This window comes from Ovis canadensis, chromosome 23 (genome assembly GCF_042477335.2).
Source record: "Ovis canadensis isolate MfBH-ARS-UI-01 breed Bighorn chromosome 23, ARS-UI_OviCan_v2, whole genome shotgun sequence".
NCBI lineage: Eukaryota > Metazoa > Chordata > Mammalia > Artiodactyla > Bovidae > Ovis > Ovis canadensis.
In genome coordinates, this window is record NC_091267.1 from 36,451,865 (window position 1) to 37,015,328 (window position 563,464).

Below are 563,464 nucleotides of genomic sequence, written 5' to 3' on the forward strand. Positions count from 1 at the left end.
GACTCAATCTTTTCCCTCACTTGCCACATGCAATCCATCAGCAAGCCTTCTGCTATCTTTAAAACATACCTTCAGTCATCACTTCTGTCTACTGTGACCATTACCTTTCTAATCCATCCCCTGAATACTTCACCTAAACTACTACAACTACTGTAAGCTTCTTAACTAGTCTTGCTTCCATGCATGCCTCCTCCTAATCCTTTCAAAGTGGCTAGTGGAACTTCTAAAAGTGCATCTTATGACATTTAATTCTGCTTTAAATGTACTTGATTGATTTCCCACCGGGCCAATAATGAATCACAAACTCTCTATCATGGTGAACAGTGCCCTACAGGATATGGCAGCAGAAGACAATGAGATGTCATAGCCTATTTCTCTACTTCAAGCTCAACAAGTTTCTGTTACGCTGGTCTTTTTCTTTTTCTTTTTTTTTTTTTTTGGCTGCACTAAGTCTTGTGGCATGCCAGCATGGACTTCTCTAGTTGTGGTGCACCAGTTTAGTTGCCCTACGGCATGTGGGATCTTAGTCCCTTGACCAGGGACTGAACTCTTGTCCCCTGTATTAGCAGTCAGATTCTTATCCACTGGACTACCAGGAAAGTCTCACATTGATCTTCTTTCTAATCCTTAAACATGCCAAGAACTCTTGCCTTTGTGCTGTCTATTGTTCCCCTTCTTAGCTGTTGATGTGATTGACTTCTTTGCATCCTTCAGGTGTCATGATAAATGTTACCTACTCAGAGAGATCTTCCCCGAGTCTCCAATTCCCACCACTATTCCATTGTTTTCTATCATGGTACCATCCCCCACCCTCCACCTCTTCTAGCACTCACTTATTAGCACTCAAGTGCTAATTATTTATTTATTTGCTCATTATCTGTTTTCCTTAGACAATTTTAAGTTCCATTTGATGAGGGCCATACATATACATCAGTTTTGTGGACTACCTTAACCTTAGAGCCTACCAGAGAGATTGTGAAAGTCATTCAGTCTTGTCCAACTCTTTGCAAGCCCATGGACTATAGCTTGCCAGGCTCCTCTGTCAATGGAACTCTCCAGGCCAGAATACTGGAGTGGGTAGCCATTCCCTTCTCCAGGGGATCTTCCCAACTCAGGGATCACACCAGGTCTCCCACTTTATTGAATGAAAGTATAATTATATAGATGGATGAAGGAAGGATTGTTTAGTCTTTGAATCCTTATTTTATGATTATAGATTACCTGTTTGCACTATAACATTTTGCTGATGAATAGGTAGTCCTGCATGACTATTTGTGATGGATAATAAAATGCAAGATTTTCCAGAATTTTTTTAAACATACACAAACTGACCCTGATGTTGAAAGAAATTTTACTTTCATAATGTTGATTTGTTTCAAAATTTGCATTATCCTTCATTACAATATAATTTTCTGATATAACACTTTCTGACTTCCTCTCCCTATAAATAGCATGGATAACCCTAGGTCACGGGCTGAGGAATTGGTGTTCAGATATGGGGGTGAAGAGTCACTTTTTGGAGAGAGATGTTCTGCACAGAAGCAATTCTGAAGAAAGTGTCTTGGGGGGAATGCCAATTAAACTCCAAGCAGCCTGTTCAATGAATAATTTAGCTGAAGGAACTGGAAAGAACTTCTGGAGATGTTAAAAGTAGAGGAGAGAAATGTATCCAGAGTGAGTTACTGAAGCAGATTTTAGATTTTTCAAGTGTTTATGCTCTTGGGTAGAAAAGATATGGTAAAAGATGTTGACTGAGCCTGCTAGTTAATAATGAGTACAGATACAGAACAAAGCACATTGGAGACCAGAGAATCCACAGAGCTTGGAGAAATGTGGCCCTCAAAGTCCAAGGACTTTCAATTCCTTTAGTCTAATGTGAATACTCTCTTCTTTACCTCTTCCTTCTAAAAAGAATGTCTTATATGATATCTTTCAATTGTGTAAGTTTTTTTCTTTTTGCTTATATACCAAATCTAGTTAATGTAACTAGGGGTTAGACATATTTGTTTATATTCTAAGCCTCAAATTTGTAATTTCCATACATTGGAGTGTCAAGTATAATGATAAATAGAATGAACATGTGTATGTGGTCAGGCCCTGTGATTTCCTTAACTGGGGCCCAACTTAATCCAAACAACCTCCAGCAAAAGGTAACGCGAATGGCCGAGAATTATGCCTGCCAACTTCTTCCCTCCTTCTCTTCCTCTCATTTTCCTTACTTTATTAACTATCTCAGCATATATTTATTAAGCACTTACTGTGTGCACTGGGGCTTCTCAGGTGACTGCATGTGAGGTTTCTCAGGTCACTGAAGCTAAGTCACTTCAGTTGTATTTTACCCTTTGCAACTGTATGGACTGTTACCCTCCAGGCTCCTCTGTCCATAATATTCTCCAGGCAAGAATACTGGAGTGGGTTGCTATGCCCTCCTGCAGGGGATCATCCCAACCCAGGGATCTAACTCCTGTCTCTTATGTCTTCTGCTTTGGTGGGTGGGTTTTTACCAGTAGTGCCCCCAATTCAGTAGTAAAGAATCTGCCTACCAATGCAGGAGACGCAGGAGACACAGATTCGATCCCTGGATTAGGAAAATCTCCCGGAGGAGGAAATGGCAACCCGCTCCAACATTCTTGCCTGGGATATCCCATGGACAGAGGAGCCTGGACAGCTACAGTCCATGGGGTCACAAAGAGTCAGACACAACTGAGCAACTGAACACACACACATATTCATTGTTCTGGAGTTACTTGGAAAACAAGAACATTTGAACTCTCTAGAGTCTTCAATCAAGACTGTTACTTGCTAAGCTGCATCCCACTCTTCTGCAACCCCAGGGACTGTAGCCCACCAGGCTCCTCTATTCATATAGTACAAGAGCAGTGCAAGTTCTTATGATCTAAAACACTTCCAAACTATCGGTGCCAGTCATCCTTTGCTGGATCATAAAATAAATTTATTGAGTTAGGAAAATTTTTTTACCAAATTTAAAAAATAGAAAACTGGCAAATAGTGTATCTTACATGTAATAAAAAATACTTCATAAAATTTTTGGAGGAGAGATGTATACATGCATTCTATTCTAAATTAAAGTGCATGTTTTACTATGAGACAAGGTTAAAAAAAAGTTTGAAAGACACTACCCAGAGTTTAGAGGCAGATGACTTGAGTAAGTCAAAGAAGGAAGTCTTTCTGGTTTTGAAAGTATTTGAATGAGGCTTAGAGGAGTTGGGATATCTTTTCAAATAAAAGAGCTACCAAAAAGAATTATAAAATTGTGAAATTAAGCTATATCCATAAGTGAAAGTAAACTCTATAGAACCAGCTTAATCTTGAATGAATGACCACTCTATGACCAACTATACTTCCAGAATCTCCTAGGAAACCTATGACCAATATACCAGAAAACCTACATCTCTCCGCTTAGAATCAATCTCTTGTCTCTGATCTCACCAGGGAAATTTTGAATTGTTTTTGTAAGTTATACTCCATTTAGAAGAGTGACTGGAAATATTCTCTGTTCAATTGTTCATCCCAAATATTATGTACTTCAGACATTGTAAATATTTTTTAAAATGTGAAAAGCCTAAAGATAAGTTCCCAATTCAGTAAACTGAAAGTGATCCTCTCCTGATATTAAATCCACGTGTGAGTTCTACTGGCCTGTGGCTCCTCTGAGCTCTACGGGACTAATATTTATTGGGCAAACAAATCCAAAGACTCAGGACTACTGATATAAGTTAGCATTATTTTTCGATTCAAAAGAAGGGAATAAAAAGAATAAAAGCAGTCAAGGTAGCCTCTAGAGAAGGGGAGCTGTTGTTGCAGGCATCTTGCAAGTTAATGTGAATTCACCCGGGACTCTAGAGCCACCCAGAGAGGGGAGAGAGGAGGAGACAGGGAGGGGGGGTGGTGGATGAAAACTCTTCCTTTGCAGCTGGCCCTCTCCCTCATTTGTTGCTCCAATAAGCAGTAATTAGGTCCTGAGCTAATGGTGTCAGCTGATTTGCTGTTTTTAGGCTAGACCCAGAGGAATCTCCATGGAAACCCTGCTGGAGTCGTCCCCCCACCTGGATGCTGAGTGCTCCTTTCCGCCACCTGGCTGCCGCCGGGCCCGCTGCTACCTCCTCCCGCCTCTAACCTGCAGCCTGCAACATGCGCACTGCCCCCGGGATCCCTAAATGGGACAATTCTGCCCGTGACGTCAGCGCCCAGCCGTCTCCACAGAAACTTTTGTCCCACTGGCCAATCAGAGAGCTTGGAAGGGGCCGGGGAAGGGGGGGGCGGGAGGAGAGGGGAGTGGGAGGGGTGGGGGGTGAGGGGAGAGGCGAGAGGTTTAGTGTGTGGAGCTGCTCGCGCTCCGCCCGGGCTGTCAGTCCCGGTTCCAGCCACCGCCGCGAGACCTTCCCGGAGACGCGCGCACACACAGCGCACCCCCTGCACACCCTCGCTCCCCGGCTCACACACACGCGCACACTCAGCCTGGTGGAGCAGGAGCCACTGACCGTTCTGCAAGTGCCGGGACCAGCCGCGGCGCAGTGGGGACAAACATCCCGCGTTCCTCCCAGTCGGGGCTTTCGTCTTGGAGACGGCGACGAGGGGGCGAAGGTGGGCTAGGACACGGACCCGGCGCCGGGCACTGGTCGGGCCGCCTTGCCTGGCAGAGCCGCCTCCCGGGACGGGCGCGGGCCTCCGCAGAGAGTAGAATAAAGAGGAGCGGCCGCGATCGCAGCGCGAGGAGGATGGGAACTCCCCTATTTCCAGCTCTGTAACAAACGGATGGAAATCCTGAATGGAGGAACCGCTGATCTCATTTGCTTGAGAAATCGTCCGGAGGAACTCATATTTGGCTACTCTGAGCAGAGGAGGGGGTGTCCATGACGTGGCAGGGGGAAAATAGACATCCGAAACCTCCCGTGTGAACTGCAAACTGTAACCAAGCAAGGGGAAAATGACAGCTCGCTATATTCTAATTTCATGCAGAGGGTTTGAAGCATCTGTATCATAAACTTACTTCTATGCCTTGTACCCAGTTCATTAGAGACCAGAGGAGTCCTGTCTGGGGGCCCCAACGTTATCTGGGAGAGCCGCCGCCAGCGGCCTGCCTTCGTTTACCCGCTTCCCCCTGGAGCGGATATCTGTTCAGGGTACCACGGGCTATCCTAGAGAACTCCGGCCAAATCTCCGTGGATGCTTTGCTAATTCTGGGACTTAACTCCCGGAACCTACCTACGGGACTGGAATTTAGTCTAAATGCATCTGAAGAAATGACATTTTAAGCCGCTTTAAAAATACCTTAAGAAATTTCCTGTGTAGCAGGATTTGATGGGCTTAACAACATGACAGGTAAGAACTTTCTCTCTTTCTAGTCCCTGAACGCCCCACACAGAGAAGGCAGAAGCGGAACGGGACCCTGGAGGAAGGAGAGCCCGGGAACCCGGGTGCCCTTCGGGCTCTCAGGCGCCCGGCCGGGCAGCTGCTTTCGAGAGAGGCGCAGCCCTCTCTCCTGGACGGCGGTGGGGCCGGAGGCCGGGAAGCTTCGGGGGCGCGCGCGCGCGGGGAGGCGGCGCTGCGCTCCACCTGCCTGCTCCGGACGCAGCCCTGGGCGAGGCGTCGAGGGACCACCCCAAGTCAATATTGGGATTTTTAATAAGCCAAGGAATGGGATTTTAATTATTCAAAACCCAGCTCCTCCGGGCCAGAGGATGGTCCTACTCCCACAATATTAGAGACCCATCACTAAGGAAGAGAACAGCGTCCGGAGACATCCGTCGCCAATTGCGAATGAAACCAGAGAGTTGGTAGCACGGGGCATTGATCGCTGGTGCCCAGCCGGACCCTCCTCCCAGTCGCCCCATCCCTCCCCCCTTCCCCCCGACCCGAGGCAGGCTCTGGCGGCGCCCGGGACCTCGCGTCCCCTACATCGTGGCGGGGGTCTGCATTTTTCATGAGCCCGGGGTGAACAGGTGCGAAGTGCGCTGGGAGCCTCCGGCCGGCTGCCGGGCGCGCGGAACATGGAGAGCGAGCGCGATGTGTACCGCCAGTTCCAGGACTGGTGCCTCCGGACTTACGGGGACTCAGGCAAGACCAAGACGGTGACCCGTAAAAAATACGAGCGGATCGTCCAGCTCCTCAACGGCTGCGAGTCGAGCTCCACGGACAACGCCAAATTTAAATTCTGGGTCAAATCGAAGGGTTTCCAGCTGGGCCAGCCGGACGAGGTCCGCGGGGGCGGCGGCGGCGGCGCCAAGCAAGTGCTCTACGTGCCGGTCAAGACCACGGTGAGTGACTCGCCTTCTTCTGTTATTTGTCTGCCGGAGCAGCCCGGCGGGGAGGTGGGGGTGGGGGGAGAAAGGGGGGAGCCGAGAGCCACCGTTGGCTCGTTTGCCCCCACCCTTCTCAACCCCCCTCCCCAAGTCGTCCCCACTCGCCTGAGCCAGGCGCGTTTCCCCAACGTGGAGTCTTTGTGGTCCTGTATTTTAAAGCAGCAGCGCATCTCTCGAGCGCGCAGCCCTCCTCGTCTCCGGAGCTTCCATCCCCGGGTCGGGCGGCATCTCGCGTCCTCGGACTGGGCCATTGTCCCACGGCCTTCGCTGTGCGCCCGGCGCGTGTCCCGCCTTCGCCACCGCGCATAAAGGCCACGCTGAAACCCCAGCCGCACGTTCTGATAATAGATGATTCTGATCGATAGTCTGCGGAGTCTTTTTATTGGCACAAAGCCCGAACGTGGCGCTGGTCGTGGATGTGTGGGGTTCCCCCGAGCCCCCCCCCCCACCCCACAACGGACACTATCAGGTTTTATTGTTAGTTAGACCGCCGCCTGGGAGACACCTGGCTGTCCGATCGCCTTAATCTCTCCTTGAGATCTTGCCCTGAAGATTTAGATGGTAGATAGGGTCCTGGAGATGCCTCCTCCTGCCCACCGCCCCCCACCGCTTCCTTCCTCACTTGCAGCTTTCACAAATAAAGCTGCAGCTACATGAAGAACAACAAAGAGTGATGGGTTTGGGCGCAATCAAGTGGTGTACGTTATTTGTTCCTTATTCTGGGATGGCTCTAGTCTCACGGCCGCAAAGCTGCAAGCCCAGGCGCTGGCGCTGAGAGCTCAGTGTATCTCAGCGTCCCCAGGCAGAAGCCTGTGAGGTCGGGGAGCGGCGGCAGCGTCAATTTCCGTTTTCAGGAGATGGGAACTGTGGGCTACAAGTAGGATTGCAGATCAGATCCATAAGACCTTTCTTCATCATGCTAGGTGGGTAGTCGTCCGGAGTAGGGGTGGGGGAGGGTTATCTGGCATTCCGTACATTTTTGCCTCGCTTTGGGGTTTCTTGAGCATTTGCTCCTTTTCCTCCATCTCTCACTGGCAACTGTTTCCCGTGCAGTATTCCTGGAGGATGCTAGAAAGGAGATGCCTTGAAAGCTATTCATCTATCTCAAACGGAGGTATATTAAATTGGAAATACATGCATGAAAGGTTTTTCAAAGGATTATATGGAAGACTTTCTGGAAAGCAGTTTATGGTTTCTTGAGATTAATTAGGGGTAGTTGTTTGAAGGAACTATATTTCTTTTGAAATTTATATGGAAAAATGGACATGGGAATAAAGGTGAAACGGAAACACACATAAAAGTTCTGCTTTTTTTTTTTTTTAATATGTATCATTGTTGAAAGGTTTCTAGGAGGGCTAACTATAAACGCAGCCTTCCTTCGCCTTTCACATGTGGCATTGCTAAAGACAATGGTGAGATTGCTTTATTAATAATGAGCATTAGATGGGCATGGATGAACTTAGGTTTATCTACATCTGGGTGAGCCAGAAGTCTGTCATAGAGAATGAGGGACTTTGATTCATTTATATCGGGAGTAACATGAAGAACCTGGTTTTTAAAAATAACTTAGTTAGACAAAGTAAATTAGAATTCAGAACATATGAATGTATTTTTCTTTGGGTGGTACTGAACTAATTGATGAATAAAATAATGATTTAAGATATTTATCTGAATATTACTTAATAAGATTGTGTGTGTTTTATTTTGCAAATTGCTAGCTGGGAGTTTGTTTTTCATTTCTTAAAATATTTTACTTAGGCACCTCTGTTTATGTGTCAGATTGCTTCACTTGTGTATTTCTCCAATGAGTTTATACCTGCATGGATTTGGTTACATCTACTGTATGTATATACAGGTGTTCTTTTTTAAAACGTTAAATAAAAATTCTAACATAAATTGTATAGTGGTCATAGAGGCACTAAGATAAACATGGATGCCAGTAATTCAAATCAGCATTCACATTCTTGGGGACCACATTTTCACTGAAAAATTAATGCAGAGTTGTTAAGAAATTGCTGCTAAGAAATCTAATGTAGATTAACAACTCCAGGATTAATAATAAAATAACATGTGTTTCTCTTTTCAGTAAAGATTCTATATAGTTAAGGGAGAAAATGTAATCCTTGAGGTGATGTTCTTGCATAATGGTTTCCTGTGTAGTATTTAAGAGCGCTGATTTTCATTCACATTTGTTTTGAAATTTTGAAGAGGCTTTTAATTCATGAACTTTCCTATTGCTCTTTATGAAATTTTTATGCTGCTCCTGACATAGAATTATAGGCTCCTCCTTCTCTGAGAGACAGCCAATCATCATTTCATTGACTTAAAAAATAAATAAAAGATCCCTTTTATCATGTGTTTCCCCACATATCAGAGTATTTCTTCCTTAAACCTGTGATGGTTTTTCTTTATGATAGCAGGGGTGCAGTCATCAGAAAGAAAAGTTGTTTTTTTTTTTTTTTTTTGTCTTGCATCCAAAAGCATTTAGAGGTTGAAAGAGTGTACTGTATTTGAATGGTATTTTCAAGTAGACTGAGAAGCATTCCAGGATTCTGAGGTTTGAAGGTTCATGGCTGGCTTTGCTTCACCGAGAGCAATTCATTCCTGGTGTTGCAGTTACCCATTGCTGCTGGTAATTAGGCATCATTACTACTGCGAAAAGGGAAAGAGAGAAGGGGAGAGGACAGGCTGGGGCTAATTAACTCCCTGTGTTTAATGAGAGAAAGGGAGACTGATAGCAACTGGGAGGTCGGACTAGAACAGAGCAGACACACCATGCAGGCTTAATTGAAACAGGACTATCTTTCATTCTAAAAGAAGCTTGGTCCTACCTCTTGTTTTTCCAAAGGAGCAGATTTATTTATAGCTTCGCAAATACTTTCCCCCTGAAGCCTCAAGGTAACTGATGATAAAATCAAGCAAGTGACAACTGACTTAAAAATGTAGAATATTGGAGAAGATAAACATGCCCTTTACTGTTTGTACTGGCCATGCCTAAAACTGAGGGGACATATCTGTCACTGTTTAGATTACTGTGTGGCTGAGCAGATACTGTTTGGTCACCAAGCAACAACATCCTGCGACTCAGCCATTTTAGGTCTGGAGTGAGCCTGTGTGCGCACGTGTGTGCGTATACACACATACATGTGCTTTGCTGAGCACGGAATCTCAGTTCTTTTCCATACGACCACTGTTACTTTTCTATGTTCTTTCCTTAAAGGTGTCAGAAATTTAGAAGTATGAAATTATGGTAACTTCAAACAGTTCTAAAAAGATGCAGGAAATGCTTGACATTGATTCAGAAGCAATGTTTAATCTGTGACCGTTTAAAATTAGCCTCACTCTGATTACTGTTTTACATCTTTGATAGTTCTAGCTTAGTTTGTTTTCAGAAGCTTTATATCCTGATTGACACTTTGTTTTCTGGCAAAAATTAGTTAAAACATCACACTTTAAAATGTAGCCACATTTTACTGCTTCATATTAGGAAAGGTAAACTTAGAAAAGAATCAGAAATTTCATTACATTTCATTAGTAATATTATTCACACATTATTGTTTATTTTATAAAAATCCATTGCATTCTGTAAGTCATTAGGAAATACCGTAAACTCACATTTCTATTTGTCTTTCAGTCTTAACCAAACAAGGTAATGAATATCCAAAGTATAAAATCAAATAATATGAACAATGGTTTTCTTTCCTTGTATTTGTAGGAACAGACATTTCAGCCTTTTTTTTTAAAGCATTTACGTGTACTTTTTCCCTTTATTTAGTATTTTTTCCCGTTATTTATTCCACAAGGAAACATAAAATGAATTTTTTATCCAGAAAAGAAAATATATTATCTCTAGTTATGTCATTTAAAAATGATAATTTATTCAGTTCTCAATCGGTAGCCTCAGATTTCATATTTTCTCACTGTGTATACTACTAATTGATTATTGTACAGTGATTAGACTGGTTCATAAGCAGTTACTGTTTTTTAGTTCTCTGATTGTAGTTTTGGTTATTTTTTTTTAATACCACATCAGAGTGAATAAAATAATACATAAGGAGTCCGTGTACATTTCCACTTGGCCTAAGTCTGTGACTAAGGCTCACATCATATATGCTCTTGCCTTGATCTGTAATTTGCTGTAGAATTTCTAGAAAACAAAGCTGAGGGATATGCCAGCTATGCATAATGATACTTTGTATCTCTGACAGAGACAAGTCAAAACAGTAGTCACTGAGACAACCACATTTTGCTTATGTCTTAATACTTCCACAGTGGGAATTGTTATTGATGACTGATGCATTTTCCCCCTTCATTTAAATATTTTGGGACACACTATACCATACATCTTTGTGGGGGTTAAAGAGATCCCAAATATGTGTCTCAGCATTGTGGTTTATAAGCTGACTTCAGTGGCATTTAGAGTTGTTGGGAGGAATCAGTCATCCATGGCAAGTCCAAGTCCCTAGCACAGCACCTCCTTTGGGTTCTCAGGGAATAGTGGGTGCCTTTACTAGAGGCCAGGCTTCCCTGGTGCCTGCAATGCGGGAGACCTGGGTTCAATCCCGGGGTTGGGAAGATCCTCTGGAGAAGGAAATGGCAACCTACTCCAGTACTCTTGCTTGGAAAATTCTTTGGATGGAGGAGCCTAGTAGGCATAGTCCAGGGGTCGCAAAGAGTCAGACACAACTGAGCGACTTCACTTTTTTTCCTTTCCTTTTACTAGAGGCCAGTTGGCCATGAGGATTAAGAGACAAAGGGTTTGTCGAGTTAACACCCCTGAATGTTAGAAGGAAATCAGACCCTCTTAGTACAAGAGGACTAGTTGTTCAGTCATGAATTTGTGTCTGACTCTGTGACCCCACGGACTGTAGCCTGCCAGGCTCCTCTGTCCATGGGATTTTCCAGGCAAGAGTACTGGAGTGGGTTGTCATTTCCTTTTCCAGGGAATCTTCCTGACCCAGGAATCAAATCCACATCCCCTGTATTACAGGCAGATTCTTTACCACTGAGTAACCTGGGGAGCCCATATGAGGACTATCCCACATTTATTTCTGAAGATACCAGTCCTTAACTTTTCTGTTAGTTCTTCTTAGTTGGGTTACTAGTGACTGTGGTGAAGGTGAGGGGGTAAGACCCAACACATATGTATTCCCTCTAGAAACCTTCTGAATGATTCTGAGATTCTACTTGTCAAGATTTTAACTCTGGACTTTCTGTATAGGATAGAGGAAAGATGAGGAAGGAAATACAGGGATGTGGCAGCAGAATTTCCAAAAGTTTCGATCTCCACGTCAAGATCATAAAGACCTCTCACTAATAGCTGCTGTATTTGCCAAGATATTTTATCTCACTAGGAAAGATTAAAGTGAATCCAGTGTGCTTTACCTTATGCTCCTTTTCATAGTCCCAGGATGGCAATGTAAACTTCATGGACAGCATGGATGGCAGGAAACATGGTATAGTGGGCAGGGTAAGGATTTTAAAGCAAGATTTAAATCCTGGATTTGACATTTACTGGAGTTGCGAGTTCAGTTCAGTTCAGTCGCTCAGTCGTGCCCAGCTCTTTGAGACCCCATGAACCACAGCAGGCCAGGCCTCCCTGTCCATCACCAACTCCCAGAGTCCACCCAAACCTATGTCCATTGAGTTGGTGATGCCATCCAGCCATCTCATCCTCTGTCGTCCCCTTCTCCTCCTGCCCCCAATCCCTCCCAGCATCAGGGTCTTTTCAATGAGTCAGTTCTTCGCATGAGATGGCCAAAATATTGTAGTTCCAGCTTCAACATCAGTCCTTCCAATGAACACCCAGGACTGATCTCCTTTAGGATGGACTGGTTGGATCTCCTTGCAGTCCAAGGGACTCTCAAGAGTCTTCTCCAACACCACAGTTCAAAAGCATCAATTCTTTGATGTTCAGCTTTCTTTATAGTCCAACTCTCACATGCATACATGACCACTGGAAAAACCATAGCCTTGACTAGATGGACCTTTGTTGACAAAATAATGTCTCTGCTTTTTAATAGGAAGTTTCTTATTTAAAGACACAGTTTTCTCTTTGCTTCTCTTTGAGAATTTCTCTTTGAGGATTTCCTAATTTGCATCCAAAACTTTGCCTAGTTTTAGTTTTGGATGAGAATTAATAATCATACTTCATAAGCATATAGTATTATAGCATACACTTGACACATAATAGATGCTGCAAAAATAGAAGCTAATCTAAGTATTAACAAATCAAGAATACCATGATATAATTTTAATTATGTGTTATAAACTCAAAATCACAGTGTAATGAGTTAAAATACAAGATACATATATACATTAATGATTATATATTATAATGTAATATAACATATTTATAATGTTAACATTATAACATAATATAGTATAATATAACGTTAATGTATTATATTGCATCTTTTTTTCTTACTCCACTTTTAGAAAATAAAAATGACTTTGTTTTCTTAAAAGTGATACTTCCTCATTACTCAAAAGTCTAAGTGAAAAGGAAAAAATTGCCAAAAATTCATTCTAAGTCTCTTGCCTAGATATAACCATTAACTAATTATGAGTATCATTATAGACATCCATCTAAACAAGTATCCCAAAAGAAGATTAGAGATAATGGTTGATAGCTATACTGTATATGGAAAAGCAGAAGTGATTTTCTAAAACTGGGATGACAACTATATGCTAATTTAAGAAGAATAAAATATATTACCAAAATGTCACAAAAATACATGAAATTCAAAAATTTTCTAATAGATTAAGGCTTATTCATAGAAGTGTTTATTCCTAAAATTGACAGAAAAGATCAAGAAAAATATCAATGTTGAATTATATTTATTTTTTCAACTACAATTTCAGTTTTATACCATATTATTGACTTTCTCTAGTGGTAGATAAGGAACAAATCTTTTTTCATTTCTCTCCTTCTTGTTACTGATATCCCTGTTTAGAATGCATTACATTTATTCTAATTGTTATATATTTTGTTGTATTATCTAAATTATATCATTGCTTTTATTGTCAAGGTTCTTTATGTTATAGTATGTAATTTGCTTCTTACAGTTATTGTCCCTTTATTATGGTTAGATGCATATCACCCATTCTTTTACCTGGTTTTCTTTACCTCTAAATTATCTGACTTGATCCGTCTGTTGATTAGTGGTAATTCCTGATCATCATTTTTTCCCCTAAAGAAGGGCTCCTATTTTCTGTTCTTTGGGGTTTATATACAACTGAAAAATATTTTTCCCTTTCCTTTGTACCTAAAGGGCAACTTAGTTAGGTATAATTTCTTTGTTTTCACTCTTTCCACTGCAACATCGCAGATAATTGTATTAGCGCTATTAAAATTCGACGGCAAACTTTCCCAAATTTCATGGATTTATTTACTTAGGGATCCTTAAAATTAAATAATTTGACTAAGATACACTTTGAATTCCTTTTATTACTCTCTCTTTCTCATGAGTAGTGGTACCCCCGTCCATAGCTTCAGTTGTGTGTCTGTTTTGAGGACTTAATATGCTTCTGCTGGAGTTCAGATCTTTGCTTTGGGTTTTCCACTCGATGTTTTCCATCAAGATATTCCAAAGCACTTAAAATTAAACAAATTCGAAAATTTTTGTTTTCTCCATTCCCCATACTAGGTCCTCCAAGCTAACCTCTTCAAAAAAAAAAAAAAGAAATTTTTTTTCTTTAAAAATTTTCTTTCTTCATGGGTGGCAATACAATTTCCTCACCTTTCCAAGCCAAAAGTCTGTGTGATCTGATTATTTTTTTGTCCCTTTCTTCTCTCCTTATGGTCAGTGCTTGATAGAATACTGTTGATTTTATCAACTTAATATCAGTTGAACCGACTGACCATAATATTACATCATACCATGAGGTATGTCTATTGCTTGATAATTTGTTGTTTGTTTGTTTTTGCAAAATTTGTTTTGATGGAAAGGAGGGCATCATGTGTAATACATCTTTGGCAGTAATTAATGGGATAAATGAAAATCACTTCCCAACCCCATAACACAATGGAATCTTCTTATTTAAATACCACACACCAACTAGTTATAACCAGATTTGGGGGCTGTTTTTTAAATTTTATTTATTTAGGTTAAAAAAACATCACATATACTTTTCCATCTTAAATGTATGTAAGTGTGTGATACAATAGTATTAAGCATATGTACTTTGTTGTACAAAAGATCTCTAGAATGTTTTCATCTTGTGAAACTGAAACTCTGTAACTAATAAAGAACTCCCTCTTTCCCCTTCCCTCCAGCCCCTGGAAACCACTATTCTGCTTTCTGATTCTGTGAATCTGACTACATTTGATACCTTATATAATTGCATGCATGCTTACCCTGCCATGTCTGACTCTTTGCTACCCCATGGACTGTAGCCTGCCAGACTCCTGTCCATGGGTTCTCCCAGGAGTGAGTTGCCACTTCCTTCTCCAGGGGATCTTCCCAACCTAGGGATTGAACTGGAACCTTCTGCATTGCCGACTCAATGGGCATGAGTTTGAGTAAACTCCAGGAGTTGGTGATGGATAGGGAGGCCTGGGGGCTGCAGTCCATGGGGTCACAAAGAGTCGGACACGACTGAGCAACTGAACTGAACTTCTGCATTGCAGGCAGATTCTTCACCTTTCGAGCCATTAGGGAAGTCTCCCTCCCCCCACAGTATAAGTGGAATTGCACAGTGTTTGTCTTTTGTGATTGATTATCTCACTTAGCATAATACCCTCAAAATTCATCCATGTTAAATTGCGTCACAGAATTTCCTTACTTCTAATGGCTGAATAATATGCTATTTTATGTATTTTCCATATTTTTAAAATTCATTTGTCGATGAGCATTTGAATTGCTTCCATCTTTGGGCTTCCCTGATATCTCAGTTGGTAAAGAATCCATCTGCAATGCAGGAGATTACAGTTCAATTCCTGGGTCGGGAAGATTCCCTGGAGAAGGGATAATCTGCCCACTCCAGTATTCTTGAGCTTCCCTTGTGGCTCAGCTGGAGAAGAATCTGCCTGCAATGCGAGAGACCTGGGTTCAATCGCTGGGTTGGGCAGATCCCCTGGAAAAGGGAAAGGCTACCCACTCTATTATTTTGGCTTGGATAATTTCATGACCTGTATAGTCCATGGGGTGGCAAAGAGTCAACATGACTGAGCGACTTTCACTTTCACTTTTGGCTGTTAGAAATAATGCTGCTGTGAAGGGTATCCCTTCAAAACTCTGCTTTCAATTCTTTTGGATGTATACCCACAAGTGGGATTGCTGGATCACATGGTAGTTCTATTTTTAATTTTTGAGGAACTTCCATACTGTTTTCCTTAGCAGTTATACCATTTGTAGTCCCATCAGAAGCAGGAAAAGATGGACTTTTTTTTTAAAGCTGTGAAACTGGTGACTTTGCTTGTCATTTAGAGTTCTTTAATGAGTACATTGCTTCTTTAGGCAATAGAAAGTTTTGAATGTAACACAATTAATAAAAATGCCTTGCATTTATCAACTTATTAATATATATTGGTTAAGGATTGAGATAATAACTTTAAACAAAATGTCCCCTTTAACATTCACAATAATCCTATCAGATGAACATTTTTCATTACATACTTGATAAAATTGTGGTTTAAATTAAGATAACTTTCTAAAGTCACACAGCTTCTAAGTGTTAGTGTTTTAGTGTTGGGACAAGAAACTATTTCAGTTGGATTCCAAAGTCCTTGCTTTGGTTTCCAAACTTAATGCACTCTAGTGATTAAAACAAATTGAATATTCCCCCAACATGTGTATTTTTATAAATTACATATAGTTCTGTATTAATACTTAACACATAGCACATATTCAAAAATGAAAATCTATAGGACTGTTACTCAGTTCAGTTCAGTCGCTCACTTGTGTCTGACTCTTTGCGACCCCTTGGACTGCAGCATGTCAGGCTTCCCTGTCCATGACCAACTATTACTAAATGTATACAAACATAAATTTTAATGTTTTTATTCATCTCAGTAGGTCATCTCATGCATTTCCTGGGGTGTGCACATACCAGTTTGGAGACAGTTACTTTAATCCATAGGATAATATTGTGAGTGTGTGTTTGGTCGCTTAGTTGTGTCTGACTCTTTGTGACCCCCTGGACCATAGCCTGCCAGGCCTCTTTGTCCATGGGATTCTCCAGGCAACAATACTGGAATGGGTTGCCATTTCCTTCTCCAGGGGATCTTCCCGACCCAGGAATCGAACCCGGGTCTCCTGCATTGCAGGCAGATGATATACTGACTGAGCTATTGTTGAAGGCAGAAACTATTGTTGAAGCCTAATATTACCTCACAGTAAGTCGTTTTAGTTAAGACCTTACACTTCAGCTAAAATATCACCTTCTCTCTTACAGGGGAGTGCCTCTGTACTTAACACAATATTAAAAATAATTTCTTAGCTTTAAAAATCCATGACATCCATAAAACCATTGTATTCTTTTGGTATTGTTTTGGTGGAGGTGAGATTTTATTTCATCAAAGGCAAGTTGAGATGGTGCACAGTCAAGAATAGCTGAAGTGCAGGGTACAGTGGAAGATGAAGTTGGAAAAATAGGTGGGGGCAAAATTATGGGAAGCCTCTACCGCCATGTTGCAAAGTTTGACCTTCCTTCTATAGGGAATGCCAGCTACCAGAAGTGTTTGAGCAAAGACATTATGATTTAGGTCTTACGGGTAGGGACTTGAGATCTCTCCTTGGTTTATGCTGATTATAAATCAAATGAATAAAGAATAAAAGTTGAATAGTTCCTTTTGCCTCAATATTTGTTTGAAGTATTATAGCTATAAATATTACACAGATACTGAAATCAAATTGTTAAGCAGTAAATCAATATAATTCAATAGCTTGAGATTGTGTAATTGAATCATGCTGTACAAACATCAGACTTTATTAATTCCAATAGTGTTAAAAATAGGATTGTTTGAAATGTAAGAAAATAAATTTAAAGACACTTAAAAGGACACAACTTGATGACCCAACAACAAGGCATCCCTAAACAATGAAGTTTAGTTGTTCCTGGTTTTAAAATTTCTACAAAAGAATGATACTCTAAATACTCTTTTGTGTCTTGTACTTTTATTGGATATTGTTGTGAGATTCACCTATGTTGTTGTATGTAGCTGTAGTTAGTGTTCTTTAGAATGAATGTATCAAAATTTCATTCATCCTGCTGATGATACATTTGACTATTTGACTTCTAACTTGTTTAATGTATTACGAACATTTGACAAAATGTGCCAAGAATTTAAATCTATAAAAATTAAAACAAAAACTTTGGAAAGAAAAAGGAATATGGATGAAATCATCTTGTAATAAAATGTTTTTTCTTTCCTTCTGTTTTTAGAGTTGAGAAATAATTTTTGACCTCTTATTACTACATCCACAGCTACAAAGATTTACCAGAGAAATTGTTCTAAAACCCACAGGAGATTTCTCTATATTAATAGAATACTTATTCAAGCACAGACCTTTTCAAAGTAATGTTTCAAATACTGCTTAGAACATGGAGTTTATACTTTAAGGCAGTATTCTAAATCTTATTCCAAGTTGTTTATACCTCAGACTTGTTTGATTTTAAATCCACGTGTCTGTCTCTGTCACTGTGATTCTTCAGTCTTTGTGTTCTGTGATAGGCAGGATTCTAAGGTGACTCTGAAATGACTCTCACATGTGTTTAATTCCCTTACCCTTGAGTGTGAGTGGAAAGTGTGCCTATGATCTCTGATTCCTATGGTTATGTTATACAGAACAGTTAACTTGAAGAAAGAGGGCTCTTTTAGGTGGGTCTGACTTAATCACATTAACCTTTCAAAAGCAGAGAGTTTTTATAGCAGAAATAGCAGGCAGAGAATTTCAAAACCTGAGTTGGATTCATTGTAAGGGAGATTCTCTGCTGCTGAAATGGAGGGGGCCATGTGGTTAGGAGCTGAGAGCATGCTTTGCCAACAGCTAGCAAAACAATGGGGACCTAAGTCCTACAACCACAAGGAATACATTCTGACCAAAGGAAGCTTTTCCCAGCTGGGCTTCCAAGAAAGAATGTAGCTGTCTTCCACCTTGATTTCAGCTTTATAAGAACCTGAGCACAAGACCCATTAAAATATGCTGGACTTTTGAACCATAGAAACTGTGAGATAATATAACTTTGTGAAGCTTTAAGCCACCCAATTTGTAATTATACAGTGAGAGAAAATAATACGTAGTTTTTTGGTCTAAATTTTTCAAAAAGCATTTGCTCAGTTAAAACAACTTTCTAAAAAGCACGTTTGACTAATTGTGGTTTAAGATGCAGCTGGGAATAATTTAAATGGCATTCTGCTAATGCCTAATGTGTTGCCATTTTAATCATTTTTGATGAGATGGTCCATAATTTAGTAAAATATATAATTTCTAACAGCTCATTTGAGACAGTTATTGACCACATTAGATATATTTGTGTATATATGTACATATTGACTTATTACTGTGCACTATTTTGATTTTTTGTTTTTAATTAAAATATTTTATTTCATTATATTCCATCTATCTTTTTTATAGAATATGAAGTGGTTTACTGTTTTATGGTTTTCAGGGAGGATGGAGATTGAGGAGTGCATGTATTAAAAGAGAGCATTATATACATCATTATATTAATGTATGTTTAAGTATTTTTTGACTGCATAGTGACAAATAACAATATGTAGCAATATCATTTATTAGCACTAACCATACTATAATTTTATTTTTAAATAATTATTTTATTATAATATTATACATTTTAAATGAGACTTTAATATTTGTGGAATTAGCATATAGAAAATAACAATAATAGGTACATCTTCTTCTGTTAAGATATTAACAGGAATTGGAATCATTTTCCTCTCTCTGTTGAGAAGAGAAAATCTTTATCTTGATTATTTTCTCTTTCTATCTGAGTTTTTTTTCGAGAGACTCTTATGTCCCACTCGTCCTAATTTTAATCAAGTGTTCATTTGTGCTAGTTATTCTCAGGGTTACAGATTTTCCAAGTGTTTGGCAGTGTTAGAAAACTGGAAGGCTGCGAAGGAGACTCAGAATATAAGTTCAGGAAGTTGGAAGCTTCATTTTGGTGACACAAAGGAGTAGCTTGTCTGACAGAGAAAGGGTGGTTTTGTCGCTAGTTCTTCCTTTTTTAAAGTTATATGTTTTCAGAAAATATTATTTGAATATTTGGGTCTCATCATTATGTATAAAGATAGTAGTCATTGAGATAAGGTTGGCCAATATTTTTTAAGTTATCTTTTTTTTTTTATTTTGGTGGGGTGCCAGGGTGAGGGGATGCAGAGACAACACTTATAGGTGGGCCCGGCTGCAGTTGCCAGATGGCTAGAGGGCTTTAGGGGTTTAATCTAGGAACAAGGGGCAAAGATAAGTGGCACATATGAGGATCTAATGTCTAGTCGGGTCATAATAACACTATGCTCTAACCAATTGACCTAATTAGATGGGATTTTCAAGACTAGATGGTATGTTGATTGAAAGTATAATAAAAAATCTCTTAATAGAGCTTCACTAACCAGTGAATTAATCAAAACTCTCTTCCCAGAGTGTGGATTGTTCATTCAAAATAGTCTATGCTGTAGTAACCTGTATCTCGTACACATAAAATTGAGTTGTGTATATATTACTGGTTGCATTTTCCCACATCTTTTATGTGAGTTTCAATTATTATCATAATTATGACAGTTAAATATTTCATAACTGATGAATGCATGAATGTAAATTCAATGCTTTAGAAAGGCTCAAAATACATGTGAATTGCTTAAAAGTACAAATAGAAAAAAACAGGGAAAAAAGAAGAAAACAGGTTTCTAGACAGCCTATATTACAAGTAATAACTTACTTTAAAGTAATTGAAACTAGACGTCACAGACAATGCATTGTCCAGGGCATTATTCATGCTTGGAATGTCAGTCGGTAGACCCACACTTAAAGAAGACATCTTTGTCTTATCACAAGTTTACAAATAATTATATGCTAGCATATATTAAATAAATGAAAATTTGATATTGACATTTATATGTAATGTATTCACTGTCTTCCAACTTTAAATTTTTTAATTGTTAACTGAATAGTTTTAAGGATAACAAGAGCTTTATGCACTAATATAGATAGTAAGTGGTGTTTGGCCAGCCATGGAAAAAATGAGTTAAAGATACACATACTGGCAGTGCTGATAAAACAATATGCTGTTATGATGATGAAGAACTTAGTGTTTCCTGATGGTTGTTTCCATTCAGGTGAGCCAGATGTCATAACTTGATCACGTGGGTTTATCAGGCCCTCTTTAAACCCACATTTAACAAGCCACCTTTTGATTATTTGGGTTCTTACATAAATTGACCAAAGAGAATGCACTGGTCAAACTGTTGCCAATATTGGGAATATTTGAGTTATATTTTTCAGTATAAGTTAAGTGATTTTAGGTTTTATACTATAATGTCTCCTGAGTGTTTGGTGTAGTTCAGAAAGTCTACCTGTAACCAGTTATGTTTGTGTATACAGTGGTGAGATCTCCAAAAGAATACTAGCAAGCTGATGAGATGGGAAGGGGAACATGGCTATCAGGGAGGCAAAGGTGGGGTCCATCAGCTGACTCATTTAGAGTTCCCCCTTCTAGGCAGTCATTCTTAGTTTCCAGTTCCCGTGACATATTTGTTATTCTCTTCTAATTAAGTTATTTTCTAAAATATGGTACCTGGCATACTTTATATATAAGGTTATAATCATAGTTTGCCTATAACTTTGAATTATGCTTTTCTCATTTAAAATCATTATTAAGATTTCCTCAATAGTCTTCATAATTATCTTATGGCTTTGTAAATACCTAATTAAGTGTTCAGAGAAGGCAATGGCACCCCACTCCAGTACTCTTGCCTGGAAAGTCCCATGGACGGAGGACCCTGGTGGGCGGTCACGAAGAGTCAGACATGACTGGGCAACTTCACTTTCACTTTTCACTTTCATGCATTGGAGAAGGCAATGGCACCCCACTCAAGTGTTCTTGCCTGGAAAGTCCCATGGACAGAGGAGCCTGGTGGGCAGCAGTCCATGGGGTCACGAAGAGTCAGACATGACTGAGCGACTTCACTTTCACGCATTGGAGAAGGAAATGGCAACCCACTCAAGTGTTCTTGCCTGGAGAATCCCAGGGACGGGGAAGCCTGGTGGGCTGCTGTCCATGGGGTCGCACAGAGTCGGACATGACTGAAACGACTTAGCAGTAGCAGCAATCAAGTGTTTCTACCATAACTCTCTTCTTTTTAAAATTTTTATTTGATTTTATTCTTTTGCCCATTTTGTTTGATTTCTTATTGAAGTACGGTTGATTTACAATGCTGCATTTCTAGTGTAGAGCAAAGCAGGAAAGTGATTCAATGTTATCTGTATCTATATATATACATATATAACTACATACATGTTTTCCTTTTCAGAGTCTTTTCCATTATATTTTATTACAAGATATTAAATGTAGTTCCCATCCTTGTTGTTACCATAACTGTCATCCATAATTTTCTTTAATATTTCCATATGATTTATCATTTAATTGTGTTTCTTTTTTTGCTTTAAGTTTATTTTCCCACTTAATTATGATACTTATCTATCCTTTTCAAAAATATGTGTGTGTGTGTGTTTGTATCTTGGAATGGATTTTTTTGGCTCTCAATGAGGAACTTTACTTGAATCTTCTTAGGATCCAAGAACTTCGTAAATCTTATTCCTGTCTTCTAGCTCAGGATATGTCCCATTTTAGTGAGTTTACCCATTACCGGAGTATCTTGTTAGAATGGAGGTTCTGGGTCAGGCCAGGGCTCATGATTCTTTGTATCTAAAAAAAAAGCTACATGTGAGTTGCCAGTGCTGGTCAAAAACACGAATCTCTTTCATTATGGATGATCTCTTTCATGAAAAACTCTAGTGAGAGTATAAAACACAACCACCTGAGCACTCTGAAAAACAATAAAAGGCAGAATGCAGATGGAAATGGACTGGACACAAAACAATACGAGGGGTGAGTTTCTCTGTTTTTTCCCATTCTTTTATCTCCTAGATTTAACTGAAGGCTAGTCTCAGTCATGGAGCTGCACTGCTGCTATATGGTGGCCGTGCTGGCAGAGAGGAGCCTAAAACGCTTAGTGGATAACCTTTCTTGTGGGCCAGAGGAACAGTGTGGAAAGGGCCCCAGTGGTCCGAATGTGTGTGAAATTCCACTACTACTTTCTCTCCCTCACTTTCCTGATACATGTGTCCTGAAGATGGGTCCAGTCTCATGTATTTATGCAGACTGCAGAAGGATGAAATGTTGAGAGGCACTGATATTTTCAGGCTAGAGGAATCAGAAATAAAGGGATGTTGGAAATAAGAGTGAGGGAAATACCAGAGAGGACATCTGGTGTGATGTCCTAAATTTTCGTGTGAACTTAATTCTTTGTCAAGCTGTGAATGTGAAGCACATATGCAAAGTGCCATGACCAAGTATTTGAGAAGTAAAGTGTGATATAAGCTACAGTACAAGTTCCAGGGTAATCCCTATGCTACCCGCTACCCGTATGCAGATTAGACCCAAAGGAATAGAACAATTTGAAAACTTACCTGATAATGGAATCACTGGTGAGAAGGCAAGCAAAGCTCATGGTCTGAGTCTAATAGGGTTTAGTGCATGATATAAGTATACAACACTTTCCAGAAGATTTTAGTAGGATCTAGAACCTCACAACATAATCAAAAATTTCAGGATACAGCCTGAAATAAGATAATCTTATATGCAAAATTGCATATAAAAGTGATGAAAATTGGACATGTTTTAAGAGGAAAAAAATCAACATGCCAATTCAGTTGAGTCAGATGCTAAAGTTAAGAGCTTTCAGCTATTATAACCAATGCTCTATGCAGAAAATACAAATACTTTTGATGGAAAAATAGATTAATGGAAAATAGATTAATGGATTAATGGAAAAATAGATATTCCAAGCAGAGAAAGAGTAACTTTAGTTCTTTTAAAAAGAAAAAAAATACAAAGATTTGAACTAAAAAATTTAATAAGTGATAAAAATTTACTGGGTGGGCTCAAGAATAGAATGCAGATAGCAGATGAAGGAGTCAATGAGTTTAAAGATTAATAGAAATTATCATATCTGTAAAACAGGGTAGAAGATTACAATATAAAAAAAACTAAATTTTTCTTTTTGTCACTGAAATCATAGAAGCAGAAAAGAAATTGTTATAGAAGAAAAATATTTGGAAAAATAATGACTAAAAGTTTCCCAGATTTGGTGACAAACCAAGAAGCATGGTAAAACCCAAACAAGCTAAAATTTAAAAATGTTATGAAACACATAATGAACCTTCTGGAACAAAACAATCTTGAAAGCAGCCAGAGGTAAACAACACAGGATAATCCAGATGGCCACGGAGTTCTCCTCAGAAACAAAAGAGGTCCCTAAAAATAGTACTTTTTTCTTCTTTTTTTTAAATGTTGAAAGAATTATATATTCATTGAAAAATACCCTTTCAAGAAAGAAGATGATATAAAGACATTATCTGATGAAGAAAAACTATGAATTATTTTCCACTGGACCTGCTCTAAAATTAATGCCAAAGGAAGTTCTTCAGGAATGTTCTTCAGAGGAATGGTGTGTGTGTGTATGTGTGTGTGTGTGTGAGTCATTCAGCTGTGTTCAACTCTTTGTGACCCCATGGACTGTAGCCCACCAGCCCCCGCTGTTGGTAGAATTCTCCAGGCAAGAATACTGGAGTGGGTTGCCATTCTCTTCTCCAGGGGATCTTCCCAACCCTGGGATTGAACCCTGGTCTCTTGCATTGCAGGCGGATTCTTTACTGCCTGAGCCACCAGGAAAGCTCAAAGAGGAATGGTAGTAGGAGAAAATTTGGACCTTTACTAAAGGAAAAGAAATAGAAACTATAAATAAACTACTTTTCATCTTCTATATTCTTTAAAATATATATGACTCTTGAAAGGAAAAATTATGGCACTGTCTGGTGGGGTTTTAAAGTTTATGTAGCTGTGATAAGAATATATAGTTTACAAAGGATATTTTCTAACTGAAACGATTATGATATCAAATAAGAGAAAGTTATCTGGTGATTCCCCTAGTATTCAAAGATTCAACAACATACTTTTAAGTAACCTATAGGTGAAGGAAGAAATCCCAAAGAAAATTAGACAATATTTCAAACAGAAGAATGAAAATGATAGTGTAGCATATCAGAATTTTCAGGATGCACCTAAAGGAAGATTTTGAGGAAAATTTATGATGGTGACTGTTTATGTTGCAAAAGATGAAGTGTCACAAATCAGTAATCTCAGCTTCCACCTAAGGAACTAGATAAATAAAAGCAAATGAAACCTGGTGAAAGCAGAATCTAAATATTAGTTAATTCCTGGTGAACTCAGTAAGTCAAAAGTATCCCTTTGCCTGGGATTCTAAGGACTAAGGGTGGTTCACATAGTGTCCCAGACAGAGTGGAGGGTACTGGGCTTTGGTTACTGCTGATGGTACTGGTATCTGCTCAGATGTATTGGGTTGGCCATAATCTCTTACAGGAAAACCTGAATGAACTTTCTGGCCAATCCATTTCCCCATTCAGTTCGCTTGTATCATGTAGATTGCTAATGTGGTACACCTTGTTTGTGAATACAAGGCTTATACAAATACAGGACTCTCTCAGGTATCTTGTTGTCTTTCTTGATATCATGGGTTGAGTTCACTTACTTTCCTGTGGGTGCTTGTGAAACTGTCTCACACTGACATTGCCATTCAGCTGTCTCCATTTTCTTGCTCACAAAATATGTCAGATGCAGAAAAAAAAATAATGTCACCCACCTATTATATTTGTTGTTATTTTTCAGCTGCTAAGTTGTGTCCATCTTTGCAACCCTGTGGAATGCAGCATGCCAGGTTCCTGTGGCCTTCACTGTCTCCCAGAGTTTGCTCAAATTCACGTCCATTCAGTCACTGATACAATCTAACCATCTCGTCCTCTGCCACCATTTTCTCCTTTTACCATCAATCTTTTTCAGCATCAGGGTCTTTTCCAATGAGTTGACTCTTTGCATCAGGTAGCCAAAATATTAGAGCTTCAGCCTCAATTCTTTCAATGAATATTCAGGGTTAGGTTTGACTGGTTTTATCTCCTTCTGTCCAAGGGACTCTCATGATTCTTTTCCAGCATCAGTTTGAAAGCATCAGTTCTTCACCAATCAGCCTTCTTTATGGTTCAGCTCTCACATCCATTCATGACTGCTGGAAAAACCATAACTTTGACTGTATGGATCTTTGCTGGCAAAGCAATGTCTTTGCTTTTTGGTATTCTGTCTAAGTTTGTCATAGCTTTCCTTCCAAGGAGAAAGCAACGTTTAATTTCACAGCTGCAGTCACCTTCCACAGTGATTTTAGAGCCCAAGAAAAGAAAATCTGCCACTGTTTCCATTTTTTTCCCCTGGATGCTGTGATCTTGGTTTTTTGAATGTTAAGTTTCAAGCCAGCTTTTTCACTCTCTTCTTTCACCTTCAAGAGGCTCTTTTAGTTCCTCTTCACTTTCTGTCATTAGAGTTGTATCGTCTGCATATCTGAGGTTGTTGATATTTCTCCAGTTTGGGATTGTTGATTCCAGTTTGGGATTCATCCAGCCTGGCATTTCTCATGATATATTCTGCATATTTGGGGTTGCAGGAATTCCCAAAGCTATCTGGGTTTAGCTTCTCAGAACTTTTTTAAATTAAAACTTTAGGGAGGCATAGACTGCAGGACTTCTCAGGAACTCATGGATATGCAGGTACATTTTCTTCTGTTTGTCTTCACCCACTGAGAATTGCTATCTCACAAGAAGTGTGAAAACTGTTTATTACTTCCTCAACATTTTATTCAGGTCTGTTTCTTATGGCATAATCATTCTGTGATGGGTCCTCAGGCTTTAGGTTTCTGAAGATCCAAAGCTCAGAATCTTGCAACTCCAAGTAAACTTTGAAACTTAAAATCCAAGACTTGAACATTTGAACATTTTTAAACAATGTGTGTTCATCACAACTTTCCCTAGGGCAGTGTATGTATACAAGCCTCACAACTTAGTTTGGGGAAAGGACCTGGATACACATAGAAAGACAAATGAAAGAAATCAGTTCATACTGCAAAAGTTCTCCTGACATCTATGAGGTAAGGAGAGGAAATGACAGTTACTTCACATGGTTATTGTGATGATTCAATGAGGCAATACATATGATTCATGTGGCAGTTTCTGACAACAAAGAATTTAAGTATTAATTCCTCGCCTTTTTGTCATTGTCATCTCCTCCTTTTCCCAACAATTGCAGAAGTATCATCTATGTTGAGGGAGCATGTAAAGACATCTTAAGGGTTTATTAATTATGTGGAACAATTCAGGATACGCTTGAAGAGAAACTGATGGCTCCAGAATAGAATACAAATGGCCAAGGGAAGGATAGTGACTCAGCTTTTCCTTAATCCATTATTTGTCTTACCTATTATCCAGGACATTTACAAAGTCTCCTAATGTTAACCATGGCTTCCTTGGTGGTTCAGTGGCAAATAATCCACCTGCCAATGTGGGAAACAAGGATTCAGTTCTGGGGTCAGGAAGATCCCTTGGAGAAGGAAATGGATACCTACTCTGGTATTCTTGCCCAGGAAATCTCGCTGATAGAGGAGCCTGGTGGGCTACAGTCCACAGAGTTGCAAAGAGTCAGACACACAATTTAATGACTAAGTATGAGTGTGAGCTTGTTAACAAAATGATTACTTTGCAATATAGTACATATATTTAAAATTATAAACATCACAACACAGGGGAAGGAGAGTGTGGGACGAACTGACAGAGTGACATTGAAAGATATGCATTACTGTATGTAAAATAGATAACCAGCAGCAATTTGCTGTATGACACGGAGCTCAGCCTGGTGCTCTGTGACAGCCTAGAGGGGTAGGATGGGGTGGAGTGGTGGGAAGGAGGTTCGAGAGGTATACATATGTATACCTATGGCTGATTCATGTTGTATGGCAGAAACCAAACATTGTAAAGCAATTATCCTCCAATTAAAAATAAAAATTAGAAGAGGTCCAAGTATCAGGGAACCAGAGAATACTGAAATGAAAAGGAATGATGCAACAAATATTATAAAGAATTTTATTATAAAGATTGCTGCAGGGACCATTGGATTAAAAATGCTTAGTACAAACTATAAGAACTAATCATTGGCTGAGATTGTTTGTGATAAAGGGTACAGATTCTCCTCTTGTTACAGAGATCCTGGGAGAAAGATCATGTATCCTACTGTGGAGTAATAGGGTGTTAGGTATGTGTATATAGAGTAATCGAGTGTTCAGTTCAGTTTAGTTGCTCAGTCGTGTTCGACTCTTTGGATCCCATGGAATGCAGCATGCCAGGCTTCCCTGTCCATCACCAAGTGCTGGGGCTTGCTCAAAGTCATGTCTATTGAGTCAGTGTTAGATATGTGTGTATGGAGTAACAGGGTGTTACTATATTATATATTGTGTGCACAGATTTAGGTTTTGTTGAAAGTTATTTTACTTCTCAAACAAATAGGCTTTTCATGAGTCAGAACCGTATAGCAAGGCAGAAGGTAACCAGGGGAGGTATATCCTGTCTATGCTGCCTTATTAGTGCTTGTCACATTGTGGTGTTGTTTTTTTTTTCAAATAAGCAGAAATTTAATTTTTATCTCATTCAAAAAAAAAGGGGGGGGCTAAATGTAGATAGTCAAAGGATGATATGGTGAAGTCCTGATGTCATAAGGTATCAAGGCTCCTAATTTCCTATTTGCCATTTTTAATATTGTTTTCATCTCACTTACTGAAGCAGTTCTAGTTCTGGTAGACATAATGCTTTCCAGGCAGAAAATTGTGTGTAAGAGAGAGAAAGAAACAGAGAAAGCAAAGGATACAGACTCTTCAGCTCCCTAATCTCTGTTTTTTTGAAATGAAATTTTTATTGAGATAATGGTAGATTCACTGGACTCATTCCTTACTAATGAGAACACTTTTATCACAACCAGAATTCTACTGATACACTCCACTAATATTATTTCAATTTCCCCAGTTTTATTTGCTGTGCATGAGTGTCTGTGTGTGTCAAATTCCACACAGGTTCATTGTGTCTGGGTTTGTGTATCCACTACACAAACATATTGAACAGTTCCAACAACATAAGGATCCCTCAATCTACCCTTTTATAACCATATTCATCTCTCCGCTGACCCATTCACTCCTCCATGACCTCCTAAGCCTAACCTTTGTCAATCACTGACTTATACTAAATTTCTAAAAACTTGCAATTTCAAAATGAAACCATACGTACAACATACTTTTGAAGATAGCCTTTTTTTTTTTTTAATTCAGTATCGCTCCCCGGAGAGACATCCAAATTCTTGTATCAATAATTTGTTTTTTTGTTTTTGAGTAGTACTCTCGGATATGGATGTACCATTATTTGTTTAATCTTTAATCTGTAGAAGGATATCTGATGTAATTTCAGTTTGAAGCTGTTACACAGAAAGCCGCTATAAATATTCGGGTATAGGTTTCGTGTGAACATAAGCTTCCATTTGCCTGGGATAAATGCCCGAGTGCAGTTGATGTGCTGCAGAAGTGCATGTTGGTTTCCTGAACTGAAACTGTTTCCCAGAATGTCTGTACCATTTCACTTTCCTACCAGATATGTATGCGTGATACTTTCCCATCCTATCCATTTTTTCATGTAATAGCAAAAATAACTTATACTCAGTAACAACATAAAGTCATACTTCCTCTTTGAGCAGTTATCCAGCTCATAGTTTATGTTTGAAGGTAACAAATGCAAATAAGACCATAGGTATCATTGTAATATTTTCTCAGCTTTTGTTTCTTGAAAATCATGGATAATTAGTGGGTTTATTCATCTCCAGCATAATATGTCTATGGTCTGTAAGATAAGAGGCTTCACTTCCTTTGAAAAGTTTGCTAGTAGTGCTTGCCTACATGGTCAAGATTAGAAAAATTGACATGTGTAATCAGCCATCCAACGACTGTCTTCATGAACTGGAAGCAATAGAAACAAATATGTTGATGTTTTTAGGCAATGGAAGGATTAGATTTTAACTATAGGACAAAGATACTGAAGTGAATAATCTAGAATACAGTAAATTTTGTAGACCTGTGGGTTAACTAATGATTTCAACCTGTTGAACTAAATGAACACACCAGAGTTTCTCTCTGAGCAGCAGTAATACTTAAATTAATCTCAGTATTCCCAGGATTCTTTGTGGTATCTAACTCATAGCAAGTACCTGATAAATATTTAATTAAAGAATGCAATTTTAAAAAGAGAATGTAATTATAGCAAAAGTGGGATTTTGATCTTTCATTTTTTGGTCAAAGCAAGTTGAAATCAACTTTGTCAGTCCTAAATCTGATTGGTTCCTGGACTCAGGACAAATAATAACAATGTTTTCTTTAACTTTTTAAATGCTCTAAAAAAGCAAAATAAGCAAATGCATATGTTAATAAGAAAAATATGCTTACACAAATGTAGGTAATGAGCAAACTTGTATGGATTAAACATGGATCTAGATAAGAGAGAAGCTTGTTTCTTGATTAGAACATCAGTGTGTGCTGTGCTTGATCACTCAGTTCTGTCCTACTCTTTGAGACCCCTTGGACTGTAGCCTGCCAGGAACATCTGTCCATTGGGATTCTCGAGGCAAGAATACTGGAGTGGGTAGCCTATCCCTTCTCCAGGGGGTCTTCACGAACCCGGAGTTGAACCAAGGTCTCTTGCATTGCGGGTAGATTCTTTACAGCTGTGCTACCAGAGAAGCTCTACATCAATGTCGAATGTTGGTGTTTTCATGGCACTGAATTTAAAATTTGCATTTATGATAGATATATATAAATTATATATTTAAACAGAAAAATTGCAAGCATTTTTTAAAATATAATTTAGGCCTTGAAAGAATTTTGAAAATTTCCAAGACACAGTAACTAAACCAAGAACTCCAGACGAAAGGTTTTGAACTCAGAAATTTACTGGGCCATGTTCACTTGTTTTCCTAGTAGCTCAGCTGGTAAACAATCTGCTGCAATGCAGGAGACCCTGGTTCAACTCCTGGGTCAGGAAGATCCCCTAGAGGAGGGCATGGCAACCCACTCCAGTGTTCTTGCCTGGAGAAGCTCCATGGACAGAGGTACTTGGGGAGCTACAGTCCATGGAGTCGCAAAGAGTTGGACATGACTGAGCGACTACGCACACACAACGTTCACTTGGGTAGGCTAGCATGTGAAGCCATGAAAGAAACTATGGGAGACACAATATTTTATGTGTGATGGAGAAAGGATGCTGAGGAAAAAGTATCAAATAATTAGGACTTACTTGTTATACTTTTTATTACTACTTCTGTACAGTCCTTACATGTAATTGTTTTGGTTTTCTGATTCTTGGGATATAGAGTGTCTACTATTAATTCTTGGTGGCAGCAGCGGTAGAGGTTAAGAACATGAACTCTAAAAGCAGATAACTGCCTGGGTTTGATTTTCACCTCTGTCACATATTGGCTGTGTGACTTTTGGCAAATTGCTTAATATCTCTGCTTCACTGTTTATCTATAAAGTGAAAAAAAAAAACTCATGACTTTTTAATGAATATTAAATGTGTTAATATTTATAAAACAGAGAAATGCTTGTGCACAGTACATGTCATAGAAGTAAAATTGCCAAGTAAAAATTGTGTGTTTGGAGGTGATAATGCAAAAGAAAGCCAATAAAGTATCATTTTCTTCTCTCTCTCTCTCTCTGTGTATGTATGTGTCTGTGTGTCTGTCTATATTTTTCTTCTGTGCCTCTATTTCTCTTAATTTTTCTCTGCATTATAATACAAAGAAGCAACCCTATAAATAGGTTGAAATTTAAAAATGCCTTATGAAATTATTTTTTTTCAAGACAAGAATGAGCCTCTGATTTTGATCAGAAGCTGATCTTCAGTTTTGAAATGTTCTGTATTCATAAGGAACTGTTCTGTTGGTTAGGACCATACAGGGAAAAACAAACAAAAAAACAAATCCTTTCCTTAAGGGATTCTTCTTGTCAGACAGAACTTTTACATTGGATATTTTCACTAAATCAGTCAACTTACTTATTCCATCAATATTTTTTATTCCTTTCAACTGGTCATCTCTCTCTTATTAGCAGCTGACTTTTGATACCACCATGGATGGCTTCCATGTCTGACCTGTGTACAGTACATCAATGTATTGCTTATGTAGAGAGGTTCTTGGTGGCTTTTTCATTTTGTGGATCAGTAAATTAAGAAAAACTTTAAACATGATTCAAAAACAAATTTGCAGTTTTTTTGTTTTGATGTATGAATATATTTTCATGGGGTCGCAAAGAGTCAGACACGACTGAGCAACTGAACTGAACTGAAGACAAAAACCATCACCTATATATACAACTTTTTGTGAAATAACATTTTAACATATGAGCAACAAACAACAATAAAAACTAGAAAGGACAACTTGAGAATGAACTGCTCTGTAAATGGAATAAGTTTAAGTTAAGGGAAAACTCACTTTATGTTATTATTTCTCCTCAAAAAGTAAGAACCGCATCATGGGCTGGCATGAGAATTGGGACAACCACATCTCTTTATGGACACATATTTTTTTTTAAGTTTTTCTCTAAAGATCTATTGGTGATAAAAGGAAAGCCATTGACATACTGTCAAATCAACGTGACTGGTGGTCCAGTTTATAAAATGGTGAAAGTCATGACTCAAAACGAAATTTCTGAAGAGCTCTTCCTCACAGTAGTAGTTTTTCCTCTAATGAAAAGTAACACATTAATTTCCCTGTCAACTCTTATTTAGTTACTGCTGTGATGATACTCAGTAAATGCTGCCAAGGACTGAAGGACACCTTAACAGTTACTGGAATGAAAGTGGAGAAAAAAGTAGAAATTATAAAAGGAATGGTAAATATAAACCTTTTTTTCTTTCAGTTTAAAAGGCTGCTGATGTTATTGTTGGTATCCAGTTATGTGAATAGACTGGAAAGGATTAGTGACACTGGGCACCATTTTTACTGTGTATTTTTACAGGAATCTTCTCTCCCATCTCCAAATTGTACCAGCTTGATGTGAAATGCAATATTTTAAAATGCACAGTTACATAAATTTTGGTGCTTTGTAGGAAAACGTCTCACCTCCAAGAATTAACTGATATTAATGATTTTTTTTTTACCATACACTATAATAAAGAGGGCTTCCCTGGTATTCAACTGGTAATGCAGGAGACCATGGTTTGACTTCTGGGCCATGAAGTTCCCCTGGAGAAAGGATAGGCCACCCACTCCAATATTCTTGGGTTTCCCTAGTGGCTTAGATGGTAAAAAATCTACCTGCAATGCAGGAGACCTGGGTTTGATACCTGGATTGGGAAGATCCACTGGAAGAGGGCATGGCATCCCACTCCAGTATTCTTGCTTGGAGAATCCCTGTTGTCAGAGGAGCCTGGCAGGCACAATCCATGGGAATGCAAAGAGTCGGACACAACTGAGTGACTAAACACATCGTATAACAAAGAAGCTTCCAGAATATTCAAACCTGTAATCAACTTATGCCATTTTCAACACTTGCATAATGATATAACTAGAACTATAAATTTATAGAATTTTTATTCAACTTCTAGTGTTTTATAAATGTAAAAGTTTTATAATGGCATTTATGGTTTGGTCTAATTGACAAAGGAGTAAAATTTACAATTAATGATATGGATACAAAGATAAGTGAGGAAGGCATGGCAACCCACTCCAGTATTATAGTCTGGAGAATCCCTATGGAGAATCCCAGAGGAGACTGATGGGCTACAGTCCATGGGATCACATAGAGTCGGACATGACTGAGCGACTGAGCACAGAGATAAATAAGTCTAGAATTTTTCTCCTTCAAGGAGCTCATTTTTGTGTGTGTGCATGCATAGTGAAACCTGAATAGGTTTCAAATCCCTTTTTAGGTCACTCTTGATATTTTAACCAGATATGCTAGAATTTGGCACTTTTAAAAACATTTTTTAATTGGAGCATAATTTACCATGCTGTGATGCAGTGAAAGTGCTACACGCAATATGCCAGCAAATTTGGAAAACTCAGCAGTGGACACAGGACTGGAAAAGGGCAGTTTTCATTCCAGTCTGAAAGAAGGCAATGCCAAAGAATGCTCAAACTATCACACAATTGCACTCATCTCACAGGCTAGTAAAGTAATGCTCAATATTCTCCAAGCCAGGCTTCAGCAATACGTGAACCGTGAACTTCCTGATGTTCAAGCTGGTTTTAGAAAAGGCACAGGAACCAGAGATCAAATTGCCAACATCTGCTGGATCATCGAAAAAGCGAGAGAGTTCCAGAAAAACATCTATTTCTGCTTTATTGACTATGCCAAAGCCTTTGACTGTGTGGATCACAATAAACTGTGGAAAATTCTGAAAGAGATGGGAATACCAGACCACTTGACCTGCCTCTTGAGAAATCTGTATGCAGGTCAGGAAGCAACAGTTAGAACTGGACATGGCACAACAGACTGGTTCCAAATAGGAAAAGGAGAACGTCAAGTCTGTATATTGTCACCCTGCTTATTTAACTTCTATGCAGAGTACATCATGAGAAACGCCGGACTGGAAGAAACACAAGCTGGAATCAAGATTGCTGGGAGAAATATCAATAACCTCAGATATGCAGATGATACCACCCTTATGGCAGAAATTCAAGAGGAAATAAAAAGCCTCTTGATCAAAGTGAAAGAGGAGAGTGAAAAAGTTGTCTTAAAGATCAACATTCAGAAAACAAAGATCATGGCATCCGGTCCCATCACTTCAGGGGAAATAGATGGGGAAACAGTGTCAGACTTTATACTTTGTGGCTCCAAAATCACTGCAGATGGTGATTGCAGCCATGAAATTAAAAGATGCTTACTCCTTTGAAGAAAAGTTATGACCAACCTAGATAGCATATTCAAAAGCAGAGACATTCCTTTGCCGACTAAGGTCCGTCTAGTCAAGGCTATGGTTTTTCCTGTGGTCATTTATGGATGTGAGAGTTGGACTGTGAAGAAGGCTGAGCACCGAAGAATTGATGCTTTTGAACTGTGGTGTTGGAGAAGACTCTTGTGAGCCCCTTGGACTGCAAGGAGATCCAACTAGTCCATTCTAAAGGAGATCAGTCCTGGGATTTCTTTGGAAGTAATGATGCTAAAGCTGAAACTCCAGTACTCTGGCCACCTCATGCGAAGAGTTAACTCATTGGAAAAGATCCTGATGCTGGGAGGGATTGGGGGCAGGAGGAGAAGGGGACAACCAAGGATGAGATGGCTGGATGGCATCACTGACTCGATGGATGTGAGTCTGAGTGAACTCTGGGAGTTGGTGATGAACAGGGAGGCCTGGTGTGCTGCGATTCATGCGGTCGCAAAGAGTCAGACATGACTGAGTGACTGAACTGAACTGTTGGTTTCTGCCTTAGAGCAATGTGAATGAGTCACAACTACATATGTGTGTGTGTGTGTGTATCTCCCCTTCCTCGTAAGCCACCCTTCCAGCCCCTCATTCCAGCCATCTAGGTTGTCACAGAGCACCAGGCTGGGCACCCTGTGTAGTTTTCCACTAGTTAGCTATTTTACACATGATAGTGTATATATGTCAAATATATATACTGGTCAAATATATACTCCTGGTACTATCTCAGTTCATCCCACCCTCTCCTTCCCCTGCTAATCCACAAGTCCATCCCCTACTTCTGGTTCTCCATTCCTTCCCTGCTAACAGGTTCATCAGTATCATTTTTCTAGATTCTATATATATGCATTAGTATATGATATTTATTTTTCTTGTTCTGATGTACTTTACTCTGTATAACAGACTCTAGATTCATCCACCTCACTATAACTGACTCCAGTTCATTTCTTTTTTATGGATGAATAATATTCCATTGTATCTGTGTACCACAGCTTCTTTGTCCATTCATCTGTTGATGGACATCTAGATTGCTTCTGTGTCCTAGCTATTGTAAATAGTACTGCAGTGAACATTGGGGTACATGTGTCTTTTTCAGTTATGATTTTCTCAGGGTATATGCCCAGTAGTGGAGAAGGAAATGGCAACCCACTCCAGTATTCTTGCCTGGAGAACCCCATGGACAGAGGAGCCTGGTGGTTTGTGGTCCATAGGGTCGCAAAGAGTCGGACACAACTGAGTGGCTGACACAACAACAACAATGCCCAGTAGTGGGATTGCTGGGTCATATGGTAGTTTTATTCCTACTTTTTTAAGAAATCTCCATACTGTTCTCCCCAGTGTCTGTATTGTTTACATCCCCACCAAAAGTGCAAGAGGATTCCGTTTGCTCTGCATCCTCTCCAGCATTTATTGTTTGTATACTTTTTGATGAGGGTCGTTCTGATTGGTGTGAGTTGATAGCTCATTGTAGTTTTGACTTGCATTTCTCTGGTAAGTAGTGATGTTGAGCATTTTTTCATGTGTGTTTTCCCTTTGTATGCCTTCTTTGGAGAAATGTCGGTTTTAAATCTTCTGCCCATTTGTTGATGGGTTGTTTGCTTTTCTGATATTGGGCTTATGAGCTGCTCATATATTTTGGAGATTAATCTTTTGTTAGTTGCTTCAGTTGTAGTTGTTTTCTGTCATTTTCGTTTTTCATCTTGTTTATAGTTTCCTTTGTTATGCAAAAGCTTCTAAGTTTAATTAGGTCCTGTTTATTTTTGTTTTTATTTTCCTTACTTTAGAAGGTGGGTCAAAGAGAATTTTGCTGTGATTTATGTCAGTGTTCTGCCTATGTTTTTCTCTAAGAAGTTTGTAGTTTCTGGCCTTACATTTAGGTCTTTATGCATTTTTGAATTTACTTCTGTGTATGGTGGTAGAAAGTGTTCTAATTTCATTCTTTTACATGTCACTGTCCAGTTTTTCTAGCACCATTTATTAAAGAGGCTCCCTTTTCTCCATTGTATATTCTTGCCTCTTTTGTCAAAGATAAGGTGCCTGCAAGTGCATGGGTTTATCTCTGGGATTTCAGTCTTGTTCCATTGATGTATATTTTTCTTTTTGTGCCGGTACAATACTGTCTTGATAACTGTAGCTTTGCAATAGAGTCTGAAGTCAAGAAGGTTGATTACTCCAGCCCTGTTTTTCTTCCTCAAGATTGCTTTGGCTATTCAGGGTCTTTTGTGTTTCCATACAGATTGTGAAATTTTTTGTTCTGATTCTGTGAAAAATGCCATCAGGAATTTGATAGGGAGTGCATTGAGTCTGTAGGTTGCTTTGAATAGTATATTTATTTTGGATAGTATATTTATTGTGATAAGAATCACAATATTGATTCTTCCAATCCGAGAACATGGTATATCTCCATATATTTGTGTGTTCCTGATTTCTTTTATCAATGTCTAATAATTTTCTGTATATGTATCTTTTTCCTCTTTAGGTAGATTTATTCCTATGTACTCTTATTGTTGCAAGAGTTTGCACTTTCACATCTGCCTCTGGGCCAGGAGATATGGCCCTGGGACCACCTATGGGTAGAAAATTGAAATTAAGACTCCTCATAAAGCTGAAACCATCAAAGAATTTCATTCTCAGTGAATGGTGGACTAGGATATAACAAGAAAACATCTCTACTTAGACTTGGCTCTGGAAGGAAAGAAAGCTTCTTAGAGGAATTTATAGATCTGTGCATATATGTTGATCTAGGGTTCAAATATACAACAGTAATGTGGTCTTAGAGATCCTAAGCTAATAAATTAGCAACAGTGAGTCAGGGTTGGCAACACCTGAGGGTCACTGACTGACAGAAGCTGATGTGCAGCTTTAGTAGAGTGTAGATTAGAGTGATCTACTTTAATCATATGCTTCCCAGCATGCCAATAGGTAAAACTCAACTGTACTTGAATTTGCCAAAATTACAAATTATAAAACAAACACCCATAGCTAAGAGTCAGCAGAAATTGCAAGAGCAGAATCAGACCTCCAAGCATTTATGATATTAGAGTTATTATGTACAGCATATAAGGTGAATATGTTTTATATGCCTTTAAAAATATAGGCTCAAAATATAAGAAAGAAATGAGATATTCATCCAGAAAAAGGAAGATTTTCAAAAGAACCAGATACTTCTAAAAATGAAAAAAATATTGTCAAAATCTGTACTAGTTTTTTAAGGCTACCATAAAAAAGTAGCAAAAACTGTGTAGCTTAAAACAACAGAAATGTATTGTCTCACAGCTCTAGAGGCTAGAAGTCCAAAATAAAGGTGTTAGGAGGGTGGATTCCTTTTGCGGGCTGGTAGCGAGAATCTCTCTCCTAGCTTCTTGCTGGTTCACTGACAGTCTGGAGTGTGTTGGCTATGACAGTCCTTACATGGCATTCTCTCAGTGTCAGGAAGGAAGTTAAACAGCAAATCAGACACAGTTTAATACTGGATTTATGAACTGAAAGATAAACTTGGGTAATTTCTTTTGATGTAATAGACAGACGTAGTGATAGCAAATGAGGGATTAGGACACGTGGAGAATAAAAGAGAAGGTTAAAAATTGTATAGAGTTCCATAGGTAGAAGATAGAAAATAAAAAAGATGAGATTTTTGAATGTATGTTTTCTTAAAATTAAGATCTTTAAAAATATGAATCCACAACTTCAGGGAATGTTGCAAATGTCAAACAAGACAAATAAAAAGTCATAACTAGACACATAGTAGGGAAATATTAGAAAAACATAAAGAGAAAAACTTTAGAAGCAGAAAGAAGGAACAAATGCTCTTTAAAAACAAGTAAACTGACAGCTTACCTCTGAAAAGCAGTAATGGAAAGCAAATGACTTCAAAATGCTGAGAAGAAATAAGAAGATATAATGAGACATTTTCCTATGAGAGACTTTACCATGAACAGACCTTCACAAAAGAAATTTTAGAAGGTATTGTAAGAGTATAGTGATCTCAGAAGAAATAATCAGGGTGTCAGAAGAAATAGTGGACATAAAAGTTAGAACGTATGACTGTGTACTAAATATTATTGTAAAATAATTATGTTGATATGCAATACTGGGAAATAAAAAATGGTAGCAAAGTTCTGGACAAAAAAAAATTTAATGGCAGATGACCTCTGGAATTTAAAGCAGTTTAAGCATGTATTGAATAAAAGGAGGACTGAAATATTGTTTCGATTTGGGCTTTATTAACATTATAAATGCAAATCATTCAAGAATAAAAATAATGTTCAGTTTGCATGAGGACAAAAGTAGAATATGAAAAATAATTTCGGTATATTCCAAAAGTAGCATAAATGGAGGAAAGAAAGGTATGTAAAGGAGAAAGGAGAGCACTAAATTAACTCAGAATTCAATCTAATCATATAAACTTTTACATAAAACAGGAAAAATTATATTAAAGATGGACATCTAATCTACTCATTACAATGATATATCAAATTAACTGAGTTAAAGGTTAAAATTATAAGATATCATTGAATATTGGATGATCATAGAATAGCAGATGAATGTGTATATTTATGGAAGACTAGAATTTCATTATTAGTAACAGTATTATTATGGATAAGAAGAGTTGCTATATGAACATAATGCTTAATGTGTATGCTACTAACAGTGTAATCTTTATTATATATAAAGAAAATTTGTGAGAATTACATAGAACAGTAGACAAAGACACTATTATAATTGGTAATATATCACATATCTCCCTTTTAATTTTTCTCTTATTTGACTACCCTTTACTAAGGAAATACCAGATTTATTCCAACAATAAATAACCTTGGTCTAGTGTGACCACGGGGTCACAAAGAATTGGACACAACTTAGTGACTGAACAACAGCAACAAAATGAATGTACATGTATAGCTTGTACCTAGCACTTACAGCATGCACATTGTTATCAAGAATGTACAAATCATTTGTGAAAATTGGATATGCATTATCCTGTAAGAACAGGCATTGATGAATTTCTAAGCCTCCAGTTCATACATTCTACTTTGACTCTAAGAATTAAAAGTGAATTATTAAAAAAAAATAGAATTGGCAATTTTATTTATTTTTTAAAAATTTTTTATGTTTACTTTATTTTACTTTACAATACTGTATTGGTTTTGCCATACATTGACATGAATCCACCATGGGTGTACATGCATTCCGAAACATGAACCCCCCTCCCACCTCCCTCCCCATAACATCTCTCCGGGTCATCCCCGTGCACCAGCCCCAAGCATGCTGTAACCTGCATCGGACATAGACTGGCGATTCGATTCTTACATGATAGTTTACATGTTTCAATGCCATTCTCCCAAATCATCCCACCCTCTCCCTCTAATTGGCAATTTTAAAAGTACACTTTTAAATAACTCATGCATTGCAGCAAAAATAAAAATGGAAATTAGAAAATATTTTAAACTGGATGATAAAAATTGTATCAGAAATTTGGTGATGCAGTCACATTGGTGTTTGTTACTTTTAGTGCTTCTTATAGAGGAGGACTGAAATTCAGTGTGATATCCTGTTAAATTTAAGAAGTTAAATAAGTAATTCAAAGAAAGTAAATAATTCAAGAGCAGAGACTATAATAATACATTTTTTTCAGAACTTTGAGATATTTTTCTACCAACTTCTGACTTACAGGCTTTCTGATGAGAAGTCCACAGTTATGTAAGTAGTTATTCTGTATGGAGTAATATTTCTTATGTGTTTATTTTGAAGATGATCTTTTTATCTTTGGTTTATGGCAATTTGACTATGATACGGTTACCCATGGATGGAGGAGCCTGGTAGGCTGAAGTCCATGGGGTCACTAAGAGTTGGGCACGACTTCACTTTCACTTTCATGCATTGAGAGAAGGAAATGGCAACCCACTCCAGTATTCTTGCCTGGAGAATCCCAGGGATGGAGGAGCCTGGTGGGCTGCTGTCTATAGGGTTGCACAGAGTCGGACATGACTGAAGCGACTTAGCAGTAGCAGCAGCAGCATGGTTACCTGAGGTTTTCTTTGCATTCTCTTTGAAGTCTAATGAGCGTACTGAGTATCATAAAATTTTGTATAAGTGTATGTCTTCACCAAATTTGAGAAAGTTTAGCCCACTATTTCTTCATATTTTCTTTGCCCCATTCTCTCTCCCCCTGTCTTTTGGGACTGCAATTATTCATAGGATAGAACGTTTGATATTTTCCCATAAAGTTTTGAAGCTGTGATCATTTTCTCATATCCATTTCCCCTCTCTCTTAAGATTAGGTGATTTCTATAGATCTGTATTCACGTCCTTAAATTGATGATGCTCTCATCCCCATAGAGGCCTTTCATACCTCCTTCCTGCGCTAGGTTATCAAAACACCCTCTCATAACCTCTTTCTGTTAGTTAACTCCTATACATACTTCAGATCTCATGCCTTTGTCAAACCTGATAGGTTTCTGTTTCATTAACATGCCTTCCTAGCAATTATCTCACTTTATGATAATACATGTGCTAGTATGATTAATTAATTAGTTCAGTTCCGTTCAGTCACTCAGTCGTGTCCGACTCTTTGTGACCCCATGAATCGCAGCACGCCAGGCCTCCCTGTCCATCGCCAACTCCTGGAGTTCACTCAGACTCACGTCCATTGAGTCAGTGATGCCATCCAGCCATCTCAACCTCTGTTGTCCCCTTTTCCTCCTGTCCCCAATCCCTCCCAGCATCAGGATCTTTTGCAATGAGTCAGCTCTTCACATAAGGTGGCCAGAGTACTGGAGTTTCAGCTTTAGCATCATTCCTTCCAAAGAACACCCAGGGCTGATCTGCTTCAGAATGGACTGGGTGGATCTCCTTGCAGTCCGAGGGACTCTCAAGAGTCTTCACCAACACCACAGTTCAAAAGCATCAATTCTTCGGCACTCAGCTTTCTTCACAGTCCAACTCTCACATCCATACATGACCACAAGAAAAACCATAGCCTTGACTAGACGGACCTTAGTCGGCAAAGTAATGTCTCTGCTTTTGAATATGCTATCTAGGTTGGTCATAACTTTTCTTCCAAGGAGTAAGTGTCTTTTACTTTCATGGCTGCAGTCACCATCTGCAGTGATTTTGGAGTCCAGAAAAAATAAAGTCTGACACTGTTTCCACTGTTTCCCCATCTATTTCCCATGAAGTGATGGGACCGGATGCCATGATCTTTGCTTTCTGAATGTTGAACTTTAAGCCAACTTTTTCACTCTCCTCTTTCACTTTCATCAAGAGAATTTTTAGTCCCTCTTCACTTTCTGCCATAAGGGTGGTATCATCTGCATATCTGAGGTTATTGATATTTCTCCCAGCAATCTTGATTCTAGCTTGTGTTTCTTCCAGTCCGGCGTTTCTCATGATGTACTCTGCATAGAAGTTAAATAAGCAGGGTGACAATATACAGCCTTGACGTACTCCTTTTCCTATTTGGAACCAGTCTGTTGTTCCATGTCCAGTTCTAACTGTTGCTTCCTGACCTGCATACAGATTTCTCAAGAGGCAGGTCAGGTGATCTGGTATTCCCATTTCTTTCAGCTTTTTTGATGATCCGGCAGATGTTGGCAGTTTGATCTCTGGTTCCTCTGCCTTTTCTAAAACCAGCTTGAACATCAGGAATTTCACGGTTCACGTATTGCTGAAGCCTGGCTTGGAGAATTTTGAGCATTACTTTACTAGCCTGTGAGATGAGTGCAATTGTGCGGTAGTTTGAGCCTTCTTTGGCATTGCCTTCTTTGGGATTGGAATGAAAACTGAAAACCTTTTCCAGTCCTGTGGCCACTGCTGAGTTTTCCAAATTTGCTGGCATATTGAGTGCAGCACTTTCACAGCATCATCTTTCAGGATTTGAAATAGCTCCAGTGGAATTCAATCACCTCCACTAGCTTTGTTCATAGTGATGCTTTCTAAGGTCCACTTGACTTCGCATTCCAGGATGTCTGGCTCTAGATGAGTGATCACACCATCGTGATTATCTGGGTCATGAAGATCCTTTTTGTATAGTTCTTCCATGTATTCTTGCCACCTCTTCTTAATATCTTCTGCTTCTGTTAGGTTCATACCATTTCTGTCCTTTATCAAGCCCATCTTTGCATGAAATGTTCCCTTGGTGTCTCTAATTTTCTTGAAGAGATCTCTAGTCTTTCCCATTCTGTTCTCTTCCTCTGTTTCTTTGCATTGATTGCTGAAGAAGGCTTTCTTATCTCTTCTTGCTATTCTTTGGAACTCTGCAGTCAGATGCTTATATCTTTCCTTTTCTCCTTTGCTTTTCCCTGCTCTTATTTTCACAGCTATTTGTAAGGCCTCCCCAGACAGCCATTTTGCTTTTTTGCATTTCTTTTCCATGGGGATGGTCCTGATCCCTGTCTTCTGTACAATGTCACAAACCTCATTCCACAGTTCATCAGGCACTCTATCTATCAGATCTAGTCCCTTAAATCTCCTTCTTACTTCCACTGTATAATCATAAGGGATTTGATTAAGGTCATACCTGAATGGTCAAGCGGTTTTCCCTACTTTCTTCAATTTGAGTCTGAATTTGGTAATAAGGAGTTCATGATCTGAGCCACAGTCAGCTCCTGGTCTTGTTTTTGTTGACTGTATAGAGCTTCTCCATCTTTGGCTGCAAAGAATATAACCAATCTGATTTCAGCGTTGACCATCTGGTGATGTCCGTGTGTAGAGTCTTCTCTTGTGTTGTTGGAAGAGGGTGTTTGCTATGACCAGTGCATTTTCTTGGCAAAACTCTATTAGCCTTTGCCCTGCTTCATTCCACATTCAGGGCCAAATTTGCCTGTTACTCCAGGTGTTTCTTGACTTCCTACTTTTACATTCCAGTCCCCTATAATGAAAAGAACATCTTTTTTGGGTGTTAGTTCTAAAAGGTCTTGTAGGTCTTCATAGAACCGTTCAACTTCAGCTTCTTCAGCATTACTGGTTGGGGCATAGACTTGGATTACTGTGATATTGAATGGTTTGCCTTGGAAACGAACAGAACTAATTAATTAGAGCTTGTCATTTCCATGAGATAAATTTCATAGAACAGGCAGATTCTAACTTTCTCCCCACTATTGTGTAGCCCCTGGTACAAAGGAAGCGTATAGTAATTGCTTAATAAAAACATATGGCTTCGTTCTTTTAGAGAATTATCAGCCCTCACATGTGTTTAATGTAGACAAGTCAAATATTAATTTGTCTTCTTTTTAACCTTACCTTGCTGAACTATGAAGTGAAGGGATGGGATTAGAATTTACCTGTGGATCTGTTTGAAATGCCATTTGTTATCTACTCTTGGTTTAAAAGGATGAACTTAATGAGAAAAAGGGTAAAGATTAGTTTTCAGGTTTCTTTTCATTTTCTTAATTGCAGAGGCATAATTAAGTGAAATAATACATTGACTATCATTGAAACTTGCTTAATTCTTGTATATGAGTTAGTGCTGTTTTGTATTGTTTTCTTTTCATGTAAGTAGTGGATCCATTCAAATTCATCATTATATCCTCCTCCTCCCACCCCCTCCCCAGCCAAACTGCTCCCCTCCCCAGAACTTATATGCTTACTTAGCTCTATCTAGCTATGGGCTTTGGAGAAGGCAATGGCAACCCATTCCAGTACTCTTCCCTGGCAAATCCCATGGATGGAGGAGCCTGGTAGGCTGCAGTCCTTGGGGTTGCTAGGAGTTGGACACGACTGAACGACTTCACTTTCACTTTTCACTTTCATGCATTGGGGAAGGAAATGGCAACACACTCCAGTGTTCTTGCCTGGAGAATCCCAGGGATGGGGGAGCCTGGTGGGCTGCTGTCTCTGGGGTTGCACAGAGTCAGACATGGCTGAAGCGACTTAGCAGCAGCAGCAGCAGTGGCAGCAGCTATGGGCTTACTAGGTGGCTCAATGATCAACAATCCATTTGTCAATGCAGGATACCTGGGTTTGATCCCTAGATCAGGAAGATTCCATGGCATAGGAAATAGCAACCCACTCTAGTATTCTTGCCATGGGAAATCCCATGGACAGAAGATCCTGGTGGGTTACAGTCCACAGGGTTATGAAGAGTTGACTTCATAAAGCAGACACACATGCATATATAGCTTTATTCACTCTTTAAGTACATTTGAGAGATTATGAGGGTAGTAGAAATCCATCTCCAAATGCTTAAAAATATCCATCAATTTAACAAAATCTTCCCCAAAATGTTATCAGAAATATCTAAAAGGTTATAAAATTGTGATTTTTTTACTACATATAATTAAATGACAGTTATTCAATTTAGAGGAAATACTCTTTTGTTGAATATTACTTTCTTGAACTTTTATTTGTGGCTTCCCAATATGGAGAAAGGCAGATGTTCCTGGAAAATAAGTTAAACTATTATAAAGTATTAAGTCTCTTCCTTCTAGATTCCTTAAATGCCAATAATCTTTCCAGTGTATGGAAATTCGCTGCAGATTTGTCTGTTTTGCAGTTAACAGAGTGGGAATAAATCTCCTCAAAAGGTTTCCTTGAGGGCTTTCAAATCCCTTTTGTCAACAGCTAATCAAAATTTTTGTTCTATCAACAACAGTTCAGTAATGTCAAGTTCACTTCTGGAACAGACCATTTACTTTGTTATTTACTCAATTATAGTGTCAGCTGCAATCACTTTGTGATCCTAATTCTATACAATTTAAAATGCTGTGAGTGTGTGAGGTTTCCAGACTCAGATGGCTCTGATCAGCAATTTCCATAAGATGTGAGACTTGGCGTTCTTTGATTAAAGCAAGATGATAGTCTTGGTAATCTAGTTGACTAATGATTCCTGTGAGGGAAGGTACGTGTGCAGCCACCTCCGTGTAGCTTTATGATTTCATGAACAGGATACAGTAAGACAAATAAGTTGCTCTATGTCCTCGAGGAATATTAAGGGAAACAATGTCTTCAGCATAGACATTTCAGAAGGGAATCTCTTATTCAAAACTTAATGCATTTTTTGAACTTATGAAAAAAGAGAAGGTACAGTCACATAATGATCCTTTTAATTTTGTCAGAAAATGAGATTTTATTACCTTTTTAGCATCTGTATGAATATATCTCTTTCCTGTAGTTATCTAACTTTTCAAAGTGAGATAGTTGGGTGGAGATTAGCTTGGGGAGTAGAAAAAATAAATTATTTCTATACTGGAAGGGATTTTTTTTTTAAAGAGGTGATGGATCCACTCTTGTACCTTATTCTGATATTATGCTACTTCACTTTACTGAAGCAATGCTGGTAAAGAATTCCAGACAAGGTGATTCTTCTTAAGGTCTCAGATATCTTGACCATTGCTAATGGAAAATAAAATGCATACAGCCACTTGTAACAGGCATAATTGACCTCAATACAATGGCAGCATAAAAGCTTATTTCAGCACACACAGGTACAAAGATTTTTTTAAGGTTAAGTAGCATTATTTTTTGGGGAAAACCCCTAACATTTCTTTTACTAACACTGAGACTGCAAAGGAAAACATGGTGGTATGATTTTAAAGGATTTCATGTGTCAGTGTGTGTGTTTGTCACTCTGACATGTCCAGCTCTGTGACTCCATGTACTGTCGTCCACCAGGCTCCTCTGTCTGTGGGATTTCCCAGGCAAGAATAGTGGAGTGGGTTGCCGTTCCCTTCTCCAAGGGATCTTCCCATCCCAAGGTCAAACCCAGGTCTGCTACATTGCAGGTGGATTCTTTACCATCTGAGCCACCAGGGAAGCTGGAGAGGTTGCCATGCCCTCCTCCAGATCTTCCCGACCCAGGGATTGAACCTGTGTCTCTTATGTCTCCTACGTTGGCAGGCAGGTTCTTTACCACTAGCGCCACTTCAATATACCCATAAAATTTATATAAATTGTTTAGCCTTTTCATTATTTTGCACTAATAAATCATCAAGATTTGCAACTTATGATTTTACTTAGCTGCTTGGGTGTGTAAGTTGAGGGATAATAATTTTTCTATTTATTTCCTATCTTTGAGTTTTTCTTTATATTAATTTCAACTTAGAGTGTAATTACTCTATACAGGTGATACCAGTTGTTAGTAATAAAATCCATAAAATGTAGACTCGAGAAAAATGATACAGTCATGCTTTAGTGTTTCATGAAAACTATCAATAATTTCTGAGGGTCGTTTCAATTTTATTTGAAAATGATTTAACCAAGGTTACGGTTCTTACAAGTTCTTGGTAAGTCATTTCAAAATCCCTTTTTACTGTACACTTTTCATTAATTTGAGTCAATTGCATTGGAGTCAGTTAAATATCTGTATGTTAAAAATTAGCTCTTTAAAAGGTGTTTTTGTTTAGTGAGTAGTTTCTATATTAATTATATGCAAAAATGTTCTATAACCCTATCATCCAAAAACTGCTAAAGATGAGAGAGTTGACATAGTAGTTCTTGGAAAATAAATATGGTGAAGCAAAATATGTAACATATTTTAATATTTGAGTTTTGAACAAAGTCACTTAACAATACTGGGAATAGGTTAATTTTTTTCCCACCCAACTTAGAGATAGATGAATCCCATGTACATTTGTACTGCTTCTGTTTGCTTTCTTTCCGTTTGTTTTTTTTTTTTTAAGAGCTACAACCTGTGATAGCTCTTTGTTTGTATTGATGCCACGAAAGGCTTCTGAATCCTTGTAGGTAAGAATACAGCCAAGATGTAAGAATTTTAATTACAATCTGGATACAGTAGAGAAATGTCTTAGAACATCATAATAAACAGCATCTCCCCTACACAGCTGGTCGTTGCAGGAGAGAAGTGCAGGTGTGGGTGCATGTATGTGTGTGTATGTCTGAGAGAGAAAGAGAAAGGTGCAGATAGGTAGACAAATTTTGAACAATGTTGGGTAAATCAGACGAATCTAGAGATGTGGTAGACTTATGACTCTCCCAACCCTATCCCTCTCCTGGTCCTTCACTGGCAGAGCCTGTTTCCCCTTGGAAAGGTGATATATGCCTAAGTACTTGCTTTCTGGCTTCCCCTGCAGCTAGGGCATTGAAATAGAAACTTAACTTAGCCAATGGAAATGGAAAGTCTTTTTAAGGTTGCAGGAAATTTAATTGCCCATGAATAAAAAGAGATGAAAAGCATAAAACACTCTTCTTCGCTGGATGTGACAGTGAGTACATATGAAGCCTGGGGTTTCTGAAGTCTTCTTGCAAACTGCAGGGGGATAGAGCAGATGTGGGGAGGATAACAGAGGAAACCAAGGGAAAGAATTTAGGTCATGGTAATAACTTCTTGACTTAGAAATCTGAAACAACCCTGCCTCTGGAAATTTTTGTCTAAAAAATATGAGATGTATAAGTAATTTTAAGGTAGCTACAGAAGTAATCAATTATCATGCTGTTGTTTTGTTCACTCAGTCATGTCCAACTCTTTTGGGACCCCATGGACTATAGCCTGCAAGGCTCCTCTGGCCATGGGATTTCCAGACAAGAATACTGGAGTGGGTTGCCATTTCCTACTCCACAGAATCTTCCTGACCCTGTGTGTGTATATATATATATACACACACATATACATATATATTTGCATAGGTATAAAATATATATATATATATCTGCAGACATTTATGTAGGTATATATGTGTATATATGCATAGGTATCTATATATAGATGTGTGTATGTGTGTGCACTTTTTCCTTTAGTATTATATAACTCATTTACCAAAACATGTAGACAAATCAGAATGAAGAGAGTGCAACTTGACTATTATTTTCCATTTGACAGTAAATTCTAAAATGATAAGGTTATTAGAATTGAGTGGAGATACACTCAAGTATTTATGGAATTTTTCTACTTTATCACATATGTTCAGGACCTTTTGCAGCTGTATGCTATAGTTACAGAGCCATTTCTTTAGCAAAGCACAGCTAAAGTTGGCTTCTTATTTCTGTACTATGTTTCTGTGCTATGATTTCAAGCTAAAGTATGTTAGCTTATTCAAAGATTCTTAACAACATGGGATGTTTATGACTCATGGGACCCAGTGGAATCCTTTGGCTCTGTTAGCTTATTTATATGAGGGTGTGAAACAGTTTCATGTACACCAGACCTATGTATAAAATACCATTTATAATTGTTTTAAAATACAAAGAAATTCCTATAATATGCTGATCTGAGTGACAGCATAGTGTTGGGGTGGCCAAAAAGTTCTTTTGGATTTCCCCATAAGCTGTTATAGAAAAACCCAAACCAATTTTTTGGCCACCTAATAATTCTTTAGAGTTGAAAATAAACAGAGAGCTCTAACAAAATGTAAAGTGACTTGAAAATCATTGTGCCAACATAGTTATAAGTGTTATTTAAATTTTAAACTATCAAGACCTAAAATTCCATTCACTATTTTTGTATATTAACACTGTCTGTGAACACTTTCCTTGAAACGTTTTACCCAGTTTAGGAGTATGGACTTCCCTGGTGGCTCAGACGGTAAAGCGTCTGTCTACAATGCGGGAGACCTGGGTTCCATCCCTGGGTCGGGAAGATCAGTTGGAGAAGGAAATGGCAATCCACTCCAGTACTATTGCCTGGAAAATCCCATGGACAGAGGAGCCTTGTAGGCTACAGTTTATGGGGTCGCAAAGAGTCGGACACGACTGAGCGGCTTCACTTTCACTTCACTTTAGGAGTAAACATCACAAAGAGGATTAAATGTGTGTGACTTGCTGTAAACTGATAAATACAACCAACAATTCAAAGCACACATTTTACTCATAATGACTGGATAATTTTACCTTCATATATAAAGGACAGCACATTCATTCACACAAATATTAAATATCTATACATAATAGAACTTAACTGAATTTATAATTTTTGACAATTTTTTTAACAGAAGAGCACTGGATGTGTGTCATATATGGCATCTTTTGTTGCATTGTATTTTAAGAGATTATTTTAATTGACATTCCAAGCTTTTTTTTTTCATGTGATCTGCTATAGATGGTCTCCAGCCATCCTTATCAAGATATAAGCATTCTCAGCTCTTACAAATTATGGTGAAGGAATATTAATCAGTTTTGCCTCTTTATAGAGACTGTAATTCCAGATGAAAGCCTGCTGTTTATAACTCTGAATTTCTGCCAAAACAGAGATGTTGAAATGCATTTGGATACTATCTATATGCAGTGGATTAAAAAAAATATATATGTGTACACATATGTAACATATATATTTTATAAAATATTACATAGATTATGCATTATATATTTATACATCATATTATATATTTATTTAAATTAAAGGAAATACATATTATATATTATAAAATATGCATTATCAAATACTATATACATTATATGTTCTTAAATATCATACATATTATTCAGATATTATATATAATTTATTTTAACTTAAATCATCTAGTGTATAGTTTGGATGGGAAACTTGCTGAAGTCATAGGAAAAAGCAAAAATTTGGTTAAAAGTGCATCTTCAAGTTTAAATGTCAAAGTGAATCTTTTGCATTCAAATATTTCACAATCACGTGGAATTTAAAAACATATTTATTTTGTAAATAAAAAATGAAAATAAAGTAAATATTTTGGACTTGATTTAAAGGGTTTTAGCCTTATTCTTTTCAGATTGATTTATTTCTAACCTATAATATTAATAGTTTAAAATACACTAAATGACATGTGATCTTGAAATATTTTATTTGTGTTAGGCACTCGTCATGACTGCCTGCGACCTCATGGACTGTAGCCAGCCATGCTCCTCTGTCCATGGGATTTTCCAGGCAAGAATACTGGAGTGGATTGCCATTCCCTTCTCTGGGAATCTTCCCAGTCCAGGGATTGAACTTGAGTCTCCTGCAAGATATAGGGGAAAAAAACAGAAATGTATTTCTTGGTAATCATTGACCTTATCATTGAATAGAAACTGTTCGGTTTTGCTCACAATATATTACATGTTCTAGAATAGTGTTCAGTATATAGTAAGATAATAGATCTTTGTTCTATGAATTAACTTTGAGAGTCAGATTACCATTACTCAAGGTTCTGGGAGGTCCTGGATAGGAGTTCACATATTGGGAAGTATAGCTCATTCTCCCTTTAATCTCTTTCAGTCTGTACAAACAAACAAAACACCAAGAGTGATACATTAAGGCCATGTACCTTGGACCTACAAGTCTATTTCATCATGAGAAAGAATATCATCTTCGAACAAATAGGATACAAATAAATACTTGCAGACATAGAAAATTACTACAGTTGCAGGAATAACTAACTCTGGCCTTAATATCAAGAGATAGCTGGGCAACTGAATTCACCCTTCTTGTCAACTGAGACAATCCTTTTCATATAGATTTTTTTTTTCACTACAATTCTAGCTTTTAGTCATTATTTCAAGGCATTATGTTACATTCAGTGGATAACAAAAAGAAAACTTTGGCTACTCTTAAGAAGTCGATATTAAAACAGTTGTAATGTGTACAGAAGTAGTTACAATACTCTGTATCATCTATTATTAAGGTATTGCAAATGATAACGATGAAATTCTAGCACATACTCCTAGAATGGAATAAATACAATACACTAACAGAAGCAAATACCAAAAAGCATTGTATACAGAGCCACAGAACTCTTATTCATTGTGGTGGGAATTCAAATGGAACAGTCACTTGGAAGACTGTCTGGCAGTTTCTTACAGAATTAAACATTCTGTAACCCTAAGATTCAGCGATTGTAAACTTGAATATTTACTGTAATTAGTTGAAAATTTATGTCCACAAAGTAACCTGCACATGGATGTTTATAGCAGTTTATACTTAATTCCCAACTTGGAACCAAATTATACTTCAGTAGGTGAATGGTAAACAAATTGTTGTATGCGCTGACAATGAGGTATTACTCATCACTGTGAAAAAATGAGCTGTCAAGCTATGAAATGACTTGAGGGGCCTTAAATGCACAATCCTAAGTAAAAGAAGCCAACTGAAAAAGCTACATAATGTATGATTCCAACAATATAACTTTCCAGAAAATGCAAAACTATGGAAACAGTAAATGTGATGACTGCTTTCTAGGGTTTATAGAGGAGGGAGGGATGAATAGATGGAGCACAGAAGATTTTTGTTGCTATTGTTCAGTGGCTAAGTTGTGTCAGTCTCTTTGTGACCCCATGGACAGCAGAGCTCGAGGCTACCCTATTCTACACTATCTCACGGAGTCTGACTAACGTCATGTCCATTGAGTCAGTGATGCCACCCAACCAGCTCATCCTCTGTTGCCCCCTTCTCCTCCTGACCTCAGTCTTTCCCAGCATCAGGGTTGATTCCAATGAGTGAGTTCTTTGCATCAGGTAGCCAAAGTATTAGAGCTTCAGCTTCAACATCAGTCCTTCCAATGAAAATTCAGGACTGATTTCCTTTAGGATTGACTGGTTTGATCTTGCAGTCCAAGGGACTCTCAAGGGCCTTATCCAGCACCACAATTCAAAAGCATCAATTTTTTGGTGCTCAGCCTTCTTTTGGTCTAACCTTCACATCTGTACATGACTACTGGAAAGACCATAGCTTGGACTATATGGACCATTGTTAGCAAAGCGATGTCTCTACTTTTGAACACACTATCTGGATTTGTCATAGCTTTCCTTCCAAGGAGCAAGCATCTTTTAATTTTGTGGCTGTAGGCACTATCCACAGTGATTTTTGAGCCCAAGGAAGAAAAGCTCTGTCACTGTTAACATTTTTTCCCCATCTATTTGCCATGAAGTTGATAGGTCTAGATGCCATGATCTTCGTTTTCTGAATGTTGAGTTTTAAGCCAACTTTTCCACTCTTCTCTTTCACTTCCATCAAGAGGCTCTTTAGTTCCTCTTTCAGTTCAGATCAGTTCAGTCGCTTAGTCATGTCCAACTCTTTGTGACCCCATGAATTGCAGCACGCCAGGCTTCCCTGTCCATCACCAAATCCCAGAGTTCACTCAGACTCATGTCTATCGAGTCAGTGATGCCATCCAGCCATCTCATCCTCTGTCGTCCCTTCTCCTGCCCCCAATCCCTCCCAGCATCAGAGCCTTTTCCAATGAGTCAACTCTTCGCATGAGGTGGCCAAAGTACTGGAGTTTCAGCTTTAGCATCATGCCTTCCAAAGAAATCCCAGGGCTGATCTCCTTCAGAATGGACTGGTTGGATCTCCTTTGCAGTCCAAGGGACTCTCAAGACTCTTCTCCCATACCACAGTTCAAAAGCATCAATTCTTTGGCGCTCAGCTTTCTTCACAGTCCAACTCTCATATCCATACATGACTACTGGAAAGCTTTCTGCCATTAGAGTGGTATCATCTGCATATCTGAGGTTGATTGATATTTCTGCCAGCTATCTTGATTCCAGCTTGTGATTCATCTCAGCCTAGCATTTCCCATGATGTACCCTGCATAGAAGTTTAAACAGAAGAGTGACAATAAACAGCCTTGTTGTACTCCTTTCCCAATTTTGAACCAGTCCATTTTTCCATGTCTAGTTCTAACTGTTGTTTCTTAGCCTGCATATAGGTTTCTCTGGAGGCAGGTAAGGTGGTCTGATATTCCCATATCTAAGAACTTTACACAGTTTGTTCTGATATACACAGTCAAAGACTTTGATGTAGTCAGTAAAGCAGAGGTAGGTATTTTCTGGAATTCCCTTGCTTTTTCTATGATCCAACAAATGGTGGCAATTTGATCTGTGGTTCCACTGTCTTTTGTAAACTCAGCTTCTACATCTGGAAGTTCTTGGTTCACATACTGTTGAAACCTAGCTTGAACGATTTTGAGCATTACCTTGTTAGCATATGAAGTGAGTCAACTGTATGGTAATTTTAACATTCTTTGGCACTGCCCTTCTTGAGGATTGGAATGAAAACTGACCTTTTCCAGTCCAGTGGCCACTGTGGAGTTTTCCAGATTTGCTGGCATATTGAGTGCCGCACTTAAACAGCATCATTTTTAAGGATTTGAAAAAGCTCAACTGGAATTCCTTCACCTCCACCAGCTTTGTTTGTAGTAATGCTTCCTAAGGCCCACTTGACTTCACACTCCAGGATATATGGCTCCAGGTGAGTGACCACTTCATTGTGTTTATCTGACTTTTTTGGTATAGTTCTTCTGTGTATTCGTGCCTCTTCTTCTTAATCTCTTCTACTTCTTTTAAGTCCTTATCATTTCTATCATTTATCATGCCTATCCTTGCATTAAATGTTCCTTTGAAATCTCCAGTTTTTAAATAAATCTCTAGTTTTTCCCATTCTATTGTTTTCCTCTATTTCTTTGCATTGTTCACTTAAGAAAGCTTTCATATCTCTCCTTGCTATTCTCTGAAACTCTATATTCAGTCTGATATATCTTTCTCCTTCGCCCTTCCTATTTGCTTCTCTACCTTGCTCCACTATTTGTGAAGACTCCTCAGATAACTACTTTACCTTCTTGCATTTCTTTTTTGAGGGGGATGCTTTTAATCATTGCTTCCTGTACAGTGTTATGAACTTTGGTCCATAGTTCTGCAGGCACTCTGTCTATCAGATCTAATCCCTTATTTATTCATCAGCTCCACTGTATAATCATAAGGGATTTGGTTTAGGTCATGCCTGAATGGTCACACTCATCTCACATGCTAGTAAAAAAGTAATGCTCAAAATTCTCCAAGCCAGGCTTCAGCAATACGTGAACCATGAACTTCCAGATGTTCAAGCTGGTTTTAGAAAAGGCAGAGGAACCAGAGATCAAATTGCCAACATCTGCTGGGTCATGGAAAAAGCAAGAGAGTTCCAGAAAAAACATCTATTTCTGCTTTATTGACTATGCCAAAGCCTTTGACTGTGTGGATCACAATCAACTGTGGAAAATTCATGGGAATACCAGACCACCTGACCTGCCTCTTGAGAAATCTGTATGCAGGTCAGGAAGCAACAGTTAGAACTGGACATGGAATAACAGACTGGTTCCAAATAGGAAAAGGAGTCTGTCAAGGCTGTATATTATCACCCTGCTTATTTAACTTCTATGCAGAGTACATCATGAGAAACACTGCGCTGGAAGAAGCACAAGCTGGAAGCAATATTGCCAGGAGAAATATCAATAACCTCAGATATGCAGATGACACCACCTTTATGGCAGAAAGTGAAGAGGAACTAAAAAGCCTCTTGATGAAAGTGAAAGAGGAGAGTGAAAAAGTTGGCTTAAAGCTCAACATTTAGAAAACGAAGATCATGGCATGTGGTCCCATCACTTCATGGGAAATAGATGGGGAAACAGTGGAAACAGTGTCAGACTTTATTTTTCTGGGCTCCACAATTGCTGCAGATGGTGACTGCAGCCATGAAATTAAAAGACGTTTACCTCTTGGAAGGAAAGTTATAACCTACCTAGATAGCATATTGAAAAGCAGAGACTTTACCAACAAAGGTCCGTCTGGTCAAGGCTATGGTTTTTCCAGTGGTCATGTATGGATGTGAGAGTTGGACTGTGAAGAAGGCTGAGTGCCGAAGAATTGATGCTTTTGAAGTGTGGTGTTGGAGAAGACACTTGAGAGTCCCTTGGACTGCAAGAGATCCACCCAGTCCATTCTAAAGGAGATCAGCCCTGAGTGTTCTTTGGAAGGAATGATGCTGAAGGTGAAACTCCAATTCTTTGGCCACCTCGTGTGAAGTGTTGACTCATTGGAAAAGACTCTGATGCTGGGAGGGATTGGGGGCAGGAGGAGAAGGGGACGACAGAAGATGAGATGGCTGGATGGCATCACTGACTTGATGGACATGAGTCTGAGTGAACACCGGGAGTTGGTGATGGACAGGGAGGCCTGGCGTGCTGCGATTCATGGGGTTGCAAAGAGTCGGACACGACTGAGCAACTGAACTGAACTGAACATTAAGTTCACAGGGAAGGAGGTCAAGTGCTTTCATGTTATTGTTTGTATTTGTGAAATGTGCATATTATTTATTTGAATTATATTTGTATTTTATAAAAGTGAACCAGGGAAATAAAATGATTTGTCAAAGTATGAGGCTAATGTAGTTCACAATAAAGTAAACAGAATAGGGAGTATAGTTGTGTATCTGTCAGGATAAATGGATTTGCAAGTGTGTTATTTCCATCTTGCACGCCCGAAGAGGAGTTGACACAGAATATATGATGATGAACATCTGAAAATTGGATCTTGACTGAGTATCTAGCTACCTGCCCTGACACACTGGCAGTAGTTAAACTATCAAACATTGCTTGACATCATGAAAGTTTTCACTTAAGGTTTCAAAAAAGGAAGCATAGTGTTCTCTTTGTAAAGCAATCAGAACTGTCTTTCAGGGAATGGGTAAAATAACATCTTTCATAATAAAATCGATCATTTTTTGTCATGAAAGGCCAAAAAGATTCTAAAAGTAAAGTGGCATTTTTCAGAGCTGAGGATATCTTTGCCAAAACAAGCATCTTTATTTCTGCTAAGGTTGTAAAGCTAGTTGTAAGCCTAATAACTGACACAAAGTGAAGGAAAAGTATTTTCCCTGATCAAAGGACTGCTGGTTGTCCTGTCATATTAGCATACAGTGTAAAGATTGTAATCATGTATATGTCTAGTTAAACAGATGATGTTATGGGTCTTTTGAAGTAGAGTAAGAGGTGTGTGCTCTCTATGTGCATGCTAAGTCACTTCAGTCCTGTCCAACTCTTTGCAGCTCTGTGGACTGTAGCCCAACAAACTCCTCTGTCTATAGGAGCGCATGACAATTGACTATCTCCTTAGCGAAGGAGAAGATTGGGCTGTGATTTGAAGTGGCTTGATGCTGTTCTTAGGAAGGTCAATTGTATTTAAGGGTTATTTAAGAACTGATAGGTGCAGACTATAAACTTACACTGAAAAGTTTAAAAAAATGTAAAACTACTTGAGGATATGATGGGGAGCTTCATGGGAAACAAGAAATTTTCATGGAGTGCAACTGAAGAGAAGAAAGTTGGGCCTCATTGGAGTGCAAACGCTCCAAGAAGTGCTTTTCTCCCCCTTTGTGGGATTGCATGGTGGCTTGGAAATTCATCCCTCTGCATGGCAGTTCCATTCTGCTCTCTAAAGATTATTTAAAAGAAAAAAAAGAAAACTTTCATAGTTATCTCCTGTGTCTTCACTTTGAGCATGGCACTGTCTTGCCAAGACACGAATTCTTGGCTGCCTCAGTCCTTTGTCTCAAGTTGAAATTCTTGGGAGGGGGGACCTTTGGTCATTTAGGGGAAATTAATGCCAAGTGTTTAGACGACATTGGAGGTGAGCAACCAGGTATCTCTGATATAGAGAGAAGATGAAAATAATAAAAGATGAGTGTCTGTGAGGACCACTTGAAATTCATTTTCATTAAGGATGCTATAAGATGTGATTTAATAACCTTCTAGAGTAAATGTGTGCCCTTAGAAGCAAGAAAGAAGGTTTGGGAGTGTTGGAAGGTTACTAGCATTTCTTCGTGTCTTGTACGCAGAGACACTGACTGCTTTTGTTGGGGACTGTCTCCAAAGGATATTTGTAGAGTGAACAGGGTTGGACAATAGAGATAATGTCTCCCTTTGGGGGAAAAGGTAGGTTTTCTCACTGTTCAGTATTATAAAGATGCTATTTTCCTCCATGGCAAGACAGCCAGACTTATTACCCGTTATTAAACAAAACAAAACAAAAACCCAGGTTCCCTGAGCTTGGGTTTTCTTTCCTGTAATATGTCCCACTACACGTACAGGGAACAACTGACCTCCTCCTTGTGGCTCTGTGAATATGATAGCTTGGGGAGGTGATGCAAATGCTGATACTCTGTCTACGACTATTCCTATAAGGGCTAGTGGCCCTTTGTTACTAATGCAGGTGTCTGTGTCTTCTGCCACCATCCATGAAAACTGTGGCAGGATGAATTAGCTTGCAAGCAAGGGGAAATCTCAGATCCTTCACAGTTCTTAACAGAATGATCGAGTTTCTAAGATAGACGTTATGTTTTAATGGTAGCTTTTGGGAGCCTAGGGTAAAGAGGCAAGTGAAACTGCAAAGTAGATGGTAATTGGAAAGATAGGAGTGTGTGTGTCTAGGGACAAAATAGAGTGTGAATGTTGTAAAAGTATTGGAGCTTCAGTTTTAGCATCAGTACTTCCAATAAATATTGAGAGTTGATTTCCTTTAGTATATATATACTTAGTGCATAAGTATATTGATATGCTTAATATATAATTTGTTATAACATTGTTATTATAGCAATAATAGTAATGATATAGATAATTTTCTTTTTTTGCATTAAGCATATTGATATGCTTAATATATAATTTGTATATTATAACATTGTTATAGCAATAATAGTAATGATATAGATCTTTTTTTTTTAGATTATTTTCTTATTCATAGCAATTTAGAACTTACTCAAAATTAGTTCTGAATTTCTCTTTGCAGTTACAAGAACTCAGTTGAAGCTTTAAAATTACATGGAACAGCCAATGTTTGGACAAAAACCACTCTTCTCTGCAGGCCTAGTACATTTGAATTGGAATAGAGTTCCTTTCAGTGATTATAATTATTTAATACATTTTATCCCTTATTGATTCTTTTTTGTTTTTTTTCAAGATATTATTTATTCATTTTTATTTGTATGTTTTAGTATCTCATTGTAGTTGTGCTTTACTTTTTCCTAACGAGTAGTGATTTTGAGCATCTTTTCCTGTTTCTTTGTATCCACATGTATTCTTTGAACAATTTAGATTATTCCTTGGTTATTAATTTGGGATATTTGTTTGGCTATTATTGAGTTTTGAGAGTTGGTTATATATCCAAGATACATATCTTTTGTCAAAAATGTGATTTGAAGGTATTTCTCCCAGTCTGTGTCTTGTCTTTACACCTTTTAAAACAATATCTTTCACAGATCAGGTGTTTTCTATTTTGTTATCTCTGTCAGTTTTCCTTCCATGGATCGTATTTTGATGTCATACTAAGGGACTCTTTGCTTAAACCAAGGTTGAACAGATATACTTTTTCTTTAAGACTTACTGTCCAACTCCGTACTTGCATGACCTCCCGTATTGTCAATATCACTCACCAGAATGGTACCTAAAAAATATTTACCAAGAATGAACCTACTTTGACATCTCATAATCACCCAAGGTCCTTTGTTGTTGTTCGGTCGCTGAGTAATGTTGGACTCTTAGTGACACCATGGACGGCAGCCTGTCCTTCATTATCTCCCGTAGTTTGCTCAAACCCATGTTCATTGAGTCAGTGATGCCATCCAACTGTCTCATCCTCTGTTGTCTCTTTCTCCTCCTGCCCTCAATCTTTCCCAGCATCAGGGTCTTTTCCAATGAGTAAGCTCTTCACAATAGGTGACCAAAATATTGGACTTTCAGCATCAGTCCTTCCAATGAATACTCAGGTCCATAATGCAACTTAGGTGTTGTACATTCTATGGATTTGGACAAAAGTGTGACTTAGCATCCATGCATGCATGCATTGGAGAAGGAAATGGCAGCCCACTACAGTATTTTCACCTGGAGTATCCCAGGGACAGAGGAGCCTCATGGGCTTCCGTCTATAGGATTGCACAGAGTCAGACACGACTGATGCAACTTCGCAGCAGCAGCATGATGAAAAATATCCAGCATTATAATATTGTGTAGAATATTTCTTCTTCCCTAAAAGTCCTCTGTGCTCTGTTGATCTCTGTCCTCCAACCCCTGACATCCACTGATCTTTTTATTGTCTACATAGTTTTCCCTTTTTCAGAAAGTCATATAGTTGGAATCATACAGTGTGTAGCCTTTTTAGGTTGGCTGCTTCATTTAGTCATATGCATTTAAACTCCCTAACCCCTGCTGATATATTTTCATGGCTTGAAAGCTCATTTCTTTTTAGTGCTGAATATATTCCACTGTTTGGGTATACCACAGCTCATTTATTCATTCACCTATGGAAGGACAGCTTGCTTGTTGCCAGGTTTTGGCAGTTATGAACACAGCTACTGTCAACATCCATGTACGATGTTACCCTATGGGCACAAGTTTTCACTCCATTGGTAAACATCAAGGAGTGCTATTGCTTGATTGTGTGATAAGAGTATGTTTAATTCTGTAAGAAGAATCCAAATTGTCTTCCAAGATGGCTGTACCATTTTGCTTTCTTATATGTTGTTCCATATCCTTACCAGCATTTGACGTTGTCAGTGTTCTAGATCTTGGCCATTCTAATAGGTGTATAGTTGTATCTCATTGTTTTAGTTTTCATTTCCCTGAAAATGTATAATGCAGAGGATCTATTCATATTCTTATTTTGCAATCAGTGTATCTCCTTAGGTGAGGTGTCTGTTAAAATACTGGCTCATGAGTAAGTCATTGATTTTAAGAGTTCTTTGTATATTTTGGTCAGTAGTCTTGTATCAGATGTTTCTTGTGCAAATATTTTCTCTCAGTCTATGAATTGTCTTATAATTCTCATGATATTTTCTTTTGCAGAGCCAAAGTTTAAAATTTTAATCTAGCTCAGTTTTTTTAAAAATATAAATTTATTTTTTTTAATTGGAGGTTAATTGCTTTACAATATTGTATTGGTTTTGCCATACATCAACATGAATCCACCACAGGTATACACGTGTTCCCCATCCTGAACCCCCCTCCCTCCCCCCTCCCCATACCATCCCTCTGGGTGGTCCCAGTGCACCAGCCCCAAGCATCCAGTATCATGCATCGAACCTGGACTGGCGATTCGTTTCATATATGATATTATACATGTTTCAGTGCCATTCTCCCAAATCATCCCACCCTTTCCCTCTCCCACAGAGTCCAAAAGACTGTTCTATACATCTGTGTCTCTTTTGCTGTCTCGCATACAGGGTTATCGTTGCCATCTTTCTAAATTCCATATATGCGTTAGTATACTGTACTGGTGTTTTTCTTGTACTGGTGTTTTTCTTTCTGGCTTACCTCACTCTGTATAATAGGCTCCAGTTTCATCCACCTCATTAGAACTGATTCAAATGTATTCTTTTTAATGGCTGAGTAATACTCCATTGTGTATATGTACCACAGCTTTCTTATCCATTCATCTGCTGATGGGCATCAAGCCCAGTTTTACAAGTTATTTCCTTCATGGATTGTGCCAGTCAGTGTTATATCTAAAAAGGCATCATCATGCCAAAGGCCTTCCAGGTTTTCTCCTGTGTTTTTCTTCTAGGAGTTTGATAGTTTTGTATTTTACATTTAGGTCTGCGATTCATTTTGAGTTCATTTTTGTGAAGAGTGTGTAATCTGTGTCTAGATTCATTATGAGTGTCCTATTGTTCCAGCACTATTTGTTAAAAATCTGTCTGTTCTCCATTGTAGTGCGTTTGCCCTTTTCCAAAGATCAGTCGGGTATATTTATGGGGATGGATTTCTGGGCTCTATATCATATTCCTTTGTTCTGTTTGTCTATTCTTTTTCCGATAGTACAATGTTTTGATAACTTCAGCTTTACAGTAAGCTTTGAAGTCAAGTAGTGTCATTCCTCCAACTTTGTTTTTCTTCTTCAATATTGTGTTGGCTAATCTTGGTCATTTGCCTCTTCCCACAAACTTTAAAACAGTTTGCCATTATCCATAAAAATATTTGCTAGGATTTTGACTGGATGTACCTTGAATCTATAGATCAAGTTAGGAGGAACTGACATCTTGACAATATTGAGTCTTTGTCTCCAGGAGCAGACTATCTCTCCATTTTTATAGTTCTTTTTTGATTTTATTCACCAGAGTTTTGTAGTTTCCCTCAGATAGGTATTGTACATATTTTATTATTTTATATCTAAGTATTTTATTTTTGGTGCTAAGGTAAATTATATTATTTTTATTTCAAATCAACTTGTGCATTACTAGTCTATGGAAAATCAGTTGACTTTTGCATATTTAGCCTTTATCCTGCACCATTGTTACAATTGCTTATAAGTCCCAGGAAGTTTTTTTCTGCTGATTCTTTTAGATTTTCTACACAGATGATCATGTCATATGTGAACAAAGACAGTTTTATATCTTGCTTCCCAATCTATATATCTTTCATTTGCCTTATCTATAGCGTTAGCAAAGACTTCCAGTGCATTATTGTAAGGAGTGGTGAGGTACAAATCTTTTCCTTGTACTTCTTAGTGGGAAAGCTTTGAGGTTCTCACCATTAAATATGACATTAGCTGTAGCTTTTTTTGTACATGGTCTATGTCAGGTTGAGAAAGTTCCTCTCTATTCCTAGTTTACTAAGAGGTTTTACCATTAATGTGTACTGGTTTTCATCAAAAGATTTTTCCACTTCTATTGATGTAATCATGATGATGATATTTATTTTTTTAGTTTGTTGACATGATGGATTACCTTAGTTGATTGACCAACCTTGCATGCCTGGATCAAATCCTACTTAGTCATGGTGGAATGTCCCTAAATTTTCTAATAAATATTTTAGAGTTTACATTTTACATTTATTATATGATTCATTTTGAGTTAATAACGTATAAGGGGTAGGTCAAATTTTATGTGCTTTTTGGCAAATGGATGTCTATTCTTTTGTATCACATTCAGTTTACTAGGATTATGATGTTATAGTTAACTTCAATTATTTAAAAAATTGAAAAAGTTAATATTAAAAAATAGCCCCCTTAATCCCACTACCTCAAAATTGTCACTGTTAGACATTTTTGTGTGTTTCTTCACACATTTTTTTCTTTCTGCACTCAGTTTACCATAAATTGGTGAAGTATGAAACCATTCACAAATGTATTTTTGTATTCCTGTTTTACTGATATCATTTGTGTACCCCAAAGTCACCCTTTTTAACATGAATAATTGAGTGGTTTTAAGTGTGTTCACCAGGCTGGGCAGCTGTCGCCACTATATAATTTCAGAATATATCCATCATCCTGAAAATAATTACTCACATCCATTAACACTCACTCTTCATTTCTCCATCCCCCTAGTCCCTAAAACTAATCAACTTTATTATTTCAATGGATTTGCCTATACTGGATATTTGATATAAATGGAATAATACAATATATGGACTTTATGTCAGTCTTCCTTCACTTAGCATAATGTTGTCAAAGTTTAGCCATGCTACAGCATGTATTAGTACCTCATTTCTTTTTATGTATAAATAATGTTCCATTGTATGGATATGCCAGATTTTGTTTCTACATTTTTTAGTTTATCAACTCTTTGTGTACTTTTTACCTTTGGCATCATGAATAATGCTGCTGTGAACATTTGCATACAAAGTCTTCTGTGGACATTGCTTAATCTCTTGGTTTTATACCCAGAAGGGGAAATGCCGGGTCATTTGGTAATTCTGTTTTAGGAACTGCCAAGCTGTTTTCAACTGCCATTTAAATTCACACAACAATGTATGAAGTTTCCAAATTCTCCACATGTTTACCAACACTTGCTCTTTTCCATTTTTTAAAATCATAGTCATCCTTGTGATTATGAAGTGGTATCACCTTGTGGTTTGCATTTCCCTAACTGACTAATCATGGTGAGCATCATTTCATGTGCTTATAGACCATCTGTTTGTTTCTTTGGGGTAAATGACTATTCAAGTTCTTTGCTCATTTTAAAAATTGTCTTGCTTGTTTATTGTAGAGCTATCAGACTCCTTTTTATATTCTGGAACTATATCCTTATCTAATTTATTATAAGCAAATATTTTCTTCAATTCTGTGGTTTGGATTTTCAGTTCTTTGATAGTATCTTTTGACATGTAAAAGATGATGCTGTCAAAGTGTTCCACTCAGTATATCAGCAAATTGGGACAGGAAAAGGTCAATCCTCATCTCAGTTCCCTGTAGTGTGGGAATCTTCCTGCAATGCGGGAGACCTGGGTTCAATCCCTGGGTTAGGAAGATCCCCTGGAGAAGGGAAGGGTTGCCCACTCCAGTATTCTGGCCTGGAGAATTCCACGGTCTATATAGTCCATGGGGTTGCCAAGAGTCGGACACGACTGAGTGACTTTCACTTTCACTTTCATCCAAGTTCCCAAGAAGGGTAGTAGTAAAGAATGTTCAAATCATGGGACGGTTGTGCTTGTCTCACATGATAGTAAAGTCATGCTTAAAATTTTGCACACTAGACTTCAGCATTATGCCACCCAAGAACTTCCAGACATCCAGGTTGGGTTTAGAAAAGACAGAGGAACCAGAGATCAAATTGCCAACATTCGCTGGATAATAGAGAAAGCAAGGAATTCCAGGAAAACATCTGCCTCTCTTTCATCGATTATGCTAAAGCCTTTACTGTGTGGATCATAAACTGTGGAAAGTTCTTAAAGAGATGGGTAAGCGCATCTTACCTGTTTCTTGAGAAACCTCTATGTGGGTCTGGAAGCAACAGTTGTCCCCTGTATGGAACAACTGATTGGTTCAGGATTGAGAAAGAGTATGACAGGGCTGTCTACTGTCACCCTGTTTACTTACAGCACATTATGGGAAGTGCTGGGCTGGATGAGTTGCAAGCTGGAATCAAGATATGCAGGAGAAACAACCTCAGGTATGCAGATGATGCCACTCTAATGGCAGAAAGCAAAGAGGAAATAAAGAACCTCTTCATGAGGGTGAAGGAGGAAAATTAAAAATCCACCTTAAAACTAAATATTTAAAAAACTAAGATCATGGTATCCAACCCCATTGGAAAGTGAAGTGAAGTCACTCAGTTGTGTCGGACTCTTTGTGACCCCATGGACTGTAGCCTACCAGGCTCCTCTGTCCATGGGATTTTCCAGGCAAGGATACTGGAGTGGGTTGCCATTTCCTTCTCCAGGAGATCTCCCCAACCCAGGGATTGAACCCAGGTCTCCTGCATTGTAGGCAGATGCTTTACTGTATGAGCCACCAGGGAAGCATCATCCAACCCCATTACTTCTTGCCAATTAGAAGGGGAAAAGGTAGAGGTAGTGACAGATTTTCTCTTTTGGGCTCTAAAATCACTGTGGATATCAACTGCAGCCATGAAATCAGAAGATTGCTTCTTGGCAGGAAAGCTATGACAAACCTAGACAGTGTGTTGAAAAGCAGAAACATTACTCTGCTGACAGAGGTCCGTATAGTCAAGGCTATTACTTTGCCAACAAAGGTCCATCTAGTCAAGGCTATGGTTTTTCCAGTGATCATGTATGGATGTGAGAGTTGGACTGTAAAGAAAGCTGAGCACCGAAGAATTGATGCTTTTAAACTGTGGTGTTGGAGAAGACTCTTGAGAGTCCCTTGGACTGCAGGAAGATCCAGCCAGTCCATCCTAAAGGAGATCAGTCCTGGGTGTTCATTGGAAGGACTGATGTTGAAGCTGAAACTCCAATACTCTGGCCACCTGATGCAAAGAGTTGACTCATTGGAAAATACCCTAATGCTGGGAAGGATTGGGGGCAGGAGGAGAAGGGGATGACAGAGGATGAGATGGCTGAATGGCATCACCTACTCAATGGACATGGGTTTGGGTAGACTCCGGGAGTTGGTGATGGACAGGGAGGCCTGGTGTGCTCCAATTCATGGGGTCAGAAAGAGTCAGACACAAGTGAGTGAATGAAATGAACTGAATGAGCGAATGAACTAATGGTCTTCCCAGTGGCCATGTACAGTTGTGAGATCTGTACCGTAATGAAGGAAGAGGGCCTAATAATTGATGCCTTCGAACTGTGGTGCTGGAGAACTCTCTTGAGAGTCTTGGACAGCAAGGAGATCAAACCAGTCAACCCTAAAGGCAATCAACCCTGAATACTCGTTGGAAGGACTGATGCTGAAGCTGAAGCTCCAGTTATTTTGCTCATCTGATGTGAACAGCCGACTCGTTGGAAAAGTCCCTGATGCTGAGAAAGATTGAGGGCAGGAGAAGAGGGCATCAGAGGATGAGATGACTGGATGACATCACTGATGCAATGGACATGAACTTGGGAAAACTTCAGGAGATGGTGAGGGACAGGGAGGCCTGGCGTGCTGCAGTCCATGGGGTCAGAAAGAGTCAGACATGGATTACTGAACAACAATGGCATGCAAAAATTTTTTAGTTTTGATACCATTCAAATGACCTTTTTCCTTTGTTTGATTGTGTTATACGTGTCAAAATTATAAACTGTTACCTAAGTAGGGTCATAAAATTTTACACCTCTGTTTTCTTCTAAGAATATTATTATAACATTAGCTCTAATATTTAGGTAATTGATCCATTTTGAGTTACTTTTTGGATATGGTATGACAGAAGCATCTAATTCATTCTTTTGTATATGATATCTAATTGTCCATGGACCACTCGTCACAGACTCTTCTTGTCTTTATTAAACTACCTTGGTGCCCTTGTCAGAAATCATGTGACTGTGCATGTATGATTTACTGATATGTGTGGCTTCCAGGTGGTTCAGTGAGTAAAGAAGCTGCCTATAGTGCAGGAGACATGGGTTCATTCCCTGGGTTGGGAAGAAAATGTAACCCACTCCAGTATTCTTGCCTGGAGAATCCCATGGACAGAGAAGCCTGGCAGGCTGCAGTCCATGGGGTCACAAAGAGTCAGACACAACTGAAGTGACTTAGCACACACACACACACATGCCAATTTTATTCCATTGGTCTATATGTTTGTCTTTATGCTAGAACCATGCTTCCTTGATTATTGCACTTTTGTAGTATGTTTTAACATCAAGAAGAATGACTTCTCTAGCTTTTTTTTAGATTGGTTTACTTTTTCTGAGTCTTGTATTTCCAATGAATTTTAGGATTAACTTGCTAACTTTTTTTTCCAACTTAGTTGAAGTATAGTTGTTCCACAATATTATTGAATATATAAGTTACAGGTATACGATATATTGTTTCACAATTTTGAAGATTATAATCCATATATAGTTGTTATAAAACATTAGCTATAATTTTCCATGTTGTACAATATATCCTTGTAACTGCTTTTACACATAATAGTTTGTACCTCTTAAAAAAGCAGATGGAATTTTGATTTAGATTGTTTTGAATGTGTAGCTTAATTTGAGGAGTATTGAACCCACTCCAGTGTTGTTGTCTGGAGATTCCCAGGGATGGCGGAGCCTGGTGGGCTGCCGTCTATGGGGTCACACAGAGTCAGACACTACTGAAGCAACTTAGCACCAGCCTCAGCAGCAGCAATCATAATAATAGTCTTCTAATCTAGGAACTTGGGATATATTTGTGTATTTTTAAAAAAATCAACTTTATGAGGTGAATTTGACATATAAAATTGTAAGCTATTTAGAATGTACATTGTGGTGGTTTGAAACATGGTGAGAGGGGATTCTTCCCATCTAGATAATTAGCACATACATCGTCTTTTGTTGTTCTGGAAAAATTTAAATTCCGTTCTCTTAGCAAATTTTGATTATATCAGTGTTATCAACTGGAGTCACATGTTTTGCATTAGATCTTTGGATCTAGTCACATTATAGCTGAAAGTTTGTACCCTTCAAGCAACCTCACTGGCAATGACTTTCTACTCTCTGTTTCTATGATTTTTGAATTTTGAAAAATAGATCCCATGTATAAAGGATAACATGCAGTTTTTCTCTTTTTCTATATTTTTTTTTAACTTAGCATAATGCCCTCAAGTTTGTTGTGTTGCGAATTTGTGTTGTTGCAAATTGTAGTATTTCCCCCTTTGTCATGTCTGAATAGTATTCCATTGTTTATATACCACATCTTCTTTATTTGTTCATCCAGTGATGGGCATAGGTTGTTTGTATGTATTATCTTGGCTATTGTGAATTATACTGTTAACAAAAGAGTATAGATATCACCTCAATATTGAGTTTTCATTTCCTTTGGATATATAGGTAGGAAAAGTACTACTGGATTGCATGGTAGCTCTGTTTTTACTTTTTTGAATACTATATTGTTTTTAAGAGTGGCTGCACCCATTTATGTTTTCTTTTGTTCAAGTCCTTGTCAGCACTTGTTCTCTCCTGTATTTTTGATGATAGCCATTCTAACAGATGTAAGGTGATATCTCATTGCCATTTCAACTTGCATTTTCCTGATGACTAGTAATGTTGAGCACATTTACAAGTAATTGTTGGCCATTTGAATGTTTTCTTTGAAATGATATTTATTCTGATCTTCTGTTCATTTTTAATTGAATTTTCCTATTAGTTTATGAGTTTTCAGTCTGTTTTGGATATTCACTTATCAGATATATGGTTTGCAAATATTTACTGCTGTTTTAGTATGTTACCCTTTCATTTTGTTGATGGTTTTCTTTGCCATGCAGAAAGTTTTTAATTTGATGTGGTTCTACTTGTTTACTTTTGCTTTTGTTGCCAAATCCAAAAAATCATTACTAAGACCATTGTCAAGGAGCTTACCTCCTGGGTTTTCTTTTAGGAGATTTATGGTTTCAGGTCTTACATTCAAGTCTTTCATCCATTTAGAATTGATTTTGACATATTGTTTAAGATGGAGGTGTAAGTCTTCTTTACTTCAACCATATTTTGAAGTTTACAGTGTATAAGTCATTTCTTTTGATAAATTTATTTCTAAATATTTTTATGGTATTGTAAAGGGGATTGTTTTATTAATTTCATTTTCATGTTTTTCATTGATAAGTGAAAACACAACTTTTATATATTGATCATGTATCTTGCAACTTTTCCAAACTCATTTCCTTAGTCAACCAGTTTTTCAGTGAATTTGTTAGGATATTCTCTATGCATTAACTTTTGTAGTTTGAATCAGCTTTATATTTCTGTGATTAACCCACATGGTTATTGTGTATAAATTTCTTGTAGGCTGCTGAAATTAGCTTATGGTTATTTTGTTGTAGATTTTTGTATCTACTCATAACAGATTGTTACTGTGGTTCAGTCACTAAGTTGTGTCCAATCTCTGTGTCTTCATGAACTGCAGCATGCTGGGCTCCTCTGTCTTCCACTCTCTCCTGGAGTTTGCTCAAATTCATGCCCATTGAGTCAGTGATGCAATCTAACCATCTCTTCCTCTGCTGTCCCCTTCTTTTGTCTTCAGTCTTTCCCAGTATTAGAGTCTTTTCCCATGAGTCGGCTCTTTGCATCTGTTGGCCAAAGTATTGGAACCTCAGCATTAGTCCTTCCAATGAATATTCAGGGTTGATTTCCTTTAGAACTAACTGATTTGATCTCCTTGCAGTCCAAGGGACTCTCAAGAGTCCTCTCCAGCATGAAAAGGGATGCTCAGTTGTTTCAGTCATGTCCCATTCTTTGCAACTCTATGGACTGTAGCCCTCCAGGCTCTACTGTCCATGGGATTCTCCAGGCAAGAATCCTGGATTGGGTTGCCATGTCCTTCTCCAGGGGATCATCCTGACCTGGGGATTGAACCTGTGTCTCCTGCATTGCAGGAGGATTCTTTACCCACTGCACCACCTGGGAAGCCCATTGAAAGGGATATTGATCTGTAATTTTGTTTTCTTGTGATTGCACTGCATGATTTTGTTATCAGGGTTATACTGATCTTAGAAAATCAGTTGAGAAGTCTTTTTTTCTTTTTTTTTTTGGAGGAGTATATGTGAAATGAATTCTTCTTTAAAACTTTGGTCAAATTCACCAGTGAGTCCATATATTCCTGAGCTCATACTTGTAATTTTTAAGAGTAAATATTCAATCTCTTATTTATTTGTTTATTCAGATTTTCTACTTCTTGTAGTTTGTGCTTTCTAGTAATTTGTCCACTAAAATCTATATTATACCTTTTTTGTGAGCAGTTGTTCAGTATCTTCTTAGAATTCTTTTTATGTAGGTTGGTAGTAATGGTCCCCTTTTAATTTCTTATTTTAGTAATTTCAATCTTCTTTTTCTAATTGATTAGCTAAAGATTTATCAGTATTTTTGGTATTTTCCATGAATCAATTTTTGGTTTCATTGATTTTCTCTTGTTTTTCTATATCCGTTTTATTTATTTCTACTTTTCTTGCATTTAGCTTGCTTTTGTTTTTCTAATATGATAGAAGATATGATAGAAGATTAGATTATTTGAGATCTTTCTTTCTTAAAATCTAGGCATTTACCACTATGAATTTCCCTGATAGCACTTTTTTGTTTTTTATCTATGTCCCATAAATTTTGATATGGTTTTATTTTCCTTCTTCTCAAATTATTCCTCACTGAACAGTGTTTTGTTCTATTTTTGACAGATTTGTCAGTTTTCCAAGTTTCTTATTGATTTCTAAATTTTTTATATTGTGGTTGTAGACAAATATCTTATATGATTTCAACCCTTTAAACTTATTGAGACTTGTTTTTTGGCCTAGTATATGGCCTATAATGAAGAACATTGTATGTGTACTTGAGAAAAATACATATTTCTGCTGCTGTTGTAGAGTGCTCTTAAAGATGTCTATTAGGTTTAGTTGATTCATAATGTTGCTCAAGTTGTTGGTTTCTTTGGTGATTTTCTGTCATGTCTGGTTGTTCGAGTCATTATTGAAAGTTGATTATTGAAGTCTCCAACTATTATTTTGTAATTATTACACCCTTTAATTCTATCAGTTTTTTTCTTTTTGTGTTTTGTGGCTCTGTTGTTCAGTAAGTGTATGTCAATGATTGCTATGTATTCTTGAACGACTATGAATTTTATCATTACGAAGTGTCATAATTTGCCTCCAGTAATAATTTTTATCTTAATGTCTACTTGGTCTAACTTTGGTATAGCCTCTTTTCCTCTCTTGGTTTCTGTTTGCATGGTTTATCTTTTTCCATCCTTTCACCTTCAACATGTTTGTGTCTGAATATAAAATAAGTGTATTGTATATTATTTTTGAATGATTGTTTTTATCCATTCTGCCTATTTCTGTCTTTTAATTGTTGTAATCCATTTACATTTAATGTAATTATTGCTAAGGAAGGAGTTATTTCTTCTGTTATTTGTTTTCCATGTCATGTCTTTTTTGTTCTTAATTCCTTATCTTCATCTGCATTAAATACTTATTTTCTTGTGTACCACTTTATTATATATTTTGAGTTATTTTCTTAGCGATTGCTGTGAGGATTACCATCAATTTCTTTCTTTTAAAAAATTTATTAATATATAGCAGTCTAGTTAGGATTTTTATCAACATAATGTCAGTAACATATAAAGCTTTGCTCCTAAATTCCTGGAACCTATAAATCTCCCAGTATTTGCTAAGGGGCTCTCTGTGTACGTTGGGACAAACCTTTGACACTCAGTTGGATAGCTGACAACTCTTTTCTAACCTTTACTTCCTGTGTGTGCAGTGCCTCAAGGTCAGCTGGAGGTAAGACCCTAAGTCCTTCTGAGACCTTCTCTGAGCATGCAAACATCTCTTTACATGTGTGTGTCCTGGATTCTTAGGGATATGTTGGAGCTTTTGAAAACCTTATGGACATCTCATTCCATAGTATTTAATTGTAAATTTTTGTTTATTCTGTTGTTTGACTCAAATGTGCAATTCACTGTCTTGGGGGCTATTAAAATAAAACATTTTCCTGTAATTATTTTCCACAAATGCTCCTAAGTGGAGGGCTATTCATATTAGGTGAGTTCTGAGTCATTCAGTTTTAGACACCCTGATATATGGGGTCTCCCAGAGAACTACTTGACAGATAAAATAATGTGAATGCTCTTTGGGACTTAGGCTTCAAAAAAGTTCCAGTTCCACTCTCTTTCCTCTGGTGGCTACAAAGTGCAGTAATAATGTGGGCTGTGACTTATTAAAGCTACTGTAGAACAACATGTTAGGAGACGGAACTGTTAGGAGACGGAACTGCTGCTGCTGCTAAGTCGCTTCAGTCCTGTTCGACTCTGTGTGACCCTATAGATGGTAGCCCACCAGGCTCCCCCATCCCTGGGATTTTCCAGGCAAGAACACTGGAGTGGGTTGCCATTTCCTCCTCCAATGCATGAAAGTGAAAAGTGAAACTGAAGTCGCTCAGTCGTGTCCAACTCTTAGCGACCCCATGGACTGCAGCCCACCAGGCTCCTCAGTCCATGGGATTTTCTAGGCAAGAGTACTGGAGTGGGGTGCCAGGAGACGGAACTAGAGATAGTTAAAACACTGTAAATTTCCATGTTCTTTCCAAGGCTCAGCTTTTTCTTTAACCACGCTTGCTGGGTTCTTGTAAGACTTTTATGAGTTTCTAGTGTTTTAGGAAAGTTGAATCTGACAATTAATGGAAGATCTTTCATTGCTTTTAGGAACAGCAGATTTTTGGAGGTACTTACTCTGCCATTTTTGCTGTCATCACTTCCACTGAATTGGAGTAGTATGGTTTAAGCTTTGTGCCAAAATTTTTGGGTGTTAGGCTGGAAATTTCATCCCCTGTGAAGGGGAAAGCAAACTGGTAGGACACTCACAGAATAATGCAAGACAGTTTGCTGACCATCATGCACTTTCCTTGTTGTTCTGTGGTGGTCTACTATTTGGCAGCTCTGATTTAACTCAATGAGATCATGAGTTTCCGAAGGGTTTTTTTAAAACTTTAATTGAAATAAGTAATAAAAAGAGTAAATTGACATTAAAGGGATGTTCCCAAATGAGGAAAATTTGTGCACTTTTTATGATTGAGGTTAAATGAACATTAATCTTCATGTTGAAAGAGATGAACTTATCACCAATATTGAGAGGATGCTTTTCCTCAGCAAAAGCACATTCAGACAATACATGGTAGTGACAAGATCTGATTTTGATACATCTGTAACATCTATGAGTGTAGCAAAGATTTACCATTGAAGAAATCTTATAATATTTTGAAGACAGATCAAGATTTATGAAGTTGCAGAGCAAATTAGTAATTTGGTGTCCCTTAAGAAGATATTCTTTCAATGTTTCATCACCATTTATTTGGTGGATATAGGGAGAAGCTTTTTTTTTTTTAATTTACAAACATTTATCTTTTTACTTTTATAAAAATATTTAACATGCATCTAAGTATTAATATTTATTTTAACCAGCACATAAAACTGATTCAAAATTATATTAGTCCATAGATTAATATTAACAATTGATATATTAATATTGATTTGCTTATCCAAAAATATTTAGTCACTTTGTTGTTATAGTGCTGGGTGGTGACATACAAGTGATGTGGTTTGATAATTTCAAATTTGTAACAGAACTTCACTTAGGTTTTCAAAATTACATTTTGTAATAATTTACAATTATCTATGGATATATATGGGTAAATTTACACACATATATGTAAAATTTTAGGTTTAAAATTATTGAGGCTTTAAATATTTGTTTTCTCTCTCAAAGAGTATGGTATCCAGATTGAAAGAGAAAATATGTGTATTTGAAGTGACATGGGAACAATAATAAAGTAATATACTAATCAAACAAATGATAGATGATATTAAGATTTTATATTTTTACTCTCATTAGTAGACTGAGGCCTTTGATTTTGGAAGAAGCTTTGAAGGATAGCATGATAAAGTGCAATTTGGATGACTGATAACTCAAGTATTTTCTATATTGTAAAATACTATAAAGCTCCATTCTTTTAATAAATCCTGTCATATTGACTGCACAGTGCTTGACAGAGAAGACATATATGGTTTTTATATATGATACGTTTATGATATTTAACTTTCTGTCTGACTTTGATATTTCCCCTAATGGCTTGCTCAGTGCCTCAATTAGTAACTTGTTTAGAGGTTTCAAACTAGATAAATAGGATAAGACACTAGCTGGAAATGTAGCTAGAATAATATCCATTTTAGTTGCCATAGAGATGGCAGGCTTTATCATCAGTGCTATTGATGGGGGACTGCTGTATTAGGCTATACATCAACAATCTTGGAAATTTTCTTTCAATTATTTTTAGCATGTATACTACACATTACCAACACATTTGTATTGAATGAACAAAAGTTCATTTTAGTTTGATATTTTTCTGTATACTTCTGAATAGCTTGATATGTTAGAAAATATAAAAACTTAACTTCCTATATTTAAAAAAACACTTTGAGTACAGTAAAAGACAGAATAAAGGCCTGCACAAGTTGTTTTTAGCCTAATTTCTAGAACCTGTGAATATGTTGCCTGACCTGGCAAAATAGACTTTGAAGATGTGATTAAGTTTAGAATCTTGAGGTAGGAAGGTTATCCTAGAATTTCCAGGTGGGCCCAATATAATCCAAGAATCCTTATAAGAGGAAAGCAGGAGGGTTAGATTAAAAGGAGATATGTAGATAGAAGCAAAGGTTGGAACGATGCACTTTGAAGATGCAAGAAGAGGCCATGTGCCAAGGAATGTGAGTGTCTCTAAAAAAGTGGAAAAGGCAAGGAAAAGATTCTCCCTTAGAATCTTCAGAATCTCCAGGATCTTTAGGAATTTGGGGGTTGCAAGAGGTAAAGTGGAAGACAAAACATGTGCAAAGCCTAAGAAGCAAAAAGGAAAATAGATTAAGAATTGAAAAAAAGAATTACATGGCTGGAGAGTAGAATAAGACAGGGAGACTTGTGAGAGACAAGTTTAAAGAATTTTCAGGGCCAAGCAGTGAATAGTTTGGCAGTTCATACTGAGAAGTCTGTATTTCACTTGGGTGCATTTTTAAACATAATGTAGTAAAATGTCTTTCCTATTGAGTAAGTTCCCTTCAATTCCAACATTCCTAAGAGATTTTATGAGGGATAGATATTGGTTTTTGTTGTATTATTGACCTTTTCTGTGTTATTGAACTGAGCAGTTTTTTTATTTTGTTAATATGGTGGATGACATTGATTTTCAAATGTTAAAGCAACTTTCCATTCCAGTAATAATCCCACTTCTACAGTATGAGGATGGTGTATCTTTTCCATCCTTCTGTTTGTAAACTATTTGCGACTTGAAATATACAGTTGACTCTTGAATAACACAGATTTGAACTGTGCAGCTGCACTTGTATTCAGATTTTTTTTCCATAAATACGTGCAATGGTATGTTAGTTGAATCTGCAGTTGCAGTCATGGATGCAGAGGGCTGACTATTAAATTACATGCAGATTTTCTACTGTGTGTGGGTTTGGGCCCTTAACCCCTGCATGGTTCACAGGTAAACTATAAAGTGCATTTCTTGTAAGCAACTTATAGCTGGATCTTGCTTTTTGAATATAATGTCTGCCTTTTAATTGAATCTTTATTAGAACATGTAGAAAAATTTTATTGAGGTGTAGTTGATTCACAATGCCGTTAGTTTCTGCTGTACAGCAGAGTGAATCACTTATGCATATATACATATTCAATTTTTTAGATTCTTTTCTGATATTGGTCATCACAGAGAACTGAGTAGAGTTCCCTGTGGTATACAGTAGGTCCTTATTAGTTATCTATCCCAATCTTCCCACTTATCCCCCTACTTTTTCCCCTTGGTAGCCATATGTTTGCTTTCTTCTGTGAATAAGTTCATTTGTACCATTTATATTTAATGTAGTTAGTGTTAAGTCTGTCATCTTGCTGGTTTTTTTTTTTCTGTTTAATCTGTTCTTTGTTCTTGTCCCCTTCTTTCCTGTGTTATTGAAATTAATTAAATATTACCAGATGCCGTAGAGTTCATAGAATACACATTTAACTTATGAAAGTCTACCTTTAAGAATTATGCGTCTTGTGTAGTTGAGGAAGCTTAGCATGGTACACTTTCATTTCCCCCTTGTGACGTTTATGCTGTTGTTTATATATATATTTTCAAACAGGTGTGTGATAAACCTCATAATACATTATTATATTCAGATTTCAATGATCTTCAAAGATACTTACATAATAAGGATGATACAGTAATATATTTACCCATGTGGTTACCATCTGGTACCTTTCTTCCCCATTTATACAGCCATTTCCATCTGGTATCATCTCCTTCTGCCTGAAGGATATTAACGTTTATAATATAGGTCTGCTAGTAATAATGAATTCTTTTGGCTTTGTATGTCTGACAATATATCTTTTCATTGTTTTTAAAACATTCTGTGGTTATTTGTACATGTCTATATATTTTACCATCTCATTCTTTGTTTTCTGTTTACCTTGTTTTTTAATGTTCCTTTTTCCATTACCTTGACATTTTAACTTATTTTTAATTCACATTTCCCCCTTTACTAATTTGGATTTTATACACTAGATTGGCCCTAGTGATTGCCATTTACACCTGACCATGCATGATTATTACAATCTACGCCTTGACCTTCCTGCTAAATAGTGACTCCTACCATATTTCCAGGGCTTCCCTTGTGGCTCAGTGGGTAAAGTGTCTGCCTACAATGCGGGACCTGGGTCGGGAAGATCCCCTGGAGAAGGAAATGGCAACCCATTCCAGTACTCTTGCCTGGAAAATCCCATGGACTGAGAAGCCTGGTAGGCTACAGTCCATGGGGTCGCAAAGAGTTGGACACGACTGAGCGACTTTCCCCTTTCCCTTTCCCTACCATATTTCCATGGGGCTCCCCAATGGCTCAGACTGTAAAGAATCAGCCTGCAATGCAGAAGACCTGGGTTTGATCCTTGGGTCAGGAAGATCCCCTGGAGAAAAGAATGACTTCCCACTCTGGTATTCTTGCTTGGAAAATCCCACAGACAGAGGAACCTGACAGGCTACAGTCCAAGGGGTCCCAAAGAGTCAGACACGTCTATACTATACTATATATATTTTCAGGAATTACCTTTGTTTTACTTTAGTCTCTTTTTTTCTTCTAAACTCCAGAATGTAGATACTATTACTGTTGTTCTTTTAACTCTAAATACATATATAGTAGTTGTTCAGTCACTCAGTTGTGTTGGACTCTTTGTGACTTCATGGGCTGCAGCACACCAGACCTCTCTGTCCCTCACCATCTGAAATTTGCCCAAGTTCACGTCCATTGCATCGGTGATACCATCCAGGCATCACATCCTCTGATGCCCTCTTCTCCTTATGCCCTCATTATTTCGCAGCATTGGGGATGTTTCCAGTAAGTTGGCTGTTCACATCAGGTGACCAAAATATTGGAACTTCAGCTTCAGCATCAATCCTTCCAATGGGTATTTAGGGTTGATTTCTCTTAAGATTGACCAGTTTGATCTCCTTGCTGCCCAAGGGATTTCTTCAGTACCATGGTTTGAAGGCATCAATTATAAGTATATAAATATCATATATTAAATATAATTTATCTTTATTTCATAAAGATAGTTGTTTTTAATGCTCATGTCCACATTAACTAGTTACTTTTCATATTTCTTTTTCTCATCTGTTGAGTTTTTCCTCTGAAGTTATTTTTCCCACCTAAAATTACTGCTTTAGAAGTTCCTTTAGTTAAAGTTACTGGGCAGTTGTTTCTTAATTTTCTAGCTGAAAATATTTTTATTTAGACCTGTTATTTTAACTTTTAAACCTTTCTTAAAAAGGTCATTTTATTTTCTATATTCCATCATACCTCCAGCTGAGAAATGTGTTGCTAATTCTATTGTCCTCTCTCTGTACATGATCTATCTCTCTTTCTTGAAGGTGTTCACATTTCTTTTTATCATTCTGTTGTATTCAACAAATTCACTATAATCTGTCAAGGTGGGGATTTCAAAACAGTTATGCTTTTGAATATATATGTCTTAAAATTCTGAATTCATGACTCTTTTCAGTTGTGGAGAATTAATATCATTTTAGAGGGAAAGAGATGATATATATGTGAGTAGGAAATTTTAGAAAATAATAAAAGAGGAAAAAACAAAGCTAGAAAGTAGAAACTCAAAGGTTTCAATAGAAATTTAGATAACATTGAAAAGACAATTGGCTATGTGAAATCTGGATGTGTATGCCTCAAATGAGAACTTCACTGGTGGTCTCAGATGGTAAAGCATTTGCCTACAATGCAGGAAACCTGGGTTCAATCCCTGGGTTGGGAAGATCCCTTGGAGAAGGAAATGGCACCCCACTCCAGTACTCTTGCCTGGAGAATCCCATGGATGGTGGAGCCTGGTAGGCTACAGTCCATGGGGTTGCAAAGAGTAGGACACGACTGAGTGACTTCACATCACATCATCATGCCCCAAATGAAGTCAGTTTTCATTCATTCCTTTCCCTCTAATTCCTTGCTCTTAAAAACTGCTTCATTGTCCGTAACTTGCCAGAATCTCAGGTTTAGTCTTTTCTTCTGCCCATTCCCTCCAGTCCTCAGAAGCTGTAGGTTCCTGGTGTAGGCAGTTGCTCCCAGAGAAACCCAAGCTTTAGCTTGCTGTCATTGCTTTCTCCTTTGGTTTCTTGTTGACATTTGTTTTAAATTTTAGTTTTTGTGTCCCTGATCATTTCCTGTCCTTAAAAGTGAGCTAAGTAGTACATCTAAAATGCTTGTGTTCTCCCTCCATCTCCCCATCTATTCATATACAGTACTTAAATAAGTGGCCTCAGATCTTCATTTTAGAAAGATATTTTTGGTTGCTCTGAAAAGACTGAATTGTAAGAGTCAAAAAAAAAAAAAGAGAACATTTACTCAAGGAATAAATTAAGTATTACAAGTAAGAGATACAGGTAAGTATAAGAAGACTTGAGAACAGTTTAATATGGATATGTGGGAGGCATAAAAAGTCAAAGATTACTATTTTAAAAGCTTAACAGAACTTTGTATATCAATTATTACATATCTGTTGGAGTAACAGCTTGATTGTTAAAGACATAAACTTCAGTCAATATTGTTCAGTTTCTGTGTGTGTGTGTGTGTGTGTGTGTGTGTGTGTGTGTTAGTTGCTCAGTTGCGTCTGACTCTGTGCACCCATGAACTATAGCCTGCCAGGCTCCTCTCTATCCATGGAATTCCCCAGGCAAGAATACTGGAATGGGTTGCCATTCCCTTCTCCAGGGGATCTTACGACCCAGGGATCGAACCTGGGTCTCCTGCATTGCAGGCCAATTTTTTACTGTCTGAGCCACCAGAGAAACCCTGTTTCTTTAGTGGACATTTTTTCATTGATAGATATTTATTATCAGCTCAAATTCAAAGGATAGATTTTTGATAATGGACTTTGGGGAAATGGATATACACAAATCTTTGTGTAATCTGTGTTCTGTAAAAGACAAACATCTTTCTGTTCTTCCCTGCTCACTATGACAGAATCTGTTTATTTACTTCAAATTCAAGTGGCGTATCCTGTTGAAGTGGGAATTACACGGTAGCTATTTTTAAGTTGTGTCCTTTTATTGTTTTATTAATGCCTTTCAGTAAAACATTTTAATTCCAACTTATAAATTAGTTGGTATCTACTTACTCAGATAAGCTATAATGTGATTATATTCTGATAGAGCTGTGGATAAAAATGATCAGCTTTCCATGATATGATCCTTTGAGGGTTTGATAGTCTTGTATAAGGTTAATGAACATTTTAAATGTAACACTTTCCTGTAACATAATGTTATTTAGTGAGAAAACTGGACACTTAGATACAAGTTTTTCTGGTCCTGTAGTTGATTTTACAAGCCTGTCAAATTTCCCTAACTCTTGGAAAGATATATTTTATCAATTTTCATTCATTTGGCTTTTTTTCTAGTATATAGTACAACCTGAAGATTTTAAACATTGGAAAAATTAACAGTCACAACGAATAAATTGAACATATATGCTTTCAAAGTGTAGGCATTTATCAATGTTAAATATATATTATGTTCATTATTATTAAATTGCCATCTGCTTAGATTTCTTGAAAAGGAAAGAAACAGAAAAGAAAGAAAGAAAAATAACCTTTGGTTCTACTATCTGGAGACATACATCTATTAGTTAAAATTACATATTGAGTATATGATACATGTTCTTTCAAATCATTTCTTAATATACTTTGCTTTTCCCAGCTTCCTCAGTTCTAGTACACACTAAGATTAAATGATCAGATATTCATTCATTTTGAAAGCTTCAGTTAGCAGTTCAGTGTCAAGTTTCATATTTTAATGTCTCAGTATATATAGTACCTTGAGGAAATGGAGCAGTACTTTAATATGCAAACATTGACACCTAACTGAAGGTGTGCCAGACATGCTGAGTGCTTCTAATACCATGGGAAATAATAAGGGTGAGAAGCTAAGCTAACCTTTTCAAATGGCAGAAGAAGCTGTCCAGAAAGCTAAAAGTTTTTCTTCTCATTTCCCAGTCACTTAAACTTCACATTGTAATGTGAGGTGCTTCGATTATCAACCCTTTTGGATCCTGATAGCATAAACTGAGGTATTAAACATAAATCAGTATACATTCTATGACTTATAGACAGATCTGTCTCCCAATTGAAATATACACTTGCTTTTAATCAATGGAGGCCAAAGTTATTTTTTTAAAAAGAAATTTGGCATTAAGAGCACATTAGGGGGATGATAGAAACATTTCTGCCTATAATATTTGAAATAGTTTGGCAGTTTGGAAGGTGATTACAGGAATATTGTCTTTACTAAATATTCAATTATTGATGATTAAATCATCTTTCAAACTACTGCCTAGTAAAGTTGAATATTTCAATGCAAAGGCAACAGGACATATCTGGGTTAACAATAAGATAACACTTAAGTTTGAATTTTAAGGTTTATATCTGATCTCAAGATTTTCATTCAAAGATCCTTTATGTTTTGGTAGCCAAATTTATTTAGTGTCCAAATATATATATTTATAATAAATTACACACACACATATATGCATAATTTATGTATATCCCAGGTGGCACTAACGGTAAAGAACCCACTTGTCAATGCAGGAGACATGAGAGACTTGAGTTTGATCCCTAGGTTGGGAAGATCCCCTGGAGGAGAACATGGCAACCCACTCCAGTATTCTTGGCTGGAAAATCCCATGGACAGAGGAGCCTAGGGGGCTATAGTCCATAGGGAGTTGGACATGCAAAGAGTTGGACATGACTGAAGCAACTTAGCATGTATATATATAAATATATTTAATTTATAAATTTATATATAAATATATATTTATATTTAATTTATATAATATATATAACAAATCACTTTCAAATTTCTTAAGCAGACTATTAAAACTTAATTCTGTTTAATAAATGCTGTTCATTTTCCTACATATTTTCTCCAGTTAAAGATATAACCTTTGCTGTAAGTGCTAGGTAACAGTTAACAATAAGCTGATTCATCAAGTATTTCCATAAATATTTAAAAAATCAATGATACAGCATATATTCAGCAACACAGTATTGCTTAGAATTTTCAAATGTTGTGCATCTTATTAAAAAGATAATAACAGCTTTATGAACACTCCTGGCTACAGCAATAAAATATTAATTGCTGCTCAAGAAAAGGACAGATGTAGATTGTAAACTATAGAAAAGCTGTCCTCAGAATTTCAAATGGAAAATGAAACATAGTTGTTTTTTTTGTTTGTTTTGCATTTTCTTTGTCGGTACGTAAACAATGTTTATTTCTTTCAAAATCATGGTGCTTTCTGATGCATTCGAATGCAAGGGAACAGAGTCCATTGACTAGCCACCAAAAGAGAATCCCTTCTCTGTCTGTGCTTGTTTTGCTCCAGTAAATAAACACCTGATTCAGTTTTTTTAGGCTCTGGGCAAAATTAGTTTCTGTATGCAATCCTGAGTCATCTGTCGAGGGTGCCTTACCTGGCCACAGTTTACCTGACTGGGGGTTGTAGGACACTGCTGGTGCCAGACCCCCTGCCACATCCCTCTCCCATGGGATGTCTGGGCAGAGGGAGGAGACCCTGACCCTGCAGGAAGTTTGGGGTCCTGCAGCCTTCTCCTAGGCTCCAAGGACCTCTACCCTTTGCTCCCAAATGCCAGGGAAAAGCAGAGAAAAGAGAGAGGACTTGGTGTCCTTGTTCTGGAGATAACCCAAATTGGATGGACGGGGCTGGCAGAGAGTATCACTAAGCTGGCTGGGACTGGAGGGGATCTTGCTGGAAGTTAGCCTCCACCGTTTTTCCATGCCATGCCGGCGTTGGTATGGGCTCGGATGGGGCAAGCTTTTTTCAGACCCTTGGACCTATGGAAGGTCCAACCTCAGGCACAACCCCAGCAGGACTGCACCTCCTTCCTGGAGGACAGAGGAGAGAGATGCCTTCCTAGGGCCAGGCTGTTGAGCCTCTACCCTGGCGGCTGCTGGGTGGTGGCTGGAGTCTCCAGCCTGCTTTGCCTTGTGCTTTAGTGCTGAGTGCCCCGCGCGGCCCAGCCGCGCTGGGGGAGGACTCAGACCTCCCCTGAGCCCTCACACTCTGGGCACACGGGCTGCGAACGCCAGAGGGAAAAGGGCCTTGGCCTTCCTCCCTCCCCACCCGTTGCCAAGGCAACCGTGCTGTTGGAGATGGACGCAGGAGAGGGGAGAGCTGACTGTGCTTGTGGTTGGAGCACCAGTCGAGAGCCTGGGCGAGGTCTGCAGAGAGGTGGCGGAGGTTTGCTGGATGGAGAGAGCCTTTCTCACCTCCACCCTTCTAGTGTTGCCATGGAGACCGTCAGGGCGCCCTCACCTGTACCAGCTGCTGCAGCCGCTGCTGCCTAAATAAAAGAAACAGAAACCAGAGCCCTCCTTTGCCCTAGCGTCTCTATCAGGACTCTAATCCAGTAGCTGCCACTGCTCGCCTCCCACAAACAGGGCAGACGTCTGAAATTCGTCCCTGGTTCCTCACTATATCTTTCTTTATTCAGCTTTCCGCCCAGAATTTTTTTTTTTTAATAATCTCAATACCTTCCACAATAACTAGTTTGGGGGAAGAAAAAACGACTCCCTGATACTTCCTGTGTCTGCCCCACACCTCTACTTAACAGCTTATTCAGTTGTGCAGAACACTGCCCTAGGCCAAATCTAATTATCACGGAAAAGAGACTTCAAGTTGTTTTTATTTTAAATTACAGTAGATGTGTGAAATTTCCAGTTTTCACTTATAGGCTATGGATAGATAATATTTACAGGAATGTGCTTTTACTGAAATTAACTACTTTTGGACAAATGAGTGGAGTAATTATGTGTCAGAATAGCTGGGGAGAGAAAGAGAGAACCATTCAGTAGACCCTCCTTGTTTTTTGCCAGTTCTTCATGCCAATCCAGTGCTCACATCTCTCTTTTCTGGGCTTTATTCCATCCACATTTGAGATCACTTTTTGGCTTTGCAAGGGGGGTTATTTTAGCATGGGTCTGCCTTTGAACTAGAGGGAGGAGGTACATTACATATCCTAGAATACTTATCCTCTGCTCAGGTTCAAAATTTAGTGCATGGTTGCATCTCTACTGACTACCAGCATGAATGCTCTTAGCAAGAAGGACTCAGATTAGAGCAAGTTGAGGCATCTGTGATCTTGAATTGCCAACCATACCCTGGCAGCCTCTGTGAACTGCTGTTGGTCACAACCTCTTGCCTCTCAAATTTCTTTCCTGTTTAATGTGTATATCATGCAGCTTTCATTCTCTGAAAGCACCCTGGTAGCTTTTGCCACTGATAATCATGAGTTTCCTTACATAGTCCTATAGTTTTGAATGGACCAGGCTTTTCAGCTGACTCTAATAGTACCTCTTTAGAAAATCCCAACAATGAAGGGTAACTATTTCTTTCCTAAAGCTGATAGATAAGATACTTAATAATTGCATTTTGTCACACTTCCTGTGTCACAGAGCTTTCAAAATCACTGGGCAAGATTTTTATATAGTCCAAGCCCTAGCTAAAGCTATGAATTGAAAAAACACCAAACTTGTGTCTTTAGTGTACAAATCTGCTTGGTTGCAGCCTCTCTCAAAGGTCACCAGGGTTTCCTCAACAATAGATCTCATTCCCTCTTTCATCTTCCTACTTACTGTCTCCTAAGTATTTGACCTTTCTGATAGACCCTATCATCTTCCTTGAAAATCTCTCCCCATTTTCTCCTGGGGCTTCTCTGACCACTTTGAAGGCTCTTTCTCATTTTTTTCCTTTTCTAATATTCCTTCCTTTATGCTACTTGTTGGTCTTTTACTTTCTCCCTCAGACATATTTTCCTGAGTCTTCCTATTCACTTCCATAGCTTCATCTGTCCTGTTACTCTCTTGTCTTCCAAGTCTGTGTTACCTTGTGAGGTGTTTCCCTGAACCCCAGACACCCATTTCTAGCTACTTCATGGGCATTTCTACTTGTCTTACCTGTAGGCATCTCAAATCAACTTATCTCTCACTGAACTATATTCTTCTCCAAATCTCACTTTTCCTACTGTATTTCATGTCTCAGTGAGTGACCCTACTATCGACCAAGTTACCGGAGATGAGGATCAGTAAATGGGTCTCACGGTTCTTACATTCATCTAATCAGATTTCTTATTGGTGTTTAGCATGTGCCAGGCTGACACTATCATGAAGCTTAATTCAGGTGGGAAAGGCATACAGCTACACTTCTACTGAGTAATCAAATGACAGTTTTTGAGAAAGTCCGCTACAAAAGTAAGTGAGGGCGCTGTTATGACAAAGAATAAGGTGGGGAGAGCACTTTAGATGGGATGATCAAAGCAAAGCTTCTGTGTGTTAAAAGGCTAAGAGGGATGAGAAAAAGCTGAACATTTAGGTTGCTGGAGAAAGAACAGGCCAGAGAGCAGAGTCTCACACTGATCCAGAGGTGGAGAAGTGCTTGTTGTGTCCAAGAACTTGCATAAAATCCAATGTGCATGGTAGAAGGTGGGGTGCAATGAGAGTGGAAAGGGAGGCAGGGCACAGATTTTGCAGGGCTTTGTAGGTCCTGATGAAGACTTTGAATTTTATCTTAAGTGCAGTGGGAAGCTGCTGAATGGTTTTGAGAAGAGTGGCATGAACTGTTTCATAATTTGAAAAGACCATTCTGGCTGTGGGGTGGGGAATGAATTGCAGGGGGTGACAGTTTGGAGGTGGAGAGGAAACGAAAGTCGATGGAAATGGAAATGATCCACATTAGTGATAGTGGGGGTGTGGATATTGAGGGGGAGGTAAGCAAACAAATATGAGATATTTTCAGTGGTCTTTTTCATCATTCAGATTAGGTCTCAATCCCATTTCTGCCCTTAGAGTGTGCTGTGCCATAAGGGGCTTCCCATACGCAGGTCCTGACTCCTACAACCTAAAAGAATAAGGTCTTCTTCTAAGGCTGAAACTGTCAATGATTCTGACATGATAGCTGACAGGAAGTATTTAGATAAGAGGGAAAGATAATAGGTAAGAAAGCAGGTTCTAGAGTTAAACTGCCTAGGCTCATATCCAAGCTCCATGACTTACCAGCTAAGTCACTTTGGACAAATTGCTTAACCTGTTTTATCTTTTCCAGCTATATGATGGGAATCATAGTAATAAGACTTATTTGCATGGGTTTAAAGGGCTTAACTAAAACATATATGTAATACCCAGTAAATGATAAGTGGTCAGTGTGCTTAGATGATGATATTGATGCTGCTGATGATAGAAGACTTGAGATCTCACTCTGATGAGCATTTGAATGTAACCATTGAGGGAAGTTCTGCAGCCTTCAATTTCCCTGTGGCTCAGACAGTAAAGAATCTGCCTGCAATGCAGGAGACTGAGGTTTTATCCCTGGGTTGGGAAGATCCCCTGGAGGAGGCATGGCAACCTACTCAGTATTTTTGGCTGGAGAACCCCATGGATAGAGGAGCCTGGCAGGTTATGGTCCTTGGGGTCACAAAGCCTCGTAAAGGACTAAGCAACTTTCACTTTACATTGAGGGAAGTTCTGAAGCCTTTGCTTTTAACTTTTGCTAATAAGTCTAAGAATCAGAAGAGGAAGGGCATTGTGGCTGAGCTTTATGGTGGGAAGAAATGGGAAATGTTTTAATAGACAGGCATCTTCAGATTGCTGCCCCTCAAATATTGTTTCTGGGAAAAACTGACCTGGAGAAAAGAGTTTTCTCTTCCATTATGATTTTTTAAGGCTGTGTTTTGCTATTTATTTTTTTATTTTTTGAGTGACCTTCGAAACAAGGACCATGGAGTTTAAATGGTGGCAAAGATGATAGAATGTCGTTAAGTTTGTCTTGTGATACCTCATGACTTTTTCTTTTTGTCTTGCTGATTCCATATTAAAGATGCCTCAGTAATTATAAGCTTTCATTTTCCTAAGTTCTCATCTGCCAATATTGGTTGCCTTGTTTTATGAAGTAATCCCTATCCTTCATGGATGGCCTATATTCTGTAATTTTCCAAATCAGTTATCAAGGTTTCTCAGTATTGAATAAATAAATGGATGAATTAATCCTTTATGCAGTATTTTTTTCACCATTTTCCTTTCTTTTCTATTATTATTGCTTTCTGTCTAAATTAAGCCCTCATTCCATTTCTCCAGAAATTTATACAATGTCTTTCAAAATCTCTCTGCTTGACTTTTTCATTTTCATGGTGTATTAATTTTCTCAGCTATTCATGTCACTCTTTCATTCAAAAAATTTAAAAGCTGTTCTCTGAGAAGTCAGTTACAAACTGGCAATTGATTCATATTTAGATTATATAGAGAACTATAAAAAGACCACCCAGTAAAAAAATTGAACAAGAGACTGGAAAAGATACGCAACAAAAATGGCTCTCCAGGTAGCCAATAAATGAAAGCAAGGATGTTTAGTCTCATTAGTCCTGACAGAATGAAAAAACCACTAGAGAGTCATTAGAGAAATGAAAGTTATACCCACCAGAGTGGCTACAATGAAAAAGGATGACATTCCCAAGTGTTGGTGAGATTACAGAACAAGAATAATGCTCAGATACTCGAGAGAGATAACAAATTACTATAGTTGCTTGATATGATCTGCAGAAGTTGAACATATGAACATATCCATGAAAACACTATTCCTTAGGTATATATCAAAAAGGAATGAATGGTGGGTGAACCAAAACAAAAACATGAAGGAAAGTTATGGCAGTATAATTTTTAACAGCTAAACACTGGAAACAACACATATGTTTATCTTCAGGACAATGATTAAGTAGATACTGGCATGTTCTGTAATGAAATGGTGTGTAGCAATAGTAGATAAAGATACTGCCACACACTGAAACATGTATGAAGCCCACAAGCATCATGGGACAAGAAGACAGGCAGCCTTAATCTGTGTTGACAAGTTAGTGGTTATCTTTGGGGAGGAGAGCAAAGCTAATGATTGGGAAGAGGCATGCAGAAACTTGTGCTTATGTTGCCCCTCTTATATTAATCTGAATGATCCTTACATGGGTCTGTTTAATTTGTATAAATTCATCAGGGTGTACATTTATGTTTTGTGCATTTTTTTATTGTTATAGTTCAATAAAATTATTTACTAAAAAAAAAAAAAAAAGCTTCTCTAATAGGTTACTCTAGATTGGCATTCAAGCCTCTCCCAGTTGGATTGTGACTTCCTTTTCCAGGCCATCCCTCTTACATCCCACAAGCATAATGGAATGGGATTTTGCACAGGTCTCCTGTTTCCATTAAAATAAATTAGTAAATCAGGCAGAAACTTCCACTTGTCCTTCGTATTTATAATTTTGTTCCTTTTAGAAAGAGAACCTTCTGAAATTTCACCTGGACACCGGAGTGCTTTTAACCAATCTGTTGACTACATTTTATTGCTTTCTTTTACTCTAAATGTGGTCCTCTGATTGATTTTAGACTGATGAGACATAAGCAGTTGTGCTGAATGTGACTTATTTACCATACTTTCTCCTTTTCATGTTTATTTCTGGGTGGGAAATAGAGATGTCTGGAGACTCCTCAGAAGTCACATGCTTCTGATGGCAAAGCTACCAGGCTGGTTCTGACCCACTAGACTTTAGAGGAGAGAGGAATATACTAGACTTCAGAGGAGAGACAAATATGTTTCTGTCTCACTTAAGCTACAACAATTTGAGGTCTCTTTATTACAATATAGGGTCTATATTTAGCACAGTTAATATTTCATAAACATTGTGATTCATTATGTGCTATTAAACGAGGCTAATTATTCTTTCCAGAGGCTACCTTGGTTCCTACTGATATAACCTTCAGGTTGTGCCATATTCATTATTTTATCTCGTGCAGTGCTTTCCATTTCCTATATATGTGATCATGAGCCTCAGCTTCCTTATCTGTGAAATGGGAATGACATGATTAAGAGCAAGATTAAAAGAAATAATACATGTAAAGTGTTAAGCACAGCCTGGGGTACATATTAAGCTATCGACAGATATAAGCTTATTTTCACATAATAGTTTGAATTTGCATTCATGACGATATAGAATTAAGCAAAGGCACAGCACAGAATATCAGTGTATGCGGAGGGTGATATCCAAGATAAAGGAATTGTAAAGACTAGCTCATCTTATTTTATGACCTTAGGGTTTTAGAAATTTGTGATTATTTCATAAATATTAAAAATAGTGAAATGTCTATGTAAATATACTCATTAATAAGCAACTCTGCCCTTGGTTATATATATATCCCAAAGAAGTTAAGTGCATATGCATTCTAAAACTATAGACTAAATATCATGGTAGCAAAACAGTTCAGTTGTTTCCTAGCCATAGGAGCGAAACTAGCTCTTAATGTGGGCATATTTCTTTTAACTGTTCTATGCTTCTCTTTCCCTTTAAAAATAGGGAGTAATTATTATTGACTGTTGACTCCTTAAGAATGTGACTTATTTATTAAAAAGTGCTTTGGGAAAAATGGCTGAAAGCACGTTATATATAATTATACTTCTAATTTGAATATTTCTTTTCCAGCATCATCTAGCAATTTTCTTGCATTTAAAGTAAGTTAAATTCTCTGAATAAAGAGTAGTAAATGCTTTTGGTTTTTGTCTAAAAATTCTCATTCTTCAATGATGATTTAGTTGATTATACAATTCTGAATTAGTATGTATTTGCCCATAGAATCATGAAGCTGTTACTCTACTGTCTTCTGACTTTGTGACTGTTGAGAAGTTTGTGGTCAGATACAGAGTTGGTCCTTAAGAATGACCTGTCCTCTCTTTCTGGCTGCGTGTTGATATATCAGTCTGTGGTTATTTGCAGTTTTACTACAACATACTCAAGACTGGCTTTTTGGGGATTCCTTGTATTTCTTAAATCTGAGGACTAATAGCTCTAGTTAGTCAATTATTAGTTAGGACTAATAGCTCTAACTAAGTTTCCCTCAATGTTTTCCCCAGATTCCCTAAACAAGGACAAATGAAAATAAACCAAGTTACCTTGTCACCCTCTTTACAGCTGGGCAGGTTTTTTTTTTTTTTTTCTTTCCTACACCATCCTTTCTTTGTATGTGTTAACCTTGTTTTGAGAGCCCTGTTTTTAGGTGTTCATTTCTGTTTTAAGTTGTTCACATGACCCTGGAAATTTACCTTGGTGGAAAGTTTCTTTTCATGAAAGAATAATAGAAGTGAATGTTTTGTATCCTTGGAAAGTTTTATCGTTCAATATGAATTGTTCTAAAAATATGAAGAAATATTTTTAGAAATACGTATAGTTAAAATGGCACTCCTGTTTGACCATTTCCAATTTGCCTTCATTCATGGGCCTAACGTTCCAGGTTGCTATGCAATATTGCTTTTCATAGCATCAGACCTTGCTTCTATCACCAGTCACATCAACAACTGGGTTTGTTTTTGCTTTGGCTCCATCTCTTCATTCTTCCTGGAGTTACTTCTCAGCTGATCTCCAGTGGCATATTCGGCACCTGCAGACCTGAGAAGTTCATCTTTCAGTGCCCTATCTTTTTGCCTTTTTATACTGTTCATGGGGTTAGGCAAGAATACTGAAGTGGTTTGCCATTCCCTTCTCCAGTGGACCACGTTTTGTCAGAACTCTCCACCATGACTCGTCCTTCTTGGGCAGCCCTGCATGGCATGGCTCATAGTTTCATTGAGTTAGACAAGGCTGTGGTCTCCAAAATCACCACAAATGGTGACTGCAGCCATGAAATCAAAAGACACTTGCTCGTTGGAAGAAAAGTTATGACCAACCTAGACAGCATATTAAAAAACAGAGACATTACTTTGCCAGAATGGTCCATCTAGTCAAAGCTATGGTTTTTCCAGTAGTCATGTATGGATGTGAGAGTTGGACTATAAAGAAAGCTGAGTGCTGAAGAACTGATGCTTTTGAACTGTGGGGTTGGAGAAGACTCTTGAGAGTTCCAAGGACAGCACAGAGATCCAACCAATTCATCCTAAAGGAAGTTAGTTCTGAATATTCATTGGAAGGACTGATGCTGAAGCTGAAACTTCAATACTTCGGCCATCAATTCTTTTGCAAAGAACTGACTCATTTGAAAAGACCCTGATGCTGGGAAGGATTGAAGACAGGAGGAGAAGGGGATGACAGAGGATGAGATGGTTGGATGGTTTCACCAACTCAATGGACATGAGTTTGAGTAAGCTTTGGGAGCTGGTGATGGACAGGGAAGTCTGGCGTGCTGCAGTCCATGAGGTCATAAAGAGTCAGACATGACTGAGCAACTGAAATGAACAGAACTGAAAATGGCACTAGTGGTTAAGAACCCACCTGTCAATTCAGGAGATAGAAGAGACAGGTTTGATCCCTGGGTTGGGAAAGTCCCCTGGAGGAGGGAATGGCAACTCACTCCAGTATCTTGCCTGGAGAATCCCATGAATGGAAGAGCCTGGCAGGCTACTGTCTATAGAGTTGTTAAGAGTTGGGCATGACTGAAGTGACTTAGCATGCATGTGGTTAAAATAAATACAATAGATTTTCTGTGAATTTTCAATTGATTTTTAATTGGCCAAAGTTACTTTGCAAAAAATGTCTTGAACTGGCTTTGGTCTCCTTGAATAACTTCCCACTCTTTCACACTCTTTCACTCTCAAAGGATTTAAATTTTATATGTTTAATAAAATTAAAAAGTATTTTAAATATATTTTAAATTATTTAGATAAGTTTTAAGTTCATGGCAATATTGAGCAAAATATACAGCAATTTCCCATATGCCCCTTGTCCTCACACATGTCCAGCCTCTGATAGTATCACCATTCCACAACAAAGTAGTGCATATGTTACAATTGTGGAACCTGCATTAACACATCAGTATTATTCAGTATTCATAGTTTACATTAGGATTCACTCTTGGTATACATATTATGGGTTTTGACAAACATATCCATCATGTGTGTGCTAAGTTGCTTTAGTTGTGTCTGACTCTGAACGCTTTGGGCTGTTGTCTGCCAGGTTCCTCTGTCCATGGGATTCTCCAGGCAAGAATACTGAAGTGAGTTGCCATGCGCTCCTCCATGGGATCTTCCCAACCCAGGGGTCAACTTGCATCTTTTACATCTCCTTCATTGGCAGGCAGATTCTTTACTACTAGCACCACCTGAAAAGCCCATATCCATCATTACGATACTCTAAAGAATAGCTTCTCCACCCTAAAAATTCTCTTTGCTTTGCCTATTTGTCCCTTTATCCCTTCGAAACCATGGCAACCACTGGTCCTTTTACTGTCTCCATAGTTTTGCCTTTTCCAGAATGTCATATAGTTTATGTAGTAAAGTGCATGGCCTTTTTAGATTGGCTTATTTCATTAGTAGTATGCATTTTAAGATTCCTTTTTGTCTTTTCATGGTTTGACAGCCCATTCATTTTAGTGCTGGATATACCACAACTTATTGTCCATTCACCTGCTAAAGGGTATCTTGGTTGTTTCCAAGTTTTGGCAATTATGAATAAAATTGTTGTAAACATGTACAGGTTTTTATATGGACATTAGTATTCAACTCCTTTGAATAAATAACAAGGAGCATAATTACTGAATCATATGGTAAGAATATGTTTAGTTTTGTAAGAAATGACCAAAAGGTTTTCCAAAGTGTACCATTTTGCATCCCTATCTGCATTAAATGAGAGCTCCTGTTGCTCCACAACCTGACCAGCACTTGGCATTGCCATTGTTCTGGATTTTGCCATTCCGATAAGTATCTAGGGATATCTTATCATTTTAGTTTGTATTTTCCTAATGGCATATACTTGCTTTCCATCTATACATCTTATTCAATGAACTATCTATTCAGGTCTTTTGCCCATTTCAGGTTGTTGGTTTTCTCATTGTTGGATTTTAAGAGTTCTTTGAATATTTGGATCTTTTATTAGATATGTTTTGCAAATATTTTCTTCCCATCTATGACTTGTCTTTTCAATCTCTTGATAGTGTCTTTCACAAAGCAGCATTTTTTAATTTAGTGAAGCCCACCTTATCAATTATTTGTTACCCTTAGCGTAGTCATTGTCATGCCTAGGGTCATCTAATTTTTTTCCCCTTTATTATCTTCCAAGAATATAGAATATGGTTCATTTTGAGTTAATTTTTGTAAAGAATAAAAGTTCTGTGTCTAGATTCTTTTTTTAAATCATATAAATGTCCAGTTATTCCAAAACCATTAGTTGAAAGGACTTTTTTTTTCTCCATAGTATTACTTTTGGCACTTTGTCAAAGACCAGTCGACTATATTTATGTGGGTTTATTTCTACACTTTATATTCTGTTCCTTTGTACTGTTTGTCTACTTTGATCACTATTGCTTTATAATAATCCTTAAGTCAGGTAGTGTCAGTTCTCTGATTTTGCTCTCCTTTAATATTGTGTTGGCATTTCTGGATACCTTTTACTTTTTCCTGTGTATTTTATTGAACTATCCCCCAAACTATTTTTGTGAAAGCCTAGTCAGATATGTGTAGCACATATATTATCTACAGTGAAGTAACAACTAACGTTGGTGGAATGCTTTTTAAATTTCATGTGAAGTTCAAATAATTCTAAAGTTAAGCTAAACAGGTGCGTGCTATAATTACCTTCATGTTTCAGATAAGGAAGCCAAAGCTTAGGGAAATGTAAAGGAATTCTGCAAGGAAACTTAGGAAGTATATGGTGGAATATGGTAGCTTGCCTTAAAGAGGCAAATGTGGTATTACTTCCCAATACCTATAGCATGAGCCAGTTGTTTAACAAAGAGATTCTACAAATTTGTCCAGGTTACAGAAATACAATTTATACTCTAATTGCAACTTGACTGATCAAGTACTAGATGCCATGGGCTATAATAATTTGAGAAGTATTAAAATTTCAAAATAATTGTCACCAAGCCTCTTCTCTGGATGTAGTGTGCAGATTGAAGTCTTTCTAGTGCTGGAGAGGTTGTGGAGAAAAGGGAACCCTCTTACACTGTTGGTAGAAATGCAAACTAGTACAGCCACTATGGAGAACAGTGTGGAGATTCCTCAAAAAACTGGAAATAGAACTGCCATATGACCCAGCAATCCCATTTCTGGGCATACACACTGAGGAAACCAGAATCAAAAGAGACACATGTACCCCAATGTTCATCACAGCACTGTTTATAATAGCCAGCAACCTAGATGTCCATCAGCAGATGAACGGATAAGAAAGCTATGGTACATATACACAATGGAATATTACTTAGCCATTAAAAAAAATACATTTGAATCAGTTCTGATGAGATGGATGAAACTGGAGCCTATTATACAGAGTGAAGTAAGCCAGAAAGAAAAACACCAATACAGTATACTAACACATATATATGGAATTTAGAAGACAATGATAATCCTGTATGTGAGACAGCAAAAGAGACACAGATGTATAGAACAGTCTTTTGGACTCTGTGGGAAAGGGGCGAGGATGGGATGATATGGGAGAATGGCATTGAAATGTGTAACATATATGTGAAACGAATCGCCAGTCCACGTTTGACACATGATACAGGGTGCTCGGGGGTGGTGCACTGGGATGACCCAGAGGGATGGGATGGGGAGGGAGGTGGGAGGGGGGTTTAGGATGGTGAACACATGTATACTCATGGCAGATTCAAGTCAATGTATGGCAAAACCAATACAATATTGTAAAGTAAAATAAATTAATTAATTTAAAAAAATCATTCAAAATACAACATAGCATCTTTTCTCAAAACAGTGCCAAGCTGTAATCAATCTGGATGCCCATCAATTGGAAAATGGACAAAATGTAAGTTAGCCATGCAGTGGGATATGATTCACAAATAAAAAGAAGTAACTACTCATGCATATAGCGCCATGAACGGATCCCTAAATTATTATTCTAATGAAAGAAATGAGACACAATCAAATACAGAAGAACATAGTGTATGATCCCACTTATATAAACATTTGGAATGGGCAAAATATTAGCATCTAATGATTGAAATCATCAGTCATTGCTTTCAAAGGATTGACTAAGAAGGATTATGAGAAAATTCTCTAGGCTGATTAAAATGTTTATTGTTTGATACCTTTTTCTTAACTAACTGAATGTCATACTTAAGATCTGAACATCTTAACTATATATATAAATTATTAATAAAATTAAGAAGCCCGAATAGTGTATTAAATGCTAAAAGGAAGAATGAGCAAAGGGAGGTAGGGGCACAGGGAAATCGGTGAGTACCATAGCAGTAAGGAGTTAGGGAAAGCTTCATGGGCACTGGACATTTGAGACAGACTTTAAAGGGTAAACAGGAGTTTGCCAGTTGAAGAAATTCATTCTAGGGAGAAAACAGGTAATATTCATTTATTAAGTCCTGAATTTATTAATTAATCTACTCAAATTATAGTCCATTTATTCTCTACTTGGAAATTATAGTCCATTTATTCTCTACTTGGAACAATTCTAGGTCCTTGCGATATAGCAGTAAAAAGACAAGCTCAGTCTTTGCCTGAGGAAAGCTTAGGTTCTCATGGGGAATTAATGAGTCATGAGTTTTGCAGAATTTTCAGGGAAAGCTGAAAAGCTCTTTGTGATCAGCCTGTGTTGGATGGTGAGAGACAAAGTGGGTTGTGGTTAGTAAATTGGAATTAGATTAAGAAAATTTATGTATAATAAATTAAGGAGTTTAAAATTTTATCATATGGGCTTGAGAATCTGGTAGACATTTATAAATCATAAGTTCATATGGTGATCACTTTTAAGGAAGGTTATTTTAGTAATTTCAGGGCGGGCTGGAACAGAGAGAAATTAATGATAAAATGATAAATAAAATGCTATTTCTATAGTCTAAGCCAGAGTGTAAGTCAGTACACGTGTTACCTCATATATTTTTGAGTTCAGAGGAGACAGTGCCAACTTAGAAAAGTACTCTTCCTTATCAACCCAAATAAAGGCTTTACATTCTAGATTAGCCATCATCAAAAATAAATTTGGCAATGTAATTTTAAAGTGTTAGTAGCTCAGTCATGTCCAACTGTTTGCGACCCCATGGACTGTAGCCCAGCAGGCCCCTCTGTTCGTGGAATTCTCCAGGCAAGAATAGTGGAGTGGGTTGTCATTCTCTATCTGCAATTCCTGGTCTAGACACCAAAAGTCATTTCCTGAGCTAGTAAATCAGGAGCCCAGTAGGAAAGAGGGCAGAAGTGGATTGGAAAACCAGTCTAATTTGATTACTGGATAAGAGAATGATTTGGGATTTTAGATTGCTGATCTAGGTGTCCACGCTGCTGCTGCTGCTAAGTCGCTTCAGTTGTGTCCAACCCTGTGCGACCCCATAGACGGCAGCCCACCAGGCTCCACCGTCCCTGGGATGTCCATACCGTTAATCAAAATATGATAATGATAGTAATAATCATAGCACAGCATATAGAAAGTTTTGAGTAAGTGTAATAGAAAAGTTTTGACAGTGATCATTTTTACACACCTCGCTAGCTAAATCATCATGTTTACTTTTTAATGAAACCATGTTGCAGCTCTTCTGATTAATTTAGAAGAGAAGAAATTTTCTTTCTAGGTTTTAATTCCTTGGATTGTAATAAGGACAAAAATCCTTGCTTTGTGGCCATATGTACCTAACTCACTACTCTCAGTTTTCCTAAACTGGAGTCATGGAATTTTCAGGGAAAGCTGAGAAGTTTGGATGATACCCCCACCCCTGGGGAATTATGACTCAAAAGATAGCTTTCCTTTTTTTTTTTTTAAATTTATTATTAATTTGGCTGCGCTGAGTCTTTGTTGCAGCACATGGGCTTAGCTGTATGGGCTTAGCTGTGGTATGTGGGATCTTAGTTCTCTGACCAGGGATTGAATCCCAAACCCCTTGCATTGGGAGCACAGAGTCTTAACTGCTGGACCAACAGGGAAGTCCCCAAAATAGCCTTCTTATCTCCAAAGGCTTTAAGTGATTTGTTTCTTGTTACCACTTTCTTCCAAACATACTCATACATCATACGTTATTGGTCATGGACACTATATATCTTTTGGTGTATTAAAATTTTTATCATTAAGTTTGCTGTGAGTATCAGTGTCTCTAAAAGTTAATTTTTATTTGCATTGCTCTAATTCTTAGCTCCAAAGTATAGAAGGGATTTTACCACTTTTTAGGTAATGATTGTTACTGTTTGTTAGTCAAGGGAAAGTGCAAGAAGATGCATTTGAACTTCTCACATCAGAGCCAAATACTGAATGGTCCACAGTGATGACTAAAAGAGACAGCTCAAGTGATCAGATATCTCCAGATGAATGCTTAATTTATGTTAAATCAGTTAAGAAGGGAATTTTAGTTTTTACCTTTTTGTTTGTTGCTGCATAGACTATTTAATAAATAGAAATGCAATGGAATAATGAAAAAAAAAACAATAAGGTGCATGCAGTCTAAATGATAATTGGTTAACTAAAACCTCAAAATTGGAAATTAATTATTTGTGCTTCAAGGGCAGCAACAACGTCTGTCAAGGAAGTGGTGAAAAGTCCTTCCTATTAGACAGTACCGACAAGGAAAGCTCCTTTTGCCAGTATCCGAACATATGGCAAAGCAATGTTTTTCCTGACTTCTTTGTGCTGGCAGGGACTGGCCTCCTAGTCACTTGGACTTTTGTTTGTGTAGCCGAGATAATGAATATTCCACATAAATAATTATAATTATCTTCTCATTGAAGAAACATAACCTTGGAATTCAAAGCTGTGTTCTTGGGTAAATCATCAATTTTGGAAAAAAGTAGAATTAAATTTTGTCTATTTTTTGAAAATAAATGGCTGGTACAAAATTACTAAATTTTGTAGAGGTTTGCCTTTCACAAAAATGTATTTGTTTAGGTTGAAGTATTTTATGTTGAAATACTGTATTTTTCCTTTTAAAATACATTTCCTTTGTACTGTTTTTTTTCTCTGAAATATTGTTTGCTTAAAATTCTGCATGTAGTTATTTTCCTTTTTAAAACACAGTAACTCAAACTTTTCAGAAGATATTAGCTAAAAATGCCACCAATTCAGTTTTTTAATTTCATTTGTAAACTCACTATATTTCACATGTAACTAGGGTGAATTTCTTCAATAATTTCTTCAATAATCAGTACATAAAAATCAGTTATTTTTTAATTGAAGGCCTCTTGTAAATCATTTTATCAGATTCTTTGTTGTTTTTTGTTTTTAAATATAGTGAACCAAAGCCCTGAGAGCCACATGGCAGGATCTTCCCCTAGGTTAAAAAAAGAGAGAGAGAGAGAGAGAGAGTTTAGGACTGCAGATGGCCTCTTTGATAATTAGCACATTCTGCTTGAATAAGAGTGGAGACGGGTGATCTTATAATAATTATGCAGTTTTGAATGATTAGTCAGGCATTACTAGCTATGACATCAAATGTTTCTTTGCTTTATTTGTTTGTAATTGCTGTCAGGTTCAGATATAATTGAAATAAGGGTGGAAACAAAAAGAGTGGGAATGGGTATTTTCATGTCACTTTTCCTCTTCATAGGGATAACTGCTTGCTCCCTGGAGCTGTGGCTTTGTATCCTAGCACAATCCAGTGATCTGAGAAAGTTCCTTGTAGTCCCAGAGCCTCGTGTCCTGTATGTAAACTGGGAATAGCAGCCTTGTCAGACCCAGGAGTAACTATAAGGTAAAGGACCACATGGGTACCACCCTAGCGGGATCCACTTGAGCAGGGCAGGCTTAGGACACAGCGGCTCTTGTGCAGATCATTTCCTCCATCCTCAGCCCTGTGGCTTCTGCTTCATCTACCAGCTTCTCCCTTTCATTCTATTCTATACCCAACCCCACTTTTTTTTTTTTTTTTTGGTCTCATTCACTTCTCTGCTCTTCTTTTAAAACCATTCATTCATTTCTTCGACTCACCCTTTTTTTTAAGCAGTCACCAACAATGGCTGAACTTTACTTTCTGGAATCTTCTCTCAACTTTGCTTTCCTTTCTCCTCTTGCTACTGCCTTCTTTGTTTACTGGGATTTTAGTACTTTACATTTTACTATTACAGAAGTTGTTTCAAGGCACTAATCTGTTTTGGAATTCTCGTGTTAAAAAATCCTTGAATGGTTTCCCACTGCATGTACAGTAATAAATGACTATGGAGTCTGCTGTTCATGAGCTCAACATTCTCTTCACATTCTCACCTATAATTCACCCCTCTCCTGATTCCTCAACCATGGCTGTACATCACAATTACAGAGGGAGATATTTTAAAAGCCCATGCCTATCTAGTTACATTCCCTGTGGCAGGAACCTAGGTATCAGGCTATTTCTTAAAGTTCACTAGGAGATCCCAATGTGTAGCCAAGGTTGGGAGCCAGCCTTGGGAGCATATTGGCTTTATTGTACTTTACTAATTATAGTCTCTTTCGGCATACTTCCTAAAAACTTTCAGTTATAGATCACACACTCTTTCAGGAAGGGAAATACATCTTATAAGTTGTTAAAAGAAATTAGCTAAAGATCTCTTGTAGTATCTTGCATATAGTAGAGGTGAATTCCTAAGACCTGTATCTCTTTGTACTGCCCCACACCTCGGCTTTCCGATTGCATCTCTTCTGCAGAGTTATATTCCACCTTCCCTATGTAGTTGCAGTAAGCCATGTTTGGGATACCTTTCAGCCTTTACAGGACTTCCCTTGTGGTCCAGTGGTTAAGACTCTGTGCTCCCAATGCAGAGGGCCAGGGTTTGATTCCTGGTCAGGGAACTAGATCCCGCATGACAACCAAGGCCCAGCACAGGCAAACAAATAAAACTTCAGGCTTTCCTAATAGCTCAGTTGATAAAGAATCTGCCTGCAGCTATATGTCTTAGGAAACTCAAACAGGGGCTCTGTATCAACCTAGAGGTGTGGGATGGGGAGGGAGATAGGAGAGAGGTTCAAGAGGGAGGGATTATATGCATAGCTATGGCTGATTCATGTTGAGGTTTGACAGAAAACAACACAATTTTGTAAAGCAATTGTCCTTCAATTAAAAAATAAATTAATTAGAAAAAAGAATCTACCTGCCATGCAGGAGACCCTGGTTCGATTCCTGGGTTGGTAAGATCCACTGGAGAAGGAATAGGCTATCCACTCCAGGATACTGCTCTGGAGAATTCCATGGACTGTACAGTCTATGGGATCGCAAAGAGTCAGGCATGACTGAGTGACTGTCACTCAGTCTTTACATACCAAACATTCCTCTTATTTCATCCCTCATCACTCTTTAAAGCCTGGGACCAGTAACCTGCCAGTAGGAAGTGAGCTTATGGAGTCAACAAAACAAGATAGGAATGAGGGTAACTCATTAGATGATTAGATTAGATGATTTATAGATGTTCTCGGTGAATTCTTGAGTTTAAAGTGAAGTTTCTCAGTCATGTCTGACTCTTTGCGACCCCATGGACTGTAGCCTGCCAGGCTCCTCTGTCTATGGGATTTTCCAGGCAAGAGCACTGGAGTGGGTTGCCATTTCCTTCTCCTCATAAAAATTGAGAGTTGCAGATTTTGTATTTATTTCACTGTCTTTATTATGTTTTATTTGTTGTTTATGGATTGGCAGCCCTTTATACTGCTTTTATTTATAAATATTTCACTAAAGTTGCTACCTATCACATTAATTAGTTTATAAAAATGATTTACCAGTTAGAATACCTGTTTTATAACTGTTGAACTGAAGGATGCTGCTGCTGCTGAGTCGCTTCAGTCGTGTCCGACTCTGTGCGACCCCACAAATGGCAGCCCACTAGGCTCCCTCGCCCCTGGGATTCTCCAGGCAAGAACACTGGAGTGGGTTGCCATTGCCTTCTCCAATGCATGAAAGTGAAAAGTGAAAGTGAAGTCGCTCAATCGTGTCCGACTTTTAGCGACCCCATGGACTGCAGCCTACCAGGCTCCTCCGTCCATGGGATTTTCCAGGCAAGAGTACTGGAGTGGGGTGCCATTGCCTTCTCCGAACTGAAGGATGGAAGGTGATTATTTTAAATCATTGATTCCTGGACAGTAAATGTACTTTATTGATCTTAGTTTGAATTCTCAGTTATAATTTAAAAGAAAACTATTTCAGTAGATGTTATATTTGTATCAAAAATTGGACTTTAAATTATTTTTAATTGAGTGGGAAACTCTGATAAATGCTCCTGTTTTTATCTGAATAGTATGTTTCAGTGATATCCTAGTATCAGTTGTATCTATTTCTTGCCATATTACCTCCCAAGCTGATACAGTCTCCTGTGGAGAATGGAAGTCAGGAAGGATTGAAGGAGAGAAATATAGCCCACAGTGGTTCTTTTTTTTTTAATCAGTTTTTCTTCTCTGGCCCTGTAATGTAGTTGGAAATGAGGAATTTCAGTAGTTGAATTTGTCATCCAGGAATAGTATCTTTACAATAGATCCTGTAATGCCAAGAGGAGATATGTAGAACTGTGTGATAGTCTTTTAATAGGAATGACATTTTTATTTCATCATAATAATGTTGGCGTCTCTAAGCTTCATGCCTCTCATTTATTAATTTCATGTGATTGCTTTAAATTTTTATGTATATGTGTATCATCTCACCATTTGGCAATCAGTAAGCTAGCAGAAAGTTAAGTGAGGATGGCTCATTTTTGAGCTTAACCATTGTTTTCCCTAAATATAGTTTTAATATTAATATAATATAATAAGGACATTAAAAACTAATCTTTTTAAAAAACACATATTTGCCATCACAGACTCAGTTTCGAAAACTGGTTAGTTTTGCTATTATATTAACATAAAGGTTTTTCAAAACTAGTATATTTTTATAGCACCCTCAAGTGACATGGTAGGTCAGCTAATTTTTTAAGGTTATGTTTGCACAAGCTTTTTGGTCAGTGGTTGACCATAGGAACAATACTATAAAATACTCACTTAAATCATTAAATATGTCATTCACTTATCCTGAATAAAATAAAATAATGAAATCCTGGAGCTAGGTTGTATTAGCTCATGAAACTTATTGTCTCATGGAATTTACAGTAGAAAATATTGTTTATTTTATTACTGTTTATAAATTACATGCTATACATCTTTTATATCATTAAAACTTAAAATAACCATATGTATTATATATTTTTATGAGACAGCTGTTAAACACTTAGCAATACACTGTTATAAGCCTTGGTGACTGAGCTGTTTGCATTGGACATTCAGACATTTGCAGACTGTTTCAATTTGTATTATATAAGATTCTCTTCCTATATTTTTTTACATCTTTAAACTCAGAATCCAAAACTGTTGGAGACCACATCTTTTAACAGCTTTATTGAGATATAATTCACATACTGTACAATCCATTCATTTAAAGTGTACAATTCAATTTTTTAGCCTTTTCATAGGGTTATAAATGATTCATAGGTACCTTACCTGCCTCCTGTGAAACCTGTATGCTGGTCAAGAAGCAACAGTTAGAACTGACTTGGAACAATGGACTGGTTCAAAATTGGGAAAGGAGCACGTCAAGGCTGTATACTGTCATCCTGTTGATTTAACTTACATGCAGAGTTCACCATGGGAAATGCCCCGGGCTGGATGAATCACAAGCTGGAATCAAGATTGCCGGGAGAAATACCAATAACTTCAGATATGCAGATGACACCACCATTATAGCAGAAAATGAAGAGGAACTAAAGAGCCTTTTGAAGGTGAAAAAGGAGAGTGAAAAACCTGGCTCAAAACTCAGCATTCAGAAAACTAAGATCATGGCATCTAGTCCCACCACTTCATGGCAAATAGATGGGGAAACAATGGAAGCAGTGACAGATTTTATTTTCTTGGGCTTAAAAATCATTGTGGATGGTAACTGCAGCCATGAAATTAAAAGATGCTTGCTCCTTGGAAGAAAAGCTATGAAAAACCTAGACATTATATTCAAAAAACAGAGATATCACTTTGCCTACAAAGGTCTGTATAATCAAACTATAGTTTTTCCAGTAGTCATGTATGAATGTGAGAGCTGGACAATCAAAAAGGCTGAGTGTCAAATAATTGATGCCTTCAACTATGATGCTGGAGAAGACTCTTGAGAGTCCCTTGGACAGCAAGGAGATCAAACCAGTCAATCCTAAAGGAAATCAACTCTGAATATTCATTGGAAGGACAGATGCTGAAGCTGAAACTCAAATACTTTGATCACCTGATGCAAAGAGCTGACTGACTGGAAAAGACCCTGATGCTGGTAAATACAGGGTAAGAGAAGGGGACAACAGAAGATGAAATCATTGGATGGCATCACTGACTCAATGGACATGAGTTTGAGCAAACTCTGGGAGATGGTGAAGGACAGGGAAGTCTGGCGTGCTGCAGTCCTTGATGGTGTTGCAAAAAGTCAGACACAACTGTGCAACTGAACAATAATAACAAGGGCATAAAAATATTACTGTCAACTATTTTTAGAACATTTTTGTCTTCTAAAAGATACTTGGACTGATGGGCAGTCAATCTTCATTCTCTTCTCCCAAGTCCTAAGCCAATCAAGAATTTATTCTGTATCTATGCAAATTTGCCCTTTTGGGAGCCATTCCTTTCTCCAAGAGATTCTCCTGATTCAGGGATCAAACCTAGGTCTCCTGCATTACAGGCAGGTTCTTTATCATCTGAGCCACCCAGGAAAGCCCATTTGTATGGAAGAAATCATGTAGTGTGTGATTTTTTGGTGACTGGCTTCTCTTACTTATCTCTGTATCTTCTGGGTTCATCCATGTCATACCATGATTCAACATTTCATCTCTTCCTATTTCTCTGTATGCCTTTCTTGTATAAATGCACTTTATTTCTATTTATCAGTTCAGAGACATTTGAATTGTTTCATATTTTTTGGCTATTATAAATATGTTTCTATACTATGTACAATGTATTTTATGTGAATGTATGGTTTCATTTGTCTTGAATTTATACAAGGATGTAAACTTGCTGAGTCATCTGATAAGTCTATGTTTAATTTTCCAAGTTGCTTCCAATTTTTCTAAAGCAGTGGCATCATTTCGCAATCCTATCAGCAATGCAAGGGGGTTCTAATTTCTCTTTATTCTCACCAATGCTTATTATTATTGATTATAACAGCCCTAGTGAATGTGAGGTAATATCCTATTGAGGTTTTGATTTAAATTTCCCTAATTACTAATGATGTTGAGCATATTTTCTTGTGCCTTGAAGCTATTTGAACATCTCTAGAGAATTGTTCAGTTTTTAAACCAAGCTTTTAATTGGATTATTTGTCTATTATTGAGTTGTGTTTTCATGTATTTCACATGACAGTCCCTTATTAGATATAAGATTTTCAAATGTTTTCTCCCATTTTTGTTGGTTGTCGTTTCACTTTTTTGATTGTACTATTTGTGGATGACTTAAAAAATTTTTTTTGGTGGAGTTCTTTTTAATCAGTGTTCTCTTGTTGCTTTTGCAATAAGATTCATAACTAAGAAAATTTGCCTTACCAAAGGTTAAAAATACTCCTGTTTTCTTGTAAGCATTTAAAGTTTTAGCTCTTATGTTTAGATCTATGATCTATTGTGATTTAATTTTGATTGTGTGACACAGAGATGCTGCTTCAGTCTTTTGCATTGGGTACCCAGTTGTCTCATTCCCCGGTGGCTCAATTGTGAAGAATCTACCTGCAGTGCTGGAGATTTGCGTTCAACCCCTGGTTTCAGAAGATCCTTGGGAGAAGGAAATGGCAACCCACTCCAGTATTCTTACCTGTAAAGTCCCATGGACAGGAGCCTTGCAGGCTACAGTTCATGGGTTACAAGAGTTGGACACGACTTAGTGACTAGATCACCACCACCATCTAGTTGTCTCAGCACAAGACTATTCTTTCTCCATTGCAGTATCTTGTCACTCCTGTTGGACACTTAGTTGAAAATAAGTGTAAAGTTTTATCTTTGAAATCTCAATTCTATCCCATTGATCTATATAGCTGTTCCCATGCTGGTACAATGCTATGTTTATCACTTTAGATTTATAGTAAGTTTTGAAATCAAGATGTGTGAGATCTCCAAATTTCTTCTTTTAAAATATTATTTCAATTTTTCTTAGTACTTTGGAGTACATATACATTTTAATGTCAATTTCTATAAAAAAACTAGGTAGCTTTTAAAGCAATTACATTTATTCTGTAAATCATTTTTGGAGTATTGCCATCTTAACAATATTAAGCCTTCTGATCCATGAACATGGGATACATATATTTCAGTCAGTTCCATTCAGTTCAGTCACTCAGTCATGTTCAACTCTTTGTGACCCCATGAATCACAGCAAGCCAGACCTCTCTGTCCATTGCCAACTCCCGGAGTTCACCAAAACTCATGTGCATCGAGTCGGTGATGCCATCCAGCCATCTCATCCTCTGTCATCCCCTTCTCCTCTTGCCCCCAATTTAGATACTTTAAAATTTCTTATAAATACTGTTTTGTACCTGTCAGTATACAAGTTTTTCACTTCTTTTGTTAACTATAACATTATTAAATCTAAACTTATACCTGGCATTCTATTTTTTAGGTGCCATCATAAACAAAATTATATTTCCTAGTTTGTTTTTGGGTTGTTCATTGCTAATGAACAGAAATGCATTTGATATTTATGTACTGATTTTGAATCTTACCTTTGAAAAATTGATTTATTAATTCCAACAGTTATTTAGTGAATTTCTTAGGATTTTTTATATACAAGAGTATGTCATCTGCAAATCGAGATATTTTTATTTCCTCTTTTCCAGTCTATAGGTGTCTTTTCTTTCTTTTACTTGTCTAATTGACCTGACTAGAAGCTTCAATACAATGTTAAATAGAAGTGGCTTGAGCAGACATTCTTGTCTTGCCCTGTTCTTAGAGGGAAAAGCATTCAGTCTTTCACCATTAAATAAGACGTTAGTGTGAGGTTTTTAAAGATACCCTTAATCACATTGAGGATTCCTTTCTTTTCCTAGTTTACTGAGTTTTTGTCAAAAAGGGTGTTGCTTTTGTCAAATATTTTTCTTCATCTGTTGAGATGATCATATGCTTTTGTCCTTTATTCTATTAATATGGTATAATCACATTAATTCATTTTCTTGTGTTAAACTATCTGGTATTATCCTACTTGATTATGGTACATAATTATTTATATATATGTTTGAATTTTATTAATTAGTATTTTGTTGAAGTGTTTTTCTTTGTGATATATTAAGTGCATTGGCCAAAACTTTCCTTCAGTTGATTTAATTGCTGTCAACTTAAACTAGTCTACTTGACTGTGGATAAACATCCAGTGAGAAATCTCCAGCATGAAACTTTGCAAACCATTTTTGACATGCATTCCAGGTGCATTTTTACATTTTTTGAAATAATTAAGCATAATTTGCCAAAAAAATTTTTTTATGTTTTCAATATTAAAATGCCCACACAAGAATTCACTAAAAATGAACACTTTGGCTAACCCAATATTTTTGATATAAAGGTAATTCTGACCTCATAAAGTGATATCAGAAGTATTTTCTTATAGATTTTTCTAGGAGAATTTGTGATGAATCAGCTTAATTTTTTGATTATTTGGTCTAGCAAAACCCTCTGAACTTGTACTTTCCTTGTGAAAAGATTTTTTATTACTAATTTTATCTGTTTACTTGTGACAGACCTATTTAAATTTTCTATTTTTAATGTTAGTTTTAATGATTTGTATCTTTGTAGGAGTTTGTTCATCTTTTGTGTTTATTTGTTAGCATACAGTTATTTTTGTGATGTCAGTAGGAGTATTCCTCTTAATATCCCGAGTTAGTAATTTGTGTCTTCTCCCTTTTTATCTTGGTCAGTAAAGCTAAATTTTTGTCAATTAGGAAACTTTTTCTAAGGCTAATCTTTGATTTTGCTGATCTTGTCTATTTTTTTCTATTCTCTTTAATTTGTCTCTTTTAAAAAATATTTTCCCCTTCTGCTTGGTTTTACTTTACTCATTTTCTAGTTACTTAGTGTGGAAAGACAGGTCTCTGATTTGTAATATTTGGGGGGGGGCTCATCCAGTTTTACTGAGATGTGATTGATAAATAGCACTGTAAGTTTAAGGTGCAAGGCAAAATAATTTGACTTATATACATTGTGAAATGACTGCAATTAGTGAACATCCATTATCTCATATGTAAAGTAAAAGAAAGAGAAAAATAGTTTTCCTTGTGATCAAAGCTCTTTTATAACATTCTCAGTGTTAATTATATTAATCATATTGTATATTATATCCCTAGGGCTTATAACTGGGAGTTTGTACCTTTTAACCACCAATCAGTTCCCCTTATCCCACCCTTTTCAAGTAACCACAAATCTAATTTATTTTTCTGTGACTTTGCTTATTTGCTTTTTGAGGTATAAATGACCTATAACATTATGTTAGCTCCTGGTGCGTATCTCATGATTCAGTATTTCTATACATTACAAAATGATCACCACAATAAGACTAGTTCATATACAAAGATATTACATTGTTATGTCTGTATTTCCCATGCTGTAACTCATTTATTTTGTAACTGGAAGTTTATACCTCTTAATTTATCTCACCTGTTTCACTCATCCCTTACCCCATGTCCCTCTGGCAATCACCTCCTTGTTCTATGTGTCTGTGACTCTGTTTCTATTTTGTTATGTTTGTTCACTTATTTTTTAGATTCTGCATATAAGTGAAATCGGGGTATTTGTCATTCTCTGAATTATTTCAGTTAATATAATACTGTCTAGGTCCATCCATGTTTTTGCAAACAGCAACATCTCATTCATCTTTATGGCTGAGTAGCACACTATTATGTGTATGTATATCATATATATATCTTGCTTCCCTGGTGATTGTAATATTGTTTTTCTACCAGTTTCATGCTGTTTTGACCATTGTAGCTTTGTAGTATGGTGTGAAGTCACGGAGCCTGATAGCTTTAGCTCTGTTATGCTTTCTCAAGATCAGTGCAGTCAGTTCAGTTGCTCAGTCATGTCCACCTCTTTGCGACCCCGTGGACTGCAGCGTGCCAGGCTTCCCTGTCTATCTCCTAGAGCTTGCTCAAAATCATGTCTACCGAGTTGGTGATGCTATCCAACTCTCTCATCCACTGTTGTCCCCTCCTCCTCCTGCCTTCAATCTTTCCCAGCATCAGGGGCTTTTCAAGTGAGTCAGTTCTTTGCATCAGGTGGCCAAATTATTGGAGCTTCAGCTTCAAAATGAGTCTTTCCAATGAATATTCAGAACTGATTTCCTTTAGGATGGACTGGTTGGATCTCCTTGCAGTGCAAGCGACTCTCAAGAGTCTTCTCCAACACCACAGTTCAAAAGCATCAATTCTTTGGCACTCAGCTTTCTTTATGGTCCAAATCTCACATCCATACATGACCACTGGAAAAACCGTAGCCTTGACTAAACGGATCTTTGTTTACAAAGTAATGTCTCTGCTTTTTAACATGCTGTCTATGTTGGTCATAACTTTCCTTCCAAGGAGTAAGCATCTTTTAATTTCATTGCTGCAATCACCATCTGCAGTAATTCTGGAGCCCCCAAAAATAAAGTCAGCCACTATTTCTACCGTTTCCCCATCTATCTACTGTGAAGTGATGGGATCGGATGCCATGATCTTAGGTTTCTGAATGTTGAATTTTAAGCCAACTTTTTCACTCTCCTCTTTCACTTTCTTCAAGAGGCTCTTTAGTTCCTCTTCACTTTCTGCCATAAGGGTGGTGTCATCTGCATATCTGAGGTTATTGATATTTCTCCCAGCAATCTTGATTCAAGCCAGTGTTTCCTCCAGCCCAGTGTTTCTCATGATGTACTCTGCATAGAAGTTAAATAAGCAGGGTGACAATGTACAGCCTTGACATACTCCTTTTCCTATTTGGATCCAGTCTGTTGTTCCATGTCCAGTTCTAACTGTTGCTTCCTGACCTGCACATAGGTTTCTCAAGAGACAGATCAGGTGGTCTGGTATTCCCATCTCTTTCAGAATTTTCCACAGTTTATTGTGATCCACACAGTCAAAGGCTTTGGCATAGTCAATAAAGCAGAAATAGAGGTTTTTTTTTCTGGAACTCTCTTGCTTTTTCAATGATCCAGCAGATGTTGGTAATTTGATCTCTGGTTCCTCTGCCTTTTCTAAAACCAGCTTGAACATCTGGAAGTTTATTGTTCATGTATTGCTGAAGCCTGGTTTGGAGAATTTTAAGCATTACTTTACTAGCATGTGAGATGAGTGCAATTGTGCGGTAGTTTGAGCATTCTTTGGCATTGCCTTTCTTTGCCATCATAGTCAACAAAAGAGTCTGAAATGCAGTAATTGGATGCAATCTCAAAAACGACAGAATGATCTCCGTTCGTTTCCAAGGCAAACCATTCAATATCCCAGTAATCCAAGTCTATGCCCCAACCAGTAACGCTGAAGAAGCTGAAGTTGAACAGTTCTATGAAGACCTACAGACCTTTTAGAACTAACACCCCAAAAAGATGTCCTTTTCATTATAGGGGACTGGAATGCAAAAGTAGGAAGCCATGAAACACCTGGAGTAACAGGCAAGTTGGCCTTGGAGTACAGAATGAAGCAGGGCAAAGGCTAATAGAGTTCTGCCAAGAGAACGCACTGGTCATAGCAAACACCCTTTTCCAGCAATACAAGAGAAGACTCTACACATGGACATCACCAGATGGTTGACACTGAAATCAGATTGATTATATTCTTTGCAGCCAAAGATGGAGAAGTTCTATACAGTCAGCAAAAACAAGACCGGGAAGTGACTGTGGCTCAGGTCATGAATTCCTATTGCCAAATTCAGACTGAAATTGAAGAAAACCACCAGACCATTCAGGTATGAACTAAATCAAATCCCTTATGACTATACAGTGGATGTGAAGAATAGATTTAAGGGACTAGATCTGATAGATAGAATGCCTGATGAACTATGGGTGGAGGTTCATGACACTGTATAGGAGACAGGAATCAAGACCATCCCCAAGAAAAAGAAATGCATAAAAGCAAAATGGCTGTTTGAGGAGGCCTTACAAATAGCTGTAAAAAGATGGGAAGTGAAAAGCAAAGGAGAAAAGGAAAGAAATACCCATTTGAGTGCAGAGTTCCAAAGAATAGCAAGGAGACATAAGAAAGCCTTCCTCAGTGATCAATGCAAAAAAATAGAAGAAAACAATAGAATGGAAAAGACTAGAGATCTCTTCAAGAAAATTTGAGATACCAAGGGAATATTTCATGCAAAGATGGGCTCGATAAAGGACGGAAATGGTAGGGACCTAACAGAGGCAGAAGATGTTAAGAAGAGGTGACAAGAATACACAGAACTGTATGAAAAAGATTCTTCACGACCCAGATAATCATGATGGTGTGATCACTCACCTAGAGCCAGACATCCTGGAATGTGAAGTCAAGTGGGCCTTAGAAAGCATCACTACAAACAAAGCTAGTGGAGGTGATGGAATTCCAGTGAAGCTATTTCAGATCCTGAAAGATGATGCTGTGAAAGTGCTGCAGTCAGTATGCCAGGAAATACGGAAAACTCAGCAGTTGGCCATATAGAAAACTTTATATATATAGTTATTTAATATCCTAGTTTAGGCACTGCTGCTTCTGAGATCTATTATAAACCAGAAACAAATCAATAAAAGAAAACCAAACTAACAGAAAACATCTTGCAATTTGCTTTCAGTTTTGCAGTGAGCTTAGTCTGCCAGCGCTATTGTTCAAAGAGGCTTTGCCATTTGACTCATTGACTACGTAATGATTTTGCTTGGGTTAATCACCTTCTTCTGTCGTGTTCCAGCACTGATGGAAATGCAGTGTTACTTCAGGTTGAATAAGGTTTGAATAAGAACACTGTCTGAATGTGTGTGTGTGTATATTTTTAAGTAGGAAAACCTTTCACTTCAGAAATAAAAATGTGTATGGTGTCATCAATATTAGGACAAGGGTTAAAGGTTAAAAATGGGCGCTCTAGAAATCAGTGGTACTTGAGATTCTCCACTCAGAAGTAGTGAATTCTTTCAGGTGGAGCCATAAGATTAAATTTATTTCTTATCTCATTCAAAGCTTACTGTTTACTCTTCTCAATCATGTATGGGAACTTTTGGCTCCTTGTGGCCTTTGTCTCTGCCATGATGCATCCCCTGCTTCAGCAAACTGTCAAATTCTGTTTCTCCTATGAAGGTGCTTTAGTCAGAGATGACATCTTTATTCTCTGAATTGCCCTAGTACTTATATTTTTATCATGATCATGAGAATGGCAAAAGCCACAAATTACTGACTGTTCACTAAATGGCAAACACTGGGTTTTATCCTGTACATACATTGTTTCATTTAATGATTACAGTTCTGTTAAGTAAGCTCTAATATCCCTATTTTATGGGTAAGAAAACAAATTCAGAGAGGTTTAGGTGATATGCACAAAATACACAACTTCTGAGAGGATGATCCAAAGTTTACACCTAGATAATCTCTGGAGCTCACAGTTTTAACCTTTAACACATACTGTCCCTTAGTCTAATGTGGATAGAAGAATAGATGAATTTTCTTTCCTAGACTCTATGATATTATGGGTAGAGGTTTCATATTATTTCTTTCATTTCTCTAATAACAATGTCCAGTACCCAGGGACACAATAGATATTGATTAGATAAATGAATCAATATCTGAAAGAAATTATTGCAATAAAATACTAGGCCTTAATAATATATTTTAGAATAATTTAAGAAAGTTATACTGTTTAAGCAAGTTACAATTAAGTCATTACAAAATTTAAAAGATTGCGTTAATGGGTAAGTATTATATAGTTCAGTTCAGTTGCTCACTTGTGTCCGACTCTTTGCAACCCCGTGGATTGCAGCACACCACGCCTCCCTGTCCATCACCAACTCCTAAAGTTTACTCAAACTCATATCCATTGAGTCAGTGATGCCATCCAACCATCTCATCCTCTGTCATCCCCATCTCTTCCCGCCTTCAATCTTTCCCAGCATCAGAGTCCTTTCAAATGAGTCAGCTCTTCGCATCAGGAAGCCAAAGTATTGGAGTTTCAGCTTCAGCATCAGTCCTTCCAATGAATATTTAGGACTGATTTCCTTTAGGGTGGACTGGTTTGATCTCCTTGCAGTCCAAGGGACTTTCAAGAGTCTCCTCCAACACCACAGTTCAAAAGCATCAATTCTTTGATGCTCAGCTTTCTTTATAGTCCAAATCTCACTTCCATACATGACTACTGGACAAACCATAGCCTTAACTAGACGGACCTTTGTTGGCATGATTAAATCTGCCAAATATCTTTTTCGTGTTTCTTAAAGTTTTATATGTAAATAAAGTATAAAATGAGATATTCAATCACGTTTTCAATTTTCCTATCTAGATTATCTGGTTTGGTTTATCAAAATGCTTTTGTATAATCAAATTTATGTGTTAATCTTATGTATTTAATACATCTTTATTAATCTTATGCCTTTTTTTCTGGTTTTGTTTACAGGATGGCGTAGGGGTAGATGAGAAGCTATCTTTGCGGCGGGTGGCTGTGGTTGAAGATTTCTTTGACATTATCTATTCAATGCATGTGGAAACAGGGCCAAATGGAGAACAAATTCGGAAACATGCTGGACAAAAGAGAACTTACAAAGCAGTAAGTTAAGAAATGAAAATAAAAGAGAAAAAAAAGGCATGCATTTTGAAATTTGATATTGTATGCTTGTGAAAGTTGGGTTAAATAATTATGAATATTTTATTTTCAACATAAATTTTACTGTATCATGGTCATACCCAGCATTTAAACTATTATTATTACTGATTTTATTTTTGTTGTATGTTCACTAAGTTTGTTTCATATAGTTCAAATGTGTTTTTAGCGTTATCATTTTTTTTAAGATAAGCATACAATGTGGTTAGTCCCAGTTAAATGCCCACATGGGAAGATTATTTGTGTTCAATACATAATATATTTTCAAATCATACAATATGAATTATGTACTGGAACAGATGAACTTTTTACTACCACTATTGTCTTAACTGTCCTTCCCCTTCAAATCATATTAATATGTTCGGGTATTTCTTATTTAATACTTATAATCACATGAATAAGAAAATTTTATGTCCTTTTCTTATATTACCTAGATTAAATACATTTACCCTGAAGGGTATGCATTTCTTAATTTTCCAGTATAGATTATTTTTAAAATATGTGTTATTTTTATAGTCTAATGCCCTTGATCAATTAAAAATGAAAATATATAATGTTTTTGTTGTAAATTATCTAGAAACAGATTTAATTAACTGTTAGACTTTGAAATATTTACTGTCAAAATGAAGTTATATATTATTTCTAAAGTTTCTAATTATACTTACTGTTCGATCTAAACATTTTATTCTAGTTTTTAATTAAACATTTTATGAAATCATCTTACTATAGATAATTCATCCTTTCTAGGAAAATTGAACAGTAAATCATTCTTTTCCAATATGAGCAAGTGTACATCAGAAATACTTTATCAGCAATCAGAACAATATCCTTTTTTTATGATTCTTATTGAACTTTGCTTTTGGCTACCTTTATATTAACTGTTTTCAGCTATATTTATACACAATATCAGTCTGGATCCATTTTTTTTTCAGATACAGAAAAATGTGTGAAATGCTCAAAGTTTCAAATACAGGTACATATGTTTGAAAATTAGCTACTGAGCATAAGAAATAGCTTCTTTTCCATAACTATTTTTTGCTATATTTCCAGGATCATATTGAATCTTAGTTGCATAATAACCCCTAATACATGTTGTATTTATCTCTCCTTCTCTATGGTTTTGTTTCTTGGCTGTTTCCAGATTGCATGGTTTGTGGGCAGGCACTTTTGTAAGTTTCCTTACATAATTCTGCCACATAAACTTTCTTTTGACTCACATATCCTAGGAGACATTTTTATCATGACTAATGACAATGATCTAGCTTCTTAAATTTTTTTTGTGCAAACTAATATTACTGAACATACTCATTTTGCCTGTCTCCTAAGCCAGGGCTGTATCTCTAGATACTAATAGGAGAAAAAAATTATATATTGATCTACTAATATCACTAACTGTATTCTTATGGTAATGATAATTCATTTTTACAAAATAGCTACCTGAACTTGATAGGACTTTGTAAGGTAGGAATACATAAGTTCAATTGTATTAAATGAAAGCAAACCAACAAAAAGCCCAAGTAGCTTCATTGTCAGTAATCATATGACAGCCAAATCTGTGTAGGTGCCAAAAGCAATTGAAAGTGATTTAATCTTCGAAGTGCGTTTACTAGAGACTTTCAATTAAAATAAAAATAGATCATAGACCCAAATCTCTCATCCTATGTTTTACTAAATGTAGAGAATCTGATCTACTGCCATAAAGCATGCTAAAACCTTCCAATAAATTGGTAAATACATTTCCTATATATATCATTTTGCATTAACATTTTGGAGACATTTTCTGCATTTTGGAGTAGAGATAGATACCAACTTTGAACATACTAATAATGTCTAAAGCATCATCCATTCCCTCTTGAGAATGTCCTTTTTGAAGATCCTTCTCTTTGGCAAATTTAATTTTTGTTTTTGCAATTAAAGTATTCTCACCTTTTCCTAATATCACAAAAATTTCTTCTGGCCTAATCTTTTGCCTTCTGGTATCTCTCTATTGAATCCTAATTAGAAAATATTTCCATTTTATGGAGTAATCATACATCATAGGGGAAGAAAAAACACAAACACTGCTGCATTGCCAGCAAAACTGTACACATGACTCTATAATGAATTTAAGTCTAATGTTAAAAGTTAATATAAGTGTTCGGCTAATGGGACATCACACTAAATGTAATTTGAAATGAAATGGTTTAGGGCTGTTAGGGCCCTAGACTGTTGGGTCAGAATTTAGTTCTCAGTGCTAATACTGGAATTGGCTGGTCACTGGTTAAATTAGCTAGATACCTACTGCAATTATAATGGTTCCCATTAAGCTTATTTTCTATTTCTAACACATTGGCTCATAGAGCATGCATGATTATGTTTATTGACTTTCCTTTTCTCCCTTATGCTACATGGCCAAGAAACTATACTTATACAACTAATCATTAAAACGTGTCATATTGTCTTAATAATATTACCAATAGATTTAGTGGTCATTTTATTTACTTTGCCTTTTTTGCAAATCTTTTCTGTGTTTTCACTCTGCAGGAAATGGTGGTCCTTTAATATTGGATTAACTTCTGAATGCCATTTGTTTTTACCTATCTGCAGTATATCATTCCTTGAAATATCTAGTCATTATACAACTTAAATTTTATTGCAGTCTGATCTGACTAGAGATAAAATTGGAGGGTGTTCTATTACTTATGAGCTCTTTTAAAAAATCCACATAAAATGACACATTTTAGGAATATGTAAAGGCTATCAAAAATAATTTTTTCAGTCATTGTTGAATTCTACTGTCTTTTAGGTATTTTTCCCTTTCATTTGTCTCTCTGTATAAACCTTCATTGGTGCATTGAATGTGTTTCCTTCAGTATTTTTGAGTTGATGATATATATTAACAGAGTAGAGAAGAAGTGTGAATCATTCAGATATTACTTACATTTGAACTTAAATATATCTTTCTACTGAAGATTGAATGCAAGTGTACTTAGCAGTTTGTAAAGTGGCTTCAAAATTAATTGTGTAACGTTGTTTAAAAAAAATCATGAATGCAGGAAGCTATCTTCCAGTCCTTAACTTTTCTGAAGTCTTTAACTATTGTCTGAATTCCACCTTCAGGAAACACAGCTCTTCTCCAGTTGTCTTTTATCTCTTGCATTTTGTCACAGGCTAAAGCACAGTTGGTTTCCCAGAAAGGTGTCTTTAGTTAGGGTCCAATTAAAGGATAAAGTTTCAAAGCTCTTTCTTGCTAAAATAGAAGCAAGTGGTGGAAATACAGGAACTAGTGAGAAAAGTCAGTGTTTTCAGTAGACAGAACAGTCTGCATATATACGTGTAAATGTACCCATACACATGTAACTTGTGGTGTGAAACAGTAAGTTTACACGTATTACTCACATATATAGCTGCCAATAATTGCATTCATTTAATTCCGAATGGAAAGCATATGCTACAGCTACAAAAAAGTAGACCAGAAGCCAGGCAGACTTAGTTTTAAATTTCAGAGTTAGAACTTCCTCTCTGTGCCTCTTTGGGCTACTTATTTGCTTTTTATTTCCCCTCCTGTTTAGATAATGATCTACATGGCATGGTAAAATAAGTCAGTTAATATTCATGAAGTGCTTGCCTTGTGGTCAACTTTTGAATAATGCTATTTCTCCTTTATCCAATCACTAATCTTGTACCAGGTAGAAGGGCAAGCAGGGCAATCAACATAGCACCATCATTGTCCTAATTATAATTATGGATGTAATTTCTTCTGCTTGCCCCAATGCCTCCATGTTGGGAAAGAGAGGAAAAGTCATGACTGAGGCATTATTTTGTGTACATCTTATAAATGTCACAGTCTCTGACAGTCCACAGCATAACTGTTATCCAGGGTTTGACCAGGCTGAAGGGAAGAATGGAAGTAAGCCAGGATCCCTTTGTTTAGGACTTTTCCTGCTAGATGATGTTTATGAGAATTTCAGGGATTTCTTTGCTTCTTCCCAAGCTCCAGTCTTATGTTAATTTTCAATTACTTTTCTGAAAAATTTTAAAACTGGCTCTCTTTAAAGAATTTACTTTCAATATGAATAGAATATTCCTATTCAGGGATGTTCATGGGCAGAGAAGTCTGGTGGGCTGCAGTTCATGGGGTTGCAAAGAGTTGGACATGATTGAGTGACTGAACAACAGCAAAATTCAGGGACATACTATAGAAAAATAATATATGAGCCAGAAGGTCTGTATCCCTATTCTGACTTTAGAAAGGAAAAGTATTTATTTTTTCAGGTCCTGTAACACTTAACCTTAAAACCTAGTCAGCATCATTTTTATCCTGTTTTTTTTTTTTTTTTAATTAATATCTATAGGTTTGGTGCCTTTACTGTTAAGTGGGATATTTTAACTTGCACTGTTTGGGCTAGTTTGTTATGTTAAAATTCTCAGAATTCTTGTCAATTGAGAATAAGAGGAATGACCAAAAGTTGCCACCATTTTACTGTCCAAAAAAAATAAAAAATAAAAAATAAAGTTCTGAGAGTTCCTAGCAATTCATCTACCCTCTATTTGGCTTAGGCCACAGTTTTTGCACATGTGAAATGAGGGGGCTATATTTCTATTTTCTTCCAACTCTGAAGGAATTACAGCAATTTTCACAGCACGTGTGGAGCCATTACTGTACCAGGAGACACAAGGAAAATAGTACCAAAGTGAACAAGTTGGCTGGCACAAGAAGTGTTCAAACAGGGAAATGCCTCCTGCTCTTGATAAAGCAGATGGGCTGATGAGCATAGCAGAGAGATAGATGATTTTGGCTTTATTATTATCTAGAGAGCTCTCTTATAAATAATAATGATAATAATAATCATGAAAAGTATCTGTAGTCATTAGACTTCTTTTTTCCAAGTTTTTAAAATAGCGATCAAATAAGAAAGGGGATAAAAAATGACTCTCAAGTGTCAGCAGATTTTCACTGCTCTTCGTTTTGTTAAAATTTTTGCAGTAGTCTGAATCGTGGTGAGCAGGCCGTTACTAAATTTATAATGTGATTTTAAGCTGTAATGCAACAGATGTGATCATGCCTCAAATTTCATTGTAAACATAAATGATCCTGTAACCATCAGTCTTACTTATAGTCCTATAGTCTGAGACACTACTGAAATAGGGGGTTATAGCTATTTCTGTGCTTAGTGTCAGGAAGGCCTTGATCTCTGAATATCACTTCCCTTCCCTATCACAATGCCTTAAGTTTATAATTAGAATTTAATTTCTTTGGATTAAACCATTGACCTCTATATCTTGATATGGACTTCACATATCCTTGGGCAAGAGAAGCTAGAGAATAAATTAGGCTGCTAGCAGTCATTGACATTTTAGGTAATCATTTTGTAAATATGTTTGTCTCTCATATGTAGCTGGGTTTAGCTGAAGAACAGGTAGGCAAGAAAGGTGTGACATGCCATAGATAAACTTACTAATGTCCCAAGTAGGACAATCAGCCTGGTTTTTGTATGAGTCCTAGTGTGGCATCATGGGTAGCAGCCTTTGGCATGTGTGGTATAGAAGCTGAGAACTCGTGTTAACAAGTGTGTGCGTGCTTAGTCACTTCAGTCATGTACGACTTCATGTGACCCCCATGGACTGTAGCCTGCCAGGCCCCTCCGTCCATGGGACTGTCCATGCAAGAATACTGGAGTGGGTTGCCATGCCTTCCTCTAGGGATCGAACCTGTGTCTCTTGCGTCTCCTGCCTTGGCTGGTGGGTTCTTGACTATTAGCGCCACCTGGGAAGCCCATGGTATCAAGATGAGGATGAAAAGCCTCTGCAAACCCCACCTATTTCTTTTTATGAAATATTTGTAAAAAATGAGAGTATTGTTTCTAAATAGAAAGTGTTAGATTAAAAACTATGAACATTAAGGAGATTTCTCAGTGGAGGAACTGCCTCGTCATGATTTGCGGAGAGAATATCAACATGCTGTGTTCCTGTGTCCTCCTCAGACTCCCTTTTACTATTGTGATTCTTCCTTTTGCTGACACAGATACAAGGGCATATATAGGGTGTTTCTGAAGCCAAGGATCAAAGAAAATATTCTCTGGGGCTTGGAATTAATTTTATGTCTGTAAACAATCTTCATGGACCTAATGTTAAAAAAAAAACAAAACAGCAAAATAATACAGCAGTTAAACAGATATAAATCCCTGTCTTTTTTATGCAGATGACATTGTTTATTTCTCTGTTATTACACCCCGAAATGGCTTAAATAAGCAACTGTTTGGGGTATCAGATAGAAGTAGGAAAAAATTTAAAATTATCCCAAACTCAAATATATTTTATAGACATTTGTTAATATAGAACTCAGTGATTCTGTTATATATTAAGTCAGTGATCTAAAAATATATTTTATTATTTTGAAACTTAACTCAGTTATAACTATTTTATGGTACTTTTGTGTGATTCCTCTTGTTTATTTTATCCGATTTATATAATGCAATTCTTAAAGGTTACTTTCCATTTACAGTTACTACAAAATATTGCTTATATTTTCCATATTGTACAGTGTATCCTTGAGTCCATCTTATACCCTGTAGTTTGTGCCTCCCTTGCCCCTCATCCTCCCTTCTAGTAACCACTAGTTTTTTTCTCTATATCTATCAGTCTGCTTCTGTTTTGTTATATACAATAGTTTGTTGTATATTTTTGATTCCACACGTAAGTGATATCACAGAGTATTTGTCTTTCTCTGTCTGACTTTTTTCACTTAACATAATGCCTTCCAAGTCCATCCATGTTGCTGAAAACAGCAAAATTTTCCTTCCTTTTTTCCCCTTTATTTATTGCTAGTGTCAAAGTTAAAAAAAAAAAAATGGTGAGGTCCCTAATGGTGGGGCGCCATATCCAACTCTGATATTACTGTATAGTCTCAGCTTAGTAAAAGGACCATCTAGTGGTTTTCCATAAATGCTTGTTGAAGGAAAAATTTCACCTTGTCTCTGTGAAGTCCTTGAATTTTTGATACCAACTAAGTAGTATAAAGATGTTACTATAAATGGAGATAATGAAATAAGATCAGAACTGTGGCCCGTGGCTCTAAAGACCCTGTACTACACAGTTCATGTTGACTTGAACAGCACCCAGGATTTCTGCAGTTTTGCAGGCTCTGAATAAGGTAGCAAAGTTATTTAACCCATGTGCCCCCCCTTTGTTTTTCAGGGAAAGCTTTGATGCTCCATTGAATTATGCTATCATCTTTGAGGCAAGGTATAAACACATCACTTACATTTTCACACATTGGTTTATTTCTAATCAGATACACAACCATATCCACATATCCCCTCCCCAAGTATAGAGGTTTTATGAAGGTGATTGCTGAGTATTGAAAACAGCTATCAAACTTAAACATGGTACACATAGTATTGGGCTTCCCTGGTGGCTCAGACAGAAAAGAATCCACCTGCGATGTGGGAGACCTGGGTTTGATCCCTGGGTTGGGAAGATCCCCTGGAGGAGGGCATGTCAACCCACTCCAGTATTCTTGCCTGGAGAATCCCCATGGACAGAGGAGCTTGGCAGGCTACAGTCCATGGGGTCACAAAGAGTCAGATACAAAGAGTGACTAAGCACAGAAGCACAGACACATAACTTTAGAGCTTCCTTGGCAGCTTAGACAGTAAAGAATCTGTCTGCAATGCAGGAGACCTGGGTTCCATCTCTGGGTTGAGAAGATTCTCCTGGAGAAGGGAATGGCAACCCACTCCAGTATTCTTGCCTGGAGAATTCCATGGAAGAGGAGCCTGGTGGGCTACAGTCCATGGGGTCACAAAGAGTCAGACACAACTGAGTGACTAAACACACACACACACAACGTTAAACCTAACTTTCATGTAGGAACACTCGTTATTTTTGATAACTCAAAATTACTCAGACTAAGCATAAGCAGTCAGATGCATAAAACCAACTCAGAAGGAAAAAGTAAATCCGTGGCCTGCCAATTAGAGTTATTAAATAGCAATCCTAAAACAGAATAATAATGTTCATTCATTTGTCAGAATTGATTTATTTCTTATACAGCTCTAGTGAGAATTAGCCCAGGTGGGCAGAGTAAGAGTGCAAATCCTTTATACTCAGAAACTTTCTTTTATGTAGTTGAGACCATCAAAATATTTAAGAACTCATCCAAACCAGTTTATTGTCAACTAATGCCACAAATTCTGTCATTGATACTTTTTGTGTTATTGTGAATAGATATATTCCTTGAAAAGGAATTAACCCTTTGGGAAAACATCATTAATTCTTGATGTCCAGCTTGATAAATTGCTACTTCAGTGCACCCTTGTGGTGAAAATGTGCCAATGCAGCTTTTCAAACTGCACAGGACAAGTAATACTTCTAGCGGATACTTCTAGCACAGAGTCAGACCCGACTGAAGCGACTTAGCAGTAGCAGCAGCAGTGGATGATTCTTCTTCGGATCCAGAGGTTTAGATTTTCCTGGACACTGTGATGATGTCAGAAATCAAAGCTCCTGAATCTCTTACAGTATATGCACATGGATATGTATTTAAATACCTATTTAATTGGGATAAAATATAACAGGAAAGAAGAATAGGACATGGGCTATTGGTATGAGGTAATAGAAAGAACATGGTACCACCTTTGATGTCAGCTAGACTTGAGTTTCAATCCTGATTAGTTAAGTTTTATGCATGCAGTTCTTGCATGTGTTAATTGTAGGGTTGTTTTGAGGCTCATAAGTATTTAATGTATGTAAAGGTGTAAATGTAATCATTGGCCCCAACATGATATTTTATGTACACATTTTTCTATTTAGAAACATGATATTCTCTAAAAACTCGGAATTGTTTGTGAGCTGACAGATGCCGTAAACGCCTTTTTGTCTCCTAACTAGATGTTGAGCAGCTTCTTTCTTGTGTCATCTATGCCCTCAGTGGCCCATGGAAAACATCCACCCATGTTTTCATTCATGACTTTTCCAGAATTGAAAGTACTATTCACTAACTTCATCTGGAGCAGTTTTAGTCATTTGATAAGTAACAAGTGTCATTTTATAAGTAACAAGTGTCATCCTTTCCTGTTGTTGTTGTTGTTTTTTCCTTCTATTCATCTGCTCTCCTCCTCACCCTCTCCTCCCCCTTCATTTTTCTGGGAATGTCCTCTGCCATAACACAGCCATGGTTGAGCATGGCTCTGCTCCTTGGCCTTAGCAATCTGAAAGGAGGTGAATAGTGAAAAAATGGATTCTAAGAATTGGAATTTGGACCAAATATTTTTTTGTATTTGGTGTTCAAATATTTTTAGGCATTCCTGGGCACTGTGATTTGGTATATGAAATGTATCCATTGATTTTCATAGTTATTTGTACAGCCTAAACCAGTATTTCTCAGTAGGGCACTACAGACTTTGGGGCCAGATATGGCATTGCCCCAAGTACTCCAAGATTTATCCTTAACCCCTGAGTGCTAAGTTCTAGCAACACAGTTCTAGTTATTCCTTGTTTTCAAAAGTCACCTTGGTGTGCCTGACACACAGTGAGGCCAAAGAAACCAAAATGCTGGAGCAGAGAAAGTTTTGTTGCAGGACCACGCAAGGAGGTGAATGACTGGTGCCCTAAATTCTCTGAACTCCTCAAAGACTCTGCACATTGCATAGACATATGAAATGGAGACAGCACTTTGTTGACAAAGGTCCCTATAGTCAAAGCTATGGTTTTTCCATTTGTTATGTGTGGATGTGAAAATTGGACCATCAAGAAGGCTGAGCGCCGAAGAATGATGCTTTCAAAGTGTGGTGTTGGAGAAGACTCTTGACAGTGCATTGGACTGCAAGGAAATCAAACCAGTCAGTCCTAAAGGAAATCAGTCCTGAATATTCATTGGAAGGAATGATGCTGAAGCTGAAGCTCCAATCCTTTGGCCACCTGATGTGAAGAACTGACTGATTGGAAAAGACCCTGATGCTGGGAAAGACAGGGTGGGAGGAGAAGGGGGTGACAGAGGATGAAATGGAGGGTTGGCATCACTGACTCAATGGACTTGAGTCTGAGCAAACTCAGGGAGATGGTGAAGGACAGGGAGGCCTGGCCTGCTGCAGTCCATGGGGTCTCAAAGAGTCGGACACGGCTGAGCGACTGAACAACGTGAAGGTTGTGTGACTCATGGCTGTCCTTAGTAAAGTGAAGCCTAAGTGTCTCCATTTTTCTTCTGTTTCTCCTAAGATGGCTAAATCTTGACTGTTTTGGGTGACTGTGGCAGCAGTTTTCTTGACTATATGTTTTAAAAGAAGTACTACTGTCCCTCTCCTTTGTGGGGCTTAGTAAGGGTAAACTTTAACCAAGGAAGCTGAAACAGGAACCCATGAGAGCTTGACCATGCCATTGAATTCTGGACCAAAAAAAAAAAGCTGAATTCAGCTTGTTCTTCCCTGCTGCTGCTACTGCTGCTAAGTCGCTTCAATCGTATCCGACTCTGTGTGACCCCATAGACGGAAGCCTACCAGGCTCCCCCGTCCCCGGGAGTCTCCAGGCAAGAACACTGGAGTGGGTTGCCATTTCCTTCTCCAATGCATGAAAGTGAAAAGTGAAAGGGAAGTTGCTCAGTTGTGTCCGACTCTTAGCAACCCCATGGACTGCAGCCTACCAGGCTCCTCCGTCCATGGGATTTTCCAGGCAAGAGTACTGGAGTGGGATGCCATTGCCTTCTCCATGTTCTTCCCTAAGCCCCAGGAAAAACACTAATATATCACAGAAGATAGAGGAAGTCAATTTCCCCACACTTCCATGTGTGTAATTCTATATTTAAGAAGCTATTCATGCTGCAAGTCACTGAATAAACATTTGCTGTGCGGAGTCATTTTATTTACATGCAACAGTTAAGGATTCTCTTTATTTTACTTTTAGGAGCCATGTATGGAGAAAAACTTTTTTAGTGTCCATCTGCTCATTTTCTTTTCATCTAATATGAAGATTCTCTGTTATGACAATCTGTTCCTTAATAGCCAGATATTCTAACATAAGAAACACAGAAACATTGCCCACAACTTTGGAAATAATTCCAGTTTATTGGACTCTTCTTTTTGCTGTAATCACATTTGCGCAGTTCGTGGCTATTTTAATTATTGCAAAATACAACTCCAAGTTAAAGATGTTCATCATTATAATAAAGATAAAAAATAGAAAATAAAGTTCTTTTCTGCAAAGCAGGATAGCTAAATTTTAAGTGTCATCAGTGGAGCAAAAACTATTTCTTATAAAAATGAATTAGCTATAATTAACTTAGATCATTTCTATTTCTTGTTTGCCTTCATCTTAATTTGCTAATACACAGTGATGTCATGCTCAGTTCATCTGATGTTACCCTAGAAGGGTGTTATCTCTCTATTTTTCCTCCTCTTGTTTGTTTTCATCATATAGCATATTTCTGTGCCTCTGCCCAAGTTCACTGCCTTTGCCTCTTACCTTGCACTTGTACCATTTCCCTAGCCCTGGAGGATAGACTGCACTTGATTCAATTTTTATTCCCCTCGCCCTTCATCTGAAACATTTGCCTCAGATTTCCAACTTGCTTATAGCTGTCTAAAGTTTGACCTGAACTGTCTAAGAATAGTCTTGCCCACTTTAGATCTCCTTTGAATTTGCAGCCTTCCTTTTAAACTTGACCACATCACCACCATCTTCTCTCAACACTGCAGCAAATGTCCTTGGACTGACAGACTGTATTCCTGTGCTTTGGACCAGTATTTTTCACATTCTGTATCATGGCCCATTCGTGGATTTTCAAGTGAATGTAGTGAGTTTTGATAACTTTAAAAAAATGAAATAGAGAATATAAATGATCTGTTTTACTGTAGAAATGCATATATATGCTAGCTTATGATGTAAAATACATTTCTGCCTGTGCTATTGGTCTAAAAAGTTGGAAAACATTGCTTTCAGAGAGCACTGTGATTTCAGATTGCCTGCAGATGCCCAGTAATCACTTCCACCTACCCTGCTTCTCACTTCTGCTCTTGATATATTCTTAGATCTTTCTGGCACAACAATTTGTTCCACATTTAAAATTATCTTCGGGCTCTAACCCATATTTTCATTCATCTCAGTTAAATGTACCCTACAAGGTTGCCAGATTTAACAAATAAAGATACAGAATGCCCAGTTGTATTTGAATTTCAGATTAGCAATAATTTTAATATGTTATTCCCAATATCACATGTTTATCTGGAATTCACATTTAATTGTGAGTGTTGTATTTTATCTAGGAACCTTTGTGTGCTAAGTCACTTCAGTCATGTCTGACTTTGTGCAACCCTATGGACTGTAGCCCACCACCCCACCCCCCCCTGCCCCCAGGCTCCTCTGTCCATGGGATTCTCCAGGAAAAGATATTGGAGTGGGTTGCTGTGTCCTCCTCCAGGGTCTCTTCCCAACCCAGGGATTGAACCTGCATCTCTTATGTCTCCCGTTTTGGCAGGAAGGTTCTTTACCGATAGCGCCACATGGAAAGCCCCTTGGAATCTTAATCATATTCAAAAATCAACTCAAGATATTCCTGACTGGGCCACCCCTTAACTAAATGAAAAAGACAAGAGGATCTGATAAATGAGTGTGATGACTGAATATAGAAAATGATCAGAGAAGAACAAAGGGGATAGTAGACAGTAATATAAACTGAAAAAGGCATATGGGAATAATTGATGAACACTGGAATGGGTAGCCTATCCCTTCTCCAGCAGCTCTTCCCAGTCCAGGGATTGAAGCAGGGTCTCCTGCATTGCAGGCAGATTCTTTACCAACTGAGCTGTCAGGGAAGCCCCAGTAACAGGACCAGAGTGTAGCAAAATCAGTACTATGGGATTGATAAGAATCCAACCAAAAAGTTGAGCACCCACCACCAGGGGGCAGTAGACAGTCCGAGGGGGCTAAAGTGCAAACCTGGCAGCATCCTAGTTTTGATAGTGAAGATGTTAAGGCCCAGGCGTTCAGTTGGTTAACAGATGTATAGAGGTCAAATTGATACAGTGTAACGGGAAGTCTTGCTGAAATGGCATTTAGGGTTTGGAAGCAAAAATTGCTGAGGGCCAGAGTAAATGCAAATTTGATCAGACAACCTAAATGTTTGCCTTTTTGTTTAACTGATTATGTTGCTATGAATACACTTTTTACCTAAGAGCATTTATGATGAGTCCTGATCAAAGCATTTTTTGGAATCACATTAAAATTAGCCAAAAAATTAACAAGTGATTACAGTGATTTCCTATTTGTTGTTCAGTAGCTCAGTCCTTTCTGACTCTTTGAGACCTCATGGACTGCAGTAAGCCAGGCTTCCCTTTTCTTCACTATCTCTGGAGTTTGCTCAAACTCATGTCCACTGAGTCAATGATGTCATCAACCATCTCATCCTTTGTCACCCCTTTCTCCTCCTGCCCTCAATCTTCCCAACATCAGGGTCTTTTCCAATGAGTTGACTCTTCATATCAAGTGGCCAAAGTATTGGAGCTTCAGCTTCAGCATCAGTCCTTCCAATGAATATTCAGGACTGATTTCCTTTAGGATTGACTGGTTTGATATCCTTGCTGTCCAAGGGACTCTCAAGAGTCTTCTCCAACACTGCAGTTCGAAAGCATCAATTCTTTGATGCTCACCCTTCTTGATAGTCAAAGTCTCACATCCATAGATGACTACTGGAAAAACCATAGCTTTAACTATAGGGACCTCTGTCAACAATGTAATGTCTCTGCCTTTTGCTGCACTATCTAGGTTTGCCATAGCTTTTCTCAAAGGACCAAACATTGTTTGATTTCATGGAGGCACTCACTGTCCACGGCAGTTTTGGAGCCCAGGAAAATAAAGTCTGCTATTCTTTCCATGTTTCTCCATCTATTTGCCGTGAAGTGTTGGGATCAGATGCCATGATCTTTAGTTTTTGAATGTTAAGTTTAAAGCCAACTTTTTCATTCTCTTCTTTCACCTTCATCAAGAGGCTCTTTACTTCCTCTTCTCTTTCTGCCATAAGGGTGGTGTCATCTGCATATCTGAGGTGATTGATATTTCTCCCAGCAATCTTGATTCCACCTTGAACTTCATCCAGTCTGGCATTTCACATGTTGCACTCTGCATATAAGTTAAATAAGCAGAGTGACAATATACAGCCTTGATGTACGCCTTTCCCAACTTTGAGGCAATCCAGTGTTCCATGTCCAGTTCTTGACCTGCATACAGGTTTCTCAGGAGACAGATGAGGTGGTCTGATATTCCCAAAGCTTGAAGAATTTTCCAGTTTGTTGTGGTCCATAGAGTCAAAGGTTTTAGCATAGTCAATGAAGCAGAAGTCAATGTTTTTCTGGAATTCCCTTGCTTTTTCTATGATCCAAGGGATGTTGGCAATTTAATCTCTGGTTCCTCTGCCTTTTATAAATCTAGGTTGTATATCTGGAAGTTCCATCATGTCTGGATTGTGAAACAATTACCAACAGGTGATTTCAATTATCTAATATGGCCCAGCCTATTAGTGGTATAGAACCATACCTAGCAGTATTCAGGGATAATTTTAGTGCCTATGCCTTCAATAGATATTTGTTCAGTGTTTAGGTGAAAAATGTCTTCACCTTTGTAAGACTGCTTCCATGTGCCACTCCCCTGATCCAGAAGTTCCTCTGTAGAAGTATAATGATGTTCACTGCTTATCTTTTCTCATGCATGAACTGAGTAAAAGAAAACTCAAATAAATGTAAGAAAACCATTGGTTAGACTTTATAGTTTCATAACACATCTGTAAAAGTATCTGGGCCAAAGGCTATAGTGTTGGTAAGCTTTATATGTATATAGCATATGTGTGTATATATACATATATATTTTTTCCTAATTCCATCTCTTTAGATGTATTCAAAAATATACAGTGTGTAAACCAGATAAAGATAGAGTGGCCCTTGTTGAACTGGAGATAATGCCCATAAACAAGATTTTCCTTCCTCAGATAGGGATCTCTCTGGACTGTGGTGTCTTTTTGAATCAGGACATATGAGGTCCTGATCCACATAACTATTTGAATGTATAGATTCTATTCAATTACATTTTAATTTTATTAGTTTAAAAAATAAATTTCTGCATCTTCATTATGTGGTTATGTACATTGCAAGTGGTATGTGATAACATATCATGATGAGTGAAGTGAATGAAAGTCACTCAGTCATGTCCGACTTTTTGTCTCTTTACAACCCCATGGACTATACAGTCCATGGAATATTTCAGGCCAGAATACTGGAGTGGGTAGCCTTTCCCTTCTCCGGGGGATCTTCCCAACCCAGGGATCGAACCCAGGTCTCCTGCATTTCAGGAGGATTCTTTACCAGCTGAGCCACAAGGGAAGCCCAATAACACTGGAGTGGGTAGCCTATCCCTTCTTCAGGAGATCTTCCCGACATTGCAGGTGGATTCTTTACAAACTGAGCTATCAGGGAAGCCCAAAATATCACAATATTAAACATTAAATATCACAATAGGGTTATTATAAATGTCGTTAGGAGACTGTTTCTTTATACATGATTTCAAGAGTTTCACAGAAGAGAATGTTAAATATTGGGCCCCAAAGGCGAGTTCTTCCATGGGTTTACTGTATGATACTTTGCAAAAAAAAAAAAAAATGTAGTGTTACTATTCCAGTGAAATAAAGGTGTTATTTCTCTTTTTAAAATACACTTATAAAGCTAATGTGGAGAAGGTAATTTCAAAAGTAGTACGATTAAAGCAACTTTATCTTGCTCTAAAATTCAGTGTCTGAAATGGAGCACACTGTTTACAAAGGCATCAAGCTGTGGAGTAATGTTACTTAACAATGAAATTCAGCACTTACCTACTATTTTTCCAAATTACTAACATTTAGTAGCACTAATTCTGATTATTTTTGCTAAGACTTTAGTGAACTTAGGACAAAATGGTGTGATTCTGGTTGATAAATCTTTTGATTTTAGCATTTTTTGTTTGCTAATGCTCATGATTTACCCACGTCAAGCAACATCTCTGTTTTAGTTCATGCGTTAGGTTCAAATCTTAAACCAACAATAGCTTCTCTACTGGTGAATGTCTTTGAACAATTATAGTCTTAGTCCTTTAGAAATAGGTTACTTACATTCTTCCTTGTGTGTGTTAGTTGCTCAGTCATGTCAGACTGTTTGCGACCCCATGAGCTGTAGCCTGCCAGGCTTCTCTGTCCATGGAATTCTCCAGGAAAGAATACTGGAGTGGATTGCCATTCCCTTCTCAAGAGGATCTTCCCGACCCAGGGATCAAACCCTGTTTCTTGCATCACAGGCAGATTCTTTACCATTTGAGCCACAGGGAAGAAGGAACTCCTCCTTGGGCATTCTGTTAAAAAAGGACCTCCTCTGCATTTAGTTGCTGTCTGTTACAATATTACAGCATTATGACAAAGCCATTACTTTAGCCTCAGTTCTGTTGGAACAGAACAGATGGCCAGTTAATTTCCTCCAGGTGGAGCTCTGCATTGTTACTGCGGTCTGATGTGTTTCTCCTGGAACTCTGTAACCTGAGACAAGGTACAGAGCCCTTGACTGGCCCTTATATTCAAAAGGGTCACCGCAAACCAGTCGGAGCATTTTATACTTTAAAGAACCTCACTCCAGGGAACATTATAAACATTTTAGTATAATTAACCTATGCTGTGAGGTTAATATTCAAACTCTTACGGATGAGACAGTCTCTCTCTTTCATTTTTAATACTGATGACCAGGAGAGGCTATAAAATGTGGTGATCAAAACTGAATAAAATGTAGGCTCTGAAACCAGAGCTTGTCTCTTCTTGTTTGATAAATTATACAACCTCTCTGAAGCTTAGTTTCCTCATCTGTTAAACAGAGATGATAATGGTGGTGATAGTCATCTATTCCTGGGGCTGTTGTGAGCATTAAATGATAAAATCCATATAAGATTCTTGCTTAGTATAATTATTAAGTACCCAATTAATGGGAAACACACATATAATAGAATTTTAGGAAAGCATTTCCTTTTGTGTAAAATAGCCAAAGAAAAATAAAAGTTGTCATGGAGTTAACAAGAACGCTAATTTAGAGAACTGTCAATTCTCTACCATTTTAGGAGCCAAAGAATTGCATGTTTAGAGACAAGCCGAGTCAGTTTTGAGGACCTTTCTATTGAAAATGCTTGGAAATTCAACACAGTTAAAATTAGAATTCTTAGGACTGGGCAAGAAGGACAGGACAAACAGTCCTGTTAAAATAATTTTTGTCTGTTATCACTTTTGCTGTTAATTTGCAAAACCTATGGCTCAAGTTAATGAGATAACCTTGGATCGTGTAATTGTGACTCACACAATCTGAAAAAGTATAGCAAAACAACAGTTTTTATTCAGTTTTTGATTTTCTTTTAAAAATTTTTGACTTGTACTAAGCTCTTGTTTTTTTTTAAACTTTTTATTTTTTTAACTTTTTATTTCATATTGAAGTATAGCAATGCTGTGACAGTTTCAGGTGCACAGCAGAGTGACTCAGCCATGCAAATACAAGTATCCGTTCTCCCACAAACTCACCCTCCCATCCAGGCTGCCACATAACATTGAGCAAAGTTCCCTGCACTGTACAGTAGATCCTTATTGATTACCATTTTAAATATAACAGTTTATTATTAAATTATTTGAGTAATTAATTTCAAAATTTTTCTAATTTCATATTACCCAAATAGATCGCAGAAAGAAAGGAGACTTATTTCTGAATATAAAACTGTGCTATTCCAAAGTAAATGTAAGAAGACTTTAGGAATTACGTATATTATCAAATTTATGAGATTTGGACACTCGTTTAACTGTGATTGACTTTTAAAGTTTCAGTTCTTTTGGATAAGTTACAGTTTTACCTTAAGAAGCTTTTGAGGGGAAGGTGAGTGGCACTTGGGAACTGCCATTGGTTTTATTTTATTTTATTTTATGTGCCAAAGAGCTCTTTATTTTTTTTTAATTTTTATTTTTACTTTATTTTACTTTACAATACTGTGTTGGTTTTGCCATACATTGACATGAATCTGCCACGGGTGTACATGAGTTCCCAATCATGAACCCCTTCCCACCTCCCACCCCATATCATCTCTCTGGATCATCCCCGTGCACCAGCCCCAAGCATCCTGTATCCTGTATCGAACATAGGCTGGCGATTCATTTCTTGCATGATAGTATACATGTTTCAATGCTATTCTCCCAAATCATTCCACCCTCTCCCTCTCTCTCAGAGTCCAAAAGTCCATTCTATACATCTGTGTCTCTTTTGCTGTCTCACATACAGGGTTATCATTACCATCTTTCTAAATTCCATATATATGTGTTAGTATACTGTATTGGTGTTTTTCTTTCTGGCTTACTTCACTCTGTATAATCGGCTCCAGTTTCATCCATCTCATTAGAACTGATTCAAATGTATTCTTTTTAATGGCTGAGTACTCCATTGTGTATATGTACCACGGCTTTCTTATCCATTCGTCTGCTGATGGACATCTAGGTTGTTTCCATGTCCTGGCTATTATAAACAGTGCTGTGATGAACATTGGGGTACATGTGTCTCTTTCAATTCTGGTTTCCTCAGTGTGTATGCCCAGCAGTGGGATTGCTGGGTCATATGGCAGTTCTATTTGCAATTTTTTAAGGAATCTTCACACTGTTCTCCATAGTGGCTGTACTAGTTTGCATTCCCACCAACAGTGTAGGAGGGTTCCCTTTTCTCCACACCCTTTCCAGCATTTATTGCTTGTAGACTTTTGGATCGTAGCCATTCTGACTGGTGTGAAATGGTACCTCATTGTGGTCTTGATTTGCATTTCTCTGATAATGAGTGATGTTGAGCATCTTTTCATGTGTTTGTTAGCCATCCGAATGACTGCTTTGGAGAAATGCCTATTTAGTTCTTTGGCCCATTTTTTGATTGGGTCGTTTATTTTTCTGGAGTTGAGCTGCATGAGTTACTTGTATATTTTTGAGATTAGTTGTTTGTCAGTTGCTTCATTTGCTATTATTTTCTCCCATTCAGAAGGCTGTCTTTTCACCTTGCTTATAGTTTCCTTTGTTGTGCAGAAGCTTTTAATTTTAATTAGATCCCATTTGTTTATTTTTTGCTTTTATTTCCAGGATTCTGGGAGGTGGATCATAGAGGATCCTGCTGTGATTTATGTCGGAGAGTGTTTTGCCTATGTTCTCCTCTAGGAGTTTTATAGAAGAAGTAAAACTCTCACTGTTTGCAGATGACATGATCCTCTACATAGAAAACCCTAAAGACTCCACCAGAAAATTACTAGAGCTAATCAATGAATATAGTAAAGTTGCAGAATATAAAATCAACACACAGAAATCCCTTGCATTCCTATACACTAATAGTGAGAAAGTAGAAAAAGAAATTAAGGAAACAATTCCATTCACCATTGCAATGAAAAGAATAAAATACTTAGGAATACATCTACCTAAAGAAACTAAAGACCTATATATAGAAAACTATAAAACACTGATGAAAGAAATCAAAGAGGACACTAATAGATGGAGAAATATACTATGTTCATGGATTGGAAGAATCAATATAGTGAAAATGAATATACTACCCAAAGCAATCTAGAGATTCAATGCAATCCCTATCAAGCTACCAACAGTATTTTTCACAGAACTAGAACAAATAATTTCAAGATTTGTATGGAAATACAAAAAACCTCAAACACCCGAAGCAATCTTGAGAAAGAAGAATGGAACTGGAGAAATCAACTTGCCTGACTTCAGGCTCTACTACAAAGCCACAGTCATCAAGACAGTATGGTACTGGCACAAAGACAGACATATAGATCAATGGAACACAATAGAAAGCCCAGAGATAAATCCACACACCTATGGACACCTTATCTTTGACAAAGGAGGCAAGAATATACAATGGAGTAAAGACAATCTCTTTAACAAGTGGTGCTGGGAAAACTTGTCAACCACTTGTAAAAGAATGAAATTAGATCACTTTCTAACACCACACACAAAAATAAACTCAAAATGGATTAAAGATCTAAATGTAAGACCAGAAACTGTAAAACTCCTAGAGGAGAATATATGCCATTGGTTTTATACTTGTTGGATTTTAAAAACTACTGTTTCTTCTTCCTTCACAAAGGCAGGGACATTGGCAAGATAAAAATGCTCATCCTCCTTTCAACTATAGTATTTGTCTGTAAACATTTCAGAAATAAGTTCCTGATAGTTTTTTTATGTTTCATATTTTAACACACAAGTGTGTAAGATCAGTAGCAGTGCCCCTTATGAGACTTAATAATTAGATCTTCTTCAGGTGGATAGGTTTATCATTAGATTACTAATATCATACTATCTTGGTTCTAAATGCTGTCCATCCATAGATGCTACAGATCAGTTATATTTATGTAGAAATCCTGAAAGATGATGCTGTGAAAGTGCTGTACTCAATATGCCAGCACATTTGGAAAACTCAGCAGTGGCCACAGGACTGGAAAAGGTCAGTTTTCATTCCAATACCAAAGAAAGGCAATGCCAAAGAATGCTCAAACTACCACGCAATTGCACTCATCTCACATGCTAGTAAACTAATGCTCAAAATTCTCCAGCCAGGCTTCAGCAATACATGAACCGTGAACTCCCTAATGTTCAAGCTGGTTTTAGAAAAGGCAGAGGAACCAGAGATCAAATTGCCAACATCCACTGGATCATGGAAAAAGCAAGAGAGTTCCAGAAAAACCTCTATTTCTGCTTTATTGACTATGCCAAAGCCTTTGACTGTGTGGATCACAATAAACTGTGGAAAATTCTGAAAGAGATGGGAATACCAGACCACCTAACCTGCCTCTTGAGAAATCTGTATGCAGGTCAGGAAGCAACAATTAGAACTGGACATGGCACAAAAGACTGGTTCCAATAGGAAAAGGAATACGTCAAGGCTGTATATTGTCACCCTGCTTATTTAACTTCTATACAGAGTCCATCATGAGAAACGCCGGGCTGGAAGAAACACAAGCTGGAATCAAGATTGCCGGGAGAAATATCAATCACCTCAGATATGCAGATGACACCACCCTTATGGCAGAAAGTGAAGAGGAGTTAAAAAGCCTCTTGATGAAAGTGAAAGAGGAGAGTGAAAAAGTTGGCTTAAAGCTCATCATTCAGAAAACGAAGATAATGGCATCCAGTCCCATCACTTCATGGGAAATAGATTGGGAAACAGTAGAAACAGTGTCAGACTTTATTTTTTTGGGCTCCAAAATCACTGCAGATGGTGACTACAGCCATGAAATTGAAAGACACTTACTCCTTGGAAGAAAAGTTATGACCAACCTAGATAGCATATTCAAAAGCAGAGACATTACTTTGCCAACTAAGGTCCGTCTAGACAAGGCTATGGTTTTTCCTGTGGTCATGTATGGATGTGAGAGTTGGACTGTGAAGAAGGCTGAGCACCGAAGAATTGATGCGTTTGAACTGTGGTGTTGGAGAAGACTCTTGAGAGTCCCTTGGACTGCAAGGAGATCCAACCAGTCCATTCTGAAGGAGATCAACCCTGGGATTTCTTTGGAAGGAATGATGCTAAAGCTGAAACTCCAGTATTTTGGCCACCTCATGCGAAGAGTTGACTCATTGGAAAAGACTCTGATGCTGGGAGGGATTGGGGGCAGGAGAAGAAGGGGACAACAGAGGATGAGATGGCTAGATGGCATCACGGACTCGATGGACGTGAGTCTGATTGAACTCCGGGAGATGGTGATGGACAGGGAGGCCTGGCATGCGGTGATTCATGGGGTCACAAAGAGTCGGACACGACTGAGTGACTGAACTGAACTGAACTGATCACCATGTTTTTAAATTGGAGAAGTTATTTATACTTCTTAGAATGCTAATACAATTTATTATTTTCTGCATTCCTGATGAATTCTGGTCCTAACGGACTTAGAATATAATGTTTTCATTGAAGACACTATCAATGTTGTCTAATACACAGATGAATTAAAGTCTTTAGAAGTGATAAGCAATGAAAAAAGGGGCCACAACATTCCCACTGCTCAACCATAGCTAATTTGAAGTTAAAAAATAGGAAAAACAGGATGTGAGGGCTCTCTGTCTGTGACACTGGTCACCCCATTGATCGCTAGGGATGATTCGACTGACCTGGCTGATGAGGCGGGTGCACCTGTCCTTTCTCACCACTCCAAGTGCCTCCTCCCAAAACTGCACACTCAGCTGACGAGCGTGACCTGCCCTGATAAAGAATGATCATTCCTGGGCCAAGGGTATATGAGTAGCTGTGCTCCCCTGCCAGAACCTCCCCACATGCTCCCAAGGTCCATATGTAGGAGAATGTAGGATAGTCAAGCTTCTAAGACTCCAGACACACCAAATGAGGCGCTGCATGTGGCAGCCTGCCTTTCTTAATAAATAGAAAGCATCAATGAGTCTTATAAATCTTTAGCCACATCTCAAATTGAAGGAATATTTAAAACAGATATATTTTAAATATATTTAAAATAGATAACTGACAAGGACTTACTGTATACACAGGGAGTTCTCGATATTCTGTAATGACCTAAATGGGAAAATAATTTGAAAAAATAATAGAAAGAATTAATTTTAAAAACTTAGTATGTATATCTATAGAGCTTTGTAGCTCTTGTAATAAAAAATATATCAGTGATAGCAGGAAGGAAACAAAAGTTCCCAAGTCCCAACTCTGCTAACACTTTGGGGTTTGGGGTAGGTTGGGCTTTTTCTGTTTTTACAGTATCCAATTTTTGAAAATCTGTTTTGAGGTTCCTGCTTTCCTTGGACCCCATGCATTTGTCTAACCTGTCTGTTGGATGAACCCACCATGGTCCCTTGAGTGTATGGAAATAGACCAGGACCGAGAGATCCAGTTTCAAGTTCCAGCTCTTTGCTTTGTCCTCTCTTGTGTAACAGTGGCAGTTTATTTAACCTCTTGTACCAATGGATCCTCTTATCAAGAAATTACTATAAAACCTTGTTTTAGCCACTACCTAAAATGATGGATTCAAAACTCAATGAAAAGCAATATATGAATCTAAGAAAACAAGTCTGGATTTGTAGAAAATAACATTTCTAAGAAAAAGATGCCTCCTAATTATTTACATGATGGAGAGTGTGAGGTCATTAGTTTGTAAGATTCAATATGACTATGTTCTAGTCCTTCCTTTGGATGTTTATTTTTGTTAATGGCAATATATATGACTTGTCACATGGCAGTTGTTTTGTGGTTGCTGTTTTTATTGTTTCAATGTTTCATTCAGAAGGAACAAGACTAATATCCATTCAAGTGATTTTTTGCATCTTATTACTAACAAGATGCAGCATTTCTGTGTTGATAAACCAATTCTAAGGAAATATACTCTGTCTTTCCCAGTTATAAAGATATTTCTAAGAATGGATTTTCAAATTAATATAATCCTCACTAGTGTTCTAGAAATGCTCTGTACCGTATATTCAAAGTCTGATTTCTGTCCTAGAAAAAGAGAAGTGATTAGATTTGGAAAATGGGTCAAGGAAATAGACATTTATGAATGACATAGTGTTTTATAGCATTAATTATAGTTAGTAGAATGGTATTTCAAGTATATGAATCAAAGTATTTTTCAATTTCTGTCCATTCTGATTTGATTTGCACCTGTTTTTACATATTTAGGACTTTGATGAATAGACAGCCTAGAAGAACACATCCCTGAGTTTTATCTCTGTTTATGAACATCTGTTTAAAGTTGATTTAACATTCAAACATTCACAGAAGCAGATCCTTTCGTCAGGGCAAGGGCCATAGGAGCATTTAGCTCAGGCCTCAAGTTCAAGAGTCTTCATGTAGACTGTCTGTGTAATCTCTGAACAGGGTTATGAAAGGCTATTGACAGGACCAAGTGCAGTATTTCATTATGGGCTTTATTTGTAATTATTAAAATGAAAATGTAATTATTCAAATGTACCATAATTTTAGAATTTTAAAGGACATCTCCTCACTGTTTAAAAATGTTCTGAGAACTGTGGCAATGGAGACTGCCTAGGACCCTTAATTTCAAAGAGACTGGGAGAAGAAAGATTCTAGAAAAAGGAAAAGGACGAATTTTCCTTCTTCACCATCATGGCAGGAGAAATATCCCTTCAGAAATGAGTATGAGACTTGAAGAGCCTATTCTGAGAGTCTCTTCTCCTCCCTGTGCCTCAGAAGACTCCATGGTCCTTGGGCTCTGATGAGCATGAGGTAGGGTAGAAAAGGTCTGAGGAGAGTAGGATGTCTCAGCAGGTCCCTCTATAAAATGGGTTCTGAACATGAAAAAAAGCACCTACAAAGAGGTGATTTTATCCACTTACATAACATAACAGTGAGATGCCCAGAATACCACCACAGAGATTAAGGTGATACAATACTTACTAAAATATCTTTTCTAAGATACCAGAAGGAATTTTTATTATTTCATTCACAAATGTACAGACATTTATCCACTTACATAACTTATTTGTGGTCATTACAGATACTTGTTTTTAAGAGTAAGAGTACAAAATAAATATTAAATATGATTAATGATTAAAACAATTGGAACTAGATAGTGCTAGGACAAATAATACAATTGAATCAGGTCAATGATAAAGCTCTCTAGGTGGGATTTCTACACAAGTACTTTATCAACACTGAGAAAGGGGAAAATTGCAGAGCATCAGGACCATGGAAGCAAACACAGCATCTCTTTTACTCCACCAGTTGGCTATTTTTTTTTCAATTGAAGATTTCTCTTTTATGTAAGATGATAAAAGCATTAATGGAAATCCTCTTTGAAAATAACGGAGCATTCTTCTCAAATCCTGCTTGTTAATGAATTTACTGGTTAGATGTATTAGTTCCAGTGGATTATAACTTCATATGTGTTAAAATATGAAGTGTCTGGACAGAGCATGCAGCAGAGATTTAACTTCTAAATTATTATAAAATATTTTTAGAGTCAGAAAAATATTATCTCTAATTAGATAACTAAATCAGGCTAAAATGTTAGCTCCCTTTGTAAAAATAGATGAATAAAAGTCAAATTTGTGTGTGTGTGTGGAGAAGAGAATGTGTGAAAATGATTGAACATTTAAATTGTATATTTGTATTTCTTTACTTTTAAACTAACAATATATTTTGATGAAATACTTTGAAATTTCTCTAATTATTTTTCCTCACAATTCCTATATTACAAGGAAGTTTTTTGTTAATCTGAACATCTTAATTTACAAATGATAGTTATATTAAAAATCAGAGTTTCATTGTGTAATCCTAGTAGAGTTGAATGTGAATTACCTGTGTGAGGATCATCCATGACTTATTTTCAGTTGTAGACTGATTTCTTCTCTTTGATATTCTTATGGCTTCTTTTCCCTGAGCGTCAAAGTGATAGGCTAAGTGATGCAAACTGACTTTCATGTGAAATCCAGGATAAAATACACTTTATAATTTTGGATTTTAGTATGTGAGGTTTCCTTGAGGCTGTGCTCCTTCTGCAGCCTGGATAAGGAAAAGTTTCCCCCATGAACATGGAAGGACCTGTGCAGATTTGTACTCAGTTGAACACAAGGTGCATATTTTCCTTCCATTCCACAAACTTAAAATACATCAGTGTTCATAACAGCTCTACATGCACCTGAGATACTGTTACGGCACTTATATCTAATTTACAACTCATTTATTCTTCCTGCTTATCTCCTATTTCATGGACCAGTGTCAGTGTTAGTATGGTGGAAAACTAATGCCCTAATCAGACTCCCTAGCAGCCCTGTCAGTTAGTGTCAGGTTTTATTTAGTGATGTTTAGCAATCTATCAGTTTCACTTCCAGAATCTTTGCTTTGATGAGAGAAATACCTTGGTTTTTGAAAAGTCAGTGTTTAAAGAATCACTGATAAGAATATTGATTTTTAATTTGATTCTAGATCACGGTTCTGAAAAGAGAAGCTCTGGATAGGGTGCTGGAAAAGTGGCTGTGACTCTCAGTGTGACATAGATTATGAAACACTGATGTAAAATAACAAATAAAAAATTGGTGGCCAGAATGCATTCCAGGTGTGTCATTTTCTGTGGAAAGGATGATTCACTGCAGTAAATAGATAACATGAGTTCTGTTCAGATTATTTTTTTTTTATTTTTACTGAAAATACTTTGAAAAGCAATTATGAAGACCTGCTTTTTACTGCAAAATCTAAAGTTTTTTGTTTCTCCTTGGGGCTAAATTTTTAAAAGCATATGTAAAATTGGATACCATGTTAATGGTGCTAGCAATGAGTTTAATTGCCAAAAACCATGGGGGCCAATTTTAATAAGGAAAATTCACCTGAGTATCTGTACCCTGTAATTATTTTTCCTAAAAAAAAAAAATGCAGAAATAGAAACAGATCTCCATCCAGATGTGGCTCCTTTCCTCCACATCGCGTTCTTAGTGATTATTAAGAGACACGCAATCAAGTTGGATAGATATTTCTTGAAATGATGCATGGTATGCAATGCATGCTTTCATTGTGCTTCCTGCCATTATGGAATAATGCGTCTTATTTGGAAATACAGTGATCACTTCTGTTGAATCATGCCCAGTCCGTTTGTATAATAACACCCCTGTTTTGTGAATCATTTCAGATTTCAGAGAGCTATGCCTTCCTACCAAGAGAAGCGGTGACACGATTTCTAATGAGCTGCTCAGAGTGCCAGAAAAGAATGCATTTAAACCCAGATGGAACAGATCATAAAGGTAGCCGCAGTGTCAAATAGTGAGATTTCAAGTAATTTTATTCATAATGGCAATTTATAGCCCACATTTTTCGAAGAATGTGGTAGAATGAAACAGTTCAACAAGTCAAATCATCTCATTTATTCAAATAGGAGCCAGTAAATCCACTTACAGAGCAATGCAATGCCCTTCTTCAAGTGAAAGACAGTCTTGGCTGTGGCAAATACTTTTTGTCCTATAATAATGTTTTAATTCTCATTCATTGTGTGTATTTCATGGTGTTTTAACTATCTTCAGCAAGGAAATTGATGTTCCATCTGTGTTCTTTTAAATTTATCATCTTCTTATTTCTAAAAGTAATGAATACTAATTTTCTTTCACTGAAATTTTTTATAGAGAAGTTACTGTTTGGCTTTGGCTTTCATTAAAAATTATTTGGATTATTTTCCTAATATATGAGTTTCTCACAGAGGTTAATCTCAAAGCTATATTGAAGCTAGTCAATTCTCATGTGTTGGAGGATGAGTAGAATGGCAAAATATAAAAATAAAAAGCTTGCTTTTTGCCGTCATGTGGTCCACTTAGAAAGTAAGTGTGGGGACCTCCCTGATGGTCCAGTGGTTAAGACTTTGAACTCCCACTGCAGGTGTGAGAAGTGAAAGTGTTAGTATAGCCCACCAGGCTCCTCTGTCCATGGAATTCTCTAGGCAAGAATACTGAAATGGGTAGCCATTCCCTTCTCCAGGAGATCTGCTTGACCCAGGGATCAAACCTGAGTCTCCTGCATTGCAGGCAGATTCTTTACTGTCTGAGCCACCAGGGAAGCCCAGCCTTGGGTTCCGTCCCTGGTTAGAGCATTAAGATCCCACATGCTGTGTGGCACGGCCAAAAAAAATTGTGTACAGCAAAGGAGAAAAATAAAAAAATACGATGATTTTGTTTAAGCACTGTATTAGCTTCACTCATTGTTATCCAAGATACCGAAACACTCACTTTGTAGTTAGAAATAACCAGTTTATCCATAGTGCTATTTTGTCCCCAAACACTGTTATTGAACCTTTCCAATCATATATATATATATTTATGCTCCATCTCTAATGCTACCAATCTCCTAAAAACTTGGTATCTTGCATCTTATTTCAATTTGAACAAACTAGATCATTCTGAAATTACAGGTAGAGTACTGTATCACTTTCATTACCCATTAAAAATGTTTTATTACAGATAATGGAAAACCTCCCACTTTGGTGACCAGCATGATTGACTACAACATGCCAATTACCATGGCCTATATGAAGCACATGAAACTGCAGCTGCTAAACTCACAGCAAGATGAGGTAAAATGAAAATATCTACCCTTATATCACAAGTCAGAATGCAGCTTGATAACCATGACTCTCATATTAAGCATGATGCCATTTTGAAGACAGTAATTTATTTTTTTAATAAAAGGAGTGCCAGTAGAAATGCACAGATGGAGAAATAGGCAGAGATCTTTAGTCGTCAACAGATTCCCTATCTGAACACGTCCACCTTAGTGTTATGTGAAAATTTGTTCATTCTCCCCAAAGATTCATTTTCCTTCATAGCCTACCATTGAACTAACCTTGATAAAGTGCTAGGAAGTTCAGGGGAAAGTATTCCAAATAAGTGTGTTTCCAGGGAAATTATAGTATTAAGGCTATTTTACGTGGAAATCAGAAGTTCAATTTCATAGGTATTTCAAGTATGACCATTTCAAATCATCCAAATCTTTTGTATATTTTAAAGTTGTTTTTCAGTTAACCATTATTCTATGTATTTGTCTACTTCTCTGAATCGTCTTAACTAGAAATGTTTTGATGTTTCAGATTATTGTATTTAATTTGTATACTAAGATTCTAGCAATGAGCTTGTTGGCATATATTAGACACAGAATGAATATTTGTTAAATATTCTTCTCCAAGATACTGATTCACTTACCAGTTTGGTTGAAGTATCTCAAAAGCAGGGGCTAAGTCATATACAAACCCTGTGTATATTCCCCAAATACTTCTAACAGTGTGGCTTAGTAAATCCTTCTTAATTAGTTAGTAGCCATTAGTTAATATACACACTCAAAGTATCTATATTAGAAATAGTTTCTCAGGCTAATATAGTCTCTCCTTTATGAAATTTCTCTGGAAGAGGAAATGTGGTTAAATACTTATTTTTAAGTATAACATTACTTGGTGAAGTATTAAATTCTTTTACATTTAGTTAACTTTGTTCATAAAGCTCAAATCAAATTTTTTATTTTCCTCTTTTTTTTTTGGTTTTAAATCATTTTATTTTATTTTGCTTTTTTTTTTAATTAAAAAAATTTTTTTTACTTTTTTTACTTTACAATACTGTATTGGTTTTGCCATACATTGACATGAATCCAGCATGGGTGTATATGTGTTCCCAAACATGAACCCCCTCCCACCTCCCTCCCCATAACATCTCTCTGGGTTATCCCCGTGCACCAGCCCCAAGCATGCTGTATCCTGCATCGGACATAGACTGGTGATTCTACACACTGAGGAAACCAGAATTGAAAGAGACACATGTACCCCAATGTTCATCGCAGCACTGTTTATAATAGCCAGGACATGGAAACAACCTAGATGTCCATCAGCAGATGAATGGATAAGAAAGCTGTGGTACTTATTTTTCTCTTTATGTCAGCAGGTTTAATCTCAAAACTGTATTTATAAAATTATTTTGTCTCAAAAGACTTTATGAAAAGTATATTCTATAAGAAAACCTGTATTAGTGCCATGGCAACATCAGATTCCATATTATCAGATGGATATATGTAAGTGATTAACTCATAATAAAGCCATTCAAAAACAGGAAAAGCAGTTAAGAAAATATTACTATTTATCCATCCCCAAGAATGAAAATATTATTCCCATGATTCAACACACAATTGAAAATCATTTTTTAAAAACCCATAAATTAGTTAGAGCTGTCAAATTATTAGTAGGAAACTCATTTAGATATTGATATGTTTATTAATAGGACAAAAAATAAGATCAACTTTGAGCCAGCAGAGCCTGCATATGCTAAGTCCTTCTGGCTTCTAAAAAATCCTGAGTATTTCACATTTAAAAAAATGGATTCTTTTAAATGATAATTGGACTAGGAAAATAACTCTTATCCTTACATTTTAAAAATTCTACCTTGGGTGTACATTGTCTTAAAACTATTTAGATAAATGATGAATTATATTACTTAAAACATTTTGGAAATTGTGATCATTGAAAGATAGAAAAGTGGTTAAATAAGTCATGGTAAAAATGGAAATCAAGTGAGATATCCCTTTTGTAGTGTTATATTTAAATTTAATAAATGTTTAACCAGTTATCTTAACCAATATTTATTGAGTACCTTCTTATGTAATCGTCAGTCTTATAGGTAGTGGAAATAAACAGTGAATAAATTGACAAAATCCTTGCCTTTATTAAGCTTATCTTCTAGTGATGGTGGGGACCATAATGGAAATCAATGATGAAATTATGTGAGATGATACTAAATGCTAGTAAGAAAAATAAAGACAGCCAAGAATGGGAGTTCCTTTAAAATTACAAAATACTGTATCCAAAGTAAGATCAGCCTTCTTATAAACTATTGATGAGAATTTAAACCACAACAGACTTTTTGGGAGAGAGTTTGGCAATAATTAACAAAAAACTTTAAAAAGTTATTTATATGCTTTGACTAGAAATTTATACTAAGGAATTTAATGTATAAAACAATTTACATATTAGGATGTTTATTGCATTGCTAATGGTAATGATTGGAAATATCTAACAATGAGAAATAGTTGAATCTACAACATGGTAGCCTCTACCCATACAGGGATATTGAAATTTAAACAAAATTAAATTAGCTAAAATTAAATGTTCAGTTCTTTAGTCACACTAGCTACATTGATCAGCCATAATGTGCATTTCATATAAACCATTCTATAGAACAGACAGACACTGCAGCATCGCTCTTTGTATCGAATTTCTCTTTAAACATACACATAACCTCACACACATACTTTTTACATGTAGATACATTTATATATCTTTCCTAATACATTTATATAGCTTCCCTGAGAGCTCAGTTGGTAAAGAGTCCACCTGCAATGCAGGAGACCCCAGTTCCATTCATGGGTGGGGAAGATCCCCTGGAGAAGGAATAGGCTACCCACTCCAGTATTCTTGGGCTTCCCTTGTGGCTTAGCTGGTAAAGAATCCGCCTGCAATGTGGAAAACCTGGGTTCCATCCCTGGATTGGGAAGATCCCCTGGAGAAGGGAAAGGCTACCCACTCCAGTATTCTGGCCTGGAGAATTCCATGGACTATATGGTCCGTGGGGTCGCAGAAAGTCAGACACGACTGAGCACTTTTACTTTCACATTTATATAGGGGCTTCCCAAGTGTCGCTAGTGGTAAAGAATCCTCCTGCCAATGCAGGAGACACAAGAGACATGGTTTTCACCCCTGGGTCAGGAAGATGCCCTGGAGGAAGAAGTGGAAACCCACTCCAGTATTCTTGCCTTGATAATCCCATGGGCAGAAGAGCCTGGCAGCCTATAGCCCAGGGTTTCAAAGAATCAGACATGCCTGAGCGATTGAGCACGTGCGCGCACACACATACATAGGAAAGACAAATTTCTCTCTCACACACATATACATTATCATGCAAATAATATATTACTAGACTACATCTAGCTTGCTCTTTGTAGTGTGTATAATAAACGCTTTTATAAAGACTCTTTATAAAGTATCCACAGCTACTTTATAAACACAGATTGATCATCTTTACCATTATATTTAAATTCATTTTTGTGTGTGTTCATGTATAATAAATATAAATCTTATATACTGTAGAATTTCTTACATATTCTATATAATAGTATCAAACAGCTTTGTGCTTATTATGTACTTCATGTTGTTTTAACTACTTTAAATATAATATAGTCTCTCAGTCATTACACAGCCCTATGAGGTTGATGCTATTTTTATTATTCTCATTTTACAGGTGAGGAAACTGAGGCACAGAAATGTTAGGTAACTTGCTTAAGGTAACACATCTAATAGGTGGCAGAGTATAAACCTGAATCCAGGCAGTGTGGCTCCAGAAAATGTGCTCTAAAATAATATATTACAGACAATATATATATAGTATATATAATGGATATGCATATTATCAAGCTATGTGTGTGTACTGTGTACATATGTGCATATATGGTACACATTGATAATGTGAATGTGTGCAGTGAATTCTGTTATTTTTTCCTCTTTGAACATAAATATTTATTTCAGATGCTTTGTATTTTTCATAGAATTTAGAATTGGAGAAAATGTCCCAAGAGAGGGCATGTGTCTAGGAGAAGTCTATGTGGCTGATGGCCCAGAGGCCTGCCAGTGTGAAATTTCCTTGCTGAATTAATGGCTCAGATGATAAAGCGTCTGCCTACGATACAGGAGACCCGGGTTCGATCCCTGGGTCGGGAAGATCCTCTGGAGATGGAAATGAAAACCCACTCCAGTATTCTTGCCTAGAAAATCCCATGGAAGGAGGAGCGTGGTAGGCTACAGGCCATGGGGTCCAGAGAGTCAGACCCAACTGAGCGACTTCACTTTCAGTGCTCCATGGTAGACCCAGACACTAGCAGAACCTTTGATAGAGGAAGAACACCCAGATACCTGGGTCTGACCTAAGGATCAGAATGCCCGTTGTTAGTGTGCTTGAATGTTCCTGTTTCCTGACCATAGCAATTTCTTCACTGATGCCAAGATGCCATTTATGAAGCCAAGGGAATGCTTTCTATTCCAAGAAGCTCTTTTCTCAAGCCTGGGTCACATCATAATGAATCCCAGTTCTGGTATGTAATAGTGTAATCAGTTATCTAACTGCTCTGTGCCTCAGTTTCACAATGTGTTAACTGGGTAAATTTCACAACGCACTAACTGGGTAAATGCTAACTCACAGGTTGGATGAAGCTGACATAAGTGAACAACTAAATAACAGAGTCTGTGATATAATTATCAGTAATTATATCAGTAATTATCAGTAATTATCAGTAATTATCTGATAATCATTGCATCAATGTTAAACTTTGAGATCAAGTATTTATGAGTTGAAGTTAAACCTGGTGGTTTCAGTGAAACATTTTTGGTATTTTACATGAGTTTCTTGGGTCTTCCTGCCTACATAAGCACACAGCATTTGTCCGAAAGTCAGTTCTCCCAAAGGAATTTGCTTCAAGAAAAATGATTATAGCAACATAGCATATATTTGTTTTAACTTAATATTTGATAGATTTTTTGATGAATTGACAATTCGGCAGCTTTGCCTTTTGGGAATTTAGCCATTTGCTGATTTGGCTTTCTGTTGCTGTTTGGCTTCTGAATCTTTTGTACTTTTACTTAGAATTTTTTGTTGTAATGCCATTTTTATTCCCTTGCAAGGAAGAAAGGCTGTTCTAAGATTAACTTGTTTTCTGACTAATAAGGACTTTGAATCTAAACATGTAAATTTTTCTTTAAGTAGATTCTATTCTGTGTACCAATAAAAATTTTTCAGTTCAGATATTTTATTACAGTGTCAGAGTTTTGCTTAAAATATTTTATTGTCATTAAAAATAAAAATGTGTTTCTTTTTATGCTATATTTTGTGATTGACTCTTAGAAAGTTTTTTAATAATTAAAAAATATATTCCTTCATTATTCAGATAATTCCTCAACTACATCCTTCTAAATACATTACTTTAAACCTTTTACATCTTCCTGTATACAAAGACACATTGAATCTTCACAAGTCTTCATGTCTTATTTGTTATTTCAAGCATCTATTCATGTTATCATTTAACTGAGCCCTATGAAAGCTTACTTACTGGCTAAACTTTAATTGATCCTATAGATCAAATAGTCATTATCTGAGTATATTATGTTTTATGATGCTTGATGATATGTTAAAACCATTTTCAGGATGAAAGTTCAATAGAAAGTGATGAATTTGATATGAGTGATTCAACACGGATGTCGGCTGTGAACTCTGACCTCAGCTCCAATCTTGAGGAAAGGATGCAAAGTCCCCAGGCTCTTCATGGCCAACAAGATGGTAAGCCTTTTAAACTGAGCAAACAAAACAATAACATAATCCTGGATCAGAATTGATTAAAACAACCGCTTCTTATTCTGGTGGTAATTTTTTATCTGTTTCTATGGAGACTTTTTTCTGTACACTAAGGTTATGTTATCCACTTCATTATTCTTAGATGCAACTACTTGGATTAAAACTGTAAATGCTAGTTATAAAATTCAAGCTTGCCCATGTTTCGCATTCTGAGCTTAAAATGAGTTACATTAGTGGACTTTGGGTTTCTGTAATGTTTTCTAGCTTTGGTTTCTTGGACCATTATTCTCCTGAGTGAATAAAGGGTTTAATAATGGTCAGAGATTAATGAGGATGTTTTGATTTTACTGAAAGACAAAGGAATAGCCAAAAAATAATTGCTATAAAAGAACAATTTTACCATAGTGATTTTGCTGGGTAAGAAGATTTTTGCTGTGATTTTGAGCTGTTTTATTCAGCTCTAAAGAAAAGAATGATCATGATCTTTCATTCCTGGGTCTGTTGATGATTCCTGAGTCATTGCACTGTCCTTGATAGAGGAGTTAAGGTCGAGAAAACTGGACGTGTAGAGAAGGCTTAGCAATTAACACTTTAGGTCTAGTATATTCAGAGATTTTTTGAAACTATCTTTGTAGATTTTTGTCTTTGTAAATATAATATCCTGCATGCAAGGAAATGTTCCTTACTTGGTAATTGCAGATAAAAATTCAGGCTTACAAATAGAAGGAAATTGTCCAATTTTATTCAAAAATAGTTTATTATTCCGGTAATTAACAAATTTACATGAGCTTTTTGACTGTGTATTTTTGTGCCTGCATCTGTTGATAGCAAAGCTCTTTACTTGTTTTCTCTGGTACTTGATTTAAAAACTGGTTGCCCAAGATTGCTGCATTTCTAGCTTCTGTTAGTGTTCTTATGTTGTCAAACGAGAAATCCCTAGTTTTAATCAGAAAGTCTTTATAAATGTGAGGGAGGACTTGTGTTCTCACTTCAGATGAATCTAAAAGATGCTTGTGTCCTTGATGGTGTGAGTTACAAAGAAGGAGCAGGACACTGGTCATCAGTGGCTTTAAAATCACATTTTACTTGTTAAATAGTATAACAGCTCTTACAACAGAAATGATGCTTATTTGGGAAATTTCTAAGAATGTAGTTCTTCTGGTGTGGCTATAAATTGCTTTTTTTCTTCTAAAATATTAGTAGATTTTCAGATTTTGTTTTTTAATGAAAAACGTATAGCACCAGGATAACGGAATAACCATATATATATGTGTGTAGTTGGATGGGTGTGCCTGACCATCATCTTTATTACTCCTTAATTTTGGGGATCATAAATAATAAGAGGATGTCTCTCATGATGCAGATCCTTTATTTTCTTGGTTGAAGTCTATTGTGGATCTTTGGCTAGGAGACAGTTGATGTGACATAAATATATGTTGATTTTAATAAAATATGGAGGAATAATGTCAAATATTACTTCATCTTAGGAGAAGGCATTGATACCTTTCTCATTGTATGTTGATGTGTGCATCAAGGATAAGGACATACCTAGTAGTTTCTTCTCCAGCCTAAGCCTAAGCCTTCCCTGACATGTTCAACGCCTTCTCCTCACACTTCTCTTGTAGTTTCCTCTGCTTGCAATTACCTCTTCTTTCTCCTGCATCACAGGTTTTCCCCAGAATCCACATACACGCATGATGTAATAAAGGCCCTCCTTAGGAGACCGCCATTAATCTCACGGTGTCCCTGTATTCATTGCCCTTTCCTCTGCCCCACCCCCACGATACTCTTTACTGCAAAACTGAGAATCTGTCTCATCTCCACTTCCTCACTCTACTCTTCCCGGCTCATCTCAGGTAGGGTTTCATCCTCACCATCCAATTCTACTACCAGCAGTCTTCATGTGGCCTGATTCTTTGATCCAAACTTAGTCCTCATCTTTCTAATTACTAATACAAAAGGATCACACACCATTTGCTTCCTGGTGGGCCTGTCTCTGGGTTCCTTTCTCATTGTCTAGTCAATAGATGGTGGAGTATGCTGGGGTGCAGCCCTTCTCCGTCTCCTCTTCTGTGCTCACTGCCTGGATGATCCCATCAAATCACTTGGCTTTCAATATGATCTGTACCCTGATGAGTCTCACGTTTGCCTCTCCAAGCCCTAATATCTTTCTTGAGCTCAGGACTCTCTCCTCCTCTCTATTACCTAAATTTTAACGTTCTTCAGAGGATTTATCAGGGTATGAAATGATATTATTTTTCTTATCAGCTGTTTTTCTTCTATACTATAAATATCATATTAATTAGGGAATCTTTTGTGTTTCTGATTTCCTTTCAGTTTCTCCATTCGAGATACTTCTTAAATAGTCTATTATGTAAATAATTATGCCCCATTATGTAAATCTAACTTTTCACCATAATCATGATTTGTTACATACATTTTGCATATTTTTTATGATTTTCTTTTCTCTTTCTCCCTGACAATGGCACTCTCATAGGTAACCCATACTGACAAACTAACATTCCTGAATTTCTCTGTATACACACACACACACACACACACACAGACACACACACTCACACACTTACACACAGATGTACATACTCGGAAGATTTTGTCATCATTTTATAAAAATAGGTTATATCTTTTACAGTAGTCTGTTTCTTGCTTTTTTCATCCATATTACCTTTTTTAAGAGCTTCTTGAATACTAAGATGTATATATAGTATGTGTGAGTGCATGCTCAGTCATGTCAGATCTGTGACCCCCATGGACTGTAGCCCACCAGGCTCTTCTCTCCATGAGATTTCTCCAGCAAGAATACAGGAATGGGTTGCCATTTCCTTCTCCAGGGCATCTTCCCAACCCAGGGATCAAACCCACATCTCCTGTGTCCCCTGCATTGGCAGGTGGATTCTTTACCACTGTGCTATCTGGGAAGCCTGTATATACAGTCTGCTGCTGCTGCTGCTGCTGTTAAGTTGCATCAGTCGTGTCCACCTCTGTGTGACCCCATAGACAGCAGCCCACCAGGCTCCCCTGTCCCTGGAATTCTCCAGGCAAGAACACTGGAGTGGGTTGCCATTTCCTTCTCCAGTGCATGAAAGTGAAAAGTGAATGTGAAGTCGCTCAGTTATATCCAACTCTTAGTGACCCCATGGACTGCAGCCTACCAGGCAGGCTCCTTCGCCTATGGAATTTTCAGGCAAGAGTACTGGAGTGGGTTGCCATTGCCTTCTCTGGTATATACAGTCTAAGGTTCAGTAAAAACAGAGATATGGTCCCTATGCCTTTAATTGACACACAATCTAAAGGAATAAAAGTATACATATACCATTTGCTTTTGGTTACAGTTCATTGAACCAATGTGGGAAAAGTCCTAGCTCTGTAAAAATAAGAATTCGTGCTACTAAAACTTTAAATTTGTGTCTCCTTGAAATCAGTGGGGATGTAGAATACTAGGACTACCTTGGGTCTGGGGGTATATTGCTTTCTGTGGATAATATGCTTTGATCTTTAGTAATCAGTGGGTAAGGACTTATGATGTAACATATCCAGTTATGGTAGCAACCTGAACACAGCTTCCATCTAGAGTAGTCTAGTCCAGGGATTTCGAAGCATCACTGGCCTCCACCCACTCTGTGCCAGTGTTGCCTACCGCCAACCATTATGGCCAAAAATGTTTATAGACACTGAAAATGTCCTGTGCATACCAAAGTTAAGGACACTGCATCTCTGGTATAGGCAGAGAAGGACCATCTCAGTAATAATCCAATAAGATGAATATTAAGAAGGCAATGGAGAGAAGTTTAGAAGTGGAAATTGGAGTGAAGGCTAGGAAATATGAGTGTATGAAACTCCAGTTTAATATTCATAAAATATGGACAAGATAAACATTTTAAAGCTAAAGCTTTCTATTTTCTTTAGTACTAAGCAGTTACTTTAAGGTATTATTGGAAAGAAATTGAAATAGCATATTGTCAGTTTTCAGGACTCTTTCCCATACTTATAACACAGGAAAGTGTAACAGAGTGTTATTGGACATAGTGAGTATAAACTTCTTCGGTTCTCATCTCACATGGTAATGGATGATTTTTAAATATCTTCAATATCAAGGGAAAGAAAGAATATGAAATATAAATCAGCTTTTAGATGTAACTATATAATGCACATAGGAAAAAGAGAGGAAAAGAGGGAAAATGTCTTGCCATCAGACTAGATAATTAGGTAAAGGTAAAGAAAATACAAACCAGAATGATGAATTTGATAAGAAAAAAGTGTGTCAAAACTGATGTGTAATATTCAATTTATTTTACTTATTTTAAGTTTATAATGCCCCAACTCAATTAAAATGTAGAAATGCACAGAAACTTTGAATCTTTGTTTAGGAAATATTTTACCCTCATTTAAAAAATTGAGGTATAATTTACATAACACATCATTATTAGTTTTGATGTACAATGTAACAATTTTGTATGTGTAATACATTACAAAATTATCTCCACAATAAGTCTAGTTAACATCCATCATCTCATATAGTTACAATTTTTCTTTCTTGTGACAAGAACTTTTAAGATCTACTCTTTAAACAACTTCCAAATTACAGTGCAGTATTATTAACTATAGGCCCTATGCTGTACATTAAGTCCCTAGAATTTACATAAATTGGAAGTTTGTTCCTTTTGACCACCTTCACCCATTTTTTCATTAAAATATATTAAACTATGTAAAAATTTTTTGCTATCTCCAGTAATGCCTTTAGGATAAAGTTGTTTAGCATATTACATAATCATTTGACTTACTCAGGACACTATGAGGTCCTTTAAGCTCTGGTGAAGTATAAGGAGCTTACTGGGCAACAGGTTCTTCACTGTAGTGGTTGTGGCCCATGGAATTCCAAAATGCTTTCCTGGATCAAAAAGCTTAGAGGTGCTCTGTACTTGAATGTTCATCAGTTTGTAAGTATTCTTGCTTTTCCATCTATTTCAATGGATTATAAATAGAAATGTTGCTTAAGGCTTATGTTGTCCAATCCAAGATGCTAGAAATTTGTGGGAATGCGGACTAGCTCATAATAGTATTTTTTAAAATTATTGATTTGGAATTGGTACCTAAAAATAGCTGATTTATCTTTTGTTCTTGTCTTAGGTAATTTATTATTAATAAAGGATATCTGGCAAAAGTGTTGGATTTAGAAACAGACAAAGATTCAGTTCACAATATTCAACTTCTGATAGAGAAATACTTTTCTAAGAGATATCTGAATTACTTTTCTGAGTTAATAACATATTATATACTGTTGATAGTTTTATAAGGAAAAATGTGTGCTTTATGAAACTCAAAAATATTGTTAGATTATCACTAGCAAAGGATTTCTGTATTTTTAAGTCACAAGAAATTGTATTTTCCCTTTTGCCATTTTTAAAAGACTATAGGAATATAGAACTATAAAGAGAAGTTGAGGCACACCTTTCAAATCTTTGCACATTAGCTTATTTGCCTTTAAAAGTAAGGGATTACAATAGGAAAATTGTATACATTTCTCTTTGGCCCTCATTCTGTTTTATTTTGGTTGTGACATCACAGAATATATTGCTCTAAAAGGTATTGAATGTGCCTTATCTCTCAATGGAATTATGTAGAGATATTTTTAACATAATTTTTGCAATATTTTGGTACTTCACTAACGTATGAATGACTTGTTTATTCATACATCATATTCAAACAGTAACTTGTTTATTCATTAAAAATTAACAATGGCATGTGCCAAGCAAAGTAGTGTAATGTCTAGAAACAATGAAAGAGGGAGAGAGACTTGTGAGGGAAGAATTCCCCTTAAAGTGCACTGACGTTTATTTCAGCTTTTACCTATGATTCCTGGAGAGGCAAATGGCTCCCCACTCCAGCATCCTTGCCTGGAGAATTGCATGGACAGAGCAGCCGGGCGGGCTACAGTCCATGGAATCACAGAGTCGGACACGAGTCTGCAACTTTCACATCACTTACCTATGATAGACTTCTAAAGAATATATTCAAGGCGACTTTTTCTTTCTAGTATATGTTTTCTAATTCTAATAGCATTTAGAAATGCATCATTCATTTACCAGAAGTTGAAAACATTTCACTTTCCACATATTTGTTTTCTAAAAAGGTTTTAATATGCTTTGATTGGTCAGGCCATTTTTGATACACAGAAAATAATTAATTGGAATTCAGTGGCTAATATGCATATAATTATTAGAATATGGTGTATATGTATACAAACATAGTGTGCATATATATATCTTATGCATGTATGCTCAGTTATGTCTGACTCTTTGAGACCCCATGGCCCACCAGGCTCCTCTGTCCATGGGATTCTCCAGGCAAGAATACTGGAGTGGGTTGTTGTTTCCTCCTCCAGGGGAATCTTCCCCACCCAGGGATTGAAACAGCATTGCCTGCATCTCTGAATTGGCAGGAGGATTCTTTACCACTGAGTGACCTGGGAAGCCCATAAACATCTCATAATAATGATTAATTACAATAAACTTTAAAGAACTTTAGGTCTTACTGCTGAGAGCAGGTAATTTTTTTTTTGCATAAATATCAGTTTAATGAAAGTTAAGTAATAATTTACATAGGCTGTTACTATATTATAGGTAATTCAGTACATTTTATTAATATTGCTCTTCAGTTTATTGCACTTAGCAGATACTGTGTTTTTTACAACTTGCAGGTTTATGGCAGCCCTATGTCGAGCAAATATATCAGTGCCAATTTTCCAGCAGCATTTGGTCACTTTTTGTCTGTCATATTTTTGTGATTCTTATAATACTGATATTTCTAACCTTTTTATTATTATTATTATATTATGGTGATCTGAAATCAGTGATTTCTGATGCAAAAGCTTAGTGATCAGTGTTACTATTGCAAAAAGATTGACTCGTGAAAGGTTCAGATGATGACATTTTTAGTATAAAGTATTTTTAAGTTATATACATTATTTCTTGAGACATAATGCTATTGTACACTTAACTGACTGCCATATTGTATTAAGATAACTTTAATGTGCACTGGGAAACCAAAAATTTCAGATGACTTGTTTTATTACAATACTCATTTTAAATATGTTCATCCTGAACTGAACCCATGTTATCTGCAAATAATAGGTAAACATTTTGTATTCTAATATCTGAACATGAACATGAATATTACATTGAACCATATGAACTTGCCATATTGACTCAACCTAATAGTTCAAACTCTCAAAGAACTTAAAATATTGATAGGACATGAAAATGATTAAAGCAAAAAGGTTTTGAAGTTGGGATATATTTCTGTTTCAGAACAATAATGCATACACATGTACAGCAAGCATGTGTCTTGGCTAGTAAATGTATAAGATGACCATAATCTTGTTTTAAGTGTAAACATGGAAGGGAGTAAATGTAAAAATAGCAATTTAGTTGTGAGGTAAATAACTGTGTAAAGCAATATTGCAATGGCAGTCACATTTTTTTCTTCTGTCCTTGTTTAGATTATATGCTGGACTGACAGCATAGACTCCTACCTGGGGAACTTATTTTAAATATACAGATTTAGGGGGACCCATCTCAGATGGGATGCCTGAGGAAAAAGGACGGTGCCACTACTACAGATTATAATTTTGAAGATACCACACACATTTCTATCTGACAGTTTTGGAGTCTGAAGTTGGCAGCAGAATTGGGTCATGCAGGTATAGTTCATACTCAGATGCTGCTTTTGGTCAGTGGTACCTTCTGTGTCAGGCCCTCTCCAGTGACTCAGCTAGTTAAGAGTCTGCCTGCAATTTGGAGACCACTTCTAATGCAGGAGACCCGAGTTTGATCCCTGGGTCAGAAGATCCCCTGGAGAAGGGAATGGCTACCCACTCCAGTATTCTTGCCTGGAGAATCCCATGGACAGAGGGGCCTGGCAGGCCATAGTCTACGGGGTCACAAGAGTCAGACCTGACTAAGTGACTAAACCAACCACCACCACTTTCTGAGTCACTTTTCTGGTGAGGATCGTGTGAGTTTCTATGGGTTTCTTTTCTTCTTCTTTTTTTTTTTTTTTCTTTTTAACCTACAATTTTTTTTAACTTTATTTTGCTTTGCAATACTGTATTGGTTTTGCCGTACGTTGACATGAATCTGCCACAGGTGTACGTGAGTTCCCAATCCTGAACCCCCTCCCACCTCCCACCCCATATCATCTCTCTGGATCATCCCCATGCACCAGCCCCAAGCATCCTGTATCCTGTATTGAATATAGACTGGTGATTCATTTCTAACATGTTTCAATGCCATTCTCCCAAATCATCCCACCATCTCCCTCTCCCACAGAGCCAATGGAATATTACTCAGCCATTAAAAAGAATACATTTGAATCAGTTCTAATGAGGTGGATGAAACTGGAGCCTATTAAACAGAGTGAAATAAGCCAGAAAGAAAAAACACCAATACAGTATACTAACACATATATATAGAATTTAGAAAGATGGTAATGATAACCCTGCGTGTGAGACAGCAAAAGAGACACAGATGTATAGAACAGACTTTTGGACTTTATGGGTTTCTTTTAAAATTGTGTTCTTCGTTATGGAATTTGTTGCACATTGCATTCTTTCAGTTCAGTTGCTCAGTCGTGTCTGACTCTTTGCGACCCCATGAATCGCAGCACGCCAGGCCTCCCTGTCCATCACCATCTCCTGGAATTCACTCAAACTCACGTCCATCGAGTCCGTGATGCCATCCAGCCATCTCATCCTGGGTCGTCTCCTTCTCCTCCTGCCCCCAATCCCTCCCAACATCAGAGTCTTTTCCAATGAGTCAACTCTTCGCATGAGGTGGCCAAAGTACTGGAGTTTCAGCTTTAGCATCATTCCTTCCAAAGAAATCCCAGGGCTGATCTCCATCAGAACAGACTGGTTGGATCTCCTTGCAGTCCAAGGGACTCTCAAGTGTCTTCTCCAACACCACAGTTCAAAAGCATCAATTCTTCGGCGCTCAGCCTTCTTCACAGTCCTACTCTCACATCCATACATGACCACAGGAAAAACCATAGCCTTGTCTAGACGGACCTTAGTGGGCAAAGTAATGTCTCTGCTTTTGAATATACTATCTAGGTTGGTCATAACTTTTCTTCCAAGGAGTAAGCGTCTTTAAATTTCATGGCTGCAGTCACCATCTGCAGTGATTTTGGAGCCCAAAAAAATAAAGTCTGACACTGTTTCCACTGTTTCCCCGTCTATTTCCCATGAAGTGATGGGACTGGATGCCATTATCTTTGTTTTCTGAATGTTGAGCTTTAAGCCAACTTTTTCACTCTCTCCTTTCACTTTCATCAAAAGGCTTTTTAGTTCCTCTTCACTTTCTGCCATAAGGGTGGTGTCATCTGCATATCTGAGGTTATTGATATTTCTCCCGGCAGTCTTGATTCCAGCTTGTGCTTCTTCCAGTCCAGCGTTTCTCATGATGTACTCTGCATAGAAGTTAAATAAGCAAGGTGACAATATACAGCCTTGATGTACTCCTTTTCCTTTTTGGAACCAGTCTGTTGTTCCATGCCCAGTTCTAACTTTTGCTTCCTGACCTGCATACCGATTTCTCAAGAGGCAAGTCAGGTGTCTGGTATTCCCATCTGTTTCAGAATTTTCCACAGTTTATTGTGATCCACACAGTCAAAGGCTTTGGCATAGTCAATAAAGCAGAAATAGATGTTTTTCTGGAACTCTCTTGCTTTTTCCATGATCCAGCAGATATTGGCAATTTGATCTCTGGTTCCTCTGCCTTTTCTAAAACCAGCTTGAACATCAGGGAGTTCACAGTTCACGTATTGCTGAATCCTGGCTTGGAGAATTTTGAGCATTACTTTACTAGCATGTGAGATGAGTGCAATTGTGCGGTAGTTTGAGCATTCTTTGGCATTGCCTTTCTTTGGAATTGGAATGAAAACTGAACTTTTCCAGTCCTGTGGCCACTGCTGAGTTTTCCAAATTTGCTGGTATATTGAGTACAGCACTTTGACAGCATTATCTTTCAGGATTTGAAACAGCTCAACTGGAATTCCATCACCTCCACTAGCTTTGTTTGTAGTGATGCTTTCTAAGGCCCACTTGACTTGACATTCCAAGATGTCTGGCTCTAGATTAGTGATTATCTGGGTCGTGAAGATCTTTTGTGCATTCTTTATTAGTTTAAAAAAATCTCTTTTCTAGCCTATTATATTTTATAGCCTGCTGTATCTGCATATTGCACACCTTGGATTTAATTTAAGAAAACACACACACATGCAATTCTTTTTTATCACCCTGTGTACATGTGAATACAATTTTAGTAAAAATATGTTTGTGACTAAAATTGCATCTAATTTAGCTGAACAGAATAGTTTTGGTAATTATTAAAGTATACAAAGCAGCAATAAAAACAACTACTATTGGCCATTTAATTTAGTTGGGAAATCTAATAAAGCATGTTTTTAATAAAAATGATGTATAACAGGATATGTGATAGGAAATTAAATTTAGTAGTTAATTTTTAATGATGGTGACTTTTCAGTACAAAAGCTATTAAAATTTGTTGAGACTTAACACTAAATTCTTTATAGATGTTGTGTTGTCTTGAGTAAGGCATTTCCATTTTTCTACAAACTGTTTTCTTTTAACTGCTTATAGTTGTTTAGGAAATTTCGTACAAAGCAAAAATGGTTAAAAGAATGTTGATATATATTTTTTTCACATAAATGGAATAAAGCTTTTGACTTCCAAAATTGAACCTATTCTTAGCTCTGTCATTGTTTTCAGTTTTTAAGCTGAATGTGCTTCTGTATTTAAAATACGTGAAAATGATACAGTGCTGCTTTTTTTTTTCTTAAAACAAATTCTAATGCCTGATGAAAACATAATTTTTATAGTAAATTTATTGAATTAACTCTGGAATGAGGTAGCTAAGCTAATGATATTTTTTGAGAGCTTTCTTTTCATTGCAGTTGCTCTATAAGTAATTATATTATAATTTGCAGAAATATAATGTATTATTGTAAGCTTTGTTGAGAAAATCATTAATTAATTGTAAGGAATGTTACTTTGATTTAGAGGAGATTTTGATTGCTAGATTTTTTGTTAACATTATTATGCTTGTGTATGCATCTTGGTGTGAGTGTATTTAATCATTTGAAATAGCTTTTAAGTAGTAATTCTCTATTTCTGAAAGCAGAAGAAGAAATAGCAACTTGACTTATGTATAAAGATTAAGTATAAAAAAGATGCTGAGTTGTACACTTATTTAATATGCTTTTGTGGGGAATATTATTTTCTTCTTGTATTTAGGATCATATTATTTGAAATTTTACTTTTCTCTGAAGTTAAAATTCTGCTTTTTGATTCTTGTTTTATATAAGTGATTTTCATATAAGGGAGTGTTTGATTAAAATTTAGCTTATTGATTTCAATCTCAAGTTTGTACACCCCAGTGACCAGTCCAATTTTAGCTCAATACTGGGCCCCTGGAAAATTGGGGGAGGTTGGCTTGATTCTAGGCTTGCCTTCGAGAGTCTAATCTGATCAGTAGAGGGTTAACTTAAAATTTTACTTCTTCGTTAGTTCTTGTTATTTGTTTTCAAGTATTGCTCTTGTGTTTTGTCATTTTCTTCGTGGTAGTGATTGTTGGTTCACAAATGATTACATGTGTTGACTAAATCAAATAGACTGCCAGATATTTCTCCATCAAAGACAGGTTTATTGAGGATTAGCAGAGAATTACAGTTTGGGGTCTGCAGTAATGGTGAGACACATGTAAATTCCCAAGTGGTAAGAGGGGGAAAATAATTCCATAGAGGGGAAAAGAAAGTTGAGACTGTTATAGTAAACAAAGAGTCCATGGCTTGTCATTGGCCGAATCCTTCCAAGGAAACAAGTGAAGTCTTTCTTCTTCCAGTTGGGTTCTGTTGTCATTACAGGGCATGACTTTCCCCTTCTTGTCTCCCAGCTCTATTTAATTCAAGTTTATGTTGATTTTTTCCTCCTTTAGAGCAAGTTTTTTCTCTGAAAGCATCACTGGCCAAGAGTAAGGTTTTATATAGTTTCAATGGCTTTTTGTCCCTCAGCATCAGGAAGGACCTTTCCTAAGAGTAATGTTTCATGTCAGAGAGAAAATGCACAGATTAGGAAACTATTGAGGTCAGATTTGAATAATGATGAATGGTACTAGGGAGAACTCTCAGGCACTTTTATTTATTTATTTTTTAGTCTCAGGTCTATATGTTATCAAGATCATAGACATCTGAAGTGTTATGTCATCATCAAAAGTTTGGTCCACATATATTCCAGCCGGCCTGGTCCTGATATCTTGTGAAAGTTGTTTTATCAAATTTCACCAGCTTCAATTCTAGGAAATTTTTACTTTCATATCACCAGACGATACACATTCAGGGTCTATTCAGCGTTCAGTGCTTTCTGTGGATGTGTCATTTGAATCTAAGAATCTATTTCTTGGAGTTTGGTGGGGCTAGGGCTAGAAGTACCTAATAGGGACATGGTGGGCTGCCGTCTCTGCAGTCGCGCAGAGTCAGACACGACTGAAGCGACTTAGCAGCAGCAGCAGCAGTAGCCATTGAGTTTGAGGAGTTCTTCTGGAGGTGCTCTTTCCAATAGGTGAAGTTGCCAGGTTACAAGGTGTGGTTCATAAGGTCATTATCTCTGATGACAAACTGACAGGGTCGCTCCAGAGAAGTTTACTATAGGTGATCGTGATGTCAGGAGGTGCTACATTAGTGCTAAGCAGTTGGGAGGGACTTCCTCAGTGACAGAAGGGAGGAAAGTGGTAGGGTTTAAGATTGCTACAATGTAAAAGAGTTACATGAGGAGCAATTACTGGGACCTCATCGGGAGGTGTGGTGATGAATGAGAAATGAGTATGATGAGAATTCAGGAGTGGTACAAAAATGGTACTGAAATGCATGAAGTACAAAAATGGTTAAAAGAAATCCCACAACACTTTTCTTGAAGGTCTTAACCAAGTAAACAGTGGTGGTAAAGGCTCTAAGACCAGGGGAGTAGCCCTAAGCGGCAGGGTCCGGGTGCTGATTGTAACACCCTGTGGGTGATGGTGGCCCTTATGTTTTGGGGCAAGTACTCCATTCCGTCCTTTACATTATAGAAAAAGAAAAAAGGTAATCTAATAATTGGGATGCCCAAGGGCAGATGAGTTCATCAGACTCTCCTTTGAGGCCTTAATGGCTAAGCAAGTCACTTATTGCCAGATAATTTGATTGGAGTTTTTGTTCCCTAGTAAAACATAGATATTCGGCCATGAGAGAGAAATTTAGAAATCAATTTTGGCAGTGACTAACTAGCCCAAGAAAGCCTTGCAGCTGGCACTTAGTTTTGGGTTTGGGAAAATTTAGGACAGTTTGAAGCCTGTCTGTATCTAGGTGAAGCCCTAGTTCAAATATCATATGCTATAAATACTGAACCTGGGTTTGGACAAACTGCAAAGTTTTTGTCAGCCTTCTGCCCCTTTAAGACCAAAAGCTCTACCACTTGGACGCAATCTTCCTGTGAGGAGGCTTGAGAAGGAGCAAAGAAGTAAATCATACACATATTTCAACAAAGTTGAACCTCTAGGGAACTTTATATCAGATCAGCCTTTAGGATTTGCAAGAAATAAGGGCTCTCAGTAAAACCCTGAGGCATTACTGTCCAGGTGAATTGTTTTCCTTCCCAAGTGAAGGCAGAAATGTATTGACCGGTTTCATCAGCTGAAATACTAAAGAATGCACTGCGTAAGTCAATTACAGTAAAGAATTTACTTTTGGTAGGAATGAAGACTAGTAACCTATCAGGGTTAGAAACAACAGAGTGTAATGGTATTGTTTATTGCTTAGAAGTCCTAATTACACCTCCATTCTCAGACCTTAGATTTTCTCACAGGTAAAATAGGAGTGTTACAGGGTCTTTGACAAGGAATAATGAACCTTTCAGCCTTGAAATCTTCTATTATGGGATTTATGCCTTGAAGAGCTGCTTTACTTATAGGGTATTGATTGATTCTGGGAAAAGGTTTTGAGGCATCTCTTTGAATTTTGATGGAAGATATGCTATGAATTTTGCCACTATCATTTGGAGGGATTTTGGTAACTGATTCAGTAGGAGTGAGGAGTGTTTCTAGAGAATGTTCTAGTACTATCAGAGATGGAATAAATTAAAGATGCCAAAAGGTTATTTAATTCACCTGGTTGGTAACTTCGATGACTACCATGAAATTTTAGAATTATTTACTCCTTTTGAGAGAAAGAAATTCCAGTGTGATACTTCTCTAAAAACTCCCAGCCTAATAAATGTATAGGCACTGAAAACTAAAGAGGGAAAACTGGGGTGTATATTTCTCAAAGGGCTTAAACAAAAGGGAATATAGTAAGTAGGTCCCAAGAAAGGTTCCTTAGCAATTCCCACTAGAACTGTTTTAGTACTCTGTGTCTGTGTTTGAGCACCAAGAATGTGGCTCCAGTGTCAATTAGGATTGAAAGAGGTTCGTCCGCAGTCTGGAAAAATGCTTCTCCAAGCCCAATAAGAGAGAGAATTGGGAAGAACCCCATAGTTCTTTGGAAACTTGTCATTGAGAGCTGGGAAGGTGTTGGCAAGACTGGTTAGAATGCATGCCTCAATTTGTAACAGTTTCTTTTCTGATGTCCTGGCTGTTTGAAATAATAGCAGAAACCAAGAGGATTTTGATTTCATTTAGGAGTCTTCATTTGCTGGAGATGAAGATTAAGAATTTCAGTAACGGCCCTTTTAGGTGACTCACCTAGGGTGTGAGAGGCCTGGTTTGCCAAATTCACTAAATCTGAAGTGGGCACAGTTCCCATTTCATCATGGTCCAGTTTACTAGAAGAGAAAGATCCCAGTTCAGTCCATGAATAAACAGGGAGTTACAAATACCTGGGAGGAACCAACATCTGAAGGAAGATCAGAATTTTCTTTAAAATAATCTGAAGTTGATTGTAAAGTCATGAACAGGTTCATCAGATTTTTGTTTCCGGGTTGGAATCTTGTTCCAGTTAGCAAGTTTTGGGAAAGCTCTATGAAAACGCCTAGCAAATGCTCAAGCCTGCTTGTGCGTAAGTTAGCAGGCTAGTCTCCTGATTTTAATTCCAGAGACCTTTCAGCATTTTTCCCAATTAGTGGTTTTCATCCAGTGCTGGGCCTGACCTTTACCAACAGCCTTATAATCGATCTGATATAAATCTAAGAAACCAGGTTGATGAGTTTAAATGACCATATTAAATTCCTCAGCAAGTCTGTCAAGATCTTCAGTTACTTTAGGAAGATCTTTGACTATGGCTCACAGTTCAGCCTTAGTCCAGGGAATATAAGTAATTAAGAGTTTAGCCTCTGGATCCTCAGAGGGTTTAATTTTAAAGCGGCAGATCCAGGTAATTTCGGGTAAAAAGGGAGAAGGAGGAGTTTCAGAGAAAGGGGGAGTTTGGAGAGAGAATTGATGTGAAGGAACTGGGGCATAGAGGAGGCATAGTTGTAGGAAGGAAGGAGGAAGATGTGCTGAAGGCCGAGTCTAACGGGAGAAGTCAAGGGAGAGAGACAGGATGGCACCAGTGGCCAAATCTGAGACAAAGAATTGAAGGAGGAAGAGCCTGGGGCTTTGGGAGCCATTTTGCTTTCTTTAATCATTTGTTTGCCACAATCTTAAAATCTTAATTTTCAGAGAGGCAATTTTAGACTCCTCATAAAGTTAGAAAACTTGCAAATACTAGTAAATAAAAATAAATATTGCACTCAGTTCTGGAAATTTCTGAGTTATGTAGTCCAATTCCATTTCCAGGAAATTAAGTTTGGTAATTTCCAAAGTTCTCCATAATGGCCTTTGATATTCTCAATTGCCTTTGGTCAAGTCAGTCCATTTAGTTAGAAACGTACATGAGGAAACACCATGGTTTTTAAACATAAATTTTAAACAGACGTCTTGAAGGGGAACCTTCATAATATTTAGATAGTAGGATCTATTTCTCAGGGGTTTTTGTCTAGAGTAAAAGAACAATTTTCAAACAACTTAAATAACCTACAGCTTTAAACAGCTCAATTTCAAATAGCTTCCAGCTTAAACAGCTTCCAGTGCAAATAGCCTTTAGCCCTAACACCAGACTGTCTAAGAATACAGCATGGTACTGGAGGAGCCAGGCCAAAGGCTTTCCAGCCAGTTGCCAGAAAACAGCCCCTATTCCAAAAGACTGGACCCATGGGATGGCTGAACTTGCACAGATTTAGTGAAGCAGCCTCTGTTCTCAAAGAAATGGGCAGATGGCTTCTCAGCCAGTTTTGGTTGAAACAGTCTGATAGTAAAATCAGTCCACAGTGCTAAGTGACTGCTCACATATAGACAAGGCCTTAACTACATAGACAAAACCTTAAAGTAGATCACAAGTCTGGAGAGCTTCAAACACAAACAGGGTGTGAACTCAGATTGAGGGGAAAGATATGCCTGCAAACTGCAGGGTTGGCAAGAAAGCAGTGGGGAACAGGGGGCTCAAATGTTGGTCTCACACTCATTTGCCCACCAGCCCAGGAGTCTTCAGGTGTTTTCTCTGGTCTCTGTATGGTTTCCAAAATGCTGACATAAAACAAATAGACTGCCAGATATTTCTCCAGGAAAGATGGGTTTATTCAGGCTCAGCAGAGTTTTATTTTAGGGTCTTTAATCATGAGCCTCATAGAAGTCCTCACATACATGAGAAGGAGCCCTCTTTTATAGAGGGCAAAAGGGAGTTAGATGATTGTAGTCAATGAAGAGTCCATGGGTTTTTTGTTGGCTGAGTCTATGCCAGGAAACAAGTAGTATCTTTCTTCCTGTTGGGCTCTGTTATCATTGCAGGGTATGAAAGTCCTCTTTCCATCCTGGGTCGTCCCCTTCTTCTCCTGCCCCCAATCGCTCCCAGCATCAAAGTCTTTTCCAATGAGTCAACTCTTCACATGAAGTGGCCAAAGTACTGGAGCTTCAGCTTTAGCATCATTCCTTCCAAAGAAATCCCAGGGCTGATCTCCATCAGAACAGACTGTTTGGATCTCCTTGCAGTCCAAGGGACTCTCAAGAGTCTTCTCCAACACCACAGTTCAAAAGCATCAATTCTTCGGCGCTCAGCCTTCTTCACAGTCCAACTCTCACATCCATACATGACCACAGGAAAAACCATAGCCTTGACTAGATGGACCTTAGTCGGCAAAGTAATGTCTCTGCTTTTGAATATACTATCTAGATTGGTCATAACTTTTCTTCCAAGGAGTAAGCATCTTTTAATTTCATGGCTGCAGTCACCATCTGCAGTGATTTTGGAGCCCAAAAAAATAAAGTCTGACACTGTTTCCACTGTTTCCCCGTCTATTTCCCATGAAGTGATGGGACCGGATGCCATGATCTTCGTTTTCTGAATGTTGAGCTTTAAGCCAACTTTTTCACTCTCTTCTTTCACTTTCATCAAGAGGCTTTTTAGCTCCTCTTCACTTTCTGCCATAAGGGTGGTGTCATCTGCATATCTGAGGTGATTGATATTTCTCCTGGCAGTCTTGATTCCAGCTTGTATTCCTTCCAGTCCAGCATTTCTCATGATGTACCGTGCAAATAAGTTAAATAAGCAAGGTGACGATATACAGCCTTGATGTACTCCTTTTCCTATTTGGAACCAGTCTGTTGTTCCATGTCCAGTTCTAACTGTTGCTTCCTGACCTGCATACCGATTTCTCAAGAGGCAGGTCAGGTGGTCTGGTATTCCCATCTCTTTCAGAATTTTCCACAGTTTATTGTGATCCACACAGTCAAAGGCTTTGGCATAGTCAATAAAGCAGAAATAGATGTTTTTATGGAACTCTCTTGCTTTTTCCACGATCCAGCGGATGTTGGCAATTTGATCTCTGGTTCCTCTGCCTTTTCTAAAACCAGCTTGAACATCAGGGAGTTCACGGTTCACATATTGCTGAAGCCTGGCTTGGAGAATTTTGAGCATTACTTTACTAGCATGTGAGATGAGTGCAATTGTGCGGTAGTGTGAGCATTCTTTTGTCTGTCCAGTAATACAAAAATAAGGTCAAGAATTCATGTCACATGGAAGGGCTGTTAGCAAGTACATATCCTTTGTGAATGTATTCAGATAAAATTTGAACCTACAAATCCATGAGTCTGGCCACATTATAGAATCAGAACCTCTTGAATTTTCCTAATTTGAAAGTCTTGAGCAAAAATACCTTTTTTTCTAATTGTTTTTGTTTCTTCATACTATCACCTAGCTAGCCTTTATAAACTCCCACTGTAAAGCCAATGCCATCCTATGGTTATTACAAATTTCTTGTTGCTACTGTGGGCAGCTAGCTCTTATTATTATTTTTTTAATGGCTCTATCCTCTAGGCAAAAATAATCTCAATGTTGAGTAGGTTTTGAAGCTGCTGCTGCATGAGAATTGTACAGAGACATAAAGCAGTTACAAAATGAGGCCAAATTGACCATAAGAAATCTTTATTTATTGGGTTTACAAAGATCATAATTAGATTGTGGGTTGATAAAAGGAAAGGATAGTTGGAGGATATTAAAGAAAAAAAAAGGGTATTTAATTATATTCATTATAAATTTCTAGTATAATTTTTTCCTTATCAGTCTCACTTTTTGTGATGGGGAGCACCATCAGGCAGGAAACGAGTGTATCTTGTGCATCCTTGCATGCTGGTAAAGAATCTGCTCCCTTGTGGCTCAGCTGGTAAAGAATCCACCTGCAGTGCAGGCAGATCTGGGTTTGATCCTTGGATTGGGAAGATCCCCAGAGAAGGACAAGGCTACCCACTCCAGTACTCTGGCCTGGAGAATTCCATGGACTGTTATAGTCCATGGGGTTGCAAAGAGTTGGACATGACTGAGTGAGTTTCACTCACTTACTGTGCATCCTTGCATTCTGATAAAGAATCTGCCTGTTAATGCAGGAAACGAGGGTTTGATCCCCGGGTCACAAGGATCCCCTGGAGAAGGGAATGGCAACCTCAATTCAGTATTCTTGCCTCGAGAATCCATGGACATGAGGAGCCTGACAGGCTACAGTCCATGGAGTCACAAAAGAATAAGATGTGACTTAGAAACTAAACAACAGCAAGCAGTGTTTGACATACAGTAGAATGTAGATTTTTAATTGAAATGATGTTTTAAAGTTTCTTCTTCATTTGCTTACTTCTGTAGTGAAGACATATTCAACTCTTAGATCCACTTTTTCTTACCAAATATTAGATAAGTAGTTGATTTTGCTAGCCTGTGAGTTGAGTAGTCAGCTGTCTTCTTTACATCTTAATTTGGAGTTCCTGCTACCTGTCTGTGCTGTCTCCATTGTCTGCCTCCCAAATCTTGTCAGGAGCAATGGAATAATACACTAGCTTTGAGATCTGAAAGTGAATTCACTCACAAGGCAACATAAAGCTATCCTTAAATGTTGAGACCTGAATTCTTGTCCCAGCTCTGCCAGTAACTAATTTTGCAGCCTTAAGAATAAACATATTTGGACAACCATTCCTACATTTGAAACTTGAGAAGCCTAGATAACTCCTCTGTAAGATTAAGTCCAGCCCCAGAATGCTCTGAGTGTTTCCCTTTTTGGATTTTCTTTTTCCTCTATAACATTTTCTGTTACCTTCATCCTGCTGAATCATTTTTCTTTAAAAAAAAAATGAACAGGACTCCATTATTTTCTGTGTATCCCTGTTGTTGTTGTTCAGTCGCTGAGTCATGTCCAACTCTTTGCCACCCCATGGACTGCAGAACCCCAGGCTTCCCTGTTTTGGACAATCTCCAGACTTTTCTCAAACTCACGTCCATTGAGTTGGTGATGTATGTATCTCTAAACTGGTTTAAATGTTTTCTCATAGTAGAGAAAGGGATTAAACAATGATGGAGACATCCCTGTCTTTTTCCCACCAGCCTTTCACATCTTTAAAGAGTTATTTTAATTCCAAAATATTGCTATGATGAATGGTTAGAAAACCAGGGTGATTGCTGAAGGAACAGACTTCCTACTTTCCCCTTTTCCCCCTCCAGCCTTGACTGCAACAGTCATCCAGAATCATCCTCTCTCTTCTTTTTCCTGCCTATCTTCATGCCTTTAGTAAGAAACTATATCAACACAAGGACTCATGGGTATCGCCAAAATGTGAAATTAACTTTTCCTTTAAGAACATCATTTATAAGAGCCCTTATTTCTATTTCTTCCCAAATGTATGTATCTACATAAGTATTTGCATATATATGTATGTGTATATAGAGGGGTGGAAGAGAGGAGGGAGAGAGAATTTTAGTGCTTTCAACAATAATGGTTGTTTTCCTTCAAGTGTTTTTCACAAAATTTATCTTGAGGTCCTCAGGTACTGGAGGGTCTTGGGATTTTCTTCAACAGCAACATTATTAAGGCTTTGACAACCTCAAATGTTTATATACATTTCAGAAATTTTGAGTGTTTTGACAGTCAGATATCATCTGCCTATCTTTCAGTGTGCAGATTTGTTTCACTAACATATCCACTAACACCTCATTATTGCTATGGTATAACAATGTCTTGGAGAATAGATTCTAGCATCATAGTAATAACAGATACAACTCATGACTGCTTGTGTGTTAGTCAGTCATGTCTGACTCTTTGTGATCCCATGGACTATAGCCCACCAGGCTCCTCTGTCCATGGAATTCTCCAGGCAAGAATACTGGAGTGGGTTGCCATTTCCTTCTCCAGGGGATCTTCCTGATCCAGGAACTGAATCTGGGTCTCCTGCATTGCAGGCAGACTCTTTACTGACTGAGCCACAAGGAAGACCTATAACTGCTCAGCTGTGACTTTATTCAAATCTATGATAAAGTGATCAAGAAAAATCATATTAGCATTATGGGTATGGGGGAGTTTAGTACACTGAACAAAGGCAAGTATTCTAAATTGGTGTCAAGGAGGACGCGCTAACTCTCAATGAATGTCAACAGCGTGAGTGGTTTATCTAACTAAAATGTCATGTTGTTGTTCAGTTGCTAAGTCATGTCTGACTGTTTGCAACCCCATGGACTGCAGTATGCCAGGCTCCTCTGTCCTTCACTATCTCTCAGACATTGCTCAGATACATGTCCCTTGAGTCAGTGATGCCATCTAACTGTCTCATCCTCTGTCACCCCCTTTTTCTCTTGCCCTCAATCTTTCCCAGCATCAAGGTCTTTTCCAATGAGTCGACTCTTAACATCAGGTGGCTAAAGTGTTGCAGCTTCAGCTTCATTGTCAATCCTTCCAATGAATATTCAGGGTTTATTTTCTTTAGGATTGACTGGTTTGATCTCCTTGAAGTCCAAGGGACTCTCAAGTGTCTTCTCCAGCACCATAATTTGAAACCATCAGTTCTTCAACACTCAGCTTTCTCTATGGTCCAGCTCTCACATCTGTACATGTTGTGTGCGTAATTCTATTTTAGAGTTGATGAAAAACATCCAAACTATTATCTGGATTCAGCCATATAAAAATGAGATTATTGTTTTCCATATTTCCATATGAAAGTGAAGATAGATGACGAGGAGAAATAAAGCATCTTAACTGCTTACAGTATGCCAGGTACTATCCCAAGAATTAACTTCCCATCAACCCTATGAAGTAGTGGAAGCTTTTATTTTCATGGCATAGATGAAGAAGCCGAGACTAAGTTACTGTCTTTATCCAGTTGCTGGGTGCTAGAATCAAGATTGGAACACAGGAATTCTGGATCTGGAGCCTGCGTCTTTAAAGATGAGTTTTCACGTTGCCCCACACCCAAGTCTGCAATGTTTGCATTATTATATTCCATAACTGTGCTTACTTACATACATTATTTTATGCCATGCACGCTCAACCATCCCATCAAGTTCTTATTTTCTGAACAAAGCATTAATATTCTAATACTTTACGATTGCCTGTGCTTTTTAATGTGTCTATAATAGCTACTTGTAGATGGGTCCGCATACTTCACTATTTTCTTGCATGTATCTTTGTTTCTGCATTGTTATGAAGAAATTAAAATATTATTTCTAGCCATTGAAATCTATTGATTTTGCCTAGCTTTCTAAAGTGGGAGTAGCAAACTTAAATTCTGTGTGTTTCAATAGTATTCTTGACAGTAATTGCCCTGTGTTTAAAATTCATATTTCTTTTTATCTGTTAAATATGTAATTGACTTTTGACAATTTCTTTCATTTCACCCATTCTTCCCTTGTATGGAAAGGACAATGAGAAATTTTAATTTATCTCCTCTCCTGCACTCCTTGTTTTGAATCTTCTCATTTTACTTTACTATGCTTTATTCTAAATAATAAGACCAGAGTTTGGCAGAAGAGGGGGAAAAAAGCATTTGTCATCCATGATCATCTGCTTATGCCAATAATGATTTGTTATGCCAATAAGCTTTTGGGGGATAACATTTCAGCTTTGCTTTGTATGAAATAACAACAAAAAAAATGTACAACTTTTTGGATAGAGTACCATTTTTCTGCATAAAGCATCTAGATGAATAGGCTATTTTGAAATATCAATCAGACAAGTTGCATGTCTTAAAATAGCATACTTTATATAACAATAATAGTCATGTTAATGTAATAAAACTTTTAAAAATGGTATTAAAGGGTATAGAAAGTGGAAATTATCCAGATTAAGTGAAGTAGACTTACATTCAGTGCTACACAAATGTGAACAAACTTTCAAAATAAAACATCAAACTTCAAAAGAAAACTTTTAATACTATAAATTAAAATTACTTGCGTTTACAAAGTAAAGAACAAAAGTAGACCGGTAAAAGTTGTTAGACGATTGTGAGAGCCTGTAGTTTTGAGAATTTATATTTGGCAAATTGAGTGGTTAATAATAGAACCATTTACCGCTTGGGCATATTTTTTTTCTAACAATTGTCAGTATCCCTACATGTGTTAGAGGACTTGTCAGCCAGCCAATCTGTAAATGGGCCAACTTCTACATTTACATTTATAGATAAGGGTCTATCCCTGCTTTCTTAAAAAAAGACTACAAAATGTTATTCTGGGTATGAACAGTTTATAAATAAGTTCAACAGACTAGGTACTTTCACTTACTTTTGAAAAATGTTTATCCTATTGTGATATTATAATAATACTATCATCATGTTTAATATCAAGATAGTTTTTTGGATCACATATTATTATTATTGCCAAATTAAACCATGTCTCCTATTTTCGTCCCATTAAACTATGGCTCTGTTGATTATAAAATAATATTTTACCTTGTTGAGCAAGCATTTACTAAGAATTCTTTATAAACCAGATTTCAACTATTATTAAAGGTGGCAATGACAGTGAACAAGGACATGGCGTGATGGACAGCAGTGGACCAGGATGCATAGGACCAAAGTTTAGATCCAGCTTCTATGATGTGACCTATGTATTCCTGATGCATGCCATTTTACATACTATTAATCCAAGAACCTTCCGTTTTCAATTAGGAGTAATACTTGCTTTACAAAATCATAATCTATGATAGGAACCAATGAGATAATATAGTCCTTTACAATAGGAATTTATTGACCATCTACTGTGGTCATCTACTACGGATGAGAACTACTATATAAAGTGTTAGAAATGTAGTAGTGTGCAAAGCAGAACAAGGGTCTATACTGTTAACACTGATATAGAGTCTAGTGGGTTGGGGTTACACGACTAGATTTATCCTTACAAATTGTAACAACCTCTGTGAGAAGTATACTTCCTCATGAGAGAGTAGAGCAGTGGCCTGAATTTAACCTGGCCATGGACGGGCTTCCCTGCTGGCTCAGCTGGTAAAGATTCTGCCTGCAATGCAGGAGACTGGGAAGGTCCCCTGGAGAAGGGAAAGGCCACCCACTCCAGCATTCTGACCTGGAGAATTCCATGGACTGTAGGGGTCACAAAGAGTGGGACACGACTAAGCAACTTTCACTTTCACTTGGAGGAGCTGGAAATACCACTCAGAACTGACATAGGTCCAGAAGACAAACGTCAGTTCTCAGATGAAAAAGGACGCACACACGAGCACTTCCGGTAGAAACAACAGACTGTGCAAAAGTTGTGTACTTTGGAAATTGTTAAAGGTGAAATAGTTGATGGAGCAATATTTTAATGTTAAATTGTGTGTGCTTGGTTTTTCAAATCCTTCTACTAGCCACATTGCCTCTCAAGCAGAAACTAGGGCTTTCCAGATGAATTGCCCTCAGGCTAAGCATGGTATAGAAAGAATGAAAAATTGATTGCTTCATTTTTGAGTACTGGACATTTAAAAATTAATAGCATAAATATATACCTTTAAAACCATGGCTTTCAATGGCAAGATCCAAACATAAAATAGAATTCTAAGAAATTGGCTTACAATAAGAACAAAAGCCTAGAGGTCTGAATGAATAAATTATAGAATGGACAAGAACGCATAATTACATAAGAATTTTTTTTCCTCCTTGAAGAAGCTAATGGTCCAACTATATGCGGAACAGGGCACTTTAGAGGGATGAGCTGTGTAGTTTTCTGGGAAAAGTCCTGTGGCCATGGATAGGGTGGCAGGGCAATTAAAATATGCTTGAAGGATAAAAGAACAGAGTGTGGGTCTCATTACCCATGAGGTATTCAGAAAAACTGCAGACTTCATAGATGCCATGTGTCCAACATAGCATCTGAAGAGTGCCATAGCAGTAGTACAAGGTACTGAGATAACACAGTAGATTAAAGGAAAATCTTACAAACACTTACCACCCTGGGATGAACTGGCAGGGAGAAGCAGCTGAGAGGTCTGCTTAGCTGGATGAATCTCCATGGTTGGGGTGAAAAAGCCCTGAAATTATCACTGGAGTCCCTGGCAGGGTCATGGTCCCCATCAGCAGATTCAATAAGGATAGACATCTGATGAGAAAGCCTTCCACGGGGAACAGTAAAGATAGAAAAAATTGCTCTCTCTTTCCTTCTCACTTAAACCTTTCCAAGCTTCATACAACACTGCGTCCTTGAGGCTCCTAGAGAGAGAAGATGGAGGAGGGTGTGTGTGGTGGTGGTGGTGAGGGTTTGAACCGTGATTAGTGTACCAGAGAGACTGAGCTGTTACGCAAAAAAAAACTGAGTTTTCGCTGGAAATGACTGAACTACATTCATTGGTTGTAAATTTCCCTCCATGACCAGAAGTGGGGCCAATAAACTAAAATCAGTTATAAAGGAAACTGTTCTTTTTTGTACACTTCAGTTGGTGACCATGTCAGTGATAACCATCATTAAATCTGCAACAAAGCCCTAAGTTAGCCTTTCTGAGGGAACCTTCACTGTTACCTTAAATTTATCACTTTGATCAACCTCCCTCCTTTTTAAAATACTTCATAGGGAATTGGATACCAGGTTCATTTTATACCTATATTCTTTTATAAATGATCACTCGGCATTTTAGAAATCCTCCTCCATATCAAAACAGATGTTTTCAAACTATATACTTTGATCCCGTGTGAGTAATTACTGAATTACCACTTTTCGTATTGGTTTGTCTTTATGTACACGTAATTATCTTGAACATGACATGCTAAATGTTTTGTCTTCTCCTCCACTTGTCTTTCTAAAATGAATGTATTTCTTACTTGTGGAAGGTGGTTGGCTTGTTACAGTGTGGCATTGTCTCCTGGGGTCTGTTCTCTATCTATAATATATTAATATAATGTCACCCAAAGAATGCTGTTGCAAGTCAAGGCATCTTTTGCATCTTGCTAATTGTCTTTATTAATAAAGGGCAAAAGTCATCATTAATAACAATAACTTGAATTTAGAAGAAGGAAATTAACTTCACCTGAGGCATTTTACCTGCAATTAGAATCCTTTTTGTGTCCACCTATTGTGAATTTCTGTGACCTGACCAACGCTGAGAGTTTTATAACTATCATCCTCAAAAACTGACACTCACTTCATTCTAAAGTAAAGAGAAAACACACATTTATTGTCTGCTTTGCAAATAAAAGCATGTATTTATTGGTCATTATTGCTTTGCAAGTAAAAACATGCATCATTAATCTAAATGTTTAAATTAAGATTAAAATATCTTGGCTTCAGGAAAATGCTAGCATATTTCAACTATCTGAGATGAAAAGAAATAACACAAAAAGATGCATTGGATTCCTCTCTTCATGGAAGTTATTTTGTGATGGGAAAGATAAATACCTGGATTTTAAAATCTGTTAACGGTATTTTTCAAGCATAGCCGGAGTAGAATGTTCTTATTTAGTGGCTTGTAGCCAACTTACTTCAGAAGTTGGTTTTATTTTTTATATTGTTTTTCCAAAGACATAAATAGATATTTGCTAATATTTGCACTGTTGCCATGGAAAGTAATATCCTGGTACACTTGAATACTTTTTGTTTTATGCTATGAGAGGCAGTAATGGAAAATAGTAAAATTATCATTTACTCTAATAACCACTAGAGGTCTACTGATATCAAATTTCTACCAACATTCATTTCTATAAATATTTAAAATTAAGTTTGTCATATGAATTAAAGTGATGTTCCTCTTCTATGTTACATATCTTTCATTCTATAGGCCTTAATTCCACTTAGTTAAAGGTACTTGGCAGGTTTTTTTTAGTTTGTATTTGTTTGAATTGTGTTTTGGTTTCTTTTTCACTTATGCTTAAGTACTGTATTGCAACTGTTAACTTTTAGGAAAAAACTTCTAAGCAATTGGTGGGTACTGGGTACTTTAATTATACACACAGGAGGCCTAGTGTGCTACAGTGTATGGGGTCGCAGAGTCAGGCACAGCTGGGTGACTGAACAACAACACCGTGCAGGGTGGTGGCTCAGATGGTAAAGGATCTACCTGCCATGCAGGAGACCTGGGTTGGATCCCTGGGTTGGGAAGATCCTCTGGAGAAGGGAATGCTAATGCTACCCACTCCAATATTCTGTCCTGGAGAATTCCATGGATAGAGGCACCTGGCAGGCTACAGTCTATAGAGTTTCAAAGAGTCAGAGACAGCTGAATGACTTTCACTTTTCACATGCATATGTGTATATGTGTTATAGCATTAGTTAAAAAGAAATGTGTCTTTTTATTCAGTAGACCATATGCATTCCATTTGATTCTAAAGCAAGAATTTAACTATCTGGTATAATGTATTTTCATATTGACTTGTGAATGCACCTCCAGGGAGTTTGCAATATACATTCAAATCAAGCACAAGTGGAGTTCACTATTCAAGGACTCAGGTCATAGTCACATTGCTAAAAATAGATGCTTTCTATTTTGTTAGAAATAGTAAATTGACTTACCACCATTTTGTAGAAAAATTGTGTCTGGGAACCATCGAAGTATTAAATGTTACTGTACTATTCAGTGAGATTTTGCCATTTACAGTATTTTAAATAAAAGAAGGTAGCAATTCAAATCTGCATGAAAAAAAATTAAGAAGCCACTCTTTGAACTCTTGTCCTTGAAAGAAGTTAATGCTCAGTTAATGCTGTTCAAGTGACTTTTCTGTCTTCCGGTAGTTGAGCACTGGTGACATTCGAAAAACTAAGGAACTCTCATCTGAGAGTCTCCAACACCTACAATAACTTTAAAGAGTCCCAGCTTGTAGGGCTTAGTAGAAATGTCTTTGCCACCATTGCACTTCAACCCCCAAAGTGAAATTAGAAATATAGTATCATCTTGTTGAAAAAAGGAAGGGAGAACGTATGAGTTCTGTACCTTCTTTTCCTATTAGCCAAAATAATGACTATAATCTGCAATAAAGAGAAAATAACGTGAATTTAAGGACACATCACATCTATATTTTTAGGGGCCATTAAGCAAACTGAATTTATTTTCAGATATACTCTACCTGAGAGACAGGGGCAATATTATGAAGGCAGCAAAAAGGATGGCTTTCATTCAGTACAGTTAGCCAGCACTGATAACTTTTTTTTTTTTACCACATATTGCTGGATGTTTTATAGTATGCAGGATGATTTTTTGAGTAAGCAGAATGTGCTACTGTTGATGTTAGTGATTTGGAAGATTCCAGAAATGGCTCCCCTCGACTGATGTGTGGGTGTTTAGTGATGAACTTTGTGTGAAGGCTGCTGGCCATGTGTGAGTGAATGCTGATCCCAGGTTGTGTTAATTTCTGTCAGCATAAATGGACTGACATTTGCCCAGATGAATGAACATCTTTCTATCTGTCAAGAGGAAGCACCTTTTGCAAGTAGCCAGCCTTTTTGTAGTTAGTTCAAGGCACCCCATGTGCATGCTACTATCTGACTTCTACTAAAATACCATCCACATTCACCTATTATGGAGTACAAGATTTTATCATGTACTTTTGGTTTCTGAAGGTGCTTATATTTTCTTCTTTATCAAAATTAAAATATATACCCTTCAAAATGAAACCTTTGCAAACAAGAAAAGTGAAAGAAAGTGAAAATGAAGTCTTTCAGTCGTGTCTGACTCTTTGCGGCCCAGTGGACTGTAGCCTACCAGGCTCCTCCATCCATGGGATTCTCCAGGCAAGAATACTGGAGTGGGTTGCCATTCCCTTCTCCAGGGGATCTTCCCAACCCAGGAATTGAACCCGGGTCTCCCATGTTGGAGGCAGACGCTTTAACCTCTGAGCCACCAGGGAAACATGAATGGATATTCAAATTTAAATTACCCACTCATAACTAGGAAGGCTCTATAGGAACTTAAAGACGTTTTTTACATATATGTAAAATACATATATTTATATATATGTATATGTGTGTATTGTATATGTGGTGTGTTTCTCAAGTGGTACTAGTAGTAAAGAACCTGCCTGCCAGTGCTGGAGAAGGCAATGGCACCCCACTCCAGTACTCTTGCCTGGAGAATCCCATGGATGGAGGAGCCTGGTAGGCTACAGTCCATGGGGTCGCTAGGAGTCGGACACAACTGAGCGACTTCACTTTCACTTTTCACTTTACTGCATTGGGGAAGGAAATGGCAGCCCACTCCAGTGTTCTTGCCTGGAGAATCCCAGGGATGGAGGAGCCTGGTGGGAGGCCATCTATGGGGTCGCACAGAGTCGGACACGACTGACGCGACTTAGCGGCAGCCAGTGCAGGAAATGTAAGAGATACAGGTTTGATCCCTAGGTCGGAAAGATCCACTGGAGTAGGAAATGGCAACCCACTCCAGTATTCTTGCCTGGAGAATCCCATGGACAGAGGAGCCCGGCAAGGCTACAGTCCTTGGGTCTGCAAAGAGTCAGACAAGACTGACGTGACTTAGCATGCATGCATTGTATATGTATATATTGTACAGGTATATGTGGGCTTCCCAGGTGGCACAATGGTAAAGAATCCTCCTGCAGATGCAAGAGAGTCGAGTTCAGGCCCTGGGTTGGAAAGATCCCTGGGAGTGGGAAATGGCAATCTATTCCAGTATTCTTGCCTGGAAAATTCCATGGACAGAGGAGCCTGGCAGACTACAACCTATGAGTTCGCAAAGAGTCAGACATGACTGAGCATGCCTGCATGCATAAAATAGATGAAATATATATATATAATAGATATAAATGCATTATTATATATAATATATAATGCATAATATAGAATATAAAAATTTCATAAAATATATAAAATGCAAGATGAACCAAATATATATAATATATAAAATGCTTAAAATATATATGAAAATTTCAAATGTGTGAAAGTGAAACTGTTAAGATGCTTAGTCGTGTCCTACTCTTTGCAACCCCATGGACTGTAGCCCACTAGGCTCCTCTGTCCATGGAATTCTCCAGGTAAGAATACTGGAGTGGGTTGCCATTCCTTTCACCAGGAGATCTTTCCAACCCAGGGATTGAACTGGAGTCTCCAGCATTGCAGGTGGATGCTTTACTGTCTGAGCCACCATATGCAAATAAAGAAAATAGTAGAGTATGTATATATTCATGGCAAAATATACTCATCTCCTAACTTCAAAAATTGTTCACTTTCAAACTGTTTAAACTGGGGGGAAGAAGATCACTGAAAGGAAACATGCTTTTAACTTTTCAGAATTTTGCTTCACTTTGGCCATATCTCTCGTGCCAAGATCATGGTAAGAACTATTTAGAAATTAGTTCATTCTCTTCTTTTGTTCAACTCTAATCAACATGACCTAGTGAATAAAAAAGAAAAATTTCCAGAAGTAAACTTCTGGAAGCATTTAATAATTATGATAGAAAAAACTTATAGTTTTTAATGTACTGGCTTACAAATAATTTACCTATTTCTTATTAAGCCCTTACTATGAATCAGGTAGTTTTTACTTCTAGGACCATAACAATGAATGAGGCAGACAGCATACCTGTTATCTTGGAATTTATATTTGACAGAAGAAAACTTAATTATGTTATATAAAATAAAACAGTAAATCCTATATAAGAAAGGAAATATGTACCATTAAAACTGCTTTAGTTAAAATCAGAAATACGAATTTCTCTTTTAAGAAAGGAAAATGTTTTGTTAAGATTTTTTAAAACCTAAGAAGAAAAGTCTAAAAAAGTATCTATATGTTTATTGTACTGTATTCCTCTATTCTTGGACTTCCCAGGTGGCGCTACTGGTAAAGAACCCACCTGCCAATGCAGGAGATGTAAGAGATGTGGGTTCGACTCCCGGATCGGAAAGATCCCCTGGAGAAGGGAATGGCACTATTCCTAAAATTCTTGGTACCCGAGATGAATCAGTCTTCCTTGAGCTATGAAACATGTATTACTCCATCCTTTATTATAAAATACACATTAATGGCTCTTCATGCTTGAGTTGCTTTTATAATTTATAAAATACTGCTTATAAAGTTAGATAAGCCATAAAAGAATGTCTAATGTAAAAAGTAGCAATTAAAAGTTTTATCAGTCAAGGTAAGTAAAACTGTGTAAGAACTTGAGTTTCTTAGGTTTCATAGGGTACATTTTTTTCAAAACTATAAAAATAAACAAAAAAAAGACACCATATACTTCCCATAGGCGAAAGGAACATGACTCCTTCCTGTTTTCCTGCTTCGAAAATTTAAAGATAAAATGATTTAGCCAGTTTTTTTCCCACTGAAAGCTAAATATAAAGCTTTATCTTTCATTTATTATTTTTAAAATGTATATTTTTTAATTATAACATCTTTATGCATAATCACTCAAAACAAAGCAACCAAGATATCAGTCAGGTGAATATGCAAACAAACTGTAATACAACTTTCCAATGGAATACTGTCAATTTTTTTAAAAAAACTATGCACTACCAAGCTGTGCAAAGACATGGATGAATTTTATTTTAAAAAAATTTATTTATTTTAATTGGAAGCTAATTACTTTACAATATTGTATTGGTTTTGCCATACATCAACATGAATCCGCCACAGGTATACACGTTTTCCCCTTCCTGAACCCCCCCTCGCTCCTCCCTCCCCGTACCATCCCTCTGGGTCATCTCAGTGCACTAGCCCCAAGCATCCAGTCATGCATCGAACCTGGACTGATGATTCATTTCATATATGATATTATACATGTTTCAATGCCATTCTCCCAAATCATCCCACCCTCGCGGTCTCCGACAGAGTCCAAATTACTGTTCTATACATCTGTGTCTCTTTTGCTGTCTCACATACAGGGTTATCATTACCATCTTTCTAAATTCCATATATATGCGTTAATATACTGTATTGGTCACGTATTGGTCATTTTCCTGTGGTCATGTATGGATGTGAGAGTTGGAATGTGAAGAAGGCTGAGCGCCAAAGAACTGATGCTTTTGAACTGTGGTGTTGGAGAAGACTCTTGAGAGTCCCTTGGACTGCAAGGAGATCCAACCAGTCCGTTCTGAAGGAGATCAACCCTGGGATTTCTTTGGAAGGAATGATGCTAAAGCTGAAACTCCAGTACTTTGGCCACCTCATGCGAAGAGTTGACTCATTGGAAAAGACTCTGGGAGGGATTGGGGGCAGGAGGAGAAGGGGATGACAGAGGATGAGATGGCTGGATGGCATCACGGACTCGATGGATGTGAGTCTGAGTGAACTCCAGGAGTTGATGATGGACAGGGAGGCCTGGCGTGCTGCGATTCATGGGGTCGCAAAGAGTCAGACATGACTAAGCGACTGAACTGAACAGAACTGACACTGTATTGGTGTTTTTCTTTCTGGCTGGCTTACTTCACTTTGTATAATAGGCTCCAGTTTCATCCACCTCATTAGAACTGATTCAAATGTATTCTTTTTAATGGCTGAGTAATACTCCATTGTGTACATGTACCACAGCTTTCTTATCCATTCATCTGCTGATGGACATCTAAGTTGCTTCCATGTCCTGGCTATTATAAACAGTGCTGTGATGAACATTGGGGTACATGTGTCTCTTTAAATTCTGGTTTCCTTGGTGTGTATGCCCAGCAGTGGGATTGCTGTGGGATTGCTGGGTCATAAGGCAGTTCTATTTCCAGTTTTTTAAGGAATCTCCATACTGTTCTCCATAGTGGCTGTACTAGTTTGCATTCCCACCGACAGTGTAAGAGCGTTCCCTTTTCTCCACACCCTCTCCAGCATTTATTGCTTGTAGACTTTTGGATTGCAGCCATTCTGACTGGCGTGAAATGGTACCTCATTGTGGTTTTGATCTGCATTTCTCTGATAATGAGTAGCTTTAGGTTACCAGAAAACTCAAGAGGGGAGGTACAGTGACTTCCTACACAAGTCTGCCCCTACACATACATAGCCTCAGCATTATCAAAATCATTCACCAGATGATACATTTTTTTAACCAAAGATGAACATACACTGACTCATCATAATTACCCAAAGTTCATAATTTACCTCAGGGTTCACTCTTGATGTTATACAATTTCTGGGCTTAGATAAATATGTATTGATATATATATCCATCATTATATCATACAATGTATTATCACTCCTGGAAGAATCCTCTGTACTCTGCTCCTTCTTCTGTCTTGCTCTTCACCTCTGGAACTGCTATTGTTTTTTATTGTCTACCTAGTTTTGCCTTTTCCAAATTGCTGTATACAGGGCATCACAGTATGCAGCATTTTCAGACTGGCTTCTTTCACTTAGTAACATACACTTAAGTTTTCTCCATATCTTTTCATGGCTTGATAGCTCCTTTATTTCTAGCACTAAATAATGCTCCATTGTCTGAATGCACCACAGTCTATTTATCCATCCACCTATTGCAGGACATCTGATTACTTCCAAGTGTTGGCAAGTATGAGCAAAGCTGGAGTAAACATCTATGTGTAGGTTTTGGTGTGGACAGAAATTTTCCACTCATTTGGGTGAATACTAAGTAGTGTGATTTCTGGATTGTGTGGTAAGAGTGCATTCAGTTTTTAAAAAACAACCAAATTCTCTTCCCAAATGGCTATACTATTTTGCAATCCCACCAGCAGTGAAGGAGGGTTCTTGTTGTTCTGTATCTCTAGGATTTGATGAAGTTGGTGTTCTGGATTTTTACCATTGTAATAGGTATATATAATGGGATCTCGTTGTTTTAATTTGCATTTCACTAATAACAGAGTTTTTAGTGCATCTTTTCATATGCTTATTTGCCCTTTGTGTATCTTCTTTGCTGAGGCATCATTTAATGTCCTTGGCCCATTTTTAATTTGAGCTGCTTTCTTTGTGGTGAGTTTTGAAAGTTCTTTGTATATTTTGGATAACAATGTTTTATCAGATGTGTCTTTTGCAAATATTCTCTCTCAGTCTGTAGCCTGTCTTCTAATTCTCTTGACACCATATTTTGCAGAGAAGAAAAATTTCATTTCAATAAGTTCAGCTGATAGTTACTTCTTTCATGGATCATGCTTTGATATTATATCTAAAAGGTAATTACTGCACTTAAGGGCATGTGGGTTTTTGCTAGGTTGTCATCTAGGAATTTTCTAGTTTTTCATTTTAGGTCTCTGATCCACGTTGAGTTAATTTTTATGAAAAGTGTAAGTACTGTGTTTAGATTAATTTTTTCCAGGTGTATCATGTTCTTGGATTGAAAGAATCAATATTGCCAAAGTGTCTGCACTACTCAAGGCAGTCTACAGATTCAGTGCAATCCCTATCAAATTAAAAAGGGCATTTTTTTTCCCACAGAACTAGAACAGAAATCTTAAAATTTATATGGAGACACAGACAACCCTGAAAAACCAAAGCAATCTTGAGAATGAAAAACAGAGCTGGAGGAATCAGGCTCCCTGACTTCAGACTATACTACAAAGCTATAGTCATCAAAACAGTATGATACTGGCCTATGTCCAATTAATCTATGACAAAGGAGGCAAGACTATACAATGGAGGAAAGAGAGTTTCTTCAATAAATGATGCTGGGAAAACTGGACAGCTACATGTAAAAAGTTAGAACACTGTCTAAACCATACACAAAAATAAAGTCAGAATGGATTAAAGATCTAAATGTAAGGCCAGACACTGTAAAATTCTTAGAGGAAAACATAGGCAGAACACTCTCTGACATAAATCGCAACCATATTTTTTTCAATCCATCTCCCAGAGTATGGAAGTAAAATCAAAAATAAATAAGTGGGACCTAATTAAACACAAAAACTTTCTACACAGCAAAGGAAACCATAAACAAAAAGAAAGACCAGCGCACATAAAGGGAAAAAATATTTGCAAATTGTGAGACTAACAGGGAATTAGTGTCTAAAATATACAAACAGCTCATGTGGCTGATTATATTAATAAATAATATAATTAAATTAAATATATAATTGTATATAATTATATTAAATATAATCAAAACAACCCTATCCAAAAATAGGTAGAAATAGACATTAATAAATGACTAAATGGACATTTCTCCAACGAAAACAAATATATGGGCAATGGCACATGAAAAGATGCTCAACGTTGCTAATTATTAGTGAAATGCAAATCAAAACTACTATGAGATAACACCTCACACCAGTCAGAATGGCCATCTTCAAAAAAATTCACAAATAAATTCTGGAAATATATTTAACTTCTATGTGTGCTGTGCTCAGTTGCTTTAATCACGTCTGACTGCGACCTTATGAACTGTAGCCCGACAGGCTTCTCTGTCCATGGGATTCTCCAGACAAGAGTACTGGAGTGGGATGCCATTCCCATCTTCAAGGGATCGTCCCAATCCAGGGTTTGAATCCATGTCTCCTTGTGTCTCGTGCATTGCAAAGAGATTCTTTACCCAGTGAACCACCTGGGAAGTCCTAACTTTATGTGTACAACATAGTGATTTGCCTAAGTAACAAAATGATTGCCAGGATAAGTCTAATAATGATCTGTTCCAAGCAAAGTTATTACAATATAATGTCCATATTCCTTCTGCTTTATATTATATCCCATAGCTCATTTTATAACTGGAGTTTTACATCTCTTATTTCCTTTCATCTATTTCACCTAACACCCTATCACCTTCCCTTCTAGTAAACACATACATGTTCTTGTATCTATGAGTTTGTTAACTTTTTTTTTGTTTGTTTTTAGATTCCATATACAACTAAGATTTTACAGTATTTGCCTTTCTCTGATTTATTTCACTTAGCAAGTTTAATCCTCTAGATACATCCAATTTGTACTTCTCATTTCTGATATTGATAATTCATGTATTTTTATTATTTTCATTAAGTTATTCCAAAGGGTTATGAATTTTACTAATAGTGTCAAAGACCCACCTTTAGCTGTGCTGCTGCTTCTGTATATTTTGTATTATTTCCCCATTTAAATTATTACTATTCTCAATTTTTAATGATTATTCTGGTTAGTTTGGGTTTTTCCTTTTCTAGCTTAATTTTAGGTTCTTCATTGCCAGTGTAAGCATTGAAAACTATATATTTCTAAGTGAAAGTTTAGCTTCTTCACATTTGTTTTGGTAAATTTTGTTACATTAATGAAAATTAAAATATCTTAAAATTTTCCTGTGATTTCTTATTTGACTCATGTTTTAATCAGAAGTGAGTATTCAATCTCTGAATCTTTGAGGGAATTTTAAATTTGAATTTATTGAGACTCATTCCATGGTTCAGTGTATTATTTGATTTGATGAATGCCATGGTTCGGTATACTATTTGATTTGATGAAAGGTTCATATGCACCTAAAAATAAAAATATTCTGTAGTTGTTTTCCTGTGGTATTCTATATATGTCAATTAAGTCAACTTAATTGTCATTAAGTGACAATAGGTGAACAGTGTCATTCAAATCTAAATCCTTATTTATTTTTATCTACTTGTTTTTCTGTCATTTTACTTTTCAATTCTCTTTTTCTTTACATTTAAAGTACGGTTCTGTGTGACACCATGCTGTTGAATGTCCCCTACCATCTCTTTCTCTATAAAGTAACGGATGGATAGATAGATAGATAGATAAATAGATAGAAAGATTCATTTAGGTATTTGACATATATCTCCAGCCAGACAATATCTTTTTTTATTGGAGGATAATTTCTTTACAATGTTATGTTAGTTTCTGCCACTTATCAATATGAATCAGGCATAGGTATACATATATCCCCTCCCTCTTGAACCTCCCTCCCACCTCCCACGCCACCTCACCCCTCTAGGTTGTCACAGAGCACCAGGTTTAAGCTTCCTGCATCATACAACAAATTCCCACTGGCCATCTATTTTACATATGATAATGTATATGTTTGCAGTGTTACTCTTTAAGTTTGTCCCTTCTTCTCCTTCCCACACTGTGTTCACAAGACTGTTCTCTATGCATCTCCATCGGTGTTCTGCAAATAAGTTCATCAGTGCCGTCCTTCTAAATTCCAAATGCATGTTAATGCATGGCATTTGTTTTTCTCTTTCTGACTTACTTCACACTGTATAATAGGCTTTAGGACTCAAGTGCATCCCTTTTATGGCTTAGTAATATTCCATTGAATTCACGTACCACAACTTCTTTATCCATTCATCTGTCGATGGACGTCTAAGTTGCTTTCATGTCCTAGCTATTGTAAATAGTGCTATCATCAACAGTGGGGTGCATGTGCCTTTTTCAGTTACGGTTTCCTCAGGGTATACACCCAGTAGTGGGATTGTTGGGTCATATGGTGGTTTTACTCCTGGTGTTTTAAGGAATCTCCCTACTGTTTTCCATAGTGACTGTATCAATTTTCATTCCCACCAACAATGCAAGAGGATTCTCTACAGCCTCTCCAGAATTTATTGTTTGTCCATTTTCTGACAATATCTTTTAATTAGTTTTACTTTTAACTCTTTTTAGTGGTTATCTAGAAATTTGAATATGTATCTACCTTAATATACTTTGAATGAATATAATACCATTTCATTTTTAATGTAAGAATTTTAAAATAATATATTTCCAATTATAACCTTCCTTTGTGCTATTTCTTTCATCTTTCACTTCATAATTTATAAACTTCATGTTTATAATACTATTTTTTCTTTTAATAGCATTTATAGGAAGTAAGAAATATTTTAATATCATCATTTGTATTTCTTACATATTTATAACTTCTTTCACTTTGTTTTAGGCTGAGTTTCCACCTGGAATTATTTACCTTTGTACTGAAGGATTTACTATATTATTTTTGTTGTGTAGATGCTTCTAGTGACAAATTCTCTCAATTGTTGTTTGTTGTGTATATCTGTATTTTGCATTTGTATTCAGGGACAGTTTTACTGATAATGGAATTCTACGTTATGAGTATACTTCCCTCAAATAAAGACTGTGTTTTTTGTATTCTGGATTGAATTTTTTTTAATGTTTAGTCAGCAATCACTTGTGTTCTGTACATTCAATTCAGTTCAGTTGCTCAGTCATGTCTGACTCTTTGCAACCCCACGAATCGCAGCATGCCAGGCCTCCGTGTCCATCACCAACTCCTGGAGTCCACCCAAACTCACGTCCATCGAGTCAGTGATGCCATCAGCCATCTCATCCTCCATCATCCCCTTCTCCTCCTGCCCCCAATCCCTCCCAGAATCAGGGTCTTTTCCAGTGAGTCAGCTCTTCGCATGAGGTGGCAAGTATTGGAGTTTCAGCTTCAGCATCTGTCCCTCCAATGAACGCCCAGGACTGATCTCCTTTAGGATGGACTGGTTGGATCTCCTTGCAGTCCAAGGGACTCTCAAGTGTCTTCTCCAACACCACAGTTCAAAGGCATCAATTCTTTGGCTCTCAGCTTTCTTTGCAGTCCAACTCTCACATCCATACATGACTACTGGAAAAACCATAGCCTTGACTAGACGGACCTTAGTCGGCAAAGTAATGTCTCTGCTTTTGAATATGCTATCTAGGTTGATCATAACTTTCCTTCCAAGGAGTAAGCGTCTTTTAATTTCATGGCTGCCGTCACCACCTGCAGTGATTTTGGAGCCCCCCCAAAATAAAAAGTCTGACACTGTTTCCACTGTTTCCCCATCTATTTCCCATGAAGTGATGGGACCAGATGCCATGATCTTCATTTTCTGAATGTTGAGCTTTAAGCCAACTTTTTCACTCTCTCCTTTCACTTTCATCAAGAGGCTCTTTAGTTCCTCTTCAATTTCTGCCATAAGGGTGGTGTCATCTGCATATCTGAGATAATTGATATTTCTCCCAGCAATCTTGATTCCAGCTTGTGCTTCTTCCAGCCCAGCGTTTCTCATGATGTACTCTGCAAATAAAATAAATAAGTAGGGTGACAATATACAGCCTTGACGTACTCCTTTTCCTATTTGGAACCAGTCTGTTGTTCCACGTCCAGTTCTAACTGTTGTTTCCTGACCTGCATATAGGTTTCTCAAGAGGCAGGTCAGGTGGTCTGGTATTCCCATCTCTCTCAGTTTATTGTTATCCACATAGTCAAAGGCTTTGGCATAGTCAATAAAGCAGTAATAGATGCTTTTCTAGAACTCTCTTGCTTTTTCAATGATCCAGCAGATGTTGGCAATTTGATCTCTGTACATTAGGTGGAAATAAATGAAGACCAGCCAAATGATGACAGGCAATGGCTATTTATTCAGAGCTTGTTATAGCAAGAGGCAGCCACCATCCCTTATGTTTGACAGAGATGAAGAGGAAGAGATAGGAGAGGATAAGCTTTATAATTAAAGAAGGAAAGGCTTCAGATGTTCCCTATTGCTGCTGCTAAGTCACTTCAGTCATGTCCGACTCTGTGCAACTCCATAGACGGCAGCTGACCAGGCTCCCCCGTCCCTGGGATTCTCCAGGCAAGAACACTGGAGTGAGTTGCCATTTCCTTCTCCAGTGCATGAAAGTGAAAGGTGAAGGTGAAGTCACCCAGTCGTGTCTGACTCTTAGCGACCCCATGGACTGCAGCCTACCTGGCTCCTCCATCCATGGGATATCCAGGCAAGAGTACAGGAGTGGGATGCCATTGCCTTCTCCTCAGATGTTCCCTGCTGGAAAGCTATTGGCGTGTGGAAGCTGGAGGTGGGCTAACTAAAAATGAGATGTCCTGTGAAGGTAGTTAAGGGTGCACGGGACTTTCTCTGGGTTAGTCCTAATTTGAGCATAGAGACAAGAGTTTAAGCTATCAGCGATTAATCAAATCCTGGTCATTTTAAACCAATTGTTGCGGGGGTTATTGTGTGACATCTTATGTTGGTTGCTAGAGATAGTTGTCTATGACTTCCTACAAGTCTGACTTAAAGTAGTCTGACTTCCTGGTCTAGTTACAATAGAAAAGCTGTTGGTTTCCTGGGATGGCTACAGAAGATGTGAGTCAGAGTTCCATTTCTGTGTTTGGCCTAGCCATTGCCCATTTGAATATTCATCTTCTCAGTTATTTGTATTTTGTCTCTGCCTGCTTTTAAGAGGGAGAGGGTGGGATGATTTAGGGGAATGGCATTGAAACATGTATAATATCATATAAGAAATGAATTGTCAGTCCAGGTTCGATACAGGATGCTTGGGGCTGGTGCACTGGGATGACCCGGAGGAATGGTACAGGGACGGAGGTGGGAGAGGGGTTCAGGGTGGGCAACACGTGTACGCCTGTGGCGGATTCATGTTGATGTGTGGCAGAATCAATACAATATTGTAAACTAATTAGCCTCCAATTAAAATAAATAAATTTAAATTGAAAAATAGATTTTCTTGTGTACTTGGTTTTTAGCAGTTTTCCTGATATGACCAGGTATTTGTGCGTGTGTGTGTGTGTGTGTGTGTGTGTAAGCTCTCACTGGGATCCTGTTAAGCTTCTTAGATTTGTGGGTTGAGATTTTTCATCAGTTTCTTCAATTTTTCATACTTTGGTTTTAAAAAAGATTTTTAGTCTCATTTTATCTCTATCTCTTTTCCCCTTTTGATATTCCAGTTATAATATTGCATGTTAAACTCATTCAAAGACATTGTATTCTCCAATACTATAATTTTCATTTGATGCTTTCTTAGTGTGTCCAGTTTTCTACTGAAATATACTATCACTTTACCTACTGTATCAATCTTTTGCTGTAATTGCTTAACATATTAATTATTAATGATTATTTTATTAAAGTCTAAGATGCTAATTCCAATAACTGAATTTTTGTGCCTCTTCTATTTACTTTGCCTTTTTAAAATTATGGATAGGAGAAGGAAATGGCAACCCACTCCAGTATTCTTGCCTGAAAATGTCCATGGACAGAGGACCCTGGCGGGCTGCAGTCCATGGGGTTACATGACTGCGCATGTGTGCATGAGAGCAGAGAGAGAGATGGGTTGGTAACAATAAACTGGTAGAACTAAAATAAATCAATAAATTATGGATAAACTTTTCCTTCATATAACATATAAAGTTTTATTGTATCCTGGACCTCGTTGGAAATGAATGTTTGAAGTATACCATTTTATTGTTTTATTTCCCAGGTAATTAAAGTCCCTTCCATGCCTGGTGGTTAGGGTAAGGGACTAACCATTCCAAATTCCTCTTATTGCTAGGTCATGGTTTTAATTATATTGAGTTCATCTTTAATTTGCCAAACCCCTAACCTCCCAGGAGTTTTTCATCTTGTCCATATTTCAACAGAAAGGAGACTGTACTGTAGTCAGAAATATGTTTGTTTACTACTGCATTCCAATTACAGAGGTTTTTGGAGTGCAATTACTGCAAGAATGTTAAGGAACAAACAATTTTCTTTTTGCATTTTTCCCCTCTACTGCTGCTTTCTTGGTAGATTTGGGGAGAAGAAGAAGGAGAATTGACGTACTAAGGTATTTTTTAAATATTTGGGGCTATTTTCAGTTTTTAAAGTATTCACTCAACTAAATAGTTATCTTGTCTTGGCTGATTTCTCCTCATCCCCACAGAGCCTCTCCATCTGTATTGGAACTGCTTCTCCTCTGTCCACATACATTCATGTCCACTGTCAAGTATGGAAGCTGCAGAAGCTCTTTGCTCATCTCCTTATTCTCCTGTCTCACTGGCATGTTATTCTCAGTTTGTTCCTTAAATTTTTGTCAGTTGCTCTACTTCTTAAATTTACTGGGCCTTGTGACTCAGTTTTCTGTTTTCTTTTCTATGTGGAATCACTCCAGTAGTGATAACATTTAGACTCTTCATATCATCAGTGCCATGACTAGTTAAATCTCCAAATCAAACCTCTACCTTTAACTCCAAACTTGTATTCCCAATACCCTATTTGACATTTCCAATTGGATATAGAATAAACATCTTAATACATCCAAAATTGAACTTCTCTTCACAAAATAAAATGCAAACAAACGAAACCCTCCACACTTGCAGTCTTTTTTCTCTCAATGATAATTTAACCATCTCAATGATAATTCCATCCTCCAGGTTGCTCAGACCAAAATACGTAGTCACTTGTGACTTCTTTCTATCATAATCAGCATGCTGTCAGTCAGAAGATTTGCTGGTTCCTCCTTTTATCGTTAGAACATATCCAGAATCTGAACACTCATCTCCACTTCCATATCCACTATCTTGGTCCAAATACCAGCATCATTTGCCTGGCTTATTAAAGTAGCCTCAGACCTAGTCTCTCTGCCTCCATTCTTGTCTCCTTTCCTTTCTTTCATTATATTCTCAAGCTCAGTGATCATTTGAAACTGCAGTCAGATCATGTCACTCTTACTCAAAACCTTTCAGAGGCTTTCAGCATCTCTCAGTGTAAATTTTAGTCTTTTGTATGGTGATAGAATTCCATTTGAGCTATTTCAAATCCTGAAAGATGATGCTGTGAAAGTGCTACACTCAATATGCCAGCACATTTGGAAAACTCAGCCGTGGCCACAGGACTGGAAAAGGGCAGTTTTCATTGCAATGCCAAAGAATGCTCAAACTACCGCACAATTGCACTCATCTCACATGCTAGTAAAGTAATGCTCAAAATTCTCCAAGCCAGGCTTCAGCAATAAGTGAACCATGAACTTCCTGATGTTCAAGCTGCTTTTAGAAAAGGCAGAAGAACCAGAGATCAAATTGCCAACATCTGCTGGATCATGGAAAAAGCAAGAGAGTTCCAGAAAAACATCTACTTCTGCTTTATTGACTATGCCAAGCCTTTGACTGTGTGGATCACAATAAACTGTGGAAAATTATGAAAGAGATGGGAATACCAGACCACCTGACCTGCCTCTTGAGAAATCTGTATGCAGGTCAGGAAGCAACAGCTAGAATTGGACATGGAACAACACACTGGTTCCAAATAGGAAAAGGAGTACATCACAGCTGTATATTGTCACCCTGCTTATTTAACTTCTATGCAGAGTACATCATGAGAAACACTGGGCTGGAAGAAGCACAAGCTGGAATCAAGATTGCCAGGAGAAATACCAATAACCTCAGATATGCAGATGACACCACCCTTATGGCAGAAATTGAAGAGGAACTAAAGAGCCTCTTGATGAAAGTAAAAGAAGAGAGTGAAAAGTTGGCTTAAAGCTCAACATTCAGAAAATGAAGATCATGGCATCTGGTCCCATCACTTCATGGGAAATAGATGGGGAAACAGTGGAAACAGTGTCAGACTTTTTATTTTGGGGGGCTCCAAAATCACTGCAGATGGTGACTGCAGCCATGAAATTAAAGGATGCTTACTCCTTGGAAGGAAAGCTGTGATCAACCTAGATAGCATGTTAAAAAGCAGAGACATTACTTTGCCGACTAAGGTCCGTCTAGTCAAGGCTATGGTTTTTCCAGTAGTCATGTATGGATGTGAGAGTTGGACTGTGAAGAAGGCTGAGCACCGAAGAATTGATGCTTTTGAACTGTGGTGTTGGAGAAGACTCTTGAGGGTCCCTTGGACTGCAAGGAGATCCAACCAGTCCATTCTGAAGGAGATCAGCCCTGGGATTTCTTTGGAAGGAATGATACTAAAGCTGAAGCTCCAGTGCTTTGGCCACCTCAGGCGAAGAGTTGACTCATTGGAAAAGACTCTGATGTTGGGAGGGATTGGGGGCAGGAGGATAAGGGGACGACCAAGGATGAGATGGCTGGATGGCATCACGGACTCGATGGATATGAGTCTGAGTGAACTCCAGGAGTAGGTGATGGACAGGGAAGTCTGGCGTGCTGCGATTCATGGGGTCGCAAAGAGTCAGACATGACTGAGCGACTGAACTGAACTGATGGTCCAACTATAGGGCCCTTGTGCTGTACCTCAAACATGCCAGGTATACAAGGGCCTCGGGGATCTCTCTGATTTTTGTTAATTTTGCCTTTTCAGTTCAGTTCATTCGCATTCAAATGAGTCAGTTCTTCGCATCAGGGGGCCAAAATATTTGAGTTTCAGCTTCAGCATCAGTCCCTCCAATGAACACCCAGATCTGAGCTCATTTAGGATGGACTGGTTGGATCTCCTTGCAGTCCAAGGGATTCTCAAGAGTCTTCTCCAACACCACACTTCAAAAGCATAGATTTTTCAGCGCTCAGTTTTCTTTATAGTCCAAATCTCACATCCATACATGACCACTGGAAAAACCATAGCCTTAACTAGACGGACCCTTGTTGACAAAGTAATGTTGCTACTTTTTAATATGCTGTCTAGTTTGGGTATAACTTTCCTTCCAAGAGTAAGCGTATGTTAATTTCATGGCTGCAGTCATCATCTGCAGCGATTTTGGAGCCCAGAAAAATAAAGTCAGCCACTGTTTCCCCATCTATTTGCCATGAAGTGATGGGACCAGATGCCATGATCTTCGTTTTCTGAATGTTGAGCTTTAAGCCAACTTTTTCACTCTCTTCTTTTACTTTCATCAAGAGGCTCTTTAGTTCTTCCTCACTTTCTGCCATAAGGGTGGTGTCATCTGCATATCTGAGGTTATTGGTATTTCTCCTGGCAATCTTGATTCCAGCTTGTGCTTCCTCCAGCCCAGCATTTCTCACGATGTACTCTGCATATAAGTTTGATAAGCAGGGTGACAATATACAGCCTCGACGTACTCCTTTTCCTATTTGGAACCAGTGTGTTGTTCCATGTCCAGTTCTAACTGTTGCTTCCTGACCTGTATAAAGGTTTCTCAAGAGGCAAGTCAGCTGGTCTGGTATTCCCTTCTTGAAGGGTTAATGCGGCCACAATAGGGAAAGTGGAGATGTGCTGCTTGCAAACAGGATGTTCTGCCAAGGAGACAGACACAGCCTTGAGACTAACAGTCCCTTGCTAATAAGGGAACATTCCCTTCTTATGATAAGGGCTCTGGACAGACTGCAGTAAGCCGGAATTTCACTCCCTTTTGCTATATGATAACATTTGTGCACATACGCTGTACTAAACAAGTTTGGTCATACCTTCTGGAATCCTGCCCAAAGGGGATGTATATAAATAAACCGCGAGCTCGCTGGCGTGCGCAGTTCTTCTCCCTCTGGCCAGAGTGTATGTCTTTTGTGTGCGTCTCGTATGTTCTGTGTCATTTCACTCGTAATCTCCAGAAATCTCCTACACTCCTCTCTCAGAATTTTCCACAGTTTATTGTGATCCACACAGTCAAAGGCTTTGGCATAGTCAGTAAAGCAGAAATAGATGTTTTTCTGGAACTCTTGCTTTTTTGATGCTTAAAATTCTCCAAGCCAGGCTTCAGCAATACATGAACTTTGAACTTGCAGATGTTCAAGCTGGTTTTAGAAAACGCAGAGGAACCAGAGATCAAATTGCCAACATCTGCTGGATCATCAAAAGAACAAGAGAGTTCCAGAAAATTTTGCCTGTTAATTGTTGTTAGTTCTTATATCTACATTACTTGCTCTGACGTTTCCTTTGACATTGCTCAAATCTTTCCAGTGAGGTCTTAACCAATGTTTATTTAAATTGCAAACTGTATATACCTCCTCCACTTTATTTTGCCCTATAACACTATTTTCTTCAACTATCTATATATTTTACTTCCGTCTTTTATTTTTTCTCTTCGCTCATTGGAATGTATAAGGGGATGAAAGAGTTTTTTTTTTTTTCCTATGTTGTTCATGCTATATACATAGAATAATGCTTGACACATAGAAGGTATTTTAAAATATGCTTGTATATTACTAGCTGTGTTTTTCTAACGTGGCCATCAATTCATATTGTTAGCCTGAATCTTTACACTGTGACAGTCTAAAGATGAAAAGGTTTCTTTGCTTTACATTAACACCTTGTCCCCTTCATATTATTCTGTTATATTAATTGTGCTAGAGTTTGGGGATTATTGTTACAGTTAGAATGAAACAAGCAAACGTGATTTTCTTGAACAGAAGTTAAATGTTATCCTAGGAAAAGGAACATATATTTGTACTCCATCTTCCAAAAAGCTGCTTTGTAAATATTAAAATACTTTTCAAATATAAATAATTGAAATATTTTGCATAGTAGATAGCTTTGGAATATTTTAGTACTGATTTGACATTATCAGCTCTCTACTGAAAACGACATGCTGCTTTTATATATTTTAGGGCCTCCAATGTAAGTAAGTCTGGACATTCAAATTCCATGTAAATAATTTAATGCTTAATAACAGTGTTCCAAAATAATGTTTCTCTTTAAACAAAATTCAAGTATATTTAAATTCATAATGATACCTATAACTATATTCTAATCAGGTATAAAGATGGAAATAATTGGGGGGAAAGAAGAAATTGAAAAAAAAAGAATAATGGTTCATGTTTAAGGATAGTAATGAAGAACTTTGCATTTTAGTGTAATGAAATAATAAAAATCTCTTGGGAGTTATTTTGATCATTCTCAAGAATGAATGAATCATCTAGAATAAAGAAATTTTAGTTTGAAGTAAATAAAAATGCAAATTTGCCTTGTTTTTTAGGTTAATTATTGATAGGTATTATTTTAAAAATTTATATAAGCATATACTTTGAATCTTAATATACAAAGCTGATTTCAAAATTCTTATTTTTGTTAGAGTAGATGGTTGAGATAAGTTCATCCTGAAAGTTTGCTTATATGTTTTAGAGATTAATAATTGCTAAGTCAAGCTCTTGGGACTTGTGTTTTGAAGATCTATCTATATATATATATTTAAAATCTCTGAAAGTGTTATAACTATATGTAATTTAGTGGCAAAAATGGAAATTTCCTCATATTCAAGCAAAGTCCTCCATTAGAGCCAAGAATCAAATGCTTGACAATTACTAAAAATTAATTTCTTAGTGCATTTTATAATCTCCTATCAAAAGTCCTTAGCCTCTATCACCTATCATCAGATTATGTAGTGAATAGATTATTCAAAACTTTAAAATAGTTATTGTAATATATATGAGAGCATATATAGATGTGCATGAGCCTTCAAATTAAAGAGTAAAAGAATCATTATAATTTCAGTACATTTCACAGTATAATGGTGTAGCAATACATCATAGAGTACTTTTTGAAGGGGAACTCATTTGCATGCTGAAAGCTTTGCTAGTATTACAGATGATAAAAGTCATGCATTTTAGCCTTTTTTTAAGAGAGGAAACTAATTTCTTTTGATGAAACTTTTAGCATGTCTAATATTCAGGTTTTTGGATCTCTGGATTTTAGAATATATTGTTGTATCATTTTATTTTCAGTGAACATGTAGGGAGAATCCATCTAACTGAAAATGTGCTAGAAGGCAGTTTTTTTTTTTTTTAAATTTTATTATTGGAGTGTATTTGCTTTACAGTGTTATATTAGTTTCTGCTAAAGTGAAACAGCCGTGTGTGTACATAATATACCCTCACTCTTCAGCCTTCTCCCCCCTTCTACCCATCCCACCCCTCTAGGTCATCACAGATCACTCAGCTAAGCTCCTTGTGCTTTACAGCAGGTTCCCAATAGCTATCTGTTTTATACATGGTAGGTTTATATGTCAACACTTCTCTCCCAGTTCATCACACCCTCCCCTTGTTCCCCTGTGTCTACATGACCATTACATCTGAGTCTCTATTCCTGCCCTGCATATAGATTTATCTGTATCTTTTTTCTAAATTCCATATATATGTGTTAATATGCAATATTTGCTTTTCTGACTTCACTCTGTATGACAGAAATCTCTTGCATTCCTATACACTAACAACAATGAAAGATTAGAAAGAGAAATTAAGGAAACCATCCCATTCACCACTGCAACAAAAAGAATAAAATACCTAGGATTAAACCTACCTAGAGAGACAAAAGACCTGAAGAGACAGAAAACTGTAAGACCTTGATGAAAGAAATCAAACATGACATAAACAGATGGAGAGATACAACATGTTGTTGGTTTGGAAGAGTCAATATTGTGAAAATGACTGTACCACCCAAAGCAATCTACAGATTCATTGCAGTACCTATCAAATTACCAATGGCATTTTTCACAGAACTAGAACCAAACGCTTTACAATTTATATGGAAACACAAAAGACTCTGAAAAGCCAAAGGAATCTTGAGAAAGAAAAACAGAGCTGGAGAAATGAGGTTCCCTGACTTCAGACTGACTGCAGACAAAGCTACAGTAATCAAGATGGTATGGATTAATGGAACATGATAAAGCCACACACCTCAAAATGTATGAGCACCTTTTCTTTGACAAAGGAGGCAAGAATGTACATTGAAGACAGCCTCTTCAGTAAGTACTGCTGGGCAAACTGGGCAGCTACATGTAAAAGAATGAAATTAAAACACTTCCTAATATCACATACAACAACTCAAAATGGATTAAACACCTACATGTAAGGCCAGACCAAAAAAAAAAAAAAAAAACCCTTAGAGGAAAACTTAGGCAGAACAACTGTGACATACATTGCAGCAAGATCCTTTTTGACCTACCTCCGATAGTAATAAAAATAAAAACTTCCTAACTCCTATTTAAACTTCATTAAGCTAGATTTCAGTGCTAACTTCTATTGATTGTACCCCTTTCTCTTCTAAGAAATGCAGTAATATACCTATTTGAATACCTTGTTCAAGTTTTATTATAGTTGTCTATTTTATTGGGTTGACTTAATAAAACTGAAGAACTGTCTACATAGATTGTATTGTCTAGTTCATTAGTAACTACTGTGTATTCAAAATATTTTTGTCATATAAACAAGACATTATAAATTACATATATGCTAAAAACACCATGTGGAATAAAATTCATGACAGCAAATTTTTATGTGTAACAGTGATCATGGTGAGATGCTTTAGGTAGACAATCTGAAATATGCTTAGAACATTTGTAAGATTCGAATCAGTTTTTTTTTCAATTTTGGTGAAATCAATGATGCATGATGACAAACTACAGAAATTTATGTAATAATTGATTCATATCACAATTAATAATACTAATGAATTATATGCCCCAATTTCACAAAGTGAAATATAATTCATATTATATTTACTACTGATCCTCAAAAACAGTTTCTTTTTATAAATGATTAGATGTCACACTCTATTTCCACTGACCCCATTTCAGATGAACTTCTGAATGGCAATTGTAAGGTACAAGGCTTTTAAGATATCACAGTATATGTGGAGGGAGGAAAAGGTCATGTGCCTTAAGGCTGTATATAGTCTATATAATACCCTCCATTGTGTACAAGCACAATATTATATGCATGAGGTGTTGATGATAACTCTGTGTTGTAGCCCTAATTTTTCTTTATTCTTTGACCTTCATTGTTAAAATTTCAGCAAATAAGAGAAGTTGAGTAAGGATAGACTGTTTAGCCCAGTGGGCTCTGTTTCACTTTCCTTGGACTTATTTGATCCTTCGGTAATGCTTGTCCTGCACCAATAAAAGAGGAAATATGTTTTGTGCTTCATAGATCAGTATGCTGATTGTATTGTGTATGTTGTACTTGACTTTATAGTTGCTGATTCTTTCTAAACATAAGAACCATTCAATCATGCCAGTCAATGTGCAAGTAAGAAAAAATGTCACTTTCCAACTACATAAATAGAATTAATTTTTCCTGTACATTAGTTTAACCATAATAAAAGCTCTTTTATAGAATTTTAGAATGTATGTTTTTAAGTAGGAAGATCTCAACTTGAGAAAAAATACTTGAGCTTTAGTGTAAGATTCAGTGATATATTAATGATATGACTAATTTACAAATTTATTAACCATTATTATATAATAATAAAGCACTATATAATATATGGAAGCAATGGTGTTTGTCTATATTTTTGTTGCATGAAATGATTTATACAGCATGTTTATGGACATTATTTTCTTTGGGCAAAATGTAGACAGAAAGATTAGCTCTCTTTTGTGCCCTCTTAAGAGCTATGAATGCTCAGACTTGAAGAGATTATTTCTGTCCAGTCATACACTATAAGTGAACGAGAAAAGGTCTCAGTCTATTTCTGGATATAGTTAATTTCTTTTGTGAATATGCACTATTACTTTCTACTTGCTAGTGTCAAAGTCCAAATGACTTCTTTCTATGATATAATATTGACATTTTCCATCTGTTTGCCTATTTTAATTTTGGTATGTAAATATACGTGTGTGTGTGTGTGTGTGTGTGTGTGTGTGTGTGAAATGGCTGTTTGAGTGAAGTTGAAAAAAATACTACTGTTTTTTAAAAAATCAGATAATCAGGTGACTTCTTCTTTGGTATATTCTACCACAAAGTAGACCAAAATTATCTCTAGAAATTTTGAACACTTCAAAAAATGGGATGGAAATAGCAGTTACATATTTATAAGGAGAGGATTATATAAGGAGGTGCCTTATATTTTTAGCTAGTTTATAGTATTCTAGCAGAAGCTTCTTTAGGAATGATTCAGGCTTGCTGAGGTTCTGATACGTCTGCCTTGCCCTTCAGGTGAGACTCATAACTGAGACTTAGGGTCCATCACCCAGTGCTGTGTTTCTGTACTTCTCTTGCTTATTTATTATTTTTTCACTCTCTATCCTCTCTGAGATGTATACAGATCTTTCTCTTCTTTTGTTCCTTCAAATGAATCTTTGGGTTACTCATTAATATTCCAGGTTTTGATATTCGTTTGCCATTTCTTATCTTCATTTCCTTCTTTTGCCTGTTTTATTACATCATCCATTCTTGTCCTAATTTCACTTTTTTCTATGTCCCAGCTTTACTTTTTACCTATCATGGTAGACTTTATGTCTTTTCTAGCACGTATCATTCTAAATAATACACACTTAATTCAGTAATTAATGGCAAGAGTTAGTTCATATGTTATGTTGCTACTGCTGCTAAGTCGCTTCAGTCGTGTCTGACTCTGTGCAACCCCATAGACCAGGCTCCCCTGTCCCTGGGATTCTCCAGGCAAGAACACTGAAGTGGGTTGCCATTCCCTTCTCTAGTGCATGAAAGTGAAAAGTGAAAGGGAAGTCACTCAGTTGTGTCTGACCCTCAGCGACCCTGTGGACTGCAGCCTTCCAGGCTCCTCCATCCATGGGATTTTCCAGGCAAGAGTACTGGAGTGGGGTGCCATTGCCTTCTTCATCATATGTTATATCATATGTTATGATGATATGTTAAACAATGATATACAATGGTAACTATTAACTAATTCTTCACTCCATTTATAGCTGTACTGGGTCTTTGTTGCTTTGTGCAGGCTTTTCTCAAAAAGAAAAAAAAAGATTGAAGGCTACTCTTCATTGTGGTGTGCAGTCTTCTCATTGAGTGGTGGTTTCTCTTGTTGCGAAATATAGGCTCTAGGCATGCAGACTTACGTGGTTGCAGCTTGTGGGCTCAGCAGTTGTGGCTCATGGGCTCTAGAGCCTGGGCTCAGTATTTATGGCACAGAGGCTTAGTTGTTTCATGGCATGGCGATCTCCCCAGACCAGGGATCAAACCCGTGTCTCCTGCAGTGGTTGGTAGATTCCTATCCACTGTACCACCAGGGAAGTCCTGTTCACTCTTCTTAAGTGTTGTAGTATATAACCGGAGCTTCCCTGGTGGCTCAGTTGGTTATCTGAGAATCTGCCTACAATGCAGGAGACCAGGGTTTGATCCCTAGGTTGGGAAGATCCCCTGGAGGATAGCATGGCCACCCACTCTAATATTCTTGCCTGGAGAATCCCCCTGGAGAGAGGAGCCTGGTGGGCTGCAGTCCATGAGGTTGCAAAGAGTTGAACATGACTGAGTGACTAAGCACACAGGATACAACAGGTATTGAAGATGTGGCCTCTTTACCTTAATGAATGTATAATATTGATGGTTAAAAATATGACATGATATATAAATAATATAAATGGTAGATGTTACAATCAACTGGCTATGCTTTCTTTTCCTTCATTTTTTGTGAGTTATTACTCCATTAAGGTAGAACTGCTGAAAACAAACAAACAAAAATGTATCTTCCCTAAGCCAACTTTATACTCAACCCAGAAATGTAACTCTAGCAGTGCTAGATATGTGCCTTGAAAGAATGTTTAGTTCAGACTACTGATCAGTTTTCGTGTTGGAACATTTTAGTTATCTGACCACCATCCCGTAAGGTTATCCACTTGGACCTACTATAATGAACAGTATGAGAGACAAATAGTTCTCTTCCCATAAATCTAGGGCTATAGAATTGGAATGTTGGTAATAATACCTCACTGAATTTTTTAAATTCACTACGTCTTAAAGAACAACATTAAGATAATGCTTATTATCTTAATAACAAATGCTATTATTAAAATTAGTATATGTAAGATTACTGTTTATTCATACAACATTAATTCATCAGACATTTTTCAGATATCTATTATGAACTAATGATTATGCTAAATACAAGCATGTATTCTTAGTCCTTAATTGCATTCTCTGACATTTTATAACTTATATATCTCAGCAGTTGCTATATAACAACATAAAGCTGTTTTCATTTTATAGGACATCTCAGAATTTCTTTCTGTGTGAAACTCAGGTCACTTGGAGCATGTTAGCCTTGTATATTACTCGGAGTTAATTTGAAGTTCTGTTTTCAGAAGAAAGAAAAATACTGAACGTCTAGAAATAACTTTACACCTCAAAATAAATCACACAAGATAGAATGTGATGTCTTTCTGCAGATACATAGCACCTTTATTCTGAGGAGGTCAGAGTGTTCCATATACATTTATCTCCTTCCCACAAAGATTTTCCTTCTGCAGTAATTGCCAAAACACAGAGAAGTAAAATTTCTTACCTCAGGTCATGAAGTCCTCCTCCATAGATAACCAACTATACATCTTTTCTAACTCCTGGTTTTCTGTACAACATGGCTCAAAAATATGTTCATTTTCTCTTAAAATGATGAATTACTTCAACCAACAAATACTGTGCATCTACTGATAGCAGGCGCTGCTCTGGGTACTTGGGATAAATCAGGAAGCCACACAGAGGGAAAACCCTCCCTTTGTCGTCCTTACACTTCTATTGTAATGAGAGAAAGTGGGTGCCATGGGGGAGACTGATAGTAAACACTGTAAATTAGTAACTTGCAATCTTTGGATGAGAGATAAATGCAAAGGAAAAATAAAGTAGTTAGGGGTAAGTTCACCAGTGGGATGGGAACATAAAGAGTTTAATATATATGGTGCAGAACTAACTTAAGTTCCCAACTATAATATATAAAAGCAATACTAAAAAGTGGTTCAAAATGAAAATTTAAAAACAGTTGTGTGGAGTGCTTTGCATATTGAAATCGAGGAGAACTGAATTTGTTAATTCGACTTAGCAAGCATGTACTGAAAGGAATTCTGTCTAAAAGCAGCGTTTCAGTGATCGTAAGCACAAGGGTAGTAATAGTATAGATTCTACTGTCAAGCTGCTCAGAGACTGGGAGACATAATACTCTGGTTATCTATAAAGATACCCACCTCAAAGCATGACTGTTTAAAACCATACCATGTTATGATCTCATGATTCTGTGGGTTGATAGATTACTGGTAGTATTTGTGCTTTTTGTGATATCTCCTGGGACTGTCATGTCTGAGAGCAATGGGTGAGGCATATGCTTGATGCCTTGGTGGGGAAAGGCTGGAGGTTCATTTGTTCTGGGACATTTGGTGACTAGGACAAATGACCTTGTTTTATTTCTTACATCAGGACCTCTTCTTCCCTTTGCGGCGTCCATGTATTTCTGCCCCTGGTTTCTCTATATGGTATTTCTGACAGGTAGTAAGACTTCTTAGGCCTTCCTTGGGGCTCAGATGGTAAAGAATCTGCCTGCAATGCAGGAGACACAGGTTTGATCCCTGGGTCAGGAAGATCCCCTGGAGAAGGGAATGGCAACCCACTCCAGTATTCTTGCCAGGAAAATCCCATGGAAAAGGAGCCTGTCAGTCTACAGTCCATGGGGTCGCAAAGAGTCAGACACACCTGAGTGAATAACGCTTTCACTTTTTCACTTTCAAGACTTCTTACTTGATGGTCCAGAGGTTCACAACAAAAATAGAAACTGTCAGACCTTCTTAAGAGGTAGGTCCTGAACTTCCACAGGGTCACTTCCTCTACATTCTACTGGTTAAAATGAGTCTTAGGCAATTCCAGATTCAGGGAGGGTATTTCACAAGGGGAAAATTTTGTGCAAATGGGATTCACAAGTCACTTGGGGCTATTTTTGAAGACTAACAATCTCAGCAGTCATGTATGGATGTGAGTGTTGGACCAGAAAGAAGGCTGAGTACCAAAAAATTGATGCTTTCAAACTGTGGTGCTAAAGACTCTTGAAAGTCCCTTGGACTGCATGGAGATCAAACCAGTCAATCTTAAGGGAAATCAACCCTGAATATTCATTGAGAGGCTGATGCTGAAGCTGAACCTTCAATACTTTGGCCACTTGATGTGAAGAGCTGACTCACTGGAAAAGACCCTTGTGCTGGAAAAGATTGAAGGTAGGAGGAGAAGGGGATGACAGAGATAAGATAGTTGGATGGCATCGCCGATTCAAATGGACATGAATTTGAGCAATCTCTGGGACATAGTGAAAGACAGGGAACCCTGCCATGCTGCAGTCCATGGGATCACAGAGTCAGACACAACTGAGCAACTGAACAACAACAATTGCAGGAGACAGTGCTGTCAGTATGCACAGGGTCCTGTGGAAACACTGAAGCTGGACATCTGGAAATCTGGTGGTACTTGGGAAAGGCTTCCAAAAACAAGATGATGAAGAAGTAAACCTTAAAGGAAAAGTCAGAATTTTCCAGCGAAACATACACCAGGCAGAGAGAGAGCGTGTGAGACCTATACAAGGCCTGGTGTCAGAGAAGAGCGTCATGCGTTTCAAGAACCTCCAGTTCCTTAAAACAAGATGAAAGTCCAGCCTCTTGTTAAATGATGAGAAAGAAGGCAGAAGAGGGAGGCAGACTTTTGATCCAGAGGTATTTTATAAAATTAGGATTGCTCTCAGAAAGTTGCTGTGAGGGTTAAATTATATCAAGCCCCTGGCATATATATATATAACTATATACATACATACACACACATGCATACATACACACACTAGGTGTCTATACATGTATGTTGTTAAAATACTGATTTCTTTTTTAATCATTTTTCATTGGAGTAGAGTTGCTTTGCAGTGTTGTATTAGTTTCTATATGAAGCAGTGATATATACACATGTACCCCTCCCTGTTGGAATTCCCTCCCATCAGGTCACCACAGTGCACTCAGTGGGCTTCTCCGTGCTGTGCAGTGTGTTCTCACTAGTTATCTATTTAACATGTAGTATTAGTAGTGTCCTGGTCAGTGTACTCAGTCGTGTCTCAGTCTTTTATGACCCCATGGACTGTAGCCCACCAGGTTTCTTTGTCCATGGAATTTCCTAGGCAGGCGATCTTCCTGACCCAAGGATCGAACCTGCATCTCCTGCACTGCAGGTGAATTCTTACCTCGGAGCCTCCAGGGAAGCCTAGTATTAATAGTGTATATACGTCAATTCCAATCTCCCAATTCCTCCCCCCACCGCTGCCCCATATCCATGCGTTTGTTCTCTGCATCTGTGTCTCTTATTTTTCTGCTCTGCAAATTGGCCTTTCTGATGGCTCAGCATAAAGAATTCACCTGCACTGCAGGAGACACAGGTTCAATCCTTGGGTCGGGAAGACCCCCTGGAGGAGGAAATGGCAACCCATTCCAGTATTCTTGCCTAGGAAATCCCATGGACAAAGAAGCCTGACGGGCTACGGTCCATGGAGTCGCAAAAGAGTCAGACAGGACTGAGTACACTGACCAGTCCTATCTTTAATATTCCACACATATGTGTTAATATGTGATAATTTGTTTTTCTTACTTCATTCTGTATGACACTCTCTAGGTCCATCTATGTTTCTACAAAACAAAACAATTCATTCCTTTTTATAGCTTTATAGCTTTTATATATTTATAGAGTATATAGTAATATTCTCTTTCATATCAGTACCACATTTTTTTAATCCATTCCTGTATTGATGGACAGCTAGGTGATTTCTGACACTTGCTTTGCCAGGATGAGAGATTTGAATTTCATTCTGATATACGTGGAAAGCCAAGTATTCTCAGAGAATCACTTTGCTGTATGGAATTTACAGTAGAAAACAATGTATATTTCATTGTATGAATAAAATGTATATTTTATTATAATTTATAAATTATTGTATGTTACACATTTTTATATCAATGAAATTTAAAATATAAAATATGCTGTGCTTTTTTGGAGAACTTGTTAAACACTACCAGCACATTAAAGATGTCATTTTCCTATGTCATCCTGTTGCCTGTATGTCCCTAATTCTCTTTTTTCTACTTGTTATGCACTGAACTCAGTGTTTCAACCTAGATATTCTCGGTTGTTATTGTTTAGTCACTAAGTCATGTCCGACTGTTTACAATCCCATGGGCTATAATCCAGCAGGCTCTTTTGTGCATGGGATTTCCTAGGCAACAATACTGGAGTGGGTTGCCATTTGCTTTTCCAGGGGATCTTCCCCACCCAGGGATCAAACTTGCATCTCCCGCATCTGTATTCCAATTCACTAGTCCTCTATACTTTTCTCTCCAACTACTATCAACTCTAAAGCCTATCATAAATACTTAATGTTAAATATCTCATGTTTAAAATTATTGAATCTCTCTTTGATTTCATTACAAAAATACTCAGTGTGGTAAAATTCCCACCTCTTTTCATTCATTTTCTTGAATATAATAATCACAGTTATTTCAAGATAAAAACTAGGTTATCAGTATATCTTTCTACTGCCTGTTTTTCTGTGATCTGTTTTTTTCTTCTTGATCCTATTTTTTGGTATTCCCTATCATGTTTAAAAAATTAAATTTCAGATATTGAGTATGAAAAATAGTAGAGGGTTTGGGCAATGTTATCTGACTTAGAATGAGTTTCCCTTATCAATTTGTATGTGGGTAAGGAGGCCCAGATAATCTAATCAAATCAAGTTTTGAACTGATGGGATGCTGGCTTTCAGTTCTTATAATAAGCTTCCTTCTGCATCTTTTCTTCTTCTACTCATAGGTTATAACCTTCAAGAGATGCTAATAAGTTTAGTTCAGTTCAGTCGCTCAGTCATGTCCGACTCTTTGCTACCCCATGAATCACAGCACACCAGGCCTCCCTGTCCCTCACCAACTCCCGGAGTCCACCCAAACTCACGTCCATTGAGTCGGTGATGCCATCCAGCCATCTCATCCTCTGTTGTTCCCTTCTCCTCCTGCCCCCAATCCCTCCCAGCATCAGGATCTTTTCCAATGAGTCAGCTCTTCACATGAGGTGGCCAAAGTATTGGAGTTTCAGCTTTAGCATCAGTCCCTCCGATGAACACCCAGGACTGATCTCCTTTAGGATGGAGAGATTGGATCTCCTTGCAGTCCAAGGGACTCTCAAGAGTCTTCTCCAACACCACAGCTTAAAACCATCAATTCTTCTGCACTCAGCTTTCTTCAAAGTCCAACTCTCACGTCCATACATCACCACTGGAAAAACCATTGCCTTGACTAGATGGACCTTTGTTGGCAAAGAAATGTCTCTGATTTTCAATATGCTATCTAGGTTGGTCATAACTTTCCTTCCAAGGAGTAAGTGTCTTTTAATTTGATGGCTGTAGTCACCATCTGCAGCGATTTTGAAGCCCCCCAAAATAAAGTTTGACACTGTTTCCACTGTTTCCCCATCTATTTCCCATGAAGTGATGGGACCAGATGCCATGATCTTAGTTTTCTGAATATTGAGCTTTAAGCCAACTTTTTTCACTCTCCTCTTTCACTTTCATCAAGAGGCTCTTTAGTTTCTCTTCACTTTCTGCCATAAGGGTGATGTCATCTGCATATCTGAGGTTATTGATATTTCTCCCAGCAGTCTTGATTCCAGCTTGTGCTTCTTCCAGCCCAGCATTTCTCATGATGTACTCTGCATAGAAGTTAAATAAGCAGGTGACAATATACAGCCTTGATGTACTCCTTTTCCTATTTGGAACCAGTCTGTTGTTCCATGTCCAGTTCTAACTGTTGCTTCCTGACCTGCATATAGGTTTCTCAAGAGGCAGATCAGGTGGTCTGGTATTCCCATCTCTTTCAGAATTTTCTACAGTTTATTGTGATCCAGACAGTCAAAGGCTTTGGCATAGTCAATAAAGCAGAAATAGATGTTTTTCTGGAACTCTCTTGCTTTTTCGATGATCCAGCAGATGTTGGCAATTTGATCTCTGGTTCCTCTGCCCAGCTTGAACATATGGAAGTTCACGGTTCACGTATTGCTGAAGCCTGGCTTGGAGAATTTTGAGCATTACTTTACTAACGTGTGAGATGAGTGCAATTGTGCAGTAGTTTGAGCATTTTTCTACATTGCCTTTCTTTGGGATTGGAAAGAAAACTGACCTTTTCTGGTCCTGTGGCCACTGCTGAGTTTTCCAAATTTGCTGGCATATTGAGTGCAGCACTTTCACAGCATCATCTTTCAGGATTTGAAATAGCTCAACTGGAATTTCATCACCTCCACTAGCTTTGCTCTCCTTGGGCTTCCCTGATAGCTCAGTTGGTAAAGAATCCGCTTGCAATGCAGGAGACCCCGGTTGGATTCCTGGGTCAGGAAGATCTGCTGGAGGAGAGATAGGCTGCCCACTCCATGTTTCTTGGGCTTCCCATGTGGCTCAACTGGTAAAGAATCTGCCTGCAATGCGGGGCACCTGGGTTTGACCTCTGGGTTGGGAAGACCCCCTGGAGAAGGGAAAGGCTGCCCACTCCAGTATTCTGGCCTGGAGAATTCCATGGACAGTCAGTGGGGTTGCAAAGAGTCAGATGTGACTTTTCCTTTCACTTTTGCTCTCCTTTCTGTGAGCTCCAGTGTCTTAACCTCATTCCTCAGAACTGCCTTGGGATTCATCCTCAAAACAAGTTTTCAGGAAAATATTCTCTTCCCTACCTTTCCTATCCCCGCATCCCCTCAGATGAACACCTAACAGATACACTAATTATTATATTGAAAAGCAGAGGCTCAAAAAATAATACAGTGGAGAAACAAATAAACAAATTTCTTAGTAGTTGTGATTACTGGCATTCCTATAACGTATGTTGGTTATAACTCACATGCAAAATTCAAATCTAAATGTGGCACTTTTGTGTGACCTACTTTAAAAACTTAAAAAAAACTACTGTTTTTCAGGGGCAGGGGAGCTGGAAAATATATAACATGATTGATTTCTAGGTAGTTAGTCTTAAAGGAATAGCAGATGGTAAACATTAGCTATTAGAGCAGGAAATTATTTCTTTAACATATTTTTTGAGCTCAGAGATCCTTTAAAAATAAATAATTCTGGTTGGTTGATTTTGAAAGTAAACCATATGTTGTTTACATGTCTTGGCATTTATCCAATTTCCCTGGAGAAGAGAGTGAAAAATGAAAAAAATAGCCTTTTACTAATTAGATAATAATGAACATCATGAAAACAGGTGTCATAAGTTTTTGAATTATGAGAATGGATCTTCAGAACAAGCTCTGGGAATAGGATCCTGGGGTGGGGAGGGGCAGTAAAAATTCTACATATACGTATAAGGTGAGTACATGGGCATCCTGGAGATATAGCCCAAGGCACACACTCAACAAATTTAACTGTTATTTATTACTATGATAGAAATAAAAAACACAAATCAAAGTGAATTTTCAAATGCCCTGTCGATTTGATGTGAATTACTAAGTGTAAACATGCATTATTTTCGACACTGATGTACTCATTAATAACACAAAGTATTTCATATATATTTGAATGACAAGCAAGAAATAAGCCCGACGAGGGAGAGGATATATATATATATATGCTTATGGCTGATTTGCATTGTTGTAGGGCAGAAACCAAAACCAATTCAACATTGTGAAGCAATTATTTTCCAATTAAAAATGGAAAAAAAGAAAAACAATTTCCACACATTATTTAATCTTCACTCTACGTATGGAAATAAAACCTTTATGTTTTACTATATGAAATGACTTTTGCAGGGAGGATTCTATCCCTATAGTACCTGGCCATTTTGGGTGCTCAATAAATGTCCGTGCAAAGAATGAATGAATGAATGAGTAGCCAACTGACCAAAACAGGTAGCCTGATGATTTTCCTAGAAGGCTAATAGGAGATTAGATTTGTCTAATATATTGATGCCCTCCCCTCTTAGTGACAGCCACATCTCTTTACTGGAAAGAATGGGTGTAGATGATGCTGATTCTGTGGCTTCAGTCACAAAGCAGAGTAGTCCCCGCTTCATGTGGGGGAAGGGTGGTGCTCAGTCAAAGCTGCTCCTGACATAAAGGACTGAGGAGTGGAGAGGATGATGGGGAAATCCAGGAGTACAAAGGACAGTTTGGATGACTCTTGGGTGATATCCACATTCTTGGTGGTAGTACACTGAACCTTGGAGAGGGAGAAACTTTTCTAGTCCTGTGTCCTTTCTTGCCAACAAAAGAAATGGACAGGCTTGGATGCACTGGGATGTTTCTGGAGGAAAATGAATATGCAAAATAGGATACAATTAGGGCAACTCAAAGGCATTAACAACTATTTAAAATATATAATAATGTGTATGTTAATTATGTTCCAAAAATATAACCGCTGTGTTTGAGAATAATATAGAAATTCTGCCCTCGTACAGTATGACCTGAGCCTAGCTCTCTTCTGCTGTTGCAAAGAACTTAAAATTCCACCGATGATTATTTTTTGAAATGATTAACACTTATTGTGATTATTCTCCGGCCAATATATGTATGCAAAATGTGGCTGCAAGGATTTGCTTATGTTAGCATATCCCCTCCCCCACCCTGAAACCTCAAGGCTCCAGACATGGATGCTAGAGAGAAAATGGATGTGTGTGTGTGCGCGCGCACGTGTGTGTGTAACCTTCAAGTTGATACAATGCAGATGATATACAAACAAACAAAAAAAAGATAAAGCTTTCCACTTAATAATGCCATTCTCAACACATTAATATCATTTTAGAAAAACTTAGAGTAAGGAGAACGATTTGAATTTAAGAGAGTAGTGTTTTAAATGAGCTATACAGAGCATTTAAAATTGGAAATTTAATATAACCGAGAATGGCACTTTTGTTAAAGAATGCTGTAATCTTCCAGCCGTGTTCTTAATCAGTGATCTCCCCATAGCAAAATGCATAAATAATCATCAACCCAGTCAGCAAACTTGTTGGGGGATTAAATCCTAAAGGAAGGAGCCCATAGCCCTGGAGGAAAACTGAGTGCCTGTTTCCCTGAGTCTTTGAAGGCTCATCTCCGTAGTCCCACTGCTAGAATGTGCTCTGTTGTCATAGCAACCCCATCTCCTGCTTCATACAGGAAAGATTAGCTCTTACTGTGCAGAGGAGAGAATTTAGGGGAAGTCAGACTAATCCCTGGGTGCACTTGGAGAGAAAGGTTGGACCTCGCCTGAGGGATGCTCTCTCTGCCATGATAGAATTGGCCTGCCACAGACACTGGTATTTAAGTTGAAGAGCAGAATTCACAGTAAGTTTCAGCTCCTCCAGAGTAGAATATTGATGAATGAGGTTTGTCTCAGTCTTGTTGAAGACCGTCCCATGCAGCAGTAGGAACGGCAGCAGGAGAGTCTGATGAGACTGCCAGTGTTTTCCTAGTTTTGGTGGCATTTAAAGGGGTGACCACATCAGGAACTTGAGGAAAAATTTTAGATACTTTTTGAAACATCCATCTGAAATCCTGGGAGCGTGTCCAAATTAGATAGGCAAAAATAAGTGTATTATATGTTTGGGATACTTTATTTACCCTGGGTTTTTGTACATCTAAATTTAAAATCTCATAGAAAGAGAAACTCATGAAAAAAAATCTATGTCGAAGCAGGTGTGTTTCTTTAACTCTCAAAGTGATGAGAATTCATTTTAGGATTGTAAATGTTCTTTTTCTATTGTGCATACATGTTTTTGAATATCTTTTTAGAAGCATACAACTGGTAAAGTTCTTTTAAGGTAGTTATAAAATTATAAAGAAGTATTCTTGGGTAAGATTAATTTATTTAGCTCTTCTATTTGAGCTGCTGCTTCAACTTCTCAGCATAAAGCATGTGCAGTGTGTAAATCTTTCAGGATTTTCCACTGCTTGCCTCAAATTAATTTTGTTCTAGGAGGATGTCTATGTGGATTTATTTAGATTTTTCCCCTTGATTTCTATTTGTATATTTTTATGCAGTTATTAAGGATTGCATATATTTTAGCTAAAGTGCTGGGAAAGCTTGTGGATTTGCAGTGTTTGATTTTGATAGCTATTGTGAAGATGTCTAGTCTTTCAAAAAGATTACTTCAAAGTATACTTTAATCCACATCCAAAAATTATTTTTTCAAGCATATACAGATTTTACATGTATTACTAATATACAAACTGTATGACTATCATCGGTGTGTATTACCCTGAGAGTATGTGTGTTTGTATTTAAAATATTCATGGTGAAAATTGTATCATGCTGCGTTCATCATGTTTTCAGTTGTTTTGATTGTGACCATACATGTATAATGTATGTTTAGAAACTGAGTTTTGTTTTCTATGGACCAAATTTTAGGCTACTAATGTAATAGCAGACTACAGCTACCATCACAGTCTATGCTAAATATAGCCACTATCATAAAATACCTAATTGGCATTTGATGTGTGTTGCTTTATCAGAATAAAGGAGATTTGGTTGTTTGAAAAAGCATAGCAGAGATGAGACATATACTCTTTTCTCTTAAACTTAATACTAGAATAGGAGACATGCCTTAAATTTAAAGGAACAATTATGTTAAAAGGCGACATAAAATTATTCTGTTCATATGTCAGGGAAAACACACAAAGCCATAAGGGTCGTACTTGGCTTAATAGCATTCAACTTGTAACCATGCAGAAGCCTGGTGCTCTGAAGAAAATGGAGACAAAGCAGAAAGTCAGGAGTCCCTTTCAGTAAATGATTGCAAATTATTCTAACAGTCTTTTCTGTGGTTTCAATCACTAGTTGAAGGTAGGACTCACCAAGAGAAAAAGGAACTCTGCTTTTTCTATGCTTCCCCATCCTTCACCCCAATCTGTGCAGAAAACAAAATGGAGTAATTTATCCCTCTTCATAGACTTTGGGCAAAAGTGAGGAAATCAATGAATGACCTTATGCTAAAAAGGGAGAAGATTCAGGTCTACTATATGATGTGAAGCTCAAAACGAGCAGAACAAAACTAGGAAAGAAGAAGGATGACAGAAAAAAATGGGCACCATTTACTTAGATAACATAAGTATATAATTGACTAATAATTGAAAGGTCATAAATCAAGGATTTAGTCCAGTCACTCCCTTAGCCAAACTTTTTTGAGAGGTATTCTTAACCAGTGTAAAGGAAAAAAGGCAGCAAAAAATTGTTGTATCACTTAGAAGTTTCCATTTCAAGTCTTCTTTGGTGGTGTTGGTGTTGGTGGTTATTATAGATCATTATTTTTAGGAATACAGCCTGGTTGAAATGGAGTCAGATGATATAAGTTGTCACATTCCTGAGGCAGGTTTGGTTTGGGTGCCTAGTATGTCAAGGTCTTGCTTGGAGAGGGAATGAATGGGTCACCCTTCAAAGTCTAATTACTCCCTGAAATACTTTGGTTCAAGAGTTTTTGGAAGAGCAAGTAGCTCCATTCTTGGTTTGAAATGTCATTTGGAGAGTCCAGAAGTCTGTTTGAAGAATAACACTCTTCAGGACACTAAGGTCTTCTGAAAGCTCTGGGGTTTCTAGGTGATCTGGAAGTGGTCTGAGCTTTTGCATGGGAAACCAGAGGAAACAATCACACAGGAAAAATATCACAGTATAAACTTCTGCTGGAGAACTCGACAGACCCACATTGAAGGCATTAATGCATGATTTCCTAGTGGTCGGTTACTATGTAAATTGAGAGCTTCTAAAACTTCCCAGTATAGTTGATGATTATTATAGTAAATATTAAAATAAAAATCTTCCTCATAATAGGTAATACTGTGACATTAACCCATTTTGTATTTGCTTTTAAAAATCAAATTAAGGTTCAGTGTTACTTTTCATATAAGATTTGATTCTGTGATACAGGTGTGGGTAAAAGACCACTTAAGAACTATAATAAAACAATGATTCCTCTTCTCTTTTTAAAATGTCAGGATTTATGCTGATGTAAAAATCTTCTCTTCATATTCTTCAAGTTTTACTATATCTCAGGACAAATATATAAGATGCCAAATTTATGTTTTCTTAGTGATGCCTGTAAGCAGATGGGTAGCATGGTGCATAGGGAAGTTGGCTGGAGCAGTTGTTGAAATCAAGTTGTAGAAAGACCAGAACATTAGCCTGGGCTTTGTGCTCTTGATGATATATACTTTTGAAGGCTTTCCTGGTAGCTCAGATAGTAAAGAATCTGCCTTCAGTGCAGGAGACCCAGGTTCCATCCCTGGGCAAGGAAGATCCCCTGGAGAAGGAAAAGGAAACCCACTCCAGTATTCTTGACTGGACAATTCCATGGACAGGAGCCTCGCAGGGCTACAGTTCATGGGGTTGTAAAAAATCAGGCACAAGTGAGTGACTAACACTTAAAACTTTTAAGGGCTGATGGGGCCAATGAATATCTGTGAACCAGAGTGAAAAATAGTTCTTTGTGAAGATATATCTTACACATATAGGGTAGGATGAATAGATGGTCTGGGCAATAGTCCAGGGATGTGAATAGGATAGAGAGCCTAGGCTAGCATAGAAGCACTGAGAATTAAGAACAGGGAATAGATGAGAAAGCATTATAGACATGTAGTCTATGGAATTTCATGTGTAATTTGTACAACCAAGGTTTATTTGACCTCTGCCAAGTGACAGGCGACAAGACAGATGGTAGGAATTATAGAGCAAAATGTGAAAGTTCAGGCGTTCATAAAAACAGTCTGGTGGGAATGACTGAAAAATAGAAAATCAAAATATCTTGTGGTGAGCGGTGTGATAAAACAAGTGAAGGATAGACTTGCCCCGTGACTGGATAACACTGAAGAACCTTGAAATCCCAAACCCATTGGTGCCATTACTAGATATAGGGAAAGATAATAGGAAGAGGGGTTTATGAGGAAAGTGGTGGTGGTGATGAAGGCAGCTATGAGTTTGACTTTGGGTATCTTGTTTGATAGATAAGCCTTAAAAACAATAGTACATTTAATTAGAGTAGTTACTCATAATGGAGTTTCTTTTAGAAGGTCACATTACTACATGAAATTTCATAGCATCTTAGTATTTATTTTACTACTCTCTGTATTTTGTTTTCTCTTTAATAGTTGTATATAGCAATTAGAGTATGTGAGCGCTTGACATGTATTTTCCTTTTGAAGAACAGCTTTTTAGTGTGATGAGAAAGAAGTTCAATTTTGATTACTAGAGTCGGACAATTCTAAAATCTAAATAGGGATAGTTTTTAACTAGGGAACTTTGTACTCTGTTCTTGGCCTTAATATATGATAAGTTCAGTGCAAAGAAAAAAGTATATATTCAGTTGAGTTTTTGAGAAAACCACTTTTGTAGCTTACACAATTAGCTAGGGACAAATATATTTTATATTGTCTTTTTATGCAGGTAACTGGAAGATTTTTCTATTATTATAGTTCTGAAATAATAATTATAATAATTACAATAACAGCCTCAACAATGAACATTTTGGGTACTTTAGGTGTATCATTATTGGGGAAATAACAATCCTGCCCCCCAAAAGACCCATCTGCATGCATGCTCTTTGTATCTGACTCTTTGCAACCCTAGGGACTATAGCCAGCCAGGCTTCTCTGTCTATGGAATTTTTCAGGCAAGAATACTGGAGCGGGTTGCCACTTCCTTCTCCAGTGGATCTTCCCAACCCAAGGATCAAACCTCCATCTCCTTGCATTGGCAGACAGTCATTACCACTGAGCCACTTGGGAAGCCCAAAGACCCCCCTATACCTACATAAGAGTAAGAGGGAAAACACGACTGGTTATAGACATAACATTTCATGACAGGACATGAGAGAAACTCCAGAGTCTGGACAGAATTTCACACATATTTCTACAGTAAAGTAGAATAAAACACAATGCGAAATTCTTTATCTCTTTGAGAGAAAAATAGATACATCTATCACTATCCCCTTTTTGTCTTTGAAAGAAAGATCTGAACTAATTCTGCAGACATGCATTTACAGTTTGAAGGGTCAGAAGTCTCACTCTTACACTGAAAAAGTCAGAAGATTGGTCCTCTTATCACACCTATATATATTGATGAAGATGCCCTAAGGAGAGGATGGGGGGAGGCAGTCACATCTCTCCTCAAAGAAAGTATATTCTTTTATCCTGATACCTTTTTACACACATTATCTCATTTAATTATTAAAATACTGCCAGACACATATAATTACTGTCATGTCCTGGTTTTATGAATGAGGAGAGTTGAACTTAGCGGTCAAGGAATATTCTTAAAGTTGTATAATGGATAGCAGAGGATTATTCCAGTTCACTCTATCTCACGTCCTTATTTCTTAAATGAGACATTGTAGAAACCTGTTTTGGGATGTGCTGTGGAGAGGTAATGATGAGGAAACAATTATTTGTATTGTCGTGGCTTGGGTTTCTATATATATAATAAAGCCTTGTGTTATAAGTAAGGGGATGGTTGGACACCGTCCAATCCAATTATTCTGTATAATAGCTATTTCATGGGATTGTTTTGAGAATCAAAGGAGATAACTAATGTAAAACCACTTGCATCACCTGTAGTGTTTCATAAATGATAGTAGTCACTTAAGATTGCAGGAATTGTTATTGTTCAGTCACTAAGTCATGTCTGACTCTTTGCAACCCTACGGACTGCAGCATGCCAGGTTTCCCTGTCCTTCACTATTTCCCAGTTTGCTCAAACTCAAGTCCATTGAGTAAGTGATACTATCTATCCATATCAAATGCAGCCACTTCCATCTCTTCTTGCCCTCAATCTTTCCAGCATCAGGATCTTTTCAGTGGGTCAACTCTTCATATCAGGTGGCCAAAGTATTGGAGCTTCAGCATCAGTCCTTCCAATGAAAACTCAGGGTTGATTTCCTTTAGGATTGATTGGTTTGATCTCCTTCCTGTCCCAGGGACTTTCAAGAGTCTTCTCCAGCACCCCAGTTCAAAAGCATAAATTCTTTGATGCTCAGCCTTGTTTATGGTCCAACCCTCAGATCTGTACACGACTACTGGAAAAACTAGAGTTTTGACTATCTGGACCTTTGTCATCAAAGTGATGTCTCTGCTTTTTAATACACTGTCTAGATTTGTCATAGCTTTTCTTCCAAGTGGTAAGCTTCTTTTAATTTCATGGCGGCAGTCACTGTCCGCAGTGATTTTGGAACCCAAGGAAAAAAAAAATCTGTCACTGTTTCCACTTTTCCCCCATCTATTTGCCATGAAGAGATGGGACTGGAGGCTATGATCTTAGCTTTTTCAATGTTGAACTTCAAGCCAGCCTTTTCACTCTCCATTTTCGCCCACATCAAGTGGCTTTTCTATGCTTTCTGCCATTATAGTGTTCAGTTCATTCAGTCACTCAGTTGTTTCCAACTCTTTGCAACCCCATGCACTGCAGCATGCCAGGCCACCCTGTCGATCAAAAACTCCAGAAGTTTCCTCAAACTCATGTCCAGTGAGTCTGTGATGCCATCCAACCATTTCATCCTGTCTTCCCCTTCTCCTCCTGCCCCCAGTCTTTCCTGTAATCATGGTCTTTTCCATGAGTCAGCTCTTCATATCAGGTGACCAAAATATTGGAGCTTCAGCTTCAGCATCAGTCCTTCCAGTGAACACTCAAGGTTGGTTTCCTTTGGGATGGACTGGTTGGACCTCCTTGTAGTCCAACAGACTCTCAAGAGTCGTCTCCAATACCACAGTTCAAAAGCATGAATTCTTTGACACTCAGCTTTCTTTATAGTCCAACTCTCACATCCATACATGACTACTGGAAAAAACATATCATTGACTAGATGGACCTTTGTTGGCTAAGTAATTAAAAGATGCTTACTCCTTGGAAGAAAAGTTATGACCAACCTAGATAGCATATTCAAAAGCAGAGACATTACTTTGCCGACTAAGGTCCGTCTAGTCAAGGCTATGGTTTTTCCTGTGGTCATGTATAGATGTGAGAGTTGGACTGTGAAGAAGGCTGAGCACTGAAGAATTGATGCTTTTGAACTGTGGTGTTGGAGAAGACTTGAGAGTCCCTTGGACTGCAAGGAGATCCAATGAGTCCATTCTGAAGGAGATCAGCCCTGGGATTTCTTTGGAAGGAATGATGCTAAAGCTGAAACTCCAGTACTTTGGCCCCCTCATGCAAAGAGTTGACTCATTGGAAAAGACTCTGATGTTGGGAGGGATTGGGGGAAGGAGGAGAAGGGGACGACAGAGAGTGAGATGGCTGGATGGCATCACTGACTCGATGGACGTGAGTCTGAGTGAACTCCAGGAGTTGGTGATGGACAGGGAGGCCTGGCATGCTGCAATTCATGGGGTCACAAAGAGTCAGACATGACTGAGCGACTGAACTGAACTGAGGTGAGTGCAATTGTGAGGTGGTTTGAGTATTCTTTGGCATTGCCTTTCTTTGGGATTGGAATGAAAACTGACTTTTTCCAGTCCTGTGGCCACTGCTGAGTTTTCCAAATTTGCTGGGATATTGAGTGAAGCAATTTTACAGCATCATCTTTTAGAATTTGAAACAGCTCAACTGGATTCTATCACCTCCACTGGCTTTGTTCATAGTGATGCTTCCTAAGGTCCACTTGACTTCGCATTCCAGGATGTCTGGCTATCTTTGTGATTATCTGAGTCATGAAGATCTTTTTTGTATAGATATCTCTTTTGTGTATTCTTGCCACCTCTTAATATCTTCTGCTTCTGTTAAGTCCATACCATTTCTGTCCTTTATTGTGCCCATCTTTGTATGAAATATTCCCTTGGTATCTCTAATTATCTTGAAGAGCTCTCTTGTCTTTCCCATTCTGATGTTTTCCTCTAGTTCTTTGCCTTAATCAATGAGGAAGGCTTTCTCATATGTCCTTGCCATTCTTTAGAACTATGCATTCAAATGGGTAAATCTCTCCTTTTCTCCTTTTCTTTTTACCTCTCTTCTTCTCACAGCTGTTTTTAAGGCCTCCTCAGACAGCCATTTTGCTTTTTTTGCATTTCTTTTTCTTGGGGATGGTCTTTATCCCTTTCTCCTGTATAGTGTCATGAACCTCATCCATAGGTTTTAGGCACTCTATCAGATATAATCCCTTGAATTTATTTCTCACTTCCACTGTATAATCATAAGAGATTTGATTTAGGTCATACCTGAATGGCCTAGTGGTTTTCCCTACTTTCTTCAATTTCAGTCTCAATTTGACAATAAGGAGTTCATGATCTGAACCCTAGTCAGTGTCTGGTCTTGTTTTTGCTGACTGCATAGAGCTTCTCCATCTTTGACTGCAAAGGATATAATCAATCTGATTTCGGTATTGACCATCTGGTGACATCCATGTGTAGAGTCTTCTAGTGTTGTTGGAAGAGAGTGTTTGCTATGACCAGTGCATTCTCTTGGCAAAACTCCATTAGCCTTTGCCCTGCTTCAGTCTGTACTCCAAGGCCAAATTTGCCTGTTACTCCAGGTGTTTCTTGACTTCCTACTTTTGAATTCCAGTCCCCTATAATGAAAAGGTCATCTTTTTTGGGTGTTAGGTCCTCACAGAACTGTTCAACTTCAGCTTCTTCAGCATTACTGGTCGGGGCATAGACTTGGATTACTGTGATTTTTTATGATTTGCCTTGGAAATGAATAGAGATCATTCTGTCGTTTTTGCGACTGCATCCACTTATTGCAGTTTGTACTCTTTTGTTGACTATGACAGCTACTCCATTTCTTCTAAGGGATTCTTGCCCACAGCAGCAGATATAATGGTCATCAGACTTAAATTCACACTTTCCAGTGTAGTTTGGTTTGCTGATTCCTAAGATGTTGATGATCACACTTGCCTTTTCCTGTTTGACTACTTCCAATTTGCCTTGATTCATGGGCCTAACCAGAGAAGGCAATGGCACCCCACTCCAGTACTCTTGCCTGGAAAATCCCATGAACAGAGAAGCCTGGTATGCTGCAGTCCATGGGGTTGCTAAGAGTTGGATACAACTGAGCGACTTCACTCTCACTTTACATTTTCATGCATTGGAGAAGGAAATGGCAACCCACTCCAGTGTTCTTGCCAGGAGAATCCCAGGGACAGGGGAGCCTGGTGGGCTGCCGTCTATGGGGTCGCACAGAGTCGGACACAACTGAAGCGACTTAGCAGAAGCAGCAGCATGGACCTAACATTCCAGTTCCTACGCAGTATTGCTTTTTACAGCATCAGACTTAGCTTCTATCTCCAGTCACATCCACAAGTGGGTGTTGTTTTTGTTTGGGCTCCATCTCTTCATTCTTTCTGGAGTTATTTCTCCACTGATCTCCAGTAGCATGTTGGGCACCTACCAACCTGGGGAGTTCATCTTTCAGTGTCCTGTGTTTGCCTTTTCATACTGTTCATGGGATTCTCAAGGCAAGAATACTGAAGTGGTTTGCCATTCCCTTCTCCAGTGGACCACGTTTTGTCAGAACTCTCCACCATGACCTGTTCATCTTGGGTGACTCTACATAGTATGGCTCATAGTTTCACTGAGTTAGACAAGGCTGTGGTCCATGTGATCAGATTGATTAATTTTCTGTGACTGTGAATTTCAGTCTGTCTGCCCTCTGAGAAGGATAAGAGCCTTATGGAAGCTTCCTGGTGGGAGAGACTGACTGGGGGAGGGGGGGGGGGAAACTGGGTCTTGTTCTGATGGGCTGGGCCATGCTTAGTAACTCTGTAATCCAATTTTCTATTCATGGGTGCAGCTCTGTTCCCTCCCTGTTATTTACCTGGGGCCAAACTATGGTGGAGATAATGAAGATAATGGCAACCTCCTTCAAAAGGTCTCATGCATGTACTGCTACACTCAGTGCTCCCAGCTCTGCAGCAGGCCACCACCTGCTGCAACCCACCACCGAACCACACCTCCACTGGAGACTCCTGGAAACTCCGGGGAAAGTCTGGGTCAGTGTTTTGTGGGGTCACTGCTCGTTTCTCCTGGGTCCTGGTGCACACAAGTTTCTGTTCATGCCCTCCAAGAGTCTATTTCCCAGTCCTGTGTAAGTTCTGGCAGCTCTATGGTGGGGTTACTGGCGACCTCCTCCAAGAGGGCTTATGCCATATCCAAGTCTGCTGCACCCAGAGCCCCTGCCCCTGCGGCAGTCCACTGCTGACCTGTACCTCCACAGGAGACACTCAAACACAGTCTGGCTCAGTCTCTGTGGGGTCTCCGGGTCCTGGTGCACACAAGGTTTGTTTGAGCCCTCTGAGCGTCTCTGGCAGGAATGGAGTTTGATTCTAAATGCAAACTTGCCCCTCCTACCATCTTGCTGGGGCTTCTCCTTTGCCCTTGGATGTGGGGTATCTCCTTAAAGTGGCTCCTGTGCCACACAGCCGCTGCTCCAGTGCTGGACTTCTCTGACCTTGGACCTGGGGTATCTCCTCACGTCCTTTTAGTGTTGTCATCTGCATATCTGAGGTTATGGATATTTTCCCTGGCAAACTTGATTCCAGCTTGTGCTTCATCCAGCCTGCCATTCACATAATGGACTCTGCATAGAAGTTAAATACACAAAGTGACAGTAGAGTCTTGACATCTTTCCCAATTTGGAACCAGTCCATTGTTCCATGTCCAGTTCTAGCTGTTGCTTCTTGCCCTGCATGCAGATTTCTCAGGAGACAAGTAAGGTTGTCTGGTATTCCCATCTCTTAAAGAATTGTCCACAGTTTGTTTTGATCCACATGTGCTCTAAGTTGCTTCAGTCATGTCTGACTCTATGAGATCTTGTGAACTGTAGCCCTCCAGGCTCCTTTGTGCATAGGACTGTGCAGGCAAGAATACTGCAGTATGTTGCCATTCCCTTCTCCAGGGGATCTTCCTGACCCAGGGATTGAACTCATGTCTCTTACGTTCCTGCCTTGGGGATCAGGTTCTTTACCACTGATGCCACCACACAGTCAAAGGTTTAACATAGTCAGTGAAGCAGAAGTAAATGTTTTTTTCTGGATTTTCCTTGCTTTTTTTATGGTCCAGCAGATGTTGCCAATTTGCTCTCTGGTTTCTCTGCCTTTTCTAAACCCAGCTTGTACATATGGAAGTTTTCAGTTCATGTACTATTGGAGCCTAGCTTGAAGGATTTTAAGCATTACCTTGCTATCATGTGAATTGAGTTCAAGTACAGAAACTTCCAGGAAAGGGAAAATGGTGAAGACAATTGGAGGGTGTTTTTGGTGAAACTAATTTATTAAATCATTACATGAAATAAGTTGTTAATTGACTTAAATTGTCTAATATTTTGATAAGTGAAGTTTTAATAGAATACTCTCATGAGAGTCAGAAGGGTATTCATCCATCCATTCACTGATTCCTTCATTCAGCAAACATGTAAAACCCTTACACTGTGTGTCTCTCTGCTTGGGCATGCTGCAGGAAATGAAGATAACCAAGGCTGCCTCTCCTCTCAGAGATGATACTTTCCTTGATAGAGATCAGAGTGTGGCTAGATGCTCTGCAACATGAACTGATTTAATCGTATGAGTTGTCCAGTAATGTAAATACTATACCTGCCCCTGTGAGAAAACTAAGGCTCAGAGAAATTATATCCAAACCACCCAACTTATAAATGACAGACCTATTTTGAATCTATGCTTTTCTTACTGCAAAACCCATTTATCTTTAGTATATACTTGTTTTAGGTTGTTTAAAAATTGACATGAAATAAGGCTAAGGTTCTTTTGCATCATTCTCTCATAGCATTTGTCATGCAGGGCTTTGTTTTATTTTTTTCTGATTTTATTTATTTTTAATTGGAGGATGTTAGCTTTACTGTGTTGCATAGGGTTCTGCCATACAACTCTAATCAGACATAAATGTGGATGTATGTATCTCCTCTCTCTTGAAACTCCCTCCCTCCACCCCACCCCCATCTCAACCTTCTAGGGCATAACTGAGCAATGTGCTTGGCTCCCTTCATTGTATAGCAACTTCCCACTACTTATTTCACATATGTTAGTGAATATATGTCAATGATACTCTCTCAATGATTGTGTATTAGGGGGACATATATTCACTTCAGTCACTCAGTCATGTCTGACTCTTTGCAACCCCATGGACTGCAGCACACTAGGCTTCCCTGTCTATCACCAACTTCCAGAGCTTACTCAAACTCGTGTCCATCGAGTTGGTGATGCCATCCAACCATCTCATCCTTTGTCATCCCCTTCTCCTTCTGCCTTCAATTTTTCCCAGCATCAGAGTCTTTTCTACTGAGTCAGTTCTTCGCATCAGGTGGCCAAAGTATTCCAGTTTCAGCTTCAGCATCATTCCTTCCAATGAATATTCAGCACTGATTTCCTTTAGGATTGACTGGTTGGATCTCCTTGCAGTCCAAGGGACACTCAAGAGTGTCCAACACCACAGTTCAAAAGCATCAATTCTTTGGTGATCGGCTTCCTTTATAGTCCAACTCTCACATCCATACATAACTACTGGAAAAACCATACCTTTGACTAGACAGACTTTTGTTGGCAAAGTAATGTCTCTGCTTTTAAATATGCTGTCTAGGTTGGTCATAACTTTTATTCCAGGGAGCAAGCGTCTTTTAATTTCATGGCTGCAATCACCATCTGCAGTGATTTTGGAGCCCACAAAAATAAAGTCTGTCACTGTTTCCACTGTTTCCCCATCTATTTCCCATGAAGTGATGGGACCAGATGCCACGATCTTAGTTTTCTGAATGCTGAGTTTTAAGCCAACTTTTTCACTTTCCTTTTTCAGTTTCATCAAAAGGCTCTTTAGTTCTTCACTTTCTGTCAAAAGGATGGTGTCATCTGCATATCTGAGGTTTTTGATATTTCTCCCAGCAAGCTGGATTCCAGCTTGTGCTTCATCTAGCCTAACATTTCTCTTGATGTACTCTGCACATAAGTTAAATAGGCAGGGTGACAATATACAACCTCGAGGTACTCCTTTCCCTATTTGGAATCAGTCTGTTGTTCCATGTCCAGTTCTAACTGTTGCTTCTTGACCTGCATACAGATTTCTCAAGAGGCAGGTCAGGTGGTCCAGTATTCCCGTCTCTAAGAATTTTCCACAGTTTGTTGTGATCCATACAGTCAAAGGCTTTGGCATAGTCAATAAAGCAGTTCAGTTCAGTTCAGTTACTCAGTCGTGTCCAACTCTTTGTGACTCCATGAACCGCAGCACTCCAGGCCTCCCTGTCCATCACCAGCTCCCAGAGTTTACCCAAACTCATGTCCATTGAGTCAGTGATGCCATCCAACCATCTCATCCTCTGTTGTCCCCTTCTCCTCCTGCCCTCAATCTTTCCCAGCATCAGGGTCTTTTTTTTTTAATATAATTTTTTTTATTTTAAATGGAGGTTAATTACTTTACAATATTGTCTTGGTTTTGTCCTACATCAAGATGTATTCCCCACAGGTATGCACATGTTCCCCATCCTGAACCCCCTTCCCTCTTCCCTCCCTGTACCATCCCTCTGGGTCTTTTCAAATGAGACAGCTCTTCGCATCAGGTGGCCAAAGTATTGGAGTTTCAGCTTCAACATCAGTCCTTCCAGTGAATACCCAGGACTGATCTCCTTCAGAATGGACTGGTTGGATCTCCTTGCAGTCCAAGGAACTCTCAAGAGTCTTCTCCAACACCACAATTCAAAAGCATCAATTCTTCTGCTCTCAAGTAGATGTTTTTCTGGAACTCTCTTTTTTGCTGATCCAACAGATGTTGGCAATTTGATTTCTGGTTCTTTTGCCTTTTCTAAATCCAACTTGAACATCTGGAAGCTCACAGTTCACGTACTATTGAAGTCTGGCTTGGAGAATTTTGATAATTACTTTGCTAGTGTGTGAGATGAGTGCAATTGTGTGGTAGTTTGAACATTCTTTGGCATTGCCTTTCTCCAGTCCTGTGGCCACTACTGAGTTTTCCAAATTTTCTGGCATATTGAGTGAAGCACTTTCACAGCATCATCTTTTAGGATTTGAAACTCGAAAGGCAAAGGAGAAAAGGAGATATACCCATTTGAATGTAGAGTTCCAAAGAATAGCAAAGAGAGTTAAGAAAGGCTTCCTCAGTGATCAATGCAAAGAAATAGAAGAAAACAACAGAATGGGAAAGACTAGAAATCTCTTCAAGAAAATTAGAGATACCAAGGGAATATTTCATGCAAAGACAGGCACAATAAAGGACAGAAATAGTATGGACATAGCAGAAGCAGAAGATATTAAGAGGTGGCAAGAATACACAGAAGGACCATACAAAAAAGGTCTTCATGACCCAGATAATCATGATGATGTGATCACATACCCAGAGCCAGACATCCTGGAATGTGAAGTCAAGTGGGCCTTAGGAAGCATCACTTTGAATAAAGATAATTGAAGTAATCAAATTCCAGCTGAGCTATTTCAAATCCTAAAAGACGATGCTGTGAAAGTACTGCACTCAAAATGCTCATAATAATTAATATATGGAATCTAGAAAATGGTGCAGAAGAACCCTTTTGCAGGGCAAGAGTAAAGGCACAGATGTAGAAAATGAACCTGTGGATCTAGATGGGGAAGGAGAGAGGTGAACTGAGGAAACCCATACTCTTGACTGCAATATTATTCTACCTATTATCCAAGTATAAAAAATGCTGTGATGCAGGTTAGTACAGGGGCTAACAGAAAGGAGTAAGTGGCAACAAGTTGGAGGTGGTCATCTCGGAAGGCCTTAGTAGATATACTTTTTCTTTAGCAGATAGAAGTTTTCTCTATAATAACTATTTCATGGGCTTGTTGGAGGGATTGAAGGAGATTGACTAATAAGAAGAAACTTGTACTGCACTAAGGGCTTAATATATGATAGCAATCACTGAGAATCCTAATCTATCAATTTAAGCTTCAACTATTGCTCTGGATTTCCTTTTCTTTTCTTTCTCTTTCTTTTTCTTTGTTTCATAAACAGTCTGAATATTTGTGCTACCTCTTCTTTCACTTTGCCTAAAACTTTGGAGACTTTTAATGAAAGATCCATAGACAGCTTTTCCAACGTCTGACCTTCAGTGTGAATGCACTTAGTTTCATAACAGTTGGGATGGAAAATGGTGGAGATGTTCCTTTAAACTTTAGAAAACAGGATCCAATTTTCTGGACCAGTTTTCTTTCTCATACCTGCTGAGAGAAAGGAGCTTGTTAGGAGAGAGGTCTTGAGAGCTTTTCATTTTTTTAAAGTGAGCCTCAAGGGAAGGGATCTCTCTCTCTCTCTCTCTCTCTCTCTCTCTCTCTCTCTCTCACACACACACACACACACACACACACACACAAATTTGTTTTTGTTGTTCTGACTCTAAATCACATCCGACTCTTTGTGACCCATGGACCGCAGCACGCCAGGCTTCCTTGTCCTTCACTGTCTCCCGGAGTTTGTTCAACCTCATGTCCATTGAGTCAGTGATGCCATTCAACCATCTAATCCCTCTGTCGTCCCCTTCTCCTCCTGCCTTCAATCTTTCCCAGCATCAGGGTTCTTTTCCATTGAGTCAGCTCTTCATATCAGGTGGCAAAAGCTTCAGCATCAGTCCTTCCTAAATCCTAAATGATGGATTGACTGATTTGATCCTTTCTGTCCAAGAGACTCTCAAGAGTCGTCTCTAGGACCACAATTCAAAAGCATCGATTCTTCAGGGTTCAGCCTTCCTTATGGTCCAACTATATCTATACATGACTACTGGATAAACCATGTCTTTGACTAGATGGACTTTTGTCAGGAAAGTGATCTCTCTTCTTTTTAATATGCTGAGAAAGCATGTCTGAGTGTAATACCATCCTGCAGCCTGATTCTGTACTTTTATTTTTTTATTTTTATTTTTTCGTTCAAGATGTATTTATTGATAGGTGCTATGGGATACAAAGATGACTGAAACACAGATCCTGCCCGTAAGGAGCTTACAGTCTAGCAGGGAAGACAGAACACATACATGGGATACATGGTCAGAGCTAGGTTTCAGTAAGATGAATCTAATATCGTGTAGAAAGTAGACTGGAAGAAAAGAAGAGGTAAAGAAAGCTGAGAGGCCACTGAAAGGAAGTGGGGAGGAAGGATGTGAAAGACTGCTGAGGTAGAAATGACAGGAATTAGCTGGAGACAGGATGTAAGGCGACAGGAAGCAGGTGACTAGCGTGACTGACTTGTAGCATGGGTGATGGCAAACTGAGAACGTAGTAGGCGTACGGTAACAAACGAAACAAATTACATACAAAACTTCATGCAACACAGCCTCTTTGCTTCAAAACCTCTTTGGAAACAATCTGTGACAGAATCACTGATATCTCATACCTTTTAGTAAAAGCTAACTATAGGACTATAATGTTTAGTCCTGTATAATAAATTTAAGAACAGCAATAGACATTATACTACAGCTAATACAATGCTTTGTGGAAAAAACCTGAGGTAGATTTTAAAAGAAGAAAAGGAAATGAACTTTGATTGATGCCTCAGCAGGTAAAGAATCGACCTGCAATGCTAACACAGGAGATGCAAATTTGATCCTGGGATCAGGAAGATCCTCTGGAGAAAGAAATGGCAACCCACTCCAGTATTCTTGCCTCGGAAATTCCATGGACAGGGGAGCCTAGTGGGCGATCGTCCATGGGGTTGCAAAGAGTTGGACATGCTGAGTGACTGGGAGCATGAGATCGGAGATACTATCAATGTCTTCCAGCCTTGTCTAATAATGGTCACCCCTATTAACTAAAAGAAAAATAAGGGAAAAAGTGAAAAGTACATATAATTCTTTTCTAATAGGTGGAAAGAGGTTTCAAAATTTAGAAAAATCCCAGAATCCATGACTTTGTTAGAGAATGTGCATATCTCTTTAGGTGATAACTAATTTTTTTTCCACTGTAGCTAATAAGATCTCAAGGGATGACCATTACCCACACCAGGAAGGGAGAAAAGTGCTTCTCTTACCACCTGCCAAATAAAGAACATCAGTAATCTTTTATTTTAGTCCTTTCTTCTGTTTGCAATTCTTCATGGTGGAGAATATGGGGGAAAAGTTTCAAAAATGTGAATTTCTGTTTATTGTTAAGTCCTCATAAAATAGGCTCAAAATGTGATTTTTTCCTATTGCATTTTTATTATAAATCCACCCTGCATCATTCCCAAGTGCCTAAGATTTCCTTAGAGCTTAGAATTTTAACCTGTTAATTTAACATTAATTAATTACTATGGAAGTTTGTAACATTGTACAGGAGGCTGTGATCAAAACCATCCTCAAGAAAAAGAAATACAAAAAAGCAAAATGGTTGTCTGAGCAAGCCTTACAAATAGCTGAGAGAATAGAGAAGCAAAAGGCAAAGCAGAAAAGGAAAGATATATCCATCTGAATGCAGAGTTCCAAAGAATAGCAAGGAAGGATAAGAAAGCCTTCCTAAGTGATCAGTGCAAAAAAATAAAGGAAAACAATACATTGAGAAAGACTAGAGATCTCTTCAAGATTATTAGAGATACCAAGGTAGCATTTCATATAAAGATGGGCACAATAAAAGACATAAAATGTATGAACCTAACAGAAACAAAAGATATTAAGAGGTGGCAAGAATATACAGAAGAACTATACAAAAAAAAGATTTTAGTGACCCAGATTACCATCATAGTGGGATCACTCACCTAGAGCCAGATATCCTAGAATGTGAAGTCAAGTGGGCTTTAGGAAGGATCACTATGCACAAAGCTAGGGGAGGTAATGGAATTCCAGCTGAGCTATTTCAAATCCTAAAAGACGATGCTGTAAAAATGCTGTACTCAATATGCCAGCAAATTTGGAAAACTCAGCAATGGCCACAGGACTGGAAAAGGTCAGTTTTTGTTCCAATCCCAAAGAAAGGCAATGCCAAAGAATGTTCACAATACTGCACAGTTGCACTCATCTCATGATAGCAAAGTAATGCTGAAAATTCTCCAAGCTAGGCTTCAACACTGCATGAACCGAGAAATTCCAGATGTTCAAGCTGGTTTTAGAAAAGGCAGAGGAACCAGAAATCAAATTGCCAACATCTGTTGGATCATCGAAAAAGCAAGAGAATTTCAGAAATATATCTACTATGCTTCATTGAATACACTAAAGCCTTTGACTGTATGAATCACAATCTAGGGAAAATTCTTAAAGAAATAGAATACCCCTGGCTCCTGAGAAATCTGTATGCTGGTGAAGAAGCCATAGTTAGAACCAGACATGAAACAACAGAGTGATTCCAAGGAGTATGTCAAGGGAAAGGAGTACATCAAGGCTGTATATTGTCACCCTGCTTATTTAGCTTCTATGCAGAGTACATCTTGTGAAATGTCAGGCTGGATGAAGCACATGCTGGAATCCAGATTGCTGGGAGAAATATCAATAGCCTCAGATATGCAGATGTCACTACCCTTATGGCAGAAAGTGAGGAGGAACTAAAGAGCTTCTTGATGAAATTGAAAGAGGAGAGTGAAAAAGCTGGCTTAAAGCTCAACATTCAGAAAACTAAGATCATGGCATCCAGTCCCATCACTTCATGGCAAATAGATGGGGAAACAATGGAAACGGTGAGAGCCTTTATTTTCTTGGGCTCCAAAACCACTGAAGATGGCGACTGCAGCCATGAAATTAAAAGATGCTTGCTCCTTGGAAGAAAAGTTATGACCAGCCTAGACAACATGTTAAGAAAACTGAAACGTTACTTTGCAACAAGGTCCATCTAATCAAATCTATGTTTTTTCCAGTAGTCATGTATGAATCTGAGAGTTAGAAAGAAAGCTGAGTGACAAAAGAATTGATACTTTTGAACTGCGGTGTTAGAGAAGATTCTTGAGTGTCCCTTGCACTGCAAGGAGATCCAACGAGTCCATCCTAAAGGAAATCAGTCTTGAATATTCATTGGAAGAACTGATGCTGAAGCTGTAATACTTTGACCACCTGATGAGAAGAACTGATTTGGAAAAGACTTGGATGCTAGGGAAGATTGAAGACAGGAGGAGAAGGGGATGGTAGAGGATGTGATGGTTGGATGGCATCACTGACTCGATCCACATGAATTTGAGCAAGCTCTGGAAGTTGGTGATAGATTATTAGATTTATATTCTGGCGACTATTTTCTTTATGCTTTCTCTATCCTAGGATAGTTTTGGGTGTCCAGTGAAGTTAACCACATGTAACCAAGTTGCTATGTGATCCTTTCCAAGCCAAGTAAGTCCCTGTACCCACATGCATCCTTTTCAGAAATTTTTCAATAACAGAGGGAAAACTCAGTAGCATTTTTAATTTATAAAATATACTTCTGACCAAACTCCTATGAACAATTTTGGTACAGAATTCTGGGTTACATCATTGTCACTGGTACATGTCAGATACATTTTTGTTGTTGTTGCTTATCCACTCCATGTTTCCTAAGTTAGAAACAAAAGCAAATTCCATTAGACGATTCAAAATATTCCTTTTTTTTTGTTGCCTGGCAGCATAGGGAAGTGGGAAACGTATAGACTTTGGCTTATTTCCCTTCTCTGCTCTGTTACCTCCAGTGTAATTTACTCCTCTGTCTGCTGAAGGGCTAAGAACCAACTCTACATGTTATAGAGAAGCAAAAGATAACACATTTGTCTTAAAATACATGTTTATGAATAAAACATTTAGACTTTCTAGAATCATTTGTATCACAGACATATTATTAATTACATATTCAAAACATATACCCATGAGAAAGATTTCCAAAAGTACAAAAATTATAAAGTAAATGCTAGAGTCCCACAATCTTCCACTCCCAATCCACTGTACTCCTAATGGGTGTAATTTTGGGGGAATAATTTGCTATGTATTTTTTCAGCAAGATAAATGGATAAATGATAAATCAATAGATATATCCATTTTTTTAAAAAGTGGTAGCTAAGATTTTGAATGTAGCTGTTTTTCATTTTTATCATTATTTTGAATCAGTGGTTGGAAAGAACATTTTGCCTAGTGACTTGCTGAGATTGTCATTGTCTGCATATTGTTATATGAGCTGTTTTATACTACCTGTTGCTATCAAAGACATAACAATTTACAGACCAGAGCAAAGTGGATGGATGGACCACAGACATCTTTGGGGAACCATTGATTAATCAGGACAGGGCCTCTGCTGAAATGGCAAAGAACTACACACCTTAATATTACAGATACCAAAAGACAGCCTAACCCAGACTCAAGACTAGCACTTAAAATGTTGGTCTGCAAATGTCTCTAGAGCTGAAATGTATAAATTTTAGAGATTCACTGAGTCCACTAGCCAAAAGTGAAAATGGAAGTGTTTACAGCTCTCTAATTATAGCCACATGTACAGTTTGATGGCAGAATAATGGAAACACCCAGGCCTATTGGAAAAAGTGGTGGCCTAAGAGTCAAGAACACTGAGTCCCCTTCTGTTCTGCGACTCAGTACGGGGCCATCAGTAAAGGAGCCTGTCATTGTCGTTAGTGTGGCTACTTCAATAGGGGTCATAGTCACTGTTTTCTCCCAAGAATTGTGGTCACAATAAAAATAAGGAAAATAAATAGATCAAATTTCACAGAAACCATGATATAACTGCTGAACCACTGATGTTCTGATGTCTATAATGTTTATATATTTTACTAAATTTTAATGAGCTTCTATCAAGTCAAGATCTTCAAGGAGCTGTTAGGAGCCAGTGTTGATCTTCAAACTGTTACTGGCCCATGGAGAGTAATGAAGTTCAGTTCAGTTCACTTGCTCAGTCATGTCTGACTCTTTGCGACCTCATGAACCGCAGCATGCCAGGCCTTCCTGTCCACCACCAACTCCTGGAGTCCACCCAAACCCATGTCCATTGAGTCGGTGATGCCATCCAACCATCTCATCCTCTGTTGTCCCCTTCTCCTCCTGCCCTCAATCTTTCCCAGCATCAAGGTCTTTTCCAATGAGTCAGCTCTTTGCATCAGGTGGCCAAGTATTGGAGTTTCAGCTTCAACATCAGTACTTCCAGTGAACACCCAGGACTGATCTTCTTTAGGATGGACTAGTTGGATCTCCTTGCAGTCCAAGGGACTCAAGAGTCTTCTCCAACACCACAATTCAAAAGCATCAATTTTTCTGTGCTCAGCTTTCCTTATAGTCCAACTCTCATATCCATAAATGACCACTGGAAAAACTATAGCTTTAACTAGATAGACCTTTGTTGACAAAGCAATGTCTCTGCTTTTTAATATGCTATTCTAGGTTGGTCATAACTTTTCTTCTAAGGAGTAAGCATCTTTTAATTTCATGGCTGCAATCACCATCTGCAGTGACTTTGGAGCCGAACAAAATAAAGTCTGACACTGTTTCCACTGTTTCCCCATAACTATTTGCCCTAAAGTGATGGGACCAGATGCCATGATCTTAGTTTTCTGAATGTTGAGCTTTAAGCCAACTTTTTTACTCTCGTCTTCCATTTTCGTCAAGAGCCTCTTTAGTTCTTCTTCACTTTCTGCCATAAGGGTGGTGTCATCTGCATATCTGAGGTTATTGATATTTCTCCTGGCAATCTTGATTTCAACTTTTGCTTCCCCCCAGCCCAGTGTTTCTCATGATGTACTCTGCATATAAGTTGAATAAACAGGGTGACAATATACAGCCTTGACGTACTCCTTTTCCTATTTGGAACCAGTCTGTTGTTCCATGTCCAATTCTAACTGTTGCTTCCTGACCTGCATACAGATTTCTCAAGAGGCAGGTCAGGTGGTCTAGTATTCCCATCTCTTTCAGAATTTTCCACAGTTTCTTGTGATCCACACAGTCAAAGACTTTGGCATAGTCAATAAAGCAGAAATAGATGTTTTTCTGGAACTCTCTTGCTTTTATCATGATCCAGCAGATGTTGGTTATTTGATCTCTGGTTCCTCTGCCTTTTCTAAAACCAGCTTGAACATCTGGAAGTTCATGGTTCACATATTGCTGAAGCCTGGCTTGGAGAATTTTGAGCATTAGTTTACTAGTGTGTGAGATGAATGCACTTGTGCAGTAGTTTGAACATTCTTTGGCATTGCCTTTCTTTGGGATTAGAATGAAAACTGGCCTTTTTCAGTCCTGTGGCCACTGCTGAGTTTTCCAAATTTGCTGGCATAGTGAGTGCAGCACTTTTACAGCATCATCTTTTAGCATTTGAAATAGCTCAGCTGGAATTCCATCACCTCCACTAACTTTGTTCGTAGTGATGCTTTCTAATGCCCACTTGACTTCACATTCCAGGATGTCTGGCTCTAGGTGAGTGATCACACCATCGTAATTATCTGGGTCATAAAGATCTTTTTTATACAGTTTTCTGTGTATTCTTGCCATCTCTTCTTAATATCTTCTGCTTCATTTAGGTCCATACCATTTCTGTCCTTTATTGAGCCCATCTTTGCATGAAATGTTCCCTTGGTATCTCTAATTTTTTTGAAGAGATCTCTAGTCTTTCCCATTCTATTGTTTTCCCCCAGTCCTTGCATTGATCACTGTATCTCTCCTTGCTATTCTTTGGACCTCTGCATTCAAATGAGTATATCCTTCCTTTTCTCCTTTGCTTTTCGCTTCTCTTCTTTTCATAGCTATTTGTAAGGCCTCCTCAGACAGCCATTTTACTTTTTTGCATTTCTTTTTCTTGAGGATGGTCTTGATTCCTGTCTCCTATACAAACAATATCACGAACCTCTGTCCATAGTTTATCAGGCACTCTATCAGATCTAGTCCCTTAAATCTATTTCTCACTTCCACTGTATAGTCATAAAGGATTTGATTTAAGTCATACCTGAATGGTCTAGTGGTTTTCCCCACTTTCTTCAATTAAGTAAGAATTTGGATTTACAGCAGAGCAATTTTATGTTTGTAGAATTTAGTCACAAATAAATGGGTTTGTGGGCTTTCCTGATAGCTCAGTTGTAAAGAATCTGCCTGCAATGCAGGAGACCCCAATTCAATTCCTGGGTTGGGAAGATCCGCTGGAGAAGGGATAGGCTGCCCACTCCAGTATTCTTGGGCTTCCCTGTGGCTGAGCTGGTAAAGAATCGACCTGCAATATGGAAGATCTGGGTTCGATCCCTTGGTTGAAGAAGGGAAAGGTTACCCACTCCAATATTCAAGCCTGGAGAATCCCATGGACTGTGTAGTCCATGGGGTCACAAAGAGTCAGACACAGCTGAGCGACTTTCACTTTCAAATGGGCTTGTATTTTGTATGTTTCTGGTTTTATAAGTTTGCAAATTATCTGTCAATGAGAGATTGGAAATAAAAGGACCCATTTCTTTATCACAGATAAAATAATTCTTACCACAGAGAAGCAGGGCACTTAGGCTCAGGAGCAGTGATAAATACAGCAGAGAGTGAAAATAACCTAGTCCCTGCTCCCACAGAGCTTGGGGTCCTGGGGGAGACACGTAACAATCAGACAACCTCAACTAAGTGATTATGTCATTCATACCAGAGTAAGTGCTCCTTCTCAATCATTCCCCTTCTCTCTCCTCCCCTCCCTGTTATCTCCTGCCTTCCCCGTCTGTCCACCCTTCCCTGCCTCTTCTATACCAATTCATCTCTCCTCTCTTCTCTCCCCTCCCCTGCCGTGACTTGCTCTCCAGACTGTCCCTCTTCATCTTTCATTTGTTTTTCACCTACTCTGATTCATATATCTGAAAAACTTTATCAGTTAATTCAGTAGAATGAATTATTATCTAATTATCATTTATAGCAAAACCAGGACTGTTTCAATATCCTGATTTTTGAAACTATAATACTCTTTTTGATTATCAAGGAGCATGTGCCTACCTTCCTTTTTTTGCTTCTTCCTTCTCTCCTTCCTCCCCTTTTCTTCTTTCCTTTCATCCATCCGCTGGGTGATTTATTTACATTTAGCCACTGCTATGTGGCAAGGATTGTGCCTTACACCCAGCTGTATTCCTGCCTTGCTTTCCCTCTTCCCACCTCTAAAAGGAAAAATAACCAAAGTTGTAAGAGAATTAGAACTTAGAATTCTCTGGATATGTAACCTAGGCATGCACTATCTTAGAATGCATTGTTCTTGCATGCATTTTTTCTTAAAAGAGGTAATATTAAGATGAAGCATATATCATTTCTGTTGTTTTTTTTCTTTCTTTTGAAGATGAAGCATGTAGGGACTTCCCTGGGGTCCAGTGGCTAAGACTCCATGCTTCCACTGTAGAGGGTGCAGGTTCGATCCTTGATCAGGGAACCCCACAGGCCACACAGTGCAGCCAAAAAAAAAAAAAGGTGAGGCATGTAAAATTTGAAATTCAAAGTTTTTATTATAGGAGTGTAAATACAAATGCCATGGTACCTTTCTCTTAATGGTAGAAAATGTGAGCAAACTGGAATTTTACATAAACCATTACTTTCCTTTGCCTTTAAGATATTATTCATATTAGAAAATAATCCATTTCTTGAGGCATGAAATCATTCACTAATAATACATTTTGCACCAGTTGTAACAGTTGTAAATAATACCTGAAGTGATCTGCATATTGAATAAATGTGAAACGTTGTCCTGGCTTAATTTATTAATTTTAGGTTGTTATGTCACTATACTTACTATTACAAATCAGTTATTATTCCTTGATGCCTGTAAGAAACAAGTGTATTTTTTTCAGAAAAAAAAAAACAAAAATATTTAAATAGAGTAAAATAAAATTAAAAATATCTGTGTCTTGGTTTTGTTTTGTCTAAAAAATAATGCTGAATTCATATGTATAAAACACTCAAGCATTTTGTCAGAAAAATAGAGAGAGAGAGTATCTTTTAAACAGAAAATGTTTCCGTACCTTCAGAGACAGCCATGCCTGGCATGCTTTCTTTTCATGGCTGGGGTTTTCAGCTTTACCAGAAGAATTAGGTGACATGAGATTGTCTCCCGGAAAGGTGTGGGGTCGAAGGGAAAAGATAAGGACCATGAAGCCAGCGTCCCTGCATGTGAATTAGGCCTGGGTACTTGTGGGGCCTTGAGGAAGTCATTTAATCAAGATCCCAGAATATACCTTGGTGACATTAGATTACCTGAGCCTGCTTTGAGGAGTAGATAGAAATTAAATTCCCAGTACATATTTTTAAATTATTTTTCATGGTACATAGAAGGCACCAGTTGAACTTATTTGCAGTAGTTGCTTCATATAATGAGGGTAGTCATTGTTTGTAAAAATGCTGTGTCACAATACAGGAGACAGTGATTTAAGGAATCCAAGAACAAGAAGTGTAGAACAACCAGGCTGTGAGTTAGCTTTGACCTTACTGAGTTAGATATGGGGTTATCATGCTCAAACTGGAACACATCTGAGAGTCAGTGTATATGCGTGCCTGTGTGCGCGCTCGTGTCCGACTCTTTGTGACCCTGCAGACTGTAGCCCACCAGGCTCTTCTTTCCATGGGATTTTCCAGGCAAGAATCCTAGAGTGGGCTGCCATTTCCTCCTCCAGGGGAACTTCCTAACCCAGGGATCAAACCCACTTCTCCTGCATTGCAGGCAGATTCTTTACCAATGAGCCACCTGGAAAATCATTTGAGAGTCAGAGAGGTGAACAATTAATAATTGTGCTGATACCTCGTGAGGCCAACCTGTCACATGGTCCCTCTGTTAGCCACCTTTTCTCTGTGTTACTCCACCCCCCGCCCCTACTCTGGCTTCCTCTGCTGAATTTTGCTTGAATATGGTCTCTTGTGAACTCTTTAGCCAAGTGTTTCCTTCTGACTTTGCCTCAGTTATGCCTGCTAAACCAGTAAGGAGTTTGGGCTTCTGAGATTTTATTATGCACATGGGTAGGCTGGGAGTCTTGTTAAAATGCAGATTCTGATCCAGTAGGTTTGGGGTTGCACCTGAGATTGTGTTTCTAACAAGTGCACAGGTGATTATGATGCTGCTCATCACTAGGTCACACATTGAGAAGAGAGGAGGCAGCTTAATCTAAGAGATGGAACCTCTTTGGCCCAATTCACCTTTCTGTTTGACCACATTGGTGGTTGTTTTGACCTTTTATAGTTTGGTGGCCCTTCGGTCAGGTCCTGCCGTGGCTGTATTGACCTGGGAGGTCATGTGGCTACCAAGGCTGTAGGCTGTTGGCAGGTTTATTTGTTCCAGAAGGCATATAGAGAGGACATCCATACATGAAAATGATATGTTCGTTGTCCAGTTTTGTTTCTTTGAATGGAGAGTCACTGAGAAAAAATCATGAAAAGAAGCCATCAGCAATGAACTCCCCCCAAAACAGGCCATTCAAAGCTCAGTAAATGTCTTCTCTCTGGCTTAAGTCAAGAAACTCAGGGCTTTCAAACCAGAATCCACTTTGGATCAAGTCATCCTTTGCACTTTTTCAAAGGATGATTTTATATATGGTCATGGTTATGTAAAGTTGGTATAGTAGCATGGGGGTGGGGTGGGGAGGAGTATATTTTGAACAACTCTTGGTTAATTAGAAATAATCACTTTGTAAAAACTCTTATTTTATATTTCAGAGTTTAAGTGAATACAGTGAGTATAGAAGTCGAAATTGTTTTTTTAATATGGTCAAACAAGACAGATTAAAAAAACTTTTGATTTGTAGAGAGTTCAGTGATTTATCATGATAGAAATAGTATTAATCAAAATGAACATATATACCACTGCTATAAGAATATTTACTGCCTGAGCATACTTTTCATTCTCAGTCATTTTTATTTTTCTCAAACTCACTCTAACATTACTTTTTGCCATTCCTTTTACTATAATACATAAACTATCAGCAAAACCTGAATGTTTTCTTCCATTTACTTTTAAAAATGACTGCAAGTGATGACTTGCTATACATACTACTTTAGGCAAAGGAATATTAAAACAAGGTTCTCAAACATTTGGGGGAGAAATGATCTGCTTCTGTGAAAGTTAGTATATATATATATATGTATATGTATATATATATACTTTTCAAACTTTTATAAATCAAGAATTGAGAATATAGAATCAATATGGTTTGGAATCAATATAATTCTTTAGGCATTTGTTGAATATCTGCTCCATACACATCATGATGCTACCTTCAGGGCACACAGTGAAGAAAAAACGTTAGCCTTTAATTGTTTGTAACTTAGTAGACTTGAGTGTCAGAGTAAGAGGAAGATGTGTTCTTGGAGGGCATTTCTGCAACTTCAGTACCTGTGACGCTAACCTTCTGACCATCACTTGATCACTTTATTTCCCCTAGTTCCTGACATCCTACGATATATCTTCATAATTCCATGATTCCTGGCCTCAGTGTTCTTCACCAAATACCTCTTCTCCTGCCTACTGGATGGCTCCCTGTTTTAGGGCTTGTTCCAAATCGTCTTCATGTTGTCTTCCTCTCCACGCCCTCCTTCTCTTCCTCTTTCAGTTCAGTCGCTCAGTTGTGTCCGACTCTTTGTGACCCCATGAACTGCAGCACGCCAGGCCTTCTTGTCCATCACCAACTCCCGGAGTCCACCCAAAGCCATGTCCATTGTGTCGGTGATGCCATCCAGCCATCTCATCCTCTGTCATCCCCTTCTCCTCCTGCCCTCAATCTTTCCCAGCATCAGGGTCTTTTCAAATGAGTCAGCTCTCCACATCACGTGACCAAAGTATTGGAGTTCCAGCTTCAACATCAGTCCCTCCGATGAACGCCTGGGACTAATCTCCTTTAGGATGGACTGGTTGGATCTCCTTGCAGTCCAAGGGACTCTCAAGAGTCTTCTCCAACACCACAGTTTGAAAACATCAATTCTTCTGCACTCAGCTTTCTTTAGAGTCCAACTCTCACATCCATACATGACTACTAGAAAAACCATAGCCTTGACTAGACGGACCTTTGTTGGCAAAGTAATGTCTGTACTTTTCAATATGCTGCCTATGTTAGTCATAGTTTTTCTTCCAAGGAGCAAGCGTCTTTTAATTTCATGGCTGCAATCACCATCTGCAGTGATTTTTGGAGCCCAGAAAAATAAAGTCAGCCACTGTTTCTATTGTTTCCGCATCTATTTGCCATAAAGTGATGGGACCAGATGCCATAATCTTAGTTTTCTGAATGTTGAGCTTTAAGCCAACTTTCTCGCTCTCTCCTTTCACTTTCACCAAGAGGCTCTTTATCTTCACTTTCTGCCATAAGGGTAGTGTCATCTGCATATCTGAGGTTATTGATATTTCTCTCGGCAATCTTGATTCCAGCTTGTGCTTCTTCCAGCCCAGTGTTTCTCATGATGTACTCTGCATAGAAGTTAAATAAGCAGGGTGACAATATACAGCCTTGATGTACTCCTTTTCCTACTTGGAACCAGTCTGTTTTTCCATGTCCATTTCTAACTGTTGCTTCCTGACCTGCATATAGGTTTCTCAAGAGGCAGGTTAGGTGGTCTGGTATTCCCATTTGTTTCAGAATTTTCCACAGTTTCTTGTGATCCACAGAGTCAAAAGCTTTGGCATAGTCAATAAAGCAGAAATAGATGTTTTTCTGGAACTCTTTTGCTTTTTCCATGATCCAGCAGATGTTGGCAATTTGATCTCTGGTTCCTCTGCCTTTTCTAAAACCAGCTAGAACATCAGGGAGTTCATGGTTCACATATTGCTGAAGTCTGGGTTGGAGAATTTTGAGCATTACTTTACTAGCATGTGAGATGAGTGCAATTGTGTGGTAGTTTGAGCATTCTTTGGCATTGCTTTTCTTTGGGATTAGAATGAAAACTGCCCTTTTCCAGTCCTGTGGCCACTGCTGAGTTTTCCAAATTTTCTGGCATATTGAGTGCAGCATTTTCATGACATCATCTTTTAGAATTTGAAATAGCCCAAGTGGAATTCCATCACCTCCACTAGCTTTGTTTGTAGTGATGCTTTGTAAGGCCCACCTGACTTCACATTCCATGATGTCTGGCTCTAGGTGAGTGATCACACCATCGTGATTATCTCAGTCGTGCAGATCTTTTTTGTATAGTTCTGTGTCTTCCCACCTCTTCTTAATATCTTCTGCTTCTGTTAGGTCCATACCATTTCTGTCCTTTATTGAGCCCATCTTTGCATGAAATGTTCCCTTGGTATCTCTAATTTTCTTTAAGAGAGCTTTAGTCTTTCCCATCCTGTTGTTTTCCTCTATTTCTTTGCATTGATCGCTGAGAAAGGAAACTAAAGACTTCCTCTTTAGTTTGCTTTATGTTCTACCATCCTCATACTCAAACCCTCTCTAAAGCCTGCCCTGCGTGAGAACTAGTAGAGCACACTGGTTTACAAGGGCTGGATGTGACATCTGCCGTTAAGTGTCAGCTTTGTCATTCATTAGCTCTGCTAACTGAGAAGCATGGAATATTTTCAAGACTCAACTGTTTTCATGTTGGTAAAACAGGGCAGATAATGCCTATCAGCTTTGATTCACTGGGTCCCTATAAAGAATAAATTAGGTCAGTTATGAAAATTATCTTTTTTTCCTGATATGGACAATGTCTTCCAAAATAAAGCAGTTAACCTCAGCAGAGAAAGTAAACATGACCCTGGCTGGTCATTGGTTCCTGGAGAGAGGTTTAGAATGCTGGTTCCAGCTTTTGCTTGAGAAATGAATCCGTCAGGCTCCACCGCAGACAGAAAGCATGACTTTTGTGATCTTCCAACCATTTTTTAAAACAAGTTGACCTTGTTTCAAACATTGTTCTGTGGGTGTTGGTAGGGATGGGTCTGGGAGAGCCTGTACTTTAGAGGAGAATTTAGGATATGATGGCTGCCTTCACGTTGTCCAGCCTGTTCCATTAGAGTCAGTCCCTCAACCATCTATGACTTGAAAGAGTTTGCTTGGCTTCAAATTCAATATTTTCAGTGCTTTCATGGTTCCCTTGACCATGAGCCTCCTTTTCCCCAAAACCAGTGCTCAAACTAACCTTTTGTTATTTAATTCAGGATTAACAAAATTAAGGCTTTAAACTGATTCAAATATAGTGAGATTTGAGTGTGAAATAGAAATGCACAAAGTGGAAATAACTCTTCTATCTTTACTATTTGTTAAGTTACTGAGTCAATGCAGCCAAAGCAAGTGCTATGTCTGTTGCTGAAAATGTCTCACCATTTTATCCTCATGCATGTGTGCTAAGTCACTTCAGTTGCTTCTGACTCTGCGAGACCCTTTGGACTGTAGCCCACCAGGCTCCTCTGTCCATGGGATTCTCCAGGCAAGAATAATGGAGTGGGTTGCTGTGCCCTCCTCCAGGGAATCTTCCCAACCCAGGGATTGAACCCATGCCTCTTACATCTCCTGCATTGGCAGAACGGCTCTTTACCATTAGTGCCACCTAGGTGGTGATAAGTCTGAATACATTGTGAACTCTTGATGAGCACTCTAGGATTCTGCTGTTATGAAAGTAGAACATTTTATTTTGAATGTCTCTGCTGCTGCTGCTAAGTCACTTCAGTCATGTCCAACTCTGTGTGACCCTGTAGACGGCAGCCCACAAGGCTCCCCTGTCCCTGGGATTCTCTAGGCAAGAACACTGGAGTGGGTTGCCATTTCCTTCTCCGATTCATGAAAGTGAAAAGTGAAAGTGAAGTCACTCAGTCGTGTCCAACCCTCAGCGACCCCGTGGACTGCAGCCTTCCAGGCTCCTCCATCCATGGGATTTCCCAGGCAAGAATACTGGACAGGGGTGCCATTGCCTTCTCCAATGAATGTCTCTGACTTACACTTTATTCTCTACATTGCAAGCACAGTGGCTGCTATTTTTACAGAGAAGTTTATTTTAGAGTTGGGTTGGTAGGTCTTCCTCCCCTTCTCCTCGTTTCCTTAGTTTTTATTCACAGTAAAAACAGAGTATGCACACCTTATGCACTTACTGAATACTCATTTATAACAGTGAAGCCATTCATGACATCCAGGTTTCATACCCTTTCCCATGAGTGTGACCATTGGCCCTTGTCTGCCCTTCACCCAGACTCACAGTGATCCAGGGTGATGGTGGGAATATAAATGGTATCAGAGCTTTATTCTGCTGAGGTGGCTGCAAGTTCCATGGCTTCATGGTGATTTGCATGGATCTTAACTGTGGTCTTAACTGTGGCTAACTCCTTTACTTTTTTTTAATCAAGTTATTATTGACATACAAGCTTATATTAGTGGCAGGTGTACAACATAATGATTTAATAGGTATATAGGTTGTGAAATGCTAACCAGTAAATCTAGTTAATATCCATCACCACACATAGTTACAAATTTCAGTTTGCTTGTGGGGAAATGGAATCACTTTTTAAATAAAAACCTGACAAATCTATTACTGTTCTCCTTCAACAAGAGGACTTAATTTTCTATATCCTTTGAATATGTTAATGTTGGTTTTCTTTGATCTCTTGTAATTATAAATTCTTTGATTTGTCCTGCTTTCAAAATTTCAGTAAGTTTTCTAAAATAGTATCATTTGATATCATTCAGCCCTGAGTGTCAAACAGAATTGTCTTTGGTTATAAATATCATGTCATTGGTCAGCCTGTACTCTTCTAATCATGGTGAGACTGAAAGTTCATCTGCGTTTATAAAAACATGGCTGTTCAGTTTATGCTAATTACAAGAAGGGTAGGCAGAAGGCTTTTGTTAAGTGAGGAGAAGGTGGTAACAGGCTGATCACTGTGATTCCTGATGTTATTGCAAAATGGGCAACTCAGAATACACCCTTCAATTTAGTAGTATCTCTAAGAGCATGCTAAATTGAAAGTTAGCTCCTTTCTTTCCCCCACAGCAAACCACCTGTCTTTTTCAGACTTTTCTCCTCACAATACCTGAACATGTGTTTCCTGCTGAGGTGTAGCAGTACCATTTAAATAGAAATTTGATCTAGAATTAAGTCAGTATCTAATCCTGTGTTTGTCACTGTCAAGGTGACTTGAGCAATTAAATTCTTTATTGAGCTCTATAAAACAGGAAACCTGATAGTCTTATTTTATGCCCAGGTCTGTTTTAAATATTGTAAAGGAAATAACTACCAAAAATGATTTGTGTAATTAAGATGTTTAATGAGTCAAAGCAACTGGCATTACTGAGATGAATCCTTTTGTCTAAATCAATCAAAATAATTTAGTCTTTATTAGAAAGATGCCAATATCTTGACAAGTGCCTAAATAATACTGCTTTATAATTGCCAATAAATGCTTAATGACCTTGAATCCTTCAAGATAGCTAATAAATTCATAAATATCACTGTTATAGATAATGATGGATTTCAACCCCAGAGGTAGAAATAAAGAAAGCTTAGTGAAAATCTCTTGGATATCGAATAGTGAATTGACATTATGAAGGAAAACAGTCACAAGATATTGACTATAAAAACATCACAGGTACTACAAAACAGAAGTCCTGAGGCCAAAGTAAAGTGAATTTTATTCGTTTTGATTCAATCTGGAAAATGTTGTTCATTCCATGACATTCATTAGAAAAAAATGAAAATAAGGCCTTCTTCACAATGTGTAAAGCAGTGTAGGAATTAGTTATAAAAGGAAGCCTCTGCTAGAGCTAGAAGTGGAAAAGCTGGAGAGGACATAGCATTACTAGAGGCCAAGAGCCAGAGCTACCTGCTGGCAAACAGACATGCATAGGATGCTTTCTGGCAGGAAGATGCTTCCTGGTGGGAGCTGGAATGTGGAGAAGACCCCCTCACCCCACCCTTTAACAAAGTTGGAAACTGAGAGTTCTCCTGAATCAGAGGGGAACTGTGTGTGGATGGGGGAAATAGGGATACTTAGGCATTTTCTTCTCCCCTCCTGTCACTGCCAATACTTCTCATTGTTTAAACCAGTCATAAAACAAGGCCAAGGAAATCTGAGAAATGGTTTGCAAAGAGAAGGGAAAGATGGGCTTGAGAGCAGACCAGTAGGTGACCCATTAGAAGAGGAAGGAGTGTGTGGGGAGCCTTTCAGAATTCTTAATATAGGATTTCCTTATCAAGTCCCCAAAGTGCTGGGTGGCTCAAGTTTCTTGGAATTTCAGGAGGTTGGGCATGAAAGCTTCTGCTTCAGCAGTTGAGTGGTCCTGGTTCACCCACTACAGGAGGGAGAGGGACATTTTTGAGAGCAGCAGGATTAAAAGAAAACATCACAGATCAGACACTCTAATCATTTGCCTCCAAGTTACTCTGAGAACCTGGGAATGAATTAGGTCTAGATAATTTTAGGATTTCTTCCTCTACACACACTTTCGAAACAACAATACACTTCTTCACCTGCTTGCTAATGGCTAAAAATACCAAGAGAAAAGCCTTCCATTCCACAATTAGAGATAAAAGGTTTCAATTACAAGTGTCTAGCTCAAGTAGCATTTTCCTGTGGGGGAATTTCAGTTAAGGGATAATCAATCTGTCAACCTATTTCTCAGTAAAATGACTTGGAAAGCCCGTTTGCACACAGATAGCTTGAGGAGTTGCCATGAGGACAGGGAAAAGAACACGAGGGACTCCGGGAACAAAATTGGAAGAATTTGACAGTCTTTCCTGGACAATACTCTTTGCGTACCGTGTAAGCAAAATCAGACAATAATTTGAGCACAGCTGAACATGTAGTTGGTACGCAGCTCTGGTTTATGGGCAGAATAAAGTTTCTTGATTTTGCAATTGTACTCTTGACCTTGGTAAAGCCCTTCTTGCCTAAGAGTTTGTTAAAGTAATCAAAGTGATCTTTTCCCCAAAAATAACATCTTTGGTTATTCAATACGTATTGATATAAGCTCTTCAGGAAAAAAACATGTCCTTTTAGGAGTCTTTTAAAAAGTGAACCCGACTGGCTCTGGGTTTTTTGTGAAGTTCTGATTAGTTTTGATAAGGGAAAGAATATTTGGCTGGTCTCTTTTTCTGAAAATTTCCTAGAGATTTGTTAAATGACATTAAAATATGCTTAGATTCTGTCTTACTGAGCTCAGATTTGGGGGCTGTCAGTCATATTCAGTTATCTTGTTATTTAGCAGTTACCACCCACAATTCCACATTCAACCAGTTAGTTGTGGGAGATGATCTACGCTAATTAACAGCCCCAGAACTCTTGTAAGAGAATTGCTTCTTCATCTCTTGCCCCTGAACAAGATAAAAGAAACCAGCATTTCCGATTTTTATTGAGTTAGAAGTTTTTAGTGCCCAAGTGAATCTGTATTGTTAACTATCTACCCAGGAGATTCTGGAGCAATTAAAGTTTGAGAAACACTGGTCCACACCAATCATTGAGTATACTTGAATAATTTTAAGTGGTGTTACATATCCTGATCCACACCAATCATTGAGTATACTTGAATAATTTTAAGTGGTATTACCTATCCTGATCCACCATAGACATTCCTTTATGTTTGTCATTGTATTCATTTTCTGTTGCTGTGTAATAAATTGCCACGAGCTCATCAGTTCTACAGGTCAAAAGTTGAGGCAAGTTCAACTAGGTTTTAAGCTCAGGTTATCACAAAGGCTAAAATCAAGGGGTCAGTCTGTCTAACCGCTAATCTGGAAAATCTGGGAAAGAATGTACTTGAGAGTTTATTCAAGCAGTAGGCAGAGGTTAGTTTCTTATGGTTGTCGTGCTGAGATCCCTGTTTTCTCGTCAGTTGCCCACCCTACCCCTTAACACTGCTTGCATTCTTTTGTATGTAACCTCACCTTATAGATGACATCAACTTTGTATAAAGCACTATACACACACACACAAACACACACATGTATGTGTATGTATACATATATATCCAAACATAGATAATTTTCACTTATCTCTAGCTGAAATTTAGCATTTTATTATGCTGTGAATATAATCAGTAAAACACACTATTCACGGTAACTGTTGACTTCATCAGCAAAATAAATCAGATATTTTCAAATTACATTGTGATTATAAAAAACGTTAATGCATATCATTTTCTGTAAAATGTCTGGTTTTTTGAAACCTTAAGCTAATGTGTAAGCATGAAAGTTATAGTTTATAATAACTTATTTAGCTAATTAAGAAACCATTGATAAGTCATGAATGACCATTTTTGGACCAAATGGGTCCTCTTAGAATTGGGAGAAAGTTTTATTGATCAGTTGGAGCAGATAAGGTAGGAGCAGAGATAGACTTTTAACAGCCTAAACTCACCTAATCAGTTGGCTTCTCCAAGTACCTACCCTGGGAGAACCATCAGCAATTTTATGTGATCCAAAAAAGGAATATACAATAGAATGTCCACAACTTGCTGAAACATACAGTTCCCTGTCTTAGTATGTGGAAATGTAGAATGTACTCAGTTCTCTGTCCTCTTCTAGCTCTTTCCTGCCTGTATCTCTTTTTCTCATATGCGCTCTGAACTAGAATAACCTACACCATCACCAATATGTATCTATGTGTATTTTACCTCCTTCAGATTGCACCTCTTGTAACTGATACCATCCTCACCCTCCATGATGTATAAGCAACTTTTCTCTCTCTGAAAACCTTGTTTACTCATTGTGCCTTCTGTGAAACTTAATGTGGGACAAATGCTGCTTTCTGACTTGCATTGTAATTCTTTTGTTATAGTCAAGTTAAGAACAAATTCTACATGGAGTCTCTCTGGACTCACAATCGCAGAAAGAGTGTCTAACACACAATAGGTATTTGGTTAAGTTAAACTTTGTAAACAAAGTGATATAGAGAAATGAATATCATCTCCTCATTCGTGGCTCTGAATTAGTTTTCTTTAATTATTGTGCTGAGGTTAGTGATATCCTTTCGAACATATAGCTTATTTCGGTGCCTTCACTATCTTGCTCCTGTAATTAGAGCCTGTCCTTGCAATGACATGGTCTGAATTCGGAGCTCCCAGACTGGGATAACACCCTTCAATAGAATTAATTTACTTGAAAACTGAATCTCCTTGTTATTTTCTTATTCCCAATATCAGTTTGATCATTTTAGAATCAATGTCCTTTAACCTTTCAGTAGTAGTTAGGCATGCATATGTAACACACACATGAATTTATCTGCATCAGTAAATTTTCCCTTAGTCTGAATGTTTTGATTTCAAAATGTAGTTAGAGAACTAGAGAAAGGAGACTATATTGCATTTGGAGGCAAATATTAAAATTTGGGGGGGCCCTATGAGCATCTGACCTTCATTTAGGACTAAATTTCCAAGTATTAAAATTAAAATGAGGATGATATATATTTTTCCTATTCATTTTGCCCAAGGCACTTTGCCTAAAGGCCATAATGAAGAGCTACTAAAAGTGAGTAAGAAAGTAGGTCAGGTGCTTTGGGATATTTCAAACATGTATATATATATATCATATTATTAATATTTTATATATAAAAGATAGATATACATATATGTGTATATATAGATATATTTAAATATACCTACAGCCATATACCACCCATACTGTTATAGGTTAATTCATTTTATATAGGGAAAACTAACTATTGACTGGTGTTGATGAACCTACTTCGCACTGGTGGAGATGTTAGAAATAATTTAAACAATATCTCTAGAATCTGTACTAACTTGTGGAGAAAATGAGGAGTGGGGAAGGCGAAAGAAGGAAATAGCCTGCTACCCATGTTAGTGTTACAGACGAGAGCCACAGCCAAGCTCAAGTGGACAGCCCCTTTCACAATACTAAATCCATCCCACCAAAACCTCAGTGCCAATGCAACTCAAATAACGAACTGCCCTTCTGATGTCACTAGATCCTACACTACCTGTCATCATATTCCACATTCTCCTTTGTTGCTAGGCACCCTGGGCACTCTTAATTTCCAAAGCTCCAGGTGCTGTTTTTCCTTGGGACTCAAATACAGTTTTTGGTTCCAGTGCTATGGTACCCTCACTGAAACTTGAGAGGAGCACCATCATTCTGGGCCTGCGAACATAATGATCATAACTACAGATCTTAAGCTTACACTCTGTGTCTAGCAGCCTGGTACCCACACGCCTGCAGCCACTCAGGATGGAGCAAATTCTGTTGGGTAAGAAAGCAGGTTTCCCCTGAAAAGCAGTAATCTGATGTGAACTGTTACGATTAACAGGAGTCTCAGATTTGTGGTCTGTAATTCTGAAAAAATTATCTTTAAGGAAGAGAGAATGAAAACGATGAACGTGGTTTAATGCAAGTAGGTAATAAAAAATGGTTAATGAGTCCTCAGTTTAATGTCTGTTCACTTTTTTATATTAAATTTTTCTAATATAGACATCAAAAACTTTGTTTTAAATTTTGATTTCTGAAACAGTGGCATGTGAAATTGATTCTTTTACCATTTATAAGATAAAATATGTGAATATGTATTTGATACAAATTAGTAAATAATTTGTCCTTCATGAAACATATGATTTACTGAGGAACTGAAATATGTAAAGCTGTTGAATTTAGTTACCTTGGTAACATCTGGAGTGAACCACTCTCTCTAAAAATATTTTCTTTCTTTATTGTTTATGCTTTGTACCGAAATTATATATACATGACATTTATTAAAGAGTCTCTTGATAAATGCTAACCCTTCTCTTATCTGAAAAATGAATAAATGATATATTTTATTAATATGTATGATGATATCAGATTAAAATTACAGATATAGCATGTTTGACTATAATTGACATTGGATTTGTTCTATGTGAATATAGATTTAGTTTTTAAAAATATCTTTCAGGTTATATTTTTTAATGTAATGATAAAAATTTCTCACATTAAATATTATTTTGAAGGGATTCAAGTACACAAATGTAAAATCACAATTTTCTTCATGAGTTAAATAATTGGACTTGAATCAGTCCATTATACTTTTCTTTGGATTTCTTAGAAACAAATAAACGGAAATAACTTTTTGTACTTTAGCATAACCATATCACTTAGCATAGAAGGACATCATTAAAATTCCAAATTACTTATATAAGTTATATCCTAATTTTGTTTCTCAAACATTGGATAGTTCATTGTTAAAAGAATGTTATTGATTTCTCAAATTAATAATTGTGGAAAACACTATACATATTACTTATGGCCAGTTTCCTAAATTCTCTTGTTTTTTTTCACCAAATGAGGTCCGTTTTTGAATGGGTACATAAACAGAGTAATTTCTTGTCCTGCAAACTCATTTTCATTTTCTCACAAAATATGTTCAGAGAATTGCTTAAAAAATACTATTTTGCTGAAAATTAAACTGAATGCCCTTTGTTTTTATTTGTCACTAGAGTGAGAAACCTAGACTTTTTCCTAGCCCTGTATCCAACCATTATCAGTCTTACTTCTTCTCTTTTTTTTTAATTTTTACTGAAATACATTTGATTTTCAAGTATGCATTTGTTTTAGGTATACAGCAGAGTAATTCAGTTATACATATGCATATGTTCATTTTTTCAGGTATTTTTCCCATTTAGGTTATTACAGAAGATTGAGTAGAGTTCCCCTTTGCTGTATAGTAGGATCTTGTTGGTCATCTACTCATTATATTTAGTAGTGTATGTATGTTAACCCCGAGCTCCTGATTTATCCCTCCCTCCAATGTTTTGCCTTTGATAACTGTATGTTTGTTTTACATATCTTTTCTATTCTAAAATAGTGTTAGTCACCCCCTCTTACTCTGCACTGCTGCTGTTTTACTTAGAGTTTGTTGAGCTTTCAACAAGCTGAGTTAGATGACTTCTACATCTCCTAAGGGTCCCCCCAGCTTCCAGATTGTTGCCTTCATACCATTCTCCTCGTCAAAGACAGAGTTATCTCTTTAAAACATTTTTTTTTCACATTACTTCCCACAGGTAATTAAAATTACTTGTTTGCTCTCAAGATAAAATCCAAGTTCTTTGATGCACAAAACACTTCTTTTCCTCCCTTTTTAGGTTTCCCTTTCATCAGTGTCTCTTTGGTACTCAGCTCAGTACTCTTATTTCTCATGGGCCTGATTATTCTTTCCTCTGTGACTGCACCTGACAATTTCTAGGTGGGGAAGTCTCTTCACCTGATTCAAGCTTTGGAATTCAACTCCAATGCCACCTTCTTTAGAAAACCTTCTGGATATCTTGATCCCTTGTTCTGGATCCCTTGTTCCTTTTTTTGCTCTGTATTTTAGCTTCATCTTTATTTTTCTGTTACTAAATTATCTGTGAACCCTTTGAAGGCACCAGATTCTCTATTGACCAAATATTTTACCCACTTTTGGCCAAAATCAGGCACTCAGTAATTGTTTGTTGAATAAATAAACTAACAGGTGAGTTATACCACTCCTTCAGAATGTAAACATTATTTCCATGATTTCGATTGATTAGAAGATGACAAATATTTCATTGTACTCTACAAAAGGAAAGCAAACTTGAGAATATTGGAAATCAAACAAAAAATTCACAAAAAGTCACAGATATTTGCATGGTTTCATCAGTGACTCTGCTCTAAAGGAAGCAGTTTAATGCCTTTCTCAGTCATAATCTTTTAAAATGAATAGCAAATTCTTACTATGAATATAAAGAAGAAATTAAGACAAACAGAATTTTATTGTTTAGGTAAACTTTATTTTTCTTTGCTCTCAATACATTGATATTATTTCCTTCTAACCAATTTTCTTCTGTATTTTAAAGCCAGAAAGGTGTTCTTTGTTCTGCTTCTTCTCCTTTCCTGTTTCTTCTATAATTATTCCATTTTTGTTATTAGAAAATTATATATTATATGTTATAAATGATATACTTTACAGTACATTATGAATTCTATCAGTTCAGTTCAGTTGCTCAGCCATGTCTGGCTCTTTGCAGCCCCATGAATCGCGACACCCCTGTCCATCACCATCTCCCGGAGTTCACTCAGACTCACGTCCATCAAGTCCGTGATGCCATCCAGCCATCTCATCGTTGGTCGTCCCCTTCTCCTGCCCCCAGTCCCTCCCAGCATCAGAGTCTTTTCCAATGAGTCAACTCTTCGCATGAGGTGGCCAAAGTACTGGAGTTTCAGCTTTAGCATCATTCCTTCCAAAGAAATCCCAGGGCTGATCTCCTTCAGAATGGACTGGTTGGATCTCCTTGCAGTCCAAGGGACTCTTAAGAGTCTTCTCCAACACCACACTTCAAAAGCATCAATTCTTCAGCACTCAGCCTTCTTCACAGTCCAACTCTCACATCCATACATGACCACAGGAAAAACCATAGCTTTGACTAGATGGGCCTTAGTTGGCAAAGTAATGTCTCTGCTTCTGAATATACTATCTAGGGTGGTCATAACTTTTCTTCCAAGGAGTAAGCATCTTTTAATTTCATGGCTGCAGTCACCATCTGCATCTATGAATTCTATATAGAGTAGATAATAGAGAATATGTTAGAAAATCCAGTGCCATACTGTTAAGACAATATCAATATTAACATTTTAGACTACAGCTTTTCAGTCTTTTTGCTTTTGTATTTATGTTTTCTTTTCACAAAATTGGGCTCATATTGACCACACCTTTCTGTAACTAGCTTTTTCCATTTAGTGCCTCTTGATTCACATTTTCCTTCATATTTAAAATGGGATATTGACTAATTCCATAATATTCTAAATGTTTCAACATACATTAAGCCAAATTTCTCTTTTTGACAATCTGTATCATTTCTAAAATTTTGTATTATTGATATAAGCAACACTGATTTCAGGGTCTTTTTATCTGCAGAGAGATGCCAGCAATGATTAAACCCCTTAGGCTTTAAAGCCTTTATAATGGCTGAGCAAAATTTCTGAGTACTTTTGATGTTTCAGATGCATATTAAACACCCATAAAGCTTGTACTAGTATATAAGCTGCTAGCAGGGTGGACAATGCTCTCATCAGAGAGTTTTCACTGAATCTGGACAATCTCACTGAAAAAAACAAAAACTACTTGCAAAATAATCGGCAAGTTTTTAAAATTTACTTTTCTTTGAGATTGTGTTTGCAATTGAAAGGCTTATTTTGTCTTCAGATTATTTTATCTTCTATTTATTTTATACTTCACTTCTTGTGCCTACATATGTATGCCTTCTAGGTTAAAAATGATACAGACTACTTCACAAGTTTGTTGTTAAGGATAAACTGCACATTATATGTAAAATTGGTTAGTACCATGCCAAGCTCAGAATAGGAGCTCAATAAATGTTTGTTGAAGTAGAAACTTATCAGCATATCAATTAAAATCAAAATATAAATTTTTTCTTTCCAACAGATGATTCTGCTACAGAGAGCTTCAATGGCAACGAGACTCTGGGGCACAGTTCAATTGCTTCAGGGGGAACACACAGCAGGGAGATGGGCGACCCCAACTGTGATGGCAAAGCTGGGCTGGAACAGGACGAGCAACCACTGAACCTGAGTGACAGTCCCCTCTCAGCACAGCTGACTTCGGAATACAGAATAGATGACCATAGCACTAATGGAAAAAACAAATATAAGAACCTTCTAATTTCCGACCTCAAGATGGAACGAGAAGCAAGAGAAAATGGAAGCAAGGTACGGTCATGTTACGATTTTCAGTGAATTTTTAAGTTGGTCATGAAAGTCGCAAAGAAATACGTATACAGGAAACAAAGATCATTGTCACTAGAAGTATTTTAAACAAAGCCCAACAGTGAGTTCCCAAGAAATCGCTAACTGTAGACACTGCGTGTCCATGTTACATGAACAGAATAAATTTCAGGTATAACAGTGATTGAAAGGGATCCTTTCTCATGCAGAGCGGTAGGTTTTTATATGTGGAATCACTTGATTTAATGTGCCTCACTTATATAATCTTACGGTGTGTCTTTGGGATTTTGTTGAGCTCAGATGTGAAAGTTTAGCTCTGAGGACACAATTTGGACTATAAAAAGATCACTTCTAGTTTCACCTGGATAGAATAGGATAGGTATATGTAGCAATAAAATTTCCTTTAAATTCTTAAGTTTGCTGTAGAGACCTGGTACCTTTGATCCATAACTTACTTCATGCACATAGACAAAACGTGTCAGTTTTATGGATGAAACATACAGATTAAATAACTCCTTGAACAGTTTTCTCTAAACTGTATTATGCAAAAGACATGTGCAGATGTATTATCTACATTTCTAGATTCTTTATATTAGTATAAATTACAATCTTCCTCAGTCCCAACGGATTTATTCATTTAAAGTGAAGCTATATTTCTATCATTTTGAGATAATTCATGTTGATGATTTTGCTCTATACGTTTTGATGGTATACTTTTATACGTTTGAAGATATTTATAGCATGTACGTTTTCACTCCCTCCCCTGCTCTCATTTCTAAGTTAGAGTTGTAGAATTGGTCTTTTGAAATAGATCCTAAAAGCAAAATGTCTTAATCTGGATTAATTTCTGAATTTGCTAAAGCATTATGCTTCCTAAATTGGCTCTATTTAAATCCTCTTGCCTGCCTGAGGGTGTGTTGTTTTATCCTCTTTTAAGCAAGTCACTAGACATTATCAGACACTTAGGCACTTTTGCCTGAGGGAGGCTGTTACAACTTGTGCATTGGTGAAAGCTCAGTACTGTCTTTAGTGGATTAAAGCCATATCATACAAATACAGATGATTTTATATTCACTGACATGAGAATCACTGTGTTATATTTTATAGGACAAAATAACCCTTAAGTTTCCCTGCCCTCCACATAACCCTATCTTTATAAAACTTATTCAGGAAATGTCCTTTTAATGCTATAAATCTGCTTAAGATTTTTTTTTTTTCAAAAATCATCCAATGGTTTGCTCTTCGCGTTTCCCTACTTGTTCAATATTACTATGGGAACTATGCTCATTAAAATATGTTCTTCCATTCATTAAACAGAATGAATTTACTTTTCTACCTCTATTAAAATGGGATTATAAAAAGCACAGATTGATTAACCTGCAAAGAGTAAGATAGGAAAAGGGCTCCAGAGAGGAGAAGACACCTCAGAGGAGGAATGTTTAATGGTTTCATCAAAGAACAACCTCTGCAGCTGACTAAGAAGTAACCAGAGAGATAGAGAAAAAATCAGAAGGGCATTGCGTAAGGAAGCTAAGTCCACCTTTCAAGAAAGAGAGTGGTCAGCTCTGATGGACACTGCTGAGGAATCAAAGCAGATCGAGTAGAAAATAACTGAATTTGTAAGATAGTTGTGGCAGCATGTTGCAACCAGAAACCAGAGGGACTTTCTTCAAAAAGAATATATTAAACACCTGTTACATTAGCAGCAACGAGTAGATAGTAGAGACAAGGCAGAGAGAGAAGGGTATTTATTCATAAGGCTGTGGATACAGCCACTAAGAGTATGTGTGTTACCGAGCCCAAGCTCTTATTGCTCACCAATAGAAGGCCAATAAGTCAAGGTACTGGGGTTAGGGGTAGAATTTTCATTTGAAAGCCAGTAGACCCAGAAGGTGGTGGACTAGTCTCCCAAAGAACAATCTTACCCAAGGTAGAATTCAGGCTTCTTTTATGCTCAAAGGGAAAGGGGTGTGGTTGGTCACTACAGACTTCTTTGTGTGGGAATCCTTTGTTCTTGCAGCTGTCCAGGTAGGTCTGGTCACAGTGTTCCTCTAAACCCTCCAGAAGACAAATTGTATTCTCTGTTCTGCAACTTTTTATCTCTATAAGAATGAAAAAGTATCATACGTTTAAAGGGCAGAGGCTTGAGAATGGGTGATCCTGTATATTTCAGGCCATAGGCAAAATGTTTAACTTGTTGTTCAGTCACTCAGTTGTTTCTGATTCTTTTTGACCCAATAAACTGCAACACACCAGGCCTCCTTGTCCTTCACCATCTCCCAGAGCTTGATCAAACTCATGTCCCACCATCTCGTCCTCTGTCGTCCCCTTATCCTACTGCCTTCAGTCTTTCCCAGCATCAGGTCTTTTCTAATGAGTCAGCTCTTTGCATCAGGTGGTCAAAGTATTGGAGCTTCAGCTTCAGCATCAGTCCTTCCAGTGAATATTAAGGATTGATTTTCTTTAGCATTGACTTGTTTGATCTCCTTGCAGTTCAAGGAACTCTCAAAGGTCTTCTCCAACACTGCAGCTCAAAAGCATCAGTTCTTTGGTGCTCAACTCTCACATCCATATATGACTACAGGAAAAACCATTGCCTTGACAAGATGGACCTTTGTTGGCAAAGCAATGTCTCTGCTTTTTAATACACTGTATATGTTTTTCGTATCTTTTCTTCTAAGGGGCATGTGTCTTTTAATTTCATGGCTGCAGTCACCAAATGCAGTGATTTTGGAGCCCAAGAAAATAAAGTCTATCACTGTTTCCACTGTTTCCCCATCTGTTTCCCATGAAGTGATGGGACCAGATGCCACGATCTTCATTTTTTGAATGTTGCATTTTAAGCCAGCTTTTTCACTCTCCTCTTTCACCTTCATCAAGAGGCTTTTTAATGCCTCTTCACTTCCTGCCATAAGGGTGGTGTCATCTGCATATCTGAGCTTACTGATATTTCTCTTGGCAATCTTGATTCCAGCCTGAGTTTCATCCAGCCTGGCATTTCAGATGATGTACTCTGCATATAAGTTAAATAATCAAGGTGACCATAACCAAGGTGACTTTGGCATACTCCTTTCCCAGTTTGGAACCAGTCCGTTGTTCCATGTCCAGTTCTAACTTGCTTCTTGACCTGTATACAAGTTTCACAGGAGGTAGGTAAGGTGGTCTGGTATTCCCATCTCTTTAAGAATTTTCCACAGTTTTTTGTGATCCATACAGTCAAAGGATTTAGCATAGTCAATAAAGAAGAAGTAGATGTATTTCTGGAATTCTTTTGCTTTTTCTATGATCCAACAGATGTTGGCAATTTGATCTTTGGTTTCTCTGCCTTTTCTAAATCAAGCTTGAACATCTGGAAGTTCTCAGTTCACGTACTGTTAAAGCTTAGCTTGGAAAATTTTATAGCATTCGTTTGCTAGCATGTGAAATGAGTTCAATTATGTGATAGTTTGAACATTCTTTGAATCTTCTTTGGGATTAGAATGAACACTGACCTTTTCCTGTCCTGTGATCACTGCTGAGTTTTCCAAATTTGCTGGCATGTTGAGTGCAGCACTTAAACAGCATCTTTTTTTAGGATTTGAAATAGTGCAGCTGGAATTCCATCACCTCTGCTAGCTTTGTTCACAGTGATGCTTCCTAAGGCCAACCTGACTTCGTCATCCAAGATGTCTGGCTCTAGGTGAGTGATTAGACACCATCATGGTTATCTGGGTCACGAAGATCTTTTTTGTATACTTCTTCTGTGTATTCTTGCCACCTCTTCTTAATATCTTCTGCTTCTGTTAGGTTCATATTATTTTTGTCCTTTATTGTGCCCATCTTTGCAAGAAATGTTGTCTTGGTCTCTCTAATTTTCTTGAACAGTTGTCTAATCTTTCCCATTCTATTCTTTTCCTCTATTTCTTTGCATTGTTCACTTAGGAAGGCTTCTTTATCTCTCCTCGCTTTTCTTTGGTACTCTGCATTCAGATGGGAAGATCTTTCCTTTTCTCCTTTGCCTTTCACTTTCTTCTTTTCTCAGCTATTTTTGAGGCCTCCTCAGACAACCATTTTGGTTTTTGCACTTCCTTTTCTTGGGGATGGTTTTGATCACCACCTCCTGTAAAATGTTACAAACCTCTGTCTGTAGTTCTTCAGGCACTCTGTGTATTAGATCTAATCCTTTGAATCTGTTTGTTACTTCTACTATATCTTCGTAAGGGATTTGATTTAGGTCATATCTGAATGGCCTAGTTAGAGCAACCAAAATATGAAAATAAGCAAAGCAGGGTCCCTGCTCTCAAAAGCTTAGAGTCAAGCAGATAAGAATTTCAAAGTGGTTATTATGTCCTTATTCTATAAGTAATATGATGGGCATATGGCAGGGTGACATGAGAGGGCAGATGTGGGGCACCTATAGAACCATGATGAATCTTTTTTAATATTTATTTTTTGGCTTTGCCAGATCTTAGCTGTGGCATGACAGATCTAGTTCTCTGACCCAGGTTCAAGCCTGGGTCTCCTGAATTTGAAGCATGGAGTCTTAGCTGCTGGAACATTGGAGAAGTACCATTCAGTTCAGTTGCTTAGTTGTGTCCAACTCTCTGTGACCCCATACACTGCAGCACGCCAGGCTTCCCTGTCCACCACCAACTCCCAGAGTTTGGTCAAACTCATGTCCATGGGGTTGGAGATGCCATCCAACCATTTCATCCTCTGTCATCCCCTTCTCTTCCTGCCTTCAATCTTTCCCAGCATCAGGGTCTTTTCCAGTGAGTCAGCTCTTCACATCAGGTGGCCAAAGTATTGGAGTTTCAGCTTCAGCATCAGTCCTTCCAATGAATATTCAGGACAGATTTCCTTTAGGATGGACTGGTTTGATCTCCTTGCAGTCCAAGGGACTCTCAAGAGTCTTCTCCAACACCACAGTTCAAAAGCATCAGTTCTTCGGTGCTCAGCTTTCTTTATAGTCCAACTCTCACATCCATACATGACTACAGGAAAAACCATAGCCTTGACTAGATGGACCTTTTTGGCAAAGTAATGTCTCTGCCCTTTAATATGCTGTCTAGTTTTGTCATGGCTTTTCTTCCAAGGAGCAAGCATCTTTGAATTTCATGGCTGCAGTCACCATCTGCAGTGATTTTGGAACCCAAAAAAATAAAGTCTGACACTGTTTCCACTGTTTCCCGATCTATTTGCCCTGAAGTGATGGGACCGGATGCCATGATGTTAGTTTTCTGAATATTGAGTTTTAAGCCAAGTTTTTCACTCTCGTCTTTCACTTTCATCAAGAAGCTCTTTAGTTCTTCTTTGTTTTCTGGCATAAGGGTGGTGTCATCTGCATATCTGAGGTTCTTGATATTTCTCCCGGAAATCTTGATTCCAGTCTGTGCTTCTTCCAGCCCAGCATTTCTCATGATGTACTCTGCAAATAGGTTAAATAAGCAGGGTGACAGTATACAGCCATGACATATTTCTTTCCATATTTGGAATCAGTCTGCTGTTCCATGTTCAGTTCTAACTGTTACTTCCTGACCTGAATACAGATTTCTCAAGCAGCAGGTCAGGTGGTCTGGTATTCTCATCTCTTTCAGAATTTTCCACAGTTTGTTGTGGTGCACACAATCAAAGGCTTTGTCATAGTCAATAAAGCAGAAGTCGATATTTTTCTGAAACGCTCTTGCTTTTTCAATGATCAAACGGATGTTGACAATTTGATCTCTGGTTCCTCTGCCTTTTTCTAAAACCAGTTTGAACATCTGGAAGTTCATCGTTCATGTATTGTTGAAGCCTGACTTGGAGAATTTTGAGCATTACTTTACTAGTGTGTGAGATGAGTACAATTTTGTGGTAGATTGAACATTCTTTGGCATTGCCTTTCTTTGGGATTGGAATGAAAACTGACCTTTTCCAGTCCTGTGGCCACTGCTGAGTTTTCCAAATGTGCTGGCATATTGGGTGCAGCACTTTTGCAGCAGCATCTTCTAGGACTTGAAATAGTTCAACTGGAATTCCATCATGTTCACTAGCTTTATTTGTAGTGATGTTTCCTAAGGCCCACTTGACTTTGCATTCCTGAATGTCTGGTCCTCTGTTGGTGATCACACCATCGTGATTATCTGGGTCATGAAGATCTTTTTTGAATAGTGTTTCTATAGTATTCTTGCCACCTCTGCTTCCCAGACCATGGTAAATCTTAAGAAAGACTTCATAAAAAGTGATGTCAGGAATAAGTGTGAAGGGCAAGAAGTGGTGATTCACAAGTAAAGGGTTATTCATGATAAAGCATGTTTTGAGGCCTAGAATAGTGAGAAAGTACGCTAAGCATGGAGATTGGCAAGGAGCTCAGCATGGCCACAGCAAAATATGTGTGAAGGAATGGAGGATAAAGGGCCTCCATCATGAAGGCTTTGTAGGCCAGTTTAAGGACGTGAATTGCATCCTGTTGGTAGTGCTTTGTGAAAGGTTGTGGTCAGCTTAGAATTTTAGAAGGATTATTCTGGCAACATTGTAGTGGAGCCATAGCATAGGAACTATGGAAAAAAGAAAGAGTTAGAGAGCTATTGTGGCTTTCCAAGAAAATAATAATGTAGAGACACGTAAATAAAAATAATGAACATTATACTATTGTACATTTGACGTTGTGTTTGCAGGAGTACCATATACAGCTTCATAGGTTGTGTATTGAGAGTCCCAGAAACTCCTGGGAGTGTCTTGCACATAGATTATGATATGAGTGACCTCTTTACCTCTGTACATTTCATTAAGATATACATTTTGTAAGAATGGTGTCTACTTTGCTTACTACAGTATGACCTGTTGTTTAGTTGCTAAGTCATGTCCAACTCTTTTGCGTTCCCATGGACTAGCTCACCAGCCTGCTCTGTCCTCTGTCAATCAGATTTCCCAGGCAAGAATACTGGAGTGGGTTGACATTTCCTTCTCCCAGGGATCTTCCTGACCCGGGGATCGAACCTGGTTCTCCCACATTAGCAGGCAGATTCTTTACTGCCGGATCACTGTGGCTAGCACATGGCTTAATATCTCGTTACATAGTGGTTTCTCAAATATTTTGGATAAGTAAAGGTTTCCTAACTGTGGGAAGTAAAACAGAACATTTTAGTATGACTCCAGGATTTGAGGCCTGGTTGCCTAAGTGAATGGTGATTACATTTACTAAGATTTGGAATGAAAAACATTTGAAGGAAGCTGTGTTGACATATAAAGTTTATGATGCTTATGCGGTATCCATTAGAGATGTGTAATAGGTATGGAACATAATGTTTCAGCTTAGAAGAAACATCCAGGGTGGAGAGACATTTGAAAGATTTCAGAGACGTGCTGCCTAAAACTTTTGTGGTTGATAAGATCACTTCAGAATTATATAGACTGAAAAAGAGATGAACTCAAAATATATCCTGGAGAATATCAATCTATTAGTAACAAGTGGCATGGAAGGAGTTTTTTTGGGGGAAAAGAACCCTAAGAGAAAATGAAGGCAGCCAGTTAAGAAAACCAGGTATTTTAGAAGGCAAAATACAGGGCATTTAAAAATTAATGTAAGTGGTTAAATGGGGGTAATCCTTAGGTGAAGTGATGTAAGTATAAACTTGGAGGACATTTAGGAGAGTTAAGGCTTATAGTAGGGTTCAAAACCCATGGAAGAAGAAGAATTAGCAAAATTGGTGGGAAACTGGATTTATGTTAGTTGTAGAGGCTGGACAGGGAAGCTGAATCATTTATTACATTTATTTTATTTTTATAATATTATTTTTTCATCAAAGTATAGTTGATTTACAGTGTTGTGCCGATCTCTGCTGTATAGCAGAGTAACTCAGTTATACACATATAGAGATTCTTTTTTAATATTCTTTTCCATTATGGAAATTTATCACAGGTTATTGAGTATAGTTCCCTGTACTATACAGTAGGACCTTGTTGTTTATCTATCTTAGATATAGTTTATATATGCTAATCCCAAACTCCCAGTTGTTCCCTTTCCCCACTCCCCCAGGAAAAAGACTGTGGAATTTTGCTTCAGGAATTCTTGTGATCAAAATCCAAATGCAGAGAGCCTCAGGGCCCGTCAGATGATCTTCATACTAAAGGTTCAGCAAGACTCATCTGTTCAGTGTTACCTTTTTAGTCCTTAGGAATGTTCCATCAATTCTGTCTAGATTTATAAAGTGATACTATCGCCAGTTTCTTCATCCAATATTTTTGAGGTTAGACTCTGTTTTACCTTGGAAGATTATAAAAGCTTAATTATATAGTGTCTCTGAGAAACAGGTCAAACTCACCAGTGAGTTTTATATTGACCTATTTCACAATTTTGTTATGAAGAATATCAAACAAAAATAATTTTAAACCTTCGTGAATAGAATTGCTTAGAAAAATAGCTGAACTGGACTAGGGCATTTACAAATTGTTTATTATTATGCAAATTCACTTAACTAGACTAGCAGAGAATCGTATTAGTCAATCTAAAGAATAAAACTATTACATGAAAAGAGTTTAGAAGATATTTATTTTATACTTGCAGATGGTCCCATTTTTAAAGGACAACTAGTAGCATCAACAGAGAAGGCAATGGCAACCCACTCCAGTACTCTTGCCTGGAGAATCCCACAGACGGAGGAGCCTGGTAGACTTCAGTCCATGGGGTTGCTGAGAGTCGGACACGACTGAGTGACTTCACTTTCACTTTTCACTTTCGTGCAATGGAGGAGGAAATGGAAACCCACTCCAGTGTTCTTGCCTGGAGAATCCCAGGAATAGGGAAGCCTGGTGGGCTGCTGTTTATGGGGTCATGCAGAGTCGAACACAACTGAAGCGACTTAGCAACAGCAGCAGCAGTAACATTAAAGCTAGGGAAAGAGCTTGGAAAATACAACTCACGAGGAAGCATTAAGGGACTAGTTATATGAAAAAAGAAAGGCCAAGAAAATCCAAATCTAGATACAGTGTTTTAGTCGCTCAGTTGTGTCTAGCTCTTGCAAACCCATGGACTGTAGCCTGCCAGGCTCCTCTGTACATGGGATTCTTCAGGCAAGAATACTGGAATGGGTTGCCATTTCCTTCTCTAAAATCTGGATATTGATATGTTTAAAATTATTAATAGATGAGAACAGAAACAAAATTAGAAATCTAAAGGAAAGAAATATATAAATTAAAAACACATATCATTGATATTTTTTAAAATTTTCTCTTAGTATTTGTGACCCAGCTGCCTTTTACTCAATATGGTAACATATTTTGAAACAATCCCCAAAAGAATAATGTTTCAGGTAATAACAGCAGTAGGAAAGTAATTATTGTTTGAGAGTTAACATGTTGCTATAGTTGCTACATATTTAGTTTTTGGCTCAGTTCCCAGGATCCTTCAATCTTCACTTTACTCAAAAATATATTTTTCCTCAATGTGGCCCATGTGACATTATTTTCAGTCTTTCCTTTACATTTTTACCAAAATGGATATTATCATTCAAATTAAAGTTTATAAAGTACTTCTCAGAATTATCATTAATAATTGTTAGGTGATTTTATTTAGATACAATGAAAGGAAGCAGTAGGGTTTTTCAAAATATTTCTTTGAGGGGCTTCCCTGGTGGCTCAGTGGTAAAGAATCTGTCTCTGCCAAGGCAGACCTGTGCGATTCCTGTTTTAGGAAGATCCCACATTCCACAGAGCAGCTAAGCCTGTGCACCACAGCTATTGAGCCTGTGCTCTGGAGCTCCCCAGGAGATGCAGCTAGTGAGCCCATGTGTTATAATTACTGAAGCCCATGGGCCCTAGAGCCCATGTTCCACAAGAGAAGCCATCGCTATGAGAAACCCTTGCACCGCAGCTAGAGAGCAGCCCATGTCACAACGAAGACCTAGCACAGCCAAAAATGAATAAATGAATAATATCTCTTTGAAATATTTAGGCATAATGAGACTGCCTTTTGAAACAAAGGAGTGATGGCTTGACTTCTGGAACAGTATTATTTTGTTCTTTGTCATGTGGCTATGTTCCAGGTCATTATTGTTTTAATTTGATGATTTTCAATTTCCGGCTTCTTGGTTCTGTGTAGAGATTTTTGGCCCAGATGTGGTTTAGAGTAGAAGCAACAATATATATTCAGGAAATGTTCCTCATAGGTGGTATGCCTTATCCTGAGTACCTGAAGGACAAAGAGGAAAAAAAGAAAAAAAAGGTGTCTATTTTTAAGAACTCACATTTTAGCCGGAAAAATAGATGCATAAATAAACAGGTATGTTACAATACGGAAATTAGTTGTACATGAGAATGCCTTCTAGGCCTATTAATCTTGCCTGGGGAAATTCCCAAGTTTATTCTTTTTTTTTTGTTTTTGTTTTGTTTTTTTAAATTTTATTCATTTAATTTATTATTTTGGGGGGCACTAGATCTTCATTGCTGCTTGCGAGTTTTCTCCAGATGCAATGCACAGGCTTCTTACTGTGTGGCTTTTCTGGTTTCGGAGCAGACTTAGGCACATGGGATCAACAGTTGTAGGACACCAGCTTAGCCGCTCCAAGGCACGTGGGTTCTTCCTGGACCCATGGGTGGAATGAACCCACATCTCTGAGGTCTCCTGCATTGGCAGGCAGGTTCTTTACCACTAGTGCCACCTGGGAAACACTCGTGTAATGCTTTCATATTCATGAGTTAACCAACTCATCCTATCCGATAAAGAGAGCACATACAATCACTGATCTCCTTGAAACAGAAGGACATAAAATCTAGTGGGTGTTAAACTATTTCACTGAAATTAGCTGTATAGTTACTCAAGCTGTTGAGCCTGGTATTGAACCCAGATCATCTGAAACCCATGTGCCTTTCACTGTGCCCACGCTGAATGACGCTGTGTGAGATCAGTTTCTTTTATGGACCACGTGGTGACTATGATGGGCAAACAATTCGAAGAGGCAGAAATCTAGTCCCATTAGCAGATAGTTACTTGATAAAAGGCAAATACTTGCAGTGATGTTTCTTATACAGATATATATTTTTCTCTTCTATATGAATTGTTTTACAAAATGAAAATAATACACCAGATGCCTCTGCTGAAAACATAAGCAAGTCTTCAAAATATACATTTATTGTTTTAGTGAATTGAGTGGAAAAATAAATGGGTAGCTGAGTTGGAATGGGTCTTTAAAAAGCCCCAGGGTAAATTTTAAGCTCAAGTTTTTATTGTTAGCTACCAATTTAAAATAGCATTCATATAATAATATAGATAAAGTATATGTATAAAATACGCATTATTGTATTTTTATTCTTACAAGTTGCATAGATCTCAGATATGTTCCTTATTGGGCATATTTTTTCCTTCTATTAGTATATTTTTTAAAATCAAGATATAGAAGAATGATTATGATATAATTAGTTTTGTTGTATCTATGCTATTTGTAATCTAAATTTAACATGTACAATGCTTTTGTGAAAAAAACTGCTTGCCTTGCTCAGAGACTGTAAAATTAATTACAGTATAGAAAAATAAAATAATCTTTAAAATCAGGACTGACTTCAAAAAAAAAAAAAAAAAACCAGGAACCAAGAAAAGCCCTACTGACTCCTACCACCCAAATTAGTGTCCTTTTGAATTCCTGTGCTGTCATGCTTACCATTATGTATGATTATATTCTTCGTAAACTATTAGAGAGATGGTAGAGCGACCATTTTTGAGTGCCTACCATATGTGTTTTACTCCGTGTTAGTTCATTTCACCTTTTTTATCTCAGGAGAATGGAGAAGATGAGGGACCTATATGATTTATATCCAGAAATGTGCTAAGTGAAGTTGATTTTTTAATTCCCCATATGCAGCAAAATATCAATTTTAAGTTCCTTTTTAAACATTTAAGAGTTCAGTTGGGTCAATACAAAGTCTCAACTGATCCATCAGTTCCATACATTCATCATAATCTGGTTAAAATGACAGATTGTAATTTTGACCAAAAAAACAAAAAACAAATGGGCCAATAGTTACCATTGTGTTTATTTGACGATGGCAATAAACTACTGGTCAATAGCTCAAAAAGAAATAGGAGTTTTATTCTGCATGCTTTTTGTATTCAGTGTCTTTTGAGTTTGGGGGAGGATTTTTTTTTTTCAATTTTTATTGGAATATAGTTTGTTTCTGCTGTACAGCAAAGTGAATCAGCTATATTTATACATATTACCCCTCTTCTTTGGACTTCCTTCCCATTTAGGTCATCTAACGAGTTGGTCCTTTGCATCAGGTAGCCCAGGTAATGGAGCTTCAGCTTCAGCATCAGTCCTTCCATTGAATTTTCAGGGTTGATTTCCTTTAGGATTGACTAGTTGGATCTCCTTGCAGTCCAAGGGACTCTCAAGAGTCTTCTCCAACACCACAGTTCAAAAACATCAATTCTTTGGTGCTCAGCCTTCTTTATGGTACAACTCTCACATTCATACAAGACCACTAGAAAAACCACAGCTTTGACTGAATGAGTCTTGGTCGGCAAAGTAATGTCTCTGCTTTTTAACACACTGCCTAGATTTGTCATAGCTTTTCTTCCAAGGGGCAAGTGTCTTTTAATTTCAGGGCTGCAGTCACCATCTGCAGTGATTTTGGAGCCCAAGAAAATAAAGTCTATCACTGTTTCCATTGTTTCCCCATCTATTTGCTATGAAGTGATGGGACCAGATGCCATGATCTTCATTTTTTGAATGTCGAGTTTTAAGCCAGCTTTTTCACTCTCCTCTTTCACCTTCATCAAGAGGCTCTTTCATTCCTCTTCGCTTTCTGCCATAAGGGTGTTGTCATCTGCATCTGAGATTACTGATGTTTCACCCAGCCATCTTGAAAAATCTTTAAAAGCTTTAAATATAAGCTTTACCACTTTTCTAGATTCCACATATATTCATTAATGTACAATATTTGGGGTCTTTTTGTTTTGCTTTATCATCGTATATGTGTTTTGCTTATGTTCTATCATTTGGAGTAATATCAAATGGTTAAAAATATAATTTTGTCTGTAAGTGTCTTTAGAGAATGGTAGAGGTACCTTAAGAAAAAGAAATGTAGTTGAAATATTCTAAAGTGATTTCAACATCTCGAAGTAATGGGTGTTAATAGCATTCCTTCATTCACTTAGGACTTCCCTGGTGGCTCAGACGGTAAAGCGTCTGTCTACAATGCGGGAGACCTGGGTTCAAGCCCTGGGTTGGGAAGATCCCCTGGAGAAGGAAATGACAATCCACTCCAGTACTATTGCTTGGAAAATCCCATGGACAGAGGAGCCTGGTAGGCTACAGTCTATGGGGTCTCAGAGTCGGACACAACTGAGCGACTTCACTTCACTTCATTCACTTGCTGTTGACCCAAATTTGAGGAAAGAATAAAACAGGAAAAATTAATATCAGAGACAGAGAACAATGCATTCTAATTTGTCTCAATATAATAGTTTATTATTTTTATTAATATTAAATATTTGATGAATCTTAAAATATACTCCAGGGCTTCCCTGGTGGCTCAGAGGTTAAAGCGTCTGCTCGCAATGCAGGAGACCCAGATTCAATCCCTGGGTCAGGAAGATCCCCTGGAGAAGGAAATGGCAACCCACCCCAGTATTTTTGCCTGGAGAATCCTGCAGACGGAGGAGCTTGGTAAGCTAGAGTCCACGGGGTCCCAAAGGGTCGGATAGGACTTCACTTTCACTTTCACTTTCACAGTATACTCCTAGGCTTCCCTGGTGGCTCAGCAGTAAAGAATCCCACCTGCCAGTGCAGGCTGTATGTATTTGACCCCTGGGTTGAGAAGATCCCCTGGATAATGGCAACCCACTCAAGTATTCTTGCCTGAGAAATCCCATGGACAGAGAGCCGGATGGGCTACAGTCCATGGGGCTGCCAAAGAGTCGGACACAACTGAGCAACAAAACACCAACAACTAAAAGTATACCCCTAGATGCAACTATCTGTCGCCTCAATATTAGTATTTTTGCTTAATATTTTTGAAATGGAGATCCTAAAGTTAGCTGGGGTCAAGAGGGTAACTCAGACGCAGAGTTTAAAATAAGAGAATTGAGTCATCATCTTTGTCCCAAAGAGTAATAATGATGGGTAACAATCATTGGATTCTTACTATTTTCCAGACACTTATCTAGGAACTAATTCATGTAATCCTTTTAACAACACAGTAGTTTCAGGCACTGTTATTATTCCCTTTTTTTTTTTTTTCCACATCTGGAAAAACTAAGATCCAAAGAATTTATAAGTATGGCTATACTAAGAATTTGTATAATTTGCATTTAAACTCCAAATCATTTGACTTACATTTCAACTACCACAGTATATGTTGAGATCGTGGGGTAGGGTCTGAAAATGAGCAAAAGCAAATTAATGCTGAGACCCCTAGCTGCTATTTCATGGTTCACAGTTGTTCTCTGAGCAGGAAGCAATACTGATCAGCTCTGTGACTTTGAACAGGTCTCTGCTTTTTAAGTCTGTATACCTCATCAGTAAAATGGGGATAATGATACACTTTAATTTAGATCAACAATTTGAAGAAGCATATTTATTTCAACTAGTGTATATTACTTTCCTTTTCCTCCTCTTTTCGTCTCCTTTTCTTACCTTATTTTTACTTAGTTACACTTATTTTTCAGGAATCTAGAATACTTAATACATTCCCAGAGGCATTTTGTAGGCGTTCATTCTAGGACTCATTTCTGTGAATTCATAACATGTACTCACAGAAATAGATCCTAGGATATCTTGCAATTTTTGCTTGTTAAAATCTTTCCTGACCCTTTTGGAATCTGTCCAATTCAAATAATACATTTCTGTATAACACCTATCTTGATGACCTCAACTAAGGAAAAAAATCTTTTATTTTTTCAACTTTTATAAGGAATGATCCATCCATGAAGAATGAGGATGAGGTGGTGGGTTGTGTGGTCACACACTAAAGTGATTTACATGCATGAGGCTTGCCCCATACAAAATGTTTGTTGAAGGGGAAAAAATGCAGTGATGTGGGAATATGTTTTATTGATATTATCCTATCTATTTTCTAACAGTAGCAATTTTCTCACATTGTCTCTTGGCTTCCTTGAACACCCCACTGTGCAGCTGACTCTGGCTTTAGTATGAGTCAGTGGAATAGGAATATGTCCTTTTTAAGGTAATATGTATACAGTATTACCTCTCTGGGCCAGAGATTCTCATTTGAATATTTCACAATGAATTTTGACTCAAATGGATATAACACCAAGAGTACAAATGATAAAAGCCAAAATCAATAAATAGGACTACATCAAACTTAAAAACTTCAGCCCAGCAAAAGAAACAATCAACAAAATGTTAAAGGCATCCTATAGAGTGAGAGAGCAATTTTGCAAAGTATGTTTCAGAAAGTTTAATATCCAAAATAAATGAAGAGCTCCTATAGTTCAATTGCAAAGGAAGGGAGGGAGATAGTAAGAGAAGAGAGTGAAAGAAAGAAAGAAAGGAAACAAGCCAGTCTGATCTGAAAATGAACAGAAGCACTAGACAGAAATTTTTCCAAATAGATTATCCAAACGGCCAACTGGTACATGAAAAAAAAAATGTCCAACATTGCTAATTATTAGGGAACTGCAAACCAAAACAACAGGGAGATATCATCTCATACCTAGCAGAATGCCATCATCAAGAAGACAGACAATAACAAGTATTGGCAAGGATGTGGAGAAAAGGGAATCCTTATAAACTGTTGGTAGAATATAAATTCAGCCAGTATGGAAAATAATATGGAAAAAATTTTAAAAAAATTAAAGAATAGATCTACTATATAACCCAGCAATTCTACCTCTGTACCTGAAGGAAATAAAGACATAGTATCAGAGATATATGGACTTCCATGTTTATTACAGTGTTATTCTCAATAGCCAAAATATGGAATCAACCTAAGCACCCATAAATGGATGAATGGATAAATAGGATTTAGGGATACACACACATGCCCCGCCTCACACAGACAATATTATTCAGCAATGATAAAGAAGGATACTTTGCTATTTGCAGCAACATGGATAAATCTAGAGGACTTTATGCTAAGTGACCTAAGGTGGAGAAAGACAAACACTGCATGATATCACTTATTGTGGAATCTAAAAAAGACAAACTTGTAAGACCAGAGTGAAATGGTGCTTAACGGGATGCGGATGAGGAAGTAGGACAGGTATTTATTGCAATAAATAGTAAAGTAATTTTTAAAGATTTAATGCACAGTATGCTGAATATAAACAACAATGTTGCATTATAATCATCAAACGTTTTAAGAGACTAGATCTCAGGTGTTCCATTACTAAAAAGAAAAGATAATTATGTAATCAGATAGAGGTTCTAAGTATCGTTACAATGTCCATCAGATTATTAATATATAAACGTGTCGAATTAATGCTGTGTACCTTAAATTTACACAGTGTTATATGTCAAACATATTTCAGTTGAAAACAAGCAAATATATGAAAAAAACAACAGTGAGTCAAAATAAATACATTTCCAAAGTGGTGATTGAGGTGGGTAGCAGCATAACAGGCTGGTAAAGGAGATACTTGGGGAATTATGAGGTCTTGTGCTGTGATTTTCAAATGTTCAAACAGTATAAAGACAATGAAGTATTTTGGTGCTTAAGCCAAATGTTTTTAAATTTATTTTTAGTTTGAGGATAATTGCTTTACAATGCTATGTTGCTTTCTGCTGTACATCAACATAGATCAGCCATAGGTATACATATGTCCTCTCCCTCTTGAACCTTCCTCCCACCTCCAAACCCAACTCACCTTTCTAGATAGGACAGATATTTTTGAGACAATTTTTAGAGCAGTTTTCAGTTCACAGCAAAACTAAAAGAAAATTACAGAGATTTCCCATATAACGCTTGTTCCACAGTTGCATAAACTTCTGATTATTCACATCCCCCACCAGAGTAGTTCATTTGTTACAACTAATAAGCCTATATTGATACACCATAATCATCCATGTCCACAGTGTGTGCCTCAGGGATCAATCCCAGTGTTGTGTATTCTTTGGATTTGGGCAAATGTATAATGATAAGCATCTATCATTATGCTATCATACAGAGTGTTTTCATTGTCCTTAGAACTTCTCCATGTTCCCGCTATTTACCTCTCTGCCACTTTAGACAAACTTTTAAAGATGAAAATTTACCTGTGATTGTACATCTGCATTTTACTTCTTTGCATTTCAATTAAAATATTCTTCCTAGCACTAGCATTGTCATCAGAAATGCCACTAAAATGCTGAAATAATGCAACAGAATTACTATTATTTGGGGCAGTTGTCTCTGGATCAGAATTGTCTGAGTCATCTAATACTCCTCAATTCCTATAAGGGCAGAGTACCCTTCCAGGGACCATACAGGCTACAAAGTTGCTTCTGAAGGAACATATACAAAAATAAAAGGTGAAGAGAGATGAATGTCAGCCCTTGTGTGCAAAACTGCCCTGTGAAAACACAAAGTAGGGAATTGAAGGTTTCATAACAGAAAGCATTTGTATGAACCCAGAGACTAAAGGCAGTTATGATGAACAGAGGTGAATGGAAAGCAGAGAATAAAGTCACAAAAGCAAGAATACACCAAAGTGATCTGGGAGCAAATAATCTTGAGTTTGGATGGACTCAGGAGTGTGTCAAAGTGAATCAGGGCAGTTGTTTCCCAGGGCCAGTTCTGATGTGCTTCTTGGTTGGTGTGTCTGAGCTTGGGGAACCACAGAAGGATACGAGCAGGGAGTGATGCAATGAGCATGAGCCTTGGGCAGGAAGATGAATGTGTCAGTGATACAGGCAATGGTTCAAAGATGCTGCAGACAGGTGACAGAGGGAACCTTTCCAGGGGAGACTGGTAAGGGCCTTTGCTGGGGCATGGACCGTGGCAGTCTGTTACAAGCTGAAGGAGTTTCAGGTTCTGGATGGTCACTTAGACATGAGAGACGGGCAGGTGGAAATGTGAGGCCAACTTTGAGGAGGAAGATTGGAGAGGAAAGAAGGTAGTGATCACACAGTGTCAGCAGGAGATCAGACAGGAAGCTGGCAGCCAACAGACCTGAACCTTTCTCTTTTGAATGAAGGAAGAAAAAACAGGGAGGAGGGGTAAATATGAAGCTGACAGAGAAACAGAAAACACAGAAACCTGGTATGGCCAGACCCAAGTGCAGAAGAGGGGAGAGACGGATCATTTTCAAGGTAGATCGTTTAGGGAGTTGGAGAAGGGAGGGAGCTGTTGACATGGGGGTCTCTGGAGGCCTTCCAGAGGCAGTTTTGACTGAGTGGTGAGAAAAAAGGCAGATCTCAAAGAATTGAGGTGTGAGTCAACATGTGGTGGTGGTTTAGTCTCTAAGTCATGCCCGACTCCCATGATCCCATGGACTGTATCCACCAGTCTCCTCTGTCCATGGCATTCTCCAGACAAAAATACTGGAGTGGGTTGCCATTTCTTTCTCCAGAGGATCTTCCCAACCCAGGAATTGAACCTGAATCAACCAGGAATTGCCTGCATCACAGGCAGATAATAGTTTGATTATAAAAATGAAATATGGCTTTAATATTTTAACATACTGCCCTAGCATTGACCTTTCGGTTGAATTTAGCAAATTCAGTATTGAGCACCAATTATGTACTTAGCATTAAGGTTGCTAAAATGAAAATGACATAGGTCCTCACTCCAGGGCCATCAAGAAAAGAAGGGAGACAAACTCATGGCTCACTGGTAAAGACCCCTCCTGCAATACAGGAGAGGTGGGTTCGATCCCAAGGTCAGGAAGTTGCCCTGGAGAAGAAAATGGCAATTCACTCCAGTATTCTTGCCTGGGAAACCTCATGGACAGAAGAGCTTGATGGGCTACAATCCAGGGTTCACAAAAGAGTCAGACATGACTTAGTGACTAAACAACATAGTCTGCTAAGTGCAGTCTTTTAAGATTGAAAAGTAAGTCACATTTATAAGTGGATTATTCATTTTGTTGAGTGGAGTGGTAGGAGTGGGAACTTGGGGTGGTCAGGAAAGATTTTCTTGGGAACGTCCTATTTTGCCTGAGTTTGAAAAAAAAAATAGTTTCCATCCAGAAATGGAAAGAAAAGTGATTTGGATTTTTTATTTTCCTTTTGCTATTGACTAAACTGTGAGGGGTTGGGCACATAACTTAATTGCACTTTAATTCAACATACTTATGCATAAAATGAGAGAATAATCCTTATTACTTATAAGTCTTCATTTAGTTATATATTTTTTTACTGTTTTCTATGGGTTACATCCCAGGAATATGGGAAATATGATGACCATCAAGTGAAAAAAAACTGGAAAATGTTTAGTATAGGCTGAAGACAAAGTGAAAAGAACCATCATTATTTGTGTTATGATGGTAAATGAATGAAAACAGGCAGTAGATTAAGCAAATAACTGAACAAGAAAGGATTTTTCAGTGAGGAAAACGTGATTTCATTTGCATTTTAGAAAGTCAGATAAATGGTATGTTCTTCCAATTCACTGTGTGTGTGCGCTCAGTTGCTTAGTCATGTCTGACTGTTTGTGTCCCCATAGATTATAGCCTGCCAGGCTCCACGGTCCATGGAATTTTCCAGTTAAGAATACTGGTATGGGTTGGCATTTCATTCTCCAGGTCTAATTCACTAAGATATTTTAGTTGGTCTAAGTGCTAGATTTCCAAAATGGATAAAGTAAATAAAATTTATTTTATCCATTAAACAAACATATTTTGAGACTCTCTTATGAGTCAGAAATCGTGCTAGACGCAGAAATTGTGAGGATGCAGAGATGGATAAAATGTAGTTTCTCTTCTAAAGAGCATAGACTTGAATGAGACAGTTGCATCAATAGATAACTAGCTAGAATAAAATACATACAATAATAAAGATGTGCACTGGGCATCATACCCACATGAAAGACTTCCAGAGCACTGAAAAACATCAGTACAAGTTAAAAGAGAATAATATACTTTAACATTTGTCCTTTAGAAGTTCCTCACTGGGGTGAATTCAGGGCTAAATTGTTAAGTGCTCAACATTCAGAAAACTAAGATCATGGCATCTGGTCCCATCACTTCATGGCAAATAGATGGGGAAACAGTGGAAACAGTATCAGACTTTATTTTTTGGGGTTCCAAAATCGATGCAAATGGTGATTGCAGCCATGAAATTAAAAGATGCTTACTCCTTGGAAGAAAAGTTATAACCAACTTAGATAGCATGTTAAAAAGCAGAGACATTACTTTGCCAACAAAGGTCCGTCTAGTCAAGGCTATGGTTTTTCCAGTAGTCATGTATGGATGTGAGAGTTGGACTGTGAAGAAAGCTGAGCACTGAAGAATTGATGCTTTTAAACTGGGGTGTTGGAGAAGACTCTTGAGAGTCCCTTGGACTGCAAGGAGATCCAACCAGTCCATTCTAAAAGAGATCAGTCCTGGATGTTCTTTGGAAGGGCTGATGCTAAAGCTGAAACTCCAATACTTTGGCCACCTCATGCGAAGAGTTGACTGAATTGACTCATTGGAAAAGACCCTGATGCTGGGAGGGATTGGGGGCAGAAGGAGAAGGAGACGACAGAGGATGAGATGGTTGGATGGCATCACCGACTCAATGGACATGAGTTTGGGTGAACTCCAGGAGTTGGTGATGGACAGGGAGGCCTGGCGTGCTGTGATTCATGGGGTCACAAAGAGTTGGACATGACTGAGCAACTGAACTGTAGAAGAATGTAAAATTAACTTTTGTGTCTGTATCTCTTGGAAAAATATTATCATGCAAGGATAGAGAGCATAAGCATGAGTGAGTGTTCCTGGGGGTAATATTACTTCCAAAATATTTCATACAAGTATGATAAACACAATGAAAGTATGTCTGTGTTAGGAAGGAATGACCAGGTTTTTACCTCAAGTGTGAAGTATGAATATTTTAGATGTTAACTTTGATGAATTAATAGTGACTTCTTCATGGAACTTTCATTAATCTATAGTGATCCCAAGTCATGTTGAGACTTTGTGAGAAAGTAAATGAGGACCTAACTTTTATAAATGTAGGAAGTTTTTAATCTAGCTGTTATATTGGAGGCTTATATGTGATAATACATTGTTGATGCTATTTTAAAATTTTATCCATTGTTTAACAAATATTTATCAAATCCCTCCTGTGAGTCATGTGTTGCGTTGGCTGTTAGAAACATAAGAGTGAAGAGGAGAAGGGTGGCGCCTCTTTCTCAGAGCCTGGGTGTTCATTAGCAAGAAGTTGGGGGTAGAATGGAGGACGTGGCATGGAGGAGAGGACATGTACTGATTTGAATTGGAGGAATACTTTGGATTTGAGTCAGGACCTCTTTGGCAGAAGAAATGCATCTAAGTAGGAGATTAAAGAATAAGTAGGAGCTAAACCCAAGTGGTGCTCGTGGTAAAGAACCTGCCTGCTGATGCAGGAGACATAAGAGACTTGCATTCAATCCCTGGGTCTGGAAGATCCCCTGGAGGAGGGCACAGCAACCCACTTCAGTATTCTTGCCTGGAGAATTCCACAAACAGGGGAGTCTGGTGGGCTGCAATCCACAGAGTCACAAAGAGCTGGACACGAGTGAGTTACTTAGCATGCGTGCAGGACCTAAACAAGAGAGAAGTCTTATATCCTTTGCTAAAGAACTGGTTCCAGGTAGAGGTAAGATTTGGAGACAAAGCATGACATTTTTGAAGAACTAAAAGTACTCCAGTCTGGCAGGAGCTTGGGGCCCTGGGCACATACTGGCAGAGATTAGTATGGAAAAGTAAGAAGAGCCACAGTCCCAAAGTCCTTGTTGATGAATTTGGATGTTGTCACTATAAGGGTCATCAGGCAGAGTAGTGACATAATAGGATTTTCATTTTTAGACAATTTTAAATGATAGGGTCTGGCAATGGATGAACCGAGGTGGAATCAAGATCTTAAAAACCTTTGAAATAATCTAAGAAAAGTATTTTGGTTACTTGGTTTCTGGCATGTATATCTGGTTAGACGGTAGTGCAATCACTGAAACAGGCCTCTCTGTAGGTGTCACTCTTTCTGCAAAGCTGTTGTGTGACACCCAGTTTGGGGATATTTGCCTCTCCTAATTCATGCCCCCATAGCCCTCTGCTCCTCTTCCTTTGTTACTTAAATGTTGTGTTTAATTTCAGTTTTAGTGCTTAGCTGTCTCTATGATGAAACCTGAGTTCCAGCCACTTAGAAATAGTATCTTTGAGTATCCTCTTCCTCTACCTGGAATATTGGCTGTGTTTGCTCGCTTCATCCTAACCCAGTTCTCCATCTCCCATACACCTACGTGTGCTCACAGACACACACACATACCCACCCACCCTTTGACCTGGTGTGTTTCTGTCTATTTCTTACAGCTTGGTTCAGGGTTGTGAAGTCTACCCTGTTGCAATGAGGGTTACTACCTTCCCTTGTCTCAAAGAATGAATACATAGTTCTTTTATATCGTTTGCAATGTTAAGTTCTGAATATTCATTTGTATATTTTTATCCTGTATAGGAACAGAGAAGAAACATACGTTACCCATCCCTGAGGCACTGGCACTTAGCACAGTCTCTAACATGTGTTTATTGAATCAGCTAGACCAGTTGGAAGATGGTGAAGGGCAGGCAGGTTGTTCTCATGCTGTGAGAAAGAAGAAAAAAAGGTACAAGAAGAACAAAGGGAGAGGGCAATTAGGTAGTTTTGGATTATCTGGTAGAAAGAATCTACAGTCAGGTATTAGAGAATTTAGTTAGCATCGTTTGTAGAAAGAATCTACATTTAGGTTATTAGAGAATTTAGTTAGCATCACTTATAGTATTAAAGAGGGAATATTCAGGTGTTGATTTCTCAGATATATTGAGGAAAAATTCAATTAATGAAAACCTGTGTTGAATTATACCTTGTTGTATAAAAAATGATTAAGCTTTCTGAATTATTTGGCTTATGATCACTAGGAATAACTGACTTAAAATAATTCTTATTTGTGCTGAGATTCTTGATATATTGTCTGACTTATAAAATCTAGGAATATGTTTTTCCTCATGATTTTGATTCTCATTTTTCTGTGAAGAAGTCACAGTTAAGAATTTAAACTTTTAAAGTATTGTTTTAGCTATACTTTCTATATTCAGGTCTATAGTTCCTTACTTTCAGGAAATAAATTCAGTATCAAATCACCATCTCTGTCAGAGTCATTGTTGAATTTTAAGAACGTCTTTGTTATGACAGCATTGTCACTATTCCTAAGTAGAGAAAATAGAAATTAGCATTTGATGATGTCTGCAGAGGAGTTTCCAGGCACTGAATACAGAAACAGACATTATCCTTCCCCTGAAAAGGAACACACGTTGTCAAGTACTCACATTGTTTTGAGTCTTACCACGTTGGGATTCTTTGATTTAATTTGGATGGCATCATCAGATCTCACAAGTGTGCTAGGGACTTTGAGATCTTGATCTAATTATGATAATACATCTCTGCTTTTTTTATCTTATCACTACTAAGACAGACTGACATTTTCAACAAAAATTTTGCCAACATTGAATGGAAAATAAATTATTATAGAAAAAAGGACTAGTAAAAAACCTACAGAGACTTCCAACTTTTTACTCCATGATAATTATCATGTAAATATCTGGAGAGCTAGAACAATATTTTGTTCATATTTAAATTCTAAGTATAAAGGAGCCTGGCAGGCTATACTCGATGAAGTCTCAAGAGTCGGATATGACAGCAACTAAACCACCACCACCAAATTCTACGTTCCCGAAATAGTGTTGAGATTGTGGTAAAATATTTCACATGATTTTTATAAATTCTGAGTTAAACCAATCTACTGTAGTTACCAAAGATCAAGTTGTGTCCTGTGGGCCCTTTTGCCTGGCTATTTGCCCTTTCAGCAGTTCACCAAATCTTGAACAGGTTGACTGTAGGGGACACATTATATTTTTAAAATTGCATTGTTCTTGGAGACTCAGAACAAATGTGCTTCCCTGATAGCCCAGTTGATTAAAAAAAAAAAATCCACCTGTAATGTGGGAGACCCTGGTCCATTTCCTGGGTCAGGAAGATCTGCTGGAGAAAGGATAGGCTACCCATTCCACTATTCTTGGGGTTCCCTTGTGGCTCAGCTGGTAAAGAATCCATCTGCAATGTGAGAGACTGGGTTTGATCCCTGGGTTGGGAAGATAGCCTGGAGAAGGGAAAGGCTACCCACTCCAGTATTCTGGTCTGGAGAATTCCATGGACTGAATAGTCTGTAGGATCACAAAGAGTCAGACATGACTGAGTTACTCTCACTTCATTCACTTCAGAATAAATACAAAATTCCTGGTCATGTTCCCAAACTACTTCTTATCTAATACTCATTATTTGGCTAAGAGGTATTCCAAGCTGATAGAACAATTGAATAATCTCTATCATCGACCTGGCAGATAGCTTTTATTTTTCAAATACTTGGTAGTAGCTGTCTGGGCTGGAGATACATCTTGCCCAGCCTAGGTAAGAAAAATGTTCAGTTAAAATGTGTATCCTGAGCATGGGTTATCAGAATAGTGGTCCCTTTGCCACAGCTGAGATAATCCTCTCCAGCTCAAAATTTTCAGCATCACCAGCCTCTGAAACATTTGGTCTCATTTCACATAAATACATCACTCTTCCCCACTCAACTCAAGATAAGTATCAATAGTCATTTACCTGTAATAGTAGCTCCAAAATAGTCAATAAGCATGTATAAATCCAGACTTTTTTTTAGACTATGTTGTTTTATATTTCTTAGTGTACCATATTCAAATTAAGATGTGTATCATATTCAAATTAATTCAAATTAATTCTAAAAAATAATGGAGTGTGTACCTATTTAAATTCTCTGTATTTAAATAGGAGAAAAATAATAGCTTTGCAGTAGGTGATCCTTTAATTCAAGAATACATTGCACAGAATCTACTGGATGGTTTCTGAAGGAGTATTAGCAAATATTTCAAGAAAATTATAACCCTCTTATCTGTATTATTTTATATTCCACTCAGGAACTTTAAGTCTACTCTGATGAAAAATGTAAGTGAAACACGTGGAAGGGGAAGAAAGGATGAAGAGGAAAAAAATAAATACTTGCCAAGGGCCAGTGAACCGTGGCCCTAGAACCATGGCCCGTGCACATAGAACCGTGCATTCTAGTAAATTTGGAAGTTTCCTCTCTTAGGTATCTGTGGCAATCTCCCATTCATTCATTCATTTCGCCAGACAAGCAAACAGTCCTTCAACACTTATCAAATGGAGATAGTGAACCTCTGTGCAATTTTAGGTGATTCTCATCAATAAAACATGAATTATTTAAGTTTGATATATTTGAGATATATTTGATATATTTGAGAAATGATGTACAAGATTATAACACCCATATGCTTGTCTGTTTCTTTGCATACTGTTTTTCTCTTTTCCAGTTCAACTTATTCAGGATTTTTCAGTATAAAATTAGCTTTCCCCCCCTACAAGTTATAAAATGGATGGCAGAAATATGAAAAAGTATGAAATTTTCTTTCCTTACCTAACTCAGTTATTCTTTTGTTAGCCATATTTTTTCCTTCTTTTGTTACTCCTGACCTCAAAAGATATATAATGCTGAGAAGGGGAAATACTTTCATATAGGTTGGAAAAAGGTCAACTAATCTTTCCTATAATTTATATCATGAACAGGATCAACTAACCTATCTCATCAACTCTTTTTTTTTAGCAGTTTTGTCAGTATATAAAGCATACAATTGATCAATTCAATATGCAATTCACATTTTTTAAAATTTTTGAGGTAGAATTGATATATTAGTTTCAAATGTGTACCATAATGATTCAGTATTCATATGTATTACAAAATGATCATCACAATAGTTCTAGTTAACATCTCTAGTTAACACAATTACTAACTTTTGGATGTGCTGAGAACTTTTAAGATCTATGCCCTTTACTTTCAAATATACAAGGCAGTATTATTAACTGTAGTCACTGTGATGTACATTGCATCCCAGGAATGTATTTATTTTATAACTGGAAGTATGGATCTTATGGGCACCTTCACCCATTCCACCTCAGCAAGTCACCAACATATTCTCTGTATCTATGTATTTTATGTCTATTACTATTATTATTTAATGTAATTTAAATCAAATTTGTTTCTTGCCTATTTGTCCATCTGACTTATTTAATTTAACATAATGCCTTCCAAGTTCATCCATGTTGTTCCACATGGCAATATTTCCTTCATTTTATGGCTGAATAATAACCCATTTAAAATATATACCACATTTTAAAATTTATTCATCCATCAATGGACACCTCGGTTATGTCCATGTCTTGACTATTGTAAATAATGTTGCAGTGAACAAGAAGGTACATATATCTTTTTGAGTTAGTGTTTTAGTTTTCTTCAGATTAATAACCAGAAGTCAAATTGGTGGATCATAAGGTAGCTCTATTTTTAATTTTTTGAGGAAACTATGTATTGTTTTCCATAGTGACTGCACCAATAGAGCACAAGGATTCTCTCTTCTCCACATCACCACCAGCATTTATCACTTGTCATTTTCATAGTAGCCTGTATGGTGTATGGTTTTGATTTTCATTTCTCTGATAATTAGTGATGCTGCAAACTTACAATGTACCTGGAGACTGTCTATATTTCTTCTTTGGAAAAATGTCTATTCAGATCCTCTGCCCAATTGTTAATCAGATTTTTTTTGTATTTTTTGCTGTTGTGAGTTCTTTAAATGTTTGACATGCTCCTTATCAGCGACATGAATTACAAAGTTTGCAGATGAGATATGATGTTAGATATAGAAAATCAGCTAAAGCTGAAGTTCCAGTACTTTGGCCACCTCATGCAAAGACTTGACTCATTGGAAAAGACTCTGATGCTGAGAGGGATTGGGGGCAGGAGGAGAAGGGGACGACCGAGGATGAAATGGCTGGATGGCATCACGGACTTGATGGACATGAGTCTGTGTGAACTCCGGGAGATGGTGATGGACAGGGAGGCCTGGCATGCTGCGATTCATGGCGTCGCAAAGAGTTGGACATGACTGAGCGACTGAACTGAACTGATAGAAAATCCTATGTACTCTACCAAAAAACAAGCAAACAAAAACCTATTTAAGGAATCAATGAATCCAGTATAGATGCAGGTGCAAAATGAACATACCAACATCTACTGTGTTTCTATATATGAACAACATAATACCTGAAAAAGAAATAAAGGAAACAATCTCATTAACAGTGGCATCCAAAACAATAAAATACTTAGGAATAAACTTAATCATGGTGGTGAAAGATCTTTATGTTGAAAACTTTAAGACTTTGATGAAAAAAAACAAAGAAGACACAAATAAACGGAAAGATTCCATGTTCCTAGAGCAAAAGAATTTGTATTGTTAGAAGGAGCATACTAACTAAAGCTATCTATAGATTCAATACAATCCCTATCAAAATTGCAATGGCTTTTTTAAAAAATGAAAAACAACTCTAAAACTTTGTGGAACCACAAAAGACCCTGAAGAGCTAAGCAATCATGAGGAAGAAGAACAAAACTAGAGGAATCGCACTACCTGGTTTCACACCAGACTTGAAAGCTACAGTAATCAAACAGTATGGTACTGGCATAAAAATATTGATCAAAAAAAAAAAAAAACCACATTGATTAATGAAACAATATCAAGAGTTCAGAAGTAAATCCCCATATATGTTGTCAAATACTATTTGATAAGATAGCCAAGAATATTTAAAGGGGGAAGGACAGTTTTGTTAATAAATTGTGCTAGGAAAACTGGGTAATCACATGCGGAATGAAGTTGGACCCCTCTATCTTACACCCCTTCAAAAATTAGCTTCAGACAATTAAAGGCTTAAACATAAGACCTCAAACCATAAAAGTCATAGAATAAAACACAGGAAAAAAATCTTCTTGACATTGGTCTTGGCAAAATCTTTTTGGATATGACACAAAAAAGTAAAAGTAATAAAGGCAAAAATAAATAATTGGACTATCATGAACTGAAATATTTCTTCACAGTAAAAGAAACACAACAAAATGAAAAGGCTGACTATGTAATGGGAGAAAATATTTGCAAATCATATATATGATAGGGAGTTAATAGCCAAAATATATAAGGAAAACATGCAATTAATTCAGTAACCAAAAAATCCAAGACAATATGATTATTACATGGGCAAAGGAACTAAACAGATATTTTTCCAAAGAAGACATTGAAATGGTCAATGGATACATGAAAAGGTGTTCAACTAACTGAGGAAATACAAATCAAAATCACAGTGAAATTCCACCTCCCAACTTTTAGAATGCTTATTCTTAAAGTTGATAATAATAATAATAAAATGATAAGTGCTGAGGAGGATGTGTAGAAAAGGGAACCCCTGTGCACTATGGTAGGAATGTAAATTGATACAGTCACTCTACAAAAGTTTGTATCTTCCTCAAAAATTGAAAATAAAACTCCCATATGATAAAACAATCTCACTTCTGGTTATATATGCAATGGAAATTTAACCAGACCTTAAAGAAATGTCTACACCCTTCTGTTCATTGCAGGAGTACTCGTAATAGCAAAGGTTCAGAAACAACAAACAACCTCAGTGTACATCAATAGGAGAATGGATAAAGAAGATGTATATTTATATATTTAACACATTGTTATGTAGAATATGTTATAATGATGTACTGTATATTAGGGTATTGTATATAAATAATAATACACATGAATATTATTCAACCATGAGAAAGAAGGACATTCTACAACTTGCAGCTATATGGATGGACTTTAAAGGCAGACAAAGACAATCACTTATATTTGAAATCTAAAAAGCTGACTCACAGAAACAGAAAATATAGTTTAGAATAGAGGCTGGAGGTTGAGGGAAATGGGGAGATGCTGGTCAAAGGGTACAAACTTACAGTTTTGAGTAAGTTCTTGGTATCTATAATATAGAATGGTGATTACAGTTAACAATCCTGTATTATATACTTGAAAGCTGTTAAGAGAGTAAGTCTTAAATGTTCTTACCATGAAAAGAAATGATAATTAATTAAGGCGGTGGAAGTGTTAACTAACCCTACTGCATCATGTTGGGATATATGTAACAGATCATCACATTGTACACAATAAACTTACACAATGTTATATTTCAGTTATATCTTAAAGCTGGAAAAAAAGAAACCCCGTTTCCTCACCCCTCAGCAACCACTGACCTGCTTTCTAGCTCCTTAGAGTTTACTGTGCTTGACATTTCCTATAAATGGAATCATGTGAATAGATGGTCTTTTGTATTGATAATTGGCTTTCTTTTGTATTGTATTTTTTAAGTCTTCCATGTTCTGGCGTGGATTAGCACTTCATTCTCTCTTATGACCAAGTCATCTTCCATTGTATGGGTAGATCATACCATCCATTAATCAACTAATGGACTTTTGAGTGATCTCCCAAAAGTTTGTGTGCTAGTTTTTGTTTGTGGGCATATGCTTTCATTTCTCTTGTGTATTTACTTGGTAGTGGAGCTGCCAATTCATATGGTAACTCTGATTAAACATTTAAAGTGCTGCCAGATTTTTTTTTCTAAAGTACACATCATTTTACATTTCCAACATCAGTGTATGAGGGCTCTATTGTCTCCACATACTTACAGATACTTATATCTGACTTTTTTTTAAGTTAGGTATAAATTGGTGTATCATTATGGTTCTGGTTTGCATTTCCCTGATGGCTAATAATGTCAAGCATCCTTTCATTTGTTATTTGTATCCTCTTTGGGAAAAGTCCATTCAGATTCTTTGCTCTATTTTTAACTGGATTGTCTTTTTATTCTTAAGTTGTATGAATTCTTTGAATATTCTAGATATATGTCCCTTACCATATATATGACTTGCAAATATTTTCTCCCATTCTGTAGGTAATCTTTATATTTTCTTAACTGAGCTTCCCTGATAGCTCAGTTGGTAAAGAATCTGCTTGCAATGCAGGAGACCCCGTTTGATTCCTGGGTCGGGAAGATCCCCTGGAGAAGGGATAGGCTACCCACTCCAGTATTCTTGGGCTTCCCTGTGGCTCAGCTGACAAAGAATCCGCCTGCAATGCGGGACACCTGGGTTCAGTTCCTGGGTTGGGAAGATCCCCTGGAGAAGGGAAAGGCTACCCACTCCAGTGTTCTGTCCTAGAGAATTACACAGACTGTATAGTCCTTGGGGTTGCAAAGAGTCGGACACGACGGAGAGACTTACACTTCACTTCACCCCCAGAAGCTGTCATTAATAGTCTTTTAATTTGTCAATTAATTTAATTTGTCATTGATAGTGTCTTTTAAATCACAAAATATTTAATTTTGATGAAAGCTGATTTGTCTCTTTTTGTTGCTCATTCTTCTTATATCTATGAATCCACTGCCAAATCCAAGATCAGAAAAAATTTAGTCTTAGGTTTTCTTCTGAGTTTTTATACTTTTAGCACTTAGCTCCAGTTGTTTCAGCACCGTTTGTTGAAAAACTGTTCTTTTCTTACTGAATGGTTTGTCACCCTTGTTGAACACCCATCGGCAATAAAACACAATAGAGAATGAGTTTATTTACTTTCAATTCTATTGCATCTGTTTTTGTCTATCCTATACTTGGGCTTCTCTGATGGCTCAGATGGTAAGGAATCAGCGTGCATTGCTGGAGACTAGGGTTTGATCCCTGGGTCAGGAAGATCCACTGAAGATGGGCATTGCAACCCACTCCAGTATTCTTTCTTGGTGAATTCCATGGGCAGAGGAGCCTGGAGGTTACTCTTTGTGACCCTGTCACCATTAGGTCACAAAGAGTTGAACGCAACTGAGGGACTAATGCTAACACTATTGATTACCATGGCTTGTAGTTAAGTTTTGAAACTCAGAAGTTTGTGTCCTCCTATTTTGCTCTTTAGGAGAAGGCAATGGCACCCCACTCCAGTACACTTGCCTGGAAAATCCCATGGACGGGGGAGCCTGGTGGGCTGCAGTCCATGGGGTCGCTAAGAGTCGGGCATGACTGAGCGACTTCACTTTCACTCTTATTTAAAGTTGATTTGACTATTCTGGGTTCCTTGTAATTCTGTATAAATTTTAGAACTAGCTCGTTAATTCCTAAAGAGAGAGAGAGAGAGAGAAAAGGAAGGAAATAGGAAAAACCAGTAGGGCTTCCTGATAATCATTTTCCTGAATCTGAGGATCCGTAGGGGTATTTTAGGGGAATATCTCAATCAATCCTATACCACCCCCAATTTTGTACTATGAAACAAATAGATTTGGGAGTTAAGACATTACAAATGAGGTTTTATTCCATTATAAATCATGCAAATATTAAGCACAATTTCAAGTAGATTAGAATGGAAAGAAACTAGATTTCCATAGGACAGAAGCTATTCTCATGTTGATCTTGGAGCATCTGTCATTAACGTTCTCCTGTTAACATTTATGGAAGATTTATGCATACACTGATGGGAGAATTAACCTCTGAATCTGTAATGTCAAGTGGCTCTCATTAAAAGCTTACAGATACCTGCTTGGCGAATTTGACTGTTTACAGTTGGAGGTAACATGACTAATTTTATAAAAATGCCTTTATTAATTTCACTTGTAGATGTATCAAATGTGCAAGAACTGATTATTTAACTTTGCTTTAGTTTATATCTATAGGTACCCACACGTGTGTAAAGTATAGAATTCAGTAGCTCAAGCAAGACTATTCAATAAAAATTTCTACAACGACAGAAATGTCCTACACTGTCCACAATGGAGCCACTGTCCATGTGTGGCTATTGAGCATAGAAAATACAGCTAGCGTGACTAAAGAGCTGATCTGGTTTATCAAGAACTAAATTTTTAATTTGTCTTAAGTTGTGGACACTACTCAGCAGCTATTGTATTGGACACCATAGAGTTAAAATAATTAATGCTGCTCCATTCTTGCATTTACCCTGTGCCTACTCCCTCTCCATCCTGCTTCCAGAAACACACAGACCAACACTCAAAACCACCCATCAGTGTAAAAAAAAAATTCTGTGCTATTATTTCAGCTTAAAAATAAGATCGGATTAATAGCTGTATCCCAGAGAAACCAAGTGTCCTAGATAATTTAGTAGCTGGCACAAGAGTGGTTGTTGAAGAGTAGAGAACAAAACCACTTAGAGAATGCTTGTTATTTTCACCATCATCTTTTGAAGCAAACTGCAATTTTAAATAGAACTATGCATTAAAAAATAAGTACGCTTTTACTCAAGTGGGTTTTACATGAATGGTTCAAGAAATGTGGACTAATATAAGATAGTAAGTCATCTCACAGTGTACTTAAATAAACAGATGAAGGTTTTGCTCATAAAAAAATTATCATCATTAGTTGTTAAATAAAAATTGTGTTTCAAACTGCAATAAGACCTGTGGATGAAAAGATGGATAGTTGGGGAGTTTGGGATGGACAGGTACACACTGCTGTAATTAAAATGGATAACTAACAAGGACCTACTATATAGCACAGGGAACTCTGCTCAGTGTTATGTGGCGGCCTGGATGGGAGAGGAGTTTGGGGAAGAATGGATATATGTACATGTATGTCTGAGTTCCTTTGCTGTTCACCTGAATCAGTGGCATGGTTTATTGGCTATACTCCAATACAAAGTGGATGCCTGCTCAGTCATGTCTGATTCTTTCCAAGTCTTTGGACTGAAGACTGCCAGGCTCTTCTGTCTGTGGGATTTTTCAGGGGAGAACACTGGAGTGGGTTGCCATTTCTTCCTCCAGGGGATCTTCCCCACCCAGAGATTGAACCCAAGTCTCCTGTGTTTTCTACATTGCTGGCAGATTCTTTACCCACTGAGCTATTGGGGAAGCCTGTCAGTGCAGTTCAGTTCAGTAGCTCAGTCGTGTCTGACTCTTTGAGACCCCATGGACTGCAGCACGCCAGGCCTGCCTGTCCATCACCAACTCCCAGAGTTTACTCAAAGGCCTGTCCATCGAGTCGGTGATGCCATCCAACCATCTCATCCTCTATTGTCCCCTTCTCCTCCCATCTTCAGTCTTTCCCAGCATCAGGGTCTTTTTGAATGAGGCAGTTCTTCACATCAGGTGGCCAAAGTATTGGGAAGCTCATACTCCAATACAAAATAAAAAGTCAAAAGAGAAGAGATGAAATTGGCTTTGCTCTTAAGATACTCCAGTATAGAAGGGAGACAGACAATTGACCTCATTAAGAGAAAATGTGTTAAAGTTTGAGATATGAGAATGTACAGAGGAAACACCTAGCATACTTGAATGGGACAGATGGGGATGAGTAAAGACTTCCTTGTGGAAAATGTTGAAAGGTGAGTAGGAGTCCAGGCCTTGACAAAGCTGAAGGAGTTGTTGGGATGGATACAGAAGAAAGGAGCCAAAAGAGAATAAAGCAACCATAGGACCACAGGCTTCTTGGGTTGAGGCAGGGAGGGGAGCATGAAGACTTGACTGGAAGACAGTTTCATTGTTGTAGGAGTACTGTACCTGATCCCGAAGTCAGTAACTGAAGGATTCAAAATAGCAGGCGAATCAGGTTTGGTTGTTGTTGCTGTTTTTTTAATGTAGTTGTTGTCATGCAGCTGTATGGAAATTGGGTTCAAATTGGGAAATTCCAGGCCATAAACATCTGTAAAGAGAATTAAAAGTCTATAGGAAATCTCAAACTGCAATAAGAGGAGGATGGAAACAGAGGAAATAAGTTTTCTATGTAGATAGGGACACAATGGTCAGGGATTTTAACTGTTGTGAAGAATGGGGGAAATGGCAGTAGGTAAGAGGACTGGGTGGGGGTGATGCTTCCCAGGTGGTACTGGTGATAAAGAACCCACCTACCAACTTAGGAGACATAAGAAACTCAGGTTCAGTTCCTGGATTGGGAAGACCACAGGAGGGCATGACAACCCACTACTGTATTCTTGCCTGCAGAATCCCTTGGACAGAGAAGCCTGGTAAGCTATGGTCCACAGGGTCCCAAAGAGTCAGACATGACTGAAGCGACTTAGCATGCCTGCACGCAAGAGGACTGGGGATTTGAGGAGGCTGGAAAGGTTTTAACTCTGATAACAATAAATTGGAACCAGTAGGTGAATAGGGTCATAGACAGGCAGGGCCAGGCAACATGACACCTCGCTGAGGCTGACAACCACAACTTTGAGGAGTGAGTGAGTGAAAGTCACTCAGTCGTGTCCGACTCTTTGTGACCCCATGGACTGTACAGTGCATGGAATTCTCCAGGCCAGAATACTGGAGTGGGTAGCCTTTCCCTTCTCCAGGGAATCTTCCCAGCCCAGGGATCGAACCCAGGTCTCCTGCATTGCAGGCAGATTCTTTACCAGCTGGGCCACAAGGGAAGCCCAACTTTGAGGAGATATCATATCTGATAACTGTGTAACTTTCTCAGATTGTGTGATAGGCTGAGAGATATGGGGTTCTTATATTGAATTTCCTAAAAATCGAGGGATACATTGTTTGTGGATGTCAGTGAGGGACTGTTTAAAGTTGTGATTAACTTAGGTTGACAAGGTAAAGAAAATGGGCAGGGACTGGTAAATTGGGAGACATTTTGGTTAAAGGATTGCAGTACTTCATGAAGACAAGTAAGAGACATAGTTGATGTACAAAAATGGAAAAGATGTAGTCAGGGAATTGAAAATTGAGGTTTTATATTCCAAAGAAGACTAATTTCTTTTGATAGCAAAATCTAGGATATGGTGTTACGTATATGTGACTGAAATGGCATGAAAACAAATGTCATTTGAATTCAGGACTACATGGGATTATGAGTCTGGGATCATCAATACATCATCTTTAAGGACATTGAAACCATTCAGAAAATTGGTGCCATTTGAGGTGGAAATTCGGAAGACTAGGGACCAGGTGATAAACACATCTTTAAACATACGGAAGTGAACAACAGGTAAAAGATAACAAGTGAGAGATCAGAGGCTACATAATTGGATACAATAGTCTTCAAAGTAAGAGCTGTTTTCACAAAACAGTGGCAAAATAAATGGTTGGAAGGGGCAGTGTGGATGTAGGAGTTTAGCAACCTAATCTGTGTGTTTTTAGGTGGTGATAAATTATATGTAGCCACAGGGAAACATATAGAGGTTCAGGAAAGCAAAGTTTATTATACTCACAGGGCCTAGAACTTGAGGTGCAGCAAGCCACACAGGGCTGCATGAGAAAGTGCTAGCATCACTCAGAACAAAGAAAGGACAGGAGCAAAGAGAGAGCCTTAGGCAGCCACGTCCTTTATTGGATTTTTTCTGTGTGAAAGGCAACACAGGGAAGAGAAAGCAATTTAGCACTGGCTAATTGAAATAATTTTAGCAGACCGTAAATATAGTAATAGTCCTTAGTTGCCTGATAGCTGGCTCTGGGATGATTAAGGCAGAGGAAAATTGCCTTCTAGGGTGTATGAGCCATACAGGATGTGTGACTCTGGGTTGGTTAGTCTGAATATCAAAGGCATGATCCAGGCTGAGCCAAATCTAAGAACTGGCTTGAACTGAGAAGGACAGTATGTCTTCAGGCAGAAAGTTTTTATTTTAATTTTTTGCTTATTTATTTGGCTGCTCCAGGTCTAAGTTGTAGCATGTGCAATATAAGTTGCAGCATACGAACTTAGCTGAGACGTGTGAAATCTTGTTCCCTAACCAGGGATTGAACCTGGGCCCCCTGCATTTGGAGCTCAGACTCTTAGCCATCGGACCATCAAGGAAGTCCACAGAAATATTTTTAAGATGTCAAAAAACATATAGAAAATAAAATATATAAACAATGCATAGGCCAGTTTCTAGGACCAAGTCAAGTGTAGGGGTAGAACAAATATGTGGTATAAATTGACAAGCTCCACAAACAAGGTGGAGTTCTCAGACAGGGTTGTATTTAGCATAGACCAAGGAGAGGGGGAAGTGTCTTCTCTTCTGCAAAGCTCCAAGTGACACAGGTGTGCTTGCCCTAGAGAGATGCAAGAGTGTAAACTTAATAATGTGAAGGGGCTTCCCAAGTGGCTCAATGATAAAGAATCTGCTTGCCAATGCAGAAGACACAAGAGATGTGGGTTCCATTCCTAGGTCAGGAAGATCCCCTGAAGTAGGGAATGGCAATCCGCTCCAGTATTCTTGCCTGGAGAATTCCATAGACAGAGGAACATGGCGGGCTTCGGGTCCATGGGCTCACAAAGAGTTGGACATGACTGAGTGACTCAGCACAGACTCATGAACTGTGTGAAAGATGCATAGCAAAGTAGATATTTGAGAGAGTGGATGTTTACATCCTCGGTAGGGACCAAGAGTGATTAGAAGTGAGATATGAAAAAAAAAAATAGCTGACTTCTGTTTTGCAAAAGGGATTATTTTATGAAGTTGTTTTGATATGATTGAACAGATAATTTCAACCTTCCATCACTATCACAATAACTTATTGTTTGTTTTTTTTTTTTTTTTTCCCACAATACATAAAACTGTCTGCAGTTATCCTTGGTTAATTGTCTCCTGGTTACTTTCCTTCCCTAGTAGAAAATGCTCTCCCATGGGAGTAGGGTCTTGTGTTTTACTTGGTTACTATTATGTCCCCAGTCTTCAGAACAGTGCTTGGTACTAAGTGCTTCATAGACATTTGGTAAACAAAATAATTAACTCATTACGTTCTTCTATGTTGTCATAAGTGGTAGTTAGAAAGGGAGGTAAGACAATCAATTTATTGGACATTGCACATGACATATTGTACAACACAATCATGCCCCAGCTATAGTGAGTTTAGTCAATAAAGAAGTACCCCAGGGACTTCTGTGGTGGTCCACCTGCCAGTGCAGAGGATGTGGGTTCAGCCCCTGGTCTGGGAAGATCCCACCTGCATGGGGCAACTAAACTCATGTGTCACAACGACTGAGCCCGAGCTCCGTAGCAAGAGGAGCCACCACAACGTGAAATCTGTGAAATGTGAAACCTGCTCTCTGCAACTAGAGAAAGCCCACAGGTACCAATGAAGACTCATCATGGCCAAAAATTTAAAAATGAAATAAATTTAAAAAAAAGAAAAATATGAACAGCAGAGGTTTTTTTTTAAAAAAAAAAAGAAAAAAGAAATACCGCCAACATCACTATGGTACTTATTTGTATTTTATCAAACACATAGTACTTCTGTATGCCAGGAATTGTCCTAATAACTTCAATAATATTAACTCATTAATTATTAATGATGGATTGTTATACTGCTTGGCTAGTTCCCTAAGGGATTTTGCTTTGGGTTTTACAAAATTCTGGCTTCCACCATTGAAATATTCTGAGGATAGGAATGTCATTTGCCATCTGTGTCTCTACAGAAAATAAATTATATAAGGTTAAGTGAATATTCATGGTATTCTTTACTGGGCCAGGCAGTCTTTCTGAAAACACATCCTTTTTGTCTGATGCCATATAATGATTATTTAAAACCCTATTAATAGATGTGATATTAAAAGTTATTTATCTATTAGTTTGGCTTCTGGCAAGCTATCTTAATTATCTTGTTTAAAGATGTTATATATTTTAAATCCTTAGTATTTTTCTGAGCCAGCTGGTTCTTAATTATTAACAGATGCTATCATTCATCTCACAAAGATGTGATGGTGAATTGCTGCAAATCTCTTTAATATCACAAATCAGGCTGTATTTTTTTCAGCTTTGATTCAGGATGGCTTTGCCATTGATTTTAAACATCTATCTTAACTAACTCTGATGGACTTTCCCAAACTGTTCAATAGTGTCATCATCCACAGAAAGGAAAGATGTTATATATAGTATGGGGGTTTTCAAAGTGTTATCTTTTTCCTTTCTTTAACCTTTGACAGAACTCTAATATATAAACTTTATGCACCACGTGGTACAGGTGTCTTGTTTTCCTTTCCCTCAGACTCGTGTGTAGCTACCTTGGTTTGAGATAGTGTGTGAATCTGAGTTATCAATTGTACCCACTCTTCAGCTAAGTCATAATTCGCATTGTCCACTCTGGTGGTTCCTCTTGGTCCCAAAGCCCGTAGTTATGCATGAACAGATGCCTCTTCTATGTAATTAATTCACCGTGAGTCTGATGCCAGTGATCACAGTATCTGTGAAAGAGGGATGCCCCTTATCAGCTCCCAGTACTACCTATCTTGCCATTTCTTAAGTGAACAGGGCTTCACTGTCTGGGCCATTTCATGGGATGAGATCTTTCTAAAGAAATGAACAAGACTCAAGTACATTATGGAGAATGCAATGGCACCCCACGCCAGTACTCTTGCCTGGAAAATCCCATGGACAGAGGAGCCTGGTAGGCTGCGGTCCATGGGGTCGCGAAGAGTCAGACACGACTGAGCGACTTCACTTTCACTTTTCACTTTCATGCATTGGAGAAGGAAATGGCAACCCACTCCAGTGTTCTTGCCTGGAGAATCCCAGGGACGGGAGAGCCTGGTGGTCTGCCATCTCTGGGGTCACACAGAGTTGGACACGATGGAGGCGACTTAGCAGCAGCAGCAGCAAGTACATTATCTTTAAGTATTTCACACTGTGTCTTTCTCCACCTCTATCTGATTTACGGGTCATGTATTCCAGTGAAGGAGAGTCCTCAATGGAGAGTAGAGAGGTCTAGCAGTATCTAGTGTGGGGCAAGGAAGGTTAGAAGAATTATACTGAAGATGTCCATTTTACTTACCTGGATATGGTTTTATTTTCCTCAAAAATCAATCAGACCTTGCTCCACAAGTTGTTTTTTTTTTTTTTCCTCCCCACAAACCATGTTATCCATGAGAACTGAATATTGCAACCCTATGGACTATAGTCCACCAGGCTCCTCTGTCCATGGGATTCTCCAGGCAAGAATACTAGAATGGGTAGTCATGCCCCTCCAGGGAATCTTTCCAACCCAGGGATCAAACCCACATCTCTTACATCTTCTGCACTGGCAGATGGGTTCTTCACCACTAGCACCACCTGAGAAGCCCCATACTTTATTAACAACATTTGAATCCTATTTTCTGACATAGAAACCTGTCTTTATCTGCTAGGTGAGCATTTGCATCACACTCTATTGCCTGACCTCTTCAAGAAAAGGAGAAATTAAGACTTTTGTTCTTGTTCCTTGATGAGAGCACTTTAAATGCTCTCACCTTCACTTATAAAAGCAGACATTTTCTGCTTTTAATATGTCTTGGGACACTGGGGACACTCCAGTGGTGCCCACTATTGCCCACTCATTATAATACCTTCCCCTCTAGCTGACCCCTGGGTGCACAGGTGGGTGGACAGAGGTCACTAATACACTGGGCAAAGCACAATACTTAGATTCAGGAGACCTAGGAACGATTCCTGTGTCTGCCAGCTGTGCCACTTAGACTTAATTATTAAAAGTCTCTTCAGTTCAGTTGCTCAGTCATGTCCGACTCTTTGCAACCCCATGAATCGCAGCACACCAGGCCTCCCTGTCCATCACCAACTCTCGGAGTTCACTCAGACTCACGTCCATTGAGTCAGTGATGTCATCCAGCCATCTCATCCTCGGTCGTCCCCTTCTCCTCCTGCCCCCAATCCCTCCCAGCATCAGAGTCTTTTCCAATGAGTCCACTTTTCTCATGAGGTGGCCAAAGTACTGGAGTTTCAGCTTTAGCATCATTCCTTCCAAAGAAATCCCAGGGTTGATCTCCTGAAGAATGGACTGGTTGGATCTCCTTGCAGTCCAAGGGACTCTCAAGAGTCTTCTCCAACACCACAGTTCAAAAACATCAATTCTTCAGCGCTCAGCTTTCTTCACAGTCCAACTCTCACATCCATACATGACCACTGTAAAAACCATAGCCTTGACTAGACGGACCTTAGTCAGCAAAGTAATGTCTCTACTTTTGAATATGCTATCTAGGTTGGTCATAACTTTCCTTCCAAGGAGTAAGCATCTTTTAATTTCATGGCTGCAGTCACCATCTGCAGTGATTTTGGAGCCCCCCAAAATAAAGTCTGACACTGTTTCCACTGTTTCCCCATCTATTTCTCATGAAGTGATGGGACCAGATGCCATGATCTTTGTTTTCTGAATGTTGAGCTTTAAGCCAACTTTTTCGCTTTCCTCTTTCACTTTCATCAAGAGGCTTTTTAGCTCCTCTTCACTTTCTGCCATAAGGGTGGTGTCATCTGCATATCTGGGGTTATTGATATTTCTTCCGGCAATCTTGATTCCAGCTTGTGTTTCTTCCAGTCCAGCATTTCTCATGATGTACTTTGCATAGAAGTTAAATAAGCAGGGTGACAATATACAGCCTTGACGTACTCCTTTTCCTATTTGGAACCAGTCTGTTGTTCCATGTCCAATTCTAGCTGTTGCTTCTTGACCTGCATACAGATTTCTCAAGAGGCAGGTCAGGTGGTCTGGTATTACCATCTGTTTCAGAATTTTCCACAGTTTATTGTGATCTACACAGTCAAAGGCTTTGGCATAGTCAATAAAGCAGAAATAGAGGTTTTTCTGGAACTCTCTTGCTTTTTCGATGATCCAGCAGATGTTGGCAATTTTATCTCTGGTTCCTCTGCCTTTTCTAAAACCAGCTTGAACATTAGGGAGTTCACGGTTCATGTATTGCTGAAGCCTAGCTTGGAGAATTTTGAGCATTACTTTACTAGCATGTGAGATGAGTGCAATTGTGTGGTAGTTTGAGCATTCTTTGACATTGCCTTTCTTTGGGATTGGAATGAAAACTGACCTTTTCCAGTCCTGTGGCCACTGGTGAGTTTTTGAAATGTGCTGGCATATTGAGTATAGCACTTTCACAGCATCATCTTTCAGGATTTGAAATAGCTCAACTGGAATTCTATCACCTCCACTAGCTTTGTTCGTAGTGATGCTTTCTAAGGCCCACTTGACTTTATATTCCAAGATGTCTGGCTCTAGATTAGTGATCACATCATCATGATTATCTGGGTCGTGAAGATCTTTTTTGTACAGTTCTTCCGTGTAGTCTTGCCACCGCTTCTTAATATCTTCTGCTTCTGTTAGGTCCACACCACTCAGTTTACAAATGGGAGTATTGATTGTTTCCTTCAGTGTTTTGTTTTGTTTTGTTTTGTTTCCTTTTTGGTTTGGGATTTTTTGTTTTGTTTTTGTAGGAGGATCATGTAAGAAGATATTAAGTCCAAAGATACTTTATGCTTAGAATCATAGATTTCAAGGATCATAATATGTAATTAATATGTTATTTTGCAGCTTAAGATAACATCAGGTTATGTTTCTTTATTGCTCAAACCATAATAACTCTGAGCCCCTCCTTGGCAGATTTACAAAGAGTACAATTTTTTTTTCTTCTGCTGTTCTCCTTTCTAGGAAGTTTCTAGAAACTCTGAGAAATATTTTCCAACCATCCCGATAATCATTTGCATTTCCACATCATATGCTTCTCTGAAGGTTTAATGGTCACTTTCAACCACAGAATGGCTCACCTCTAAACTGCAACCATGACCACGGTCATTTCCCCTCCCCCATAGCCAAACTGGGGCCCCAGTAGCATTTCCAGTCCTGTATAATGGTATGTTTTACATGAAGTAAAATTCACTCCTCTTAGTGGCACTCTGTCATCACTAGTCCTTGGGATTGTCGATTTTGTTTTTGTCATTGTAATAGACGTGGTTGTGTCTTGTTGTAGTTTGTCCATAGCATAACTTTCTGGAATTTTAATTGGTATTGCATTAAATCTATAGCTTAAATTGGGAGAACCGATACCTTACAGTATTGAGTTTCCTATCTATGAACATGGAATATCTCTCCATTTATTTAGGTCCTCTTTGATTTCATTCATCAGAAGTTTCCAGTTTCACTCGCTGATGTCTTGTACATATTTTGTTGGATTTTACCTATTTCATTTATTTAGGTGCTAATATAAACAGTACTGTGTTTTTAATTTGAAATTTCACCTGTTTTTTGTTGATATGTAGGAAAGCAATTGCCCTATGTATATTGACCTTGTAACCTACAACCTTACTCTTCAGTTCATTTCAGTCCCTCAGTCTTGTCTGATTATTTGCAACCCCATGGACTGCAGCATGCCAGGCTTCCCTGTCCATCGTCAACTCCTAGAGCTTGCTCAGACTCATGTCCATCAAGTTGGTGATGTCATCCCCTTCTCCTCCTGCCCTGAATCTTTCCCAGGATCAGATCTTTTCCAAGGAGTCAGTTCTTCAAGTCAGGTGGCCAAACTATTGGAGTTTAGCTACAATATCAGTCCTTTCAATGAATATTCAGGACTGATTTCCTTTCAGATTGACTGGTTGGATCTCCATGCAATTCAAGGGACTCTCAAGAGTCTTCTCCAACACCACACTTCAAAAGTATAAAATCTTTGGCAATCAGCTTTCTTTCTGGTCTAACACTCACATTCATACATGACTACTGGAAAAAACAAAGCTTTGACTGGACGGACATTTGTTGGCAAAGTAATGTCTCTGCATTTTAATATGCTGTCTAGATTGGTCATAGCTTTTCTTCCAAAGAGCAAGCATCTTTTAATTTCATGGCTGCAGTCACCATCTACAGTGATTTTGGGGACCAAGAAAATAAAGTCTGCCACTGTTTCTACTGGTTCCTCATCTATTTGCCATGAAGTGATGGGACCAGATGCCATGATCTTCATTTTTTTAATGTTGAGTTTTTTTTTTTTTTGTATTTTCATGTGTTTTTTTTTTTTTTTAATTTTTAGTTTTTTATTTTTTAAATTTTAAAATCTTTAATTCTTACATGCATTCCCAAACATGAACCCCCCTCCCACCTCCCTCCCCAGAACATCTTTCTGGGTCATCCCCATGCACCAGCCCCAAGCATGCTGCATCCTGCGTCAGACATAGACTGGCGATTCAATTCACATGATAGTATACATGTTAGAATGTCATTCTCCCAAATCATCCCACCCTCTCCCTCTCCCTCTGAGTCCAAAAGTCCGTTATACACATCTGTGTCTCTTTCCCTGTCTTGCATACAGGGTCGTCATTGCCATCTTCCTAAATTCCATATATATGTGTTAGTATACTGTATTGGTGTTTTTCTTTCTGGCTTACTTCACTCTGTATAATCGGCTCCAGTTTCATCCATCTCATCAGAACTGATTCAAATGAATTCTTTTTAACGGCTGAGTAATACTCCATTGTGTATATGTACCACAGCTTTCTTATCCATTCATCTGCTGATGGACATCTAGGTTGTTTCCATGTCCTGGCTATTATAAACAGTGCTGCAATGAACATTGGGGTACATGTGTCTCTTTCAATTCTGGTTTCCTCGGTGTGTATGCTCAGAAGTGGGATTGCTGGGTCATAAGGTAGTTCTATTTGCAATTTTTTAAGGAATCTCCACACTGTTCTCCATAGTGGCTGTACTAGTTTGCATTCCCACCAACAGTGTAGGAGGGTTCCCTTTTCTCCACACCCTCTCCAGCATTTATTGCTTGCAGATGCAAATCAAAACCACAATGAGGTACCACTTCACACCAGTCAGAATGGCTGCGATCCAAAAATCTGCAAGCAATAATGTTGAGTTTTAAATCAACTTTTTCACTCTCGTCCTTCACTTTCATCAAGAGCCTCTTTACTTCCGCTTCACTTTCTGCCATAAGGGTGCTTTCAACTCTGTATCTGAGGTTATGGATGTTTCTCCTGGCAATCTTGATTCCAGCTTGTGCTTCATCCAGCCTGACATTTCACATCATGTACTCTGCATGTAAGTTAAATAAGCAGGGTGACAGTGTACAGCCTTGAAGTACTCCTTTCCCTATTTGGAACCAGCCTGTTGTTCCATGTCCAATTCTAGCTGTTGCTTCTTGACCTGCATACAGATTTCTCAGGATGCAGGTCAGGTAGTCTGGTATTCCCATCTCTTAAAGAATTTTCCACGCTTTCTTGTGATCCACACAGTCAAAGGCTTTGGCATAGTCAGTAAAGCAGAAGTAGATGTTTTTCTGGAACTCTCTTGCTTTTTCAATGATCCAGCGGATGTTGGCAATTTGATCTCTGGTTCCTCTGCCTTTTCTAAATCCACCTTGAACATCTGGAAGTTCACATACTCTTGAAGCCTGGCTTGGAGAATTTTGAGCATTACTTTGCTAGTGTGTGAGATGAGTGCAATTGTGTGGTAGTTTGAGCATTCTTTGGCATTGCCTTTCTTTGGGATTGAAATGAAAACAGACCCTTTCCAGTCCTGTGGCCACTGCTGAGCTTTCCAAATTTGCTGACATATTGAGTGACACACTTTCACAGCATCATCTTTCAGGATTTGAAACAGGTCAACCGGAATTCCATCACCTCCACTAGCTTTGACTGTTTGTTTTTAGAGGAAAAAATATAAAAGACAAAATCAGAAATGAAAGATTTAGGGACATAGACCCATCGTGAGGAGGGAGTCATGAACGAGGAGAAATTTCCACCCAGTAGGACCCCCTCTCACAGGCTTGTCTGTTGGGAGTTTTAGAATCTCAGAGGACAACATAACTGGGAGGGAAAAAACCACACAGAATACGAACCTAACCATGTACACCATGGTTAGCAATTGGGGGCTGGGCAGGGAAGCACAAGCTGCATCATCATTAGGGGAAGGGAGCTGATGTGAGAAAGCAACACAAACCATGAGATCACCAGAGAGAGAAGGAAAAAAAGAACAAAAACAGAAACAGCACGTTTCCTGGGAAAAACTCTAATACCGCATGGTGACGCTTGGCGGGCTCACAGAACAACCTTGCTCTAATTGCTTATTAATTTCAGGAGGATTTTTGGGGTCAGTTCTTTCAGATTTTCTGTATAGATGATTATGTCATTTACAAACAGTGACAGTTTTCTATCTTCCTTCCTGATGTATGTACCTCGTGCTTGCTGTGAAACTGCTACACTCAATATGCCAGCCAATTTGGGAAACTCAGCAGTGGCCACAGGACTAGAAAAGGTCAGTTTTCATTCCAATCCCAAAGAAAGGCAATGCCAAAGAATGCTCAAACTACCACACAGTTGCACTCATCTCACACACTAGTAAAGTAATGTTTAAAATACTCCAAGCCAGGATTCAATAGTACATGAAGCGAGGACTTCCAGAAGTTCAAGCTGGTTTTAGAAAATACCAGAGGAAACAGAGATAAAATTGCCAACATCCGCTGGATCATTGCAAAAGCAAGAGAGTTCCAGAAAAATGTCTATTTCTGCTTTCTTGACTATGCCAAAGCCTTTGACTATGTGGATCACAATAAACTGTGGAAAATTCTGAAAGAGATGGGAATACCAGACCACCTGACCTGCCTTTTGAGAAATCTGTATGCAGGTCAGTAAGCACCAGAACTGGACATGGAACAGCAGACTGGTTCCAAATAGAAAAAGGAGTACATCAAGGCTGTATATTGTCACCCTACTTATTTAACTTATATGCAGAGTACATCATGAGAAATGCTCGGCTGGAAGAAGCACAAGCTGGAATCAAGATTGCCATTAGAAATATCAGTAATCTCAGATACGCAGATTACACCACCTTTATGGCAGAAAGTGAAGAAGAACGAAAGAGCCTCTTGATGAAAGTGAAAGAGGAGAGTGGAAAATTTGGCTTAAAACTCAGCATTCAGAAAAGTAAGATCATGGGATTTGTTCCCATTACTTCATAGCAAATAGATTGGGAAACAATGGCTGACTTTATTCTGGGGGGCTCCAAATCACTGCAGATGGTGACTGCAGCCATGAAATTAAAAGATGCTTGCTCCTTGGAAGAAAAGTTATGACCAACCTAGACAGCATATTAAAAAGCAGAAACATTACTTTGCCAAAAAGGTCTGTCTAGTCAAGGCTATGTTTTTTCCAGTAGTCATGTATGGATGTGAGAGTTGGATTATAAAGAAAGCTGAGCACCGAAGAATTGATGCTTTTGAACTGTGGTATTGGAGAAGACTCTTGAGAGTCCCTTGGACTGCAAGAAGATCCAACCAGTCCATCTTAAAGGAGATCAGTCCTGAATATTCATTGGAAGGACTGATGTTGAAGCTGAAACTCATACTTTGGCCACCTCATGCGAAGAGCTGACTCTTTTGAAAAGGCCCTGATGGTGGGAAAGATTGAAGAGAGGAGAAGGGGATGACAGAGGATGAGATGATTGGATGGCATCACTGACTCAATGGACACGAGCTTGAGTAAACTCTGGGAGTTGGTGATGGACAGGGAAGCCTGGTATGCTGCAGTCCATGGGGTCTCAAAGAGTTGGACATATCTGAGTGACTGAACTGGACTGATATATATATATATCATATACATGAGATACATATATATATATATATATATATATATAAACATGCATAATTGAATGCATTGTTGCTATTATGATTTTGAACAAATTGGTATAGGTTAGGTCAATTAAGCATAAGAATAAAGGAAAAATTTTATTCTGCCTTCACTGATTTCTTTCTCTGTATTCTTCTTTTGTTTATTTAGAGCCAAGTTTCTGACCTATATTATTTTCCTTCTTTCTAGAGAACTTCTTTTAACATTTCTTATGAAGCAGTTCTACTGGCAAGAAATTCCCTCAATTTTGTTTGTATGAGAAAATCTTTATTTCTTCTTCACTCTGAATGGATAAATTTGAAGGGTACAGACTTTAAGTTGATGAGTTTTTTCTCTCAATGCTTTAAATATTTTACTCTGTTCTCTTTTTTGCTTATATGGTTTCTGAGAATTGGATGTAATTCTTTTTTTTTTTTCTGTATATGTATGGTGTGTTTTTTTTTCTCTGACTTCATTCAGAATTTTGTCTTTAATTTTCTGTAATTTAAAAATAATATGCCTGTAGAATTTTTGGTGAGGGAAGGGCTTTTATACTGTTTGATGTTCTTTGATTTTCCTGAGTCTGTGGTTTGGTGTCTAATATTTATTTGGAGGAAATTCTCAGTAATTACTGTTTTAAATATTTCTTCAGTCCCCCTTTCTCTTTGTTATTCATATTATGTGTATGTTACACCTTTTGATAGTTTTCTCATGATCTTTGCGTATTCTGTTCTGTTTAAGTTGTCATTCTTTTTATTTTTCTGGTTTTGAGGATTCTATTGTTACATACTCTAGCTTAGAGATTTTTTTCTCCCTCAACTATTTTCAGTCTACTAATAAGCCTGTCTGTCAAGGACTTTCTTTATTTCTATTACAATTTTTTTTTAATCTCTAATGTGTTTTTCTCTTTAGGGTTTCTATCTCGTTGCTTCATTGCCATTCTCTTCTTGCATGCTGTTGTCAGAGGTCAAAAATAGAAGAGGCAAAACTGATGAATCACCAAAGTAGATAATTAGTGAAAGTTTACTTTGCAGATGCCAGAAACAGTTCACGGACTGGAATCATTCAAACTGAACATGAAATGAGGCTCAGGGGCATATCATTATAAAGCAGCATATACACTGAGAAGGCAGAAACTGTTTATTCTTCATTGTGATTAGTTATAATAGAATTTTCTTAAGTGATTACAATAGGAAATAGGTTAGTGTTTCCTTCATTTCAATTGTGGGAAAGAGTTGAAGTTTTTCTTATGATTTCCAGAGGTATAAGAGAGAAACGACCCAGGTCAAGTTAGCCTTGCAAAATAAGCTAAATTAAGCTTTGTTTGTATGACTAAACTGGTGTTGTATACTCAGGGAATTTTCAAAGCTAATATCTCTTTGTTTTTTATTCTATCACTGTCTACTTTATCTCTGAGAGCCTTAACATATTAATCATGTATGTTTAAAATTTTTTGGTCTATAATTCCAACATTCTTGCCATATCTGATTCTGATGCTGTTCTGTCTCTTCAGATTCTGTTTTCAGCTTTTCGGTATGCCTTATAATTTTTTTTTTTTTTAACAGCAAGATTCAATGTACTGTGCATAAGGAGCTGTTCCAAATAAGCCTTTGGTGACATGGTTTGGAAGTGTGGGGGAAGGGGAAGAATTCCATAGTCTTTGTAGTAGCTCTCAGTCTTTCAGTGAGTCTCTGCTTCTGGCCTGTCAACTTCAAAAATGTTTCTCCGTTTTTCCCTTGTCTCCTTAGGTGTGGGACAAGGGGATAGGTTAGCTTGAGTAAAACTAGAGTTGGGTATTTCCTTTCCCAGATCAGTTAGGCTGTGATAAAACCCCAGCAGTTTAGGCTGTGGCTAGTTCGTTTCTTCGGATGCCATGCTATTTAGGAAGAACATACTGCGCTGACTCATTTCAGGGTGGCTCTTGTACCCCTTCCTTTGCCAGAAGCAAGAGGGAATTTTTCTCCGGTATTTAGAATAGGAATCTTGGTTGAGCTCCTGAAGGTAATTTTTGCAATATGGGGGATGGGGGAAGGCAGGTATCAGTTAGCCCCCCACGAATTTTTAACTTCAAAGTTATCATCACTGAGATTCCAATAACTCATCTGTTACAATTGAGATTTTCCTGGCACCCATTGCCTCAGAGTTTTCACATATCAAGTATATGAACTTATAGCTAGTGGAGCCATCATATTGATTTACTAAAATACAAAACATGTTTATTTCCTCCAAAAAAACTCATAATCCCACTTTATACTTTTTAGTTGTTTTCCCTAGTCAAAAAACAAAAGTAGAACTGTGCAAATATTCCTCACCTCTTTAAGACATTTAGTAGGTTCAATCTGAATACTATGCCAGACTCATTTAAGTGGATCAGAATATTTTTCATTAGTTTATCTTTAGTACAGCTAAGGCTGAGGAATAATATGAAGTGTTATATTAGATATTTATGACTTCAGAATTGACTAGTCTGTAGAATGTTAAGTAACAGGCAACAAGTTATATTTTAATCATTATTAAATGCATTGTAAAGATCAATACCTTTTGGCTGTACAGCAGAATATCCCACACCAGCCTAAAAAAACATCTTAGCTTTTACTTTCTAAATAAAAATGGTCAGTGTTTTCAAATGAACCCATCTGTGAAACATAAACAAAATCTGAGATGCAGAGACTAGATTGGTGGTTGCCAAGGGGGAGGTGGGTGGGCGAGCGTAGGAGTGGGAGTTTGGGATTAGAAGACGCAAACTGGTATATATAGAATGGATAACCAAGGTCCTACTGTATAACACGGGATATTTAATATCCTGTGATAAACCACACTAAAAAAGAATGCAGAAAAGAATGCATGTATGTGTGTGTGTGTGTGTAATGATTCACTTTGCTGTACAGCAGTATATAACGCAATATTGTAATTCAACTATACTTCAATGAAAAGTCAATTTAGAAGAGTAGTCAATGTCTTTATACAGGTCATGAATCATAATACAAATTACTCCTAATCTGTAGACTGGGAACCTTGGGTGGAAAACAGCAACTATATCAGAACCGTAGAGTACGTTTTAGACACTCACTGCCGCACTGCAGTAATTAGTTGGGACATTCCTTGGCATTGCCCTTCTTTGGGCTTAGAAAGCAAACGGACCTTTTCCAGTCCTGTGGCTGTTTTCCCAAATTTGCTGGCATACTGAGTGCAGCACTTTCACAATAGCATCTTTTAGGATTTGAAATAGCTCAGATGGAATTCCATCACCTCCACTAGCTTTGTTCATAGTGATGCTTTCTAAGGCCCACTTGACTTCACACTCTAGGACATCTAGCTCTAGGTGAGTGATCACACCATCATGATTATATGGGCTGTTAGGACCTTTTTTGTATAATTCTTCTGAGTATTTTTCCCCCTTCTTAATCTTTTCTGCTTCTTTTAGGTCCTTCCTGTTTCTGTACTTCCTGCAGGAAGATTATGTCTTTCTTTAAAGCTATAAAGAATGTATACAATGGACATAACACAGAAACTTGTTGGCCATTTCTGAGTTTCAAACTCAGTTTTCCTTTAACCGTCTTAGTGGCTTTCATAAAAAATTAAGTGGGTGATTTAGCTCTTTATTTAGCAGAATGCCATTTGGACTAACCTGGTTCATGTAGATTGTTGCCATTATAAAATTGATTTATAACTCCTGCCAGTTGTAAAATGAAATATTGTTTGGTCTTGTCTCAAATTAATTAAAAGAGCATTGACGGGGTTTAAATCAATATATCAAGTAGCTAAAATCACTTTTTGAAACACATATACCCTTCAAACTAATAAATGTAATGGAATATAGCATAGTTTGTGTTACAAAGTATCTGTAGCCCTGTGCTGGGCTAAGTCACTTTAGTCATGTCCAACACTTTGCAACCCCATGGACTGTAGCCTGCCAGGCTCCTCTGTTCATGGGATTCTCCAGGCAAGAACACTAGAGTAGGTTGCCATTGCCTCCTCTAGGGGATCTTCTTGATCCAGGAATCCAGCCCAATCCCACTGCTAGCCATATACCCTGAGGAAACCAAAACTGAAAAAGACGCATGTACCCCAATGTTCATTGCAGCACTATTTAGGATAGCTAGAACGTGGAAGCAATCTAGATGTCCATTGACAGATGAATGGATAAAGAAGTTATGGTGCATACACACAGTGGAATACCACTTGTCCATAAGAAGGAACACATTTGAGTCAGATCTAATGAGGTGAACCTAGAGCCTATTATACAGCATGAAGTAAATAGAAAGAGAAATATAGATATTGTATACTAAGGCATAGATATGGAATCTAGAAAGATGGTACTGATGAATTTATTTTCAGGGCAGCAGTGGAGAAACAAACATGGAAAACAGACCTAAGGACATAGGGGGAGGGGAGGCAGGAGAGGGTGAGTTGTATGGAGAAATTAACATGGAAGTTTATAATACCATATGTAAAATAGATAGCCAGTGAGAAGTTGCAGTATGACTTGGGGTACTCCAACAGGTGCTCTGTGACAATCTAGAAGGGTAGATGGCAGGGAGTTTGGGAGGGAGCGGACATGGGTAATACCTATGACTGATTCTTGTCGATGTATGACAGAAAACCACAAAATATCCTCCAGTTAAAAAATGAAGTGGCAAAAAATAAAATAAAATCTGATCCTTAAAGTAAAAATTAAGTTGATTCTTTTAAAAATAATTTTGTAAACTAGTCTTTAAATATTTAGTCCAATTGAAGTCTATGGCTTCCCTTGTGGCTCAGATGGTAAAGCATCTGTCTACAGTTTGGGAGACCCGGGTTCAATCCCTGGGTAGGGAAGATCTCATGGAGAAGGAAATGGCAACCCACTACAGTATTCTTGCCTGGAAAATCCCATGGACGGAGGAGACTGGTGGGCTACAGTCCATGGGGTCACAAAGAGTCGGACACAACTGAGCAACTTCACATACATGACATATATTATGTTTCTTCCCTGGTGGCTCAGACAGTAAAGAATCTGCCTTCAGTGCAGGAGACCTGATTTTGATCCCTAGGTTGAGACATCTCCTGAAGAAGTGGTATTCTTCTGGAGAACACTCAGGTAGTCTTGCCTGGAGAATCCCCATGGACAGATGAGCCTGTGGGCTACAGTCCATGGCATCGGAGAGAGTCAGACACGACTGAGCAACTAAATAACAGCATGATGCATTATAGCATTTCTCTCTTTGGTAAATAATTTTCAGTCCATTTTTTCCAGATTGCAAACTTGTGAGATAGGTACTATTGCTATCCTCAGTTTTTTTGTTTTTTTTTTTTTTTTTTTTTTTGGGTGGGAGCTTGTTTTATTTATTTTTTTTATTTTTTAAATTTTAAAATATTTAATTGTTACATTCATTCCCAAACATGAACCCCCCTCCCACCTCCCTCCCCATAACATCTCTCTGGGTCATCCCCATGCACCAGCCGCAAGCATGCTGTATCCTGCGTCAGACATAGACTGGCGATTCAATTCTTACATGATAGTATACATGTTAGAATGCCATTCTCCCAAATCATCCCACCCTCTCCCTCTCCCTCTGAGTCCAAAAGTCCGTTATACACATCTGTGTCTTTTTTCCTGTCTTGCATACAGGGTCGTCATTGCCATCTTCCTAAATTCCATATATATGTGTTAGTATACTGTATTGGTGTTTTTCTTTCTGGCTTACTTCACTCTGTGAGACTTGGAGTAAGGTAACACAGATAGCAAAAGCAGGAGGGAGAATTTAATTGCTTGACTTCAAGATAGCCCTTAGACAAATGCTGATGATTTGCAAAAACTTGAGGCCACATGACGTTTCTGCAAAGTTGATAAATTGAAATCAATACTTTTTGTTTTTATTTATTTTTTTTAAATGACAAAATTTAGCAGCATTGGGAACCTTGCAAATTCACGTAGATTAAACCGGAAGAATATTTCTGTATAAGTCTATTTGGAGGTTTATTTTTCTGTATCTTTGAGCCTAGGGGAGAGTAAGAGTGAAAATTGGATTAAAATTGAGCTTGCATTGCACTTCTTTATAATTTCTTATTTATTTAATTTGTTGGTTAAAAGATTATATATCCTTTATCTCCTGTTGTTGAGCAGATATGACATGTGGCCAGAGAAACAATTAATACATCTTATATATAAGGTGTGAGGACCCAGTTTCCTATAACCCTAGAAAATATTTTTTCGTAGCCATTTCTTGACTAATGCCCAGATGATTTCTTCATTCTGACTCAAATCATGTGCAAGCGTTAAAGAAATAATGTTTAATAAACTTGTGTGTGCTGTGCTCAGTCATGTTCAGCTCTTTGAGACCCCATGGACCATAGCCCACCAAGTTCCTCTGTCCATGGGATTTCCAAGGCAAGAATACTCAAGTGGGTTGTCACTTCCTTCTTCAGAGGCTCTTCCCAACCCAAGGACGGAAACTTCGTCTCTTGCGTCTCCTTCATTGGCAGGCGGGTTCTTTACCATCTGAACCACAGAGAAGCCCTTTAATAAACTTGCTTTTTATAAGTTAGGCACTAGCTTTTTACTGTGGTTTATTTCCTTTTTAACTTAATTTGAGTTAGTTGAAATTGCCAGTATTTGACAACTTTGGATCATAAGAAATAGCGAGTTCGTATGATTCACTCTAATGCAAATGGAATAGTCAGTTGTTTAGGGGAGTGTTAAAGAACATTGAACGAAAGGAACTCAAAAACAAAGCCAAGTATCTGGTGATTAGTTTGAAAGCAACAATGACTTCATATTTTTTTTAAAAAAAGATTTGTTTTTGATGTCTATTTTTTAATATACTTTGTTTTTAGAGCAATTTTAGTTTCACATCAGAATTGAATGGAAAATACAGAAAATTCCTTTATACCCACACCACTTCCTGTCTCCACACAGCTCCACAACCTTCCCCACTATCAGTGTTCCCTCACCAGAATGGTACATTTGTCAACAACTGATGAACCTACATTAATACATCTGTCGCCCTGAAATCCATTCTTCATATTTAGACTTAAACCTTAGTGTTGCACATCCTATGCTTTTGGGCAAATCTGTGACATGTCTCCACCATTATAGCATCATACAGAATAGTTACATTGTCCTCAGAATCCTCCACATGCTGCCTGTTTGTCCCTCACTCCCCTTGACCTCTGACAACCATTGTTCTTTTTTTTTGTCTTCATGGTTTTGCCTTTTCCGGAGTGTTATATAGTTGGAATTATACTGTATGACTTTTTTATACTGTCTTCTTTCTTTTTTTTTTTTTTTAGTTTTTTATTTTTTAAATTTTAAAATCTTTAATTCTTACATGCATTCCCAAACATGAACCCCCTCCCACCTCCTTCTTTCACTTGGTAATATGTATTTAAGGCTCTTCCATTTCTTTCTGTGGACTTCCCAGGTGGCTCAGTGGTAAAGGATCCTCCTGACAGTACAGGAGATGTGAGCTCGATCTCTGAGATCCCCTGGAGAAGGAGATGGCAATGCACTCTAGTATTCATGCCTGGGAAATCTCATGGACAGAGGAGCCTGGCAGCCTATAGTCCATAGGGTTGCAAAAGAGTTGGAGGTGACGTTGAGACTAAACAGTAAAACTGTCTTTTTGTGGCTGGATAAGTCATTTATTTTAGCAATAAATGATATTCCATTGTCTGTATGCACGACAATTTATCAGTTCAAATACTGAAGGACATGATGGCTGCTTTCCAGTTTTGACAGTTATAAATCATTTTTCTATAATAATTAGTATTCAGGTTTTTTGTGGACATAAGTTTTTAACTGATATGGGTAGATACCAAGGAATATGGATGGTTGCTGGATCATATAACAAGAGTATGTTTAGTTTTATAAGTGGTTGCAAACTGTTTTCTGAAGTGGCTATACAATTTTTAAATTTATTTTCTTCAAGTATAGTTGATTTGCAGTCTTGTGTTAATTTCTACTGTACACTAAAGTGATTCAGCTACACATATGTATACAATCTTTTTATATTTTCCATTATGATTTATCACAGGGTATTGAATATAGTTCCCTGGGCTATACAGTAGGACCTTGAAAAAGAGATAATTTAAACATACCAGTCATGAAAGTAAAATAGAATTTGAAAAAAAATGGAACTCTCTACAAACAAAAGTCCAAGATCAGATGGCTTCATAGGCAAATTCTACCAAACATGGAAGAACTATACTGGCTATACCATTTTTCATCCCCACTGACAATGAATAAGAGTTCCTCTTGCTCCATATCCTTGCTAGCATTTGGTGGTGTTAATGTCTTGGATTTTCAAAATCCTAATATGTTTATGTGCTTAGTCCCCCAGTCATGTCCAACTCTTTGGGATCTCATGGACTGTAGCCTGCCTGGCTCCTCTTTCCATGGGATTCTCCAGGCAAGAATACTGGAATGGGTAGCCATTCCCTTTGTTAGGGGGTCTTTCCAACCCAGGAATTGAGCCAGGTTTCCTGAATTCCGGGCAGATCCTTTATCATCTGAGCCACTAGGGAAAACCAACAGGTGTATAGTGGTGTCTAATTTTTGTTTAATTTGTAATTCTCTGTTGAATATGATGCCAGATTTCAGTTATTATACTTATTTGCTCTCTATTTATCTTTGTAGGTGAAGGTGCTGTTCAGATATTTTGTCCATTTTTTGGTTGGGTTGTTAGGTTGGGTTTTAAGAGCTCTATATGTTGGGAATAAGTCTTTATTGGGTGTGCGTGCTGAGTCGCTTTAGTTGTGTTCAACTCTTCACAACCCAATTGACCATAGCCTGCCAGGCTCCTCCATCCATGAGATTCTGCAGGCAAGAATGTTTAAGTGGGTTGCCATTCCCTTCACCAGGGATCTACCTGAACCAGGGATCACCCATGTCTCTTATGTCTCCTACATTGGCAGACAGGTTATTGACCACTAGTGCCGCATTGGAAAGCTTTATCAGTTGTGTCTTTGCAAATATTTCTTCCCAGTCTATGGTTTGTCTTCTCACTTTCTGGCCAATGTCTTTCATAAAGTATACATTTTAAATTTTAGTTAAGTCCTATTTCTTACATTTTTTGATAGACTGTATCATTGTTGTATTTAACAGTCATGGTGATGCACAAAGAACATTTAGATTTTTTCCTATGTTATTTTACAGGAGTTTCATCAGTTCACTCATTTAGTTATGTCCGACTCTTTGCAACCCCATGGACTAGAGCACAACAGACTTCCCTGTCCATCACCAACTCCCAGAGCTTGCTCAAACTCACGTCCATCAAGTCATTGATAACATCCAGCCATCTCATGCTCTGTTGTCCCCTTCTTCTCCTGACTTCAATCTTTCCCTGCATTAAGGTCTTTTCAAATGAATCAGCTCTTTGCATCAGGCAGTCAAAGTTTTGGAGTTTCAGCTTCAGCAACAGTCCTTCCTGTCAATATTCAGGACTGATCTCTTTTAGGACGGACTGGTTGGACCTCCTTGCAGTCCAAGGTACTCTCAAGAGTCTTCCAACACCACAGTTCAAAAACATCAATTCTTCAGCGTTCAGCTTTTCAAATAGTCCAACTTTCACATCCATACATGACTACTGGAAAAACCACAGCTTTGACTAGATGGACCTTTGTTGGCAAAGTAATGTCTCTGCTTTTTAATATATTGTCCAAAGTGGCTTTTCTTCCAAGGAGCAAGTATCTTTTAATATCATGGCTGCAGTCACCATCTGCAGTGATTTTGGAGCCCCCAAAAATAAAGTCTCTCACTGTTTCCATTGTTCCCCATCTATTTGCCATGAAGTGATGGGACAAGATGCCATGATCTTCATTTTTTGAGTGTTGAGTTTTAAGCCAACTTTTTCACTCTCCTCTTTCACTTTCATCAAGAGGCTCTTCAGTTCCTCTTTGCTTTCTGCCAAAGGGTGGTATCATCTGCATCTCTGATGTTATGGATATTTCTCTTGGACATCTTGATTTCAGCTTGTGCTTCATCCAGCCTGGATTTCTCATGATGTACTCTGCATATAAGTTGAATAAGCAGGGTGACAATATACAGCCTTGACGTACTCCTTTTCCTATTTGGAACCAGTCCGTTGTCCCTTTCTTACTGTTGCTTCCTGACCTGCATACAGATTTCTCAGGAGGCAGGTCGGGTGGTCTGGTATTCCCATCTCTTTAAGAATTTTCCACAGGTCGTTGTGATCCACACCGTCAAAGGCTTTGGTGTAGTCAATAAAGCAGAAGTAGATATTTTTCTGGAACTCTCTTACTTTTTCAATGATCCAGCCAATGTTGGCAATTTAATCTCTGGTTCCTTTGCATTTGTAAATCCAACTTGAACATCTGGACGTTCATGATTCAAGTACTGTTGAAGCCTGGCTTGGAGGATTTTAAGCATTACTTTGCTATTGTGTGAGATGAGTGCAATTGTGCAGTAGTTTGAACATTATTTGGCATTGCCTTTCTTTGGGATTAGAATGAAAACTAACCTATTCCAGTTCCCTGGCCACTGCTGAGTTTTTCAAATTTGCTGGCATATTGAGTGCTATACTTTCACAGTATCGTCTTTTAGGATTTGAAATAGCTCAACTGGAATTTCATCAACTCCACTAGCTTTGTTTGTAGTGATGCTTCCTAAGGCCCACTTGACTTCCCACTCAGGATGTCTGGGTCTAGTCCAGTGATCACACCATCATGGTTATCTGGGTCATGAACATCTTTTTAATATAATTCTGTGTATTCTTGTCACCTCTTCTTAATATTGTTTGCTTCTCTAAGGTCTATACCATTTCTGCCCTTTTTGTTCCCATCTTTGCATGAAATGTTCCCTTGGTATCTCTAATTTCCTTGAAGAGATCTCTAGTCTTTAGAAAACATTCTGTTGTTTTCGTCTATTTCTTCTCATTGATCACTGAGGAAGGCCTTCTTATCTCTCCTTGCTATTCCTTGGAACTCTGCATTCAAATGGTTATATCTTTCCTTTTCTACTTTGCCTTTCATTTCTCTTCTTTTTTCAGGTATTTGTAAGGCCTCCTCAGAAAAACATTTTGCCTTTTTGCATTTCTTTTTATTGAGGGTGGTCTTGATTACTTCCTCCTTTACAATGTCATGAACCTATGTCCGTAGTTCTTCAGACACTCTATCAAATCTAATCCCTTGAATCTACTTCTCAGTTCCACTATATAATCGTAAGGCATTTGGTTTAGGTCATACCTGAATGGTCTAGTGGTTTTCCCTTCTTTCTTCAATTTAAGTTTAAATTTTGCAATAAAGAGTTCATGACATGAACCCCAGTCAGCTCCTGGTCTTGTTTTTGCTGACTGTATAGAGCTTCTCCATCTTTGGCTGCAAAGAATATAATCAATCTGATTTTGGTATTGACCATCTGGTGATGTCCATGTGTAGAGTCTTCTCTTGTAGGAAGACTCTTACAGGTGTTTGCTATGACCACTGCATTCTCTTGACAAAACTCTGTTAGCTTTTGACCTGCTTCATTTTGTACACCAAGGCCAAATTTGCCTGTTACTACAGGTATCTCTTGATTTCCTACTTTTGTGTTCCAGTCCCCTCTGATGAAAAGGACATCTTTTTTCGGTGTTACTTCTAGAAGGTCTTGTAGGTCTTCATAAAACCATTCAACTTCAGCTTCTTCAGCGTTACTGGTTGAGTCATAGACTTGGATTACTGTACTATTGAATGTTTTGCCTGGGAAACGAACAGAGATCATTCTGTTGCTTTTGAGATTGGACCAAGTACTGCATTTTAGACTATTTTGTTGACTATGAGGCCTACTCCATTTCTTCTAAGGGATTCTTGCCCACAGTAGTAGAAATAATGGTCATCTGAGATAAATTTGCCCATTCCAGTCCATTTTAGTTCACTGATTCCTAAAATGTCAATATTCACTCTTGCCATCTCCTGTTTGACCACTTCCAATACACCTTGATTCATGGACCTAACATTCAGGTTCCTATGCAGTATTGTTCTTGACAGCATTGGACTTTGCTTTGATCATCAGTCACATCCACAACTGAGTGTTATTTTACTTTGGTTTTGTCTCTTCATTCTTTCTGGAGTTATTTCTCCACTGATCTTCAGTAGCATATTGAGCACCTACTGTCCTGGGGAGTTCATCTTTCACTGTCCTATCTTTTTGCCTTTTCATATTGTTCATGGGGTTCTCAAGGCAAGAATGCTAAAGTGGTTTGCCATTCCCTTCTTCAGTGGACCACATTTGTCAGAACTCTCCACCATGACCCATCCATTATGTGTGGCCCTACAGGGCATGGCTCATAGTTTCCTAGAGTTAAACAAGTCTGTGGTTCTTTAATCAGTTTGATTAGTTTTCTGTGGTTTTGGTTTTCTATCTGCTCTTTTAGGGATAAAGATAACAGGCTTAGGGAAGCTTTCTGATGGAAGAGACTGATTATGGGGAAAACTGACAGGAAAATAGGAAAAGGAGTGCATCAAGGCTGTATATTTTCACCCTGCTTATTTAACTTATATGCAGAGTACATCATGAGAAATGCTGGGCTGGAAGAAGCACAAGCGAGAATCAAGATTGCCAGGAGGAATGTCAATAACCTCAGATATGCAGATGACACCACCCTTATGGCAGAAAGTGAAGAGGAACTAAAAAGCCTGTTGATGAAAGTGAAAGAGGAAAGTGAAAAAGTTGACTTAAAGCTCAACATTCAGAAAACGAAGATCATGGCATCTGCTTCCATTACTTCATGGGAAATAGATGGGGAAACAGTGGAAACAGTGTCAGACTTTATATTTTTGGGCACCAAAATCACTGCAGGTGGTGACTGCAGCCATGAAATTAAAAGATGCTTACTCCTTGGAAGAAAAGTCATGAACAATCTAGAGAGCATAGTGAAAAGCAGAGATATACTTTGCCAACAAAGCAGGTCAGTAAGCAACAGTTAGAACTGGATATGGGAGAACATGGTTCCAAATAGGAAAAGGAGTACTTCAAGGCTGTATATTGTCACCCTACTTATTTCACTTATATCTAGTCAAGGCTATGGTTTTTCCAGTGGTCATGTATGGATGTGAGAGTTGGACCATAAAGAAAGCAGAGCACTGAAGAATTAATGCTTTTGAACTGTGGTGTTGGAGAAGACTGTTGAGAGTCCCTTGGACTGCAAGGAGATCCAACCAGTCCATCCTAAAGGAGATCAGTCCTGGGTATTCATTGGAAGGACTAATGCTAAAGCTGAAATTCCAATACTTTGGCCACCTCATGTGAAGAGTTGACTTATTGGAAAAGACCCTGATGCTGGGAGGGATTTGGGGCAGGAGGAGAAGGGGATGACAGAGGATGAGATGGCTGGATGGCATCACTGACTCGATGGACATGAGTTTGAGTTGGTGATGGACAGGGAGGCTTGGCGTGCTGTGATTCATGGGGTCGTGAAGAGTCGGACACGACTGAGCAGCTGAACTGAACTGAACAGGGTCTTGTTCTGATGGGCTGGGCCATGCTCAGTAAGTTTTTAATCCAACTTTCTGTTAATGGGTGGGGCTGTGTTCCCTCCCTGTTGTTAACCTGAGACCAAAGTACGGAGGAGGTAATGAAGGTATGCCCATCTGAATGCAGAGTTCCAAAGAATAGCAAGGAGATATAAGAAAGACTTCCTCAGTGATCAGTGCAAAGAAATAGAGGAAAACAATAGAATGGGAAAAACTAGAGGTCTTTTCAAGAAAAGTAGATACCAAGGGAATATTTCATGCAAAGATGGGCTCAATAAAGGACAGAGATGGTATGGACCTAACAGAAGCAAGATATTTAGAAGAGGTGGCAAGAATATACAGAAAGACTATACAAAACAGATCTTCATGACCCAGATAATCACCATGGTATGATCACTCGCCTAGAGCCAGACATCATGGAATGTGAAGTCAGGTTGGCTTTAGGAAGCATCACTATGAACAAAGCTACAGGAGGTGATGGAATTACAGTTGAGCTATTTCAAATCCTAAAAGATGATGCTGTGAAAGTACTGTACTCAATATGCCATCAAATTTGAAAAACTCAGCAGTGGCCACAGGACTGGAAAAGGTCAGTTTTCATTCCAATCTCAAAGAAAGTCAATGCCAAAGAATGCTCAAACTACCACACAATTGCACTCATCTCACACGCTAGTAATGCTTAAGTAACGCTCAAAATTCTCCAAGCCAGGCTTCAACAATACGTGAGCTGTGAACTTCCAAATGTTTATGCTGGTTTTAGAAATGACAGAGGAACCAGAGATCAAATTGCCAACATCTGCTGGATCGTTGAAAAGGCAAGAAAGTTCCAGAGAAACTTACATTTCTGCTTTATTGACTATGCCAAAGCCTTTGACTGTGTGGATCACAACAAACTGGAAGTTCTTCAAGAGATAGGAATACCAGACCACCTGACCTGCCTCTTGAGAAATCTGTATGCAGGTCAGTAAACAACAGTTAGAACTGTTAGAACTGGATATGAAAGAACATGGTTCCAAATAGGAAAAGGAGTACTTCAAGGGTGTATATTGTCACCCTACTTATTTAACTTATATACAGGGTACATCATGAGATCAATGGGCTGGATGGAACAAAAGCTGGAATCAAGATAGCTGGAAGAAATATCAGTAACTTCAGATATGCAGATGATACCACCCTTATGGCAGAAAGTGAAAAGGAACTGAAGAGCCTCTTGATGAAAGTGAAAGAGGAAAGTGAAAAAGTTGGCTTAAAGCTCAACATTCAGAAAACTAAGATCATGGCCTTCAGTCTCGTCACTTCACGGCAAATAGATGGGGAAACAGTTGAAACATTGTCAGACTTTATTTTTGGGGGCTCCAAAATCACTGCAGATGGTGACTGCAGCCATGAAATTAAAAGATGCTTACTCCTTGAAAGAAAAGCTATGACCAACCTAGACAGCTTATTAAAAAGCAGAAATTTGCTTTGCCAACTAAGGTCCATCTAGTTAAGGCTATGTACGGATGTGAGAGTTAGACTATAAAGCACGCTGAGTGCCGAAAATTGATATTTTTTATCTGTAGTGTTGGAGAAGACTCTTGAGAGTCCCTGGGACCTCAAGGAGATACAGTCAGTCCATCCTGAAGGAAATCAGTCCTGAATATTCTTTGGAAGGACTGATGTTGAAGCTGAAACTCCAATATTTTGGCCACCTGATTCAAAGAACTGACTCTTTTGAAAAGACCCTGATGCTGGGAAAGACTGAAGGTGGAAGTGGACGACAGAGGATGAGATGGTTGGGTGGCTTCACCAACTCTGTGGATATGAGTTTAAGTAAACTCGGGAGTTAGTGATGGACAGGGAGGCCTGTTGTGCTGCAGTCCATGGGGTCGCAAAGAGTTGGACATGACTAAGCGACTGAACTGAACTGAACTGATTGAAGATAATGACAACCTCCTTCAAAAGATCCCGTGCATGAACTGACACACTCAGTTCCCCCAACCCTGCAGCAGGCCACTGCCCACCCACAACTCCATTGGAGACTCCTGGACATTCACAGTCAAGTCTGAGTCAGTCTCTTGTGTGGTCACTGCTCCTTTCTCCTGGGTCCTGGTTTGCACAAGGTTTTGTTTGTGCCCTCCAAGAGTCCATTTCTCCAATCCTGTGTAAGTTCTGGCAGCTCTGTGGTAGGGTCAATGGCAGGCTTCTCCAAGAGGGCTTATGCCACACCCAGGTCTGCTGCACCCAGAGCACCTGTCCCTGCGGCATGCCACTACTGACACTTACCTCCGCAGGGGACATTCAAATAATCAAAGGCAGGTCTGGCTCAGTCTCTGTGGTGTCTCCTGATTCTTACAAGGTTTTGTTTTTGAGCCCTCCGAGAGTCTCTGGCAGGCATGGGGTTTGATTCTACCATCTTGCTGGGGCTTCTCCTTTGCCCTTGGATGTGGGGTATCTTTTTTTGGTGGGATCCAACATTCTTCTGTTGGTTGTTCAGCGGCCAGTTGTGATTTTGGAGTTCTTGCAGGATTAGATGAACCCACATCCTTCTACTCTGCCATCTTGTGACTTGTCATAGGAGATTCATAGTTCCACATTTTACATTTAGGTCTGTGATCCATTTTGAGTTAAGGTTTGTTAAATGTATGAGATCTGCATCTAAATTTTTGTTACATGTCAATGTCTAGTTGTTTCTGCACCATTTGAAGAAAAGTCTATCTTTTCTTCATTGTATTGTCTTTACTTCTTTGTCAAAAATCTGTTGACCATGTTTATGTGAATCTCTTTCTGAACTTTCCATCTGTTGATCGATCTGTGTATTCTTTTACCAGTGTTGACTACTGTAGCTTTAGAGTAAACATTGAAGTCAAAATATGTCAGTGCTCTGACTTAGTTCTTCAATACTGAATAGTCTCCACTGTGTCATTTGTCTTTCAATGTAAACTTTAGAATCAGTTAGTTGATAATCAAAAAGTAACTTGTTAGGATTTTGATTGGGACTGCATTGAATCTGTACATGAAGCAAGGAAGAACTGACTCCTTGATTATACTGAATCTGATAAGGTATAATATCTCTCAATTTACATTTTTCTCGTTTCTTTCATTGTAGTTTTCCTCATATAGGTCTTACACATATTGTTACATTTATAACTAAGTATTTCATTTATTTTGGTCCTCTGTATTTTTAATTTTGAATTCCATTTGTTCCTACTTTTAATAGGAAATAATTGACTTTTTTATGTTAATTTTGTAAGCTTACTATAATTGCTTATTAGTGCCAGAAGCTTTTTGTCAAATTTTTAGATTTAGATTTTCTATAGACAACTATGTCAACTGTGAACAAAGACAGTTTTATAAATATAATATTGGAAAGGAACAATGAGAGGGAATATCCTTGCCTTATTCCTGATCTCATCTGGAAAGCTAGTTTCTCACCATTAAGTGTGGTGATGTCAGCTGTAGGGTTTTTGTAGTTTTTTTTTAAATTAAGTTAAGGAAGTTTTCCTCTACTTTTCATTTGCTAAGAGTTTGTAACATGAATGGCTGTTAGATGTTGTCCAGTGCTTTTTCTACATCTATTGATTGTTTATTTTTTATTTTCATGTAATTGGTCTGTTCGTGGGATGGATTACCTTAACTGATTTGCAAATGTTGAATTCACTTTCCATATCTGAGAAGATGCAACTTGATCATGCTATATAATTCTTTTTTATACATTGTTGGATTCAGTTTGGTAATAACTTGCTGAAGATTTTTGCATCTAGATTTAAAAGAGATATTGCTTTGTTGTTATCTTGTCATTTGTTTTCCTATTGTACTTTTGTGTGTTATGGAAATATTGATCTCATTGAATGAACCAGGAAATATTCTCTCTGCTTTCATCTTCTTGAAGTGATTGTAGAAAATTAGTATGATTATTTTTTCCTTAAATGTTAGTAGAATTCACCTGTAAAACATAACTGGGCATCACACTTTCTGTTTTAGAAAATCATTTGTTGATTCAATTTCTAATAGTTATAAGCCAATTCAGATTGTCTTTTTTTATATGAGTTTTTACAGATTGTGCCTTTCAAAGAAGTAGTTCATTTCATCTAGGTTACCAAACTGTGGACCTTGGGTTGTTCATAGTACTTTTTATTATCCTTTTGATGTATATGGAATCTATATAGATGTCGCTTGTCTTATTTATGGAATTAGTAATTTGTGCCTTTGTTTCGCCTATTAGCTTGACTAAAGGCTTATTCTTTTTACTAATATTCTCAAGGGACCAACTTCTGATTTCATTGATTTTCTGTATTATTTACCTGTTCTCAATTTTATTGATTTCTGTTCTACTTTTTTTTTTAATTTTAGTTTTTTATTTTTTAAATTTTAAAATCTTTAATTCTTACATGCATTCCCAAACATGAACCCCCCTCCCACCTCCCGCCCCATAACATCTTTCTGGGTCATCCCCATGTTCTACTTTTTATTATTTTTTTCTCTGGTTACTTTGGATATGACTTACCTCATATTTCAAGTTTCTTCAGATTAAAATTTGGATAATTGATTTTAGAACTTTGTTCTTTTTTCATATATACATTCTATGTGCATGCACGCACACACACACACACACACACACACACACACAAATTCCTTCTAACCACTGCTTTAGCTGCCTCCCCAAACCTTGATAAGTTGTTTTCATTTTCATTAATTTCAAAGTATTTTAAATTTCTTTTGAGATTTCTTCTTTGACCCATGTGTTATTTAGAGGTTTGTTGTTTAATCTTCAAGCGTTTGAGTATTTTCCATGTAAATTTATTATCAATTTCTAGTGTAATTCCTTTGGGGCTGAGAGCTAAGGTTCTTTTTATGGTCTAGAATGTGGGTCTCTCACCTATTTTTAAAAATTCTTTCTTGGAAATCACCTGTCTGCTTATCTTATTGATCTCTTCCTGTATGTTATCTACTTTTAAAATAATGTTTTTAGCATATTAATTGCAGATTTTTTAATGGTTAACTCTGAGAGTTGGTGATGGACAGGGAGGCCTGGCATGCTGTGATTCATGGGGTCACAAAGAGTTGGACACAACTGAGCGACTGAACTGAACTGAATGCCAGCATCCTTGCCATATTTGGGTCTAGTTTTTGAGACATTTAAATAATTGTAACATTAAAACTGTTTCATGAACCAACAGCTTAGAAATAATATCCAGAAAGTTGTTATGGGAAGGGAGGTGGGAGGGGGGCTCATGTTTGGGAATGCATGTAAGAATTAAAGATTTTAAAATTAAAAAAAAATAAAAAAAAAAATAAACAGTGAGAATTTCATTGTTTTATGAACTCACAGTTCCTTTTCCACAATTCTAAAATGAAATGGTTATCAGAAATAAATATTTTTAACATAAATTTGTGGCAGACTTATTTTTGGAAAAACCTGACCTAAATTGACATGTATCTATATCATGCATGCTCAGTCATGTCCAACTCTTTGAGACCCTATGGACTGTAGCCCACTGGGCTCCTCTATCCATGGAATTTTCAAGGCAAGAATACTGCAGTGGGTTGCCATTTCCTACTCCAAAGGATCTTGCCAACCCAGAGATTGAACCTGCACCTCTTGCATCTCCTTCATTGGCAGTTGGATTCTTTTCCACTGTGCCACATGGGAAGCAAGTTGACATGAAGTCATTTATAGTCTTTATCTTTTTTTTTTTTAGTGTTCATATGATTTTGTGGGGTACTATTAAGATATTTGGGCTTCCCTTGTGGCTCAGCTGGTAAAGAATCAGCCTGCAATATGGGAGACCTGGGTTCGATCCCTGGGTTGGGAATATTCCCTGGAGAAGGGAAAGGCTACCCACTCCAGTATTCTGGCAAAGAGAATTCCATGGACTGTATAGTCCAAGGGGTTGCAAAGAGTCAGACATGATTGAGCAACTTTCACTTTCTTTTTCATTAAGATATTTTATGGTGCTTTCCTGAGATATTTCAAACTACATAGTTTATGCTCTACTTGCTGTATCTAAATCCAAAATAATTCTAAGTTCTAAATATATCTAAGAGCAATGGCTTTAAATAAAAGATTATAAACATATAATAATATTTTTAAATCTCATAATTCATGGCTTTTTAAATAGGCAATATGTGCTTAGTTGCTCAGTCATGTCCAGCTCTTTGTGACCCCATCAACTATAGCCCACCAGGCTCCTCTGTCCATGGGGATTCTCCAGGCCAGAATACTGGAGTGGATAGCCATTCCCTTCTCCAGGGAATCAAACCCAGGTCTCCTGCATTGCAGGCAGATTCTTTACCATTCTTTACCATCTGAGCCACCCAGGAAGCCCAAAGAGATAATATGTTATTGTGTAATTAATTAGATATGGAGTCAGATAATGTGTTTAGGGCATTTAATGGGTAGGTAAAATAGGTGTGCAGATAATTTCATTTACAATTTTAAAGGATAAGATTGACTGATATGTTGTTTAAGTATGAATAAACCTGAAATGTTGATAACTGATAAATATATATTATACTCATTTAGTAGTTATTGTGGTCTTCTTGCCCTGTTACTCTACTGATTTTTCATCCAAAAGAGAATGTGGCATTGATTTTGTTTTTAATTTTGTCCCAAAAATCTAAGAACAAGCATACTATAATGTCTATTCAAGTCTCATTTTTCAAATTTTACATTTATTAAATTTAAAACTGTATACATGTTACATATTGTTGTCCTATAGTCAGCCGTTTCCTAGACACCTCCCTTCAGAAGTAAAGATCAGAGGTTAAGAAAAAGTCTCATGTTTCTGAAAATCTGAAAATTATACATATAATTGAAATATATGTGTATATATGTTTGAATTTGGATGACATTCAGTGAAGTCTACTGTGAATAGATCTAAAGCTGACATGTTATTTCAAGGATTCAAGTGAAATTTGTCCTCAGTGTTAAGATTTCTGGGATGCTCTGACAGAATTTTATCTTATTTAGAGCTTCTGCCCTAGGCAAAGACTCACATTTTTCTCAAAGTTAAGGTTACTAACAAAGGTCTGTTCTGTCTAATACATCACCCACTTACTGTATTTGGTTATTATCATTCCTATTGTTGATGATTATATTGCTGTCATTTACTATTAATACTTTAAAAGTAAGTCAAGTGAACAAAATTAAATATTTAATATGCAAGTTAAAAGTATTCTAAAATGAATACCAGGCTTGGCAATTTTGTCAAATACCAATTGTTTTTTTATTTTATTTTTTGAAGCCTAGGATGATGAAATCATTACCAGATACTGTGAAAATATTTGTAAAACCCCACTCCCTTTAAAATTAGTGATAGTGCCCTCAAACCATTACAGTATTGTAATCATCTGAATTGTTGGTGATTTAATTAATGATTGGGACTTCAGTTTACTTTCAAGCCTCATTTTCAAATAAATTTTAACTCTAAGAAAAACAAATGTTCTGCTAAAAACATGAGATAATATTATATTAAATTTAGGGGAAATATATCAATAGTATATATAATGTTTTTCTTCTTTTTAAAAGTCCCTGAACAAAATGTTATTTACAGTAGATGTTCTGAAATATGATGCTTACATTTATCTTTTATTACTTTAATTGTGGGAATTAACTGAGATATTGGAAGGTGAAGTTTGCCCTTTGGGGATTTTTCTTTCAGGATGATAGGTTAAGAACTTAAATAGTTGTGTTTGAAACTTGGAAATAATACTTAAACCAGGGAGTCACACCTTTGCTTATGAGGTCAAAAGATTGCTCTGATATAATTATATTCTTACCTTGTACTGAAAGATAGCATCAGTATTGCTGGCATATATCTCTAGAAGTTTCAAGAACACACACTTTTTTGGATTCTTTCTCTGAGAAGTGGTGTAATCACTTAAGAAATGATTGAAAAAAACCTGAAATGTCATGCCTAGCACATATTTCTGTCATCATTTGTAAATAAAAACCTTGAGACATTGGTTAAGATATGTAACAAATTATTTCAGGAGCAATTCCTTCACGTTAAATAAAATGTTTCACCTTTGACTTATGGCTTCTATTTCTGAGTGGAATAAGCTCAATGATGGAGCAATTATTTTCTCAGAAATACTTTAGTAACCTTTGGCACCATAGGCATTATTCCAGGAGACACTTATGAGAATCAGTTGTTTCAAACCCATTTTAGAATGATAGCTTATATTCTCCTCACTACCCCCACTCCATCAGATTTTGTGTAGTCTGATCAATATTTCTCTCTTGTTTTGCTTGGAAATGTGTGTTAATATCTGAGATAATTAGGAAGCATCACTACAAACAAAGCTAGTAGAGGTGATGGAATTTCAGTTGAGCTATATCAAATCTTAAAAGATGATACTGTTAAAGTGCTGCATTCAGTATGCCAGCAAATCTGGAAAACTCAGCAGTGGCCACAGGACTGGAAAAGGTCTGTTTTCATTCCAATCCCAAGGAAAGGCAATGCCAAAGAATGCTCAAACTACTGCACAATTGCACTCATCTCACATGCTAGTAAATTAATGCTCAAAGCCCTCCAAGCCAGGCTTCAGCAATACGTGAACCGTGACTTTCCTGATGTTCAAACTGGTTTTAGAAAAGGCAGAGGAAGCAGAGATCAAATTGCCAACATCCGCTGGATCATGGAAAAAGCAAGAGAGTTCCAGAAAAACATCTACTCCTGCTTTATTGACTATACCAAAGCCTTTGACTATGTGGATCACTGTGGAAAATTTTTCGAGAGATGGGAATACCAGACCACCTGACCTGCCTCCTGAAAAATCTGTATGCAGGTCAAGAAGCAACAGTTAGAACTGTGCATGAAACAACAGACTGGTTCCAAATAGGAAAAGGAGTACATCAAGGCTGTACATTGTCACCCTGCTTATTTAACTTAGATGTAGTGTACATGATGTGAAATGCTGAGCTGGATGAAACACAAGCTGGAATCAAGATTTCCTGGAAAATATCAATAACCTCATATATGCAGATGACACCACCCTTCTGGCAGAAAACAAAGAGCTAGAACTAGAGAGAGTCTTGATGAAAGTAAAAGAGGAGAGTGAAAAAGTTGGCTAAAACTCAACATTCAGAAAACTAAGATCATGGCATCTGGTCCCATCATTTCATGGCAAAAAGATGGAGAAACAATGGAAACAGTGTCAGACTATTTTCTTAGGCTCTGAAATCAATGCAGATGGTGACTGCTGCCATGAAATTAAAAGACACTTACTCCTTGGAAGAAAAGTTATGACCAACCTAGATAGCATATTGAAAAGCAGAGACATTACTTTGCCAACAAAGGTCCATCTAGTTAAAGCTATGGTTTTTCCAGTAGGCATGGATGGATGTGAGAGTTGGACTATAAAAATAGCTGAGGGCCGAAGAATTGATACTTTTTATCTGTGGTGTTGGAAAAGACTCTTGGAGAGTCTCTTGGACTTCAAGAAGATCCAACCAGTCAATCCTAAAGGAAGTCAGTCCTGAATATTGACTGGAAGGACTGATGCTGAAGCTGAAACTCCAATACTGTGGTCACCTGATGCAAAGAACCAACTCATTGGGAAAGACCCTGATGCTGGGAAAGATTGAAGGCAGAAGGAAAGGGGAAGACAGAGAATGAGATGGTTGGATCGTATCATTGATGTGATAGACATGAGTTTGTGTAGGCTCTGAGTGTTGGTGATGGACAGGGAAGCCTGGTGTGCTGCAATTCATGGGGTCGCAAAGAGTCAGACTTGACTGAGCGATTGACCTGACTGATCTGAGATAATTTGTTATCTGTTTAATGTTGAGTCTCTCAGTATGATTTTTTCACATATTTCTAATATCCTCCATCCTCAGAAAAGCTGCTTTTATAGATGACTTCCTATCACTAAGCTAAGTCACTTCAGTCGTGTCCGACTCTATGCAACCCCATAGACGGCAGCCCACCAGGCTCCCCCATCCCTGGGATTCTCCAGGCAAGAACACTGGAGTGGGTTGCCATTTCCTTCTCCAATGCATGAAAGTGAAAAATGAAAGTGAAATCGCTCAGTCATGTCCAACTCTTAGTGACCCCATGGACTGCAGCCTACCAGGCTTATCCATCCATGGGATTTTCCAGGCAAGAGTACTGGAGTGGGGTGCCATTGCCTTCTCCGTTCCTATCACTAATAAATTAAATTGTATTAATCAGAATAAAAAGTTTTATGTTTGAAATAGCTAGAGGAATAGCTCTGTTTTCTACTTCTGACTCACCATCTAGCAGTGGTACTGGTAAATAAAATTTATAATCAATACATACATTAAAACTAGCAGTTTAAAGGAAAACAGCTGTATATGTAAAGAATTTAAGAAAACAGAATTTTTTTTGGATAAGGAAAGGTATAAAGGACTTTTTCTGTGTTTTGATATGTCGTGTTTTTTGGGGGTGGAGCAGTAAAGGAGAAAAAGTAATTTTTTCCTAAATAAAATGATTATTCTGGAATAAACAAAAGAAATAGGACAGAAGCTGAATGGATATAGACAGTTACAGAAGATTTGTGGAAAAGAGATTTTATGTGTGTGGTCAAAGCTGGCTAAAGTTGAATAGATTTATATTTATGGGTTTTTAAAATGAGTTTAGTAATAGACTAATACAAAACTTGCATTTTATTTTCTCTGTTAAAAAGCCCCAAAATTCTTAGATTATTGGTCTGCTTTAAATAAAAGATTATAAAAGGTTTTTTATTACCTTTAATGTAATCTGCCTAGGAAACAAAGAATCTTTATCTTATGAACATAGTTCCTCTGTAGTTAGTAATATTTAGAGATCATTTTACAGTACATACAAATATAGAATTGTTGGATATTGAACATCTGAAATATGACTAGTCTGAGATGGGCTGTAAGTGTAAAACACATGCTGGATTTTAAAGATTAATTATAAGAAAGAATGCATACTCTCTCATTAACATTAAAAAGTCAAATGGAAACCAAGCTTGAAAATTTCCTGAGCAGACAAGACAAGTTTAGTCATACAAGCAAAGCTTAATTTAGCTTATTTGGGGAGACTAACTTGACTTGGGTCGGTTCTTGCTGATTTCTCTGAAAAATCATAAGCAAAACAAACTGTTCCCCAAAATTGAAATGAAGAAAGCATTAACCAACTTCCTATCATTATCATTTAAGAAAATTCTAATATTATAACCAATCACTGTAAAGAATAAACAGTCACTGCCTCCTCACTATATAAGATGCTTTATAGTAGTATACCCTGGAGTTTCACTCCATATTTTGGTTTGAGCGTTCCCAGTTCAGGAACTGTATTTTTGGTGTTTTTAAAATAGACCTTTTACTACTAGTAACCTTTACTTTCTACTGAAAATTAGGTAGCAGGCAATTGTGAACTATTGTATATTAGGATTACATTGTAAGTTAATAAATCTATTAATACATAATTATAAAAACTTATAGTTTTTAGATATGTTTTCATAGTACAATTTTAATGTGACAAAGACATTTTGTTACTAAACCCAAGTATTTTTGTCTCTATGTAAGAATTTTAAAACTTAAATGTATGTTTATCATTTAATTTTTTGATGTGTTATCTTAACTGGAAATTATTTAGATATTTGTGAATATACATTATTGAGTTTAGTAGTATAATCTTTTTTCTTATTTATATTTATTTTAAAACTTTAACAAGTATGCTTGGATAAGGTATTACACTTCTCTGGTGGGTCAAACTGTAAGGAATCTGCCTGCAATGCAGGAGATCCAGGTTTGATTCCTGGGTCAGAAAGATCCCCTGGAGAAAGGGAATGGCTACCCAGTCAGAGAACCCCATGGAAAGAGGAGCCTGGTGGGCTGCAGTCCATGGGCTGAGCAACTAACACTAATAGGCGTTAAACAGTTAACCATCATCTTAAGTTATTTTTCTTGTCAACAAATTTCATAACCTGTGAACCCAAGAAGCAGGTTCTCAGACATCAAATCTGATGGCAGCTTGATCTTGGACTTCTCAGCCTCTGAAGTGAAAGTCGCTCAGTTGTGTCCGACTCTTTGCGACCCCATGGACTATACAGTCCATGGAATTCTCTAGGCCAGGATACTGAAGTGGGTAGTCTTTCCCTTCTCCAGGAGATCTTCCCAACCCAGGGATTGAACCCAGGTCTCCTGCATTGCAGGTGGATTCTTTACCAGCTGAGCCACAAGGGAAGCCCTCTCAGCCTCTAGAATGCTGAGAAATAAATATTTCTGTTAAAACACCCAGTCAATAGGACTTTTGTTATAGCAGCTCAGGTGAATGAAGACCAGCAGCATCTGCTTCATCTGGGCACTTGTTAAAATAAAAATTCGTGGGCCCCACTCTAGGCCTACTGAATAAGATACAGTACTCTGTACCTTAACAGATCCTTTGGGAGATTCTGATGCATGTCAAAATGAGAGAACCACCATGCTCAACCAACTAGTATCTTGAAAAACAAGCCTGAAAAAAATATTTACTATCATTTTGAAGTGCCAAAAAGTAGCCAGAGTTTTTGAAATTATTAAATGAGAGAGATTTCCTTTCAGAGGTTATGAAATGAAGTGATTTTCAGATATCTAAAATTCCATAAGACTCTTCAAGTAATTTTTGGACAAATATTTGGCATCAAAATGAAGTGTCAAATATGTCTCCTTTTTAGCCTCAATACTAGAAAAGCATATACACTATGGTAAACCAATAAACAAAATAACAAAAATCAATCCCTGGTTATACAAATGTGTAATTGCAAATTCACATGCGATTGTAAGTATTAATACAGAGATAGTTTGAGTACCATTCATACAGTGGAAAATGATATTTCACTTGCCATGCAGAAAGGTCTTTTGGACCTTTTTTATAAAACAGGTGAGAAATTATAGATTCTTAATTTGAAATATATAAAAGCTGTATCATTTTGTTGTCTTTGTATTATTTACTAAATAACTGAGAGAAAATTAAGAGAAAACATTAATAAAATATGAAAAAATCGACAAAAATGACAAGTGAAATTGATAGACGTTTTGACACTGAGAAGTAAGTGACTTGTAATAACATTTTTCAGGTCTTACTAAAGATAGTATTTCCTTGGGAGTAAGACAAATACAGTTAATGAAGAGAAATGAATTTATTCATGTTAGAAGATTTAAATTTCACATTGGATTTGACAGAAAATACTGATATCAATGAAGAAAACATGAAACTCATAAATGTCATTTTAATGAAGTCAGTCATTTCCCAAGAAAACTTGAGATGCCCTAAATATGAAAGGAACTTAATTAAGAGCTTCCCCAGCTGAAAACAATGTAACAATTTGCATGATATTAGCAATATTTAATTTGAAGAGCAAAGGAAAATTTCTAAACTGTCAATAGTAAAAGACACATTTCCATCAGATATGCTAAATGCTGTCTTTTTTTTCTATTCTCTCTGTAGAATATGGTAATGCAAAATCATTGTCATATGAAGAAGCAATCAAAGAACATGCAGCCAAGAAATGTGGAAAGACAACAAATATGGGCCGGGGAGTTATTTAATTTTTAAAATACTGTATTTCTGCCATTTGTGATGTTTGTAGCATTTATAGACTTTTTAGAATCTTGTCATTTACTGTGGCTTTTCTCATTTTAATTAAATATTCACTTTCTTATCTAATTTTTCAAATGCACTCCCTCTCCAAACTTTATAACTTTCAGTTATACTGAAAATATAACTGAAACTCAAAAAACTTTGTATGTATTCAATGCTATAGGACAAAACAACTCTATATGTATTAAGCAGTGCTTCTTTAAATGTTGAACAAATGACTGTCACCTAAAAATATTCAAAATAGAGGCAATATAAAATCATTTAAAATTTGTTACATTTTAATATTCATTTTTAAGGTATAAAATTCTTTAAAAATAGAGAATATAATATTAAGTTGGCCAAAAGTTCACTTGGATTTTTCCATACGATGCCATGGGAAAACTTGAATGAACTTTCTGGCAACCCTATCTGGTCCTGTCACCTCATGGCAAATAGATGGGGAAACAGTGGAAACAGTGGCTGACTTTATTTTTGGGGGCTCCAAAATCGCTACAGATGGTGATTGCAGCCATGAAATTAAAAGACACTTAGTCCTTGGAAGGAAAGTTATGATCAACATAGACAGCATATTAAAAAACAGAGACATTACTTTGTCAACAAAGGTCCATCTAGTCAAGGCTATGGTTTTTCCAGTGGTCATGTATGGATGTGAGAGTTGGGCTATAAAGAAAGCTGAGCGCCAAAGAATTGATGCTTTTGAACTGCAGTGTTGGAGGAGACTCTTGAGAGTCCCTTGGACTGCAAGGAGTTCCAACCAGTCCATCCTAAAGGAGATCAGTCCTGGGTGTTCATTGGAAGGACTGATGTTGAAGCTGAAACTCCAATACTTTGGCCACCTCATGTGAAGAGCTGACTCATTTGAAAAGACCCTGATGCTGGGAAAGATTGAGGGCTGGAGGAGAAGGGAATGACAGAGGATGAGATGGTTGGATGGCATCACTGACTGAATGGACATGGGTTTGGGTGGACTCTGGGAGTTGGTGATGGACAGGGGTGGCCTAGAGTGCTATGGTTCATGGGGTCGCAAAGAGTCAGACATGAAGAACAAGTGAGCAACTGAACTGATACATAGAACTGCTAATATCTATCACCTAAATTCAGTGCTTAAGTTGTTTTTTCTTTTTTTAACTTTTTTAACTTTTTTTTTCTGCTGTGTTTAAAAGCAGATCCCAGATATCCATGGCATTTCATCCCTTTCTGCCTCTAACAAATGTGGACATTTTCTCAGGTGCATGTATGCTCAGTTATGTCTGACTCTTTGTCACTTCCTGGACTGTCTTCTGGGCTCCTCTGCCCATGGGATTTTCCAGGCACGAATACTGGAGTAAGTTGCTGTGTCCTCCTCCAGGAGATCATCTGGACCCAGGGATCAAAACTGTATGTGGATTCTTTACCATTGAGCCATCTGGGAAGCCCCTTTTCTTAGATAAATATTTGCTTATCCAAATGTTAGGTCATCACATATAACAAAAAGTATGCAGTGTAATCATCTAATCTCATCCATAGTCAAATATTCCCAATTTTCTCAAAATTGTCTTTTTGCATTAAGTTTATTTGAATCACAGTATAAGCAAATTCAACACCTTTCACTTTATTAAACCTTTTAAGTCCCTTCTAATATGTCAATTTTTTCCCTGTGTCACTACGATATTGCTACACCAAAGTCAGTTGTTCTATACAGTGTTTCGTATTTTGGATTTATCAGTCTGCTTTTTCTTGTGTCTCATGTCTTACTATATTGTCTTATTAGAAGTTAGTTTCAAACTGTGGTGGTTTAGTCGCTAAGTCATGTCTGATCCCTTGCAACTCCATGGACTTAGCCTGCCAGGTTCCTCTGTCCATGAGATTTCCCAGGCAATAATACTGGAGTGAGTTGCTATTTCCTTCTGCAGGGTTCTTCCTAACCCAGGAACCGAACACGGGACTCTTGCACTGCAGGCAGGTTCTTTACCAACTTGCTCTACAAGGGAAGCCCAACTTCAGACCAGTGGTTCTCAAACTTGAGCTATAACAGAATCCCCCTTGAAGGCATTTTATTAATAAAACACAGATTATGTGTCTAGCCCCAAAGTGTCTGATTCAGGTGATCTAGAATGGTAGAAATAATGTCCATTTCTGATCAGTTCCCAGGATATGCAATTAGTGCTGATCTAACAGGCACACTTTGAGAACCGCCATTCTAGACTGAGGTTAGATTTGATTCAAATTCTTGTTTTTATTTTCATTAGCTTGTTTCTTTAATTATGCTGTGTGTTTCCTTTATGGTTTCCCAGGGGGCTCAGTGGTAAAGCATCCACCTGCCAAGGCAGGAGATATGAGTTCATTCCCTGGGTTGGGGCGATCCCCTGAAGGAGGAAATGGCAACCCACTCACTCCAGTATTCTTGCCTTAAAAATACCATGGACAGAGGAGCTTGGCGGGTTATGACTGAGTGACTAATACGCAAGAACAAATGCTTCATTTTGCATCTCATCAGAAGGCTCATAGTGTCAGGTAATCACGCTTTTAATGATGCTAAGAATGGCTAGTAGATTCCGGAATAAGTAACTGATATTTTAAAATGTAATGCTGAATACAGTGAAGTTGCAGAATAGAAAATCAATATACAGAAATCTGTTGCATTTCTATACACAATAATAAACTCTCAGAATGAGAAATTAAGAACAAACTCCTATCTATAATTGCATCAAAAAGAGTAAAATATTAAATAAAGATAAAAAATGCTCTGAACACAGAGTAAGCAAACTTTCCTTAAAAATAAGGTTAATCTTCCTCTTTGTAGGGATTTTTCTAGGTCTAGAATTGGCAGTTCTATTTGGGTACAAAAATGTGAGAAAAGGAAAGTGCAAATATATTTTCAAGAAGGATGGTCATGTGTTATCTCAAGATAATGAATGAAATATGCAACTAAGACAAAAATCTAATCTTGTCCCCATAAACCAACACCTGTGTATTTTGGATAAGCAGGTGTGTCTCTTCCATCAGGCCTAAGTTATGCTTCTTTGTATTTTTAAAGATCTAATTTGGATTTGTTGGATTTACACATGGAAGTGAAAATGATTGTTCCTTTTTTTAAATTTTTTTTAATTAATCTTTTTTTAAATTTTTTTTATTTTTTAAATTTTAATATCTTTAATTCTTACATGCGTTCCCAAACATGAATCCCCCTCCCGCCTCCCTCCCCATAACATCTCTCTGGGTCATCCCCATGCACCAGCCCCAAGCATGCTGCATCCTGCATCAGACATAGACTGGCGATTCAATTCTTCCATGATAGTATACATGTTAGAATGTCATTCTCCCAAATCATCCCACCCTCTCCCTCTCCCTCTGAGTCCAAAAGTCCGTTATACACATCTGTGTCTCTTTCCCTGTCTTGCATACAGGGTCGTCATTGCCATCTTCCTAAATTCCATATATATGTGTTAGTATACTGTATTGGTGTTTTTCTTTCTGGCTTACTTCACTCTGTATAATCGGCTCCAGTTTCATCCATCTCATCAGAACTGATTCAAATGAATTCTTTTTTTACGGCTGAGTAATACTCCATTGTGTATATGTACCACAGCTTTCTTATCCATTCATCTGCTGATGGACATCTAGGTTGTTTCCATGTCCTGGCTATTATAAACAGTGCTGCGATGAACATTGGGGTACATGTGTCTCTTTCAATTCTGGTTTACTCGGTGTGTATGCCCAGCAGTGGGATTGCTGGGTCATAAGGAAGTTCTATTTGCAATTTTTTAAGGAATCTCTATTAAAAATTCCAACATATGGAGGATGAACAACACACTTCTGAATAACCAACAAATCACAGAAGAAATCAAAAAAGAAATCAAAATATGCATAGAAACTAATGAAAATGAAAACACAACAACCCAAAACCTGTGGGACACTATAAAAGCAGTGCTAAGAGGAAAGTTCATAGCAATACAGGCATACCTCAAGAAACAAGAAAAAAGTCAAATAAATAACCTAACTCTACAACTAAAGCAACTAGAAAAGGAAGAGTTGGAGAACCCCAGAGTTAGTAGAAGGAAAGAAATCTTAAAAATTAGGGCAGAAATAAATGCAAAAGAAACAAAAGAGACCATAGCAAAAATCAACAAAGCCAAAAGCTGGTTCTTTGAAAGGATAAATAAAATTGACGAACCATTAGCCAGACTCATCAAGAAGCAAAGAGAGAAAAATCAAATCAATAAAATTAGAAATGAAAATGGAGAGATCACAACAGACAACACAGAAATACAAAGGATCATAAGAGACTGATTGTTCCTAAAATGGAGATTTGTTTAGGGAATGATCATCCAGAGTTTTTATTGAAATGAGACAGGTTTATGGGGCAATGACTGCTATATTTTATGTGGGTTATTAGAAGGCCTATAGTAATTTTTGTTGCTTGATTTTATATTATCACCCCAATACCCATATTCTCCCATTTGTTAAAAAGGACTATTTTTAGAGCAGTTTTAGATTCACAGCAAAACTGAGAGGAAGGTATAGAGATTTCCCATATTCCCACTTCCCTCTAATTTTCCCTGTTTCCAGCATTATTTACCAGAGCAGCACACATGTTATTAATACAATTGATGAACCTACACTCGTGAATTATAGTTATCCAAAGTCAATAGTTTATATTCAGGTTCACTCATGGAAGTGTACGTTCCTTGGATTTGTACAAATGTAGAATGGCTTGTATCCACTACTGTAGTATCATACAGAATATTTTCATGGCCCTAAAAGTCTTCGTTGCTCTATCTATTCATCCCTCCTCATCCCCTAAGCCATGGCAACTATTGATTTTTTTTTTTTTAGTTGTCTCTAGTTTTGCCTCTTCTAGGATGTCATATAGTTGAAATCATACAATATCTAGTCTTTTCCATTGGTTTATTTCACTTGTGCTTCAGTTATGTCTGACTCTGTATCACCCTATGGAGCCTGTCAGGCTCCTCTGTCCATGGAATTCTCCAGGCAAGAATACTGGAATGGGTTGCCACACCCTCCTTCTCGACCCAGAGATCAGACTCATGTCTTTTATGTCTCCTGAATTGGCCAGCAGTTTCTTTACCACTAGCACCACCCAGGAGACACACTTAGTAATATGTATTTAAGATTCTTCTGTGTCTTTTCGTGGCTGGATAGCTCATTTCTTTTAGTATTAAATATTATTTCATTATCTGGATCAACCACAGTTTATCCATTCACTCATTGAAGCACATCTTGGTTATTTCCAGGTTTTGGCAATTATAAATAAAGCTGTTTGAAACATTATTGTGCAGGTTTTGTGTAGACACAAATTTTAATTCCTTGGGTAAATACCAAGGAGCACAATTGCTAAATCACATGGTGAATATGTTTAGTTTCAGAAGAAAAAGCAAAACTATCTTCCAAGGTGGTGGTATCATTTTGCATCCTACCAGCAACGCATGAGGCTTGTGGTTCCACATCCTCTCCAGCATTTAGTGTTGTCAGTGTTCCAGATTTTGACCATTTTTATACATGTGTAGTGATATCCCTTTGTTGCTTCGGTTTGCATTTCCCCAATGCATATGATGTGAAGCATCTTTTCATGTGCCTATTTGCCATCTGTATATCTTCTTGGGTGAGGTGTCACTGGCCCATATTTTAATCAAGTTGTTTTCTTATTGTTTAGCTTTTAGTGTTCTTTGTTTATTTTGGATAACTGTCCTTTAGCAGATGTGCCATTGGCAAATATTTTCTTTCCATCTATGGCTTGTCTTCACTCCCCCATATTTTAAGACCAACGGCTTTGCAGAGAAAGAAAAACTATCTTAAGCTCCAACTCTGTAGAGAACCTTTCTTAGGTGCTATGAGGAAAAAGTAGGATATGTTTTGATTCCTGTCTCAGTCTAGCTTGAAGGAAAAAAAAAAAAGAATATCAACATGAAAAGAAATGTACAGCACAATGGTGGTATTTAAATCAGTGTCAAAAGCCATTGAATATTAAGAGTTTACAGTGAAAGGAAAGACTCAAATAGACCGAGGTTGAAGTGGGAATCTGTGGAAATTGAACTTAATCCAGTTAGTCTTGAAAGCTTTTAGATCTTCAACAGTGAGACAGGCAAGAAATGACATACCATCTGCAAAAGAGAATTCAGAGTTACAAAAATTTTAGTTTATTTTGTCAAAGGATTAAAAACAACAACGACATTGATTATGTTCTCGGTTTAGATCCTGAATATTCTCAGGTCTAACATGGGCTTTTTTACTTTGACTGCCTAGGGCTGTCCATGAACATCCTTCATGGTGCTAAGTGGTACTGTCTGTATAGACTGCCGGCTTGTGCGTCTCACATCATATCTAGAGAGAATAAATTAGCCCAGCATATTAATATTCAGATAAATGTATTATAACACTTTTAAGATATTACCATTTAAAAGGCATATATGGTGTATTTTTCAAACCTATGGAATATGTGTCTTATATTTGATTAGGTGATTCTACCTTGTTAATGATCTGAACTATAACAATAGGCTTTATTTTAAATTGTAACTCTACTTTTAATGCCAGTGATCTATTTTAGTTTTGTTCTCTCTGATTTTATGGTAATAATATAGTAGTGCAGTCCTTAAAGCATTCAACACATATGTTGTCATTGCATGGAGGCAGTTTTAAGGCTAATGATTTAAAATTTCCCATTGTAAAGGTCTTTCAAAAGTATTTGACGTTGCTGTTAGATTTCAGAACAGTTTCTGTTCTTTACAGAAATTACACATACCAGCTGGGGTGACCCGGGTATCTAAGTTATCATATATGAAACTTGGGGTTGTTAATCTGACCCAGTAATAACTGATTTCTGTACTACTCCAAGCTCCACTGCAAATGATTGAAACTCAGATTTAAGCAAAAATATAAAGGGGTGGTTGAAAGGATGTAATATCACACAGCTGGAAAGATCCTTGAGTTCATTTCATTTCCAGCACTGTTGAATCTAGATGCTCAAATGATTTCCCAGGACTGTTTCTACTCTTCTTAGCTCTGCTAGATTCAACTTGATTTTAGTCACAGGCACACTTTCTTCATCTGGGGCTAAAGGTTTGAAGCAGTGATACCTAGGGTAGAAGAGGTTGGTGCCCACAGGATTGGAACAGATGCTCAGCTAACAAGGAAGTAAAGGATATCGCAGCAGGACCCATAGTTGGTCTTGGACACAATTATCTACGTTTGTGAAACTTGTCTTGGTTGGCCTTCATTAGTACATTATGAAGCACTAAGCTTGACAAATGATTAGAAGGAAACCTAATTACTTTTTTCTAAACCAAAATCAGATGCCATCTTTAGACTCATAGACAAATTATAAAGTGACCTGAAAACATGTTGTCCTAGCAATCCTAGCATCAATATTTTGTATAGTCCTTGTTGGGCAAATCCATGAAATATACCTACCCCTCAGTTCCCTAATCTGTTTCAAGAATACTAATGCAGTTAGGTGGACTAAGCTCTGATGTCATCTCTATTCCAAGAATATGTGATTCAACGATTCCTTTGCAAAACTGATTGCAGGTTGTTTTTTGTTCTGCAAAATGTATATTGAATGGAAACAGTAATCACTCTCAAAAAGCTAAATTCAATAAATCTTTCTGCAGTGACGGAAATGTTCTATGTGGCTATTGAGCACTCACCATGTGAATGGTGTGACAGAAGAAATGAAGTTTTAATTTGATTTCATTTAAGTTAATTTTGATTTAAGTGAAAATAGCCACAGCTCTAGAATTATCAGCTTATTTAAACTGAAGTTTTGAGAAACGGTTGACATTAAAAGCAAAACAGAATTTATTAGCTCATGCAAGGAATTTCAAAGCAGCAATTTCTTCTTTTCTTTTCAGTCCCCTGCGCATAGCTATTCAAGCTACGACTCAGGCAAAAATGAGAGTGTGGATCGGGGTGCTGAGGATCTGTCTCTAAACAGGGGAGATGAGGATGAAGATGACCACGATGACCACGAAGATTCTGAGAAAGCTAACGAGACAGATGGCGTGGAGGCTGAGCGGCTAAAAGCTTTTAATGTGAGTCTTGCCACCCTCCCCGTGTGGCTGGATTTTTACCCCTTCACTTTCATGTTGTTGCTTGTTGGTAAATGTGGATATTTTAGAGACATGTTTGTTTAATTTACAGAAGGATTTAAAAAGTACATGAAACACTCTTTGCCAACCAGACACCAGAATTGCTGTGTTTTGTTTAGAATTTTAAAGCCAAATGTGAGCTGAAAACTGCAGTTGTGTTGTGTGAGTATGCATGTTTACCTAGTGGATGAAGGGGGCCTCAGCTTATGCCCCAGAAGAGCCGGCCCGTCATCCGTTATTTTTTGTTTTTGTTATTTTTTCTTTTCTTTTTTTTTTTTTTTTTGCTTTCCAAGCTTACCTAATTATGCATGACAAAAGAATCTGTTGTTTGTTTTCTGAGATTAGTATACTGTGCAGTGTAGCAATGTAACAGTCATTTTTATTATGAATAGAGAATTTACGGGGTGCTTAATTGTCATAGTCTACTGTTATTTCTTGATTTTTTCCTACGCAGTAGTCTGTATTTTTCTGTCTCTGTCTGTCTGTCTGTCTGCCTCTCTCTCTCTCTTTCTCTCTCTAGTTTTTAATCCAACCATTTAGAAAGTCTTTAAAGGGTGTCTGCTTAAAGTTTCTGGCTTTCCATTGCAAAGTTCTCCAGGGCATAAACCAGAAAAGAGTATTTTCCTATCGGTAATCAAGACAGGAAGCTAGGAACAGCAGAGAGCAGCCCTCCAAACCCTTCTCCTCTGTCTCCCTCTTGCCAACAGATGTTTGTCAGGCTGTTTGTAGATGAGAACTTGGACCGAATGGTCCCAATCTCTAAGCAGCCCAAAGAAAAGATCCAGGCTATCATTGACTCATGCAGGCGACAATTCCCTGAATATCAAGAGCGTGCCCGAAAACGCATACGTACTTACCTCAAGTCCTGCAGGCGGATGAAAAGAAGTGGTTTTGAGATGGTGAGTTTTGAATTGAAACACAGCCCTAGATTCCATCCAAATCCCACATGTAAACCATGACACGATTTTTTTTTTTCATCTTAGTGTCTTTTTAATTTTTTCCATAACGTCAGGTCCAAGGGGTTTTTGTTTGCTTGTTTGTTTTTGCTCCTTTGCATCTTCCTGAAGTATTTATCCCCTCTGTTGATTCAATAAGGAATACCGTGTGAGACTAGCACTCACAGGCCCGCGTGGTACCACGTCCTAGAAAAGGAGGGTCACATGAGTGAACACCAGCAAGAATCAGCGTCCCATTCTTGTGTGTTTTCTTTCTGTTACTGCTGAAGCAGATCTAAGGTTAATCAAGTCTTGAACTGAAGCACCAATGGTTGCTTTAGATGGCATAAGAGAATGCCTTTCTCTGGAACGAAAGGAAATGAATGGATCCATCTAAGTAGTATCATTTTCATACCAACAGTTTACAAATAGCAGGCCTTGAAAACAAAGATCAGGGAATGAAACTCCTTATGTGAAAAATGAAGCTTTTGTGTACTCGGTATATTTGTGTGTCTGTCTTGTGGATGGTTAACATGAACTTTTAGATTCAGCTTGGCTTTATAGATGGATGATATTATGCCAGTGTTAGGTATTTATGGCTGGAAATTAAATATCAGTGGTTTTTCAACTTTATTCTACCTCAGCTTGATTGAGTAGTTGTACCTAGAAGTAGTTTTTACAATATATTTTTAAAATTTCTCAATATTTTTATGTACTTGAGTGGACAAGTACTAGAACTTTTCTGAAACTATTTTATTTGTACCTTTGAGAAGCCTCTGTGAAAGCCAAACTCTTTGTGTTTGTGATCAATGCCTCTAATTTACTAGGTATCATAGAGCAGGAGTTGGTATAGATTTAGGAGAGGTTTCAGAGTATCCTATATGAGAAAGAGCTTTTCAGATAAAAACAAATGACAAGTAATAAAATCCCTTATTATCCATTTTTCTACATTGACTTATGAGAATATCTTTGAAATTTTAAAAGGAAAATGACCGTTTCTTATAGAGAGGTAGTCAGTCAAGCTGGTCTCTAACACAAGGCTTGGTCCCCAGAGAGTATGGTGTGGAGTTCTAGGCTCACCAGAACTATGGTGCTGTGTAACCTAGGCACATTACTTCAGTTTGTCATGCAGAATTCTTAATTTCGATAAAGTGTATTTGAGACAGTCACAGGTTTTTTATTAGCTGTATTTATTTACCAAATATGAACACCTGTGTGTTTTCAGCTTTGTGCTATGCATAGAGGACAAAAAAGTTGATATAAAACCATGTCGGTTTGCAAACTAATCATGAAGTAAAACATTATAAAGAAATGCTTTGTATTTCATTTTTAATAATTTTCAATTGTTCATCTCTTTGTTCCTTTATCCGTACATGTATAATGTGTATAACTCTCACAAAGTAATGAGGAATATGAGATGCCTGACTTGTTAAAATAAATTTGGCATGTTTCCTAATCATGATTCTTTGAGGTTACAGTTGTAGGAAGTGAAGTGCTTAAGTAAAAATACAAAGTGAGTGAAGTGAAGTCGCGCAGTTGTGTCCGACTCTTTCTTTGCGACCTCACGGACTGTAGCCTACCAGGCTCCTCTGTCCATGGGATTTTCCAGGCAAGAATACTGGAATGGGGTGCCATTTCCTTTCCAAGGGGATCTTCCCCACCCAGGGATTGAAACTGGGTCTCCCGCATTGTAGGCAGACGCTTTACTGTCTGAGCCACCAGGGAAGTCTAAGGCCTACATTAAACAAATGAAAAACACAGATAAAAATTGATGTTGTAGTTGAGCCTGTTTTTTAAAAATGTGTTATTCAACCATGTACTACTGGAATTAAGTATCAAATTTGCCATCTATTTAACACCAGAATTTTGATGTGCTTGCTTTACTTATGACTTCATTGTCATGGAGTGTGTCATCATTTTGAACACTCATCCTTGCCTGGAACAAATAGGGAAGGCATGACTAGGACAGGTAGTAATTACAACTAAATACTGTACATTAATATTCTTGCCACCATAATTTTTAAATTAATATAGGATATCAATAATTTTAAAAATTATAACATTTGAAAATGCTTTCATTTATTATTTTTGCTATATGAAGATGTGCAGAAAATGTGTATTATTTTGAATATATGATTATTTTTACATGAAAATTATTTTGTAGTACTTTAATAAGTTCATTGAAGCAACCTGAAGACAACTTTAATATATTTGAAGAGAATAACTGGAAAGTTGTAGGACTATTTGATAGGGGATTCTGGACTTTAAAATGAATGTATTAAAGTGATATTCAGCAAGCTTAGCTCATCCAGTTACTTATGGTCTCTAAGGCAACAGACTCTATAAGTAAAGCAAAATACAAAATATTGAATTCATAGTTCCTTCCTGACTTTGATTTAGAAATTCAGAGATATTCCCATAGAAGTGGTTTCTCACAACTTAGTATTAGGGGTTTTCCAGGTGGCACTAATGGTAAAGAACCAACCTGCCATTGCAGGAGACGTAAGAGACTCAGGTTCAATCCCTGGGTCAGGAAGATCCCCTGGAGGAGGAAATGGCAATTCACTCCAGTATTCTTGCCTGGAGAATCCCATGGACACAGAGGAGCTGGGCGGGCTACAGTCCATGGGTTCACAAAGAGTTGGACACAACTGAAGCGACTTAGCCCTTATATTAGTATTATACTCAGAATCTGACTTTCACTCTAATTTTCTGCTGTTGTTAGTACAAAAAATATTCATTTTTAATTAATCTACACTGCACTATCCCTTAAGATGAGGCTTCCCTGGTGGCTCAGATGGTAAAGAATCCACCTGCAATGCAGGAGACCCAAGTTCAGTCCCTGGGTTGGCAAGATCCCCTGGAGAAGGGAACAGCTACCCACTCCAGTGATCTTGCCTGGAGGACTCCATGGACAGAGGAACCTGATGGGCTTTAGTCCATGGAGTCACAAAGAGTCAGATGTGACTGAGCAACTTTTATTTTCACTTCTTTTATCCCTTAAGAATTCAGAGCACAAGTACTTTTCATTGACTTCTCTGAATGCATACAGATATTATAGTATGTATTTATGCATTCTTATTTCATTGAAATCATTAAGACCCCAAAGGTCTTAATAGCTTAAGTAGTAAAAATCTGTATGTCATTGCACTAAACAGTCTCTATAATGCATAAAGTTAAAAAACCTTATTATTATACTTTTCTACACATTTTCACTAATTCATTGTTTCCAATGATCTCAAATCATAAGTTCTTCAGTGTTGAATATAAAAGAATATGTTTTATGAAAAGTAAATCCAAGAAGCTTGATACAGAGTACTTTGTTAGTTTTCAATAGATTTTAAGAACCATTGAGTTAGATAGCCATTATATTAATCCTTAGACAACTATATCAAATCATTATTGATTCTGTTATGCAGCTTTGACACTCGTTACTTCAGTTAGTTTTCTAAAGACTATTTGTTGATTGTTCCAGAAAAGAAATGTATTGCTTCAGTGTGTCCTGATCTTAAATTCAAGAGAACCTATGATAGATTAAACAATAAAAGCAAAGCTTTATGAACAAGGCAGGGTTGGCCCATAACCCGAGTATCATTTGTGTTATGGATATGATTTCACTTTTTATTTTCTGAGTTTGCATTGTTTAGAGAATCTTTCACCAGGCTGCATATGTTTAGATGCATTTTTGTAAAACTTAAATGGAAATATTTGGAGGATATAGTCAAAGACTTTCAATCCATTCTGCCTCTTGTACCTCAAATTTTGTACCTCATTTTCAGACCATCTTCTAAGTTCTTTATTCAGATCAAGTAGCCTAGATATTTGAATTCCATAAACTCAATCTCTTGAAAAATTACCTATTAACTTGCCTTTTAATATTATTTATTGACCATATTTGTTTGAAGAATTAATCTCATGCTATTTTTTGAAGAATTTTGCCAGGAACATTGTCCATTAGGCTAGTGAATGTCCACTATAAATGATCTCATTTGGAACCCTCTTTTAGCATGTAATGGAAAAGAAGAATGTGTTTCTCCTGCGGAAATAGAGTGCTTTTATGTTTTCTCATCATTAACTTACTAGGTTCACTTTTTTGCCTGTCAGGAAGTTTACAGCCAAAATCTTTCTGAGTTATCTCTTTCCCATTTATCTGTTTGTTTAATTTGTTTTAGTGTATATATTTCCTTGGTAGCTCTGGTATCTGTTTTTGGTGAGGAGAGATATAATTTTAAAACAAATATGTAAATAATCTAATTATGGAAACACCATCATTTCAGACCATCTTCTAAGTTTTCTATTCACAGTATTTTTTATTTACATCCTCTAATACCCTCCTCAGTAATTTTGCTAACTGACCTTCTGGTTTTAGTTTTTTCATTAAAAGATAAGTATTACATGTTTAGGAAATGGTACTTTTTTTTTAGCGAATTTGACTATTATATATCCTTTGCCTCTATTTCTCTGATACAAGCTAACATAGAGAGATCATAATTCTTCTTCAATTCACAGCTTTTATAGCCATGAAATAGACTGTGTATAGGTATTACAAAAGCTACAGTGCCACTTGCTGTTCATTCTTTAGCAAACAGAGCCACTATAAAAATGAATTAAAGTGCTTCTTTAAACTAAACATTTGACCAGAAACATCGTGAGCCCTCCATACAAGACATTGATTAAAAACTTTGTATCTGTGCAGCCATTATTATTCACAATATTCTTCATGCATTGTGATCACAACTGTGCCGGTTTCTCTCCTTGTGACCACTTAACTTAATTGAAGCTAATTAGCAAACACATTTTGTTGGAATTTCCCACCTGCTAGTTGTGCCATTTTTTTGCCCTCTCTTTTATAGATGTCATCTACTATCCCCCAGGATACTTCTATAACATCTTCTAAATTCTTTCTTCATAATATTTCTTTCTAAATTTCATCCTATAATACTTTTCTAAATAATTGACAGCTAATGTTCTACCCTCTTAGTTCTTTAATTTTCTCAGTTTCATTGAATATTATTCAGTCATTATTCGTACAGGTAGACCTTAGTCTTTGCTTTCTCTCAAAGAGCCTGCCCAAGCTATGGTAAAAGTTTTCACAATCATGTAGAATGTTTTAAGTATCCTCTGCTGTCTTTACAGAGACAGTGCTCTGGTCTTCCTTGCTCTGGATCACCCTGCTGTTTCTGCTGCCTGTAACTTGACCTCCTTCGGCACATTGCTTCTGTGACCATCCCAGTGGTCGTAGTTTCAGTTTTCCCCTTTCACTGTTTCTCCTTTTCTTATCTTCTGCCTTAAAACACTCCCCAGATTCCAAATAGATACAGATATTGAGTGTAATGGCTTCTATAATCGTTCTTTGTAGACTCAATGAGTCTATCTTTCTTTGCCATGTTTCCTGAATGATTATTTTATACTCACAAATGATACCTCTTACCACCACCTCCACTGCTACTGCTACTGCTACTGCTAAGTCGCTTCAGTCGTGTCTGACTCTGTGCGACCCCATAGACGGCAGCCCACCAGACTCTCCCGTCCCTGGGATTCTCCAGGCAAGAACACTGGAGTGGGTTGCCATTTCCTTCTCCAATGCATGAAAGTGAAAAGTGAAAGTGAAGTCGCTCAGTCATGTCCGACTCTTAGTGACCCCATGGACTGCAGCGCACCAGGCTTCTCCATCCATGGGATTTTCCAGGGAAGAGTACTGGTGTGGGGTGCCATTGCCTTCTCCGACCGCCTCCACTAATAGTCCCTTATTTCAGTGAGTTGTCGTTCTCACCACCATACTGAATTACTTCTCATGAAGAGCTCATGACCACCTTTATACCAAATCCAAAAATTGCATCCTCTACTACAAATCACCCTGTTTTCTAAAGACTTTTTTTTTTTTTCCCATTTCTACTCATGTACTTTTTTCTTGATTTGGGGCACTGCTGAAGTTTCTGTGTTTGGCCATGCACTTACTGTACCTTACTGTCTCCACAGCTGCAGAGGTCTGCCCCTTATAGACTTCTCTCCTGTCTAAGTGAGGGCTTCTCAGGTGGTGCTGCTGCTGCTGCTAAGTTGCTTCAGTCGTGTCCGACTCTGTATGACCCCAAAGACGGGCAGCCCACCAGGCTCCCCCATCCTTGGGAGTCTCCAGGCAAGAACACTGGAGTGGGTTGCCATTTCCTTCTCCAATGCATGAAAGTGAAAAGTGAAAGTGAAGTCGTTCAGTCATGTCCGACTCTTAGCAACCCCATGGACTGCAGCCTACCAGGCTCCTCCGCCCATGGGATATTCCAGGCAAGAGTATTGGAGTGGGGTGCCATTGCCTTCTCCCAGGTGGCGCTAGTGGTAAAGAATCCACCTGCCAAGCAGGAGATGCGAGTTTGATCCCTGGGTCAGGAACCCCTGAAGAAGGAAATGGCAACCACTCCAGTATTCTTGCCTAGAGAATCCCATGGCAGGCTATAGGCCATGGGGTTGTGAAAGAGGTGGACACAACTTGATGACTAAACAAAAGCAACTCCTAAAGTAGATCCCAGCCATATACAAAGCCTTGGTATTTCATTCCACATCTCAGTCAGATGCTAGAGAAATGTACTGTTATATCCTCACTGATTTCTCTATATTCTCTATCACCCATTCTCTCCACTGATCTGCCTCATCTACCAAATCACCAGCAAGTTCCTCTTGAGTTACCTATTTCCAGCAGTTGTCCCACTGTTGTCATTCACACCAAAGTTCATAAACTTGGAATGATGTCTGACTCTCTTTATATTTATGACTTGCATCCTCCCACTAATTTCTGTTTATTCTTCCTTTTCTGTCTTTCCCAAATCAGGCTCATAATTTTTAATTTTATCAGCTATCATTTTATTTCTAGCTTCTCACACACCTTGCATAATTCTTCTAACTCAACTTCCTACTTCCATATTACACTCCTTCCCTCCCCTCTATTTGCAAACAGAGACAAAACTAGGACTTGCACCTGAAAATTATGAAATTTGGCTTTTTCAAAAGTAAAGTAATAAAAAATTATGAACAAAAAATGTATATAGAAGGATGAATATATATCTACAATTAGAAAAAATGCACAGTAAATTTTTTAATACAGAGAAATCTAGAAGACTCAAATCTTTTACTTCAGACATATCTTTAGACAATTTTCAGATACACTTATATATATATACTGATACTTTTATTTTCATTCATTTTCCCATTCCTACCTATAATCTTACAACATCCAGAAACTTCAGTATTATTAGTTCCATCCAGTTGAAGAACCCTGGGGCCTGTACTTCATTGGCTTTACGATAAATCTGCCTTCGTACCTAGAGTAGTCTTCCTCAATTTTGGCTTTGATACTGTCTAATTTTTATCATTTCAGAAAAAAATTCTAAATTTCTTATTACAGTGTTAGCATATGGCCTTTTAAAATTGAGAGACCTAGGTGTTATGCCCAGAGTCCGAGTCCCCAAAACTGAGAGAATAAGACGTCCACAGCAATGCAAAAGCACGAAGGGGTTTTATTTCTAGCTCGAGCTAGGGCTCCCGCCACATCCAACGCAGTGGAGTGGAGCAAGGAGCCTCAAGCCCAGATTTACAGCAGTATTTATAGGTTTTAGAACAGAGAGTTGGCAAGAGCTGATTGGCTGCAGGAGTTTCCTAGTATTTACTGATTGGCTAATCTTTATTGGCTGCAGGGGGATGTCTTTTACGTCCTGATAAACTCAAACCAGGTTACGGGAGTATGCTGATTAGACAAGTCCTGGCATCCGTGGGGATGACCTCACTGGGCAATGACTCAGCTTTTCCCGTGAGTCCTACCTTAGTCCCTGAAGCCTATCATGGCATTTGTTAGGTCCCAACACTAGGTTGAATTCCTGTACAATTTTATGTGATGTTTCTGAGTCTCCATTTTTTTAAAGGAGAGGGCTGTAAATGATCAGCATTTTATTAATAATAATTAATGATAATCTGACTCCTTTCTACCCTTTCTTCTGATGTGCTCTGTTATTTCCTTTAATGTCTAGATCAGGGATCCCCAACCTCCAGGATCTAATCCCTGAAGATCTGAGCTAGAGCTGATGTAATAATAATAGAAATAGCATGCAAAATAAATGTAGCACACTTAAATCATCTCAGAACATCCGCCTTCCACCTCCCCTGTCCACAGTAAAATCGTCTTCCGTGAAACTGGTCCCTGGTGCTAGAAAGTTTGGATACCACTGGTATAGGTCATCACTGCTGCTACTGCTAAGTCGCTTCAGTCATGTCCAACTCTGTGCGACCCCATAGATGGTAGCCACCAGGCTCCCCCATCCCTGGGATTCTCCAGGCAAAAACACTGGAATGGGTTGCCATTTCCTTCTCCAATGCATGAAAGTGAAAAGTGAAAGTGAAGTCGCTCAGTCATGTCCGACTCTTAGTGACCCCATGGACTACAGCCCACCAGGTTCCTCCATCCATGGGATTTTCCAGGCAAGAGTACTGGAATAGGGTGCCACTGCCTTCTCCTAAATTATTCCTGCTGCTGCTGCTAAGTCGCTTCAGTCGTGTCCAACTCTGCGCGACCCCATAGACGGCAGCCCATCAGGCTCCACTGTCCCTGGGATTCTCCAGGCAAGAACACTGGAGTGGGTTGCCAAATAGGTCATCACAGGGAACTGCAACTCTTTCTTTCAGTGTGTGCTTTCTTGGTCCACTGATTTGTCCTGATTCAGAGTTCATGGGTACTATTCTCTTTGTTTACTGAATGTATTTTATTTACTAAAGTTGAAGAGTAACTAAAGTGTAAAGAATACAGCCTTCATAGCTTTCAGATTTGGACTTCCCTGGTGGCTCAGACAGTAAGCGTCTATCTACAATGTGAGAGACCTGGGTTCGATCTCTGGGTTGGGAAGATTCCCTGGACTCATCAATAGATCCTTAAGTATTATGTTGACCTGAGGCTCATGGAATACCTTTCATATACCTCACTCATCTTCCATTTACAAATACATACAAATCCTGAGTAAAAAACAAAAAAAATATTACAATTTTTAAATACCTCTATAAGCTCAGAAGAAAGAAAAGGAATTCTCAGGACTTGAAATTAATAGAAAACTCTCTCAGCCAGAGTTGTAAGCCCTTAATTTGATATGGCAAAAGACTAGGGAGATAGAAAAAGTGACTTTAAGCCCAGACAGATTAGGGCTGGGGTTTGAATGCCAACTCAAGTTCAGGAGATGTGGAGTTTGGTTTGTTACTAGGCAGGAACATGAACTGAAAACTGCATATAAAGCTGGTACCCTTGCCTGCCCTCTCATTAAGGGAGAATTACAAATGTCAGATAGCTTCAAAAACTGAGAAGAAAGTGAAGTCACTCAGTCGTGTCTGACTCTTTGCAACCCCATGGACTGTAGCCCACCAGGCTCCTCCATCCATGGAATTTTCCAGGCAAGAGATCAAACCTGGGTCTCCCACATTGTGGGTAGACGCTTTACCATCAAGGCCACAAGGGAATCCCATTTCAAAAACTGAAATGATGGGCATTATAAATATTGAAATTAGAGCCTTATTATATGGGTTAAACAGCAGATAAGATGATTTAGCCAAAGAAAAAAATCAATAAACTGGAACACAGAACTGTGGAAATTTCTCACAGAAAGGAAAAAAGAGAGGGAAAATTTGAAAAAGAAGTTTACTTGGGGACTAGAATGATATAGATCTAGTAGACATTCCAAAGGAGAAATTAGAATGAGTACTATTAAAACAAATAGGGAGGAAGCATTTTTCAAAATTTACTAGGCTATGAATACTAAGAAGAGAGAAACAGACCAGTTCTGGGCAGCACAAATAAAAACAAAGTCACACCTATGTGCATCAAGGCAAAACTGCAGGAGACCCAAGACATTCTTAAATGTCACCAGCAAGAAACAAGAAACTATCTAAAACAGTATAACACGCTGAACGTAATACTTGTCCTCAAAATAGATGTCAGATGATAATCTTCAAAATACTAAGAAAAAAAAATCTTAAATTTTTTAGAGAGCTACATTTAATCTACAAATCAACACCCAACTAAACTCTACTTCCAAAATGAAGAAGAAAGACACTTCAGACAACTACTGAAATTACAGTACCACTCACAAGCTGTCTCTGGATGACCTAAAATGTACTCTAAGAAAAAGGAAACAACCCAGAATGAGACATTGGAAAATTAGCAGTAAGCAAATCTGAAGAAAAGCTCCTGATTTTAGTCACTGGATCTTGGTTCTTAGCTGTGTTTTATCAGCTGTTACTTGTGGACTTTGTATCTCTTCTGCTTCAGAAACAAATAGCACTTATACCTGAAAACCAACACCATTTGAAATAACAAAAGTGAACACTCCTGCACAGTTTGTTACCTGCTCTCTGAGGAACATGATAAATGCCGTCTAATCTGAAATTGCATTTCACTGCTCCCTTTTCTAGGAAACCCTTGCTGTCTCAATCTGTGAACTCCCAAGGGAACTAAATCCAGTGTTTTTATCTATGGAATCCTCACTTTTGGCTAAGAGCAGCTTTAAATCTCTCTTTCTTTCATGTGCAAATTGTACTTTGTGGTACTTTTGTAGTTTTATTTTATCCTGTCTCATATTACTGTTATTTATATATGGGCCTTAGCTCCCTAATAGGAAGTTACGTTCCTTGACTTATGCTTCTTAACTTGTTCATCTCTGTATCATCCACTGTGTCTTCTATAGCATAATAAGTTGCTTGTGAAAGCTGCTCAGCCTGTTGAATTCAGTTGAGTTCAAATTGTTGAATGAAGGATGAGTGGATGAATGGACATTCACAATGTGCTACTTTGTGGTAGAAATCAGTTGGGAGATAAGCTAATGTTTGTTGTGTAGTCTGCCTTTCACAGTATTCTGCAACTGGCATTTCAATTTTAAAAACTACTGATAACTGATAACAACATATTTAGCAGGATTAGTTTCCTAAAGAAGGCAGTCATATAACATTTGATTTTCACTCTCTTTTTAGCTCTTGAAACACTGTTTAAAAAATATTTTTATCTATTTGGCAATTAGTGTGAATAGGTAGTGATATTAACTGTATGAATGGAATTTGTATATGGTTTTAGGTTCACAAATTAGAAAAGATGTCAGGATCCACAGTAACTATAAGTACATATAATCACTTATCTTCAAGATTAAAAGATATTTCCTAGTGGAAATTTTAATAAATAGTTAAAAATGAAAAGGTAAGATAAGGTAAAGTCGCTCAGTCATGTCCGACTCTTCGCGACCCCACAGACTGTAGCCTACCAAGCTCTTCCATCCATGGGATTTTCCAGGCAAGAGTACTCGAGTGGGTTGCCATTGCCTTCTCCAGAGGATCTTCGCAACCCAGGGATCGAACCCAGGTCTCCCGCATTGTAGGCAGGTGCTTTACCATCTGAGCCACCAGGGAAGTCTTAGAAATGAAAACATGTCATTTTAGTTGAAAGTTTAGTTTATCTCATCTTGATCAGTTGTATTATCAGATGACATTTAGCTAAATGGGCTTTAGTTTCAACTATAAAACTTAACAATTCCCCAGGTATTTGTGAAATATCATTGTTAAAGGCCAATAGTGTTCTAAAATTAAGGCCAAAGCAAAGACTATCAATTCATAATCAAATACTTATAATGAAATCAAAGCCTAGATGAAGGTTAATGAGCATTTTTGTTTAAAATACATTTTAAAACTCATTTTAAATTGGTCAAGAGATTTTTCCCAAACTGGGAAGTCCAAGGATTCTCACATAGCTGGATCCATGGGCTCAAACGTCAGGGATCTGCTACTCTCCTAATACTTTACCTCTCAGAGTTTTGCTACCTGTTGGAAAATGTTGCCATCAGCAGCTCTAAGCTTCTTAAAACTCCCAATCCAGGAGTAGTCTTCCATCTTTCAGCTTCAGGTACCCATTTCCATGAAAGGACTTGGATTAGCCGTATTTGGATCACATGTCCATTTCTTGGAACAGTCACTGGGAACAAAGGCACAGTCTCCCATGATTGTCCAGGACTAAGTCATGTGGCCAGAGTCGGGTCAGTAAGGGACTTTGCTTATCACGTCCACTGAAACCCTACAGCGTGAGTATCAAGGCAGTGTACCTGCTGCTTTAGTCCACAGGCACCATCCTTATCTAAAAGCTTGGATCATCAGTGGTCCAGAATTCAGAACTTTCTTGATTTGGGAAACATGATAAAGTGTATCTTCTATTTATTGCTTAACACTCACATTGAGATCTTGAGAAGCATCCCATACGCAAATATATCAGTCTTTCTGCTGCAAAATTTAGGAATATTCATAGAAATAAGAAAAAAGAAACATTGTAAATATCCTCATAATCAGTTTCTTCTGCCAGCTGAGTTTGCCCTGAGTTTATGAAATATTTCAGCTTATACAACTTTAGGATTTTAGAATTGTTCATAAAAGATTGTGAGTCTGTAATGAACATACTTTATTGCATGTATGTTATACCCTATATGCTAAGCATTGTACTAATTTAAGTGAACTCCATGATAATAGAGATAGTATTGATTTTGTTTATCTCCATATAGTTGGACTTGGCACAGTACCTGAAATATAGAAAGTGCTCATGAAGTATATTTGTTCAATAAGCTAGTAAAGATATCAGGGACTTTATGTGCCTTACTTCATGGAATTCTAACTGCGTCTCCCTATTCATAGCTTACTGACTGACCCTCAATTTTGCCATTCATAAAGACAAAAATAAAATAATGATACTTGGCAGAATGAATGAGGCTCATAGAGATGAAATAGCAAAAGTGATCAGGCATATTGCAAGGGGGTGATGACATAGTAATAATCCAGGACTGTCTGACATAGTTGCTAAACTTTACTTTAGTCTACTGATGTCCATAGGTGAAGCTACCTGTTCAGAAGGGATACCTTGGGAGCTGCAACTTTTTACACTGTACCAGTTATGGGTTGAGGCATGAGTATACCATTTGGGGATGATAGGATATGCATGTCATTCAAGCTGCAGAATTGTCAAATTATGTGTTTTAAAAAGTAACAAGATTGGGAGATATCATCTTAATTTAGGATGTAACTTACCTACACTCTGACTACTGAATCACTTGCTTTAATTATTTTGAAAAACTCATTCACTTAAAATCTCGGGTGGATGTCACAGTTGCTCTCAGTCCGGCTTGTCTAATACTTGATTAAGCTCTATTTAACACTGGAATGGAGAGCATTACCACAGTCTCCCATGAACATAAGCTTACATTCTTGATTTCTTTTAATTTTTTTATAACTTCGAAAAAAAAAAATCCTACCACATCCTAAGGGTACAGCAGAAGTTCAGAGAATTCTAACATTGTTTCAGTTTTTAGACCAAAAAATGGTGTGGTAGGTTTTACATGCATAAATGAGGAAAGACACACTTACTTTGTGCTAACAGCAATCACATTTTAAGTCCCCAATTAAAATGTGACTTTTTAAACTCCAAAAGCCCCACATGACTGTTTAGCCATCTGTTTAATGAAACAGCCACTACGGATTTGGGCACAAATAATTATTACAGTAAAGACAGTGCTGAGGATAGATCAAGTCATCCCAGTTGAGCGTGACAGTTAATTATGAAGAGATAATTAGTGCGGGCTAGTTAGGATCATCTCATATCCAGGAAAGAAAGACAACAAATCTCAATCTCGGTATAGATCATATAGAGTGTATGATTATACACATTCTTGAATCATTTTTAACTTTTATAAGATATACACCAAATAGTAGATTTGCTGAGCTATATTCAATCACAAATTTATTTTCCATAAATTATCTACTGATAATATCTATTCTTTGCATTTGATTTTTGTTGAAATATTATTATTTCAAGTTATTACAATGAAAGTTTGTGCATCTTACTGGTGTTAGAAGGAATCTTCTGTATTTATCCCTGGTAGAACCCATGACTACAGCCCTTAATGTACTGCCAGGAAAACACTGAAGAGATGATTTTAGAATAAGCTCTCTACAATTAAATGTAGCAAAGGAAAGGAGAGTTCCCATGAAGATGGTTCTAAGAACTCATACTAAACAATAGTTTCAAATTTCTCTCTTAACACTGCTTTTATAAGGAACACAATTGATTAATTTCCTTCTTACTGTCTTGGTCTAAGTACTTTTGAATTGTGAAATAGATATTAGCTACATTATGGAGGAAAAATCAGCAAAATTCTTTCATATTTAGTAAAGTATAGCTGGGTACAACATAACTGAACTCTGTGTGTATTGATCAGCATCAGCATTCACTACTGGCTCATCAGTATTAGAGCCAAGGGGAAGTTTACCAGGATTGCCTTACAGGAAAAAAAGAACAAAAAAGAACTTCTCTGCCTGGCTCCTCATTCTCATTTTGAGCATGAAACTAAGCTTTATTATGTTTCATGTATTACAGTAATTTCTTGGAACTTCTGTTTGCTCCAAAATGAAAATCTTGTGAATTTAGATTGCTTCAATTTACAATTTGTGACTGAATTAAGTTCCATTTTATCATGTTATTAATGAAGAAAGGTTTTAAAAAATTAATAGGAAAACGTTTTATGAGGATTTTGACCACTCAAAGAGAAAGACTTTAAGAAGGTCCTAATATATTCTTTGTTTCAGTACAAAATTGAATTAGCTGTACATGGATTCCTCTATAAGAATGTGTAGTATTTCAGAGCTCTAGTTTTCTTTAAACTCATTGAGGCCTTAGTTTTACAATGAGAATAAGCTTTACTAGGGAATATTATTCCAAACATATCATCAGAATTACATATTAGGGTTTCCACATCACAGCTGTGTGACCTTGGGAAAATTATATAGGGACTTAATTTGGTTTTCTTTAAAAGAGTGATATAAATATTATATTTTTTTCTCAAGTGTTGTTTGGAAGAAATCAGATAATGAACCTAAGATTCTTGTGTTAATGCCTCCACACCTAACACTAAATATAAGTTACATATTATTAATATTTATCTTAAAAGTAATGAGAATGAACTGGATTGGTGTTCTCCTTGGAGACACATATTTTGTCTTCAGTTCAGTTCAGTCACTCAGTTGTGTCTGACTCTTTGTGACCCCATGAAGCACAGCACGCCAGGCCTCCCTGTCCCTCACCAACTCCCGGAGTTCACTCAAACCCATGTCCATCAAGTCGGTGATGCCATCCAGCCATCTCATCCTCTGTCATCCCCTTCTCCTCCCTCCTTCAATCTTTCCCAGCATCAGAGTCTTTTCCAATGAGTCAACTCTTCGCATAAGGTGGCCACAGTACTGGAGTTTCAGCTTTAGCATCATTCCTTCCAAAGAAGACCCAGGACTGATCTCCTTCAGAATGGACTGGTTGGATCTCCTTGCAGTCCAAGGGACTCTCAAGAGTCTTCTCCAACACCACAGTTCAAAAGCATCAATTCTAAACTCCTTGAAAAGCACATATATATCTCTTAAACTGCAATAGAGATTTTATTCATTCATTCTGCCCTTCTCCCATGAGCTTATCAGTTATAATTGTAAACAGTTGTCTAAATAACTATCTTTGGTATGCTTATTTTTAGTCGAGCCAAGAGTTTATGTGTAAACATTTCTCCTAAAATATTTTTATTAGTAATGAATTATGCATAAGTACTAAGTATACAACAGAATTTGGCAGAGTGGAAGAGATGAGAATTGCAGTACATGAAACCTGGCTTCTATTTCTAGTTCAGAATTAGGCAGAAAAGTTTCTTCAAACTTTAAAGAAGTGTGCGGTGAATGATCGCTATGGCCATTTACAGTTATCAGATTATGATTCTACAATAAACTCAGAACAACTCTAATTTCAAAATTATATTGTTTAACCTCTGGCCACATCTTATCACATATCTTTGCTTCTACCCATTGCTTCCTCTTAATAGGAAAGAGTACATGATTGCTTTATCTTGCAGTTAACTTTTTCCCCAAAATCTTGAAATGAATAGGTTACTCAGTGACCTTAAAAAGTATCTTGTCCTACTCAGCCAGGACATTATTCTAATTTCTGAGAAAACCAAATAAATATATCTTGGAAAAACCCAACTCTTTCATTTTCTCCAATAAGGAAACTATATAAGTTATTATACATAATAGCGTATACTCTTCTAGAAAAGTCATTTACCATTTTAAATATTTAAAAAAAAATAGAATTTGAGAGGAAATTCTACCAACTAATTTTACTTCGTAAGATGTTTTACCTTGTGTTCTCTCTTTTCTACAGACATTTATTTATTTAAGGGATGTATGTATTTATTACTACAATTTAATCTGCTTGATGAAGCTTCATAGTATTATATGGGCTTCCCTGGTGGCTCAGACAGTAAAGAATCCGCGTCCAATGTGGGAGACCTGGGTTTGATCCCTGGGTTGGGAAGATCCCCTGATCCCCTGGAGGAAGGCACGGCAACCCACTCCAGTATTCTTGCTCAGAGAATCTCCATGGATGAGGAGCATGGCAGGCTATAGTCCATGGAGTCGCAAAGAGTCAGACACGACTGACCAACTAAGCATAGCACGTAGTATTACACATTCCTAATTTTGAATAGAAATACCAGGTTAAAAGAATAAATGAAATGGATGAAGAACTTTCATAGAGACTGCTGATACTGTGCTTTGCTTTTGTTAATTCAGTGTCTAGAACTAAATGAAGTATCGAAAGATGTAGTTTATAAAGGTATGCACTTTCACTTCTAGTATTTGAATCATGCTAGCTACAGTCAAATAAATGATTTTTTTTTAAATAAGGGAATGTTCTTATTCCCATTTTTCCTATGACCCCTTTGCCTCAAAACATAATTCAGTTGTATATCAACTGAATCAGTTCAGTTGTGTATCAGGACAACGTTGAATATCCAATTTCCATGAAGTTTAGAGTATAATTTTGAGCCATGCTAGGGCCATCTTTTAATGAAACACTGATTTCTGTAGCTGAATATATTTTCAGTTCTGAGCTAGACTGTCTTATCCATATTTAGCGAGGTGCAGACTGAAATGAAGTAATATTCATTTCGAAATCACATATATATCCTTTATGGCAGTTTAAAAATTTTAAATGTTTACCACACTTGACCCTCTCTATTCCCAATACAGAGTTCTGGCTTTGTAATTTCCTTGTCAAAATATTTTTGCTGCTTTCTTCCTGCTACCTGTGGGGCCTCTTTCTTTTCTTTCTGTTGGAAAAATCACATCCCGAGGATCCTAATGCCTTACTATCAAAGGTGTCCAGCCAGTGTTTCTAACATCTTACAGCGTTAGCAAGTGGAGACTGTACCCCATAGCTTTCCTACCTTTTGCCTGCAGAGGCCACTTTGAAGTTGGAAACCTCGGGGAGTTGGCTGAGGTAGCAGTAGAAATTTCTTCCTAGTTCAAGCAAGGTCAAAGCCTGGTCTCTTTCTGCACTGAACAAATGCTGCTGAGAAGTATCCATTAAAGCATTGTGGGTCTGTATTTAGCTGTTGTAGAATATTGTTTGAGATAGAAGTGCTACGGTTCAGTTTGCTAAAGCACATGAGACATGCCAGAGTTAGCAAAATGAATCAAGTCCAATAAAGGCATGCTCACGTTCATTTACAAAAATACTTAAAAGATCATTATGAGTTTGGTGGCTTCTAGTAAATATGTACGATATCCACATGTAATTTGGATGGAGGCTTTGAAAACCTGAGATAGCATGTCATTACATATGCTAGTTTCCTAAAAGACTCTTTTTTTTGTAATTTCATATTTTGCTGTCTCACCTGATTTAATTTTTATGCATTAATATCTTCTTATCTACCATTTGCTTGTCTTACTTTTTAAAAAAATGTTTAGTGTCTTTAAGTACTTCGTCTTTCAGTTAGATAATTTTGCATGTAATTATGGGGAAAATGGAAAACTTTTCAGATTATCATGAATGATATGGAAAATCACAAACAGTTTGTACCTAATTAGGAACTTAGTTAGGGGTTTAATGAATTTCTATGTGAGCTACATATGAGATAGATTTCCAATATGTACCCATTACATTATTGATATTAACACATATTTTGTAAATAAAACATACTCATCTCACGTCTAGAACACTGAATTTTTTTAAAGGATTTTATTTGTATCAATTGTGTCACAACTTAGCCTGTAAATAGGCATAATATTTCATGTTAAGATGGTTTGACATGGTCAGAATGTCTGTCAGTTTTTCCAACTATTTCAGCCATTACTTGTTTTGTTTTGTTGTGCATTGTCATAAGTTATAAGAGAAATAAAGGACTTGTTTTCCTTACAAAACCCAGTCAGGAATTTTGCCACTGCCTGTTTAAACTTAATGGCCCAGATTAAACACTGGTGACAAAGGAGCTATGGGAATGAATGATGGATCTGTAGTATCTCTAACGTTAACCTCTAACTAGCTCTCATTATTCATCTTTGAAATTTCCATTTCCTTTTTCTATCAAAATCAGTTCAGTTGGAATCAACTGATACTCTTGCACGACCTATGATATCTTCTGAGTGTCGTGTTGGTCTCTTAATGATACTGTTAATAATTTTCTCATGTCCTTTTCTCTCTTTTCTTTTAGTCTCGACCTATTCCTTCCCACCTTACTTCAGCAGTTGCTGAGAGTATCTTGGCCTCAGCCTGTGAGAGTGAGAGTAGAAATGCTGCCAAGAGGATGCGCCTGGATAGACAACAGGTACTGAGGAGCCTTGCGGTCTGGCGACTATCCGCTGTTGCAAATATGGTTAAGTTAATCTGATTTATGAGGAAGAGCAAAATCTCTGGAATGGACTTGAAGTCCACAGAGAGATTGTTTTTCTGTCTGTGTGATGTGAGTTGAAACTTGAAAATACATGTCCGTGAGACCAGTGGAGATGCAATGCCAAAATTTTTCTCTCATGAAAAACGGACAGTTGTAAAATTAACGAGCCAGAATTCTTTTTAGTATCCACTTTGAAGTCTAGAGACTTATTTAAATAAGAGGCTCTAACTGATCATTTACAGTAATTTCATTGATTTACCTGATCTTTTATGATAGTGACCTGACTGTGCTCTTTTTGTATGGAAGTGAGCATCTCTTTAATTTCCTCTGGTCCACTGCCAAATTTCAATAGGTTATGCTGGGAATGTAGAAAACACAATATAATCTTGAAGACTAGAAAGTCATAAAATGGGGTATAAAATGTAGACAACCTGCATCCTGTGCTTACATTCTCATTAACAAGTCATTTACTATATAACCACTACGTACCATCTATCTATATCTTTTTTCTAAGGCTGTATATTCATGTAGGACAGATGTGTATTTTTTGTGCATTGTTCATTGATGTTTTGCTCAGTTTTTCCCTTGGTTTATCTACATCGGTCTGTCTCCCCTTCTCATGTCTGGAATGTCTTTCTTTCTCTGTTTCCTTTTTCTCCCTGGCCCTCTTTCTTAATCATCAATAATTTAAAACTAAATTATAATATATAATTTTAAGTGTTATGTATAAAGTATTCTATATTTCCAACTTCTAATTATTTTTACAACACCTGATCTGGGAGCTTCATATTTCTCAAAAATGATTGAGAAATTTGTTTTGCCTGTGAGCCAATGAGTTTCAAAGAAAATAGGAAAAAAAAAAACCATTTTTCCATTCCCAACTTAATATTTTAAAATGTTTTAGAATGATATTATTTAATTGTATGTGTTTATACTTAATATGGCTTGTACCAGTACTTATAAGCAATGCAAAAGATGAAGGCTTTAGTTAAATTTAAAATGGGGTATTAGCCTCATATGATAAAATATATGTATAAATGCTGATTTGAAATTTACTATTCATTCTTTGCCAAACACATTTATTCACATATACATGTCCTCAGTAGAGATTTTGTCATGATTATATCTCTAAAATTTATCTTGCTTAAAATAAATTACAGCCCAATATACAATATCTAGTTTAGCATAGTGATTAAGATTGTAGTCTGGAGTTAAATACAACTGATTTTGATTCTCAACTGTACCCTTATTCGCTGAATGATCTTCATCAAATTATTACCATTTTCTGGGTTTCCGTTTGCTAATATGTAAAATAATAGTAAAGTACTATTCTTAATAGGGGTGTGTGAGAACCCTAAATGTTAGATTTATGTTAGGTACTTAGCAATTTGCCTGGCACATGGTAACCATCAAAAATTTCAGCCTAGGAAAGGTTATTTTAATTGATGTTCTAGCTTTTCTGTCATTGTATCGGTATCAGTAAAATTTTAAAGAAGCGCTAATAGTACTATCTCAGAATAGGAGTTTTTTGAAGTCAGACTAAGTCCATCTGAGTAAAGATTATTCTAGAAGTCAGAGTGGCAGCATGTTGGGATGCTGAGAGAGGAAAGCACTCTCCTTGTGGATAGTTTGCACGTGCCTCACCCAGTCTGCACTCTATAGACTCTGCCCGAAAGACGTGTGTGCACACACGTGTTCGGTCATGTCTGACTCTTCCTGACCTCATGGACAGTCTCTTATGCCCATGAACTCTTCCCAGGCAGAATACTGGAATGGGTTTTCTCCTCCAGGGGATCGTCCTGATCCAGGGATGGAGACTATGTTTCTTGTGTCTCTTACATTGGCAGGCAGATTCTTTACCACTGTGACACCTGGGAAGCCCTCCCTGAATCATATATGGAGTATCCATCATATATGCAGTCATTATAAAAATTAGATGACTGATTCACATTATGTACTGCCTATGATCTCCAAACAAAGATCATGGCATCTGGTCCCATCCCTTCATGGGAAACAGTGGAAACAGTGGCTGACTTTATTTTTCTGGGCTCCAAAATCACTGCAGATGGTGATTGCAGTCATGAAATTAAAAGACACTTACTCCTTGGAAGGAAAGGTATGACCAACAGACAGCATATTCAAAAGCAGAGACATTACTTTGCCAACAAAGGTCCATCTAGTCAAGGCTATGATTTTTCCAGTGGTCATGTATGGATGTGAGAGTTGGACTGTGAAGAAAGTTGAGCGCCAAAGAATTGATGCTTTTGAACTGTGGTGTTTGAGAAGACTCTTGAGAGTCCTTTGGACTGCAAGGAGATCCAACCAGTCTATCCTAAAGGAGATCAGCCCTGAGTGTTCATTGGAAGGACTGATGCTGAGGCTTTAACTCCAATACTTTGGCCACCTGATGTGAAGAGTTGACTCATTGGAAAGACCCTGATGCTGGGAGAGATTGACAGCAGGAGAAGGGGACCACAGAGGATGAGATGGCTGGATGGCATCACTGACTCAATGCATATGAGTCTGAGTGAACTCCGCAAGAGGCCTGGTGTGCTGCATTTCATGGGATGGCAGAGTCAGACACAACTGAGCGACTGAACTGAACTGAACTGATGATCTCCTTTTACAATATCCCAAAAGCCTGATCGTCCACCAATATTTGGCCAAATCACTTAACCCCTATTGGTCTAATCTGTAAAATAAAGGGTACACATATAATACTATTTCTCCTTACTATGAATTCTGTAGATTTCACTTAGCATGCAGCACTAAAGCTTCAACAAAATGGATTCTGTACTTTTATCAAAGCATGGAGATGTGGGAGCTCTCCTAATTGGATCTAAGCACTCTTTGCCTAAATAGAGACAACCAGAGTTCTTTTGGGTGTTGGCAATGACATCATACTTTTTTAGGCATGTTCTTAACCCAACTCACAATTCTTAGAATTTGCCAGTGACTCAGAACTTCTTCATTGTGCCCCTGGCTTTCTGTAGGTGCTTGAAAGTTCAAACATGAGACAATTAAAATCTAAATCCTGTTCATCCACACATATGACTACTTGTTGCCTCTGGTCAGCCACACATAGAGCTGTAATTATATGTGTCCTTCAGAGTTTATGAAACTTGATAAATTAATTGGCCTTTATAATGCTCTTTGAGCTATGAACATGAAAGGTACTATGGATGTGTTAAATACCTTATTTCATATGTCCACCTTGCCCCAGGATCCAGTGTGTGTGTGCAGGGGGAGCCTCAAGCCTGAAGCAAGCCAGTGGCAAGGGCAGGAGCCTTCTGCCTTGTCAGCAGTAAGATAGCACAGGGCTAAGGTCAGTCCCCAGTGTATTACAGAATATGGTCAGCATTTATTTTCTTTTAACATGAAAATCTGGAATTTCTATGTTACCTAGGAAATCCTTCCTCACCTTGGCAATTCAAAAAGATGGGCAGAGTCAGACTTCACCTGTCTAATTCTATGCCATAGCTCAAATTAAAAGATTGTCTCTTTTCTTGTTATTTATGTATTATTTGACTGTGTGTATGCGCTAAGTCACTTCTGTCATGTCTGACTCATTGCAACCCTATGGACCATGGCCCACTAGGCTCCTCTGTCCAGGCAATAACACTGGAGTGGGTTACCATGCCTCCTCCAGAGAATCTTCCTGACCCAGGGATCAAACCTGCATTTTTTACATCTCCTACATTGGCAGATGGGTTCTTTACCACTAGCGCCACCTGGGAAGCCCATTATTTCACTACCATTTCCTTAAAAACAAATCCATCTCAATATTTTCGGTTACACTTCATCTCACCAGAGAGACAGAGGCATAAAGTGAGAGAGATTAGAACCAGCCACTTGTTGGTCATTTATCTCCTGTCTGTGTGCATTTTACTCTTTTTGAAGGATGCTGCTGCTGCTAAGTCACTTCAGTCGTGTCCAACTCTGTGCGACCCCATAGACAGCAGCCCACCAGGCTCCCCCGTCCCTGGGATTCTCCAGGCAAGAACACTGGAGTGGGTTTCCATTTCCTTCTCCAATGCATGAAAGTGAAAAGTGAAAGTGAAGTCGCTCAGTCGTGTCCAACTCTTAGCGACACCATGGACTGCATGCAACTCCATCCATGGGATTTTCCAGGCAAGAGTACTAGAGTGGGGTGCCATTGCCTTCTCCATTTGAAGGATGACATATATGTTATTCCTAGGCTTATTGAAATCTCAGGTTACTGTGTGAGGGTCCCCTTGTTTCTTCTCCCAATTTGTTCTTTCAGTTAAAGTGGAGTTTTATAGAAAGAATACAGAAAACCAATGGTCAAGGGCCTCCTTGGAAGATCCAGCCTCATGAAGGGCAATGCAGCATGAGTATTGGGTGACAGTTTTTGTGGTGACTGGGACAGATAAGAAATCAATGGTAGACTGTGGTGTGACACCTTTGACTCTATTGGAAAGAACACTCTAGGGGAAAAGGGAAAATGACATGTTAGCTGCTTGTGACATAAAAGGTGAGAGAGCAGGGGAAAAAATACTGAAAACTGATATACTTCTGAGTCATGTATTTTTTTGGGGGGGGTCTAAGATGAATTCTAGTTTTTTATTTTTTAAATTTTAATATCTTTAATTCTTACATGCATTCCCAAACATGAACCCCCCTCCCACCTCCCTCCCCATAACATCTTTCTGGGTCATCCCCATGCACCAGCCCCAAGCATGCTGCATCCTGCGTCAGACATAGACTGGCGATTCAATTCTTACATAATAGTATACATGTTAGAATGTCATTCTCCCAAATCATCCCACCCTCTCCCTCTCCCTCTGAGTCCAAAGGTCCGTTATACACATCTGTGTCTCTTTCCCTGTCTTGCATACAGGGTCATCATTGCCATCTTCCTAAATTCCATATATATGTGTTAGTATACTGTATTGGTGTTTTTCTTTCTGGCTTACTTCACTCTGTATAATCGGCATGTATTACAAAAAAGAAAGTCCTTGTTAGTAAACCAGCAGGAAACCATTGGCTGAAGACCTAAAATTATTTAGTAAGCCTGTAGTTCCTGCTGCTCTGTTCTCTGTAGTGCTGGTGAATGTGACTTGTACATCTTCATGATTTTTCCTTTGTTAGGGTACCAATGAGTGGGCATGTTATTAAAAGAAATGTAGGTAATTGTAGCCCTCAAGGTAAAAGATTCAGCCACATAGGCATGGGGGCAGTGTTTCAGTTTGCTGTGAATGTATTTGGGGAATATCTGAAACAACAGATTCAAGACAGTTTCTGAGACAGGCAGGTCTCCTTCATATTTGCTTCTGCATGTCCTTTTGATAACATTTACAAAATTCTACAAATGCATAATTGAAAGTCATATTGTTCAGTAGACGTTTCTGCTTAAATGTAAGCATTGTGATAGTAGCTAAGATAGAGCTCGAAACCTGTTTCTGTGGTTTCAAGCTTCCAGCCCACATTCTCCTACCCCTACTCTGTCATCCTCAGCTTTTAGTCAACTTCTAGCATTTATCTTTATTACATACAGCATTTCGGAGAAAGAAACCTGTATCTTCGAGTGTTCCAACATGTTTCAGCATGGCCCTTTCATCCAAAGGGGAATATATACTATGTAAGACAAAGTACCACTTATACTATAATAGTCACTTGAATATATTTCCTCTGTAACACAAGGGGATTTTACATAACTGAGATAAAATATACTTCCTAAGACATCTAACTGTAGTAGGTCTTATTTTCCTCTTTAGTAATAATATTAAGAACAACAGAAATAGCAGGAACATATATGGGTGCAGCACTGTGCAGGGAGAGTTGTAAGCCTATTTTATGTAACTGTCATGACTTATCATGAAGGGGAGACACTGGGGCTTAGTATTCTTAGGTCAGAGCTGCTCAGGATAGATCCCCACTTGAATCCAATCTTTGTGCTTTCTAAAATTACGCTAAAGGACTTCCCTGGAGGTCCAGTGGTTAAGACTTCATCTTCCAATGCAAGGGATGTGGGTTTGATCCCTGGTCAGTGAGCTAAGATCCCACATCCCTGGAGACCAAAAAAAAAAAAAAAAAAACATAAAACAGAAGCAGTTTTGTAACAGATTCAAGAAAGACTTTAAAAATGGTCCATATCCAAAAACCTTTTAAAAAATCATGTGTATAGTAGGAACATTAAAAAAAAAAAAAACAACTTTTTAGACCTGCCGGCTTATTTTTTGATGATTTAGGTAATAGAGAAGTGTGTAGAGAAAAAATACAATTTACTAGTAGTTCCACTCTTCAGTTTTAGAGTATGATTCTTTCTACTACTCTTTTTATGCAAAGCTCCCTGCTTTAAAAAGCAAAATAGTATCACACTGTATCCTTCCACTTAGCTTAATGTTATGAATATTTACTGTATCGCTATGACTGCAACCATGAAATTAAAAGATGCTTGCTCTTCAAAAGAAAAGCTTTGACAAACCTAGACAGCATACTAAAAAGCAGAGACGTTACTTTGCCAACAGAGGTCCATCTAGTCAAACTTATGGTTTTTCCAGTAGTCATCTATGGATGTGAGAGTTGGACCATAAAGAAGGCTGAGCGCCAAAGAGTCGATGCTTTTGAACTGTGGTATTGGAGAAGACTCTTGAGAATCCCTTGGACAGCAAGGAGATCAAACCAATCAATCCTAAAGGAAATCAGTCCTGAATATTCATTGGAATTACTGATGCTGAAGCTGAAGCTACAATACTTTGGCCATCTGATGTGAAGAGCTGACTCGTTAAAAAAGACCCTGATGCTGGGAAAGTTTTAAGGCAGGAGAAGGGGATAACAGAGTGCAAGATGGCTGGATGGCATCACTGACTCAATGGACGTGAGTTTGAGCAAGTTCTGGGTGATGGTGAAGGACAGGGAAGCCTGGTATGCTGCAGTCCATGGGGTCACAAAGAGTCAGACATGACTGAGCAATTGAACAACAAATGTAAATTTATGGATTATTTTTAAAAGCCACTTAATACTCCATCACTTAGTGTTTCCTGAATTATTAAGTGTTGACTTTATTATTTCTACCATAATTTTCCTGTGAAAAGGATGTCTTGCCAATTATTTCTTCAGGATAAATTATGAGAATTGGTTTAAAAACTAGCAAGGTTTTTAAAACTCTTCATAAACATATGGTCCATGCCCTTAATTTCTACCTTATTCTTATAAAAATAAACATTTTTGCTTGTTTTATAAACATATACCCATTAAAAGCTTGTTTTAACTTCTAACAATCTAGGAATCTTTGATTCTTTTTTAACTTCCTTGGCTGTGCCAGGTCTTAGCTGTGGCATGAGGGACCTTTGATCTTCATTGCTACATGTAGGATCTTTAGTTGTGGCATGTGGAATCTAGTTTGCTGATCAGGGATTGAACCCAGGCCCCCTGCATTGAGAGCATGAGGTCTTATCCACTGGATCCCCAGGAAAGTCCCTGGGAACCTTTGATTCTTAATCAATGATTCCTAAGCCTTTCAAACATAGCATGTCATTTTTACAATTAATGCCTTGACATGCCCCACTTTTAGATCCTGAAACATAATTTATAGTTAAGATAAACTACCTGATGTGAAGAACTGACTCATTTGGAAAAACCCTGATACTGGGAAAGATTGAGGGCAGGAGGAGAAGGGGACAAAAGAGGATGAGATGGTTGGATGGCATTACCGACTCAATGGACATGAATTTGGGTAAACTCTAGGAGTTGGTGATGGACAGGGAAGTGCTGCAGTCCATGGGGTCACAAAGAGTCAGACACGACTGAGTGACTGAACTGAACTGAAACTATCTATGCTCATAATTTAAATATATGTGTATAACATCTTGATCTTAGTGTGTAAATGTGTTATTTCTTTAACTAGTAATACATAATCTAACAAGCTTCACAGGTAGCACTAGTGGTAAAGAACCTGCCTGACAATGAAGGAGATGTAAGAGACGTGGGTTCGATCCCTGGGTCAGAAGATCCTGGAGGAGGGCATGGCAGTCCATTCCAGTATTCTTGCCTGGAGAATCCCATTGTCTAAGGAGCCTGGCAGGCCACAGTCCATAGGGTCGCAAAGAGTCAAATAGGACTAAAGCAACTTCACACACACACACACACATACGTGTATAATCTAACAACATGTGCTTTGGTGTGGAAACGTGGGGATTCCACATCACTAGAAGATACAATGAGCTTTCCAGGTGGCTCATACACTAAAGAATCTACCAGCAATGCATGAGACCCTGGGTCAGAGAAGATACCCTAGTGAAGGGAATGGCTACCCACTCCAGTATTCTTGCCTGGAGAATCCCATGGGCAGAGGAGCCTGGAGGGCCATCATCCATGGGGTTGCAAAGAGTCACACACAAGAAGATACAATAAAGTCATCAGCTGCTTCTACCTGTCCCTCAAATCAGTGAGGAAAAAGCAGCTACACCTGTCCTTTGATACATGTGTGTTGTGAATACTTTATGACATGAACTTTCCAAGCATCGTAAAACTATTGGTAAAGTTCCAAACAAACTATAGCACAATAATACTCCTTTGATTTACATGGTAGTGTATTCCTGAAACAATTCAAGGTGTATTTTAAAGCATGCCCCAAAACATTTGTATACCTAAAATGAAATTAAACTTTAGGCTCAGTAAATCCTATTCAGGTATCACCTGTAAACAGCAGGACTTTTTAAAACTTGTGTGGGAACAGAGACAGTTCTCAGTCATTTGAGACTGCCGAGAGCACGTCAGAACTTCCCGTAAGCTTGTCCATCCACTTCCTGTTTCACCTAATATGTGTTTTCCATATGTCCCCAAGGGGTGGTAATACTCTTTGAGAAGTACTGCTATGCATAGACTAGTCTAGGATTTGAATACAGGAATGAGAATCATAAATTCTCAGATCTATTCCTTGATAACAAACTCGTAACTCAGTTACTCCCGTTTTGAAGAGACTGGCCTTGAAGTTCAAAACCCACAGTTTTCCACAGATTTGCACTCATTATATCAAATGAATTCTCCCTCCATCTTTTTCTACCTTCTGTATACTTTTTGGTTTTAAAATTCACCCAGGTCTGAAAGTAAAAATTGCTTGCTTTAAGATAAAAATAACTTAACCAGACCCTTTCATTTAATTTTATTTCTTTGCAAGAAGGAAGTAATTGTCAATGGCCATAGCACTTATGCCCCTCGTCAAAAGCTAAGCCACAGATGATTTCTAATTTCAGTTGTATTCTTAAAGTGTAATTCCATTTTGTATTCATCACTCAACTATGTTCAATATCTCCTGAGATTGCAGTTACATCCTTTTCTAATTTGGAAGTCACCATCAATTAAATTACCATGTTTAACATTTACAATAGGGAAACCATGACATCCAAGAGTTTGCTGCAAATAGAATGCCACAAAAAGACAAGGCTCAGTAATCTTCAAGTATGCATGTTTTCATCAGTTTCAACCATGCGTAAATATGCTCTTTGCACAGTCACCACTGGAGGGTGTGACTAGGTGTATCCTGAAGCATCTGCTCACTCTACTCACATGGTCTCTAAAATGCCCGGCAGGGTTTAGTAAATCATCATTCCAAAGCAAAGGAGGTCTTTGCTATGTGGGAAATAGCTAACACAAGTGGATAGACATTGAACCTTAAATTCATGAGCACATGAATTTGTCATGGTGGACAAATTAGTAAACCCATCCAGAGGACTTGGAGACATTCTCACTACCGCAAACCAACCATCATACCTCTATTATACCAGAACAAACTCTGGGAATGATTATAATCACATTTTAAAACAATTAAAATAAGAAAATATTATACATTTTCATTTTTATATTTTTGTAAACATAGACATTTTATAAACATAAAAACTAAGGAAAAGTAAATATATATACCAAATTTAAATGTTGACTGAGCTTCCCTTGTAGGTTAGTTGGTAAAGAATGTGCCTGCAGTGCAGGAGACCCAGGTTAAATCCCTGGGTCAGGAAGATCCCCTGGAGAAGGAAATGGCAACCCACTCCAGTATTCTTGCCTGGGGAGTCCTGTGGATAGAGGAGCCTGGTAGGCTACTGTCCATGGGTTCACAGGAGTTGGACACAACTTAGCAGCTAAACCACCACAATGTTCACTTCCCTTGTGGCTCAAGACAGTAAAGAAGCCACCTGCAATACAGGAGATCAGAGTTTGATCCCTGGGTCGGTAAGATCCCCTGGAGAAAAGAACGGTAACCCACCCCCGTATTCTTGCCTGGAGAATCCCATGGACAGAGGAGCCTGGCAGGCTTCAGTCCATAGGGTCACAAAGAGTCAGACACAACTGAAGCAGCTTAGCATGCACAGATATATAAAATATCACTTATAATTATAATGAATATTTACTATTCTCATTTAAAATTTGAGTTCTTTGTATACATTATTTGAGAAACAAGGTTAAAATAGTTTTACTAAAATTTTTATTTGCTCTGTAGGGAAGAATATTTGACCTGTCTTCTGTTGGTACAGAATATACCAAGATAACTGCTTTACAAATCCGTACTCCTCCAGCATTAGATTAATAATGTAGATGGACTTCAAATGTGTTTTATTTCCAACTTGAGTTTTATAGGATAACTAAATGGTAGAAGTTTTAAATTCTTTTTTCCCCAAGGTTTTTTAATTGCTCTAGGTCATTCCTTAAATATTCATGTACTTTTATCTGCAAAGAATATGATTAATAGGAGAAAACTAGTGCTATGTAGCCCTGAAGTAGTTTATTTAGCAACTATTCCTTATATAGAAGACATTTTGCTTGGTACAGAGGCTACACAACAAGGATGGGGAACCTTTATTGAGGCTTTACCAGGTAGTAGGTTTACTTATATCATTTGCTACTGAACTGGTATTTTTATTCTCTCTTCGCAGCTTGATGAAGTATAATATTTTTCCTCTAAAAACTCACATTCTATTAAAGACAAGTGAAATCAGTATGGTAAATGAAATTATAAGGGTGTGATTAGATTGTTGTAAAAGCAAGAGGAGAGTGCTCCTAATTCTGCCAGGAGGGCTTCCCAGAGGAGGCAATATTTAAGCCAGAGCTCGAGAAATGAAAGAGATTTTGAGAGACAAAAAAGCTAAACAATGATGCTCCAGACACATGGAATATGAACGTTTCCTGAGTATTAAAAACAGGAATCTCCTGTGAGGGAAACTTGAGATTCTTGGGAAGACATAAAAGGAGAAAGTGTTAGATTGAAGGTTAGATTGTGGACATTTTAAATGCTCTATTAAGTTGTTGTTTAGTTGCTGACTCATGTCCATCTCTTTGTGACCCAATGCACTGCAACCCTCCTGGCTCCTCTGTCCATAGGATTTCCCAGGCTGCGCTAGAGTGAGTTGCCTGTTTTTTTTGTCCAGGGGGATCTTCTTGATACAGGGATCAAACCTGCATCTCCTACATTGGCAGGTGGATTCTCTACTGCTGAGCTACTGGGAAGCCCTCTATGAAGTTATTTGGATTTTAAATACATGCCAAGATGAGTGGAAGGAGGGTGGAATGTCCGATTTTGGGGAAGCTTTGGAACCCTAGGGACAATGAAATGTATCTGTACCAGGGCAAAGGTGAGGCCCAAATTCAGCAATAATTCTTTTCTCTACCACCTACATTTCAGATTAACTATTTAAATGTGAAAATATTTAAATTTGAACTAATACCAAAAAGTAATTATGAAGACTAATCTGCTCTAGGGTGTTTCAAAGTTACAAATGAGTGATTTGGGAATACCTACTCTTCCAGGCTGCAATGTTAGCTCAGCTAATGAGAAATCAGAGGTAAATGTTTTCCTATAGCTTCAACATGTGTAACTATACACATAGATTATTATTCTTTCTACTGTAAAAATGTTCATCTTTTTTATGATGTCTCAAAAAACTAACATTATGATTTTCCTCAATGCCTTTTCATCTATTTTTTCTTAAATTGAGAGTAAGGTTACTTCTGTAAAAAATTTTTTCTTAGTATATGTATTTTCCTTCTATAATCATATCTCAGTGTATATCTGAGTTATGATACACAGTGCATGATGCTTTGGGTCTCTCAGAAGAACTAAGAAGACTACTGATCAAATGGTTTCCCTTTTATATAGATGGGGAATCTGAATCTGAGAAGCTTCTGGGTGATATCAATGGAGTTTGGGGAGGGGGCCATTGGTGGATGCTGGATTTCTGATTTTGTTTTCCTGTCTTCCTATTACTCAATCTGTTTTACTGTTTGGTTTTCTGACTTCGTTGAGCATTCTCCCACACTTGTATAGAAATGATTTTTTTTTTAAGTACATCTTTGGCTTAGGTTGTAATTAATTTCAAGTAGATAAATATCAGGATATGAGTAGGTGGTTTGAATTCAGAGAGAGAAATTCATCATAATATGTTGATACACTTTTCAGTGCCAAAGTCAGGGGAACATATGGTTTATTGGGTTCTCTGCAAAGACTGCATTTTTGTTAATATCATTTCTTTAAAACCAGTTATTTTAGGCTTAGCAGATAAATAAAGAGTCTGACATACTTAGTTTATGCCAAATATATTCATTTTTGTAATTTATTTTTCATAATTTGTTCATTCCTTGTCTTGTCTTTTCTCTTTAATCTAACCACTTTAAAACCCATTACTTACTCTGAAACAATAATGTTATGTGTATTAGGGAGATTTAGCCATAGTCACAAGTTTATTATGAAATTAGACAATGTAATAGCTTGACACATTGGGCTGTGCTTCCTAAAGAGATGTATGACGTCTGGCATGACTCAGTTGGTAAATACCATGAGCCCAGTGGCCTCAAGAAATATACATTGTCCTCTCAGTTACTAGCACTTTAGTCACTAGCACTCCGCAGGGCTTCTGCAGAGCTGGGAATTCTAGATAGCTGTGGATTAGCCTTTATTACATATGACTTTACTTTCATTTGTAGTGGAAATATTCCTAGACTCTCAGTGCATCTTTATTTCATGCCTTAAAATCTTTGGATCAAAACTTTTAAAGGCAGACTTAGTTATGAATATTTACTAAGGGTTGGGTGGTGCTGACATCAGAGCTTCAGCTACTGACATGGGTACCACGGAGCAGGTGATGAAATAGGTGATCTTGTGCAGTCTGCCCTAGAGAAAACTCCCTGTGGCAGGTCAACTCGCTTTTTTGGTAATTTGCCTCTTTCTTATAATGGTGAAGGCAGTCCTGACTGCCTGAGAACCTTGGTAGCCAAATTGATCTTTACCTATTAACTTTGCTGAAATGGATCTATCTCTTATAAAAATCTCTCATCCTCAGGAAGAACACCCCATCTTTCCTGTGCTGTCAGTGTTCTTTGCCTTGTCCAGAAATACTAATTTTTTTTTCTTTAACAATCCAATGGGGTCTCAGTGTCTACAGAGCAGTCTGTATTTGCCCTTATTTATACCTGGTTAAAAGAATATGTATAATTTATACCCTGTTAAAGATCCTGATGCTGGGAAAGATTGAAGGCAAAAGGAGAAGGGGGCAGCAGAGGAGGAGATGGTTAGATAGCATCCCTGACTCAATGGATATGAATCTGAGCAAACTCCAGGAGATAGTGAAGGACAGAGGAGCCTGGCATGCTACAGTCACAAAGAATTGGACATGACTTAGCTACTGAACAACAACAAAAGAATATAAGGAAAACTACCTGTGACTCTTTTAGGGGTTTATGCAAAGCTGTTTTCTATGAGTTCTTACCTGCACTTATTAATCAAGAAGAAAATGATACTTGTGTAGATCAAAAATCCAGTCACATTTGTTTTTAAGCTTCCTTTAACATTTTGCCTTGAACACAAGCAAGATCAAAGTAGCATTTCTAATGAAAGAATTAAGTTGAAAGTCCAGTGAGACTCCTGCATCGAGATCAAACTTCTCACTAAATCACTTCTCTGGTAATATTCCATGTTATTTCTTCTTGGTTTTAGTGCTAGTTCTGTTATTTAAGAAAACATAATAGTGCATTCTGGACTTGATATATAAGGGCCCTCAGGGGGCTCCGGCATCTGGCAGAAACCTTTGCTGTTTTCATCCTTGAGGTTTGAGTCTAGCCTCCTATTCCAAATCCACTATGTAAATGTGAGGTTTAATGGAAGTCAAGGTTCTGAGTTCTAAAAAAGAGATCAGACAGCACAAGTATCAATACAAAAAGAGGTCAAATGTGTAATTGTGAACTTAAGTTACAAAGTAGGTAGATGTGGAAGTCTATCTGAATCCCAAAGGCATCATGGTCCCCATCAATAAACAGCAGTTAAAGTAAAGCTTTCTACTAACCTTCTTGTTGGTTATTTTTGCTACAAGCTTGCTTTCTGGTAGCGGGTACCTGAGAAATTTAGAGGAAGCATGTAACCTTTGATTCAGGCCTTTGGAAAATACATTCTGTAGACACTGATGCAGTGGCCTGTTTTAACCATGTATGTGGATGGACACACAAAGTTGCTATACTTGGGGATTACTAATATATACATAATGTTTCAAAAAAATAGCTTCTTTTTCAAATTTGTAAATTATCATTTTTACTATAGGAAATATGGGACTCAAAAATCATTAGAGCTTCTGAGAAACTCACAGGCCACTTAGTTCAGTTACTTACTTTATAAAAGAAAGGGGCCTGGAAGCATTCATTTTTTAGTTTAGATTTTCCTTCCTTCCTTACGCCCTCCCACCTCCCTTTCTTCAGTGATTTTTTTTTTCATATTTCACTAGAAACAGTTTTCTTTAAAAAGAAGGAAAAGACTAGTACATGAAGAATTTAGCTTTCTTTTTATTTCAGAGTAATGTTCTGAGCAATGAAAATCAGAATGCTTCATAAATTCCAAATCTTGAGGCCATCTTTACTATTTACTTACTATGTAAAGTCTACATCCTTACTGTTCTTATTCATGACTAAAAATCACAGGAAGAGGAAATGCAGTGCCTCCTTGTTGCTCCTGTTTTGTTTCTACAGAAAGGACATTTAGGGGCTTTAGAAATGTGTGAACGTGGAGCAGCACCTTTAGCGCTCCAAGCACACCCTCTTACCCCCAGTACGTCTTTGCCCAGGCAGTCTGTCAGCTCCAGTTCCTCTCCTGTGTTTATTTCCACACCCCCGTCTCAAGGTGCATCTGCTTTAGAAGCAGCTCCTGAATCAGCTCTCAGCCCACAAAGCTAAATCCCCTTCCTGGTTCTCTGGGTAGCAAGGACTATCAGCACAGCATATTTTAGGACTTGATTATATTCCCAGGTAACACTGTAATGGCCTCCAGGTGTCTTTTGGAATATCAGCTTTATAATATTTCATCACTCTGTGGGATTAAAGCAGTTTTGGCTTTCATCATTCTGAGCCCCAAAGATACCTAGTCATATCCTGGGAAAAGGATAAGCAGTAAATAAAACGTCCGCTCGTGGTTTGATGTAGCATAGCAGAACGTTTAGTTTTAGGGAAGGAAAAAGCCTTTTAATGAGATGCCTGCCAACACAACAGGAAATGTTCAAGCCTGAGAACGGTAATATGTGGCCAAATAGAGCAGGCATCACTGGAATTAATACTGTAATTTAAAATGTTGCCTGACAGCTTGATAAATATAGTTTTAAGACCAAATGGGGAGGCTGGGGAGAGGATGTCTCAGTACTTTGAGCACTATTGCTTTCCACTGTTCAGTGAGGAAAAGAAGGCAGCTATTAGGTTCCTGACAAAGCAATTATACAGACAGAGACGCTGGGAGTTGACCTGACATTTGCCCTTGGGTAGTTGTCATAGCAGCAGGCTGAATAGAGCAGCATGATACAATTGCTACTGCAGGCTTGGAGGAAGTTCCGCCCTCAGTGCAGCACATTTGAACATTAATATGCATGCATGTATATTAATTGTTCCCTAATGGTGGCCATCGCAGTCCTTTGCTCAGCACTTACCTGATTTTAAGTACTCCTTTCAGAAGAAATCCATGTTTAAAGGTAAACTACATGCCTTTGCAGGATCTGCGGTGATGTATCCAGGGTATTGTTCCTCAGGGAGAAGTTATTTTAAACAGTGTTGCTAACAAAAGAAAGGTTTAGATGCTGTAAACTGGATTTTTTTTTAAAGCTATGTATGCTGCATCTATTCTCGTCAAATAAGTTTTGTCCTTATTTACTCTTTGCTTATTCCCAAATGTATGCAGTCACCTCTAGATCTGTGTCTGATATGCAAAAGATAGCTATTTAAAGTTATCTATAGAAAGATGTGTGTATAGGTAAATACATTATGTCCACATGAAGGAGAAGGTATTTGTCAATATGTTAAGAAAGACTTTGAGGACAGTACTGGAGTACTCATTTGAGTTTTTAAAATGTTGCTTTCAGTTTCATAGGCTAAATTTGGTTTTAATGTGGACAGGTTCTCCCAAAACTGCCATCTTAATAGCAACATTAAATTACATATCATTATATAGTCATATTTTATAAGCAGTTATAATTATTAATGCATGCATAGTCGCTAAACATTTAAACTAACTGCATAATTTTTTAACAAAAAATATGACTTCTGTTCCAATGTTAAATAAAATATATGATCTTCTGCCTTAAAAAAAAGAATAAAAATCTTAATGTTCTGTATAATCAGCAGAGATCCTGTATATTCTAAATCACGACCTTATGGAATTACGGAATAAGCATCAGGAAAGGCTCATAAAAATTAGTATACCCATGTGCAGTAGGGTGTGTTAGTTCTTGCCCTCAATCAATATGTATTTCCAACTGTAGGAGAAGTTTAAAACTGAATTTTTAATTCATTTCTTTTGAGCTGATGAAAATAGAATGCTACTGACAAAAAAAAGTAGAAATATAATCTGACTAATAATATATTTTTGATGAAAGTTTAAGGAGAATTAATGTGATATATTGAGTTACAGCAATTTCAAACTAGCATTTCAGAAATTATAAAAGTATGCATATACAGTAATCTGAACACATGATAGCCTAAATATAAGATATCGAGTAAATTGAATTTTGTCTTTGTTATGACTCAGGTTGGAAATTAGGGGAGTTTCCCAGAAAGACTGGAAACACAATTTGTTTGAACATGAGAATATGTAAATATCAAAGTTTAGTGTATTATAATGAACTTATTTTTAAGAATGTGTTTAAAAACATAAAGGATGTTCACATAAATGACACAAAAATTGAGGGTATGTCCAATCTAATCTAAATCCATATATTATATGTTAAGGGAGATGCTCTTGTGTATTATTCCCTAAGAATACATAAAGGAGCATTTGTCTGCTGTCTCAAGCCATTGAGATAGAGTTGTCTGACTATCTCTGTATTGTGATCTGCAGCCACAAGAATGAGGGTTAAACAGGAATGTGTCCAATGAGTACATGTTTAGAAATCAGGAAACCTGACTGGCTTTTCTTCTCAGAAATAACTTGAATTAGGAATTTCCAAATCATTTCATTCATTAACTAAGCAGTGAAGTTAGTGTTAGTTGCTCTGTCGTGTCTAACTTTTTGTAATCCCACAGACTGTAGACTGCCAGGCTCCTCTGTCCGTGGGATTCTCCAGGCAAGAATACTGGAGTGGATTACCATTCCCTTCTCCAGAGGATCTTCCCAACCCAGAGATGGAACCTGAGTCTCCTGTATTGCAGGCAGATTCTTTATCATTCAAGCTCCAGGGAAGACCTTAAGCAGTGAAACACCAGGCCAAAATCTTTTTTTAAGTTTAGAAGTGATCCAGGAGAGTGTGATCTGGCATTTGATGACCCCTGAAAGTAATTGAAGGAAAGCAGTGCCAAGATTTGGAACACGTAGAACTCTCTTACTGGAAAGTGTTAACGGAAGTTAGTCAAAAATGATTCAGACAAAAGGGGATTTATAAGCTTGGTTAGGTAACTAAAAATTCTAGCATTAGGCCTGTTCTATATGTGGTTGATTGTCTTAAAGATAAACAGGATCTCTCTCAAAGATCTCAACTCTACTTCATCTTTATTGCTTCTGTTCTCAGACAGTTTCTCCCTCATGGTAGCAATGTGGCTGCAGCAGCTCTGGCTTTCCATTGCCCTCACTGACTATGATTGAGCTACATATTCAACCTGGAAGCAACTGCTGAGGTCAAGAGAACATACTAGGTTGCAAGCTCAATTTAGGATTCATGGATGCGGTCATCCATATACAGTACATGGAATAAGAGTGGAAGAGGAAAATCAGATATACTTTACTAAAAGAGGGAAGGGAGAAAGTGAATGCTGAAAGGTCAAAGGAAAACAATGTTTGCTCTAGTGGGCTGTGTTAGTTTCCTAGGGATTCCATGACAAAGTACCACAAACTTAGTGACTTGTTCTTATTGTTGTTTAGTCGCTCAGTCGTGTCTGACTCTTTGTGACCCCATGGACTGCAGCATGCCGGCTTCCTTGCCCTTCACTATCTCCTGGAGTCAATGATGCCATCCAACCATCTCACCCTTTGCTGCCCACTTCTCCTCCTCCCCTCAGTCTTCCCCAGCATCAGGGTCTTTTCCAATGAGTTGTCTGTTCACATCAGGTGGCCAAAGTATTGAAGCTTCAGCTTTAGTATCAGTCCTTCTAATGAATATTCAGGGTTGATTTCCTTTAGGATTGACTAGTTTGATCTCTTTGCTGTCCAAAGGACTCACAGAGAGCTCAGTGGCTTAAAACAACAGAAGTGTTTTATCTCACAACTCTAGAGGCTACAAGGCCAAATTAAGGCATTGGAAGGGCCGTGCTCTGTCCTAAGCCTCTTGGGGAGGATCCTGCCTCGCCTCTTCCAGCTTCTGGTAGCCTTAGGCATCCTTTCCTTCTAGCAGCCATCACTGCCTCCACCGTCTATGGCCATATCCCGTCTATGTCTACATCACTTCCATTCTTATAAGGGTACCAGTTGTTTTGGAATAGGGCCCACCCTAATTCCCTATGGTCTCATCTTTAACTAGATTACATCTGCAAAGACCCTATTTCTAAGTATGGTCACATTTGTGGGTATTAGGGGTTAGAACTTCAGTATGTTTTTTGATGCCACAACTCAACTTGTAAAGTCTGCCCTCTGCCTTCCTTGCCAAATTCATGTCTTTCTCACTTGCAAAATACATTCACGTTCTCCGCTTGATCAGAAGTCTTAATTCATTCCAGCATCAACTCTAACATCTCATCTAAATATAATTAACTGTAAAAAAAATCTGAAATCTTATAAATCATCTAAATCAAGTATGGATCATTCTGGAGCAAAATTTCTATCCATGTGTGGACCTGTGAAACCTAGAAAACAGGTCATATGCTCCCAAAATACAGTGACGAGAGAGGCACAGGATAGATATTCCCATTCCAAAAGGGAGAAGTGGGAAGGAGAAAAGAGATCATAGGTCCCAAGCAAATCTAAAACTCAGCAGAGTAAGGTCTATTAGATTTCAAGGCGTGAGAACAGACCCAATGAAGACATAGAATATGTGTATCTATAAATGCAAAATATATAACTATTTCAAATGCTATTTAAATGGAAAACTTTTATAAACTATCTGAGTTTTATTTTTGAAGATTTGAGGTAGAGAGAATATCTGTATTCATTTATTTGCTTTAAAAAATTACATGAGTTTTATCATCAGGAGACAGTTGTGTATAATCTTTCTCTTTCTCTCTTGTACATAGTATAGAAAACCTCATATACAAAATGAAATTTCATAGCAAAATGTGAAGAAATGTTATCTGAAAACAGTGATAGGTACAGAGAATACAAATAATGGAAATATAATTTTTAAAAAAGAAGGTATATATTAGCCCTATTGACTGTTGATATATACTTTGCCTTCATGGATGTGCCAAATATATATACCCCATTATATTGTTACTGTCAAGTAAGTGCTTTACACATCTCCACGCCCACATAGTCACAAAATCTGTTCTTTATTAAAACATCTTAACATTTTATTTTTGCTAAAAATATTACATAGAAAATAGGAATATTATATAGATTTTAAATATTTTTTCTGCTTTAGAGAAAAAATTCTTATGGAACTCAGTGATTCATGCATATAAACTCTATGTATATATGCCCTGATTGAGGCCATCTGTAATTAGACACCAAGAAGTACTTCTTAATGATGAGGAAACCATTTATTAATGAGCTGCTTCTTGTAAAGTACTGGTCATTCATTAGCTCTACAGTGCTGACCAAGCTTTAAATGTGTGTATTCCTTTCTAAAATAAAATTAAAATTGACCTCTGTAAAATCAAACTAAAATTGCCCTCTTTTGTTTCCTTGTTTGAAAGTGAAAGTCACTCAGTTGTGTCTGACTCTTTGTGAGCCTATGGACTAGAGCTCGCCAGGATCCTCTGTCCATTGGATTCTCCAGGAAAGAATACTGGAGTGGGTTGCTACTCCCTTCTCCAGGGGATCTTCCTGACCCAGCGATCAAACCCCGGTCTCCTGCATTGCAGGCAGATTCTTTACCCTCTGGGCCACCAGGAAAGACTTGATTTAATGTATTGCTTTTCTGTGAATATGAAATCACTATATAAAATCAGACAGAGACATTAATTATGGAGGTACCCACTGAAGGCAGATTCTGAAAAATGTCTTTACACTGAAGGCAAGCACATTAGACAGCCCAGCCCAGATGCACCCTGAGCAAGGCTGAGGGGATAAACATCAGCGTTTGTTGTTGGTTAGTCACTAAGTCATGTCCAACTCTTTTGCAACTGTTTTTGCGACGCTCTTTTTTTGTAACCCATGATGCTCCTCTCTTCATGGGGTTTCTCAGGCAAGAATGATGGAGCGGGCTGACCATTCTCTTCCCCAGGGAACCTTCCCAACTCAAGCATCAAATCCGCATCTCCTGCATTGGCAGATGTATTCCTTACCGCTGAGCCATCAGGGGAGCCCTGACATCAGGGATGCTCGGCTGCAAATTCCTTCCCTTAATCCCTTCCTGAGCAACCCAGTCAGGAGGAAGAAAGGGCCTGTGTCTCGGTCTCTGTAACCTAACAGGACCCCACATTCTTTAATCTCAGATATGAAGTCAATATAGTAGATGCTTTTGTATTGAGTAACTCAGGAGCCTCTTTCACGAGACACAGATTAGGAACCCGGAGCTGGGCTATAGCTGTGGCCAGGGTCCAAGGCAAAGATGAATCACACTCAGTAGGTCTTATGAGTATTTCCAGGAATAATTTGACTCCCCTGCATTGTAACATGTGACTTGCTTCAACAAGTCTGAAAAGCACTGCCCTGGTATTTTGAAGATAAAAGCTGGGAGAATGCAGATGTGTGTTATTTGGCCTGAACATTGTTGTAAAATGTTTGCATCTGAATGCTTTTCAAGGGAACCCGTACTCTGGAATTTTCCCCTGCCCACGTATCTTCCCATTGCCCCATAGACAAACCTCTTCACTCACATGTGTACTTTGCCTGGTCTCTAGAGGCAGTTGAGTTTGATGCCTTGTAGTATATCAAAACTTTTGATTTACCTAGTATAAGCCAAGTCTTCTATTATCCAAACATATGTGCCATCAATATTTTTGCCTTAAAAATTAAAGCTTTACTAATCCTTTGAGAAAAATATTTAAGATGCTGCTGCTAAGTCGCTTCAGTCGTGTCTGATTCTGTGCGACCCCATAGACGGCAGCCCACCAGGCTCCCCCGTCCCTGGACTTCTCCAGGCAAGAACACTGGAGTGGGTTGCCATTTCCTTCTCTAGTGCATGAAAGTGAAAAGTGAGAGTGAAGTTGCTCAGCCCTGTCTGACTCTTAGCGACCCCGTGGACTGCAGCCTAGCAGGCCCCGCTGTCCATGAGATTTTCCAGGCAAGAGTACTGGAGTGGGGTGCCAATTTAGGATGAGGAATAAGATAAAGTAAGCCACCTACATACGAACAAGTTCCATGCAGAGAATGCATTCACTAGCCTAATTTATTCATTAGTCCAACAAATTTAGCCTAGGTACTCAAATAACACAGTTGGCCATCTGTAGAGTACTGTACTGTAATAGGTTTATAATACTTTTCACACAAATAATACATAAAAACAAACATAAAAATAAAGGAAACATTTTTAATCTTATCGTACAGTACCTTAAGAATTAAAGATTTTAAAATTAAAAAAAAAAAGTACAATACAGTCCAACACCTGGCATGGAGGAACACGTTCGCATCTTTGAAAGTTTACAATGTAAGGTTTTTATGTAGGCGACATACTGTAGCCGTCGTATGTTTTATTTATTCCAACTTACCTGAATGCAAACATACTATCTCCTCCACATTTTTCTGTGGCAGTATAGAAACTTACATTTAAAGCACAGGAAACAGGAATAAGAAAGGTATTTAAATTTTACTCTTTATATTTTAGCTTGAACTAATATGTGGTTTCACCCTTGACAGGACACTTGCTATTTTAGAAGCAATATGTGTTATCAGTCAGAATTTGAGTATATGAATATACATCAGTCAGAATATACAAATATAAATCAAACTCAAGCTGAACAACAACAAGCTGAATTAAAAATTTTGCCCTTAGCCAGCTACAGAATTAAGGTTTATTTCCTTCTCAAAATCTAACTTTCTGTGTGACTTCCATGAATTACTTGAAATCAGTGGCCTAGCTTGGCGCAAAACACGTTGTTCAATTGCTCCCTCGTGTCCGACTCTTTGCAATCCCAGGGAATGCAGCACGCCAGGCCTCCCTGTCCTTCACCATCTCCCAGAGTTTACTCAAACTCATGTTCATTGAGTCAGTGATGTCATCCAACCATCTCATCCTCTGTCATCCCCTTCTCCTGCCCTCAATCTTTCCTAGCATCAGGGTCTTTTCCAATGAATTGGCTCTTCACATCAGGTGAAAGAGAAATAATTGGACCTTTTTTTGTTTTGTTTTTTTACCCCTGGGCATGAGTCTCTCAGTTTTGGCTTTAAACTGAGTTGTCTGTTACTCCTGGCAAGTTCAGAGGGAAGATAAGCCTCTGGGTCTCCAAGTAGGTAAACACATTATTTATGTTTAGTCAGAGCAAAGATATGCTTAGTTTAAAAATGGGGCCAGGACCAGAGTCTCTATACTAGAATTAGAAGACATTTATAAAGCAAACAAAAATAAATAAATTTTTAAAAGTCACTTAAAATGAAGGATGCCTGAATTAGGATCCTGAAAGCCCACAGCTCATAAAACACTTTGAAGTAGTAAAAAGAGTAAGTGAGCCCATTAAGGAAAAGGCATTCTTCAATAAGTAACCCTAAATAGGCATACATCTTAGAACGAAGTCCTCATTTTTATTTTTAATTTTTTTTTAATTTTTTTGAAGTCCTCATTTTTAAATTAGCTTTCTATAGAATTGAAGATGATCACATTTTTTTTTTTTTGCTTTTTTTTTCTTTAGTGGTGGTGTTACTAAACACCCTAACTACACAGCATTTTACTGGACAGTGCTAAGAAGTCTCCTGCATTGCAGGCAGATGCTTTACCTCCTGAGCCACCAGGGAAGCCCCTTGGAAAGATTAATGCAACCTTACTTAGATGGACTCAGCAGGCAGATAGAACTGTATCTCTTTGTCCACCCAAACCACCAGGACTAGAAGGATGGGAGGGCAGGACCCGGCATTTTACTGCAGCTCTGGATGAACTGCTGGACAGGTGCTAGAATGTTCTTATATGCTGTTAACTGGTTTACACACAGGACTGTGTCCCATTGTTCCCTTTGCAAAAGCCCAGGAAAAGCAAGGGAAGAGTAAAGAAAATCATAGTTCATTTGTATAGTTTAGGATCCTGGAAATTAAATGCCATTCATCACCTTGCTGATTTTGTACTGAAATTTAAAAAAAAAACTGCTTATCCAGCCTCCTGCATAGTGCTGGGTTAAAACAAACTGAGCAAATCCCATCAAAGAGAAGTTCTGAAGTGCAGATAAGGCTGAATTCATGGAGAAATACTCTGTACGGTTCTATTATTTTTCACCTTGCATAAACACCCCTTCCTTAATAATTGAATGATGTTTGTACCTGAAGCTATAGTTTAGGGCAGTTGGCAAAATTTAAAAGATTTAAATTAAGTTTGAATTTTTGCCTATTAAACATCGGAAGATATACCTAAAAATAGATACATTTAGTACTGGGCATGCCAAAAAAAGTTAATATTTAACAACCATTATAGTAAGTATTCATCAGGTAAACAGATTAAAATGGAATATTTTTATTTGAAAATTTCTCAATTCTATTGTCACAGTCTTTCCCATTAAGATAAATAAGCATCAGGGCTTCCCTATTGGCTCAGATAGTATAAAGAATTTGCCAGGGTTTGATCACTGGGTAAGGAAGATCCCCTGGAGATGGGAATGGCCACCCACTCCAATATTCTTGCCTGGAGCATCCCATGGACAGAGGGACGTGGTGGGCTGCAGTCCATGGAGTCTCAAAGAGTCTGACACGACTGAGTGACTGACATACATTATTAAAATGATATAGCCATCTTTCTTGTCTACCTTTTGTGTCTTAAATACCTAACAAAATTAACATATTGTGGAACACTGAGTGGGTAAGAGCTATTTGGGCTACCAGTTTCCCTCTGCTTTTTCTAGACACCCATAAAAGAGTTCCTAGCAGTGTCTAGGACAGAGTTAGGTCTGAAAATGATCATTCTTACGAGCAAACACGTGTGTGTGTGTTACTTAAATCATATATTACTTTTTGTCTTCCCTAGTTAAATACCTTCAGTTCCTCTAACTAAAATGTTGAGATCTTCCATCAACCTGTTTTTTCCTACCTGGATGTTGTTCAGCTTATGATGGTTCGTAGCTGATCTCCTAGCAAGCCTTGACTGGTTCAGGCCTGAATGCTAGTTTAGCCTCTAAACTACAGTATTCCCACGTTCCCATGTTTAGGTCTAAGTTCTGAACTTACCACTGTGTGAACTTGGACAAATCCCTAGGCACCCTCTGTGCCTCTGTCTTTTCAATCTATAAAATGAGGTTTAATTTTATCAAATTCATTGGGATGAGTGAATCAAGATATCACAGTCCATGAGCACAGTTCCTGGCATATAGTAAATGTCCAATCAATATTACCTGATAATATAATATTTCTTTCGTTTTTTAAAATTAGCATCATTCCTTGTTGAAGGAATAATTAAATACCAGCAGCTCAGCATTCTAGGCATTATATACCTTTATCACTGCAGCCTATGATGGCACTAAATATTCCTGTCTACATCATCTGTGTATTAGGTCTTCTATTATGTATTCCTGATAGTAAACATTCTCTATTGTTAGACTTAAATCAATTATAATTGATTTTGAAGTGTTACCTGTTTCCCATACTAACCTGTAAGTTCAATAAAAGCAGATACCCAATCTGTATCAACTGCAGTGTCTTGCACATTGTATGAAGTCCATAAATATTTTAATAAATGTTTTAGCTAATTATACAGAGAAGGCAATGGCACCCCACTCCAGTACTCTTGCCTGGAAAATCCCAGGGATAGAGGAGCCTGGTGGGCTACAGTCCATGGGGTCGCTAAGAGTCGGACACGACTGAGCGACCTTACTTTCACTTTTCACTTTCATGCATTGGAGAAGGAAATGGCAACCCTCTTCAGTGTTCTTGCCTGGAGAATCCCAGGGGTGGGGGTGCCTGGTGGGCTGCCGTCTCTGGGGTCGCACGGAGTCGGACACGACTGAAGCGACTTAGCAGCAGCAGCAGCTAATTATAACTGTACAGTTCTTGCAGAGGTGCTAATGTTACATTACTTCCTCACTTTGTTTGTATAGATCATGTTTTAGATTTAAGTGTAAGGCTGTATGTTTAGCCCCGTTAAATTAGCCTGCAGTGAAGTTGTCCATATCTTCCTGCTATTGACTTTACCCCTTGTTCAGGATTTTCCTTCCATCCTCACATCCTGCTCCTTGTTATCACCCATTGTTCAGTGTTTTTATCAGCATACTTGTGTGTCTCAGTTCAAACAGTGAATAGCATAAAGCTTAGAGCAAAACATGTGACAATGCCTTCTAAAGACCTTTCGTCTTGTTGCACCAGTCCATTTATCAGTCTGGGGTGTGGTCATTCTGTTAGATGTGAGCCATCCGCATGGTGCTGTCTTTTAGCAACTCCACTTTCTTTTATCACCTGCTTTGTTCTGTGTTTAGAAAATCACCGCAATCTACCTTCTGGTTAGTAGTTCTTTCATAAAGTAAGTGAGATAAGTTTAGCATGAGTTGTCTCTTACCACTATTAACGAAGTTTTTAAATGAACTTATAAATAAAAGATGTTTAATTTATAAAGTTTAATGACACTAACATAATATAAACTGTTTTGTCTGCTTACATATTTAAATTTCCTTTTTCTATCAAAGAGAACTTCAGATAGAGTTTGCCATCTCACATATGAAAACTGCTTTACAAGACAAGAATTTTGAATACAAAGATACACTTAATATAGCTCTCTAAATCCTAAGCATGTTTCATTACTTCCATAAGTTTTCCTACCAGTAATATAATATATATATTAAAGTGTTAAAAAGTATATGTCTTCTGACATAGAAAATTGAATCCTTTCCTTTATCTCTCCTTTCTTCCAAAACCCCACTAAAACAATTGCAAGTGAATATTAAACATTTAAATCTGCACAGACTGAGAAAAGGGATGAGAAACTCATCAATTTTTTTTTTCCTTTGTATTGGAGTATAGTTTCAAAAACAGACAGCCTAGTTATTCACTCCACTAAGTAATCTAGAATTCTCCCAAAAATGGAGGAGTCAGAGAGGGAAAGAATTATAGATTCTGGCACCAATATACCAGAAGCAAAGAATAGAAGAAAATGTTAAAGCAGAACAGTTCATAATCTCAGAGAGATTTAAAAAAATAAAAGGTATTTCCTTGAAATTAGAAGTGAATGCATAAAAAAGAACAATAAACAAAATGCAATTCTTGGAATATAAAAATGTATACATGATTGTCAAAGAATATTTTAAGAATTGGAAAGCCTTTTAGGAAATCGCTCAGAAACATAAAATTTAAGCAAATAATGGAAAATTAAATAATTTTTTTGAAAGATCAATTTAGGAGAGCCACCATCAGTTAGAGAGAAAGTAGAAAGGAAGAAATTACCAAAAATAGTTTTTCCAGAAAAGTGAAGAACCTGCATTACTATGATGAAAAAGCCCATAAAGTTATCAGGACAGTAAATGCGCTTATGTCAATCACATCATCATGAAAGTTTAAGAACACATGAGATAAAGAGACAAATTTGAACAGTCCAGAGAGGGAGGAAAAATAAATCACATATAAATCATCAGAAAGCCAACAGATGTTAACCAGAAAAACCATTCTCAACACTAAAATATATGGGAGCCAAACTTGCAAACTTCTGTAGAAAATTTTATATCTAGCCAAATTATCAATGAAGCATGAGGGTAAAAGTAGTTTAAAATACTTAGAGTCTATTTTATAAAGTGTAGCCTTTCTCAGAAGGTTATTGGAGAATATTCTCCAGTGGAACAAGAACATAACCCACGGAAGAAGTTTCTCCAAGAAGAGAAAATACAAAATGGGAGAGAAGAAGAATATAATGGATGACGCTATATCCTGTAGCATCTCACAGGCCTAGGGAATCCTCTTTCCAGATTGGAATAAAGAGAGAGTACAGGGGGGAATATGGGACTGTTTAAACCCTTAATGGATAATACGGAAAATAGTCCAAGAAGTTTTATATTTGTTTTAGAGACTTTGGGAAAAAGTAGAAATAGTGTCTTGGAACTCAAACACCACACAAAAAAGAATTTTAACACTGAAGGAATAAAACTTCAGATACAAAAGTGTCCACTGGTTGGCTCAATCGTGAACAGAACTATGTCATTCTGGTTTCTTGCAGGTGAGAGATAACCTGTTCAAAAGAGTAAATGAAGACTGTCTAGTAAAGGGACTATTTATGTAGATATGAGAAGGGCTGAGGAAATCAAGAAGAGATGGTGGAGCACCCTGGGACCAGCAAGTGAGAGAAGCCTGGAGGAACAGTGGAAGGGAACTGTTAGCACAACCAGATGGGAACCAGAGCCCTGGACAAGAGGGTATCTGATAGGATTCAGGAACAGAGCTGCTCCCAGACTGTGGTATGGCAGGAGTGGGTGCTAGCGAATAGATAACCCCGTGCTCTCCTCTAACCTCCTGTCAGGGCTTCCTGCTGGTGAATCCCTCGCAGCGAGAGAGCAGGTGAACCCAACTGTTGAGTTCACGGTGGTTATATAGCCAGGAAGCAATGTTTAAGAGTGCATCTAGAGAGGGAAATTGAGAATATTCAGTACACCAGCAAAAACATGTGTTGTAACGATTTCTTATTGTAAGGCAAATTCTAGTCTAAGCTGTATGATGCTTACCTGACCTTATTTAACCAAACCCTGGGAATCCTAGTCAGATGTCTTTGGATATGAGGACTGTTTCATATCAAGTGTAGAATGGATTCAGTGAGATGTTCACATATACAGGCACACTTCCCCTGTATCTTTGCATGACTGCCTCTTCTTTATCATTGTCTTTCTTGGCTAATGGGCTTATGTATTTTTCTCAGAAAAATTTACACTCCTGAATACCCGTCTCCAATCATTCTTTTATGTAACTCTATTTAATTTTATTTTTAATGGATACTGCTCTCTGAACTTAGTATTATATATATATTTTTTTATTTCTTCCTCTTATCTAGTCTCTCTCCCACCTCACACCTCTATATGTCTCTAGAGGGCAGGAATCGGATGATCTATCTTCACCTGCTTTCTGAATGTGTAACCCAGGGAATAGAAGGGATTCAATAGAACACTGTTTAAATAATTCACTAGGAAATAAAATGGCTGTATAAGATTTTGTCCTGGATTGTACCTATGAGATAATAAAAAGGGGCCTGTTGAATATGACACAAGTCTCTTGCTCAGTAGCCTGCAGAGACAGATGAAGGTGTCATTTATCAAAATCAAGAATTGAGGGGGTGGAGCATATTATGGCTGGAGAATTAAGAATAGGAGGAAGATAACATGATATACATACTCAGCGGGGTACACTTGTGGGGCATGCAGTTATTTATGTCCAGTAGGTAGTTGAAAATGTGGACCTGGGAAAAGATCTTAATTTTAGATTTAGATTTAGAGGCCTTTGGTGTAAAGGGGTGGATGAACTCATAAATGGAATGAAATCTTGCAAGGAAATTATGCAGAGAAATGAGCAGGAGAATAAAAATGGAAGGGAAAAAGAAGCTGAGCTATACTGTTGCTACCAAAATTTATTGTGGAGTAGGGTAAAGTAATCCAATATTGGAAGGAAAATGTTACCACTACTTTTCAGATTCAACTATGTTCAGGAACACTGATGGGCTTAATTATATCCTTGAGAAGTTAGAGAATTCCTAAAAATTACTGACTCCTTGAGTAATTAGTTTTTCATACAAGGTGAAAATAAAATTAGAAACTTTATATTTGAAGAAATATGTCAACAATTATATTTCTCTTCTTCCTGTATACCCTCTACCCACAGTCAACATAGTACATCAGGTCTCTGTATTTGTATGACACTATACATGGTAAATCAAAAGCAGTATTATCAAGGAAAGGAAAGTTAACAAGAAAATATTTTACTTACTTGTACAAATAACACCAGCATGTAGTCCGACATCAGTGATGTGTTTGAATTCATCCCTAGATTATTTTTAGATCATTTCATATTGTCTCATACATGTTTCCTTTAAAATACAATTTCGCATTAAAAGCATTATCACTCAGTGATGCAGGCATCACCCCTTTGATGGCTTTCTCATTACCTTAGGTTGACTACTTTTCCATAGGGATGGTCTTGATCGCTGTCTCCCGTACAATGTCACGAACCTCCGTCCATAGTTCATCAGGCACTCTATCTATCAGATCTAGTCCCTTAAATCCACTGTATAAGCATAAGGGATTTGATTTAGTTCATACCCGAATGGTCTAGTGGTTTTTCCCCACTTTCATCAATTTCAGTCTGAATTTGGCAATAAGGAGTTCATGATCTGAGCCACAGTCAGCTCCCGGTCTTGTTTTTATTGACTGTGTAGAGCTTCACCATCTTTGCCTGCAAAGAATGTAATCAATCTGATTTCGGTGTTAACCATCTGGTGATGTCCATGTCTCTTGTGTTGTTGGAAGAGGGTGTTTGCTATGACCAGTGTGTTCTCTTGGCAAAACTCTATTAGCCTTTGCCCTGCTTCATTCCGTATTCCAAGGCCAAATTTGCCTGTTACTCCAAGCGTTTCTTGACTTCCTACTTTGGCATTCCAGTCCCCTATAATGAAAAGGACATCTTTTTTGGGTGTTAGTTCTAAAAGGTCTTGTAGGTCTTCATAGAACCGTTCAGCTTGAGCTTCTTCAGTGTTGCTGTTTGGGCCATAGACTTGGGTTACTGTAATACTGAATGGTTTGCCTTGGAAACAAACAGAGATCATTCTGTCATTTTTGAGACTGCATCCAAGTACTGCATTTTGGACTCTTTTGTTGACCATGATGGCTACCCCATTTCTTCTAAGGGATTCCTGCCCACAGTAGTAGATATAATAGTCATCTGAGTTTAATTCACCCATTCCAGACCATTTTAGTTCGCTGATTCCTAGAATGTTGATGTTCACTCTTGCCGTTAGAGAATTCCTAAAAATTACTGACTCCTTGAATAATTAATTTTTCATACTAGATGGAAATAAAATTAGAAAATTTATATTTGAAGAAATATGTCAACAATTATATTTCTTTTCTGCCTGTATACCCTCCACCCACAGTCAACATAATACATCAGATCTCTGCATGTGACTTCACATTCCAGGATGTCTGGCTCTAGGTGAGTGATCACACCATCATGATTATCTTTTATTGAGCCATCTTTGCATGAAATTTTCCCTTGGTATCTCTAATTTTCTTGAAGATATCTCTAGTCTTTCCCATTCTGTTGTTTTCCTCTATTTCTTTGCATTGATCACTGAGGAAGGCTTTCTTATCTCTCCTTTGGAAGAGAAGGCTATTCTTTGGAACTCTGCATTCAGATGCTTATATCTTTCCTTTTCTCCTTTGCTTTTCGCTTCTCTTCTTTTCACAGCTATTTGTAAGGCCTCCCCAGACAGCTATTTTGCTTCTTTGCATTTCTTTTCCATGGGAATGGTCTTGATCCCCATCTCCTGTACAGTGTCACGAACCTCCATCCATAGTTCTTCAGGCACTCTATCTATCAGATCTAGTCCCTTAAACCTATTTCTCACTTCCACTGTATAATCATAAGGGATTTGATTTAGGTCATACCTGAATGGTCTAGTGGTTTTCCCCGCTTTCTTCAATTTGAGTCTGAATTTGGCAATTAGGAGTTCATGATCTGAGCCACAGTCAGCTCCTGGTCTTGTTTTTGCTGACTGTATAGAGCTTCTCCATCTTTGGCTGCAGAGAATATAATCAATCTGATTTCAGTGTTGACCATCTGGCAATGTCCATGTGTAGAGTCTTCTCTTGTGTTGTTGGAAGAGGGTGTTTGCTATGGCCAGTGTGTTCTCTTGGCAAAACTCTATTAGCCTTTGCCCTGCTTCATTCTGTATTCCAAGGACAAATCTGCCTGTTACCCAGGTGTTTCTTGACTTCCTGCTTTTGCATTCCAGTCCCCTATAATGAAAAGGACATCTTTTTTGGGTGTTAGTTCTAAGAGGTCTTGTAGATCTTCATAGAACCGTTCAACTTCAGCTTCTTCAGTGTTACTGTTTGGGGCATAGACTTGGATTACCATGATATTGAATAGTTTGCCTTGGAAATGAACAGAGATCATTCTGTCATTTTTGAGATTGCATCCAAGTACTGCATTTTGGACTCTCTTGTCAACCATGATGGCTACTCCATTTCTTCTAAGGGATTCCTGTCCACAGTAGTAGATATAATGGTCATCTGAGTTAAATTCACCCATTCCAGACCATTTTAATTGCTGATTCCTAGAATGTCGGTGTTCACTCTTGCCATCTCTTGTTTGATCACTTCCAATTTGCCTTGATTCACGGACCTGACATTCCAGGTTCCTATGCAATATTGCTCTTTACAGCATCGGACCTTGCTTCTCTCACATTCTTGAGAGTCCCTTGGACTGCAAGGAGATCCAACCAGTCCATTCTAAAGGAGATCAGTCCTGGGTGTTCTTTGGAAGTTTCAGTTTTTGCTAAAACTGAAACTCCAGTACTTTGGCTACCTCATGTGAAGAGTTGACTCATTAGAAAAGACTCTGATGCTGGGAGGGATTGGGGGCAGGAGAAGAAGGGGACAACAGAGGATGAGATGGTTGGATAGCATCACCGACTCGATGGACATGGGTTTGAGTGAACTCCGGGAGTTGGTGATGGACAGGGAGACCTGGTATGCTGCAATTCATGGGTCACGAAGTGTCGGACACAACAGTGACTCTACTGAACTGAACTGAACTAGTTTGACTATTTCATGATGAATATACTTGAAATATCAAAATGGATAGGTAATTCTTACACCCAGTTTAAATTAAATTATAATAACCTGTAAGCTTTTATTCCAGTATGTTTGGAAATTAAGATCTCAATTATATGGCTCATTCAAGATAAACAATTCAGATGGAATTATGTTTACTATCTGATTGAACATAATGTTCTTCAGTAGTAGCTGTAAAGGAATCTATTATGTAGATGATATTCAGAAGGGATTTTTCTTTGTTCTGCTCATTCGACCATGCTAGCACACCTGTTTCTAATTTTGAAACCACCTATGATTACCTCCCAACATCAGTGTTGAAATAACATCATTAGTCAAGTTTTTTCTACTTACCCAAAAAGAAATATGAAAAATTTCTGCCATGACCAAGTTTTTTTTTTTAAAGCTTTCATTGTATTTTTCAAATCTCATTTTCCCATTGAGTCTAATTTTCTTTTTTTTTAAATACACAACTTTATTTTTTATTTTTTTAGTTTTTTATTTTTTAAATTTTAAAATCTTTAATTCTTACATGCATTCCCAAACATGAACCCCCCTCCCACCACCCTCCCCATAACATCTCTCTGGGTCATCCCCATGCCCCAGCCCCAAGCATGCTGTATCCTGCGTCAGACATAGACTGGCGATTCAATTCTTACATGATAGTATACATGTTAGAATGCCATTCATTTGGGAGTCTAATTTTCTTAATCCAGTAGTAATACCTCCCACAACTATACTTAGAAGATTTAGGGTAACTGACATCTGGGATAAATATATTGTATCTGAGAGATCATTTTTCAAGTACTTTGGTTTGAGATTGTTGGTTTATGTTTTTATAGCTGTTTGTGAAAGTGTATTCAACCATAGTTTTAACATAAATTGAAGCCTAACCTTGTACTTTGGGAAAACCTATATTCACAGAAATGAAAAGAAAATCAGTTTGTTTCTCTTAATTTATCTTTTAAAATGACATGTGCTATTTTTTATTTGATCTAAAATGTTACAATCAAAAACAGCATTAAAACTCATGAGTTTATTTTAGCATTAAGCAATAATATATATTTCCAGGCTCCTCTGTCCATGGGATTTCCCAGGCAATAATCTACTATTAGATGTGGACAAAGTAAAATAAAAACATAGTCATCTTATCAGACTAAAATTAAATACCAGAATCTAGTTAAATCCTTTTAAAAACATGCTTTTATGTATCAAATTTGATCACATTGTCGATAAAATAATGCACTTCTCCAAGCTGCCTGACAACATACTCTAGTTAGCCATTATGCAGATATTAACCTTAATCTTCTGATATCACCATGCCAATATGATTCTTATGTAGTAGCTAATGGTTAACTGCTCTAAAAAAATCTTATTGACCTCCATTGTGCTTCTCAAAGTCTAATTACTAAAAATATTTATTCTGAATGGAATAGGAAATGGCAGCCCACTGCACTATTCTTGCCTGGAGGATTCCATGGACAGATAAGCCTGGCATGCTATAGTCCATAGGGTTGCAAAGAGTTGGACACACGACTGAGCATGCACGCTCGCACACACACACACACACACACATTTGTTCTGAATTTTTATCAAACCTGTAGTGTTTTTTGTGATAAATGTTTACTTCATTTGAAATATTTTTATAGCTAAGGATTCTAGCATAGCTATAGGGTTTAGAACCTTGTTTTGGAGAAATTTCTAATTTTCTGAATTGTTTTGGTATTTTTTTAGACCTCATCTTCAGTGGGATGTTTGGTTCTAGGTCTTTGATCTCGAGGAGTCTGAGAACTAAAGAACTAATTTACATACTCAGTTAAAGTCTTTATTCTCTTCTAGGATATCTTTTACTTTCTATTTGCTTTCTATGCATTTTTCATAAAGATAATTATATACAGTAGCAGAGATACAAGAATTCCAGATAAATAAGCCCAACTTCTTTTGTTTGAAGGTGTCTAGGGGATATGCTTGTGTGCTAAGTTGCTTCAGTCCTGTCTGACTCTTTGTGACCCTATGGGCTGTAGCCCGCCAGGCTCCTCTGTCCATGGGATTCTCCAGGCAAGAATACTGGAGTGGGTCGCCATGGCCTTGTCCAGGGGATCTACCCGACCCAAGGATCAAACCCTCATCTTTTATGTTTCCCTCACTTGCAGGTAGATTCTTTTCTTTAGCACTAGCACCACCTGGGAAGCCCTGTCTAGGGGATAGACTAGAAATTCAGAGAGAAAATACTTTGTCAATCTGGAATTTAGATAAGTAAGGAAAATACCATCCTTTTTCTTCCTTTTGATGAAAGGCATACCTAAGTCTGCTTTACCTACATAAAACTTTTTGATTTCACACAAAGTTTTTTATAAAGTACTAAAAAGCAAATTTTATTTTGTCATTCATCATTAGATATACATGTAAAAATTTTGGAAAAAAGATTAAAAATTTGATGACAGACCATCATCAGAGACTATAACACAGACAATAGTTACAGGTAAGAAACTTTCTATATATTGGTGCACATATGGGGCAATTTAGGTAACTCAGACTATTACACTGGTAAGATTTATTTTTTCAGCTTAAACTATGACCAGAGTATAGAATGCATGAGGAGAAGTGACAGAAGATGTGGCTGGAAAGATTGTTCTCAGACTCTGAAGGGCTTTAGATGCCAGGAGCTTTGCGTTTTATTCTATAGGGAATAAGAAATCTCAGGAGATTTTAAAGAGAAATCAACATGATAAGTGATTTTTGAAAGATACATTTGAGGAGATGTGGACAAGAAGTGAAGGGGCAAACACTGGTCAGAAGGTTATCATAGCAGCCCAAAGGAGGGATTATGGGGCTCTGTATTATGTGTTAGCAATGAGTGCCTCTCACTTGTGTGCCAATGAGGGTCATTTCCAAGATGGAGTTGAGAGGGCTTGGGTATTATTTGACTGAGAGAAACCTGTGTAAGAGAAGAAAAAAATCTTGGCACGGTGTAGTAAATAGAACAAGAAACATTGGTAATAGAATAGGTGTTATTTTCTTTTTTAATTAAAAATTTTTGCAAGGGGTCTCTGGAGGAAGGAGAAAATAAATTAATTTCAAAGTATTAAATGGATGTAACTGAATACTAAGAAATTCAGGCATGAACCTAAGAGGGAAGGCAGAAACTGGAAGTGAGAATTTAAGAGTAACAGTTACATTACATAGGTAATATCAGAAACCACATCTGCCATAGAATCACGAGATAGAGTATTGTAACTCTCTTACCAAAAGGGAATATTGTATTAAAGAAGATTTAGGAAAAAAAATGATTTAAGGAAGTTGTTATTTAAATCGAAAAAGCCCAATTGCAAATAAAAGGATTTTGTAAAAAATGTTTTGAATTGTTCTAAGTGTAGATTGTTAAAAATAACTAAAGATGAATACTGAAGCAAAACCAAGATACCATGACTGAAATAAAATCTTTCTTATTCATAAACTTGATTACAATTTAATGTAATACCAGTTTGGTACTGCTTGGTTAAAACTGAAAGAATTTTCTGAGATGAAAAATATTATGCTATACATATGAAAACTAGTGACCAAAACAGTTATATCTGCAATCAGATTTTATGACCTCGAAGGAATATTACCTTTAAATTTTCATTTCAATCATATTAACAACAGAACTCAAAATTAAGTATTAGAAACCTATAGAAAAAAGACATCTATTTTTTTAATTTGCTATTTTTGGTCTGTAACTAAATAGTGTAGTGTTACATATAAGATTGCAGTTCAAAAGTGTTAGTTCTCAACCCTTGTTTGTAATTATAAAATGTTATGACCATCAGGAAGAGTTTGAAAGTAGATAGGTTTGCAGTGTAGTAGGTTACTTCTTGCCAGCCATGTATCTTTGTATATCAGGTGAAGGACTGTATTTTTTCTGAATTTTTCTTTAAGTCAATAGTTCTCAAGCATTTGTTGTTCATAAAATTATGTCTGTGTGTGTGTGTGTGTGTGTGTGTGTAAATATTACCACAGTTTGTTAACATAACCTGTCTGGGAACACTTTGTTCAAACTCTTGGTGAAAGCTCTCCTGCTATGACTTTGGTTTCTTAGGTTGGAAACAAAATCTATCTTCTCCGTTATTTCAGATCTTATCATTATAATATTTAGATTTTGTCAAAATATGTCTTCCATTGTTACCTTTCCTAGTGGGTTTGGCAGCATCTTTGCAAAGAGCCGTTTTCTCAATCTTCTGTGTTGGCATCTTGATCATTTGTGTGGCCAAGTGGAAACTGTGTGGATGCTCTTAACTATATAAAAGAAGTTACTGCCTGAGTGTTATTATATACATGAGTGAGTGTGTGTGTGTGTGTGTGTGTGTGTGTGTTTTGATGGCATCATAAATCACTTCTTATCATCGTGAGTAGTAAGCACATTTACATTCAGTGCAGACTGTTTTTCCTTACCAAGAAAGCAGTTTAAATTAGAGCTCTGGTTCTCTCGGATCTTTTTATGAATTTCACTGCAAATTCTTATCCACATGTGCTTAGTTCTGAAACACTTGCTATGAAGTGGAAGAAGAGACACTTTTAGAAGGTAGAGAGGTTTTCCAGCAGTTTATACATGAAATAAATTGCACTCCCGCGCATCATCCATAATTGAAGAGCAAAGAAAATTTAGAGCAGTAACTTAAGTAAAAATGCTACTATCATACAGACTACAAAGACCTTGTAAAGACAGGAGAAATCAAGCAACAATCTTAAAGGAAGTTCAAGTAAATTGATGCCTAAACGATATACATATTCTGCAGAGATAAACTTTTTTTTTTACCTTAAAAAAGCTCATCACTTGTACCTAGATCATCTCAATGATGAACTAAAAGTATAAATTCATGTTGATGCAAAATGCCTTTCATCTCCAATTGCTATAACAATGTAAGGTAAAGGAAAACAGAAGAAAAATATTACTGAATCAAGCAGAAAACTTTTTGCCATTTGCTGATAATATTTATAGGCAGAGAAAAGTTAATGAAAATATGCAGCATATTTAACAGATAGTGAAGAGTATAAGATCTAAGAAAAATTTAAGTTCTTGGGAAATATAAATGCAATGTTTTTGAAACCTATTGTCAAAAGTTGAGTAGAATCAGGCAAATTTAATTTTAAAAAAACATGTCTATATAAGATACATGTGTAAAGGATTCCTTTGGCATTTGAAGTGACTTAGGAATTCAGTCTATATTGTCCACATACCAGATCAGGTTCAGCAAACTCAAGTTTGCCCTGTCCAGTTTCTATAGGTAGAATACAAAGGATATGGGCCAATCTTCCCAAGCAGTGTGTGAATGAGAGGGTCACGAGCAAGCAATGCCTACTCTTCTAAATAATTTCCAGTCTTGCCCTCCATCTATAAGTAATTATCTGTCCTAGTCTAAGCCCAATTTTTCAAATTTGAATTGCAAACTTATATATATAAAGCAAATATCTATTGATAAGACCAGACCCTATTTAGAGAAGTCACCATAACTGTTTCATCTGTTGTATATTTTTAATCAAAAGAAATCTGAATCAAAACAATTCTGCATTGTCTCGTACAATGCTGGCAATGCTGGTGGTCATTTCATCATGTTGATGCATCACTTTTATGGAATTTTAAGAAAATTTGAACTATGTCCTATAAAATCTGGGATAGGATTTTTCAGGTTTCTGATGAATAAAATGTGTTTTATTGCCTAGATATTTAGTCTTGTAGGATATTAATTTATTCCTTTTTTAAAAATAATCTTCATAGCAACCTAGGGGGCAAGCTGTCAGCTTTGAAAACTTCAGGAGCTAATGATTATTAAAAGTTGCTTATAAAGATAAAATGTGACTCCAGGGGATATTTATTTTTTATGTCATTAGAATCTATGCTTCTTTGAAACTAATAATAGTAATCACTCATGTGAAAAACATGAATTAACTTTATATTAAACTTTTGCCCAAAATACACTGCTGAACAGATTCTATTGGGATTTTGATACTTTATATTTCTCAACATATAGTGGACTACCAAAACATTAATAGTGAAAATCTATGTTTGAATACAAATGACTCCCTACAAGGCCTATTTTGATTATTCATGGAATTAATTATCTGCCTGCTCAGTGCAGTTTCTGTGGCTTGGAATAACAGTTAATATTGAAAAGACTGAGGCACACTTAAAAAGTAGCACGTTTAATAATTCAAACTAATTTCATCACACAAAGAATTAGAGACAAAATATTGTGGGAGACAATGCCTTCTTCCTTCTCCCTTTCTAGTCATCTTTAAGAAACTTCTCCAATAGGTGTATTTATTGTCATTTTCCAAACCCAGAAAAATAAATTGGGAATGTATCACAGGAGCCACTAATTTTTTTAAACTAGAAACTCCAGTTTTATTACGTTGCCCAAGCTGTTTTCAACCAGGAAACTAGGAAGTTAACCTAATGGTGGAATTGTTTGAGGCTAGCCTCTTCTCAGTTAAAGTGAAAGTCGCTCAGTCATGTCTGACTCTTTGCAACCCCATGGACTGTACAGTCCGTGGAATTCTCCAGGCAAGAATACTGGAGTGGGTAGCCGTTCCCTTCTCCGGGGAATCTTCCCAACCCAAGGATCAAACCCAGGTTCTCTTACATTCCAGACCTATTTGCCAGCTGAGCCACCAGGGAAGCCCAGCCTCTTCTCTAGAACCTCAAAGTTGCTTTGAAGTATAGAATATTTTGCCTTCTTTCAAAGTTGCAATGGCTACATATCTCTACAGAAAAAATACTGCACAGCCCAGTGGTTTTCACTGTCCCAACGATTTCCAGTGTTGTCAGCCATATGCACATTTTTATGCAAGGGATTCCCCAGAACCATTCCCCGAATTCTGCATGACTGAATCACCTAATGAACAACTCCCGACCTCTCCTTCTCCCAGGCCCTTGCAACCACCATCCTACTTTGTTTCTGTGTGCTTGGCTAATTTATCTAAAATAAGGGGAGTTATGCAATGTTTATCTTTTGGTGATAGGCTTATTTCACTTAGCATTATATCCTCAAGATTCATTCATGTGGCAGGCTATGACAGGGTTTTCTTCTTTTCTTGAGACTGAATAATATTGCATTGTATTTATACACCATAATTTTTAGCTATTCATCTGTCAGCGGACATTTAGGCTACTTCCTTCTCTTTGCTATTGTGAACAACTCTCTTCATGTAAGTTTAAATTCAGTTGGAAATTGTAAGTTGCTCCATCTCCAATCTGTCTCACATTGTTACTTTGCTTTCCTTTTTTTAGTTTTCAGCAAAGTTGTTGAAAATGTACATATGTACTGATTTAATGTGGACTGTATTTTTCTTGTTCAGTGCAGATACGTAGATAACAATAAGATAGTCCTGTTCGAGAGGAAATAGTGTGGTGATTTGATACATAATGAAATGCTATTGTCATTGCAGGATGAGTCTGCTGCAACAGACAAACAGTGTAAACCGGAGGCAGCCCAGGGCACTTACTCAACCTCAGCTGTTTCAGGCTCCCAGGAGGTGTTGTACATCAACGGAAATGGGACCTACAGTTACCATAGTTACCGAGGGCTCGGAGGGGGCCTGCTAAATCTGAATGATGCATCTAGTAGTGGTGAGTCTTTATTGAAATTATGTTTTTCTGTCAATTTGTGGGCATTAAATTCCCTAAACTTGAGAGGGAAAAATGGAACGAAATGTTATAAGCAATAGTCAGTGCCAGTCTGCTGAAAACAAGACCATTTAACACATAATGTCTACCTGCCTACAAGGACATCTCCCTATTCCATTGCTGATTTTCTATATATATATGTAGCAGCACTATTAAGCAACTGAACAACTGGTGTTTTAAACTCAAAAATCTCAACTAGAGAAATAGCAGTTTTTTTTTTTTTTAACCAAATAGTCACACATTCTTTCTGTGAAGCTGTAATGTACTATTCGTCAAAAATAATGACACATTTTCTCAATGTTCAAAGAGGTTTTTAATTTGGAAAATTTGAGGTATGGGGAACTTTATTGATTTATTGAAACACTCACAGTTGTTTTAAGTAAGAAGATACAAACTGAAACAACACATAGAAACAAACCATGGATCTCTAGCCAAAAGCTTGTCAATGACAATGGTGGGTTCCACCAGCAGTGGTAAAATTTTAGGAATTTCTTGAGCTTATATACCAGAATAAACTCCATATGTGTAATATAAAGTCATACATCTATTAGGAATAATATACATGGGTGAATTTCCTATTACTGGGTTGTAGGAAAAGTTTTCCTAAACTATACTTAAAATCCAGGGAAAAATATGTTCTATCATATGTACACACACAACAAAATACATAAAGTAAAAATTAAATGATAAACTGTAAAATTACTAGCTACCAATACTACAAAGAGTTAATAGGCCAATACATGAAGGTCTTCTAAAAAGAAAGGAATACTCAAAACTACATATTTAATAAATAAGGCTATAAATATGAACATGCAATTCTCATAGAAAGCAATGCAAATGACCTTAAATCCAGGTATAGCTACTCAAACTCACTCACTTCTAGTAAGAGAAATACAGCTTCTATCTGTCAGATTAACGAAAGTCCAAATACCAAATATTTCTTTGACTAGGCTGTGGGAAATGAGTATATTTGCCTGTAGAAATGCAAGAAACTTGGAGTAAACTTGACAATATCTAACAAAATTGAATACTCATTTGCCATTTGACCCAGCAATTTCTTTAGGAATCTCTTGTTAGCAGTTTACTCGAAGACACACCGGCAAAAACACAAGACATATGCACTTGGCTATTTATTTGTTGCAGTGTTATTTATAAGTGCACAAAAAAAGCTTACCAATAAAAATGCCCATCAAGAGATGGCTAGTCAATTCAATTATACTGCATCCACATAAGAAAGTAACCTGAAGTTATAAAAAGTAAAGAAAAATAGCTTTATATACTCTCAATAATGAAAAATATTTATAGTATGCTGCTGCTGCTGCTGCTAAGTCGCTTCAGTACTGTCAGACTCTGTGTGACCCCATAGAAGGCAGGCCACCAGGCTCCCCCATCCCTGGGATTCTCCAGGCAAGAACACTGGAGTGGGTTTCCATTTCCTTCTCCAATGCATGAAAGTGAAAAGTGAAAGTGAAGTTGCTCAGTCATGTCTGACTCTTAGTGACCCCATGGACTGCAGCCTACCAGGCTCCTCCATCCATGAGAGTTTCCAGGCGAGAGTACTGGAGTGGGGTGCCATTGCCTTCTCCATATAGTATGCTAACATTCATTAAAGAATATATATAGAGAGACTGGAATGGAAAACGAACAGAATAAAGAAAGGACTATAAGCCAGAATTATTCTCTGGTTACAGTTGGTTGTGGGTTTTTCTTTTACTTTTTTTTGCTAACTTTGAATATTGTATTTTGTATTGGGATATAGCCAATTAACAATGTTGTGGTAGTTTCAGGTGAACAATGAGGGGACTCAGCCGTATATATATGTATATATACATGGAAGAGAATGGATACATGTATTTGTATGAATGAGTACACTTGGTTTTTATACTTTGTTTTTTAAATTTAACTGAAACAGTTTACATAATTATGGAACAGTCTGATCTGAAGAATCCCTAGTATTGAAAGAAAAATTATGCAAATGAACTTTATCTGTTTAATAAGTGGTTGACATAACCCCATAGAGAGGAACTTTTCCGAGTGATCTCAACAGTCATAATTTGATGCCACAGTGTGAAAGCTTATGATAAAACCTTAAACTATTTTCAGTAATCATATAATTATGTTGGAACTGTTGCTGTGTATTATAGTTAAGAACAAATTTGTAATTATGTTGGTGTCAGTGAAAGATGGAATTAACAGCAGCGGGCAAAGTAGATACAGATGTGAAATCAATAAATTGAAGCAAAAACTCCATAATTTTGTAGTTGAATCGGTAGTATAACTGAGAGTTCAGTGTAGTTTGGTTTTTAAAAGAAAAACATGCTTCCTATCTTTTCTGCTGAAAATGTGTGGAAACAAACACCAGTTTGAAATTTTGAACTTAGGCTTGGTGAGTTTTTAATATATTGGGGAGGTAATTGTATTGTTATAATACTATCAAATGGGTATATACTCTAGAAAATTACCTATCTTTACAATACTAGAAATATGCTCCCAGTGTCTCCTGGAATGATTCTGCTGGAAGGCTGGGGCTCTTTGGTCTGCCTTAGAATTAAAAGTCCTCCAAGGACAGAGTCACTGAACATTAGTCCGTATCAACTGACCTCCAGCTCAAAAGAGTGGTACCTGAAGTGGAAAAGAAAAAAAAGCAGCTTATTTTGAGGGGGAAGGTGGTTTCAAGTGTATATTCATTTTTTCAAAATCCAACTAGTGAGTCTTCTTAGCTGTTTTCAATGTTTATTTTTATTTGAACAACAAATCAGCAGGAAAGGGGAAGTCTAAGACCAGAAATGGAAAACATAAACAAAAGGTAAGGCTTCTTTTAGCCTATAAAGCTAGAAACAGTAACACTTCTTTTTAAATATTTTACATAGCAAGTGAAAATTGATAGGTAGCTCAGAACTTAACCACCAAATCAAAAAATTGGCAGGGGGGAGTAGTCACTAAAAGTAATAATGACATGATTTTTTGTCTTCTAGATTTAAAAAGATTATTCATTTATAAAATTAATTTATTGAACATTAATTAATAATACTAACTGCCACTTCTGAATCATTATGGTGTTTCCATGTAGTCTCTGTTTAATCCTTATACAATCCCATGAGATATATTCTGCAATTTGGGGGAAATTTTTTATAAAACTGAACTTGCCCCCACTTGAAAAAATCATGCCTATGTACCACTTCCTTTTTTTCTAATGTGATTGAAACCTATTTTGTGAGGCTCAGAGAAGATGAGCGACTTGCCCCAAATCCTTCCTTAGGGAAGGGAAGGGGCCAGAATTTGACAATCATTCTGACATCAGAGGCCACGTTGTAAACCACTGAGCTGGCAATCTGTAATGGAATATAATGGAAGCAAGGAAGGAAGGAAGTGACAGCCCCCGGTAAATACTAATCTACTTTCTCTGGAAACTCTCCCAGCCTGGAAATTTCATACAAATGAATGAATCAGTCATACAATATGTGGTCTTCTGTGTCTGGCTTCTTTCACTTAGTTGCTGTTTTCAAGGTACATCTATGTTAGAGCATGTATCAATGCTTCATTGTTTACTGCCAAATGATGTTCCATTCTGTGGATATGTCATATTTTGTTTAGCAATATCAATTGTTTAGTTCAGTTGACGGGCACTTGGTGTTTTCCACTTTGGGGTTACTGTGAATAATGCTGTTATACACATTTACATAAAACATTGTATATATATGTTATCAGTTATTTGGGGGAATACCTGAGAGTGGAATTTCTGGTACATACACGTGGTCCATGTTTAACATTTTAAAGAAGATACAGACTGAAAATGGGCTCTTTCAATTTTTAGAATGTCTTTCAACAAGTCACAGTATTTACAAACTTTGCACTTGTTTCATTAATTCTATTGCTAAGTATTCCCCTTTGTGATGCTATTATAGAAGGCATGTTTTCCTTAAAACATTACTTTATATATTTTCTATTATTTTGGAATAGTCTGTGAAGTAGTGATATTAATTCTTTAAGTATTTGATAGAATTTGATGATATCTGTGCCTGGGCTTTTCTGGAAGGATTTTGTTTCCTAAATCAATCTCTATTCACTTGTTAGAGGGCTACTTATATTGTCTCTTTCTTCTTTAAACTTCAGTTAGGTGGTTTGTATATTTCCAGGAGTTGATCCATTCACCAGAATTACCTATTTTATTGATACAAGTGTTCATAGTCTCCTTTTACAAACTTTTCATTTTTGTAAGGTCAGTAGTGATGCTGCTAATGTCATTTCTGATTCAAGTTGTCTAAGTGTTCTCTTTCTTCTTGGTGATTTTTGGTAAAGGTTTTGTCAGTTTTCTTGATCATTTCAAAGAGCAAGCATTTTTCATTGATTTTCTTTATGGCTTTTCTATTCTCTATTTCACTGATTTCTACTCCGCTATGTATTGTTTCCTTCACTTTGCTTACATTAAATTTAGTTTGCTCTTTGTTTCCAATGTCTTAACCTGAAAAGTTAAGACATTTATTTGAAGTCTTTTTTTTTTTTAATTTTTTTGTATATAGGTATTTGAAAGTGAAAGTCGCTCAGTCGTGTCTGACTCTTTGCGATTCCATGAACTGTAGCCTGCCCAGTTCCTCTGTCCGTGGAATTCTCCAGGCAAGAGTACTGGGATGGGTTATAGCTATAAATTGCCTTCTAGGCACTGCCTTACCTGTATTACAAAAGTTTTGGTATGTTGTGTTTTTGCTTTCATTCACCTCAAGTTCAGTTCAGTTCAGTTGCTCAGTCGTGTCCGACTCTTTGTGACCCCATGAATCGCAGCACACCAGGCTTCCCTGTCCATCACCAACTTCCGGAATTCACTCAGACTCACGTCCATCGAGTCCGTGATGCCATCCAGCCATCTCATCCTGGGTCGTCCCCTTCGCCTCCTGCCCCCAATCCCTCCCAGCATCAGAGTCTTTTCCAATGAGTCAATTCTTCACATGAGGTGTCCAAAGTACTGGAGCTTCAGCTTTAGCATCATTCCTTCCAAAGAAATCCCAGGGTTGATCTCCTTCAGAATGGACTGGTTGGATCTCCTTGCAGTCCAAGGGACCCTCAAGAGTCTTCTCCAACAAAGTATCTTGTAATTTCCTTTATCATTTTTTCGATTCATTGATTATTTACACATACGTTGTTTAATTGCCACATAATTGTGAATTTCCCAAATTTCTGTCAATGACTGAAAATTTTCAGTCCTTTTAAGTTTACTGAAGCTTGCTTAATGATCCAGATTATGGTCTATCCTAGAGAATGTTCCATATGTTCCTGAGAAGTATGTATATTCTAACGCTGGTAGTAGGATATTTTGTAAATATGTAGTAGGCCTAGTTGGGTTACAGTGTTGAAGTCTTCCATATTCTTGTTGACCATCTGCCTAGTTTTTATATCCATTATTGAAAAAATTGGTATTGAGATCTCCAACTCCTGTCATTGAATTATTTACTTCTGCCTTCAATTCTGCCAGTTCTGTCTCATTCACTTATCACTTAGTCATTATGTACGTATATTGCTTATACTGCTTTCCAGGTGGCTCAGTGGTAAATTCTGCCTGCCAATGCAGGAGACACGGGTTGGATCCCTGGGTGGGGAAGAAGGAGAAGGAAATGGCAACCCACTCCACTATTCTTGCCTGGGAAATCCCATGGTCAGAGGAGCCTGCCAGGCTACAGTCCATAGGGTCTCAGAGAGTCAGACACAACTCACACACACACACACACACACACACACACACACATTGTTTATATTATTATATCTTCCTGACAGACTGATGCTTTCTCATTGTAAAATATTCCTCTTTTTATCTAAAAACTTTATAAAAGTCTATTTTGCCTAATATTAATTACTGATGTAATATCAGGAAAAGAGAATGATAACTTAGATTATTGTGGTGATACTAAAAATGAAGAGAAGTGGCCAAAACTTTGGGCATGGAAATGACATATAGAAGAATATAGAAAAAATGTTTACCTCTACTCAAACACAACCAAAATAATTTATCTTTACTCCCTAGGTGGCAAAATAATTGTGGGAGCCCAATGCCAAATGAAAATGTGGGGCCTCGTATTTAAGAATGAAGAATTTCAAGACGGTAACAGCAGAGCATTAAACAAAGCATGAGACACTTTTGAGCACAATCCTGTGGGACTATATATTTCCTGTCCCATTTTATTCCTTTGATTTATTCAGCAAGTTGGAGGAAGCATCATGTTTTCATAAAAAAGGCAGGGAGCTACTGGTAAAGAGAAAGATGCTATATACAGTGAGGGAAAAGATTCAAGACACAAGTGAGAATATTTTTGGAGAGTTTTTTTGAGAAGAGAGAACGTTGAAGGAACTGCCAATCAAGAGTAAAACTTGAGAGGGAAATTAAAGGGAAAAATGCTGCTATGGATTATTAATTAGCAGGACTCCAAAAGTTTTCTTGCCTTTCTACTCATTCTCCACAGAGAAATCAGGGTAATCTTTAAGGAAAGGAAAACCTGATCACATCACTTCAATATCTAAAACCCTTCTATAGGCTCTCGTTCTTAGAAAAATGATATTAGCTAGCTCTTCATGCCTCAGGATCTTCTCTCCTGAAGTTTTCTTTGATCATTTTTTACTCCCACATTTCTCATTTATTGCTCATTTTTAAAATCCTGAACTCTGCAGGTCTAGATCAGGTACAATCATAACTCTAATAGCATCCTGAATTCGTCCCTTGAAGCATGTACCACAGAGCACGTAAACATATACATACATGTGTAATCACAATATGCTGTTATTAAATCCCCAGTTGTATGGTTCAGTGATGGTCAAAAGCCACATAGGAAATCTGGTATAGGTTCCAGGTATGCAGCCATACAAGCAAGCAGTTCTTCTCAATTCAGTTCAATTGCTCAGTTGTGTTCGACTCTTTGAAGCCCCAGGGACAGTTTTCATAGAAAGCAGTTTTATTAGAAAATGATTTCCATAAATTTGCCACTTGAATATAGATACTATGGTGCTATGATGAGGTTATCAGTTCAGTTCAGTGCTCAGTCATGTCTGACTCTTGGCAACCCCATGGACTCAGCACACCAGGCCTCAACTCCCATGCCATCAACTCCCGGAACTTGTTCAAACTGACGTCCATTGAGTCAGTGATGCCATCCAACCATTTCATCCTCTGTCGTCCTCTTCTCCTCCTGCCTTCAATCATTCCCAGCATCAGGGTCTTTTCAAATGAGTCAGTTCTTTGCATCAGGTGGCTAAAGAATTGGAGCTTCAGCATCAGTCCTTACAGCGAATATTCAGGACTGATCTCCTTTAGGATGGACTGGTTGGATCTCCTTGCAGTCCAAGGGACTCTCAAGAGTCTTCTCCAACACCCCAGTTCAAAAGCAGCAATCCTTCTGCACTCAGCTTTCTTTATGGTCCGACTCTCACATCCATACATGCCTACTGGAAAAACCACAGCTTTGACTAGATGGACTTTTGTTGGCGAAGTAATGCCTCTGCTTTTTAATATGCTGTCTAGGTGGGTCATAACTTTTCTTCCAAGGAGCAAGCATCTTTTCATTTCAGGGATGCAGTAACCATCTGCAGTGATTTTGGAGCCCAAGAAAATAAAGTCTGTCACTATTTCCATTGCTTCCCCTTTTATTTGCCATGAGGTGATGGAACCAGGTGCCATGATCTTCATTTCTTTTGCATGCTGAGTTTTAAGCCAGTTTTTTCACTCTCTTTTTTCACTTTCATGAAGAGGCTCTTTAGTTCCTGTCTTCTTTCTGCCATAAGGGTGGTGTCATCTGCATATCTGTGGTTTCTGATATTTCTCCTGGCAATCTTGATTCCAATTTGTGCTTCAAATAGCCTGGCATCTTTCAAGATGTACCCTGCATATAAGTTAAATAGTCAGGGTGACAATATACAGCCTTTCCCAATTTGCAACCAGCCTGTTGTTCCATGTCCAGTTCTAACTGTTGCTTCTTGACCTGCATACAGATTTCTCAGGAGGCAGGTAAGGTGGTCTAGTATTCCCATCTCTTCAAGAATTTTCCAATTTGTTGTGATCTCCTGCAGTCCATGGAGTTGCGAAGAGTCGGACACGGCTGAGCAACTTCACTTTCATGCATTGGAGAAGGAAATGGCAACCCACTCCAGTATTCTTGCCTGGAGAATCCAGGGATGGGGGAGCCTGATGGGCTGCCATCTATGGGGTCACACAGAGTTGGACACGACTGAAGCAACTTAGCAGCAGCAGCAGCACACAGACAAAGGCTTTGGCTTAGTCAATAAAGCAGAAGTATATATTTTTCTGGAAGTCCCTTGCTTTTTCTATGTTTGAAATTTTATCTCTGGTTCTTTGCCTTTTCTAAATCCAGCTTGAATGACTAGCTTGTCTTTAAGTCTCCCCACAAAAAAGCTTCACCACCATAGAATGATAAAATCTAAATATACTTGAGAAATAATTTGATAACCACCTCCTTATTATTTAGGAGCCATGCTGTGTGGGGCCACCCAAGACGGGCAGGTCATGGTGGAGAGGCTTGACCGAATGTGGTCCACTGGAGAAGGGAATGGCAAACCACTTCAGTATTCTTGCCTTGAGAACCCCATGAACAGTATGAAAAGGCAAAATGATAGGATACTGAAAGAGGAATTCCCCAGGTTGGTAGGTGCCCAGTATGCTACTGGAGATCAGTAGAGAAATAACGCCAGAAAGAATGAAGGGATGGAGCCAAAGCAAAAACAATACCCAGTTGTGGGTGTGACTGGCGATAGAAGCAGGGTCCAATGCTATAAAGAGCAATATTGCATAGGAACCTGGAATGTCAGGTCCATGAATCAAGGCAAATTGGAAGTGGTCAAACAAGAGATGGCAAGAGTGAACGTCGACATTCTAGGAATCAGCGAACTAAAATGGACTGGAATAGGTGAATTTAACTCAGATGACCATTGTATCTACTACTATGGGCAGGAATCCCTTAGAAGAAATGGAGTAGCCATCATGGTCAACAAAAGAGTCCAAAAATGCAGTACTTGGATGCAATCTCAAAAATGACAGAATGATCTCTGTTCGTTTCCAAGGCAAACCATTCAATATCATAGTAATCCAAATCTATGCCCCAACCAGTAACACTGAAGAAGCTGAAGTTGAACGGTTTTATGAAGACCTACAAGACCTTTTAGAACTAACACACAAAAAAGATGTCCTTTTCATTATAGGGGACTGGAATGCAAAAGTAGGAAGTCAAGAAACACCTGGAGATAACAGGCAAATTTGGCCTTGGAAAGCAGAATGAAGCAGGGCAAAGACAAATAGAGTTTTGCCAAGAGAACGCACTGGCCATAGCAAACACCATCTTCCAACAACACAAGAGAAGACTCTACACATGGACATCACCACATGGTTGACACCGAAATCAGATTGATTATATTCTTTGCAGCCAAAGATGGAGAAGCTCTATACAGTCAGCAAAAACAAGACTGGGAGCTGACTGTGGCTCAGATAATGAACTCCTTATTGCCAAATTCAGACTGAAATTGAAGAAAGTGGGGAAAACCACTAGACCATTCAGGTATGACCCAAATCAAATCCCTTATGACTATACAGTGGAAGTGAGAAATAGATTTAAGGGACTAGATCTGATAGAGTGCCTGATGAACTATGGACAGAGGTTTGTGACATTGTACAGGAGACAGGAATCAAGACCATCCCCATGGAAAAGAAATGCAAAGAAGCAAAATAGCTGTCTGGGGAGGCCTTACAAATAGCTGTGAAAAGAAGAGAAGGGAAAAGCAAAGGAGAAAAGGACAGATATAAACATCTGAATGCAGAGTTCCAAAGAATAGCAAGGAGAGATAAGAAAGCCTTCCTCAGTGACCAATGCAAAGAAATAGAGGAAAACAACAGAATGGGAAAGACTAGAGATATCTTCAAGAAAATTAGAGATATCAAGGAAAAATTTCTTGCAAAGATGGACACAGTAAAGGACAGAAATGGTATGGACCTAACAGAAGCAGAAGATATTAAGAAGAGGTGGCAAGAATACACAGAAGAACTGTACAAAAAAGATCTTCATGATCAAGATAATCACGATGGTGTGATCACTCACCTAGAGCGAGACATCCTGGAATGTGAAGTCAAGTGGGCCTTAGAAAGCATCACTACAAACACAGCTAGTGGAGGTGATGGAATTCCAGTTGAGCTATTTCAAATCCTGAAAGATGATGCTGTGAAAGTGCTGCACTTAATATGCCAGCAAGTTTGGAAAACTCAGCAGTGGCCACAGGACTGGGAAAGGTCAGTTTTCATTCCAATCCCAAAGAAAGGCAATGACAAAGAATGCTCAAACTACTGCACTTTGGCACTCATCTCACACACTAGTAAAGTAATGCTCAAAATTCTTCAAGCCAGGCTTCAGCAATACGTGAACCGTGAATTTCCAGATGTTCAAGCTGGTTTTAGAAAGCCAGAAGAACCAGAGATCAAATTGCCAACATCCGCTGGACCATGGAAAAAGCAAGAGAGTTCCAGAAAAATATCTGTTTCTGCTTTATTGACTATGCCAAAGCCTTTGACTGTGTGGATCACAATAAACGGTGGAAAATTCTGAACAAGATGGGAATACCAGACCACCTGACCTGCCTCTTGAGAAACCTGTATGCAGGTCAGGAAGCAACAGTTAGAACTGGACATATAGCAACAGCTGCTGCTGCTGCTGCTAAGTCGCTTCAGTCGTGTCTGACTCTGTGCGACCCCATAGATGGCAGCCCACCAGGCTCCCCCGTCCCTGGGATTCTCCAGGCAAGAACACTGGAGTGGGTTGCCATTTCCTTCTCCAATGCATGAAAGTGAAAAGAGACAGTGAAGTCGTTTAGTTGTGTCTGACTCTTAGCAACCCCATGGACTGCAGCCTACCAGGCTCCTCCATCCATGGGATTTTCCAGGCAAGATTACTGGAGTGGAGTGCCATTGCCTTCTCTGATAGAGCAACAGACTGGTTCCAAATAGGAAAAGGAGTACGTCAAGGCTGTATATTGTCACCCTCCTTATTTAACTTCTATGCAGAGTACATCGTGAGAAATGCTGGGCTGGAAGAAGCACAAGCTGGAATCAAGATTTCCAGGAGAAATATCAATATCCTCAGATATGCAGATGACACCACCCTTATGGCAGAAAGTGAAGAGGAACTAAAAAGCCTCTTGATGAAAGTGAAAGAGGAGAGTGAAATAGTTGGCTTAAAGCTCAACATTCAGAAAACTAAGATCATGGCATCTGGTCCCATCACTTCATGGGAAATAGATGGGGAAACAGTGGAAACAGTGTCACACTTTATTTTTCTGGGCTCCAAAATCACTGCTAATGGTGATTGCAGCCATGAAAAGACACTTACTCCTTGGAAGAAAAGTTATGACCAACCTAGATAGCATATTCAAAAGCAGAGACATCACTTTGCCAACAAAGGTCCATCTAGTAAACAGTATGGTTTTTCCAGTGGTCATGTATAGATGTGAAAGTTGGACTGTGAAGACAGCTGAGTGCTGGAGAATTGATGCTTTTGAACTGTGGTGTTGGTAAAGACTCCTGAGGGTCCCTTGGACTGCAAGGAGATCCAACCAGTCCATTCTAAAGGAGATCAGTACAGGTTGTTCTTTGGAAAGAATGATGCTAAAGCTGAAACTCCAGTACTTTTGCCACCTCATGCGAAGAGTTGACTCATTGGAAAAGACTCTGATGCTGGTAGGGATTGGGGCCAGGAGGAGAAGGGGACGACAGAGGATGAGATGGCTGGTTGGTATAGCTGGCTCAATAGATGTGAGTTTGAGTGAACTCCGGGAGTTGGTGATGGACAGGGATGCCTGGCATGCTGCAATTCGTGGAGTTGCAAAGAGCTGGACACAACTGAGCAACTGAACTGAAGAAAGAAAAACAGGTCAGGAAAGACAGCTGACTTGCTCAAGGTCATACATGTTGACTTTTTGGATATTTAGTTAATGCATCTTTTGACTTTTTGTATAATGAGATAAAATTCTCTTTGAAAAGTAAAGTTAGTTGTTCAGTTGTGTCGATTCTTTGCAGCCTCAAGGACTGTAGTTTGCCAGTCTCCTCTGTCCATGGAATTCTCTAGTCAAGAATACTAGAGTGGGTTGCCATGCTCACTCCAGTGGATCTTCCGAACCCAGAGATCGAACCCAGGTGTCCGCATTGCAGGCAGATTCCTTACTGTATGAAGCCCCAAAGGTCTCTTTAGAATATAGCAAAGAATAACTTTGAACAATTCAGATTGTGTGTTACTGAGAAGGAACACGAGTAGCAGAATATTCAGAATGGCCTGCAGCAAAAACGAGATGGCTTCCTTTGAGCCTTGGCCTTGGGCTGAGCACAATTGAGTGAGGGGAGCAAAGACTAGTCTAGACTTTAGACTTAAACAGCTTTAGACTTAAACCAAAAAGAGTTTCTCTAGCTCACATTTGACAAAGGTCTCTAGCTATAGTGATGATAGCAAAGCAAATGGTTGATTTCATTTTGTGAACGAGCTTTAAATAACATTTATTCTCAAAAAACACATTCTGCCTGTAACCCTGGTATTCGCTGCTGCTGTTTTTATTTTTTTTAGTTTTTGCTTGTTTTAACCACAGGAGGGCACCAAGATTGATCAGACCTGCAAATGCCTTTATTTGGGGCTTTCTTCATAAATTCTGGGAACCCCATGCATTCTGAATTTTAAAACGGTAATATCTTTAGCTTGTTTTTTCATATGTAAGACATCAGAATAGTCATTCCCTGTAACAGATTTGGAACTGTGGAGAAAGAAACTACATACATATACATAAATCTGGAGATCTAAAAAGGCATAGCAGCAAATTAGCATTATATGAGATGCCAACATCATATCTGATGGCTGACAACTCCAGTTAATCTAAGTTTGAGAATACTTAATTTTAGAATTTGTAGAGATCCTCCAAAATGTCTGGAAGAAAGCAACAACTTTCAAGAGACCAACTTGAAGTAGCTATACATCTGACTTAACTTATAAAGGAATTCAAACCATTAATGGAGAAACCATTAACGGAGAAACCATTAACGGAGAAACTGGGAGGTAACTTGAGTTGGTAGCATAAATAGGACGACAGAGTTTAAAAGAGATACAATATTTGCAAAACCTGTGTTTGTTTGAAGTATAAATACTCTAGTGTTGAATTAGTCTCTTCTGTACAATGAAGTGAATCAGCTGTATGTGTACATATATCCCCTCCATCTCGGACCTCCCACCCATCTAGGTCATCACAGAGCTGCAAGCTGAGCTCCGTGTGCTATACAGCAAGTTCCCAATAGGTGCCTGTTTTAGCCATGGTGGAGTATGTACATCAATCCCGTCTCCCAATTCAAAAGTAATAGGAACATAAACCCTACAAGTTATATATTATGTTCAAGAAGAATGTAAAGGCAAAGGAATGAATAGGATACTTTTAACAACATTTAGATTTAATTAAAAAAAATTTTTTTTTTTACTTTACTTTACAATACTGTATTGGTTTTGCCAGATTTAATTTAACAAGTATTTTTGGATTCTCATGTTCAATTCACTGTATTAAGTGCTTTCTTTGCTTGGACTGCTATAACAAAAATTTCATAGACTGGGTAGCTTAAACAACAAACATTTATTTCTCACAGTTCTGCAGGCTGTGAAGTCCAGGCTTAAGGTGCTGGCACGTTTATTGTCTGGTGAGAGCCTGCTTTCTGGTCCACAGAGGACCATCTTTTCACTGTTCCTCTTTCACATAGTGGAGGGATGAGGGAGCCCTCTGAGATCTTTTCCTTATAAGGGCGCTAATTCCATTCATGAGGCCTCTACCCTCATGACCTAATCAGCTCCCAAATGCCCCACCATCTACTGCCATCTCTTGTGATTTCAGCAAATGAATTTGGCAGGGAGGGGAATGTAAACATGCCATCTATAGCAGGCACATTAAGAGAAAAAAGAGTTGAATAAGGCAGAATCTCTGACGTTAAGATCAAAAAATAAAACATTCCTTTTCCTCGTGTCTGAATGTCAAAATTCTTTAATTCATTTTTTTATAGAAACCCATTTTTATCATGGTGAAATTCACATAAGATTAACTGTTTTTTAAATTAATTTTTATTGGAGTATAATTGCTTTACAACATCGTGTTAGTTTCTACTGTACAGCAAAGTGAACCAGCCACACATACACATATATTCCCTCCCTTTTGGGTTTCATTCCAATACAGGTCACTTCGGTGCTTTTAAGTAGGCTTCCCTGGGCTATACAGTATGTTCTCATTAGTTATCTGTTTTATGCTTGGTATCAATCATGTATACTTGTCAATCCCAATCTCTCAATTCATCCGACCCCCCCATCTCCTTTACCCCTTGCTATCCATATATTTATTTCTACCCCTGTGTCTCTCTTTCTGCTTTGCAGATAAGATCATCTATACCATTTTTTCTAGATTCCATATATATGCATTAGTATACAAGATTTTTTTTTTCTCTTTCTGACTAACTTCTCCCTGTATGACACTCTAGGTTCATCCATGTTTCTGCAAATAACCCAAATTTAAATCATACTTCCTCTGTGAAGCTTGACTCTCCCTCACCACTTTTCCACCCTTTGGAAGGTTGGTCACTCCCCTGCATGTGCCTTTATTCTAGCAATTATCTCACTGAATTGTGACATACTCACTCCTGGAAATCAAGAATTGTCTACTATTATTACATCCTTTGAATAAGGCCAGAAATATAGTAAGTGTTCAATTATATTGGGTTAATTAATGAATAAATTTAAAAAATAGAATATTTAGCTCCAAAGTAAAAAAAAAAAAAAGTGCAGAGAATTATTGATGTGTATTGGATGTAGGCTGAAGGATTTATCTTAGAAAAAGCAAAGTGGCTGAAATTGAGAATTCTGGGGTGAAAGAGGAAGATTTCAAATATTCTATAAACCTCTGCTTAAGTTTGAATAGCAATAGGAAAATCTTGCCCATGTTGGAGACTTCATAGCATGGAAAGGGTGCACTTCAAATCCTTTGTTAGCCAACTTCCATTTGTTTAGAGCTGGCAAGGGTCTGCACCCAACAATCCGGATTTTCAACTTGGACTGTTATCAAAATGACAGCAGTTACAATTTTTATAAAGAACTTATTCAAATCATCCCACTGAAATGAGAAGCAAGCAAGCAGCCAATCCTCCCGTTATTATCACATCCAATTACATAGGACCTTGGAATGCTTTCTTTCTATCAGGAAGTTCACATGGTGCTGTCTAAAGAGGGCAATTGTTCGCAGCAGTCATCCACTGGATCTATTGAGTCTAAATTATATGCATAATGCATAAGTTAACTACTGATGTTTCCTCTCCACAAACTCCATTGGGCAGACTTTTCAATTTGTTTTTCAACTCTCATATAAACTGGGCTAATACACAGACCACAATCTAACAAGACCAAATTGTAGTAATAATGACCATAATAGCTAACATTTGTATGGCAGTTTCTAGTTTGCTCAAATCTTTGTATCTGTGACGTTCTTTGCTCCTCATTAATATTGAGGATTGTCAGCTGTAAAGATGCTTTGAACCAGAGCCTATACTTATGAGTCTAAGGGAGCTTGGATGGAAGATTCATCACCACACTAGATGTGGTTCGCAATGGTGTGACCTGTTTGGTATGTGGACTTTGCTGACCCTCACCATTGACCTTCTGAAACATCACTGCTCATCTGAAATAGCCAAAGGAGTGCTTCTGTTCATTTACTGTCTTCATTCCTCACCAACCATTTATTCTTTAATCACTATAATTGATTTATGCCCCACATTTTGCTAAAACTGGTCAGGTTAAGTCTATCAGGGATTCCACTTATTGCCACACTAAAAATGGTTTTTGCCCTTGGTCTTACCAGATGTCTTGGGTAACATTCTAATCTGTAGATTACTAGAGCCTTGAAATATCCACTCTCTTGGCTTCCACATCACTTTGTGTGCTTAGTCACTCAGTCGTGTCCAACTCAGGCTCCTCTGTCGATGGGGATTCTCCAAGCAAGAAAACTGGAGTGGGTTGCCATGCCCTTCTCCAGGGACTCTTCCCAACCCAGGGATCGAAACCAGGTCTCCCGAATTGAAGGCAGATTCTTTACCTTCTGAACCCCATGGCACCTAATCACCAGATAATTCTCCTATTCCCTTAAGCCTTTTGCCTCAATCCATACCCTTCCCTGCTGGAATTCTCCTAGCATCCTGCCCTAGTCCCTTTAATCCTGCACACTGCTCAAAGGAGAGCGCACTAGATCTCATGGTTTCAACTACAGAATGTGCCCAAACTTGTATAATCTCCCCCATGCTTTGCCTTGAGCTTTATATTTTATATGCAATTGTCTGCCATGTTGCATGATCCCAAGAAACCTCGTTTTTAATTAAGAGTGAAATATTCACCCACACAGATATTATTGCCTGTTTCTGTGGTTATCTTACACAGAAATGCCCTTTCTGACACCTGATCTGTATCAGCTATTACCTTATCTTGATTATTTTCTGGTTATCTCACCCATTAACTTTTCTTCCTAATGAATAGTAAATGGATAAATGAATGACCCTATCAGAAAAATAATTTCAGTAAAATATTGTGTCTTTTTAGAGTACTTAATTAAATCTAATTGAGCATGGAGAAAATCAGTTGAAATTGGGGATATCTTCTAATAGTTTGTTCTCTTTTTCTCCTAATACTCGAAAGAGCACAATATCAAAGGAAAGTATTTCATATCAAACATTGGAGACACATATTTGAAAAATTCATGTAGATTGTTTTAAAATATATTCAGTTTAAGTTATCTGATTCAGAAAAGAAATGTTTACCATAGTTATCTAGGGAATTGTGAAGGCCTAGTTTTTACTTTGGCCTTACCTTCTTAATTATTTGTTCTGGCTCACTAAAACATGGAAACAAGAAGTGCAAACACATGGATAGAAAACCACCCTGCCCCAGGATACCAGCTGGGTGTTTCTGGCATGAAAAATACATAATTTTTGTAGATAAACTGTGTGGGTAATGATTTTATAGAGTAGCGCCTAAAGTAATTCACAGAAGTTAAACAGTTGCCCCTGGGTAATTCATAGGTCCTTTATACAAGGGGAAGATCCACATGATAACATAGTGTGTGAAGACAGACAACTGTGTGATCTAATTGAAGTCAACATAATTGGGATTATGCAGTTATTATCTCAGTAGAGTTCCAATAAACCTTAGTGAGTTGTCAAATCATATTCTACAGAACATAGTGGAAACTTCATTTGTATCTAGAGATTTTTCCATCACTGTGTGCAACTTGTGATTATTCTTAGTAAGTCCATTTCTCCCATTAATGTTCCTTTAATGAGCTGATTTATCAGATTGTCTTTACACTTTAAATCCTGATTTTTATCATTTTTATTATTTTCCATTTCTTTCAAATGTAAGTTTATCAATATCTGTGCTATGCAATATGATAGGCATGAGCCACATGTGGCTATTGACATTCAAATTAATTAAAATTAACTAAAACTTAAAGTTCAGTTCCTCAGTCACATTAGGAAATATTCTAAGTGTCCAATTGCCCAAGTGGTGAGTGGTTACTATATTGCACAGTGGAGAGAACATTTCAATCACCACAGAAATTTCTATTGAATAGCACTGATTCTAGGTTTAATTGTCTCACCTACACCATTATATTGACCCTTGGTTTGTTTTATTATTGCAGAAAACCTTTTCTACATTTATCTCATTGACTTTTTGCATTTAATCACGTATCATTAATTCTTTAATAAAATAAATAGGGTCAATGAATAACCTTATAAAAACTTAAATGGCAATTCTTAAATAGTAATACTCATAATTCAAACTGCTCAGCTTTTAAATACTGTTCAGTTTTTTTTAGCAGTCTGAGAAGAGCTCATAACTTGTAACTGTATTCAGTTTAAGTCATCTGATTCACAAAAGAAATGTTTACCATAGTTATCTAGAGAAACGGGAAGGTATGGCTTTTACTTTGACCTTACCTTCTTAATAATTTGTTCTGGCTCACTAGCAATGTGGAGGCAAGTAGTGTAAATGCATGGATAGAAAACCACCCTGCTCCAGGAGGACCAGCTGGGTGTTTCAGGTGTGAAAAATACATAATTTTTGTAGATAAACTGTGTAGATAATGATTTTATAGAGGTAGTGCCTAAAGTAATTCACAGAAGTTTAGCAATTCCCCCTGGGTAATTCATAGGTTCTTTATACAATGGAAGATCCACATGATGACATAGTGTGTGAAGACAGACAACTGTGTGATTTAATTGAAGTCAACGTAACATAGGTGCTGAAAATCTTTTGGCATAGGCTGGGATTATTTAAAACCAAAGACAAATTTTAAGAGAATTTCATTGTGACAGAATTTGTAATTACGCATTTAGAGACAGCAAACCTAAACTTCATATATTTGAAATGTGACCACAATTTTGACACAGTTCATTCTGTTTTTCCAGCTCTTCTCCATACTATAATAACCACCTAGAATTCAACTGAGACTGAATTATTTTGTCCACATAGATAATGAGATACAGAGTTTCAGGGCGATTTTGCCTTTTTTTGTAACTTTTAATGACTGGAAATTATATAAACCATTCTCTGGAAAATGGTATGAATTATCTGTGAAATAAAATGAAGTATCTTTCAGTTTATCTGACTGAACCCTCATATCTTCCAGTAGATTTCTGTAGGTCAGAGAGCCTCAGAGAAAGGGCTCTGAAAAGAGAGGTGAGTGACCCTGTGTTTTCCCTGCACAGCTCAGCACACATAATTGGTTTTACAGCTCTATATTGATCAGGCTTTTCTGGCAGAAGTGTCCTAAAAGTCTGTTCTCTGCAGTAAAATGGATCTTATGTACTCTTAAAATCCTCCTGAGGATTTTATGTTTGTGCCTACTCACTGAAGATATGGAAAGAAAAGAAGTCTTCATTAGTATTCTCTGACCTTTCTTCTTGAGTCTGCTGGTGTAACTAACATTCAGGGACTTTCCAGGTGGCATGAGTTCATTATGGTTGGCTCTGGTTTCTTTTCGTAACAACTTCCTTTGAACTTTGACATGTCCTCTGGGAATCCATCTAAACAAACCAGTTAAAATTTCCTGGCCTTGCCAGCCCTCAGCTCCGGGAAGAAGCTCTCTTGGGGAGTTCAGAATGTTCTGCTTTTCTAGGAAGTCAGAAATACCATTTTCTATATGGAAATTGAATTAGCCACTTTTCATATTCCTCTTTTCTGTGTTAAGGGTATTGATGCACCTTTCTGAAACAGGCACTGGACTGCTCTCTTAGCCTCCTTAGAGATCTTGAGTCTGCCTAACTGGACAGGAGGCCAGAGTTGCCTAATTCTTTTTTTCTCTTTCGTGTTAGAAAAAAATCAAGTTCCAAGTATGAATACAATTAGAGTGCTAACGTTTCCTTTTGTGATTTCAAGGCACACAGTCATTTAAAATGACATGTGACTCGACTAATACACAAAGGCTTTTTCTGAAACCCTTTCTCTCATCCATGTATTATTGCTAGAACTTGTGTAAGTGGATGTGTTTAAACGTGCATTCACACACTGCAACTTTGCCTCCTGAGCTTCTGTTTGGTCCACACACTCAAGGTTATAAAATTAAATGTGTGGTGACTAACATTCTGACCAACATCTCTGTGGTCACAGGGAGAAAAATTATTTCTGGTAATTTAAACCATTAGGGAATACAATCCTCTTGAGAATTCTGAACATATCTAAAGGTAGATTGTATACTACTCTAGATTTAATGGTTTTTTTTTTTTTGGTTGTATATCTGGCAATATAAAATTCTCTTCATTGTTTTTTTGAGGCAGTATTTTAGGGATCATAATGTGCTCTTAGCACAGTTCCTAAAAACATATTTATAAACACAATGAGTCTTTCAGTTCAGTTGCTCAGGTGTGTCCAAATTTTTGTGACTCCATGGACTGCAGCACGCCAGGCCTTGTTGTCCATCACCAACTCCTAAAGCTTGCTCAAACTCATGTCCATCAAGTCGGTGATGCCACCAACCATCTCATCCTCTGTCATCCCCTTCTCCTCCTGCCTTCTATCTTTCCCAGCATTAGGGTCTTTTCCAGTGAGTCAGTTCCTCACATCAGGTGGCCAAAGTATTGGAGCTTCAGCTTCAGCATCAGTCCTTCCAGTGAGTATTCAGGACTGATTTCCTTTACAAAATTGACTGGTCTGATCTCCTTGCAGTCCAAGGGACTCTCAAGAGTCTTCAGAGTTCAACAACACAGTTCAAAAGCCTCAGTTCTTCGGCGCTCAGCTTTCTTTATGCTCCAGCTGTCACATCCATACATGACTACTGGAAAAACCAAAGCTTTGATTAGATGGACCTTTATTGGCAAAGTCATGTCTTTGCTTTTTAATACCCTGTCGAGGTATGTCATAGCTTTTCTTCCAAGAAGCAAGGTCTTTTAATTTCATGGCTGCAGTCACCATTTTCAGTGATTTTGGAGCCCAAGAAAATAAAGTCTGCCACTGTTTCTACTGTTTCCCCATCTATTTGCCATGAAGTGATGGGACCAGATGCCATAATCTTCATTTTTTGAATGTTGAGTTTTAAGCCAACTTTTTTACTCTCCTCTTTCACTTTCACCAAGAGACTCTTCAGTTGCTCTTCACTTTATGCCATAAGAGAGGTTTCATCTGCATATCTAAGTTTATTGATATTTTTCCTGGCAATCTTGATTCCAGTCTGTGCTTCATCCAGCCTGGCATTTCACATGATGTACCCTACACATAAGTTAAACAAGCAGGATGACCATATACAGCCTTGATGTACTCCTTTCCCGATTTGGAATCAGTTTGTTGTTGCATGTCTGGTTCTAATTGTTTCTTGTTGACCTGCATACAGATTTCTCAGGAGGCAGGTAAGGTGGTCTAGTATTCCCATCTCTTTCAGAATTTTCCACAGTTTGTTCTGATCCACACAGTCAAAGCCTTTGGCATAGTCAATAAAGCAGAAATAGAAGTTTTTCTGGAACTCTCTTCCTTTTTGTATAATCCAACAGATGTTGACAATTTAATCTCTGGTTCCTCTGCCTTTTCTAAATCCAGCTTGTACATCTGGAAGTTCTCAGTTCACCTGTTGTTGGAGCTTCATTTGGAGAATTTTAAATATTAATTTGCTAGTGTGTTAGATGAGTGCAGTTGTGCGGTAGTTTGAGCATTCTTTGGCATTGCCTTTCTTTGGGATTGGAATGAAAATTGACCTTTTCCAGTCCTGTGACCACTGCTTAGTTTTCCAAATTTGCTGGCGTTATTGTGTGCAGCACTTTCACAGCATCATCTTTTAGGACTTGAAATAGCTCAACTGGAATTCCATCACCTCCACTAGCTTTGTTCGTAGTGGTGCTTCCTAAAGCCCAGTGTGTGTGTAATTCTGAAAAAAGTCATACTATGTTTAAGTGTGATCTTTCTAAGCAGATATATTCTTGTGTCTTTATTTTAGTCTCCTCTTTCATATTATCATATACCATAGGCTATTCTCCCACTACTGTAATTATGGACTGTTCCCATGATTTCTTCAGAGAAGGCAATGGCACCCCACTCCAGCACTCTTGCCTGGAAAACCCCATGGATGGAGGAGCCTGGTAGGCTGCAGTCCATGGGGTCGCTAAGAAATTGGACATGACTGAGCGACTTCACTTTGACTTTTCACTTTCATGCATTGGAGAAGGAAATGGCAACCCACTCCAGTGTTCTTGCCTGGAGAATCCCAGGGACGGTGGAGCCTGGTGGGAGGCTGTCTGTGGGGTCACACAGAGTTGGACACGACTGAAGCGACTTAGCAGCATGATTTCTTCTGTTTCCTCTAAAATATTAATTGCTTTAATTGCAACCTAAAAAAGCAAAGGTGAGAAATGGGGAGGATGATATTAACCTCCATGGATTGATTTCATCTATCTCATCTCCTTTTACATTCAAAAAAGAATATTTTGTCCAGATTCATAGGAATAGTTCTTTTTAACATTTAAATCTGTTGAATGTTGGCAAAGCACATATTTGTCAGGAAATTACTGAAGGAAGGCAGGCATATGCACATGTCTCCAAATACTGCCTCTTAAAATTCTATATTCCTTGAATCTATATTTTTCCCTCCAAGGTTTATTGGCTAAATGGATAATAAAAGATAATCTGTCAGTTTAAATACTTTGTATTTCACATGATTCTAGGTTTTCTTCATAGTTTCGGATAATTGTGTGTGTGTGTATATATATATATATATATGTGAGCATTTTAATTGAGATATAATTGACATATAACATTGGGTAAGTGTTGATTTTCTATATTTAATATTGCAATATGATTACCACCATAGTGTTAGCTAACACCTCTATAATTAAAATAATCATCATTTCTTTTTGGGGGGTAGAAACAATTAAGTTGTGGTCTCTTAGCATCTCTGAAGTTTAAAATGCAATATTGTGGCCTATAATCCTGTTCTGTGCATTACATCTCTAGAACTGATTTACTGCTCATTTCAAGTTTGTCCCCTTAAACAGCATATCCCCAATTCTACCACCCTCCACCCCCTGATAACCACCATTCTGCAATATGGTTTTATGAATTAGGCTTTTTTTTTTTTAGGTTTTACAGCTAAGTGATATCAAACAGTATTTGTCTTTTTCTGACATCTCACTTAGTATAATGCATTCAAGGTCCATCAGTGTTGTTGCAAGTGGCAAGATTTCTTTCTCATGGCTGAATAATATTCTATTGTGTGTGTGTTTGTATATTTAGTAGATATATGTATATATATAGGGATAAACAAGTAATGGCATATAAACAAGTACTGGCATATGTATGTCATATGTAAGACACCACTTAGGTTGTTTCCACACCTGGCTTTTGTAAATAATGCTGCAATGATTATGGGAGTGGTTATATCTCAATATTCTGTTTTCATTTCCCTTGGATATATCCCAGAAGTAGAATTGCTGGATGATATATTAGTTCTAATTTTTTGAGGAAGCTCCACGCTGTTTTCCACAGTAACTGAACCAATTTACATTACTGCCAACAGTGTACAAGGATTCCTGCATCTCTACATCCTTGCCAATGCTTGTTTTCTTGATATCCATTCTGACCCATGAGAAGTGGTTTTGATTTGCCTTTACCTGATAGTGACATTCAGCATTGGAATGTACCTGTTAGCCATTTTGATGTCTTTTTTGGAAAAATGTCTATTTAGTTCCTCTGCCCTTTAAGAAAATTTGTTTTATGTTGGAGTAAAGGTGATTAATGGGCTTCCCTGGTGGCTCAGATGGTAAAGAATCTGCCTGCAATGTGGGAGACCTGGTTTTGATCCCTGGGTTGCGAAGATCCCCTGGAGAAGAGCCACTCCAGTTTTCTTGCCTGGAGAATTCCATGGACAGAGGAACCTGGCAGGCTACAGTCAATGAGGTCACAAAGAGTTGAACATGACTGAGCAACTTTCACTTTTATAGGCGATTAAAAATATTGTGTTAGTTACAGGTGTATAGAAAAGTGATTCAGTTGTACATATATAAGTGTCTATTCTTTTTCAAGTTCTTTTCCCATTTAGGTTATTACATAATATTGAACATATTTCCCTGCGCTATATAGTAGGCCCTTGTTGGTTATCCATTTAGCAGTGTGTACATATCAATCTCAAACTCCCTAAATAACCCTCCACGCCCACCCCACCCCCCCGCCCCCCGCAATCCTTCTGCCCTGGCAGCTTTGTTCTCTAGGCCTGTGAGTCTGTTTCTGTTTTATAAGGAAGTTCTTTTGTATCATTATTTAAGATTGTGCATATAGGTGATATCATATGATATTTTCTCTGACTTACTTTGCTCAATATGACAATCTCTAGGTCCATGGATGGTGCTGTGAATGATATTATTTCATTGTTTTTAATGGCTGAGTACTAGTCCATTTGGGAGACATAAGAGATGTGGGTTGGATTTCAGGGTGGCGAAGATCCCCTGGAAGAGGGCATGGCAACCCACTCCAGTATTCTTGCCTGGAGAATCCCATGGAAGTGGAGCCTGGCAGGCTACAGTTCATAGGATTGCACAGAGTTGAACACAACTGAAGCAACTTAGCATGCATGCAATATTCCATTCTATATATGTAGCTATTATACATATTCTTTATCCATTCATCTTTCAATGGACACAAAAGTTTCTTCCACATCTTAAACAGTGCTGCAATGAAGATTGGAGTGCATGTATTCTTTCAAGGACCATGTTTATCTCTGAATATATGCCAAGGAGTAGGATCACTGTATCATATGGTAGCTCTTTTTTTAGTTTTTTAAGGAATCTCCATACTGTTCTCCACAGTGTCTGTACCAATTTACATTCTTACCAGTAATGTAGGAGGCTTCCCTTCTCTCCACACCTTCTCCAACATTTATTATTTGTGGATTTTTTGATGATGCCATTCTGACTGGTACCATTTACCTATGTTTTCCTCTAAGAGTTGTATAGTATTTAGTCTCACCTTTAGGTCTTTAGTCCATTTTGAGTTTATTTTTGGGCATAGTGTTAAAGAGTGTTCTAAATTCACATTTTTATGTACAACTGTCCAGTTTTCCCAGCACTGTTTTTTGAAGACTGTCTTTTCTCCACTGTATAGTCTTGCCTCCTTTGTTATAGATTAATTGACCGTAGGTATCTGGGTTTGTGTCTGAGCTTTCTATCCTTTTCCATTGATCTGTATTTCTATTTTTGTGCCAGTACCATACTGATTTGATGACTGTATCTTTATAGTATTGTCTGAAGTCAGGGAGCCATTTATTAAATTGGATTGTATTTTTTTGTTGTAATTGAATTAAAAGTTTTTATATTCTGAATAGTATTCCCTTATCAGATATGTGGTTGGCACATAGGTTCTCTCATTCTGTAGTTTGCCTTTTCATTCTGTTGTTGGTTTCTTTTGCTGTGCAGAAGCTTTTAACATTGATGTTGTCCCACTTTCTGGGTTTTTCTTTTGTTGTTTGTACTTTTGGTGTTATTTCTGAAAAATAATTGTATAAGCCAATTTCAAGGAGATTCTTCTATTTTCTTTTAGGAACTTTATGGTATCAGATATTCTTGCTTGTCTTTAGTCCCTTTCAAGATAATTTTTGTGAGCAATGTTAAGATAGAGTTCCAATTTCAATTTTCCCAACGTCTTGTTTTTCAATTGCCCTATGTTGTCCACATTGAGTGGTCTTGGATCCCTTGACAAAATTAGTTGACTATATAAGCTGAGATTTATTTCTAGACTTTTGATTCTGTTCCATTTGTCTCAGTTCAGTTAAGTCACTCAGTCATGTCCAGCTCTTTGTGACCCCATGAATTGCAGCATGTCAGGCCTCCCTGTCCATCACCATCTCCCGCAGTTGACTCAAACTCATGTCCATCGAGTTGGTGATACCATCCAGCTATCTCATCCTCTGTTGTCTCCTTCTCCTCCTGCCCCCAACCCCTCCCAGAAGCAGAGTCTTTTCCAATGAGTCAACTTTTCGCATGAGGTGGCCAAGGTATTGGAGTTTCAGCTTTAGCATCAGTCCTTCCAATGAACACTCAGGACTGATCTCCTTTAGGATGGACTGGTTGGATCTCCTTGCAGTCCAAGGGACTCTCAAGAGTCTTCTCCAACACCACAGTTCAAAAGCATCAATTCTTCGGCACTCAGCTTTCTTCACAGTCCAACCCTCACATCCATACATGACCACTGGAAAAACCATACCATAGCCTTGACTAGACAGACCTTTGTTGGCAAAGTAATGTCTCTGCTTTTGAATATGCTATCTAGGTTGGCCATAACTTTTCTTCCAAGGAGTAAGCATCTTTTAATATCATGGCTGCAGTCACCATCTGCAGTGATTTTGGAGCCCAGAAAAATAAAGTCAGCCACTGTTTCCACTGTTTCCCCATGAAGTGATGGGACCGAATGCCATGATCTTCATTTTCTGAATGTTGAGCTTTAAGCCAACTTTTTCACTCTCCTCTTTCACTTTTATCAAGAGGCTTTTTCATTCCTCTTCCATAAGGGTGGTGTCATCTGCATATCTGAGGTTATTGATATTTCTCCTGGCAGTCTTGATTCCAGCTTGTGCTTCTTCCAGCCCAGAGTTTCTCATGATGTATTCTGCATATAAGTTAAATAAGCAGGGTGACAATATACAGCCTTGACGTACTCCTTTTCCTATTTGGGACCAGTCTGTTGTTCCATGTCCAGTTCTAACTGTTGCTTCCTGACCTGCATATAGGTTTCTCAAGAGGCAGATCAGGTGGTCTGGTATTCCCATCTCTTTCAGAATTTTCTACAGGTTATTGTGATCCAGACAGTCAAAGGCTTTGGCATAGTCGATAAAGCAGAAATAGATGTTTTTCTGAAACTCTCTTGCTTTTTCCATGATCCAGCAGATGTTGGCAATTTGTTCTATGTGTCTATATTTTTATGCCAGTACTATACTGTTTTATATACTCTAGATTTATAGTTTGAAATGAATAAGTGTGATAACTCCAGCTTTATTCTTCATTTTCATGATTGCTTTGGCTATTAGGATTATTTTTCTATTTCTGTAAAAATGTATTGAAGTTTTAATCAGCATTGTGTTGGATCTATAGATGGCTTTGTGCAGTATGGACATTTCAACAATATTAGTTCTTCTGATCTGTGAACATGGAATATATTTCCATTTGTGTCTTCAACTTTTTTCATCAATGTTTTATAGTTTTCCTTATATAGATTTTCACTTGGTTAAATATGTTTATTACTTTTAAAAAATTATGTTACAAATGGGATTACTTTATTTCTTTTTCACATATTTCAGTATTAAACACTTTTAGTGTAAATAAATTGAATTAAAAAAATTCAGCGGTTTCACATTTCTTTTTATTAACATGCCAATGGTGATGTTAATTAATGCTGTTATTACTTTTATTGGAGGATAATTACAATGTTGTGTGTGTATATATACACACACACACACACACACATATACATACATCATACATACACACACCCTCCCTCTTGCGCCTCCCTCCTTGCTCCCATCCCACCTCTCTAGATTGTTTTAGAGCACCAGGCTGGGCTCCCTGTGTTCTCTTACAGAATAAAATTCAAATTTATTACCATAGAAAACACTTATAACTGATTTCTGTGTGTTAATTCTGTATTATACAACTTTACTGAGTTTGTTGATTAGTCCCAACATTTTTTTGGATGAGTCTTTAGAAATTTGTATGTATAAGCTACTAGTATCTCCAAATAATGACAGCTTTACCTCTTTCTTTCTGATTTAGATGCTTTTTATTTCTTTGTCTTGCCTAACAGTTCTAGTTAGGATTTCCAGTACCATGCTTAAGAAGAATGGTTAGAGTTTTCTACCACTAAGTAAACTATTAGCTTTGGTTTTGTCCTACATGTTCTTTATCATGTTGAGATATGCTCTTTCTATACCCAATTTGTTGATGGTTATTTTGTTTTGCTTTACTGTGAAAAAAAAACAAAGAAACAACATTTTGTTAAATTCTTTTTCTGCATCTGTTCGAATGATAAAGGAAAAAGTGAGTGTTAGTCACTCAGTTGTGTCCACCTCTTTGCGACCCCATGGACTGTAGCCCACCAGGCTCCTCTCTCCATGGGATTCTCCAGGCAAGAATACTGGAGTGGGTTACCATTCCCTTCTCCAGGGGATCTTCCCCACCTGGGATCAAACCCATGTTTCCCATATTGCAGGCAGATTCTTTACTATTTGAGCTACCCAGGAAGTTGGAATGATATGTTTCTCTGACATTCTAGTAATATGAGATATCACATTTATTGATTCTCATATAATGAATCATCCCTATATCTCAGGGATAAATCCTACTTGGTCATGATACATAATTCTGTTAATATGTTGCTGAATTAATTTTATTAATATTTTCTTGTGAATTTTTGTATCTATATTCATTAGAAATAGAGATCTATAATTTTCTTGTATCCTTATCTAGCTTGTGTATCAGGACAGTTCTTACAATTTGAAATGCGTTTGAAGTGACCCCACCTCTTCAAGTTTTTGGCAAGGTTTAAGGATTGGCATACTTTTTTTTTAATGTGTAGTAAAATTCACCTATTAAGTCTATAATGTTTTGATTACTGTAGCCTGGTGGAATAGTCGAAACCAGTAGGTATGATGCCTCCAGCTTAGTTCTTTTTTCATCAAGATTCCTTTCATTATTCAGCATCTTTTGTAGTTCCGTGTAAATTTTAATATTATTTGTTGTAGTTCTGTGATACATGTCATGAAGGTTTCCATAGGGATTGCATTTGGGTGGTATGAACATTTAGCAATATTAATTCTTCCAATCAATGAGTATCTTTCTATTTATTTGCATAATCTTTAATTTCCTTCATCATTGTCTTACAGTTTTCAGAGTACAGGTCATTCATTTCCTTGGTTAAGGTGTTGATTCTGTTTTAAATGGGATTGTTTCCTTGCTTTTTCTTTCTGATTGCTCATTAGTGTATAGAAAAGCAGCAGATATCTGTATATTAACTTTGTATCCTCCTGTCCTTCTACTTTACTGAATTCATCTTATTAGTTCTAATAGTTTTTTTGGTGGAAATATTAGAGTTTTCTATAAATAGTATTATGTCATCTTCAAATAGTAACAATTTAGCTTTTCCCTTTCAGTTTGGATGTCTTTTATTTCTTGTTTTATTCCTATGGGTTGGACTTCTGGTACTGTGTTAATTGAGTGACAAATGTGGGGATCCTTGCCTTATTCCAGATTTTAGAGGAAAGACTTTTGCTGTTGAGTATGATATTAGCTGTGAGATTATCATAAATAGCATTTATTACATTAAGAACTTTTCTCTATACCAATTTTGACGAGAGTGTCTGTCATGAAAAATGTTGAATTTTGTCAAATGCTGTTTCTGTATCTAGAGAGAAGATCATGTGATTTTTATATTTTTTTACATAATGTTTTGTCTCTCATTGATTTGGGAATACTGAACCATTCATGCATCACTGGAATAAATCCCATTTGGTTATGGTGTATGGTCCTTTTTATATGTTGTTTTATTTGATTTGCTAATATTTTGTTGAGGATTTTTACATCCATATTCATCAGTGATACTGGCCTGTAATTCTCTTTTTGTGGTGTCATTGTCTGACTTTAGAATAGGATGATGGTGGCCTTATAGAATGAGGTTTGGAGATTTCCTTCCTCTTCAATTTTTTTTTTTTTAATAATAGTTTGACTTAGATGGATATTAACTCTTTAAATATTTGGTAGAATTTACCTGTGCAGCAAACTGGTCCTGGACTTTTACTATTGGGGATGTTTTTATTGTTTATTTAATTTCATTACTAGTAATTGTTCTATATAAATTTTCTATTCATTGTTCAGTCTTCGAAGATTGTACATTTCTAGGAATATACTCATTTTCTAGGTAGTCCATTTGTTGGCATATCATCATTTATAGTAATTGCTTGTGATCCTTTGTTTTTCTGTGCTGTGGATTGCAACTGTAAATATTTCATTTCTGATGCTATTAGGGCCCTTTCTTGTTTTCTTTATGAGTCTGGCTAAAAGTTTATCAATTTTATCTTTTCAAAGAACTAGCTCTTAGTTTCATTGATCTTTTCTAATTTTTGAAGTCTCAATCTTATTTTTGTTCTGATCATTATTTTCTTTTAACTTGGAGTTTTGCATTTTTCTCTTTTTCTAATTTCTTTAGATGTAAGATTGGACTAGTTATATGAGATTTTTATTGTTTCCTGAGGTATGCCTGTATTACTAAAAACTTCCATCTTAGAACTGCTTTTACTGCATCCCACAGATACAGGAATATTGTGTTTCCACTTTCATTTGTCTCTAGGTTGTTGTTGTTGAGTCACCCACTCATGTCCAACTCTTTGCAACCCCATGGCTAGCAGCAGGCCAGCCCTCTGTCCCTCACCATCTCACAAAGTTTACCCAAGTTCATGTCCATTGCATTTGTGATGACATCCAGTCATCTCATCCTCTGATGCCCTCTTCTCCTTCTGCCCTCAATCTTTCCCAGCATCAGGGGCTTTTCCAATGAGTCAGCTGTTTGCATCAAGTGACCAAAATACTGGAGTTTCAGCTTCAGTGTTAATCCTTCCAACAAGTACTCAGAGTTGATTTCCTTGCTGTCCAAGGGACTCTCAGGAGTCTTCTCCAGCACCACAGTTTGAAGGGGTCAGTTCTTTGGTGCTCTGTGTTCTTTACAGTCCAGCTCTCACAACTGCACGTACACACTGGGAAAACCACAGAGCCTTGATTATACGGACCTTTGTCAGCAGAATAATGTCTCCACTTTTCAACACACTGTCTAGGTTTGTCATATCTCTCCAGCCAAGAAGCAAACGTCATCTGATTTCATAGCTGCAGTCAACATCCACAGTGATTTTAGAGCCCAAGAAGTGAAAATCTGTCAATACTTCTACCTTTTCGCAATCTATTTGCCATGTGGTAATGGGGCCTGATGCCAAGATCTTAGTTTTTTTAATATGTAGTTTTAAGCCGGCTCTTTCACTCTCCTCCTTCACCTTCATCAAGAAGCTCTTTAGTTCTTCTTCACTTTCTGCTTTTAGAGTGGTATCATCTGCACATCTGATGTTAATTGATGTTTCTCCTATCTTGATTCCAGCTTGTAACTCATCCAGCCTGGCATATTTCATGATGTGCTCAGCATATAGCAGACAGCCCTGTCATACTCCTTTCTCAATCTTGAACCAATCAGTTGTCCCATACAGGGTTCTAACTGTTGTTTCTTGACCTGCATACAGGTTTCTCAGGAGACAGGTAAGATGGTCTGGTATTTCCATCTCTTTATGGCTTAGAGCTCAACATTCAGAAAATGAAGATCATGGCATCTGGTCCCATCACTTCATGGGAAATGGATGGGGAAACAGTAGAAACAGTGTCAGACTTTATTTTGGGGGGCTCCAAAATCACTGCAGATGGTGCTTGCAGCCATGAAATCAAAAGACGCTTACTCCTTGGAAGAAAAGTTATGACCAACCTAGATAGCATATTCAAAAGCAGAGACATTAATTTACCAACTAAGGTCCGTCTAGTCAAGGCTATGGTTTTTCCTGTGGTCATGTATGGATGTGAGAGTTGGACTGTGAAGAAGGCTGAGCACCGAAGAACTGATGCTTTTGAACGGTGGTGTTGGAGAAGACTCTTGAGAGTCCCTTGGGCTGCAAGGAGATCCAACCAGTCCATTCTGAAGGAGATCAGCCCTGGGATTTCTTTGGAAGGAATGATGCTAAAGCTGAAACTCCAGTACTTTGGCCACCTCATGCAAAGAGTTGACTCATTGGAAAAGACTTTGATGCTGGGAGGGATTGGGGGCAGGAGGCGAAGGAGACGACAGAGGATGAGATGGCTGGATGGCATCACTGACTCGATGAACGTGAATCTGAGTGAACTCCGGGAGTTGGTGATAGACAAGGAGGCCTGGTGTGCTGCAATTCATGGGGTCGCAAAGAGTCGGACACGACTCAGCGACTGAACTGAACTGAACTGAAGAGCTTTCCACAGTTTATTATGATCCTTACAGTCAAAGGCTTTGGCATAGTCAATGAAACAGAGGTAGATTTTTTTCTTTAATTCCCTAGCTTTCTGTATGATCCAGCGAATGTTGGCATTTTGATCTCTGGTTCCTCTTCCTTTATTCAACTCAGCGGGGCCATCTGGAAGTTCTTTGTTCACATAATGCTGGAGCCTAGTATGCAAGATTTTAAGCATGACCTTTACTAGCTTGGGAGCTGAGTGCAATTGTCCCATGGTTAGCACATTCTTTATTACTACCCTTCTTGGGAACTGGGATAAGGATTTAGGAATGTTGTGTTTCCACTTGCATTTGTCTCTATGTATTTTTTTTATTTTGTATTGATTTCGATGACTCTGATAGTTTAGTAGCATATTGCCTGGCTCCCTGTGTTTGTTTTCTCCAGTTGTTTTTTCTTGTTGTTAATTTCTACTGCTATTTTGTTGTAGTTGGAAAAGATGTTAGATATCATTTTTTATCTTTCTAAATTTTCTGAGGCTTCTATCTGGTTGAGTACGTGATCTACCTAGAGAATGTTCATATACACTGCTGCTTTTGGATAAAATGTTCTGTATAAATCTCTAAAGCACAATGGGCTAAATAATGTATTTAAGTACTCTTGCCTGGAAAATCCCATGGACGGAGGAGCCTGGTAAGCTGCAGTCCATGGGGTCGCTAAGAGTCGGACACGACTGAGTGACTGCTTTCACTTTTCACTTTCATGCGTCGGAGAAGGAAATGACAATCCACTCCAGTGTTCTTGCCTGGAGAATCCCAGGGATGGCGGAGCCTGGTGGGCTGCCATCTCTGGGGTCACACAGGGTTGGACACGACTGAAGGGACTTAGCAGCAGCAGCAGGGCCAATGATTCTATATTGATTTTCTGTCTGGATATGTCCATTGATGTAAAGTCCCCCTACAATTATTGTGTTATTGTGAATTTCTCCTTTTATGTCTTTCAGTATTTGCTTTATATGTTCATGTGTGCATTTGTTGGGTAAATATATATTTACAAGTGTTCAATATTCTTGTTGGACTGACTTCTTCATAATTATGTAATGCCTTTCTCTGTGTCTTGTTACAGCCTTTATTTTAAAATATATTTTCTCTGATATAAGTGTTGCTACCCCAGTTTTCTATTTATTTCCATTTGCATGCCTTATCTTTATCCATCCCCTGTCAGTCTGTATTTGTCTTTAGATATAAAATAACCCTCTTGTAGGCCACATATATATGGATCTTGCTTTTTTATTCATTCGACCATTTGATGTCTTTTGCCTGTAGCATTTAATTCATTTACATATCATTATTGATAGTTATGTACTTATTGAAATTTTTTTGTTTTCTGATAGTTTTTGCAGTCTTTGTCTGTTCCTTTCTCCTCTTGTTCTTTGTGATTTGATGACTGTTTTTGATGTTATGTTTGGATTCCTTTCTCTTTATTTTTTGTGCATCCATCGTGGATTTTTGGCCTATAGTTTCCATTAGCATTATTTGTAATAATGTAGATAGAGATATATATTTTAAGTTTATGATCCTTTAAATTCAACACATTCTAACAGCCCTAAATTTTTACCCTCCTCCGTCAATGTTTTATGTTTTTGACATATTTTACATCTTTTTGTTTCAGGTATCCCTTATCTACCTATTGTAGATATGTATGATTTTACTACTATTGTCTTTTAACCTTTCTACCTGCTTTATAAGTGTGTGATCTGCTGCTTTTTTTGCATTTGCCTTTTCCAGTGAGTTTTTTCTTTAATAATTTTCTTATTTCTAATTGTTGTCTTTTCTTTTCTACTTAGGGAAGTCTCCATATCTTTTCTTGTAAAGTTGGTTTAGTGGTGATGAACTCTATCTTTTGTCTTTATCTCATCTTTAATTCTGAATAATAACCTTACCAGGTAACATATTCTTGTTTATAGTTCTTCTTAAATTTCAGAATTCTGAATTATCATGCTTCTCCTTTCTGGGCTATAAAGCTTCTGCTGAAAAGTTAGTAATGGTCTTATGAGAGTTCTCCAAACATAAATATTTGCTTTTCTCTTACTGCTTTAAATATTCATTTTTAATTTTGGCTATTTTTAATTAGTATCTTTGTGTGAACTTCTTTGAGTTCATCTTGTTTGGGGCTTTCTGTGATAATTGGATGTATTTTTCTTTCCCAGGGCTAGGGAACTTTTACCTAATATTTTTTCCAGCATATTTCCTGCTCGTTTCTTGCTCTCTTATCCTTCTGGGACCCCTATAATGTGAATGCTACTATGGTTAAAGAGTCTTTAAAAATTATTTTCTTTTTTGTTGTTGTTCAGCTTGGGTGATTTGAACTATTGTGTCTTTCAGATAACTGATCTATTTTTATGTATCATCTAGACTTCTGTTGATTCTAGTGTTTGTTGTTGTTGTTGTTGTTTCAGTTAATTGTATTTTTCAGCTGTGATTGGTTCATTTTCTGTTTATTGATATTTTTACTGTGCTTATCCATTCTTCTTGTAAGATCAGCGAATACATTTATGATTATTGTTTTGAACTCTACATCAGGGAGATTTTTGCTTATCTCCATTCCATTTATCTCTTTTTTGGAGAGTTTTGCCTTATCTTTCATTTGGAACATATTCCTCTGCTTCCTCATTTTGCCTTTCTGTATTTATTTCTGTTTATTTTTTCTGTATTTATGTATGTCCATATGTCTCCTAGTCTTAGAGAAGTTGCCTTGTTGTAGGGTATACAGTCTTATGGGGCACTGTGGCATATGCTGGCTGGTCACAAGAGCCACATGCTCCAGGTGTCTCCCCCAATATGAGCTACAGGCTCCCTTTGGTTGTGGTCAGGCTGTCTGTACTGGTAAGATGCCTGGCCCACAGCCTGACCAGATGTGAGGCCCTTCCACATTAGGCTCTGTAGGCTTCTGGAGGGCAGAGCTGGCTCCCCTGCCACCCAATGCTGCCAGATGTGCAGGCCGGTGGAGGGATGGGGCAGACACCCTGCACTCATAGGCTTTAGAGAGGAACCCAAAGTGTTGATTGCCAGCACCAGTGTCAAGGTGGTACAAGAGGATCCAAAAACGACTTCCATCAGCATCTCAGTCCCTAGGAGGAGTCCTTGAGGCCTCCTGTCCTTCTGAAAGGCTTTCAAAGATCAGAAAGTAGGTATGGTCCAGGTGCCTTTCAAATTACTGCCTCTGTAAAAAAACTCATAGCAGTGAGTTTTCATCTGTGCCCTTTAATAGAAGAGTCCCTATTTCCTATAGCCCATCAGCTCTCCTGAATGTAAGCCTCACTTGTTTTCAAAGCCCAGCTTCCTGGGAATTCATCTTTCCAGTGCAGGGCTCCTGAACTTGGGAGCCCCAGCTAAGTGTTTGTGATAACCTTCCATTTCTGAGTTACCCACTTGAGGACCTGGGTCCTTAGTTGTGCAAAATCTTGTCTGCTAGTCTTTAGGTCATTCTCATAGATAGCTGCTCTGTAAATAGTTGTAATTTTGGTGTTCGTATGAGAGGAAGTGAGCTTAGTGTCTTCTTACTCCATTATCTTGATCTCTTCTCTCACATTTGGGCTTGTTATTGACTTGTAAGGACTTACTAATACCATTTTATTGTTTTCTGGTTAAGTATTTTAATTCTTTTTTTTCCTCTGTTTCTGCCTATCTTTGTATGTTAGACAGTTTTAATGGTGGGTGAGCAAGGAGATCCAACCAGTCCATTCTAAAGGAGATCACCCCTGGGTGATTTGGAAGGATTGATGCTAAAGCTGAAACTCCAGTACTTTAGCCACCTCATGCGAAGAGTTGACTCATTGGGAAAGACTCTGATGCTGGGAGGGATTGGGGGCAGGAGGAGAAGGGGACGACAGAGGATGAGATGGCTGGATGGCATCACCGACTCAGTGGACGTTTGAGTGAACTCCAGGTGATGGTGATGGACAGGGAGGCCTGGCATGCTGCGATTCATGGGGTCACAAAAAGTCAGACACGACTGAGCAACTGAACTCAACTGAACTGAACTGAAATGCTCTAGTTCCCTTTCTTTTGCTTTCTGGTTACCATGATAGTAGTAGTGGTGGTTTAGTCACTAAGTTGTGTCTGACTCTGCAACCCCATGGACTGTAGCCCACAGGGTTCCTCTGTCCATGGGATTTTTCAAGGCAAGAATACTGGAGTGGGTTGCCATTTCCTTCCCCAGGGCATCTTCTTGACCCAGGAATCAAACCCAGGTCTCCTGCATCGCAGTCAGAAATCTTTACTGACTGAGCCATCAGGGAAGCCCAGTGGTTACCATGAGGCTTACATAAAACATCTAATAGATGATATAGCCCATTTTTAGCTGATAGCAACATAGTTTCAATTGCCTACCAAAGCTTCACCTGTTTACTCACCCTTTTATATTTTTGATGTCATTATTTACTACTTTTGTATTCATTGAGTTATAGTAGCTATATTTTTACCACAGCTTTATTTACCTTGTGTTATCAATATGTTGTATACATTCATGTAATTTCTAATCACTGAAGCCTCATTTCTTTTCAGTTTTGAAGACTCAAGTTTTTGATGTTGTTTTTCCTGAGAAAGTGTTTATTATTACTTAATGACTGCAGAATAACTTTGCCAGATGGCGTATCCCTTGCTGGAAGTTTTCTTTCTTTGAGCACTTTGAATATATCATTTCACTCTCTCCTGGCCTGAGAAGCCTGCTGATAGCCGAGGTGAGTTTCCTTTGAAGGCTAAAGTCTTTTTTTCCACTGACTTTTTTTAGGATTCTCCTTTTCTTTGATTTTTACCATTTTATTATAATGTGTCTTAAAGGTCTTTTTGTATTAAAGTACTTTGATATCTTTACAAACTTGGATGCCCAAGTCTCTCCAGATTTGAGATATCCTCAACTATTATTTATTTAAATAAGCTTTCTGTGCCTCTTCTTCCTCCCTTCTGCTCCTGGAATCTTAATTATTCTAGTATTTGTTCTTTTGATGAAATCTCATGGATCACAGACTCTTCACACTTTATTCTTTTCCCTTTGTTCTGCTCTGACTGAGTTATTTCAAAAGTCCTTGTCGTAAGAATTCCTTGTCTAAGTGAATTAGAGCTATAGATGTTCTCCATTGCAGTTTTCATTTCATTCATTAAATTCTTCAGATCCAGAATTTCTGTTTGGTTCTTTATGAATCTTATCTCCTTGGTAAATATGTCATTTTGTTCATTTTCCCCTGATTTCATCGTCTTTCTGTTTTTTCTTTATGAATCACTGAGTTTCTTCAAAATAGCTATTCAAATTATCATCTGGGTCACGAAATTCCCTGCTTAAGAGCTTGGTTGTTGGTGAATAGTTGTTCTTTGGTGATTCTGTGTTTCCCTTATTTTTCATGTCCCTTGTACATTTTTGCATTGCTACTCTCTCATTTGAAGTGGCAGGAAGGTCTTTAAAATGATATTAGTTGCCTTCAGGTGGGATATACTCCTCATTGGTACTGTTATCCCTGGGGTTTTCTCCACCTTTGAAGGTTTGAGTCTGTGGTTTCTCCCTTGTCCACAGATCCTGATCCAATTTTTCTGATAGCACTCTGTTTAGCAGACTTGCAGGCACCACTATACTCAAGAGCATGCATAAGGAGCAGGCTGCTCAGTGAAGGGAGGTATGTATGATTTTAGCACTTGGGGTATTGGTGGTACTTAGACTGCAGGAAGATCCTTGGGTGAGGTAGTCCCACAAGTTCAGGGGTAGACTTCTTGTTGAAGTTTTGAGTGCAGATAGCAAGGATCACCTTTGATATCTTTTGATATTGATACTGATATTTTGTATTCTTATTTGCCTGTTTCTTGATGTCCTGCCTCCCCACAATTATAAAGACTTAAGTACTGTGGGTGCTGCTAGAAAGAAACACATTTCACCAGCAGCATCCCACACAATTGGGATAGCCAGGTATTTGCTCCCCACTCTGCTTTAAGCTCAGATGGTAAAGCATCTGCTGGCAATGCGGGAGACCTGGGTTCAATTCCTGGGTCAGGAAGATTCCCCTGGAGAAGGTAGTAGCAATCCACTCTAGTATTCTTGCCTGGAAAATTCCATGGACAGAGAAGCCTGGTGGGCTATAGTCCATGGGAATTGCAAAGAGTTGGATACGACTGAGCAACTTCACTTCTGCTTTAAGAGGGGTTGCTACTGCCCAATAACTTAGTTTCACGCAATTTTGCTTTGGGGCCAGAGGTTGGAGGAAGGACAGTGGTGCAGGGAAAATTCTTCTTACCCCATCCCTACAATCAAACTCATATTTTTTTTGTTGTTCCCATTGTGTGCTGAAAACAACCCTTGGGAAGACTGAAATTCTGCAAATTCTCTCTCATCTGGATATTTGCCCAGGTCACCCCTCTCTAGGTTGTATGCCTGACTAAATGGAGAGGAGTTGGCAGTAGCTATTACTCAGAGCTCAGGGGGATGAAACATCCCCAAAGTCCCATGACATACACTGCTGAATCCTGCAATTCCCACAAAGATTGTCAGTTCAATATCTAATTAATTATTCAAAAATGGGGAGGAAGAAGAAGAACATCTCAAACCACCAAGATGCTGGTGTCATTCCTGCATCCTTTGAAACATGAAGAACAGCAATGCTTGCTGACCTTAGCTTCAACTAAATGATTCAAAGACTTGATTTAATTATAATTACTATTAGACTTCATTTATTCTTTCACAGAGTTAGTGATTTTTCTTTTCTTTGTAACCTTTCACTATTAGTCTCTAAAAGCAAAATGGATACCTCAGAGGTAGCAGTATCAACCCATCCCATTTTCACCCTCATTTCCAAAAGTATAGAAATTACCTTGGATATATACCATTTAAACAACTTCTTAAAATAAATGTTGATAAAATTTTTGAGATGCTTTGCACAAAAAAGTTAAACATAGAAAATGTCTGAGAATTTTGAAATATAGATTTCTCAGACCAAACATTTTGTTTTTACTTTTTTATACATATAGAACTTATAAACTCAGATATATAAGATCCTCCAAATGTTTTATCCTATGAGTTCTGTAATTTTTACTTATTTACAGTGAACTTTGAGGGATTTAAAATTAATGAAATGGAAACATATTGATTGTAATGAGAATACTAGTAAGTTTATTTTTTAAATTTATTTTTTTGAAAAATCATTTTGTTCTTTTAAACAGAGCCAAATTAACTATTATACATTAAGGAATTTTGCTGAAAAGTATTCTCTAACATAATTACCAGGGGGAAAGTCAATGTATGATTCTTATGGTATTGTAGTAATATTACAGTATTACAGTTATTATCTATCAATCTGATGGGTAATTATTAGCAATCCCAATTCCAGAGGGCATATTACTTCAGTAATTCATGTAAGTCTTACCTCATGAGCCATCAATATTTCTGCTATGGTTATTGTTATCCTAAGTTTATTTTTAATTTTTATTTTATGGACTTGAGTCTGAGTGAACTCGGGGAGTTGGTCATGGACAGGGAGGCCTGGCGTGCTGCGATTCATGGGGTCGCCAAGAGTCGGACATGACTGAGCGACTGAACTTAACTGATAGTTTATTAACAATGTTATATTATTTTCTGGTGCACAGTAAAGTAATTCAGTTATACATGTATCCATTCTTTTTCAAATCCTTTTCCCATTTATGTTATTGTAGAATATTGAGCAACATTTCCTGTGCTGTACATTGGGTCTTGTTGGTTATCTGCTTTAAATATAGCAGCGTGTACATGTCAATCCCAAACTCCCTTCTCCCTGGTAACCATAAGTTCTTTCTCTAAGTATGTAAGTCTGTTTCTGTTTTGTAAACAAATTCATTTTTAACTCTTTTTAAGATTCTGCATATAAGCAGTATCATATATTTTGCCTTTCTCATACTTCACTTAGTATGATAATCTCCCAGGTTCACCTGTATCACTTGCTGCAAATACGATTATTTCATTCTTTATGATGGCTTAGTAATATTCTGTTGTCTTAGAAAGCATCACTACGAACAAAGCTAGTGGAGGTGATGGAATTCCAGTTGAGCTATTTCAAATCCTGAAAGATGATGCTGTGAAGGTGCTGCACTCAATATACCAGCAAATTTGGAAAACTCAGCAGTGGCCATAGGACTGGAAAAAGTCAGTTTTCATTCCAATTCCAAAGAAAGGCAATGCCAAAGAATGCTCAAACTACCGCACAATTGCACTCATCTCACATGCTAGTAAAGTAATGCTCAAAATTCTCCAAGCCAGGATTCAGCAATCCATGAACCGTGAACTTCCTGATGTTCAAGCTGGTTTTAGAAAAGGCAGAGGAACCAGAGATCAAATTGCCAACATCTGCTGGATCATGGAAAAAGCAAGAGAGTTCCAGAAAAACATCTACTTCTGCTTTATTGACTATGCCAAAGCCTTTGACTGTGTGGATCACAATAAACTGTGGAAAATTCTGAAACAAATGGGAATACCAGACCACCTAACCTGCCTCTTGAGAAATCTGTATGCAGGTCAGGAAGCAACAATTGGAACTGGACATGGAACAATGGACTGGTTCCAAATAGGAAAAGGAGTATGTCAAGGCTGTATATTGTCACCCTGCTTATTTAACTTCTATGCAGAGTACATCATGAGAAACGCTGGACTGGAAGAAACACAAGCTGGAATCAAGATTGCTGGGAGAAATATCAATAACCTCAGATATGCAGATGACACCACCCTTATGGCAGAAAGTGAAGAGGAGCTAAAAAGCCTCTTGATGAAAGTGAAAGAAGAGAGTGACAAAGTTGGCTTAAAGCTCAACATTCAGAAAACGAAGATCATGGCATCTGGTCCCATCACTTCATGGGAAATAGATGGGGAAACAGTGGAAACAGTGTCAGACTTTATTTTGGGGGGCTCCAAAATCACTGCAGATGGTGACTGCAGCCATGAAATTAAAAGACGCTTACTCCTTGGAAGAAAAGTTATGATCAACCTAGATAGTATATTCAAAAGCAGAGACATTACTTTGTTGACTAAGGTCCGTCTAGTCAAGGCTATGGTTTTTCCTGTGGTCATGTATGGATGTGAGGGTTGGACTGTGAAGAAGGCTGAGCACCAAAGAATTGATGCTTTTGAACTGTGGTGTTGGAGAAGACTCTTGAGAGTCCCTTGGACTGTAAGGAGATCCAACCAGTCCATTCTTCAGGAGATCAACCCTGGGATTTCTTTGGAAGGAATGATGCTAAAGCTGAAACTCCAGTACTTTGGCCACCTCATGAGAAAAGTTGACTCATTGGAGAAGACTCTGATGCTGGGAGGGATTGGGGGCAGGAGGAGAAGGAGACGACTGATGATGAGATGGCTGGATGGCATCACCGACTCGATGGATGTGAGTCTGAGTGAACTCCGGGAGTTGGTGATGGACAGGGAGGCCTGGCATGCTGTGATTCATGGGGTTGCAAAGAGTCAGACACGACTGAACGACTGAACTGAACTGAACTGACCATGGTCTTCATCAATTCAGCTGTTGAGGGGCATTTAGGTTGTTTCCATGTCTTGGCTATTATAAACAGCACTGCAATGAACATTGGAGTGTGTGCATATACACTTTTAATCATTCTCAGGATATGTGCCCAGGAGAGTGATTGCTGGATAATATGGTAGCTCTGTTTTTAGTTTCTTGAAGAACCTCCATGTTTTCCTCTACAGTGCCTGTACCAATTTACTTTACCACCAACAGTGCAAGAGGGTTCCCTTTTCTCTACACCCTCTCCATCATTTATTACTTGTAGATTTTTTTGATGACGGCCATGCTGACTGGTGTGAGGTGATACCTCATTGTAGTTTTTAATTTCTCTAATAATTAGTGGTATTGAACATCTTTCATGTGCTTCTTGGCCATCTGTACATCTTCTTTGGAGAAATGTATATTTAGCTCTTCTACCCATTTTTAATTGGGTTCTTTGCTTGTTTGATGTTGAGCTGCCTGAGCTGTTTATAGATTTGGAGACTAATCCTTCGTTGGTCATATCATTTGCAAATTTTTTTTCCCCATTCTGTGTGTTATCTTTTAGCTTTTGTTTATGATTTCCTTTGCTGTGCAAAATGTTTTGAGTTTAATTAGGTCCCATTTACTTATTTTTGGTTTGTTTCCATTACTCTTGAGACAGATTGAAAAAAATAGTGCTATATTTTATGTCAAACAATGTTCTGCCTATTTTTTTTCTGAGCATTTTATAGTATCTGAATTTACATTTATGTCTTTAATCTATTTTGATTATTTTTGAGTATATTATTATAGAATGTTCTAATTTCATTTTTTTACATGTAGCTGTCCAGTTTTCCCAGCACCATTGCTTGAACAGACTGTATTTTCTCCATTGTTTAGCACTGCTTTCTTTGTCATAGAAAAAAAAAAATGATCATAGGTGCATGAGTCTATCTCTAAACTTTCTATCCTATTGCAGTGATCTATGTTTTGTTTTTTGTGCCAGTATGGTACAGTTTTGTTGACTGTAGCTTTGTAGTATATCTGGAGTCTAGGGGAATGATTTCTCCAGCTCCACTTTTCTTTCTCAAGAGCTATGGCTGTTTGGAGTCTTTTGTGTCTCTTTAAAAATTCAAAGGTTTTTTTTGTTGTTGTTTTTGATAACTTGCTGGTTCATTCAATCATGTCTGACTCTTTGGAACCCCATGGACTGTAGCACACCAGGCTTCTCTCTCTGTTCATGGGATTCTCCAGGCAAGAATACTGGAGTGAGTTGCCGTTTCCTTCTCCAGGCGCTCTTCCCTACCCAGGGATTGAACCCGGTCTCCTGCATTGCAAGAAGATTCCTTACCGTCTGAGTTCTGTGAAAAATACCATTGATAATTTAAACAGAATTGCATTGAATCTATAGATTGCTTTAGGTAGTATAGTCATTTTGATAGTATTGATTCTTCCAATTCAGGAAAATCGTATATATTTCCATCTGTGTCATCTTTTGATTTCTTTCATTATCATCTTACAGTTTTGGAGTTTGGGTATTTTGCCTCCTTAGGTAGGTTTTTCCTGGACACTTTATTCTTTTTGATATGAAGGGAAATGGGATTGTTTCTTGAATGTCTCTTTCTGATCTTTCATTGTTACTGTATACAAATACAACAGATTTCGGTGTATTCATTTTGTATCCTGCAACCTTAGCACATTCATTGATGAGTTCTAGCAGTTTTCTGGTAGCATTTTTTTTTTTGGTTGGGGGGAAGATTTCTGTTATTTTATTGACATATAGTTGATTTACAATGTTAATTTCCACTGTACAGCAAAGTGATTCAGTTATACATATATTCTTTTTCATACTTTCCCATTATAGTTTATCAAAGGATATTGAATATAGTTCCCTGACTATATACAGTAGGACCTTGTTGATCTGTTCTATGTATAACAGTTTACATCTGCTAATCCCAAATTCCCAATTCATCCCTCTCCCTCACCCCTCCACCTTGACAACCACAAGTCTGTTGTATATTTGTGAGTCTGTTTCTGTTTTGTAAATAAGTTCATTTGTGTCTTATTGTAGATTCCACATATAAGTGATATCATATGTCACCTTTCTCTTTTTGAATTACTTCTCTTAGTATGATGATCTCTAGGTCCATCCATGTTCCTGCAAATAGCATTATTTCATTCCTTCTTATGACTGAGTAGTGTTGCATTGGGTATATGTACCATATTATCTTTAGCCATTCATCCAACAGTGGACATTTAGGTTGTTTCCATGTTTAGCTATTGTAAATAGTGCTACTGTGAACATAAGTATGCATATAGCTATATGAAAGATAGATTTTAAAAACCATCTTAATGTTTATGTGTAGAGTTCAGTAGTCTGGTAGCATCTTTAGGATTTTCTATGTATAGTATCATATCATCTGCAAATAGTGACAGTTTTACTTCTTTTCCAACTTGGATTTGTTTTTTCCTCTGGTTTCCAGAACTAGAACTTCCAAAACTATCTTGAATAACAGTGGTGAGAGTGGACATCCTTGTCTTGTTCCTGATTTTAGAGGAAATGCTTTCAACTTTTCACCATTGAACATGATGTTATTTATAGGTTTGTCATATATGGTCTTTATTATGTTGAGGTATATTCTCTCTGTGTCTGCTTTTAATAGAATTTTTATCATAAATGGGTGTTAATTTTTGTCAAAAGCTTGTTCTGCATCTAGTGATTGTATTGTTTTTGTTCTTCAGTAAGATGAAGTGATATATCACACTGATTTTCAGATATTGAAAAATCCTGGCATCTCTGGAATAAAACCTACTTGATCATAGCTTGTGACCCTTTTAATGTATTGTTAGGTTTGGTGTGCTAGTATTTTGTTTATCAGTGATATTAGCCTCTAATTGTCTTTATTTATTTATTTTTTTGCTTAGTGATATCTTCATCTGGTCTTGGTACAAGGGTGATGGTGACCTCATAGAATGAGTTTGGGAGGTTTCCTTCTATAGTTTTTTGGAATAGATTCAGAAGGCTAGGTTTTAACTGTTGTCTAAATGTTTGATAGAATTCACCTGTGAACCTGTCTGGTCCTGGACTTTTTGTTTGCTGGAAGATTTTAAATCCCAGGTTCAATTTCAGTACTTATCAGCCTATTTACATTTATTATTTCTTCCTGGTTCAGTCATGGGAGATTGTACAGTTCTAGAAATTTGTCCAGTTGATATCTGATATCAGTCTCTCATAAACAGCATATATAAGGGTCTTGTTTTCTTTAATCCATTCAGCCAGTCTGTGTCTTTTAGATGGAACATTTGTTTATATTTAAGGTAGTTATCAATATACGTGTTCATATTGCCATTTTGTTAATTGTTTTGAATGTTATTGTAGGTGTAGGTGTTTGTAGGTGTTTTTTTCTTCCGTATTTCCTTTTTCCCCTTGTGATTTTATGACTAACATTTTGTGTTTTGTTCAGAGTCCTTGTTCTTTTGTGTGTATCTGTTATAGATTTTTGATTTCCAGTTACCATGAGGTTTCACTATAGCAGTCTCTCTGTATAAATGACATTGTTTTAAGTTGCTGTCCTTTTAATTTGAAATGCATTTTTAGTGGGTTGCATTTGTACTGTCCTCACAGTTGCCGGTTTTGATATCATATTGGTGTATGGATTAAAAAAGATCTTCATGACCCAGATAACCATGATGGTGTGATCACTCTCCTAGAGCCAGACATCCTGGAATGTGAAGTCAAGTGGGCCTTAGGAAGCATCACTATAAACAAACTAGTGGAGGTGATGGAATTTCAGTGGAGCTATTTCAAATCCTAAAAGATGATGCTATTAAAGTGCTGCACTCAATATGCCAGCAAATTTGGAAAAGTCAGCAGTGGCCATAGGACTGGAAAGGTCAGTATTCATTCCAATCCCAACGAAAGGCAGTGCCAAAGAATGTTCAAACTACCACACAATTGCACTCATCTCACACACTAGCAAAGTAATGCTCAAAATTCTCCAAGCCAGGCTTCAACAGTATGTGAACTGTGAACTTCCAGATGTTTAAGCTGGATTTAAAAAAGGCAGAGGAACCAAAGATCAAATTGCCAACACCCACTGAATGATCAGAAATGCAAGAGAGTGCAAGAAAAACATCTGTGAAGCTCGCTCAATCGTGTCCAACTCTCTGCGACCCCATGGACTGTAGCCTACCATGCTCCTCCGTCCGTGGGATTCTCCAGGCAAGAATACTGGAGTGGGTTGCCATTTCCTTCTCCAGGAGATCTTCCCAACCCAGGGATCTAACCCAGGTCTTCCACATTGTAGGCAGATGCTTTACCATCTGAGCCACCAGGGGAGCTCAGAAAAACATCTCCTTCTGCTTTATTGACTATGCCAAAGCCTTTGACTGTGTGGATCACAACAAACTGGAAAATTCTTAAAGAACTGTGAATACCAGACCATCTTACCTGCTTCCTGAGAAATCTGTGTGCAGAACTGGACATAGAACAGACTGGTTTCAAATCAGGAAAGAAGTACATCAAGGCTGTATACTGTCGCCCTGCTTATTTAACTTATGTGCAGAGTACATCATGAGAAATGCTCGGCTGGATGAAGCACAAGCTGTATTCAAGATTGCCAGGAGGAATATCAATAACCTTGGATATGCAGATGATACCATGCTTATGGAAGAGAGCAAAGAGGAACTAAAGAGCCTCTTGATGAAAGTGAAAGAGGAGAGTGAAAAAGTTGGCTTAAAACTCAACATTCAGTATACTAAGATCATGGCATCTAGTCCCAACACTTCATATAAATGGGGAAACAATGGAAACACTGACAGACTTTATTTTCATGGGCTCCAAAATCGCTGCAGATTGTAACTGCAGCCATAAAATTAAAAGACACTTGGCTCCTAATGTGGTCCCAGAGTTCTCTTAGACTGTCATTTCTTTTCATTCTTTTTTCCTTATTCTATTCTGCAGCAGTGGTTTCCACCACTCTGTATTTCAGCTCATTCATCCATTCTCCTGCCTCAGTTTTTCTGCTAGTGATTTTGTCTTCTGTATTTATTAATTTCGGTTATTGTTTCATTTCTGTTTGTTCTTTAATTCTTATAGGTCTTTGTTAACCATTACTTGTGTCTTCTTGATCTGTGCCTCCATTCTTTTTCTGAGATCTTGCATCATCTTTATTATCATCACTCTGAATACTTTTTCAGGTAGATTGCCTGTCTCTACCAGTTGTTATTCTGGGATTTTATCTTGTACCTTAATCTGGGATATGATCCTCTGTCTTCTCATTCTAATTTTCTGTGATTGTGGGTTCTATACCTCAAATTCTTGCTTCTGATATCTAGTGGATGACTTCCCATGTGGCACAGTAGTAAAGAATCTGCCTGCCAGAGCAACAGTCTCTAGAGTTCAGTCCCTAGGTCAGGAAGATACCCTGGAGAAGGAAATGGCAACCTACTCCAGTACTCTTGTCTGGGAAGTCCCATGGACAGAGGAGACTGGAGGGCTACAGTCCATGGGGTCAGAGAGAGTAGGACGCGACTAAGCAAACATCTAGTGTAGGAGGCTGTCTAAGAGGCTTACATGGGTAGGAGGGAATGGTTCTTGCCTACTGTTGAATGGAGCTATCTTGTCCCTCTGTGCAGGCTCTATCAAAATGTATAGTTTATTTGGCCTCTGTGTGCTGAGGAAGACTTTAAGCAGCCTGTCTGCTGATGGCTGGGGCTTTTTTTCCCACGCTGTTGGTTGTTTGGCTTGAGATATCCCAGCACTGGCGCCTGCTGGCTACTGGGTGGGACAAAGTCCTGGTGGAACATGCAGCCTCCAGGAGGGCTGACACCAATTGGTACTCCCCAGAATCCTGCTGCCAGTGTCCTTTATTGCTACAGTGAGCCACAGCCACCCACCACCTTCACAGGAGACCCCCCAGTGCTACTAAGTAGGTTGACCCGGTTCTTTTACAAGGTCACTGTTTTTTTTTTCCCCCTTAGTCCTATTGTGCACGAGAATTTAGAGGTACCTTCCAATAGTGGAATATCTGATTCCCCCAGGCTTGTGGAATTCCTGTGATCAAACCCTGCTGATCTTCAAAGCCAGATTCTCTGGAGTCTCCTCACGCTATTACCAGATCCCCTAATGTATCATTCAGAACTCTTCCTTCCATGGGAGAACTTCTGTGGCATAGTTATTTTTCAGTGTGTACGTTGTCCAACCAAAGGTATGGGATTTGATTTTGTGCTATTGCACCTCTTCTCCCATCATGTTGTGGCTTATTCTTTGGATATAGGCTATCTTCCTTTTGGTAGCTTCCAGTGTTTTTTGTCAGTAGTTGTTTAGCAATTAGTTAAGATCTTGGTATTTTCTTCAAGACATGAGCTCTCATCCTTCTACCCCATTATCTTGTCTCTTTCCACCTAAGTGTTTTAATCATTGTAGTATATATACTGGTGTGGGCTTTTAATATTCAGGAATTTAAAATAATTCATAATCCTACTGAGCATATAGAACAAAAGGAAATTATTTGTTAAACTTAGATAACTATCTCAATATACTAAAAATAATTTAGAATACCTGGAATTGAATCAGAGGGAAAATTGATTATAGTATGAATGTGATATTATTCTTATATGTCAACTTTACTGGCTGTGTACACTATCCAGATTTTTAGCCAAACATTATTCTAATTGTTTGGGGGAGGGTATTTCTGAATGAAATTAACATTTGATAGACTAGGTAAGAGAGAGTGAGTTCCAGAAAGAGATTTAAGCAAGAGTTCAAGAAAAACATCTATTTCTGCTTTATTGACTTATGCCAAAGCCTATGGCTGTGTGGATCACAATAAACTGGAAAATTCTGAAAGAGATGGGAATACCAGAACACCTAACCTGCCTCTTGAGAAATCTGTATGCAAGTCAGGAAGCAACAGTTAGAACTGGACATGGAACAACAGACTGGTTCCAAATAGGAAAAGGAGTATGTCAAGGCTATATATTGTCACTGTGCTTATTTGACTTATATGCAGAGTACATCATGAGAAACCCTGAGCTGGATGAAGCACAAGCTAGAATCAAGATTACCAGGAGAAATATCAATAACTTCAGATATGCAGCTGACACCACCCTTATGGCAGAAAGTGAAGAAGAAGAACCTCTTGATGAAAGTGAACGAGGGGAGTGAAAAAGTTGGCTTAAAGCTCAACATTCAGAAAACGAAGATCATGGCATCTGGTCCCATCACTTCATGGCAAATAGGTGGGAAAACAATGGAAACAGTGACAGACTTTTTTGGTGGGGCTCCAAAATCACTACAGATGGTGATTGTAGCCATGAAATAAAAAGACGCTTACTCCTTGGAAGAAAAGTTATGACCAACCTAGACAGCATATTAAAAAGCAGAGATAGAGCCATTAAAAAAGAATACATTTGAATCAGTTCTAATGAGGTGGATGAAACTGGAGCCGATTATACAAAGTAAGCCAGAAAGAAAAACACCAATACAGTATACTAACACATATATATGGAATTTAGAAACATGGTAATGATAACCCTGTATGCGAGACAGCAAAAGAGATACAGATGTATAGAACAGACTTTTGGACTCTGTGGGAGAGGGAGAGGGTGGGATGATTTGGGAGAATGGCATTGAAACATGTATACTATCATGTAAGAAACAAATTGCCAGTCTAGGTTCAATGCAGGATACAGGATACTTGGGGCTGGTGCACTGGGATGACCCAGAGAGATGGTATGGGGTGGGAGGTGGGAGAGGGGTTCAGGATTGGGAACTCATGTACACCCATGGCAGATTCATGTTGATGTATGGCAAAACCAATACAGTATTGTAAAGTAAAGTAAAATAAAAATGGTTAAAAAACTAATAATAAAATAAAATGGTCCCAGAATGAAAAAAAGAAAAACGAGATATTACTTTGCCAACAAAGGTCTGTCTAGTCAAGGCTATGGTTTTTCCAGTAGTCATGTATGGACGTGAGGGTTGGACTATAAAGAAAGCTGAGTGCCAATGAATTGATCCTTTTGAACTGTGGTGTTGGAGAAGACTCTTGAGAGTCCCTTGGACTACAAGGAGATCCAACCAGTCCATCCTAAAGAAAATCAGTCCTGAATGTTCATGGAAGGCCTGTTGAAGCTGAAACTCCAACACTTTGACCACCTGATGCGAAGAACTGACTCATTGGAAAAGACCCTGATGCTGGGAAAGATTGAAGGCGGGAGGAGAAGGGGATGACAGAGGATGAGATGGTTGGATGGCATCACCAACTCAATGGACATGAGTTTGAGTAAACTCCAGGAGTTGGTGATGGACAGGGAGGCCTAGCTTGCTGCAGTCCAGTGGGTCACAAAGAGTTGGACAGGACTAAGCGACTGACATGAGACTAGGTAAAGGAGATTGCCCTAAATTGGGTGGGCCCTATCCAATCAAATTAAGATATGAATAGGGCAAAAGGGCTAGGAAAGAACAAACTCCTTTGGCCTTAGGGCTTGAGCTGGAACTTTGGTCTTTTCTTGCTTCTAGACTCAAATCTTGGGTCAAAAATCTACTCTTCAGTCATGAGCATGCCAGCTTTTGGACTGGAACTTACCACAAGCGTTCCTGGGTCTTTAACTTGCTCACTGCAAGGAGGTTGGACTTTACAGCCTCCACAATCAAGAGGAGCAGTTCCGTATTTCATATATATTTCTCTTTGTTACACACACACACAACACACACACACACACACACACCCTGTTGGTTCTTTTCCTCTAGAGAAAGTTGATTAATACAATAAGTCACAACAACTGGAATAAATTCTTAGAGTTTAACATAAATAATCCCTGAATCTTTCATTATCACAAAGGAGTTAAAGCAAGGGTAGGGTCCCAGTTAAGAGAAACATGTTATTGGACCACTTAACACTAAAAATTTCATTTTCCTTGCTCCAACAGTCTGACAAGTAAACAAAAGTAGTCTTATTTTTCAGTAGCATTGGGAGTCATAGAGAAGGTAAATGATTTGCCTAAATTCACACAGCTAGAAGTTTTCTGCATTAGGATTTGAACACAGGTTTTTCACTTGCTAATTTTATGATCTTATCACTGTATGCTGTGTATATTTCTTTTACTCTTATGTCTATAGGTGAGATTTTCATATTTGGAGAAGAAACTTGTGTCCAAGTCCAAATTTATTGGTAGTTTTTTTCTATTTACCTGAGTTATCAGTACTTTTAATACAGGTAGAATTTCCATCTAATTTACTCCTTTTAAAAGTCTTCAAATATTTTTTGAAATAGATTTAATGAATATACATAAAAAGATTATTTTATAACATATTTAAGGTTTTTTGTTCCCTTGAAAATGAAACAAAATAAAAATCTTGGAGAAGTGTTTAAAGGAAATTTTTATGAGTATGAATATATACACTAATAAGTCAAAATTTGACTTTACAACAAAGGCTTTGGAACATAAATGATTTATAACCTAATGACAAAGGGAACATTTCATCAGAAATTCACAATTATCTAGACCCTATGAATCCCAATGTCATAACCTCAAAATTAATACATAAGAAAAATTACAAGAGGAAATTGACATATCTATAATTATAGACTTAGACCTTTAACACTCTTCCCTCAAACTAATGTATAGAAAAGAAAAATACTTTGGATTTGACAAAGTAAAATTTAATCTGGCTATATCTAAATCCTGCCATAGCTATATAATAATACACATTCTCTCAGACATACTGACACTTTAAACAAGTGGTGACAACTAAAGAATTAATATACTGATAGCATTTTGTTCAGAAATATTTATAATTAATGAGGATGAAAACACTAAACACTGAATTTATGTGATGGAATTAGGTGTTAGTTTTGCACATGCATTAGAAAAAAATGGAAAATTTATGAGGCATTCATGTAACTCAAGAAATTATAAAACAGATCAGAGAAAATGTGGTATACAGATGAAAATGGGGAAATCTAACAGAAAAGAAAGATGCAGTAGAAAAGATCAACAAAACCAAAAGCCAAATCTTTGAAAGTATTCTTTCAAATGGATTATTTTGAAATATCTGCAAGATGAACTAAGAGACAGGAAGCATAAAAAATAAAGATTTTTAAATTAATTAATATTAATATTTAAATTTAATTAATATTTATAATTTTAAGTAAGTATACTTGAAAATTTGGAGTATGAGACTTTCTTTTACAAAAATGTAATTGGCCAATATTGACTCAAAAAGGAATAGATATTCCAAATGATAAAATTGAGTATTATAAAAAAATCTATCCATTAAATTGAGATTGCAGAAGGTTTTACAAGTGAGTTTTATCAAAACTTCAACTACAAGAAAATCTTCATTTTAGACAAGCAGATCTAAAGGAGGGGAAAAGAAAAGAAATGGAAAACACCCCAACACAGGATGCTACTGTAATCCTCTCATGAAGAATAGTAGTAGAAAAGCAAATTATATTCCAGTCATTTATGAATATAAATGTAGTTTGTTACCATGTTGAACCCAATTGTGTACATATGCTATAACCGAGGCCCTGTGCTGGATGCATCATGCTGCTGCTGCTGCTAAGTCGCTTCAGTCGTGTCCAACTCTTGCGACCCCATAGATGGCAGCCTACCAGGCTCCTCCGTCCCTGGGATTCTCCAGGCAAGAACATTGGAGTGGGTTGCCATTTCCTTCTCCAGTGCCTGAAAGTGAAAAGCAAAAGTGAAGTTGCTCAGTTGTCTGACTCCTCGCAACCCCATGGACTGTACCCTACCAGGCTCCTCCGTCCACAGGATTTTCCAGGCAAGAGTATTGGAGCGGGCTGCCATTGCCTTCATAGACATTAGTTAATTTAGCTAAAATAAGGAAAAATAATATTAACTTTGTTCAACATTTAACAACAAAGTATGAAAATATACAAAAAATATCTTAATGACCAAGATAACCAGAGTGGTGTCATCACTCATCTACTGTCAAGACATCCTAGAATGTAAAGTAAAGTGGGCCATCACTATGAACAAAGCTAATGGAGGTAATGGAATTCCAGTTGAGCCATTTCAAATCCTGAAAGATGATGCTGTGAAAGTGTTGCACTCAATATGACAAAGAGTCTGGAAAACTCAGCAGTGGCCACAGGACTGGAAAAGGTCAGTTTTTGTTCCAATCCCAAAGAAAGGCAATGCCAAAGAATGTTGAAACTACCACACAATTGCACTCATCTCCTATGCTACAAAGTAATGCTCAAAATTCTCCAAGCAAGGCTTCAATAGTATATGAACTGAGAACTTCCAGATGTACAAGCTGGATTTAGAAAAGGCAGAGGAACCAGAGATCAAATTGCCGATATTCATTGGATCATCAAAAAAGCAAGAGAGTTCCAGAAAAACATCTGCTTCATTGACTATGCTATATCCTTTATGTGGATCACAACAAACTGTGGAAAAGGCTTCAAGAGATGGGAATACCAGACCACCTTACCTGTCTCCTGAGAAATCTATATGCAGGTCAAGGAGCAACAGTTAGAACCAGACACGGAACAATGGGCGGTTCCAAATTGGGAAAGGAGTACATCAAGGCTTTATATTGTCACATTGCTTATTTAATGTATATGCAAAGTACATCATGTGAAGTGCTGGGATGGATGAAGCACAAGCTGGAATCAAAATTGCCAGGAGGAATATCAATAACAGCAGATATGCCACACTTATAGCAGAAGGTGAAGAGGACCTGAAGAGCCTCTTGATGAAAGTGAAAGAGAAGAATGAAAAAGCTGCCTTAAAACTCAATATTCAAAAAATGAAGGTCACGGCATCTGGTCCCATCACTTCTTGGCAAATAGATGGGAAACAATGGAAACAGTGAGAGACTTTATTTTCTTGGGCTCCAAAATTACTGCAGATGGTGACTGCACCATGAAATTAAAATATGCTTGCTCCTTGGAAGAAAAGCTATGCCCAACCTAGACAGCATATTAAAAATCAAAGACATTACTTTGCCAACAAAGGTCCATCTAGTCAAAGCTATGGTTTTTCCAGTATTCATGTATGGATGTGAGAGTCGGACTATAAAGAAAGCTGAGTGCCAAAGAATTGATGCTTTTGAACTGTGGTGTTAGAGAAGACTCTTGAGAGCCCTTTGGACTGCAAGGAGATCCAACCAGTCCATCCTAAAGGAAATCAGTCCTGAATATTCATTGGAAGGACTGATGCTTAAGCTGGAGTTCTAATACTTTGGCCACCTGATGGGAAGAACAGACTCATTAACACCCTGATGCTGGGAAATATTGAAGACAGGAGGAGAAGAGGATGACAGAGCAAAAGATGGTTGGATAGAATCACCAACTAAATGGACATGAGTCTGTGCAAGTTCTAGGAGTGATGGACAGGGAGGTCTGGCATGCTGCAGTCCATGGGGTCACAAAGAATCAGACACAACTGAGTGACTGAACTGAACTGATGAAACTATTTTAAATAAAATGCCTCTTAAACACTTGATCAAAATATAAAATGAACCTCCAGCCAATGTAATTTCCAAGTGGATCCATTAGGCAAGCCAGAAAAATCACTTCACTTACTGGTGATGAACTTATTAAGTTGTGTTGGACTGTACCAGCTGAAGAAATGTGTCTACAGAAAATAAACTTCTTTGACCATTAGGAGTATACAAGAACAGTGCTTATGGAGTTTTAGAAATTGAGATATTGTTCACCTCAAAACAGTGAATTTCACCTTTTTCTCAAGTGCACTTGGAGCATTCTCCAGGATAGATCACATCCTGGGCCATAAATCTAGCCTTGGTAAATTTTTAAAAATTGAAATCCTTGCAAGCATATTTTCTGATCATAATGTGGTAAGATTAGATGTCAACTACAGGAATAAAAAAACTAATAAAAATACAAACATATGGAAGCTAAACAACACACTTCTGAATAACCAATAAATCACAGAAGAAATCAAAACAGAAATTGAAATATGCATAGAAACAAGTGAAAATGAAAACACGACAACCCAAAACCTATGGGATTCAGTCAAAGCAGTGCAAAGGGGAAGTTTCATACCAAAACAAGCTTACCTCAGAAAAAGAGAAAAATCAAATAACCTAATTTTACACCTAAAGCAACTAGAAAAAGAAGAAGTGAAGAACCCCAGGTTTAGTAGACAGAAATAAATCATAAAATTTAGGGAAAATAAACAAAGGAGACTAGCAAAAATCAACAAAACTAAAACCTGGTTCTTTGAGAAAATAAATAAAATAGACAAGCCATTAGCCAGACTCATCAAGAAAAAAAAAGGAGAAGAATCAAATGAACCAAATTTAAAGTGAAAATAGAGATATCACAACAGACAACACAGAAATACAAAGGATCACAAAAGACTACTATCAGCAACTATATGACAATAAAATGGACAACTTGGAAAAAATGGACAGATTCTTAGAAAAGTATAATCTTCCAAAACTGAACCAGGAAGAAATAGAAAATCAAAATAGGAAATTGAAGCTATAATAAAAAATCTTCCAGCAAAGAAAAGGCCAGGACCAGATGGCTTCACAGGTGAATTCTACCAAAAATATAGCGAACAGCTAGCACCTATCCTATTCAAACTCTTCCAGAAAATTTCAGAGGAAAGTAAACTGCCAAACTCATTCTATGATGCCACCATCACCCTAATACCAAAACCAGACAAAGATGCCACAAAAAAAGAAAACTACAGGCCAATACCACTGATGAACATAGATGCAAAAATCCTCAACAAAATTCTAGCAAACAAAATCCAAAAACATATTAAAAAGATCATACATCATGACCAAGTGGGTTTTATCCTAGGGATGCAAGAATTCCTCAGTATTTGCAAATCAATCAATGTGATACACCACATTAATAAACTGAAACACAAAAACCATTTGATTATCTCAATAGATGCAGAGAAAGCCTTTGACAAAATTCAACATCCATTTATGATAAAAACCCTCCAGAAAGCAGGCTTAGAAGGAACATACCTCGACATTTTTAAACCCATATGTGATAAACCCATAGCAAACATTATCCTCAATGAAGAAATATTGAAAGCTTTTCCCCTAAAGTCAGGAACAAGGCAAGAGTGCCCACTCTCACCACTACTATTCAACACAGTTTTGGAAGTTTTAACCACAGCAGTCAGAGAAGAAAAAGAAATAAAAGGAATCCAGGTTGAAAAAGAAGTAAAACTCTCAATATTTGCAGATGACATGATCCTCTACATAGAAAAACCTAAAGATACCACTAGAAAATTACTAGAGCTAATCAATTAATATAGTAAAGTTTCAGGATATAAAATTAATACACAGAAATCCCTTGCATTCCTATACACTAACAATGAGAAAACAGAAAGAGAAATTAAGGAAACAATTCCATTCACCATTGCAATGAAAAGAATAAAATATTTAGGACTAAATCTACCTAAAGAAACAAAAGACTCATATATAGAAAACTATAAAACAGTGATGAAGGAAATCAAAGGTGACACAAATAGATGGAGAAATATACCATGTTCATGGATCGGAAGAATCAGTATAGTGAAAATGAGTATATTACCCAAAGCAATCTATAGATTCAATGCACTCCCTATCAAGCTACTGATGGTATTATTTTCACAGAAGTAGAACAAATAACTTCACAATTTGTATGGAAATACAAAAAAATCTCGAATAACCAAAGCAAGCTTGAGGAAAAAAAAAAAAATGGAACTGGAGGAATCAACCTGCCTGACTTCAGACCATACTACAAAGCTACAGTCATCAGGACAGTATGGTACTGGCACAAAGACAGAAATATAGATCAATGGAACAAAACAGAAAGCCCAGAGATAAATCCATGCACCTATGGGCACCTTATCTTTTGACAAAGGAGGCAAGAGCATACAATGGAGAAAAGACAATCTCTTTAACAAGTGGTGCTAGGAAAACTGGTCGACCACCTGTAAAAGAATGAATCTAGAACACTTTCTAACACCATACACAAAAATGAACTCAAAATGCATTGAAGATCTAAATGTAAGACCAGAAACTATAACATTCCTAGAGGAAAACATAGGCAAAACACTCTTTGACGTAAATCACAGCAGGATCCTCTATGGCCCACCTCCCAGAGTAATGGAAATAAAAGCAAAAATAAACAAATGGGACCTAACTAAACTTAAAAGCTTTTGCACAATGAAGGAAACTATAAGCAAGGTGAAAAGACAGCCTTCAGAACGGGAGAAAATAATAGCAAATGAAGCAACTGACAAAGAATTAAGCTCAAAAATATACAAGCAGCTCATGCAGCTCAATACCAGAAAAATAAACGATTCAATCAAAAAATGGGCCAAAGAACTAAACAGACATTTCTCCAAAGAAGATATACAGATGGCTAACAAACACATGAAAAGATGCTCAGCATCACTCATTATTAGAGAAATGCAAATCAAAACCACAGTAAGGTACCATCTCACACTGGTCCAAATGGCTACTATCAAAAAGTCTACAAACAATAAATGCTGGAGAGGGTGTGGAATAAAGGAACCCTCTTACACTGTGGGTGGGAATGCAAACTAGTACAGCCACTATGGAGAACAGTGTGGAGATTCCTTAAAAAACTGGAAATAGAACTTCCATATGACCCAGCAATCCCACTGGTGGGCATACACACCAAGGAAACCAGAATTGAAAGGGACACATGTACCCCAGTGTTCATCACAGCACTGTTTATAATAGGTAGGACATGGAAGCAACCTAGATGTCTATTGGTAGACAAATGGATAAGAAAGCTGTGGTACAGATACACAATGGAATATTGCTCAGCTATTAAAAAGAGTGCATTTGAATCAGTTCTAATGAGGCGGATGAAACTGGAGCCTATTATACAGACTGAAGTAAGTCAGAAATTATACAGAGTGAAGTAAGCCAGAAAGAAAAACACCAATACAGTATACTAACACATATATGTGGAATTTAGAAAGATGGCAATGATGACCCTGTATGCAAGACAGGAAAAAAGACACAGATGTGTATAACGGACTTTTGGACTCAGAGGGAGAGGGAGAGGGTGGGATGATTTGGGAGAATGGCATTCTAACATGTATACTATCATGTAAGAATTGAATCGCCAGTCTATGTCTGACGCAGGATACAGCATGCTTGGGGCTGGTGCATGGGGATGACCCAGAGAGATGTTATGGGGAGGGAGGTGGGAGGGGGGTTCATGTTTGGGAGCACATGTAAGAATTAAAGATTTTAAAATTAAATAAATAAATAAAATAAAAAAAATAAAAACACCAATACAGTATATTAACGCATATATTTGAAATATAGAAAGATAGTAACAATGACCCTATATGCAAGACAGTAGAAGTATTTTCATAGTGTTTTTTTGGGTCCAATTCTGCATGAACTGAGATCAAATAGTATGTCTTTCTATGAGTTATTTAGCAAAATGCCCTCAAGGTACTTCATGTTATCACAAATGGCAAGACTTCTTTCTCCTTTTATGGCTAAGTGATGTGAGTATACATATAAATGTTATATGTAACATTACTGTTACTGTTCAATTGCTAAGTCGTGTCCAACTCTGTGACACCATAAACTGTAACATGTCAGACTTCACTGTCATTCACCATCTCTCAGATTTTGCTCAAACTCATATCCACTGAGACAGTGATGCCATCCTCCTATCTCATCCTGTCACCCCCTTCTACTCCTGTCCTCAATCTTTTTCAGAATCAAGGTCTTTTCCAGTGAGTCAGCTCTTTGTATCAGGTGGCCAAAATATTGACGCTTCAGCATCAAGTCTTTCCAATGAATATTCGGGACTGATTTCCCTTAGGATTGACTTTGATATCCTTGATATCCTTTGATGTCCTTGATGTTCAAGGGACTCTCAAGAATCTTTTCCAACACCACAGTTCAAAAGCATCAGTTCTCTGACACTCAGACTTGTTTATGGTGCAACTCTCACATCAAACATTTCTACTGGACAACCAAAGTTTTGAGTACACGGACCTTTGTCAGCAAAGTGATGTCTCCGCTTTTTAATATGTTGTCTAGATTTGTCATAACTTGTCTTCCAAGGAGTAAGTGTCTTAATTTCATGGCTGCAGCAACAATCTGCAGTGATTTTGGAGCCTAAGAAAGTAAAGTCTGTCACTGTTTCCACTTTTCCCCCATCTATTTGCCATGAAGTAGTGAGACCAGATGCCATGATCTTATTTTCTTAAATGTTGAATTTTAAGCCAGCTTTTCACTATCCTCTTTCACCCTCATCAAGAGGATGTTTAGTTCCTCTTCACTTTCTGCCATTAAGGTGATGTCATCTACACATCTGAGTTTGTCAATATATCTCCCAGCAATCTTGATTCCAGCTTGTGATTAATCCAGTCTGGCATTTTGCACAATGTACTCTTCATATAAGTTAAATAAGCAGGGTGACAATATACAGCCTTGATATACTCCTTTCCCAATTTTGAACCAGTCCATTGTTCCATGTCTGATATTAACTGTTGCTTCTTGATCTGCATACAGGTTTCTCAGGAGGCAGTTAAGGTGGACTGGCATTCCCATCTCTTTAAGAATTTTTCACAGATTGTTGTAATCCACACAGTCAAAGGCTTTAGTGTAGTCAATGAAGCAGAAGTAGATGTTTGGTTGTTTGTTTGTTTGTTTTTTTCGTGTAATTCTCTTGCTCTTTCTATGATCTAACGGATGTTGGCAATTTAATCTCTGGTTCCTCTGTCTTTTCTCAATCCAGCTTGTACTGGGTTCTGCATTCTCCTACTGCTAAAGCCTAGCCAACAGTATTTTGAGCATTACTTTGCCAGCATGTGAAATGAGTGCAATTGTACAGTAGCTTGGACAGTATTTGGCATTACCCTTGTTTGGGATTGGAAGGAAATCTAACTTTTCCAGTCTTGTGGCCACTGCTGAGTTTTCCAAATTTGCTGACATACTGAGTACAGTACTCTAATAGCATCATATTTTAGGATTTGAAATAGCTCAGCTGGAACTCCATCACCTCTACTTGCTTTTATCATACTAATGCTTTCTAAGGCCCAGTTGACTTCACACTCCAGAATGTCTGGCTCTAGGTGAGTAACCACACCATTATAGTTATCTAGGTTATTAAGACCTTTTTTGTACAGTTCTTCTATGTATTCTTGCCACCTCTTCTTAATCTTTTCTGCTTTATGTTCTTACCAATTCTGTCCTTTATTGTGCCCATCTTTGCATGAAATTGCATGTCCATTGAGTCGATTATGCCATCCACCCATCTCATCCTCTCTCGTCCCCTTCTCCTCCTGCCCTCAATCCTTTCCAGCATCAGGGTCTTTTCAAATAAGTCAGCTCTTCACATCAGGTGGCCAAAGTATTGGAGTTTCAGCTTCAACATCAGTCCTTCCAATGAACACCCAGGACTGATCTCCTTTAGGATGGACTGATTGGATCTCCTTGCAGTCCGAGGGACTCTCAAGAGTCTTCTCCAACACCACAGTTCAAAACTTCAATTCTTCTGTGCTCAGCTTTCTTTATAGTCCAACTCTCACATGCATACATGACCACTGGAAAAACCATAGCCTTGACTAGATGGACCTTTGTTGACAAAGTAATGTCTCTGCTTTTTTAATATGCTGTCTAGGTTAGTCATAACTTTTCTTCCAAGGACTAAGCGTCTTTTTATTTCATGGCTGCAATCACCATCTGCAGTGATTTTGGAACCCAGAAAAATAAAGTCAGTCACTGTTTCCGCATCTATTTGCCATGAAGTGATGGGACTGGATGCCATGATCTTCGTTTTCTGAATGTTGAGCTTTAAGCCAGCTTTTTCACTCTCCTCTTTCACTTTCATCAAGAGGCTCTTTAGTTCTTCACTTTTTGCCATAAGGGTTGTATCATTTACATATCTGAGGTTATTGATATTTCTTCCAGCAATCTTGATTCCGGCTTGTGCTTCATCCAGCCCAGCGTTTCTCATGATGTACTCTGCATATAAGTTAAATAAGCAGGGTGACAATATACAGCCCTGACGTACTCCTTTTCCTATTTGGAACCAGTCTGTTGTTCTATGTCCAGTTCTAATTGTTGATTCCTGACCTGCATACAGGTAAGTATGCATACACACATAAGTGTGTATATAAAATCTTTAAGTTTATTTATAATTAAGGGTTAATTTATTCTATATAGCAAAATAATTCAGTACATACATTTTCTTCTTTTCCATTATGAGTTGTTATAGAATATTGAATATAGTTCCAGTGCTATACAATAAGACCTTGTTGCTTATCCATCCTATATATAATAGTTTGCCTGTGCTAATCCCAAACTTCCATTCCTTCCCCTCCCAAAGCCTCTTCACTAGGCAACCAGAAATCTATTCTCTATACCTACAAGTCTGTTTTTGTTTTGTAGATATATTGATTTGTATTTTAGACTCCACATATAAGTGATATATGGTATTCGTGTTTCTCTTTCTGACATACTTTTGCTTAATATGATAATCTCTAGGTCCATCCATATTGTTGCAAGTGGCATTATTTATTTTGATGGCTGAATAATACATTATACACACACGTGCATGCTTACACATCCCACACACACACGTGTATATATATATATATATATATATGAATGTTGATGGGCATTTAGGTTGTTCGGCTATTGTAAATAGTGCTGACCATAGGGGTGCATGTATCTTTTCAAATTATAGTTTTTTCTGGATATATGCCCAGAAGTAGGATTGCTGGAAAATATGGCAACTCTAGTTTTCTGAGGAACCTCCATGCCGTTTTCCACAGTAGCTGAACCAGTTTACATCTGCACCAACAGTGTAGGAGGGTTTCATTTTCTCCACACCCTTTCCAGCATTTCTCATTTGTAGACTCTTTTTCCCTTATATTTGTAACTGGAGGATAATTGCTTTGCAATTCTGTATTGGTTTCTGCTGTACAACATGAATCAGCCATAGGTATATATATGTCCCTTCCCTCCCAAAGCCCCTATCCCACCCCTCTAGGATGTCAGAGCACACCAGGTTGAGCTCCCTTCATCATACAGCAAATTACCACTGACTATCTATTTTACATTTGGTAATGTGTATGTTTCAGTGCAATTCTCTTGATTTGTCCCACATTCTCCTTCCCACACAAGGCCCAAAATCTGTTCTTTAAGTCTGTGTCTCTATTGTTGTCCTGCAAATAGGTTCATCAATACCATTTTCCTAGATTCCATGTGCTCAATTGTGTACAACTCTTTGTAGCTCCATGGACTATAGCCCATCAAGCTCCTCTGCCCATGGCAGTTTCCAGGCAAGAATACTGGAATAGGGTGCCATTTTCTACTCCAGTGAATCTTCCTAACCCAGCGATTGAACCTGTTGCAGTCTCATGCATTGGTAGGCAGATTACTTACCACCTGGGAAGCCCCATTTCTCAATTCCATTTATATGCTTCAATATATATATATTTTTTCTTTTTCTGCCTTACTTCACTCTGTATAACAAGCTCTAAGTTCCTCTATCTCACTAGAATTGAGTCACATTTCTTCCTTGTTATGGCTTAGTAATATACCATTTTATACATGTACCACAACTTCTTTATCCACTCATCTGTCAAAGGACATGTAGGTGGCTTCCATGTTCTAGCTACTATAAGCAGTGCTGCAATGAACATTGGAGTACATTTTTTTTTAAATTATGGCTTTCTCAGTGTATAAGCCCACAGTGGGATTACTGGGTCATATGGTAGTTTTATTCCTAGTTTTTTAAGAAATATTCATAATGTTCTCCATAGTGGCTATATCAATTTACATTTCCACCAATAGTGCAGGAGAGTTCCATTTTCTCCACACCCTCTCCAGCATTTAGTTTCTGTAGATTTTCTGGTGATGGCCATCTGACCAGTGTGAGATGGTATCTCATTGATTTATTGATGTGGCTTTCCCTAATGATGAGTCATATTAACATTTTAAATGCATTTATTTGCCATCTGTATGTCTTCTTTGGAGGAATGTCTATTTAAATCTTCTGCTTATTTTTTGATTGGGTCATTTGTTTTTTCAATATTGAGCTATATGAGCTGTTATATATTTTATTTAATTTTTATTTTATTTTGCTTTACAATACTTTATTGGTTTTACCATACATTGACATGAATCAGCCACGGGTGTACATGAGTTCCCAATCCTGAACCCCCCTCCCACCCCATATCATCTCTCTGGGTCATCCCCATGCACCAGCCCCAAGCATCCTGTATCCTGTATCAAACATAGACTGGTGATTTGTTTCTTACATGATAGTATTCATGTTTCAATGCCATTCTCCCAAATCATCCCACCCTCTCCCTCTCTCACAGAGTCTAAAAGTCTGTTCTATACATCTGTGTCTCTTTTGCTGTCTCGCATAGAGGGTTATCATTACCATCTTTCTAGATTCCATATATATGTGTTAGTATACTGTATTGGTGTTTTTCTTTCTGGCTTACTTCACTCTGTATAATAGGCTCCAGTTTCATCCACCTCATTAGAAATGATTCAAATGTATTCTTTTTAATAGCTGAGTAATACTCCATTGTGTATATGTACCACAGCTTTCTCATCCATTCATCTGCTGATGGACATCTAGGTTGCTTCCATGTCCAGGCTATTATAAACAGTGCTGCGATGAACATTGGAGTACATGTGTCCGTTTCAATTCTGGTTTCCTCGGTGTGTATGCCCAGCAGGGGGATTGCTGGGTCATAAGGCAGTTCTGTTTGCAATGTTTTAAGGAATCTCCACACTGTTCTCCATAGTGGCTGTACTAGTTTGCATTCCCACCAACAGTGTAAGAGAGTTTCCTTTTCTGCACACCCTCACCAGCATTTATTGCTTGTAGACTTTTGGATCGCTGCCATTCTGACTGGTGTGAAATGGTACCTTATTGTGGTTTTGATTTGCATTTCTCTGATAATGAGTGATGCTGAGCATCTTTTCATGTGTTTGTTAGCCACGTGTATGTCTTCTTTGGAGAAATGTCTATTTAGTTCTTTGGCCCATTTTTTGATTGGGTCATTTATTTTTCTGGAATTGAGCTGCATAAGTTGCTTGTATATTTTTGAGATTAGTTGTTTGTCAGTTGCTCATTTGCTTTATTTTCTCCCATTCAGAAGGCTGTCTTTTCACCTTGCTTATAGTTTCCTTTGTTGTGCAGAAGCTTTTAATTAGATCCCATTTGTTTATTTTTGCTTTTATTTCCAGTATTCTGGGAGGTGGATCATAGAGGATCCTGCTGTGATTTATGTTGGAGAGTGTTTTGCCTATGTTCTCCTCTAGGAGTTTTATAGTTTCTGGTCTTACGTTTAGATCGTTAATCCATTTTGAGTTTATTTTTGTGTATGGTGTTAGAAAGTGATCTAGTTTCATTCTTTTACAAGTGGTTTACCAATTTCCCAGCACCACTTGTTAAAGAGATTGTCTTTAACCCATTGTATATTCTTGCCTCCTTTGTAGAGGATAAGGTGTCTATAGGTGTGTAGATTTATCTCTGGGCTTTCTATTTTGTTCCATTGATCTATATTTCTGTCTTTGTGCCAGTACCATACTGTCTTGATGACTGTGGCATTGTAGTAGAGCCTGAAGTCAGGCAGGTTGACTCCTCCAGTTCCATTCTTTATTCTCAAGCTTGCTTTGGCTATTCGAGTTTTTTTGTATTTCCATACAAACTGTGAAATTATTTGTTCTAGCTCTGTGAAAAATACCGCTGGTAGCTTGATAGGGATTGCATTGTATCTGTAGATTGCTTTGGGTAGTATACTCATTTTCACTATATTGATTCTTCTAATCCATGAACATGGTATATTTCTCCATCTATTAGTGTCCTCTTTGATTTCTTTCATCAGTGTTTTATAGTTTTCTATATATAGATTTTTAGTTTCTTTAGGTAGATATATTCCTAAGTATTTTATTCTTTTCATTGCAATGGTGAATGGAATTGTTTCCTTAATTTCTTTTTCTCCTTTCTCATTATTAGTGTATAGGAATGCAAGGGATTTCTGTGTGTTGGTTTTATATCCTGCAACTTTGCCATATTAACTGATTAGCTCTAGTAATTTTCTGGTGGAGTCTTTAGGGTTTTCTATGTAGAGAATTATGTCATTTGCAAACAGTGAGAGTTTTACTTCTTCTTTTCCAATTTGGATTCCTTTTATTTCTTTTTCTTCTCTGATTGCTGTGGCCAAAACTTCCAGAACTATGTGGAATAGTAGCAGTGAAAGTGGGCACCCTTGTCTTGTTCCTGATTTTAGGGGAAATGCTTTCAATTTTTCACCATTGAGGATAATGTTTGCTGTGGGTTTGTCATATATAGCTTTTATTATGTTGAGGTATGTTCCTTCTATTCCTGCTTTCTGGAGAGATTTTATCATAAATGGATGTTGAATTTTGTCAAAGGCCTTCTCTGCATCTACTGAGATAATCATATGGCTTTTATTTTTCAATTTGTTAATGTGGTGAATTACATTGATTGATTTGCAGGTTGCTTATATATTTTAGAGATTAATCCTTCGTCAGTTGCTTCATTTGCATTTGTTTTCTCTCATTCTGAGAGTTCTCTGTTCATCTTTATTGTTTCTCTTTTGTGTAAAAGCTCTTAAGTTTAATTAGATCCCATTTGTTTTTGTTTTTATTTCCATTACTCTGGGAGGTGGGTCAAAGAGGATTTCCTGCAATTTATATCAAAAAGTATACTGCTTATGTTTTCCTCTAAGATTTTATAATTTCTGGTCTTACATTTAAGTCTTTAATTCATTTCCATTTTGAGTTTATTTTTGTGTATGTTGGTTAGGCAGTGTTCTAATTTTATTCTTTTACACATAGCTGTCCAGTTTTTCCAGCACCACTTACTAAAGAGAATGTCTCTTCTCCATTGTATATTCTTGCCTCCTTTGTCAAAGATAAGGTACCCACAGGTAGGGTGTATCTCTGGGTTTTCTATCCTGTTCCACTAGTTTATTTTTATATTTTTGTGCAAATACTATACTATCTTTATGACTGTTGCTTTGTAGTACAGTCTGAAGTCAGGTTTATTCCTCCAGCTCCATTTTTCATTTTCAAGGTTGCTTTTGCTATTCAGGGTCTTTAGTGTTTCCATGAAAATTGTGAAAGTTTTTGTTCCAGTTGTGTGAAAAATCCCATTGGGAATTTGATAAAGATTGCATTGAATCTGGAAGATTGCCTTGGATAGTATAGTCATTTTCACAATATTGATTCTTCTAACCTAAGAACAGGGCTTCACCTGATATCTTAGTTGGTAAAGAATCCACCTGCAATGCAGGAGACCCTGGTTTGATTCATGGGTTGGGAAGATCCACTGGAGAAGGGATAGGCTACCCACTCCAGTATTCCTAGGCCTCCCTTGTGGCTCAGCTGGTAAAGAATCCACCTGCAATGCAGGAGACCTGGGATCGATCCCTGGATTGGAAATATCCCCTGGAGAAGGGAAAGGCTACCCACTCCAATATTGTGGCCTGGAGAATTCCGTGATTGTATAGTCCATGGGATTACAAAGAGTCCATCTAGTCAAAGCTATGGTTCTTCTGGTAGTCATGTACAGCTGTGAGAGGTGGACTGTAAGAAATCTGAGTGCCAAATAATTGATACTTTTGAACTGTGGTGTTGGAGAAGACTCGAGAGTCCCTTTGACTTCAAGGAGATTCAACCAGTCCATCCTAAAGGAAAGCAGTCCTGAATATTCACAGGAAGGACTGATGTTGAAGCTGAAACTCTAATACTTTGGCCACCTGATGTGAAGAGCTGAATCATTTGAAAAACACCCTGATGCTTAGGAAGATTGAAAGCAGGAAGAGAAGGGGATGACAGAGGATAAGATGGTTGGATGGCATCACTGACTCTATGGACATGAGTCTGAGTAAGCTCCAGGAGTTGGTGATGCATAGGGAAGCCTGGTGTGCTGCAGTCCATAGGTTACAAAGAGTCGGACACAACTGAGTAACTGAACTGAACTGAATCTAAGAACATGATATATCTCATCTGTATCATCTTTGATTTCTTGCATGAGTGTCTTGTTTTCTATATACACGTCTTGTCTCCTTAAGTGTGTTTATTCCTAGGTATTTAATTCTTCTGGTTGCTGTGATAAATGGGATTGATTCCTTAATTTCTCTAATTTTTCATTGTTAGTGTAGCTCAGCTGGTAAGTCATCTGCTTGCAATGCAGGAGACCCGGGTCTGATTCCTGGGTCAGGAAGATCCCCTGGAGAAGGAAATGGCAACCCACTCCAGTATTCTTGCCTGGAGAACCCCATGGACAGAGGAGCCTGACAGGCTACAGTCCATGGGATCGCAGGAGTCGGACATGATTTAGCAAGTAAACCACCACCAGTGTATAGGAATGCAAGGGATTTCTGTGTACTGATTTTGTATCCTGCAACTTTACTAAATTTACTGATTAGCTCTAGTAGTTTTCAGATAGTACCTCTAGGGACTTTTATGTATAATTTCATGCTGTCTGCAGACAATGAGAGTTTTACTTTTTTTTCCCCCTCAATCTAGATTCCTTTCATTTCTTCTCTGATTGCCATGGCTAGGACTTCACAACTATGTTGAATAACATTGGCAAGAGTGGGTACCCTTGTCTTGTTCCTGATCTTAGAAGAAATATAAACTTTTTCAAGATGGTCATTCTGACTAGTATGAGGCGGTATCTCATCGTGGTCTGGATTTGCATTTCTCTCAGTTCAGTCGCTTGGTCGTGTCTGACTCTGTGACCCCATGAACTGCAGCATGCCAGGCTTCCCTGCCCATCACCAACTCCTGGAGTCCACCCAAACCCATGTCCATTGAGTTGGTGATGCCATCCAACCATCTCATCCTCTGTCATCCCCTTCTCCTCCTGCCCTCAATCTTTCCCAGAATCAGGGTCTTTTCTAATGAGTTAGCTCTTCACATCAGGTGGCCAAAATATTGGAGTTTCAGCTTCAACATCAGTCCTTCCAATGAACACCCAGGACTGATCTCCTTTAGGATGAACTGGTTGGATTTCCTTGCAGGCCAAGGGACTCTCAAGAGTCTTCTCCAACACCACAGATAAAAAGCATCAACTCTTCGGCCCTCAGCTATTTTTATAGTCCAACTCTTACATCCATACATGGCCACTGGTAAAACCATAGCCTTGACTAGATGGACCTTTGTTGACAAAGTTATGTCTCTGCTTTTTAATATGCTGTCTAGGTTGGTCATAACTTTTCTTCCAAGGAGCAAGCATCTTTTAATTTCATGGCTGCAATCACCATCTGCAGTGATTTTGCATTTCTCTATTAATTAACAAAGTTGATTATCTTTTTATGTGCCTATTACCCATCTCTATGTCTTCTCTGGAGAAATATCTATTTAGGTCTTCTGCCCATTTTTCAATTAGATTTCTTCTTGTTATTTAATCGTATGAGCTGTTTGTATATTTTGGAAATTAAGCCCTTGTCAGTTGCATTGTTTGCAAATATTTTCTCCCATTCCATAAGGTATCTTTTCATTTTGTTTATAGTTTCCTTTGCTGTGTAAATACCTAACTTTGATTATCTCCCATTTGTTCCTTTTTGTTCTTATTTCTATTGCCTTGAGAGACTGACCTACAAAAACATTGGTACAATTTATGCCAAAGAATGTTTTGCCTATGATCTCTTCTAGGAGTTTTATAGTGTCATACCTTATGATTAAACTTTTAAGCCACTTTGAGTTTATTTTTGTGTGTAGGAATTTTGTGTATGATGTGAAGACATTTTCTGAATTTGCTGATTTACACACTGCTGTCCAAGTTTCCAAGCACCACCTGCTGAGGAGACTCTGTTATTTTATATTCTTGCCTCCTTTGTTGAAGATTAATTGGCTACAGATATGTGGGGAGTTTTCCTGGGCACTCTATTCTTTTCCATTGGTCTTTATGTCTGTTTTTGTGCCAACACCACTCTGTTTTGACTACTGTAGCTTTGCAGTATTGTCGTAAGCCTGGGAGGGTTATGCCTTGGAGTGTTTTTTTCTTCCTTCTCAGGATTGCTTTGGCAGTTCTGGGTCTTTTATGGTTCCATACAAATTGTGAGATCAATTATTCTAGTTCTGTGAAAAATGCCATGGTTAATATGAGATCACATTAAATCTTCAGACTGCTTTGGGTGCATGTGTGCTGAGTTGCTTCAGTCATGTCCAACTCTGTGCAATTCCATGGACTCTAGCCCATCAGGGTCCTCTATCCATGGGATTCTCCAGGCAGTTCTGGAGTAGGTTACTATGCTCTCCCTCCAGGGGAACTTACTGACCCAGGGATTGAACCTGCATCTCTTACATCTCCTACAACCACTAGTGCCACCTGGAAAGCCCCTTCTTTGGGTAGCAATGCCATTTTAAAAATATTAATTCTTCAAAATCAAGAGCATGTGATGTGATATCTATTTCTTTGAATCATCTTTAGTTTCCTTTATTAATGATTTGTAATTCTCACTATATGTCTTTCACCTCTTTGGGGAAGCTTATTCCTAAGTATATTATCATTATTATTTTTGAAGTGATATTAAAAGTGATTGTTCGCATTCCTTCCCTGATACTTCCTTGTTATAACTTTTTAATATATAAAATATTTAATGGGGACTTCTTTTAGTAAATAACAAAGTTGGAAGTACAAATGAGGGTTGTGGGGCTCAGAGGAAAGGGGCAGTGAGGACTGCAATGGTGATAAAGTGAGCAAGACACTGTCTCCCAGCACCTGTCTCCATGCTAGAATCTCACTCTCTCTCAGAGCCTCTCTGCAGTCCGATGGGACAGCAGAGTAAGATAACTTTCCCCATTTTTTAGCTATAGAAACTGAGTGCCAGATGGGTTAACTGGCCTACCCCAAGTCACAGAGCATTCCTGGCTTTTCTTGCTATACCACTGTGTCCCAGCTTAGAAGAAATAATAGTAGTTGGGCAAGGGAGGGCAAATGCCCCCATAGGAATAGTCATCAAAGATATGGAAACAAGCAAGAGTTTTCTGCACAGGGTGTTAGCTGGAACAAAGTGGGGATACAGCTGAAGGGTAATTTTCTTTAGAGCTATAATTTATTTTATATAAAAATATTTGAGACTTTTAAAAGGCCCAGTGTTCCAAACATGTCTGAATTTAATATAAGATCTTCCTGTGGTGGCATCTCTTGGTTCCTCATTTGCTAGAGCTTCAATTTGATTCTGGTTAATTGCATGAGCTAGTAATTCTTCTCATTGGTTACTGGTACTTTCCTCAGATTCCTAAGTGACCATCAGTCTATGAACCACACAAAAACAATACCAGAAACACTGGTGAAATGTGTGAAGTTTCTACTTGAATGTATTTCTTGCTTTATTCTTTAATACCAGGTCCTCTAATTATCAGCTTGGGTAGCTGAGATCAGGATGAGTCTTATCGGATATTGGGGTAATGCTGGCCTAGTAAAAATGATTTGGAAAGTATTCTCACATCTTCTGTTTTGGGGATGAGTTTGAGAGGGATTGGTATTAGTTCTTTGAATGTATAGTAGAATTCAGCAGTGAAATTTTCTGCTCCTAGACTGTAGTTCAAAGATTTTTGATGTGATCTCCTTACCAGTAATTGGTCCACTGAGATTTTCTAGGTTTCCATGATTCAGTCTTGGTAGGTTTATCCTACCAAGTTTATCCATTTGTTCTTAGTTGTCTAATTTGTTGGCATGTAATTTTTTGAAGTATCTTATCCTTTGTATTTCTATGATATCTTTCGTTTCTGACTTCATTTATTTGAGTCTCTCTTCTCTTAATAACTAGTTAAAAGATTGTCACTTTTTAAAATCTTTCCAAAATAGCAGCTCTTATTTTCATCTTTCTATTGTCGATTTTGTCTCTACTTCATTTATTTCCACTCTGATCTTTATTTCCTTCTGTCTGCTAACTTGGGGCTTAGTTTGCTCCTGTTATAGTTCCTTGAGGTCTAGACTTCAGATCTTTGTTTCATGATGTAGGCATACATCACTATGGAGGTCCCTCTTAGAATTGCTTTTGCTGTATCCCATAAGTTTTTGTTTGTTGTATTTCTATTTTCATTAGCCTTGAGGTGTTTTCTGATTTCCTTTTATTCTTTGACCCACTAGTTATATAGCTGTGACTTAATCTCCACATATTTGTCAATTTTCTAGTGCTTTTTCTTGTAATTGATTTCCAGTTTTATAACACTGATCAGAAATGCTTGATAAGATTTCAATCTTCTGAAATTTATTAAGGCTGGTTTTATGGCCTCATATATGATCTATTCTAAAGAGTGTTCCATGTGCACTTGAGATGAAATATTCCATATATGTCCATTAAGTCAATTATCTATTATGTTATTTAAGGCTGATGTTTCCTAACAGATTTTGTCTAGATGATCTATCCATTGATTTAAGTGGGATATTAAAATCTTCTACTGTTATTGCACTGCTATTTCTCCCTTTAAGTATGTTAATACTTGCTTTATATATTTAAGTGTTTTTATGTTGGGTAATACATATATACAAATGTTATATTGTCTTGCTGTATTGCCTCCTTTATCATTATGTAAAGATAGCCTTTGTTTCTTATTACAGTCTTTGTCTTAAGGTCTGTTTTTTTTGTGCTTAGTTGCTCAGCTATGTCTAACTCTCTGTGACCCTCCAGGCTCCTCTGTCCATGGGGATTCTCCAGGCAAGAATACTGGAGTGGATTGCCATGCCCTCCTTCAGGGCTATTTTATATGATGTAAATATAACTATTTTTACACCTGAAATCCTCAGATTTCTTTTGGTTTCCATTTGCATGGATATCTTTTTCAATTTCTCTACTTTCGGTCTATGTGTATCCTTAGATTGGAACTGAATTTCTTGTAGACAGCAAGAAATTAGTTAGTTCAGTCACTCAGTCATGTCTGACTCTTTGCAACCCCATGGATTGCAGCACAGCAGGCATCCCTGTCCATCACCAACTCCCGGAGTTTACTCAAGCTCATGTCCACAAAGTGATGGACATCAGTGATGCCATCCAACCATCTCATCCTCTGTCATCCCCTTGTCCTCCTGCCTTCAATCTTTCCCAGCATCAGCATCTTTTCCAATGAGTCAGTTCTTCACATCAGGTGGCCAAAGTATTGGAGTTTCAGCTTCAGCATCAGTCCTTCAGTTAAACACCCAGGATTGATTTCCTTTAGGCTGGACTGGTTGCATTTAGATGGGTCTTATTTTTTTTTAATCCATTCAGCCACTCTGTATCTCTTGATAATAGAATTTAGTTCATTTATATTTAAAGGATTACTGATAAGTATGTACTTATGGCCATTTTGTTAATTATTTTCTGGCTATTTTATAATTTCTCTGTCCTTTGTTCTTTTTCTCTCTTCATTTGTGATTTGATTATTTTCTATAGTAGTATGCTTATAGCAAAACCAGACAAAGATACTGAAATAATGACCAATATTTCTGATGAACAGAGGAAAACTCAAGATATTAGTAAACTGAACTCATTGATACATTAAGAGGATAACATGATTGTGGTTTTCATTCTATATGCTTTCTGATGGATAAGGATAAGAGGCTTATGGAAGCATCCTGATGGGAAAGACTGACTGAGGGGGAAACTGGGTCTTGTTCTGATGGGCAGGGCCATGTTCAGTAAATCTTTAATCCAATCTTCTGTTGATGGGCAGGGCTGTGTTTCCTTCCTGTTTGACCTGAGGCCAAACAATGGTGGAGGTAATGAAGATAATAGAGACCTCCCTCAAAAGGTCCCATGCATGCACTGCTGAACTCACCCCCACCCCTGACCTTGCAGCAGGCTACCGCCAACCCATGCCTCCATCAGAGACTCCTGGACATTCATGGGCAAGTCTGGGTCATCCTCTTGTGGGGTTACTGTTCCTTTTTCCTGGGTCCTGGTGCACACAAGGTTTTGTTTGTGCCCTCCGAGAGCCTATTTCCCCAGTCCTGTGTAAGTTCTGGTGGCTCTGTGGTGGGGTTAATGGTGACCTCCTCCAAGAGGGCTTATGCCATTACCCATGTCTGCTGCACCCTGAGCCCCTGTCCATGCAGCAGGCCACTGCTGATCCATACCTCCTCAGGAGACTCTCAAACACAGTTCTGGCTCACCTTTGCTTCACTGACTATGCTAAAGCCTTTGACTGTGTGGATCACAACAAACTGTGGGAAACTGTAAAAAAGATGGGAATACCAGACCACCTACTTGCCTCCTGAGAAATCTGTATGCAAGTCAAGAAGCAACAGTTAGAATTGGACATAGAACAACAGACGGTTCAAAATCGGGAAAGGAGTACATCAAGACTGTATGTTGTCACCCTGCTTATTCAACTTCTATGCAGAATGCATCATGCAAAATGCCAGACTGGATGAATGTCAAGCTAGAATCAAGATTTCTGGGAGAAATGTCAACAACCTCAGATATGCAGATGATACCATTCTAATGGCAGAAAGCAAAGAAGAATTAAAGAGCCTCTTGATGAGGATGAAAGAGGAGTGAAAAAGCTTGCATAAAACTCAACATTCAAAAAATTAAGATCATGGCATCCAGTCCCATAACTTCATGGCAAATAGATGGGGAAAAAGTGGTAACAGTAGCAGATTTTATCTTCTTGAGCTCCAAAATCACTGTGGACTCTGCCTGCAGTCAGAAAATTAAAAGACACTTGCTCCTTGGAAGAAAAACTATGACAAACCTAGACAACATATTAAGAAGTTGAGACATCCCTTTGCCAACAAAGGTCCATATAGTCAAAGCTTTGGTTTTTCCAGTAGTCATGTACAGATGTGAGAGTGGGACCATACAAAAACCTGAGTGCCAAAGAATCGATGCTTTAAAACTGTGTTGCTTGAGTAAGACTCATGAGAGTCCCTTGGACAGCAAGGATATCAAACCAGTTAATTCTGAAGGAATGCAACCCTGAATATTCATTGGAAGGAGGCAAAGGAGAAAGTGAATTAGTGTGCTTGTATGCACAATATTTGCTGAAGCTCCAGTATCTTGGTCACCTGATGTGAAGAGTCGACTCATTGGAAAAGATCCTGATGCTGGGAAAGATTGAAGGCAGTAGGAGAAGGGGACAACAGAGGATGAGATGGTTGAATGGCATCACTGACTCAGTGGACATGAGTTTGAGCAAACTCCAGGAGATGGTGAAGGATGGGGAAGCCTGGCATGCTGCAGTCCATGGGGTCATAACGAGTTGGACATGACTGAGAAATTGAACAACAAACTTTTCAGAATGAACATTAAGATCTGCATCATTTGGGTTAAAATACTGCATACAGTTGACCTTGGACAATATGGGATTTGAACCATGTGCATCCTCTTCGACAGTTTTTTTTTTTCCCCTCCAATATCAAATATTACAGTCGCACATGGCTTCCCAGGGGGCGCTAGTAGTAAGGAAACCACCTGCCAATCCATAAGACATAAGAGACATGGATTCAATCCCTAGGTCAATAAGATCCCCTGGAGGAGGGCATGGCAACCCACTCCAGTATTCTTGCTGAAGAATCCCATGGACAGAGGAGCCTGGTGGGCTACAATCCAAAGGGTCACAAAGAGTTGGACACTACTGAAGTGACTTATCATGCATGTATACACGCTATTTGCAATTAATTGACTCTACACAGGCAGAGCAGCCAGAGACACAGAAGGCACATTCGAAGTTACATGGAGATTTTCAGCCATGGCACAGGGTGGGCACCCTTAACCCCTGTGTGTTCAAGGGTCAGCTGCACTACACTGCTGTATTTAAAGTGGATAACCAACAAGGACCTACTGTATAGCACAGGGAACTCCGCTCAATGTTGTGTGGCGGCCTGGATGGGAGGGGAGTTTGGGAGAGAATAGACACATGTATATGTATGACTGAGTCCCCAAGCTCTTCGCATGAAACTATCACAATAAGTTTTTTTTTTAATGAATAAAAAATAGGAAAAAAAGTGTTATGAACCACAGAAAGAAAATGGGCTTGTCACATTTCCTAAATGCATGCCTTAACATTTGATAGTCAAATCATTTTCTCTTGAAGCATCTAGGGGGACATTTTCCTTTCTCATTTTCTTATTAACTGCTTCTGCTCTTCTAGAACCACACTTTTCAGTGGCCTTCTCTGTAATTTGATCAGATCACCAAGAATGTTTTCTACTTCTTTAAATTCAGAATCTTCATAAATTTTTAAATTTTGCTTTATGCTCGACATGCATTCTAATTACATGATATTGGTTGGGTTAAGCCAAACCCCTCAAGTATGACACTGACTCAATGACGCAGAAATGAATATTAGTGAAAAACAGGGAAGGGCTGTTTGAGTAGTCACTAAATAATTTATTCATTTGTGAATATTTTCTTTTTCTTTTTTCTTTTTTTTTTTTTGCTTCACTAACCAACCTCATAAGATTGAAGATTTTAAAGATCAACAGTCACATAAAGAAATCTTTGTACTTCTGATTTATATTCTCAGTCCTAATCCTGTAGATCTGAAAAAACAAAAGATAGTGAAGTCAACTTTCTTCCAAAATGAAAAAAGTAGAGCTGTGAATGGCTTCTCAATTGCTGAGCCATCTAGAGTTTGCCAATGTTACTAATGATCTGAAAGAAAATGAAAGCCATGTTGCAGTTTGTGAGAGTAGACCTTTGAGCCAGAGGTGGAGAGTTATCCATAAACTGCAAAATTAGAATGAAATCACAACCTCCCTCACCCCAAAAGGAACTGAAGCCCTTGCCCCACTCTTTCTCAATTCTAGTTCAAGATGTCAGTCCTCATCTTGGCAGCAAAATCACAAAATGTTACACCTGACAGTCAGTCATTCGGATACTGGGTATCTACATAACTGGGAGGAATATCTGTTTAATTTTCTTTCATAAGGATTTGTACTAGGCAGAGAACAGACTTGTGGTTGCCAGTGGGGAGGGATGAATTGGGAGCTTGGGATTAGCAGATGCAAACTAGTATGTATAGAATGAATAGACAACAAGGTCCCACTATATAGCACAGGGAACTATATTAAATATCCTGTGATAAACCATAATGGAAAAGAATGTGAAAAATATGTGTATGTATGTACATACTTATGAAAGTCTTAGCTGCTTAGTCCTGTCCAACTCTTTGCAACCTCATGGACTGTAGCCTGCCAGGCTCCTCTATCCATGGAATTCTCTGGGCAATAACCAGTGGAGTGGGTAGCCATTCCCTTCTCCAGGGGATCTTCCAGATCCAGGAATCAAACCCAGGTCTTCAGGCAGATTCCTTACCGTCTGAGCCACCAGGGAAAACCTAAGATACATAACTGAATCACTTTACTGTACAACAGAATCAAAAACATGGTAGATCAGCTATACTTTAAATAAATATTTGTACTAGGATTCTCAAATGTAAAGGAAAGAAGTAAAATTTAAAGTTGGTTCATTCAGAGAACCAAACTCCTCTTGTGTCATGATGCTTTCTTAATCCGCTAAGAATTTCCCAAACAGTAGCTATTAATGATTTGCTTGTTCAGTATTCCCGTTTGCAAGCCTGGCACACCTGCCTCTCCCTTTCAGCTGTTCTATCTCTGTCATGATTCTGTGAACAGGAGAACAAATAGCAGCCAACTCCTGCTTAAAAAAATCAAAGTTTTGAAAGGCCATGGCAGAAGTGGAGAGAAGTTTCTCCCAGATGTCAGAGTTCTTGAGTACCTCTCTTGTCTCTGTCCTAATTAAATTCCAAGTGAAGCTACTCGCCTCTTATGGGACATTTGCCTCCTGGCTGACAGAAGTCCTTTTCTCCCTTTGGGAGATAGGGTGGAGGGGGATAGATCTTGACCTGTCTTCAATATGCCTCAGAGAACTAGAAGGATGAAATAACACCCCTCATTTTAGTTTAGGAAATGAATCTTACTATCTGAAAAATTATAATACAGTTAGGAAAAAATTCTGTTAAAATACTTTCAAGTTCTATAATCACTACGGTTTTGTAGCATGCCTCTACTTATGTGCTTAAGAATATTTTTCAAGGAGTTTATTACTGTAAATTTAATAATTATAATAATTGCTTAATGAAAGCTAAGAATATAAAAATGAACTCCTAGGTATATGTGTGTGCTCTCAGTTGCTCACTCATGTCTGACTCTTTGCAGCCCCATGAAGTTGTACCCCACCAGGCTCTGCTGTCCATGGAATTTTCCAGGCAAGAAAAATAATCATATAAAACACAAATAAGAGTTTTAAATCATTTTTTCAGTAAAAATTTATAAAATTTCATAAAAAAGTAGACATATCATTCAGTTCAGTCGCTCAGTCATGTCTAACTTTTTGTGACCCCATGGACTACAGCACTCCAGGCTTCCCTGTCCATCACCAACCCCCGGAGCTTGCTCAGACTCATGTCCATCCAGTTGGTGATGCGAACATGTGATTATTTTATGCAAATAAATGTTGGACTATTGGGGGTTTTACTGGAGTATAATTGCTTTAGGTTGTGTTAGTTTCTGCTGTACAACAAAGTGAGTCAGCTACATGTATACATATATCTCTCCCTCCCCTCTCCCACTCCCTCCTTTCTAGGTCATCACAGGGCACTTGGCTGAGCTCCTTGTGTTATATGACAGCTTCCCACTAGCTATCTATTTTACACATGGTCGTGTATATATGTCTGTGCAACTCTCTCAATTCATCCCACTCTCGCCTTCAGGTATTTAAGAATACCTAAAGCAGCAGCATTCCAAGTCTTGTTAATACTAATCATATATATAAGATACACTTCTAAAATGATACACTTCTAAACTTTGGTGTAGTCAACCCAGTATACAAAGCATTGGCCTGAAACAAACCAAAAATACCCAACTCGTATCCCTATTGTGCCACTTATAAGTTATTTACCTCTAAATATATCCTTGAACTCCTGTGGTCCTCAGTTGCCTCTGTTCTAGATTGTGAAGTTTGTAATCTGGGGTCATTAGCCTTACCATGTAGGCTCTTCTCACTTCTGAATTGGTCAGGTCCAGATGATTTGTTAACAAATGTAGCAAATAAAAAGTGTTCATGATTCCCATCATTTTCCACTAGTCTAGAGAAATTCCTATGCATCGAAGATGGATTTCATATGTACTTTTTGGAAAACTTTAATATTACGGTCTTCAGTGTCTTTATGCAGTAAGAAGCAACCACCAGAGTGGTTGGACCAGAGTCTAAAAAAAACTAACTGTTCTTTTCCCACCGTGTCGCTTGTCTCTCTTTCTGCTGCTGCTGCTACGTTGCTTCAAGTGTGTCCAACTCTATGAGACCCCATAGACAGCAGCCCACCAGGCTCCTCTGTCCCTGGCATTCTCCAGGCAAGCTATCTTTCTGAGAGCAGGTGTATTTATTTGATTAAGGGTATTGGTAGCTTCTCATGAAAGAGTAGCTGAATTAAATGAACTAATATGTTTTGTGCTCATGTTCAAGATACTAGGAAAAAAACTTGTTCGTGTCTCATCTATGCTGATTGTTTTCTAGGACCCACTGATCTCAGCATGAAGAGGCAGTTGGCGACCAGCTCAGGATCGTCTAGCAGTTCAAGCTCCAGACCTCAGCTGAGTCCAACTGAAATCAATGCAGTGAGACAGCTGGTTGCGGGATATCGAGAATCCGCCGCATTTTTACTGCGTTCCGCAGATGAACTGGAAAATCTTATTTTACAACAGAACTGAGTCCAACAACGATCCTTTACACTGAGGTCTAAATTTGCAGTTTCCACTATAATGACATTTTGATTTCCCAGCAGAGATGCGTCTGGTCTTAACTGCACAGTCTTAAGAGAAATACTTCCATTATGCCACATTGTCCTTGATCCATAAAGTGATGTGTTTCGGTGCTTCAAAGGAACCCTGGCCTCTGAAGTACTTGAGATACGTTAATGTGTCCAGCCTACTGCTTTTTGTTTCAGTGTGCCAGCATAAATATCTGGGCCAAAAAAAAATAAAAAGGCTGTGTATTCCTAATTGAAGGATAAAACAGAAGAAGCTTGTGGTATAAAAAATAGTTCAAGGTCCAGCTGAAATATTAGTGGAATTTGCTACTGACTTACTGGACTGAAAGCTGCAGTATCTGGAGGAAAAAAAAAAAAAGCCAAAATTTCTTGTTGCTACAGGATATAGCAATGAAAAGGATCTTGTATTTTAAAAAAAATGTAATTTTTATAAAAAGAAAACTTGTTTTTCATTCAGAATTGTCATTTTTACTTTGGTAACTTTTTCATAGGTCCTAAAAGAAAACTGTTTTGAGAAACTACTGTAAGTACCTTTTCCACATCCTTTTGCCTTCTCTTTCCAAATTCTTTCTACAAAAATAACACTTGATGCTGGGGAAAAAAAAAAAAAAAAGATACCCTTACCTGTGTTCTTTAAATCGTCACATCAGGAACTACTTCCAAGAAAAGCTTGCATTTCTGCACTCATGCTGTTCTCGAGCATCCCACTCACCACTGCAGCTTTACCATAGCGGTTTCACCACAGAATTTTTTTTAATATTCAAAAGAGACTTATCATTGACAAAAAAAAAAAAATCACAGCTTGATTTCTTACAGCTGCTCTTCCCGGATTGCCACTGCTGTCTTACGGGCATCCTTCTAGCAGCCACTGGATGTTGATGACTGAATGTTAAAGGGGTTGCAAGTGACAATCTGAAAATTTGCACTCTTGTGTGTTGTTTTCTTTTCTCTTTCAGAAATAGTTTCCAAAAAGAGACATTACCTCTCCTGAAACGATTTGTATAATTTACACTTGTAGGTAAAAATAATGGAAAGAACTCTCAGTGGATTCAGCCGCAACTTACAATGAACTGTCCCCTCCTCTCTCCCAAACCCTTATTTTATAGTGTTGGATACACATGAATGGTGTTCTCTTTGTGCACTGAGGCAAGCCTATTTTTGAAATATTTAGGGAGGAGTACATCCGTTTACGCTTCTTGTACACTTTCTGTTGTTTAGCTTCGGTTGGATTACAGATTCTTTGTGCATTCCTGAATTTGCCTTATTTCATGTAAAATTTATGTCATTTGGGTTTTGATAAGTTTAAGGCATCAGTGACATTTCTTAACTACTTGTTACATATAGTTTTTCAAGTAATGACTGTGGTTGTGACCAAGTAATGTGCACTTTTTCTTGTAACTGTGGACATTGCTATGCTTTTTTCTTCTAGTGTTTCTAGAATTATGGTTCCTTACAGTTACGTAAACAAAAAAACAAACAAAAAAAAACTTTTGTGATACTGTTGGTGAATATAATGTGAAAATCTTATTGAAATATGAGTATTTTGGAAATACATAGATGCACAAACATCTTTTAAGGTGTGGATTTAGAATTTGCTTATTTAATTGAAAATTCAAAATATGGAGGGCTGGTATACTTTTCTGTTTTGTTGGGTTTAATAAACAGATTTCTGTGTTAAAACAATGATTATGAAAACTTATAAATTTTTGGAATCATATATTATTTTGTATCTACATTTAACACAAAATTGACAGTTCAAATATATTTCAAGAGCACCCCAAGGTCCTCCAGAGTCTCCACATGCAGGCTAATAAATAACTTATTCCAAGAAGGAGTAAAGCAAATTAGCAAACCATAGCTATTTCATTTGATTAAATATGGTTTAAGAATTTTTCTTTTATTCCCCATTTTAACATGACTAATCTGGCTCTTTAAGTCATATTTAGCATTTTGGGAAAAACACACCAGTTTTAAGTCCCTGTTTTGTGCTTTGGGATTTGTTACTGAACAATATTTGAGGCTTTGGCATGGTTACTATTTCAAAAAGTAACACCCAGGTTCAGGTTCAACCTATATATAAAAATCCATAATAGTGATCCTTATTAAGCACTTTGATTGGAGAAGGCAAGTGCCAGCAAGGCACTTTTGTTTTCATTTCATTTTCAATTTATAACTCCCACACCCATTCACCAAGGACTAAATCCCCCCATGCCTTCTGCTTTTTGCACATTTGTCTAAAAGAATGAGTTCCAGGACTCCCGCTGGTTCCCTAGGAGAGTTCTGAGGACAAAACCATGTACCACTTTGTTTTCTTTGTAACTTGTCCCTGAAAAGCACCCTGGTCTTTTTGTAATTCTCTGTCATATCCCCTTTATAAGGCAATTTGGAGGAATTGGGTGCAGGTTCATATTCTCATTCAAATGAGGGGATAGAAAACAATCATACACATGGAGATCACATAGATATTTCTGTCACTTCTGACAGACAGCTTTTCATACAGCCACAGTTTCTTGTCACATATGTATTACTTTATCACACTTAGAAACATTCCTTGAAGCAACAGCAGAAAATGCAAACACAAGTAGATACTGAATTTTCCTAAGTTGTGTAAAGTTAACAACTTGATAAAAAGGACATTCAAGTAATGATAGCCACCATTTACTGATTATTTACACGTGGAAAAGGCATTTATTTCCTTTACTTCTGACAACACGAGGAGATCAGGATAGTCACTTTTTATTTTACAACGAGGCTCAAGAAGATGAAGTAACTTGCCAGGAGCCCCAGGAGAATGAGAACTAAAGCTCTCATTTGACCCAGGCAGGCCTGATGCTGGAGCCCCCTCTATTGGTGGCCACGGTCTGTTACCTCCCAGTGTCTCCCTCACAGCTCAAAAGAATCCACCTGCAATTCAAGAGACAGGGGAGATGCAGGTTCAATCCCTGGGTGGGGAAGATCCCCTGGAGGAGGAAAATGGTAACCCATTTTCCAGTATTCTGGAAACCATTTTCCAGTAACCCATTCCAGTATTCTGGCCTAAAAAATCCAATGAACAGAAGAGCCTGGCAACTCCCAAGGGTTACAAAGAGTCGGACATGACTGAGCACACTAAATCGTTACATTCTGTACCAACTTGGAACCTGACCAGTTTATACTAAAGTTTAGCAGTTTTATTTATCTACAAAAGATAAATAATAGTTATTAAAAATGCACTTGACATCAAATAAAGCATTTGACTGAACACTGAGCATTTTATCCAACCTATGGAAGTTTAATTTCCTTTATGTTCTCTACAGATATAAAGAGTAGTCATAAAATCCACCACTAATGAAAATCAAACACACAGTGCATGAAGGAAAGGCAGTGACTTGTTTTTAAACATGATGGGTGCAGTAGTGAATCTGGTAAGGAAAGAGAAAAGGGATTATCCAACTGATGTTCATACATAAAGTTCATGAAGTTCATTCATCTGAGATTTTAGTTACTATGCAGGTGCTATCTGGTTATTTTAATTAATCCTGGTACCATTTACAAAATATTCAAAGATTAGTTTTGGTATGCCAAAAATAATTTCGCAAGGCCCAGGTTTCAAACTTTAGTTTGTTAAAAAAAAAATCAAAAATAAATCAGATGGACATTATATTAACTCTGTTTTAAACTGTGTTTGACATGCAGAAATTCAGTAAAGCAGATGCTAACCTACAGGAGTTTACCACTTAAAGAGAATTAAAATCTCCTTTCTTAAAAATATTTTGAAAGGAGATAAAATGCTCCTAATCGTCTGTCTCAGGTTTTAAGGTCAATCATTTTCAACATTTTCTGATTACAAAAGGAACCTAGCAAATACAGGAAATAAGGAGGGAAATTCCAGCATCCATGAAGAACAATGATAACATTTTACAGTGTAGCTTTCAAAGTTTATCTAAATAAGTAAACTTTTTATTTTGCTCTGCATGGTGTTTCCTCATTTGCTTTTCTGTCCTAAAAGTATACCATGAATCCTTTCTACATCATTAGGTATTATCTGTATTATTTCTGAAGACTGTATGGTATTATATTGTATGAATGTACCTGTATTAATTTTCTGTTACAACTGTAACAAATTACCCCAAACACTACAAATGTGTTACAGTCTGGTAAGTTGATGTATTGCTGATCCTGTTCACAGAGCCAACTGTTGTGCTGTATCTCACTGAACAAACTATTCGTTGAGTGCATGGTAGGCAAGGCATAAGCTAAGAAGACTGAACTGCAGATGTGTTTATTCCCTCCTGCCTGACAAAACAGGCATTATTACATCATATAACATAGCCCCCAAGGGCTTTTGAGGTGGAGCTTATATAAAAGTAGTCCATGGCCAAGCGATTACCTCATGACGCACATGCTCAGTGCTATGAGTGATCTCGGCTGTGACGTAATTATTTACAAAACGTGGGGCAAGAGCGAGAGGCCATGGGATTAGAGAGCCTGGCTAGTTTGCTTGGCTAGTTTGCTCTCTCTACACTGTTGGAATTCTCATTGGGCTAAAATCTAGATATCGAAAGGACTATGTTTCTCTCTGGTTGTTCTGGGGGAGAATCCATTTCCTGACCTACTCTAGCTTGGAGGCTGCCTGCATTCCTTGACTTGGGGTTCCTTCATCTTCCAAGCCGGGAGCTTAGCATCTTCAGATCTCTCTGTAACTCTGACCTCCACTTCTATCCCGTCTTCCATCTTTAAGGACCCTTCTGAGTTCATTGGGCCCATATAAATAAAATATGACAACCTCTTTAAAGTCAGATGATTAGCAGCCTTAATTCCATCTACAAACCTAACTCCTTAATTTTAACATGTAATAAAACAGATTCTGATGATTAGGATGTGGAACTCTCTCTCAGGGAGGGGAGATTATTCTGTCTACTCTAGTATTTTAATTTCCTTTTATTCCCTTTTAAATCTCTCATACCCAGCTGTATTTCATCCATTCACTATAGTAAAGTTCCCAAGTCAGCAACACAAACATTTTATAAATAATTGTCAGCTGCTGTATCTGTATTTTTTCTTCTGTATAAAGGGTCTTTAGGAAATTGTTTAACGGCATTTTTCTCAAATATCACATATTCAAATCAAATGTAATAGATGCATATTTTAGGCGTGCAGCTAAATCTTTCAAATGAAATGAAACAAAAATACCTCTGAACTCTTTCCTTATTTTGATTTCTTAGAAAGTGATTGTGCCCAAGAAATTCCCCGAAATGCATTTTAGGCAGTCTTATTAGAGCAGAATAGGTATGGAAGGATCCAAAGCGTAATTAATTTCTGTAAGCAGTCCAACCACATTCATAAAACGTCTGGTGGTAATTACCAGTGGTATTTTATTTACTCTGAACAAATAAAAGGTATTAACATTGGGTGTTATTAGATGACATGTCTTTTAAAAGGGAAGGTTTTGGCAATAACACACCTATTGAATTTAGGATAAGCCAACAGGTTTAAAAATTACACCTCTTTACCTCCATTTCTTTGTGAGAAAACTATACTTTATTTACATATTAAAATTTTTATTTCCCATCATTTACTGGGCTTTTATTCCCCCGTTTCAATGGCCATCCACTAAAAAAGATCAAAGATAATTCAAGACCATTTATAATGATATAAGAGGGAAAAATAAAAACAGACCACAGAGAGCAGATATTATTACTCAAAGTGTGGAACTACACCAGTTTTCTTTCCCTTGAAGATATTGACTTCTCACATTCTTTGTTTATTGGGGAATGGAGGAGATCAGGCTGCCCAAGAAAGATGGCTTTACTTATTGAAAGCACTCCATTACAGTGACAGGACAAGCAGCCAGAAATTCCACAGTAGATTATTTACTCTTAGTTCCTTCGCTGGTACAAAGATTCCAAAGTCTGTTTTGACTCTTAGATCAATTTAATTTCTATTGATTTGATTAGTGTATTCTTTAACCTACTATGTGGAGGCATCAGGCTCTGATACAGAGAAACTATTCCTGCTTCAAGGGGTCACATCTAGTGGAACACAGAGATGGAAGTAAAGATGGTTAGAATATGAAGGATAAGGAGAGTGTGACATGTAATGATATAATAGAAAGTGTAACATGTCATGATATGATAGAAACAGTGACATGTCATCATGATAGAAACAGTGTGACATGTAATGATATGATAGAAACATGTTAGGTCAAATGAGGTCATAGATCTATAGCAGTCTTGTCTGTATCAGGGGTGGGGTGGGGTGGAGGTGAGTTGGGGGTGGGGGGAGATGATGGTGCCGAAGGCTAGCTGGTCACAAAGATGGAGCTGTGGGGAAGGAATACCTGGCAAAGTTGTTGAGCATGTTCAGGGAGGATAGAAAAATAAAAGATGAGTCGGTTAAAGAGATTTTTCAACTTCAGAGGACACCACCAGTTGAGGATGGAGGAGGCACTGAATAGCATGATGCACAGTAACTCAAGCAGTATAGTGTTGCCAGAAGGCAGAGACTGAGATGAAAAAGACTGTTGGAGAGGAATAAAAGGGCCAGATCATTGCTGTTGCTGTTGACTACTCATGGGAATTTCAGCTCAAGATGACGACCTAGGGCTAGATCACAGGACCACCCTCCAAAGTAAATCAAACTCCTAATAATGAAAAATAACTAGTACTACCTAAGTAGCCTAGGGACGAGGAAGGAATGGGCTTTGTCCTAAAACCAGAGAAAGGAGGGAACCAGAATATTCAGTACATGTCACAAATTAATGTGACTTCATCCTTAGGAAACAGATCTGAGGGAAGACTGAGTGGACAGGAATGTAGAAACTCCCCCTCCCACAATTAAAGCCCAAGTTGGGAGAAAAGAGAATGAGGGGTGAGTGGACCAGCTTGGAAAATTATGTATACAACCCAAAGAAACACAAGACCCTTGCTGCCCTAAGGATGAATCTCCAGAAGTAGAAACACTATCAGGACTTGCCATTTCATGAGCTCTCTGGTGGAAAACCCAGGCTGAGAGGTAAAGATGGGAAGACAGAGACACCAGGGTATGTTTTCTACAAAAAGAAATGGAGATTCAGTGAGCATTCCCCTGGCCTCCTTCCTGTCCTGTCCTTTTTCTCCTCTCCTTTACCTCCTCCCCACTAGTGATTAAAAGTCAGCAGCCAAAACTTAAGAGGTTTCCTTGTCTTCTTTAATTTTCTCTTCTGAGCAGGAAACAGGCAAAGATGCTGGAGGAAAGGGAAGGCGTTAGGAGAAACGAGTTATTGGGTCTCATTGCCTCTGTCAAAAGTGGAATTTCAGAAGGTCCACCCTGAAACTGGGAAATTTAGGAATCTTCAGTTTCCCATCCCCAAATATGGATAGCACACTCCCATGTGGAGTGAGTTCTAAAACTAGACTGCCAACGACATTGCAGAAAACAATGATTACAATCTCAAAGGCTAGCATCACCTCCCAGAACTCTGCTCTCCCTGCCCTCAGCAAAGCAAAAGCAGGACTCAAGTAACATGGAAGCTTATATTACCATATGTAAAATAGATAGCCAACGGGAATTTGGTGTATGGCTCAGGAAACTCAAACAGGGGCTCTGTATCAACCTAGAAGGGAGGGGTGGGGTGGGGTGGGGTGGGGAGAGAGATGGGAGGGAGTTTCTAAAGGGAGGGGATATATGCATACCTATGGCTGATTCATGTTGAGGTTGGACGGAAAACAGCAAAATTCTGTAAAGCAATTATCCTTCAATAAAAAATAAATTTAAAAAAAAAGCAGAACTCAAATATGCCACTCTCAGGCTACAGGTCAACAAGATGTGTGAGTATATATAGGAAAATAAAAGGGGGAAAGAGATATCAGGGAGAATCTAATTATACTGTATTAAGAGAAACAGTAGGTAGAACAATGAACATATCCCACAAATATGAATAAAACGTAAATGAAGAGCATGGCACCCATATATCCAACCAATAGCCAAGAATGAAAGTCAGGCAGACAGGGAAGAACAGTTTATACATTAAAAAAAAAATACATTTGAAATAAAATCTCCCAGTAAAACATTTTTATCTACAATAAATGCTTTGCTTGCAACAAGAAACTATAAGACCAAAGAAACAATTTCTCACATCATTTGACAACCCTAAATTATAACAATGTCACCTATGACAAAGCTTTCATTATAAGCAATCATTCTTCAAGAGTGCTTTAGAGAAAGACAGAAAAATCTATTATTGCATATATTTTCTATCCATTATAGAAACAGGTAAAAGGGATGGCTTATACACCACGCCAGACCAAGGAAAGTATGAGGCACCTCTGAAGATTGGAAAAAAGAACCATCAGAATTTCCCTAGTGGGCCTGGCACTGGACTGGGACATGTTTGACACAAAAACTGCAACCTCCCAATGGGGTATCTGTGCTGGCTTTTTGTTTTGTTTGTACTGGTGAAATGAAAATTCCTCATGAGTTGTGTCTCCCTTGTGGGACACGTGGCCACACGACATGTCACTTGAGCTTCACACATGCCATGCAGAGGGGAGCAGTGCTGATCCTAGACCAGCAGGAAGGCAATGACGTGCCTCTTCCATCTCTAAGTCAATTATTCCTCTTCTCTTCATTATTATGCAGCTTGGCTACAGAGACTGCCAACGCCAAAGGTCAAATGCAGATTTCTGCGTAGGATCCCAGAACGAAATAGGAAGCCATAGGCCTCTCCAGTGGCTTCAATGTCATGTTTGGGGAGGATTTCTGTCTCACTAACTGCTACCCCCACCACGGGACATAATTGATGCATCCTTCTTCCCAGAGCCGCTTCCAGTCTGGGCATCTTCACCCTCATTCCACACTTATGGACAGGCTGCATTGGGTGGACTTTTGCTGAGCCCTCAGGGTGAGGGCTTTAGCAGCAACCCCCCCCAACCCCCCAACCCCCCATCCCCCCTCCACCACACACACACACACACACACACCTGCTCTTGGGCCCCAGGAAGAGTGGCCGCAGAGGTTTCAGGCCCAGAGACTCCATGTCCAGACTGGATGAGGCTGGAGCCTGGGGAGTAAGCAGACACGGCTAGAAAATGAAACAGACCTTTTTGAATCAGAAGTCTGCCCGTATATGAAGCAAGACCTGTATAAAGGGGCATCCGTCCTTTGGGATGACCTCTCCTCATTAGTTGAGACATTGCTGCTGGTGTCATGACAGGAAAGGCCACCTTTTCTGACACTGAAAATGAATCCTAAATACACAGACAGTTATGAATGCTCACAAAGGAAAGCCCAGCTGAATATGGCAAAACCACATCACACAATCTTTTATTTCTTTTTTCACCACTTCATCATGCCCCTTTCAGTACCTCACTGAATATTAAGCAGAAGAAACTATGCATTCATTCTTGATATATTACAAAAGTATTAGCATATGATATTTATCTCTATCTTTAGAAGTATAATTATTACTGGACCATTTTGAGAGCGGTATTGTCCAGAAAGCACTGATGCATTGGTGTATCTGATTCATACAGCAAGGAAGACAGAAGGCTTTATCACCATTTTCTGAAACTGAAGCTCAGAGTTTGGGGGCCTCTCCTAATTGTTGGCCAAGACAAGAAGCCAGACCTTCTGATTTTGAATACTATGTTTTTCTAGTCCTGCCCCCTTCTCCATTATATCATACCACATTTCGAAGTGTTGTTTCTTTGATGTATTACAAACATACTTTGTATCTATGTTTTTCTACTCAATTACCTATCCTTTTAACACATGTCTCCCTTGGAGATATTCAAACTAGAATTATCTTTTGATTTTTCTCTCCTCTGCCTGTAGGTTTGGTTTTTTCCTAACAAAAATTCATTAGGAAAGTCATTCAACCAGAATGCCTGAACTGCCTCTAACCTGCAGAACCTCATGCTGCTCTGGTATCAGAGGCAGGAGATTTAGACAGAAAAGAAATATAGGTTTGTAGAGGGCCAGCATGTCACCAGTGAGGATTTTGGCACCAGGCCGTGTGCTGACACCACTGGGCTAGATCCATTCGTCCATGCATAAGATGAGAGTAAGCCGTTTCACAAATATGAGCGTGGTAGTACATATGAAGATAGAATAGATTTTAAGGTACACACCAAATAAAACTGAGAATTAAAGAGCACTACTCCTTTTCACATTTCTATTCAAAGCCTCGGCAGTGTTGTTTAATTTAAGAAAATAAGAACAATTCTGGCCAGACCAACATAACCAAATGAAAACTTAAAACATAAGATCTTGTCTCAGTATTTGAAAGGAAACATGTTCCTCAGCCCTACTTGGCACACCTAGGGAGCAAAGTAATATCCAAAGAAGTGTGGCTGGAAATTCCACCAGGCACGTGCTGGATCGCCATGGGCATGAAAACCACACCAACTCAGAAAGTAGGGCACACTTGAGCCATAACAAGTGTTCTGTCTGCTCACTCTGGTTTTAGACACAGTTATGTGGCAATTGGAGGCGTCCCCAGTGTCTCAGCGGTAAATAATCTGCCTGCAATTCAGGAGCCACAGGAGATGCCAATTCGACCCTTGGGTCAGAAGATCCCTTGGAGGAGGGCATGGCAATCCACTCCAGTATTCTTGCTTGGAGAATCCCACAGACAGAAGAGCCTGGCCAGCTACAGTCCATGGGGTTGCAATGAGTCGAACACAACTGAAGCGACTTAGCACACATTTGGAAACTGGAGACTTGAAAAAACAGTATCAAACATTGTTTCAATTCACATTTAAACCTCACATGGATTATTCTCTCTAATTCTTTAAGACTATGATCCAGACGGAAACCCATCTCATTTATCCATTGCATGTGTGCGTGCTTAGTTGCTCAGTTGTATCCAACTTTTGTGACCCCAGTGGACTGTAGCCCACTAGTCTCCTCTGTCCGTGGGATTTTTCAGGCAAGAATACTGGAGTGGATTGCCATTTCCTCCTCCAGGGGATTTTTCCTACCCAGGAATCAAACTCTACATCTCCTGTGTCTCCTGCATTGCAGCAGATTCTTTGCCCACTGAGCCATCAGGGAAGCCACATTTACCCATAAAAGGCACCAAAATGGCCTGGAGAATCCCCCTCCCTCTGGTGAGATGATTCCCTCCATGTCCCACCTCCCCTCCTATGTTGGAGTAATGCCAATGACTAATATGTCTGAGCTCTTACTAGGAGCCAAGAACTTTCCATATGTCATTTCCTAGTCTTACTCTGAATTGAATGATGCACGCATTATGTATAATGCCCACACTTTCGGCCACGCTGTTGAAATATCTGTGCCATGAATTCCATATTTCCCTAAGAAGTTCTCACTGAAGATAAAACTTTGCTCCTGTTTAACCCAAAAAGTAGAATCAGTGCAGGATGGACTCCATTTTCTGCAGGACTAGTCAAGACACTTGCGCCTTCTCAGAATCAGTATTCGACAGCCATTGCTTCTCCAGCCACAAAGGACAGGTAGCACCTAATGTTGGCCTGTCTCCGTGTGCCGGGTCATATCTCAAGGCCAAATTAAGGTAAAGCAACTCACCAGGCCACACACAGTCTTCTGCATGCTTCCTCTTTTCTTTCCTCCCAAATGGCCTGTCATCACGCTAGGCTTCCCAGCCTGCTCCCTTGAACACCAAATTTGCCAGGCAGGACAAATTGTGATATGTCTGTGGTGACAGAATCGTTTGAAGAGGAGAGAGAAAGAAGACGAAGGGAAGAGTCCTTTCTTGTCCTTTAGGAACAGGAATCCATCTTTATGCCAGTCCATCTGTCTTAGATGCCAAACAAGTCCTTCCCCTAGGGCAGTATTTCTCAAAGTGTCCACTGAGTGAGCCGAGGGTGTCACATGAATGCACAGGGTGACAGAGGGTGCTCTATAGCCACGGCCGCCTACTACATAAGCAAACCCACACCTCAGCCTGTGAACGCCTCATCACTGTGAAATCCAAACTCCAAAGACAACCAATCACCAGCAGCGGACTGGGCTTTAAGCTATAGCTGACCCAGAGTTCCCTTTCTTTGCTTCTGCAGTTTCTCAGTAAATGTCTTTCCCCTGGCTCCTGTTGGCAGAGCTATTTTAATCATTGCTGGTTTGGTGCTGCCCATGGAATCGGTTTTTACTCAAATAGAATCTTAACTTTTTTTTAACATGTCTCGTTTGATCTTCTAACAGTTTGCATGTGTTAAAAGTCTAGACCCCAGAGCATCACCCTAGCTGTTTCTGAATCAAGAATGGGGATGTGCAAGGCGAGGTTACAGAGTAGCTGGCACAGCAGTCTGCCACTGTTGGAAGCTCTCCTAGGTCATTTAAATGCAACTTGAAAGTTTCAGAACTTCTGGCCTAGACTAGAGAAAGGGAAGAGATGGGCCCAGTAAGTGGCCACGATTGAAAGACAATAAAGTGTCACCTTGAACCCAAGGTCAAGAAATGTTCCTAGAAAACTATGCAATTGAAAAGCTCTGAACCCCATGGCTTCTCCTTTCCCACCAAATAAGAAACCAAAATGCTTTCTCACCCAAGAGACTCCACTATCTATTAGCAGTTCTGCTCCAATAGAAGGATGGCCATAGTTCATGGACTTCTGATTTATAATAATTAGGGACATTGCTAACCACCCAGTCATTTCCATCTCTTCGTCAGGAAGACAAGTTTCTAGCACACCGAGACAGCTCACTGAATGCTTTATATCACAGAATTAGTGCCACATTTGGCAACTGAGTTCAGCGATGAAAAAGTGAAAGTGAATGTCACTCAGTCGTGTCCGACTCTTTGCGACCCCATGGACTATAGAGTCCATGGAATTCTCCAGGCCAGAATACTGGAGTGGATAGCCATTCCCTTCTGCAGGGGATCTTCCCAGCACAGGGATTGAACCCAGGTCTCCTGAATTGCAGGCAGATTCTTTACCAGTGAGCTACAAAGGAAGCCTGAGTTCAGTTATAATGTATTCCAATTACTAATACTTTTATAAGTATAGTTGAAGTCATACATGTTTTCCAGAACAGAGGTCATAAAATCACAGCCAGTGGGACAAATACAGCCTACTCATTGCTCTTACAACTAAAGTTTTATTGGATCATAATTACAACTCATTCACTTTCAGGTTGTATATGGCTGTTTTCACACCATAACAACAAAGTAGTTGCACTGGAGACTATGGCCCACAAAGCCAAAAATCTTTACTATCTGAACCTCTATACGGCTCATGTTCTGGAAGACTGTTTTATCAGTTCAGTTCAGTCACTCAGTCATATCCAACTCTTTGCAACCCCATGGACTGCAGCATGCCAGGCTTCCCCATCCATCACCAACTCCCAGAGCTTGCTCAAACTCATGTTCATTGAGTCAATTATATTATAGATTATCAATATCTACTTCTCCAAATATGTGAACTCGAAACTCTACTAGGCTCCTTCTACAAATGGTCCTTAATGCTCTCAATAATTTTGCTAGTCATTCTATGATGATGAAATTGCAAGTGAGCAGAGAGTCCTAGTAAGAACAGGTATGTCTAAAGTAGACTGCTGGTATCACATCCAGAATTCAAACATGGCTTTATCATGTTTTTTTCCTGACACCAATTCTTTGAGCTGTTTTAAGGATATAATTAGTCTTCTCTGATGGCTCAGATGGTAAAGAATCTGCCTATAATGACGATACTTGGATTTAATACCTGGGTCGGGAAGATATCCTGGAAAAGGGAATGGCAACCCACTCCAGTATTCTTGCCTGGAGAATTCCATGGACACAGGAGCCTGTTGGGCTAGAGTCCATGGGGTCACAAGAGTCAGATACATCTGAGTTACTAATACTTTACTTTTTAAAGGATCTAATTGCTATATTAGAATTTAGTGGGAAAAGTAATCTAGTAATCTAGTGGCAAAAAGTAATCTAGTGGCAAAACGATGGGCCTAAAAATGAACTATTAGAAATCAACCCAAGAACTTCCTGATGGTGCAGTGGTTAAGACTTCACCTTCCAATGTAGAGGGTATGGGTTCAAATCCCTGGTCCAGGAGCTAAGATCCTACACTCCTTGGGGCAAAAAAAAAAAACAAAAAAACATAAAGCAGAAACAGTATTGTAACAAACTCAATAAAGACCTAAAAAAAAAAAGAAAGAAAGCAATCCATATAAAATTAGAGACTGCCTCTTAGTTCCCAGAGATGTCTTCTTGACCACCAGTCTAACCCTTTCACTTTCTAACCTATTTTTCTTTCTAACAGTTATGAGTGGCTGCAGTCCATGGGGTCACAGAGTCGGACACGACTGAGTGACTGAAGAACAAGTAATTTTATTTTGTTGGTAACTTCTAGTGGAGCTTCTGTCTTCTAGAATTCAGGCTCTTTGCAGGCAGAGTTTTGTTCCATTTATTTCTGTTAACGCCTGGAAGCCCAGGAGGCATAACTATTGCTGCACAGTATTGATATGTGACTCCTTCTTAGTTAACAACAAATATCTATATTGTCTTCTTGTCCTAAAACACATCTGGATAGAGACTGGAGTATATATTAGTAGTAAATTTCCATTTGTTTAAAAAAAACAAAAATGAAAAATACTTTCTTGAAATCTGTGAAAGCATATAGGTTACTCTGGAGGAGAACTGTGAGAGCTACTGATTAGTTACAATATTTTTCAAATGATCATAATCTCTCTTTGAGGACTTAACAGAATCTATATATTAAGAAAAATAACAGCTGTTTAATTAGATAAACTAATTTCAAATGAACGAGCTACTGTTCTTCCTTTAACCTCTTAAAAGTTTGCGAGTTCACAGACTGCAACTTCCTGCCCCCTACTGGAAGAAAGGGTAACGAACAGTGTGCAGCCAAAAAGCACTTCAAGCATTTTTCTGTTGTTCAGTTTCTAGGTCATGTCGGACTCTGAGACTCCATGGACTGCAGAATGCCAGGCTTCCCTGTCCTTCGCTATTGCCTGGAGTGTGCTCAAACTAATGTCCATTGAGTAGGTGATGCTATCCAAAAATTTTCCCTTTGCTAAATTACATGCTCAATTGCTTTCCCAACCCCCTATATTACTTTCTACTTCCAAAATAAACAGTGAAACAAGGGGAACATAAGGTGGCTATCAGTGAAATAGAAAGCCTATACATAGAACATGTTTTGAAAACAAAGTTAATTTTTTCCCAGTAGAGCTATTTTTAAAATGTTAGTTATTTAATAATCATCTCTATATAAACTCTCACCATCTAGCATTCTCTCGAAGAATATAGTTGAAAGGGCTATCTAAGTTCAACTTCTGAAAAGACTTCTGAATATTAGAGGCAGCAATACACATATTTACTTACATTAACACATATTTTAGTTTATCTTTAACTCCTACTAGTAATACTGTTGCTCAGTCACGTCGGACTTTTTGTGAGCCCATGGACTATAGCCTGCAAGGCTCCTCTGTCCATGAAATTCTCCAGGAAAGAATACTGGAGTGGGTTGCCATTTCCTGGTCACCTGCACTGGAGGCAGATTCTTTACCCTCTGAGCCACCAGGTATGTGTTCGGTTCACACTTTTAACTCTAATGGATTAAAGTTCATGTATATTATAAATATAATGCCATGATAGCAAATATAGTCCTTGGTTTTTAAAACATCTTACAAAATATTGTTTATTCTACAGGCAAAATGATTGATTACAGCTGGCTCTTTCCTCAAATTTGCAGTCTTCCAGTTCCATAGGTCACCCTACCAAATCCCTCAGCCATGTGGAGAAAAAGCAACCATCCATACCTCATAATCCTGAGCTCACCTAGATGGTGACGCCATCCCACAAACCAGCATTCTGAGTCTTAGAGACAGAAGCCTTTTTATCAGTAATCTGCACTATATGTTTTTAAGCATTGGCTAAACAAAGTAACTCTGCATTGAATTCAAGCAGACACTTTCAAAATCTACTTAAAAGATATGCTATATGAGTAAGACAGTCTAAGACTACTTCAGTGGAGTATCTCCTAGTACTTTTAAAACCTAATCTGTGCTTGTAAAAATATTATAGGGCAAAGTGCATGGTCCTCTAAGCTCCAGGTGAGTGCTCTTCCCGTAACTTTAGAACACTGAAGCAAGAAGTTGCCTCATAGAGAATATATTCTTTTGCAAAAACTTAATCACTTTTGATTTTCATTTTTCTATTATATTACCTAGACTAAGGCCACTAAATACACTTTTCCCCCCTTCCTTAAAAATCAAGGCAAGGGGAAAATTTTACCTCTTACTGGTACAATTCTGACTCCTACTGGAGAAGAAGAAGAACCACTATGGTTAAGACTTTATTTTCTTGGGCTTGAAATTCACTGCAGATGGTGACTACAGCCATGAAATTAAAAGATGCTTTCTCCTTGGAAGAAAAGCTATAACCAACCTAGACAGCACATTAAAAAGTAGAGACATTACCTTATTGACAAAAGTCTGTCTAATCAAAGCTAATGTTTTTCCAGTAGTCATGTATGGATGTGAGAAGTGGACCATAAAGAAAGGTAAGTGACAAAGAATTCATGCTTTTGAACTGTGGTGTTAGAGAAGACTCTTGAGAGTCCCTTGGACAGCAAGGAGATCCAACCAGTCATCCTAAAGGAAAGCAGTGCTGAGTATTCACTGGAAGGACTGATGCTGAAGCTGAAACTCCAGTACTTTGGCCACCTCATGCGAAGAGTTGACTCATTGGAAAAGACCCTGATGCTGGGTAAGATTGAGGGCAGGAGGAGAAGGGGATGACAGAGGATGAGATGGTTGGATGGCTTCACTGACTTAATGGACATGAGTTTGAGTAAACTCTGGGAGTTAGTGATGGACAGGTAAGCCTGGCGTGCTGCAGTCCATGGGTTCACAGAGTTGGACATGACTGAGGGGTTGAACTGAACCGATACTAGCTTTGCTAACTTGGGCAAATTATTTTACCTTCTTTGCCTCAGTTTATTCATCTGTAAAATGTGGATGTCAGGAATTCCTTGGTGGTCCTGTGGTTAAAAATCCATCTTCCAATGCAGAGGACACAGGTTCAATCCCTGGTCCAGGAACTAAGACCCCATTTGCCATGAGGCAACTAAGCCCATGCACCACAACTACTGATGCCCACATACTCCAGAGTCTGTGCTCCACAATGAGAAGCCACTGCAATGAGAAGCCTGTGCACCATGCTAAAGAGTAGCCCCTGCTCGCCGCAAATAGAGAAAGCCCACGTTAAGCAACAAACACCCAGCGCAGCCAAAGCAAGTAAGTTTTTAAAATTTTAGTAAAATAATAAGGTGTGGGTGTTGATAATACCTGCCTCACAGGATAGCTGTGGAAGTAAAAGTAATTCACACATAAAGAGACCCTTAGAACTGGGCCTGACACATCATAAGTATTCAAAAGATGACAGCTACAACCAATTTGTTTCTGCACCTGACCCTGGACAGGAGGCTCAGAGATAAGCGTATCCACTTTCTTGCTATGACTGACTGATCCCTGACACCTGCTTTTTCTGTCTCCCTCTTCTGATTTACTTATCATAATTGCTCAGTTCTATCTCTTTTATTAACATAAACTGACTTTAAATATTTTAAGGAAATGAACAAAGTTCAACTTATAAATAAGGTAGACTAAATTGCACTTGGTTTCTTTGGCCAATGATTTCAGACCAGGTTACTTAACCTTCTGCTTTGTAAAATACTTTTAAATTAGGTCACATCAATTTCAGAGAGCACATTTTAGAATGATTATCTTCCATGTGTAAGGAAATTCAGAATTTAAAAATCTTTTTATTTTGAGGATACTTTGATGGCACACTGTCCTGTTCATGGTTTAATAAATCCATATAAAAAAGATACCTTTTAAAACGTTAAATGTGCTAATGGGGGTCCATGCCCATTGACACTTGCATGGAAAAGGAGTGAAGTGCAGAGCAGCTATAGTCCATCAGCCCTGTGCTTAAAATAAAGTGAAATCAACTTTCAGCAGAGTCTAGTTCCAGTAAAGAGTGTGAAAGGGGATGTAGCGTGGAGTGCAAGTTTATCAGATTGATCAGGTTTGCATGAAGCTCAGAGTCCTCCTGGAAGAAATATAGATAAAACTTGTCAAACTGGATAGATGTCCTCAGAACTTAAGCTCTCAAACACAGAGGAAAAAGGGCTGTCTGAAATCCTGAGGAGTGTCCCTCAAAATAAATGGGTGTCATTCCTCAAGGGTTTGTAGTCTGGGTACGTAATTGCTGAGAGTGGCATCTAGGGCTGTGTAACAAGAAGCATCAGTCTTACTGTTCTGACTAGCCGCCCAGAAGTATTCTAAGTTTCAAAAGTTAAGTACCTGAAAAGAGCTGACACAGAAGAGGTATTTTCAGAAACTGATAGAACAAAGCTGTCCTACTGGAACACATAGGGAGTTATAATGGTAAAGTGTTACTGTTAATAAAAGAAATCAGCAAGAAACACATGTTACCATTGTTGACTGAGTCAACTAAGTGTGGCTAAGGGAAGTGAGGCAGGAGATAGATTCTCCTCCCCCTCCCAGAGTAAAGCAATAGGAGGTTCTTTCTCTATGGACCCAAACTCCAAAATATCAATAGCAGGACAATTGACAAAGAAGGCCAGGCTTTGCCAAGACAGAAGAGATCACATGTTCCTCATTGTCAGGTCAGGAGACCTCCCTGACTACATATGCACAGAAAGGCTCCTTGGAGGACAAAAGGGCAGTGATGCCAACTGATGCTCATTACCCATAGGCCTTTTCAGTGGAATCCATCTTGGGTGACAAACACCTGCTCATATGTGGGATGATCCCGAGATAGACCAAATATGGATTCTGAACCAGGTAAATCAAAATGATTGGCCAAAGGAAACCTGGGAAGAAATGCCCCATAAAAGGGAGCAACTCAGCAACACTGAGTCTATGTATCTATCCACACATACTGTACTCTTTTTTATTTCCCCTCCTAATAAATATTTTACTTGTTTTATTACTATCATTGCAGGAATTTTTTCTCTGTAAAACTAAAGGGCTAGGGCCTTGTCACTGACCACTGGCCTAGTGGCTAGGATTTAGTGTACTGCCATGATGCAACCTCCATCTTTGGCCAGTAACCTAAGCTTGGCTTCAAGCTTCTGCAGGCCAAGGCCACCCAAGATCAGAACCATTTCAGAGTAACCACAGGTGATGATTAAGACAATTTTTTAGGAGTGGAAAGAAAGAAAAAATTGTAGAGATTCTAGTAGTTTTACTTTGAGACATTCAGAAACAAATATGAGTATCCTTGCTGCCCTTGTTACGTTTTCTCTCTTAGGCAGTTAAAGTGGGAGAGTAAATGTTTACAGTATAAACGAGATATGGGTACTGACCTCCAGATTCATTGTTAGAAGACACAGACTTGGAATTTGAAGTCAGCTTTCTCCATAGGAAATGATATTTGTGCCCCATGTCACACTGAAATAGATCTCTCTTCTCACAACCCAGAAGGAATTCTGTAGCATCAAAAGTGTTATTTGTAAAGTTCATTTCATTCTCTCATATGAAAATGGGGAGAGAGGAAGGTTACATACAGAAAAAAAAAAAAAAAAGAATTTTAACCGGATGGCTTTGTCTTCTAAAATTCATTCTTCCTACAGTACCAACAATGTGTTCCTTCTCTGCCCAGCCTCATTAACCTGTGTCTTTTCCCTACTGAATTCCCCCCACTCCTGCACTAAAGCTCATATGTCTCCACCACTTACCAGACAAAGCAATTCAGTACCTCCAATTCATACTAGTATCTGTTTCATGGCTAATACGATCCTCATGACCAGGAACAGAGCAAACATTACGTGTATTTATGTGTTCAACACTGTAAGGACTGACTCGTTGAATTCTCACAAGGAAGTAATGGGTTAGGTTTTATTATCACATATATTTATAGTTTAGGAAACCAAGGCATAGAGGTGAGGTAACTTGACAAAAATTACATAGAAGGTATCAACTGAGACTGAACAGATGTAGGCAGCTGAAACTCTAGTCTGTGCTCTTAGCCACGGGCTCTGCTTCTCATACCTCATCTTGCGCAATACTTAGCAAGCGCATTCTGTTAACAGGATGGAGCTGCACACGAGAAGCAATAAAATATGTAAATTCCTTTTTCTACTACAAACTGTTAATGGTACAAAGAGCAACTAAACCTGTCAAAGGGAGGGACTCTCCAGTCCTGTCTTGACACAGGAAGTGAGCTGAGTTTAAGAGATGCATAGAAGTTCAACAAGCAAAATATAGTTGTGTAGCTACAGGAAATGTGGATGGCCAATGTTGAAATTGACAAGATTTTTGACTGGAGGACGTATTTGAGGAATAACTAATGATGCAGAAAGGAAAAAAAAAAGATTTAAGGCAAGAAAATAAATTGCCTTGGAATGCCAAAATTAAGTCATTAATTTTACGTGGTAGGAGTTCATAGGTTTTTAACAGGGAATCTATATAAGCAAATTTATATTCTGAAAAATTCTGAGTGCGCAAATAGAGGACAAACCATAAAGGGGTCAAAAAGTTGAGAGTAGGGACAGGGCTGGGAGCAAAGAAACCAAGTTAGTCTACCATGTTTGTTCAAACACCTTAGTTTCGTTCTCAATTCCAAATGTCCCCAAAATATCTGCATTTTTTTTTGTAAAGGCAAGTGATTGCTACAATTCTGCATCTAGTCATTGTCACCGTCCTTTCCTTAGACTTTTTTCTTTTAATCCACTTTTATCTCTTGTTTTCTGGAAGGGCAAGATCATCAGAAAGCATTCAAAATCAATCTATTATCTTACCTCAAATATGTTTTCCTCTGCTTCAAATTCCTATACTAAGTTTCATTCATTCATCAATTTAAAAAAAATGCTTGCTGAGTATCTACTATTCAGTAGGGATATAAGTCTAATCCTTTCTAATTTTCCTCAACTTCATGATAGCTTGTTACCTTTGGGGGTGGGTTAACAGGTTGAGACTTTGAGACAAGTTTACAACACAAAGTAGGAAGGTGAATTGTCCACTGAAGGGAGTCCTCATATGAAAAGTTCAGATCTTTAGCTAGAATACATTTAGTAGGCTTTTTCACCTCTCTCTCTCAATATCTTTGATGAATATAGAAATATTTGAGAAGGCTCCAGTTTAGATTGAAGAGGATGTGTGCCCCCTTCAGGCCAGTGGGATGAAGACAGAATTGTTTAGAAATGTATCTTATAGAACAACAACTTTAAAAAAAATCAAGAACAGGGGTCTTCTAGTTTTAGCTCTGACATGTAAAAATCTTAGCAACTGTCTCTCCTATAGTAATAACAAAAAAAAGTTGAACATCAATGACTCAGAGAATTGAGGATTCGGGGTAAATAACCACCCATTAGTATAGAAAGACAGGCAAAATAGAGCCACGACTGAGATCTGCTTTCTGGAACAACAGCCACTGACAAAGTAGTAGAAATATTCAATCATTCTGACAATTTTCTGAAGGCTGAGCATGGACTAGCAGGACAATGAGAAACTTGGGGGACTACCTTCTTAGAAGAGGGCCTACCGTCAGGGACTTTATCTCCAGAAACCCCACCTGGATGTCACAGTAGAGATCCAAGAAAGATTGTTTTAAAAAATTTATTTAATTGGAGGCTAATTACTTTAAAATATTGTGGTGGTTTTTGCCATGTGTACATACATACAATGGAAAGTTACTCAGCTATAAAAAAGAACACATTTGAATCAGCTCTAATGAGGTGGATGAAACTGGACCCTATTATATAGAGTGAAGTAAGTCAGGAAGAACAACACCAAGAAAGATTCTTTAGTGGCTTGGGCAGAGAAGAATCCTCACTGTTAAACAAGGAGCACTCTCCATAGCAATGTCTCCTCTCCATGGGAAAAGGCTCACTGGAGCCATATCCCAATTAATGGATGGGCATTCCTCCTACTCTGGGCCCCCATTTCTTCAGGTCTCAACTAAGCTGTGGTGAGAAGTTATGCTACTGGAGAAATAAACCACTGTGAAGGTTGAAGCCCAGAGACAAAGGCCCCAGAAAGAAACGTAATCATAACATGATACTGGATTGGTTAAAAAAAAAAAAAATTCTTTCAGATTTTTCCATAATATCTTGCCCAAATGAACTTTTTGGCAAACCCAATAGAATGCTCCCCCCCACTACATACCTTACCATACCAACAGGATTTCAGTATAACAATAGTGGACTACAGCTAAGAAAACTATAGGATGTATACTCTCCCTGAGCAGAACAACTTAAAGCCAAAATCAAGAGGAAAAGAAAACAAACAAGAAATCAAAAGCCTCCAACACCCACACCTACAGCAAATGTTAAACACAGCCAAATGCCTAGACACATAAGCATAAATCCTCACACTATTGGGTCAGGTTCCCATGACCCAATAAAACATGTCTGGATTTCAACAAAAATTACAAGCCATGCAAAACATCGAGAAGAAAAAAAAAACACACAATTAAGAGATGAAGCAAACCTAAGAACCAGGTTTCTACAGTACGGAGGTTAAAATAATCAGGGAATTTTAAATAATGGTGATCAATATGTTTAGGTCTTTAGTGGATGAAAAAGAAAACAAGGAAGAACATAGAGGTAATGTTGACAGAAAGATGGAAACACTAAGAATAAAAATGAATGCTAGAAACCATCAACACTAATAGAATTGGAACAGGTTTTGCTGGGCTCATCAGCAGACTGGACACAGATGAGGAAGAAAAAACTGAGCTCAAAGATGGGACAATAGTACCTTCTCCAACTGAAATGCAAAGAGAAAAACAGACTTTTAAAAATGCAAATATCTAAGAAATGTGGGACAATTTAAAAAAGGTATAGCATATGCGTACTTAGAATGTCAGAGGAGAAGAAAAAAGAAGAAGCAGAAGAACCATTTATATTAATAATGACTAAGAACTTTCCAAAGCTAATGACAGAAAAAAAAAAAAAACACAAATATGGGTAGCTTACATATAGGAATATAGAAACTGCAGGTTATCAAGCAGAAACACATGGGGAAAGTCTACAGGGGACTTCCAGTTCATCACATAAGAAGCTTAGAAGTTGCCATTTCATACCAACAATAATTGAAAATCTTAACAAGTGAAAAGAATAAGTCTTAGATCCTAAGAAAAGTGATGTCATAGGGCAAACAACTGCCCCTAAATGTGCAGAGACCAGCAATGAATACAGAGAATCACACTTGCTGGAGCAGAACCTCACAAGCAGAACACTTGGCAGGAACCAGTACTGGGATAGGAAGGCCTGAACTGCGATTAACAGGCTGCTAGATGCTCACTGTGGACAAGTCTGAGAGAGCTCCAAGGGGATCCAGTCGTAAGGATCCCTCACACTTTGGTGAATTTTATCTCCAGGGGGTCTACCCAGTCCTCACAATGAATTTCAGAGAAAATTCTCCTTAGGCTTCTAGCAGCAGGGAGGTAGGGAATGATCTATTTTGAAATATACTAGAGCAGTCTGTTCTTATTAAGAAGAGCTGCCCTCAGGAGAAACTTTTCAGATCCTAGCCTGCTGGAGTTTCATCAGAGCCTAAGCAACTCCTGTCCACCCCAACAATCCTGTTCCACCTAAGAGGGGAGAAATGTGAGAAGCAAACATGAAGTTGCCAATCCAGAGATATAGGCTTACTAAAGACTAAGACCTAACCTGGGACTATGGGAAGCTTCCCCTCCTTCCACACCACACACAAGACACCTCACACCACATCACCAAAGGTCTATTTACAATACTTCCTTTTACCTAGTAAATCAGGCCTAGCTATCAAGAAAAAAATAACAATATATACTAAAAAGCAAAATACACAGTTTGAAAAAGCAGAGCAAGCATCACACCAGACATGGTAGGGACACTGGAATTACCAGATTAAGAATTTAAAACTATGATTAATATGCTTAGCATTTTAACTGATAGAATAAACAGAATATGACAGATGGACAATGTAAACAGAGAGAAACAATCCTAAAAAAAAAATCACCAAAAAGAAATGCTAGAAATAAAAAGAAAAATAATGTAAATGCTGTAATAGAAATGAAGAATGCCTTTGATAGGTTTATTAGTACACTGGACCTGACCAAGGAAACTGAGAATTTCCTTTAAACACTTCAGAATTACAGGTTGTTGACTCTTAACTATTTAAAGTGCTCAGAGAAAAAAAAAAGCCACCAACCTATAGTTGTACCCAACAAAATTATTCTTCAAAAGGGAGAAACAGAGACTTTAACAAAAATTGAGGGAGTAGATATACTTTATGTCTCAGCAGTAAAGAATCCATCGGTAATGCAGGAGACACAGGAGAGGTGGGTTTGATCCCCAGGTTGGGAAGTTCTCCTGGAGAAAAAATGGCAACGCACTCCAATATTCTTGTCTGAAAAATCCCACGAACAGAGGAGCCTGGGGGGCTATAGTCCAAAGGGTCTCAGAGTCAGACATGACTGAGCACAGCACAGCAACAACAAGACATGCTTTGTAAGAACTGTTAAAAGAAATTCTTTAGGGAGAAGGAGAATGAAGTAACTGAAACTTCAGATCTACATAAAGAAAGAGCATCAGAGAAAAAATAAGTGAAAGAAAAATTAAAATTGTTTTCTTTTTCCTAATTGATCTGACAACAGTTTTCAACAATATAATTTGATTGTGTATACTATGTATATGCAAAATGAATGACAATACAAGGATGAGAGGAGAAATTAGGGTTATCTCATTATAAGGTACTCAGGTTACTTTTAAATGATGTAGTATTATGTGAAAATTTACTTGGATCATTTATATGCATATTGGAAACTTTAAGGCAAACACTAAAAATATTTTTTAAATAATGAAGTATAACTGTTATGCTAAGAAAGGAGAGAAAATGGAATAATAAAATTCAGTTAAAAATCACAAAAGGCAGAAGCAGAGAGAAAGACAAAACTAGAAGCAACAACAAAGGAAACAAGCAGAAAACAGCAACAAATATGATAGCTATTAATTCAACTCTGTCAATAATCAGCTTCCAATGATCTAAATGCACCAATTCAAACACAGATTGCCAGAGTGGATAAAAAAGCACAACCCAACTATCCTGTCTATGAGAACCTCCTCTAGATATAAAGGTATTATCAAAAGTAAAGAAATGGGGGACAAATGCTAACACTAATCAAAAGAAAGCAAGAGTAGCTATATTAATTTCAGGCAGAGCAGACTCAGAGCAAGGAAAGTTGTCAGGTCTACAGATGGATGTTATAGAATGATAAAGTGATCAACCTTCCAAGAAGGCAGAACAATCCTTAAGGTATATGTTGCCTAACAGAATGTCGAACTATCGCAGGCAAAAACTGATAGAAATGCAAGGAGAGATAGACAAATCCACTATTATAGTTGGAGATGTCAATACCTCTCTCTCAGAGATGAGATTCAGCAGGTGGAAAATCATTAGGACCAGTTGACCCCTATAGGACTGTCAACCACTGACATTGATCTAATTGACATCCATAGATTATTCACCCAGTAACAGTAGAATACACTTTTTCTTCAACTGTAGGCCATATTTTGGGCCATAAAACATACCATAACACTTTTAAACGACTAAATCAGAATACATATGCTCTGAGATCACAGTGGAATTAAATTAAAATCAATAACAGAAAAATAAAAACAAATCTCCAAATACCTGGAGACTTAACAACACAGCTCTAAACATGCATAGTCAAATAAGAAAACAAGATGTTAAAAATACTTTGAACTCAATGAAAATTGCAAAGAATTATCAAATTTATCAAAGTTTGTGGGATGCAATGAGAACCATATTTATAATGGGATTTATAATATTAAATGTAAATATTAGAAAATGAGACTGATCCCAAATCAATACTCTAGGATTGCATCTGAGGAAACTAGAAAAAGATAATTAAATTCAAAGCAAACAGCAGAATATAAAAAATAGAACAGAAATCAATTAAATTAAAAGCACAATAGAGAAAAATCAACAAAACCGAAAGTTGGTGCTTGGAAAGGTCAGAAAACTGATAAGCCTAGAGGCCAAAGTAACTATTTTTTTTAAAAAAAGGTGCAAATTAACAATATCACAAATTAAACAAGAGGCACCACTGTAGAACTCATAAACATCAAAAGGATAAAAAGAAATACTACTAAAGACTCTACCCACAAATTTTAATAACCAATGAAATAGACCAGTTCTTTGAAAGACAAAATCATCCAGAATTCACACAAGAAGATATAAATGATCTCAATAGGCCTTATCTATTAAGGGACTGGAAAACCATCCATAACAGAAAGTGTAAGGCACAAATGGGTACCGTGGTGAATTTAGCCACATTTAAGGAAGGAATTTTAACAATTTTCTATAATCCTTTCCAGAAGATAGAAGCAAAGGTAATATTCATAATTCTTTCTCTGAGGCCAGCATTATCCTAATACTAAAACCAGAAAAAAGATATTGTAGGAAAAGTAAACTACAAAACAGTACCTCTCATGAGTATAGATGCAAAAATCAACAATATTAGCAAATTGAATCCACCATGTATATAAAGAATTATTTACCACCACTAAGAACTTAAGGTATACAAGGCAGTTTCAGCACTCAAAAGTCAACTAATATTATTCATCACATTAACAGGCTAAAGAATAAAACTTACATGATCACATAAATAGATGCAGGAAGAACATTTGACAAAATTCAAAACCCATTTACAATATTTTGAGTAAATCGAGAATAAAGGGAAACTTTCTTAACTTGATAAGGAGTAGCCACAAAAAAACCTACAGCTAATATTATACTTACTGTTCAGAAACTTGAAGCCTTTCCATAACATTAGGTTCATGTCATCCCTATGTCCCCTTTCATCACTCCTTTTCAAAATTATATTGGAATTATTTGCCAATGTAATAAGGAAAGAAAAGAGAATAAAAGATATACAAATTGAGAAGGAAAACTGTAGATGACAGGATCATCTATAGAAAATCTGAAAGAATCAATAATACTACTGGAACTATTAAATGATTACAGAAAGGTTTCAGAAGATTAACTAATACACAAAGGTCAGTGAATAAGAATTTGAAAATAAAAGCAATACCTTCAAAATGAAATTCAAATTGAAAAAAATCTTCAAAATTCCAAAAATTTTTTTTCAAAATGAAATATTTAGGCAGAAGCCTAACAAAATATACTCAAGTTATATATGAGGAAACCTCTAATGGAAGAAATTAAAGAATAACTAAATAATGGAGAGATGTTCATGGGAAAGATAGTGCAGATGGCATATCAGCATATGAAATTATTCATATCATATGTCATTAGAAAAATGCAAAATAAAACAATGAGATACCACTACACACTTTTAGAATTGCCAAAATCTAGAATACTGCCAGCAAATCCTGACCAGAATGAGGAACACTCATTCATTGCTGGTGGGAAAATGCCAAGTAGTATAGCCACTTTTGCTTTTGAATTGTGGTGCTGGACAAGACTCTTGAGAGCCCGTTGGACTGCAAGAGATCAAACCAGTCATTCCTAAAGGAAATCAGCTGTGAATATTCATTGGAAGGACTAATACTGCAGCTCCAATACTTTGACCACCTGATGCAAAGAGCTGACTCACTGGAAAAGACTCTGATGCTGGGAAAGATTGAAGGCAAAAGGAGAATCAGGCAGCAGAGGACAAGATGCTTAGATAGCATCACCAACTCAATGGACATGAATTTGAGCAAACTCCAGGAGACAGTGGAGGACAGAGGAGCCTGGTGTACTGCAGTCCGTGGGATGGCAAAAGTTGGACACGATTTAGTCACTGAACAACAATGGCCACTTTGGAAGACAGTTTGGAAGTCTGTTACCAAAGTAAATGCCTCTTACCATACAATTCAGTAATTAGGCTCCTGGGTATTCATCCAAAAGAGTTGAAAATTTAAACCTGCACACAGATGTTTGCAGCAGCTGTTTTCATAACTGCCAAAACTTGGAAGCAACTAAGGTGTTTTTCAGTAGGTGAATGGGAAGATTGTGGTACATCCAGACAAAGGCATATTATTCAGCCCTAAATGGAAATGAGCCTTCAAGCCATGAAAAGACATGAAAGACATATAAATCCATATTACTAACTGAAAGAAACCAACCTGAAAAGGTTCCGAACTGTATGATTCCAGCTATATGACATTCTGGAAAAGGCAAAACTATCAAGACAGTAAAAAAAGATCACTGGTTTCCAGATATTAGGGGAAAGAGAGGGATTAATAGGTGAAGCACAGAGGATTTTCAGGGATTTTTAGTAGGGAAACTACTCTGTGACACTGTATTAGTGGATATGTCCCATTATAAATTTGTCCAGACCCATAAAATGTACAATTCTTGGGCTTCCCTGGAGGCTCAGATGGGTAAAGAATCCACGTGCAGTGAGGGAGACCTGGGTTCGATCTCTGGGTTGAGAAGATTCCCTGGAGGAGAGCATGGGAACCCACTCCAGTATTATTGCTTGGAGAATCCCCATGGAAAGAGGAGCATGGCAGGTTGCAGTCCATAGTGTTTCAAAGAGTTGGACACAACTGAGTGACTAAGCACATAGAATGTACACCAAGTGTGAACTCTTATGTAGATTATGGACCCTGGGTGATAAGATGTGTCGATGTAGTCTCATCAGCTGTAACAAATGCATCACTATATGGGGGATGTTGATGTGGGTGAGGTTATGCATGTTTGTTGATGGCAGATAAATGGAAAATCTCCATCTTCTGCTCAAAAGTTGCTATGACCCCAAAACTACTGTAAAAAGTAAACTCTAATAAAATAAAAACAATAGGTAGGCATACATTTTAAAAATGAATAAAGGCAAAGAGAAATTCTTGAAAAAAGAAGTACCTAATCTATAGAGGGACAAAAAAAATAATTAAAACAGACCTCTGATCAGAAGCTAAACAAAGAATATTTTGACAGTATTTGTTAAAAGGCAGTTGATGAATGTAAATATATTCTGCCTCACAGTTTTTGACTATGGGTGCAGCGTTATTGTGTCATCTTGGATCAGATTTATAGGCAGTTACTTGATTTTATTTTAGCCAGTCTTTATTTTGTATTTCTACTCCTTCCTAAAGTTGTGGTTTACAATATTTACTTTCGTAACTGACCATATTATCAGTTGTTATGCAGCTGGAAGTTACTAATACAGGGACTATGTATGTTTATTTTATGAAAAACTGATTTTCAGTTAACTTTCTAATTTTCTGTTTGATTTATTTGGTTCAGAGTTTGGTTCGGGAGCCATGGAATCTTTCAAGTTTTGAAAGAAAACAAACCTAATCTATAATTTTATACCCCGATTTTTTTTTCTTCAACACTGAAGAAGAAATAAAGGCTTTGTTAGACTTCCTTGGCGGTCCAGTGGTTAAGAGTTCACCTGTCAGTGGAGGGGACGTGGGTTCAATCCCTGCCCCAAGAAGATACCACATGCTGTGGGGCAACCCAGCCCATGTGCCACAGCTGCTGAGCCTGTTCTCTGCAGCAAGAGGAGCCACTCCAGTGAGGAGCCCACACACTGCAACAAAGCCCTTCTTATCCTAACGAGAGAAACTTGCTCATAGCAATGAAGACCCAGGTCAGCCAAAAATAAAAGTTAAATTTAAAAAATGACTTTCTTAGGAAAAACAAAACCAAAAAACAGATGCAACTCTTCACCAACTGATTAGTCTTAGAAATGTTAGAAGAAGTTATTCAAGAAAAGGAAAATTACATAGATGAGAAATTTGGATCTACTTCAAGAAAGGAAGAGTACTAGAAAAGGAATACATGAAAGTTTTTTTTCTTCTTAATCTAAAGATAACACCTTAAAATAATACTGTAATAATGTATCAGGGAATCACAACACAGGATAAGTGAAATGAATAACAATGTTATAAAGTCTGGAGGGTGGAATTAAATGCTCTATTATATAGTTCCTATTGTTTAGATGCTAAGTTGTGTCCAACTCTTTTATAACCCCATGGACTATCGCTCGCCAGGCTCCTCTAAACTGAACAAAAAATGATAGTGTGACTGAATGTGATTTTTATTAGTTTAAAATGTCAGTTTTGCACAGTTCTATGAAATTATTTACTGTATTTACTCAGATGATATCTAGTACTTTGTTCTTTACAATAAAAAGTGCCCTATCTATGAGCACCAATGGGTATCAGCTCTCAGTATCAGATAGAATTTTGCTTCCCATAGGAACTGATTGATACAAATTTTGAATCCTCTAAATTATACATTTTTTGGTGTTTCTTTGTTTGCATCATCCTCTGAAAGGCATCATCATCCTTCATGACATGTGTTTTGGCCACTAAAATCACATTATGCTGAAATCATCTCACATGAACTCTTTTCATCACAGACTTTTCTTTCCATTTATTTTTACCATGTCATAATCTGTAGATCTCTGTATGCTCCCTTAAAACTTCTTATAATGAGTAAAATAAATGAATCAGTATTGTTCAAAGTATAATCCTGAGGAATACAAGAATAAATTATAGCTGCCACAGAGTAATGGCATTTATCCTTTAAGCACTGATGAAGTTACTTATTTTCATAGTTGCCTCACTGTCTTTGAACCACACTAATGGAGCGGTAATGTCACAATGGCTCTGCCATCTTTCGATATAATTTTCTTAGGTCACATAGTCATTACAGTACTTGTCACATTGAAGAGCATTAATTGCCAGCAAAATAACAAGGATTATTATTGTGATGTGGTTTACACTCCTCATTTCACGGAAACATATAATCTGAGAGCTGGAATCTATTTCAAAGAATCTGTTCTAGTCCTTGCTATGAGTTAATGATTATTTGCAAAGCTCTCAATTACAGAAACCCCACAGGTTCTGCTAGAGCTTTTGAAAGATCTTTACACTTTCTTCTGCCAATAAACTCAGACTGAATATCAAATATTTTAATTAAAAACCTGCCCTTATCTATAGTACATATTTTCATCTTCTTCGAAAACATTTAATTGTGTGATTAGTAAACACTTTGTTTCTTTGAAATGGCTATTAGAACTCTTAGTCAAAGGCAAAGAGAAAAAAGTCCCCAAATTTTAAAGAGATAAAAATTGAGGTCAGACTACACTCAGCCCCATGGGTTTATTAAGAGATAAACTCAAGATTTGTCTGAGTACCACTATAGCATAGTCCCAGGCCCCCCTCACCTTCTAGACTCTGAGGGGAAGACTAGGGCTTTCACAGAAAAGATAAATCTTTGGTCCTGAATCACTGACCTGTGGCAAAGTGTCGTGCAGTCTGCATGCCTGGCATGTGTCCCTCCTATAAACCATGGGAGAGGTGCTGTCTGTAACAATCCATGAAGATGGAAGATGTCTGCAAGAAGTGGAGGATGAAATCTCGTTCCCTGATTGGAAGTGTGCTTAAGAAACTATGATCTGTGTCATCTCCAAGTGACAGGGACTCCTGATTTGCCCTGGTGAGCTCATCCTAGCTTGCTTTGAGAACACCACCAGCTCATTTTTGCGCCCCGGTCCCGCCACCAAAAAAGTTAAAAACTGCATATACAGGGTTCTGCTGGTATAAGAGGCCTTCTTTCTGTTCTGAAAAAAGTTTTACTGCCATATTGGCATTCCATTTCTTTTTGCCATCCTCACTATATTTGCTGACAGTCAGTAAAAAACAAGACCGGGAGCTGACTGGGGCTCAGTGGAAGTGACAAATAGATTTAAGGGATTTGATCTGTTAGAGTACCTGAAGAACTATGGATGGAGGTTTGTGACATTGTACTGGAGGCATGGATCAGGATCACCCCCAAGAAAAAGAAATGCAAAAAGGCAATAAAAAGGCAAAATGACTGAGGCCTTACAAATAGCTGAGAAAAGAGAAGCTAAAGGCAAAGGAGAAAGACACCCATTTGAATGCAGAGTTCCAAAGACTAGCAAAAAGAGCTAAGAAAGCCTTCCTCAGTGGTCAGTGCAAACAGAGGAAAAAACAGAATGGGAAAGACTAGAGATCTCTTCAAGAAAATTAGAGATACCAAGGGAACATCTCATGCAAAGATGGGCTCAATAAAGGACAGAAATGGTATGGACCTAAAGGCAGCAGAAGATATTAAGACGAGGTGTCAAGAATACACAGAAGAACTACACAAAAAAGATCTTCATGACCCAGATACCACAATGATGTGATCACCTACCCAGAGGCAGACATCCTGGAACAGGAAGTCAAGTGGGCTTAGGAAGCATCACTATGAGCAAAGCTTTATAAACAAATATTTAACAGAAAAATACAAAAATAAAAAAAAATCTCAAAGAAAAATGTAAAGATCTCTTGTAAAGGCTATGCAATCTTGCTGATTTTTTTAAGTGTTTGAAACAAAAGGAAAAATATTCTACATTACAACAAAAATATTCTACAATAGAAAGATATTATGATAAAATGTTAAACCTTTCCAAATAAATTATAGGTTTAACACAATTAAGATAAAAATCTGGGAATTGTGAGGTAACTTGATGAAATTCAAGTTCCTGTAGCTGATCAAACAAGCAAGAAATTAAATTTCTGGGAAAAAATATTCTACAATAGAAAGATATTATGATAAAATGTTAAACCTTTCCAAATAAATTATAGGTTTAACACAATTAAGATAAAAATCTGGGAATTGTGAGGTAACTTGATGAAATTCAAGTTCCTGTAGCTGATCAAACAAGCAAGAAATTAAATTTCTGGGAAAAAAAAAATATGATACCTGCCACTATCAAATATGAATACAGATCACAATCCTTCACTGATTATAGTGCAGTATTAACCAAAAAAAAAAAAAAAAAGGTCCACAGGTAGATTAATGTGATAAAATGCTCAAGGCTCTGAAATAGTAATATATAAAACATCATAAATAAGGGAATCATTGAAAAATAAATGGAGAAATAATTAGTATTCAATAGATGATGTTGGAAGAATTGCCTAAATATATGGGACAATCAAGTAGAGATTTTTCTTTATCACGTGATGCAATGAATTCCAGAGTCTAATAAAATTAGTTTTAGAAGTAAAAAAAGAAGTATACAGATTTTAGAAGAATATGTCAAATGCTGGGGTGGGTACTTTTCTACTTGAGACTTCTGTGCAAATGAAGAATTTGATTAGCCTGTATAAAAAAATCTAGGAGATCAAACCAGTCAATCCTAAAGGAAATCAGTACTGAATATTCATTGGAAGGACTGATGCTAAAGCTGAAGTTCCAGTACTTTGGCCACTTGATGTGAAGAAATGACTCACTGGAAAAGACCCTGATGCTGGCAAGATTGAAGGCAGGAGGAGAAGGGGATGACAGGATGAGATGGTTAGATAGTATCACCAACTCAATGGACATGAGTTTGAGCAAGCTCTGGGAGTTGGTGATAGACAAGGAGGCCTGACATCAGTCCATGGGGTTGCAAAAAGACAGACATGACTGGGTGACTGAACTGAATATAAAAAAGTAGCTTTATGGTCTAATATACTATAGAAATCTACATATAAATCTATGAACAGGAAATGCAATGCAGCTGGTTCTCATAAGGAAAGCTATTGGACACAAAGTATCAGGCCCCATTTCTTGCTTCTCCTTTAAAGGTAACACAAATTTTTTCCCTGATGCTCTGCATATATCTCTTGTTTTACTCTCTAGGTTTTTCCTTATGGATTTAACCCCAATTAACTTTAGTGGGCTTCTTCCATATTCTATATAAATATTAACTCAAGTTCCTGCAAATCACCTGCAAAACTTCTGAGTTTGTTTCATATTTCTAGAAAGTAATATGATTTAGTTCATAAAACAGGAGCTACTATCTCCAGATCTTCCTCTCCTCACCCAGCCTATTGTTTTCCCTGTCCAAAAGTCTTATCTTGTCTGCCACAGAAGTTTTAATTAGCAGAACTACAGTGTTTGTATTTACAAACCAGATTAGACTAAAAAGGGCTGTTTGAAAAAATAGAAATTTAAAAACCTTCAGCTTAATTCATTTTCAACTCCTGACCCTGAGCTGAATTACAATCAGTGCTTTGAATCACAGCCATAATTGTAATTTAAAGGTAATCATTTTTAAGGAATACATTTGTTCCTTCTTGTCCTCTATGATCTATTTCACATAAGCTTATTTAGAAGCAAAAGAGGATTTGGTAGACATCAATTTTGTAACTGTTCATTTTAGAACAGTTAGAATTTTAGAGTTAGAATTAAAGAAGCAAGAAAACAAAATACACACAGTTGCCACCCTGATCTTTTATCCCTCTCTTACCCCTGTTGTGATCACGACCAATGTTCTGGTCAGACGCCATTGGGTTTACATCTTCCTCTGCATCGTCACACCCTGTAATCCTTGGTGACATTGACATTAAAATGGACTACCCGCTAGTGTCCTGGATGTCACTCTGATTCTTGATCTCCTTGTGCCCAGTGCTTCTTTCCCTTCCACCTAAGCCTCCAATATCATGGTCGCAGGCTGGCTCTCATCATGTGTCAGTACCCTATCTCTAAAATTACAAATCCTAGTGGGGGACTTTAACACTCCACTTTCATCAATGGACAGATCATCCAGACAGAAAATTAATAAGGAAACACAGGCCTTAAATGACACTTTAGGCCAGATGAACTTAATATTTGTAAAGCATTCCATCCAGAAACAGCAGACGACACATTCTTCTCGAGTGCGCACAGAGCATTCTACAGGACTGACTGCATGCCAGGCCACAAGGTGAGCCTTGGTAAATTTCATAAAAATTGAAATCATATTAAGCATCTTTTTTTATCACAATGCTATGAGATTAGAAATAAACTACAAGAAAAAAAAAACTAAATACATAAACATGTGGCAGCTAAACAATATGCTAGTAAACAACCAAAGGATCATGAAAAAGTCAAAGAGGAAATTAAAAAATAATACCTAGAGACAAATGAAAATGAAATCTCAATGGTCCAAAACCTATGGGATACAGCAAAAGCACTTCCAAGAGGGACGTTTATAGCAATACAATCGTATTTCAATAAGAAAAATCTCAAATAAACAACCTAACCTTACAGCTAAAACTAGAAAAAGAACAAAACAAAATCTAAAGTTAGTAGAAAGAAATAAAGATTAGAGCAGAAATAACTAAAATAGAGACAAAGGAAACAATTCCAATGATCAATGAAATTAAAAGCTTTGAAAAAATGAAGAAAATTGATTAGCCAGACGCATCAAGAAAAAAAGGGAGAGGACTCAAATCAAAAAAATTAGAAATTAAAAGGGAGAAATTACAACCGACTCCACAGAAATATAAAGGATCATAAGAAACTTATCAGCATCTATATGCCAATAAAATGGACAACCTGGAAGAAATGGACAAATTCTTAGAAAGGTATAGTCTCCCAAGGCTGAACCAGAATAGAAAATATGAGCAAACCAATCACAAGTACTGAAATTGAAACTAATTTAAAAACTCACAACAAATAAAAGTCCAGGACCTTATAGCTTTGCAAGTGATTTCTATCAAATACTTAAAGAGTTAACACCCATCCTTCTGAAACTCTTTCAGAACATTACAGAGGAAGGAAAACTTCTAAACTCAATTCTATGAGGCCGCCATCACCCTGATACCAAAACCAAAGACAATACAAAAAGATTTATGTTCATCAGTGATACTGATCTGTAAACACAAAAATCCTCAACTAAATACTAGCAATCCAAATTCAACAATGTTAAAAAAAAATCATGAAAAGATGCTCAACATCACTCATTATTAGAGAAATGCAAATCAAAACCACAATGAGGTACCACTTCACACCAATCAGAATGGCTGCGATCCAAAAATCTGCAAGCAATAAATGCTGGAGAGGGTGTGGAGAAAAGGGAACCCTCTTGCACTGTTGGTGGGAATGCAAACTAGTACAGCCACTATGGAGAACAGTGTGGAGATTCCTTAAAACATTGCAAATAGAACTGCCTTATGACCCAGCAATCCCACTGCTGGGCATACACACCAAGGAAACCAGAATTGAAAGAGACACATGTACCCCAATGTTCATCGCAGCACTGTTTATAATAGCCAGGACATGGAAACAACCTAGATGTCCATCAGCAGATGAATGGATAAGAAAGCTGTGGTACATATACACAATGGAGTATTACTCAACCATTAAAAAGAATACATTTGAATCAGTTCTGATGAGATGGATGAAACTGGAGCCGATTATACAGAGTGAAGTAAGCCAGAAAGAAAACACCAATACAGTATACTAACACATATATATGGAATTTAGAAAGATGGCAACGATGACCCTGTATGCAAGACAGCAAAAAAGACAGATGTGTATAGCAGACTTTTGGACTCAAAGGGAGAGGGAGAGGGTGGGATGATTTGGGAGAATGGCATTGAAACATGTATACTATCATGTAAGAATCGAATCACCAGTCTATGTCCAATGCAGGATACAGCATACTTGGGGCTGGTGCACGGGGATGACCCAGAGAGATGATGTGGGAAGGGAGGTGGGAGGGGGGTTCATGTTTGTGAACGCATGTACACCCGTGGTGGATTCATGCCAATGTATGGCAAAACCAACACAGTATTGTAAAGTAAAATAAAGTAAAAATAAAAATTAAAAAAAATCATACAACATGATCAAGTGGATTCATCCCAGAGATGTAGATTTTTCAATATCTGTGAATCAATGTGATACACCACATCAACAAACTGAAGAATTAAAAACCATATGATTATCTCAATAAATGTAGTAAAAGCTTTTGACAAAATTCAGCAACCATTTATGATTTAAAAAAAAAAAACTCTCTAGAAAGCGGGCATAGAGAGGACATAACTCAACATAATAAAGACCATCAATGACAAACCTACAGCTAACTTTATACTCAGTGGTGAAAAACTGATAGCACTTCCTCTAAGATCAGGAACAAGACAAGGATGACCACTCTCACCACTTTTATTCAGCATGGTTTTAGAAGTCCTAGCTACAGCAATCGAAGAAAAGGAAGCAAAGGGAATTCAAATGGGAAAAGAAGTTAAACTGTCACTGCAGATGACATAATACATATAGGATCCTGAAGATGCTACCAGAAAATTACTAGAACTCATCAATAAATTTAGTAAAGTTGCAGGTTACAAAACACAGAAATCTGTTGCATTTCTATGCACTAACAATGAAAGATCAGAAAGAGAAATCTGAGAAACAATTTCATTTACCATTGCATCAAAAATAAAATACCTACAGATAAGCCTATCTAAGTAAACAAAAGATCTGTAATCTGAAAATTATATGACAATGATGAAAGAAATCAAAGAAGAAAAAAACAGATAAAAGATATACCATGTCTGTGGATAGGAAGAATCAATACTGTCAAGATTATACTACTCAATTTACATATTTAATGCAATCCCTATCAAATTACCAATAGCATTTTCCACAGAACTAGAACAAAAAAATCTTAAAATTTGTATGGAGATGCGAAAGACTCCAAATAGTCAAAGCAATCTTGAGAAAGAAAAACGGAGCTAGAGGAATCAGGCTCCCTAACTACACTACACTACACTACAAAGCTACAGTCATCAAATAGTACAGTACTGGCACCAAAATAGGAATATAGATCAATAGAATAGGATAGGAAACCCAGAAACAAACCCATGCACCTATGGTTGATCTGTGACAAAGGAGGTAAGACTATACAACGTGGGAAAGACAGTCTCTTCAACAAATGATGATGGGAACACTGTACAGCTACACGTGAACACCAAACACAAAAATAAGCTCAAAACGGATTAAAGACCTAATATGAGAGCAGAGACGATAAAACTCCTAGAGGAAGACATAGGCAGAACACTCTCGGACATGAAGCACAACAATCTTCTTTCCATCTTCCAGAATAATGAAAATAAAAATAAACAAATGGGACCTACTTAAACTCCAAAGCTTTTGCACAGAAAAGGAAACACAATGAAAAGACAACCCGTAAATTGGCAGAAAACATTTGCAAATGATTTGACTGACAAAGGACTGGTTTAAAATTTAAAAACAGCTCACGATGCTTAACACCATCCAAACAAATAACTGAATCAATCAATGGGCAGAGGACCTAAATCAACATTTCTCAAAGAAGAAATACAAATGACCAAGAGGCACATAAAAAGAGGTTCAACATCGCTAATTACTAGAGAAATGCAAATCAAAACTACAATATCACCTCACACCAGCCAGAATGGCTGTCATAAAAAAATCCACAAGCAATAAATGCTGGAGAGGGTGTGGAGAAAGGAACCCTCTTATACTGTTGGTGAGAATATAAATTGGTACAGCCATTATTGAGAACAGTATGGAGGTTCCTTAAAAACTACAATGGAGTTGCTATATGACCCTCCAATCCCACTTCTGGGCATGTATCTGGAGGAAAATATGATCTGAAAGGATACATGGACCCCAATGTTATGGCAGCACTGTTGACAACAGCCAAGACATGGAAACAATTGAAATGTCCATCAACAGAGGAATGGATAAAGATGTGGGACATATACACAATGGAATATTGGTCATTCAAAAGAATGAAATAAAGCCATTTGCAGCAACATGGGCAGACCTAGAGATTAATATACTGAGTGAAGTTAAGTCAGACAGTGAAGAATAAATATATGGCATCCCATATAGGTGAAATCTAAACTGAAATGATTCAAATGAACTTATAAAAGAAGCAGACTCACAGACTTAGAGGATGAACTTATTGTTGCCAGGGGTATGGACAGGCGGAAGGGATTGTTAGAGAGTTTGAGAGGGACATGTATACACTATCTTTAAAATGGATAACCATCAATGACCTACCATATAGCACAGGGAACTTTGCTCAGTGTTATGCAGCACCTTGGATGGGAGGGGAGTTTGGGGAGAATGAATATACAGCTGAGTTCCTTTGCTGTCTACCTGAAACTATCACAACATGGTTAACCAGTCATATCCCAAGATGAAATATTTTTAGAAAATAAATAAAATTACAAATGCAAGCATCCCCACCCCCTCACCAATTTTCTGTCTTTTCAACAAGTCACCACCCACTGTTTACCCCACCCAATAGTCTTATCCCAAACTACAGCCTTGACTTGAACTTGGAACTTCCAGGACCTTGACCCTTGTTTCCAAACCTCCATACTTTCCCTTTTATATTATGTGGCTAAGAACCCCTCAGGGATCATTTGAATAAATTTTTGCCAATAGTTTAATAACTCAATTCTTTTTTGTCATAGTCATTGAGCAAAACCCCAACCTTAGATGAACATAGCTGTAATTTCTTCTGTGATTGCATCAGTGAAGCCAGGAGCATGCAGAGCAAGTCACATTTAAGGGAATACTAGCTTCTCAACAAATTCATGAATGCTGGTTTCAAAAGGCACTCCAAACTGCAAAGATAAACATTTATATTATAAGCTCACTCTCCTCTTCTCCACAATGACTATTTTCAAAACTTCATAGTTAGAAAAATCCAGCTTCCATATTTATATATTGATGCTCATTCTCTCTATGCCTATCCCCATTTCTCTCTTCAGTTTTCCAATTCTGTCCCTGATTCCCTAATGGGATGCATATACTTTTTTCATCATACTTGTCATAGTTACAAACCACTGGAACATATTGATGCTCATTATAAATTATATAAATTATGAGAAGAGATCAAGGTACAGGAGTTGAAGCCTGAGGGGTGCACCTCCCTCCATGAACACACAAAAAAATGCATCTATATGTTGACCAATTCTCACTGAAAACTAGACCAACAGAAGGATTCCTGCACAACAAAGGCTGTAGGAAAGACTCACACAAAACTGATCAGAAATAAAAGAAAGGTGATCAGATCCAGGACCTGGATCCTGGAAGAGGACTTAGTGGGGAAAGGAGCTTAGATGATTGGAGAGCCTCTCTGAGGAGTGAGCAGTTTCAGGCACATATTATGTGCCCCAGATCTGGGCTTTGACACAGGGAAGATGAGCCCTCCCAGCTGGTTAGAGTGCCTGTGAGACTAGGAGGAGGGCTGTGAGAAGTCTAGACTCTGCTTGTGAGAAGCTCATGCTCACCCTTGCTTGATTCCTAAGCAAGAAAACTGCATTCTCGGCAGAGAACTGGGTGGTGGCTGGCTAGCTTCTCACAGTTGTCTTGGTGCATACCCCAGCCTGAGCCCAGCGAATGCTCCAACCCTGCTGGCTTCACCATGTAGCTCCACACTGGGGTTTGCATGGCCAAGGCCAAGGCTAGACATCACAGAAACCTCTGAGGCACAGAGGTGGCTCTCACCCAAACTGGCATTTGAGCAGGACAGAAGCAACCATGATTGATGCTCACACAGGCAGAGCATCCAAAGCAGTTCAGGTCTTGGAGCAGGTCAGATGGCCACAGCCCACACCCCAGCCTATACCAAGAGCCCCCTGAAGCCCCTGTGCAGGAGCTCCACACCAGGGCAAGGGTGCCAGTGCTGTGAGAGGGAAGAGACGCACCTAAGGGGAACAGAGCCAGCTCACAGCAGTCTCAGGACTTCCACTCTAGCAATGCGGGGCCGGACCCTGCCCAGAGAGGGCAGTACAGCCACTGAGCAGAGGGCAATCCTTGGCTCACACTTGTTTCTGACTCTGGCCGCTCCAGCTCCACGTCCCGCCAAGGTGAGAGCTGACAGCACATCATAAGGAAAGACATGACTGTGTTCACATCAAATTCAGCTCTCTCACCAAAGCCACTGGGCACACACAGGCTGTACAGGGGTGCTCCCACATAAGGATAGCCTTTTAACAGTAAAGGTAAGCTTTTCCCTATTTTTGTAGAAACAGTGAATGTTAAGCACAATGAGAAGAGCAAGGAATTCATCTGATTTGAAAGGACAAGAAAAAACCCTGAAACAACTAATAAAACAAGTAATTTATCAGGAAACAATTCAAAACATTGTTTCCTACCACAGTGGTAGGAAACTAGAAATCAATTACAGGAAGAAAAAATAGGAAAAGCACAAACACAGAGAGAATAAATACCATGCTCCTAAAAAAGAAAAAATAGGTCAAAAATGAAATCACAAAATACCTCAAGGTAAGAGAAAATGGAAACACGACTTATCAAAATATATAGGACACAGCAAAAGCAGTTCTAAGAGGAACACTTGCAGCAATATTGGTCTACCCCAAGAAATAAAAATCTCTAACAACCTAACCTACCATCTAAAGAAATTAAAAAAGAAAGCCCAAAGTCAGCAGAAGCAAAAAAAATAGTGAACATAAGAAAGGAAATAAAATTGAGATTAAACAACAATAGGATGAGTCCAGGAAACAAAGAGATGGGTTGTTTTTTAAAAAGACTTGTAAAAATGATAAACTTTTAGCTAGGCTTTTCAAGAAAAGAGAACTCAAACAAAATAAAAAATGAAAGAGAATAAATAACCACAGATACCACAGAGATAGAAATAATCATAGGAGAATACCAAGAACTGTTATATATCAAGAAACTGACCAGACTAGAAGAAATAGTCAACTATCTAGAAAAGCAAACAATAAGCCAAACCTGTATCAGGAAGAAATGGACCATGTGAGCAGACCGATCACCAGTACCGAAATTGAATTTGTAATTTAAATGCTCCCAGCCGAGGATGGAACACTCTCAAATTCAGGCCATTCCCCTGATAGCAAAACCAGACAAAGACACTACAAAAAAAGAAAATTACACGCCAATATATGTGATATATAAGGATGCACAAATACTTACAGAACACTAGCAAACCAAGTTCAACAGTTTACAAAAAGGATCACACACCATGACCAAGAGGGATTTCTTCCAGGGATGCAAACTTGACTCAGTATTCACAAAATCAATTTGATACACCACACTGGAAAGATAAAATCATGAGAATTAAAAAGGATAAAAAACATATGAACATGTCAATAAACACAAAGCCCAAAATTCAACATCCACTCATGATTAAAAGCTCTCAAACATTATAGAGGATCATATCCCAACACAATAAATTCTATTTAGGACAAACCCACAGCTAACATCACAGTCAACAGTGAAAAGCTGAACCCTTTCTTCTAAGATCAGAAACAAGACAAGGATTCCTACTTTATTTGTATTTAATGTAGTCCATAAGTCCTAGCCACAGAAATCAGATAAATAAAAAATGTCCAAGTTAGAAGGGAAAACTAAAACTGCCACTATTTGAATGTGACATGATCCTCTATACGAAAAAATTCCTAGTTGCTACCAGAAAACTATTAGAGTTAATAAATAAACTCAGTAAAGTTGCAAGATACAAGATTAATATATAGAAATTACTTTATATACTAATAATGAACTATAAGAGAAAGCAAGAAAATGATTGCTCTTATAATGTATCAAAAAGAATAAATACCTAAGAATAAACTAAACCAAGGAGACAATAGATCTATATTCTGAAAACTATAAAATCTTGATGAAGGAATTTGAAAATGACACAAGGAAATGTAAAGATACCCCATGTTCTTGTATTGAATTTAAATTGCTAAAATACCCATACTATTGAAAGAAATCTACAGGTTCAATGCATCTCTATCAAAACACTCATGGCATTTTTCACAGAAAAAAAAAATCCTAAAATTTATATGGAAGCACAAAGACCCCAAATTCCCAAACCAAACTTGAGAAAAGAACAAGGCTGGAGGTTTGCTCCCTAAATTCAGACTATACCAAAAATTATGCTAATCAAAAGTATGGCACTGACAGAAAAAAGAAAAAAAAAGACCCATTGATTAATGGAACAAAATAGAGAATCCAGAATCCATGCACTTCAAGTCAATAAATCCACAAAGGAGGCAAGAATATGCAATGGAGAAATACGATCTCTTTAGTAAGTGGTGCTGAGGAAGCTGGCCAGCTGCATGTAAAAAAAAAAAAAAAAATTTCCTCATACCACATACAAAAATACATTCAAAAACAAGTCTTAAATGTAAAACCTGAGACCATAAAATTCCTGGAAAAGAACATAGGCATAGCACTCTTCTCATAATTTGTAATAATATTTTTTGAATGTCTAAGGCAAAATAAATAAAAGTGAAAGAAAACCTAAAACAAATAGGACCTAATTAAACTCACACTTTTGAGAAGCAAATGAAGCCATTAATAAAAGGACCTAAGAAACGGGAGAAATGGGAACCTAAGAAATGGGAGAAAATATTCAGAAATTATATGACCAATAAAGTGTTTGTACCCAAAATATATAAACAGCTCATACAACTCAATATCAAAAACAAACAAAAAACTAATTTAAAAATTAGGCAGAAGCTCTAAATAGACATTTTTCCAATGAAAACATACAGATGGCCAACAGGCACATGAAAAGATGCTCAACATGGTTAATCAGAGAAATACAGATCAAAACAATGAGAAAACACCTCACACTTGTTAGAACAGCTAGCATCAAAAAGGCCACAAGTAACAGTTGCTGGTGAGGATGTGGAGAAAAAGGAACCCTCCTACACTGTTGGTGGGAATGTAAATTGGTGCAGCCTCTATGGAAAAGGGTATGGAGGTTCCTCCAAAAACTAATAATAGAGCCACCATATGACCCAGCAGTTCCACTCCTGGGTATATACTGAGAGAAAGTGAATAAACTAATTCTAAAGGAAACATGCTTCCCAATGCTCATTCATTATAATAGCCAAGATATGGAAGCAATAGAAGTGCACATCAACAGATGGATGTATAAAAAAGTCATGAGACATACACAATGGAATAATATTCAGACAAAAAAGAATGAAATTCTACCATTTGCAACAACATAGATGGGCCTATAAAATACACTTAGTGAAATAAGTTAGACACAGAAAGATAGATATATATATACACTGTTGTCAGTTACATGTGAAATCTAAAATAAAACAAATGAGTTTTTATATTAATAACAAAACTGAAACAGACTCACTGGTATAGAGAACAAACTACTGGTTACCAGTGACAAGAGGGAAGGAGGGGAGGGGCAAGCTAGATTCACACAACCATGTATCTAAGTAAATAAGCATCAAGATACATTGTACAGTACAGGGAAATATAGCCATTACTTTGTATTAATTTTAAATACAGTATGAATTCCCTGGTGACTCAAATGGTAAAGAATCTGCCTGCAATGCAGACGCGGGTTCGATCCCTGGGCTGGGAAGATCCCTTGGAGAAGGGAATGGCAACCCACTCCAGTATTCTTGTCTAGAGAATTTCATGGACAGAGGAGCCTGGCAGGCTACTGTCCATGGGGTCACAAAGAGTCAGACACAACTAAGCAACTAACATTTTTCACTTTAAATCTAGTATAATCTATAAAAATATTGAATTACTGTGTTGTACATCTGAGGGACTAAACAATACCTGAAATTAAAATACTGTAAATCAACTTCAATAACAATTATATGAGTTATTATAAACTACATTCTATTATTTATATGAATAATTTATAATCATTCTGTGAGAATTTTTACAACAAAAGGAGATTTTTACAAAATCTACTCATTAGATCGTTTGTGAGAGCAAGGCCACACACAATTGTTTACCATTCTATCTCTACCAACTGTTGTAGCACCTGACAATAGGAAATATTCCAAAAATTTGTATTGGTAGAACAAACACATACACTTCATTAAACACATTAAATCACTTAAAAGTAGCTTCAAATGATCTGCATGCCTCAGCAAGAGTTGTGCTCGTCCTTAACTGTCTTCTGTACATGTCTAGTATTCGTATGGACTGCAATTCTCCTTCTTTAGCACACTCTTTGGGTGAATTCTGTTTTGAATTGTCACTGCATTCATGTACTTTTTAATTGTCAGTTATTTTTTTTTCCATTTTTTGCCTTGTATTAATAAAATTTCAGAAAGTACATTTTTGCCTTGACTAGATTCTACATGTATGATTTTAAACATTTTTGGCCATTGATATATGTTATGCACTGTGCTCATTGCTGGGAGGTGACCTGAGATGGATGCAAAATAAGACATCAGATCTACCACCTACGACTTCCCTGGTGGTCTAGTGGTTAGGAATCCACCTGCCAATGAAGGAGACATGGGTTTGATCACTGGTCTGGGAAGGTTTTACATGCCAGAGGGCAACAAAGCCTGCACACTACAATGCTATAAACGACTGAAGTTTGTGCACCCTAGAACCTGTGCTTTACAAGAGAAGTCACAGCAATGAGAAGCCTGTGCACAGAAAGCCTGAGCACAGAAACAAATCCCAGTGCAGCCACAAACAAAGCAAACAGAAACCCTACCACCTTTTCATTGTTAGGATTAGCTTTCCACTCAAATAACTTAAAACACAAAATAACAGAGGTTCAAATAAGATAGAAATACATTACCTTCTCAATAAATGCAAGCGGTACATAACTATGAGAGTTCCCTGATAATTAAGATTACAGTCTCTTTTCCTCACAGCCCCACTACAGCAGCTACTGTTCCAGTCACTGTATCTACATTCGTAATAGTAACAAGAAAGGGAAAAGGGCACACCTCTCCTTTTATGACATTACATGGATCTTTGAAACATGAATTCTATTCATTGTTCTTTGATAAAACTTAGCCACAAAGCTGCTCTTGGCTGCAGTGGTAGTTGGGAAATGGACCATTTAAAATTTTACAAGTTCTAAGCCTGAGGAAGAAGGTGGGAATGGATATGGGAAGAATTCTTTACCACAGCAAGAAATTCTTTAAAAAAAAAAAAAGCATAATCAGTAATAAACTAGATGTATAAACAAATGTAATGAGTGAATGTAGCAGAGAGAAAGCGATTCTTACCGACTTGGGAGTAGGTTTCACTGTCATGAGACCTAGTTCTTAATATGTCAAAAATGTATAAATAGAAAAAAAGGTCAAGGAGGGAGAAATCAAGGTATCCAAAAAATATTGAGTAGTGAGGGGAGGCATGAGGAGTCCAGAGTGGTCAGATCGTGGGGATAGAAAGTGATGGAAATATAAGGATGAAAAAGTGGGTTGAGTTTAAGATACTAAAAGAGCTATGAACAACAGACTAAACACATTGGTATTGACCAACGTTCAAGAAACTAACAATTTGTTATTTTTATTCCTGTTTAGCTATTAAAATTTAAAAAATTATTCCTCCATTAAATCTGGAGCTCTGTAACCAGTACTTTAAGATGCTAAATCTTGTAGCTAGTGGAGATTTGGGGTTTGCTAGTGTCCCAGGTAGGAGAAGGAAATGGCAACCCACTCCAGCGTTCTTGCTTGGAGAATCCCAGGGACACAGGAGCCTGGTGGGCTGCCGTCTATGGGGTCGCAGAGTCAGACACGACTGATGTGACTTGGCAGCATCAGCAGCTGCAGCGTCCCAGGTATGATAGTGTCCCATGGCTTCCCTCATATCCCAGTCAGTAAAGAATCCACCTGCAGCGCAGGAGACCCCAGTTCAATTCCTGGGCTGGGAAGATCCCATGGAGAAGGAAATGGCAACCCATTCCAGTATTCTTGCCTGGAGAATCCCATGGACAGAAGAGCCTGTTAGGCTACAGTCTATGGGGTCGCAAGAGTTGGACATGACTAGCGACTAAACTACTAGCTACTACAGGTATACTACCCCAAATCATCATTGTTACTTTATAACAGGAAGGAAGTCTTAGAATAGAAATGTTATTACTACTTTGGCTCATGCTCTCTGGTTGAGATTACATCCCTCAGAGGCACAGACACCAATGAGAACCTGTGTAATAAATCTGAATGTGCTCTTAAGATGAACCAACTTCTTAAACAGAGCCATTGATTTCCCCACATCAATTCAGACCCAAGAGCCTCCAGCCTCTCCAGCCAGAGGAGGACCATGCCCCCTATTCTCTAGGTGTTGGTAGCAGAAGAGGGTGCAATTGCGGGGAGAGGGTAAGACCAATAGCTGCTCCTTGTCAGCTGAGAAGATCCACCTGGGAAGCAGCCACCTGCACGAGGGCTCGGGTTCAAGCACATCACTGACAACTGACACGTGTTATTAGGAGAACAGTGGGGATGGGGTGTTTCTTCCTGATGCGTGAATATCTGGAACCGGGGTTTTTGTTGTGGCTCTGTCATTAGGGTGAGCTCAGACTGGAAGAGTGAAAACAGAACACCCACACCTCTGATATCCATGGTGCCAGTCATTTTTTCCTCTCTTTGTAATTACGCAACACATGACTAATGCCAGCTTCACTTTCTGACTCATTCTGTAATGAAGACATTTGATCATATTTCGCCCTGATTTGTGGGAATGGTGTGAAGTCACCTGAGCTCCGGAACAGCTTTACTGGGAGAAAGATGCTGCTGTTATAGGAACGGTAAAAAGCTTTGTTTATAAGGAACAGCGGGACAGAGACATTTCCAGCATGGAGAATGGATGGCCATTGAGACGTGCGTCATGTAAACGAGGTCCATCCATGAGGAAGCTGGATTTTTTTCATTTTATTTTTTATATACAGTGGAAATTTTCAGTGTTCAGTAAAATCCTGAGCCTGGCTTTAAAAAATTCATTTAAACACATATGTTTCTTATCAAGCTTCCTGATGAGAAGGTGATTCTCTACCAGGAGAGGATCCAGGTGTAACCCAGCTTTCACCAGGCTGCATCAGCCTGTGGGTATGAGAGGTCATATTAAGATCATGCTAAGCCAATAGCTGCCTCACCCTAGGACCTCACTGACCACCCCCCAGGCTCACTTGTTTCTGGGGACCCCAGTATGTCTCCCATGTGCTCATGGAATGGACAGTTTCCATTATACATCCCAGTTTCACATGCTGGCTGGCACTCATTCTCTGAGACAGCAGCATTCCCATGCTCTGTGGCAAGCTCTGCCGGCTGGAATATGCAGAATATGCCAGTGCAAAGGGTGAGCACTTCTTTGCCTTCATTCTCCATTGTCCCAGATCCATGCTACATTCCACACAAATTAGGAGTCTGGGCTTCTCCACAACTTCTGCTGCACTATTTTTGTGCAACTGTGAATCTGAAGCAACACAATGTATACCAAAATTTCCTTGTTAGAAATAGGAAGCAACCTAAGTGCCCATCAATAGAAGAAGATGTCATCTCTCTACATATACTTACATACCTATATACACATATATATAATGAAATATTGCTCAGCTATGAAAAATGAAATCTTGTCACTTGTGATAATATTGATGGACCTATAGAATATTATGCTAGGTGACAAATACTGTATGATTTCATTTATAGGTGGAATCTTAAAAAAATGATTAAATGTTAATAAAGCAGGAGCAGTGTTAATAGATACAGAAAACAAAGAAGTGGGTTTCAGAGGGGAGGGAATATAGGGAAGAAAGAGGTGAGGGAGATTAAGTACAAAACAAATGTCAGTTGCAAAGTGTCACATATGAAATACAGTGTGGGGAATACAGTCAATAACTCTAATATCCTTTGTATGGTGACTTGTCCTATATTGTGTAACAGGAACTAACATGGTGTTGTAGGCCAATTATACTTTTAAAACAAACCCCCTGAAAGAGAGATCAGTTTAGTGGGTACCAGAGCTGGCAGTAGGGTGGCAGGGGGGAATCAGATGAAACCAGTCATAAAATACTAACTTTCAGTTATAAGATAAATAAATACTAGGGATATAATGTCCAATATGATATTAACCCTGCTGTATGTCACATACAGATGCTGTTAAGAGAGTAAATCCTAAAAGTCCTCATTACAAGGAAAAATACTTTTTCTACATTTTAAATTTTGTATCTATATGAGACCATGAATGTTCAATAACCTTATAGTGATAATCATTCCATGATGGAAGTCAGCTCATCATACTGTACACCATAAACTTACAGAGCTATATGTCAATTATATATAAATGAAACAAAAAAAAAATAAATTTACCTTTTCTGATTTCACTATCAGAAAAAAAATAAAGTCACCCAGGGTTATTCTCCTAGAGCTCCAGCCACCACTGGAGGACTTATACTATAGCCTCTTATAATGAGCCCCTCACAGATTTATTTCCTATGTCTTGGGTGCAACTTTCCAATGATCTCAGTATTTTCACCTGTTGTATCAGAATTATGTAAGATTCTGCCTGAGAGTTCAGGAGAAAAAAAAATTCTACACAGTAGTCTGGGCTGCAAACCATCATAGCTTACATCTAATATTTCATGCCCTTCTACCACACAGAAGCAAAGTACAAAACAAAACACAAAAAACCCTCATCTCTCCCCACCACGCCCCAGCTCTTGCCAAGAACTCTCACACTTTCCTTCCACCTACCAACCAGCTAAAAATGATTTAAGAAAAATTCACACAACTCAGTAACATTAGGGTAATGCAAATTAAAACCACATGGGATACCATGACATGCCAATTCTAATTTCAAAATAACTAAAATTGTAGCGGGAAAAAAAGCTAAAATACCACGTTCTGGTGAGGACATGAAACAACTAGAATTCTCGTACGCTGCTGGTGGGAAAGCAGAATGGTACAGCTACTCCGGAGACAGTTTGGTGGTTTTGGATACCTTAAGCGCACATTACTATAGGAGGCAGCAACTCCATTCCCAGGTATTTGACCGAAGAGAATAAAAATTTACATTCACCCCCAAACCCATGTGTGAATATCCATTGAAGCTTTATTCATAATTGCCAAAATCTGGAAACCCATACGCATAAATTCAAGAATGTATAAACTCTCAGTCGTATATGAACGGAAGACACTCAGCATTAAAAAGCACCATATTATTGGTTCCCACAACAACAATGGGTGGCTGTTAAATGCATTTTGCTAAGTAAAAGAAGCCAGATCCAAAAGGCTGCATATTGTATGATTTCCTTCATGTGACAGGGAGAACTCTAAGGATGAAAACAAACGTTTTACAACAAGGTTGTCTGGGATCAGGGGTTTGAGCTGACTGTACAAAGAGGCAGCTCATAACATTTTAATAGGGTAATGAAACTCTTCTATACCATATATTCATCAAACCCATAAAACTGTATTCCACAGAAAATGACTTTAACCACATATACTTTTTAATAGAAATCAGGCTTTGTTTTAGTTCTTCATGAGAGCAACTTGGAAATTGCCACTCTGACCTAATGACGAGTGAAAATCTGAACAGACTGAAAAACCAACAATTCTTGGGTTCCTAAGCATGGTTTGCAAGAGAGACTGATGAGGCTACAGAGAAAAACAACTTACCTGGGCAGAGACCAAGGAGTAGAATCCACGGTAGGAACCAGCGCTGGAGAAAGAGAACCAGGACTGAGACTGATGAATTGCAGGAGGCTCAGAGTGGACAAGTCTGAGAGTCACAAAATCCAGAGGGACCGAGTCAGAGGGGCCGCTTGCAACATGCGACATTCACCCCAGGAGCTCAACCATATTCCCACAGTATGTAGCTGAGAAAAATCTCCTTGGGCATCCGAGAAGGGAGCGGTACAGGAGCCATTTTAAAATAAGCCAGAGCAGGCTGTTCTTCTTAAATAGCCTCCCATCAGAAGACACTAATTAACCACAGCCTAACAAAGGAAGATACCCAATTCCAACCCACTCAAGACCACCTGCCTCCCTGTCCCAAAGAAGGGGGAGGGATAAACTCAGAAACACTTGTGAAGCTCCCAATCCATAGGCACAAGCTCACTAAAACAACGGTTCCCAGCCTTTTTGGCAGCAGGGACCAGTTTCATGGGAGTCAGTTTTTCCATGGACGGGGCAGAGGGGTAGGTTTTGGGATGGTTCAAGTACATTACATTTATTGTGCACTTTATTTATACTATTGTATCAGCTCCATCTCAGATCAGTAGGCACTTGATCCTGGAAGTTAGGCTGCTGCTGCTGCTGCTAAGTCACTTCAGTCGTGTCCGACTCTGTATGACCCCTTAGACGGCCGCCCACCAGGCTCCCCTGTCCCTGGGATTCTCCAGGTAAGAACACTGGAGTGGGTTGCCATTTCCTTCTCCAACGCATGAAAATGAAAAGTGAAAGTGAAGTCACTCAGTCATGTCCAACTCTTTGCGACCCCAGTGGACAGCAGCCTACCAGACTCCTCCATCCATGGGGTTCTCCAGGCAAGAGTACTGGAGTGGGGTGCCATTGCCTTCTCTGGAAAGTTGGGCACCCCTTCCCTAAAAGACTGATACAGAATCATGGGACTTGGAATATTTCCCTTGCCCCCCTCACCTCAAAACCGATCATTAAAGGCTTATTTACAACAGTTTCATATACATTATACACTGAGTCCAGCTACTAAGAAAAAATTATGTTGTACCAAAAAACTAAAATCACAATTTGGAGAGACAAGAGTAGCATCAGGATTAGACATGGCCTGGATGTTGGGATTATCAGACTGGGAATATTTTTATAATTATGATTAGTATTCTAAGGGCTCTAAAGGATAAAATATAGACAGCATGCAAAAACAGATGTACAATGTAAGCAGAGCAATAGCAATCCTAAGGACTCTGTGGGAGAGGGAGAGGGTGGGATGATTTGGGAGAATGGCATTGAAACATGTATAATATCATAGAAGAAACTAATCGCCAGTCCAGGTCCAATGCAGGGTACAGAATGCTTGGGGCTGGTGCACTGGGATGACCCAGAGGGATGGTACGGGGAGGGAAGTGGGAGGGGGGTTCAGGATGGGGAACATGTGTACACCTGTGGTGGATTCATGTTGATATACAGCAAAACCAATATAATATTGTAAGGTAATTAGCCTCCAATTAAAATAAATAAATTTAAATTTTAAAAAAAGAAAGCAAAAATAATTGCTAATGAGCTATATGGGCTTACCTGGTGGCTCAGACAGTAAATAATCCTCCTGCAATGCAGGAGACCTGAGTCCAATCCTTGGGTTGGGAAGATCCCCTGGAGAAGAGAATGGCAACCCACTCCAGTATTCTTGTCTAAGGAATCCCATGGACAGAGGAGCCTGGTGGGCTACAGTCCCACCAGGATAATTATTGATTATTAAAATTAAATGAAAATCAATAATAGATAATTAGGTAATCTTTAAAAATGGGCTGCTTAAACAACGAACTTCTAAATAACACATAGATCAAAGATGATATTTCAAGAAAAACATTTTTGAAAATGAAGCCACAATTCATCAAAATTTATAAGATGCAATAAAAGCAATGCTTAGAGGGATATTTATAGGATTGAATGTATACATTCAAAAAGAAGAAAGATCCAAAGTAATCATCTAAGTTTCTACCTTAAGAAAGTATATTAAGAACAGCAAATTAAATCCAAAGGAAGCAAAAGAAAAGAAATAATAAGTATTAATGCAGGGAATTCCCTGCCAGTCCAGTGGATAGGACTTGGCACTTTTACTACCAAGACCAATTTTCGATCCCTTGTCAGGGAATTAACATCCCGCAAGCCAGGTGGCATGGTTGGAAAGAAAGAATTAACACAAAAGTGATGAAATTGATATGAATAGAGAAATCCAGCAATATCAAAAGCTGGTTCTTTGTAAAATGAATAAGCCTTTAGGAAGGCTAAGAACAAAGAGAGGATACAAATTACTAATACCAATAATACTAATACCAGAAAGAGAATATATCACTTCTGATCCCACAGAAATTCAAAAGATAATGAAGGAATACTAAGATCAACTCTGCAACTGCAAATCTGATAATCCGGGTAAAATGGATCAATTCCTTGAAAGACACAAGCTGCCAAAACTCACACAAGAAGAAATCATCTGAATAGCTCTATATCTATTAAAGAAATCTATATAATACTTAATAATAACATGATTGCACTAAGGGAGTGGTGAAGAAAAGAACTAACCTACTAATATAGGAAAACAATAGTTTCATCAGATGCAGATAGGCTAAAGACAGAAAGATTTGTATACGGCTATTGTACTTCAGTTATTTAGCATGTTGCTTCTTATAGGGATATGAGTTAAAAATTCTGAAGATATTTTATGTGTATACTAGGATTGTTCAAACAGACAAATATATTGCTAGATATTGAGAGCCAGGCTTCTCCCTGTTGTAGAAGGAAGTTGAAAATAAGAAAAAGGAGAGAAAAAGAAAAAGGGAAAGACAAGAGGGAATCATGTTCTACTAAGACTGGACATCAAAGGTATCATTTTTTCCAACCATATAGATACAGAAAGAAATACAGATGTGTTTGCACACATAGACTAGTATACATACATATATTCCAGCCTCTGTTCGATGACAGATTTAGAAGTAATGACAATCTGCTAGCAATGAACATGTCTAGGAGTCAAGACCTTGGTTTATAAATATTGTTTTCAAAAAAAAAAAGAGAGAGAGCTAGGGCTCTTTAGAAAAGTGGTTGATTCCAGAGATGAAGCAAGAAAAATCAGATGAGACTGGGGCATTGTGTAGTACCTGAAAGTAAATATTTATCAGACAGGATGTGGACATGATGAACAGCACAGGAGCCAACCTAAAAGAGCTCCCAGTGGCCAAAGTTGGAGTGATTTAAGCAAACACTAAATAACTATAATATTGGATCATAACACATAAAATAAAATACATACCCAAAAGTCTCTACTGACAAATATAAATCAGTGGATAAATTATGAATGTATGGAGAAGGATTCTTTCCAGAACTTTCATATAATTAGTGTTGAAAGAATAAGAGAAAATCACCATTAGAATGCCCCAGTGATAATTTTGTTCCAGACAAGATCCACTAATGAGGCAATATTTGAAAAGAAAGAATATTTGCATTGTGGCTTCCCTGATGGCTCAGTTGGTAAAGAACCTGCTGGAAATGTAGACCTGGATTCCATCCCTGGGTCGGGAAGATCGCCTGGTGAAGGAATGGCAACCCACTCCAATAATCTTGCCTGGGAAATCCCATGGACAGAGGAGCCCGGCAGGCTACAGTCCATGGGGTCGCAAGAGTCAGACACGACTTAGCAAGTAAATCGACACCAAACTGGAAAGCGTGACGTGTGATACAACCTTGATCTAGGGATCAAGGTTAACATCCCTATTGATAAGCCATTTCAAACTCATATGCCCTGTGGTGTGATGAAGCACTGAGAAAGTTACATCACGTGTGAGGTATTCCTGCCAAAAATGGATAACTTGAATATAATCATCAGAAATCATCAAACTCAAATTGAGATACATTCTATTAAAGACTGACCAATATTCTTCAAAGATATGCAGGAAAAATTGAGAGATAGTCATTGATTAGAGACGACTAAGTAGATATAACAACTAAGTGCAATATGAGATTGGATACTGGGAAAGAAAAAGTATGTTACTGAAGAAACTGCTGAATCCAAATTAAGACTCTTGTTAACAGTATTATACCAAGGTTCACTTCTTAGTTTTGATGGCTATACTATAGTTATGTAAGATAACATCAGGGAAAACTGGTTGAAGAGTAAACTGGAACTCTGCATTATTTTGTAATTTTAAGTATAGAATTATTTCAAAATATATAGTTTTTAAAAAATCTTTTTAAAAATATGAGTATTCATGGAAAATATGGGCCCAATGAATAAACCCCCAAAATATGCTATACCCCAGCTCAATCTCAAAGACATACAATGTATTACCAAAATAAACATATTACAACTGTGTTAAAGTTGTACAGGAAATGACATCCTGCCTCACAGCATGAAGACGTATGTTTTATATTTGTGTAACTGAAAGCTAATTCCTGGAGTTCCCTTAACACAAAAGAAAAGTCTGCCCCAAATGTATGTTAAAAGTGCTATTTCTAGAAAAGAGATGAACCGCTGGCAACTTGTAAATGACAGTTTGTTTTCCATGTCTTCTCATCAAGTTTCCAAATCTTCATGTGTGGGTTTCTCCAGGGCAACCTGTTAACAATAATATGAGGCTTCACTATATGCTGTGTGTATTGTGTCCAAAAAAGACAGTTTTCTGTGTGGATAAGTATAGAGCCTTATGATATCTCTGCAATAAAAATGAGATTTTACAAGTGCCAAAGCCTCCATTTCAAAACTTGAATAGGATGGTACTTAACAAAATTCACCTAGCTAAACTGAGGGCAATAAAATTTCAATCAAGAATATTCTCTGACTTTGGACTCACCTCATTTCATTTGATTGTGAATAGAATAGATTCCCTTTCTCAATAATCCCTTGCCTTCTAATACTTGATTATTCTTAGAGAGGCAGCAAGGGCCAATGACCATATTTGGTCCATGATAGCTGTTTTTTTACATTAAGGATCTTTTTCTTTTTTTCACTGCCAGTTCGAGTTGGAAACATGCTTATCAACAGTTTACTGGAATAATCAATCAAGATGTTTCCTTCCTTGGTTTGCCTGGTGTTCAGTTTATCCCAGGCAGCCTCATCCCTTTTTCTGTTTGAAATAATATGTCTTCTGGTTTCAACACAGTACTAGAGACTGAATCAGAGATTTGAAGCGCATTATACATTTGGAGCAAGTAGAAGAATATAAGAATGTGAACATGTTTGTTATTCTGTTTTCCACCATTCTGGAACCATTTCCCCCTTTTCTGCCTTATTCTGTGCAGACTTGGGCAGATCCAATAATTTCTGGCTTTCATGTGGGTTTGGCTAATGCGGGTCATGGGAAGAGATCAAAAGGTGGGAAGAGAGGTCATGGTATTTTCTGTTGTCTTCCTATCTGCCTTATGACACTTCTGACAGTGATTGCATTCTCTGTGTTCTAGATGTGAATTTGCCTTCACTTTCCCATGTGCTACTGCCAAACTATCATACTTGGAAAGGTTGAATGCATTATTATATTTATTGCCATAGCAACCCACACGATATCATCTTTGACCTTGGGATATTTTATAGCAAAAGAAGTTTAACAGTATAATTGCCTTGAATTTTACTTGTCTTACTATGGACCCCATCATCCAGAAGCAGCTAGTGTGTAGTGGGGCAAGTTCTGGAGATATTCTTCTTCAGGTTGAGAAAATTCCTTCCTAGTCCTAATTTGCTCAGAATTTTCAATATAATGGGTGCTGAATTTTTTTCACTTTTCCCCTTTAACTGTTGATATAATCATTTGACTTTTCTTTTTAGACTGTTGATATAGTGCTTCAATCATGTCCAACTCCGCGCGACCCCCATAGATGGCAGCCCATCAGGCTCTCCTGTCCCTGGGATTCTCCAGGCAAGAACACTGGAGTGGGGTGCCATTGCCTTCTCCAGTGCAGGAAAGTGAAAAGTGAAAATAAAGTCGCTCAGTCATGTCCGACTCTTCATGACCCCCTGCAGCCCACCAGGCTCTTCCATCTATGGGATTTTCCAGGCAAGAGTACTGGAGTGGGGGTGCCATTGCCTTCTCCGAGCATATAAACTAGCAGTGTCTAAAAAAGGTTTATACACCACTATCAGGTGTGATTGCAATGGCATCTAATTTCATGAGAGATACTTGTCTGTGATTTTTCTTTCTAGCAATGTCTTTGTCTGTTTAGGGTATTGTGGTTATTCTGGCCTCATAGAATGAGTTAGGAAATATCCCACTTGCTTCTGACTTAATTTCTTCCTTAAAAGTGGTAGAATCCATGAGGGTATCCATATGCGTCTGGTGCTTTCTATTATAATGGGTTATGCATTACAGATTTAAAATTTTTATCTGGTACAGACCTCACATAGCTTTGCAAATTTGTGGACAGAGTTATTCATAGTATTGTAATGCCCATGGAATCAGTAAGGATGACCCTTCTTTCATTTTTGATATTAGGAATTTATGTTGTCTCTCTTAGTAAACTTGGATAGAAGTTAATAAATCTTATGAATCTTTTCAGATAACCAACTCTTGAATTCATTGATTTCTCTCTATTCTCTATTTTTAAATCATTGATTTCTGCTTTTAGTTTATTACTTATTTTCTTATGCTTGCTTTAGATTTAATTTGGTCTTTGTCTGGTTTCCTCTGATGGAAGCTTAGATATTTGATTTTAGATATTTGTTCTTTTCTAAAATATATATTTAAAGTCATAAATTTCTCTCCATGTATTATGCTTTTGCTACATCTCACACATTTTGATATGTATTTTCTTTTTATTTAGTTCAAAATATTTTAAAATTTCTCTTGAGACTTCTTGACTCATGTTATTCAGAAGTATACTCTCCAAATATCTGAGGTTTTCTTATCTTTTACTCCCTGGTGGCTCAGTCAGTAAAGAGTCTGCCGGCAATGTGGGAAACCTGGGTTTGATCCCTGGGTCAGGAAGATCCCCTGGAGAAGGAAATGGAAACCCACTCCAGTATTCTTGCCTGGAGAATTCCATGGACAGAGGAACCTGTGGGCTACAGTCCATGGGGTCACCAAGAGTCAGACTCAACTGAGTAAAACCAATCTAGTCTGAATGTATGTGGTCCAAAAATGTTCAGACATTATTGTCTCAATATTTATCTTTTTTCTCTTTCTTCTCCTGATAGTTCCATTGTGTGTAGTACATCTTTGTAATTGTCCCATATCCTTGAATATTCTCTTCTGTTGTTTTTTTTTTAATTTATTCTCTCTGCATTTCTCTTTTGCAGATTTCCATTGACAGTTCTTCATGATCAGAGAACGTTTTTTTAGTAAGTCTATGAATGAGTCCATCAAAGGCATTCTTTATTTCTTTTACAGTGCTGTTTTTATTTCTAGCATTTCCCTTGGATTTTTTCTCAGTGTTCCCATTTCTTTGCTTCCATCACCCATATGTTCTTGCAGTTTGTCCACTCCTCCATTAGAGCCCTTACAGTGTTTATGATAGTTGTTTTAAATTTCTGGTCTAATAATTCCAATATCTATGCCACATCTGAGTGCTTGCTTTCTCTTCCAACAGTGTGTTTTTGCCTTTAAATGTGTCTTTTTTTGAAAGACAGATCTGATGTGCTATGTTAAAGGATCCGAGTGAAATAGATTTTAGTGCAGGCTGTTATATTTATATGATTAGGAGTTAGTCTGCGTTTACTCTTTGTTATAACTGTGAGTGTCAGAGGCTAACGTTTCCTCTCGTGTCCTTGTCTCTGCGGCTGTCTTTGGTTTTTCCTAGAGACTTCCTCTTAAATAAAGTCTGAGTCATGCAGTTCTTTCCACTGTATTTTCCTGTTACTACACAGGAGTCCTGTTGATGTACTGCAAGATGTGGGGAGAGGATAGCATCGTCTTAGAGTTAGGTCTCCGTCTCTTAAGGAGCTGTAACCCTGGTCTGTAACCTTAGAAGGGTCTCAAATTAGATGTTTCCCTTGTCTCAGGTTCATTAGTCTGGTAAAACACCAGGCGGTTAGGCTCGGGTAAAATAGTTTCCCTTAATGATAGGCTTTGTTAAGAACAGAATGGCCTGGACATATTTCAGTATGGCTACTTTCCCCCTTTCCTTGCCATAAACAGGGGAATTTTTTTCTCATCTTTACTGTGAGAACCTGGAGGGTTTCTGGAGGCAAGACTCGTGAATATATTAGCCCCCCTGAGGCTGGGCCCCCTCGAGCTGTTCTCTCACCTTTGCCTTTCCCGACCTCTAGCAATTTGTTAACTGCAGTTCAGGTTCTTCACCTCTGATATTTAAATCTGAGGATGTTTCTTCTCCTGAGCTTCTGCTCTCATATCTGTGATACTCTGTATCCACCTTTCTGTATCTTCAGTTTCAGAGTCAACAGTTTGTCTTGTGACTTCAAATCTCTGATAAATCTAAGAAGAATTACTGATTTTCAATGTGTTCAGCTTCTGTGGAGAAGGCAGTGATGATTCCAAGCTTCTTACATGCTAGACCACAAACCAGAAGTTCTCAACATGTTATTTCTAGTTCTGAAAAAATGAAAGCACATAAATTTCCATTACCTGGAGAGTGAATAAATACATTGTATTATATTTATATAATAAATGATATTATAGCAATAAAAATTTAAAACTAATGAATTAGAAACTTCCATCCCAACATTGATGAATGTAAACATTTTGCTGAGTTCAGTTCAGTTCAGTCGCTCAGTCGTGTCCGACTCTTTGTGACCCCATGAATCGCAGCACGCCAGGCCTCCCTGTCCATCACCAACTCCCAGAGTTCACTCAGACTCACATCCATCGAGTCAGTGATGCCATCCAGCCATCTCATCCTCTGTCGTCCCCTTCTCCTCCTGCCCCCAATCCCTCTCAGCATCAGAGTCTTTTCCAATGAGTCAACTCTTTAGCATCATTCCTTCTGAAGAACACCCAGGATTGATCTCCTTCAGAATGGACTGGTTGGATCTCCTTGCAGTCCAAAGGACTCTCAAGAGTCTTCTCCAACACCACAGTTCAAAAGCATCAATTCTTTGGTGTTCAACTTTCTTCACAGTCCAATTCTCACATCCATACATGACCACAGGAAAAACCATAGCCTTAACCAGACAGACCTTTGTTGGCAAAGTAATGTCTCTGCATCCAATTGATTTTGACTCTATTTATTCAAAGTTTAGAGACATGCAGAAAAATACAATGTGGTGTTTAAGCACATATAAATAATAAAAAGTAGAAATAAGTACAAAGAAATGCAAAGGAATGGTAAACTCCAAATTCAAGTGTGGAATTATTGGAGGAGGAGAGAGGGCAGGGAGGGACTTGGGTATGCTCATGGAAAGTTATACAGAGAACTTCCACAATATTAGCAATATGTCATTTATTAAACTGGACAGTGATTTTTAAGCAGTAATCCTTACACCTTTTATCTTAAATATTACAAAATAAATGAATACCTAGACTTGGTAATACTATATCATTTAAGGTGAATGAAGTAGAATTATGTATACTGATTTGGAAAGATCCCCAAAACATCTCTTTTATAGAGTAAGTCCAGGGTTCTCTGGTGGGCCACTGGTTAAGAATCCACCTAACAACGCAGGAGACACAAGTTTGATCCCTGGTCCTTGAAGATTCCACACGCCACAGAGCATCTTAGCCTGAGCGCCACAATTACGGAACCTGTGCTCGAGAGTCCGCAAGTGGCAACTGTTGAAACCAGCACACCTAGAGCTCTGCAACAAGAGAAGCCACCTCGTGAGGAACCTGCCACTGCAACAGAGACCCAATGCCACCAAAAATATATAAATGCATCCTTAGAAAAAATAAATCATAAAACACTGTGAATGAAATGTATATGTTTGAAAATAAGTATATGTGAATATAACATACAGGAAGGTTTACACAGCAAAGTTTAAGTAATGGCTACCACAGAGGTGTTAAGTGCTAGCTGTTCAGTCTTGTGTTGACTCTTTGTGACCTCATGAACTGTAGCCCACCAGACTCCTCTGTCCATGGAATTCTCCCAACAAGAATACTGGACTGGGTTGCCATTTCCTGCTCCAGGGGATGTTCCCAATCCAGGAGTTGGACCCGGGTCTCCTGCATTGCAAGCAGATTCTTTGCCATCTAAGCCACCTCAGAGGGGACAACTTCAAATTGGAGGAAAAGGAACAAAGAAAAAAAAAATTCATGTTAGACTTTGCCTATTTATATATTGTTTGAGCACTTTACCAAAAAATGTGTTTACTACTCATGTAATAGAACAAATAGCACTGTTTTTCTCTCCTAAAATGCTTAAATTCTATGTATGTTAACAAGTAAGAGGAAGAAGCTAATGAGGAGGAATGATAAAGCAAACAGGATAACAAAAAGACTCAAAGTTCTAAGCTGAAGAGCTGAAATTTCGAAATTTGGAATCCCCTCTCCTTTAAAGTTCATTATAGTAGACTAGTCAAGGTAGAGAGGATTCAAGAATCTGTGGGCAGTAAATAGAGTAATGGTTGAGATGATGATTCAGCAAACCAGGGACCTGAATTCTCAAAAAAAAAAAAAAAAAAGAAATTCCTAGAATAACATAATACCTTTATGAAAAGTCTCTTGTTGTTTTTTTTTTTCTATGTATGTTTATAAGTTAGAATCATGGATATGACCCAATGAACACTTCATTCAAAGAGAATCCCCAAAGAGGGTATCTGCCATCTGAAAAATGCTTGCTTCCTTTGTTATTGGTTAATAAATCTCAGCAAATCAAAATGCAGAGACATCACCTTGCCAACAAAGGTCCATATAGTCAAAGCTGTGGTTTTTCCAGTAATCACATACAAATGTGAGAGTTGGACTATAAAGAAGGCTGAGTGGCAAAATATTGATGCATTTGAATTGTGATGCTGGAGAAAACTCTTGATAGTCCCTTGAACAGCAAGGAGATCAAACCAGTCAATCCTAAAGGAAATTGACCCTGAGTATTCATTGGAAGTACTGATGCTGAAAGTTCCAATACTTTGGCCACCTGATGTGAAGAACTGACTCATTGGAAAAGACCCTGATGCTGGAAAAGATGGAGGGCAGGAGGAGAAGGGGGTGACAGGATAAGATTATTGGATGGCATTACCAACTCAATGGACATGAGTTTGAGCAAACTCTGGGAGATAGTAAATGACAGGAAAGCCTGGTGTGCTGCAGTCCATGGGGCTGCAAACAGTTGGATGTGACTTAGTGACTGAAAACAACAATAAATCTCAAAGAAGAATTTATTCCATATCTTGGATTCATCTAGGAAAAGGACAGAGATTGCCTAGGATAGCTGATTATGCTTTTGAATGGTTGCTTAATATTTAAACTTTTACAAGAGTTTAATATTCACATTTTGGAGATATAAATTTTAGCTGTAAAATTTTGACCTGGTGTTGTTAAAATTGAAAGGTCGCAAAAATATTTATAAACTCAATGGAAGAATATTATTTATCAAAACTTCAACATTTCAAAATTAAAATGGTTAGGTTAGAATATTTGTATTTGGTTACCATTGTTGTTGTTCAAGTCATGTCCAACTCTTTGCGATCCCATGGACTGCAGTAAAACCAGGCCTCCCTGTCCCTCACTATCTCCTGGAGGTTGCCAAAGTTCATGTCCACTGAATCGGTGATGCCATCGAACCATCTCATCTGGTGATCACAGTCTCAAAGTAAATTAAGTGCAGGGCAAGAAACAAGTCAGAAGCAGGATAAAAGTTCTATTTCCATTTGTGAAAGCTTTGTCTCCTGCCATGTCTTAGTTATAATACTGAAAAAACAACATTATCTTCAAGAGATAGTCAGTGGGAATTGCAAGTTAGTTTGGTGTGTGTTTCTGCTAGGGAACTAAATCATTTTTGTTTCATCTCCCCAAAAACAAAACATTCAACCTTCATGAGGGATACAAAACATTGTATTGATATTTTTAATTTAGTCTGTAGAATATATTTGTTACAGAAAGTATTTTCATCAAAATTGAAAATGAATTGACAAGTCTTTTGTCTCAAGAAATAAATTATTTGGGATATTCTATTAGAAAAATACTCAGAATGCTGGGTCTAGTTTTCGCTTATAGATTACAAATAATATACAAGAGTGTCTCTAGCAGATCATAATTACATTTCAATAAAGAGTTCTCTGATAATCACAAACAAAATCACTCACTGTGTATATTGGCATAATTTTAATAATTTCTTTTGTAAATCAAAACTATTTTGGTAACCTGGGTGGTAATTTCTTTATGATGAGGAAACGTCTCCTGATTGGCTATTCTTTTCCACCCATGCCCACGGGTCTTCAATCCTTAACGTCATTCTTTCGTATGATAATCACTTTTCTTAGCATGGACTTCCTTTAGTTACTGACTGTCTGACATGGAAAGTCCATAAATATTAAGAGATTAACATCTTAATATAAATTCAGATTTCATCTTCTTTGATTATTGCATTAGGAAAACTCAATTATGAGATTTTACATTTGCAATATGGAGTTTTCACATTTTAACCTAAGAAGGAGATAAAATTTACTTTATGGAGGTCAGAAGGTAAACAAGAAAGAAAAGAACTATGTATTGTGAGTTTTGTAGAGCTAATTTCTTCAAAAACATTATCTGTTAAAAGAAAATAGGATAAAATCTAATTTTAATTGTTAATCAGGAGACAGAGCAATATTTACTAAGAGCCAGTCTCTATTTTAAAAATTTTACTTACATTGTCTATTGAGTCCTTTCAGTGGACATATGATATATATCATTTCATTTTACTAAAGGTAAAACCTATAAACAAGGAACATAGGTCACCCACAACACACAGCTGGAATTGTTTGGCTCAAGGTAGCCCTTGTAATCTTACCATCATTGCTTCCAACGTCCTACTGACATCCTACTCACATCCAGGGCAGCACAGTACAGCCTCTAGTTCACATTCAGGATTGTTATTTATACCAAAGTCCTTCTAAGACCTAAAGTGAATGAAGAACAATTTCCTCTTTATTTCTAGTATCTGTAAACAGAACCTTAAGCATTTTATAAAAATAGATTTTTACGTATTTTCTATATTTTCTTTACAATCTTTGTTTCCCATATCATTCATCATTATTCATTTTCCTGTCTCCCTACCAAGAAAATGACTTTCACTCTTTTATGTTGCTTCCTGTAAAAACATGATCCTGCTTTCCCATAAGACACACTGCCCCATCTCTCTATCTGATTATGTTAAATTCTTACAGAATCCATGATGGGACATATCTTTCGATTGTCACAAGAGGGAATTTTCTTTCCTGTATGAAAATCTGCTTCTCCTTCACATATTTTTACTCTTTTCTTCCTATGTTTAATGATGCCAAAAGGTCAGGTCTATGTTATAGAAAATGTCTATTTGCCACCTGGGACTTTTACTGATTTAAAGAATCAGCTTCTCTGCATGATTTAAAAGAATTTTTGATGGAGGCAACATAGATTCTTAGAAACTTGGAAGTGGAGCCATATTTTTTCTCAAGTATAATAACCTCTAGATTATTCTGTGACAGTTTTAAAATGTTACCTTAATCACAATGGTGAGCATTAATGAAGGTTCGTGCCAGATGAAAAGGGAAGTTGAAGGTCATATGAAATTCGATATATTTAATAAAACTAACTTTGCGTTTCACAATTAAATCATATGGTTATGAGATATTTCCTTGAAAGATGGGGAGGAGAGTATCAAAGATTCACATTGCATCCAAAAACCTTTTTCACCAAAAGTAATAAATCATTATTGAGTGGTTTTCTACAATAATTTTGTAGAAACTGACCAAGGCATGGTCAGTTTCCACCTTGGTGAATTTGAACCAGCAAGGGTGCTCTCAGAATGAACTTTATCTACTGAAAAGAAATTTCAACTAGATTTTAATTAAAGGAAAGAAAGAAAAATCACTATTTCTCTAGTACTTTATACTTGATTATCCTAGGTGTTTTCATATATTGCCATTTAATTGAAATTCCCTCAATCGTTTTTAGCAGAAAGTGTTGACATTAACTCCATTTTCACAGATGAGGGAACAGAGTCTTAAAATGCTGACTTAGTTGGCAAATAGCCAAATTGGGGTTTGACTCACTGCTCTAGCCAACTTGCAGCCTCTCTTAAGGAAACACATGTGAGCTTCATTAAGGACTGACATGAAAGAGCCAGTCATGGATTGTGTGCATGCAAACCAGAAATGCCTTTGCTTCCCAAACAACCACTCTCTCTTTACTGGTCCTTCACATTTCAGTATTTCAGGGCTTTGTTTGTTTGTTTCCCTTGAGCTAATATTTATTATTTGCTCCTAAAAGGCAAACGTTTTAGGGACAGGCAACAGAATATTCTATATCAATCATTGACGCCTTAATATGAATAAATTCTTAAGTTTCTTTCTGGAAAGGTAACATTTTGGGCTTAATTTATTTTATTAAAAATGTTTTTAAAGCAAGCAACTTTTAATTGAAATATCATTGATTTACAATACTGTATTAGTTTCAGGTATACAGCAAAGGGATTCAATTACATCTAGAGTTTATCACACTAACTCAGAAAGAGAAAGACAAGTATCATATAGATATCTCTTACATGTGGAAACTAAAAAAAAAAATATGATGCAAGTGAATTTATTTACAAAACAGAAATAGACTCACAGACATGGGAAACAGCTTATGGTTAACAGAGAGGGAAGGCAGAGGGATAAATTAGAAGTTTAGTTTTAACAGATACATACTACTGTGTATATTATAAAATAGATAAAGACCTACTGTATAGTACAGGAAACTATATTCAATGTTTTATAATAACATATAAAGGAAAGGCAACTTTTAATGCAAGAAAGGTGTGTATGAAGGGTAGATTAAAGACGCAATTCAAATACTACAAACTGTTAGCTCTGTATAGCTAGCTTGTCAGTGGGCAGAACATTAGGCACTCTTTCAACGGAAAATTAGAATCACATAAAACATATCTCTAAGATAACATCATTAGACTTCTAAGATAACATCCTTAGACTTCCCTATGAGTTTATTGAGTTTCCACAGCTCTAAAATTTACAGAAGAATTTTTTCCTGGTAGATGGCTAAGATTTACCAAGCATATTTTGGAAGGAAGTCTATAAGTGCCTCTTGAGCTCATCTGAGGAGGTTTTATTTACCAAAGAGAAAGCAGTTATAATCTAATCTTTGGAAAATCTCTAGATTTCTATTTCTTCCACAAGAAGTTCTCCATTATCTAAAAGAAAACCGGAGACCTAAGTCACATATATGTTTAAAAAAAATCCAAAACCTGTAGTAATTCTTTTCATTTATTTATTTCTAGGATGAATATTAGGTACTTTTCCTATGTTAACTATTCCAAGAAGAAGAAAACTAACTAAAATGAAAGTGAAATGTTTTCAGCATGGAGAGAGAATAGTTTGATAGTATTTATTGTTTCACAAATCACTTTGGTAATGATAATTAATGATTAACATATGATGTCTCTAGATAACACCTTTTTTTCCATTTGGGGTACTTTCTATGCTCTCCAAACACAACTGATAAATGTTAAGTCATAAAATCTTCATAATATCCAAAATATGCTTGTTTCTAAAGTGGCAAGCAAGAAAGTGCTTACATATCATATCTCTTCAGCCCTTGGAGGAGGGTACTGTAGCTGTTTCCTGCTTTGTCAGCTAAGCCCACAAAAGATTAAATACATAACAGCCAGTTAGTACCAATCTGTCTTGGAGGCTGGCAGGTGTTTCCATGAAATTTTGCCCCACCTGTCACAGCACACAGGGAAGGCAGCACCTGGCAACCTTATAAACAGCTCCCTCTTTAATTGCTTTGAAACAACACAAGCAGCAGCTGCTGCCGCCAAGATTGTTAAGCAAACAACAGGTTTTGCACCTGCTGGAGCAAAATTCTGACCTTACTATTAGCCAATCAGGGGACACCCAGGTAGCTCGGGCAGCCTGTCCTAATGCTGTGGCCCAGGAGATTAATAACTCTCAGTCAGGATGGATTCTTTCCCTCAGAGGTGTAATATTTGCTCCCTGGTTGCCTCTGGAGGGTATTAATTCACCACCCCCTCCCCCATCCCTCCCTTTTATACAGAAATCTAGATAATTAAATTTACCTTATGAGCAGGCTTTTTGCTCTTCCCCCTTCCCCTTCTCTTTCTCATTTTGAGGATGATAACAGCAACAACAACAAGGATGACTTAGCTCTGATTTTCCATTTTCTGCATGATCAACAATACCTATTAGAGATCCAGAATGGAAAATACATGTGTGTGCTTAACCGCTCAGTTGTGTCTGACTCTTTGTAACCCAAGGACTGTTTGCTGTGCTAAGTCGCTTCACTCGTGTCCGACTGTGCGACCCCATAGACGGCAGCCCACCAGGCTCCCCTGTCCCTGGGACTCTCCAGGCAAGAATACTGGAGTGGGTTGCCATTTCCTTCTCCAATGCATGAAAGTGATAAGTGAAAGTGAAGTCACTCAGTCGTGTCCGACTCTTAGCAACCCCATGGACTGCAGCCTACCAGGCTCCTCCGTCCATGGGATTTTCCAGGCAAGAGTAGGAGTGGGCAAATAAACACGCTACTGACTGGCGACTCAGTGATCCATGCTTTCAGCCTCCATGACCAGAAAACTAAGGCTAAAACAACATATATTTGTATATAAGTAATCCAGATAGCTTTTTCAAAAAAGATACTTTTCAGTATTTGATGGCTTTGTATAAATGTCCTTTTATTAACGAAGTGAGAGCAGGCAGTTCAGCTTTTATCTGAGCAAGAGCAAAGTCACATTTAACTTTGCCTCCCACTTGACAGCCCTCCCCACTCTGCTTCCCTGATGTCTCAGATGGTAAAGAACCTCCCTGAAATGTGGGAGATCTGGGTTTGATCCCTGGGTCAGGAAGATCCCCTGGAGAAGGGAATGGCTACCCACTCTAGGATTCTTGCCTGGAGAATTCCACGGACAGACAAGCCTGGTATGCTACAGTCCATGGGATCACACAGAGTCAGACATGACTGAACAACTAACACTTTCACTTTCCCCCCTGCATATCTACACATGCATGATTCTGATATTTGTAGCAAGATCATTCAAAGGCTCAATAAGAAACACAGTTCAGGCTTCAGGTACACAGGCCAGAGAAACAGCACACAAAGGGACAATGGATAAATACAACCCCAAGGTGGCCAAGAGAATGTTCTCCTCCTTGTTCACTTCTCCTACAAGCTATAGACATCTCTCAGCATTGGACTTGACTGATCACACATGCCCATCACTACTTTTAGGTGGGAAAAGACAAACTATGCAAGGCTAATTCAAACAAAATTATTTGATACTCTCAGTTAGCACATGACCATGAATTGGGCTTTGGTATGTATTTATTTGTACATAGTTTAATCCTCAGAACAAGTCTCCTTGAGATTCGACTAGTCCTAAAAACAGTAAAAGAAAGGACTTTGGTTTACCTGAGTTAATACATTTTCAGCAAGGAAAACACAGTAATATCAGCTGAGCCTTGATAAGGAGAGAGAGAAAAAAAAAAGAGTATTGTAAATCATAGGTAGAAATATACTAGACCATGCAATGTTTTAGGTTCTTTCATTTTCATCATAAAGATAGAAAATTCAACCAAGTAGAACAAAGACTGGATAGGCCTGAAGGCAAATGATCAAAAGTCTGTTTCAGATCCGAAAGCCAACAGAATATTTTGCCTATGACTTGTTTATACCATTTTGATCAAAAAGAATAATGTAATTGTGAACTACTCCAAGGTTAAAGGATATTTCCAATGAGGTAAGTTAATTATTTATTACTATTGACTTGGGAGAACATTTCTGCAAAATCCAAGTATACTTCTTTTTCTCATTTCACATTTCTAAGAATTCTATAACAACTCCCCAAAGTTGTTATTAAAGCAAATAATTTTTATAACATGAAGCAGCTGGTCAGTGTGCTATATGAAACACAAATATTTTAAATAAATTAACACATAAGTTACACTCCTTATTCATAGTAAATGAAGCATGCATGCGTGCTGTCATTTCAGCTGTGTCCGACTATTTGCAACCCTACGGACCATAGCCCACCAGGCTCCCCTGTTCATGGTACTCTCCAGGCAAAAATACTAGAGTGGGTTGTCATGCCCTCCTCCAGGGGATCTTCCCCACCCATGGATCAAACCTGCATCTCTTAGGCCTCCTACATTGGCAAGTGGGTTCTTTTACCACTAGTGCCACCTGGGAAGCCCAAATGAAGAATATAAGAATGTAAATTTTCACGTTTAAACTTTCTCTTGGGTCACACTAACCACTAGAAGACCGATGTGTGTGCTAAGTGGCTTCAGTCCTGTCTGACTCTGTGGGACCCTATGGACTATAGCCGCCAGGCTCCTCTGTCCAAGGGTTCTCCAGGGAAGAATACTGGAGTGGGTTGCCATGCCCTCCTACAGGGGATCTCCCCGACCCAGGGATCAAACCCACATCTCTTATATCTCCTGCATTGACAGGCAGGTGCTTTACCACTAGTACTACCTGGGATGCCCACATAAGCAGTGTACACATGGAGAGAAATACAATCAGAAATCTACAAAGAAATCTCTAGGGTATTCTTAATCTGATCTGTTGAAGTTCCAAAGTACAATTAAAGAATTACAGCCAAGATCTGTATGTTATATAAATGAAGTATAAAGAAAACAGTGGGCTTTCCTGGTGGTTCAGTGGTAAAGAACTTGCCAATGCAGGAGACATGAGTTCAATCCCTGGGCTGGGAAGATCCCCTGGAGAAGGAAATGGCAATCTACTCCAGTATTCTTGCCTGGGAAATTCCATGGACAGAGGAGCCTGGAGGGCTACAATCCATGGAGTCCCAAAGAGTCAGACACAACTTAGTGACTAAACAACAATGACGACACAGTGAAAAAAAAAATTACTCTTTTTCTCTTATTCTATCCTTCCTTTTACATTTGTAGGAACATCAAAAGGAAAACATATATATATAAGATGCAAAGGGGCAAATTCCGTGAACTGGATTATAGTAGGACAGGAGTAGCAGTATTTATTCCCCCAAATTATGGAGGAGTATTTGAGATATATACATGCAATTGAACAATGAAAACAAATTTTTCATGAATGTGAAAGAGGGCACAAGGACACCTGAAACCCAGAGTTTTGGGGTCTTGATATGTTACTTTCACAACACTATTTGGCCTGAGCTTCAGAGTCTTCATCTGTATAAAGGATAAAATAACAAACTGATATTAAAGGATTTATGGTATGAAATAACTGGTAGAGATGACAAAGAGTGCTGTATGCTTATCTGTTCAGCTCTACAGTGTGCTGATTTTTTTAAACATAGGTGTGGCTACATCGTCTCAAAACTAAAAAAAGCAAAAAATAAAACTTCTTCAGATCATGGTTCTTATTTCAATCAAACCAGTCTCAAGAATTGAAAACAACAACAACAAGATAATGATACTGCCTGTGTTTGAGAAAGGTAGAGGGCAGGAAGGAGGGATCAAAAAATCATCGTTTTAGAGGTGACTGACATCTACATAGAAGAGACGGATCATCTCCTGTAAGTACCTAGAAATGATACATTGACTTCACACCCAGAAGTGTGCTTTACACACCGTAGAATCTAATTATTTAATTAACTGTTTCATTGGTTTTGATGAGTTATAATTTACCTCCAAATGCACAAGATGTAAATATACAGTTACATCCTGCTGCTGCTGCTGCTAAGTCGCATCAGTCGTGTCCGACTCTATGCGACCCCAGAGACGGCAGCCCACCAGGCTCCCCCGTCCCTGGGGTTCTCCAGGCAAGAACACTGGAGTGGGTTGCCATTGCCTTCTCCAATGCATGAAAGTGAAAAGTGAAAGTGAAGTCGCTCAGTCGTGTCCGACTCTTAGCAACCCCATAGACTGCAGCCTCCCCGGCTCCTCCGTCCATGGGGTTTTCCAGGCAAGAGTACTGGAGTGGGGTGCCATTGCCTTCTCTGACAGTTACATGAGTTTTAACAAATACATACACTTCTCTGCCTCCTCAATCAAGATACAGAATACCTCTATCACCCAAAAAGAGTATCTTGTTTCAACAATTCTTGTCTCCCTTCCCACTGCCAACAGGCAACACCACCTAAATTCTGCAACTACACTTGAAAATTAAAGTGAAAGTCACTCAGTCGTGTCTGACTCTTTGTGACCCCATGGACTATACAGTCCGTGGAAATCTCCAGTCCAGAATACTAGAGTGGGTAGCCTTTTCCTTCTCTAGGGGATCTTCCCAACCCAGGGATCAAGCCCAGGTTTCACACATTGCAGGCAGATTCTTTACTGGCTGAACCACAAGGGAAGCCCAGTTACATCTAGTTTCACCTATTAAGAATTTCATATAAATGGAAGCATACAGTATATATTCTTTTATCCAATACAGTTGAGATATTTATCCATGTGATTGGGTAGATCACTAGGTCATTCACCATTATTGCTACCTATATCCCATTCCATTGTATTAATATGCGATCAATTGTTTATTTACTCACCTGTTAACGGATATTCAGATTGCTCTCAATTTTTTTTTTTGGCTACAATGAATAGTATAATGTATTTAATACAATAAATATTTATAGATATCTGTGGACTGCATTTTCATTTAGTGTTAAATCTATTAGTGTAAAGTTATTTATAGCATTCATAATATTCCCTATTTTCTGTTTTCCTTCTTTAATTAAGTACTATTATGATATCTCTCTCTCTTTCAGCTAATTAGCTATATACTTAGGTTGATTTGCATGCTTGCTTTTTTGTGGCTGAACTAGGCTTTAGCCTTTCAAGGTGTCTACTCCAGTGGAATAAGTCAAAAGAGTTCTTTTTAACTTCTCTCTGGTCCATCCCTCAGTCCCCAATCCCCTGTTAAAGGTAACAGTTCTCTACATTTTCCCTGTTCAAAATCTTCTGTGGTTTCTCTCTTCTGATTGAATCTCAATTAATACAGAATTGTCTTCACAAAGATGCTCCAGGTAAGGTAGCCAGAAATCAGACTTGGTTTACTGTTCTGTTGAGTTCAGTTTCTAGACCTGAGTTCAGCTCGATTCAGTTAAAGGCTGAGCTGGTCTGGAGTGAGGTTGTGGCTTTAATTCCTCTAACAGGATGTTGCAATTAGAAGTTTACTAACTCTCTTTGCTCTTCAACCCCAATTCTCATATGGCTGCAACACTGATATACAGGATCTCATCAGAAGGTGAATTGAGTGAGAGTTTAGTTATGACTTTGATTAGACTCAGTTGTTCATCTCTGGTTTCAACTGCTTTGACTTAGAGTTCACTGTATCCCTACAACAGAACCCTGGGATTGAATCACAAAACAAGAGTTTCTCACGGTTCTGCACATCTGTGAAACCATGAGATTGTGAGACCACAAGAGTTCAAAATTAAGGACTGCAGAGCAGACACCAGCAGAGATCTCTTTCTGCTCTCCAGACTCACCCCCAGCTTCTCCTTACTTACTAAAATTCCCATGTAAGAGAATTTATTGATAGAAAAAGTTGTTTTCTGCTTTGGAGGCCCCTACAGTTTCAAATCCAGCATCCAGCATGCTAATACATCCTGGTGGTGGTGGGTGTAGTTGCTAAGTGGTATCTGACTCTTGCAACCCCAAGGACATGGAGCCTGCAGGCTCTTCTGTTCATGGGATTCTAGAGGCAAGAATACTGGAGTGGGTTGCCATTCCCTTCTCCAGGGGATCTTCCGTACCCAGGAATCGAACCCAGGTCTCCTGCACTGCAGGTAGATTCTTTACTAACTGGGCTATGAGGGAAGCCTGTGCATGGCTTTGTTCAAAGGTAACTGTTTTCTGCTTGTCCAAACAAAATACTGCAGGCTTGTATCTCTATTAGCCCTGCCACCACCTCCAACAACTGGTCTCAGAGTGCTCATCTCTCTGGAGTTTAGGGTCTTTGTGTTTGTTTTTTAGATGTTTTTGTATCCATAGATCTTCATTAACTTTAAAGATATGTATGTTTTTGTTGTTGTTGTTGTTGCTGTCTGGTGATATTTTTTAGTTGCAGTGGGAATAAAGATTCCATATGAAGATTACATATGGTGTGTATATATATATAGAGAGAGTGCTCATGCCCAAGCACAGAAAAATACCTTTATAAGGTAAGAGTCAGATTCTAACATTAATAAACATTAATTTTTAAAAACCAAAAGCTACAAATGTCTCCCTTAAAATCACTCACTTATTTTTAAGCATTTATACTATGAAGTAATATTTTCACTGATTTCAGACCTCAAAGGCAATCATTATTAACATTTTGGTGAAAGATATTTTCCCACTGGAATTTTTTTTTTTTTGCTACCTTCATACAGACATTGCCATATGTACATATAATCACATCTATATTTTTATAAAAATTGATCAATACAACATGCATTACCCTATAACTCATTTGTCACCCTTGCAGATCAAAATATATAGGTTTTTGGGCTTTTTAACTGCTACACAGAACACCATTGCACAAACCATAATTTATATTAACAGCTCTCTATTGATAGTCATTCATGTCCTTTCCGTTTTCACTGCACTTACCATTTTTATAATTACATCATTTAAGCATTCCTTAAAGATGACTTCTAGAACATAAAATATAGATTTTAATAAATTAAAAAGGAAGCTTCATAAGTTAAGAAAAAAGATGAAGCGATTGCATTTGACTTAATGGTTCACTTTCATGCTTTCTACCCAGCAGCTATTCATATGAATGCAGTAACCTGTGTTTATATGCTTGAAATGAAGCTTTCTTTTTGGCCGAGATTTTTTGTTTCTGAAATAGTTAATCCATAACCGTAAATGCCTAAAATGTTTCAGCGAAGTGCAGTAGAAAGAACAGGAGCTTGATTAACCATATGTGGCCATGAACCCAGAGACTATATGTAATCCTCTGAGGGCATAAAGTGGGCACAATGACAATGCTGCGCTTTACATTTGCTGGGGGATTAAATGGGAATCTTTGCTGGGCATTTAGACACTTTATAGGTAATACACTCAGTAATTTTCAGCAACTATCATTGTCATTCTGGGAATGTTGATCATAATGGAAAGAGGATGAGGACTAGAAAAAAATTAAATTAAAAAAATCAATGATTAATAGCTAATATAGGATTGGAGATAAAAATCAGTGTAATAATACATAAAAAGGAATACATCTTCGGGTAATGAAGAGCCAGTTCTACTTTTACATTTCTGAGGAGGTTAAAATCAATACCAAGGAAATTGAATTGAAATAATATGTAATCATTTCTCTTCTTGATGGGGAAAACTATTAAGAAAAACTCTTAGATAAGGAGAAAAAGTTTGTAGGGGTGTGGGAGGGAAAATGTTCAAAAGAGGAGGGTAAACCTTTTTGTTTCATAGGTAGAAAAAGCTGATAACCAGCAAAATAGTAGACTATTTTAAAATAAATGATAATATCCTTATGTACAGGGGTAATTTTGTTCCCTAAATGCCAAAAAAAGGGAATATCTCAGTTTTACTGGTCAATTAAGACAAAGAAGACAAAACCAAGCAAACAAATTGCATTTTACTTTGTATGACATAGCATAAATCCATCTTTAAATTCATTCAGAGAAATTTTCTGCCAAAATCACTACTGCTTGGTGATGGCCCTGAAACTATTTTCCTAAAAAGAGCAGAATTATAACGACTACAGACACACTGCTGCTGTTTTGTTGCTAAGTCATGTCCAACTCTTTGTGACCCCTTGGACTATAACCCGCCAGGCTCCTCTGTCCATGGGATTTCCCAGGTAAGAATTCTGGAGTGGGTTGCTACTTCCTTCTCCAGGGGATCTTCCTGACCCAGGGATTAAACCCATGGCTCCTGTTGTGTCTCCTGCATCACAAGAGATGCAGAAGATGCATCACAGGAGATTCTTTACTGCTGAGCCACCAGGGAAGCCAGAGTCATACAATTTTCTAAAATAAGGCCATGTGGTACCACTCCTCTGGATACCATACAAGGAGAGACAGGAGAAAGCCTGAATAATCCATCGCAGGTGAAACATCTAAGACTTTCAGCTCTCCACTTCTGCCCCTTGAAGCTTGTGCTCCTCAAATGTCCCCATCAAGCCTGGAGGGACAGAAATCCATTGAGTCCTGAGCAAAGACTGACAGTTCCTTTTTACTGCCCTCTGCATTGCAGAGAGTGTCAGCTCTGATTCCCATTTCAAGAACAGGCTAATCAATTGCACAGTGAGCCAACAAACTGAACTGTGGGGGAAAAAAACAGATGTGGGTGAGTTTCTCTCAGCTGCTTTAGTGGGAGAAGAAGAAGGGTATCAAATCCAGAGTTTTAGTCACAGATTTCCCCTTGCATGTCCAGATGGAAACAGAGAACAGGGGATGAAAAGATTCACTAGCCTAATGAGCTGGCAGTGTGGACCCGGCCACTGTGAGCAAATGTCGTGATTCCTCCCACTCAGCCTTGTTCTGCGACTGGAAGACTCAGTAACCACTGCTCAGTGACCTATCACACGGTTATCAAACTTCTCTGTACGTAAGGAATAAGTAAATCATCTATAACCATAGAAATATGGGGTAACACATTTTTTAAAAATCTGCTTTCTGCAAGCATTAGTCCACATATTCCCTCTTTTTTCCTTTATTTTAATTGGAGGATACTTTACTATATTGTGATAGGTTTTGCCATACAGCAACATGAATCGACCACAGGTACATATATTCTCTTTATTTTGTACCCTACCCGCCCCCCCCCAACTAGCTTTTTGATAACCTAGGAACAGGAGCTTTTAATCAAGGTAGACTTTAACGAGATTTCCATGGGAGCCCTGTCTTACAGCACCTGGGAAACTTTTAAAGCAGAGAACTGCACATTACCTTTACATATGTTAAGTTTTATGTCTACTTAAGTAGGTTAGGGAGGAAAGCCTATAATGAGGATAATTACAGAGAAAAAAAGAGACATATGTACAATCAGTAAAGGTAACTTGTTAGCTCAGTAACTTGTCTATATCAAAGTTATAAAAAGAATGAAAGGGAAAGAGTTATTTTTCAATATGTGTCAAAGGCAATCCTAGCAAAAATTACAGTATTTACAAAAAGAAAAAAATATTATGAATCATTGTGCTAAGCATGAGGGAAGGAGCCCCAAAACCGTCTGCTGAAAGACTTTCAAATGAATCAGTGTATATTGTTTTCATTTTTTCTTTTTAATTATAAAATATTGACAGCTGTAGAACTTTTTTAGTTGCTTTATTTGTTCATTCAACAAATTAGCCTACATTTCCTAAGAGTGAATGTGTGTGTGTGTGTGTGTGTGTGTGTATCCAGTATTGTGCTAAGAACTGGGAATCCAGGGCTAAGACATGCCCTGCCCTTTAGGGGTTCACAGCCTATGAGAGGAACTGAGACTGGCAGCCCTAGAGAGTTCCAAGCATCAGTTGCTGAGCTATATTCACATTTTGTGTCTCACACCAAACCCATACAGTAAGTTTGTGAGCCGTGTGTACTTTATAAATGCAGACACACAGGCTCAGAGATGTGAAGTAGTTTCTCAAGGGCATTCAGCTTTTTCCAGTAGCCATGTACAGATATTAGAAATAGACCACAGGGAAAAATTAGGCTGAAGAATTGATGCGTTCAAACTGTGGTGCTTGAGAAGTCTCTTGAGAATCCTTTGGATAGCAAGGCGATCAAACCAGTCAATCCTAAAGGAAGTCAACCTTGAAAATTCACTGGAAGGATTGACACTGAAGCTCCAATGTTTTGGCCACCTGATGCAAAGAGCTGACTCATTAGAAAAGAGCCTGATGTTGGGAAAGATTGAGGGCAAGAGGAGAAGCGGGTGACAGATGATGAGATGGTTGGATAGCATCACCAACTCAATGGATGTGAGATGGTGAAGGACAAGAAAGCCTGGTGTGCTTCTTTGGGGTTCATGGAAGTCATGGGATTACAAAGTGTTAGACATGACTTAGTGACTGAACAACAAATTCAGTTTCTAAATGGATAGGGTAAGATAAAACCCAGTCCCTGTGGCTCTAAAGATCAATTTCTTCCCACTCCACCACATTGCCTCTAGTGGGAAAGGCAGGAAGGCAAGCACAGCACAATGTCACCCAGAGGGTGATGGGCAAGAAGAGCTCTCCAGCATCATGTGATTTTTCTCTTCCTCTTTCTAAAGTGGTTAATCAGAAGAAAAGTCAATATTACGACTGCCTGTTTTTATATTTCTGCCTGAAAGTCCAGATAAAAGGCTTTAATTCTGAGTATCTTGGAGAACACAAAGCCTTGGAGCTGTGAAGCATTGAGTCACTACGCACTTCTAATTAAGCGGTCTAATAAGCAGTCCTTACCTAGTTAGAGTCATGAAGGGTTTACATATGCATTCCATGCGCAGACCCCATTACACTCAGCACACCATGTTTTCTCCATGAGTAAATGAACCACACTTCTCCCCAGCCCAGCACTCTTGTCTATATTTGTAGCCATCCTAACCTCTTTCTCTCTAATCTTGACCCTTCAAAGTCCAATATCTTAACTGGTTTCCACACCACTTTCTGTGGTTCTTTGTCCCTCCAATACTTCCTAATGTCCCTGTAGGTTCAACGTCTCTTTCCCCTGATTGAAGGCAATTTTACCATAAACATGGTAAAGGCTCTTCTATTTAAAAATAAGAAATAAAGCATACAGAAACAAAATAAAATCCTCAACATTACATCACTCTTTTTCTACTGGTCCCATCTTCCCATTTTTCTTCAGCTTTCTGGAAAATTTTGTCTGTATTTGTTACATCCAATTTCTTATTTTTAATTCATTCCTCAACTGCTATGTAGTCACCTCTGGCTCTTCAGAAAATACTTTGAATTATTGTAGGATTTTATCTGGTACTCACTCAGTCATTTTATAGTTATACATATCACAAAATGCTTCAGAAATGTTTAAATCCATTAAAATTTTAAATACACAGAATATCTTTAGATCCTGACTTTTGCTGATACTTTTAGCTGCATGAAATACTTCCAACCCTTCCTGTCTATGACACTTTTTCTTGCTCCTTTTTTACTCAAACCATCACTTCTCAGTCACCTTTGGGGGTACTTGTGTTTCCAGCACCCTCATTTATATAGGGGTTTCCCAGAGTTATGTCCTCAAGTCAATGGTTTCTTCTTTCTACACACTATCCTGGAACATTCTCCTTAATTCTAATGATATTGAGCAATTATGTATAAGCTGATGATGTGCTAATATTTAGCTTTGGCTCAGATCTTTTTCCAAAGCTTCAGAATCGTTTAGTCAATTGCCTATTGCAATTATAATTTTGATGCCTCACCAGCACATCCAGTTCAATACATAGCGAATTGAATATTACACCGTTTCCCTAAATGGATTCTCCTTTTGTGTTGGGTAACATAGATATCAGTGTGTTTTGTGCTCAACACTGAAATTTAAAGATTATCCCACTCCCATCCTTTCTCTCATCCACTTGTTCATTCACACATGTTAAGGGGTTCCCAAATCCTGTTTGTATAAGCTCCTACCCATTTTCCAATCTATACCCAGTTATCTCTGCTGGTGGAGACCAGACTCTCACACTCCATTCCTGAGTGACTGTAAGAGTTCATGAGTGCCTGTTTGTTGTCTCACTGTTTTTCTCAACAGTGACATCTGAGTTGTTCACACAAAACATAAAACCAACCATGAATCAGCCTTGCAGAAAATCCCTCACCAACTGACTCTCACCCATGGGATGAAGTCCAGACTCCTTTGTGCAATGCAGGGGCACTCCACAACCTGAGTCCTGTGTCCCTCTCCAGCCTCTATCCGCTACTTAGACTTTATGCTCCAGGGACAATGAATTGATTAAAATTGTCTGTCTGGACCAAATTCTCATTTGTCTTCCTGTTCTTCCTTTCTTGAAATATTTATCTCCATTTTCTTTGCCTGGATAAGCCCGACTCAATAGTCAAGATTCAGATTTAGCATTGTTTCTTCCAAAAGTCACTCTCCAATCCCAAATCTGCCTTGCATGATGATTCCCTGTAAGCCCATAGCTACCTACGTCATAGTATCTGTCACATGAAAATTCTGTTTAGATGCCATCTTCCCATCTAGACCTTGAGTACACTGACCATTCTCATCCAAGTATTTATCTCCATTGCCTACCCCAAGACCTGGCTTATGATAGGAAAACAGTAAAAATTTGCTGAAATGCCCATTACTTCTTTGGTCCTGAGAAATTTGTTCTTCTCTGTGTTTGCAGTCTAATTCTGCAGTCTAGCTGAGCCAGATGGAAGAGTCATGACATTCCCAAAACAGCTGACCATTCATTTGATCACTTTTAGAGTCATCAGAAAAATCATGGCAGTTTGCTGTGGGTTTCCTATTTGGAATCTCTATTCTCTCCTTGCCTTAAGATTATTTTGATATGCCCACAAAGATGCCAAAGACATACTTCTCCAAAAGAAAAGTATCAACCACAGAACTTATCTTATTAATGCTTTGAAGGAAAATAAAGAACTTTATGGTGGGTAATAGGCTAAAACATTAAACAACTCTCTCAATTTGCTATTCTTCTTTTCCTTCAATAATTACAGTGGCTAGTTTAGGGATCTCTAAAAGTCCATATGGTGACTACTTTTTTGCTGAAAGTTTCTGATTCAATGCCCCAAACACACGTAAAATATACCCCTGAATATTAGTATTAAAATATTTTATATGACAGTGATTAGTGATTATCTTTAGAGTATCAAATAATAAAAACTAATATTTGTATAATGACTAGAATTTTCCAAATAGTTTACAAAAACATTATCCAAGTCTTTAAGAGAGCCCTTAAATAGATATCAATATACCTATTTTATAGCTATAAAGATTGAGAATATTAAGCAAAAGTGTTTTATTCTCTCCACCTTGTCATGTTTCAACATGGTGTTTCTGCCATTATAATTTCTGAAAGAGAAGTGGAATAAATGACATACTGGGAAGAAAGAGGCTAGGTCATACAATGGAGTCAGGCAAAAGAGAAAGAACAAGGAGAGAATGAAGCTTTTCTTTTTGGCCCTGAGTGGTTCCTGGGATGAGAAGGAGCTAACGTGCAGAGGTTGATGGAGAGACAAGGTTGTCACAACCTTCCTGCCTTTGAGCTAAAGTTCTAGGAGATGCACAGTTGGACACGTTGAAAGCAAAGTAAGAAGCAGAAAGGCTTTTAACATTGACTTTTGGGGACTCTGATAGAGACTTGTCTCTCAGATTGGCCATGAAGGATGCTCAGATGCAGATTAAATAAGCTGCATTGTCATAACAGTGGAGATCTCAGTTTCAGCAAGATTACAGTGGGGCTGGGTCAGCAGAGATGACTATTAGAGGCAGAAGAGAAAAGGCCATTGACCTACTAGCCACAGACATCGACTGCTGACACCTCTTGAGCATGCAGTAAGCAGGTATGAAAGCAACACTTCTGGATAGACCCAAGAAATCACCAAGCAGAACAAGAACCTAGGAACACATGGAAGGGCTCCCTCCCACCCTCCACTACAAGATCACATCTATCCCTTCTCTCAGATGCCCAGAAACTGTCTTAGAGAAGAACGTGGGAAGGAGAAGCGAAAGCTGAGATAGAGACAATTACTTCAAAGAGGATATTATTAGACTTACGTGTTCACTTCTTACATGTAAAGAACTAGGAAGATCTAACTCCCACCCATACAACAACAAGAGCATGTTGCTCAACGAGATGCTGAGCAAAGTAAAAATCATTGATTTTTTTCCTTAGATCTACAAGAGAACTGACATTGCCGGGGTCCAGCCCCGGTGGATCCAGGGAATTCGAAGGGTGGACGGCGTCGGCGTGGAAAGACTTGTTTATTTATTAAAGTAAGATTAGATTAAGAAATTATAGTGTAGTAAGAAGTTTAAGTGGAGGAAGAGGGCTGAATAGCTTGGTTTACGCGGAAGGCCAATAAAATTCCAGACAAGGAATTTGCACCATCTACGTTGGGCCACCGGCGCCCGCTTGAATATCTAAGGGTGCCTCGCCTTAAGCTCCCTTTCTCGCGGATCTTAACAGCCGGGGCAAGTAAGTAGACCTGGTGAGCCTCCGCGCTCCAGGTGGAAATTCAACCCGAAATTAAAGTAAAGAGCAGAGAGAGGGAAAGAGAGAGGAGAAGAAAGAGAGAGGAGAAGAAAGAGAGAGAGAGACACGGGGGGAGCCAGAGTGCCAAGAAACCAGGCCGGGAGACTAGTTAGAGAAGCTGGTCCAAGAAGCTGGCCCCCGGCCTCAGAAGCTGGCCCCTGGAGCTGGCCCCTGGAGCTGGCCCCATCCTTTATTGTTCAGAAGGCCTTTTATACTTTTGATAAAACACAGAGATCAATGGGTAACACAAGATTATGTAGCGTTCGCAGCTCAGGCTCTTTCTATACATCATTTGGTATACAAAAGGTCTCAGGTGATTTACATTATCTTCTGGCCAAGAGGCTTGTTAACACTTTTTGGCTCTCTTCCTTAATGAATGTTAATCTTGTTTCCCCTGAAGTGTTTTTCTTTAATCTACATCTCCTTAAAGCATTAAAGTTACATCTCTATAGAACAAAGGTGCAGTGGGACACAACAAAGAAGGTACTTAACTCAAAGATCTAATGTTGCTAACACAAGGTCTACTACTTGTTTTTCTAACTATATCTACAACTAAAGGATGTGAAAATTTGGCAGCAAATATTGATTCAACAAATGAAACCTTTAATCAGTCCTATTCTAAAGATTTTGACTCCTCGGAAGCTCCTACATTCCTAGGATGTTTTAAGCTTCCTGTGCCTCCTGCGGTCAGGAGGCCTCAAACAGTCACACGCGCAGCTGTACGAGTGCTGCAGGCAGGTTAGAAAGCCATCAGAGGGTTTTTTGGATTAAAACACTCTTTTAAATGCAGAAGACTAAAGCCCTAAATTGACTTTTTCCGGAAAATGTCAGAAGAGTAGAAAAGCAGAGCACAAAAGCCGGCAGATTTTTGTTGGGGTACATGCTTAGGAATTTCCAGAGGGGTCCCTGAAGTCTGAGCACGCCTTGCATATGTCAGCTTCCTTCCTCATGACCTTGTCACGGGCGGGATTCCTCACACTGGCTCCCGGCATGACATCATAGAGCAAATGACCACCCTGAAATCTTGAGAGGAAAGTGAATACAGAGAAACACAGTCAAGATCTGCCTCTTTGAAAGGGAAGCTGCTAGAGCTATAATTGTAGAAATACTTAAGTGGTAATTTAAACAACTGGATGGATGCTGACTGTAGGCTAGTTTGAAAGTGATAAACTATTGGCACCATGGTCATGGGTGGAACCCACACTTTTGTGGGTTTTATACTGACAAACCATATGCTAATGGTGGATAGCCAAGAAAAATCACCTCCTATATATTAAAGAGGGAAATAAAAGTATTCATTTTGAAATAATCCCAATGAGTTCTTCATAAAAAAGATCTACTTTCCAGGTAAAAAGATCTTACCAGAGATTTACCTCTCCTAGGTAAATTGTCCTTATGTAGGACAATTACACAATTACAATTACACAATTCTAGCCGCCTCTAGGCTTTCTGTCTTACCTAAGGGGAGGGGAAGGTAAGAAACAGTTAAAGTTATGTTCCAGGGACTCAGTTCAGTTCAGTTTAGTTCAGTCGCTCAGTCGTGTCGGACTCTTTGCGACCCCATGAATCACAGCATGCCAGGCCTCCCTGTCCATCACCAACTCCCAGAGTTCACTCAGACTCACGTCCATCGAGTCAGAGATGCCATCCAGCCATCTCATCCTCTGTCATCCCCTTCTCCTCCTGCCCCCAATCCCTCCCAGCATCAGAGTCTTTTCCAATGAGTCAACTCTTCTCATGAGGTGGCCAAAGGACTGGAGTTTCAGCTTTAGCATCATTCCTTCCAAAGAAATCCCAGGGTTGATCTCCTTCAGAATGGACTGGTTGGATCTCCTTGCAGTCCAAGGGACTCTCAAGAGTCTTCTCCAACACCACAGTTCAAAAGCATCAATTCTTCAGCGCTCAGCCTTCTTTCACATGCATACATGACCACAGGAAAAACCATAGCCTTGACTAGATGGACCTTAGTCGGCAAAGTAATGTCTCTGCTTTTGAATATACTATCTAGGTTGGTCATAACTTTTCTTCCAAGCAGTAAGCGTCTTTTCATTTCATGGCTGCAGTCAGCATCTGCAGTGATTTTGGAACCCCCCAAAATAAACTCTTCCACTGTTTCCACTGTTTCCCCATCTATTTCCCATGAAGCGATGGGACTGGATGCCATGATCTTCGTTTTCTGAATGTTGAGCTTTAGGCCAACTTTTTCACTCTCCACTTTCACTTTCATCTAAAAGATGGGGATTTAATTATAAGATTTTAGAAGGTTTCCTCACCCTTACTCCTTACCACTAGGTCAATGGGGTTCTAGTTTAATAACAGTGTATTAGTGTTGAAGTACTGTAAGGAATAAAATTTATTTAAGGAGTTCGAGAGAAACCCAAAGACAACAGGCAAGAAGAAAACAAAGACACTAGAAGAATCTTATGCTTGCAGTACCTACAGATACAGAAATCATTAAACACAGCCTAATTCCTAGCCAGATTAACACCAAATCTCACACCAAATATCTTCCTCTTTTTAAAATCATAGTTCCTATTGCCTGAAATTGAATCAGTTGATTCAGAACTTTCTAAAAATGAAAACACCAAGCCCACAAATTTCACTGGTAATTTTACCAGTAATTTAAGAGAGAAATGATTCCAGTTCTCTATAATATCTTTCAGGAAATAGAAGCAGAGCAGACACTTCCCAACTCATTTCAAGAGTCCAGCATCATCCTAACACCAAAATCAGTTAAATAACAATGTACAAATGGAAAACAGCAGATGGATATCTCTCATCAGCACAGATGAAAAAGTCCTTAACAAAATGTTAGTAAGTTTAACATAACAATGTAAAAAACTATATATAATAGTCATATGAGATTTATTCCAGGCATAAATGTCTGGTTTAACATTCAAACACCAATTAATTTAATCCACAAAAGTATACACTTGTATCAATGGATGCAGAAAAAGCATTTGATGAAATCATTTGTCAAAATTCAGCACCCATTCATGAAAAAAACTCTCAGCAAACTAGAAATGGGGGAACTTACCCAAATTGATGAAGAAATTCTACAAAAAACCTACAACTAACATCATACTTAGGATATGAGGTTACTACAGAAAGATATTTGCTTTTCTATATGCTGTGCTGTGCTTAGTTGCTCAGTCATGTCTGAGTCTTTGGGAGCCAACGAACTGCAGCCCACTAGGCTCCACTGTCCATGGGGATTCTCCAGGCAAGAATACTGGAGTGGGTTGCCATGTGTTCCTCCAGGGGATCTTCCCACCCAGGGATCAAACCCAGGTCTCCCACATTATAGGCGGATTCTTTTACAGACTGAGCCCCCAGGAAGCTTTTCTATATACATCCAACAAATGATTGGAATTTAAAATTTAAAACACAGTACCATTTACAATTGAATTAAAATCAACAGAACACTTAAATACAAATCTAACAACACATAACTAGGACCTATATGCAGAACATGAAACTCTGATTTTAAAAATCAAACAATATGTAATAAATGGAGAGATATTCCATGTGCATAGACTGGAATGTTTAATATTATTGCCAATCCTACTTACTTTGATTTATAGATTCAATACAAGTTCAATCATGATCCTAGAAGGGTATTTTGTAGATATTTATAAACTAATTCTAAAATTTATATGGAAAGGAAAAAGATCCAGACGAGCCAACACATCACTAAGGAAGAAGAACAAAGCCATAGGACCTGTACAAAAACTACAGTAACCAAGTCAGCATGGGGCTCACGAAAGAACAGATACACTGATCAGCAGACTAGAATAAAGGGTCTAGAAACAGACCCACACAAATATAGTCAACTGATCTTTGGCAAAGAAACAAGGGAAAGTAAATAGAGAAAGGACAGTCTTCTCAAAAACTTATGCTGGAATTGTATGTTCATGTGCAAAAAGTAAAACTAGTCATAGACCTTATACCTTTCACAGTTCAAGATCAATCACATACCTAAGCACAAAAAAGCAAACTGATGAAAGATCCAGAAGAAATATAGAAGAATATATATATGACCTTTGGTGTGCAGGTGAATTTTTATACACAACACTAAAGCATGATTAATGAAAGAAAAAAAATGTGATTTATTAAAATAAAAACATTTCTACTCTACAGTATTGTAAGAGAATTAAGCCAGCCATGGTTTGGGAGAAAATATTTTTGTAACAAAGTTGATACTGTCCATGTATTAAAAACATACAAACAACTCAAACTTCAACAATAAATAAACAACTTAACTAAAAAGTGGACAAATGATCTGAACAGATATATAAGAGAAATTCCTACAGAAGGGGATTCTATAAAAATCCTTACCAATATTCCTCAAACTAGAAAAGTCTAGGAAACTGTCACAGCCAACAGGAGCCTAAGAAGATACAGTGACTAAATGTAATGTCATATCCTAAATGGGATCCTGGAGCAGATAAAGACATTAAGCAAAACTAAAGAAATGTCAATAAACTAGGGACTTCAGTTAATAATCATGTATCAATATTGTTATTAATTGTAATAAATACACCATAGTAATATAAGGTGTTATTAATAATAGGCAAAACAACACAGGGTATATGCAAACTCTTTCTACTGTCTCAATTTTTATGTAAGCGTAAAACTATTCTAAAAAATAGTCAATCATTATTTTTAAAATGAAGACATTACCTCAGTTCAGTTTCAGTTCAGTCGCTCAGTCTTGTCTGACTCTTTGTGACCCCATGAACCTCAGCATGCCAGGCCTCCCTGTCCATCACCAACCCCCGGAGTTCACTCAAACTCATGTCCATCAAGTAGGTGATGCCATCCAGGCATCTCATCCTCTGTCATCCCCTTCTCCTCCTGCCCTCAATCCCTCCCAGCATCAGAGTCTTTTCCAATGAGTCAAGTCTTCTCATGAGGTGGCCAAAGAACTGGAGTTTCAGCTTCAACATCAGTCCTTCCAATGAACACCCAGGACTGATCTCCTTTAGAAAGGACTGGTTGGATCTCCTTGCAGTCCAAGGGACTCTCAAGAGTCTTCTCCAACACCACAGTTCAAAAGCATCAATTCTTTGGCGCTCAGCCTTCTTCACAGTCCAACTCTCACATCCATACATGACTGCTGGAAAAACCATAGCCTTGACTAGATGGACCTTTGTTGTCAGAGTAATGTCTCTGCTTTTGAATATGCTATCTAGATTGGTCATAACTTCCCTTCCAAGGAGTAAGCATCTTTTAATTTCATGGCTGTAATCACCATCTGCAGTGATTTTGGAGCCCCCAAAAATAAAGTCAGCCACTGTTTCCACTGTTTCCCCATCTATTCCCATGAAGTGATGGGACCAGATGCCATGATCTTCATTTTCTGAATGTTGAGCTTTAAGCCAACTTTTCCAGTCTCCTCTTTAATGACTTTAAATAACTGGATCAGAACGAGGTTACCATATTTTACTAAATTTAATTTCCAAATCTCCCTAATGCAATCCTCAGCTACAATGTAAGATGACACATTTTCTTTGCACTCCTGAATATAATGTGTGTAAATTAGACAAAGAAATTAAGAATTAGAGAATTAAAAATCACACAGCTACTAATGACAGAGCTATAACTCAAACCCCAGATTTCAGACTTAGAATTCAAGTTCTTTCCACTTTACATATAAAAAAGCACTCTGGGAAGTTACCCCAAAATAAAACACACTGTTTTCTTTCAAACAAGCTACACCTTGCTTATGAAAAGCACACTTGAATGTGAGAAATAGTAAAATTCAGAGATTCTGAGAATGCCAGGCAATATACTTCAGGAAGATGGTACAAAGAGAGTCATAGTGTCGACACAGAACATGTAAGATGGATATTGAAGACAATAAGTCAAATTCATGTCTCTATGGTTCAAAGAACCAAACTCAAGAATAAAATGAGAACAAAGTGAATTCAATCATTCACATCAAAGAATCTTTCTCACTGTGTTTTTTATGAGCTTTGTCTGGAGTCATCTGGTTTCTGTGGATCAAAAGCCGTTAAGCCTCACCTGTAATCTAATTTGTTAAGGTTTGTTACTATTTTATAATCTAGAGGATGAAAAAGTGTAATCAGTTCACTTTACAACATTCAATTTTTTTTTAACATTGCAGCAGTTAATTATCCAGTATCTGAAATACTCTTTTCAAATACTGACCATCGGTACTACTTATTTCCACAGCAAGATTCAGAAAAGTAGAGAAGACAAAACTTTAAATTGTGTATTAGTATTTATGAAGGCAAGTGTTACACAATTAGCCAAAATCTTGATTAGTGATTTTCTGAGCAAATTCAAAAGTTAGCTGGAGGATACAATGAGTATAATAATATCTTCATTCTGTGAATGAAGTACTGTAAACTTCATATTAAATATGTAATATATAAGCCTATGTATATTTAAACCAAGATTATATAAGGTATTTAGAATAGCTCATACTTGTTCAATGATGGAAATTTAATTGTAAGAAATATATAATTCTGATTTCTATAAGAAGAGATAAATGACATAATTCTAGTTGAATCAGCATAAGGGCTGATTACTTTATTTTTGGAATAAGTTGGAAAATAAAGCTAAGAGACTTCACTTTAACCAGTAGGAAACATTTGTTTTTCAAGTAAAATATTCTTGAATGAAAAGGCTAATAGAAAATAATATTAAGTACATGAAAACTCAGAGTGTATTTTAATTTGTCAAAAATTTTTTATCCCCGTACTCAAGCAGCCTATGGGGCGAACAGTCAAATAAATTAAAAAGGTAAAATGGAAGAGACAGAACCCTGAAGCTGAAAGTAAATTGAAAAAGCAAAGGAAAGGAGAAAAATCATTTGCCAATGTGGGAAACTATGAATTGAGCTCACTTTATATATTTGGAAAGTTTCAGCCCATACATTTCCCTCCCAAATCCAACAAACTGTCCTCCTCAATGTAAGCCTACCTGTCAGAGGTATTTGATATGATGGCTTTCATTGTCCACTTTTCTCCAAGAATCACTACCTTCTAAAGGGATTAATAGAGTTATACTACATATCAGGATATAACAAAAGCACATGACAATCACATACTCTAAATCTCTATACCATGAGTATCAGAATCACCTGATTTGCCTAATATATATACAAATTCTTGCATTCTATCACTGATACACTAATTTTGATGGCTGAGATCCAAAATCTACCTTTTCAGTGAGCATCCAAGTTGATTGTTGCCACACTAATACTTAAGAACTTTGCTTCAAGCTAATATAATTGATTATGGCATAAGATATATAACTACCAAATTAGGAACTAAAAGTAGAAATAAGATATGGAAGTTTAATGCACTAACACCTGGATCTGTTTGTTTACAAAGTTAAATAAGGATATATCTAGGAATATCACAATATAAATTAAGTAATAGTAATACAGATCAAACCCCAGACAGATTTCCATACTCAGTACTGATTGAAGATAGTCTGAGGTTAAAAATAGTCCTTTTTTCTCTTTCTTTCTAAAGAAAAAATGAGCCAACCTCACATTTGAGCTAACTTTCAGAAAAATACAAAATGAACCAACTTCATTTGAGCTAACTTTTAGAAAAATACAAAAGCACAATATCTGTGTTATATAACTGATTGCTACACTTTTATTTAAGCCATTCTTCAAGCTTTGTCTTTGGTGATGATAATTATACAGAGGAAAACAGAGCAGGTAAGGAGAGAGAGAGGTGACTGGGCTCGGTAACTGTGCACAGGTTGTCAGCAGGTATTCAGTCGTATAAAGTCACAGAAGAAAACACTTTAATGGGTCTTGATGTGTATCCTATACTGTTTACTATATTGTTTACATTGGTATTGTCATCAGTAATATAAATGCATAGCAACTGTTACTGTCCTGAAACTAAGAAGATAAATTTTATGTAAGTGATTTTCAAACAGGTCAGAAATACAATTAAAACAAAAATGCTAAGCTATTTTACACATTCCTTCCTTTCTCTGTGCCAGGTCTTTGTTGCAGCACTAAGCGATCTTCACTGTGGCATGTGGATCTTTTTTGTCGCTGTGACATGTGGGATCTTTAGATGTGTGTGTGGGATCTAGCTGCCTGATTAGGGATCAAACCAAACCTCCTACATTGGGAGCACAGAGTCTTAGCCACTGGACTACCAGGGAAGTGCCGTACATATTCTTAACAATATAAATCACTTATGAGTATAAACTGATCAAAAAAATGGCAATCAAAAACTTACCTCTTTTAGGTTTGTAAGGAGTTAACTTTCCAAGAATGCAGAAACTTAAAAAAAGATCTCCATATATGTCTTTGAGGCCACAGTGGTCCAAAGTGATAAGTCTGTCAGGAACAATTCAAACCAAAAGAGTGCCTTAAAGACAAGAATCCTGGGACATATCATGCCCATCCCTCTAAACTTATAGTGGCTGCTTGGGCCAAAAAAAGATCTATGCATGAATGAAAGCTTTAAGATGCAAATCTTCACAACTGACCAATCCATGCTCTACCCTTGAAAACCTCCAAAGCCACTCCCCTGATTTAGAATTAATGACCCACAGGTAACAGTCATGAGTATGATTTTCACAATCACTATAGGGTTTTCCAGTCTGCCTTGTTCAGAGCAAACACTATGGTTCAATTAGAATTTGAAATACGCTGTTATTCCATACAAGTGCTTTTCTATTCATTGTCCTTTAGCTCCTAAATTACTATTTTAAAGTTAGTTTTTATGGGAATATAGTTGCTTTATAATGTGTTAGTTTCTATTGCACAACAAAATAAATCAGCTACACATATATACAGTGGAATATGGCCCAGTCTTAAAAAGGAACAAAATTGGGTCCTTTAGAGAGACATGGATGGATGTAGACAGTGTCATACAGGGCGAACTAAGTTACTTTTTGACATTGCCTTTTCATAAGCTGGGTTTAGTATTGGCTTCAACTTTGTGAATTACCTTTCAGTCAAAAGATGTCTCTGTTTTACGTTTGTTCACTTAGTTCTAATTGGGCTTCTAATTGCCTGGCTTTGTGTGGAAGCCTCTCAACATTTCCCCTTTTCTTGCATTCATGTCTTTTTTGGGGGGGAAATAACCCTTTTACAACTCCGAAGGCAATTTCAGGTTCCTTTTCTCTCTTCTCAAAGAAATACAATAAGGAGTCACTAGACCAGTACTTACTATATTTTCCTCCATTTCACAATAAATATTCCATAGATTTAAAAAAATACATTTACTGTTATGTCCATTCACTGTAATGAGTAAAAATGGAGAGAGGTAGAAAGGTAGTTTTCTCCTTTTATTCCACCTGCACCCTGTAACCAATGATATTATTTTGGCGTTTCATTCTCCATTTTCCTCCTAAGGCTTTTACAAACCTATGTAACACTAATTTACATAGCTGACCTTTATATTTCTCATTTGATATTTTAGATGTGGCTTCTTTTCTGTAATTTCTTTGCATTGGAACTGGAACTTATTCAGTACTGTCTTCTTAGTTTCCCTTCATTCTTTTCCACACATTTTCAGTTATATCATATTCTGGGGACCTTGCTTCAGCTCTCAGCAGACCTGCCAGTCCTGTTTTATTTAGCTGAACCCTTTTTGAACCGCAGATGGCCATCCTCTGGAGATGGCCAAGTGTAATTCAGTCTCACCCTCGACTTTTCTCTTCTCTGAGAGTTAAAAGTAACTGGACCCAGTTCAGTGAGCAGGTGATAATTGCTACTGGGTGGCAATTGTCCCTTGCATGGGACTCACAGAATGTTAGCTTAAAAAGGACTCTGTTACAGCCAGAAAAAGATTCTAGAATTTGTGAAACAAACAGTTATTAGCATGTTACTTAATGTGGATTCAAAACATCTTAGTGCTGATCTATTGAAAAAAAATTTTATTACTTGATATTATAGTTTAGTTGGTCATTTTCAGAGTAGAAAATCACTGCTTCTTTGAGACAGGCTAATTTTTACCTACAAATGTAGAATAACTTTACTGGTCAATTAGACAGGTGAACAAAATAAAACAGACTGGGCAGCCACTGGGTGGCAGCAGAAATTTGATAAATATACTTTCTTATTGTTTTATTGTATCTCTTACTAAATAAATTTTGATAAAATTCATCTAACTTGACTTTCTAATGAAAATAAACATATTCAACTATGAGAAGAGAAAACTTTAAAACATTAAACATTATGACCCATTATTCTTTGAATATAAAATTTTAACATTACTCAGGATATATGGATGGATATATGTTGTGTTCTTTTTGTAGATGTATATATGTTATTTTCCTAATAATGAAACATTGCCGTTACTTTTAATAGCTTTAAAAATCTGCTAACAGAAGTTTTATATATTCAAAGAAAAAAATGTTGAAAAATTCAGAAAAGAGAAAGAATAAAATTACTCAGAATCTCCAAATCTAAATCAACCATTGATAGTCACTCACTATTATTGATTTGATCCATTTCAATATATGGTAGTTGGTTTTTTCAGTAATAATAATATCTATTCTTACATAACACTTTAAACTGCTCTCTTTTTTTTCATTTTATATAGTATGAATTTTTTCCAACTTTTGCAATGTTCTATTTAGTTACTGAACATATTCCCTCATATGCTAGAACAATTTACAACCAATTCCTTCTGTCAACTATTTACCAATTTTTCTAATATTTACTCGTATTGATATTGAAATGAAGTGAAAGTTGCTCAGTCATGTCTGACTCTTTGGGACCCCCTGGTCTATACAGTCTGTGGAATTCTCCAGGCCAGAATATTGGAGTGGGTAGCCATTTCCTTCTCCAGGGGATCTTCCTAACTCAGGGATAGAACCCAGGTCTCCCACATTGCGGGTGGATTCTTTACCAACTGAGCTATCAGGGAAGGTCTTGCATGGTTACTGCATGCAAAAAAAAAAAAAAAAAAAAAATTAAAAGGTCCTGCATGATTATGGAGAAGGCAATGGCAGCCCATTCCAATACTCTTGCCTGGAAAATCCCATGGGCGGAGGAGCCTGGTAGGCTGCAGTCCATGGGGTCGCTAAGAGTTGGACATGACTGAGTGACTTCACTTTCACTTTTCACTTTCATGCACTGGAGAAGGAAATGGCAACCCACTCCAGTGTTCTTGCCTGGAGAATCCCAGGGACAGGGGAGCCTGGTGGGCTGCCGTCTATGGGGTCGCACAGAGTCGGACACTACTGAAGTGGTTTAGCAGCAGCAGCAGCATGGTTATTGCTCTGTCTCCTCCCCATGCTATTTTCAAATGACAAAGGAGTGCTTCAGAGCTGATCACTGAGAGGCAAAAGTTAATCTTTTGACTTTTTGTGAGCTTTTGCACTTTACATAGTGCTATCATCAATTACAGGTCAGAAAGCAGTGTGCATATTGTTCAGAAGTTTTGAAGAAAAGTGTAATAAAATGTTCCAGCAGATGAAAACATATCCCTGCTGATGGGGTTTCTTTAAAATTTACATCTACTCATAACTGAAAGGGGTTGAGATAGAGGAGCTAATTCTGGAGTAGTTCATGCGTGTTGACATATACTCAGAACTTCACTTTTACAATGGGTATGGCCTTTGGACACAGAGGGCCCTTTCCAGGTGACCTAATATGTATTACTCTTACCTTTCCTGATGGCTCAGATGGTAAAGAATCTCTTTGCACTGAGGGGGACCTGGGTTTGATCCCTGGGTTGGGAAGGTCCCCTGGAGAAGAGAATGGCTATCTGCTTCAGTATTCTCACCTGGAGAATCCTCAAGGACAGAGTAGCCTGGCAGACTGCAGTCCATGAGGTTGCAAAGAATCAGGCATGAATGAATGACTTCACTTTCCACCTTCTCTACAGTCCAGTTCTCACAACCATACGTGACCACTGGGAAGACCACAGCCTTGACTATACGTACCTTTGTTGGCAGAGTAATGTCTCTGCTTTTCAACATACTGCCTAGGTTGGTCATAGCTTTCCTGCCAAGAAGCAAATGTCTTCTGACTTCATGGCCGAAGTCACCATCTGCAGTGATTTTAGAGCCCAAGAAGAGGAAATCTGCCACTAATTCCATCTTTTACCCTTCTATTTGACATGAAGTAATGGGACCAGATGCCATGAACTTTTTTTTTTAATATAAATTTATTTTAATTGGAGGTTAATTACTTTACAATATTGTATTGGTTTTGCCATACATCAACATGAATCCACCACAGGTATACACGTGTTCCCTATCCTGAACCCGCCTCCCTCCTCCCTCCCCGTACCATCCCTCTAAGCCAGCTCTTTCTTAGCTCTTACTGGTAGCATTAGACCTAGCAAGGCACTAGATGATATGATATAAGATGCCATTTTAATATCTTGCTTTGAAAATAAATAAGATAACTTTTTAAGGAAGTCTAATCACATGGGCAAAGGGAAAATATTTTAATCATTCACTGAAGAAGTTATACTTTCTTCTCAAGTTGGACCTTTGGAAATAGCTGATCCCATCAAGGATGTAAGAGTCTTGATAAATGGAAGGCCTAGAAGTTCATTATTTTGCAATTTATAAGAGCTTCCCCTTCTTTGAGAGCTATGCAGAGAAGCAGGATATCTGTATGTAAATTACCTACCACAGCACAGAGACCTGGGGTGTCACGCTGGGTTTTGCCTACACTTCGAAGGCTCTGCAGCAGATGAACGCCCACGTGGCACCCTGCTGCACCCTTATACTTGCTTCAGTTCTCCGCTCCACTATGGCCTTTATATTAGCTTAGGCAACCACAATGATAGCCCAGGGACTGGTGGCTTAAACAAGAAAACTTTGTTTCTTACAGTTCTGAAGGCAGGGAATCCAAGGTCAAGGTGTTGGTGGATTTGGTTTCTGGCCGAGACCTCAATTCTTGTCCTGCAGGTGCCTCTTTCCTGCTGTGCTCTTACCTGGCAGATAGAGAGACAGACAACTCTAACCTCTTCTTACATGAATACTAATCCTACGGTATCAGGCCCCACCTTTATGACCCCCTTAAACACTGATTATCTCTTTATACGACCTATCTCCAAATATAGTCATAATTAGGATGAGGGTTTCAACATACGAATTTGAGGGGATGCAATTCAGTCCACGGCACTTTCTCAGTGAGGCCTTCCCTGGGGCGTGAAAGTGAAAGTCGCTCAGTTGTGTCTGACTCTTTGTGGCCCCATGGACTATACCGACCATGGAATTCTCCAGGCCAGAATACTGGAGTGGGTAGCCTTTCCCTCCTCCAGGGCATCTTCCCAACCCAGGGATCGAACCCAGGCCTCCTGCGTCGCACGCGGATTCTTTACCAGCTGAGCCACGAGGGAAGCCCGAAGCCTTCCCTGGGAACCTACCTACATTTATGACCTCTAAGCCATAATACTCCTTATGCCCTTACTAGGCTTTATTTTCCTTCATGGCACTTTCTACTTTCAAACATACTGTGTATATTATATGTTCAGCTCTTTGCTACCTGTCTCTCCACACCAAAATAAACATTCAGGGATTTGGGGTTGTGTATTCATTTAGATACTACTTGCAGCAGCCATGACAGAGCCTGGCCCTGAGAAAGCCAATACAGACACCACTGTGCCCACGGATGGACTATTCTCTCGGATGCACAATGGGACCTGTTAGAGATACCAAAGCAGATGAGATACTACAACCTGCTCTTCAGTACGGGTCAGTCCAGTGACAAACGTGGGGCTCAATGGAGATGAATGAAGCTTTCTAACTGTAAACTGTAATGCAGGACATGACCAAGAAGGAAAGGAGAAATCTGTGTTGTGCACAGTCTAAAGGGAGCCATCTGCTTCTCACAGGGGATCTAACCTCTTTGGATCTGCATAAATCTATTTGCTGAACTAGGGGTTAGGAAATCAGATTTCCCATTATTAAAGTTATCATTCATGTTTGGGAATGCATGTAAGAATTAAAGATTTTAAAATTTAAAAAATAAAAAACTAAAAATAAAAAAAGAATTAAAAAAAATACAGTTATCATTCATTCTTAGTAAATTTATATTTATATCAAATCTCTGTGCTGAAGTACGTTTTAAATATCCATCCTTGCAGGTAAATTATACACATTAATGGCCCCACAACAACAGTTAAGGAAATGACCATGTGTAAGGATAGCCAAATGCCTGCTAAAGATTTTCGTTTCTGATAAATTAGTTTGATATTCATTTTTTAAAATAAAAGAATGATTTACTTGATCTGAGCCAGAGAGCTTAAGTCATCCTGAATTTTATTAAGCTTGCAAAGCTATTTGTGTGTGTATGTGTTTTATTGGAGTATAATTGCTTTACAATGTTGTGTTAGTTTCTGCTGTACAGTAAAGTGAATCAGCTATATATATACACATATAACCTCCCTCTTGAACCTCTCCCCGACCCTCCACCCATCCAGGTCATCAGGGAGTGCAGAGCTGAGCTCCCCCTGGCACATTCACATTAACATTTATAAAATAGCTAGCTAGTGGGAAGCAAAGGTATTTTTTAAGCATCACCTCATTCACGTGAATGTAGAACTGTGGGGAAAAATAATCTCTAACTTCGTTTTCCTCCTGAAGTCTGAAGAATGTTATTGACATGACTATCTATTACTATGACTGTGAATCCAGAATGCAATGAGATGCTGATTTACCTTTGCTGGTGAATCATGCAGGGCACGGAACCACAAACCTGAAGCAAACCAGACCATCTGTGCTGTTTTCTCCAGATGAGTCGAATTTGGTGACAAATCATTCTCCAAACAAAGGAGGTCTCTTTCTTTTCATCTTTCTCTTTTAAGTGAGAAAGGGTAATTCTGCCAATACAAGATGTAGAAATGTAGTTTGCTTCTCATACTACATTGCCTAAATATTTTGACTCTGAACCTAGATAAATTAGCCAATAAATTAAATTATGACTTCAAAGATTTCGCTCTTTGAAACATCAATCCTCTTATTCCTCCCATCCACATCCACGCTGCTCTGGGAAATAAGATGCTTCCTGGAAAGTTACATTTGAATGACATTTTCTAAGGAAATTCCTTCTATCTTATGACAATGCTGAGGCACAAAACACTAAAAAATGTTTGGTAACTTTATATTTCTTGAAGAATCAAGTCATAAGTAAGAACTTCTGTCTCCTATAATTCAACAGCCGGTATAGCAATGTGGATCAATTAAACATTCATTCATTGAGTGTTGGATGGGGCTTAGAACTGGAAATGCCCAGTTGTTAGAATCCCCTTACAAGTATTGTGGGTCAGGAGGAAGCTCTGCTCACCTTCAGTGAGATGACACACTCTTGGGTAGAAAGGGAAGTTAAAGCATCTCATTTTGGAAATAGCAAAATGCATGTGTTCACACAATCTAACCTCACAAATAAATTGTTGCTTTGATCTGTCTTCAAATAATTGCTTATTAAATACTTAAAATATTAGCTTGCCAGGGGGCTTAAAGAAACATATTTATGAGTAAGAAGTATTAAAAGACAGCTTGGCCCTAGGGGGAAGATGGTAAGTCAGACACTGAATAGAGTGTGAATAATTCATTCATGTTCTTACAGCAGTGGCATAAGAGACAGGGGGACAGAGGCCACTGGGGCTCCTGAATATTTTTCTCTATATGGTGATAGTTAATCACTGATGTTACCTGGGCTGGAATGAGTGGAGCAGTAGGACTTAACCAACCAAGACTTGCTTGGAAAAATACTGGTGATGTTTATCTCTGGCACTATGTCCTGTGGTTATCTGCTGACTGCCTCTTCTGTGCCCTTTCACTTTCCCCAGTGGTCAAAATAATTTTGTCTTGTGATCACCAGCAAATCAGGATGCCTTTATTCCTCAGAAGCACGGGACAAGGCACTGGGGGTTCCCTGACTTCAATCCAAACCTACATCTTGCCTGTGCAGGACTTGCTTTTTGTTTTATCAGAACCCTACTGAATTGCATGAATAGTCAGAAGTCAAGTCATGTCCTTAAAAAAATACAATTGCAATGTATATCAGTGCACTGCTATTTTTTAAACTAGTCTCTGTAATACTATTTGACATTTTAATATAGGAATATGTGTTACATTCATTAAAAAAATTAACAAGTATCACTAACATTGGCTACCACATTGTTTTAATATGTTGCTAATGTTTACAAAGTCCATTGTCAGTATTACCAATATCCAAACAAGTTCCTGGAGTCATATAAGAAGGTCTTAGAGACATGGCTGTGAAATGTGTAAAGCACTGTACACCTTGCAGAGATCATTAGCAGTTAAGACTGATATGGCAGAGTCCTATTCAAGAGAAACCATTGGGATGCTGCCACGGAAGAGCATGCCCTCTTTCCCAGTGGGATGGCCCTGAGGCTTTGTCAGTTGTGAGCAGTGGATGCCCCCGTGGAGGTGTCTTTCTTGTCCAGTTGCAATCTTAAATGGCCTCATCCACTCAGTTTACTTTCCCCACTGCACCTTGTACATGTCTTGGCTACACTCTTGCCATAATAAAATTACTGATCATCTTTCCCACTAGCCCATACTTTTTAAAGATTTTGGGATCCTCTGTTTTTCCTTAGTAGCCCCAGTACTCAGCAGTATAGGTAGCAGCCATTGTGTTTCATAGATAAATAAGAGGATATGCTTTGGTCTCTGGAAAACCTTCTTTCAAACTCCAAGTGTAACCTGTGTATTCTTTTCTGTAAATTCTCTAAGCCTCAGGTTCCTTGTTTATTCCATGGATATACTAGCAGGGCTTCCCTTTTGGATTTTTCTACAATGTGGTAATTAACACATATGGAATGCTTTGCAGTATTTGGTACA

At 37.9% G+C, this 563,464-nt stretch overlaps 1 protein-coding gene across 7 annotated transcripts; it reads left to right on the forward strand.

The window, feature by feature from the left end:
- Nucleotides 1–6,011: 6,011 nt before the first annotated feature.
- NOL4 (nucleolar protein 4) lies at nt 6,012–466,607 on the forward strand. 7 transcript variants are annotated; one of them, XM_069568797.1, is made up of 13 exons: nt 6,012–6,278; nt 110,954–111,103; nt 116,940–116,978; nt 117,757–117,777; nt 137,798–137,909; nt 139,113–139,225; nt 144,878–145,010; nt 247,111–247,394; nt 328,610–328,789; nt 329,554–329,745; nt 348,351–348,464; nt 388,380–388,560; nt 466,139–466,607. In XM_069568797.1, exons 1-13 carry the CDS (start codon nt 6,012–6,014, stop codon nt 466,330–466,332), a joined length of 1,980 nt encoding a protein of 659 aa, XP_069424898.1. In that variant the 3' UTR covers nt 466,333–466,607. The 7 variants fall into 7 exon arrangements, with proteins under 7 accessions (XP_069424898.1, XP_069424901.1, XP_069424900.1 ...); XM_069568800.1 differs by lacking the exon at nt 329,554–329,745; XM_069568799.1 differs by lacking the exons at nt 116,940–116,978; nt 117,757–117,777; nt 329,554–329,745 and adding an exon at nt 112,068–112,130.
- Nucleotides 466,608–563,464: the final 96,857 nt, after the last annotated feature.

Bases quoted from the DNA above. Each gene is read 5' to 3' on its own strand.
- NOL4 (XM_069568797.1), top strand. From the start codon at position 6,012: ATGGAGAGCGAGCGCGATGTGTACCGCCAGTTCCAGGACTGGTGCCTC. The intron at 247,395-328,609 runs GTACGGTCATGT...TTTTCTTTTCAG, and splicing joins CAAGAGAAAATGGAAGCAAG to TCCCCTGCGCATAGCTATTC. The intron at 388,561-466,138 runs GTGAGTCTTTAT...ATTGTTTTCTAG, and splicing joins GAATGATGCATCTAGTAGTG to GACCCACTGATCTCAGCATG.